The sequence below is a fragment of the Paralichthys olivaceus genome, chromosome 9 (assembly GCF_024713975.1).
Source record: "Paralichthys olivaceus isolate ysfri-2021 chromosome 9, ASM2471397v2, whole genome shotgun sequence".
NCBI lineage: Eukaryota > Metazoa > Chordata > Actinopteri > Pleuronectiformes > Paralichthyidae > Paralichthys > Paralichthys olivaceus.
Genome location: NC_091101.1, coordinates 18,658,813 through 19,189,035, shown reverse-complemented (window position 1 = coordinate 19,189,035; position 530,223 = coordinate 18,658,813). Strand labels below are relative to the sequence as shown.

The following is a 530,223-nucleotide window of genomic DNA, read 5'->3' as shown; positions in this document are numbered from 1 at the left end:
CCACATTTTTTTTAAGCTGTCAGGAAAAAATCTAAAAGAAGAATCCCAAAGGTTTAGCCTCCTGAGCAATTTCACAAAATAATCCTTAAGAACGCCTTGACTACAGAAGGTTTCATGTTTGAGTTCAGTGTATTTAAGGTCACAACCAATCAGTATCTCTGGATGAGTACGTCACTAGCAGACGCCAGCCAATAAGCGGAGGGTGTTGAGGAATAATTAATAAAACGAGCATTAATAAACAGCCTTCAGTGCAATGAGGTGCTGTGTGTTTGTCAGCTGCAGTCTATGTTTGTGAAGGTTCGTAATGAGGTGGGTGGACTGTGACCTCCAGTCCGTCGCTGATCATCATAAGGAAAACGCAACAAATCCATCAATTAGCAGATGTTATTCAGTGCGTCTCTTCTCCCTTGTCTCCGTGTAATTCAGAGCGACGCAGCTTGTGATGGGAACAATTCACCGCAGTGACATGTCAGCCAACACAAGTAAGAGAAGCCTCTGTGCCAATGGAAATAAAAGGAGATGTGAAAGGATGTGAAGTTCCTCTGGTAGCCCTGTGCGTATTAGAGCCTCTCATCATGCATCCTCCCTGTAATCTCACTCTTCTCACACACACACACACACACACACACACACACACCCTCTTACCAGCGCGCACACACACCACCGCATCCTGCCGACAGGGCCAGGCCGTTTTTAAAGTCACAAGGGTGACACCTAGCGTCCGCAGCCGCTCGATCCTGTTGTTCAGGCCTGTCCACTTTTTCCCACTTTACCCAAAGACTATTGCACACCACTGAAAAAAGAAAATCAACAGGCGTGAAACAATGAAACACGCCGGCAAATCAATTTCCTCTTTATATCGGAGTGGAAGTGGGCAGTTTGACCACATTAATATGCTGTCCAAGAAGTGAATTAGTTGTGAGCCATATCCAATCATTGTTAATCAATAAGGACAGATTGAACTGTATGTGGAAAGGAGTATAAGGTCATTGTTGTGTAATATGGCTGACTAATTTAACCCATTGTATTTATGTTTTCATGCAGTACAAACCTGTAGCTGTCTCATAAACACTCTAGGATCAATAGCTGCAGCTTCACTTGGCTTATTTTAGGTAGAAAAAAACACACTACAGAATATATGAAAAGGATTATTTTTGTAATTCTACATTACAAAATAAATAATTTTCCCTAATAGTGAAGAATTACTCAGCACCCAGAATGAAAATACAGTTTTAAAGCAGAATGATGGCGCCGCACTCTCTCTGCAGAGTCTTTGGTAAATGCCCTGAATGTGATGGTGCTGTGATGAAAATATTTTCCTATCTCGTGTAAAACACCATCACGTCTTTGACAAACAAGCGAGTTTCAACAAAGCAACTTGTTTGTTCTTCCTCAATACTTTTCAAGACATGTTGCAGATGCATGAGGAGCGCGCCGGAAGGATATTTAAGCTCATAAATTCTTAATGTCATCGAGTTAAACAACCTTAGGCGACGGCTGGGGACTTCATTTTCCTCAGGGCTTTCTAATGGCCATATGTACAACATAGTGCAAAGTATGTTTTTGTGTATTTTCTATCAGTCTGAGATGATGCTTGTGTCGTGTTAGGTTTAAGCTCTACCTGGTGACGGGGTATGTTACTGATATTAAAACGTGCTTTTATTGTTACCTGACATTTGTGAACCTATCTAATAATTCAAGTTACCTCAGTCTGTCTGTATATGGGACACATATCTACAGAATAGTTCATCTTACTGGCTTAACACTTTAACCGTTAGTTGTTAAGGGCCCAAGAACGTTTAGAATTGAATTTATACATTTTGGACATGTGATACGTTGACTTTAATAAACTTTGAATAAACATGCGATCAGTGTTCTGTTGCCATGACAAGTGGGACTCATCAACATAAATTACACTGTTGATCACAACAGCTTCAGCTTCACCGAACTTTAAATAAACAGGTGAAAAAAGCTCTTTGTACAGAAGTAGTGGCGCAGCTTCACTGTTCTGTGGACTAGTCTTTACATGCTCTGGTTCAATTGCACAGTTTCCCAGTCTCTGAAAAGTCACCCCAGTCCAAACAGGCAGGTTCGAAACAGGCATTAGTTACAATTTTTTTAATTCTATTATGATATATTTTTAAGGTTTCAAAATGGTGGTTTGGTTCAGGACTAGAGGGAAGAGTTATGTTTCTAACATTAACCCAACAGTGTTCGGGTTAAACTAAAAGTTTTGGTCCAATTTGCAATGCTACAGTGCATGATGAGGGCTAAGAGGGTTAAAATGCTGCAGATGCTCTTCCCGCTGCAGTTGAGTGCAGTGTGGAAGAAAAACAGCAACAGCATTGCCTAGAGCTGCAGGGTTGATCATAAACCATAGTGCAGTAATTTAGCCACAATGTATTTCTTTCTCTCAGAGAGTGGTGGCATATTTCATTTATGAGCTACAATCTACCTCAGTATACTCAATATACTTCCTGCTGTTGACGTTCCTTTGTGTCTTTTATTGATTTTACAACTATGTTAAAATCTGTCGTCAGCGGCGACGTGTTGACTGTTTAGCATCAGTGTTCGTTTTCGACGGCATCATTTGGTTGGCGAGAGAAAGAAGGAAACTCATTATGAGAATGTCACGTTTATACTTATTAAATTTTAAGTCTTTCCTCAACTGACTGACGACTATTTATGTTGTGGTCTCTTTCCTATTTTCACAGTACAGCTGCCCTAAATGAAGACGGTGGCACAAAAATTAAGTATTAATCTCATTACGCATCAAGTCCAATTTGAAAATGGATGTTTGCAGACATGTCTTCAAACAGGGTTGTCAGAATCACAGATGATAAGTGAAAAACTGTGATCTTACCTGAGGTCCCCTGAGTTTGTATCAGTTCTTCGTGCCTCTGTGCTGGTGACAGCTGTGGCCAGAGGCAACAAGTTTTTGGGTTGTTCATCCGACCGTATGCCCTCGCTTCATCCTTCTCATGAACACCCTATCTGACGAAGGCTTGAAGTGATTTTCTTCAAATTTGGCACAAACATTCTCAAGGATGAACTGGTTAATATAAGCTCAAAGGTCATTGTGAAAAAGAGAAAAAAGTTTTTAGCCATAACTCTAGAATGAATGTGCTAATTATGACAAATCTTTAGAAAAACAAATGTCTAGTTGAATAAATAATGATGTGTGCACGACTTTATATCCAAAAGGTCAGAGGTCAAATTCACTGTGACATAATATTGTTCTGCAAAAACCTTTTTGAGCCATTAATTAATTCCATAACTCAGGAAGAGACAGGGAGATTGCAACAGTATTTCCTGCAACCGGACTGGTTGGGGGAGACAGACAACCCAGGGGCTGTAATTCAAGTTTTATTATTATTTAAGTAACCTCTCTTCGTTGTTAATGAAAAATAGGTTGACTTTGAAATGTTGAATCGCTATGATTTAATGTCCAAGATTTGATTAGTTATAGTTCATGAACATAGGTGTATATTTAGAAGAAAAAATCACTTTCACTGTCAAGATATTAACATCTAATTGTATTTCTGGACGTAGATGTAGCTCTGTGCTGTGCTTTAAGGCTGTGAAGAGGTTCATTCTCAAACTTGGAAACCAGAAGGCAGATCTCGGTTATTTAAGTCCATGGGAATTTCAAAACCTCTCACTGGTTTTGAGAATATTTGAAGCATTTGTGGTGGAAATCTTGAACCGGTGCAGTTGAAAGTACACAGAGAATGGCTGATTTCATTTCATGTCAGTTTTTGCTCTGCTGCCAAGGAATGGCCCATGTCTGTAGTTGGTCCTTGCTTCTTGCCTGGAAAGGAATTTCTAAGCTCCTCTGACAGATGCTGGCTTTATCACCCCTACGTCTTGCCCAGCAGTGGAACTTGGCCCCTGCACAGACAGACTTACAGGGGTGAGCACGTTACAGTAGAGACAGACAGTGGCGCATTGATTCTGAATGGCCAAGATGGCCACGCTTATTTTGGCTGGAGTTGATGATGACGTTATTATTATGGTACCCGTCCATACAGCTTCTCAAAAAATTGATTACTCCAGAGTACCCCTTGCCAGAGGCATAAAAAGGAAGGGGAACTGACAGGCTTAATCAATGGGCCTCTCGTCAAAGACGATACGCCCTCCACTCCATTCCACACCATGTCTGTCCATGATACATCAATTAGTATCAATTCACCGTCCATCTCAGGATTCACACAGTCCCCTGGGCTCATACCAACATCACTACAAGTACAATTCAACAACACAACAGGCTCTTTTCCTGCTCTTAGACAATTATATCTGCTGTGCTAGTGGTTGCTGCTCTGAGACTTTCAATTCAATCCTGTTTTTAATACAAATTTCCCCAAAGCACTGGCCTGGGACCCTCATTGTGGTTGAATCAAGGAACTATGAGTTCAGTTGGTACAGTTTGGCTTTGTGTCACTCAGTCAGTGTTAAAGCCACTCAATACCTTTCCTCTACCTCTCACTTCTCTGTGAATAATGAAAGGAAATAAAGTGTCAGTATTTGTATTTGGGCTTGTAATGGGCACTGTGCTTTCCTCTATTATGCACAGTAGTGTTACCATGGAAAAAAAACTTTAAATGTTCTCATGAATGCTGATGACGCACAAGAGCTGCTTGTGATTCTCACTTATTTGATGTGATGTATTCTAGTGAATGTTAAAGGTTTTCCTGGACTGAAGCCTCAGGTTTTTGAAACCACTTCCTTGACCTTGCTTTGCCTGACACTAGCAGGAAATGGATGCAGATGGCTGTGTAATTGAATGGATGTGGTCCTTGTTGCATACAGATGCAAATGAATGAAAGAATTGTTGTGGCTGTTTGAAGTTGCATGGTTGGTGCAGCTTTTGATGCCCCCTGATCATCAAAAGCTGCAATGATTTAATATGCAGTTTGTTGACGTTTAAACAATTAATAATTACTAACCCAATGACCCATTTGCTTCTGAAATGAAACATGTTTAAGAGAAGCTTGTTCTATTTGTGCATAAGTGGTTTAGCTATTTATGCTGTTAGATGGCAATTAACAGACTTTGTGTACAGTCCTCTCATGTTTAAAGCCAAATGTGCTTTCACCATTTCTATTCGAATGTCTGTATAATAAATAGCAATTTCAACTCTAAAATTTGTTCAAGTACTCAATTCAAAGCAGAATTACTGTTTTAAAACATAAGCAGTTTACTTTATTGTTCATTATTTAAAATGCTACTTGTGTAATTTTCTCATTTTTAAATTACTGTAGTATAAAATCGTCCCCAATAGTCCAACGTAAGAGATACTTTGGCCAAACAGTTTTCCCAATCAACTTTTCTGCTTATTTTTACTGTAAATTAAATGAAATAGAGGCAAAAGAATAAACTACAGAAAACCATTATCACAGTTAATGCAATAAACAAATATTTTAAAAACCTACAGGGCACTGAGAAAGTTCCCTCACTGATTCCCTCTTCACTGTCTGCTGGGCCGTCATTTTAAAGAGAGGACATGCTTTATGGATGGTTTGGAGACTCATATCATTCTGGACAGTTGCCATTTCTCCCAAATCAACAAAGTGCTTCTTTAAACACATTTCATCCCCTGAAAAAGATCGACCTCTGAGCAGCCTTCTTTAAAACATCCCTGAATGGGGAAATCAGTTGTTTTTCTGAAGTTCTGAAGTCTTTAGGCAACTGGAGTCAGGGCGGCTTGGACCCAGTTCACTATATTGATGACAGATTTTGGAGCTGCATGTTTTTTAAATGCCTGATTGTTTAAATCAAGATATTTAACATTCCTTCCCATAGAATGAAGCACAATGGGTATAATCACTGACACAAAACCAAGCCAGAGATTTCATTTGATCTGATTACTCCGGTGTACAAAATCAGATGTCTTTGTTAGGAGGCCCGGCTGTTAAAAAGCCCCACAAACCCACGGCTGTGAAAAAACAATAGACAAGATCCGTGAACACACAAGTTTCTGGTCACCTGGCGCACGGTCAATTAGCTTTGTGTGTGCTGTGTTTATTCAATGTCAGCTCTGATTAATAGGCACAACAAGGTGGATTGAACACCTGAAAGTGTTGTATGGTGCCTGGGTGGGACATTGCTGCCCTCTGATACCATCTCCACAACATGGCGCTTATCTGGTCACCCACCCCGAGGGTATTTACGGCGGTTTCTCTAGTCAAGACAAATTAGTGCGACTGTGTACCCCCCCCCCCCCCCAGAATAGAGCAGTGAACAGAAACATTGCGGTCACTTCCTCTCACCTTGCACCTGGATTAATGCATGTTTGCTTGTGCGTTGCGGTATTTCAAAGCCAGTGACACGTGTCAGCTTTAACTAAATGTGTGTGTTGATCTTTGTATTAATAACCTGGGAAGTCAAGAGGAGGAAAACATATTGTGGGTGTTTTTATTCCCTCTGTAATCTAACCTAATATGCAAGATATTTATTTATTTTTTGATCTGCTGTGGCTGATTTAGCCGTGGTAATACTCCAAATCCTGACTAGCCTGACTAGGCTGTGTACCTAAAAATGAGGGAACGAGGTTATGTTCACAGAGGATACAAACAACACACACACACACACACACACAAAACCTTGTACTATGTTAGTCAGGACACTTATTGGTATAATGCTTTCCCTAGCCACTTACCCTAGCCTCAACCATCACAACTAGAGGCCTAACCCTAACCCTAACCTAAACAAATTGTTAATCCCTTAAACTAAAACCACTTCTTAACACCTAACTGTTGAAAATGGGTCCGAAATTAAAATGTCCTCACTCAGTGAGGTCTGGGCTCAAAATGGTCCTTACAAAGATATATGTACAAGTACAGACACACACATACATAGATGTTTGTGCAGCATTCCTTATTTGGACTTTGCATTGACTCCCATTCATTGTGGACAGCCTAACCAAAACCTTATCCCTAACCTTAACCATGACCAATTCATGCCTAACCCTAACCTTGACCTAAGCACAATTCCCATTTAACCCCTAACTTTACCCAGTGCTTCAGAAATGATGTTTTGCTTCTTCAGGACCAGGCTTTGGTCCCCATGAGACCAACTGGTCCTGACAAGCTCAGTACTTTTGCTGGAAACTGTCCTAAAGACACACACACACTGTCTCCCAAACACACCTAGCAAAACAACTGTGCTCATTTTTATTGAAGACTTAGCGTGGGACTCCAGTGATGACTTTTTGCTGGTGAAAAATTTGGCTTCGTTAAGAAAGTGACATTTCCTCTTCCATTGACCATGGCAGTGTTGTTAGCAAACCCCAGGCGGCAGAGCACAGCCACCCCCGCGGGCACCCATATGTTGTCTGTGTGATAGATGCAGTAGCAAGAGGGGGTGTCTCGTTCATGCTCATATTGTGCCACTACTGCCTTCATGGTAATGAGGACGTTGCCCTATGATTGTGCCTATTTAAAATGTTACACTCCATCACCTTAATACTGGGCTTCAGCAACATCTGATGGCATTGTCAATAAGTCCACAAATTAGTGGCTCTTGTTATTTCAACATTAGCTTGTCAACACCTCATCTTAATTTCACCGCTGAACCACATCTGAACCGTGTAAGCGGAGACGTTCAACGCTTTGGCTGCTTGTGTCGAGCAGAGATAGGAGGTGAGAGTGTGTGTGGGTGGAAGCACACAGGCGTATTTGTGTCTATGCCACTATGTATGGATGTGAGTGCGTATGCGTGTCAGCATGTGTCGAAAAGGCATTCTCCTCCTCAGAGAGAAGTGAATTCAGAATAACAGACACAGAGATAGAAATAGAGGAAGAGAGACGGCTAGAGAGCGCAGGAGAGAGACAGTGAGAGAAAAAAATAATCTCATGCTATGTTATCCCTGCAAAACCTGACAAACCACCCCCGAGACTGATCTGGCTTAGCATTCAGTGTGGTTAGGGGCTTGTTTGTGCTCCTATGATTGGAGCACAAACAAGCTAAGCCGGCCTCATAACAGTCCAGTCACAGTGGAGCCCCAGTGGAGTCACACTGCCTGGGGATGGCAGGCCTGTCTCTATCTGGCCACAGATATCAATAAAGGCAGCAGTGCCGTCTTCTGGGAGACTGGACAGTCCAAATTCTCTCCCCTGAAGGAGGGTTATTAATTGTCCCGATGTTGTATGTGGTCTGCCTGCACAACATGCTTATGTTGAACATTTTGAATTCCAGGCGTGCATCCCAGAATGCAATTAGTCCTCCGCCATTAGATCAAGCGACACATGTCTTCTCGCCTCGCGCCTGGTCTGGAATTATGGTGAGGGGAGGGAGAAAAGAAAGAAATTAGTATGGAAATTAGCTGTCTTCAAAGCCTTTGGTGTTAAAGGTACAGCAAGGTGCTATGAGAAGGTGGCAGTTCCCTTTGGAGATATCAGAGTAAGAGAAAATGCAGGGATACAGGAGGATTGACTGTCCCGGGAGACTCATATCCCTCTGTGCAATGTGGGATTAAGGAAATAACACATGAAAGGCATAGGCATATCATGTAGTTTAATATACACTAATTGTGAATCTGGTGCTGAGTGGTCTAAGGAGATTGTATTTTAACATCACACGCTGATCCACGGAGAGTTGTAGGTCCTTGATTTTTCAACAATAAACACAAGAGAGTTTGTAATCTTTACTCTAGCCCAGTGCAACCAAACCTGGACCTGAGAGATGAGTCTGGTCCTCCTTCTGATCCTTTTTTCACTCCCTCTGGGTGTTTTGACAAACGGACACATGCTGACGCTCCACTGCAGTAACGATGGGATCTTTAAAGGTGCAGATGGTTCATTTTAATCTTGTGCATTTAAACCAGTATTTCAACACAGCAGTATATTTATATATTTCTTTTCAAACAGCTGACAGGTCGCTTGTAGTTTTAATGTAGTGCGTCAAATGAGTCACAGCTTCAAGACTTCAGCCTCCATGACAGTGTTCAGGGCAGATGGTGTCAGTTGTGGCTCAGCTTAGGATAAATTACCAAAGCAACAACATTAAGCTATTTTTAAAAGTCAAGTCTGCCACTTCTCTCCTACAGCTAAGATCAGGAGTGAACAGGGAGAGACAAGAGAACAAACGTCACCATCTGACATGGATGAGTGGCGCATTATAATTACAAGAAAATCTCAAATTATTAACAATAATATTGACAATGTCTTGGCCCATCAGCTGCTATGTAGTAATACTCCTGTATAGTTCAACAGTATGCTAGGTGCTATATTTTGAGCTGTTTTTGGATACTGACTAGCTATTGTCAGAAACTGTTTTTATAAACATATTCAAATCTCTGAATGTTCATACACAGATCATCTGTGATAGGTATTAGTACAGACTGGTTGATTACTGCATCCTTGTGATTTTAACACCCATACAGATACAGACACAAACATAGTACATACATTTGCTGCAGCAAGTCCTCCAAACTACATGACAAACTAGGTCAAGCTTAATTTCATAACAAAAAGACTGAGTTTTTTTCTAATCCTATTGTCACGGTGACAATGTCAGTGCCTCACAAAATGCATTTGAAAGATTCCCTCTTGATTATTCCCTGAAAATTCATTGGTATGATAAAGGTATTACTACATTTAGACATTAAAACCACCTGGTTTATTCAGAGGAAAAAATATAATTTGGGTTAAGAATCTGGGTCACAGTTGAAGTAAAAGTGTTTTTACACCTGCACTTTTTGGTGCAGTTAAATTGGATTGCTTCTTTTTCCCCTTAGTGCAATTTGTTTTGGGCAGGTGTGGACAGACATCGCACTCAGGTGTGGACGAAACACTACTGCTGGAAATCATGGGGGGCAGTGTAGCCTATAGTTCCAATGAGACAATGATCGGACACAAGGAGGAAATTGCAACAAAGGAGGAGAAACTTTGCGATTAGCACAATTTCTTCTCCATGCTCGAAAGCCATGCCAATGTATAGGATGCATGGAAGTATGTGGGCAGTGACAGTTACATCGAAAAAAATCCCGGAAATGATTAAAAGAAGCAAACGCTGTCTGTATGTGTCAAAAAAATCTGTATTCACGCCAAAATTCTAGAAAAATACATTTTGCTGTGCCACTGCAATGTCATGCTATTTCAATCAGACAAAAGTCTAAATATACTTGGAAACAATAGGTCCTTTTGAGTATTTGGCATCTGAACAAACAATCAATGACGTCCTTTTTGGTGTGGGCAACCTCATTAGCATAGAACTTGTCATTTGAAGAAAACAACTCGCTTACAATGCAGCCTTCTTTAATCAACTCCAAGATTCATCTTTAGTGGCCATGGGCGAACTGTGGCGTAAGCATGAGTGAAGGCGTTCAGTGTCATCCAAAGGTTATATACATGTATATCCATTTACACACGTCTAAAGATTTCAATTGTAGCCAGATATTCCTTCAGTTCATTTATTTGATACAACCTTATGGCATGCCAAGGTCCTTCTCACCTGAATATTTAAGATAATTGTTCTGTCTGGCACCTACTGGCTGTATTATCTCTCTTACTATGTAGTGGGGTGGTACTGCTTCTTTTGGCAGGAGGCAATCTGGCCCTGAGGCTATAGGGATTCCTTTCCCCCATGTGTCAGCTAATGTTTACAGAGGCCTGAGGACTGAGGATGGATCACAGGATTTCATAATCCACTGCCCGTACAGTGGAGCAAGGGCAAAAAAATAATTCCCTTTGTGTCAACAGTTGTTCATGGGTAATTTCCCCATAGCTAGCCTCACGTTGCAGCCAGAGATAGAGACAAAGAGAGAGAAAAGGAAGAGATAGCAAGAGAGATATCCACACTCAAGTGTTCTGCTTCCCTGGAAACCGCTTCATGATTTGCTTGTAAAGCCGAGCTATTTGTATTCCACCTGAGTTGTCAGGTCCTCATTCATGTGTTTTACCCAACCATGTATTTGAATTTATGAGCGCCATATAAGTCGGGAGATGCAGATGATGTCAGCAGTTCTTTAAGGAAGAGGGGGGGGCATCTCTGGAATCACTACTCAACAGTTTTCCTTTTTGCTCCCTGGGCGCTGGCAGTTTTCCAAGGCGTAATTCAGGATCAATGCACTGTGGGAGTGAACTCTGAATGGCAGCACAGGAGGTAAAACTCCTGAGCACTGACTGTGTGAATCTGAATTTAAGAAATGTGATATTTCATATGGTATAGAGCAGCAGTGCCTCCTCTTCTGCTGTTATCTTCTGACCCGATTGATGGGTTTTATGGCATATAAGAAAAGCAAACCCTGCAAAGGGCCAGTTTTATATCCATTAAATTTGCCCTGTAAACATTCACTCTCTAAAACATAAAGTGTGTCTCTTGCACTGATCCAATTTCAGACCTGATACTGATACCTGGGTATCGGCCAATACTGAGAACTGATCTGATAACAGTGTTTAATTAATTAGCTGTATGGCTCAATCTTTTATGTCTAAGGGAGCATTAGGCTGGAGTAGAAATGTCATTCTAATTTTGAAGTTTAAATAATCTCTGTGTTCTTTCTTTACCCCAAACCTGAAAGTAGTTCAGCTCAGTTAAATTCAGTGGGCTGTGAGCTTTTGTACTGTTTAATTTAACCAACTACCAGACAGCCTGCACAAGATTTACATAGGTAGACACAGACATAGAATATCAGGCCCAAAGATTGGCTCTTTTAATCCCCTGTCCAGCTATTTGAGTCAGTATCGATCCCATCAGTGTTGGACTGGTGCATCCATAATCTTTGCTGCTGAATGAACAATTCATTCTTCCCTCATGATTTTTTTTTTCATTTATTTTGTAATATTTTAAATTGTGCATCTTTTACATCCGTGTAAACCAGACTCACACTTTCTTTACCTTTGATGCATTGCTTTGTTGCTTTGTTCATTACCACATGAAATCAGTAATCAGCAGAATAGTGCAAAAGTCTGTATTACTTTGGCCACTATGTGTATTTCAAAATTTACAAAAGAACAAATTAGGGACTCAGCCGTGGATTCAGTCCTCCCTTCTGCCACTCATGGTCAAAAACTCCACAGGATACATTTAAATTATGCACTCTGCAACACACGCATGGAACATCTTTCCACTGCACACCTTGTCAAACAACAAGAGAGACAAGATGCAGCATCTTCTGGCCTCTCTCTTGCAGCTACACTGTAACACTTCCCCATCAATACTGCTGTCTGTGCCGCAACCTGGGTCCTCCTCCTCTGCTGCGTTGCTCTATGATCACAGAAGTGGAACGACACCACACTGTTTGTGGGTGGGCCATCACAGGTCTTTGTAAACCTCAGAATATACATTCAGCACATACTTGTGCACTTTTTCTCTCCTGGCTCTTGACTGATTCCTCTGCTGCACAGAACTGCAAAACAGGATAATCTCAAGGAATGGAGTGGAGTGGATGGTCCCTGTGGACTGACTGGTGCCATCTCTGTGCTTATGTGAACGTGCATATGAAAGCGTATATGAGTACAGCAGGCAGAGAATGCTTGCCAAAGTTGCATTGTTTGGCGTTGTATCAGTGTGAATAAATGGCCCACAGGGTCCTATCTTACACCCGGTGCAAAACAGTGCCTCCTGCAATGCAAGTGTATTTTTCCCGTCTAGCGCCCACGTTGTTTAAATAGCAAATGCACTTGCACCCATCTCAGTGCCCATGGGCGTGTTGGTCTTCATATCAGGTTGGAGCCTTTAAGGCTGCGGCAAGTGATTGTGCAATTGACCAACAAGAACCTGTTCCAAAGTCAATGGCACAGTATATCAGTGATTTAAAGAAGGCATTATCGAGATTGTAATATGCATCTACATAAGCTGTTGCTCAACGCGCATACACGCTGCCTCCTCCTATGCCTGCTTCACCTCATGGAGCTTTGGTGCTGCTGCAGATGATTATCGCTCTTACTGCCATTAGAACTGCAGTTTGCCAACTTAAAAGTGCACCTGGATGGTAGATGCTACTCTTTTTTGTTTATTGTATGTTACACCCATAGACTGTATATAAAGAGGTTACACCTAAAACCCACCCATGATTGATTAAGAGATTAAAGATATAATGTAACAATTCTTTGTTAACATGTCTTTGTTAAGTATTTTGTTGACTTGGGACCTTGTTTTTTTCAAGTTATCAGGATGTTTCATTTTCTCCATCCACCTTCCACTGTCACTCATAATGGATCATTATTCATTGCCACTTGCTGCATAACATGCATACAACTTCAACATATACCTTATCCATGTACATAATTTGCGCCTCAGATAGATTTTCATCAGCGATGGTGGTGAACACAACTCCCATGATCCCACGCTGCTTCACTACGTCATCAAACTAGGTATTTTGTTATTGTTTTTGATTGAGTGGGTGAAATTACATTTTAAACCATGTTTCCCCCATTAAACAAGTAAAAGTTGATTTAGACAAACCCTCAATGAACTTGCTAAAGATTCTTAGATCATGTGTTTCATTAGGGGACTAATATGCTGTTTTCTATCACACACTGTTACCTGCATTCACATTTTCAGTTCACATATCTATCGTATCTAACCAACTGTAAAACTGGACATTTGAAAGAGAATATGAGTGATAGCAGCTGAACAGTCGTTATGATGAGAGTTTCTAACAGCTGTGAAACCTATCACTTGCTAGACAGAACTGTTTAGGTATCAACAAACCAGTGCCAACATTTTTGAAATGCGACATTGTTTGCAGTTAAGTGTTAAACAGAATCCATTAACAGCACATTTAGGATTGACTTAGATCTTTGCACACAGTTTGTTTGTTTCTAGTTACACTTGTTAATTAACAACTCCATTTATGTGATTCAATCGAGAACAGTCGCTTATTTATGCTACTTATTCATTTATTTGGATTGACTAAGACTATAGCAAAGTGAGCAAACCTCTCTGAGGAATATTGGAACACTCCTAAGGGATAAAAATAAGATTTTTTCTTTAGCTTTCCACTCTCCCAACATGGCATGAAAGTAGCAATAGACCCACTAAGCCTCTGAACCTGCTACTGTGAGATATTTTACCTTTCCTGCTGAGTGTCCTGATGAAGATAGTGGCCACTGGGAGGCAGAGAGTCCTGTTGACTACTGTCATATCCAAAGTACAGAAGAGAAAACAGGAGAAGAGACTCATCTTGGTGTTTCTTTTGTAGCATGAATGAACTTTTATGTAAATGTGACCTGATTAGACATTGTTCCATTACATTAGGTTAAGGTGTGTCCAACAACCTTTTGGTGTGAATGACAACTTATGCCTTATTGCACAAGCATTGCCAGCTCTCAGCCTATAGTGTGCTGCACGTACCCTGTCTGTTCCTGTCAAAATGAGATAGTTGTGAAATATGGCATCAGAGACACCTTCCTTGAGAACACAATCATTGATTTACAGTAAACCCAGCGTTCTCATATGTTTCATTAACTTTTGCAAGAAAGTGATTGATTTTAGCCGTATGAGATCTGGTTCAGCTCGGGGCAAATGTAAAGATTGAATCTCAGTCTCAGGTTGATAGACTACTTGTTTGTGATATTTACACTAGGTGTGGATCATTACATGTGCTCAGAGTGTGTATATGTGTGCACAAACAGGTTTAAACATGTCAGAGTCAATAGACATCAAGTCTGCACTCGATAGGTCCTGTAGGAGCACTTTTTTTAACCTCACAGTGGGATCTAGGTGCAAAAACAAAGCCTAGGATTCCCTTTTACCTGCTTAGACCAATTCCTGTTCCTCATCCAGACTAGTATACCTCCACCAAGGAGGTTGTTTTTGTTGTTTGTTTGTGAGTTAGCTGGATTACACAAACACTACTCAACCTATGTCAATGACATTTTGTGGAGAGGTGGGGCAGGATTCTTTTTCACTTTCTTTGACATTGCGTTATAGGACGTTTTTCATTTCTCAGAGAATAGTTCATGGATTTTGATCAGGTCTGTTTATATTTGAGTGAGTGAGTTTCTGCAATTTGGTGCCGATCCAAATAAAAATCAGGACCTGGTGAATATAAATTTGGTTTCATAAGTGGACTACTGTCACATAGCTTGATGAAGACATGATTTCTGCCATCACATTTTAAACAAAGTTGTCAAATGTTATACTTCAGCAAATCACAGGATGATGGACAAATGATCTGTTGTAATGATGTTTTAATGTTTCTAATCTCAACGACCAGAACAACACTAAAACCTTAATTCCGCATTTTTGAAATAAAAAACAAAAAGCCCAGTGCCCGGCACAGTGGCAGACCCCACCTCATTGGACGCTCGCTACCCCTCAGTGTTAGATAAGGTTGTAATAAGATATAGTCAAAGCCTGGCAACTAATCTGATATTTCACCTCAGTGAGAGATAGGAAAGATATAAAAACGTATTAGGAGAGGGCACTAAGAGGATTAGAGTATGGAAACGGATGTGTGCCGGCGTTTTAATCCACTCATGCTTAACCCTTTCAAGCTGCCCAATCTGCCACACGCAAACAATGATTATTTAGTCTTGCTGTCGACAGAGCTGTTGCTGTTGTCACACACACACACACACACACACACACACACACACACACACACACACACACAGACACACAAATTTTTAATTTTAATGATGAAGTTAGATTTTGGTCCCTGCGACATGGGTAATACCTCCCACCCTCACACATTTAATTTGGTTTCGTGTGGAGAAAAAGGTGAGCAGCGGACTGACAGAGCTCAGGTTTGATTAAGATTCTCTGTCCTCTGACAACACAGCACGGATCTGTGTCTCCAGTGAATGACTCTGGATTGAAGATTGACATTTGGTTGGTTTAGCAGCAGCGTGTGAGTGGGTGTGTGCGTGTGGGCAATGTGTGTAGGATCGTCTACATATGCATTTGTTCAGGTTCAATCTGTGTATATACGGGCAGCCACCCACATAGTTGTATGCGATTTATGTTTCACATATGTGTGTTTGCACTGAGATGTGTCCCTTCCAGTGTGTACACCAAGCGCTTACTGGCTTAGTCCAAACTAATCTCACATAGCCACACTTTGTGGATGTGAGATTAAGTGCAACCAGAGTGGAGGGCAATTAATCTTTCTTCCACATCCAGACGAGAGCTTTAATTGCGGGGTGGGCTGATCACAGACTGAGTGTGCTGTGTGAAAGGTGAAAACACAAGCTCTTGACCTTTTGACATATGTTAACACTGATATTAGTTCCAGTGGGGCCATAGTCTGGAGGAGCCTTCCAGGAGGGATCGCTGCAATCAAAATGAAGTCATCACTCTGGGACAGACAGCTGTTACATGGGGATATGAGCAGCCAAGCCCGAGAGAGCAGTCATGTTCTGTCATCCAGGGGTCTGCCCTGGAGGGTGTCGCCCGACAGCCCTCCAATCGTCGCTGTCTATCTGGACCCTTGTGACTGTGCGGCGAGCTCCGAGGAGGCTTGTGTGTGTAACCTTACAGAAGGGCACGGCCATTAATAAATCGTAGTCTGCAGTGGGTGGCGAGGACAGGGAGAAATAACAGGTGTCAATCTTCATTACACGGAATCTGCCGCCTCTCCAAATTCCAAATTATTTCCCAATTAAGAAGAAAAATGAAGGCAAGGATGCTCCTCGAATTTGACATCCTAATTAATTACTTCCTTCACATGAAGAATTGACTCATACTTCATGTCACCTTGGAGCCCTCTTGTGTGTTTTGCATTGATAAATTAGCAACAAGAGCTCAGTGTAAAATAAAAGTTTCCAAAGAAGAGAAAGCTTTAAAAGATTTTGACAACTTACCACTGATATAACTATAGTTTACTTTTTGATAATGTGAATATAAAATTGTATACGTCAAGCCATTTAAAAAAAAACATGAATACTTTTTAGATGACACTCATTTTGAATATGTCTCAGAGTAGATTGTGAGGTATAAAACTCCCACAGCCGTGATGGCAGAACTCACTGAAGACATAATTGGATATACTGTGAAATGGGCTCAAGTTTTATTATCAAATCAGTTGTGGTGAATTAAGGTAGCGTCTTTCATCCTGTCCTCTCATTTGTTATTTAGTTCCTCGTGCCATCCCTCCGGCAATTCTATCCCAGATGGTAACGGCCAATTTCATTCTTACAATCAATTACAGGTTGATTGTGAATGGTTTTCTGTGAGGGGGGAAAAGGTGAAAAAGATAGGAAATATGATTTATCTTCCATGGATAACTGTACCAATGTGAAAATAAAGATTTTATAGCTGTCTCTTGCTGTCCTTGTCTTCTCACATATATATACACACACATACACAAGTCACCACAAATATAAAGTTCTTTACAGGCAGCACAACAGATTTTTGCATAAATTTAACTTTTCAGTGTAACTGGTGTCCTTGTGAACGTGGTGATAGTTTTGCAGTGATGCAGATGGCTTGTTAAAAAAAAAAGTAGGAGGAGGGAGAAAAAAAATATCACGTCTGAAACATGACAAGTGAAGAGCGGCACTGAGCGTTGTTACAGGACTTGGCTCCTTCCACGTACAGTAGCACACATGAGTGTCTCATGAGCTGAATGTATGTCACTCTAGCTCAGAGCCAATGCCCTCCTTTGGTGTAATCTTTGCACTTGGCTGGGAGATTATCGCATGTGATGCATTCAATCTGGATTGCCCAGAAAGCACCAATGCTAGACAGAGTGGGAATCAAAAATTCTTTCTCTCTTACTTTTGCCTAATGGCTCCTCAGGCTCGTGCCCTGGGATTTTTTTTTCTTTTTTTGATGATCACCACCAAACAAAAATTTGTCCCCTGAAAGAGCAGCCATGTTGTGTTATTTGAAATCTGGAAACTTTCCTGTGTGTCCACAGTCTGTGCTCTCGCTGAGTGAATGAGAGTTTGATATTTCAGTTTTCACTGCTATGAAAGCTAAATGGTTCACATAACCTTGAAAAATTATCTGCAGAACCTCGTGTTCAGTTAACACTGTGTGAGCCGCGGCACTTCTCAGTCTTCCTGTGTCCCTGACTCAACTGCTTAGCAATTTGTCAGACACCCTACAAAGAGAATTATGGGCCCTGAGGGGTCTTGGGGAAATTGCATCACTGGCAGTTTTATCTGGGGGAGCTTCAGGGCCTAGACAATGCTTCGCTTAAGTATGATGACAGACTAGAGGGGATGTACCCAGGCCCTTTCTATAAACTTCACAAAACCCTCATAGCTGAAAACTTCAACTGCTGGCACCCCCTGCTGAAGTTGACACCATAGGGCAAAAGTCAACATCTATAAATTTAGCTTATCAGCCAACTTGAAGACAGGAAGCATATTATATTTCTGGATGTGTTCCATTAGTAAAGTAAACTTAAATTTTGCCAATCTATAGTTTCAAAGCATTAAACAAATAGTCTTTTCCATCCATTTGAATGGCGACAACTCAATAGCCTTGATGAATGCACCACATGGAACTCATCCATCACAAATATGGGCTCCTGCTTGAAAACAAATCAAACTAAAAACTCTGAGAGTTGACTTGCACTGTGACAGACTACCGCCAGCAGGTCGGCGTGCATTTGCCTTCGGTATGTTTACATGTGCTCTGCTGCGGGGGATCATAACAGAGTAAGATAGACCTCTAAATGCATGCACAACACATTCAGGAGAGCGCATTCACTTTGAAGTGGTTATTAATACACAGACAGAAAATTCCTGCAGGGATCAAGACGAGACACCAGAAAGACACAGACGCACAGTGCTGCTGCAGCCGAGGAAGCTCATTTTTCTTCCCTCGCTAGGTTAACATGTTGGTTTGATGTGTGCTCTGCTTCTGTGTAATTTGAGTTAAACACTGCACATGATAGCAGGAGAGGGTACAGATATGAATATGAGTTTTCCACCGAGGTGTTTGTGTATTGCCTTGTTTATGAGGCTGTTTCTAACATGTCATATTGCCTGTCACATTTGTGATGAAGCTCTGCCCCCAGTTCCTCCTAAATAAATGTCCCTCTTATTTGTGGAACGTGTATCCGCCACGTGCTCGGTGCAGTCTATGCAGAAGTTTCTCATTAAACACAGTAATGAACAGGAGTTTCAGCAGCAGGCAAGGTGTTTTATCAATACCAGGGGCGGAGAAGTGAAGCAAGCTACACAGCCTCCCTTCTGACACTCAGCAGTGAGCTAAGTGAACATTGGACTTTTCCCCTTATTTCAATACTCCAAGTACAGGGAGATAAACACTGGAATGAGGCTGACTGTGTATGTGGTACTAGTGGAGCCGCTCACTGCCTGACTGGACCATGGTGATGAATTATGAATGAGCAGGACAGAAGCAGTTACCATTTGGAGACAGTTTCCTGATGAATGATTACTGGCTCCATTGGGTCTGTATTTGCATAGGAGATGAAAATGTCGAGAGGAAGACACATGGCTGTTACAGTAGTGGAAGCTGTAATACTTTTGACTGCTGAGCAGGCAACTCTTATAATGTTATAATCAACTAGCATGGCTAGCCATAAGAGACCACACATAAAATAGAATAAGTGAAGATGGGTGAGGGGGTGCATACGGGTGACATTTCAAATGAGATGTATTTATCTGTTATGCTATTAAATCAGTTGTCTGCTCCAGCGGAAATGTCGATTTATGTTTGTACTATTCTGTACAGCTGTTCCTATAATAACCACATTCATTACCAGGCGACCGTTATTAACGGAGTAAGAAAATCATGCTTTGCAACTGGGGTGAGTGAGATTTCTCAGGAAACACACACATACTGTTGGCCCGGCAGAATAATGAGGTTAAAGATAACGATCGCTTTTTGCAGAAAATGAAACAGAACCAGTTGATTCATTCCTTTGCAGACAGATAAAACCTGACTGCCACTTATTTTACTGTAGCCATGCCACTGTGTAGCAATATCTGTGAGTGCAGGAGTGAGGCAGATAAGGATTTCATGGCCATCGCATCTCCTCGCAAGGTGGTTGTGGTGCTGCAAGCAGGGTGGGGTGGGGTGATGTGGGGTGGGGGGGGTTAGGGCCTCTCTCTGGCACTGCAGGGGGAGATGAAGTGTCCCTGTCAATGTCAGAACTCCTCAGAGCAGCCACCTATGCCACCACTTCTCGCTTCGCCACTCAGAATCTGGCTTGGTTTGATCAGCTTTTCGAGTTGGCTTAATCTTGTCAGGCCTGACAATGAAGGCTGATCTCCTCTGTTCTTCTTAGCAGCAGAATCAGCCTACAGCTTGCCCTATTCAAACAGCGTCCAAGATTCCCTCAGAATTCATAATCATTTCTACGAGGGATTTTTGGACATATAAAACATTCTCAAGTAAAAGCACTGATCTGCATTCATCCCTACCACAAGCTGGCTGAATACAAAACGGCCCTGCTAAATTCTGAAAGCCACCTTTTAAACGTGCCTAAGATATGTAAGGTGGTAGAATGAGAGAGCGAAGTCATCTTCTTTTCTCTGTCGTTGTAAAGAGATGAGGAGACGAGTGTGTTTTAGTGCTCTCAGGGTCAGATGGAGCTCTGAAAAAGAGAGAGAGGAGATGAAAAGCATGTGGAAGTGAGCTAGAGAGCAGAGAGAGAAGGTGGGATCTATCATTGCCACAAGGCTACTTGAGGGCACTCAATGGCACCATTTGTAACTGAGGCTTCCTTTCACTAAGCACCATGTTTGAAAAGAAAGGAGAGGCTCTCTGTGGGCATAGAGTGGACAGTGAATGTTCTGCCGCCACAGATATTTGTCTTCTTGGACAGAATAGAAAGTCAAATGCATTCAATATATAGCCTGTTTTTCTTTTTATTTAAGTATGTCGTGAGAACAACCTTCCTCAGCCACAATCTGAACCACTCTGCTTTCCATGTACTTAGCTGCACACGACACGTACATGGAAACGTCTCCATTATGTTCATGTAAGACTCAGAGAGAGGGAGCTAACATTAAACATTACTGCTGTGTCCCTAGTGTAAAGGTGATCCTACATTTTACTATATTATAGCTACTGAGACATTCATTGATGAAACACCTGCTCAATTCGTTGCTAACTGCATATAAACAATCGACTGTGTATCACGATGGAAGACATGACAGCTTCCAATAAGTGAAGCCACAGCATCTTGATCGCCACCTGGTGGCTAGCTGCAGTACAGGTCATAAACCCTGCCTCCCCCATGTTAGTGTTAGATCGGTTTCTATCATGTATTGTCGTTCTTATCACACTGATGTTTGTTCAAGTTATTTTTTTTCTTATTAATTTGGTTATAATTAGTTATATGATGTTATTAAAAGGGCAAAAACATAATTATCGACAACTGAGACTCAGGATTGGTTAAGTGTGTTTACCAGTGGGACCTTGCTACTGCAGCACTATACCCAAATCTCCACACACTCGCTTCATATGTATCTCAACCTTGCCTTTGCATACTTGTCATTACTATTATTACCATACATTAAAATAATAAAAAAAGATATGAATTAAATAATTAAGAAAATAAATACCAAACAAGATTATAACAAGAATAGTACTCATATATATATATATGCCCTCAAATGAACTCAACTCTGGCCCCAAAAATGTACAGCTCTGACTTAAGTTTTTTATTTTTTTTTATTTTAAAGGGTTTTTCAAACTTTCGGCATGTAACTCAATTTGTCAGTACATGGATTCACGCTTAAACAGATTCACAAGTGGAGATTTGCCAACAACCAGCTGTACCTCTGCCAAAGCAACTCAAGTATCTGCTGGGCTATTCTCTTAGAGAACATATTAAGTGAAAAATGGAGCATCTATAGCACAAACAGGGCTTGGGCCAAAAAAATATCTGAGGACAGAGTACAGTGGTGCTGAGACAGGTCCTGTTTCATCTCCTGTATTCATCTAAACACAGTGAAGGATTGGTATGATCATCGTGCACTCAGGAGCATTACACTTTTATTGACAACTCTTAGATACTGCAGTTGTAGGTTATTCACTAACTTTTCAAAAGAAACACACACAAAGTGCCATCAGTTCACTTTTAGAAAAGATAAGTAAGTTCACATTCCTACTGCACACTGAGTGTGTTAACAGCCATCATATTGTAATTATAAGCATGGTGTCCTTTCCTGAATAAAGCATAGAGATGGGTCGGGATCAAAAGAGTAATTCAACAACCTCAAGCCACATGTCCAGAACTACATTAACCCTTTAGGTGAAAACTGGTTTGATTTAGTTTTGCTCACATCTGTTTTTAAAGTGAGAGAACAGTTAAATAAATAAAACCATTGATGGATGGTTTGATCACTAATTTAGTTTAAACTAGTTTATCTAATCCAGGTAAATAATGTGTGTCCCAAATCCTATTCACGTCATCAGCTCGTATTTGAGCTGCTGCACTTCTGCCTCCCACTGAGCTAGTTTGTTAGCTTCTTCACCAAGGTGCAATGAATCCTGGGAAAGAAGGTGTCTTGGCTAGAGAAGGTGTTGGATCAATTATATCTCAGGAATGGAAGGATTCATTTGTCGGCCACATTTGAAGAAGCAAACAGCCTAGTCTCAGAAGATGCTGCCCTTGAATTGGGACACAGTATATAATGTATTACATATAGTAATGGATGTCATTTTAATTAACAATAACTTATGCACAATTAAAACCATTTAATCAGAGATGGTTGAAAAGAGGAGAGTGTGGCTACAGTTAAAAAAAAAAAAAAAAAGTAAAACCCTAAAAAACTTTAATGAGACTGAAAATTCAAATAAAAAACTCAGTGTAATTGTATTGTAATTTGTGTCCCGCTATGAGATTCTGATACATTTCAAGATTATATGTTGTCTTTTTTTCCATGACCAATTCAAGACTTCAACTATAAACACTGATCTCTAAAAACAGACCCATCAACTTTCATTTGCAAATAAATATCTCTTCCTCAGAGGGTGATTTAGCTCCTTGAACAGTTGGCACCAATAAGCAGCAGGAACTTGAACTTGCACCAACACTATCTTTAAAGTAACAGATAAATGGATTAATGCATCAATAAACTGTAGTAAACATAAGATTACTAAGAACTGTGGATGTAGCATAGACAGTACTTTCACTGAGCTAGCTTGTGTTTATAGATTATCAGACAGTGTTTACTGTATCTCAGTCTGGTGTAAACAGATAAACAGTTGTTTGGTCACCATAGTGATATATTAGATATATTAAGAACTGTGACCTCAGAAAGGTTAGAGGACAAGAATATAAATAATGAAAACTGGACTAAAATACATTTGATGTTTTGTTTAGACCACAAGTGGATTGAGATTAAATAACTGCATGACTGATATGACTGAGCACAACACCAGTTTCTTCAATGCATCTCTCATGTCGTATGTGAGTGGAAATCTGCATTATTAATCCAGGTGTTTAGTGATGTGTAGCTGATACAGCAGTATGACCTCTGATATCAGATATTGGCCAGAACAAGAATAGTGCAATCAGTCTCACAGCATCAACCGAGACAGGATGTGAGCAGTAAATCATAATGCAGCGAGCATCTAATTCATTGTGAGCGAGAACCTGGAAGCTGAAGAGGTGCCTCAACCATGATAAAGATGATTTCCTCTCAAAGAGATGGTGTTTTGTTGGACTTGCCGAGTGATGACTCAGGGCTCTGTGCTGTCACCTCTCTTCTTCAATCTCAGCTCCTCTAATTTGAGATCCAGATCTGGATCTAACAACCTGGATGGGGCTGATGACATACAAGTGTCAGGTTATATGTTGTCGTCTGACTTCGGCTGTACAGTATAGACATAATGAAACTGCTGTGGTCTTTGCACTGAGATATTGCTGGGCCAGCCCTGCATCCCTAATAATTACATCAGTATTGGTTGACCTGCACCTCATGATTTACGAGTTGAACCAATGTTCAGTGCCAATGCAGAAAGTAGTGTGCTGTTTTTTCACAGCGAGGTGGAAAGTAGGAGAGTGGAGGTCAGGGTGGTGCAGCGGAAATTAGTTTATATCCCATCACAGACCAGCAAAAAAATGTTTGCCAATTTATTTAAAATAAAAACTTTTCCTTAGCTCTACTCAAGACTTTTAGTTTCCCTTAAATACACATGATGTACTTTGCACAGATAGTGTAAATATTACATTTATAAATTATTGGTGATTGTCAAAGAAAGAAAACAATGTTCCTGTTGGGTTTTCTAGACACACAAAATAAAAGAGATATGAACCTCTTTTACATCAGGTTTTTTTTTAAACATGGTTAAACCTGCTAAAAAGCTGATTGACCTCTTTCCCATTGCCAGCAGAGGAGTTTGCTTTCTTTTCCCCCAAATGTGTCATGTTCGACGTCACACACACACACACACACACACATCGACAACTGAGGTGCTGTCTCACCTCGCTGTCTTGCCAGTTAAGCGCGTTCACCCAGGTGTCACGTTTCCATCACTTCTGATCTGAGCCAGAACCGATTAAAACCTGTGTCTACTTCAGAGTCATTTGACCCAGCAGTGAATGCCGATCATATCCATTCCCACTGCAGGCATAAGCCAGATGTTGGTGGGTGTTTGTGGATTTTTGATTAGTGGAAAAAGGGCTGAATGTTAAAATGACAGGGAAGGCACGATGCTGCGGTGGCGAGAGCTGTCGTCTCACAGCGAGAAGGATCCTGGTTTGAATGCGTGGGTTTTTCCTCCTACAGTCCAAAAGCATGCAGATTAGATTAATCTGAGACTCTTAATCACCGTAGGTGTGAATGTAAGAGCAAATGGTTGCTTGTCTCCGTATGTCATCATCTGATATGCTGGTACCTGTCCAGGTTGTACCCCACCTCTCCCCCCAATTTCAGCTGGGATTGGCTCCAGCTCCCCCCACAACCCTAAAGAGGAGAAGCGCTGTAGGTAATGGATGGATTTAAATGAATCACACAATACAGTATATTTGCAATATGAAAAAGAAAGAAGGTATGTGCAATTTCTAGGAAAAAGCCAAAATATAAAAAATAATAAAAATAAAAAGAATATATGAACTAAAATATGATTATATGGGAACTGGGAACACAGACTACAGATGCATCTACAGCATTAATCTAAATGTATTAAAGATATTGTGCAATGATTTAACTAATTAATGGTCATATGACACATAACAGATGTAGTTATGTACTGAAAAACGAAATGACTATCAACTGAAACAATGGAAACTAAAGCAGATGGTAGATAGTGGAGATTAATGATGGAAAGGAAATATTAATTAACATGAGTGCGTTTTCTGATAAATGTTATCTTTCCCTGTTTCCTCTGAACTCGTCCATGTTGTTGAAGGAGCAAACACAAAAGTCTGTCAGCCGAACAATGCCGTAAATGACTTTGCTTCATCATGTCCGTGTGTGAAACTAAATGTTAATATTAGTTGGCTGATTATGCGGTTGCTAGTCAACACGTTTTGTCTGCGCTCGCTGCTGCAAAACCTCTGATCTGCATGGGTTAACTGTTTCACACAGACGGCGAAGAGGAACAGGCCTGTGCCACAGGTGATTACTGAAGTTAAGGGGTGTGTCAACTCTTCTCCTTCAACACTGGCCCTTATTCTGAAGCAGGCTGTCGAAGCAGCGCAAGGGAGTCGGCTCCACAGGTTGAGCACTGGGGTTAGATGTCGGAAGCGCTGGGCTCTTCTGGCTTAGAGGCATAGGTCTGCGCAAGCATGCAAAATTGGCTGCGAGTTCAAAGAGAATCAGTGAGAGCAGGGAGTTGAATTGAAACCTGTTATTTTGCATTCTATCTCTCTCTCTCCCTCTGTTTGATTCTGAGTCTCAAGCTTTTCTCTCTCAAGCCTTTTGTAATGATGACTCTATCTGCCTCCCACTGGAAGGCACAGGAGCAGCGGTCTCAGGGTCTGCAGCATTAAGTATCAGAATCACAGCTCATGCTTTCTTCTATCTCTGCTTTTCATATCATCCCCCATTTACCTATTTAGCCTAGAATATGCACACGTGGAATAATTCAAGAACGCACAGAATCTGAAACTTGGCCGTCTCATACTCACCCTTGATTATCATCAAAAAAGCTTCAATTTTTTTTCTTCCTTCAACGCTGTCAAATGGATATGGATATGAATGTCAGACATTTGGGGAATGGCTGATGGACTAAATCTGAGCATAGAGATGAGGAGAATAATATTAAATCCAGGGGTCATACCTGAGATGGAAGCTTTTATAAAGGGAATAAACTGGCACATGACAAACATTTCGATCAAATGCACACAAACATGAAAGATGACATTTATCAAAGGGCGTATGCCAACACTAAGTTTTTCTTGGAAGAAGACAAGTTGGCTCAGACATGAAAATGCATTTGTTTCCTCGCTCCATTCTTTGCCAAGGACTGATTTTGTCCATTAGTAATTTTGTTTGCAAGCATGTGGGTCTGAATTCAACTGAAATCCAATTAAAATCACAGGATGAAAACCTGAATAATTGTGAGGGCTCTTCTTTAACAAGTGAAGGCTGTAGAAAATGTCTCTTTCCTTTCACACTTCCTCTACATTTGCTTTAACAATGGCAATGTGACACAAAAAAAATGGAAATTGAAGAAGTGCTTTCACTTACAGACAAGCAGAACACTCTACTCAAACGACACAGATGCTTGAGCCTTCCTTTAAGTCTTTGTGAAATGACCTTGTCAGACTGACAGGCAACATAAGCATCCGTTTCTGGGTTGAGTTATCTTAGTGGGTAAAGAAATACCTTTATCCTCTTTTCCCCTGTGACCACAGCTGCTTTTCTTAGGTTCAGGAACCAACAGTTCTTTCAAAGGTTGCACTCATTTAACTCCCTCTCTGTGTTTCCCAGGATCATGTGTTTTGTTGAGCTCAGGATAGAAACTAAATAGAACTTACGGTAACACTCTATTGATTACTTTAATTTGACAACTAAAGCCTGTAGCCTGAATTTGGGATTCTTTTTTTTTTTTTTACAAGACAAAGACTGCAGGTTGTGTCTCTTCCAATGTCTCATTGTGTACAAATTAAATGCAAAAGCAAATGCATTTTGAAGGAAAGTTGATTGTGGCCGTATTACATTTTCTGCTAATATAATTAGTAAATGGCGATTTGCATATTTGGCAAGTTGCAAATATGATGATACTGAACAAACTAGTATGATACTCACTGACATTTCATGATTCTATTCACAACTGGTTTTAGCCAAAATAATAATAATAATAATAAACAATTCCTCCCTTTGGTAGGACCATCCCTGACTTGCAAGGACAAAAGAAATCATGCTTCTGTTAAACTTTGCGGTTATGACAAAAATGACTAGTAGATCTTTGTTTGGTTTATCTGTTGTTTCATTGGAAGTATTTTGCTCCTCCACTCAAAAAACGTTACTTTGTCTGGTTCTTGAAGACAAAACTAACCAACAAGGCACTTGCTGAAAATTCTCTGTTAGCTATTAGCTCTTAACTTTATTTGGCCTGGATCAGACCAAAGAACTCAGACTCATATAAAAGAGAAATCTGATTCCTATGATTAACGTAGTTCAGTAGTGTTGAAAAACATTTCTACTGAACAACAAATTTGAAACACTCTTTTCTCTGTTATTGAGAAATATTAATCAGGTTTTCAGGGATGAGTGTTGTTATGACTTCCAAAAATATTTTTGATTTCTATTCATCCTAAATGGTTAGCCTCTACTGTTTTCCACTGCACACCAACATATTGAGTCAACTCCAAAGACACTGGTGACTTCTCCAGCTTCTCGGTTTAATAATTAGCAGCAAAGTACATGGTAGAAAATACAGTATTTTACCTCTTAATAATACATTGCTACCATTAGGGTCATTTGCAGCATATGCACCAGCAGTTAATCCTCGGGGGCGAAGATAATTATCCCAAAGTTTCAAACATGAGGAAGTGAATGGAAGTTATCGCTTTCTTATGTATAATAAATATATATTTAATCATACTGACCTTAATACAAGCCATCTTACAGTGCTGTGATTCAAACCTTGACGCCTTATGCATCAGCAACCGTGAAGAAAATAACACATTCAGCAATTTATGTATCTCACTATACATTGAATATTTCTTAAACAGCACAGTCCCTTTCGGCAACATATAATACAGCACATGGGTGTGCTGTGCAGTACTGTATATGCTGCAGTTTGATGGAGAAGTCCAGCCACTAACATATCTCACTTGTACCAACGCCTGGGGAATCTGACGGTATTTCAGGCTGCACTACAAGGGCTTCCAGCAGTGCAGCGAGCAGAGCCTGTGTGGTTTATGAACAACATGTCTGTGTATTTGATTTCATACCGCACCGCACTGACCTCTCGCTCCACATCACCTCATTGCCCTCTCTTACATTCTCAAAAGAAGCCACTCCACCCAGGCTTTTCCAAGTCAACAGAGGTTACATGCTGCATTCATTATTACTGCTTCTGAGGCAGAAGGAGCCATTATGTTGTGAGGGTAACTCATTGTGTTAGCAGACTACAGTGTTACTAGAGTGAATGTATTGTAGAGAGTGCGTGGGTGTCATGGTTGGTTTTGAGGCTGTGATGGCTGCCATCCATGTCTTTCCTCTGAGGCAGTTGGAGAAAATGAGGCCTGGTGCTGGGGAGAGTGGATGTGTTGCTTTGAAGCAAAGCAGGAAAGCTGTCAGAGTCAGTCATGGATGGGATGTTACTGTCCACAGCCCATTAGAGAGCTGTTTATCAATGCAGCTGACAATCAGGCAGTGGACTTCATATCTGCTACATATAGTGCAAGTTCTGTTCATTATATGTGGCGTCGGCTCCACTCTTCCACTCGTAATACAATTCTTGTGAAGCTGAAGGTAAAGTGTGAATGTCACAAGACTGCTATTGTCTTTTCTGTGCAGATAATCATCATAATGAATCAAACAGGAATCTTTGATGATTTATCGCTTTCAGTCTCAGAATTATATATATATTATTTTGCACATAATACAAAAAAATGTTCTGATCGTCCATTGTCAATGTTCAAAGACAATAACCTTCAATCAACATTTCTACTATTTATGTTGTTGATTAAAGCTAAAATACAAGAATGACAAGTTCTGGCAAAACCTCCATTTTTGTGTTCTTGTATATTAAAATACTGTGCATGTTGTTGCTGTTTAAATTAATTCCAGATCTGCTTGATTAACACATTGATAAATAAAATAAAAAACAACAGAAACACGTTTCTAACCAACAACAGATAAAAAATGTAATAAACTGACATGTTTAACAAGTGTAGTCTGCAATTTACAATCAACCAGTCAACGTGGTTTACTGATGTCAGTGTTCAAGTCATCAACAACAAAATGAATAGGTCATTCATTTAAAGAATATAACAGTTGAGCTAAATTTCCCCTGCTGATCTGCTGGCTCTAATAGCACATCAAGGCCGTTAGCTGTTTTAATGTTATTATTACGTAATAGAAGTTAACAGCTAAGTAACGTAAATCAACGACATTAGGTACTGTAACGTTAAATAGATTTTCTCCTTAAGTTCCCTGTGCACATCATGCACAACTACATCATTTTTTAGGCTTAAAGATTAGATTAGCTAGATAAAGCTTAATCTATGTAATATTTTGTGTGGTAGCTGATTCTGGAGTTGAAGCTAGTGTTAGCAAAGCTGCACTTTATCAAACGTTAGCGTCGATCTTTATCCAAACTGCCTTTTTTCTTGCAACATTAAAAACATCGCTGTATTGTCTGTAAATATGAGCAAATATATTAGAGTAGCTAATTCAAATCCACAGTCATTAGCCCTGCATCTCTATGAAGTAAATGATTCACTGTTTAAAGGATTATTAAGAAATTCAGGCTGCCAACATTATCATAAACTCAATTATCTTCTGTTGGCTATATTTACATATGTCAATTTTTGGTCTAATATATTCATTAAGAAATTGAATACTTTCTAAGAACGCTCAGCAAGGATCCCTGTGACCCTGGGGACATATTCTTCAGGGAGAGGCAAAAGAGGTTTGACAGCGAAAGAACAAAAGGTGAGCAAATCTGCCCTTCAACTGGCCATCGTTTGACTCCATCACTGCTCATTGCAACTCTACTTTCTTCTGCTGACAAGTCACTGTGCTCTGTTCCTGGCCCTTATCCTCCACTACTAAATGAATGGGTACAACAAAGTACAACTTAAAAGAACACTTTATATGTACATATGAAATGTTTTTTGACCATAAATATTCCCCTATGTGTAATTTTGTCATGTTAATTAACCAATCAGAATCATTGAGCTACTGTGGGGATCGCCACTATTGTACTGTGTTCCATATGTGTCTGGCAAATGAACCAGTCATCGCTATCACTTGTGGGTGGTGTAATTACATCAGGGATTTCTTTAATTTCAATTTCTGTTGTTTCTCAGCACTTTGCTGAGTGTAGACATATAAATGCAATCTCAGTAGGAATTTAGACCAGGCTTGCAGTGGTTAATAATTCAGCTCAGAGCTGCAGGCTTGCATTGAGGTGAACTATGCAGCAGTCTTGTTAAACATTCATGTTCTCAGCTGTGCCTCGCCCCTGGAAGGAATTTGACCGCTAGAGCGATAACTCAAAAGGTAAAGGCTTCACATAGACGTTAATATCAATTTGATGACTGCGGTGTCAGATCTGCCCCATACTCAACAATATGGCGACCAGTGTCTGGCTCTGGCACTGGGCCTGATGCAAGAACTACTCATATGGACAGTTTTTTTTTTGGTAATTGTGATTTAGGAGAGCTTGCCACATTCACAATTCTATCGTATTCATATATTTTTTTCATGTACGAACACAATTTACGAGTGGCCAAATTAAATTTGTCTGCCGTTATTACAGTTTTTCACTCAGATAGTTTTTGTCATTATAGATTATACCTCATATTTATGTGGACATTATTCTGTCTAACTCTGCAATTTGAACTGTAAATTAATTCAAATTTTTTCTACTTAAATGTTGTTGTGCAATGGCGAGGGGAGCTAACATAAATAATGCATTAGGCTCAGGTTTAGATGTCTGGCTTGACTTTTCAACATACAGTTTTCCGATCATTTACCTAAGGTAAGTTTTTATATTAATATAAATTACATATGAATAGAATTGAGCAGCAGGCGGGTGGGCTTGAGATAAAGCTAACCTGCTAACCTTTTAATTAACAAGCTGCAGCTTGTTGGATACCTGGTACCTCGTGGAGAACCAGGCTTGGGAAGTGCTGCCTGGATGATGGCATATTTGTAACCTTAGCGTGGTTTCTATATGTCCAACTACTCCTAACTAATTCCTTCACAAATGAGTTTGCTGCCGTGGATAGTGGTGGAAGATATCATGGCAGCATTGATAGACTTGAGCAGAGCAACTTTCTCCTCTTTCTGCCACTTTGCAATTTTAGCTGCTTTCTCAGCCACTCTCTGAGGAAGTCTTGCCTCCTCTCTCAGAAGTGCAGTGGCTGTGACTGCCAATTTGTCTGTCACAATTTGGATGGGAACCTGCCGTTTTCTGGACTTTTATGCCTGGTCATATTCTCTTTGCTGAGCATCCTTTTTTGTTCGGACTGAATGGTTTTCTTTCATCCTCTGACGTATTCAGTTTCTGTGCTTCCCTTTCTCTGTCGACTTTGTTACTGGCGCTATCGTCCAGTAGATGCTTCAAAGAGGGTCTTTGTGACTCAGCTTTTTGTACAGCCTGATTCCTTCACTCCTGTGCATACACTTCATTAAGCTGCCTGAGTTGATCTCTCTCCTTTTCTATCTGTCTCTGTTTTTTTCTACTTCTTCTCCTTAACTCGTCCCATCTGATAAGCAGCTAGTGAGTACTCAAAAAGCCTCCTCGGCCGAACTTTATCCTGCTCTTGTTTCAGAACTTCTCTCTATATTTTAACTATCAAGTTCTTTCTCAAGTCTCCGCTGTTCTTGCCAAAAATCAGCCAGTGCTTTACTCGCCAACTCAAGATATGTCCTTCAGAAGGCACTGTCGTTCTTGCGCGGTAATCCTGCAGAAACATTTGACATTTGGCCTTCCTGGACTCACCTCCCATGATCAAGTTCAGGCCATGTCCTCTGTGGCAAAGAGAATTCAAATGTTTTCTCATGTGCCTCCATGTTTGCTGCTTGCACCTTTTTGAATCTGGTCTTTCTGGAATATTCCATTTGCTGCGGATGAAACGTTTCTGCATGATGAACACTTTGGCCAAAACTTAATTCTTCTCCATGATAATTATCTGAGCAATTCGCATTTTATGTGGAACTAGGTTGTATATACATGTTATTATGATGTCATCGATGATGTTACATCATTCAATTGTTTATTATTTATCCATTTTGGAGGGGGGAGGGTTAAATAATATCAAGGTGTGACACCATAGGCAAGGCTAATACACTGTGCGCTCAGCATCATTAGTACTTGATCTCAGCTGGGGGCACTCTTCTGGCAGGTATTATATAAAAACAACAGCTGCCCTTCACTCATGTGAATGAGAAATAGTTAAGCTTGCATTGTAGTCAACAACAATGAAGAATCAGCAGGGTAGCAATAGAGACGCTGCTTGACTAGAATAAATTCAGACTGTAAAGACATAAGCGACAGCAGCTACACATGATTTCGAAAGAGAGCATTTATCAATTTTTTTTTTTCAATAGCATTGGACAAGAAAAAAACAAAGGAGATATTTCTTTTGGCTTTTATTCGGAAGACCTTCTGTACATATGTGAAGTACAGGTACATTAATATCAATAATGAATGCAGTTGAAGAGATTAAAGACCATTTTTTTCTCAGAACTTTAAAGATATACTGCAGCATTGTTGAACTGTGTCTCCTTTACTGCAACCCAGAGCATGCTCATCAATCATGCTCACGGTACAACAACACAAATTAGTTCTTTTTGGGTGGCAGTGATTTATTAGAACGGCAGCTGGATATGCAAGACTAAATTGTTTTTCTGCACTTTCATAATTCATTTAATTCTCCAAACAACAATTTTCTAGCAGGTCAGTGCTGTGCTCAGGGTTTGAATTTTTCAAAGTAGTAGCTGATGTAATGGTTTTTTTGCACTCTCTGACCAAGTAACTGAGCCTGTGGCCACTGGTAACAACCGATAGTTAGTGCAGACAATTTCACACAGTCCTCTTTGTATCAAAAGCAACTACGACTACTGAACCAACAGCATGCAGACAACTAATTGTATCCCAAAACCACAGCCACACATGTCTGCACCCAATGGGGTAATAACCAATTTTTGCCTTTTATCACATGTAGATCAGACACATCCATAATATGTACTGTGAGTTTTCATGTTGGCTATATATGTATAAATGTATGAAGATCAAAAGTATATTGTAACAATGCAGGTTATGTATTTGCCAAAATTGTTGTCTCTTTTAAAGAAAATCATAAGAAAAGAAAATGAACATTTTCTACCACATTGTGAAACTGCATGGTCTCACTGGAAAATATGTGTATAATGTTTTTTAGCAAATATCTCTTGAGGGAAGCATAATCGGAGTCCAAATTCTGTTCAGTTTATCGCAGATATATTCTAGATGAACATTTTGCAACATGCCAGAAAATAAATAAATATATATATATATGTGGGTGTTGCTTTGGATGTGCAAGTCTTCCAATGTGAAAAATTGAAGGCTTCTTGTCATTATCCGAACTACAACCTATAGAATTGTATCATCAGCACCAGACCAGTACCACCCTTCTTCAGAGTAACAATAATAAAGGCAATTAATGTATTGGAACTGTCATTGAATGGTGAGGTTGAGCTACACAAATAACTTAGTCAAGTTTTTCCATTTACTTGTGGTTTTGGACAAAATAAATGCATCTTTAAACTACAGAGGACTTTCGTAGCTTTGGCTTCAAATGTGGTAAATGCTGTGGAATGGTCGCATTTAAAAGAAACAGGGATGACTCTTGGTTCATGTGGGAAATAAACATCGGTCTCTCGTGTGAAAGTCCTGTGTTCTGTTGACCCATACATTCCCAACCTCGTCCTCACACAGACTTTGTTACTAAGTTTAATATGTCACCTGACTCACCTTTGCTCCTGTCATAATTACTATTACGCCTAGAGGTCCCCCAGCCATAAAACGTAGATATTGATTGCAGTAACCTGTGTGCGCAGATGACCCGAGGGCTCATTTTTTAAAGGACAGTCTTCCTCGGTGTGAAGATGCTGGCCGTGAACTGTAACGTCCAGAGTCCAGCTGAGGATTTGTTGCACCCTCTTCTCCCTAGTTTCCTATAATTATCCAATAAAAGGCAATAAAAACGGGTGATAAAGTCTAATTATAATTTAAATAAAGTTTCCACATAATATTGATTAAAAGCATTACATTTCAGTCACAATGTATTTACAATGAGCAAGTTAGGAGTGTGTACACAGAATGGTTTCTACATAAATGGGTTGTGTAAGGATGAGAAAGGTAGATTTCTTTTTTTATTGGTGATTTCAAATTACAAGGAGGTAGACGAGTGTTTCGTGTTCAGTGTAGCTGAGTGTCTTCTCCGGATGACCCTCCAAACTAAGACCCCATCTCCAAGTCCTTACACAAAGCCAGCTGACCCTCCAGCTCGGATTATTATCTCCATCTTGTTTGCAGCCACTACAGATGGCACTTTGGCTGTGTACATATGGTAAGCGTATATCGGAAATATATTCATATGCATGTTGTTTTGAGTGTGAACACAGGAATCAGATATGACTCACATTTAAAGGATAGCTCTGATGGTATTCTGTAGTTTTCTTACTTGTCTATGAAATCCATGGAAAGGCCAAACCCAACAATGAATGATTGCACATACTTGTGACCATGTAGCCAAAGTCTCATAGTCCACTGTGCCATAGACCTCCATTGTTGTCCATAAAGTATTAAAAAATACATCAGTGAGCCACACTGTTGCGTGGGGTGACATGTTCCTTATTACTATAATCATGTGTGGTGTACTTTATTTTGAGTTGATCCTAAATATACATTCCTGCTGCAGTATGTACTTATAAGTATAAGTATTTCCAACAAAAACCCTATGTATCCCTGTCTGTGTATGTCTGTGTCTATGTATGTTCAAAACTAATGTTGATTTCAGAAATAATGGAGCCTTAACCTTATTTTTGTTCAATAGAAACAAATGGGAGATATGAACCAAAATTACTTTTGCTTATAAAAATAATGCAAATGGTACAACAGCCTTACTCTTTAAATACAAAGCTGGTGTGGCAGCCAAAAAAAAAAAAAAAATCAGATATTGTCAAGACATAAAAACATAATACTGCAAATATTCTACACAAGCGGCTCCTTGGTCCGTCTTCGTCTAGCAGTATTGACTTTCAGGATCAGGTCGTGTTTGAGTGCCTTTGGCAGAAGTTTAGTATAATGGACATGTAATGATCATTATACTGTATAATGGCCCATAGTTGGACACTCATTTTATTCACCATCCTTTTGAACAAGGTTTATAGAGGGAACAGACAATGATTGAGTCCATAATGGAGGACATAAAACTACTTCAATTTATTGTCGTCATCATCATCAGCACCATAACTTTAATTCCTGATCATAGACCTTTGTTTACCTCTTATAAAGTTGTAAATTTATAATGTTGCTGCAACATGATATAAAATGTCTATGTGGATGAATGAAGCAGTTGCAGCATGAGTGACTTTCAAATATAATTTACATATTCCACATGCACACTCTCATCTCTAATGCATATTCATCGTTTCCCAGTTCTGTGTTTTAGAGGAAGCAAGACCTGAGTCTTACAGCAGGAACAGTGCATTTCATTCATTTATCACCTGTTCATAATAGTAAATGTCCCCATTTAATGTACGTGCCTCATCTAAACTATAAACATGGGAATATACAACATGTCTCATAATACTTGCATTTCTCACACGTTTGCGACAAAGGTTTATTAATTATAATATCACAGATGTTGGCCACCGACAGCAGGATTTTTCTCATAATTCGAAAACATGTATGTTCAGCGCTTTGCAGTGTGGGTGGGAACATTTGATGGAAACTGCCTAGAAGCCTGCATTTTAACACCAAAGCTGTCAAATCTCAATATGTAAACATATGAGACTTCACGCAGTGACAAGGGCGCGAGGGGGAGAGATGTATCACATAGATGACACCCCGGGATTGTCTTTAAGCTTTCCTGGTGTTGCACACATAAATTTACCTGAGCTAAACTTGGATCAGTCAATTATGCCGGGGGCGGTGATTAGTGTTTGAACACAAACGTTTTGGAGGGGGGGATTATCCCTGTCAGCCTAGAGAAGACCCCAACCTTCACCTCCACAAGGTTAAAATCCTGACTTAAGCAAAAGGTGGAAAATTCTGCTCATGTCTCCAGATTGATAGATTAAAAGCAGAGCTCTTATAAATTTACTTTCCAGTTGTTTAATGAAATCATGCAACATAATGGTCATGTTACAAGATGAGCCCTGAAAACTGAGCCCATCACTGAAAATGATGTATTCAAAGCCCCGTTAAGATACTTTGTTAAGTAGCGATTACATTTCAACCATTAGTCAGTAAAATTAATCAGCAACAATAATCAAGCAAAAGTCCCAACTGTTCTCTTATAGCACAGATTTGCTGGATGTTTCACATCATGTTATTGTGCTTTTATTGTTATTAATGTTATTTGTCACATCTGTTTTCAAACCCTGGTGTATTTATCTACAGTGAGTCTGACTGTGCCTCTTATATCTATTCTGCTTTTTGTCTGATTTTCTTACAGGAACAGGCCTCGTTTTCTTTCATGGAACATTTCAGATAAACTGGTAAGGTTTTTCGTTTTTTTTGTCTGACTTTCTTCTTGAGAAACTGAGGAACTATTGAGTTTACACGTCTTCTGCAGGGTGTCGTTTTTTGCCATTTGGTGAATGTGGGCAGTGTAGATTTAACACCCTCACACATTTCTTCGCATTACTTTAATAGCACAAGCTATACAGTGGATGCCATCCACATACAGAATGGTAATGACAGTCTCTGTTTCATTCAAGTCATGGATTTCCACCAATTACTAAAAGGGTTCCTGTGGCAGATGGTGCAATAATACAAATTTATTCACATATGCAGCACACCATCATATCATCCCTCTGTTTTCTTCTTTCATTTATTTGCTCTCACCCTGTCCCATCCTTTCCTTCTCCCCTGTCTTACAGTCTTCCGCTGCCGTTTATCTTTTTTAATCTACTGTATCTGATCCTCAATCTTCTTTCACATTCCCCCTCACCCACTAACTGATGCAAGGCGTTGTAACTCATGAGGGAATTAACAGGTGAAATGTATGCTCTTTATCTCAAGCACCGCTGTGCCGCATAATGCTGCTCCCTGCACAAACCTGTCCAGTATCGTTCTCACAGTGGGCAAACAAGAAGTTTATATAATTAACTTTCAAAGACATTGTTGAACCAACCCTACATTATAGAGGAAAAGGGGAGCTAAGGGCCTTTCCCCCTTACTGCAGGGGATTAAGGTAATGACATAGAAAGACAGGAGCAGACAGGTGGCCTGCAAGAAGCCTCCACCTATTTCATACAGTAATGAAATTGAATTATAAAACTCGACTAATCCCTATCACAAAGGTTTGGAAGATATTTCCCCACCTGCAGGTCTGCCTGTCGGAGCCCTCCAATCAGCACAGCTCATAAAGTATGACTAGCTACTGACAACAGTGCAGTGCCACCTGCTGAAAATACAGTGATTTTTAGTTCTGACAGTATTTTCTATTCCATGTGGGTCCTAATTCTCTTAGTTTTAACACATGATATAATGGTTTAAGGAGGAAAAGGTTAAATCAAGATTAAAAAGTAGAATCTGCGCTGGATATACAGTAGCACAGTATAAAACTGTTTTATTTGCCCTACCTTAACCTCCATCTTGTATTTTGATTGCTTGACATGGCAGTGCAGCATGATTATAACCCTTAGCAACAATTGATGGGGATATGCTCACTCCATACGATAATGTCCCTTCCACAAAATGAGAACCATTACATTCACAAAGCTGCATTTTGTTACAGTGCACAGTGTATACTTTCGGCTCTTTATGAATCTACAGGGGCTTCGGTGTCAAGCAGCATGATTCTCTAAATTTAGTTCAAGGCCGTGCCAGTCAAGGAGGTGAGCTCATAACTGTCAGCGCCTGTGAAAGAGAGATGGAAAGGGACAGGGGAGCACACACAAGCCTGCAAATACTGGCTGCAGAATCCTGTATGGAGGAGCCCCTCAGCATGTTTATACTCATTCAATGAGACAGCTGTGGGCATCTTGAGCCTGCCTATGCCTATGTTTCTCCTAGGCTCTCTAAGCCGGCCCCATTCATCATCCTCCAACAGCCCTGCTCTAATTGGGCTGCATCCCCACCTGCTGTCACTCACCACCTCCTCCACATGGAGCTGGAAGAGATACAGATGTACCCGGTCCGGCACAGCCCTGTCGCAGCGCACCAGCCTCTGCATTTGAATTGCATATGTGGGCAGCTGAGCCCTAGCACCTACTCTGAGCTGATCCCAGGCACCGCTCTTTCCTTTTCTCCCAGACAGTATCGTCTTCTCCCTCTATCCACAGCAGAGTGGAATCCTGGTAATGATGTGGCTTATCAGTTTAACTGGAGACTGGGCTACAACACTCCAGGGCTGAAGCCATCATCTCGGGTACCCCTGTCCCCCCAATATGGCAAAAACATTAAACATTACTCTTTCTTGGGTGCTGTGTCTGTTAAAGTTTTGCAAGGCCTAGTTTCATAATAGCACTCGTCTTATTTGAGTGGAGCCTGCCACTTTAGATAGGAATTGCAGATACCCTTTAGCTGCCATGCACAGCAAGAAGATGTCTAATGAGCCTTTGAGATTTCCTTGCTAAACCTACCATAAAATGCCTGGTGTGCATGGAGACATAGTTTCAATTTGTCTGAAAGGAATTTCAAGTGTTCAAGTTTCAGGATAATAGACAAGACACAACCAAAAGTCTCATTTGCTCAATTTAATTTTATTAATAAATAAAGGATTACCTTTTTTTTCCACGGAACATTTGGTTAAGATTTGTAAGGGATGGATTTGTCTAGTTGGGCTAACCAATGGGGAGATTTGCACTTCTTCACTCTGTTCCTTTTCTTCATCTCCATGTTGTGTGGTTTAATTTGTGAATACATTTGTCCATCCCCATTAGTGTCTGACAGAAGCAGGGATGGATGAATTTTATGTGAGTGCTGCACATATAGTTTGTTGTAAGTGACAGCAGCTGATTCCAAAAGCTTGGGCATGCTCAATATCATTTTATGATGTACTGTATGTCCTGGTCTACCTAATACAGACTGAGCTGTATTCATAGTCATGAAAAGGTAGATGGGTAAAATAAGACTTTGACATATTATTGAATGGATTCTTGTCAGGATCAGGGTTTACACAAAACTGGGACAACAAAGTCTTCAAAAAACGTATGGGGACAATCATCGTCATTGTTAAATGAAACCTACAATATTAGGGTGTGGTCACATAAAAATGTTACTTGAAGGGTTAGAACTACCTCAGTCTCGGAGCCCATCAGCTATCGCCTGAGGACGAATTAGCCTCTAGCGCAATGTCCAATATTTTCCGGGCTTTTGGTGTGTTTTAAATCCAGATTACTTTTTGAATTCTCTGTCCAGCACTCTGTGTTTTAATAATAATCCAACACCTTTGGTTAATATGTTCTGTCTCTTTTGCTCTCCACACGGTGTGTCTCCAGTGTTTTGTCAAACTAGAAATGGAGACAATGGTTAAAAGTCTTGTCCCTTGCCAACAGATGCTGTATATTCACATATTCACATGTAAAGTATAATTTATAGAGATTAAGGTTGCCCTCTCGCTAAATCACATGAAAATATTATGTATGTCTTGGTGAACTTTAAACTAGCTCATGTATAAAAATATTTTCCAAGTTACTGCATACTTCTTTTTCCTGATCAATAATATATTCTATGAGAACATCATAATAATATATTTAATTTGAACTCTTCTCTATGGCTTTGAAAGAACAGCAGTGAAGAGATCCATCCAACATTTCATTGTAATATCCTCTCACTCGACCATTTGCTGCTGCCAAATTCTGCTCCCCAACTTTTGAGACAGAAAAGTTTGAAATGTCAATTTTTATGTTTCAGGCTGCATTAACACAAACACTTGGCTGCTTCCTGGAAACAACATTATGGTTTAAGTGATCTAACCATAATGAGGCGTCAGCTGTACAGACAAAACACAGGATGTTGACTTTGATTGTAAAAACATGGAGCAGTCATTCCAAGTTGCTTTGTATTGATGGAGAGCAGCAGAAGAAGCTGCATCTCCAGGCAGCAAGTACACAATGATTTTTATACAGTGAATTCAGAGTCTGTTCTGATACCTGCAGTTTGTGGTATTTTTTACTTCGGACATGTTAATTGTAGATAGTGCATACGTTCATGTTAATGGAGCATTTTTAGAACACAATAGAGATGCACTTGCATTTATTTTAGATCTACCAGTGTAATTGTATTGGACTTTTCATAACTGTGGGAAAAGGAATCCATTAATCACAGGGTTGATTTTCTGATCCTTGTCTCATCCTGTCTGAACCCCAAACCTCCCTTAATTATATAGAACCATATACATGTGATTAATGTGTATATTTGGAAGAACGACTCTAATAACAGTGTATGCATTCATACTGAATACAACACATCATGAACTTAATTTATGTTTTTGTCTTTAAGTTGGTCTGTTATTGTTTGTTGGCAAAATTGGCTCATGGATTCACCAGCAGCTGGACTGGTGTTCATATTGTGAGATCATATATGTTTTAAAAGTAACAGTACATAAAGTGAGGAACTTTACATTATTCTGCCATTTTTCAGAGAATGAGATACTTAAGTGTTAATACGTAAATACACATTTGTAGATATGGTGAGTGCTCAGACCACAAGTGCAGGTATAGTTCACAGACTGGACCAGGACTCTTGCAGGTTCAGCTGGAATTAAGTTTGTACAATGATCAAACGCTGGAAGAATATTTCCTTTGCAGCAATTTCCATAATTTCCATGTAATTACAGTGTTCAATCAAAACCACTTGTGTGCGTCCGACAGGAGCAGAAAAATTTAAGTATTTCTTCTTGATGTCCTCCATTTACATTTGGAGCCCAAAGGTTCGGGCAACGTCATATAGTATAATCTATCACAAGTAAATTTGTGTGTGTGTGTGTGAGCTATTATTATTAGATCGTATATAGCCCAATCAAGTCTAAACTAAATTAAATTTATTATCCGTGTAGGAAATTCATTTGGTCAGTGGTGCAAACAGTAAATACACAAAGACAGTTAACAGTACACAAAACAGCAAAAACAATACATCACTCAGAGATGACAGAGCTCCAACACGTCTCTAAACACACAGAGGAAAGAAACACAGCTGTGCAAGTTTACCCCCCACTTACTACACTCACACACAGACATAAAGCAGTAGTGCAAACTAAAACCATAATTATATGAATAAATTAATGTGTGCCAATGGAACATATGAGACAGTAATACCAAATACCAACATCAGACAGTGCGGCTCAGGAGCCAGCTGTTTAACACATGAATGGGAACAAAGAATTGCTTAAACCTTGTTGTTTGGATTCGGCATTGCAGCGTTCTCTGCATCTCTGACTCAGCTCTAATTCCTAATGTCGAGCATCAGTGGGTCACCAGAGCAGATTAATGAGATCAAAAACACTTGCTGCTTCCTTCACCCTCACATTACTTGCGTTAAACGAATGCTTTAAAGCCAAAAATGGAACATAGTATTTTTGTTGCAGCAAATCATTACATGTTCATCTTGGTGTAATCTTTAAAAGCCATGATTCAGATATTTGTTTTTTACAGGCAATTCTGTTATGATGTCCCTCGGTGGCTTTATGTATAAAATATGTGACTGTGTCTGTTGTGACTTATGCAATACAGAAATGGGAAGGAGTCAGTCATCAGTGGGAAATTGGACCCTCGAAGAAACTCTTCTACATGAAGTGCTGTTGACTGTGGGTTAGTATTGCATGTTGCGGAGATATGCTAATGAGGACATGCTTTGATTGGTCCACCCACGTCAGTGACTCCGGCTGACAAAGGTGCACAAGGCTGCATCCGCCAGCCTCATTAAAGCCCTGTCCAATTATAGAATAGTAATTGATCATCTGCTTTGTGTGTTTCTGCCCTCGCTCCTTGTCTCCAAAGTATTCTCGAGGTCAATTTAAAATGCATCAAACCTGCAACATGGTTAAATCCCCACAGACAGTTTCTGGCCTTCCTTGGCTTTTTGTTAAGCTCATACATGCACCTGCGTACTAAGTGTTGTCCCTGTTTTCCAGCTTCACCTCCTCTTGCGTCTTTGTGAATGTATGATACTTTGGCAACCTGAGGATGAAATATGAAGGGCTTCTATTTGACTGTAATGTAAACCATTGTAATTCTGTCCCTGTAAATGAGACCACAGTACAAATAGGTGTGTATTTCAGTATTCGACTGAAAATGAAGAAAGTCATAACAAGTCACTTGAATTAGAAAGTGGTTTGATAAGAGTGTGTTTATCATTTTGTGTGCATGTTGAAACACAGGGGAAACTGAATGACTCTCAGTCATATTTGAGCCAATATCCCCCACCTCACCCACACTTCTGTTGGTTTGTTGTTTCAAACTGGGAGAAATGATTTGTTGTTTTCTTTTAGATGAGACAGGGTGGCATGGGATCCTGAACTCTCCAGTGCAAATAGAGAGGAATAAACACTGAAGCGTGCTTGTCACAGCCACCGTCAACCATCAGGATTTTAAAACAACATCGGCACAAACACGCCACTGCCTTCAGATGTCCATATTTAGATACATGCGTGGTGTGTGAACGCGGGAGGCGGGCGACTGTCAACAGACTCACAGAGTCTGGGTTTCCATATTGACAGCGACGACGTTCAACTGATTCTTGAATCAATCAGAGGTCTAATTCATCTCTCAATTAGATCCCTCCTGCTGTATCGCTTCAGACCGTCATGATTTGTATGCCAACCAAGATGGCTCCACTGCTGCCCCATTATGAATAGAGACACTGTCTTTGTGGTCTCATTATTAAATAAGTAATGGGATGGAGGAGGCAGACAAATGTTTTTAAGCCTTGTCAGATAAGACGCCACGGCCATTAGAGGCTGAGCATTAACAACAGTAAGAAACAACACCAACCAGACGAGGGCGAGTGGGTGGGGTGTGGGGGGGGTATTGGAAGAGAGAAGCAGCTGTAATTATGGGAATATTGCCACCTTGTTAGAACAGGGTGAATTGCATGAATTCTGAGTGTAGCTCAATCGAAGAAGTCAGTTCATTTAAGTCTCACCTCTTTCTACTTGTGTTCCTACAGCTTCTTCTGTAATATTTATCAATATCATAATTCATTGCTGCATCACAACAAAGGGATGATAAATGAGTGTTAAAAATCATCCCTGGACCTCGTAACAGCGCGGCCATCCTCAGTGGAAGGACTGAATGCATTAAATGCAATATGAATTGTCCCTTTGTTGATGCCATTCATTACAATGATGAAGGCGCTTGGTAATTATCAATTTTGTTTAAGCACATCTGAGAGCTTTGTGTGGCGCACTAATGGCCGCCACCGGTGAAGTCAGTCATTCACATTTGTGTCAACGAGTCATTAAGCCGCCTTTGAGGGAAGTCAGCAATCTGATCCATCATGACAATTAATGAGAGGAAGATGAAGTCATCAATTTCACTCTCCCAAGCCCTGTGCGTGGATTTAGAGAACAGTCACTGTCTAATCCTCCTGACTCACTCCGCTTGTCACCATCTTTCACCATCTTCACCTCCCCTCGAGACTTTTGTGTTGCCCTGTAACCCACTTTGAACCTCTAAGTCCAACTTTGTCACCCACACCACTTTGTTACACTATTAACGGGGGGGGGGGGGGGGGGGGCACATGTGAGAGTTCTCTCTCCTAGGACGGACAGAAGTGGAATAGAGGTCACATCAGCAAAATTACAATATTTAAACTGTGTTGAGCTTAATGGAAAGGTGTGTCAATGTATTTACACATAAGAAAATCTCTAAAAGAGATGGAGGGAGCAGCAATGACAATTGAGATGGAGAAGCTATTTCCAGTAATGGTAGAATATGTGAGTGGGCATATTGTATATCAAGCAGTCTTGTTGTAATCACAGTTCATGATCAGCTGCCACAATGATCACGATCCACCATCCACTTCTCTTTACCTTTTTCTCTTGTCTAGCAAACAACTCCAGTCATGTCGCACCAAATCTTATGCTTGTGCATGATGGCTGCTGGGTTTCTGGTATGAAACTGTTTTAAAGTTGCACAAAAGTATGCAATGAGAACCAGGACGCTTTGAAACAGGCACAGGAAGTGTTGCAAATTACATTGGGACAATGTGACAGATATAGACGATGAAACTGTGTTGAAAGATGATTTTCATTCTTTTTTTTGCTGTGATGTGCACGTGGTACACAGAGAAAGTACTCGAGACCCAGACTCTCTAGAAGAGCAGCACAGCTCACATGGGCAGTGTGGCTGCTCTGGCAGCACAGCAGTATGCAGGTCATTTAAAATCTTATTCATGTAGCAAATGTTGTTACACCTAAAAAATGCAGCAGGTAGAGTGTGTCAATTTTTGTAGAATAAATAAAGATTTAAAACGTAACCCAGAGTTTCTCTCTCCCATAAGCATTTGAAAGGAGCGAAAGCAAGACAATGGACCGATAGAGAACGGTTTGACAAAGTTAATTTGTTTTCCTGTGTTTATTTTTTCCACAACAGCTTTGCTACAACTACAATGAAATAAACTGTCTCCAATTGCTTTGTTTTGATATGAAATATTTCCGTGCACTTCTGCAGACTCCCCACACAGCCTCACCTCAAAGGCTACCTTAATATGCGAGTGATCATTTAGCCTTTGAGAATTTTCTATCTACCTGTAACCTGAGGCAGCTCCTGAAGTTTCCATTTCCTCAATCTGCCGTTCATCATGAAGCTGGCTGATCATAACCAGCATTTAATGATTCATGAACAGAGAAACTAATGGAGTACGTTACACGTTGTAATCAAATGAGGCCATTATGGTGAAACTAGGTGCTTACTGGGGACTTTGATCAAAGAGGGACTCGGGGTATGATCATGAGATGCATCAGATGTGGAGAGATGGCACCGACTGACTGACATCAAGCCTTTGGACGGAGGTCGGCATTAGCATGTCTTTGAAAGAAGGGGAGAGCACGCTGGAACACAAGGTCATAAAACTGGTGAAGTTCTTCCAAAAGCAGACACTTCAACTTGGAAGTTGTAAAAAGGTCCTGATCGCATTAGTGAATGTAATTAAAGATGAGCCAGAAACGAGAGGGCAAAAAGAGACACAGAACTCAGTTACTCAGTTTCATAATGCTCTGGTAATCCTCTTCCTCACTGTCAGGTTTTTTCTTTCTTTTGCAAAATGCATTCTTGCAAATGATAGTCTTGGAACGCACCACCCATATGTGAACTAGCTATGAGCTCTATTTGAACTTCTACTGCTGGGGTGAAGGTATGGTTACATCTACACGATTAAAACTGATGGTTAAGAGAGGGCTTCAATGCTTATGAGAACAAAAATCAACCCTGACTGTTCATTAAAGAGTCACAAGCCTCCATTTCCAGTGTCATGGTCAAATACATTCCCAGCATCCACCTCAGTATCCTCTCGTTTCTGAATATTTGTGACATCAGGCACATCAGGCAGCCTCTGTCTTTGCATCACAATCCAAATAGAATAATTTCAAAGGAAGGAGTAGAGTCTCTCGAATGAACAAAGCTGATGTTCATATTTTTCTTTCAAAAAAAATCATAAAAATTCATCAGAGCAGATTCTGCTTTGCCATCAACAAACTCTTCAGTGATGCCAGACATCGTTCTCTTGCATGAGCTGTCGGACGAATTTTAAATGAGAATTTCATTTTGATTAAACAATTTCAAATTTGCATCAAAATCGGAGATGAAAAAGGCTCAAACATTAGTGGCTCTACCTATTTGGTAGAGAAAGCTACATTACTGTAACAATTTGCACTAACATTTGATCTGAATCACGTCTTAACCTTGGGAGGAATCATGAACAAACATTACACAAAATGTAAATGCCAAATGATGGCAATGATGTCATATATAATGACCCCCCCCTCCATCTCCATCTCTTATCCTTGCACCCACTTCTTGGGTGCCAGCACTTGTTGGAAGGAAAGAAGCGTTGACAATTGTCTTCCCCTGCCTTGTCACCAAACAACTTTGTCACACTTCACTGCCAGCTTAATTCTCAGACATCCCTGTCAAGACATGACATTTAATTTTCCCACCTCCTCACTCTGTTTTTCTTCCATGAATTTTATATCCGCGGACACCCCCAGTGCATTGACTGACTGGCAGTATCGATATCTCTGACAGTATCGGAGTCTTTAACTCAAATGAACACTCCCACTTTGTCTTTCTTCCACTTGCAATGTATTACACAAATGTAAGTCATCTTTAAAATACAATGTCACCTCTGAGCTGCACACAGCTACAGTTCATCATCTTAGAGGACATCTTACATCACCCTCTTTCTCAGTATGCATTATATTAATAATAGAAAGAGACAATCTCTCATTAATCTTTGTTTTACAGGTTTGGAATATAAAAATATTAAGTTTATATTTATAATGTGACAACATCTCATTGAATTCACATCAAAAGGCTTAAATTTTAGAAACTACATTGACTAGACTTGCTTATTTTACTGTATGTGATAGATAGATTGATAGATAGTTGAAATAAGAAGGTATTACAAATATAAAACATAACTGCATAATGCACTCCATAAATTGGAGACCAATAAAAATATAGTTTAGTATAAAAAAGAGAGTAACTACAATGTTGACAGATCGATTAGATTAGATACACTTTATTCATCCCACAACAGGGAAATTTACAAAAAATTAGATAGATAGATAGATAGATAGATAGATAGATAGATAGATAGATAGATATATAGATGAAGTTTCTCAGCACAATACATTTGATTTGAAAGACTGCATGTCCTAGTCTGTCGTTTTATCCTTCCCTTTACATGTAGGAGGAAAGCTTGACTTCCTAAGGTTTTCCATTTTAGCCAGATCAATAGCAAAGGGCTGATCGCCCAAAGTGACTTTGGTCCTCTGTGTTGTGAGTGAGCCATAGTTTGCCAGTGCAGCCCACATGAGCAGAAAATAGAGTTTATAGTTAAACTGTGCCGATCTACCTTAACTCTGTTTCCTCTCCACAAGTTACAGTCGGATATGACAGGTCCTTTTCACGGTTTAAGTAGGTGACTGCAGGGAGCTGATCCAAATGGCCAAAACAGCCCCGAGTTCATTATCAAGAGGCCTAGAATTTGAGATTATAGGTGATTACACTCATCCATCCCCTTTTCCGAAAAAAAAGGGAAATCTGTTTAATCCCCCTCTCTGGTGCAGCTTCGGAGGGCGCCCAGGGACGACTGGCATCCATCACAGGCCTAAAAAAAGCTCAGAACATACGGAACCAGGAGGAGCCCTGGCTCCGGCTCGCAGGGAAGAAGGCCAGTTGGCCGGTGAACAAGAGGTGCTGGGTCTGATCAGGCAGAGGGAGACGCCACTTGGCCACAGATCACAGCGGTCAGTGGGGACATCATTGGCCCGCTGGCTTGCGTGGGGAGCGCTCATGGAAAATGGGAGGGGGGGAGCTGGGAGTTCAGTGTTGACCTTAGACTCTGAGCTGCACTCACAACACAGCAGCGCTCTCCCTCCATACGAGTCCTCAGCGTCCCTGATAGCCCTGACTGACAGCTCTCAGAGCTGCTGCACTCTCCTTCTGTTATTTATCTTCCCCAACACACTGAATGAGAGTCATCCACAGTTAATTTGAAATTGTTTGGTTTTTTTCATGTAAAAAAATACTTTTCATACACTTTGCAAGAAGAAAATCATCACAAGTCACAAGTGTCTGGCTGCATTATTTCCTCCTCGAGACCAGTCCTTTGAATCCATGGGTGCACTCATGGAATGGGAGCCTAATGAGCAGACTCCATTTATCATTGATAGAACATATTGATCACCTTGAGAGTTTTGTTGTCATTAAATGCTGCCGACCCGCTCACGTCAAACAGAGTGCCTACTTCACAGTAATTCCATTTCATCAGGGCTTTTAGCTTTTCACAAGACACAAATAACAAGGCATTTTTTTTCTCTGGCAAATTAGTATTTCTTCCTTATTTCAACGTTTGCAGTTTCATACATGTTTATAAGAAATATAAATCACAGACATATACTCGTCTAGGTCAGGACAAATAACTGCATGTGAATTTATTGAAATTATAGTGGTTTGTTTTCTGTAGTTCTGCCACAATACGGTTACGTTTGTCATTTGTCAACATTTCAGCTGAATAAAGAGGTGACTGTGGGGTGACTGAATGATTACGCATGAAGAGGATGTGAGTCTCATGCTGTGGCTTTCATAGACATGAAATTTCAACCATGATCTGACCATGATCATCAAGAAAAACACCAAGAGAGTGCATCTTTTGGAATAATGGTGTTCATCCAGTGGAGTCCAGTGGAGTTGTAGAATTAGAATTGAGCTTATACCTCCATCAAGGCCCAGCATTCACCTTAAATTCAGTCAAGCCTCACCTATTTGTACTCATTCATGAATATCAGCCCCCTAAATATGCCAGTTTTTTTAGAATCAAGATCCATACATTATTGCCTGGTGGAAATAAGTGAAAAAATGCAAATCTTGGAAGGAAGTGAAAAATATTCCTAGATCTGCTTCCTTGTCCGGCTCCAAACCAAATCCTTCTGTGTTCTGTCTTGGCCCACATCATGGAAATCCCCTCAGTAGTTTTTCCATCCTTCTGCAGACTAACAAACAAACCAATTGTCAGAGGCAAAAACATAATCTCCAAACCTCTTAAAGCAATACAATTACATGAAAAACAGATTCACACTGCACAGTCAAAAGTTCTGTTCGGTTTTAGAACTTTCACCGACTGTTGTTTTTCAGTTGTCGTCGTGACCACAGCCCTGTGCAGTGATCACCGACGTAAAGCACATCTATTCCACAAATAGAGCAGAATACCGAAGAAATGTTGCATTCTTGTTGCACTGGCATGTGGTGGACAGAAAACCTGACATTCATTGTTTTCAATAGGAGAGCAACAGTAAATCCATAAAGTACCACCTACTGCTCTGCAGACAGAACCTGACAACAAAAGGTGAATCCTCCACCGTCTACTCAAGGAGGATAAACAAGGGAGAAGCAAAACAAATCTGACAAAATGTATGCTGCTCAATATGTTTGTGCTGCAACTTTTCTTCTACTGAAGTCCGATGAGGATAAGGCAGTGAATACACTAACTTCATTTCAAAAAGATTTATCAATGAATATTAGAGCTTCAAACAAATCAAATACTACCAAATCAGTGTTTTTGTTTTTCAAAGGAATTGATGTACTTTGCTCTTTATCTTGTTTCAGACAGAAATTCCCTACGAGTTCAGTGGCGTTATTAATGAAATGGTTAAATTGATGACACTATTTTGATGCTATAGTAATAAATCAGTAACATGATCATGCTCCAAGATATGAGCAGTCTGACCGAGATATGCTCTGCAGAATTACTTCAAGATAATGAGGGACGCTGATCTCGCTGATCTGCAGCACTGAAGACACAGATTAACGTGTCGTTTGTCCTCCCTTAATTGTCTTGTTATTCCTGCATGACAGCACATGATCAAGACACAGGGGTGACCGACAAAAGTCCCTTTTTTTATCTCACTGTCTCAAAGAACAACTGCTTTCCCCCTGATGTCGTCCCCATCTGTCAGCGTGACGCAGAGTGAAAGTCAGGAAGGGGTTCTTTCCGCAGGGTGTCACAAACACAACACAGACGAGGGCCAGACCACACCGCTGGGAGGAGGAACGGCCCTCTGACCAAAATCGGTGCTCATGATTCATTCATTACATCGTTAACAGTTTCCAGAGTGTCAACAGCTTGTCTTTGAAGTGATAATCTTATCATTGAGGGTGTCCTTGAATTTCTTCTCTCCATTAAAATGGTTAATGGGAAATGATTTCTATAACTCAGCAAGGAGGAGCTCCCTGAGCATCCTGTTAGTTAAACCATGTCTAATAAATCTGTGGGGAGAAGACTGAAAATGTGGGAAGACCCTAAAAAGCTGAGGGCATTTCTCTCTCACTTTGCATTTGATATTATGTTGTATCTCATTATATCTCCCGACTTGTGTTTTAATAGATATTAAAGTGTCATGCTGTTTTATGAATATGATTGTGTCATGATAACTGCAGCATGTAGAGTAAATATTAAGGAATTCAGTTTTAAATCTATGGTTGAACAAAAGCTCAGTGGTGCATCTGCCAGCACTGTCGCCTCAAATCAAGAAAGTTCTTGCTACAAATCCTGGTTTGGCCGAGGCCTTTGCGTGTTGTCATGTTGTCTGCATGTTTTTTCTCTGCCACTGACCACATGTATGCAGATTGGGTTTAGGTTAATTGGAGATGACCGTTGGTGTGAATGTAAGTGTGAATGGTTGTTTGTCTCTGGGTGTCATACGCTGGCTTCTTGGGGACCCCCCCATGTATGCCCCTTGAAATAATCAGACATTTGTCAATATGACATTTCTACTTCCCTATGTGGAAGAATAACACAAGAGAAATGTCTTGGAAAGATATATATATTGGATATAATGTATTGAAACGGACCCCCTGGTGATTACCACTACCCTAAAGGATAAACCATATATATGGGGTGTGATGGATGGATGGTTACATGTTATTCTTCTGTTGTTTATATTATTGCTCAATGTTTTTACTGTCTTTAAGAATCTGTCACCACCACCAGGATCAGAGGAGGAAGTAATGTTTTGTTAAATAAGTCCACATGGGTCCAGCATGGATGGATGGGTCAACATGTTGAACATAGAAGACGTAGATGTTTGTCTCATGTTAAATGCTGAAACTGTTTCTATGCCTAAACTCAACCAAATCTAATCCAGTGTTACAAAAATAATTTTATTTTCTGACAATATTTAGAACAAATCCAGAAAGAAACTGAAAAATTACACCACACTACCAAACCATGGCAAACAACATATTTTGTCATTTAATTTGAGGAACTTGATAGTAGTTGAAAGAACTTGGTGAGAAAACTAAAACTAACCGTGCACGAAACACACATTTAAAGTAGAAATTAGCCAATGTAATTGTGCAGAGGAAAAAAAAGAGGAACAATGTCCAAAAATGTTTTTGAGTAAATCTGTCAGCAAATGTTATATTTGCAAGAAAAACACAGAGAAACATCAAGAAAAAGCAAAGAATCAAATCACTGTAATTCTTCCAACAAATTAACAGTTAAACAACAACCAACAGTTTCCAGTTTCCTGAGCAAAGAAACAAGAAAAGCACAAACATAAAGAACATGATCCATCTGCTGCCAGAGGCACTGACGAACACATTTAATATCCTACTCAGACTTAAACTTAATTCAGTTTTGTTTCAGTCCTTGGCGGTGGTACGCGCTCCATTCAGTAGCATTCAGTGTTGTGGATTATTTCAATGTGCTTTATTTAAAGGTTGTTGTGTTAATTTGTTTGTCCCTTGATGTGTATTTTATTTTATATATTAGTAGATATGGAAATCAAGTTAAAACAAAAAGCCCATGGAAAATTAGTCTTGAACAACATAAAATCCCAAAAGGCTATTGTTCAGTGGACACATAATCGTGTTTTAAACAAAAAAATAATAATTAACGTGTCTGGTGACCCGATGCTGTTGTTAAATTTAAAAACAAAACATGTTGGTAGAGTCAAAAGGAAATATGGATAATGTGGGAACATCCAGCTTAAAATCAATCAAATCAAGGAAATCTCTTAATACCAGCGTTTATTTCAACTCTCAACCCTAAAACACCATTATAATTCACTGTGTTGTTCATTGTATGATTAAAAGCAGCCAAGAGCAGTGGTAACGATTCCCCGCAGTAAGCGTAATCCAAGCTTATTTCAAGCTTATGCTCTGAGAGGGGACTTTAAACACAGGCATATGGTGATAGCTTTATATCATACTTAGTGATCCCAGTGGGGGTCCTAATCAATAAAGGACCGGCTCTTCAGATGTACAAGTCTGTGTCTTTGTATGAAATCCAAAACCAGAGCCTTTTCGCTAGCAGCGGGGTCGACGCTGCCATGCCACGCTTTGACATCATGGGAACTGAGCAAATTAAGCAACTGTCATACTGAAGCTTTTAATCATTTTGTTATTTATGAGTTGGTATGTGCTGGGATCAGTTGGACTAAAAACTTCCTTGTATGGGATATATGGTATAAAATGCAGTTTTTTTTTTTAGTAATATGATTAAAGGGGAGACAGATAGTGATCTTTTATTGTCCCCAGTTTTCTTAGAGATATTTTTCTCCCCACAGGACATAGTGTATGTTTAGTTTAGCTGGAGGTAGGGCTTGATTCAGAGAGGGAGATAAGCTCTGCTCTTCATAACTGGGCCATTTGGTCCCCGGTGACCCAGCCTTGCTGCCTTTGGCAAACACATCATTTTATTGTGACCCCAGCCGGCAGCCAAACAGTCAGCCTATAAGCCATCAGTAATGAAAAGCACTAATTCCAGCCTAGTGAACACAAACGGAGAGGCCTGATTCATATTCATGCGCTGAGCATCTTCCTTGCACTCTATGTCAACCCATTCATCCATTCACTGCAGTCAGACAACCTCCAGCATATAGAATCCTCAATTTACTTGACAAGCAGAGTGGCCCCTTAAGGTTTGTCTCCACTAAAACAATTAAAGAGCTATGACTGTCGGAACACACAGGACTGGTATCACAACGCTTTTATCTGTAGTGCAACCAACAAAACCCATCAAAAAACAAACAATAAATATGTTTCTTGAATCTCCTGATGTTCCCACTGTATGCTCCGGTAGCTCTTACATACCCAACATGCCATTCACATACAGTATGTGGCATTCTGTAGAGGTTTTGATAAATTACTCTGCGTCTCATCCAACTGAGACACACTCACTCATGTTTTTAGCCCAAAGCTGCAGATTAATAAATGAATCTACAATTCCCCTGTTTAGCGATCACATGTTTAAAGGTATTATGCACCCACAGGAGACTTTGCATGTAATAAAGTGTGTATTCTCGGCTGGGTGCATTTGCGGAGGCTAGACATGCCAGCAGGGCTTCAAAGCCCACGTCTGGGTGATTCCAACAGCTGTTTATATGAGCCCGGGGAGAGAGTGTGTCAAGTAGGATGCCTTCTGCTGTCACAAGCTCCTCAAGGTGTTTATTAAAAAAATGTTAATGCCATCAGCACAACACACACATTGAGACTTGGCCCCTGTGACAGGGATCTGGCAGTACCCGACATGTTTCCGCTGGTGGGATGGTCTGGAAGTGTGTGCCGGTTTGTGACGCCCACACGGCAGGATGTCTTAGTGGGCAGCATACTTCACTGAGGTCCCCAAGGCCACAGAGGATTTACCTTAGATGTTTTAATGTCCCCAGAGCTGGGAATTATTGATTATGCATCCCAAATTAAAGGGGAAGTAAATTGAATATTCACTTTGACACAAGTAGACACACACACACACACACACAGACACACACACACACTCACACTCTGTCCACAAACACACAGTCCCTCTCATTTTTTCCCTCTGTTTTTTTATCTGAACTGCAGTTTATAATGTTTTAGTGATTTCAAAATTCTATTGTTTAATTCATGCTGAGTGCCAATGATATCTCAGCCAAACGAACACACGGCCTGACACTGATTTAGCCATGTCAAGGGGAATACCAAGTCAAAGCACATCCATGGGTTTCTCTCAAAAACTTTCTGGAGAGAAACATAAAAGTCACAGTTTCATAAGAAAGGTGGTTCATCCAACAGAAATATATCACATTGCAATAACTATTTTAATCTCCTAAAGAATTTTTCAGTTTTGCGTCACAAAACAAATTTTCTAAAAGCTTATAATCTTAAAGTGGGATCTTAGAGGCAGAATTTATATATTTAAAGTTCTCCGTCTGGTTTGCACAAGTTAAAATACTTTTCAGTAACGTGATAGTTATTTTTATATTTAATTATAATCTTCTGTAAATAACATACATAATAACACTTTATACATAAGTGAAGTAATTGTGCTCTATATCAGACTGAGGGAAAATGATGAATTACATTATTTCTAAAAGTTACAACTGACCCTTAAAGACATAAAGGTGTTTTAAGCTTTACTCTCTGTTCCTACTTGCAAAGATTATTCCAAGACGTTCTAAAATCATACTGTAAGTTTGACCATTACGCTTGTATAACACAGTTATTTTCATTCAAGATAAATTAATCAACGATGGAACTCTTTTGGATGTTCGTTTCAACATAGTTTAAATTTTCCACAGCCAAACATAAAGATATAAAACATGCTGCTAAAATCTGCATGATTAAGTGTGTTGAATTGTGATTCAGACATTAAAAACGTGTCTGACATAGCTCTGAAGTGATCTTCCTTCTCCTTATCAACATTCCAACATTCAAAAAATACTTATTTACTCCCATTCTAATGACTTTACACCCGATTTGGAATCAGAATTAAATATTATGTTGATGAACATGAGGCATTGCCACGAGCAAAGTCATATCACCTGAATTTAAGGGCTGGGTGACAAGGTACTTGACATGATGTTGTCCCCGTAGGCTCAGAAGCAGATTACTGCAGGGCAAGAAAACTGGCTAAACCAGGTGCCAACCAAATAACATTCATTCATTATTTCTCTCTGACTTATGAATTATTGTGGTGGAGGAATACAAGCTTGAATTTTTATGAGCTAGTAAGATTTCAGCTGCTAGTAGACAGTTCCCATAGAGCCCAACAGTGCAAATGTTTAATGTGTATAGTGTATATACTCACATATATGTTATTAATATATCCACAAACATAAATAAATACATTCCTGGCTTTAACATGACAGTTTACCACTGTTCTTTTATTCGCTTCGTTTGCCACTACTTTTAAATTGTTATTTCATCAGCTGTCTTTGACGATTTTAAATGGCATTGTATTAGTTTGCTAAGAGAGAGAGATAGATAGATAGATATTTCATTCTGATATGTATTTCAGCCTCTACATTCAAACCAGTTTCCTGTTTAAATAAACTGCATGGTAAATGGACTGCACTTATATATTTCTAATCCAATCACTTAGAGCCCTTTACACAACTTAACTTTCACACACACATTCATACACTCACTCAATCAACCATTAGGGTTCAGTGTGGTGCACACCGGAGGAGCTGGGGATTGAACCGCTGGCCTTCTGATTAGTGGACAACCTGCTCTACCGCCTGAGCAACAGTGGTTGAAGCTGATTGGTGTATATGTACTTTAATGTGATGAATAAAAGGAATTATAATTAGTGGATCATGAGGAGAATGCATCTCCCTCCTAATGGCAGGCTGCTCTATGGGTTAATATGATAGAGAGTAGGAACAAAATGCACACCCACACAACACACACGGCTTTGAGACACGTCATTATTGTGGCATGTGTAAATACACAACATTACCACTAATGAGAACAGAGAATAGGCCGTGGCTTTGTCAGCCCCATCTTGGGTGCCTGATCAGCTCAATATTGCATGGCGTGTTCACAAATGAGCAGACACTATGTCACAGGTAACACGGAGGGTTCATTCAACGCTGTCTGACTATCAGCGCCTGGCTGAGAGCTATATTCATCAGCCTGGCGTTAATTAATGTCTGCATGATTGAATGCGAGAAGGGACGCGCGGGAGAGATAATGCACACCTACAGCTACAACACTGGCTCTACTCAAAGATATGATGATTAATTCATTCTTGTCTTCCGCCATAGAAATTAAAATCAGACACGCTGTATTTTTGTGTCAAATGCTCAGCGAACAAAAGAAGAGTCATTCGGATCGTAATTAGAAGCCTGTGTGAGAGAGGCATCACATTTATGTCATGTAGACGGCTTCAGGACCCCCCCCCCCCCTCCAGAGGACTGGAGATAGACAAACATGTACTATGTTGTCCCTGACTCTGAGCGCTTTGATTGTTACGGATTGGAAAGAAAGGGGGCGATTTGAAACTGGGTCTCTGGAACACCAGCTTTGAGGTGAGGGTTAAATGGGATTGCTCCCTTTGACTCGTTTTGATGACCCAACGCAGCTGAGTCTGCAGGTTGTCCTGCCTGGTTTAAAGCGTATTATGTGCCTAAGATTGAGCAGAACTCAGGGCTTATCACACAGGTACACACACACACACACACACACACTGCATCTCAGATACTGGCTGGATGGTTGGTGGCAGTATTAGGCAGCCCTCTAGCGGAACTAGGTTACTGGGAAAAAAGAATGACTTTGTTATTTAGAGAATATAAAAAATAAAAAAAATAGATGAGAGTCAATTACTAGGTTTGCTCTGATGTATTACATTCACAGACTTCCCACAGAGAACAAATAGTCCGCAGTATAATCTTTCCTCTCTATCTCTACATGTTTAGGGCAAAAAGTGAGTCATCAGAATCATTGATTTGATGCTACTAACCATAAAACATCTGTGAAATCATCGTTTTTCAAAGCTACAGACAAATTCCTGCATTTATGTGTTTGAATTTCATCAACATTAACATTGATCATGTTGTTAAACGCAAGAAAAAAACCTAATCAGTTCACTACACACACACACAAACACACACACACACACACACCAGCACCACCCCTGATTTTCGCTGTTAACTCCACATGAGCTCAATCTGTACTCAAAGCCTCGCTTGGTGACATGTGGCCTGTCCATTATTGCTCTATTAAAAGCTGCGTGTGTGTCAATGGGTGTCATGCTGCTCCAGAGCAAATATGCATCTTTTATTCCGGTGGAGAGATTAACAGCATCAAGCACAGTGACTTCTTTTAATGTCCGTCTCCCTTTGATACTTTGCACTTGCACTTGGGCATGATTGAGATTAGATCTCACACAAAGTAAGTGTAGCATGATACTGTTTTAAAGAGGGTGATTCCCCTGATGTTTGAAACAGCATCTTTTGACTGTGACAGCATAATAATTATTTATTAGTTTGTTAAGTTTGTGCTTAACAGCATGATTGTATTTATTATTTCTGCCGAAGCCCACATAGTGTGGACTTAGCCCATGTCTGAATTTTACCAAGAGATAATGATTGGTTTTAACAGAACTCTGCAGGAACTCTCATGAGCCAAATGGCCTTTTCACCTCTTATAATAAAAGTGTCAGATTTACCATCAGCCAAACATGTAACCACCCTTCTCCAACCCAGATATAAATGTATTTATATTATGATGAACACCGAATAATCATCATCAGCCCTAAAAACTGCTCCATCACCCCTGGCGCGAGGTTGCCAGTTCATCGAAGAAACTCCCCTATCTGACCCTTATTCCAAGGAAACCTCTGTGTCCCGGGGAGCGTCACCTTGCTGGGAGAGTTACGAGTGAGGCCAGCACTGAAATAACCAGCTCTGACACAAATCTGTAGAAGTAGGAAAACTTTACTTCTGCTGTCTGATAAGTGTTAATGTAGAAATATTAAAAATCTTATATAAGCAGATAAACCCTCCTGCATCCCACTTTTCTCTGGTAACCCGGGACACCAAGTGAACAATAATATTAATTTGATCAACTTTATTGAATAAATGATGAATACATTTTCATTTATTGGTGGATTGCTCTCTCCAGGTTGGAGACGAGTAGCTGTCCCAGTTGGGGCCTTGTTCTGGAGTTAAAAGAAGATGGAGTGTGTCAGTCAGTGCGCCCTCAGCAGTTATGCAGGTGTTGTACCAGACTGTTATAGCTGCAAGGCAAACCTTTACATTTAGCAGTTGATCTACAAACAAACCTTCAGCTATTATCACAAGCTCTGCGTAGTGACCGAAAGAACAAGATTCTGAATACTACCGCCCTAAATGAGTTTTCTCAGAACTTGGAGTAGAAATGCTGTTCCTTCGAAAGGGGACAGTTGAGGTGGTTGGGACATTTAGTCAGGATGCCTCCCCTTCTGTTGGAGGTTTACCAGGCAGGTCCAACCCAGAGGAGACCCCAGGGTAGATCCAGAACTCACTGGAAGGATGACATATCCCAGCTGGCCTGCAAACTCCTCAGAATCCCCCAGGAAGAGCAGGAACACGTGGCAAGGGTTACAGATGTTTGGAATCTTTGGCCAACTACCTGTGCGACCCGTGCCCGGATAGTGGAAGATAATGAATGGATAGATGGATAAAACTTCAGCCAAGGCTCTTGTTCATTCCTTCTCAACAGAGACAGACATCCTGTATGGAGGCTTTACTTCTAATTGACTGAGTGCATTTTTTTTCACTTGAAAGTGGTGTCACAATGTTCAAGTTGAAGAGTAGCAGTTATATATCTGGATGCTTATAACTTCCCTCACAGTCTTTTTAAACATTTACTTTGAGGTATCTCTTTCTCCTGAACCTGCCATTTGTGTTAGACTCAAACACTTCTCCTGCCTACCTGCATTCACTTTTGGATTTAAAAAGAAAACACTACACATAACATAGTCGGACACAAACTGACACACCTACACACACAGTCACATAGGAAAACACACATGCAGCACCTTTATTCTCTCTCTCTTTCATCTCCCCCGTCACCCTATTTTTGCCCCTGCCTGTTGCTACCTGAGGGGCAGCAGAGAGGTGGTAATGGACGGTGGACTGAGGCTTGTCGCTTCATGCTCCCTCACCCCCGGGACTCTGAGTGGGAAAGTAATGGCCATGCCTTCCAGATGTAGCAGTCACTTTTAATCAAGTGCATGGCTGTCACGCCACCCGTATTGATCCCTGCGACGTCCCCGGGCAGCCTGAGATCGGACCGGCTTCTACACCGCAACAACTTTCCTCTCACATTACAAACAGCTCCCCGTGTGGTGGCAGCTTGGCCAATTTAATCATAATCCAGGTCTTCCACAGAAAAACAGCAACAACAGAAAACAAGATCAGACGGGTCATCGCCACTTCATTTACTGTGAGTGTCACTCACACGCCAACTCTCCTTGTATGTGAGACAGATGTGGCATTTTCGTGCAATTCATGTGTGTGTAGCTTTACACTGGTGCATTCATAGGTGAGTTTGTGTATCTAAAGACAGCATGCCGATTAGTGGTACAAGCTTAACACGTTGGGGTGCTTGACCATAATCCTCCATATTGTTTAGATTAAAGATTTTCTAAAAACATTGCCGAGGTTAAGTGGCCTCTGTGAAGCTGTTTGTTTTGACTTCCTCTCATTCTACATGAATGCATGAGAGTGGATGAGAGTCAGGATTTGGGACCTTTTTCCAGAGATCTGTTGCAAGGCTCTGGTTTTATTGTTCATTTGCTGAGGCCACAGGGGCTGACTATTACTGGGTCATAACTCGGCAGGATGATGAGGGATGAATTCTAATGTGGATCCATCACCGATAGGGATGGGAGGGAGGGGGTGGGAATGAGAGATTGAGGACTCGTGGGGGAGATGGGAATAAAGTGTCATCAGCGCACACATGCAGACATAGAAACACACACACACATAACCACAAATGGATGAAGGTGCATGCACTCCTGTAAAGGAAAACTATGTTTATGCAGACAGCCTCTAAGAATCAAGTTTCTGTTTGTAGCTTCGACTCAGAGGAGGCGGTGTAGTGTGGAGGTCACTCTTCTTTCAACTGTTTGCTGTTTTTCACTCACAAAACTCCACTTGTGTGTGAGGATCATGGCAGGAAGGGATAGCAGGGAGAGCAGTTGCAGAATAAGCTGCTCCACCATCCAGACACATGGTTGACTCCATGTGGTAAACCTCACTGACAGATGCTTAGAGTAAGAGTAAAAGGAAAGGTGTTAGGCAATGACATGTGAAATAGAGGGCAGACTGTTGAGCCCCCTGCATTGCAGATGTACTCTACTGCACCACAGTGGACAGACAACACTGAAAAAGGCACTGTGAAGACACACTGTTTCAGAGGATTGGGTAAAGGAGGATTTCTTCTGACAATACTAACTTGGTTTAAATCTTCAAGCTTCACATGCAGAAATAGGTAATCTCATGCATGGAACATTTGATCAATGACACAAGTAGGAATTTAAAATGATGCTGCAGTGACAGCTGCTGCTATAAAGCATATCTCATCCAGGATGTAAGTTCTCATGACACCAAAATTATGATTATTTTATGTGTCGAAACACAGGTTGCTGCAACAGTGAGTCACGATCATCCCCATGTAGCCTCATATTGGGTCAGAAGTATTTTCAAGTTGTAGATTTATTTAGTTCAGTTTAGATTAATCTTTAATGATCCCTGTGGGGAAACTGGGTTGTTGCAGCTGAGGGGAATAAGATACAGCTAATAATAATACAACAGGGAGTATTGGGTATAATTCAACAAGTCGCCCACAGCAGAACCTGTAGAATAAAATGCGGTAAATGAATAAAATTAGTCTACATTGACAGGTTTACAGGTTAGTGTGGATGATCAAGTACACAATGCCATATATTCCCATTGCAGGAGAACAAATACAGAGAAGTACAGTATACTCAATGCAAAAATATTTGGAAAAGAGCAAAGCAAGACAGAGAAGGCATCTTATTTTCCATCTATAAATTTGCTTTCAGTCATAAGACATTGTTTTACCTAAAGAAAATCTTATGTGAAATACATCACAGGATGCTTCCAGCATATTTCCAGCTCCAGCACAATGCAAGCTATCACACGTGACTTCAGGGAGAATGCAGGAGGTAGGGTGTGTCTTTGGTATTTGCAACTGAAGTATCGAGCCTTGTTTTCCTACAATACCCTCTTGCAGAATCCGTCTCAATCTCCCCCTTCATGGTGGAACAAAGATGTTGCGCTGCAGCTCACATTTAGTCAGCAGGAAAAAAACAACAAAAAGACATGGCTCCTCTAGTGCCTTCAGTTTTTTCCGCAGGAAACAGACTGATGGCTCTATTAAAGCAGCAGCACCGTACACCCAGGGTAAAATAGCTGTCAGATTTGTCACTTTCAAATGACATACCTATTAGAAGCTAATAAAACCCCAGAGCTAAGTTGAGCCAGCCGGCACAAATCAAGGATACAATTCACAAGCAGAAGGATGAGGTGCTGAGGTGAAAGAGAGAAAAATATTTCTTTACTTTTGTGTTCAGCTTTTGTTTGCCTGTTCAGCCCCTGTCAAGTTAGACAATGCAGCTCCCTGAGAGTCTAATCGATGCTGCAAATGTCAAAGACTGGCTGTGGTTGCATGAGGCCAAAACATGGCTCTCAGTGTGGTGTTGTTATATGCTGGACAAAGACTTCAACAGCTGATATCCAGTCCTGGGGTCTGAGCCAGCGTCTGCAGATAGTCAGATACAGATACAGTTTTCTCATCCACGAGATGGACCAGCCTGTGCTGTTAATCAGGAAAATCTCCCCACCAGCTGCTTTTCTACGTGAGACACACACACATGATAGGAGACAAGGGGCTTTCAACAATTTGCAGGTATGCTATTGTTAGCACGTCATCTGACAAGTATCAGATTTACAGTTGTAGAGTTTGTAATTACTGCTCAGGCACAAGTGCCTTCATTACACTGGTAATTATGTTTGTTCTTTGAAACCTTCATCATATTGATTTGTTTACATGTGCTGGAATGCACGCACACACACACACACACACACACACACACACACACACACACACACACACGTATACACAAAGCCATTGTAATTCAGGGAACATCTACAATGGAGATTGCATTGTTGTGTCATTAAGACAGACCCCCAAGGGTACCATTATTGTACAGATGCACAGTAAAATACTCACCCACACACACACACACAGTACACGGCAATGCTACCTTAATTGGCCTTTCTCTCACAAGAGAGTTGTATTTTTAAAATGCATTGGGTATTGAAGACCAAAATTGAACTCCCAAGCCTTCACTGTTGTGACGTAGTTCCTATATCATGGCAGATTTTATCACTGCAATAAAAGTAGATTGGTCACAGTACACCTTCTTTCCCAAAGCAAATAAAATTTCGTCAGTCTTGAAATTATAATGGGACGTTGTAAATTTAATCAATCAATACATTGATTAGCAATTATACAACGGCGGCAGACCTGAGCATTAAATTTCCAAAGTGCTAAAGAACAAGGACATGAAAACAGTGGATAATCCTACACTTATCAACTTCTTTTACAGCTTATTATCCTGCATGATAGTGCAACAATTTTATTTTATACCTTTAACACGTATATATGATTCTGTCTTACAGTTTTTTTTAATTACATCTATTTGGAATACTTCCACGATTCGTAATAACTTGATGTGCCTACTTCCTTTTACGATGCAGTCTTTGTCACTGCTACCCAAACTGCTGGCCTGTGCTGGCTCCAGACATGGATATGAAAACTTGTATTCCACCAGGAGGGCATAGCACCCGTCCGGCAGGTACCAACTAGTATCAGTCAGTAGTGGAGGAACAAGGACAATAAGCCTACAACCTACAAACACAAGAAGACATCCACTTGTGTCTGTTGGAATCATAGACTGTAAAAATAACCAGGATAAGAACTATGCCATAGCAACCAGGTGCTGGAGCTACGGTAGCAAGGTCTCACCAATATCGATCAGGAGTTTCAGTTTATGGTTAGAATTCTTAATAAGTTCAGTGATTTTGTGAGTTTTCTTGACTCTGAACAGATATTGGGAATGGAAGGAAACAGACTATATGAAAAATTACACAAATAGGGTTAAAAAAACACAACCTCTAATCCTGACTATGTTTCTTTATCTTAATTTTACAAATAATTGCACATTTGACACATTCCTCTTCAGAGTGGTGCTTCTTCTTTTCTTGCTCTGCTCACTTGTTTTGTTCAAATTTTCTTTGACTATTACTTACTTACTCCATACTTATTACAAATACTATGCACCATATGCTCATGTGTGTGTCTGAATGTAAACAATATTTTTTCAGAAACCTTGCCTCAGGATTACCAACTACAAGGAAACAACATCCATTCTCTTCTATGTATCTCAGACTCTCAGTGCCGGGGAGAGAAACAACCAGCGTGTTGCTATCCATCTCTTCCTGTACTGGAGGGGCTCTAGGTGATAAATTCAACTCTTACCAAAGCCCATTGGCAAGTCACCAAGCACATGTTGTCCCAGAACAAATGCTTTTTAAGTGTATATTGTTCAGATTTCAGTGCTATGTTCAGTTTCTGATACCTGCTTCAATCACTAGAGTGTTGCAATATCATCTGTCATTGTTTCCCCCGGTCTTCCGGCTGGCTGATTACCCCGTCATGCTGCCACACATTTCTCACAAAACTGAAACTTATCCAAGAGCCTGACTTTTCCAAGGACCCTGAGATCCCAGTGATCCTGGTTGGCCCTTTAAAAAAAAAAGAGTATATTCTTTTGGCCAAAGATTTATCAAGCAGTCTTCACAAAGTGTGTATTTGTTATTTTTGTTTGATGTCTGAATAATCAGACAAGATCTAAAATGTTAATTAGCAAATATTAAAGGTGCTGGTGGGAAAATTGACTGCAGATAATGATGAATGACATGACAACTCCCAAAAAGTGAAGCCAAAGAGTTTCAAATATGACTGAGTGGCTGACTGCAGCTGCTGGCTGAAGAGAGCAGTATTGATCTTCACATCTCTTGGAAAGACAACCAGTAACTTTGTTTTCCCAAATAAACTATTCCTCTAAAATGAAGAGAAATCCAGTCCTGGGGGGGGGGGGGGGGGGGTACAAAAGCTAAATGTGGACTGAGTCATTGTAACTTCAAGTGATAAAGTACAAACAGAGTAAATCTTCACGCTTATATTTACAATATCACATACTTATACTTATACTGGCCGTGGCATATTTATACATGTGACTTGAAGGAGTAGCCATGGTTTCAGTGTGCTCAACCACCCACAAGCTTTTACACACAAGCGTGTCTACCTGTGCATGCACTAAAGCCACCAAACATCTGCCTGATGTCTTGGTGAGCAGACCATCTTCTCCCTTGTCCATCCTGCAGCAACCTCTCAGGAGACCCCTGGCCACCTGTGAAACCCACATACCCACACACACACACACACACACACTCTTCCTGCCCCACCCTTCCACAACATGAATAATGCATAATCAGACAGTCGGCAGTGAGCTAATGAGTCAATTGCTTAGAGAGCCTGGAGAGACAGACATCCGTGTGCTGTGATGGTTATACCAAGCCTTCCCCTTTCTCAGGTTGTACTCAGCACCAGATGTCCAGGGTTCAGGGTGATGAATTATGGGTTATGCCTCTTGCCCATATTCTGCAGTGTCACCACATTAGAAGGCAAGAACATGTGGTTTGGTGCATTTGGGTGTGTGTGTGTGTGTGTGTGTCTGTCTTTGCTCAAAGATGGTGAAGCATTTATATGCACATGCTATGGAAACGTTGGGATTGTTTAACTTTGATGCTTTCTCTTTGGAGAGGGCTTAAGAAATTTCCCTGTGTAGCCACAGCCTATGTTCTGTTCTGTGAGTGTTTGTACTGCAGGGCATCTGAGAAAAACACAGATGTGCTGGTGATATAATAAGGACTAAAATCCAATCTGCCAGTGAGCATGCAAAAAGAGGGGAGGGGGGCACATGGATGAAAAATGCTTATGAAAGCAGATTTAAATGATTGTTTACACATGCATGTGCGAACAAACTGAAATGTGAATATGTGATCATCTTAATGATGTGTTTTGGTGCAATGCAGTTTTCTTTGATCTTTGAATCTATCTCTTCAAAGGACATTTTTCACATCATGAGCATGTTTGAGTACATAGATTTGACAATTTAAATATGGGGCCTGCTAAGAAAAAAAAGGTGGCTCAATTTTCTCAAGTGATATCCAGCATCTATGACTCCATGATGAGCACGTCAAAAAAACAAAACAAGACACTACCAGACATAAATTATAGTTAAGGGATTTCAAGTGTGACCAAAGCTTTCCAAGGCGATGCTATCTTAATCACAAGCTCTTATGACAATTACAGCCAACTCCCTCTCCAAGTCCACTCAGCCACTTTAACAGTCTCTCAGAGTAGAGAGAACTTCTGTCCATGTCAGAGGGAAACACTGTGTAAAGAGCAAGATTTCATTAATAATCCTTTCCAAAGTGAAATGTCTGCCTTTGCAGTTTTAGCGTGATCGGACCGACGGTGAGGGCAGACTGCGAGGCCAAGTTGTAATTGGGGTGCTTGAGCCAGCATGTAATGCTGCAAGAAACTGTTTAACATGTTTAAAGGTGGTCAAGTACTGTAAGCGTTCTGTTGAGAGATTTAAAAAAAATACAGAACATGGTTCAACACACAGCTACAGTAGTTTTCTATCACTGTTCAGTTTTTCTCTCTCATTGTGAGTTTTGGAGATTTTTTACTCACAATTACTGTAGCTGCCATAGACAGCTGTGAAAATAAAAAGGGAAGGAGTCTGAAGCAGCTGTTTTTGAATATACAACTCGTATATACTGGTCTTTTAATTCACTCCAACATAAACAATGTTTTCCTGATTTGTTATACTTCTGTCAACTCTACATCCTTCAGAGAGGATGAACAATCAATCCAATTACATTGTAAAAGCATCAGTGAATAGCATTGACATGGCTTTGAGACCAACCACAAACAGTCTGTCTAATGGGTATACCATACTCCAACAATTAGTGGAGAATCTCCTCTGTAAATATTCTCTGCGCCAAACTGTCTGGCTCCCCCTGACAGATTTTTATTAGCTTCAGGTGCCAGGAAGATGTGCCTATTGATTATCAGCTGCCTCAAACATCTCCATCTACACTCTTCTGTTCTGAATCAGGTAGAGTGGATGTACCCGCTCATCCTAAAAAAAGGAAAGAATATTTATAATAACAGAAATATTCAACTGGACTTTGTTAACCATAAATTTAAAAGGATGTGCTCACTGTGACCTCTTTCTGTATTCCTCTCAAGCGGCAACATCCCGGGCTGAGCGCTGAGGCCAATACGGAAGTGCAAATAACTGCAGTTCACTGGGTGGCCACTTGAGGCTGGCTCCAAGAGGGAGTCAATTCCCATTGACTCCCATGTTAAAAAGCCCGACTTTAGAGCAGGATTAAACGTGTTTACAGCCTGGTTCAAAAAACGGTTTTAGTCTCAATCAGTAAGTTCTTCCTCCATGACAACTCTGGGGGGGGTGAATTTTTTTCTAACTCGCTCGTTTCGATAATATAGAGGTTTGAAATTATGAATAATTATCACTTGATTGACACGTGACGTCACCGTTAGCTCTTCACTCTGGCTGTTAGCCTGCGGTCTGCTCGGCTTCACCTGAGCTAACAGGCTAATCCCCGTCACCGAGCACGAGCGGAGTCTGTGGAGGAGTTTTCACTCACATGTCGGATGAATATCATCGTCTGTTGTTCGGCTGATTGTCCTGACGGAGAAGTGGAAGACGTCTGTGCTGCAGTGTCTGTGGTGAGTAAAGTACTGTCTTTGATTTACGTGTCAGTAGTGATGAGCAGGTATCATTGTTACCTGGCTGGTTAGCTTAGCTCCGCTAACCTCCAGGCAAGATACCAGCAGTAACGGCGATGCTAACGGGAGGGACGGGAGTTATTAACCCGACATGAAGCGTCCACACAGCGGAGAGAGGAGCGTTAGAGTTCATGGTGATAAATCTTTTAAACTAAAGGCGACTGTGTGTTTAGTGAATATCATCAAGTTAGATATCTAACGTTATGTAAAGTTGTTCAGCTCCCCAACCTATTTGACTACGTTACTGTGAGTAACTTCAGTAATAATGTTTTATTAGATTATTGGTTCAGAAATAACGTTAGTGCAGCTGCTGCAGTGTGAAACTTATTGAGCTGAACTTTATTTATGAATAAACAGTTTACCTACCAGGTATAGACCTGTTTTCATAACTTACTAACAATTAAAGCAAATTATTGCACATGATGCATTACATTATATATGCAAAATAACTCCATACTGCACATTCATTGTAGTACACTGTTTAATCCCAAACCATATTCAGATACATACTTAAATATTCACAGAATATAAGGACACAGACTTTGTTTGAAAGTAACACGTATCTCTGCAATAATGCCATACTTTTATGTTTCCTGTCATTTTATTAGGGACGGACGAACCTGAGGGACACAGCTGTGCTGACCGTGTTCTGTCTCTTATGGCAAAAAAGAAAAGACAACACTTTTTATCTAAGGTTTATTAAATCAGAAAGTAAAAGATGAACATTGTTGTGATAGTGTTAATTTTACCAACCATAATGGATATAGAAATTGACTCAATATTATTATCATGTTGACCAGCCTGAAGCTGCCGATATCCACCATGTTGCTGCTGCCACAGTTGATTCTGAGGACATCAGGTGTTGCAGTGCTTCATGAAATGAAAAAAGTCATGTTAAAGGATGTTTTATGCTAAAATCATTGTCACATCTATAGATATTAAGGAACAGAGGAGAAACACGATTATTTACAGATACTGTAGAAGACAATCATTACAATAATTTTGACACATGTAATATCAGCTGTGTTAAGCAGCCAAGACGGGTACTTACAGTTTATTCTGTGTTCAGCAGGTGGAAGCACCACAGATTTCAGCCAAATTGATGTACTAAAAGAAATAAACATTGTATAAATATATAAAATGTCTTTCTACCACATCTGTAATATTCAAGGGTGATGATCTCTCACAGTGCTGTTGATAACAGTCCACTTCAAGTCCCTCAACTTCTCACAGTGTTAAAACAGATATATAATATATATACATATATAATAAATATGAGCACTGTTTACAACAGTGGTGTGTGGAGATTATAATCACATCTAAACTGTCATATAATTACACATCTGCACTGAGTCTAATTCACTGTGAATTCATAACAGGCTAAAAAAAGAGGTTGTAATAGTAATGGCGGTTATACAAGTCTGTATCACATGCAGCTTATTAATATTAACTTATTAAAATTACAATCAAATGACAAAACACAACTCTTTACTAAAGCTAGTTAACTTGCTTCAAACTTCATTAGACGTGTTAAATAAACAGTAAATTACCACAATAACATCAAAAGCCACTTGAGGCCTGTGAGTATATGTGGTATGATTATAATAATAAATAAATCAATAGGTTTTATTGTTGTAAAGTTTCAGGGTAACTTACCTCTGTTCGGTTCGATGTTACGACCGCGACCATCCCGGAGCAACAACACCGCAGCGCTAGCCGGTTAGCAGTCGCGGGTAGCATTTAGCCTAGCTTCTTAGCCTGAGCTAACCAGGAAACGATAAGCTCTGTGGGCGTGGCTCGGTTGTCAGTCTTCACTCGGCCCGCCTAGCGTCCACTCGCGCGCCGCCTTTTTGCCCATTTATGGGTTAGCCCGGAACTAGGAGGAGTCAGGCCCCGGCAAGATGGCGCCGGGTGAAACGCCCACTACGAGCCTCATTTTCACTCTACAGAAACCAACGGGTGACGTCACGGACACTACGTCCATCTTTATATACAGTCTATGATTCCTCTACATTGCCAACATTTCACAAATTAATTTCAAAGGTTTTGTACAGCCCATATAATTGCTCACTAGTTGACGAGATATTTCTTATTCAGCAGAGATTTTCTGTCTCCGGTGATTTCATTATGCATGCGACAGTCATTCAAAACTCACACAATCAACACGGCCTTTACATGTCTATTTACTCTGATTTTCATAAATGGAGCTCTTGATGCTCCACCACTCTTCACTCTGAGCCTAATCAATGGTCGTTAACGTCATGTGATTCATAGCTCCACTGTAGAACTTCATCACAGCTGGAAATTTATTTCTCAGCTTCTCATATTTGTACTGTACTCAAAGAGGTAAACAGCAGAGATTTGTCAGTTGTCTCGAACATAGTCAGTGAAAAATAACACCCAATTTATTATCACTGATAACAGCAATCTCTTAATGCAGAATTCCAACTTATTCTTACATGTATCAGGTTTGTTATCAGATATACAGGGATGTTAATACTGGGAAATGCATGCTAGAAAATTATGTGGTATATAATGGCTGTATACAATTCATACACTATAGCAGTTTTCAGACCTGCAGAGTTACACCAGAGAATTGGGTCTGGACCTTCTCTGCAGTTTGCCTTTCATACAGGATCTCATGCTGTGTTCTCACATCGGCTCCTCTAGACTTTCTGCAAACTTTATACTTGGTCTGTCTGAAAGAAGCATGTCATGAATGGATATATTATTAAGAAAGGGGATTCAGTGGTTTCCACTTGAATACATGGCTTAATAGCAGGTGAATTTGCAGTGAACTGTTGATGCTCTTTAGTCTGTTAATTAATCTTGTATTTTGGCAGTTTTGAAAATACATGAAAATTAATTTTTAATGCTGGTATTGAATGAAGAGAAATTGTGTGTGACCCCAAACCAACAATATATCCAACAACATATTTTTTTAACTTTATATCATTAATGTGGCTCAGTCTCAATTACAAATATATTTCTATGAGTAAAAAATCCCCCAAAATACTATAAAGGCTAAATATTAACTTTAGAATGGCTTTACAAAGATCATATCATGTGATAAATGTCACGTGATAAATATCACCATACTCTGGCACGTTTTATCTTTGCTATAGCACTTAGTGTTGAATCTTTAGGAAGCTTTAGGAAGCAATCTATTGTATACAAGGCGACATATTTTACAGGATCCACGTTGATCTCCTGGTTGTGCTTCAGAAAATGTAAAGGGATCAACAAAGTCAGTATGATTGTGTTAGTCTTGACTTAAGTGGTTGACTAACAGAGCAACTGTTCCATCCACAGAACCACACAGTTACTGTGGTTTGAATTTTAAAAAAACACAGAGGATTAATACAAGTATTCATTCTGTAGCTTTGTGATTCCTCTCTTGTTGCTCTGGCCCATTTTTTCTCAAAATTGTTCCTGGTGGGTTTTATACCATCCTTGCAATACTGTGAAGAAACCACAACAATTGGTGCAGGGCATGAATCTCCAGAGATGATCGACAATTAAATTTGAATGTTTTGAATGAAATGTGCACATTAATACAGAAAGAGAGAGAGAGGGGTATTAATGGATGATTGCAGTAACCCCATAGTACCACTGGAACCACATGAAGTGAAAAGGAAATTTGAATGAGGAACTCTAAATGTTAAAATGTAAGACTGTCCTTCAGTCGGTAAATGTTTGATTCAAGTTCCTGAAGTACTTTTTTTCTTTTAGGATTCAGGCAACAGATGATTCTGGGTCAATACTTGCCTCTAGCGGTAGAATTTTTGTCATATTTAATGATATGAAAATAAAATCGCTTTTACCAAAAAGTGGCTGAATGCTCCAAACTGCCTGTAAATCTTTCTTTGATATGCCCACATGCTGTGGGATCCAGCTGAATCATTCATGATCAAATATATACTGAATACAAATGGACATTTCAATTCTATCTGTCAATTCATCAGTTTATTTCATCAATCATCTTCCATGATAAGCCGTCATTGATGCTGTGTTTTGTATTGCACTTCAAAGCAGTCGCCTCACAACAGTATTGCCAGTGCTTTGATCTGACTCACCACTCCCAAACAAATCAGCATCGGCTGTTTGCCTAAGATTATGAAGCAACCAACAATAATAAAACGGCAGAATTTAAGCAGAAAGCGACAGAGAGACCGTAGGGACAATAACATCGAAATTATTACATATCCAACATGTTTTATGAAATAATGTGATAACTGGAAAGTAATCTAATCCATAACTGCTTAGCCTTAAGCAAATACATGAGGCAATATAACTGAAACTCATTCATTCACAGGTGGCACAAGTCCGGTCAATACAAGTGTCTGAATGATCAAACACTGCTTCTGTCCACATTTAAACAAACACCTATAACAATATAATTTTCTCCAACTTCACAAATGTATCATATTTTTTTATTTTTCAGATGTTATCCGCTTTATAATCAAAGCTGCATTTGAATTCTTCTTCCCTCCCACAAAAGAAATCTGTAATTTACTTGTCAAACATTTATCTTGAAATCATTGCTTATTTTGTCGCTATGCTATCCGCAACAATTTAAACATATTTTGATCAAATAGAGTCATCTGTAAGAAGTGTTTTTAAATCAGCATGAAACACGCTACCTGATGTTCTCCCTCATTTAAGAGTTTATACACATGCTCAGAGCAACTCTTAAATGAACTATTTATTTTGTGGGTGAGAAGATGTTAACTTTTCCAGCAGATCAGAGGGATTTCCTCTCACTTCTCTGTCCCTGTACGTTTGATCAAGTTGTCGGATGCCACCGACACCATGCTGAGATTTGTAGAGATGATAGAGAGAGTGGCTCAGTGAGCAAACCTGGTGAGAACATAAGTAAATGTTTCATGTCACTGGTCTCATTGCATCTTAATACTGTTCGAGTGTGTTATCCCCATAATAACTATGTAATTTTGTAATAATCACAGGGAAATAGGGACAAGGCTTTGTTATAGAAAACATCTGAACCATCTCTCATAGTGGAGTCTGGAAACTTAATTGAAATTGCATGTTTACCATTAAACATAAAAAAAACATTTTGTATTTTTTTATGTAAATTGTTTTTTATCTTGAGTTATTTATGTGAGGTAAAGTGACAAAACAGTTTTCTCCAATTAACAAATTACAGTCCTATTGAGGTACATGCCTGATAACAATTACTGACCAGCTGATATCATTGAAATTATTGTGAAATGATCACGTTCATAAAAAAATTAAATTTAAATGTAAACATGTATGGATCAACGTTGGTGAAATTATTGCAAATCAAAGCCACAGAAGCAGCTAAATTAAAACCTTTTTCTTCGTGAAAAAAATATTTTTTTGTTTTATCAAAATTAAACTTCATACTGTGAGTCTCCTCCTTAACTGCTCCGAACATGACATCGTTATGTCACCTCATATTTTTGTTGCTTGTTTGTTCGCATCTTTTAATGCTGGAAGGTTTTCACACTAAAATACAAAAACCAGACTATGATGTCTGCTTTCTGGTTTCCTTTTTTTGTCTCCACAGAGACCAAACTTAGCAGCTGAATTTCTACTGAAAAACTTTTTTTATTTTCTGTGAAATTCTATGTTACTGATTAATATAACACAGTTTCAAACAAGCTCATGTCAAAGCTTTTTTTTTTTATTTGAGTATGAGTTTCTTGTTCTATGCCACAACACAAAGGTCCTGTGGTATGAAGGAGATAATGTATTTTTTCATGACCTGATAACAGCAGTGTCTTAAGAAGTGAATTAGCCTGAACCAAAATAATTGCTTAAGAGAAAACCACAAGTATTTATAGAAACTTAAACTTTAACAGCAATTACAGAAATGATCATTATTTTACTGACACTGTGCAAAAAGTCTGACAAATGACGATTAGAAAAATCTTCATAATCACATCATATTTGAAGGCAATCAAAACAACATGCTTTTTTTTTTTTAATCATGTAGTCTCTCTTTTATTCCGGAGCAATTATTTTAAGTTATGGAAATTGTTTGCTCAAAAAATATTTCTTCAGTTGTGCACCTTTTTTTGTAAAATTACAAAACAAACAAAACAACCTGCTAATAACTAATTTATTTCCAAATATCACTGGTTTTCACCATTTGCCTCCACAAAGGTTATGTGAACCAATCATCATTAAAATCTTTCTGTTTTGTTGTGAGAGATTCTTCTCTCACCTGCAACACATTACATTTTTGGTGAGAATCATCCAAAGTCACGGAGCAGTTTATAACTCCTTTACCTCATCGGTGAATGAAAATTCTATTTCATCCCTTCTGACCACTAGAAGCAGTGATTATTATCAGCAGGGTTAGAGGAAATCATGTTCAGGCTGACGTTGTTGGCCCATCACTCTGACATGCTATGCAGAGCACCAGCACTGATAGTGAAGAACCTGTCAACAGTGCAGAGTGAAGCCTGAGAAGCATTATCCGTACACACACATAACAGCCTGCCTGCTAAATCTGATCATAACTTTCTCTTTTGATTTGTGATCTATGCTTTAATGGCTATGGAGTCCACTAAGCTGTGGAACTGTAAGTTGCATTACAGATGGAGCGAACGCATCCGGTGCTAGTGGAGCTGATCATTGATATTTAAAGCCCATGTCAATTTAAATGTTTTCAAACGCCTCCTAAGTCTCTTTTGGTCATTGCCAGCAGCCCTGCCTCCAGGTAACCTCCAGCTCCTCTGATGTGAGCAGCTCATTCATATACAGAGCCCAGGACATTAATACATGGGTGACTCGCAGCAAAGCATTCATGCGATTTTCTGATCTGTACTCTTCTACCTCACGTTGTTGGTGAGCAAGGTCATATTCCGCCAACTCATTGGCCTGATTGGCATGGAGGGCAGACAGTCTTTTGGGGAGGAATGAGGAGCTCCTGCACATGCACACTTGGCTTGTGAACAAGGTGTTGAGCTTACCCACATTCTTTGCTGAGGCTTTCACGGAGAAGAAAGGACATTTTGGCAGACGGCCCCTTTGACTAAGGCTTCCCCCTGGGTTCAAAAGGGAGCAGACAAAGCATTTATAGCACTCAAAACCTGGCTTCAGTACAAATCCCATAGTGGGACTCATAAGGCTTCAACCATTGAGTCCCCTTTAGAAAACAGATAAGAGGTCTGGGAGACCCTACATATTGGTTTCACACCCCACCATGTGGCCCATGATGGTGGTCACATGTACCTTTGAGGTGGAGGCTGATCTATTACCATCCAGCAGAGAGTGCAGAAACTGCAATATGATTATCAAACTCTCAGGAGCAGGTCCAGCTCTTTACAGGCCGATGGCACATCCGCAGAGAGTCTGGGTCTGGATGAATGGTTGCTGCTTCTGTGCACGAGCAGTTCTGAGGGAAAAAGCACATGTAATATAGGAAATCATCTCGGGCCAGCAACAATCGGTTAAGTTGTCAGTTTCTGTTAGAAGGCACTGTGGCCTCTTGCAGCATATTACTAGCAGGATATCATTTGGCTGTTAGCAGAGGTTTAATAGCAAATCTGCAATCTTGATTAGATGTGTAAAATTTCTAATAAGAAACTGAATGATTTTTATTGTCAAATCATATATAGTATTGTCCCCATGGGAACATCTTTCTTGGGCCAAAGTGCCATAGCATCTGCAAAACAGTACATAGTTGAACAAACAACCAAAAACAATACACAAGGACATATCATGTATTATTCCGAGGCACAACTTGAACCCATGCATCTCACTCTCTGTTTTGATTGCTTTCAAAATCAGTCTGACTGGCTAGTGAGCCGGTCCAGGTAACTCACACATTCATGAGATGCACAAAGTTGTCCACAATCAAAGAATCAGTTGTGTCCTTGAGACCCTTTTACAGCAGCAGCAAACAAAGGCCTTCAAGCTCAGTCTGCATACAAAAAAATTCCACTCACTTTGAGACTTGATGTCATCAGATCATGTTTAAAGGGACTGCAGTAACACTTTCACTAACTTCAGCATGCAGGGAGTTCTAGAGCCTACATACCCTGGAGGATTCTGCTGCATGATGTCATCCGTGGTCACTCATGATCCATAATAAAGTCTTGACCTGCAGGTGGGCAGGAGATGAATAGTACGCAGTGTTTAGAACTGACCCCAGCACTGAAGAAGAAATAATCCTGGCACAATAATTAATGAGTTACAGCTTGAATGTCCTGCTTATAATTAATTTGAATTCTATTGTTTAGGCTGACTTTGTAATCACCAATTAAATGACTGAAAATAGACTTTATTTTAAGCTCTTTAAGCTTGTTAAAGATCGCAAGCAATGGGTCATGAGTCTGTAGTAAAATAATAAAACAAGGAGTTTAGTTTGATAGGGTTTTAAATAATTGTTATTCTATGCAGATTTCTTTTGTGTTGTTTATGGTTTTATTGTGTGTTGGAATTCAATGCATTTTGTCTGATAATGTGGTTGAGACCCTTCATTTGTTCATCTTACAAATCTAAACTCTGTCACATTGAATTTTGAAAATGTAAAACTAAAACGAATTGATTCAAGTTAAGTTAACTTCAGAGAACAAGTTGTTTTCGATAGCTGTTTCGTTACACGGCCAGTCATTGTAGGCAGATTTGCGTCAGTTCTTCATGGTGAAGCCATTTTCTTCCAAAGTCAGTTCAAAGATGAGGCCATTGTGGTTTCTTTGTTAAATCTTAAGTGGAAGGGTTGGGACTGAATTCAATACTAACCTTCATTGAGGTTATAGCTTTTGTTTTTATGTTATGAAAAGAAAACTCTGTGACTAGATTTAGCATGTTTGACACAAACAGCGATGAATGGGTTCTTCAAACTTACACAAGAGGAAGAGTCCCTGGAGTTTTAGCTCTCTAACAATGGAGGCTGCTTATATGCATGTTTTGTTTCTCTAAAAAACTTTTATTTTATGAGTTGAGTGAAGTCAGCAGTTCACACACTCCACTCATTTCAAACTGTAGCCTTCTATGTTTGCGATGCTTCCCTTCAGTTTCCTCTTGAGGAGATGAAACGCTGTTGCTGTTGGGTAAAGGTCCAGTGATTGACTCGACCAGACCTTGCACTTTTTCTCCCTGGTTATTGGTGTCTTTTGGGTCATTGTCTCGCTGCAGGATGAAGTTCCTCCTGATTAGGATGAATTTCTCTGCAAATTGGCAGACAAAATGTTTCTGTGGACTCCTGAATTCATTCTGCTTCGTCCAGGATGAGTTCATCAATAAAGATTAGCGAGCCTGTTCCAGTAGCAGTTCAAGCCATGACACCATCTCCACTATGTTTCCTCTCTTTCTCCACATTGGCCTTTTATATTACTTTGTGGTTTATTTCTCTAATCAGTCCATAGAACGCTGTTTCAGAGCTTTGTGAATTCCGATGTGGCCTTCAGATTCTTGCTGCTGATGAATGGTTTATTTTCTGTGGTCTTCTTCAAATGGTGGATAGTGATGCCTTCACCCCTGCCCTGTGGAGGATGGTGTTGAAGTTGTTTTGGGGTTTTTTTCTTTACAGCTCCCACAATGTTTCTGTCACCTGCTGATGCTGTTGTTGTCCTTGGCCAACCTGTTCAATGTCTATTGCTCAGTGCATGAGTAGTTTCTTTTTCAGGACATTTTAAATTGTTGTATTGTCTATGGCCAATGGTGGTGTAACGGCCCCCATTGATTTTTCCTTTTTTCTCTTCTTCAAAATGGCTTGCTTCTCCCCCACAGACAGCTCTCCTGTCTTCGTGTTGGTTTATCCTTTTTAACAACAAGTGCAGTCTTCATAGTCGAATATCAAGGCTAAAACCAAGAGTAGATGTTCAGAGCTGTTTAATGTTTAAACATTAAGTCTCTAAGGCAACACCTGGGCAATAACAAACACCAGTCAATCACATGCTCCATGATTTCTTCTTGCTTGAAAAATTGGTGGATTAAAAAAAGATGCTATGTCTTAAGTTGTTTAACATATCTAGATGTAATTACCAGGAAATAAGTGCTGAACTCTTATATTTACTTATATTTACATTCAAACACTACATCAAACTTAAAGGATTCATCTTTGTAGAGTAAAATTAGTATATTAGTAAGTTTTAATTATTAAAGGAGGCTACCCCAACCAAACTTAAACATATTTCTTTATTGTCTTACAGTTAATTATTACAAGTAAGATGTTGTGACACAGCAACGTAGAATGTGGGACTGATGACATCTTGTAAAAACATTGCATGTTGGCAGTTTCTTGATTCAGAAAATGAAAATAAGGTTATGTAGGCAAAATTAACTGGCATTTAACCACGTCACCAGAGCAATGGTTGACCACATTCAGCACAGGCATGTGGACGCTAGCATGAATGTGTGTGTGTGTATTATATTATGTATATATATATATATATATATATGTTTATGTTTTATGCCACAAGTTTAATTGTAATACTATATAAGGGAAGCAAACACTCATAATTAGCTACTTAAGAGCTTTGTTTGCAGTGTCAGGATTCCAGGGGTCAGAGAGGGGCCCGCTATATATCAAACTACACATATACTATCAATTGACATGTATAAAGAGCATTACAATATGCATTCAGGAATATGTGGCACATTGTTGTCAGGGATTGGAGCGCTGTAATGCAGTGGAATGATATCCCATTAAATAATAATGCTGAGCACTGTAATGGAAATGCTTGCAGGCTAAATTGCCACAGTATTAAAGTTGGGGGGCAAACACAGAAGTTGTGTAGGAATGTGTAAAAATCCTCACAAATAATAAATCAAGCAGAAAACAGAGGCAGCAGGGCTCTATGTTTCTTACTTTCTTCCTTGTTTTAAAGGATAAGTCTCGTTCTCTTCAACGTCTGGCTTATTTTCATAGTTTTCACTGTCATGATTGTTTTTATTTCACTGTATGGCAGCACTCAGCCGAAGAGCGTGCCACGCTCCAATACTCACCTTACAGGGTCAATGCAAACTCCCAACAGATAAACCCAAAAAGCTATTAAACAAACCCTTTCAACACCATAAGATTCAAGGCTGATTTAACTGCAGTGAAAGTGCAGCAGCGGCCTGGCAGTGAGTGAAACCGCCAGAGCATCTCCAACACATCGCTACAGAGATTGAAAAAATAATTTGTACTTCCCGCACCTGTATATTGGCTTGTTTTTCTTTAACAGAATACAGTCTGTTGTTCACTGCGGAGCCATATTGTTAAGTCACTTTTTTCTATTTACGATACCTGCCTTATCTTGGTGCAAAAAATGTGCTGTAATATGTTGTTGTTGATGTTAAAAACGCCATCTTTCTGTCAATGTGATGTATAATTAGGTGATTTTTCAGAGCATGTGTCCTCATTAACATGCTGTATTTATCTGTTTACCTTCTAAGACAACTGCACAACTATATGATTAAAAATCTATTGTCACATAGTCTAAGTTACAGCAGGGGAACGTGATACTCACTGTATTTGTGTTCGCATCATGCAGCCTGCAGAGGTCGGTGCTTATTTTGATTATTATCGTCACTAGAAAGTGTGACCACTTTAATTCCCCTCCAGCAGACAAACACTCGAGAGAGATATCTCTGTCTCTATCAGGCTGTTACAAAACAAAATTGAACAGTAATCACAACTTGGATAATGACAATGATAATGAAACTGTCATACACTTTAATCACCTGCCTGCAGTACTGTGTGGCTAAATATTGGTCGAATGGCGTAAATAGGCTCGGGCTACGATCTGGGCACTTTTTGGTTGTGAATTATTAATAGTGCTATGCTCTAAACCTCTTTTTAATGCCTTATTTCTTGAACAGCAAACATTTTACAAATACAATTTAATGCAGCACAAAAAATATATTCATAGCCTAAACACAGAAAATAGTTTTTGTGCATTTAACAAACACTTTTTTGTATCGAATTGAATGCATAATTAATTTTAAGTATCTATTGTCTGATCAATAATAATCAACATCAGATCTATTATGTAGCAATAAGTCCGGCACACTAATGTGTCTGCAACCTCACATACACAGTGTTTGTATTAACAAAGCTGCACAGCGAGGTGGCATCTTAAGAATTAGTCCTTGGGCTTGTCACAACACAGATTATCCATAATGTATCCCTCTGTACATACGGCTACATCGTTATAATACTGTCTGCATATATCTTCTCTTGAGAAGGTTCAGCAGAAAACTGTCCTGCCTTATTTTTGGGAAATATTAGATGACAGGAAGAAAAAGAATTCCATGTTTTACTATGTAAATTACACTTCATTTTGCAAATACGTACAGCTAACAAGAGAGAACATGCTGGAAGACTTTTCCTCTGCTGCTTCACTGAGTCACGTACCATGAAGCTGCATAAGTTTTAAAACTACTGAAACTACTTGGGGGAGAGGGGTCGTCACAAGATCTTAGTTCTTGTGCCTGACTCCTCCACTTCGCTTACCATTTCCCTACAAGGTCTAAATCCTTTTGGCTTGGTCTAATTTATTACCGCTCTAACTCCGTCCCAATACATCACTGAAATGAGAGTTTTATTTTTTTTATTTTTCCCCGCATTTGAAAGGGGATGCTGTGATGCGGCGTGGCAGAGCCCTTTATAAAACCAGCAGAGGTGACATGTTCTTCCTGGAGCAGAGAGGGAGATTTCTCAAGTTGGCTGCAAGCGTTCGCCACATTATAAGTCTATAATGTATGCTAAGCTGTGTCTTTATGAAGGCAGTATTAATGGGTGGGGTCGCTGTAACTGCCTTAAACAAGGGATTAGCCTGTCGCTGATGAGTCGGGGCTCTGTGATGGGATTATTTACATTGCTCTGGTGGCAGGGCGCAGGTGTCATTAGAAATACAAATCCCCTAATAAATTTCTGAAATGGGGGGAGTTTCTGAAGTGAGGCTTGGATTGCAGAGAGCGCTGCCTGGAACAATGATTGTGTCTCACAGAATTTGAAACGTTAATCTGGCTATATTATGAAGTTGAGAGTTTAAAAGTTTTCGCTTCACTTTATCACCAGAGTGCGTCTTGATTGGCTGAAAGGGTGAATTAACAATGTTCTAATCAGGGAACATAATAGCCTGTGCTTCGGCTGCTGAGGCACCTGAGTTACAAACACTTGCTGGGTAAATACTGTAATCCGATCAAAACGACCCCAAGTCCTTTTCCTGTTTTCATAATTCTCTGCTTTTCGCCAGGCGCTGGCTTAGCATCACCTCCTTTGGTAAATGCATATATTAACATTGCTTTAATCCTCAACAGAGGGGTGATGGTTACACATGGACACTTTACAGAAAGCACTCATCCTTTTCTCGAGCTTAACCGTCATCGGCTTGATTACTTCCTGTCTGTCCACTAATTAGACATAATGGAGCAACCTTTGTGAGATAAGCATATTTATTTGTTGCATTATCAGCTCATATTACAACAATTAGTTCATCTGTTTCACCAGAGCCTGTAGCTGAAAGAGGTGGTTGTTGCATTACTGGGTTTTAACACAGTAACGTCACTCTTGAAAAAGAAGTAAAAGATGTATTTTTGTATTTTTATATGTAAACACCAAACTTCAATTAACTCATGTTAACTTAAAAAATACTGTGATGGATGAATTTCGTGCTTTACCTCAGGTCAGCTACAAGCATTCTTTGTTAAGAGAGATGTGGCTGATTCTTTGTTAAATCAGTTTAATTAAAAAGTAGTAGTAATTAGTAAAATTGCAATTTTCCAGGTCCAAGGTAATGTCTTCATGATGTTTTAGTGTGAAAGAAACACAGATAATGAACTTGACTATTATGTAAGAAATAAAATAATAGAAGCAGCAAATATCACACTACAGGAGCTAAAGAATTAGCATATGTGTGACATCTTTGGCGACTTACAGCCACCACTGGACTGAACGGGCTTAAAGACAAGATTTTGTCTCATGTAGAAAATTGAGTTTTTACACTGACATTAAATGTTCTTAGTTAGCTTTTAAGGAGGTCACGGCTTATTAAACTGCGAGTAAATAAATGGTTGTGGCATCCAGAAAAACCTCAAGGAATAAAATGCAGAATTCAGTGACAACAAAATTCCACCAACAGCTCAGGGCTCTTGTTGTCTCGCTGCTGCATTTCTCCACTTTTCTCTGTCCAAATGGGCTCATAACTCAGAGACACAGTGGGAAAATAAACTCACTTTGTTGGGGAACCTCATGTACTGTAGAAAAGAGAAGGTGGGGTGTCGGGGTGTTTGGCAGGTAATTTAGTACTTTGTACACAGTGTCAAACTTCACTGTGAAAATGGCTCAGATGTCAGTGTTCTGAGGATTTTTCTCTTTTTGCAGTTCATGTTTTATTCACTTCAACCCTGCAGTTTGCGGGGGCATTTTCGTCGTTCGCACCAGTTGATTTAGATCAAGTCGTCACTGATCACGGCAGCTTAATTGACCCATTAGAGTTCTGACGATCAGACCGTGCTGGAAATCCTGCAGACTCAGCTCAAAGATAATTCAGAATCATGTACAGTATGTAATTTCCCGTTTTCATCAAATGCATCATCCAAATGAGCCACAAAAGCTTGTATTAATCAAATGTCCACTGATGGGGAGTGAATGGGAAGTTTAATTAAGCTCTACAGTGAAAAGTGGGACAACCTGATAATTAATCAGATCTGACAGATGCTCTCATATGAGCCATGAAAATAATGGCTGGTAAATGTACTCATGGATTCTCTACTAACATATTATGTTTCATGGTAAACTGTGATCAGATTGAACTAGTAAATATTTTTGCAAGGTGCGGACACAAAAGTTTTAATAAAAGATTCCTTGAAACTGTAATTTTGCAAAACAGAACATATAACTGCATAGTTAGATATTTTTGGGTAATTATCACAATCAGCAGGCTGATTAGCATTCAATCTCAATGATTTAAATAAAAATAATAATAACTTTATTTGTATAGCACTTATCTAAACCAGGTTACAAGTGCTTGACAAAAATCCATGGCAAAAATTGTCTGGTGATCAGGGGATAGAATGACGTCCCACTCATGCACACGCTCGACCAATTATGAGTCAAGAAACCAGAATTAACAGAACAGTGTCACCACATTACAAACAGTCAATTCATTAAACCTTTACTGTACACATCACCCAGAAATAACAAAATGCCAGATCCCAGGATGAGACAGAAACAGATTCTTTCACACACAGACACAGGTGAAGATCATTTTCACAGCTTTGTACTCATCAATTCGTCTATTACAGTAACAGCAGCAGCAGAAGAATTGTTATGTGCAGCCAGACAATGAAAGGGAAGGTTCTGTGTTAACTATGCAAATGAAGTCAGACCTTAGGGAGGAAAACACAGAAGTGGAAGATCGTCCGTTGGTCAAACGGACAAAGTGTACAATCACAAAAAACAAGTAGCATCTTTCCAGCCTCCTTTTTTTCCAGAGCAATTTAAGTGTTTGTTTTTTTTTTGTCATCATTGTTTTTCTAATCACCGATTTTAATTATCCAGTGTTTTTGCTCTGCTTTGTGTCCTGAATTCACTAATCATGTTTTGTAAAATATTCTTGCGTCAATGACTGTGGAACCATAGACTGTATATAAAGATGGACAACATATTTCCACTTCCTCCCACCATCAAGAAATTAAACCAAAATATAAGAAAGCTGCAAATTTTGCATCGATGACGTCAGCCAGACTCCGCGCAGTGGGGAGGGGGAAACCAGTCACGAATCAGTCTTAGCTGTCAATCATGATGTTTACTTACTGGGAAAATGCTTTGGCTTCACTATCGAGGAGCTCTCAAATGACATACAAAATACAGTCTAGAAGTAAAGGTCCAATACGTAATTTTGTCCTAATAATCAGTCTTGAATAGATAGAATAGATATGTGACTAAATGTCTCATAATTTGTCCATCCCCCTCCTCTGCTCTTTCCTCTTCCTTGATATTGTATCCGTGCTGGCAGTTGCCATAGAAACATAACTTTATTATCCAACTACCCTTTACTACCTTGTGGGAAATATCTTTGTCTACTTACACTCTAATTATGTTTGTATGAATACTAAGTTGGCTCTTGAATGACTGCAAGGTGTCAGACAGCACATATCAAAACTTCAAAATACATCACAGAAAAATGTGTGTGTGTGTGTGTGTGTATGGAAAGACGCTTGTGTTTTATCTCCTATTCTCTCTCTATCATTTTGACTTTACTCCATTGAACTTGTTTTATAATTGTAATTTGATTGAGTGTTTTTGTCACCACACAAAAGAGGCTGGGTTTTGGTGAAGTGCCACATCTGCTTGTTTTCCGAACACTTCAAACATTTCTCATCTGCAGCAACAAACGGGCGAGTGTGAAAAAAATAACACAATATGGCACAAAGAAATATGCTGCTAGCAATCGCATTTGTTTGCGCCTCAAAATACAACTTCCCAAATCATGCATACATACACGGACTGATATCCACAGTGTATGGTGGCCCCTAAGGACTAAACAAAAGTTAAAGCAAATCATTAGCATGAATTCACTCTGTTCCTAAAAATAAGAAATGTGCAGAAACATGGAGGAGGGAAGTGATGGACCTGATGTGACCTAGCAGCAAGCAAAAAAAAAAGTTTTTCTGTCGATGCTCATTGGCAGGCAGTACGAAGAAACTCCACCGAAGACGGAAGGAGGGGAGCCAGAGGTACACGGACGTCCCAAGAGGCCAGCAGAAGGCAACTTCATGCCATTTTCTCTCTGAGGCTGGACGGCTTTCTGCTCTGCTCAACAACTGTTTCATCGTCTTCTTACCACAGCGATGCGGATGCAATGATAACATGTTATTCCCACACACCACAGAAGAATGTTTTTTTAAGAGCGTACCAACTCCGAGCGTTTACCGAGGAAATACGAGGAAGGAATGTGCCACATTCATTGCAGGTGTGTGCGCGTGTGTGTGCCCAAGTCCAAATACTTTCATTGGAAATTGATGGCTCAGCAAGAGACAGGCTGGCTTTTTGATCAAAGCGCAGCAACTGACATCTCAACATATGCTGGATGAATTATTAAAAATACAAGTGACCCCTTGTGAAGAAATAAATTGCTGCTCCTCCTGCATCCGCATATGCAATATGTCAGCTCTGGAGGCAAAGTGGAGGTTATTTTTTATTAGCTTAAATCAGAATGGCAGCCTGTCACTCCGAACGGATGTGCCATGGAAGGCTGCAGCTTGGCTCCACATCTGTAAAAAACATGTTCACTCACTGTGGGGAGGCAGTTCAGCAGCGAGAGAGAGAGAGAGAGAGAGTGCTGGAGAGAGAATGGTCAAACACATTTATATTAAAGATGGAGCTCACAAAATCCATTCAATCAGAGTAAGAGTTTAACTGATACTAAATTAAATGATTAAAAACATGTTTGAAAATAAAGTGAAATACACATTTCAGTTCATTTTTTCTTGTTTTATAAAAGGCACAAATTATTTGAGCAGACATGAATTTTTAAACCTCTTCAACATTCGTCACATCATCATTTATAAATCATGTTTGCTCTGATGATTTTACGCCACATGCAAAGCAGCCCACACGTCAACAACAAGACAAACAGAGTGACACGCATTTGGCTTTAATGATTTAACACCTGAGGTAAACTGGTAAAATGTTACTGCTATTGACTGTTGACTTATTCATCCTCAATAATCACATTAAAGCAGTAATAATATTTCTTTGTTGCTCCTTCACGTATAGGGTCATTCCATGTCCTCTCATCACACATTTACTGAACTGAACAGTTTTATATCCCAAATATAAAAATTACAGCATTGTGAGTGATGATAACAGTTAATTTAACATCTTTATTGAAGTGGTGATTTTTTTTACTCTGAGTTCATTCTTAATCTAATTAAGACCTCCAGGATCTTTGGTCTTTAAGTGGTGAAGTGGCATCACATCATTCATTCAATAAATGTCCCTTCATGTGATCCGAGACACATGGAACTAATTTTCCAAGGCTTACTCAAATATGACCCATTCAGCATTTATTAAAATCTATGATGGCGTGTGATGGTTTGACACAGAGTGATCCGATGATACTGTCCCCAAGTTTAGTTTCACATCACAAACCAGCTTTAAAACATATGAGAACATCTTGACCAGCAGTAAAGATAAATGATCCAATAATGTGGGAAATACTTCTATATTTGACATATAAATACATCTAAATAGTTAATATGCGATGAATAATTCAATGATAAGATTTGACAAATCTGCCTTAAACAGCACATTTTTCAAGTATATCTCATGTTATGAGATGAAACAAAATGTGTTGTAATAATTACGTATGTTAAGTTTTTCTTTAAATGATCTCAGTTGCTTATTGCTCCATAGCCTTCACTCCACTATAACATGCATCAGCTTTTTTTTTGAAAACGGGTTTTCACACTGGGTCCACGTTCCTGCTTAACTGCTGCTTCTAATAAAAGTATAAATTAACCAAAAATGTTCATGTCCGAAATATTTAGGAGCCACAGCTCAAGAGCCAGAGAACCAACAGCAGGAAAATTCCTAATACCCAACATACAACATGTTTTGTGAGGTGGAAGCGCACAGTTTGAATGGAGCAGGCAAACTCAACACACAAGCCACGAAACTCCTGTGAAGTCATGTGAGGCGACAGTGAGCCACTGTGCTGTCTTGTTTATTTGTACGCTCGCTCTGTGAGTGTGGCTTCACGCAGAGTGAAGCGCAGTGTAGTTCGTGCGGGGGGTCTCATTTGGAAAATGGCCAAAGATGGGAACAGCTACAGAGAAGAGACAAGGAGTTGGAAATTTCACTGAACTCTTCAGACAATCACAGGTTTAATTCTGGAGGTATAGAAGTGTGTATGTGCTGCAGATTAACATTCATGTCTAAAGACGCTTTTTACTTTGGTCAGAAAACCCTCTAACATCTGGCTTTTGTCTGCAATGGGAATGGATCACATTCACTCCCGGGTCAAACGACTCCTCCGTCGACATTGGTTTTTATCGGCTCTGCCTCCAACCAGCAGTGATGGAAACATGACATATGGGTGAATGCTCCTCTTCTTCTCTATTTATTGAAGCTGACATTGACATTACGACTTGAGTTGAGTTTCTTACATCTTGGGGAACAATGTTCAGCAGCAATTTCTTCTTCATATCGTGCATGATGCAACACTGGAAAGAAGGTGAAGAGGTCCCCTTATTCAAGACGGAGAGAAGGTTCAGAGGTTGATTTCAGGCAAACTCCTCCACTGGAAATGGGAACAAAGTCCGTCACCTTTTTATAGCAGGTTAATCTCCTTTTAAAAAACCTGGTAAATTTTCTATTTACTGTGTGATGGTCCACTAGAGTAGTCAGAACACCCTGACAACAGCTGGCATGATAGGACTGAGTCTTACTTTTACAAAAATATCCTGGTCTTGTGAAAATAAAGATTCACAACCTTAAAAATCCACCTCAGCCAAATACTCAGGTGAGATATGATTCATGCTGCAGGTAGGAAACACATTAAAAAGATCAAATTAGGTCCAGTATAATTACTGATGTTAGTCTAAGACTAAAAATGGAGAAGACATCTTTGCCATATCCTTGAACTGCTCAGTAAATAAATGTCCGAAACTCGATTTTGTGTATTAATGTGTCGTGACAACACAAGTAAGAGATCTCCAGCACAGGCACAGAAGTGTTCGAGACTGTAATTTATGCAAAGTGAAAAAGATTACCATATGTCTGCCATAAGAGCAGTGGTGAATCCTGAGCGTGCTCACAGAGGGAATTGATTGGCCTTCTGTTGTTAATCAGCAGTTGTTTTAGAGATGTCAGATGGCATAGATTCTGGCTCCTGCTGGATTAATGTGAGTGTGCATAAAGTTGGCGTCATAATCAAAACCAAGTGAACCCAGTGAGAAGATCAAAAGAAGCATCTGGTTCAGGGGATGGAGGAGCCCTCTCTGCCGCTGCCTCTGGCTGCTTTTTAAAGGGGTGGAATTGCTAAAAGATGCCTGACAATACTTCAGAGAGAGCTGCCAAAAGTGCACCTGTCTCAGCCGAGTCAGTCCGACTCCTCGCAGACAGTGGGCTCGCCGAGATATGGGTGTAAGTGGGTGTAATTTGTAGCCTTGACTGCCATTAGTCCAGAATGCATCTGAAGCCTCCATCACAAATGATCCAGCTCAAGTCGTCAAATCAGCTTCAGAGGTTGTGAGACCAGTATGAGCTTCTCCCGGGGCCTCTGTGGGAGGGAAGGCACTCCAACAAATAGACGTGCCATAAATTGTGAGGAGAAAAGGTCTGACAGATGAACAGATGGGTTCGGTATATTACTCTCTCTGCCCGTCCACCTTCACCTGATGAAGTGAGGTGAACGGCGAGAAAAAGTGGTGGAGGGAAATGATCTGTGTCAATGCATTAGACCAAATTGCCCCTTCACCTGAACATATAAATGAGGCCCGGTGGCGTGAGCGGTGTCGGAGCAATTAGAAATGCTGTGTTTAGAGGTTAGATCTCTTCCTGCCTCTGTTCTCTTCTGAGCGCACGAGCCGCACAGACTCACACTGCGATCTGTACTGTAATTGATAAAAGCAGCCTTATCAAACCAAAGGTCTAAAAACAAATAAATAACTTTGCACAGTTCAGAATACAAATAATTTCATAGACTAAAGTGCATTTAAACTCCCTGTGACACATTGCAAATTATTTGCAGCGCCTCACTTTCCAGCTCGAGTGTTTATTTCTGTTTTCAGCTGTTTAAAGATTTATTTTGTATTAAAGCGTGTGAGCAATGTTACATTGCACACACTTATTTATACTTATATATATATTTTACATCGCCGGGTAATTCTTTTAATGCACTGGCTCTTGTTTAAGTGGCCATCCTCAGGTATTTCTCAAGACAAATGAAAACAAACCTGCATAAACACTCACAAAGAGTATGAACTGACCAAGCACTCAAACATCTATAAACATCTGCCAGATGGGAAAATATTTTTCAGACCTGCTGAGGTCAATAATGATAACCTGAATGCCCGACTGTAAGGGTGGAAGAAGTAATCAGATTATTCAGTGTTAAATTAGACGTCCCAAATAAAAGTCCTGCTTTTTAAATCTTATACGAGCTATAGTTAGAATACTAACAACAAAATGTAGTTACATTAATTATAATGAATATCATACTCATTTCAATTTCTATTTTGTTCCGGTGGTTTCGGGTTTGGAGAGGGCCTTCTATGAAACACAAGCTAATGACAATGTTCTCTTTTGAAATGTAATGAACTGAAAGTGTGAAGCAGAAATACACATGAAGAAAAGTACAAATAACTATACTACAATTATACAAGCTGAGTTACGTACGACAAATCCTAAACAAGAACACCTTGGGATGTTCCAATCAGTTTTCATTTAGACTCACACACACTCGTATATCTACTGACACCAGTCTGCCAACCCTGCACTTACATTTACCTCAATGTCACTAAATGTGTATAAATTAACCGCTGCAGACTCCAAATACTGTCTCTACAGATTCAAAACTCTCAAGGTAATCTGTTGGAGTTTGTATAATATGATAAAACTTTATTACTCTTGTGGGCTGTTTTGATTGAGAGCAATTAAAAGACGATACAAAAAATAAGATACAAACATCCATTAAAACATTAACACAATAAAAGAGCTTTTCAATGTGATATATTGGAACTACAAGTGTCCGTTTACAGATGTCGCGAACAAACCAGCCCGGACAGCAGTTTGCAGCGCGACAGCCAAGTGACTCAGGGTGTAAACACTAATTAGCAGCAGTGGATGTAACCCGCCTGCGGCAACATTTGTCATTTTAAAAGCAACAGTCAGCAACGGCTAAAGTGTCTAATGCTGCTCTGCTCTTTGCTAATACTGCAGAGTGAGGGGAGACGGAGGATTCGATTACAGATTCGTTAGCACCAGAGCTTAGTGAGTGTTTTGCCAACGCTGGTGTCAGAACTCACAGGGACTTGCACCATGTTTGCAGGGACATGTGTGCACAGTAGGTTGTCCCACAGGAGAGCGGCACTGCATCACGAGCAGGCTGAGGACAGTTAGTGCCTGGATCAGCACTGAAATCCTCAGGAACAAGTTGGGTCATCTCAGCCTGTTATATGCAGTTTGATGAACACAGTTTAGTCCTTTACTTTTTCAGGTTTATGTTTCATATCTTATTTGCTTCACATAAAGACTGGTATCATCTTCTCGTTTCGTCTTGAGCACAGCACACAGTACTTAATTGCCTTGCTCAAGGGCACCTCAATATTTGCTGGTGAGAAAGTGGGCACACAACTTGTTCATCCTCCCCTTCGAGGTGTTGTAGGGTTGGGGGTGCATCAGGGGTTTAAACCAATAACCTTCCAATCACGAAACCGTTTCTCTTCGCTTTGGGCTCCACCCTGCACCAGAAATCTCAATTATCAGGTCATGAAGATGTCTCTCACAGAATTTTGAACTGGAAAGAAATGTGCCTGATTTCTCTATTTTGTCACATCATTGAAATATGGAATCAGGCAATTTCATGTCATTTAATCTGCTTGTCACAGTTTTGCTGATAGTTTCTGACAAGGAGCAATGTCTTATCTGCAGTTGACGGAACCGGTCATCATCCCTCTTAATGGATTGTAACAAACAGGAGGGGGTGAGAGGGCGGTTTTTATTTGGCAACAGGTTGAGTATGTTCGACCTGTTAGAAACAAATAAATCAGCTCTGAGGGATGTTTAGGTGCCAGTAAACTGAACTCCATAATAAAAAAATCATTTAAACGCTGGAATCAAGGACAAACGGAAAAGAGTCCCAGTGCCCGCTGGAGTTCCACGTCCTCCAGATCCAAAATCTGATTCTGACACAATCTGTTACTGATTCTTTGATAATGTGGTGCTGATGAAGTTTTAAAGAATAAAGATGATTAGCATTCCTCATTTTAACACAGGCGACAGGTTGAACTTCTGATGTTCACCTTCTAAAATGACAAGTAGCCTAAAATTATGATTTTTACCCTCATAATATTTTTATATGAATTTTTTACCCTTTGAGTGGCACCTTTGTCATTTAGCAGAGATCGTAGTTCAAGGTACATTTTCCAATCATGTGAAAATCTTGTAAAGGAATGTAAAACGACAAAATAAAAAGTATGACTTCAAGCACTTTAAAATGACTTCAAGCACTTTCAAATGGAAAGCATGCAGTCTCAATAAAGCTCTGTGCCTCTGAGTGATTTTGGAAGTAATGTGAAAATGAAACAGTAAGTGTACGTGTCAAGTGTAAACAAAGGAAGGTAAATATATGAAGGTGTCCACAGTAACATTGTCTGTCATGGCTCAGCAGTTGGTTATGACTGATCTAAAGCTGAGCGATAAGGGGGTATCGAGAGCGGCAGTGCAGAATCCGGCGTACAGCGCTCTTTGAGTTTTTCCACTCCGACATGTCGGGTCTCCTCGGCACTTATCAGGCTGCCTTGACAGTGACATTGACAGAAACCTGATTATAGAATTTACCTTTGAATAGAGAGGATGAGGAGCGATCCCTGGCATTTTATAATTTCTACAGCAAACTGTCATTTCCACTAACAAGGTCAACAACTGTGATAACTCTCAATGTTTAGTATCAACACAATGATGGAGCTGTGCGCAGTGGCTCAGCGTTGCAGCTGAAGCCAGTGCACTCTGTAATGAATATTCAATTTTATTAATCTAAACAATAATACAATAAGACCTGTGCAAACATTGGAGACACACGTGATCTTCCTGTTGAGCCCTTGCAAGCCCTTAATTATTTCTCTCTCATTACCATAGCAGATTGATACAATCACATGCTCGTCTTAATATTCAGTGTACCGCTGTATATATCTGCATGTCATTGGGTAATGTAATAAGAGTCCTTGGAAATCACTTAGCTGAGGCAATAACTCAATTTTGTAACTTAATATTGTGTCTGTACTCATGCACAGCAGGGCCTCATAAAAATCCCTTCGTTTTCAACATTAAACGCACATACTCAGACACACACACACACACACATACACATGCATGCGTAATGTGCAAGTTATTACATTTGTTGGTTTAATGGCTGAACCAGGCAATGACAGGTACTATTTTCAAATTCACATGTGGCAGGCGTAATGGTAATTGTTCAATTATATCCTGTATTGTCATCATTTAACACAAGATTCCCGGCACCAAAGATCATTTACTGGCATTTATTTGTGGCCTTGTTGGGCTAAAACATATTAATTGTTCTAATTGCAGTGTATGTCAGTCAGCACTAATGAATAACAGTCCGTGGATGGGAAATGAAACTCAGACACTGTTGATTTCTTTGGGTGACATTTACCTAAATGCCACATATCTGCAATGGGTCGTCTATGAGATATGTCGTATGTTAATGTAATTTCTGGCAAATATCACTAAACAGGACACTTTGCTCAGGTTTTTCAATTGTCATTGTGAAATTGACCATTAGTAAGTATTGTGTTAATGGACGTCATTGTAACAACATTTATTACTGAATGTAAAACTGCATTAGTGGTCCCTGATGTTTCTTCTGCACAACACAAATCTACATCCTTTGACTAATCTTCACAGTTTGTCTGTGATTTCCAACCAGGTCAGTTCGTTAATTAATCAGTTTAAGCCTCCACATTTATGATTTACAAGCACTATACATAAACTCTTCTTCATTGTTTTTACACTATATATATATATATATATATATATTACTCAAGTCATTGTAAGCAGATATTAGGACCTTTACCAGTTGTTATTATTGTACAGTATCATTAATATATAGGTATAACTACCTTTTCAATAACTATTGTGTTTGACTGCATTATAACCCATTTATCAAATGTTAAAATTCCGTGTAAATGCGAATAATGTGGGTTTAAGAGTCAATTGTGAGATTTTCCTCTCAAACAATAGTACATTTGTTTTTCAATCTGCAGTCCCAGTAATCACTGAACAACACCTTTGATTAATTTCATATCTCATAAGGCCTCACAGTTGGACCACATCCCTTTTATACAAACAAAATATATAAACATTTGTAAAGAAAAGACACAAGAACAATTTAAAGTGAAAGACATTGCGGATATATGTGGCATTATTTAAAGGATTAATTACCTTACATCAACAATTTGTGCAAATTCTGATTTATTACTGATTTATTTTAAGAAAACAAGTCACAGTTGAGGCAACAGCACACACGTGCACTCCAAAGGCTCAGCTGACACACTTCACCACCTGATGGCCTAATACATTTTTATTTTGCTCCAACCCGAGTCAACCGAATAATACGTGGTTAAATGAAGTAATCATTTTTACTGGAGACATCACTCACGGGAAGATAGCAGGTAGGTATATCACTTCCCACCATATGGTCATGGCTGTCAAGCGTGAACCAATCAGAAAGCAACAATTTGCCACAGTGTTCCATGTTGTGATTAAATAGTTCCAAGGACGGCTCTGGCACACAGGACGGCTCTTTGACCGGACTGATATTCATCTCCGGCTACAGATTGGAAGTGGTGGTGGCACAGCTATATGCGATTCTCTCTGTCTGGATTTGTTATGTTATTCTTTCCCATTTTCCCCCACAGGCTCAATGTGCAATAGACGGTTATTTTTGGTCTCATGAATATAGAAAATTTCAACATGACTCTCAACTCTGTTCAAGTCATAAAAAAGTACAGAAATGAGCGAAGTATGAATATATTTCCAAGATGGTAAATTACAGAGAAGTGGGCTGTGAATAATGGAGTCCCAGAAACACGGGCTATTATACAAGCAATAGTTACACTTCTTTTATGTAATAAAAATGATTAAATCAATGATGATGTTTTACATTTTTACATTTCTCCCATGGTTCATGTATAATGCAGTGTGCATGTTTGTGTTGCATGTTATCAACATTGGATGCTGTGGTAATATGCAATACCATTAACCGAGTGAACCGTTTCTCATATTCTGATAAATATCCCACTCACACACCTCAGATTGTTCGAAAAACAAGACTCATACTTTGCTTTTTGTATCAGAGAAGGAAAATTTACCGATGATAAAACATTTCACAGAACAAATTTGAATACATTGCTATTGAGAATAGGCATCAGCTGTAAAGGCAGTGACAGTGAAAAAGCATTATTTTAGATTAGATGTCTAAAAAAGAGATGTCTTCTGGATATTTACCCTTGAATAAAGATTTTAGCTTGGTGGTCTTTCTGTCAGGTCTTCGTGTATCTCTATCTTTTCAGTCACTTCTTCCAAATGTTACTATTTCATTAATGGCTTACTCGCATATATTTCAAGTTTCATATTGAGTTCATTTAAATGTGTATATTTACACTATATACATTCTAATGGGTGCATCCCTGCAGGCCAGTTTCACTCACACCGCTGAAAGGCAAAGTTAGCAACAGACGAGTGAACTTATTGAAGCATTTTGCAGCTAAAGAGCCAGATATTTCCCTCAGGAGTCTGTAGAGACCAAAAAGATATTGAAAAAAGAATCAATATTGGTCTTACATCCGACAGGTGGCTCAAAAACACAACTCTATATGAATGATAACGTTGCTCTGTAACTGCAGAATGTGCTGATAAACAAGTGTTTTCGGACTAAGGTTTATATTAACTTAAATGCTGATAATTGAAAAACACCTGTATACAACTTGTATGTGTAGGGTGATGTGTAGACAACAGATTTTTGTCACACATCAGTTCCTAATGATCATTTCGTCATACAAATAAAAATAAACACAGTGCCACAAAGCCTCTCTTGTAACACAGGTAGCCACAGATCTGCAGCTACTGAAAACTAAAACCCAGATCACTGAAAAACTGATTTAAAAGTTTATGTTCACCTCATAGAAAATCAATTCTTGTATCAAACACATGACTTACACAGCTTTATCTCTATGCCCAGCACATGCACACAACAGCCTACAAGGCTTCGTTATATAACACAGCTTCAAAAACAAGCACGGCTGAAGAAACACTGACAAGCAACACAAGAGACAAAGCACAGACCAATGAGGCCAAATTGGGGAACGGACACATTTTCCATACATTTCAATCCCACTATTTTTCCACGATACATCCCCCTGCACTTGTTGTTTGTTGACAGGATTGTTCCTCATTGCAACAACTGAAAAATGAACGCATTTTTTCACTTAAATAATTGTCGTTTTCTTTCCTCAGAGTCCATAACGTGACTGGCTTCACAATTAAATATCACTTTAACCAACTTTATTTGGCTTTCCTTTTCTCAACTCAACATGAGACCCTAACATTAGAGCACAACGCCATGTTTGAACGCACACAGCACTGATGTTTAAGACAAAAGAAGCATTTGTGGTGTGACAAGGAAATGTGTAACTAAATTATTTTTACTTAACAGTAAATAATTTGTCTCTTCATCACCAGAATAGCTGACTTTAAGTAGTCTATTGAAAGTTAAATTTACAATTGTCCCAAAAATCTACATTTAATTTTTGGATGTTCATTATTGATGCATTTTGTGTAAGCATCACTTTAATGTTGCATCTGTTGCAAAGCAGAGACTACTTTTAATTGCTTTATATTGTGCTGAATAATACATCACAGTTTATTTGTGGATTATATTTTGTATTAATAATTGGAATCTGCAAGTAAAGCTGTCTTATACAGTGAGAGTTATTTGCCAATTAAATATAGTACCGTAGAAAGAGACAGTAACATAAAATGGAAGTTTTCTACTCTTTAGTAGTATTAACAAGTATAAACAGGCGACCTGAAAATTGTAGCCCACTTAACAACAGCACTTGAGTAAATGTACTTAGTTACATTCCACCACTGGATACCTTGGAACCCCACTATCCAGATCTGCCACAGTTTTATATATTTAGATTCATTCATTCATCAAATCCCACTCATATCTTTGTACTGGGAGCCAGATGATGATTGGTAGCTATATGCAAATCTTTGTCTTGTTTCCGAGGTGCAGTGCCTATTATTTTAAATGGATGAACTTGTGTTTCTATGTTATTTCAGTGGCGGCAGCGTGGTGCAGTAGAGACACTGATAAATGCTGCACAGCCACAAACATTTTTGTCTTCTGCAAATAAAGAGCCTCCAAGTAACCAAGTGCAGCCTCTCTGCTGTCATCAGTCTTTTTTACCACCCACAGTTAATAATCTTGTTCATGTATGTGTTCATGTTTTAACATCTCTCAAGTCCACATGGAAATGTCAGAGTCATGAAGTACTCCTACAGTGCACTTGTCACTGGAGGAGGGTGCTGCAGGCACAATATCATTACTCAGAATATCTCTCAGCTTGAAGACGACTTTAATAGTGAAGGTTTTCTTTATTTAAAAAAGTCTCTGTTACATCTTCGAGAGTTCTGTGTTTTGTACAGCACTACTGATGCCTTGAGAGACATTAAAAGTTTTCAAAACACAATTTTTGAATTGTTATCTTAAAGGTTCAGTGTGTAAGATTTAGGTGAAAGGGATCCATTGCCAGAAACTGAATATAAAATAATCCTGGTGATGTTTTCACTACTGTGTTTCATCTAACTTGTACAAAATGTTGTTGTCTTTACCCCAGAATGGTCCCTTTATATTTAATCAGGAGCTGGTCCTATCTACGGAGGCCCCCATGTTTGTTTTTTACAGTAGCCCTGAATGGACAAACTAAACACAGTTTGAGTTTTTATGACAACTGAAGGCTGCCACAGGTTCTCTGTCATGTTTTTAAGGGGAGGGTGGGGTGAGGTGTATTCAGCTGCAACATGCAACCTCACCAATAGATGTCACTAAATTCTACACACTGAATCTTTAATGACTTAGTCACCTTAAACGATTCAATGTTTGGATTGAGATTTAATGCTCAAGCATTAACAACATAGATATCCTAAGTAGCGTACTGTACATGGAGGCGTCATACTTCATCTTGAAATGCAGTTCAGGAACTTGATTAGAAATTATAAAAATGTAAATTGTGTCCACTTTTCTCAGCAGCAGGTACCTTTATGTCAACGTATAAATGATGGGAGGTCGTTCACAAGAACAATTTAGTGTTATGGCTAGCATAGTAAATGATCATCTTTGAGCCAGTGGCAGCTTTACAGTATAAGAGCACATAAAATATGACAGGATGAAAATCACTGGCTGGTATAATCATTCTGTGAAACCCAGAGATGAGATAAGTGATTTACTAAAAAACTGTTCCCACTGTGTGTTGCTGGTGTTCCCACCCAAATTCAATCTAGTGGATTTTGCAGATAAATGGGGGAAACCGCCCCCGATGCTAAGTGAAATGATTTAAGCTTTCATTGGATGGTGAGTGAGCATTTAACCTCTGCAAAGACCTCGCTTAATGTTTTAGACCAGATAAGTAGCATTAGCCTGGGACAGCTTAAGAGTTCAGACCCATGCATGTTATTGGAAATCAGTTTCAAGATGATAGGGCTGAGCGGAAATATAGGGATACTGTATATCTTATCTGTGAACCTCGGGTGTTTAATGGGCTGCCTATAGGATTATCGCTAGCCTCAGCAGATGTTCATTTCCAAAACATATGTCAAGGCTTAAGTCCGGTGTAAACACTACCAGTGGACAGAGTTTATCAGTTTTGGAACAGGCTCCATATTTACAGCCCCTAAGCAGTTAAGCTGATATGTCAGTGGCACACAGGCCTCTCCAGCAACCGCCCTGTCACCTTGGCAAGATGTGGGCACGTGTGGGTGAGGGCATGATACATTAACATGGATTTATGTATTCGAAGAAACAAGTCTGGTTCATACCGTTGATTCCAAGCTAATTTAGCATGGTTCAAGAATGCAAACAACATCTATATCATTAGGGTTTTTGAAGCCAAAGTCACGGTGTGTGTGTGTGTATGTGTGTGTGTGTGTGTGTGTGGGCACATGCCTGCTAGGGGTGAAATACTGTACACACACTCCAGTGAAAGGCTAAATATGACTCACATAATTGTCGACTGCATTTCAGAGATTGCTAAAAAACCCAGTTTTAGATGTTTTCAGCAACACAGCCACCTCAGTGCTCAGTGTCATTAACAGATTTGTTGTGTGTTTCTTGAAAACCCATTTGTGATTCCACAATCGCCCCAAAATTTTTAAAAGCACAGACACTCTGCTCTCTACACAGAGTGGCTAAATGTTATGGGGTAACCTTTAACGATCACTCAGATGGATGGTCTGTTTCTTACCCTTTCTTTCTCTCTTTCTCTTTCTCTCTCACTCTCACTCTCAAAACCCAGCTTATAAAGATGTCTCCTCAAAGGTCCAGCCAGTTATAGAAATAATAGCCTGTAATCACCAGATATAGTGTAAGAGATGTACAGAGGTCCACATCCAAACAGTGGAAGCCTTTACAAGCTAATTGTGGCTTGAAAAAATACATCAAACAATAATGAACAACAATAGATGCCAGCAAAATATGCAGTAACATTTTTTGGGCCAAAGCTGGTGAGAACTCATCCATGTCAGGTCTAATGGGTCTAACGAGTCGTGTCTATGGGAAATAAACAGGGTTTTCCAATGAATATCTCAGTTTTAAACAGAAACGACACATTTCTCTGCCTGCACAGGGTTTGTTGACTTTGGTAAAGATGTAAGTTCAAACGTGCAATTTCTTACTTCAGCCACTAGGGGTCTTTCGATCAAAACAAACACATCACAGGTTGATGGTTGGTTGATGATGTCATGAGCGACGTGGGATCATGAGAGTTGTTTCCTTTGTCGGGCTGACTAAAAGCGACCTGACATGACTCCGCGACCTGACATGACCGCGTGTATTTTTCCTTCGTCATACGTCGTTATAGTTATAGCAGAGATGGGTAAAGTGGATGTGACGCGACTAAAAGGCGAACCAGACTGAATCTTCCTGTTACAGTGAAGAAAACTGACGATTTCTATGGGTTTGAACATTGTTGGAAACTGTTTGGATAATATAAGTACATAAGTGAATATAGGTCTTGTTATTTTTCAACATTTGAGTAAATAATTGTTACATATTATATCTTTAAACTGTAAAGAAATACATTGTAGAAATGCAAGTATTTTTTTGTTCAGCCAACATTTCACCTTTGCTGTTTGCTTTTCAATGTGGCCGTTCTTGTAAATGTTGTTATTGTATTTTACCTCCTGACTATATCCCATTTCTGCAACTTCATGTATCACCCTGGAGACTGCAACAGGGTTTTATTATTTCATGTGCTCCCATTCTGTATGTCATTCCGCATATCAGGGCCATGAAAAATACCCAGTTAGGATTAATTCAAGGATATTTTCCTGATAAATGCATGGCTGTGTCATCACCACTTCATCAGTATTCAAAATTGATACGATGCCATTTATAAACATATACAATCATTTTGGCCATTTAAAGGTCACCACTTGTATTCATGGTATAAGTCACAAATACATAGATTGTCCTCCACAGCAGAAAAGACTGCACATGCTCTCAGTGAAAGTTACGAGCGCTATTTGACCAGCTGAGCACAAACTGTCTCCTGATGAGCACATCATGTTCTTTATGGAACTCACTTCCATAGACAGTTGTCTCCTAGCTTCATTTTGTATCACTTAATGATTTCTTTACCTTTTCTGTGATGAATCGTGTTTTTGAGAGGTGCGTCCTCACTGAGATACCTAAGCTCAAAGTCAAGGAAGGAGCTTTCTGCCTGCGGGCGTTTTCACACTGAACTTATCCAAACCAAGGTTCATTCTATACATTTGATCTGGTTAGGAGAGCACTCCTTAATTTTCAATTTGGAACCAAAACTGTATCCCCTGCATGGGTTGTGTTCAACTATTCTTGACATTCATTGGTTTGCAGAAAGATGTGCGTATGATGTTGGAGTGTTGTCAAATTGTCACCTTTCACACCTGTTATTTTGTTTCAGATCAAACTAAAAGTGCGAAGGTGCTGACCAAACAAAGTAAGTGTGAAAACGTCTTGAATTCACAAGCCTGTAAAAAGTGGAAATTTTAAGTTAAGGGAACTCACAGCGAGCAGAACTTCAAGGCAGCAAAATATGTAGTGTTTTATTTTACAAGACTCAAATACAAAGCTCCATCACCATCTATATTCTTTATTTGTGTCATGGTCAAGAAGTCCGTGAGTGTGTTGCCTTGATAATAATATTGCAGCCAATACCTGATACAGAGTCTGAAGTAGAGATCACATCAATGAGCCGCAATAATTACACATGATGCGAATATTGGCACTGTAGATTAATTTAAGCAAAGTCACCAACCTGCTGCTGTAAAACACTCACCAGTATATCATGTGCATTAATCCACTACTGAAAATAGTCCCCAAAAACCTGCTATTAAAATCTGTTGGGGAAATATTTCCTGAAATTTGTTTTTGAAAGAAGCAATATGTCAGTGGATCACTTTAAGATTTATTTCTTCAGAGGGACTGGGCTCATGGCTCAGAAACACAAACAAAAGATATCGACAGATTGACTAACACATTGGTCTTTTCATAGAATTTTGTTGACACCAAGAAAAATGAAAAATATCACGTAATCCTATATTATTGATTTCAAATCAGCTTTTGTTCAGACATATGAAATATAATTCAAAAAGTTCACTCCTTGCGGTATTTAGGGGGCATTTTTCATGTCTGAATTTTAATTCAAAAAACTATTTCCAAGAATGTCCCGAAATTGACAGCTTGACTCTCAGGCTGATGAATGATGCAGACATAAAGAATCTTAGGAGAGTGATTCAGATGCCCGTTGGGAGGCATGAGTCATGGTCAGTATCAACTCTGACTCTGAAGAGGAAGGAAGTGAAGTTGTCAAGACCAATGTAAAGTGATCCCTGTGGACGCTGAGAGGATTAAAACCCAATAATACCAGTATGATCATGTAGGAGGTGTTCTTTCCAATAGAGTTGATGCAATCAGATCACCGCTGCGACACAGAGCGGTCCCTTGACTTCTTGTAGGTGTTATCACACAGTTTCAGTCTCTCACCACAGTATATGTTTCTGTCAGTTATTCTACACGTGATCAAATTAATTTTTTAACACGTTTTAAGATCCTACAACTCAGTGGATTTTAGCCTGAGTACCTTTGAGGCCCTCGGGGCTGCAGGTTTTCATTCCAGCTCAATCCCACCTCACCTGACTTCACTAATTAGCAGTCGCTTCTCTGACAGAAGGGGTTTATTGTTGGCATTGAAAGAAAAGCTGCGTACAGCTGGCCAAGGCTGTAACTTGGGGCTTTACGCTGTCTGGTGTGAAAGAGTATATATTGTCATTTGTTTGCTATTTCATGTCTCATTTCTCTCTCTGTTCTGTTTTTGGTGATTGCCTTGAGACAAGACGGTACTGTCTTTAGCGAAAAAATGGCTGAGTATGAAGATTTTAATTTTCAAAAGGGTCACTTCAGTGAGATGAATGCAACGCATTAATTTAGATATTTCTATATGAGAAGGAGACGACTGAAGGATCAAAGTCATGTTAAGAGCTGGCTCGCTCATTCACTCAAGGTATATGGCAAAAAGAATGACAGAATTAAATAGCTCTGTCTGTCTCGCGCATTAAGTGCATCAGGATTTGGTTACTGCTCAGACGTAGGGTAGCAGCTCTGTGCAGCATCTCCTTCTCATCAGTGAAAACAAATATCTTTGTATCCGTGCCTCTCTCGCTGTGGGCTAAAGTACAATACCCAGTCCTTTTTATTGTGGTTCTTGAAATGGTATCCTTTGTAATTTGTTCCGAGAAAGATATAAAACAATGTAATTGTATATTGTTATTAATTTAAATTTTGTTAAGCAATAAGATCCCATCCTTATCCCCTCACATTACACATTCCATTGCTGTGTTCCCTCAGGAATTTAGCAGGTTCACTGCCAGTGATATTACAGCTAGTTAACTTGGTTTTGGATAAATTGGAGCGACATTGAAAACTTCTTTCTGAGTTTTTTTGAGAACACAAATGTAAAATGAATCACATAGCCTACCTTGTTTTTGAAATATCTAAACAACCACAATCTGAGAATTTAATATAACAAGCCGACCAAAAGGTAAAGAGCCAGCTGAGCCCCAGATATTTCAAATTGGCATTTAGTATATAACTCCAGGGGTTTGTCTTCCATTCTGCTGAAGATATTTTACAAAATAATTTACGAAAATGATCAGGAACCATAGAAGACGACGAGTGTGTCGACCTGAACGAGGTCCGAGAGCAGACGTGCTGTAAACAAAAACACATGATTTCTGGGATTTATTCGTTAAATCCTCCCTCCTGCATGCTCTTGTTAGGCACCACCCGTCACCTACCTGTTCCGGATATTTCCTGTTATTGTGAACACATCTGATCCAGACAATCTCCTGCTTCTTTCTTCATGTATAAAATCTGACATTAACCATATGGAACATTATCCACAGTTCATGTCTGAAAATGGCTTTTGCTTGTGTGTCCATTAATGACCTTCATCACCTACTTTACATGGAAAGATTTGAATATCACTCTCACCAGTGGATATGATATAAGTGCTGGATATGGGATGATACAATATGAGATTTGGTGTAACTCATATGTATTAGTGCTGTCAAACTGTCCCGACATGTCTGTGGCAGCAGTGACTTCTCACTTCTGTTAAGGGAGTGCCCGGGGAGCCTTTTGGTCTGGAGACATTCAAATAATTTGTCATGACTTTTCCTATTGTGCACTTTCTTGGTCAAATAGTCTGAAGTGTCTTTAACCTTGGGCAGCCTCTCAGCCAAGGCAGTGATACTGATTCACTGAAAGAAAACCTAACTGATTCCCAATGAATAGATGTGAAAGCTGTTGACGTTTTAGCAGCCAGTGGGATAATTGCATACATTTTGAACAATTGAATTAAAAATACTCATAAATAATACCCATAAATGAAATCGCTCTGTTTGTATCCTCCCTGAACTACATGTGTCTATGCTGTTTGTAATTATTCTATGTTGACGAGATGTCTTAAAGTGTTTAAAAAGATATAATATTTACTCAGTTTTATGATAGAAAATGAAAGGTTTTTAGCTCGTCTTTAAGTTTACTCTACTGTAATCATGAACTACTCTTGGGGAAAAGCAGTAACATTTATATTCTATTTAGAGTACTATGTTTTGGGAGGTTAGAATTGTCAATTACCCATATCACCTTGTTCAATGGAGAGATTTCTTGAAATGCAATATATTTGTATTTAGCGGTTAATATGGTTTTTTTTTTTCAATGGTTTTATTCATCAGTCTGGAGGAAAGGGAGAGGTAATTATACGATCTAACTAAATGACAGTTTACTTATACATCTAAGAAGTAAGAAAACATTTCAGTTTTGATTAATTTGAGCAGATCAGTGGGAGAAATCTCCTGGGTTCTCTCAGACTAATGCTCTGTAATGACGGCCAGTTCAGTCTCTGGCTAAACTTTTAATGCCAGTGATCTGCTGCCTCTGAGTGAGTCTGGATTCCTCTTCTCCAAACACTCGTCTTTGTTCTTCGATTTTAATGCAATTTCCTCGTCTGACTTAAATAAGGATAAAACGACATTTTAAAAAAACACATATCTTCTGCTTGGTGTTGCTGTTCAATACCAGTTGCTGTTCAGAGCTAATCAGCAAGTGTAGCTGGATGATTATTCCAATCCACACGAGTGTGGAATTGGACAAATTGGAGAGTCCTTTCACCCGGCTCAGAGCTTCTTATAGTGTCAAGCTAAAATTGAACTACTCCAAAGCTAATTATGTAACAACCCGGAGCGCAGGCGACCGGGAGTTATGCACAGAATTGAATGTTACAATGGACAAAGACACATAATGACAATCAATTCCACAGCGAAAAAGTAACACATTCAAATCAAAGTGAGCTGTGGATGAGGACGCGTCTGATGACATTCTCATGAGCCCCTCTAACTATCTTCTATTACAAAACTGCATTAGCAAATCAAAATCTCTCATCAGGATCAATTGTTTGTTCAATGTGGCTTCACACTTTCAAATGAATTCTTCATTGTCACTTTATTCTTTAGCAAGACAAAGGAACAGAGCAGAAACAGTTATTACCCTTAAAACCTTCTACGTCTCAACTGTGCCTAAGATCTCCTTGTATTTCGTTGCAAAGACGGATCTTGATTTTCAAGTGAATAAATAAAAGTCATTTGAGGAAGAAAGTTAAGAAAAGGAATTATGTGGCTCGAGAGCACAAAGTTAACAGGAATAAAGAGTTTTAATGGCACATTATCCTCCAATTCAAATGAACAGAAAGTATGAAACAAGAAATAGCAATGTACTATCGTAAACCCTATCTCCTTAGTGGATGGGACCAAACTAAAAGGTATATGTTGAATAATGATTTTATGTAGCTTTCATCACACCAATGTATTTGCAAGCATTTGTATCATGGATATGTTAGCTTCATTTTTAAATAGTGGAAGAAGTTATTTATATTATATTATATATTTATTTACAGTTTATGCCACAATATCACATGCTTCAGGTCTGATTTCATATTACTACTGTATAGTCCATATAACAAGATGTAGCATTTATATCCTCCATTGTTCTATGGAGCAACTCGTTGAGCAACACAACAGTTGCAAGAGTGTGTTAAAACTGTGTTGCTCGTCCATACATCAATTTGTGCTGTCATATTAAGTATTGAAAAAGTCAAAAGAACAGAATAATGGTTCAACTGCACATTTATATAGGCAGCTTCAAATCAAGCCAATAACAATGATGATAAAAGATCCACAATTATTTGCATTATAATATCTATAAATGTATAGAGGCTTGTTGATGTGATTGAAATCTGACCCTTACCTCTCCACCTATGTGTCAATTCCCCTGCAGTGTATCAGCCTGAGAATCTGAACCACACTTGTAATGGTTATAAATGCATTGAACACAATATATACTGCTGGTTGCCAGGCAATTTCATGTGCTGCAGTCATTGCTGCCCACAGAGAGCTAGTGTTCTCAGCCACATATATGAATACACCACTTTCATGCTATTTCCAGCTCTAATTTAAAAATTTCAATTCTAATTTCTGGAACAGATTGGCTGTAGAACTTATTTATATCATCCTAAAGTTGATGTTCTAGAGGTGATATTACTTTCACCTGTGGGTATTTTTCATCCAAACTCCAGTGGTTAATTCATTTTACCAGCATATGTGCCTTTATACGTCCACCGTCTCAAAAGGAATCCAGTCATATCCAATCATTGACTGGCATTTCTATAGAGTGATCTTATATTTGCCTTCTCTGCTTGGCCGATATATTATTAAAACACGTCTCCCAGAGGACCACGCCGGCCACAAGGTTTCTATGGCTACCACCATTGTACCACTACCTTTTATTAGTTCTGCGAACGTCACCCCCTAATTACTTTCAGAGAACAAATCCTCATTTCACATATATCCAGCTTTATTTCTAATCATTATGGGAGATGGAAAAAGGTGCAAAGCATCAAAGGTGGGCTGTAAGTATCACAAAACACAATACGTCCTGCGGCTGCGCTCAGAGGTGAGATCAGGAGTGATGCAACTAGAAAGAAACTTCTCAGGATTACAAGTGATGGGCTTTAAACTACCCTTCAGATGGTCAATGTTACATGAAGGATCACAGCAATGATGCAGCACAGATGATGTGTCCTGTGTGACAGGCTCATGAAGGGGAGGCTGAAGTCTGCTGCACTTCGGTTTATACAGCTTCTCCTTCTAATAAAACTCAGCTGCAGGTGGGGGGAAATATTTTCCTTATCCTCGTCACACCCACAATGACCCAGAAAACCAGATGGATGGCCATGATTGAGTTCGCCTGCACCTGTTCCATATTCACAGTGCTTTTTGCACCCACATGTAATTGCCCACATTCATAGACGCCACATTATTGTGACACTTAATAGAGATAAAATTGAGCAGTGGGATAACAAATTCATGTTTTGCATTTGTCCTGGTAATGATAAAACTAACTTTTACTTTCAGAGAACTTTCAGAGTGATCTTCTGTATTTTTCATCTCGTCTCAAACCCCATGAAAGGACAACTTATCCTGCTAACATGCCAGCTTATAGTTGTACAGCCTAATATAGTTTATTCTTGTATGCCGTAGAGATCCAACGTTATCCAAAAAACAGTTTATTTAAGATTTTGTTTTGCATGTATTTGCATTGACAGTTTATATTTGCAACCAGGTTTTAAATATTTACATCTTCAGTAGGAACCTCAGCTGAGTACCACATAAATAAAGCCAAGAAACCTAACCTACTTGTTTAATTGCCATACCCCTCTCTTCTCCTCTTATCAACATTATCTATATATCTACTGTCTCTCTGGCAAAAAACTAATTCATAATAGATACATAAATATAGTGTTGAAACACTTATTTAGTTTGAATAGTGGAAGAGCAAACAGGCAGTAGTAGTTGTAGCAGTGTGTATGTATTATTATCATTAATCACAGAAAGCTGAGACTCTAGATAAAACATATTCAGCCTCTAACTCAGCTGCGTCAGAACCAAACTATATTGCAGATAATTTCCCATACAAGATCATGTATTTTAAATCCATAACAGCAGAGGTCACAACTCTTTACATTTTCATGTTAGCGAGGGAAGTCAATGGTTAACCTCCTCTGCATATTAGTATCAGGTCGGCTGCCAGCACTGAGCTACAAAGTTCTGCTGAGATCTGCTGACTGTGCTGAACTTTGTAATGACTATTTCGTGGGGCTTCCAAGTGTGATAGTTCTGGCCGTTGGATGAAGTCTCTGACTGGTTCTCCACGGTGCACAATCTTGCCTCATAGCCCCACAGTCCTCTTCGCTATAATACTGGTGTCACCACTTATACACTGAGCTGCCAATCTCCCCGTCAGAGCATCGTTTCAATTAGGATTTTCATGAAAGCTCGGTTTTCCAGGTGGTGTTGAACCATGCGTTTGTTTAGTCATCAAATTCTCCAGAATGAGCGAAAACCAACAATCAGCATCTTTTAATTAACAGACACCAAATTGGCGTGAACTGTTGACATTTGCAGGTGTTTACATGTTGTTGATTTTTCCGTAGTACTTATCGAAATACAGGTTCAGAGCTGAGATGGAGCCTAACGACGTATGTATCCCGTCCCTCCTCTGCAGGTGTTGACGTGAGCTGCAGCTGTCTCTGCAGCTGGGCCCTGGTGGTTGTAATAAAGGGAGACACTCCCTATGCGTCTTCTAACATTCTCAGACAGAGAGTCAATCAACACAAACATCAGCTATTAAGACTTTGTAAATGCATTTGCAACATGTAAAACTGCTGCTCATCACCTGAGACTAAAGAGGTCGGTGTGGTGGAACAAGGTTCAGGAACCAACATGTCTTTAGCAGAAGCAGTTCACGCTCGATGCAGGAGAAGAGATTAGCAACAAAGGGAAGCAATGTGATGTCACTTTATTCTGTTTGCAATTGATCCTGTTAGTTTTGGTTTCACATTGTAAGTTAGAGAGTGGACTAAAGACTTTATCATCTACATGGGCTGTAGCTACCTCTCCTTAACATTGATTGGTTCGTAAATGGACGTACGTTTTTTCACTTGAATGGAGGAAATTAATGAATTTGTTCGCTTTGTTAATTTCGTTGCCACTGTTATATCACTTTGATATTACTACAAACAAAATGAGAATCCTTGTTGTTTAAATATTATATCATCAGAGGTGAAGACTACAAGCAATGCAGTGAGCAGTGGTGTTGTTCTTCAGAAATTCTCAGATTGATTTGGGGCTGTGTTTTCCTGCGTCAGGATTCAGGGTTGATGCTCTGAGGTGTGACAGCCACACTTTAATTATCATGTTTCAAACCACACTTGCCGCATGCTGCAATATACAAGACGCGCTGACATTTAGATTTAAACATACACATACTGTCTGTATATGTATATATGTTTTTGTAAACAGAAGCCATCACATAACCACAGCACCTCCATTTGAGTCTTCCACCAACATCACAGCAGTAACATCTGTCCATAAATGCCTGCCACTAAGAAGTTAATCACGTGTCATGTATTACAAATGACAATCACTGTCACTTCAGATGAAGTACTTAAGCAGTAATGAGGTACAATCAGGATTTCATGCAATCAGGCAGCATGAAAGGATCATTTACTTTGATTTTTATCTCCCAATGGACATTTTGTCCTTTGCACAAAAAGAAAAGATGGTGAAAACTGTACAAATGTTAATGTACTGATAATTATATTTAGAATCCAGCGTTACTGTATTTAATGTGTGTTTTTGTCATCTTAAAACATTTAGAAGAACTGAAAGTCTTAAGAAAATCAGGAAGCTAATCTGACTGTATGTGTGTAATTTAAAAAACATTTGTCAGTTGTCAGTATTTACATTTTTCCTCTCTCTGGAGTTGTTGGCAGGTCTTATGTGTGAGTGTGTGTGTGTGTTTTTTTTTTTTTTTTGGGGGGGGGGGGGGGGGGGGGGTGAGAACAAAACTAATGAGAAATATTTGAAATTATTATTAATATGTTGGGGCTGTGCCCTTAGGGAATGATAAATAGTCTTTGTAGATAGGTTCAACCTGATACCTGGATTCTTAAGGAGCCCGGCCCATCTGCATGCGCAAGTGGACACTTATAACTGGCATATAATTATCGACCAAGGATATGGCAACCTTGCCTGGGAGTGTGCATGCTTGGAAGATGCGAGACTTGTGAAAGTCAAACAGCTACTTATGGGCTGAAGGTGTGTGCCAGCTGACATGAAAAATCTGGTTTGTTGGCCTGAGGGCAGCAAAGAATGTTGATGGGGGAAGCTGGAGGCTTGTGATTACTCCCTGAAGCTTGCAGCGCTCTGCATGACGAGCTCCCTCCACATGACTCGGACATCCACAGTGACCTCTAGACAATGGTCATATGTTAAGGAGTAGCGTCCGTGAAGCTTCGAGACAGAGTCGCTCTGGAGAAGAGGGAGGAGGGAGAAATATTCTAACACAGACATCAGTCAGAATTGTGGGCAGCTCCACGTTCAATCCACCTCCACATGTCCAATCAATTACTGTAACTCATTCCAGCCGCACCTCAGAGGGTAAACATCGGGCTGCGACTCCAGCAGCTAATGATGGTATCTGTAGGAAAATGAAAATGTTCTGCTGCTCAATACTTGTCTAAATTTTCATCATTATTTTGTTGGTCAGGGCATTAACACATGACCCCAGCAAAATTTACAAGTTTCTTTAGAGGGGAAAAATAAGTAGGCTTGTGTTGAGCATGCAGCATGAATTTAGTATTTACAAACTAAATCTCCAGCCTCTTCAAAACTCAAATACTTCAAATACTGTGTGTTATTTTCTTTACTATATTATTTCTGGTTTTTTTTTTTAAGTAGCTCAGATTTCCTACCAAATCTTACAGTGAATAAATCATGTCATGGTGATATTGATCATAAAGGCAGAGGGATCATTTAAATTTGATATAATTTTCCTTGCCTACCCGTGTGTTGGAGTTTCATCATATAAAGAATGTCTTTCTTTGGTGTTGTCCAGTGTGATGGGTTGCTCACACAGGAAATAACTCAAACGAGAAGGTGCAGGGATGCGGTCGGAAAATTGGGTCTCAGGAGAGTATTTCAGGTGTACTGTAGAAGGATTGGGAGGCAAGAGGTAAGTCGATTTCAATACTAAGTTTTTGACAACGTGATGGATGGTACTGAAGTTGCTGACAGTTCCCATGAAGACGTCACTGGCGACTTAAACAGCCTCACTGTCATGTCGTCCTCTAAAGAAAACCTCTGGTCTGCTATAAGCAAACAAATAACCTATGAGCTGTTGAGTATTGACAAGATAACATGAAGAAAAGAGAAAAGTGGTTGAGCTTTAATTAGTAGAGTTGTGATAGTTGGACTCTTGGGACACGCAGCTATATTTGCCAGGGTGAAAAAATATCTGAGAAAATGGAGGAAAAAAATAAGAACGCCAATAAATAAAGCCAGTGTCTTCCTAATCATTGTCTAATTATATCATAGAGTAATTACACAGCAATTACTATTTCTGAATGAGCACATTTAAAAGAGCAAATACATATGAGTTGATTAAAATTATAGATTAGGCGATTCAGTGAGGAAATGTTGTAAAATAAATCCTTTGTCCCTTTGCATAAAATATAGTTTAATCAGTTTAGTTCCATTTGATTAAATTCCCTGATAAATTAGCAGCGTGTTACTTCTCCCATGTTCCCAATCCGTCTTTGTGCTTCTGCTGCACCGCTGTAAGAAATTAACCACTTACAGAGCAGCTGTTTCACCTGCTATTATGGCTCAAGCAGCACTTAAGGTGTTTTTCTATGTGCTGTACATTATCATTCTGTGCATAAAAGCGTAAGCACCTTGTGGCCATGTTTATGGGTCTATACAATCTTCTGCAGGCATGTTGAGCAGACAGCTGGCTACCAGGGAAGTCATAGCAACGACTACAATGACAGAGAGCAGGAAGAAACAAATTTACAGAGCTCCACATGCAGCACGAGCAACCTCCTTCTAAAGCAAAGCCAGCATCAGCATTATGGTGTTAGTTCTCAGCTTCATGGATGCAGGATGCTGTAGCCTCGGGTCCAATCCTTCATTAAAAATAGTGACGAGTGTCAGTTGGGAACTTGACCAATTGAGGAGGAGGATGAGGGCAATACCGACAATACACTTCCTGCCTCAAGGCAAGAAGCTATGAACTGCAGCTTAAATATATTCAACAGTATTCACAAGTGAATTTTTGATTTCCCTATTACCATGACCTATTTTCTGTTTATCAGTGTTAAATACTATTTGAAACCATTTCTTTAGCATTTGTACAAATACAGCTTTTCTGCAAATTCTCATGAATGAATCTGCTGAGAATTTTCTCAGTTTCTCATTTTCTCTATAAAAAGTCTGCCGGGAGCGGAGTGGTGTGTCCAAAATGTTAAATTGCGTCAGACCGACAGTCCAGAATCTAAATATATTCATGACACAATCGTACAGAAAAACAGAGACAAAGTGTAAATCCTTGTATTAAAGGTCCAGTGTGTAGAATTTAGTGACGTCTAGTGGTGAAGTTGTATGTTGCAGCTGAATACCCCTCACCTCACCCTCCCCTCCCAAACACGAAAGAGAATTCTTATTTAAATTATTTATTATTCTATATTCAATTTCTGCTATTAGATCTCTTTCACCTAAATATATGATACATAATCTGAACTTTTAAAGCTAGGGTTGGTAATCCTGGAAAAGTTAGCAAGAGCAGGCTACCATGCAACTGATGCATCCCACCCCCTGCAAACAAGAATGTCAGTGACAGACAGGCCCGGCAGCTGATCATTTAATTGAAATGAAATGATAGGTTCTATTAATTCCAGTCCTACGAGAGCAACAGACACTGGTATTTTCATTTTTCAGCAACTTTATTCATTTAAGGCCATCAGGATGTGAGGAGGATTTCAGAAACAACTTACCAACCCTAACTTTAAAGAACCTGCAAATAATTGTAAATTAAAATTGACTGAAACCACTTGCCGAAATTATTGCAAATATTTTTCTGTTGCTCAGTTAACCAATTCATTTACAAATTATTTACACTCTATGCTCTATCATGTAATAGTTGGCAGATTGACTGACAAATATTTAATAGTGAATTAATGGATTAGTAAACAACTATAACTCCTCCTGTGAAAAATCCATACGTGGTGTATTGCAAGCTGTGATATCTGCCAAAGGGAGTATTGGGGATGGGTTGGTTGGTGCTGTGGTCGTTCTTACTCAGCACTGATTTAGTAGGTGCCCAAACTTTTCACTCCTAATCTTCACTTGGAACTCAATGTTTCTAAGATAATGATGTTCTTCTTTTTATCAGTGTGAATAACCGTCTTTTCTTGCTTCTTCTTTCCTCAGAGTGTTGCATCAGTTCAGATATTGGAGAAACACTGAATTTTTGGTTGCTGTTTCATCACCAACGTCTACTATTACTGCACTTGTGCCATCACAGATACCTCTGAACTGTATTAGCCTCATGTAATAGCTCGAGGAAGGTCATTTTGATAAAATATTCATAGCCAGTGTGCATTAAAAGTTCAGGTAACAGTCGGATACTCTTAGAGGATGCTGGTATTTCAGGTGACAAAAATCCACAGTTAAGTATCAGACTTTTTGTTCAGATCTGTATTCATCTCCAAACTTGCAGGGGCCAAATTATTCAGTTTTGTTGGGATTTCAGGTGAGTGCAAGTAAAATCAATAAAAACACCTTGAATGTCTGTAGCTAGCATTAGATGAGGTGTTTTCACCTGCGTCAACCTTAAGTGCGATCACCTATCTTCAGTATAAGTGAACATAAATACAAGAAGAACCATTATTCCATTTTAAACTGCATTCCCAGTCAAATGTGATGAAGTGAATTATCTTCCATTTAAAATCTAGTTGCAAAATGTCCCCGGATTCTTGTGATGAAAGGAGGAGAAAAATTACTGCATTCAAATAATTCTTTGAATAAGGGTTTTCATAGAATAAAGGTCCTTTCTAATAGTGCATGACCTTCAAAATACCCTGTCCATAGAAGCAAACCATGATAATTAATACAGTAATTGATGAATAGGTCTCACTGCTCATACCTACAAAGATCATAAAGGTTTGTTATCTATTTGTCTGGTGTTTCTTCTAGTTTATTTCATGAGGTTTTAAAAGAAGCATCACCTGCATTGACCTAATTCACAATCTTAAAAACGTTTGTCTTTTAAATGTGACTCCTTGGTGCCTGCAGCACAGAGGCTGTTATAGTATATTTGATATTTCAGAGGAAATATAACCATTGGTTTGAATCTAAAAATATTGATTTACACTCCCAGACCACAGTGCATGCTCTGGCGGTGTTAGAGACGGTGTGCCGACAAAATACCACCTGTGGTACTGATCAAGCTGGAGATCTGGGTGGAAAAGTGTGTGTATAAGCAGCTTGAGGTGTAAGCTCTTTGCTGGACAAATCAGTGTTTCTGCTGATGCTTCCATTCACAGTCGCTGAGAATCTTTCAACAGATGCTCTCATAAACCGTCGCAGGGAGAAAAAAATCATAGTGTGCTGCCAAGTGCAGTGCCACAGTCGGAGCCTAAAGCGCAGCGTCCACAGTACAAAAGTGCAGTTCTCTCAATACTGAGGCCAAACCATTAAAAAAAGCAATGTAATGTTAACACAAGATGCAAGATTTTAGAGTTTATTCCACAGTGTGTAAGTTAGGATGCGATGAGTTGCTGAGCTGATCGTTCTGGCCCCCCCCCCCAAATTCTCTGAAATGCTTCAATGAGCAAAACGTTCATTTTTAACTGAAATATAAAGGAATCCATGAAGAAAATAACTTGTTTTGTTATAACACCTCACATGTGGCTCTCTCTGAGGTTTCCAAGTTTTTTTGTGGTAGTTTTTTACTGACTGTAGTTGAGAGTTAAGTACAGAGGATGTTGCACCTTGTTAAGCCTGATTATGGGCTATACAAATCGATTTATTGATTGATAAACACCATACATTGGAACCATGATCAACAGATTTCACATAAAAATGAAATGACAATTTACGAACTCGTAATTGCTTTTTGAAGGAAACTTTTTTCCATTTCCTCTACTGTGTTGTATAAGTTTTTGTGAATGTAAAAGTTCTGCAAGGTCTGAAATAAAGGGAGCTCATCCCTCCTCCCTTTCAACACTGATACTCCTGAAATGGCTCGTCAGTAGTCTGGCTGATTGTATAATTCATATCGGCTAGACTGGCACACCCCCTAACAAGGCCAGAACTAATGTAGAAAATCATTTATCAAACCTCAATCAAAGCGTAAAAAGGACATTATTGGCATCCGTATGGCGTCATTTATCTAAAGGGATTGTTCAGCACACTTTTTTATCGATGAAGCAACATACATAGACTACTCTGCCTACTTCATATTATTGAAATGCTTTCAAAACATGGGAGTTTGTGGAAATGTCCAACATTACCTGCATGTGCTGGAAGTGGTTGGCCAATCACAACAGATTGGGCGAGCTGGCCAATCAGAGCAGACTGGGCTTTATCTGGAAGATATCAGACTGGGCTTTATCTTAAAGAGACAGGAGCTAAAACCAAGCATGAGCTGCAGCAATGGACAGTCTAAGGAAAGGGAGGTTTTCTGGACATACAAACCTTTTCAAGCTATAACCCACATTAATATTATAAACCTGAACATGAGAACAATGCGTCATAAGATGTCTCCTACTTCCTTTGGTAGCTTTGAACTGGTGTACAACTCTATGACACAACACTGACACTGTCAAATAAGGTCGACTTTAAACCTGTTGTTTGTTCCCCCTCGTGTGTTTACCCTTGAATTCTGCAGTAGCAGACATCACAGCTTCATCAACAGAGCCAGCATCTTTAATCCATCTCTGCCACTGCTGTTTGCTGCTCCTCCATGTCTCGCTTTCATCACTTTACCTCCAGAGACCTGACTCAACATCCAACTTTAACTTCACCTATTAAAAACAGACCCATTTAAAGGGTTTGTCACAATGATAATGTCTTGTTGAAAGCTGTAATATTACTTCAGCATTCGCTGCTAAAGGCAACATTATCTTGAAGTGCACTGCCGCACAGGCTGCATCGAGTTTGAGAGGTGATTCAAGATACTGAAGAACTAAATAAATAAGACTGCTTGATGTTAATGTTTTGTAATTCAGCCAATGTGCTTGTTAATATGTATTTACTGTACAGGACAGAAAGCCGTTTTGGAGAGGGTGGGGGGGTTCATTTTTATAAAAGGCCAATTTTCAATAAAACCTCTGTAGATCCCGACAGCGACTGAGCAATAGTTGCTTAGGAACCACTCCCCTCTTCCCATGGAGCCCCTTTGCAGGAGCTCTCTGAACGACATCTGCTTTCCTAAACCCTGCAGGTTTTAATGTTTTGTTCACCTTGTACTATTTTCACTTTCTGGGAGATTACTAGCATCTTTTAGCTAGCAGTTGTTTACTTGCACTTGAGATCCAGATGGGTCCTCTGCAGGGTATTAAAGAATACAGGTTGCAATACATGTGTGTAATTCAATTAATGCACGTTGTAAGATCATATGTGCACACTCAGTGCATGTATTATCTCACAATGGAGCCTTTTGTTCTAAATGAATGACAACCGATTGCCAACATGCTGTGTAGTAACAAGTTAGATCTCAGATTTATCACCATAAATTATATTACAAATATTACCCATTACTGCATTGCTTTAATGCAAGTTGTGAGATCACACTTTGACAGGCGCTGGTTGTCACAGTCCATCAGCTTCTGTTTCGAAGCTACGCCATAGATGTGTACCTTACACAGAGCCCTATGCCGTACCCCAACATGCAACTTCCCCAAAAGGTAATTACGTTTTGAGGTGACGCTGACCGCAAACCTCTTTATATACAGTCTATGCTGCAAATGCTATTAGTCACTTTGGTTAGCATCTCATTTTCGGCAGACTTGCTGTAATTTTTTGATTGGGTTGAAGGAACTAACTAACACAGAAAAAGTAATTGCTCTTCAATATCAAGCAGCTCCAACACAACCATTGTTCTGAAGTAATCAGGTGTAATTGCAGCGGGACTCACACACACCTATGTACGACAATGAATGCTCACTGCACTCAAGTCTCAGAAAAAGATGAAAATGGACATTGAGGAGGAAGATGACGATGAGGATGATGAGACTTAAAGAAGAAGCATGAATATCCTTAATGGTGATACAGTAATGGTAAATGGTCTGTATTTATATAAAGCTTTTCTAATCTAGATGACCACTCGAAGCGCTTTACAGTACAGTTTTTATCACAGCAGAGGTTTTTTCTTTAGACCATTTAATCTTTGTTTTAACTTCAGTAGCTCAGTGCTCACTTTCACACTTTGTGCCAATTGTGTCTCTTTGGTTTATGGCTCTGACCAAATCTCACACTTGTGAGAGTTTGAGCAGATAAAAACTGCTGCACTTCCAATGACTGCATGAGGCTTTTAAAGTTAGTTACTCAGATGTCTGGATTGTTTATCATTACTCATTTTTCAATTTTCTATATCAAATAAATTTAAGACAAACCTTTAGGTGCAAATATGTGATTTTTATTATTTATCAATTTCAACTTTCTACAGCCTGGAAAGTGTGATGTTAACTTGCAATGTAAAAATGCTATTGACGTCGGCAGTCGCTGCTGAAGTAAAACATTTAAACATTTCAGTAACAACAGTGAGGGAGATTATCACTTGGTTGTTAAATGCTGCTGTTACAGATTTTTGGTTACTTTATAGATAAAGAAACTGAGCTGCTGTAAACAAAACACTGACTTGTTATCTCATTTTTTACACATCAGCCCTTACATTACAATATTATCATCTATTTGTCAGAAATAAGTCCAATATTTACTCCACCTTTAGCTCTGGGTTTTGTCTCCTCCTGCTCCTGAGAAAACAAGCCACTTCTTCAGCCCCTTACTAACTTTATTTTTAGTTGTGCAATTTGGTGCTGCAGAGTCAGGTTATAATTATCTGTGGAGATGTCACCATCAGAGACCATTTTTACATTACACATACAGAAGTCATTTCATACACTGTTATTATAAAATATTAATTATAAGTGCTTTGAGGATGTGCACTGTTGTTAATCTGAGGGAAATCCATTACAATGAATCTTGCAATAGATTGTAATTGCTATAGTGATCTTCCCAAGTTAAAGTGCAAAATGAATGCTATTAAATTTCTATGGAAAGTCAGCATCAGCTTTAGAAAAGCAGCAGAGGTTACTGTGCAGCATCTCATCAAAAAATATCCAACAACTTTTAAAATGGCTCAAGAATAGTTCAAATGATTTCATATTGATCGTTGCTGAAGGGATTCATTCTGTTTCCAAATTTTTTTCGAGACGGATGCAGTGGAGGCAGCGTAATTTATAATTAATGGTTCCATGCAATGAATGAATCATCGCACTCCTATTGATAGTAATTAATTGTATTAATATTTAATAAGTGACAAGAAAATGGTCTTGCAAAGCAACAAGCGGGGGAAGATTTGAAAATAAGTTTTAGTTTAAAGGGTTCAACTTATACTTCATGTAAAACAAAAGTCTGCTACACAAACAGGGTCATATTTATAACTAGTTAGATTGATTACTCTTTTCTGTCCAATAACGGTTCAGGTACAAACAATTGACTACTGATTTATTAATGAATGTAGTAGTATCAATATTTCCAAATGTAATGAGTCTAGGTCGTATATGATTGAGGTCATTTGTACATGGTTTAATCATTTTTTAGCTTTTTTTTATCACCTGTAATTAGTACGCTGTCTCACATTAATTTATCAAACTGTGGTAAATGAGTGTTTGTTTTTACAGCATTAAATCTGTAATGTCAGTTTCATCTAAACAAACGTGTTGAAGTGAAAGATTATCTTTGATATTGTCTCAGAGACTAATGCAGCTTTTGGGTGTAATTTCTGAATTTTTTACAAGAGACCGTTGTTTGTCTTTGCTGAACACAACACCGTGCAGAATAACAATCACTCAGACGTTGTTTGTCATGTCACTTCCTGCACACATAATATCCTCAATCTTCTGTTTTATACCAACAAATATGCATTTCGGTTTAATTATCATTCATCGTGAGTGACTGCCTAAATTTTTAATGACTAACTATGAGCTCAGAAGATGAAATATTGTGGGGACTAATTCAGTATAAATATATTACAGGTATTCTCAGTCAATAATAAATCATTAAGTAATGGATCACAGTGCTACAGCTGTCCACAAACAACAGAAACTAATGGGATAAGGATGCAGCACACTGTGAGCAAAGTTTCCAGCACTGACTTTGCCCATAATAACTACAAAGAATAATAAGAGCATAATGAGTGAAGCATATCTTCTGCCCTATATAGAGAATTTCTTTTCCCTCTTCACCAAACAAAGCTTCTGGGGCTGTTGGCTAATCACTGCCCTTTACCTGTTGTCATTCATCTACAGGAGTCAATTGGTCTGCTTCTGCAGGGTGCAGAGGTAATTACGATTTGACTATGACTAGTGTTTGGCTCTATTGTCTGACTCTCTGGCACACACGCTGGGATACCGGGGACTTGAAGCTCAAAACTCATTCAGGTTCCACTGTGACTACACCGCTCAATGTTTCTCCAGAGAGCTCCGCCGCTAACTAAACAAAGCTCAGCCGAGATGAGTCCTGATCATCTCAGAGAAAAATACCTGTGCCTATTTTTATATTTCATTCAGACTTGCTTTATTTGGTGAAATACCATTATCAATTCAGCAGCAAAATATTTTCTCTTTCGCTGCTCCTGTTCCATTTATGGCTGATTGAAAAAGTTGCAAAGCAAGAAGAACAATTTCACAATATTGCTGTCTAGATAATTTTCACAGATCTGCTTCTCTTCAAACTCAGAATTGTATTAATATTTAATCGCATTATAAATTGGATGAGGAATACAATTATGTAAGTAAATACACCTGTTCCATCAAGCAAGAAATTGAGAAAATCCCTGGCAAGTAGCTTTACTCTCAAGGTGAGATTTGGGAAATGAATGTATAAACTTGGGGAAGATTTGCAGCGCCATAATCCAAATTCCTATTCATCTGCTCCCCAGTACTCCTTAGAGATGGTGCATACTTATCCCTAAAACTATTGTTTACAGTCCCCTCCTCACCATCAGGGTACAGACAGATGGAATCAGTGTGAGAGTGCTGCTAAATTTAAATGTGCAGAGAAATAACCCCATCTTCTCATTTCTGAGAGATGAGCATCTGGATTATTGATATATACTGTACGTTGTGTGCTAAAAGATGCATTTTGGTCGATGTGTTATTTTTCTTACCGAGCAATCAATCTAGTGATGAAGACTAAATGACAAAAAATGGTGAAGGGTAAAGCCAGGTGCTGAAGAGGAGTGATGTGACTTTTTTTCATTGGAAAGTACTCATACATAATAATTGACAATAAATACTCTGTGACGCTGATCTGAAGCCACAGTATATTCTGACAAGCATTAAGAGTAGCATCTGTGAGTGCTGCTACTTATCTGGGCCTCACTCAATATTTTGCACTCAGGAATTTGCTGTAGTATATCAGCAGTATGTGTCAGGCCTTTGCCACAGTCTGCTGATGAGCCGGGCGACTCCTGGGAAACGGAGCTGTGTGCACTTCCTGTGCAGAGGTACACTTCCCACAGTCACCGGAGGATGAGGAGGATCCTGAAGAGATGACGGATGGAGACTCTCAGATCTCTCGTCTAGACCGAGTTGAGATCCGTGACTGCCTCATGATGAGCACGTTGCAGCCCCACCTCTGCTTCCCCCCGGTAATGAAAGACTGAGGTGGTGTAGCTGCAGGCGGATAATCAAATCACACAGGATGGTGTCGCGTTTGACCCGTATGGACCCAGCTCCAGCTCTCAAAAGTGGGATTCAATCTGCTGAGGTGTTTTTTTGTCTGCCTGTGTGACAGTGGGAGTGAAAGAGACAAATAAATTCGACGGTCCTGCTCAATTTTTCCATTTTTTCTGCATATCTATCTCTCTTCCACATATTCTTTGTGCATATTTTCTTTTGCTTTGGCTGTGACAGTCTCCCTTCATGTGGGAAGGGGCTGTTAATGAATGTGTATGTGGATGTGGGAAATGAGTGGGTTTCCACCACAGCTCTGTCTGTGAGTGACAGAAGCTCGAGAAAGCTTTAGAGGCTGGCTTAAGAGTAAAAAAAAAAAAAAAAAAGAGCAAACAAGGAACAGCTTTTTTCCAGATGGCCACTGCGAAATAGAGCAATATATACTCGGCAAGTTTGGGGAAGCAATCAAGTCATTTTGAGCAGAACTATCATTGTCTGATGGAAAACTGTTCTATTCATATAAAAAGAACAACACAGGATCCAACTTTAGTCTATTGGATTTGTAATGGGCCTTGCTGTCGGTCTCAGTCTGTGTTTGCAAAAATGACAAATACAAAAGAGGAAAAATTCCTATCACAGATATCGGCACCTGAAGCATGAAGATGATAGAGTAAATGTTTATTTTGCGACTCTTTCTGGTTTGCTACGGCTGCTCCCATCAACCTCTGCTCTAATCTGCCAGTATCTTGTATGCACTCCAGACTAAATTGCTGTTTATTCTATTCTGTGGGTGTCAAAGCACCAGCCTGGCACTGAATGCTATCAGGGGAATGAGGGTCCCAGGATGCTCAACACTGCTGCTGACACAACACTATTTCTGAAAGACCTGTCGCTTGATTTACCCAAGCAAAATGTCACGGTAATTGTAAAGATTTATATCAATGGGAAAAAGCTGACGAGGTCCCGCAGCTATCAGATCTGACAGACTTTAATATGTGCTCAAATGTTGTCGGCCACACTAAAGGCGTGCAGATTGACCAATTTTACCCAGAATGTTCCACCTCACATGGTACTGACCAAACCGTCTGAGGGGTTTTTTCACTCCTGCTAACCAAGTGTGAAGTGAAAATTTTCAGGTTGTGAAATTGTGGTTTTAATAAAAAGGAATCAGTTCAAAACATCTTATCAAGCTACTTAGGTTTAGCTTTTTGTGCCATATGAGATGATGTGAAAAAAGTGGCAGTCAGAATGAATAGGCTGAACATAGGTGGGCTTTGAAATGGTGTCCTTCACTCTGTGTCACGTAGATCAGCCTGTGTCAAGATCAAATATTAAATGTGTGTCATGGAAGATGAATAGGCTGCGCGCAGTAAAGGCACCGTCGTCAGCTCTGCAGTGTGTTAACAAAGTGATGTGATATTTTAATAATGGTGATAGAATGACACAATGAGTAACACTTTCTCATAAGGTACAATAAATACTGAGCACATGGAGTTCTTACTGCGGACTATTGACTTACCTTGATCCAGGATCAAAGTGTGCAAAAATATGTTTACTTCACATGAGAATACACCATGTGTGTTCAATTTATCTATTTATTAGAATGTGCAATGTCCTCCAATATGTGCAATAATTCTCATGTCTGTCTACATCTTATTCATCTATTTATTCAACAAGTACCAGAGCTACTTATTCCTTATCATTAGTTAGTCCTCCTCAAACAGTTCTACAATGTACAGCCACTTTTTATTGTGTGTGTGTGTGTGACAGACGTTGTGCAGAGCTTTTTAGAAAAATTCTGTGGTGCAGAGGAAAATAAGAAAAACTTGAGTTTATCATACCTGGTTTATCTTCAATGTTTTTCATAAAATGAAACTGAATTTACTTTATTACGTTTGTGGCTCATTAGTATTCTTTTTTTTTTTTTACTTATACCTACGTAGGAAACACAAAGCATTCTGAAAAACATCTGTGAGCTGCATGCTACATAATTTTATTCTGCTGAGCACATGTCTTGTGTCGGTCTGAATGACAATAATGGAGTAATAGTAGATGTATTCTACATAGTAGATAACAATAAGTTAGTTGAGAACAGACTGAGATACAGTGTTAATGAAACATTATATAATGATTGGTCCCTTGATATGTGTCGTTTGACGGACTGACCACTTTCTTAATGAGTTCAATCTCAATCAGCTGATAAGCAGCACAGAATTAATGACTTCTCATTAATTTTTTATTACTTAGATATCAGGTACTATTTTTGTGGTGGGTAAATTGGTCCTTCATTCACCCGTTCATTGATTTTTTTATTTAAACACTACATAGAGGTCCAGCGAGAACTGTTGTCCCCTTCTTCTTTTTTTTACTTGGGCCCCAGCTCACAGGACAATTAAAGCAAAAGCAAAAATACAACTGGAAAACAGAAGTTAATACTTTCAAGGCTGCGAATGAAAGATAAGGGGAAAACGGTGGAGGGGTGTAAAAGGGCATCAAACCAATATTAAATTATATTTCAACACAGTAATATGGGATATCGTCTCCTATAGTTAACTTTAATGATCTGCAATTCACTCAGATGTAAAAAAAAAATACATTTCAAGAAAGAAAAATGCCTGCTGCTGTTTATTCCATTTGAACAGAGCAAAGGTTCACTTATGTCTTAAACTTATTCACTTTGACAGGACCTTACCAACCTTATCTTTTATGATATGATGATGAAAACTTCTTTAAATTTGACTCCAGCTTTTTTGGTTCGCCAGTGAAGAACTCGTCATTAATTCCCATAAAACACTGTGATATAGTTCAGTGAAAATAACTCATCAATATGTCCATTAAAAATAATGTCTGTTCTCAACTGTTATGTTTTATTAACATAATATATCAAAGCCTGTCACGTTGGCTGGGCTCATGTTTTCATTCTGCACTTGTCTGGAACCAGGGAAAACAAGCAAAAGCCATGCATGTCAGGGACAGGTAACACAAACTCAATGCAGCTCATATTAACTGCATCTGTAGGTCAGGTCACAAAAACAGGCTCCATTACTTTTCTATTGAGCTCTCTAATTCAGAGTGTCTGGGAAATCTTATTTACTTGATATTTATTAAGTCACTTTTTGAAATGTTTTATTGATCTTCCCTCACAACGGACATGTTTTCTTTCAATTTGTTGATGTTTGCATGTTGGACACAGGGATGAGACTGTAATGAGATAATAAGTCCAAGCTTTTACAAGGCTTTGTGTTGTTGACATTAGATAACCGGCAGTAACTCTATGAAAAACCCATCATTTTATGAAAAAAATTACACCAGTATGCTGTGAATTACTTCCATATTGGATAAGTCCACATCTCACGATTTATGTGCAGTGCTCATGGAGGAAGGAGTGTGCCCTGTGTGTGGTCAGGCAGAACATAAAGGTCAGCTTGTGGTCTAATTTATGTGTTTGTGAACAGAACCACTTCTGAAGACATGTCGCCCAACCACAAAATCAAAAAAGTTTATAGAAGACCTAATTTGATTGGCCAAACTGGAAGGTGGAGAAAATGTTTCATGGAGAGAGGGGAGATATGAAACTGTTGAAATATGAAGACAACACATTAGTGGATAGGTTCCACTTTCATGGGAGAGACCAAAGTTTTCATCCCATCACCTGAAATGAATGTTTGATTTTTTATTAACTGTAACTACACTATTTCTGTAACCTTAACCTTAAGTGTTGTTTGAAGTCACTTCACGAACCTAGACTGCAAATAATCATTTAACTGTTGATATTTTAATTTAATCCTGGGATTTGCGATATCGGAGTTCTTCTCTCAGAGTCGAGCTGGACAAATAATCGATGGTAATGTTCAGGGTGACATTTCATTTACCACAGATCAACCATGAGTACTTGATTCTAATGCTATAACGATACAAATTACAATGCTACAATACAACTCTTTTTAAAAAGATTTTCTGAAACTTTGAAGGAGAAAATAAAAGGGAAACTTAATTCTAAAAGTTGTTATGCGTAATCTCTCACTTTTAGTCTTTTAACCGTCTGACTTCACTTACTTTCAGTTTAAACTAAACATAGTTCAAAGTGGTGCAGAGGGTGGAAACCTTGATCTACAGACTGACAAGCTTCCCTTGATTCCATGCCGCTGTTGTTGACAAGTCATAGTTCTAGTTAATATAGAAGACTTTCAACCTGAATAAACAAAAACTTTCCCACCCCAGCTCTGAACAAAGGCAGATAAGGAACTGCAGGGGTCTGTCTGTATCTCACCACACCAAAAACCTGGATGCCACTGTGTACCATTGAAGAGAGAAATAACTGAGTACCATTGGACGACATTATTACGGTTGCCAAGAGCTGTATAAAGTTCTTTGGGTGCCAATATTTGAGGAGCTTTAGTTACTGTCTGTGTTATTTAACTCCTCCCTCATGGGCCCCTAAAACTGGTTCAATCCTAATTGCATTCACAAAAACAACTGAGAGGCTTTCCACAATGAAGTCTCAGCTGGAGCCACACAGAACATAAACAAAGAAAAACATGTATCGCAGGGTTTGGACATTGAAGTTATTAATGATCATCTTGATGTTGCGTTGGCCCCGTTCCCCATGGAAGCAGCTTTCGATGCAGACACAGCAGTTTGTGATTTGGCTTCTCAGACGACCCCTCTATGCATCTCAATGTCCCCCTCACTCCAAAGTCTGTTTTACATATAACTTATTTTATTACTTCACGTGGATGTTTGAGCGTCACCGTGCAGAATGATCATTTTATAAACGGAAATGTCTGTTTTCCTTTAAGTCCTCCAAACTAAACATACATATCAGTTGCTTGTCCCGACCAGAGACTGTATATAAAGACAGGACAGCTGCCCAAAAGTAAAGGGAAATTATTTTGATCCCCTGATGGCTGGCTAAAGTACACTTTAAATAATTTTTTCTCAAAGATGGTATGTTCAAGTTTTGATTTTTGCGGTAAGCCACAAAATGGTTTAGGAAGAGATCGTAGTTTACGTCCATGGGATTAGAGACCGCCATCATCATGAATACAATAATTAACACACAGTTAAAGTTGTGGAAGCTAAATGTAGAAACTAACAGATGTTTCCTGTGTCAAAGTTCTCCTCCTATCAGGGATTTTGTCACTCAACATACTTCCTCACCTTACTTCCCATTTCTCCTGTCATAGTTACTGCTGCCTCTAGAGGGCGTGCAGAAATAAAACGTAACCATGTGTCATAAAAAGCTGCCGACCTCTGTTTTTAAGGCATTAGGTAATCAGCTTATTAGTTAATTTAGAATCCCAAAGTGTTTTAGACACAGTTTTGTTTTCTTTAGATGACAAAACTACTTTAGTTTTTGTATTCAGTTAAAATAGATCTTTTATAAAGTTAACCATGTGTTAGAACTCCCTCCTGCCAGATCCTCCCCCATGCGACTCACTGAAGTGGTCTCGGAGACTCTTATAAACCCAGATGTATATTTCTCGTGCAATTCTCATTAAGATCTCCTGATTTTAGGAGTCTGATTCTTTTATTATGCTGCTATTCAACTATCTCAGCTCTTGATTACTATTCTGGTTTGTTGTCAAGTGTGAGGACTGAATGAATGAGGAACAAAAGTTGAAGGAGCCACTTCAAACTATTTTTGATAGTTAAGAAAACAGGACTGAGAAGATAAGTACCTGCTGAATATTTTTTATTTCACATGCAAACTTCATCCTCCAAACAGGAATTTCTTGAAAGTTGTGAACCACTACTGTATTTTGGATCCAAGCATAGTATGTAATTTATTCAACAGTCTTTGTCTTTCAGTCTGAATCCGTTTGTGGTTTTCCACCTTTGAAAAGGCGAGCAGACAGGCAGGAGAGACATCTGCCTTGCTTCTAATGGGTATAACAAATGTTTCAGTAATTCCACTCCATCTGAAACTTCCCTCCCCTTCAGCACACTCCCAAATTACAGCAAAGGAATGAATCTTTGCAGAGCACTAGTACTTTCCCCCAGCTTAGAGTATCGGAAAGATTCCTCCTGTGGGCTTGCATCATGGAGACCTGCAGTCAATCCAGCAGTCAACAGATTCTGTGGAAAGATGTGAGTCCATTATCTTTGTGTTTGATTTATTGCACTTGCCTTTATTACAAATCAATTTAAAATAAATTCCTTTATTTACTGTCTTAATAAATGCTACATAGAATTGGAAGAAAAGTGAGAGCATCCTTTATATTCTACAGTTTAATACATTTTAGTGTTGATGACAGCAATAGTGGTTTAAAGGTGAAATAAAATCCTATGATATCATGGGACTTCTATAAAATGTGCCAGAAATGTGACTTTTGTGAAATCAGAAAAGAAGTGCTTTTTGATACCTTGCTGAGTGATCTCAGTTTTCTCAGAATAGTAATTTTCCCATCTAATTCCTGTTGGCTTTTCACCTCATCTTTTCTTCCTTTATTTCCACTCTTATATCCAGTCTCACCTGAACCATTATATTTACTTTTTATCTTTATATCCCTGCTTCCTGCACACAGGCAGCATTCAAATACACACGACGTCTTTATTAGAGACTTTATTATTGAAGAGAGGGGGAGAATGGATTTTTGGCTCTGAAACAGTTCTTTTTTTCCTTTCTCTCATATTTTAGAACTTGTGAACGATAGAAAAAAAGGGTCCATTAGAAAACTCTTTATTATTTTATATTAAAATAGTTAAAGTAAAGCAAGTTTTCTAGCAGATATAAATGATAAATGGAACCGAGGGTCATGCATGGAGAATGAATATAATCAGGGAAATCACCTATTGCTGCTTATTTCAGAAATTCATTTTTGCAGTTAAACACAAAGTGTGCAACCCAGTGTAATAAACTGCAGCCTCTGCTTGTTGGTTATTTAGGCTTGCTTCAGTTTTTTCTTGCTGTTTTCTTGAGAAAGTACTCGTTCTATGCATGATAACAGCAGGGGGCTCCAGGCGCTCTTCCACTCAAAGCTCAAAAGGAAATGCCAGGCTGACTCTGAACTCCTAAACCTTTAAACACTAGTTGGCGGAAGCTGCACTCTCAGACTGCTCACTCTGCCTCCATCCTCTGCCTTATTTCTGTCTGTGGGTCTGTCTCTCAATCCCACCTCCTCCCTTGGAGTATTCGATATTCAAAGCGCAGGCAGAGGGAGGTTTGTCCTCTAGTTAAGTTTCCACTGCTTATGCAACTTGCCATAGGAGAGCAGAGGATTGCAGCCACCTTTTTTTTTTCCTTCTCTCTCCCTTCACTCTGAAAAATTTACTGTGTGTGGAATTTCTGGCTCTTTGATTGTGGCCAACTGTTTTTCATCATGTCTCTGGAATGTATAACACTTTCATGTGCCTCAGGTTTCTCTGGCTACTGTCTCTCATATATCAACTGAGGGATGGTGAGAATTTAGATTTCATTAAATGCTGAAGGTGTTAAAACAAGAATAATGAGTCCTCTCTTTGTCCCTAACACCATGCTGCTAATGCAGAAATTGTATCCATATTCAAAAAAGACACTGTCTATTTATATGCCATTATTCCTAAATCATATTTCTGCCTAGTAGTTATGCCACCTACATACTACATTTTTAAAAGAAAAAGGAGGATATCAAATATATTTTCAGAACTATAGTTTGGGTAATTATTTTAACAGCAGACTAAGTCTAAAGGTCACAAAAAAAATCATGAAACTATTATTCAGAAATAATTCCTACACATTCTACAAAGGAGTCTGCATATTACAGTGCTGTTCAATCTGCTGCAGCTTAACCACTGTAACAACCTCAGGCACAATAGAGAGGAGCAGTCGCCTAATCGTTTTTAAAGACACAAAGATAAGCAACACCATTTTATGCAAAGTGAAGTTGGTTCATATCTGCTCTACTGTTGTCCTCTGAGACCTTGAGAAGTGCTCCAGTGTGAATGAGAAGCTTTCCTTTTTCCTTTTTTTTCCGCTGCCAAAGCCCCGGTGGAACAAAAGCCTGTATTTATTAATTTGTGACCGACTACAGCAGGCAGAGTTTTAATTTGAGGAAAAGTTTAATAAACGTAACCTTTCTGTAGCACTTGCAGCAGCCTGCTCCTCCCTGCGCTCGGAATGAGGAGGGCTATAATTCAGCCTCTCCGGTCGATACATTTTGCAGCGACAGAATCAAATGGCATCTAATACAGATAAAGAGGAAAACAGAAAAGAGGGAAATATAAATTTAATATTGAAATGATAAATCAAAGGAATACTTTTCCATTTTGCAAAATGTGCTTGAAGTGGGTATTATACATATTTATCTAATTTATCAACTGACAATGTGCTCTCATAGATACAAGCCTATAGAGAGTCATCCTCTAAATATGCAGCTCCCCTCAGGTTTACTGAGCTTTATAGTTTCAACTCACTGTTTTGCTGCCCAGTCCTAAACTTTATAATTTAGTTTTACTCTCATCACTTCATCACACAGGATTTAGCTGCAGCAGGCACATATATAAAAAACACAAGTACCTACCCACACTGCCTGTTCAGCACAGACACAGTTGGAGAGCTGGTGAACATAAGTTAAAAAGTCTGATATTTCCCTCAGGAGTCTGTAGATACCAGATACTCCAAACACTATACAGCTAGAAGACAGTGAATATTTGATATTTAGTGAATATAAACTCCAAATGAATAATAATGGTGCTCCATCACAGCTGGATGTGTGACCCATATGATGTCAATGTTGTGCTCATAACTTCTATATAATGCCTCCAAGTGGCCAAAAAACTAAAATATGGTTATCACAGTTCTGAGCTTATCTTTACATGACAAGATCAATTCCACAGTCACATCTGGAGGATAAATACAAAGCTGCTGCCAAGAAACAGCTGGTGAAGCTTAGAAAATCGGCCTACCACCACACACATATCACGCATTACCACTTCCGAATCGCCTGATTCTGTAAGAAAATTACAACTAATCTCATATAACCCCATGTTAAACCACAAACTATTAAATTATTACCTTCTGGTTGTAACTTCATACATAAAGGAACATTTTTATATGTGGGGAAATATACTTTTTCACTTTCTTGGCCAAAGTTATATTAGAGGACTATTCACATCTGTAGGCTAAAAGTGAAGCTACAGTGAAATTTAGCTTAGCCTGGAAATAAATGTGAAGGTTTCAAAATCCTCCCACCAGCACCTCAACAGTTCATTAACATGTGCTGTTCAATGGGCTTTGTGACCTTGGTTCCTGGTGGTTGTGCTAAGCTAATGACAACAATCACATAATGACGACAATCACATTTTCATGCTTTGAATAACTAATAGGTTTGTCTGCTTGACTTTGATTATCTTTGACACTTGTATTATGCTTTAAAAGAGGAATTCCCCACTCTATTGGGGCGAGTCAGGGAACAAACAGTCTTTGCAGGTGAGAGACTCATCATCATCGATCTCCCAATGTCTTCTCCACATGTTTGGTGAAACCAATGGCTGCAGATCACAGGACAGATTCTTCTGTGCTTTTTGAATCATCTCTGTCAGATGAGAGCGCAAACTGAATTGTGCTGGTTATCAGTTTAAACAGACAGGGGCAGACTGTATTTACCATTAACTCCTGTCTGACAACTGCAGAACATATGCTACATCTCTTTAGTTTATCTTTTTTTTTTACTTCAGGAATTCCCTTAATGTATATTTCCCCATGTAGAGAATTTAGATGATGGTCCCAGATTATCAATCGTGTTTGATAAAGTGAATGTAGAAAAATAAAAATAGACACATTTTCAACAACATGTTGTTGCTTGAATACATCACAAACATAATTTGAAAACATTCTCTTATTTTTGACAGATTTATAACCTTGACATTAATCTTGTCAGAATCCTGTCACTGACCTTGTCATGCAATTCCAAGGGGTGCTTCTGATTGAAACTTGCCCTGCCTCCTTCTGTGACATCACCCCTTGAAGTCATGTGATGTCCATGCTAACCCACAGTAAAAGCACTGTTCACCAGATTTTGTTCAGACAGGAATTAAACTGACTGAAGCTTAAGGTGTCCCACATTACCCAATGTCCCAGAGGGAGGAAACCGGATTTGATTGACTGGTGCCTCCACTGCCAGATGACAAGTTGAACTGTGTGCATTCATTTGTTCCTCGAAAGGTCCGAGTCGTGAAGTTATTCTGCGTTCTCCAACACTTGGCACCACATTTCAAAGTGAAAAAGCAGTGTCTTGGTTTAAGCCTCCAGCATGCTAGTCATGGTAATAAATTATTGTTTTGTGTGAGAATCAGTTTTTATGTTCTTTGTTCTTTACAGATTGAAGCGGTAAAAGAGAAGAAGGCCAAGTACTACATCTACCAGCGAGTGGCTCTAGCTCTGGTTCTGGTCTTCCTTGTTCTGGCTCTCTCTGTGTTCAGCCTGAGGTACCTGTGGAGCCCCAGTCTGGGGAAGGTAAGACCAAACATCACCTCGTTCATTGTTTGTAAGTCAACAGACGTAGTGTTGACGAGAGACAGATGAAGGACACTCTGAGTATCCACATAAGCATAAAATACAGGTTACATCACAGAAAGAAAATACACAGGTAAGGAAAATGAATGGCCACACAAAGAGCCAGAGGCCGTCTGTGCAGTCTGTATTGTATTCTGCAAGATTAAAAGATGTGGGCCAAGGAAAAGACAGCTGTGTTACGCTCTGCTCATGTTTTGGCTGTGGGATCTGTAATTTCCCGAATTCTTGGACAAAACCACAAACCACTTTCTACGGTTGCAAATGTCGGCTTGTTGCACTTATCTACTTTCTCCTCACATTGTAAACATTTTCTCTCAATGACGGCTCCTGATAACTCAAACGCTGACCCTAATTGCTGTTGACCAGAGTGGCTGCAGCAGGACTGAAACCTCTTGGCAGTGTAATTGGGATAAACTCTTGTCCTGGCAATTCATCTTGTAAAATCCAATTCAATCACATTTGATGGAGAGCATTTTCACTCAGCTCCTTTCCCATGATTTTCCCAAGAGGCCAAAAAAGCTAATTTACCCAGACTGGAAGGAAAAATCCATCAATAATTTCACGTTCAGAAACTGGATGGTGTATATGTTCTGTGCACAGCTGCGGAGGGGAGGGAAAGATGAAAATGAAATGATGGTTAAAATCTTGCAAATACATTCTGAACCCTGAATGCATAATTCTGCTTTGTCTGAACTGTACATGCCACGAGGAGGAAATGTACCATGTGGACGTTTGTTTGTTATTGGTTATAAACATGAATTTGGAAAGAATATTCTTCTATTTTTGCCAACAGTCACCTCTTAACTCAGGTTAACCAGGGTTCATCTGCACTTCCTGTGAAGTCGGTATTGTCAACGTTCTCTCCTTTCAACATAGATATGAATCACCTTTGAGCCATCTCCTTTGTCCTTGTTAAATATTTCATGCCGGAGGTAGAGCAGTCATTATTTCCACTTTAATAAGCTGTGATCATTCTCACGTGGCACAAAATGTGTTGATGGCAGAGGTTGCCCGGCGATGAATATCAAACCTGCAGACCCTGGCTTCTGCTTTAATGGGGTCTTGAGGGGGAGGCTCATTCGCTGGCCTCCACATCAGTGAGGGAGACGGAGCCACTTCAAAGAAGCATCACCTGTCAGTCAGATGGGAAGGAAGCCCCCACAGACACAGCAGGACAGTGAAACTCAGGTATGTATCGTCAGCAGAGCTATGGAGGGATCTCACTGGATGTGAACAGAAGGACTTACACAGTAGACAGATAGATATGGATTTCATGTCTTGCATGAACGTGGCAGCCGTCATCTCGTTTGGCTTTTTCGGGGAATGTGTGTAAAGCACAATGCAGAGGGACACTTCTTGACTCACCAGCTAATCCTGAGCCGCGTCTGGCATCTACATGTATTGACTCTGGGCAGCTGAGCACAGAGACCGAAGCCAAGGGGAGTGTACATAATTTATTTTAGGAAACAGTTGTGTGGGGTTTTTTTTATTCGTGCTCAAAGATATGCACTTGATTCTTGTAACTTCTCAAATGTAACTGAAGGATGGTGCTTCTATCAGAGTCCTCAAACATAGGGAATGATTCTTTACACAACAGAGACACAGATACACTTTGTAACCAGGTTTAAATCATTTCCCTGCTCATACTCCATGTATGTCAAGTCCTTATGTAAGCACAGGAGTAAATATTTCATTGACGGTAAAAGTATCGATACCTTCAAAATGTTATGAAATTAAATGTATCACAATATTAACACTTAAGATTGTACATAATTATCCAAAATACACCATTTCAGAATAATGTTCATTATATTAATCACTTAGAATTATGAATGCATTTAAATGTACATGACTTAAACGTTGCAGCTTAGTAAAAGTGGAATTAATTTCAAGTTATTTCCAGGACACACTGCTGGGTAGCTTCTGCTTTTCCTTCTGGGGACCAATAAAGTCTGATCTCAGCCTATAATATGACACCTTGATTTATTTTTTCATTGTATTATTAATCTGACTCTGAATAAAGTGGAGTTACTTAAATTATAAGTAGCTTTTAATTGTAGAGTCTAGAGGAGAAGAATGAAATAGCAGCAGCCAAAAAAGAGTAGGTTGAAGATTTAAAGAATAATTACTGTTAAACCTTGAACACTTATAAAATCCTTTGAGTTTTGTAAAGCAGGTTGAAATAATCTCACAACACAGGCGGTGTAGAGTTGTTCCAGATGGTTTAAGAAATTAGATCTCAGTATAGTTGACAAAAATGGTGATAAGATGAAGATTTGTTAATCAAATCAAAGCGCAGTATTTCTCTCTGAAATGAAGCAGATTAGACTAAAATAGCAGAAAATGGAAAAATTTAAGTACAAGCTGCTCAAAATGTAACTGTCTTTCCATCGCTAGAGGATTCAAGTCAACTGCTGTATGATGACACATTTGCCATGTCAAATTTATAAGATGATCATATGTCACTGCACATTGTGGCACTCCCACTCCATAACGGGGTACAAATGTGTTTGTAGTCACCAGAGACGTAAAAAAAGATGGATGATGTATCTCCACTTCCTCCCATTGTACAAATATATATAAATATCCAGGATACAGGTGCTGACGACCTTTCAAGCCAGAGTTGGTGCAGTAGTGATCGTGGTGTGGATCCAGTTCCATTGTGCTCCAACAATCATGACTCACTCTCAGCAAAAAAATATATAAATGACAAAAAAAATCTTTGGGAAACTTTTATTTAACATGTACTTTGACTTTTTACTTTGTTCAATGTCCCATCAGCAACATGGAGGATGTGGGGTTGCGACCTATACTACAGCCAGCCACCAGGGGGCAATCCAGATTAATTGGCTCAGGTTTTGGGGAGCTGTGATGTCGTCTATATTCAATATTGCACCAATGATTTAGTTGCAGGCAGTGTGTAATACAGTGGCACGGTTCAGGATGAACTTTTCTCTCAGCGGAAGAAACAGGAAACATCATAACTTGTGTAACCATGGTAACAATTGTAATGGTAGTAAAGTAAAATCGTTATTACAAATAATAAGCTACATGACTAACAGTGTGGGCAGTGAGGTGACAGACAAGCTAATGAAGGAAAACTTACTCTCAAGCTTTGGTGGCATTTATCTCTCTTCTTTTGGAAACATTTCATTTCATTTCAAACCCTGACCCGTGACAGCATTAATATAGACTCACAATTGGAGGTTGAGCCACTTCCACTCCCAGCTTAATGGTTTAGGATGTCACTTAATGTAGTGACCCTTGATGTGAATGCCCAAACAGAGTGGATGTGGGAAGGGAGAGGAAGTAGGGGTTCTTTTGAAAATGTGCCCTTATGTCCTTGCTTTTCTACACTCAAAGCGTGGGGGGGGGGGATGCACCAAACAACATTTGATTGCAAAGGGTCCATGGTACATATTTAAGTGGTAATCACCGTGCATGTGGGAACAGATTTAGAAGTGAAAAACAAGATTATAGATGAAGTTCCTGACGTTGTCTCCTCTCAGTTTGAAATCAGTTTTTACTGTTTCCTCCCGCTGCTTTGACAGATTCTGAGCACCGGAGAATGTGAGAGGTGCAAACTGGCTGTTAGACCCAAAATCTCTCTCACAGTTTCACAGTTATTAAGTCTGAGTCAAATAAAAAAACTAGTGGGGCACATTAGGAAGTAGTCGAATGCTCCTGAGAAGGTGGTGATGAACAGTGCGGTGCTTTACTTCCAGGTTTAATGCAAATTAATACTCTGCTCTCGGGGGATTTAAAAAAAAAGGTTACAAAGAAAAACTGACAAATCTGAAAACCCACAACTTTGACAATGACAAAGCAAAGGAAGCCCTGATGCAGCCTTCAACATAATAACCAAAACACATGGATTACAATATTGGTTAAGAAATAGCTCCAAAGATCTAGTTTTATGCTCAGTGAATTAACCTTTGCACTGGAACTCCCAAAAATTTCTAAAAAATGTCAATCATGTTACGAGCTATATCTCCAATATCACACAGTGCTTTGTCAGTAGCTCTGTAATTAGATGTCACGACTTCAGCCGCAAATACTTCTCGTCTGATCTCACACAGCTCACCAAAGCAACATGACCCCGTGCACCCGGCTTTGTATAAATAACCACAGAAAGGTAATTTGCTCTGTGCATTGTATTTCAGCATGACATGATAGTCGCCCGGGATCGTCTTTTAATTACCTGCAAACATACTTTGCCATCATTTTCTCTCGCGTGTGTGTTAGGTTATGGTTGTGTTTTTATGCATGTGATTGTGTATGCATCAGTGTTCACTGCGTGTTTCTGTGTGTAGATTAGGTGCCTCCGCATTCTCTTTTGGCTTACGGCAAATTTCTGTTTACTATGGGATCATTATTGTTCTGGGCCACAAGTCTCACTGGGGGTTTTTGCCTCCTTGTAAATTAATCCTCTGTTATTACCAGTTCACATCAGCAACTCCATGAAAGTGGAATCGGCTTGGCGAATCCAACAGAAAAGTGAAAATAATTTGCCTTGACGAAATTATTTTCAAAAATAATTTCAGAGGGGGGAAATGATGAAGTCTGTAGTGCAAAGCATCCAAAATAAAAAATGTTCACATGGTGAGATTTGACATATTTGGTGCTATTTTGAATTCATGAACCACTTTGAGCAAGATTATCTGCAGACTAGCAGCCAGGCGCAGGATAATTGTGAACATGTAAACACTGTAAACCACTTCCTGGGGAACCTTGAAAAGCTCACAGCTGCTGTTGCGGCTGTATGGCAAAACTGCCTGAGAAATACATGAATGTCAGACTTCAGGAAAGTGCTCCATTATTCAAGCTGAAATTGCATTGCTCACCTTGATGCCTTTCCCTCTCTAGTCCCAAGGTAGCTGCTGAGTTGTCGCTCCTGACGGCCTCTTAAAGGGCCTCACTGTCAGGACTGGCTTCTTTAATGAACACTGCTGCGCCTGCTGCTTTCCCACTGGTCACAGGTGTATGGCTTTTCAAGGCCGGGGGCCCTTTGTTTATTTATTGCTCGTAGATGGTGTGTACCCAACAGTTCCCTCAGTGTCCAGATGTCAACATGCAATTAGGGAGAGAGAAACAAGATTTCGTCGAATGATCTGATCGTCCTGTCGCGCAGATACCTTTTTATTTTAAAACAAGACAAGTGCTAACTTCTCATCTTGCGCGGTGGAATTATTATTCTGGGGGAAACAATGGGGCTTATCTAAACAAGATAGGGAGTCTGCCCCTCAGTCTGTACTCTTATCTGATTTCACACATCAGGCTCATTCATTCACTCATTAGCAGCCCAGTGTCCGCCATTGTTCCTCCCTGGCTGTTAAAGTAGGCCGCCATGGGCTGCCTCCTAAAACGATGCATTATTCCTTCTGCTCTGCCATGGGAGCAAACATTATGAGGGAGGGGACGCAGACCGGGAATAACAAAAGAGAGCTGTTTGGAGAGGAGTGCCTGAGGTGGGAAGGCTTCGTGGCGGCTGTGGCACATTGCCCTCTTCTGAGAGGGTGGCAGCTACAGAGAGCGTGACAGCACTGCAAAGCCTACCGGAAGTTATTTATTGTGCCATAAAGCATTTTAGTGTGTCTGTGATTTTCTTTTTAGAAGCTAGATTACATGGGTGCAGCAAAGATCTGCATCTTAATTGCCAGCACTTTATTTAGCCAAATATACCAGCAGCTCACGTGTGGCTTGTTATGTGTACAGTTCGGTGGGTAAACAGACACAAATGCTCGGCTTTTTCCTTTTTTTTGTTTTTTGCTTTGCAGGCACCGTTTCTCTCCCCTCTCTGTCTCACCAGTGTGACTGCCAAGTAGACTCCTCTGCTCTGTTGTACAATTTAGAATGTGATTGAGCTTTCACATCCACTTTCACTCTCCCAGTAAGTCTGCGCCGCTTATAGCCTCGCCGCGCATTTGCAGCCACAACGCTGGAGCGGGGAAGTGAACAGCAAACTGGAAATGCTCAGTTCATCTGTCTCAACACATTTGAGCCTGCACATCAGACATTTTTGCCATGATGTTGCTATATTCTCTGATGAATGATGATGAATAAATCCCTATTCTGCAAATGCCTGTGTCAGTGTGTTCTGCTATGTATCTGTCAGCAGCTGAAAGGTTGCATTGACTTTTTGTTAGTTTGCCCCATTAGTCACCTTGCTCAATATGTGAGGAGAGAGGCGGCATCTAAATCATTCCTGCAGGTCTCTGTCTGATGCTCAGTCTAACACTTCACATTAAATAACCTCTGTTGATTTGCTTTTTTGAAATGTGAGAAAATGAGAACTTGCAGCAGCACTAAAAGTCAGAATGTTTTTAATTTATTGATATGAATCCACATCTACCAGACTTGTTTTCGGCTTTTTCTCAGTTTGGTGAAAAAACAGCAAAAATAACACTTTTTTATTCTTAAAAACACATCTTTCATCTTGTGAAACGTCAAGTGCCTCCACAGGAAATGAGCAAAGAAAGCCTTTGTGTTTAGAGCTGTGATGAACCTCATTAAATATAAGATATTTGCCGCAGATTTTATGAATCCATAAGTGACTGAATCAAAAATGACACGCTGACATGATGGATAATGCAGCTAGCGGATCGTCCCACTGTGATTTAATGCTGCTGTCATTTCACGTTCATATGTGAACGGCACGAAAGGAAAAGGCAAGGACATGTCACTAAAGGAGGAGACACAAAAGAGGATAAACACGGCATTAACAAAGGGCTTTTACATTTTGGCTACAGTTTATAAAACACTGACATGGATATGTAGCATGCCACCAAAACATTTTCCATGCATCACTCTTCCTGTACTAGTAGAAGACGAGATACAACCAAACCAGTGAACCTCTCATCAAATTGTTGCTCCATAGCACCACTAGTGGTCAAAAACCTACAAACATTATACCGATAATTAAATTGTGCATGTCCATGTGTATGTAAAATAAAACCAAAATTCAAATGACCTTTTCCATGGAAAACATATTCACCCTATTATGTGCTGCATACATTGGCTGCATTGTTATGAACGCTGGAAGGGAGTCATCGTTGATATGAGTAACTCTCGCTGTGACTATTCAAAATGTCCTTGATAGAAAAAGGCCTGTGATTATGATGCATTTGACAACGACAAAGAGGCAAGTAGTCTGATGTTAGCAAGGCTAAAGAGGCTTGAGTTAGCGGGAATTAAAAAATAATAATTACAAGGAAAGATAGAGAGATTTTTGTCAGGCAAATGCACACCAGTCAAACCCACCTAATAAATAATCATATCTCTAACTAATCTATTAAGGTCATGGTCTGTATGGCTTCAGTGTCTACAAAACTTTATGAAATCTATTGCACTAAAGGTTTAATAATAGTAGTGCTAATACATGCCAATAAGAAATAGCCTAATGATCAACCATTTATACCATAGACTGTATATAAAGGTGCCACCGTCCTGCTCTGGAGCAAGAATTAACACCGCAGTGATTGTGGTGTGGAGCCACGGTATCGAGCTCCTGCCAATACAGGCTTTTGATCAAGTCAGTCTCAGCTGTCAATCAGTGACCGTGAAGTGAAAACTTGAACAAACATCAGTGTGATGAGATCTACCTAAAATGATAGAAACCATCTTTGAGTAAAATGTATTTAACTTGAGTTCTGAGTTTTATCCAGGTACCATCCACTATCACAGAGGTATACTGCAGCCAGCCACCAGGGGGTGATCAAAATGATTCGGCTACGCTTTTGCAGAACCATCATGTCGTCCATCTTTATATTCAGTCTATGGTGATGGTCCAGTCGCCCAAAGAGCCAGTTGAAATGGAAAACGTGTTATATTTGGAACGCCTGATGCTCTGAAGTGTCTGTGGTTTTCTTTCTTTCATACTGGATGTGTCGTTATCCTGCACTCATCACCACAAGTATGATGGATGACAGCTGCTGCTTGTCTACTGTGTCTCATTTGCCCTGAAAATGTGCTTCACTTTGTCAAACGATGGTGATAAAGCTTGTCGAGATCTTCTCCCTGGTTTCCACGGTGGCAGCAGGAATGACCCACTGACCTGCATGAGGCGCTACATTATGGAGAGTTGAAATGGATTTAGACTCTTTAAAATGCTGCACGTCCTCTGGGCCTTTGTCTCTCACTGAGATAATGTGGGGCTCATTAGATGGCTGGCAGCAACCAATAATAGCTTAGGTGAAATGTGGCAGCGTTTAATTACCAACAATGCTGACATACACCACATATTAATTTCAAAAGTCGCTCCTGCTGAGAGACAGATTTGTAATGTGTTTAGTTTGGGGACACCTCAACACTTAAGTGTATACTCTATGGTCTTTGTAATTGTAGTAAGGTTACAAATTAGGAATGTCTATATATAACACAAGGTGCAGAGCTACAGGGGGTTGTGCTGACTGGGATTTCAGGTATTTTTAAACCTGCAACAAATATTTATTAATTATGGGGAGAATATCCTGTCAGGTGCATTTTAATAAAATATAATATATATATGAGGAGAGACCAAAACTATTGAGCGGATAACAAAAGAAACTTGGTGAAAAGATGTGGTGTGGGTCAGGGAAGAGCTCATTATATTTAGGTGCGGATATGGTTGCGGACATTTTCATTGATTTCTCAGAGAATAATTCATTGATCTGATATTCATGAGTGTGTGCAATTTGGTGCAAATCCAAATAAAAATCTGGATCTAGTGAATTGAAATATTGTTTCATAAGGGAACTGTTAGTTATGGATTTCTAACCTGCCTGAATATGTCTGATGGACTGTTTTCAGGCTTTGTTGCTTGTCTATTTGAGGCCTTAGATCTCTGTAGGTTATTCAGTAATGTAGTCAGTGATTCTCAGTGATAGAAGGAAAAAAGTTACCTTTTCTACCCATCATACAGTCCAGGGTTTACATCTTAGGTATTCTCAGGATCTTTGAAACATCTGCTTTCAAACCAGATTGTTCAAATGTTTGCCCGGCTTGAAGCCAACACTTAAAACCAACATTTCCAGAGGCAGAGTTTTTCTTTTCTGCTCCTCTTCTTCGCTGAAGGTATCCCCTCCAGACGTCTGTGCGATCATGGACCTACATTTTGAAGGAGTAGCTTATAACCTGCTGATAAACTGGGTTGTACGGAGAGGTCTGGGTTTACTATGTTCACAGATAAAGAATATATGAATGAATAAGAAAATGTAGATCATCTAAGGGTCGCCCCTACATTATGTCCTCTCCATCAGAAAAATACAATCTCTCTGTAAATAATAATCATTGCTGATAAATACTCAATAAGGCTCAGATAAAATGGTCTTTACTTTTAAACATTTGACTTGAAGTGGACACAAAGTGATGGTAAAGTTTACAGAGGTCAAGAAGGGGCAGTAAATGTTTACGATAAGATAAACTTTTTTGATGCCACTTGGAGGTAATTCACTTTTTACAGCAGCAGATGATCATAATGAGGTGGACAAGGGAACATGTGGGAGTATAAATTAGAATAAAATTGGCAATAAACTTAAAAAAATTGAAAATATATACAGTACATATTATACACATTTCACAACTGACAGAATAATTAAATAAGAAAAGCAGTGGAACATAATGATGATGAACAAAGATGGCTTTTGTGCACTTCATGCAATATTATGATTATTATTATTATTATTATGATATTGAAATAAATGTACCCATGTATATTCATATATATACTGTCATAAGTACATGGTACGTACATGTATAGCAGGTATACAATATGAATATGAGTATAACAATTGAATGTGTTATATATGTATGAATAGGAAACCCTTTCACAGCAGTATACTAAATAGTAATATACTATATATAGTACAAAAAAGATGAGTAAATATATAAGTAGTTATCGATTCACAATGGTAAAAAATATTTTTTTTAAATACATATATATATATATATATATATATACATTGTAATTAAATCCATATCGTATTGTAAACTATTGTGAAATGAATAAACAGGACCAAATTGAGAGAAATTCTGTTTGGTTTCTTTCTGTAATTTTCCTCATTTCCAGGATGAAAACATCAGCTGTCCCCTCTCTCTTAATTGTCTGTTCCCAAACAGTTGTAATGACAGTGACGACCCTTCATTTGTTCTTTCACTGGCTGCTCAATTTGCATGTCTTTCATCGGGGGCCGTCCACGATGGGACACGTAGGTTTGATAATAAACTGCGCCGAGCCAAATTATGACATTCCTGTTTTGAGGTTTTTTTTAATAGCATTAGACAATGTTAAGCTGTAAAAATAATCGCAAACTCACACCACTGGGAGCATAATGCGCTGTGTTCCTCCAATGGGTCTTCAAAGTATTTTTCAGTTTTTTTAAAAAGAAGGGCAGACTGGCGCTGACATGCAACCCACACAGGGGCCATGGCAACAGACCGAGAGCTTCTCATCAGTACCCATAGTCCCAGTGTGATAGCCCAGTGTCTCTGCATAGGACTGTCAACCCCTCTTTTATTGTGTCTTCAAGGCAGAAGCATGGTGTAAACAATGTTTGAACAATTATGAGGCTGTATGTCTCCCAGCAGCTTTGTTAGGAATTGTTCTAACAGTCCACCTTATTACAGGCATGGCTGGTTTGTTCTATATGTTCGAAAGGCACAGATGAAGTCGTGATGGGGGGAGGATTTGCTGCTCCGTAAATATCAGCCGTGCTCTGATCATAAAAGCAGAGAGGTGGTCGCACTCTCGTTACAGCAATTCCAACTTTGATCACAGTGACTGAGCCACAGATGTCTGCCGAAGCTGCCGTTGTTGGCCTTTGTAGCAGAAACTGTGTCTTGGCATTTTCGCAGTAAGCTGAAGGTACACTGGCTGATAATGCTTTTCACGCACAATTTTAAATGCATACGTTAGCACGGAGGTAAATGCGCCACACGTACAACTGATAAATAGAAATGCAAGTATCTATTGTCAGCTTTTGGAATATTGTATATTAATGTGTCACATCCCCAATACTGAGTGAATGTAAGCAAATGGAAAACCTTTCTACCTTTCTGAACAACAAGAAATCCAGCCCTCACCCATGTTACTTAGACTTTTACTTTTAGTGGCTTAAAAACTTTCCAGTTGTTGTTAATGTCGTTCATCTGGCCAAATTATTGCCTTGCATCTAAATGATCCAAATTGCAGCCTCACAGCTCTCACAAGCTGTTTCTTAAATGCCACTTAGCTGCTGGATCCCTGAGTGTGCTCTTGTTGATTTATTAGGAGGTGGAATGGCTGAAAACCAGCAGAGCGACAAGGAGACGTATCCACTATAGAGGTCACTTCCTTTGTGACGGTCTGCCTCGTAGTTCAGATGCTGGCAGACGCTGCTTGCAGTCTTTTGTCTGCTGGAGTCTGTTTCAGATTCTGAGATATGCATCTGAATGCATCTGAATCTCCAGGGGATACCTTTGATGAATATTTCATAAACCACAACGGCCCCTTTATTACAGGAGACTGGTCGTATTCAAATAATGTGTTCACCTCAACAATAAGCAACAGGATTCATTCAGCGCTCCTGACAAGGAGCAGATTGTTCCTCAGCTCGGCACAGTGGTTACTTGGCAGCAGAAGGCATAAAGGGAAGATGCAGCACGGAACAATGACAGGCAGGGAAAAAAAACAACACGACACAGTCACAGCCAAGGCCTTTGTGTTGTTTAACTTCATTTAATTTTTTTACTACTTTTTACTGGTTGTTGCTGCTGCTGAACATTTCTGATCTCACATTGGCTTGTGGAATTTGGTGTACCCTCGTTTCTCGTGTCCTGAAAAAGGTGGTTTACCAGCATCTTTAAAGGCCGTGTGAAGTCCCTCTGTTCTCTCTTCCAGTTGGCAGGTGAAGATGAAAAAATACCTCTTGGACATTTTGGAAGCTCGTTTTTTCCCCATGTTATTGAGGTGAAGAAAAATACGCCAGTATTTCGTCTTTCAGGTTTATCTGGGGTTTCACTAAAATGTAAAAAGAAATATGTTGAAAGCAGATCAAACATGGTTAAATGTAAGTTAGCGACATTTCATTTTCTGCCAGGATAAGGTCTGTGTCACATTCGCTTGAAGAACTTTGTATCTTGACAAACCTCTGTGGCATATTTATAGAGCACGCAGTGTGTATGTGTGTGTGTGTGTGTGTGTGTGTGTGTGTGTGTTGAGGATTTTGTAGCAAAAAGAAAGGAAATATGTACTTTTTAAGCAAAACATCCAGGGAAATGTTGTATTCCCTGAGCTATGCTACAAAGAAAATCAACTCTTTGTTGTTTTCACTTTGATTTTAACTGAGATCATAGAAACAAACAACAAATCGAACAACATGTGCTGGGCCATGAGTTTGTTTCACAATAGTGTGTTGACCAAAAGGACTGTACAGTTCCCCTAGTTCCCCTTGCCCTCCTCCCTCCTGAACGCAGCACTATTATGGGCACAGTAGCACGTTCCAAGGTGATTTATTGCCAGAAAGAGCTCAAGTTGTTTAAAATGACTGGTGTGATTAGTCATATGTGCTTCAGAGCTGGAAACGGGGGTGCACGGTGCTCCTGTAAATTAACAGCAGCTGCAGACTGTAGTCGACCACGGCAAGGTGGTCAAACGTGGTAAGCGGCAGAGTCGCCAGGGGACGAGGAGAGAAAGTTGGTCATTACACCCCTTTCAGGTATGAGTAGGTTGACAGTAGGGAGAGGTAGGCGACATCCAAGATTCAGAGGCTCCACAATGAACTGATTCAGGCAATAAAAATAAAACAGGAGAAGTATGATAGTCTGCGAGTTCTGCCAAAATTCCACTTGAGTTACTGCCCAGATCTGCTCCATATATCCCACAAGCCCCCAAATATCGCCACGCTCCATTATTCCAGAGAAAAAGCTGCACCTGGAAAACCTTTCTATTTGGTAACTGCTTTGTTTTTTTTTTGAGCATTACTTCCTTCATTCCTGCACCTTTTCTGCATGTGCCTCCTCAGAGCTCACCAGAAAAAACAACACAGAAATCTCTGGGGTATTCAGGTGCGGGGTGGAGCAGCAGGTAGACGCAGGCTTTTACGCATTAATTCCTCTGCATCTCTCTTATCACCAAAAGCTCTCTGGACATCACTTTTTCATCCTAAGATATTTGTTTTTTTGTTCACATGCTCATTATCCCCCCTTGGATAATTCTTACTTCAGGAGTGTTTTTGTGATGAAATGTCTTTTTGGTAAATGCACTTTCCTTTAAATTGTGGCAGCATCACATTCTGGTCTTTTAGATTTTCTATCAGTGGGGGATTTTTATTCCTCTTCTTTGTCTACGGGGGATTTTTGTGATTTTTGAACACCGGTGCTAAATGGTGAGAATAGAAAAAAGCTTTTTGCTCTTTGCTCCCATGAGACTTGCTCCACAATCTGACCTTAAACGTTTTAAGGTCTTTATGTGTGTTTCTGTAGAAATGTCTGAGGGACATGACACTTCATATCTACTAGAATAAGAGAAATACAGTATCAAACAACAGCATCGGCTCAGGAGGGGGGTGCATTGCCAGGGGCTGTTTGTTTTAATAGCGTTAATGTGGTATGGGAAGAAGGCTCCATTAAGCGTTTGCTGCTTGACACGTTCAAGCTCAGTCTTTGAAAGGCTAATGACCTTAGCATTTTCTTTAACTGGCCTTTGGCATTGGCAGCTGCAAAACATTTTAACATCAAATTGATGCTGAAAGTAATTGCTTGGGTGAATTCCCAAAAGCACTCTAACCTCATGCCAACCTAGTTTTATCTTTTCATCTAATCCTACATACACCACATAGTCGGATTGTGATTTTTGTATGGCTTCCAAAAAACATTAAACTACAGCAAAGATGCATTAGTTGAAGCTCAAATGTGCAGCAACATCATAAATTTTAGCGAGATCTAAAGAACTTTACATAATTTTTTATATCAGTAGATGAGAGTTAAAACATGAATCGGTGTGTGTTGCTGTTATTCATAGAATTTCCTAGAGATAAAAAAAGAGGGAAAACTTGGGCGCTGTTACTTAATTGCTCGCATCCAGCTATTTACCTCCTCATATAACAAAACCACCAAAAGGCCTGGTGCTAATTACAATGCGGAAATGTTTCAGTGCCTCACAAATGTTTATATTTAGAGTCTGAATTTGCGTCCTTTCATTACACACTGACTGGGTACAGCTTCCAGACTAAAGTTGAGACTACTTTGGCTTTATATTTGGAAGAAAAAAATCCTTCTGAATTTGCTTCCAAGAAAGCTCTGTGGACGTTGATCTGTGTTCTGCATATTTTATTGACTCAATATATGAATTGGCAGAGTTTAACATTAAATAAACCCTTGGTCTTGTCTTGAATATGTAGTAGACGACTCAGAGCACACGTTTTCTTTTCTGTGATGCATGTTTACAAAAAATATAAGTAGGAAATAGTAACTGTTTTATTAGCAGCAGTTTAAAGTTGAACATTCTCCTTTACTGTCATAGACTGTAAATAAGGATGGATGACATGACAGCCAAAGCATCTTGATCAGCGCCTGGTTGCTGACTGCAGAATAGCTCATTAACACTGCATCCTCCATGTTAACAGATGGGACATGGGCCTATTCAAAATAGAAAACACAAAAAGATGGTTTCTGTCATTTAAGGTAGTTCGTGTTCATTGTCGCAGGAGGTTTTAGTTGAATTAGTTATGTGCTGTTGTAAAAAACAGAGCTAAACATCATGAGCGACAGCTGAGACTGACTCACAATTGGTGGAGTATGTCTGTCGACTAAATACCACAGCTTCACCATGATCACTACTGCACGAACTCTGGCTCCAAATGACGTCAAATCAATGGTATCAACTGACCCTTGATACCCTGAAACCATCCCCCGACTGCCACTTTGTCTAACAAAATTCAAACTGTATGTAAAAAAAACTTGAAATTTAAAGAAACATCCTGGTCCACATCCTGGAGGAAACCCTTACTTAAGAGTAAAAGTGCCAAATCCCCTGGCTCCTAACTAACATTGATGTAATTGACAAGACTCCGAGGTCTATTTCAACTGTTGACGTCTGCCGCCTGATAGCAGCTGCTACGCTACATATAAAAAGCAGAGGACTGGATAATCGCAGCCTCGGCTTGTGTCTCTCACACTGGTGGTGTTAGCATCATTAAACCAGATAAGAGCCAAAAAACACAGTCAGACATGTACAAGATTTATTCTTCTTTCGCGGAAGTAAACACAAAACTCTGGGCCACCGACAAACGAGCTGTATTTAGAGCATATCAGGATGTTCAGGGCTGATGAGCATTAACGTTAATAAACAGAAGGGACACAGCTACACACACACACACACACACACACACACACACACACACACGCACACACACACACACACACACACACCAGAGACTGTCTTATAGCAGAGCTGCAAAGTGACTCTCTCAAAGGACCATAAATGTGCTTCTAGTTACTGTCAAACCCACCACAGACTCTGCCTGGCAGAGAAAAGGGAAAGTCCAACCGTATCTTCTCATGGCTGGTTAGCTCTCTGTCCAACGCTACACCGAGCAACGGTCAGTCAGCCCCCCCCCCCATGTCCCCCTGACCCTTCAGGTCACACACTACGTAGTCATGAGGCCAAAGCTCCAACAGTCACTGCTCCATCACTCCTCTGTTGTCTTTTTTAAAACATGCTGGGAGAAGCTAGAGTGTATATTTATGTATTACTATTTTGCAACAGCGTTTTCTATTAACATAAGAATGTATCTGGCAAACAGCGAAATGTTCAGATAATGTAAGCTGTTAAAACAAAAAGTTTAAATAATGCTGTGGTCACTACAAATGCAGGTTGAGGAAGAGGAAATTAATGTTGACAGTATCAACATTTTTGCAGCTTGTCAAATATGTAAATGAAGAACAGTTCAGCAGAAAAACTTATTTTATATATATATTTAATTTCCTCCAAAACATTACTGTTGTTTATAAATGTAATTGTATGTGTGTGAATATTACAGCTGTGAACAGTTGTAGAGAGGAAAATGAAAACCTGTAGCATACTTTACAAGAAAATTAGAATATAGAATTTTTGTATATTTTATAAAAAGTCAGGTGTAAAAAGCTTAAGATTCACTATATGAAGTCGTTCTGTAGAAAATGTTGTTTTCTAGTATATTGTGTCATTTTCTGTTGAAGACACTGAAACAAAGGATAATTCAGTGTCGTTCTAAATGACTCATTTACAGCCACATGCTGTATTTCCACCGTTAGCAACATGCTGCACCTTGCTGTGTTCTGCTTCCTGTCAGGTCGTCTTCATGGAGATTAATGTCATGCGCTGCCAGTGAGCTCATTTTACCCTGTACCGACTAAGTTGATGATGCATTAGTGACTGACCGGTATTTCCTAAATTGAATTTTCTGAGCTGAGGCCTGTCCAGAAACCACTGTCTGCATTCAGCTGGCATCACCAAACAGCAACCTGCATGTGTCTGGCAACTCACAGACCATTCTTACTTCATTTATCCAAATTCTCCAGGCCTTGGGAGTTGACAGGCTCAGTAATCAGTGTCCACAAGCATAATCCGCACGGTCTCAAGACACCACACAATCAGATCCCCCTCCCCCTCTCTCCTCTCCCTCTCCATCTCTCACGTCTTATAAATAAAATCACCTTGCTAGTGAAAATGCCTGCACAAGTATGCAAACTGTACAGTGTCTGAGTGAATGACAACATGTGTCTGCATGTATGAAAACCATCTGCACTCCTGGGTAGAGAATCTATACCGGCTATAATTATTTCCCTCGTGGATCCTAGTTTTCAAGAAGTATCTCCATAGGAACCTGCACCTGTTTGTCTCTCAGCTTAACGTGGCTGCCAGGTTTGTTTTCATTACCTGCAATGTTTCTCGTGCAGGGTGTGTGTGTTTCTTTAATTGTCATTATTCAGGGGAAAGATTAATTATTCTGGCAGAAACCGTGTTTGCTGCCATTTGTAAAAGGTTACACCTCTGCAGTGGCAATTTCCAAACTGTCTGACAGAGATGTTCCATTTTTACTCCTGAGAAAATGAGAAACTGTAATGACAAAAAATCCTGACATTGCCAACCAAGAGTGCAACCAGAGTACTTGGGAGACATTAGTCGTTCTCATGTGACTGCCCATGTGAAGAGACTTGAGCTCTGAAAATAAGTCTGCTGCAGGACAAGGAGCCAACACGAGAGACGGGGGACACGGAGAGAAATAGAGCTTCCTCTGCATCACTGGCAACAAAGCAGAGTTGATCATGGCCAGCTGTTCTGAACTGAAACTCTGAAAGTGTTTGTCTTTTATACCTGGGAGACAAACTTTATAACAAAGGCATTTTTCTCTTTTTTGGTTCTGTAACCTATTTAGGCCACCTGACACTTTCACCAGGAAAGAAAGCTTGATCTAATAATAATAATAGTGATAATAATAATACCTAACAGATGTAATTCCTGGACTATAAACCACATATAAAAGCTCTTCAGACAACAACATATCCAATCTTAAATGTCTGCTGCCTTCTATGTAAAGTACCCTGAGATAATGTTTGTTATGATTTGGCACTATACAAATAAAATTGAATTGAATTGATATCTTTACTAGTTTTCCATTAAACAAACAGTATTCTGAATTCTGCCTCCAAGCTGTTCCCAGACATGGACTCTGGAATATGTTTACAAATTTGTATTTGGATGTATTCCAAATTTATTTTCAGTTTTGCATCCATTGCATGTTAGAAACGTCACAGTAGTTGTTGAATCTTAAACATTTAGTTTCAGCCAACTCACCTGTTAATGATAAATTACTGCTTTGATGCATTTTAACCAGGCCTTCGTGTCAATCACAGCACAAAGACAGTTTTGAATGATATTAGTTATAACACTGACTCAGTTAAAACATCAATTTTAGTAGCTGTTGGAAAAATTAAGGTGGGGTGGTGACGCAGCCCCTCTTACGACTGCGGACTATGTACGAGATGTTCACCAGACATTTTATTCTGGGCTGGCAGAAGAAGGTTGAGTAAATGTGAGGAGCAAGTGACTCAGATATTCTCACGTTCAGCCCCTCCAGAAAAAACTTTAGGAAAATGTCCGGAATTCGGCACATGTCTGAAAATAGCTTGAGACACATCAAACTCTGAGTGACTCACAGACAGCACGACTCTCTGTAGCTTCCTTGTCAGTCAAACCCGGATTCTCCTGAAATGAAGACATTTTAGCTTCTGGCCATCAATTATAGCTAAATGTGTAATTCAGCGTCTATTTAAAGGAGCTCTTAAAGAGGGAAAACTCCACCGGTTAACACCACAAAATATGATTGAAATGTGAACCCACTACCAAGGTTTTAAACACAGTAAAAACCAAAGCTCTATAATTTAAATTATAGCCAGTTGAAACACACACAAAATACATAATCATATTTAAAAGTCATCTTCAGTATTTTATATTGTCAATAAAATACATGACAGGAACATTTGCAGTTGCCATAAAAGAAAAGGTTCAGGTGTTATGAAAAAAAAAAGTGATTTTCCCTTTCTAACATGCCTTCATAGAAAAAGGCCTCAAACCTACTGAGTGTGGATTCTTGAGGGTGTACACTTTTTGTTTAAGTTTTCTGCAAAGGTACAATATAAAACCGAAAGGATATGAAACTCCTGCAGCTCTCACTATTTAACCTGTGACTGTCAGTTGCTCAAAAGTGAAATTTATTTTTACACAAATACATATATACTATGTGTTTTAACACCAGCAAGGACCTTAAAGTACTAAACTAAAAGGACTCCGTGTTCAACGGTGTGACTGTCGAAGCTGCTGGGCTCCCCAATTTATCACAGGGCTGAATATTGCTCCCTGGAGGCCTGATGCACTGCAGCGCTCACGCCACCTTTCCCCTTCACGCAGCCCATCCTTCCTACCCCCGTCACCGGAGCTGGGTAGTAACACAATGTCCGTACTGCAGTTTAAGAAACATACGAGTGACTGTATTAAGTTACAGTTATAGTCTATAGAGTCTAGTGGGTAATTAGTATGCTTACATCATTTGAATCAATAGATAATATACTATAGATTATTTTGAAATTTTGATCTGCCTTATTCAAATTTTTAAAAGTAGACGAATTGTAGATTAGTTGATTTTTTAGTTTCCTTGCTGATCAAATGTCCAACCTTGTTAATTACTGAGACTGAGCCAAGTTGCCAGACAAACAAACCAGTTAAAGCAATTTATTTATTTGTATATATACATGGCAAGTTATTTCTATTCAATCATGGATTTATTCACCTGAATGTCTTGGAATGATCGTTAGCTTCGTCTGTGAACCACGGGAGATTTACATTCATGTCATATCTTTTTCACAAAGTTGATGCTGTGGGAAAACAGAAAGTGAAAAAATGCTGATATTGAAAGTAATTTAACTCTGCTCAGCTTTTTACTGGTTTTAGCTCTAACTAAAAATTTGGAAGTCATCTTAAGTATTTAAAATAACTTACAAATTAAATGTAGGGGCATGTGTTTTGTAATCGGTATTGACATACATTTGAAAAGTAAATTACAACTAACACTGCCTCCATCCCAACCTCCCCACTCACCGCCTCCACTGTCATCCCCACCCACCCGTGAGTGACAGGCATCTAGTTCTGCCTGACTGGATCCTCCATCTTTTAACCCTCAAGGACAACTAAGAGGACATATTGTCATCAACTCATCTCCCTCATTCCCACGACCGCCTCCTCTATAGATGCACAAATGCACACATGCTCTCGGTCTCTCCGCACACACAGTCAGAGTATGAACAGCAACCCACTCACCTGTAACACCGTCTTCATGACCTTTGTTTAATGTCCTCGGGTGCCACACCAGAACCTATTCACAGAAACAACCCTGCGGATCTGGTGGAGCCTGCCACCTCTCATTCACATTGTGAGTCCGTGTGTGAAACCATCTAGGTGGAGGTTGTTAAGAACCACTTCAGACAGAAACCTTGAACAAAAGAAATAAACAAGGCATTGTCTGTGAAGGCCCCGGCACAGATCACCTCACACTCCTGAGCTCCAATGTTTTCCGAGCTGTGGAGATGTGAATTCTTTATTTCATGCTGTACGACCGTGTGAGGCATCTCACGCTGTTAGGAAAAAAGACCAGCTGTACCAGAGGGATATGGGACTTTTTGTGAGGCAGTTTTTTTCCAAATAAATAACAAGTTTGGTTTCGTAGCAATGTTGCTTTGACAATCAATGTCCATTTCACGCTGCTATTGTTTGCAATGTAACCTTTAAGTGATCGAATGCACTGTTAAAAATAACAAAGACATACACAGACGTCACCGTACTGTTGTCATAGTTTGCTTTCTTATAAACTGCTCTTACTCCTGCAAGTTGTTTTTTGCACTTCGACATGTTCTTACAAGTTGTAAAGCTGGTGAGACAACAGGGAGCCTGTATTCAACTTCAGATTGGAGACTGTTGCCTTCAGCCACAGTCAGGAAGCTCTTTTGAATTTTGAAAATGTCAAATCCCAGAAATCAGGAAATGTGATTTCAGAGAGCTGTGCAGTCGTTCAAAGAGTGCCCACTTTTATTAACAGAGACAGACTCCTCTGAAATACTGGTATTTATAAGACAGGCAGAGAGTAAACAGATGTTACGAAGGATAGTTCTTTTTAATAAAGTAAAAACAAAATAACTCCTTATTATATGTATAGTTTACAGTGCTGTGTCTATACTCTGATAAGCTTATCGGTATTTTCATATAAGCTATCTGGAAACAGAAAATAATTGTAATAATCATGCAGAGAATTATCACCTGACTGCAGTTGCCCTCTGCCTGTCAGCATGTTTTATTTTAGCTGAGGTGTGACAAGCCACAACTTTACAGTTTTAGTTCATTCTCACTCATCACATGGTGCGATGTAAAACCTCTGTACACTTCCTGTTCAGTGGCCAATGGCAGCCAGTGTAGTGAACGTCAACCAGACTAGTTTGAAACTTACTGATGTTCAAGGAGGAAATTTTATTGATGTTCTGACGTCTGTATGAACGTGAAAAAAGTAATTCCTCTTCTGCCAAAAGGGCTTCAATATAAAGGACCAATTAGAGGCATTGTCAAAATAAAGGCTAACAGGAAGTAATCAGCTTTGTTACAGACCAGTGCTGCCAGATGTACGATCAACAATGCATGATGTACGATAATTTGATCATTTTGTGACACTTTGTATTATCAGTTGTAAAATATGGATCGCTTCCTACACATCTCTTCTTACATGACGTGAGCCAATCATGCTCCTGATGACGAATGTGACCGACACATTGCGAGCTCAACAAAAGTTCTTCCTGTCTCATGTTTCAAAATAAGAGCCCTGTGCCCTGAAAAAAAGGATTGTTTCTGCACACTAAATCTCAGCAAACGTCTGTTTTGAGCATCACATCCCTACTCTGGTCTTGTACGATAATTTTTATAGTTTGAAAGCAGTTTCAAATGTATTAAAGTCTTAATATAGTTTTTCTGAGTTCTTGTAAGTTAGTGTAACATAAATTGGAGCTGTTCTTATGTGCTGGCCTTCGTATATCATATTGGAAACCAATTAACTTTCACTGCTCTAACTTTTTTGCAGCCAAGGGACAGGTTCAGTGAATTAATACATCAGAAATAGTACGAACTGAGTAAATCATAAAAAAACAAGTTCTCTTAAACTTCACAGTGAATACTTTTAGGATGAGAATTAGTACAAATCAAGAAAATGTGACAATCACTGACATTAAAATGGGACAAAATATTGTGAATCCTCACACAACTGCAGTGAATCAAGTTCCCTCTAAGTACTCAAGCATCTAGAATGAAAAGAGGCCATACAGAGGCTATTCATTTCTATTTTCAGAATGCCAATTACAGTGCTCAGCAGCAGCTTTGGATATTGAACGAGTTGAAGTCAAACTGTTGTAATACATTATTATCTATTTCAACCTGGTGCAGTGGGGAGATTCTCACGGCTGGATTTTCATCAAAAGTGATCGCCTGCTGAAAATGTAATTCACTGTTTTAGTATAAATCAATAAGCCTCCAGAATCTATCCCCTCATTGCACCTTTATGTTAATATTAAAGATATGTTCAAATAGAACTTTAATTCACCACACAGACTCTCAGACTGTTTAATAGCCCCAATTTTATCCATAACTGCTCAATTGACACTTAAATTTCAAGCCCATCTTAATTTGGCTTCTCCTGACGATCCCAAGTTCTGCTTCTCTTTGGAGCAAAGGCTACTGTCATGTTAATGGAGATTTATAGGCTGGTGCCATTCGAACTGTGATCTTCTATTAAGAATTATATCCAATTCCATCATTATTACGTTGTTCTCACACCAAAAAAAGGAAAAGTCATGGCTACATGTGATGCAGTGTATTGAGTGTTCTGCATCTGCATGGAAGAAAGCAGACACAAAACATGCTAAATGCTGAACGTGTAAAGGAGTTTGAAGTGAAAGCTAATTTTGTGTTTGAGCATTAGAGGACATGCAGATGCTTCTGATGAGGGGTATAAATCCTGATGGACTCCCATCCGTGTGTATTCATTAATCATGCGTCTCATTGGCGAGGCTCTGATTTGGCACAGAGACAGATGAAGATGAACTCAGCAATATATTTCTCATCATAACACAACCCTCACATAAATATTAATAGCATATTTTCAGCTGCGGGCAAGAATCGTTTTTCAGACAGGGAATTTTAAGAGCTATCCATGCATGTCCAAGAACAGCGCACGAGCAAGCGGCTGTGATAAACAACACTGCTTTAAGGCGATGGTGAAGAGAAGGCTTCAGCAGTGCTGCAGACTCAAAAGGTCTTTATTTTATATCCTTCATTAGATAAACTTCCATCAATACATTTTCTTACTAAACCTTGTCAACACACATTAATTGCACAAGTGATTGTTATTACTGAATGCAGCACTTTAAGCAGATGACATATATTAACAGGCAATGGGAAAACAGAAAGCAAATATCCAACCGTAGATAGTTTGAAGCTTCTGTAAGTTTGCAAGTAGCAAACCTACATGAGACCTACTGGTTTGCAAAGTTCTGTTTTAAGCCTTTTGTCCGGTGCCATCTTAGTAAATTGAATCCAGTGGAGGGGTGGAGCCTGACAGAGAGCGTGACGATGCTGCATGTCTATCTTCACTTGCGAAATATTCTCTGTATGCTGTTAACAGTCCTACGAGTCTACACAAGACAAATATTCTCCTGCAGCTCCTCTCAGCTTACCTAAGGGATTTTAACGTCTTTCCATTAATTGTTTTGGTTTAACTTGCCTTCAAACTTTTCTAACTGTTTTGATTCACTCTCATCTGCCACATTCAAAGATGCAGCATGAAGCTATTTTCAGCTTTATAATAAAAATCCACTGAACGCCACCTGCCTAGCAATAAACTGCAGACAGACAGAGGTAGCCACTAGTTGGTGAACATAGTGGAGCAATAAAAGAGCCAGATATTTCCTTCAGGCAGAGCTAGAAGGACAGTGAATATTGGACTTACATTCGTTCTGTTGCCCACAAGCATGACTCTAAATACTAATGTAGCTGTGTGTCTGCTGGAAGTATTAATAAGCAACTGTTCTCCATAAAAACCTCTATAAAAAGTTGTGATAGTATGTCAATGTGTTTTCTACTTAGCTGCCTGCAAGTGGTCAAGATGAACTAATTAACACCGGTTTAACATATTACAAGTTTCTGCACAGCAACAATTTGAAATTTGAAAAGTACAACTTTCTCATCCTGTCTTTTGTTAGTCTGTTAATCACACTGAGCTTCCACTTTGTTTTTCTTCATTATTCACTCTGACACGTCGTCAGCTGTTTTCTGTTTATTTCCATCATTATTTTGAGTCAATCTGTGGTTCTGGTCGCCAAGAGCAATTAACCACGTCTGGAAAATAACACACACTTCTGATTTAAGGGTTGTTATTTCTGTAAGTTGACTTAAAACAACCTGTGGATCTGTCTCATTCTCACCGTCATTTGTTACACGTTGTCATTTCTGTGGCATTTTCTGTCACTGTGTTTCATGGATGTAGCTATTTTTTTTCTGGCTCTGTAACAAGAAGATGATTCTGGAGCCTTAATCCTGCGTAAACAAAGAATTGGGTCCTTTTTTTCAACCAGGGAAACAGCTGTCAATGAGAACAACACCAGACCTGTTTGACTAGTCAGAACAAATTGAAATATGTGTCGTGAATCAGGAGGCTAATCTAATGATCAGTGCAGAGCTCTGAGATGTTGAACTTTGGGTGATCTTAAAATTCAATTTGCCCATAATGCTTTTACACATTTATTGAGCAGATGCACCAGTCACAGTGTGGTGTTGTGGTTTGTGCTGTTGCAGGTGTATGACCATCAGTACAAAGCCGTGTTGGATGGCATCGAGACAGAAAGCGTGTTGGAGATCGACCCAGGTCAGCGAGTTGAGATCTTCAGAATGGGAAACGGGAGCGAAGAAGTCATTGAGGTGCACGACTTCAAAAATGTAAGTGAAATTAAAACAAGAGCATTTACTTAATTCTTCTTTTTACCTTTCTCAGCAAGGATCATGTTCACATTTCTGCGTGTCTTTGACCTTTTGACCTGATTGAAATAGCACGCCACTGTCACTTTTGTCTCATGTCTGTCATGTAACGTTGGCTTTATTAGGGTTCGGGGTTCGTCAGTAGAGAAATGATGTGGCATGAAATGACAAAAACCATAACATTTGAGAACACACAAAATGAAAATTGGTGTGTTACTCATACGTGATTTGGTGAAACCAGACAGAGGTGACATGAACATTAATCCTTGGTTGAAATCACATTTTCGTATTCAACAGTATTTTCTCCTCCTTTGAAAAAACAGGGTGTGAAAAACCTTTGAAATAGCAGAGAAAGAAAATAATCAGAATTCATCTCAGTGAGGCGAACACAAGGATTAAAAATACATTTAGCAATACATCACAGTGAAGCTGTTTTCAGACATGAACTCCGCAAAACTTGGTCTTGGTCTTTTTCACAGTTAGGAACACAGCAGGAGATTGTCCGGGTCAGACTCATCTTTTTGTCAAAAAGCTCTCAAATCGTGAGGACACCATCTTTTACATATTCTTCATATTTCACAACCATAGAGTGTCATCAGCACACCCAGTCATTCGCTGTGACATTTTCCTGCTGTAGTCTCACATGGGCTCACTCTGACATTTTACAGACATTTTACAAGGGAGCTGACAGGAAAAGTTGTGGAAAATGTCCGGAGCAATTTACCCTGATATTTGCATTCTTACATGCAGCCCCTCTGAAGAATATCAGGAGAATATCTGGACTTTAGTGTATATCTGAAAGCAGCTTAATTGATGCTAAAGCAGCAACTGTACTCCTGATGATTTTGTGTGTTTCAGTGCACACACAGACCCCCAGAGGGAGAGAGGGATCTGTAAAACACTAATTCTATACAGTAACGTCTTTGCAGTGCAGAGACAAAGCCCATTAAGAAGCACATCTCTGTTTGTTTCTTTTTTTTCAGCAGTAATTTTGTCGGCAGCAGAACTCATTAACTTATCTTTCATTCCTAAATCCTGTTTGAGTGAGCAGGAGGCTGCACACGCTGCACCTCAGAGACGGGTGTGTTCTGCTTGACTGGGTAATGAATGCGCCTACTCTCACACCATTATTTACTGTATAATGTGTGGTTGCAAGGCTGAATGTTACAGGATACACCTCATCCCAAAAACAAAAAAGTTAATTGTTTCTCTGACAATAGATCTTGTGAATCTAAAATGGCTTCATGATTGAAACCCAGCACAGCACTGGAAAAACCTTAATCTCTGCAATCACCCTCTATTTCTTTCTCTCCTCTTCAAGTGTCCCACACAGACACACAGACACACACACCCACACACGTGCCTGTTGCTTGCTCCACTTCCGGTTAGTAAAGTGCGTCCCCTGAGGAGACTTGTTTGATTAGGTGCTCCACCACGGACGAGAGCAGCATAATTTAAACCATATTGTGATTTAGAAAACAGGAAGGAAACCCACGGAAAACTTACAATGAGGTTATTCAAGTGGTGGATTGTGTACTGATGTTAGAATTCAATGCAGTGTTACGTTTTATTACAGAGACCAAAATACAGGTATAAAACAATCTTCATCGAGCCCGAGGGCTGTGTGAGGAATGGAAAATGAGGGGATTATGCTACCAGGACTCTGGACCACTGGCAAAATCAGCTCAGTATTGTTTCAGGACAGGACTGGACTAATTTAAACAGGAGGGAAAAGAAAATGAAGAAAGAGAAACGTACTTGGAGAGAACCACAAAAAGTCATTTTTACGTTGAAACAAAGGAAAGAAAAAGTGGTCCTAAATTTGTTTTATATTTTTAGCTCAATGAAATTACAAACTGTGCCGTGCTGTTCAAATGATAAAATCTAATCTTGGATATTTTGTTATTATATTCATACAACAAAAACTAAGTTAACAAAGACCTATTTGATTCGGTTTTACTCCAGATTAAATCTTTTGCTAAATGTTTCTTTCATACTCTCACTAAAAACCTTGAACTATGAGTGTGAGTCCTCCGACACCTCTACTGTCTAATGTGCTGTCCAGCTGCCACATCTCAAAACACGTGTCATTGTCACATACTTACATCGTTCAAGTGCTAATTGTTCTTTGGTTTGATTAGTTATTTGATGCTATGAAAACGAGGTGAAACATGATGATTGTTGGCTCAGACTGACTTGTGATTGGTCAAGCGCATGTCCCTGTGGCTCTATCGCCCGATCGCTACTGCACAGACTGTGGCTCCAAATGTGAAGATGGCGGTGTTCTTATCCTGTATATTTTGGGCTCATTTCTTGATAGTGGGAGGAAGTGGAAACGTGTTGTCCATTTTAATCTTGGTTTGTAATGTAGAGAGTAAGTCTACTTAATATGTCCATCACATGTAACTTCTGATTCAGATCTTTCTCATTACATTACACATTCATTTTTATGAGTAAATGTCCCTAAAATATAGATAATGGTGTTAAAAGGGACCAAACTAATACATGCCCACATGAGTTTAGCTCTTTATTCACAGGAGCTGAATGACACATGCACGTTCCCATTCTTTATTGTCTTTAATAGATGAAGATGACCATCTTGCACATGGATACACAAGTGGATATTTCAACACAGCCCTGTTAAAATGACATTGCTTTTCCATTTCTCATCCCTGTGTTAATGCGTCTTTCTTAATTTTCTGGTTGACCAACCCCAGTAATCATTGTATCTCATCACAACACTGCCCTCTCCTCCTCTGCTACAAGTCACCAATACAGTAGAGCCAAATTAAACAGAGACTCATCACAATCAAGCTCAGCATAAACATTATGCTTTTGTGCTGGAGACTATTATTGCCCCATCCTTTCTCTGCACAGATGAAATTACATGCAGTAAATTACGGCGGGCATCACTTTCTATCATGTCTCGTGTGGCTGGTATCTGGTTTTCAGAGTGACAGCACCACGGAAAATGCAGAAATAGCGCCCACATGATCAAGTTAACCGATTCAAAGGAGATGTCATAGCACACCGTGTTACCGTAATTAAATTTAGATTGAATCAAGTCCATTTTCAAGGACCCACTCACACAATTTTCAGTTGATACAATTTGAAAGCAGCCGTGGCAGATGTAGATCCCGCCGTCTCTTCTAATACAGTATGCTGAATGAGCAGCTCGACGCTGCAGAAAAATTTGAAACAATCTGATCTGATGAAAGTCTTTCAGACTTAATCTAAGATATTTAACCAGAGTATTTTAGATTAACATCGAGTGGCAGCGAGGGAAAATGAATAGATCTTTCTTGCCTTTTGAGGCTTTGTGTGTCAGAGTGAAAAGGGCTACAGTCCACTTGGTGGAGGATCATCAGTGGAGCTGAAGAGAGTGACTCCACACTTGACTGCGTAGATTAAGAGAGTGACAGGGACCTATGACTGGCTAATTCAATGGGGGCACTCTCTGTAGAAAACACTTCATTCTCAACAATGTCACTTTGCCCTGCTGTGAAATATATCCTACTATGCAGTATTATTCAGCCACCATGAAACACCTGGGCCTTTTTAAGTCCATTCAGCCTAAAAGCAAGAGCTGCATTGCGAAGGCCAAGTAGTCATCAATTTTATATTCCATGCAAAAGGAAGATCAAACCACACCTCACTCATTAGGTTTTAATTTCTGACTTTTTAAGAGCTTTGATTATGAGCAAAAAGCGGAGCGTTTTAAAACGATCGCCTCAGAGCTTATGGGATATTCACATCAGAGAAAGCTGATGAATGATACATACATCTGAATTTTTGAGCATCCCTTCATTTCTTTTTCTTTTTTCAAAGGGAATCACTGGGATCCGCTTTGCCGAACATCAGAGGTGCTACATCAGGACCCAAACTAGGAAACTACCCACGGTGGCAGAGGTGGAAGCTGAGGACACAGAGTTGCTGGTACGCCTCCTCCCACCGCCGTCTCTACCTCAGCCTCTCTAGTCCGACAGGGGCTGTCATGCATAGGGAGATAACCGCAGTAGAGCACTGTGAGCACCACACAAATCCACAGCCTGTCCATCTTATCCTATCACCCCCCGCCCGTCTCGCAGAAGAATAAACTGGGGTTTGTGGTGCCTGTGAAACCGTCAGAAAGCTGCCCACAAACCCGCAGCCGCTTTGTGGCTCACATCAAATAGTGTTTGCTGTCAATCTTAAGCCAATATTAATTTTTAATCATCTCCTCCAAAGGCTCAACCCAAATAGCCTAAAGGGGGAAGGGTGCAAGAGAGGTCTGAGTGAGAGGTAGGCCATTAAAATGGTATTTTATATATTTTTTTAAATATGTTTTCTTTGTAAAAATTCACAAGGCTCCAACTATAGAGCAATTCATTTTTATTCTCTGGGTTCTTCTGGTTACATGTGAACTTCTGCAAAAGGAATGGGAGAAATTCAATCAATCAAAATTGCCAATTTTTCAGTGTCACAGTGCAATTCACTGAGTGAGCTGTATGTTCAAAGAGAAAATCCTTCTCTCGAATGTCTCTACTGCGAGCACACTCATTTACATTTCACATTGCAGCTGGGAAGAAGTGGCTGGCTCGCTGCTTCATTTTAAAAACAGAATAAGCCAATTGTCAGTCCAAGCGAAACCCACTCTCACACCCAAAAAAACCAAACGCTGTTTTATTTTTTCTTTCCTCTCATCTTCATAATGTCTGATCCATGTTTACAGATACTAATTGCCCAGACAGCACCATATGTCCGTGCTGTGTCTCATTTCTTTTACGCATTGAAGCCTTATTGCCTTTATTCACAGCTCCAAAGTCAAACATCGGAGGCAAGCAGAGTGACTTCGACTTTACTAACCAAATACTATACCAAATGTTCCGGGACCCTTTATTATGAAAGATCATTCTGCACCTTGTTCAAAGAGATATTAATTCACAAGGTATTTTTAAAGATATATTATGTAACAATTCTATATTAAAATGACTTGACCTATGTCACATATATTGTTGACTTGTGAACTTACATTATCCAAAAAGTTCCCAATAATTTTCAAACCCAGAGAAATCCCAGACTTTATTCAAGGTAATGGGATGTTTCATTTTGATCAACTTTTAATGTCATCCTATTCTTTACCCTTGGCTTTGTCCGTCGCTGCTATAACGTTACATATCTAAGGAAAAGCACACAGCTAGCTAGTTAGCCAGTCATGTCAGGTAGATCTTCATTTGTGGTGAAGACAGCAACTCCCATGATTCCTCGCTGCTTAACAACATCAACAAGCCTTGTATGTTGTTAGTGTTTTAATACGGAGACCCCTGGCGACCAAAGCTACATATTATGCGTTTACATTGGGACTTACATTAGTTTGCTGTAACCTTTTGATACAACACTACTGAGGAATCTTAAACTTGGACCAAATACAATAAATAAATAGGGTTCGATGAAGTTATTGATCAGAGCTTTTGTTAAGTTTTACCTGTGTCTCTCATTGCATCTGCCCCTTGTTCTCTGATTCTGTCCCATCTAAAATGCATCCTAACTTGACTCTAATTGACCAAAACAACCAATACGTAAACTACATTATCAGGGTACTACACAAAAAAAGAAAAAGATTTAGATATTCCTCGGTTAATGTTTACTTATATTGTTCCTGCTTGAGCTCAGCAACCTGGAAGATGAACATGCTCATATCTGTGCACAGGGACATCATCTGTTCACAAACATGACACAGTGGGTATGATGTTCTCATCTAGTTCTCTGCAAGAAACCAAATAAATGTATTCCCCAAGAATGTTGAACCAATTATTCAGTTCAGGTATTCAAAATACAAAACAAATTCTCCTCTCAATCTCCTCTTGAAAGAAGTTTATTTTTAGCACTACTCCTTTTAAGGCAGTACACCCCTGTGTGCTGCGACAAGGATATTTTCATCATAAAAACAATGGTAAGTACAAGAGAAATACAGTAAGTATCAGGGGAGCGGGGGCACATCGAGGTAATAATCTGTGACCTTGGCCTGACCTCACCAAGGTCTGTCCTCGAGGCCCCTGATCCGTCCTCCGTGAAAATCCACCCACGTGTGACCCTGGAGAAGATCAGCACAGGTTCCTCCTCAGGTGGTGAAACACAAGAAGCTCACAGGGGTTAAAGCCAAGTGTTAATGGTTCCTAGCTTAACCTAGCCACAGGCTTTTAGGAGAGAGTGCTCAGAGCAGCGGCTGCAGGCTTTAGAGCCGAGGTGAAAAAACAATGGAGAAAAAAAATCGTGGAAAAACTGCAAGCAGCTGATAAGGAAATGCCGCCCCAGCGAGGGAGAACCAGGTGACGAACATGAATTGTTTGCCAGGATTTTTTCCTCCCTTTTCAATTTTCCTCCTCTATGAAACATCTGAGGGAGTAATCCCTGAGCGTCATTCCAGTTCCCCCAGTCTGACATGGAAATCGCCATCCTCCTCCCTCACAACCTTTAGCATTGTCAATGGAAGCTGCTTGCACCATTAAACAGCCACTTAATATGGATGACCAAAGCTCACCCAGCAACCCGAAAATCTCCCTCTCAGACTGCCAACAGAAAAACAGGACTGAGCCACAACATTGCAGCAGATGATGTGAAAACACCAAAGTCCTGTAAGAACACAGCTTGGTTTAGCAAAAGTTAAAGTTTTATTCGCCCCCTGTTCTCGTTTGTGGATCTTGATCTGGAACAAGCTACAAAAATGCACTCAGAGAGTCTCACTCTCCATCTTCAAGAATCACTTCAAGACTCATATCCTCTGAGACCACCTTTTACCAAACAAACGATGCAAAATGGTATTCAAACCATTGAGTATGAAAATAACTAATTGAGAAATTTAGCTATTGTTGCCCCTCTTTCTAGACAAATCAAAGTGTAAACATTAGTTTACAAGTTTTTGTCTTACTGAGAAAATATGGCATCAACATTAACATACAACCCAGCAGCCAATGCAGAGTTTACACATATGTTTTGACAGAGGTAGCAAAGGCTGGTTTATACTTGCTGTTGAATCACCTGGAGGCAAAAGACTGCGAACAGATCCGTATCTAAACTATCGAAACACCTCTGCAGCCAGTTAGTCAAGGCAAAGAAGTGCGTAAACCCCTCGAAGTGATGCCCCTAGAGGAAACAAGCTGGCTCCAAGATTGTTGTTTGTGTTTTTTTTCTTTTGCCTTTGTTTGGCAGTGTTGGTGTATTTTCATCCGCGGAGATACTGCACCAAGCCTTAAGCACAACTATAAAAGGGTGTTGTGTTGACGTCACAGTTGGAATGTGCGATGACCAGACCATCCCCGGCTTTATCAGTGCGGAAGTAGACATGGTTCAATTAAAACTGGATGAAAAAATACAATCACCTTGGGCCCTTGATGGTCACCAGGTTTGTGTACCACTGCACAACGTCCCTGCAAACGTTCCTAACTCCCACATGCACTTCTTTACCTGATATCTGTGGATTCAGTCTTATTGAACAGACTTAGTGATCACAAGGTCAGTAAATGTAAAGGTCGGTGCCGGGCTGTGTATGAAAGCTCCAGGGTATCATGAGAAAATCTTAGTCGATCTCTGAAAAACATAGCAGCCTTTTAAACAATGTGTCATATTTCCCCCCTCAGGACACGGTGGCAGGAGAGGCTAAATTCATTAACCACAGCACAACTGCTGTGTAATTAACTTGTGCACTGTAGGCGTATAGCATACATACTCCAGGAGCAGGCCACACAAAACAAATTACCATCCTTCCCAAGGTCCAATACTTGATAAAAAGTTGCTTGTGTCCTAATAATACATCATTTGTCAGATGTGGATTGGAAACGCCTTTCAAAAGTGTGTATAAACTGGGAAGACCATAATCATGTTGTCTTTGTGCTTGTCAACTGGCATTTAGAAATCCCTGCCCCATGGTAAAATTCTGACCTTTACTATTTCCCCGCAGGCGCTCGCTCTCCTACAAGTTATTGGAGTCGTTTCTCAACTGCGAAGTCAAAGTCATGTTGTGAACCCCGTGTCTTGACCTCCATTTACTTTCCAGAGAAGACTCACTTGGCTTCAGTGGTTAAGAGGTCCAATTAGAGAGTTGCTGTTTGTGTTCCTCAAGTTTGATTTTAATTTTTGCAACCACGGGATCGGTGAGTGCGCCGGCTCAACGCCGCACCGCCGCCGGCCGAAATGAGTCCTCGGAGTCATCATTAGTCCACTGGCCGTCTCTTAAAATTGAAGTGTGTCAAAAGCTTGGTTAAACACCTCCACAACACAACAATCTTGGATGTGACAGGATGTGTCTGCCTTTTCATTTTCTTTTTTTTTTCTTCAGGTCACAACTGTGCCGCTCGATGACAAACAAGAAGCGAAATTCTAATACGAGTAAGAGTGACAGTGGTGAAATAGTAGGGAGGGGGCATGACCCAATATTAATGATTCTCGCTCCGACTATAGCCCCAGGATTCTACGTCAAACTTAACTAATGTGCAATTAAGCTTCAGACTGGGAGAAAATCACCTTGTAAAAACATTTGTCAAGTGAACTGTTTTTCTGTTCTGGGTTGCTAATTAACAAGGGAATGGGAAGAGGAGTTGGTTTGCGTGTGTATTTACATATACATGAAGATAATAAATATCTGCACTGCAAGGGGAGGGCATTACAAAATCCCCTTCATACGTCTCTATTAGACAACACTGACATGTAGTCCCTATCATTAAGCAATAATAGTTTACTTTACAGCTCATGAACTACAGTATCAACAAATTAAGCCCACTGATAGTGCTGGCTGCCAAGTGAAGCATTGTGGTAGAGGGGGAGGCAGGGCGGGAGGGCGGGGAGATGGACGGGGGGAGGAAGGGAGGAGAATGCAAGGCTTTATTGTGTCTGTCACATTAAACGATATTGCAGCCACACTCAGAGTAATGAAGACCACTTCTAAAGTCATTTAAAAGTCAAATCATCACTGTCTGTGAATTTCAATGATGCATAATAGAGAGAGCATGCCGGAGGCTTGAGGAGAGGGTGTAAGAGAGCGAGAGAGAGAGGAGGGAGTCAGGGCAGTGGGAGTCAGGAGTCAGGAAGTTGCCACCCTCTCAAAGGACAGTGAGGTGATAGATAAAACGATGAGGCTGGAGCTGTTGCATGGCTCGAGGGAGTGGAGTGCAAATGCAGGACTATGCTTTGTGTGGGGCCTGAGCATTTTAGCAAGCTCTGACATGCTATATTAAACAGTGTGTGTGTGTGTGTGTGTGTGTGTGTGTGTGTGTGTGTGTGTGTGTGTGTGTGTGTGTGTGTGTGTGTGTGTGTGTGCGTGCGTGCGTGCGTGTGCATGCATGTGCGTGCGTGTGTGCTTGTGTTCCAGCAGGTGAATGAGGCAGAGGCCGTGGACATGAAGGTGGAGGACTCCCATGTGTGGGTTCTTGAAGAGGAGCCCATCGTTAACCCGGATTTCCTCCTTGACTCCAAGATCTGGGAGATTTGCCAGAATCTGCCCATCCACTGGATCCATCCCTCCCCTCTGAGCGGTGAGAGCAGGGGGCACCTGTGCCTCTAAATGCAGACTATTAACACCCTCACTGGAGGGCACCCCCACCGCCCATATGCAGGTCCGCCGAGGCCACACGATTTCCCAGCCATATGAGCATCCAGCCTGTGTTTCTGGCTCTGTGTGCTGAGAAAGTTCAGAGACTGATGGTCAGTGATGAAAAAAGCATTTAGCTCCTTCACTCAGCTGAAAGCATCACTAACACAGTGTGGAGTCCTGCACATTTTACACAAGTAAAAGTTCAGATCAGCAAAATGTACTGAAAAGTATTAATCATCTCATTATGCAGTTTGAGATTACAACATAATAGATTATTAGCATCAGTGCGTTAAAACTATAGATGGAGCTAACTTTAATTATGATTATCTTATTTTTCACACAAATCAATATCCATCTTTCTATAGTTTAAATTAATTAGCTACTTATTCCTTGATCTTTGTTTTATACTTTGTTTTACTTCAGTCGTATTGTCATTTTCAGTTGCCACAGGCTGCCATGTTCAGCTAATCTCAGATTAGCACCAAACTGCAGGTATCGGTAGCAGTGTGACAAAATTGGAGAGAACATCTTAAAAGTCAGATATTTCCCTCAGGAGATTGTGAAGGAGACCAAACCAGAACTAAACATACATGGACTTAAGTAACTGTATTCTGATGATGATGGTGATGACATGTAAGTGTAATAAATTATTTCAGTTTTTAAAAGAAGAGAGAATAAGGAATTGCTGCTTTTAAACCAAATAAAATGTAAAATTATTCCAGAGATACCAGTTGACTTTTTCTAAGTTTTAAGAAAAGTTTTTTTAGAACTGAAAAATCGACAAAAATATCCTTGATGAGATGATTTTTAGATTTTTGCATCGCGTGCAAAATGTTAATCTCCACCGACCGAGTGAAATAAAACTAAGAGAAAGGAAAAATATTTCTCTCTGAAATGTGGAGTTGTAGAGGAGGTATGTGTCTCAAGTATATAACAACTACCAACTTAAATTCTATTTAACTACAGTAGTTGAGTAAATGTATTTAGTTACATTTACTAATTAGATTTGTGGTATATGATTTGTGTTAGTATCACAACAGCAGCAGGTTCATTGTTGACAGAAGCTTGGAAGGAATTCAGCTAATTTCTCTTGAATGATAGTCTACAAGCTTTCTAATTCTTACATCACACAACAGGAGAAAAAAACTGTTGCAAGCCCATAAACATCTCTCTTTTGTTTTGTGTTCAGATGATGAGGTGGAAAATGTGGACACGCCCGACGCGGAGGTCACAGGCCAGCGTTTCACCCGCGACGTCCTGGACCACCCTGCCGTCAATGACTATGTGAGTGCCCGACCCTCTGCAACGCGTCATCCCTGGCGCCGCAGCGCCAGATACAGTAGAGCGACTCCAATCAGCCCCAGCTCTGCCACAACTCTTGCTGCATATAAATTGCTCACTAATTGATGTTAAAACTGACTTTGTGCACCAGAGGGCACAGCAATTGCTCTATATATCTATTTAAGTAAGGCCAGTTCATTGAAGACTCCCTTTATGTCTCTCCATTAATTGAGAGGAATATCCAGCCTTTCAAAGGCAGCAACTTGTGCCTTACAGCAGCCGTTAGTGCCTTTTTTCTCTCCCCCCCACCTTTTTTTTTGAGGCGGTGGAAAGCACTGCACAAAGACGCTCTCTCAAGGTCACTCACTGCGGCACAGACAAGTTATTTAGAATGTTTTAATTATCATAACCTATAAAAAGAGCGGAAAGTCCTGGTGGCGTAATTTGGTGTCGTGCATGTAAACCCCTCAGTGTTGTGTGATTAATTATCCCTGACGGAGGGACAATCACATAAAGCAGCATTTTTTACCGGAGTTGTGCTCCTCAGTGACATGATCAGTGGCACGGTAAAGATACCATGAACAAACGCACCTGCAAAGACGTCCAACCCATAAGCACGTACACACACACTCAGCACTTACAGGTGACTGGCACTAAAGCTAAACTCAAGGATAATGATTCGGCTCCGTTCTGCGAGAGACATGCAGAGAAATGAGACATCCTATAATGTTGACATTTATCAGGCCTGTCTCAGAAACACCTCCCGCTCAACTCCTCGATTTCCCCTCAGCTGCTCCGTCTTCTCCCTCATCGTCTGCGGCAGGAGATGCAGCGCTATGCAATTAAAACATACCAGGGGATGAAAAACCTGGCTCCCCTTTTGAAACGCTCTGCCTCCACATCAGCTGAGTAATGCATACCGCTGCAATCCATCCCAGCCACACATCCAGGCTGTGTTTGTGGGTCCGGCAATAACAAAGGCCTTTGTGGCCAAGCGGAGGGCAGGCGGCAGTCTGTAATTGGGAGTCTGAACTCTCGGCCATGCCAGTAGGATGCCACACTTGTTGGCCAAACCTCAGCTCATGTAAATGTGACAGCAAACACAGTCTGCTGCTTATACTCTTCTTGTTATCCTACATCCTCCCTGCCAGCACACACACACACACACACACACACATAGACCCATTAAAAACACGCCCTCCCTTCATCTGCATTTCATAATTCTGTATTTCAATGTCACACCTCCATATGGTGCTCGTTCATGAAGCAGCACAATCATTCGGGTCCTTGTGACAGGGGCTGACAGATATATGAAGCTGACCTTTGCCACAGCTGCCTTGTCAGAGTGCAGGGTCTATCAAAGGTGGCCCTGGAAATTTCAAACTGAATAACTATCATGTGATACGGCTGACACAATGGCACCACTGTCCTTGACCCATATAGCCAAGATGGGTTTCCAATATGAATTAACCCCAGAAACATACAAATGTTAACGTGCCGAGTCCTGCCTTCATGCAAGTGTTCGTATCGTGTGAACCATCCTCACAAACCTGTGGGAGAAATGTTCAGGGTCACACTTCTTTCATAACAGAGGTGCTAAAAGCTCCGTGAATGCCGGAGCTGTTTGTGCCTCCGGAGGGATCTTTACTCTCAAGCTAAAGCTCCTTATCAATGTGCTAAAGCAGCAGAGTTTACTGAAGTACACGACTATCTCCTTATTCAATTATATCCCATTTCATTGTCATTCCTGCTCACTGTAGAGCAGCAGAGCCAGATGGAAATCTGAGATCAGGACATGAAGCAGAGCATTTCATGTGAGGCACTGTCCTGTGTGTCTACACACAGAGAGAGAGAGAATAAACCTGCCCTGTTTGAATACAAAGCAGCGAAGGAAACAGAAATGTTATCGCTACAGTTTGGATCCCAGAATGAATGTGATGAGCTCTGCTACGAGATTTAATAACACATGCAGGCATGTGCTTCAAGCTCATGAAAAGCGGTGATCAGAGTGTGTGAAATAACACCAACAAGTGTGGAGATTACAGGAGTCGTGCTTTGATTCGTTACATCTTATTGAACGACTGACGTGGTTTTTCTACTTTGCAGACTCATTCATATCCAGTGCCTCATATTATGCGCGGAGGCGGCTGTGCGTGTGTGAGGGTGTGTTTGCATGTGTATTCGTGAGCCCGGCTGTGTGATGAAATCAGATGCAGCGAGGAGGTAATGGCTTTTTGCTCTTCATTAATGCTGCTTGTTTGTGAGTGACTGCCTCAGATTTCCCAAGGTGAACCATTCTTATCACTGCGGCATCCCGCTGGAGACGGCAACTCAAAGCCGGAGTGATGAATATGTAGCCTCCGTTTTAAAAGGATAGCTCTGATTAATTGTCTTTAAGGTACAATGCTGCCCATTGGCTGTTTGTTTTTGATAAACGCTTCGTCATTTGAATAAAGAATTTTCCTCATTTTCCGGAGCTCCAGATTCGGCGACGTCCCGGTCTGGGCTGTGAGGAGCAGATAAGATTATCGTCGGTCCATTGACAGCTTTCGTGTTGTTTCCATAACAGATTGTTGCCTGGGAGCTGATGACCTGAAACTTGACTGAAACAATAAATCATTAAAAGCCTACCTGTGCTTGTCATAGTAATAAATCAAACCTGGCTCCCCCAGATAGCATCTGTCCCTCCCTCTCCATGTGCTTTAAGTATGTTTCACTAGTGTGTAATTTTACTCAATATATCATAACATCAAATGCATGGGTTACTTGTTGTCATGCACGTGGTAGATTGGTTGTTATGTGGATACAGTCCACTAGCTGCTGCAGAAAACAAATACAACACAGTGTAAAAGACGACACTGACTTATATGAGTAAAAGCAAGAAAACCCCCAATTCCCATACTCAGTGTAGCAGGACACGATGGGGGGGACTCAGCCATGTGCTCCTGTGGGTCCTGTCCTCTTAAACAATTCCCACACATTTTCTATTCCCCACAGTGGATGTGTTTTGTTCTGCACCGCTGCATGTAGCTGAGTCATTGTGAGCGCCGGCAGAGAATTATGCCAGTTTGTTCTCGGATGTGCAGTCAGCACAGGGCCGTCGTCTCCTGGATCCGAGCAGTTTAACGAGACAGTGCGGGATTGTCTCAGAGGATTCATTTACTAAAAAGAGATTGAAATGTGGTCAAATGCGCGCTGAGGGCAGTGGCTGCCTCCACTCGCGAGCTGAGTTAAGTGGCACTTCTCCGAACCCCTATTTCGGGGGGTTGCTCTTGATCAAAGACGTGGCACTCAGCCCCCGTGAGTCTACGAGGGCATGAACCAACCGGCACAATGGAAAAATCCGAGGGCCATTAATTCTACCCAATTTACCTTTCGTTTAGGTTTCATCTGGCCTCTCTATAAATTCAGAGGCAGCCAGCGAGAGCAAATGAAAGAATCCTTGTTAGGCGATCATTACTCTGCTAATTGCTTTAGGAATGTGCCATGCACTTAAAGTCAAGGTCAGGGGGAGGATGCCAAGACGTGGGGAGCTCGAGTTTTGAATGCTCTATCGGAGGAGGGGCAGCCATTTTGGTGCAGAATGACGGCTTTGGTTAAGCAAGGAGGTCAGAGATGAAAGAAATAGAGTAATTATGCTCCTAACTACTACATTAGACTTGCTTTGACTGAAATTATCCCAGGTGGAGAGGCAGTGAATGCTGGATTCAGGGATGAGGCATTGTGCAGCTGCCAGTCGTGCTACCTCCGCTATAATAGAAAGGTCAAGGGTGTTACATCATCTTTTATGCTCCTCCAGTTTAAATCAAGCTTGCCCATTCTCGCCGCTATCTCAATCTGTTTGTCACAGTCGTCAAGCAGGATTCTGATCTTTTCACTCTTGTTCGGGTTTTATGTATATTGTGCTGACCTACAGCCAGAGCAGCCTCATCAATTCCATCCTCCTCCACCTCCTCTTCATCCTCATCCTCTTCTCTTGCCCTTGCCCTTGCCTGAGGAGGACTGACATTTGTCATGTGTGTAATCATAACCCTGCTCGCTCCTGTGTCCTCTGCAGAGAGACGTCGGAATCGAGCTGGAGAACCGCCTGGATGACAACGGCTACTGCTGCCAGCACTGTCGCCGTGGTTATCGCTACTGCCGTCGCTACTTCGAGCCCCTGGGTGGCTTCAACCAGTGGCCATACTATTACCAAGGAGGGCGGGTCATCTGTCAGATTGTCATGCCGTGCAACTGGTGGATTGCCCGTATGCTGGGCAGGATCTGAGGAGGGGGGTGGGCGCCGTCTGGGATTTAAACTGTTTGTGTCGTCAAAGGTACAAATTCTCCCCTTTGACAAATATTCTAGACCACTTGTGAGACCAAAGCAGCCCATCGCGCACAATTATCATCCAATCCAAAAGTCAGGCCCATTGAGCATTAGTCAGTCTAAATGGCATTTGAAGTGTTTAGAAAATGTCTGTGGTTGTTTACAGCTGTCTCATTTTCTTTGCTTATCTACCTGTTTGGACTCCTCGCTGTTAGATCCTGGTCAAGTGGTGTAATTTGGTTTGGAAGACGTCGCCATGAACCAATCTGCTCTAAAGCGATCTGTCCTCACTCTGTTGAGCTTCATGTTTTATTCTATACGATGTTTTCTACATATACTGCAGTGTATCGCCATGTACAAAGAGTACAACTATATATATTAAACATAGTGAGTGTTACTATCATATTAGACATTAACTCTTATGTCTTTTTCTGATATGTTTTATTCTATATTCTTGCTATTCCTCTGTTTACCCACCACAAGATATTCAATATACACAAATAATTAAGTTGTCACAGAAACTTGCTGAGTTCATGCAGCACTTCCTCGCCACACGCTCAAATTGTGTTATAAATTATGTAAAACTTAGATTAAATGTGACACCGGATACAAAAACACAATATTATACTTATATAATATGAGAAAAATATATTAAACAAATAAGAGACACGACAAAGTCAAGAAAAAAGTACAACGTACATAAAAAAGAAATAATAATTGACCTAGCCTGCATCATTAGAATTCTGTTCCTGTTCTCTGTTCTTGGTCTCATGTTACACTACAGACGGAGGTACAGTATGATTAAAGGTGTACAGACCTCAGCTGTCTTCTTTGATGTACTCACTCTGTTGTGTTGTCCTCCATTTTCACTGTTGCCGCAATGCTTTACCTTGTGCCACTGTTTCCTCTCTGCCGAGACCATTTGAGTCTGTACCACCACATCTCAATCTGCCGCGCTGGAAAACCTCTCACATCTGTAACTAACAGATAAGCAGGTGAGGGCGACGTGTGTAACTGATGCCGTGTCATCATAGGAAGGTGCATAAATGCCCGAGAGTATTCAAGCCAGATATTCAGAAGACAACAAAAGAAATGCTGCTGTCAAGTGCTGCATTTGTTTCTATCTCCTGATTTTCATTCCACGTATGAATCATCTCAGTTGTCGTGTGAAACAATGACACAAACTTGTTGCCCTCCAGTGTTTGTGTGTATTTGAATCTGACTCATGCGATCGATAGAAAAAGACAGATGTTTTCCCACCGCTCATTAGCAAACATCTAGTGGCATATTAAAAAGTCTTGAGGAGAAAAAACATTTAATAACCTGAGACTCTCTTGGATCTAATGCATAACAATGCTTTGTTTACACTGATGAGGATAAGGAAGCATCTCGCCTGCTGAGTAAACCTGGAAGTCGACTGGTGTTGGTTCGGTGTGATAATAATGTCTGTAATATCAATAATATTTGGCAGAGAGATGGATTTTGGGAGAAACATATTAGTGTATGTAAATGTTTAATGGATGTGCTCATAAATGGAGTTCAGCCTGCGCCCATATTGTTATTTTTTAAATCAATAATGCCAATGGCCCAAAGCAACATGTCAAGTAAAAAATAGTGGCATAAGTTAACAAATGCAATAATTGCAAACATACCTCAAATAAACTGACAAGTGCACAGAGAAGCCCTGGAGGCAGTTCTAAAATGTTCATGAAAATCAGTGTTTATAGAATTCATTTCTTACTGTTTCTCTGTTTATCACATCAAAAAGTCCTGTGTTTATTAAAAAGGATGCAGTCAGCGTGTCGTTCTGTTGTTGCTTTTGCACTCCAAAACATTTGGAAATATTGTAAGTGTTAGTTGTCTATCTGCCGAGGTCTCTGCGGACTCCGAGGACTCTTTTGTGTAGTTGTGAGAGTAAATTGCCGTGGAAGCCCTGAGAGTGGCTCTGAAAGGGGATGGCTCACCCTGACTGGAGAGGCTGATACAGATATTACCGCCGGCTCCCTGAGAGCTCCTCATGCCTGTTGGGATAAAAAGTCCAATATTAAGCATGAAAGTCAAACTTTGAAAGCACAGACGTGTCACAATTAAAAATCATCATGGAGGCGACCCAGAAAGACGCTGGATGGTGTTGATGCTGCCACTGGTACCAGCATAGATGGGCCTCAAAAAAGGAGCATCCTCCGGTGTGCCTCCTGGAGAGAAGGTGCCCTTTTTCTGGGTTTAATAAATAAATAAATAAATTTGTTTTTGCACAGAGCAAGCCCTGCCTGTCAATAAACATATTATATAAGACAAAAATCAAAAGGTCAGGACATTAGTGCTCCTGGCGATGCCCTGCCTCCATCCTGCTTCCTTTTCAAGGACAGACATCAAATACAACAAATGTCTGGAATATTGAGTCCAATAGTTTGGCTTCACATATGAAGAATGCAGCGGGAGATTGTGCCGGTCAGTATACGTCCAGGAAAATGTCAGGCGAGGGTTTACCTCTAGGTAGAACATGCAAGAGGCAGGACATGGTGCACGACTCCCGCTGAGGAAATCAGTTGTTTTTGTTCAGAGCACAGAGACACTGGAAGAGATTCTTGTCACCAAAAATTCTTGAATCTTATCTCATTTTTTCTATTTGACATCTTCGTTGGTCTCTTCTACATGAATTCTTTTGGGTTTCTTCCTTTCAGTCGGGTGTTATCAACATTTTCCAGCTGCATTCTCACATGGTCTCATAGGATGTTTTTGGATATGCTGCCAGGAAAAGTTCAGGAAAACTCTGACTCGGACTGATTTCCGTTCCTACATTTCAGTGCTTGTCTGAAAGCAGCCACAGCGTGATGAGTTGACATTGTGTGGCCAAAAATCATTTAACTTTTATATTGATATTGACACTGATTGGCAATGAGGTCCAGTCTATTTGCTGGAACTAATCATTGGATTGAAATGTAACTAGTTCTGTTAGCAGTGTGTTACATGATGACCTTTACCAGTAATTTGAAAATCAATGTAATGTGCTGCGGATGTATTTGTCCCATTAAGACCAGGCATGTGGACTGAGCTCCTCTGGTGTCTATGGGTGCATACAAGCTAATGGACTTTAGCATTACCTACAAAATGTTGATTGTAGGATTCTGATAACTGATCTGCTGGATCGTGGTCGTTGGGGGGGGGGGGTTGTAGATCACCATCAGTGACAGCCCACCGACAAGCCCCCTCCCTCTGCTGTGACAGGAAGGCTGAGCAGATTCATGGTTGTGAAAAATGAACAGTGTATCTAAGTCCTTGGGAGAGCGGAGGGGAGAGGGGGGTGTTGTAGTCGTAGTTGTCATAGTCGCCTCAGCAACGGAGCAAATGCATCCCCATTATTCAGTTTGGGAGGGGGCGGACTTTCTCTTCTAATGTCTCTGTCGCCACTTTTAGTCTTTACAGAGATGAACTTAGCGATATCACGTTATGATTATTCACTCCAGACTAATACTACAACCACTGCACCAGATACCTGCTGGGATCTGGTCCCAAACTGTTTGTCGCTGTCGTTATAGAATGGAAACCGGCCTTGTGGACACTGAGGGACTCATCCATCAGGTTTAATTATCCAAATCATATTGTATTGTGTAGTAAGGTCATTTCATTTATATGAAATGTTTGTCCTTGTTTCACCTTGAAGACCGGCCGCAGCCTGCGACCTGCTATTTTTTCCTTTTTCAGACTTCATAATATTTTTAGACATAGGATTTCAAATATCCACCCTTATAACTATTTCCTGCCCTTATCCACCCAATTATTTACTTATGTTGATGTGTTCTTGGTTTTCATACCACTCTCAGTCTAATAACCCCCAGACCCAACACCAATTATATATCTCTTCAAGTCTGCTTTATCCCTTTTAAACTCTGTCTGCAGTAATAGTAGTAGTAGAAGAAGTAATGGTTGTTTTATTACATCTGCAAAGGAAGTTATATTTTCACCCCAGTCTATGTCTGCAAGATTGCGCAAAAAAAACTACAGGACAGATTACCACGAAACCTTTTGGAAGGATGCGTTATGGGTTTGGGAAGAATTCCTTTCATTTTGGTCAAGATCCAGATCAGGAGACAAATCCAATAGTAACATTGTGAGTTAGGACATTTTTCCAACGTTTCATTGATTTCTCAGAGAATAACTGATTAATCCTGATGAAAGAAATCAGGCATGTTCACTGATATTACTGAGTGTGTACAATTTGGTGCAAATCCCAATAAAAATCCAGATCAGGTGAATTTAAATGTGTTTTCATAAGGGGACTGTTGGACCTTGGTGGAAGTATGGACTCTATACAGCTACATAGAGCAATGGAAAGCATTGCTTACAAGTAGCATATGGTGGTGAACCACAACAGTGTATGCTAATAAAAACAATGATTAATATAAATACATTATGCAGTTAATAATGTAGCTTGTATTGCAAATGCACTCATTCCAAGGATATATTCATTTATCTTAATGCCTTTTCAGAATTGAGCCTCTCGATCACCCTCCACAGGTCACTGCAGCTGCACATGTGTGACAGCAAAAATTGTATCACACTTCAATTGTTGCATGTTAAAAAGAGCGTCCAAGTCTTGGTCCCCAATACACACATCTCCAGAGGTCATTGAAAGCACCTTGAGGACAAAAGTGGAATTGAATCTACAGCTGTTTAAAACTGCAGTTATTAATGTGGTTTATTTTCCATATTTACAGTCAAGTACGATGCAAAAAATGTGATGTTTAGCAAATTAGCTTATTTAAAGTGATCTGCGGTGGATTCATTTAAAGAGAATGAGGACACGATGAGAAAAATCAAGACCGAGTCAGTGATGTTTTTTCCTTCTGAGAATGCAAAACCCTGAACTGCTTAAAATCAAATCATCTTTGATTATTAATCAAATGTCTGGCTTTTTAAAAACCCATCCATCCACATGAAAAGGAAGTTAATTTGCATTCCTCCCATGGATGAAGTGGTTCAGTACCGTCTACATTAGATATGAAGCAAATCTGCCACAGTGATCTACTCTCTCCTAGAATGAGTGAAAGAATATATTGTTTCTGATGAAGCCCTGCACGATCGTCCACATGCATTTTACACACTGTCGAGGAAAATCCCCCTCCAGCTCTGTTTATTGCGGTTTTGATGAGGAGAGGAACGACTGCTCTGCAGGATAAACACAGAATCAGAACAGATACTGGGTTCAGCACAGTCCAGAGGGTTTCGCCTACCAAGCCTGAGGAATGGTGACCATATCATCTGTGAATTGAAGTGAATTCATTTCATTTGTTACTAAACCAAAATACACGGGAGGGGGGACTTCACACCCAGCTGCTTATTTTCATTTGATATAATCACTCTTTCTTTTTAGATCCATGAGTTGCTATTCTGGGTGGGAGGAGAGTGAAAACCAATGTATGAGGAGTGTCTGTATTTAGATGAGTGACCTGAAGAGATAGTTCTCTCCACTGCAGACTGAAGCTCAGGGCGTGCTGAAGGATGCATGTACTACCACTGCCATCTAGTGTGCAGAGAGGAGCACTGCTGCAATATCAGACCCAGACGTTGTTATTTCACATTTTCTGTCTTTCTTTGACAACATTTTAAAACCAAGCTCAGTCTCCCGTCCTTAAAAACATTTACTCATCGAGATAGCATTCATGTATTAGAGGGGTCTATTTGAATGTAAGCTTGGCTGTAGGTGGTCAGGTGAACATGCTGCATAAAAGCTGCAGTGGCCGAGAGACTGCAGTCATCGACTCCCCTTTCCTCTGTAATGCTGCAGTCAGTCTAGTGACCTGATGGTTAAATAAGCTCTCCCTGTACTGTTCCTGCCACAGGCTGGAGGCACAATAATGTCAGCCGTCATACTTCAACTGCTCCCACTGTGAGAGGCAGCATGGCACAGCAGTAAACACTCGCGCTGTGTCAGTGGCTGCAGGCGACACAGAAATAGTCTTCCTCTCCCAGGACCTGGCTCCTGCTCCATCTTCAGGGTCTCTGACTCACTAACCAAAGGAGACGTAGCAGCTGTTAGTAGCCTTTCATTATTTTAGTAATCCATAACAACCTGCACTTACCATATGGCAGGCGATCGATGAACGACTGAAGTGAAAAAGCTGAGGGTCTGTTTAGATGTAATGGAGGGTTGTTTGCTGCTGAATGTGGAGCTGGAGCAATGATTTCACACTCATTTCAAACTATTTTCCCATTTGCATAAAACTCGGGAGGATGTTGGAGGAGTGAAGAAGGTGTTAGTGGTGGCTGGCCTGTTCTTTTCTGTGTGTGTGTGTGTGTGTGTGTGTGTAACCCTATGGCAAGGCTGGATTGTGTGGTACACAGCTGTGCAAGTGGGTGTAGACAGAGCTAGGCAAAGTAGGCAAGCCCCGCTGCCAGACAGCTTCCTCAACCACCACTAACCCACCCCCCTACCCTGAACACACACACACACACACACACACACACACACACAGAACATGTTCTCTATAAAGGAATCAATCCAAGTCTGCCGAACCTCTCAACTTGCCAACCACAGCTTAAACACACGCACAAACTCTTGTCTACGCTGGGCTCAGCTGTCTTCGGCTCTGGCTATGTCAGTCACATCATGCTGATGTATTCACAGCAACTGGAGGAGCGGTGCTCTTAAGTACAGTCCAATCAGTCTCTGACCTGATAATGGCTCCATTCCAGCCTCCCACGGTTTCTTTCTCTTCAAACAGATTGTGGCTGAACGTCCCCCAAAGCTGCAACAGCCCAACAATACAACTCTGGAGGTTTTTCAAGGCAGCAATACTTAAAGTTTCATTATCGAAACAGTATAAAATGAATTACATTTCTTTAAAATATATCTTCTGTGACATTTTATCTGTGCCACGCACGATTTCCAAAACCACTTTATCTGCAACAAAACAACAAATAGAGAGGATATTCAGTGACAGGGATTTGTTTTTAATTAATACATTGACTTTTTTCTTAAAAATCTATTCTATTTTCAGCATAAGGGAGGCCATTGACAACCAAAGACAAAAGAAGCAACAAAACATTAGCAGTGGACATACCTCACCATCTCACAGAAAACAGTGCTTTAAGGAAAAGGCAGGGAGATATAAGGGTATATGAACAATGCAAAAAAAGCAGCAGATTCCCATTCAAAGATTTCACTGCAGAAGAAACCCAGTGTAATTATTGATTGTCCAAAAAGAATTATACATTCAGAGTGTCTTTGCAGAGCACTTTGGCTGATGTGGGGCTGTGAAGCAGCAGTTTAACTCCTGTCCTTAGGTGCCAGTGCAGATGGAGGTCAGTGTGTCTGAATGTCCTCACTCTGCAGCGTCAGTCCAGGTGGAAAATACAACCAATTTAGCTGTGATACCACTCAGGATCAATATGGCTTCATCCCCGGGCCGAGCCGACGGGCCAATCAGACGGGAGGTCCTTAACAAAGTGGGACAGAAAATAAAGTAGGCACAGACTCGACAAACCGAAGAGGGGAGAGAAGAGGAAACAAAGGTAGAGAAGGAGACGAGAGAGGAGACGTGGTGAAGCAGGACAGGACATGAGATGAAATGAGGAAAACTGAAAGCACTGGTTTGCCTCTGCATCAAATAACTGAAGAAACTTCTGATATGATTTCAAAGAGATATGGACTGATACATCTGACATAATGAATCACACAGAACTTAACATTTGCGAATGAGTAGCCTTGACTGATTGACTGTTGAAAAAGGGTAAAGAGGTATGTCCGCTGAAGAGAGGAAACCCAAAGCACATTCAGTACATGTTTCATTCAGACACACAACAGAGGCTATCTACAATAACAGAAGATAACAGTGCAATAATGATGCTGCACTGAAAAACTCAAGAAAAATAGCTAAGCTGATAATATGGGAGGCTGTACAAGTGAAAAATATTGGTCTTACAAAATAAACAACCAAATAAGCTTCCTAGCATTAATGTTCATATTCTTTGTATTTTCCCTCATGTTTACACATGTTAATAGAAGACAAATGTGTCTTTTTTATACAGAATTTAGACATTCAGAAAATAAATAAATTTGCTGTGGCCATAAACTGAATCTGAATTGTGTGTATATATCATATATATATATATATATTCAATTTCATATAAACAGGGGTTAAACCTCTGAGCCTCGGCTGATAAAAATCAGTGTTTTCTTTCTCTCCATTTGTGCCTCTCAATGTTCGCTGTGCCTTCACTCTGCAGCTCAATACGAAACGGTTTTGATGTTGAACTGTCTGTGTTGCTCAAAAAATGCCCATTTCCATAGTAACAGTGTTTTAAGGGCCAGGAGTAATAGAGAGCAAATGCATAACATTGTCTATATGAAAATAAATGAGTAATAAGCTCTTAAATGTCTGGAAAGCCTTTTAGTCCATTTTCCATCTTTTTTTCCCCAGATGTCCAAGAAAGAGTCTTGAACATGAACTTCCTGTAAGGTACTTTTCACTTTAAATCTGAGATGTGTGTTTATTTCATCGTACTGAAAAAAGCATCCACCCCTTAACTGTGGGAAAAGAAAGTTGAGTGTGGGTTTAAAAACACATATTCACTGTGTGTGATCTCAGAAGCATGATTTCATTGCACCATTTGGCATTCAGTCCCCGGATTTGGTTTGTTGCATTCTCCTCTTTAAACATACAAGTCCAGTGAGATGTAAATGAAGACAATTACTAACTGGCACATTTGGTAGACAGAATCCCTGGTTAATCCAATGGCTGTTCTCCTAGATGTGGAGGTGTTTTGTGTGCATGTGTCTGTATCTTTGTGTGATGGGGTTCATGTCTACAGATAATAATCCCAAATCTCAAAACTGACTTCTTAGAAAAAACTAAACACTAAAATTTGATTTTCAAAATTAGGCACATGGTCACAAAATATGTGAGTAAACAATAAATCCTGAGGCTGAACTGACCAACCTTTAAGAGCAAAGCGTTGCAAGATCCCTCACTTCTGATCTCTGATCATCGTGGTAGGAAAAGAAAACAAAGTCTGTGGTCAAAATGGATTGAATTGTTGTTTTTGGTTCAGCTTGTGTGCTCGAGTCCTGCAGCCCTAAACCTCTGCAGGTTCTGCCTTTATCTGGATAAAGTTTGCAGGCAGTTGAAGAGACAGTGGCAGCTCCTGCAGGCCTTTGATTCCCTGCTCAGGCTGCAGGGACATCTCCCCACGCACCTCCAGCTCCTCCACAGGGGTCAGGCCTTCACTAGGGCTGCTGCTCTGGGAGTAATGTCCATTAATTATAGTTTCACTTGCAGCCTCCTGGCCCTGGTTTTCACTGGTATCGATGATCACAGTCCTGTACTGCAGCTCTGCCTCCCCTACCTCCATCTCTTCCTTGTCAAACGTGTGTGCTGCCAGTGATGGATCGCCGTTCACCATAGACTGAAAGTAGCTGGGGTCCAGCATCTCCTCTTTGACATGCAGCCCTGAGAGATCACTGGATTTGAGCACAGTGGCAATTACTGTGCCAGGCTGCTGTGCCACCATGGTCTGCCCGCAGGTGGTGTTGATGGCGACCAGGCGCGGGAGGCTGTTGAGGTTGGAAGCGGTGGAACTAATGACTCCTGGAGGGGAAGTGCAGGAGGAGGAGGCATGGATGGCGGGGGAGCCCAGATTGGTGACCAGGAGCTGCTGTGGGAGGCCGTCCTCCAGGCTGTTGGCTCCACCTGCTAGGGAGGCTGTTTGAATGGTGAGCACATCTTTACCACCTGCTGTGGTGGAGGGCATGGTGTGGAGAATAACCCGAGGAGGGGGGGAGTGACTGGTGTCCCCGTTGGCCAGAACAGTGGTGAGGGGAACAGACTGGAGCGAGCCAGGAGACGTCAGGACCATAGGAACTGATGCAGGAGTAGTGATGGTCCTGAAAAGACAAAACAAACTGAATGTGAACCGGTGTTTCTTCATCTTCTCAGGCAGAGCCGCTATAATTGAATATTCACTTTGTATCTTCGCAAATATAGACAAGGATTATTTTTTAATGGAACCCTGTAGAGAAAGTTACCCAGTGCACAGCTATGATCTTAAACAGCAGAACTAATGCCCTTATTAATATAACAAACGGCATTGTCAGCTGTGCCGCAGAAATCATTATTCTCCTTGATTCCTAACTGCACACTATGTTTAACTGCTCAGGAGCAACACCAGGCGACTGATAACACATTAATAATACAAGCAATGCAAAAGCAAACAACAATACTGAAAACAAATCTTAACAACAACACAAACTCCAGATGAAAAACATTAGCTAACGCTGGTGAAACAACAAAAACTTGAAAATTACAAGATTCTAATTTACTGCATTAGATAAGATTGGATTGTAAGATAGTTTTCTGTTACTGTGTCTGCCCCAGTGCATCAAACGTTCAGCCAACCAGTTACAAGTCGCAGCTATTAATAAAGGGTTGAGTCATATAACATGAATCTGAAGGACAAGCGCTTCTCTGTGCATTTTAGTGTGTAGCATATGGAACTCATGTTTTCTGTGTTTAAGCTTAGTTTAGCATAGCATGGCTTAAGAACAGTAACTTCCTAGAGTAGGTTATGAGGTAATATTTCTATTTTAGATAAGGGCCTGGTCACAACGTATCAGAGGCAAACCGTCTGATCACTTCCAATCTGTGGGAGCAAGGAGGCGAATAAAACATTTGCTTCCTGTGGCAAAATCGCAGAGTGACTTTAAGTGCAGGTCAACTCTGGTGAACTTTGACCCAGGATATCCACTTCGTATTTATAGATGTGTGACCAGGCCGTAACAATTGTCCGACCACACTCCACCCCAGAAGGTGGCGGTAATGCAACAACAGCAGAATCAGGCTAGCACTTCAACTACATTTTATTTGCACAGCACCAAATCAAAACATACTTTATCTCAAGGTACTTTACATAGTAAGGTTGAGACCATACACAATTAAAGAGAAACCCAACAGTTCCAACAACGTGCAAATGCAAGCAATGTCCTTCTACTCCCAGTCTTTATGCTACGCTAAGCTAACTGAAATGAAAGCATTCTTCATTACCTACAGTTTGTCCATCACTGAGTGGAAAACTCTGGTAACAGTGTGTATAACTCTGTGTTCTTCTCACCTCATAGCTTGTGTGGGATCTTGGTCGCACAAGCCATGATTCGCTTGAAACATGTGGACAGACTGAAGAAGCTGCCCGGTGAGTCCACCATTAGCTTCCTGGTAAAGACACTCATCATTAGGCTCCTTCTTCATTTGCTTCACTGAGACTTGGTGTTGACCGTGAGCCCTCCCTGGACCTTTGGACCCTCCGCGGGCGACAGACCTCCCGTTGTTAGATCTCTGGTTACCATAGCCAGCGTTGGCGTCTGGGCCCATGTCTTCGTCCTCGATCACCACCAGATCAGCTGGCATCTCCTTGAACTGGTACACCAGCCGCTGCCCCTCCACTTTAGCCAGGATGCCTCTTTGATAATAATACCTAGAGGAGAACGTAGATGAGGAGCGGTTACGGCCACAATCATCATTCAAATCTGAGAGCATTGTTAAAATGTTAACCATCATTCCAGTGCGTTGCTTTGAATATGTCTGTGGAATCACGTCTACAGGGTTGAGAGACAATGTGCAGGACAACGATGCTACATCTGTATGTTCCTCTTACCTGAGAGCTCTTCCCATGGTCTCATAGTTCATGTCAGGCTTGTTCTTGTGTTTGCCCCACAGCTTTGAAACAGCTTTGGAGTCCACAAGCTTAAAGATGCCTTTCTCCCGCTGGGTCCACTTGATGTATTTGGGACAGGTGTTCTTATCCTGCAGTAAAGCCAATAGAAATTCCCACAGGTAGATGGTGTTGCCTGCAAACCGGAGGGCGGTAAATTAAGTCATGTTTTTAAAATTCAGGCACATCATACATTCATGGTGGGGCCTTAGAGCCTTGCTCTTTATTTTGTAATATTTTACTGTTGTATGGCAGCTGTGGGGTTACAAGGGAAACTGTTCTTTTCTTATAACCATTGTTGTCAAGTCAGTTGTGTGTGTGCATGTGTGGCTGGAGGGAAATTAATTATACTGAGCCCGGGAGTAGATTACTCCAATTTGTGAGATAGTGCGGCCAGAAGTGGTTAAAAACAGCAACACTCCCAGCAGTCACTTGAATCCCAGACACCATGACAGGGTGATGTATATCTGTGCACCTGGACCTGCCGTCTCCAGCCCCCTCCTGTTTGTGTCACACACTGTATCGTGCAACGAGGGCTCACATCGAGCAGCACAAGTCTGCTTCTATCAGCAGAGCATCAGTGTGCCCTCCGGCCTGCAATCACTTCTGTTTCCCGGTGAAACACGGCATTGTGAGAGCCCCTCATCCATTAACTCGGCCAGATTCAACCCAGCTGGACTGCAGGGGTTGAGGACTGCTGTTTGCACACTCCACCAGAGGAAACAGAGCGTACACAGGAGGAGGAGAGACCTTGATTTTTATTGGCTCGTTACAGAAAAGCAGACCAGTTAGTGAGACTTACCTTTGCCCTCTTTGCTCTTCTTCCTGAGTGGCAGGTTAGGGGTGGTGATTGGGGAGCAGGGACGCACCGCCCGAGGCTTCCGCACTATGATTCAAATGGAGGGGTAGTGCATCATGAGGTGAAAGGTCACAGTGAAATCATCCAATTACTACAGCACTGAAACTTTAGTAAAACAGCTCATTCCTCAAACAAAGAAATAACACTGTTACCTTTATTTTTTTTCTGAGGTTTCAAGGGACACTTCTGAGGAATCTCATCCATGGATGAAGTGTCCTCGTCCAGGGACATGTCAAGGGCACTGCTGTCCATCTGGTCAGGCCTCAGTGGGGCGTACGTCAGGTCTGACTCCAACAGAGCTCCATAGGTGTGAACTAAACATAAATAACAGATGCAGGAACACAGGCAGTGTGAGTCTTATGCTCCAGGTAAGAATGATGGTGGATTAAAGCATGAATATTTTGCATCATTTCTTCAACAGTAGCGTATGAACAATGCAAATGAACTTACTCATACGCTTCTCGTCCAAAATGTTGTTTGGAGACTCCATGTTAAGAAGAGCTGCTGCAGCTTCGCTCGTCTCCATGCTGTCCTCACCACCCGACACTGTTGTTTCTGAGCAAAGACAAACACATATTCATACATATGAGATTCCTGACACAATTTTATTCTTAAATGCTTTTGAGACACAGTCTTTTCTAACTGCTCTGATTAAGGCTTAAAATGCTGCTTTATGATTGAGAGTTAAGTAACTATGTCTACCTGAGAGGTCCACACCCCCCACCAAGATGGACTGTTCCTCCACCACATGGAGGGTGGTGTCCACCATGATTCCATTGGGCACCTCGTCTGAATCCAGGCCTGAGTAGACCTGCAGCAGATCAGCCGCAGGCACCTGCTCAACAATCACCGCTGGGAACACTGACGGGTCGTCCAGCTGAACGGAAACAGAACACACACACACACACAAAAAGAAAGGTATGAGGTTTTGCAACACAGGAGCTTCCACTGGGAGAAAAGGGACAGACGGTCCTTGCGAATACATATGTGTATGTGCAATAAAAACACCATTAATTCCTCCACTACACATCATAAAGGCAATATAAAACCCCAGATGACATCAGATTAGAGTTATAACCCGATCTGGTGCCTTATTTTTATTACCTTGTAAAATATTGTGGATTCATACTCAATTTCAGCTAATATGGAGGCACACAGCATGAAGGAGTGCTCATTTCTGTGGAGTTGCCACGGTCCACAGGGACTCGCTGAAGAAGACAGGAACCAGATGTTTGATTTGGCCTACTTCTCCTGAGATGTTAATCTAATGCTCAGAGATTATATAAACCCGAATGAATGTTAATGGATCAATCATGAACTGCAGGCGAGCACCCCCTTCATCATGTACTAAATGTGCTTGGGGAATTCTAACCTTGGCCTCTCATTTCAGGCATGGCACAGCTTGATGCAGGAAGGAGCAGGGGCAGTTTGAAGAACAGCTGAGAGACACAACATGCGTGAGAGCTCATCACACACAGGCCGTGTCAAGAGTGCTCACTGAGAGCTTGGTTCTTGTCAATGAGAGGGACACGAGGATTTACCCAGTCCTTTGAATAACAGTGTCATCTGGTCCTCTAAATCTCTTATTCTGATGTTTTTTCGTGTCTGGTAGATTTAAGTTATTTGTATAAAAACAAACAGTATGAGGACCACAGGCAGATCTGATTTTGAAATATAAAATTAGCATTTATATGTTTGTTTTTAATTGAAAAAGTGCAACTCAGGTTGCATTTGGATGCAGAAACACTCGTCAACTCACTACCAGGAGATGGCAGCAGACTACACTTCAAAAAAGCACTGAACTCATTTCTCCTACATGACAGTGCCAAGCATCTGGTATGGAGGCTCGGCTTCTACATGTAAAATGTGTCCAAACCACACTCAAATAGAACAATAAAAACATCTTGATGAATTTGTTAATTAAATCAGCACTGATTGGGTTCACCCGCAGTAGAAGAATTTTTATTTTCCGTTGAATTGCAGTTAGTAGGAGATACTTTTCTCCCTTTTCTCTTTAATTGTTTGCATTATTCAGTTATTGATTTTAATTTCTAACAGTGTCGATCAATGTAACCACATTCTTTACAGTGACAACCTGGTTAAAGGGGGAAACAGATGGATAAATGAGTGCAGTAAGAGGAAGATGAATAAAGGCATTTCTGTCTCTTAGCACAAGTGTCCATTGTTGGCTTGGACCTCCAGGCATACCAGGTGTCTGGGCCTGTAGTCGTGGGGGTGGGAAGAGGGGTCAGTGTTAGTTAGCTACACCCTCATTCTGGCTACACTTTAACCAGAAAACTAACAGACCGGCTCATCATTTGGATACGGTGGTGAATGGTTAGGCCTTCTTAGCAGCACCAGCAGTAATTAGCCCAAGTTACCATTACAATTGATCATATGCACTGTACATACTGTGTGTGAGTGTAGAGGAAGATGTCCACACAAGACATCGTTCGTAACTTTGAGGATGAGCAGCAAACATCTTGTGTCATCTCAGCAGCGAGAACCACAAGGCCTCCTGGGACTAATAAAAGCCGTGGGTATTGCTTTGACTACAGGCACTATCAGTGTCTCACAGACATACGCTGGATGTTTCCCATTAATCGGAGTCTTTGGTAGACTTGTTATCAGATAGCTAGACAAGGAGGCTACCACCTCTCCTCATCTGGACTTAAATGATGTTTACTGTCCTTGAGTAAGAGTCAAGTGTGTGAGTAGACAAAGGCATTTTAACTATTGTTCTGCTGAGCACCTCCCACCTCCCCCCACTCACGTCAAACACACATAGTCCCACGCAGTTTGCTGACAGAGCAAGAGCAAGTCTCCGTGCATGTTTTGTTGTTGACTGGATCCTGTTTTTGCTGGCAACACCTCGAGACTCTTCTTGTGTTATCATGTAAACTGAGTGAAGAGCATGTTGCAATGTGCAGGTTGATAACAATGAGAAAGGTGTTTAGAAATGTGAAACTATGGGACTCTTATATGAGAAGTAGCGCCAGACGTGCATGCTGTCCGATGAATAATAATGAACATCAGATAGGTTTTAAGAGCGTGTTCCTCTTTGTTGACTTAAACAGTGTTTCTAGTGGGGAAACAGAGCGATAAGAATCAGGTCCATTTGCATTTTTGAGTTCCCCATTCTGCCTTTGACAGCAACAGCATCTGTGCAGGCTGTTCCCTCCCAACACTCTCTTCTGCTTTACCTGCCCAAACACAATGGACTGTCAGCACACTTAAAGTACCCCCAGAGTCACAATAGTTCATAAAGTATAACTGACTCCAGCGTGAGAGACGATCATGTTTAAAAGATAATTTTATTCTTAAGACTCAAGTACGTTTAAATGTGAAAACATTACCTTTTATTTTTATTTTAAATCAGGAGAACAACATTCAATGCTATCTATAGTTGGATCAGAGATATATTGTGCAGCTAAACACCTGCAGTCATTACAGGATGGGGAACTACTTGACCAATATAGTGGGGCTAATCATTAAAGGACCTACTCTATGATTCCACTCAGCGCCAACAGCTTTTTTGTGGCCAAAATAAATCTCTAAACCAGCCAGCAGAAACAAAATGGCCACTGTGGCAGAACTTTAATGCGTTGTTCCTTATAGGGGTATTTCTATGACTCTAAATAGGGGCTTGCATAACAGGTTAAGTGGGTGCAGCAACAAAACAAAACTAGCGCTGGAACAATGCAAGACCTTTGAGTGGAATCATCCCATCCCTGACAAGCAGCCTTCTAACTGGTCTGTCAGGTTAGGCCTGAACCAGTGCTATTCAGGGATCCAGTGACAATTTGTCACTCTAGATACACACACAGATACTGGAACACATAAACACACACAGACTTCCACACTTACAATCAAGCCTGCTCCACAGGATTCAGTGACGGACATGGGGATGAGATAACTGCACACCTGACCAAGCAATGAAAAGACACATAGGCAAAGGTTCACATCGTATGCACACACAGTAACCTGTGTGTCGTAAACACATTCAGCGCCAGGCCCCACCCTTTCCCTCCCACGCTCCCTAACCTCACTGCAGGTTTTTCAGTCTTTCCATTTCTGTTCTTCAAAACAGCGCACACCCCTGTCTCCAGGCCTCCTGTCTGCTCCATCCTCCACCTCCGTCTGCCTCCTCCCCCAACATGTTCTCAGAGTTAAAGATCACAGTCTCTGGGCCACAGATAATCCTGCCCTACTAACCATGCTGTTGAAGTTTTCCTTGTCTGCTTTAAAAAGTCTAACATTTATCAGGGAGACCACAAAGAATACAACAAATAAAAAAGTAAACTACAAGCCCAGTTACGCTTAAAAGTAAATTATTTAAACTGTTTAAATCGTGGCTTCTTCAATGTGACATGTACCTGATTGATTTCATCCATCCCATTGCTGGCGAATTCAAACACCAGCTCACTGGGCTGCACTGCAGTCGTCATGGCAGTGGAGTTCAGAGGGCAGGGAGCAGCCTAAAATATCCCGGCTATGACTACTCCGCCTCCTTCTCGGCAAAGACAGAAGTCTCACAAAATGGCTGTAGTCGTCCTCCTCCTGTTCTCCGACCTGGGCGCTCCGAGAGAGAGAGAGAGGCCACGAGCTGAGTTTCAGAGGAGTGCTGTGGCCCAGGTGGGAGCCGCCTCGTACCTCTGTGATACAGAGGCTGGGTCCCTGGTGCATCAACACCTGGCAGAGACAGAGAGAGAGATAGTGGTTAGGAGACATACTGTATTAGATCAGTTTACTGTCGCTGAGAGAAACGAGAGGCCGGGAGGAGCAGAGATAGTATGGAGAAAAGTCCTTGTGCTTTCTGAGGCCTAAACTCACCATCGGAATAATAACAGACCTACAAAGTTTTAAAGCAGGCAACACACAGGCTGTATCTGGGCCATGTCTACTTCTGATGTCTGAAGCCATAGAAACCACAAGTTTCAGGAGGGGAATCGGATCACTGGATAATTCCTGCTTCCCTGCCTGACAACCCCTACTAAACTCAAACAGCGTCAAGATCACACAAAGAAAAAAAGAGGTGCAATGGGTTGTTGTAGCTTTTACTCTAAATCCCATCATCAAATGTCAGAGATGTGGCATTAAAAAAAAAAACGCTGTCCATTTTTAGTTTCTAAGGCTTAAAACCCTAAAATATGGATATGGAGACAGATATTAAGCTCGGGATGGAACAAACTATTATTTCCATTACCACATCTGTCAGTAATTTTCTCAAATAACTGATTAATCGTTTGGTCTATAAAACGTGAGAAAATATGAAAGATCGTGATCCTAAATCACAAGATCACATCTTCGAATATCAAACAATACCAATATATTCAGTTTCATATTAACTATCATTTAAGAGCTGTACATTCTCATGTCTAAGAGGCTGGGGCCATCAGATGTTTTGTTTTTTTTGCTCTAAAAGTAACTTAAATCAATCATCACAATAATTTCACATAATTTTCTATAAACCGCTGGGAGTTTCTATAAACTCATCAATAAATCATTGTAGGACAGAAGTAAGCACAACACATCAGCGTATAGTCGGAACGATCAGGAGGAGAGCACAGTTTATGCTGATTTAATCTCAAACGGCTCTAATTTCATGGCTGTCTCGGTCCCTGAATGTGAGAGACTCGTCAGCACATCATCAGGGGGCTGGCATTAGGGTCATATGAGGGGGATCTGTTGAAGAGAAAGGGTCGGCACAAACTTGTCCTTTATACTGAATTACAAACACACACACACACAGGTGAGAGATCAGTCATCTGATGGTGCTCTGGAATCCCCTCTGTGCTGACCCTCAGGGAGTTACTGTGATCACAGGTGGCGGGGGAGAGAAACCTGAGGTCGTATGCATGTTAGTTTGTGTGTGTGTGTTGAGGTGTGTCCCAACAGCCAGTTACCCAAAGGCAGGTTTGGGGGCTAAAGGACGGGGAAGGGCTGAAGTATAATGGATTAAGAGACCCAAGAGCCATAAACCCCCGCCCTCTTCTTTCCCACACACCAAAGAGCTGGCAGCACTTGAGAAGTTAGAGATGGCAATGTTTATTCGCTTTGAAATGCCCGTGTGACTAATGAAGTTGCATACCAGGGCCAGTTGTATTATGAAGAGGGAAGGAGGATGTAACAGGGGAGGAGGTGAAAGAAAAGGGGGGACAGGGGAGAAACAAATGTCGATTTAATGCTGTGATTTAGTTCATCTTTCTGCTAAGCGTCCAGACAGAATATTAACATGTGGCCACGGTCTGGAACACATCACTTGGGAGACAGACAACAGACGGGTGTTTCACTACAGCCACTTGTGGCCAGTGCTGGGCTGGATGCTGCTGCCATCTGTCTGGAGATCTTTGTGATCTCGGTGGCATGTTTGCTCCAGGAGAGGGTGACATTAGCGGACTGAAGAAGAAGGAAGGGCTGTACGATAAATCATGTAACAAACAAAAGACACTGAAAAAAAAGGTGGGTGGACGTGTATCTGCCTTCTAAATCACTATCCACTCACACATGGACCACACACACGTACACACATTTACAGCAGATGCCCTCATGTGCCCTCTGTGAAGCTGGACCGGGACACCCCACGTGGGATCAGACAAATGTGCAGCGGTCTGCATCACATGGGATCACTCTGCAATCGGCCTTCCCAGCCTTTGTGCCTCACCCCAGATCTGAGGAGATATTAGCACTAAACCATCAGGCGTTCTCTGCAGAGGAGCCTCTCAGTTCCCCTTTTGAATCGTCACAGTGTGTGAGATTTAGAGACAGTTGAAGCTATTGGTGTGAACATTTCCGCCCATGAGCTTGCAGACTGGACTGTGGATAAACGATGAAAAAATCATCAGCATCCAGTCATTAACGGGTTATCAGATGACAGGAAACCGACTGTTACCACATCATATAATCATATTGGATCAATAAGTAGCAGTGTTTCTTTTATCCTCCTTTCTTTTGTTGTTTTTCCTGCTGCGTTCATGCTACAGTGTAACAAACAGTGTCAGCGTTTGTGTGCTGAGTTTTCTTTCTACATCCATCCTGTCAGTGCTTCATTGATCTGGTTGGCCCAGTTGGCATGGTGCTAACAGTAGACAGGGATACAAGAGAGCCAGCCATTAGTCAGACGCAGCCTGCACATTATCCCCCAGCACATGACAACAGCTGCCTTGTCCCACCACAGGGGCTGAGCTGTAGCTGCACTTACTATACGTCATGAAAAGGAGAAGAGGAGGAGAACAGCGAAGGGAGGGATTTTTTTTTCACTGGGATGTTAGTCAATGCATAATCATCTGCAGAGCCTGTGACTCGGGCTGGGTGGGGCCTTTCTTCTGACAGACAGTGTTTTAGTGTGGTCACAGGCCAGGCATCTCGATGCGGTCTGTAGCATGAAATGTGCAACTGTGGTGTCCAGCATTTAAAAGCAACCACACACTTGTGCAGCATGTCACGCCACCCCCCTTTCTCGCTCTTATCCCTCCTAGTGCCTGGTATTAAAACTTTATGAAGGCAAAATCCCTTCATGCACTAGAACAATCAGATAATGAAATGACAGACGTACTTTATAACTATTCTAAAATACTCCATTAATCATTGCTTTTTGGGCAGTTGAGGGCAGAGGAACAAGCTGTAAACACAACACCAACATATGGTGAACCTATATTTAATTTCTTTTCACTCTCTTTTTGGTCTCAACCACCTCCTCAGGGAAATATCTGGCTGCTAAATGTAGCTGCTAACCTGTCATCTATTTGGTGATGAACAAATGCAGAGTCAGTTTTTAAAGCGATTGCTGAACACAGCTGCTATCACTGAACAAAAACAGCAAAGGTGCAGGTTATGAAGTCAAAACAATGAGCTGAAAGATGCTAAAATGTTCATGAGACATGAGGAGAACTGCAGAATTGATCAATCTCTGTGCTTTCTATTCATTTCATAATAAACAATATAATTTGATCTAACATTAGTTTTTAGTCTGTAAAAATATCAATAAGTGTAATGCAAGGATTTAGTGTTTCTCACAGTAAACTAAATCAGTTTTTGACTTATTGAAAATAAAGTTTGTAATTGACTTTTGATCTTCAAACTTGTGAGAGGCCTTAGCTGTTATTATGTTCAGCTGCAATTATCAGTCATTGACATTAATTGATAAATAAATCCAATTATTATTTTACTGGTTAATCAATAGGTTATAATAAATGTCAGAAAATTGTGACAAGCCTCCATCATGATTTCCAACAGCCTAAATAAGCTTATTCAAAACAGCTTATTTTGTCCTTAAATGTTTAATTGTTTCTTAAATGTGATTTGTGACAACAATTTGATTATCAAAATTCCAGCTCTAAAGATAACCATTATGTGGTCAGCTGATAGTGTGGCTCCATGTGGCCCTTATCATGTGACCGTGGTGAATCTCTGGCAATTAGGGCTGTCTGTTACGAATGGGAAGCCTGATGAGCTGCAGACTGAGGGGGGCGAGTATAAAGCAAACACTGGCCTACCTCGCCCCTACAGTATGGTGACTGCCAGTCGCAATAACAACCAATTAGAGTCAGGATTCATGAACAAATGGAGTATTCCCAGAAGGCCTTACTTCCCCCGCTTTAGTCTCCTCAGCTGAGCTCATTGTTGACCATGAAAGGAGGTAATTTAAGCCAATTGAATGACTATGCAGTGACTCACCCTGAATGTGGTGAGTGCAAACATTGTGAGATACAAGAAAAGGGCCAGGGCAAACTTTACTTATCAGCCCTTTTCAGCTCAGGTTACAAATATGCAGATTTCCACAGGTGACATGATTGTTCAGCAGGGTTGTGATACGATGATGCCGGACCTACGAGTTGGTCTCAAAATGAGAGACTGGCACTTTGACTGGCATGGCTGGTAAAAACATAAATGGACATAAATAGAAGGTCGTCCTACACATGTAAAGGTTAAAAAACTGACAGAAGCAGTGATTTTGCTTTTGATTGTGCAATCAGAGAGAAAGCTCAATACCAGCAGAAGGAAATCTTCACATTAAACAAGTAGGGTTTAGTTTTTCTGAGCTCAGCCGTGCAGAGAAACACAGATGTGCAAGATGGCAGAAAATGCGTGGGCTCACCACTGCCATGTTTTTGAATGGTTGTCAGCACAGACATGCTGTTTTTGCAGGATCCTCTGGGTTCCTGTGAAGGAAATGACTCAGTGATATGAGGCTGAAGCTCATTCCTGGAGCCCTGTGATAGCCCATATGAGGCAGGGCAGCATCCTGGTCATCATTTCTGGACAGCAGCAGTTTCAGCATGCTTTACCCAGATGTCATTGAACTAGCATCAGACAAACAACAGAGAAAGACAGAGAGGGTTTTCACTGAAGCACAGTCAGCACCATGAAGACTGTTATGTGTACAGTATTTTCAAAGCCTTAACTTTACTATCCATGCAGCGTTGCGCAATACAACATGTCTCACCCTGTTTCAAACTCCAACTCAAGTTTATTGAGCTGAATAAAAGGAGTGCTTTCACCGCAATCCTGAGGCCACACCATGCATGTGGCGATAAAACGGCAGAAGCTGCCACAGAGGCAGGCAGAGACACTGCGTAACAGCATGCAGCTGCAGAACACAAGGCATCAGAAACACAGAGAAGAAGAGAGCACTGGCCAAAACTGACAGTGTCTGTCTTACACTAGGAGACATTTGGCTTTGCTGTGACAGGGCCGAATGAAGACTGAAAAAAAAGAAACGTCACCTCAAGCACAGGCTTTCAGAGGGAGAATGGAATTTAATCTCATCTCCTGAAAACCTTGTACTTTTCCACTCAGGCTTCAGGCTCCGGGAGAAGAACCCATGCCTTCCTGTGACAACAGCTGTTTGTGCCAACTAACACTATTAGATGTAACATTTGGCTTTTGAAGATTAGAGAGCAGTATTAGTAGCATAATATGGTCTTGAGAAAAGGATGAAAGTGCGAAAATGTTCCCAGAGATCAGATTCTAATAGTGACTCAAATGTAAGCGCCACATTCTTAGATGCTACAGGCTGCCTTCTGTCCTTCATATACTCCTCTGAAATGTCCTTAATCCCAGTGTACTAGACTTTCTTGTTCAGGGCATGCAAGAGAAATAATGACAGAAATAGCAGTTTTTAAAATGGGTAGAAAAAAAAGAAACACACCCACAAACTGACCTGTGAATCTTGCGAACAGCATCACCGAACAGTGGGTTCTGCTGCTTCCTGTCTGTTAAACCACACTCAGATGAAAACGTATTCCTCTGTGTAAGAGCGGAAAGTTCTCAACTCCCCCACCTTCCTTCTCCAACAACACCCTGCGACTCTCGTAGATGTGACTCATGTGATACAGGTAACATTTCCTACATGAAGAATGGAGTAAAAATCTTCACAAGTGATGTAATGGACATAAATGACTAGTGTTCAATTGGACTGTTCTGGAATGATTGATAAATCTTGTGCCTTTGCATGCATAAGTTGAAATCTGCAGTATTTTGAGCACATAAATAAAAATCATTAGAAATGCATTTTAACACACCATTATATAGATATTATGTTATTATACCAGGAGAAAATCTCTTGCCTTCTGATGTCTAAGAGTCTGCTACACTCAAATTGTTCAATGACACCGGTGGTGAATTTATAAGGATCATAACAGGACTCTCAAATCAACACCTGCCATTTGCAGACACCTTTATAACACAATGCTGACACAAGGCGTGCAAACAGAAAAAGCATTACTAACCCCACCACACACACACACACCACAGAGACACAGACACACATCTGACTTGGCCCCATGAGTCGGTTTCACACAGATTCTCAGAACAGCTTCTAACTTCCTGTCACACAGTTTTAACTTATAGGTCAGAGAAAATTATTATATGAGTGCACAGATGAGCTGTCTGTGCAACTAGAGCCCATCGAAAACGCTTTAATGAGCTACCAAGAATATCTACGTGAACGCACATGCAAGACATTCATTAACAAGAAAAAACAATCTGTTATTAACTTCTGCTTCTAGTTAATATGAAAAAATTATGAGCCTGGAGGTTTCCTAGCACACATCCAAACCACAATCAATCCCTTCAAAACTAAACATATGTCATGAACAGTGTATTGTCAGTGTGTTACCAGATGTGGATGAATCCAATACTAGGTTTTGTCACCGGGAAACATGTTTTTAAATTTAACAGATGCATCAAAACAACAGCCTATTTCTACCGTGTAGCAACATGACACATGTCACAGAGGGAGAACCAATGAAGTTTTGAAAACCGGACAGGATACTGCAGCAAAGTTCAAGAAAGGACATTTGAAAGCTCAAACATCAGTTTGATCTGCTGATCTGATGTTCTGATGGCAGCGTGATTTTATTAAGGCATCTGGACATTGTCAGTAAAATGTAGGACAAGCCTGGTCTGGTGAGGGTTGAGTGTCATGTTTGATCAGCATTACCACTGAAGGCAACATAATCTTCCACTAGTAATGCTTGACATTTGAATTGGTAAATCCAACTAAATGCTTTTTACATTATTGTTTGCTATGAGAGAAGGATAAGGAACCATCAGATTGGTGTTTTAAAATCTTTAATAAAAAATATTTATCATGGGTTCTTTTGAATTTGGTCTGAGCAGATTATAGTCAGAGCCGATACGTTTAATTTTATTTGTTTTAGATTCAATTTGATCATATTCAAACCTGCTTTTAAATGACAACTCTTCATTTTACGGTCCATCAGCAACAATATCCCTGCACCAGAATGTAGGTGCTGCAGGGAGAAATGAATGTCTGTAAATTAAGAGACAAATTTTTTCTTATGATACAGTTCCACCAGCAGGACCACGTCCACTTTACTCCTTAACTGAAAAATGCGGTGTCTGATCCATCAGACTAAAAACTAATGAAAAACAGGCCTAAAACAACCCTGTCCTATGTGTTATTGACATTTACATTTATCTTTAAAGTCAATTCTGGCAACAGTACATTTGACGGGATCTATGCTATGTCCATGTGAGGTAAAAGCAGGTAGTATCACTCCTTATATCTTCTTGTGTCTCAGCTCCATTGTCATTCCATCTATTTCAAAATTACTCCAAGTAAAAACACAAAAGGTGAAAGACATAAAACATGCAAGCCTGTGCATGTGTGTCTGCTCCCACAAACTGCACATGCTGATTCCTTTCTTTCTGACATATTTCAAATGCTTCATCCTGCTGTTTTTTTGGCTGCAGTGTGGAAGCAATTTGATGCATGACTAGACTGGAGATGCTAAGTTCTCTCCTTTTTATACAGTAACCAAGCCTCACCTATAGACATAAGATATATACAGGAGGCTGTCTATAGAATAAAAGATGAAATAAGATACATAATATATTAATATATAAAAAGAAACAGGGATATTGTGATATGCATGCTGTACACGCTTATTCACACACCTATCTCTGATGTGTTTACATTCATACCAATATTAACATGTCACAGCACAGACATACTGCCAGCAGCAAGAGAGGAGATTATACCCAGAAAAACTACCAGCAGCATACCCAAGCTTAATTAAAAAAAGGTGAAGGATGGCATTCCTAATTCTTTCTTAAACTATAAACCAACGTGCCAATTTCCGTGCTGATGGAATTCATCTGCTTATGTAACTTCCCACAATAGCTAATTTTCTCAAAGGGGGAGAAATTCCACTTGGCCCATTTATGCTGAGTGAACTTTGCCAAGATACTTTCCACACCAGCCTTGCAGCAATGGACTAGGTAATCTCAGGGCTCTGAGTCTGAGTCAAGGCTTGGAACAGGGGACCCAGCTGTTGCAAAGGAGGCTGCATACCAAACAGGTCTGGACACAAGCAGGGCTGATGTGTCCACCCATAGTCAGGCATGCAGCAATATGTAGGAGACAGCACGCCTAGAGAGATAGGAGCATCAAAGAGAACTGGAATCATCTAATTTTGGGGATAAAGCTCCTCTTCAAAGAATAGTTCAACATTTAAGACACATGCTCATTGTTTTCTATGTTAAATAGGAAGATTGACACCACTCTCAGATCTGTATGGTACATATGCAGCAAGAGCCAGCAGCTGTTCAGAAAGAGAAACATCAGTGAGCTTTTTGTCTGCAGAGATATAGGCAGAGTCAGAGTAGCAACTTCCCCTCTGTTTCCAGTCTTTATGCTGAGCTAAGCTAACTCTCTCCCGGCCGCAGCTTCATATTCACCATACAGACCCTAGAGTGGTATTAAATTTTATCATCTAAAGTTTCATCACAAGAGAGAAAATAAGCCTATTTCCCACAAAACTACTCCTTCAAATCCACTACTAAACATTGCTTTACACACAGAAATGCAAATGTCTACAGTAATACAGTATCTATTGTGCATGCTGACATTGTTTCTGTTGGAAAAGATACAGCACTATGAAACAAGCTAATTTGCAGCTTTGGCAAAGCTGCTTTCAAGATTTTGACAGATCAAGCTCGGTTTAACAGCTAATAGCGACTAAATCAGCTCTTCTCATCTGATCCCCTGTAAAGCCTCACAGACAGGACCACTCACAGCTTAGCCCCTTCAAGACAGCTTATCTGATTTCACACAATTGGATACTGGGTCAGTGTGGTATTAGGTATCACTGGCCAGTGTTTCTATATCTACTCTCAAAGCCGGTAAACGTGTGCCTCATTCCTTGATCTCAGGACTGAAGTGTCGAGTCATTACTTTTTATCATGCATACTTCAAGTAGGGTCAGGGAAAAAACTGCTTCGTGACTAAACTGACACTCTCACAAAGTCATGGCAAATGTTTGGATTGCATTCTTCGGGTATTATAACATTACTTGTACTTTGGTCACTTTATTTTGTCATCGTCAGCTGCCAACTACTGTATGACTGTATCAAGGATGTAAAAATGATGATGACTGTACTAATACCAACATATTTAATTTACTCCAACTGCTGCAAACATCATTCAAGTGTTCATTGCACTTATTTGAAGCTGTGTTTGAGCTCTGTGCAGGAAGCAAACGGACAATCTGTCCAGCCTGGTCAATATTTGAGAAGGCTTTATGAAATACACTAATTTACGACAGTCAGGCGGAGACGAAGGAGTAGCATGGTTGCAGGAGATGAGGACAATAAAGTACCTGGTTATGGACAGATGTGCTCACTCGGGTTGTATAACAAATTATTTGCATGGTGTTACTGTTTAACTATATTAGAGATTTGTATTAATTATATGAGGGAAGTAGGAGAAGATATTTTATTACTCTCTGAGGAAGATACATACATCAACACGCAGCCTTAAGAACATGGTAACCATTGCTTAAACACTACTTTGACTGAAGAGGCCCTACTATCCGTCTCCCGAGTGGCTGGCTTTATGTTGTTCTGACGAGAATCACAATGCAAAAACGCAAAGGTAAACAAGGAGTGGCTGTTGCTTAGGAACAAGCAGAGGGACAGAGCTTGTAAAGTCGGCTCCATGGCTGAAGACAGAGAGAGCAGCTGGGCCTCTGTCAGCTCAGCAGGGCTAGCATGGCACGCTAGCTTGAAAGCCATATTGTGCCCCTAGCTTGAGTTGCTGTCAGTACGACGACTGTGTCCCATAATCGTGTGTTAACAGATGTGAGTACAGCACAAGGTTAACTGCAGCATTCTCAACAGCCATTAAGCTAAAACGTAAGCATTTGCAATGTATAGCTACAATAATTGAGATTTGCTTGTCGAGTTACCATCCCCAAAACTCAGTCATGGTTTGACAGGCGATGTGCTTGTCTGTCCAGCACATCAGCCACATCTCATGACACTTTCACACGCACACAAAACAACGCCACCATCATGTGTATCATAAAAGCAAAGCATACAAGTCAAAGTTAAAATAAATAATTCATGATATAAATAATCCTGGCCTCCACAGCTAAGATCTTTCCACTCAGACAGCAGTTCGGCAGATTATTTGAATGCTGGAGTCATTATGGGCATGGCCAGTTTTCAATATGACAGCCTGCTGCTGGAGCTTCCAGACACAGACACCACTGCAGCTGGGTGTCTGGGACGAAAGCCTCTGAAAACCATGTGGGAAATCAATTTCCCTCTGTGCCTGGGTCAGAATGCCTCTTTGTTAAAGGTGATACTGCATTAAAACCAACGCAATGTTTAAATTAGCCGAAAGGGAGTGTGGGGGGGTTGGCAGGAGACACCAGCTCAAACTTATTTCACAGAGCATGTTGGTTTCACGTTCGCATCCATCTCACAGTTGGGAGCCTATTTTGTGCATGATGTTACCTCATGCAGGGTGGAACCCATATAATTGGAAAGAAAAACAGTGGTCAGACCAGCAGTGTATGGTGCTCACAATTTACAGCAGGCAGATGGCTGTTAGGAAAGTCATACGTGTATCACATTCCTGTATTTACAAATTATACAGACACAGATGACCAAGCTTCAAACACAGGCCAGGCTCATGGAAATGTTTATGAGCTTTTATCTGGAACAAAATAATACTGCACCTCAAACTGCCTCCACCCACACAAGCTCAGTGAGCAACTATGACTATGACCATGATACCAGCTGAATGATCAGCATTTCCATCATAAAGTAATTCTCTAGTCTATTAATAAAATTTGAATTTAGTTACATGAACTGCAATTATAATGTCAACAGTATTGGTAGTGATTGTGTAACAATTGGAATAATTTATTTTACTCAGTAAAATGAAAAAAGAAAATTGTCGGACCAACTTTAGTATATTTATCTTTGACTGAGCTTTATATTATCCACTAACAGGCAGAGTCAACCTGTGGAGTGCTTTGGATTTCCTTTTGTAAATCCAGTCTGATCAGTGGTGAACAAATAGAAAATACAAAAGTAAAAATAGTTCACGACTGCATAAAACATTTCAGTACTCAGTATAATATTTTATATAATAAGATGATTATTACCAGTATGTATATATGAAAGTAGCATTTTATTCTGAAGCTGGTCAACATGAATTTAATTATAATACTTGCACACATGGTTTGCAGAGTCATCAATGGTTTTGTACGCAAACATTTAATCTGAGCTGAAAATAACTGCACAGAGGTCAGATAGATCTCACATAGTGGAACAAGACATTTTGTTAAGGAGAGAATAGCTGAGTTAATGAACTTGATTGCTTTCCACCATGGCATGATGCACTGTGTTGAACCTACGATAAGTGAACCAATTTGCAGCCATATTAACAGCAGCCAGAATCTGCACCCTGACCAGCATTGTGAGTTGCATAACCAGGAGTGTTATCAAAAGGTGTGACCTGATATTTCACATATCATCTCACACACACACACACACACACACACACACACACACATACACACACACACACACACACACACACACTCTTTCTCTCTCTGTATCTGAAAAGATACGCTCTTGGCTTTGACCTATTTCAGCCTCATGGGAGTCTCTGATCTTCAAACTTCTGGATCTCGTCTTTGCACAAACAAAATAGGGTAACAAGGTTTGGCTGGGAGTTTCTGTCTTTGACTGTTTCCGGCAGGTTCAAGGTGTAAATGCTAGAGTTAAATGCGTGAATATGTCTTCAGCAAAAGAATTGATATGTCAAACATTGTATTTACATGGTATAGAATCCATTCAATGTCTTTTCCCGAATTAACATCCTCCGCTAAGGAAAAAGTAAAGAATCATTAAGATAATCGAGCCACCCTCAGTTAGTACAAGGAGGGGTTTTACAATCACTGAAAAGTCCAGTATTACATCACATCCTTCACATCAGTTCTCAGGAAATAAGTCTGAAGAAAAAAAAGAAAAAAAACATGATTCCTTTTTTGGGGGTGGACTTTTTTGGACAGTGTTCAGATATGATGATCACAGTTTTGGTTCGAGACGTACTCCAGAACAACACACTGCCAGTCCCAGCACGCTCCAAATATGAGACAGTTGCAACATTAGTAGATAATTGCTTCATCTATTTGACTTTATTTATCAAGGGAGTGTAGCAGCAGTGCATTAGTTGGTGTGGCTAAGTTTGAAGCACTTGGAAATACGTTATGTGCCTTGCTCAGCGGCACCATTACGGTAGCTATTGGGACAGAGGAGAGTGTTACACATTAACTTTCCCCACCCAGATTTTCCCAGCATGGTCACAGGAGCTCAGACTTCCCGTCACAAACCTACTTATCCAACCTTCAGATCTCCAGAAACAGAGAGTGCTGTGGAAATTTTAGAGGAAGAAGAAATGGAGAAACTGACAAAGAAACATGATGCAAATCTTATCTTGAATTAATATTAAACAACCAAGTGAAGCCATCAGAATAGAACACGAGCTCTGACTGCTTTCTCACTTTGCAGCGGGGGTTATGAAAAGATAACAACGGTGGGTAAACAAGATGAGGATCTAGTAGTTTCAGTATGAGTCAACTTGTTCTCTGCATCACCTTTAATAAATTGGACAATTATTCAGAGAGGTAGAAGAGAGGGAAGAGACTTAAATAAAAAAAGCTGATATTTCGAGTAATCTTCTTTAAAAAGGTAGAAATAATAACATCCATTAATATGAAGAATACTGAAATAAGGATGAAATCATGGCTCTTTTTGGTTTAAAACGTGATAGCAAGTACAACTTATACTAACTAACATTATATAACTAACAATACTAAGTGTACACAAATGCATCATCACATTTGCACTACTGCTGCAAACAGATATGATACGAATATAGTGAAATACTTTTGATCCTTTTTGTGATAAAGAACAGTTTGTACATGACGACATGAAACTGCTCTAGATCCAGTCAAGGCATTGGAAAACAGATTGTACCTGAACTATCACAATTCTCTCCAACGCATGTTCCTGAAAAGGAATCTTACATTTTTACATATCTCAGCATGCTGGGGCTGCAAGTAATAAACTCCACCTCAACTCGTCATACCGCTCCTTTCCAACGCCTCCGTCATCTTGCCTAAGACTAATGATCTAATTACAGTCTAGTACTTGTTGACTATGTATTGAAAGAAGAGCCAACCTGACACTACTGTCAAACCCCCTGCCTTCCCTCGCCTCATCACACACAAAGCTTCACTTAACAGCAGCTACAATGTGAGTTCCACCTCTGAGACACGAGAGCCTCATTTACAATCCAAATCGAGGTGGGCATAGAGTATAATGAAATATTTAGGTCAAATGCAAACTCATACCAACTCCACACAACACAGCCATTCACTCATGGAGTCATGTGTTAAATACTAATACAGAAAAACAACTTGTATGCTTTTTCAGTGCAAAGCAAACTGATCCACACCCAGTCATTGTTCAGTTAATGATCAAGCAGAGACATTCTTCTTGTATTTCTGGAGTAATCTCTTCCCAGTCTCCTGTCTAAGGCCCCAACTGAAGGTTAGGTCAGACATTACATCAACAAAATCAATTCTGAATGCCAAACACATGAAACAATCTCAAGCTTAGGTATTTTCCAAATAACTACATAAAAAACTCTGACCAAACTTAGATGAAAATGTTCGACCTGCACTGGTTTAGGGTTTTCTCTGTGGAGATACTGCAGCAACATTTGAAGACAGATTCAATAGCAAGTGGGAGTGAAATCCAAATGTTGCTTTAACCAGCTGTTTATTCAGTAAAAATGTACGTGCACATGACTCTTGTGGTTCACATGGTGCAGAGTCGGTTTCTGATGAAACAGGAAGCTTGTTTTTTTTTTATCTCTGCTGCACTGAGCAAGTTTTAGAAACAGATACTCAACAACATTAAGCAGAATCATTTAACAGGTAGATGACAGACCAGGGAACAGCAGCAGAATAGTAATGCAAAAAAAAGAGGAAGCAAAGTGCTGTGTTCAAACTTCCCTTTGAGCTGAAATGAAGCCACTCTGGGCCCTAACATTACAAGATGAGCAACATTCTGTTCTGATGAACTTAAGATGTTGATGCGTGAAGCACTGCACGACTGACTTCATGCACAAGACTGTGAAGAGCAGCAACAGCTTAACTGCAGAGCTTGTTCCTCAACTAATGCATCATTTAACCTTTTAAATAATCATATCAAGTCGGAAAAGTAATCAGGGATCAAAACTGACATGATGTCTAAGTACAGATTACCACACTAAGAAAAATACATGTGGGCTTGGTCAAGGGGGCTTGCAAAATACTGTTCCCGCCCTTACTTCAACACGCCATATAAGGCAACAATTTATAAAAGAAAGCAACAGACATATCAGCAAAAATAAGAACATTGTGATTAGTTTTTAAAATGAGAAACATGAGACCTCAAAGCTGATCTCACTCCGTGTCAAGCCATGAAGTGTCAGTGGAGTTTGAGGGGAATTGTTTGATATGTGAAACATCTTAAAAGCTTTTTAAACGGCCATATTTATATATTTTATGACTTTAGCTGCTGTATGGTTGAACTACATTTGATACAAGTAGCTTTTGACGACATTACATTTTTTAAAACAAAGGAGGTATGTCAACCGAACCTGTATGACAAGTTACAGCTCGAATTGTGAGAATTTCAAAATGCTGATGAAAATGCAAAAATTAAAGCAAAGGTGCATCTTATGGCAATTGATCTACCTGTCTACCAGCTACCTGTCCACCAACAAATACCACATCGAAAACATGTATGTTAACCCTTTAATATAATAATATTGATTTTAAACATTGGAGAAAACCATTTCATTTGTTCTCACAAAATAAAAACCTTGATACAGAAAAATGTACAGAGGAGAAGTATTCATCACTAACCTCAAAGAAACAGGATTCGGGTGACACGGTCCATAATAGCAACCAAACAGGTCTCGATCTTAGCAACCAATGAAAATCAAGAAGAAAAATGGACAACAAAAGGCAAAGAAGGGAATAATCCAAGGTGCATTAAAACAGGAGCGAGTGTTTCTCAAGGTGTGAACCACTGGTCGGCCGCACACGGCAAAACAAAAACGGAGAGGCGAAAAAAAAGACAATGGCTGCTGTTTGAAACAGAAAAAGGAGAAGTGTAGTGAAGTAACTTGTCCTCTCCCTATGAGTCACGCAGCACTGTCGCCATTGGTAAGAGAGCCCTGAGGCAGAGTGCTTTCACCTGGCCAATCAGCATCCAGTATGGGCCCTGAATGCAAATCCTTTCAGGTAAGTTCTTCTGTGGCGGCGATTGGTCGGAACTTTGGCGGGGGAGGGGAGAGCAGAGAGGTCCAACCAGAGTGCCACACCTTAAACAACATGAAAGACGACAGACGGGTTTCTCCTGCAGGGGCGGAGGAGTGCTGGAGGTGTAAGTAAACAGTTGGACAGGTATGCACTCACTTTTAGACTTTGGCCATACAATATGGGCCAGGCATGGTGATTCAAATCTGTGTGGCAGTTTAGGAGTAAACGTCCCATCGCTTTGTCCCATTACAACACTTAGAAGGAACTGTGAGTCTGTCAGCCGTGTCGTGGAGCCAGTTAAGCTGCTGACTTGTGGGGGAGCTGTTCTACCCAAATTAGAAAGCCCCATAAAACAAATTCTACCAGTGTGAGGTAGAAAGAAACAAAACAATGAAGTCAAATGTGTTTAGACATGAGCAAGTGCTTCACTGCAGGTAGACAAAAAAAGAGAAAATCTTTCTACCCCTCCTCCTTCTCCTTCTCCTCCTCCTCTTTAAGATTTAGTGACCATGATGAGGACGGGAAAGCTCCTGTTTATAACAATCGTCACAGGCCAAGTTTAAGTCAAACAACTGAGTATTCATGTGTCTGATTTTACTGGCGTGTTACTACAATGTGCAGAAAGAATCATCTGCAGAAGGTGATGCACATGATTTTTACTGACACATATATTGTCTAAGTTTGGTGTACTTACATAAAACTGAGACCTGATAAGTATCTTTATCAGAAATGAAATCAAACAAACAGGAAGTGGTGGTCTGTGGTGTAGGTTGAACACACTGTGTCTTCACACTTGTCTGTGCACCAATTTACATGTGTTCCACTGAGCCCTGTGTAGTATATTCAGCAGAAGTCAAATGTTTAAATAAAACCTGTTTTCAAAAAGGAATTGTGAGAAATAGAACATAAAGATAAACCAATAGAGGTCTTGAAAAGATGTTTTCGTAAAAATGAAGCCATAAAACTCAGCAACTGTAGCTGGGTCCGTTCGTCTCAAACCCCTACATCACCCTCTCAATCTCCACTGAGCGCTCTCATCATCACATTAATTCTTCCCGGCCTTGGCTCAGTACAGTTCAGCTCAGTTGAAAGCAGCTGTTTGCTTCAGAGCGAATTGATAGCCTTACTGTGAGGGAAAGTTACACCAAACAAGCTCCATTTATCACTGCCTGTGGAAATATCATCCACAGCCCTGAAGCCTTTGTGGAAACAGTGCACTTCTTGATGTAAACTCTTCAGAGTAATGCACTGCAGAAATCCAGGACAACTATGTATACACACAAAAACCACCCACATTGCACACACGAGCAAGTTTAGTTCCGGAAGAAAGCTGTATAAATACGCAAACGTTTGGGGGCTATTTGTACACCATTGTCCAGAAATTCAATGCATTGTAATACACGTCATAACGTTGCGCCGGAAGAAGTGCGCCGTCTGTGTCCGGATGTCCAAATTAAATAGAAAGAAATTAGCACCTTCATCCGGGTGTCATGTTTCCATCACTGCTGAGTCATTCGACCTGGGAGTGAATCCAGACTGGATCCATTCCCACTGCAGACAAAAGCCAGGTGTCATGACTTTTTGTGACCACTGGAAAAAAAGGCTTTACAGATTATTTAAATCTCTGTTCAAGCACCAGAGAGTTTTTAGACAGTTTCTGAAGCCTGAAGGACAGCTGCATACATTTTTTTACTTACTTGCCATCATTGTTAATAATGTGTTGAAGTCATTTAATTTCATAGTGTGAAAGCAACAGGCTCGTGTTGTTGCCACATCATAAGGGTAGTTTTGTATCTTTGGGTCACCCTTATTACAAATCTTATAAATCATGAAATTTAAATTTGATTCATATATTCACACAGATTATCTTCTCTCAAAGCATAAAAACAAAGGAAACAGTTCTAACTGAAGCACATATTCAGCTTATTGTGGATATGCAGCTGTGTCCAAAGACTATTTCACGAACTGATATGCTAATTAATATCAGAGCAGGGCTGGCATTAAACCTCCTGCAGTAAACACTGAGCAGTATCAGTGAGGGAGAGCGTTGTCAGTTTTTGTTTAGAGGAACAACAAGGAGGCATGAATGTCCTAGCTGTCAGCATCTCACTAAGAGAATCTCTATCTGCCCGGTTACTATAATTTGAAGTGGCTACTGAATATGTACAGTCAAAATGTGAAATGCATTCAAGTCAACACTGACTTTGAAGAAAGAGTAATATAACTAAGATTCTGAGCAAAAAGGATGGACATGCAATAGACGTTACACATACAGACGTATCTTACATGTTTAAGTTCATGATTGGACCAAAACAGACATTAGATTGTTAGAAAATCACTGTTCAAAAGTTTAGACTCAACTGAATAGCAATAGAAGACTAAGACTAAACTGTTTAAATTCACTAATTGCATGTAGATACTGTGTTTTTGTGTATTTTCACTTAAACAGAGCTTAAATTGTTTAAATTGTGCTGGCACTTATTCTCTCTTTTACAATCCCTCAAAGTATCTTTCATAATACTGAACACACACCCACCCAGATTTGCACAATAATTTACATCCCCTCTCTGGGGAAACACCTTTTAAAGTGAAGATGTTGAAGTTGCTGTTGCTTTAGAACCTGACAGTGGCTCAACTCAAACTTGAAAACAGAAAAAGTCTCACACACAGTGTATCATGTTCTATCTATATTGCTTCACTGGTGGTAAGTTAACTAAAGCAAAAAAAAAAAGCCTTGATGTGTGATCAGTGCAGAGCCATGTGACCCTGCAGACAAAATTCTTCAAAAGAACAGGGACACTGGCTACTCTCAAAGCTGGTTCTGCATATCAGAAGCCAACAACAACAGATGCAGACCTCCAAGCCCCCATTTTCTGTGGCATGTCCCCATGCTGTGGTTACGGTCTGTGTTGGTGAATTTGCTTCAACTCAAAGGAAGCACATCACTGACAGGGTGACAAAATGACAGGGTGTACTATTGCAGGATGTTAATATTCTTGCTTTCAAAAGTCAGCATCTTCTTGAGCTGCTTGATTCTGATATTAACACAGTTAGAACCCAATATATGCAATAAACCTCTTTAAATATTTAGTTTTCACTTTTTTTCCCACCTCACATGACGGACTTTATTGAGGCATGCCCTGCAAATTTTTACCTAGCAAATACTCAGCTGAAAACTGCAATCAGAAAAAGCAGATCGCTCTGTAAAGAATTATGTTGGAGGACTGCAGACTCATTAAGCCAGACAAACATTTTGAAACAATCCTTGACAGCGTGATATATGGGAGTCTTTGGATGACGCACAGAATTATTTCAGCAGCTTGGAGGTCATCTGATGGCTGCTCCAAGTACAGAACAGGGGAAGCTTTCAGCCGAGGCTGTCAGACGCTAGTTAACAGGACAGAGGTAAAGGCCACTGGGGAAACTGAATGAGGTCAACAAGACGGCAGAAAGGCATTTTAATTAACCCCACTGAGATGGACAATGAATTATAACATCTGTCAGGTGAGGACTGATTAGGAATGGTTGGAGACCACCAAGGTGATGCAGATATCCCAGTTATTTTGACCGGCTGGTTTAAATCTGACTTTCTGTTGGCGACTGCTGAATAAGCATACAGCTCATAGCTCTATGGAAACATTATCATTCTCTGATGGTGACTGTCCTGAGCCAGGACATGATTCACTGTGCTGACCAAGTATGAGTACAGATACTACAACAATGACACAAAGGATGCTTTCAGGGATCTGAAACAGCTCAGCACCTGTGAGCAGAGAACGAAGCCCAGACCACAGGCCTGAGCAGCTCTTGGTGTTCAGTTTACATGACTTTACCGGAGACTAATATGTGACGTGAAACATGTGCAGACAAGCAAATGAGTCCTTGGAGAGAAACTGTAAACAAGAGGTCTCAAACACTCCTACATCTCCCTTGGAAGGGGCTGTTACACAGCTCTGCAATAACAATATTCACTACATAAACTCCAAGGTAGAGCAGTGTCTATTTAGCAGCGTAATGCCAGTGAGATTGTGTTCTTTCAGAAAATCAGCTCCCTGCTTGTGTCAGGTGCATCACATGTGATCACGGTGGTGATTGTCAAGTTGCTCCCAGCTTAATAACATTAAATATGAAATAAAAAAACTGCCCCAAAGCTGAGCCAGCAATGCCACTTATTTGCTTTCGAGTTGAGACAATTATATAATTTTAAGGAAGTCATTTTCTCTGCAGGATTATGCAAAAACTATGAAAATGATTTCCACTAAATCTTGTATAGGAATGGGCCACGACCCAAGGAAAAACTTATTACATTTTGGAGCGGATCTGGATAAACGTGCATAAACAGGAATTTCATTTCTCGCTTTCTTTAACATTATGGCGTTAGCTGTGACAGAGGTGCGCGCACTCAGAGTGTTCTTCTAGTAGTTTATTAAATATAAAGCTACAGGCACTAGCTTATTAACTTAGTTTAGCAAGTTAATAAGCTAGCAAGACTGGAAACAGGGGAAACAATTAGCTGTACTATATTGGTTGCCTCAATAAACAAAGACCCCTTGCACATAAAGTGGAATTATCATTTATCCCTCTGGAGGGTTAGACAAAAAAACATGGAGCATAAACAAAAAAATGTTTTTTAATGCAAAATCAACAGGAGCTTGCTGGTGTATCAATAGGTCTACTGCTGCCTGAGCTCCATACAGACTGCAACTCATCAAATATTAAACACACAGAGCAGGCCAACCATCCCGATCATCCACATCACACCTCTGTCAGCTATTTGAGCTATCTGCATTCAGACACCAGCAGAAAAGATCCCTTGCAACATAGCTGACCACTTGTTTGTTTCTCATACAAACATCATCAACGATCACTGAGATGTTGAAAGCTTCACACCAGCTAGTCAGGAGGATGAAGACAAAGCACGCCTGCTCCTGTGTGCAACAACAACTAGCAGTTTTAAACCCGAGAGTCCAAGTTTATCGGAAGCTCATTACTAATAAAATGCAACGAGGCCCTAAGAGCATATTGCTCTGTCACTCAGGGCCTGGATTATAATACCCATCTGCTCAATGGGGTTAAATAATTCAACGAGCCTGAAGCTGCCTGTCACGTTGAAATTAACCCAGAGGAGAAAAATTACAAAATGTACTTGTGGTAAAATCAGACAGCTGCCTGTCGGCTGACGTGATGAGTGGCCAGAGCTCCGTGCAAATTCAGTTAACTGTGTCTGTGCTTATATCAGTCAAGTTAATTTGGTGAAAGTAAAATGATCCTTCGGCTTTTTTGGGCAAAGCTCACTGTAACACTGGCTGAGCTGACTCAGGCCTCCATGAGCCACTCACTACTACCTCATTAGCTCTAAAAAAAATTTAAAAAATGACAGGGTGTAATGTCGTTATGAGGCAAAGTTGCAGACAAAGCCAGTTTCTATTTTTGGGAGGAAATTTTCTGTGTAGTGAAACTACAGTGAGGGGAACATTACAGACCAAGCCTCTCTTAAATGTAATTACACATACATCAGTGCTTACTGCAGCTTACCACACTGTGTGCCTGCACGGACCTCGGCAGGCACCATAAAAATATCTAAGTAATGTAGTTAAGTAATCTCATGATGTCAACACGCTGCCAGAGTGAACACTAAATACTCTGATTCATCCCAGAGTACTCACTCTTGCAGAGAAAGTCATATACTGACACTGAGATTAGGTGAAGGAGGCAAAATATTATATCATGAGAAAGTATCTGAGGGATTTCATTTTTTTTGGCTGTAATTAAACTTATATGGTGTCTAGAACATTTTTAAAACTATTCCTTTGAGAATCTGTGATACTTTTGTTTGAATATTCTATTTTTGTTTGATTAACACCACAAATACTGTTATTGCCTGCATTACAATGATGCCTCAGACTTCAAATATCTATTGTTTGCAAAGCTCACATCAAGGTTTCTTATGAGACTGACGTCAGAAAATACCTAAGTTTTCCTCTTTTACGTGCTAAAAATAGTTTGCCTGTAACATTGGATTACATCATGACAATGCAGAGATTCGTGAACAAACTGAGCCATAATGACTTGTTTCAGTCACATGCTTGTGAGCAATGCAGCGTGTGTGAGGAATGAGGTTACAGGTGGAATTTCCCTCGTCTCCCGTTTCCCTCTGACGTCATGTCCAGTCGCAGCAGTTCACTGCCCTTGCTGCCGCTGCAGCCCAGCAATCAAACGTTCAACAAGGTGATAGTCAGGTATCACAGGCCTGTACGGGTTAACCAGCAGTGTACAATTAAGGAACTTTGCAAACAGCAGTTCCCCTGTGAGCCTTCAACAGAAAACTGACCCGAACACATGTCAAAAAACAGGAAGTTTAACAGTTTTATTTCTCTTTTCACTAGGTTCCTGCATTTGTGCAAGTCATTTCAGGTTGCAGCCATCTCATGTGATTGTTTGTTTAGTCAGAGTATATGAACATTGCCATCTTGTGGTTATTTCTATGGCACCAAATTACACTAATTCACACCCAGAAAGGGTTTTTTTCCATAAAGATGGAGGCCTAATGGTCATCGCTCTGTTTTTAAGCTTGCAGGAGTTGGTAAGCAGCTAATTATTTTTTTGTAGGTGCATATGTGGACGACTTACATTAAAGCTCTGGGTAAAACTATATCACATTAGCTCCAGGAGACTCAAATATCTCTGAACAGGAATGTGAACCACTGGATTTCCCTGTCTCTCACAAGGCCACTCTGAAAGCTTTTGTGAAACTGGAGTGCTGCTTTCTAAATAAGATAAAAGCTACGTTCTTCTTTTTGTGTCGCTAAATCAATATCCAGAGGCCCATTATGGCAGACGGGTACATCTTGGACAAGGAGAAGAAGAGTCTGATGTCTGAGGAGTTACTAAAGAGATCAGAGCAGCACAGAGCAGCTCTCCATTGTTGTCCCCGGTCATCATCACGCTCCTTCGTTGCTCAGACTACTGATGGAGACGTCACTGTCACAGGATAAGAAGGCTACAGGGAACTGCATTATCCTCAAGCACACTGTCTGCACTGCACACACACACAATTGGACATAATCACTCAAAGAGTGTGCAGCATTAAAGCTATCAAAGCAGTCAGTAAAAGGGCAGAAGAGAGGCTGGATGTGGGAGGGAGCATGGCAGGACGTCTCTAAAACAACGACACATGCTCGAAGCAAACAAGACGACTCCACAGTGGAATATATTTGGAAAGTCTTGTTCCGGATAATTGCTTTCAGTGGATTGAAGCTTTCCAATTATCCACAAGCTTTTGACAGTGTTCCCACCATTGGAAGAATGGAGGAGAGGGTGGATGAAGGGTTGGTGGGTCCAGCTGGTCTCGTCTCTAGTGGCCCTGACAGGCTTTGAGTCTGTTCCTCTTCCCTCTGCGTCACGGCCACCCCCTCTGAGGGGAACTACACCGCTCCACCAATCAGATTGTGTCTATCCGTCCCATGACACAAGCATCTTAGGCCAGAAATGTAAACATCTGGAAAACATTGAGACTCACCACAAAATGGGGTTGATCAACAATTTAAAAAAACACCCCATCGAGCATTACAGACATATTTGTAGAGGCAGTAAACATTCATTCATATTTGTCCTGTGTGAAACATCCCAGTGAGTATTTGAGATTCTCTCTAAGCAGCTCTCCTTCGTTTTGGTGAATATTTTCAGTCATTGGATTAGTGAACACGCTGATGTCAGATTAGCAAAGGTTGCTGTAGTATTTCATATCCGTAGATACTAAATTGGCCGAAGAGGCTTTCAGATGCATCCTGAAGTCCCGAGATTTTCCTGACATTTTTCAGGAGGGGCTGTATTAGAACTCAAAAGACCACACAACTTTTCTCTGAGTAAAATCTCATGAAATTGTCAGAGTATGCTCATGTGAGATCCAGCAGGAAAATGTCCCGACAACTCAAGCGAGTGGGCGCTATACGCGGGCAGATGCGAAGTGAAAAAACAAAAAGAAATACAAATGTCTCAGGATGAAAAGAGGAGCCATACACAAGGAGACGCTGATGAAGATATCAAAGATCTAATTAAAGTTAACATATAGTTATGCTTGTTAACTTTAAGTTGAACAAATTTGATCCATTTGTCTCTTTTCAGTCAAAGTTTAAGTTGGTCCAACATTTTTAATTTTTCAGCGTAGAAGACAATAAAAGCAGCAAACATCCCCATTTTAGCAACTGAAACTTGAAGAGTGTTGCTATTTTTACTTTAAAATTGCTTCACTCAATTAGAAGATGATCACACAAGTTGTCAGTTATAATAAGGGTTGATCTTGATATGTGTGTTGGCATGGTGAAAATATTATAAAACATTTCTGAGACATTTCTCTTGTGTTGTTGAAGAGGGCTTTGTGGAAGTTAAGGGGACATACACGAGGAGGAGGTCCCCATAATATTTTTCTATCTTGTCAGGGGTCCTCAGCTGAGAATAGAAGAGAATATCTGGGTGATCAGACTCATGTCAGTGTAATAAGACTCAAGGTTTCCACATGTTCTCAACACAGGACTCAGCTAACATCACTGACTTTTGGGGTCAAGTCATGTTTCTGATGGAGGACAAAGGACAAAGGGAAAGCTCTCTTTCATTTTGGTATTATGGTTACACACACATACACACACAGTAACAGTGCAGTCACATGCCTGCTGACTGACACAAAGGCCAGCCACAGTAATCTATGGAGTGGTAGGCAGAGCAAAGCCTGCAGCTCATGTATCCCAGTGGCAACTACACACCATGAGTCCAGTCATGCCTCATGTACTCACTTCACTTGATAGTGTGAAGTCTTAGATACAGGCAAAGTGCAAAGAAACAGACCTTTGGTGTAGAAACTAATCTTAAAATATATCATTAAAAGTCCTGATTATTAAAAAGAGGATAAATATGAGTTTAATAAAGATCAACGTGATCAGTAATGATACTTATGCTGTCAAGATCTTCAGAAAAAAGCTCTACAAACGCTTTACGACATGTTCTAGGGACTCACCCTGTTAGCTGGAAGTTGTCATCCGCACACGGGCAGCGAGGGACGGTCCTCGGTGTTAGAAAAACATGCTGATCTCCGGTGCCAGCTGGAGAAGAAGCGGCACCACAGCTACATCACCGCGGGACGGACACACAGAGCCTCCCCCTGCCCCGGCGCTCCCTCCCTGACACGGAGCTGCAGTTCTCTCCGACAGGGGCTGACGCGTGGGGAATTCCTCGCAGTCACATTTTCCTGGGAAGCGATTGGCCCCAACCGGAGTTTGGCTGTAGCCTGGTGGTGCTAGCAGACATGGAGGGACGGCGGTGGAGCAGGAAACGAGTTGTTTAGAGTACTCTGTAGAAAGTACACAAAGAGGAATGCGTCCATCAACTACTACTACTACAACTACTACTACCAGTGTGGTGTGTTGAAGTCAAACTGAGAAAACATGGCTCACGTTCAAAGGTTGTTTCGTCAGTTGCTCAAAACACAAGTGAGTTTAAAGTGAAGTCGCTTGGTGTGAAGCTCTGGTTTAGTTGGAGGTGTTTGGCTCCGGCGGGTTTCGGAGGAGATGCGGGGGAATCTTCCGGGAACAAGCCCCTGACAGATGGGAGCAGATGAGGTGAGAGGGCGGGGACTGCGGCGGCAGAGTCCCGGGAAATGATGAGCACATGTGGGGGAAATGTCCTAACACTCACCGGGATTCGTCATAGGTTAAAAAAAAAAAGTAAAAATAAAATTAAAATGGAGGTTAACGAAGTGAATCAGGGTTTAATGACGGCGAGGGACAGAAAAGAGTAGTTCCCATACCGGGAGTCGAACCCGGGCCGCCTGGGTGAAAACCAGGAATCCTAACCGCTAGACCATATGGGACTGGTGAATCTGGTCATGATTCAGACTGTAATATTTGGGATTTATTCCAGAAACACTCATCTCGTATATAATATAATACACTCTCCCTGAGGATATGATCATTTATTGTGGATCTGTCGCTTTTGTCAAGATGTCTGTCATGTAAAACAATTAACCCTAAATCATAGATTTGATTGTTGGAAAACAAACACACACACATCCATGAATGTAAATTAAAACAGTACACGCAAACAACGCAGTAAACTAGACCATTTTAAATGTGAAACTTGTTAACTTATTTGAGTACTTTATGGATTTTGTATTTACATTTGCCAACATCACTTCTGTCAACTCGAGGTTTTTCTGTCTTTGCTGTTGCTTTTATTTGACCGATAGAGATAAAGATGAAAACTATATTTACAGGACGCATTTCAGGTGCTCATGTTAAGTCTGTGTATAATTTACTATAGCTGGGGGTTAGCTACCATCTAGTGGCCATGTTGTTTACTAGTACAGGATGTCTTCCTTATATAAATACATTGGTACAGACCGTGGCGGGTGAAACCTAAAGTAAAAAACTCAATAGAATCGAGTTAAACGATAACTTGATTAATATAGAATGTCGATTCAGGAGGAAGTGACGGATAAATCCTTTAATAATCCTTTGATCCTTTAAATCGTGTATATCAAACTAAACATGGGCTAAACATGTGACTGTAAGTGGTAGCGTCCATGGACTAGCAAAAGCAGCCAATTATTTGTCAAAGTAGCAATCGTCGGCTAGCCAGCTACAAGTTAAGCAGTTTCCCGCAAAAGAAACGTTTCCTGACACCTACACCGATCACGTTTGTGCCGAGGAGTCAAGTTTCCGTGTACACAAGATGTCAACTCCAGCAAGACGACGTTTAATGAGAGATTTTAAACGGTAAGCGACAAGAAAAACCACAGACGAGTAGCTGTAGCCAAGGTTAGCTGCCTGTGGTTAGCTTGAGGAGTTAGCCTACGTTACACTGTAAACTACAGCCCCACAAGGTAGTAATAGTACACATGTAAACAACGATCGGTTATAATCGTGTGTTTGTGTTCGCAGTGCTGCTAATTCCGAGTGGTGCTAGCAGTGTGAATGCTAACATGGTGGTTTGTTAATGTTGGTGTCAGGGCGATGACACCAGCGTTAGCAAGGCAGGCTGGAGTAGCTACGATCTTTCTGTGTTACGTGTGTTTACTGCTGCAAATCTGTTTATTGTTGAATCTAACATCGGCGCGATTCCTTCACAGTGTTAATGGCTGTGGTCGTATAGGATTTCTGCGGGTTGTGTAAGTGAGGATGCAGCAGAAGTCAGGGTCCAGATGGCCCTTCACTGCCAGACGAAACGTTTTGGGTTAATGTTCACTGTCTTAGTACAGACTGATCCAAAGGAGCGACTCATAGATCACTGTCCAAGCCCGAGGATAAGCAACCATCTGCCGGGCAGTCAGTAAAAACCTCTCAGACAGGCTGCTGTGGCACATGGTTTCTTATCCCTGTTACACAGTTTGTTCAAACTCCACAGAACTGGAGGTCTCAGAGTCCAGGACACAATCCTGGCCTGTTCTCTGCCAAAGCCAATCAATTACAGTGTATCTTGACAATGTGACTAATGGATTCTAGTGATAAACATTCATCCGATCAAGTGGGTTTATTTTAACTGCAGGAAACAATGATAATTATTTGACTTCTTTATAATACTGCTTCACGATGATTGATCTGTGGTTATAGAGCCCAACAGTCCAGATGAATGATTAGGATCATATAACCTTTGTGCACAATGTCCCCACATGTCAATGTTTGCTAAAAAGAAAGGGGGCTTCAGAAGCTATAAAGGAAGGTCTCACATTTCATTCTTCATCAATACTTTATCCACCCAAGCTTTAAATCTAGAAACACATTTTTTATGTGGTTTTAGCTAAAACTAGACATTCCTCAGACACCGATCTTAATGTAAAAACTATATGGAGACCTTAAATGAACTTACTAATTAGGAATATCTCCATTTTGTCCACTTATAAAGATTAAATTATCATGAATAATGACTACATACAACTGGAAATCTCTGGCAAATGTTTTATCTCTCCACAGTATTGCCTCAGTGCGATTTAGTACAAAACAAAATATGATTACAGAACAAAAAGTCCAGATTAATAATTAGTATTAAATATTATTATATATTCATATGTAGTCTCTCCATGTCTTAAAGGTCCAGTGTGTAAGATTTAGGTGAGAGGGAACTATTGGCAGAAATTTAATGTAGAATAATCCTCATGGTGTTTTCACTAGTTCGTTTCATCTTAATTGTATGAATTATAGTTTTCTTTACCCCAGAAAAGACCCTTTATATTTAAATACTTTATATTTACATCGAGGGGACCCTCTCTACGGAGGCCACCATGTGTTTTACATTAGTCCAGACTGGACAAACTAAACACCTTTTGAGTTTTTATGACAACTTCGCTGGCACAGTTTCTTTTTCATGTTTGGAAGGGGAGGGTGAGGTGAGGGGTGTTCAGCTGTAACATACAACATACAGGTTTTTGTCTGTGATTTATAGTCTATATTCCTTAGAATTCTCCCCTAATGTAACAAACTATACATAGACCTTACATTAATTTACTTATTACTTATCCATCCATTTTTGTCTCCTCATAAAGATTGAATTCTCATGAATTATTGGTACATGCAGCTGCGAATCTGACGAAAATGTGAGGAAGGTCAACAAAATCATGCATGTAGTAAATAAATGTCTGTATGGTTATAAAGGTCTTACAGAAACATTAATAAAATATTCTATTGAATAGTTTTTGCTCTTTGCTGATTTATACATAAGAAGCCTTTTTAATATTATTGTTTACCTGCCCCATTGTCCACAGAACAGTGGCATAGTACAATATATCTTGTAATAATGGGTTTGATTTCTCTCTGTATTTTTCTGTCTAAATTTACTTATATTTTAATATATATCATATTTTCTTTTTCTGGATGTTAGACTTCAAGAGGATCCTCCAGCAGGAGTTAGTGGGGCTCCATCAGAAAACAATATCATGGTGTGGAATGCTGTCATATTTGGGTAAGTTCAGTTAATTTGATAAACGCCATGACTCAAATATTTCAATAAATAATTTGTATTTACAGTATGTGATTTGTAGAAGTGTTCACTGCTTGTTTTTGGACAGAAAGTGGTTAAGTGGAGTGTGTTTTAGAATTTTAATGGGTGTGAAAAGTTCATAAGCGCTTTTTGCCAGTTGATTTACAACCTGTCTGTTGTCTCTGTCTTTTAGACCTGAGGGAACACCTTTTGAAGATGGTAAGTTCTCTAAAGCTCAAAACATCCAAATAATTTATTATTCCAGCCATGCTATGACATTAATCCATCAAATATTCATTAGGACTCAAACTATTGGAAGTTAGATTGTATCGATAGATATGGTTAAATGGGAAGGTCATAGATGGTGCCTTGAACGTTTGTTTGGACTGAAAAGTACAAAGATTGATCAGGTCTCAAACAATGAACAGATGAAGTCTGTGTTTTTTAAATAATTTTTTAACCTGTAATTTTACTGATTTTTTGAAATGTTAGTTGTCCAGGAAGGCAAATGTTTTTTCTGCAGTTTCTGCATCAGCTGTGGCTCATGAAAAAAACCTTTCTTCATACATTTCTCTGAAGCTTTCATTGACTTTTTCTTTCACCAGCACAATTTAACTACAAGAGTCTGGTCAAGTTGGCAAACTTTATAAAAATGATTTAGCTTTTCTTGTGTGTCATGGTGTTTCATTTAAATTGCACAATTGTTGTTTTCTCTACCATAGAATGGGCTCTTTATATTTAAAAACTTTATATTAACAATTCCAATACTCCCCGCCTTCAGGAACCTTCAAACTTACCATTGAATTCACAGAGGAATATCCAAATAAACCTCCAACGGTGCGATTTGTCTCCAAAATGTTTCATCCAAATGGTATGTACTCCTCTGCCCGGTGGGGGTAGTTACAATGTCAGTCAAAACTTGTTCAATTTATTCTGTACCAGGAAATTTGACTTGTTTTTTGTATCAGCTGTTTAAAAAACCTTTATATTCTGTTTTTTGTTTCAGTGTATGCAGATGGAAGCATATGCTTAGATATACTTCAGAATCGTTGGAGTCCAACCTATGATGTCTCTTCAATCTTAACTTCAATACAGGTAATTTAACAATCGACCACACTTAATGTGCAAATTCAAATTAGGAACCTGTTGTATAGTGAAATAATAAAAATATCCATGAACACGTGAGATCTCATAGGACTCTTATAGCATAAAACTTTATCAAAAAGCAATTGACTTTCTCTTTTGTGTATTTGAAGTCTTTACTGGACGAGCCAAACCCAAACAGTCCAGCCAATAGCCAAGCAGCCCAGCTGTACCAGGAAAACAAGCGGGAGTATGAGAAGAGGGTTTCTGCTATTGTTGAACAGAGTTGGCGTGACTGTTGACCCCTGTTAACGTTCGAGTATGAACAGTGTCCAGCCCAGAATCAAGAAACCACCGAACAAGAAAACAACTGATCTCACAGAAATAAAATGACACATCTTTAAAATCCCTCTCAATATATTTGTCTCATAACTGTTGCTAAGTTTGTAAGCTGTTGTGTTGTGGCATTCACTCCTGCCGAATGCTATTGTTGGGCAATAGCATATGTTTGTTAAAAGTTAATGTACCTTGTTATATCTGGGTTACTTGCTACATGCCCCAAACCTTTTCTTTTTTTAAAACAGGCAACGGCCAGTCTCTCAGTTGTCACTTTTCTACCTGTTGTTTTTAAACTGGCTGGATGACACGTGACAGTGAATTAGATGTGCTTGCTGTGTTGTTTGCTGTGTAGATACAGTTCATATTTACAAAAAGAAAAAACTGTTCATGGGTGTTTCTCATTCTGTATCACTGGTTTCACACTTTGGTTTTATTTCCTTCTGCCTTTTGAAAGCCTTTCAGTGGGACAGAGAATTTAACCTGGCATGATGCCGTTCTCTCTCTCAGCTCTACCTGTAAAGCTATGCCTTGGATTTTAAATACATTCTAGATATTGGTGAACAGCTGACGTCCCTCTTAAAGACTGAAACAAAACATTTAGTTCCCACTCTGGGCACTTGAGTTTGTTTCATGCAGTTTCATAATGCTGACATTTTTATGCTATTTTACAAGCTGATTACACTGTTAAAAACATGGTGTCTGTATTCAGATTATAAACCTTTGCACTGGTAACCCATGTAACAAACTGTACATTTTCTTGTAAATAAAATAAATATACAACACTTGTCTTTGTTTTTGAATCTCTGTAGAAAACAAATATATAATCAAGCTCAGCCTGTTGATCAGTTTTTAATTTATTCAGATTTTACAGCTGTGAAAACAAGCAGACAAGTAAACTGTACTCACACAAACCAACACATCTGAACAGAGATCACAGCTTACAGTTTCCATGTGGAGGTTTTCTCCTGTTATGGATGCGGCTTCTATGTGTATGATGGCCTCCAGCTGTTGACAGAGCAAACATTGCAGGTATTGCTGAATAAGAAATTTAACTACAGTGAAACTGGTATGATCAGCTAGCTACTGTTTGACTAATGCCTCTCTAATCCTTGTCTTTCATGAGTCAACTGTCCACTGTTCACAAACAAGCAGTAAAAAGCTGCATATTCTGCCAGGTTCCTTAAGTAGCCACAAAACAAAAAATTATTTTGATGACCAAAACCTTGTAGCCACTTTAATTCCTGATATAAATGATGCATCATTGGGACATGACACCACAAAGCACTGAACACAAGCTTGTGCAAAAGTGAAACAAATACAGGACGTGGAATGGCAGGAGATAAAAAAAGACAGTTCATCCTACAGCTCCTGCTAAAGCTAAAATTCTTCTCATGTCAAAGGAATGCAGAAACCACAGGTGATACCTGAAAGATTCTCACTGGATGAGTGTTGTAAATGTCTCACACACAAGTATAAACAAATCAGTTTACACTTAAATGTGATTTGCTCTGAAGTCCAAGCCAATGATGAGTTTTGCCTTTTTCCTCATTTTGCTTTGCATGCAAATTAGTGCGAGGCCTGAGGTTTCACGAGTTCGTATCGTCCCACCTGTCCTTCCTGCAGAAGCTGACCAATCAGCTGATCTTTGTGTACTTTGCGACTGACAATAAGGAAGCGCTGCCGCCCCTGTCCGTATGATTTGCTCCGTAGGCCGTATTTCTGAGAAATCTGGTGGATCTGTTTGCGTTCGTCGTTGGTGAGGTCGGTGGAGAAGCGGAGATCATCCTGACGGTCTGAACTGGCGTAGTTACGAATGATGTCCTCAATGTCGCGCTTGCTCAGTTGATTTCCTGCTTTGTCCATGTCCATACCCAGCCCCTCTCTGGAAAACTGCTCCTTCACTCTGATTGGTTCTGCAATGCCCTCACCATCTCGACCCAGGCCGCCGCCCTTCCAGCCCATCTTGCGGAGCAGCTGGTTTCCGATGTTGTCTTCTTTTATCTCCTGTCTTGTGGCCTCCTCACCAGAGCGAGCCAGGATCTGGGATCTGGATATGGCGTCGTTGTGACCCTCCTTTCTTAGGTTGGATTTCACCACGGCCTGAGTTTGTTTCAAAGTTTCCAGAGCCTCCGTCGCTGCAATGTGCTTCACTATTTTCTTGGACCCAATTCCTGCTGCCACATACTGTCCTTCTAAGTAAACTTCACACCTCCAGCGATGATCGGGCAGGACGGTGAATTTGTAATCAGCAGTCACTTTATTAAATTGTGCTGTGTCATTGATGATACAAATAGCATTGTCAGAGTTTTCCAGGATAACCAACTCGCTCAGATGCTTCTTTTTGCCGCCCTGTTGCCCAAAGCGTCCTGCAAATTCTGACGGGTTATTTCCTCTGGAGTACTGTGGGGGCTGTTGTGGTTGTTGTTGTTGCTGCTGCTGCTGCTGTTGCTGCTGCTGTTGCTGTCGTTGTGCCTGGTTCATGCGAAGTTTCCTCACTGCCTCTGCTGCTGCTGAGTGCTTGGAGCTCTTTTTTGTGCCTGTTGACTGTGCAACCAGCTCATCCTGCAGAAAGACGCTGCACAGCCAAGCGCTGTTGGGGAGGAGGTCGAACTTGTAGTCTATCTTCATGCGATTAAAAGCCGCTGAGTTGTTGAGAATGCAGATGGCGTCGTGGGCATTGTCCATGACCACAAACTCTGTCCAGTGCTTGCGTTTGTCAGGCTCGTATTGGCCTTTTGAGCTGGGCGTTGGTTTATCCTCTGGATTGCGGAGTGCAGGTAAAAAGGCTGGGGTAGGGCTGTGCATCTGGCAAACAACTATGTCATTGACAGTCGAGTGTCTGAATTTGCGCTGCGCAACACGAACTTCAACTTGTTTCAGGAAGAGTTTTACAGCCTGCTCAGACGCTCGGTCTCTCGCCCCATTTTTACTGCCGGAGTATCCAGTAGCAAGGTACACACCCTGACATCTCAGTTCACAGGCATAACCGTCTGTTGGTACTTTCCTGTTCTTGGGTAGGTCAGCCTGAGGAATGTCCTTCAGATTGACATAAATATACTCTGGGTTGGTCTTGCAGGCCTGAATGCTGCGGCTCAACATGAAATTATAGTTTGGTGATTCACTTCCGGTCATATACATGGGGTCCCTAGAAGCAAAAGCCAACGCAGATGCTACACTTTGAATCAGCCTTTGCTTGTCATCCAATGTTGACTGAGCTATAGCAAGAGGCTGCGATGAAGAGCCCAGCTGTGACGTGCTCGGACTGCTCCTGCCTGGACTGTTGTACACTCTGCTGAATGGTCTGCTTGATGACGGCCGGTCTTGATAACCGTATCCCAAACCCTGGCGTCCTGAATCCCAACCTCCTGACCTGCCCGCTCCAGCATATCCATTATACCTGTGGGGCTGAGAATAGTCTGAATTTCGAGAGGAGTAGGAATCATACTTGGCTGTATAGTCCTGTTGTGTTTTTGCCATGAAGTTTGTAGAGGACCCACGTCCTCCATAACCTAAGCCACTCGTACTACCTAAAGAAATCCCTCTGTCTCTGTCTCTATCTCTATGGGAACCCCAAGAGTCCGACGTGTGCGATGGCACTCTGTCAAAAGCAGACCTCAGGGAAGAGGAGCCCTGTGCTCTGCTGGTGCTGCTGTAGGAGGAGTGCTCAGAGTCCCACTGTCTCATTCCGTATAACTCACTCCTCCTGCGCTCCTTATCGTTCTCCTTCTCGTCGGTGCCGGTTCCTCCGCTGCTTCCACCACTGACAAAGTGAACAGGCTCGAATCGAGGTCTGGAACCAAATTTTGACACAGGCATTTTCCTCATGGGCTCGTCTCCTGCAATGACACGTAAACAGTTCATCTTAGATGGGCACAACAAGGTCATAATGATAGAAGTCCTAGGAAAGTGATCTGAGAGTGTAATTTCACTAATTAACAGAATATTGCAGCAGAATATTGCAGCAGAATATTGCGAGAATCTGCAGTAAGCCTGCACGTTAAAGACTGTAAAATTGGCAGCAATATTAATGACTTAACAGTTTCCTCCAGCAAGGCAGAGGTATATGTTATATCTTATCCTACCTGTCAGGACATGAAGGTCCAAGCTTATGAAGGATGAGTCCCCTCAGACTCGATTACCTTATTATCAGATATTGTTGTCAAAGCTTCATATATCTCATTCCTCTGTTATATAGGACTCCATTGTTGTCTCAAAAACCACTAAAAAGACAAGAGCCACAAGGTTGCACCTGGTGACATGTTCCTTCATTTTGATGAACACAAACAAAACTTTCTGCTGCGGAAAAATACTCCCTAACAAATTCCTTCTTTACTCCTGTTTGACTAATGTTTGCTAAAAATCTACAGCACCCAACAGTTAAAGAAATGTTGTGGTTTTTTAAATGAAAGTTTATATTTGTGACACGTCTTTAGAAATTTACATCTAGAGTAAGAAGGAGAGCTACAAGCAGACTGAAGAGGTTGGGAGGTATGAGGAGACATGATGATACTGTTTATTTTTTCATTTAATCTATCGAATTGACTTTGATATTTGTCATTTTCTATCTGGTTTTATTTTAATTTATATATTACTCATTTATTGTTTGGATTTTTTCAAAATATCCTTTTTCCTTGATTTTCAGTTTACATTGTTTCACCATTTACATTTGAGCTGTCTTGTCCATCATCTTTAAAGTGCTTTGAAATGCACGTGTACGACAGGTGAGATACAAGTAACACTAGATAAAACTCTGACTCCTGTTGCTGCTCGCGGGACTCAACCTGACAAACCTTCAACTTTAATTTATTTGTTTTTCCTCCAAGATAAGGTGTTGCTCAATTACTGACCTTTGCACACATCTAACAACAAATTCTAGAAATGTGAAATAAATATTTCCGGGGGGTTATTAAGATGTAAAAGATGTAAACTGTCAGTGACAACATGGACCCAGATTGACACTCACTGCCATCAGAAGAAGAAGGTCTCTTTTTTGCTTCAGAACTAGGACTTGGGTCAAAGGAGGGCATTTCGACACTGTCTGTCCCTTCTGCCATCACCAGCACCGTCCGAATCAAACCCAGGCCATACCTGGTGTCAAGGTACAAGTCAAACATTAACAACATCAGTGGATGAGGTAAACAAGCACAGACGTCAGCATCAGAATGTGTCGATGCTCTCTGCTGCCTGTGGAGGCTAAAAACATTCCCTGGAAAGCAGACAGCACCTCGCAGCAGCATGCAGTCACTGACATACAAACTACACATCTGGATCACACGTGTTACACGGCTACACATCTGGTGGGTATGATGGTAGAAGTGGAGAAAACAGCTGGATTTGGTTTCAAACACAAAGCCTGAACACAGTGACGCAGTAGGCCGACAGGATGCACCTCTCCCAGGCTAACACGTTTAGCATTTAGCTCAACATTACTTATCAACGTTTGAATATCTCAGTGTTGTGTTCGTACCTGAAGGTGCAGCCTTTCCCCCGATTTATATCACTTTCATTTAGCTGAGCAGGAGGCAGCAAGTTTATTTTTATTCAGTTTTCCCGGTTGTTATTGTCGTGCTAGCCTAGCGACTGCTAGCATTAGCCAAATAACATGTGGCTAACTCCAGCGGCCACAAACTGCTCATGCTGTTTTCCACTCGGCTCCTCGCAGCGAGCCGATGCCCAGACTCGCCTTCCTTTTTCTGGGATGTGCAGGTGAGACCTCTCGGGAGAAGAAACAGCCGCCCGCTCAGCTACAGCTGGAATCATCCATTTTCTTCTCCGGCTACGGTAAAAGTCATGGCGTCTGTCACCGCACTCTCCCAGAATGCTTTGCAGCAGCAGCAGGGTTCAGAGCGGCCTGCTCCGCTCGGACCTGATTTCCTCCAGTGAAGCTCACGTGTTCACTCAGACCTGGAGATGCAGCTCACATCTTCCTGCAGCAGGAAACATCCTCCACTGACAGCAGAGAGCTCGAGTCTGAACATGTGTAGAAATATGAATATATGTGCACTGTTAAAAAATGTCTTAGTGGCATGGGTGAGTTGATCTAGTCATGTGATGATATAGTAAAACAACAATATTGAACAAACACAGTTATTCTTCAGTAGAATAATTTCCACTATCCGCTTTCTTACACTGTGGAATAAGGTTTTGTCCCCATTATATTAAACTTACTTATAAGGAGAAGCGTAATGCGTGAAACTTTTGTTTTGACATAATTCTATTTTATAGTATACAGGAGTTTCACAGTCCATTAAAGCAACAGTGCTGATGTCCAAAAGCAGTAATGAACATTATGAACAGGGTCATTCGTGACTACTTACTACACTGAACAAAAGACAAGAGCTTCACGTGTTTGGATCCGATTTTTTTTATTGAAAATGTACATCAATGGAATCAAACTAAAGTAAGATATTGAATAAATTGTAGTATGGGAGATTTTCTGACTACAAGAGGTGATGACTGATACTAGAAAAATGTATGGCAATGTCTGACACCAAAATGTTACTTTACACTCAGAGACACGTCCAAAGATCATAGGTAATAAACAACAAGTCTCCACTTCAATACACAAAATATATCCTTATAAATTATATAAATGCAGAAGTATTTTTTAATACTCAATCTATCTGGGATTCAGTTTGACTTCATCTTATTCTAATATTTGGCAAAATGGGAGCTGAAATCAGAGGACAGATAAAATATACAATAATCATTTGCACCTTTTTTGAAAAAAAACAACAACAATAAAGTTGCAATAAACTGCAAAACTTGAGTTATTAGGGGATAAAAACAAGCAGGTCAAAGATCACAGCAGTAACCGAATCAAAAGATGCATGCAAAATATAGGATAGGCCTGTGAATATTAAAGCACAGTGTGTAATTAAAGGCCATGACATGTGATCTCCATGGTATTCAACAGTGACATGTAAACATGGGCACCTTAAAATGCAGTGCTAAGTATAAATATTGCTTTGGCTTTTGCATGAAAATGACTGTAATTTAATTCTGGTGTTTAACTTTTGATGTTCAGAAAACCTGGAAGCAGGAGATTTTAATTTTTAACGGGACTGGATGAGAGAGAACAACACGTCTTCTCATTATACTGTACGTCATAATGCATCAGTGCATTAAGTGCCTCTGTCCATGAGTTTCTGTTTAACCAGCGTGTTCTACAGTGCACTCAAAAATGTGTTTACTAACATTAAATCACTTCAGTTAATGTCACACAAATGAATTACATTTTTCAAATCAAAGTTATCGATTGTGTTGATATAACTTGCAAACTTACAGTTAAAAAACACAAGATTGTAATAACTTCATTAATTTGTGTTACCACTTGAGGTAATTTCAAGTTCTAAAAAAAAGGAAGTTGTTGACCAACTCAAAAAACCCATTTATAAAACAATCGATAACTTGAATTTGAAATAATGTGTTTCACCATTTGAAGCACATTTTAGGTACTTTAAGCTGGCAGAACATTTTTCTTGTTTCATTGTAGCGTTTAATTCTAATGTTTGCTTTTTAATCTAAGAATCCTACGAAGGTGAGTGCACGGTGTCGGTCATTGCATAAGTTCTCCAGTCCTGTAAATGTGTAAATCCCCTACTGGTGACTTAATTGAACTACAAGAATTGCTTTATTTACATTAAGACATAAACTATATTTAAACTAAACTGTGCCCGGTTCCCAACGTGCCTCGGTCTAGATCTTCATTGGGTCGTCAGAAATACCATGAGAGTCCACATAAGGCCATATTTAACAAAAGAAGATGGGATGGGGGAGAAAATATAAAAGGTTGATACAGCGAGAGAAAACTGGAAGAGGTAAAGGGTGCTTAGTTCTGGCCGAAGCTGCAATCCCCTCTTCAGGTGGCCAAGACAGATTAAAAGAAGCTGAAGAGACAAAGAGAAAGAAAGCCGGCCGTTAGGAGAGGTGGGCAAAGCAGAATATTAACGTCAGGGTCAAAGATTAAAAGTGCATCAGATATCAGGAAGGAAAAAAAGTGATCATAAACACAAAATCAGACAGTAAAGTCCATGATTGTACAGTCATTTAAACAACACATTAAGTGTGAATAAGAAGAGGATATTGTGCCCACAGACTTTTTTAAGACAGTGAACATATTTTGTAGGATGTGCGCAAATTCCACATGAGTATCTGATTGAATGTGATCCATGTGAGTGAGACAAAATCTATGTGCTTTCCAAATATTACAATAAAACAAGTGTGCACATCACTCCATCACAACCCAAGTGGAAAAAGGTGTTAGTTTCAGCAAAAAACAGGACACACACAGAAGCAGTAAAGCAAGGTTGAGGTCACCTGAGGTGAAGTTAAAGAAGCAGTGATACACAAATACACATGAACCCATATTATAGCAAGAGCAGGTAATGATTAAGAAAACCCTGAAGGACGGGGGGGGGGGGGTCCAAAAAGCATCTGGTCACATTTGAGGTGCTCAGAACTGAAAGGCTGGTTCCCCCAGCAAAGCTTGAGGGTTGAGCACCTACTCAGTGCAGAGCCAGGGATTACTGCAAAGGAAAGTGACACCAGACACAGTGAGCTGAGGGTAAAGCAGGGGGGAAGGGTCTGATCTGAGACCACATGGAAATCAAAGTGGTGAATGCAGCGAGGGCTTCAATTCAAGATAATCCTCTTTTTCACAAGACAGTAAAAGCAGCCATGAACCTTGAGCTGGAGAAAAATCAAGATGACCTGAATGAAAAGAAATAAACATACCTGAAGATTTTAAATTCGTTGGGATGAGGAGGAACAAAAAGAAATTGATTTTGAGTTGTTAATCAAAGCTGTGAGGAAACATTAATGTACAGCTTAGTGGCATCAACATTCACTCACTGCGAACACACGTTACCCACCGAGGTTCAGGTAATCTCCTAATTTACAGCAACATGTGTCAAACACAATGACTCTGGCCACAGCTGTAACATTTGGTGAAAAATTGGCCTTTATTTTCTTTTGAGATATTTTTTTTTATGTGCAACACTGATACAAATAACATTGGTCCCTGCAGGACTGTGGACAAAAAGATGAATGACTTTTTAAATGTGCCTTAATAATAACTAAAATAAAAAAGAAAGTTACAATTGCACTGACAACATTAATATATATTTATATATACTTAATATAACATCACATTTGTGTGTAAAAGAAAAGTGCAAATGTGAAAGCTAATACAAATATGCACATACCACATGACAATGAATGAGGTTTGGGAGAAGTGGCAAAGAGATGAGGCTCACGTTTACTCATGCGTCAGGCTGAAGTAAAACAACTTCAGCAAAGGGACATGAAAACCAAAATAGAAAAATAGATCTGCTAATGCAAACTGCTGCTCTCTCCTTCTCTATCAGACATTTTCTTATGTATTAATACTTTAAACATTTACACACTTTGCCATTATGCCACAAACGGTTTCTACGAATCATTGTGTAAATACTGGTATTTTGTGGATGTGTTCAGTTACACGCGGCATCTGTTGCACTTCTGTCCTGGGAGAGGGATCCTCACATGTGGCTCTGTCTGAGGTTTCTAAGTTTTTTGGTATTTTTTCCTGACTTATGTTGAGGGTTAAGAACAGAGGATGTCGCACATTGTTATGCCCTATGAGACAAATTGTGATTTGTGAATATGGGCTATACAAATACATTTGTAAATGAGTCTATACAACCGTGTGCAGCATGAAAATCAGATTTGATTGATCAGGCGAACTTTAAACTAGTGACAAACTACTCAACCACAGACAGTGAATCATTATTAATTAGTTATTAAGTAGCAACTGTTTTTACTGTTTCAGATTCATATGATCAAGCATCACTACGCTGAAGATGCATCAGGTTTAAATAACATTCATTTATCAAATCAGTCGTTAATTGTCTTTTTCACGGTCCCAGTGTCTGATGCCTGTTTCTCTTCAGCCTCAGTACACTTCTGCCCATCACAACAGTAGTCATGTATGTTAATATTAAAAAAAGCTCACTCCTTCATGCAAAGAATCACTGAATACAAAACAAATATGGAATGTGTCGACGTGTGTAAAAAGACAGGCTGAATAACTGCTTGTACAAACCAAATAACAGACAAGCATCATTCAGCAAAAACAAGTGATGTCAATCTGTTAGCAATGGCCAGCGTCTTCCACAGAGCAGGGGAGGGAGGCACGTGGAGGGATGAATTACTGGGGGGGTGGGTGAGGTTGGGGAGGGGGAACGGTAAAGGATGATGGGGTGGAAACTCATTCACAGCAGGATGGCCACAAGGGAGCACTTTTTCTACAGGGGTCCTACGCTGGAAATGAGAGAGAAGGGCCGTTATTGCTTTCTCTAAGTTAAAACATCAACACGACACACACTGTTTCACATCGGTGACATCACATCGACATTAGTGAGCAGATACACAAGGTTTGAGTGGACAGAGGTGAGGCTACAGGAAGCTTGAGTTATTTCTCTCAGTCAGACTAAAAAGGTTTTTGATTCTTTTTAAGAGGTTTCTTCCTGCCTCCGAGTTTTAAACAGTGAGTCTGATTGTCGTCCCCACCGCTCAGTGTCGTCAAACAGCAGCTTGTTTTCATCTGTTCTTACAGTCTTGAGCTGCTTGAGGAGTTTACAGATTGTGAGACAGATGTTCTCCTTCACTTCTACCCTCCCCAGTGGTTGAGTCTCAACAACATCTCCCTCAGCGGATTTTGCTTTTGTATCTACTCAAGAGGGAGCGGCGGCAGAGGGGGGTTGTCATATGGCTGTGAGATCAACAAAACATGTCATCTCTATAAACAGAAATGGAGCCCCGAGGCTGTTTGCTGCTCTGGTGTGACCTGTTAGTCTCAGTTCGGCCCTGAATGGCTCTTTGTGCGCGAGGAGGAACGGGCGGGGAAGGACTTGGGAGAGCCACAAAAGGAAGACTGTTGTGGACTCAGGGAGGCAGATGGGGCAGTGCATCAAATGGCTGTTTGGGGATCTAATAAAGTGGTTGATTTAAAGGCTGGCACGGGGACGGTAAACAGTGCTAGCTCAAGGATAGGATCGACACAGATATTATACAACTGAAACACTGTAGCTCTGCTGCAACACGTCTCAGATTGTACCACATTAAAAACAAATATAATGCATGTGAATTGAGATTAGATTTTTAACAGCTAACAAAGAATTACAATCGAATTCAGGGTTTCAGAAAGGTACTTGTTTACACAACCAGGCTGTAACTAACGATTTGTTTCAATAGATTTATGTCCCAATTGTTTTAAGAATGAATTAATCTTGTTATCTATTCTGTCTTACCAATCAATGATACTTTATTCGTATTTTAAACACTATTTTTTGGAGGTGTAACTCAAGAAGGGAGTCTTACCAGAAAAGGTGCCTCATGCAGCATGCAGCAAGTGTGGGAGGAGTTAACTGGAAAACATTATGGAGGCAACATAGGTGACACATGCACTCACAGGAGTCACAACAACAAGCAGTTATCAATGACGTGTCTCCCAGGGACTGAAGAAAACACTGACTTTAACCTGAAGGCTAAAAACACATTATTAATATTCATTTCATATTTCTGCAAAACCTTTTTCGTCGGTTTTCACCAGTGACCCACAGACAAAGCAAAAGTGCAGCTGGCTCTTTTGGAAGAGAAAGTGTCCAGGCAGAGCTCATACAGAGGAGAAGTGGCTGTGAGGAAAATAAACTGACAGGAAAGAAAATAAAAGCAACAAGAACCTTCTCAGTGCAAGTGTCGTCTTCCTTTTCTAACAGGCACGGAGTCACATCAGCTTAAACACACAACCAGGAGTTTGTTACCAACATGAAGGGGCCGACAATATCAGCAGCACATTGTCAGCATACCTGAATATATTTCACTTCACAAACGCACGCACACACACGCAAGCGCACACACGCAACCTCCTGCACAGTCATGATTTCTGTAAAACCTATTTACATTAACTTTTGGAGGAAACAGGATCAGAAACACCAACAAATGGAGAGATTATATAAATACATTAACACCAGGGTATTGGTCATTTAGAAAACAATAGAAGTGATGGGCAGGAGGAAATAAACAATTTCAAACTGCGATCTGAGAATATGAACATCATTTATCAGCTCATTTTGTAATTATTAAGAGTTGTAATAAGTTGTTTACACAAATCTGTTGGGGGTATTAATTTTAATGATTTGCTTTGCTGAAGCCATCAGCAGCATGTGATTGCAGAGTGATGATTTCACGCTGGAACTCACTCATCAAGCTCTTCTGACAGTTGGCTACAGTTCAGCTATTTGAAAGAGGACTATTTGTCATAATATCCACACTCCCCCTCTCTGCTCTAACTTTTCCTCATTGCTGATGGATTGTGTTCTGGTCAGCTCTCTTTGTGTGGAACTATGTTCTCAGCTAATATACAGAGGGAATCAATCCCAAGCGGGGCTTAATGCATGAAATGATATTAATCTCAGCTGGTGTATTGAGGAGTGGTGACAGAAACAAAACATTGGCACAGAGAAGAATTACCTTATATCTGTTTTAAATGCGCTTAAATTAAAAGCTTCAAGAGTTTGCATGTTTTGCTGACAAGAGACAAAGTATCATAAACAACACATTGAACCCAATGGCCTAGAAACAATCTTTACCCATTTACTGATGTAAAGCCAAAAATCAGACCTTGAAAGGCCACTCTCTGAACAGTGCTCAAAACAATTTGGCATAAAATCAACATCCTGAAATGTCTGTGAATTATCAATAGCCTCGTTTTAACCAGCTTCAAAGTATGTTTTTCCAACTCTAATTCAACCAGAGTGTGGTCTCCTGCGCCTGTGGTGATAGGATAAAGACACAGCGGAGAAGAGAACAATACTTACTTTTTCCTCTCTTTGTCCCTCTTGAGTGTGGTGGAGCCCCCTGCCTGCTGAGCTTGATTCAGCAAGAGCTCTGCTGCAGTCTTTTTCTGTTTGAACGTATTGAGTTCGTCGTCCAGAGACTTCTTCTTTTCCTCCAGTTTCTTCTTCTCATCCTGGTGGAGCTTCTTCAGACGGTCAAACTTCTCATGCAGCTATGTGGCAGAGACAGAGGAAACATAACTGTTGTAATAATCAAGACACAAAACAAAGATTTCTAATCATTATTAAGTAAACGGTGTTTCAGGATAGGATGAGACCATGTGAACTAACGATACCTCTTTTTCTGCTTCTTTAAGCTCGGCCTCCTTCTCTTTGACTCTTTGCACAAACATTTGCCTCATTTCCTCTTCTTTCTTCTGCAGCTCACCCATGAACTCGTTCCTCTTAGCTTCATACGTTTCCTGCAGACTGGCAGAGGAAAGGGAATTAAAAAGAAAACAATTAAGCTTTAGTTTGTCTCTAAATTCCTAAAAGATTCATTGCACCAAAAACACATTCTTCAACAATGCATGAGATAATTTTCTGATTTCTTTGACTTCTTCATTATGTCATTTATCACTTTTATAACGATGTGAAATAATTTGCAGATCAATATAAGCTTTGGGTTGTCTCTCTGTTGTTTAATTTGAGGAGATAGTTAGGAAATGTGTTTACCACAAGAAATGTTAGTTAACCTCGACTTTTGATCATCAGTTTCAAAGATCATCACCTGGAGATAACCTCCCAAGTAATATTCCCCATGTTTGGTTCATTTTTACTCTGAACACGCACACACAAAATATATATATATATATATATATATATATATATATATATATATATATATATATATATATATATATATATATATATATATATATATATCCTGCTGTCATACAGGGTAACAAGCAGGTGTAGGTAGAAAGAGAGAAGAAAAAAGAAAAATGTGATCTACCTGAAGGGCTTGCTGTCAGGGTCTGTGTCCTTAAATCCCATCTCCTCCAGTTTGCAGCGGCGGTACAGTTCATAGTGGCGTGTGTGAGTCTGCTCTCGCAGGTCCTCCATGTTCACTCTGATCAGCATTTCTCGCAGTTTGACGAAGTCACAGTGATTCTCATTTTCCACTGTAATGGAGACATCATAGTGACACATGTACAGTTTTATCCAGCACATCAGATGGTATCCTAATCATCATGGGTTGAATATACAGCAGCAGAATCTGAACTAGCAACACTAGCATCTATGACCGTTTACATTATGCTACAACTGATAATTTGATGTTTATAATTCACAGGTCCATTCGTACCAGCAGCACCAGGAAAGCAGTAGTGTTCATGTCCTGTGGCTTCTCTATTTGTTTTGATATAAGACTGAGCTCAGCACCATGTTCCCACACACACTGTGTGACATAATGCAAGTACACATGCATGCAGAGTCAGTGTGTGTTAAACGGACCCAATGTCAGATAAAGCCCCCAAGCAGAAACATTACACAGTCCAGTATAATGCATTAGGTAGCATTGACAGTGATGTGTTTTTCAGTGTTTTGACTGTAATCCAGCACAATGAATTTCAAATGAAACAATGACTTTGAGGTTTAAGTGCTAACGTGGACCTTTAGGGGTGTCAGAGGGTGTTCGTGTTAACACTGGGTAAACACAGTAGAAACTACATAAGAAGTCAACACAGCAATTAGACACTGAAATCTGAACCAATGAAAATAAAATAGACAATTTATTATATAAAGTACATGGTATAATGTCAACCATTCTGTGGTTACCACTTTTTTGTGTTTTAAATCTTTTTAATATCTTTGAGTGCTAGACTGTTAGACTTTGTGGGCATTTATAGACCAATCAACTGAGTTATAATTCAAGAAAAGAATCTGAAGATCAATTGAATAGACTTCTAAATCTGCAGGAGCTCAGGGCTAAGACCTGCCGGATCTCTCAGTTGCAGTGAAATGGTGAGAGTGCTCCAGTTAAATGAGCTTATGTAACTGGTTATCAACTAGGCAGCTGTTGGAGCCAAGGAGAAATATGAAGGGAGGGAGCAGCTCTGATGAGAAAGAACACACTCTCATTTCCTGTGTTGTGACCCAGACTTACCCTGCACCGTCCCCCACGGGTACTGCCGGGCCTTCACCATCTTGTTCCCGATCTTCACTTCCTCTGTGCTCCCCACCACTGCAAACGGCAAATGGCTCTGTAGAAAAGAAAGAAAATGGCTTTAGCACCTAACCTATAACACCTGAGAGGTCTGTGGAATCACCTCAAATTCACTCCATAAATCACTGTGTATACACAAAAAAGTGCCTGTACTTGCAGTGATAATTACTGCAACGATCTCATTCACACATGAGAAAACAAATTACACACACAGCTTAAGATGCTCATTCCTGAGCAGTGTTGACGTCACTGAGACACAACGGTTATTCTATTTACATAATCAGACCAATATATTTCATATTTAGCTCTGACTAGAAAAAGTAGAACGAGGTCAGACTGCACAACAAGAGCTGAGGGTCAACAGTCGAACACAAACATTTTCACAAAGGACAGGTCATGAACAGCCAAGTGAGTCCTGGCTCATTTGTCAGTGGACACAGGCCCTTTCCCACACCACGGACTTCCTGGGAACTGAGCTGACTGATTGTGCTGCTCTGAGCACACCCTGCGAGGAGCGGCTTCCTGACAATGTGAGCAGACAAAGACGATGCCTGTCCAGACGCTACATACCATATTATTTATGCTTGTGATGCATAACAGCATTTACATTGAACAGAATTTTGCAGGACTTGTGTATTTACTAAAGACGGAAAAATGTGAATTAAGTCTTAAGGATGTTTCAAATGTACAAATGTTTTTGAACCAGGTTCAGTGGAATGTTCAAAGCACAGTGACATTCACCTAATATATTAAGCTAGCCAATTTATACTTTTGAGCTTATTTGTGCTAGCCCCCCCCCCCCCCAGAATCTCTGTGCAAAAACGCATGTGATGTAGATAGAAACCTTACGTTCATGGTGGAGTTGATCTCTGCCACAGACTCATCGTCAGTAGGGAACTGGTAGATCTGCACTCCATTGCTGACCAGCTCACTGGTGATTTTGAGTTTGAACTTGGCCAGCTCGCTCTTGGAGATGGCGTCTGACTTGGCGATGATTGGGATTATATTGACCTGCAGTTGAAAAATGATGAGTGATTTAATGTGGGATGAAACAATGACAAGGTGTAGACAACACTTTCAAATACAGCTAAACATAGATCAGCTCCTGTCTGTGGCAACTTTTCCTCACTCCCATTTCAGTCGTCTAAAATTAGAAAAGAGTTGATGTATTTTTAAAACAATTAAATTCTGTTCTCTTAGAAGTAGTAGCACCAATATGAAGAACACTATGGTTTAGTCACAGAAACAAATAAACCATTAATTCCTCTGTAAGCTCTTCTTTTGTGTGTAAGAGACAATTACACAATCTTAAGCACAGTTTTGCACTGTGCAAGCGACAAAGGGAACAGCAGGCTTCCATCTTCTGCTCTACATTACTTAACACTCTCGAAATATGGCATTAAGAGTCAGATTCAAACTATTTCAACAGCATCTACGTTATCCATCTAGTCCAATCAGAAGAAGAAATACACAGAGATAGAGAGGAGGGAAAAGGTCAGACAGAGTCATTATCATATATACACTACTTCTGGCTGAAAAAACGAGACTCACTCCCACACAATTATTTTGGCAGCATAATGGCACTGACACAACCCCCAATTATTTCCCCTCCAAGTTTGGACCCCTTTATTTGACAGGAAGCAATGCTGAGGGTCATGTGAACCAAAACATGGGACTGTATCCCTCAGTCTACAGAGGATCTTGCTCAGGGACACTTCAGCAGAGTATTGTTTGAACGCCCCCCTGAGGTGAGTGAGTAAACGCAGAGGATCACACTGTTTGCGAGCTCTTGCTGGAGGGCACAGCTGCTCTGGCAAACACTGAGCTGGGTCTTTGTACAAAAGCCAGGAAGTCCATGCAAATCCGCTACTGTGGAAAGGCCCTCACAAAAAAAAACGAGGTTGCAGTCACTGGGCAGACTACATTTCATAGCTGACCTACACCGACGCAGTAACACATCTGCCAATTTACATGCAGGCAGATGCCCTGGAAAGTTTTATGACCCATGAACAGAGTAGAGAGATAAAATGCTTCAAACAGGAATGCAGTGCCAAAGGATTTACCTACAGTACATGCATGACATGCTACAACAAATCAGTCCATGTTTGTGGGAATTGTAATAATTTTAAAACATAATTTTTTAAAGTAGTAACTGTCATTCAAAACATATCTATTTATAAATTCTGCACAACTGAAAGTGCATCATCCTTAAATAAATTATCCTTTGGCAGCTTCCACGTCAATTACATACAGCTTTTGCTGCCAACTTTGAGATATAAAAATCACTGATGAGATTAATTTGATGAAGAAAAGTGAATCTCACCTTGCTATCGAGTTTCTTCATGGTCACCAAGTCGAGAGATTTGAGCGAGTGTCCCGTGGGAGCGATGAAGTACAGGCATGCGTGGATGCGGGTGTCGTGGTAGCTGTGTAACGTGCGCTTGATTTTCAGTTCCTCCTGTAGATATGCTTCAAACTGTGCATCAATAAACTCCACAATGGACTTGTAGCTGTCAGAAAAGGGAAGACAAAACATGGAAGAACTCTAAGCAATATTTAAGCATATTATCAGAACAAGTCTGGTTCTGCTTCTAGTTTTATTAAGTAATTTGCATTAGAGCAAAGCATCACAGTTACACTTAAGCACAAACAACATAAAGGGACACACTGTGCACTGTAAAAGGTTCATCTTTGTCAATTTTGTTTGATCAAATCTAAATGTGGAGCAAACAGTCAGTACTCAGTCAGCTCATTCTTTGAGGACATGCAGCTCTATCTGTTAATCCATTGTGCATCTTTTAAAATTTTAAAGTCCTACATTTGCGAAATATCCTGAAACCACTTTGGTTTTAGTGGTAGTTATTTGTGATCATCCATGATTAGAAAAATTATGGGTTAAATTAAATAAGTCAAGGTAGATATCTGTCAGGCATGAATTATTTGCTTGTGATAGCAGAGCGGATGGAGACATTTTTAAAGTACACTCCCATTAAAGCCATTGAGGTCATTTTCCAATGCCTGCATGTTACGGATGATAGACCATTTTTAATTTGTACTTGTTGTTATTCTTAAATTTGCATAACCAAATTAGTAATCTTACAAAAAAGACATACGACCCCATGAAGGACAAGAAGCTCATAAATGTATCCACCCATCCATCCCACACAGGGACACAGAGAAACACTGCAGGATGTTCTGTATACACAGCTCACATGACTATGAGTATATGCTTGTGTACAAGTTGAAGTTATTTCCTATGTATAGGGAATTTCATACCGAATGGAGTGAGAAACCTGGAAACAACTGCAGCTTTACCATTATAGAGAAGTTACTGAGGTGGTTCACATGATATCATTCTCTCCCTAAGCTTACCCGAGGAGCAGAGCTAGAAATTACATTGAGGAGAACAAACTTGGCTTTATGTCAGGACCACTGTGTCCACATTCACCTGTGGATTTCTGACAACAACCTGTGACACTGCTCACAAAGACTAAATATGAAACCAGTTTGCTGAGATTAGACACTTCAATCCATTGAAGCTTGGAAAATGTGTCTCGATTTTACCTTTCTTCTTTATTGATCTGGTCTCCAAAGCCAACAGTGTTGACAACAGTGAGTTTGAGGCGCACGTTGCTCTCCTGCAGTTCGTAGGTGTTGGACTTGAGCGTGACTCCCGGCTGGTTGTGCTGAGTGGGCTCCCCCTCAAACTTGGTGTTGAACAACGTGTCCATCAGGGTGGACTTGCCCAGACCTGTCTCACCTATAAAGACAGAAAACCCATCATGTTACAGGAATCCAACACATCCTGATCTCATCCTCTGGTCATCAGTTGCTTTTTATATTACAAGACGTGAAATCTATGGTTTCCTTCAGACTTAGCTGCTGTTTTTACTTCCACATACATGGAAATGTTTATGATTTTAGCTTGTATACTTCTGAACCAGCCATAATGTGATGATTTAATTAGCCACCAGTGACACTCAAAACAGAAACATGCAGCGTGTGGGAATAGATTCAGTGCAACATTTTGAAGATGCTTCAAAAATACTGTATCATTGTGTAAATCCACAAAAATGATCTGCTGATATAATCTGACATCAATTTCCCTGTCAGATGACTCAGATACAGAGCTCCCTCTGTAAGAACAGCTATTTTTATTCATCACAGCCTGACCTACACTCACAGCATGTTAGCCTGTTTTTGTAGGATATCTTGCTGTGTTCCCAATTTCCTATCCTTCCCTCAGAATTAAAAGTAAATGATGCAGCAAGGGTCTTATTTGCTGTTTCTACGCTCAGTTTAAGTCACTGTGGAGAAGTCACTCATGCTTAAAAGGGAACTCAGTATCTTATTTGGAGTAGCTTAAGGCTCACATTGTAAATGACACCACAAGTTATACTCTTAGGTAACATTTCCATCCAAATCTTCTGAAATGACAACAAGCAAAAAGTCTGAAAATGTCAGGCTTTGGCCCAGTGGAACAACAAATGGTGACATTTAATTCACTCTCTAATTTAAGACCACAACCAAATTATAAAAACCAAGTAATGTGCGTATGGCAGTGAGAAATATGCTTACGAGTCATACAAGCACAACAACAAACAATTGTTTGTTTAAAACATAAGCTGCTGTTAGTCTCCTACGTCATCTATGCTTCCATTTTTTCCAATATAGAGTACCAATCACAGTCTATGGTACCAATGGTTGTCTTGAATTTAGAGAAACTCAGATTGTAAGGCACCATAATGTGGTGACTGTGTAATAAAAAACATGTTTTTTTCTTTCCACTTTTCACTCCTATACAAAAATAAATGGACTCAGTCTTTCCACAAAACAGCAGAGAGGTTTTTTACTTGGAGAAGATTCAAAACCATGCCACTAAAAATGGCCACCAGGCATTTCCGACCAAAATCTCAGAATGGAGACACTGATTGTGTTAATGTTACTAGACCTCTACCGCATCACAAAAATCAATTGGATATTTGATTAGGATTTTAGTATTGTACTTGGAAGAGTCCACAACTACAACAAAACAAGAAGGTACAGTCTTAGAAACAACCATCTAACTTTCTAACCACAGGTTAGTACAGTACACAATGCAAACTGTCCTCTGCAAAACACAGAATTTTATCTTAATCACAGACATTGAATATTAAAATTTGCATATGTATATTTCTGAGGAAACCATCGGCAGATAAAAAAACCTATACAACCATTTCCTGCAAAAAAAACTGAGACTGAGCTTCCTGTTGTGTTCCGTCTACTGTCAAATTTGACAAGTGTTTGTACTGGAACCATTGTCATTTTATAGAATTACATTATTTCTGAGCTTTTCATTCAGAACTTTGTTTTTTTTACTTTGTCATTCATGTATAACAAGTACACAATACTTTACTGCTATAACTGCCTCTGTGTTAATACAATGATAAAGACAACAACACGTAAACAGAAGTGTGTGGGCAGAGCTGCAGGACTGAAGAGGAGCGAGAGAGAGACAGGCGTGATGGAGGTGACCAGAGTGGGCTACACAGTGCTGCTACAATGAGTGGATCATTACAACACAGCCTGATGTTTTATTTCTTTTCACATCGAGCCACCGGCCCAAATTGTATAGCAGCCCATCGAGAAAATCCCCGGTTCACCAAGTGACTACACTGTCATCAAAATGGACAAAAGATAAAAAATGGGTCTGATTTAACACAATGTAATCGAAAAGAACTAGAAAATATGGCCTCCAAAAGTTTCATGAATACTACATCAACAGCTTTAAACTGAACATTACATCCTCCAGAAAGCTCTACTTTATTGGACCTATAGGATTGTTTCATTGGACTGCATTTCCAGTTTATTGGGTGAACCATGTCAACTGGCAAGTGATTTGTTTTATCAATATATCAAACCAAATAGACAAGCAAACATTTATCAGTGTCCATAAATGTTTTTATTCTGCATGAATGATACTTAAATGAATAGATAATGTTGCTACCAGTACTGCTGTTGACTAATATCCTACTAAAATTAGATAAAAGCCTGCAGACATTCCTGTTAGTCATTTCCCATCTGAACCCAGAGCATCTTACTCATCATGGTAACTTGCCCTGAGGAGACTCAGCAGCTCTAATACAGAGGAAACTGCCATGTATTTTGAGGGAGAGCCCGACTTTTATCGAAGCAAATAAGTCATCATTTAGCCTCGGGGGAGAGAGTGAGAGCATTTCACGCATGATACACTCACCAACACAGAGGATGTTGAAGCAGAATCCGTGGTTGACAGACTTGTTGACCAGCTGGTCAGGCATGCTGTCAAAGCCGACATGGCCTGCCAGAGGGACAGCACGAGCACCTTCACCCTGAAAACCAAAGAGAAACAACATGTAACATCTGGTACCAGTTTCTGAACACCTTCTGGATTAAAATGTCCTGTTAAGAAAACATGCACAGCTTTAAACATGCACAGGATTCCCTCGAATTCTTGATGATTCTTGTTCTTCATGTTACCAAACAACCAGACACAATCTCCACCACATCATTGTTAGACTGACTTCAGGTGCACTCTTACTCACTTCCTGTTTCCTGAGCTGCAGCTCAGTCGAGACAGTTAGAAACCATGTACATATATGGAAAGGTGTTGCTGTTCATGCTTGGATAATTGTAAAAACAAAGAGCTTGGAGAATAAATATAAGAGTTTTATCATTAAGTATGACAAAGAAAAAAGACTAAATTAGATTAACTTGCACAATACCCTGCGCCCCCGTTTCTGTGTTGCCACTTTGATTTGAAGCCGTCACTACCTACTTTTGGCACATTGCACAATAATTCACTCTACTATTGCAATGTTTGTACACAGCCCATCTCTGGACTGGAGTGACACTTAACACCAGAGTGTAAAAGCACTGTTGTTGCATGTGTGTGTGGGCGTGAGGCTGGCAGCGAGCGTCTCTATATCTGTGGATCTGATTTCTGCAGCCTACGTCTACATTGTGAGGTGCAGGAAAGCAAAGAATTTAGATTATATGGCGAAAGCAAGAGCCCTCAAACAGCCAACCGACCATTATGTGGCTTAACATAACACTGCGTTGCTTTGCTCTGCGGTGAAGAACTGAGAGGGAGGAAGAAGAAAAACTGTTTGGGAGTCAGACAAGCGGATAGTGGTAAACAGTTGTGGATTATTTGGATAGTTGAAATTGGGGTTTAAACAGCTGAGGGTTGTGTTTGGTAAACTGGGGGTGTGATGCGACTGGACAAACAAGTGTTTTAGTTTTCAGTTGCAAGCGAAACATTCCTGAAACCAGTCCTGCTTTTCGAGACACTAACAGCCAAGTTACACACTGTGGGTTTTGGATTCATTGAACCGCAATGGGGACATCACATTGCAAAAACCTGGCTATTCTGAGCTCTCTCTCTCTCTGTCTGTCTCTCTCTCTGGGTGTGATGACCTCCTTTCTTAAATTCAAACCCAACACAAAGCAGGCACATCAACACGATCGATGCAAGGATCTATTGATATTATTTACATTTACATTGTGGACACATCAGACAACGCCCGACTTTAAGTTAACGGGACTTACGTGCAGCAACATAACGGAAATGATAGCTGTGCAGAAACGGGGGCGTTCAGAATGAATGGGCCTAGCGACGGCTCTAGCTTATCGTTTTTAAACAAGAGCATCTATCTCGTCTGCTAAACCGTGTGTTCGGATTCATCACACAGAACACACCGTTTAGTTTGGAAAGGTTCATTCGAGCTAACGGTGCCAACACAGGAAATGTGCGTGCGTTAGCATACGATGCCATGAAAACGAGTGTAACATGTTAACATTAAAAGCTACGAGTGGCTAGCATCGGGGTTTATTTTCACAGCTGTTTAAGGAGATTATAAGATGTATTATAAGATGTATTCTTGGTAATATCCAGAGAGTGAAGCGGGTTTAGCTTAGCTGCGTTACACTGGGTTTCAGGAGGAAGAACGACAGGATAGAGCCGGTGGCGACTGACAAAAATCGGCCGAAACGCGACATTTTAATCTTATATTGGAACAAACGCTGAACTGAGGTTGAATATTTCAGAACACACGTTGTGGCGGTGACAAAGACATCCTGGTAGAATAAGCTACTCACCGCTTGTCTTGCTATCTCGGTGGACGCCATGGCGGTTAGCCGTTAGCTGAAGCCTCTGCTGCTCTGTAGTGAAGGAGCCCACTGGGAATGTACCACTCACCGACGCAGCTAGTTTACGCGCTATTTAGTAAGATATTCCTTTGACATCGCTCGCACGGGAATGTTGTTAAGTGAAACAACATTTTGATTTGAACACCATATCACATTCTCTCCGGTTCGTGTTGATGTAAATGATCGTGATTACACGAGCGCTCGCCCCTGAACCCCCCCCTCACACGGGAGGCCATCATGGTCTCGTCCTGTGAGAGAGGCAGTGAACCACAGTCAATGAGCTGATGATTGTTCAGCAGCGAGAAGCAGAACTGACACAGTTGTTGTTGTTTAGGGTCAGATTGGGGGTTTTTCTACATTCAATCATAGATTTAACATCAATCAAATAATATCTGCATTAATTTTCAGCCAAGTCTGTTGTATTCAGTTTTTACACTATTCTGGACCATGTGCTTTATTCATCTGTCTGTGCAATAACAATGGTTCATGTTCAATGTTCATGTTCTCAAATGCTCATGTTTTTCCTGTTTTCAAACTGTGTGCATATGTTTAATTCAATTTATGTGTTTCTATATTTTTCGTGTTTATCTAGGATAAGAAAGATTATATTCACATCAACGTGATAAAATGAGTGACACAGCACTGAAGCAAAACAGATACAGGGACACATTGACAGGTATTACACTCAGTGTTAATAATAAATTTAGTTATGTCCCAAGCATAAATAACAATATAAAACTTGAACCAATATATCCTTATAAAATCAAGATGGCAATGAAATAATCAAAAGCAGGAGCTACTGAGACACCAAGGCCTCTGTGACAGCTTCTTCCTCCAAGCATCTAGACAAACACCCCTGACCCTCTGAGGGCCTGTATGATTTTATAAGACCCTTCAAGCTGAACCCCATGTCTTCCTCCACTCTAATTGTCAAATACACTAATTTGAATATTCTTTTTAGTGTTCCTCTTACTCAAATTGAAATGCAATATGTCAGTTGTTCTCAAAGGATTAAATACATTCAAAAAATGAACTATTTTTTACAAAAACTAATCATTTGTTTCATGTACTTTCAAGGAACGGTGTTATTTTTGTGTTATTTATCATCTTGGAAGACAAAGGATATAAAGTGGTCCTAAATATTTAATTATACTCTTTAAAATACGATTTAGGAATACTCATCCACTTTTTTAAAAACTTTTATAAAGAAATTTAATTCATCCCCAAACTCAAAAATGACTGTGGACTGTCTGTTAGCCTTTAAACAACAATACATTGCATTATCAAATTATAGATTTCAATTTGATTCAAATGTATATTTGACTTGTTCTATAGTTTAAGAAAACCACATTGTACAATTCCATTGTGGTTGTAAATTGTTTGTGTAGTTAGTGAAGTGGATATATCTTTAATGGTCCATAAACAGCAGATAACATGTACAAACTGTTTTATTTACCTCATACAGGCGGTTGGTAGTGGTTTAGTTTAGGAAACGCCCACTAGAGTCACGTGTGTTACAGCGACCAATAGGACGGAGGCGGTGAATTTAAAACCGAGCCGCGGTTTCCTGGTTCACGGCTTCACATGAAAACAAACCTCTGGTGCGTCAACAAGGAACAAACAGCGACTCACAGCACAGAGAAGGTAAAGTTTACTGATGGTCCTCCAATGCACTGCTGCCTTCAACTGCTCTTTAGCTCATTTCACTTAGTTTGACTGCGAAGACGTGACGTGGCTACAGTAAATTAGCTACTAGCTACAGTAAACTAGCTAACTGATACTGTGCTTGAATTAAACTGACTGTAAGCTAATCGACTGTAGCTTTAATCTGGTTACTTACAACTGACTATATCATCATACCTGTCTTTACTTTAACCTTAACACTGGAGTCAACAGAGCAGCAAAGTGAAAGAAAACTGTAACAGGGTGAATACGCGGAGACAGACTTGTAGTTCACCAGGTTAGAAGCTAATCACTGTTAGCCACCTACAGTGTGAGTCTACTGCCTGGTGAGGGATTTGCTGTTTTTCTAACCCAATCATCAACTGAACAGTTTGTGTCTGGGACCGTTTCTTGAATAATCCAACTCATTTGAATACATCGTCTTGAGCTTCTGGGAAGTTCAGGCACAGTTAAAATACAATAAGTGTTTTTTGGTTAAATAAGTCCAAACTTACTGCGGTTGAATTTGGCGCTTAAGCTCTGTCTCACTGTATTGATCAGTGGCTGGAGTTTAGTTGTGATAATGTATTGCTTTATTTTCAGAATAAACTAGCTCAGCAACTGAGGATTGTTTTAATCATTCATTTATCTTGATGTCATTCTCCCCAACATACAAACACCTGAACATGCCCATTCATTTCCCAGTTTGTTAATTGATGTAGTTGACTTGGCTTTCAATGTTACAAATGATCCAGCTGCACTGAAATGTCCCATGAGCCTGCATGCACAACACTGGCACCCTCCAGCTGACCAAGCTACACTCACCTCAGTGTCACACCTGAGCCTTTTCCTGCTACATGTTTCTTCAATAGTGATGGTGTTTGACAATGTTTTGTAGTAATTAATGTCAGCTTGTGTTTTCAGATACAATGGACAACATAATCTTTGCAGAGCGGGAGAACGCAGGTGTCCATGCGCCCTCACTGAAGATGCGACAGCGACTTCAGTCTGCTCCAGGTATGAAAATGCCATGTTTGTTTGTTTGTTTTAGTGACAACTGCCCCACAACACTTGTGGCATCAGAGGCAGCTGCCTCCAAACCGTGTGTGGTCAGTCCAGTGAGTATGGTGAGTTTGAAGGCTCTGTGGCTGGATGATGATTTCAATATGAAATGGACATTGATGCATGCACTTGCATACAGCAGCCTTTAAGTTCCTACAGAGCCTTAATTTTTTAATGAAAGATGCACTTTATATTTAGTTTCAACTACTTGTGTTTAATTATTTACATTTCTGTTCAGAGATATTGTCTAAAGAAATTTGAAATTATCGGTATTGGCCAGAAAAATCCATGTCGTGCATCCCTATTTTTATCTGTGTAGAAAATACTATAACCTGTTCCTGCAGAAAAACTCCTGAAATCTTCCATGATTACCAAAACCTTCAACACTCCTCTGCCATCTGGTCGAAAAGCTCTCGGTGCCGTCAACAAGAAAATATCAACCCCTGCTGTCAACCCCCAAGAGAAGAAACAGCTGAAGCCTCAGGTTGGAATAGCTCATAGTGGAGTCATAGTCTAACTAATGTAAGACTGTAATTGCATTTATACCTCAAGTAATACATGTAAAATTTGTTCCCCTTTAGGAAACAAAAGTCAAACAAGCTCCCGATACCAAATTGGAGGAATATCCAGAAATTGAGAAGTTCTTCTCTTATGACCCACTAGGTAAGTATTCAGTAGGAAGTTCTCACAGTGATGTTTTCCTTTAATACTACCACAGGTCACATTTTACAGCAATACAAGTTTTTAGACTGGCACAAATGATAAATGACTTTGTATTCCAAGTTATTCTCTCTGGGCATGGGCACATTGATACTCATCTATGTTTGCTACACAAGAGTGTGCACATACCAAAAAGGTAATGATTAAATGTTTAAGCCTCACTTTTTTTCCTCCCCTCTCAGAGTTTGAGAAGTTCGGCATACCTGAAGATTTTGTTCCCTTCAGCAGCCTCGCTCTGCCTGGACTAGCATGTTTCCCACAATCTCAGCATGTGTGGAAGGAGGACCAGGAAAAGTTTGACCCTCTCCCAAACCTGTCACCTGTGAAGATGTCAAAACGTTCAGGTATCAAGGTCCTACTAAGGCTTAATTTGCATTGATAAAAATCTTCTATCAGTGACTTTTAGATCGGAATACTTATTTTAATAGGTTTCTGGAACTGTTAAATGGGAAATAGTTTATCGATAAAATACTGGTCTATTTATTGTTAATCCACCAAATTAAATACTTGTATAAAATGAACTTTGGACTCTAAGCAGTACTTACTTTCTATACTTGTCAAGTTTAATTATAAACCACATTGAAAACCAGAGTTGAACTAAATGATGTGGAAATAAAATAACATGATAAGAGACAAAGAACAACTTAAGAGGTGGCTTAATGCCATAGGGTTGTACAAACAAGGAACTGTCTGAAAATAAACATGAGGCTAAAAGGTAAACAAGATCTTATGGATAATCAATGATCAAATACCAGCTTTTAAAGGCATAGTACAATCTGGTGATTTCAAAATATGCCAGGGTGCAAACCTTTGTAAAATTGATTTTTAAGTTGGTTCACCCATATTACAAAAATGTTTTCATTTACCTCTAGCAGTATTTTTTTTTTTTTTGATAATCTAGAAGTCTGATATAAAGTTTTCACTACTTGATATCATTTTGAAAAGGGGCTATAATGCTCATTTCCAGCGCTTTGTTTTTGTTCTGGGACTCAATTAGAGTCTCTTTTGAATGCTTATTTATCTCAAACTACCTGTTAAGCAGCTTATCATTCAAGCCTCTGGCTAAAAATGGCAATATTGGCTTTAGCCGACTGTTTATTAGCCATTGGGGGAGAAAAAAAAACTCACACAATGTTTTGATGTTTAGTAACTGTAATTGCAGCTGTTGAGACACAGGTTGTAAACTACAATTATCATTAACTACATGTATCATTAACTCGTCTCTATCTCTTCTTCTCCAGATGACTGCTCCGCTCTTGACGCCTTTCTTCAAACACTCGATGAGCTGACCGTTGAACTTCCTCCAGAGTCTGTTACTGACTAAACGTTCATGAATATACTTTGTTGTGACTGTTCTTTTATCTGAAATAAAGTGGTTTTATCTGTCGCCTGCTTAGTGATGTATTTGAATTGGTGACGGGCAGTGAAAGTAGCAGGGAAATGTTCAGTGCTTTACTTCCTGCTTTTTGGAGTACAACACTGGTCACATGTGAAGGATTCTTGCTATTGGTTTTTGCTGGAGATTAGAATGAACTTTGGCTCAGTTCCTCTTGTGAAGGAAAAGAAACGGGTTGTGTCTGTGCCTCGTTGTTTGCTGGATGAATCCTTTCACATTTCCTGTCTGTATTAATGTGCTCGTGTCGGGGTGACGATTGGAGTGTTAGTGCTTCTTTTCCAACTTGGACTCAGAACAGGTGAGTAACAGTGGCGTGGCTGCATTTGTGAAACATGAGACTGGGTAAAACAAAGACCTCAGTGTTATTTTAAAACTCTATGGGATTAGTTGATATACTGAACTTATACCAACATACCTACAAAATGAGGAACTGGCTCACATTTCTTTTTACCCCATTAGTGAAATATTTCAGACGTTAATGTTGTAAATAAACTCCCCCTCTCATTGCGCAGGGTAATGGCTCCAGAGGGGAGCAGTGTCTGTTTCCAGTTTATAATTTGACACTCATATCTCTGGGTGTTGTCTGGATAAAGAGAAGTAGCCTTGAACCCATCGCGCAGAGACACGAGCAGCATGAACGGGAGCAGATCGGATGATGCTGGATGTGACTCAACTGGATCAGAAGCAGCTGTCGGCAGCAATACCGACGCCCACGGCGGCAGCTCGGCCACACAGGGCACCGTTGTGGAGCGACTGTCGCGGTATGGCCGGCAAGTCCTGCCCGGTTCTTTCCAGCGTAGGTCGCGGCAGCAGAGGCAGCAAGAAGCCGCCGCCACCGATGGCTGCGCACCGGGGGGTCCTCTGCAGAGAGAGGCTCCGGAGAGGGGCTCGCTCACACCCGCCATGCGTAAGAAGTACCTGAAACAGTTGTTGTTCAGTAACGCGTCAAACAGCGGGTTCAGCAGCGCACTGTCCTCCCAGACCGACAGCGTGTCCTCCGAGCAGGAGGACGCAGACTGGGCTCTGTGTCCCATGGAGCACGCGTGGATGCTGTCTGCGGTGGAAGGGAACTACGACACCATCCTGGAGTTCATGTCCGAGGAGCCGAACCTGCTGACCAGGAGGGACTTCATCAGCGGGTACTCGGTGCTGCACTGGCTGGCCAAGAGAGGACAGGACGAGACCCTGCTCAAACTTCTGCGCTACGCCGAAACTGCGGGGGTCCGCGTGAACGTGAACTTGCGGGGCAGCGGCGGGCTCACCCCGCTGCACGTCGCCAGTATGCACTCTCAGTACATGGTCGTCAAACTGCTGGTGGGGGCTTTCGGTGCCAACGTGGATGCCATGGATTATAACGGGAGGAGAGCCTGGCAGTATCTGAGGGGAGACGCCCCGCTGGAGATGAAGGAGCTGCTGGGGACCTGGGACGAGGAGCACAGCTGCGGAGGTGTCAAATGGAACGTCAACAACAACAGTGCGGGCGCAGTGACCCCGGATACAGAGGAGGAGGTGGAGGAGGAGGGACAGACTGACGCGCACTTCTTTGACCGGACTAAGAGAAGCGGCAGCTGGAGATTTGGCTCCTTCAAGAAAATGCTGCCCTCGTTTTCATTTTCAGGAAACAAAAGGTGAAGTTCGGTCACAAACCTCCAAATATCTGCATTTCACATTTCAGCCACTTGTGTGGTTTTCAACCTGGATCAAAAACACTGCAACATCTAGTAGTCAAGTAAATTTTTCCTTCATTTAAAATGGAACCTTTGTTTTTTATAACCATTTGCATCTCAAACCAGTATCCCCACTCCACACGCAGGTATTTCTTTTATTACTTTAGGGTGGAGTTGATTTATAGAAGGGATATGTTTGTTGTTATATACCTTCTGAATTGAAACAGAAAATCTGAAATCCACAAGCCTGTAATTGGGGTCACCCAGGTATTTAAAATATGGAAATAGCTGGTTAACTTCCACTATGAGTACTGCTTTCCATTCAAACATCTTAATTGTGCATTAACTTCACTGAACCTTTTTTCAATAAAACAATGTATGTGCTGTTCTTTAAACTTCTCACTGAGGCTGCTCTTGTTCCATCTCAACAGCTCTCGTTGCCTACGTGGCCACATTTTTCTCCAGTTTGAGTAAACACTTCATAGTTTGTCTTGCCTCTTGAATAGCAGTACTTTCTGCAGAGCTGTGTCAGCAGTACCTCGGGCAATGTGTGGTTTGCCTCAGAAAAACATTCAGCCATAAACAGTTGAGCTGCACATTGTTGGTAAAAAAGGCAAAAAAAACAGCAACATTTCCAGTTTGATCACAGATCTTTTATTATCAAACATGACGAGATAACATGGCTCCCTCCCTGCGGTCAGGCACAGCAGCTGGAGGTCCTGGCAGACGTTGGGGTGGAGGGGGGGAACACTGGGATCCAGGGACCCTCGTGTTTACAGGCCAAGCTTGGTCCTCCTCCAGTGTCTCCTCTTGGAGTTGTACCTGAAATTAAACAATGTAAACAAAGTGTCAGGAGAGCAACTGTCAAAGGAGAAAAAACCAGAGTAACAAAGGGCTTCAAATTCATACACCAATATTGTCGCTGTATATGACACTTGAGTTTTTCCCCCAAATCTGCATCTAACTACAGATGTCTTAACAGAACACAAACAGCACCAACAAACATTTGAATCAGTAAAATCAAAATGCAGGTTCACAGCTTCAGTTGAAACTATGCAAATGCTGTTGATGCTGCTCTAGTTTCAGAGGCTATTAAGAGAAAGATTAAGTAATTCATTAGTTCCACAATGGGGACATTTGCATTGTTACAGCAGGAAGAGTCAAAAGACAACAGCAAGTAACAAGCAATAATTAAGTGTGAGTATAAATATATAGAAATAGAGAAACATGAATGTAATTAAACTAGTATATACAGTGTAAAGACAGGGAGAATGCCCTAACCAGAACAGACACACAATCATTCAATCACTGAAGTCAGACTTGTGTTGATCTTTAGTGAATGAAAATGAGTCAACAGCACAATGTTCAGCTCCAGAGCTTCCTCAGCACACACAGTGGTGAGGAGTGAGCGCTCTGCAGCAGGATACTCTCAGCAGGATTAATGACAGCACTCTACAGAAATCAAGTGCTGCAATTGCAGACCTGCTTTACATGACACAAGTTCTTCTTTCCTACATTAGACACTCGTTCATATCAGCACTTAGTGATAATGTAAGCAGCTCAGCCATGAAATGCAGCACTGTGGGGGATATTGAATACATTCAAACTGACAAGCTTGTACAAAATGTAACCTCCACATCCCCTACAACTTTCAGGAAAGTTTACTGCTGAAACTATTTGTGAAATCAATGTTGTACCAATATATACATGTTTTCAATATATCAGTGCCAGTTTCTAAGATCTGCATTGTTGGCCAATATTATAGTCAGCTGTGCAATAAATCCCACAGTGATGAAGGTTCAAATGTAAATGTTTAACTTATTATTTTGGAAGTCTGTGATGCTGCTGGATAACACATTACACCACTAATATTTTGGTACGTTTATACAATAGTGAAGGCTACACATTATAAATACCTCAATACTGGACAGCTCAAAAAACTATCATAAACATAACCTATAAAAGGTCCAGTGTGTAAGATTTAGGTAAGAGGGAACTACTGGCAGAAATGTATTGTATAATAATTCTCAGTGGTTGGTTCATCTAAATCTAATGAATTATAGTTTTCTTTACCCCAGAAAAGACCCTTTATATTCAAATAATTCATATTTACATAGAGGGGACCCTCTCTATGGAGGCCACCATGTTTTTTTACATTAGTCGAGACTGGACAAACCAAACACCTTTTAAGTTTTTATGACAATTAAAGGCTACCACAGGTTCTTTATTCATGTTTGGAAGGAGAGGGTGAGGTGAGGTGTGTTCAGCTGCAACATGCAATTTCAACACTAGATATCACAAAATTCTGCACACTGTCACTCTTTGTGTTGCAGAGTTGTTTTATCAGACTGCTTTGGTTTAAATGAAAAGTGTTAATTTGTGATAATGCACAAATGAACTTGTTGAAGTTCCCCAAATCAAAAGTTAGATCTTCCTACTGTACTTTGCAGTCTTGTCTCCTTACATAATGCACAATCCCTCCCCTGGTGCTTATTGTATTTATATAGTTAATTGTATTTCCTGTTTATATACTCACACAAATACTCCAAAGCTATTTCCTGTGATGTGTAAACCTGCTTGGCAATAAAACCTGATTCTGATGGTACACTGACAATTGTTTCCTGCCTGAAGTCAGTGTCAATGAGTTATAATCTCTGGCCAAGGAAATTCTCAGTATGGGATCTATAAAACCTGTCAAAAGTAACTATTATTATTAATATTTCAAAATGTTCAGTCATACAAATAAAGCACCAGTCGAAAATGATTCTGCACACGGGCTCATGTTGAGTGAGAGAGCTGGAGAGAAGTGTGATGACGGTAGAAGTGAGCTGCTGTGGTCATGTGTCCTAGTTCAGGGTTTAGAGTCGAGCAGAACATCTGTTTTCGGTTGCACAGCAGCTTCGTGTTTATCTGGAGCTCAGAACAATCCCTGAAACTCACCTGATCTTGTTGCCGGTCTTCATTCTGATCCACTGAGGAATCGGCCTGTTCTGCTTCTGCTTCTTGGCGAGGAAGCGCTTGATCCTGAACGTCTTGTGGGACGACTGAGAACAAACAAACAGCTTCATTAACAAAACACACACAAACTAAACTTCTATTAAAAGCTCCGTCTGTTTAAAAACTGACACGTTTAGATCACACGCAGCAAAACTGTGCCGAGCATGCGTAGCCCTGCAGGGCGCTACCGGCTAGCATCGCTAAGAGCCTAAATGTGCTCGTACAGGATGTTAACAGACAAACATACAGATTTAAAATCAACCACTGAGACATTTCTTCAACATTAAAAGCATCGATGCGGGTTTATAACAGCTACAGATGAAGATGTTTAAAGATTCCGTGTTTACCATTTTGTCCACAGTCCTTTCCCCACTATGGCGGAGGTTGAAGAGAAAGAAGGAAGTGACGTTCGCGTTTTTATCCAATAGGCGTCCGGCGAACAAGCTGAGCAGATCGCTGACAGCGACACCTGTTGGACGTTTCATTGCATCACATACATGCTTAGCTGGGATCCTTCGTTTGTTCTCATCAAATACACATTTTCCTTATTTTACATGATGATGATTTTCTTTATTCTTTCAGTAGTAGTGGTATATATTTTTTGTTTTTAGAAATGAGTTTGTTAGTTGACTAATTGCTCCATAGTCGATATGATATTTTTAGGAATTAATTTTTTATGTTGAATCTTGATTTGAGAAGTAACCAGTGCCTCAAACTGAAGAATAAATGTTGTGCAGCAAAAATTACATTTCCTTCCAAAGTGTAGTGAAATAGAGATTACAAAAAAAGAAGCATGAAAAGAAAATACTCAAGTCAAGGTAACTTTCCACAGCACCCTCTAACTTCACCATAGTTAGGTGATGGAGATGTGTCAGTTCAATTATGTAAGGCTTTAGAAACCTGAAAGGGAAATTTATATTTAATACTGTAGTTAATCAAACCTTAATCATTTACTCAGTGAGAGGTGTGAACACTGAACTGCTGCAATGCTTTTAAATAACTTGAAACTATAAACTTGTGATCACTGGACTTCTATTTTAAAACTGAGCATCTTTCCACCAAAGAGACAAAAAGAGACAGATTTAACAAAGGCCTTTTATTTCCAGTCAGAAGTAGCTCCTGTATGTTAGCATGATACTAGCATCACCAGCACTGATATGTTTCCATGCTGTCTTCAGTTGAGTGCATCACAGATTAATGTATGGAGGCAGATTCAGATTTGAAAAAGGGGGAAGGCCATAGGTTGGTCACTCAGACTGAAGTCTGCATGCAGTCATATAGGTGTTACACAGCAGTCAGGTCAGAAATGGCTATTTCTCCTCAGTAACTGTATGAATGTGTGAACGTAGGTTTCTTTATTGTGCCTGTTAGACAAGAGTTAAAGACCAAGGAACGTTTTAGTAAAAGAGCCGCACGTACATGTGCATTGTCAAACTCTGCAGGCAGAGGAAGATAATGTCCATGTGTGCACTTCAAACAGAAAATACAAACGCTACAACAGAAATCTCTTTCAAGACACTGCAGAAACAATATTAACGAGTTTGGCAAAGTTGCCAGAGCGATTGGTTGGGATATGTATAAACAAATGAAAAGCCAATGTTTGCAAAGTCCATCAGAGAAACAATACTGAGATAAGGTCACTTTGAGTTCACAGTAAACTTTGGCTTCACCTAACTTGCCCTGCAGCCAAACTCTTCAAGGCTTACTGTTCCTAACAAATTAAACTAACAGAGGGCCACATTCAGGCACTAAGAGACTCCAGCATCTGCCTCTGAGACTGAGAGAGCCAGATGTAGCCCTGCATCATCTGCAGCGCAGGCGACGCCCTGAGGCATCACATCACTGCTCCGAGCCTCACAGATCCGTCTCTCCGCTCGTAACCAAACTTAAAATGCCACAGGAAGAAATCTGCTCAGTCGTCTCCCTTGTCTGCCACTTTCTTGGTCTCGGTATCTGGCTTCCTGTCAGCGGAATTGGATTCTCCTCCTCCTGCAGGTCGATTGCGGCTTCTGGCCCCCGGCTGGTACAGCTGAATAGCAGGGCGGTCCTGACGCACAAAAACAAACAACTCAATTAGAAACTGCAAATAAATAAAAATTATAAGAAATTACAACTAAGACTAGAGTAGTTACTTTATTTCGCGTTCGCTCTCTTTTGCCAGCATCGTCCCGCTTGTCTTTGGCAAGCTTCTCCGGCCTCTCGTTGTGAGAGGAGTCTCCAATGTTTTCGCCCTTTTTCTTCTCAAAGGCACGCTCCCTCTCTTTTTTCCCCTCGTCATCCCGCTTCCTGCACGAGTTCTCTCCATCCTGTCGTTCCCTCCTCCTCCGCCGATCTTCGTCCTGCCTCCTGATGCGCTCCTTCTCTCTCTGCCGCCGCTCCTTCTCCCGTTCTCGCTCTCTGTCGCGATCTGTGTCACGCTCCCTGAACTCTTTCCGCCCGTCATCATCCCCTCTGTGAAAGAAGCACAAAGCCTGTTTCAGTATTCTGGTCAAAGTGAGTGATTTGTTTAAAAAAATAAATGACAGAAGCAACTAACTTCCTTCCTCGATCTTCCTTATTGTCAATGTTCTGACGCCTCTTATATTCATGGCTGCCCATGGGTCGGTCGTCTTTACTTGGCTTCTCTGGTTTCTTTCCCTTTTCCTTGTGCTTTTCCGCATCAGCTTCCTCGCCTCTGTCTGGTTTCTTCAGGAGCTACACAGATGAAAATAAGAGTTCCTGAGGACATATTGGAAAGTAAACACAGCTTAAAACTGCCTCAATCCACTGCAGCACACACACCTTAATTTTTGGCTCTTCTTTAACTTGGTCCTTGTCTTTCTCCAGCGGTTTCTCGAGTCTCTTCATCTTCTCAGCGTCCTTGCGCTTTCGTCTCTCCTCCTCCCGCCACTTGCGTCGCTCCTCATCCCGCACACGCTTTCGTTCAAGCTCCCGCCTCCTTCTCTCTTCCTTCTTTTCCTCCCTGATTCTCTGAACAGCCAAAATTTCATCTTGTGAGTTATTTCGTGTTTATTTCCTATTTTACAAATACATCCCACTACTTTTGAGAACCTAAGACTGGCTAACCCATTTCAAGCATCAAAACAATTTGTCCAAGTGAGAAACAGTAGTTAAGAAGAAGTAAACATTTTTGGACATTTTGGACACTATCATTTTATAGGCAACTGCCTGTAAAAGGACTATTTAAACAATTCAGTAACAGGACCTGAGTCCACCTGCCATCATGCAGTTTAAAACAACATAACATCACAATGTTGTGGTTCTGTACATTTACCTGCTTGTTTTTCAGGAAGTCCAGCAGAGGAGTTGTCTTCTTAGCTTGAAGGAGGAAACATAGTATGTTTAAATGAATCTTCCAGCAGCATGTCTATTCTAACATTTATACAGTAATGTTTCAGGTGAAACTTTTAAATTCAGTAACTTTTAACATACCAACAAGCTCCTTCGACTTTGCCTCGATCTCTTCCAGCAGGGTCTCAGGTGTTGAGGTCAACTTTTCTTCGTCTCCGTTGTAATATTCCAGGAACTTCTTGTAATCTGGATCTGAAGGAAAAGATAAACAGTGAAGCCTCCCTGATGTTTTATTTAAACTATATATGAGTTGATATCAGATACATGAGGCAAACACCACCAACAAATCAAGGCTGTTCTTTCTTTCTTTTCTCATTGAAAAAAATAAAACCTCTGAACTTGCAGTAAATCGAGCCCTCATTGATGGTTATACAACTAAAATTCATCCTCACCCGTCTCATTTCTTTCCTACAAGGGGACAAAATATTTATATTTCATTAAAGTATCTGTATTTATCTTTACCTTCAGCAATCGTTCCACACTTTGCATCCCTCTTCTTGTTTTTTTTCTTGGCAGTTTTTTGGAAAGGGGCAAACTCTACGATGGCAGGATACTCCTGTCCTGTCGCACACAAACAGAATGAAGCTTCAATCACTTACAGGGAGATTCCTTGAGTTTGTTTATTTCGCATTAACTCAATTCTCTTCATACCTCTGTGGTCAATGAATACATATCCATCAAATCGGTCCCTGAACAGGACGATATCTTCTTGATTTCTGAAGTTGAGGTAAGCCCTGGCGAAGAGGTGCGGGTAGAGGCTGAAAGAGCAGAATAATGACGTCAAGTTAAACAGTTCCTGACACTGGTTGTTATTTTATTTAACGACACGTGTTTAGATGTTTTTTTTTTTACCTGGTGTCACTGGAGAAAAACTCCATGTAGTCCAGCTCTGGCAGCGGCTGCAGCTGCTCCTCCAGATCCTCCTTCGTCAGACTGGGTGGTAATCGCCTGATCACAATCTGGGAATTATTGACAGGTATTAGATGTTAGAGAATTACAGAATAGAGATCAGTGACACAGGGAGGAGGAGGAGGAGGAAGAGGAGGGGGAGAGCAACAACTGGATAATGATGATGTTAGAGCTGGTGACAGTTTGTGTGGTTCCAAGATAAGAGGAAATAATACTTCATTAGTTCCAGAGTGGGGACATTTACAATATTACAGCAGCAAGAGTCAAAATAAGCAGCAGTAAGGAATATTTATGTGTATGTGTAAGGATAACAACACTTCAGTGTAAGGAAAATTAAAAATAGAGAAAAATACGAATGGATTAGAAACTAAAATAAACAGTGTAAAAAGTAGTATCGCTTAAAACTGAACTCCAGCTCAGCTCTGATTACACACAACTACTTCAAACCTGTTGTTATTTCTATGGTCAGAATTAGCAGAACTCGCTAAAGCTAAGCTAAGCTAAGCTAGCAAGCTTCACCTTTGTCATGGTCTCTTTCTTTTCCTTGGGCTTCTCCGTCTTTTCTCCATCTTCACACTTTAGCTCCACTCTTCTCTCCTTCGGTCGAGTGTTTTCTTTGTCTTCCTTCATGGTGGAAAACAAGCTGCTTTGTCTCGTGGTCGAGATTCAGCTTCACATCGCAGGTTGTTTACTTTGAGTTTTTAGCAACTTAGCCGCACAGCTAACAGCTAACAGCGAACCAACCAACTCACCGCAACTTCCTCTGACAGGGCAGCTCAGTGTTAGCACAGCAGGGGGCGCTGTTACTTTACACAAATGGCAGTATACCGTGAGTGTTAACGTGTTTTCTTATTATTCATCAGTTTTTAATTTATCAATTTATACTTTTTTATTATTTGACAGAAAATTCAAATTTAATTTTAAGGAAAATCCGCGAAATAAAACTTCCTTATTCCTTGAGATTGTTTTCCATCGACTGCCCTTCACAATAAAAGCAGGTTTAATCTTGCATGCTTGTATTGATTATTTTCTTCGTGGTAAAAAGTAGTCGTGTGCTCTATGTGCACTTAAATTAAGTGTTTCCATTTAATTTCACTTTATACTTTATACTACATTTTAAAGGACAATGGTAAACTCTTAGGGCTTAGCAATAAAACAATGTTAATAATTATTACAACACATTTTTCATCGTTAGTAATAAAACAAAAGTCGAAGGTTTTCGATATTGTTGACACATAATTTATCCAGCTCAGATAAATGAAATGTTTTGCAGTTTGTCAATGGTTTGTACCTTACAGACGAGTTTAAAACCATAACCGTCTCTCAGGAGCAACAATCTGACTTTAAACTTCACACAAATAGGCATGTGATATTCACAATTATGATCATTGATGTGGACTAATATGAAAAATCGTCGGATCGCACATCGTTAACCTAAAATTGACAAAAAATAAACAGCGAACAACAGATGCTTTTATTTCGAAATCATCAGAAAGGAAATTACTTCTTTACTCACCGGAAGAGGAACACAGGTCATCTGAAGTGAGCGGTGGACATTTTGTTAGCCTCTTAGCAAAATAAACGGTGGAGGAGCGTGTTTCTCTCGGTGTCAGTGAACCAGTGAGTCTCTGGCATCATGTGGTATGAAATCCTGCCGGGCTTCGCCATCATGACCGTGTGTCTCATCATCCCCGGAGTGGCCACGGCTCAGATCCACAAGTTCACCAACGGAGGGAAGGTGAGGACAGAGGAGGAGGAGGCTGCTAATGCGGCTAATGTGTCGGGCTGTTAGTCTTTTTCTACTTGAAACCACTTTGAGATTGAATCCTCCTCGTGTGTGTTTTTGCTGTAGGAGAAGAGAATCGCTCGGATTCCGTGGCAGTGGAGTCTGATGGAGAGGGACAAGCGCGTGTCTGGAACAGGAAAGTACTACGACTCCAAGGTGAGAGTCCATGTGTCACAACAACACTGCTAATACATGTCGTTTCTGCAAGAATGCACATAAATAAATGTATGAGAACATATTGACTATAGTGCAGAAAGTTAATTTAGTGTTTATGTCTATTTAATGAAATGTGTTTATAATGTTTACAGTGAAGTTATTTACATATTTGCACGTTTAAATACACACACGTCATAAGAACAGGAGTCATGATGTGTGGAATCAAGAAGTGAGTGTTGTTGATGTAGTTGAGAAAAGTGGAGAACACGTGTGTGCTGCTCAGAAAGTGATCCGTCTCCATCCTATTGTTCCTTTACAATAAGAGTGATCCCACTACCCCTCACCGAACCCTCACCTTACATATAGAAAATGAATACGCACACATGTCAATGGTCTTTAAAGCCGTTGACATGCTTTTCACACAAAGGTATTTTGAACAATCACCAAAATCTGTCTTGAAGGCAAAAAAAGCTTTCGCCTGATTCAATTGGTCTCCAAATGATTTGTAGTATTTGAGAGGCTGCTGGTTTGATAATCTTTTTTTCTTTTTCTCCACAGGGGCTTGAGAACATCCACTGATGACCAGGACTATGAAGACTATGATGACATTAAAAGATTATATTTAACATTGATCTATTTGTTATTTTGGTCTTCTGTTATTGATTAAATTGTTCCATACTGGAAATCTATTCAGGCTTCTCGGGTCATTTGTTCAAGTCAAAAAAACAGACAAGAGAGTGGGGTTGAAGCTAAACTTTACACCTGTTTTTTATTGTAGATGTCAGTGTTGTACTGGAGGAATATATATGTCTGGGTTCCTGGTTATCATACATGATAAATGTCACAAGCTGCATCAGTATATTGAGAACTTCTACAGAAATGAATAGCTGTTCTAATATGTTGATACTTAAATTCAATTATAATTGTGAGAAATTGCCACTTTCTTGCTTTATAGAATTATGAGTTTAACATCTAAGCTTTTGACTGTTGGTCAGACAAATCAAGTCATTTGAAGACGACACCTTGGGTTTTGAGAAGTTGAGATATTTTTCATAATTATCTCACATTAATCTTCACCTGAAAAGCCAAACCTGCTAAAAAAACTGCCATGCCCAACATATAATATTAACAGGTGTTTAATGTGAAACCTACTTTGTTTACCTGTGAAAGTGATGAAGATCTCAAGTTCCTTCACTATGAGTGAACTGAAGTTGCAGGTTAGAGGAACAAACAGTCTAATAACTTTTCAGATTAAATAACTTTTCCTCTAAATCTGTCACTCACAACCTGAAACAGGAGCATTCAGGAAGTTGAAAGATTAATCTGAGAATGCTGAACAAAACAGGAAATCAAAAGAAGCTAAATAATCCATGACATTTCCCAAGTGTTTTGCTTTTTAAATTATTATGAATATGTAAAACCTCAGGACATAATAAAATAAAACCTAAATGGGACTAAGGTCACAAGCCACAGTTAAGAACCACTGCTCTCAGTGAAGACGACATTAAACACTGGTTGCAGAGTAGAATTGCACCGAGTACATTTAAAAGAAATCTAAGAACAACAAGATAACTTTGATGCGAAACTTTATTAATATTTGCAAACAATTTATACAAGAATTGTATGGCTGACGTCTGACATGGAAGACGAGATCCAGCAGGTCAATAAGATGGAGACAAATAATACAACTGAAAACTTTTCAAACTTTGCACGTTTCTTTACAGTTACATTCCTCCCTCACACTGTACATCCCCCAAAACCAAAATGTATTTTCTCTCAAAATAGACACCTGAGGTCCCAGAATAAGATAAAGGTGTCTGATAAAAAAATAAAATAAAAAAAGAGAGGATTTGAGAGACAATGGTGGACGTTCACTTCTCCTCCTTGCCTTTGGTCTTCCTGTAAACCATTTCCCTGAAGCTTGACAGGATCTTGCTCTCCCTCTTCCTCCTCTCCTCCTGGTTGAAAGACGCCAGAGCTCTCTTCTCATCCGCACTGTAGATCTGGTTTTCCTTTCTCAGACGCACGGCCTCCATACGACGATGTCTGAGGGGTCACAGGTCAGTGTTACACACAGAACAGATGGATGCTTCTTTGATATGATTTAAATTGACAACATATATCTTGTTTATATATATATATATATATATATATATATATATGTTTCTTTTTTATTTTATAATTCATTTAAGGACCTTTTCCACTGAACATGTCCCTATAAAATAATAACAATCGCCCTCATTATATATTTGATGAGAGGAATCACGGCATCGTAATGACCCCTGTAACACTGAATTGCAGCCGTATAAATTGTATAGTGAGAGTTTTTGTTCAGACTTCTGAGCTTTGTGTACCTGCTGCCACTCATCACGTAACCAGACTTCTCAAAGTTTGCAATCTCATCGCTGGTGAGACCGATCTCTCCTCTTCTCGGGATACGTTTGCCCGCTTTCACATACTCTGCCATCGCAGCACCTTCACCTGGCAACAGCGCATGACCAAAACTGGAGGAAAGAGAAACATTAAAGAGATAAAAAAACGTTAATTAAAGAGTCATAAATGTAGAAAAAACATTTTGAAACCAGACAGTTTACTATCATAGGAAAGAAAACTGTTCCAGAACCAGTTATGATGTGAAAAACAGACAGACTCACTCCAATGGTCTGTCATCCTGGGACATGCTGGTGAGCGGAGCTTCGGGGCCGACCACATGCTCGTCAATGCAGGTTTTCTCCACCCACATCACTCCATTCGGATCCTCCTCCTCTTCCTCCCCCTCCCCTCTCTCCTCCCCCCCCCCCCTCCTCCTCCTCCTCCTCAGACTCCTCGTTACTGGAGTTGCTCGGCTCCTTATGACTCTTCTTTGTCTTCTTTTTCTTGGACTTCTTGGATCTGTTACGAAGTGTATGATGTTTAAAAATATAAAATTTTATTGTCGTGTCTGTTTCTGTGAGAGTGAAGACATGTTGCTGCATACTGGCACTTACTTTTTGCTCTTCTTTTTCTTTTTCTTCTTCTTTATTTCTTCTTCTGGAAGAAAAACACATCAGCTCTGCTTTTATATCTGATTAAACTGACTGTATTGAGCTTTTTTAAAATGCACATAATTATGCCAATGTCTTACCATCTGATTCTGATTCCAGCTCACTGTCCTCTGAGTGCTTTTTGTTCTTTTTTTTCTTGGATTTCTTCTTCTTCTTCTTTTTCTTCTTCTTCTCCTCTGTTAATGACAAAGGGAATTCTTGATCAATTCAAATGATACAGCACATCACAGCAATTCATCCACGTTCAAACAGCGCTCGGTTTCTACCTTCTGAGCTTGACTCTGAGCTGCTGTTTTTCCCGTCCTCTTCAACTGGTGTGAATTCATCAGAGCTGTGAGAAACAAAATAAGAAAAATAAATTCAACCTCCTGCTCCTGCACACACTCAGAGGATCACTGCAGAGAAAAGTGAACACATTAGGAAGAGAGGGTTGACTTACTCTGGTTCTTTTACTCTTGGTGAATATCCCCAAACTTCGGGACAACCTAACTCCCCGAACCTCTCCCTCTCTTGCAGACGTCTGGAACACACAGACAAACAGAGTCATCGCGGCACTTAACTGGCTATCTTATAATATACATTTTAAAATATGCTATGGGGAAAAACAACTAATTTATAGTTTTCATATGGGGAAATCAAATTTAAAACATGATGAGTTCATATATTGTAGGATCAATATTTGCAATGTTAGAAAAAATGATAATGATTTCAGCCATATTGCCGAGTCCTAGATGGCAGTTTAAGATAGATAATCGACATTAATTCTGAAAAATATTTCAAGTAGTCTAGTTCTGAGGCTATGGAAAGAATAAATGGGTTTTCTCACATATTTCCCTGATGCTGTTTTCATTAGACTGGGACCATGGAACAGACACGAAGATTAACCTGACAGGGTTTGTTAGGTTTCTGTTTAAATGTGCAACAAACAAAGTGTGGTAGATTTCATTAGATTTCACCTCTGGATTTTTTCTATAGAGAATCCCATAACTTACCTGGCTATAAAAGCCTCTTGTCTCTGTCTCTGAGCGTCGTCCCGCTGTTGTTCGTAGTAATAATCATCTTTGAAGCTGCCATGTTTGCCTGGAGCGTCTCTCTGCTCGGACCAGTGGTTGTGACTGTTGTTGTTGTTGGTGCTGCTGTTGTTGTTGGTGTGTCGCTCTCTGGATCTGGACCGGGACCGGCTGTGGCTTCCTATGCGGATCCGTCGGATGTTCCTCGCCTCTCGGAACCGACGCTCCCCCTCCTCGCGTTCCCTTTCCCGGTTCCGCGGCTTCGGGAGTTTAGGCCCGAAGCTGTACGGGGACAGGCTCCGCTCGCGGCTGCCGCTGCGGTTACGGCTGCGGGAGCGAGTCCGAGGTCTCCGGGCCCGGGGACTGCGAGGCCCCCCGCCGCCGTCAGAGCTCGACCGGTCCGAATGAGGCATAGCGACCGACCGACCGAGACTTTAACAAAGTAAAGATTATATATTTGTTTTCTTTTACCGAACAAGTGAGATCAGAACACACAACAAACTGCGCTCATGTTTCCGTTCTCCGCCAATGTACGCAATTAGAGCTAACGTCCGTCCCCGAATACATTCCGGGTCTTCGCAAGCATGTGATACACATTGGTTCCGCTTGTACATAATTATGAGAAATGCTAGTTTGTCTATAATAATAACAACAACAACAATAATAATAATGATAATCTAAAAGAAAAACATAAGAAGCATTTTAATGTAATGTATAATATATACAAAATGACCAATGAATAAGAAAAACTTAGGCAAAAGAAGTTTCAATCAGTTTACTGTTTACAGTTTATTGCTCTATATCCCTTAAAATGTAAACATGCTATAAAACAATTGTATGTGTATTAATTTCCATTTACTATTCTCTTTTATTTAAATGCATTGTATGTGCTTTAACATGCATTTACCTACAGGAAATTATTTTTAAATATCTGAGCACTCTTAGATTAATATTCTTCATGGACCTCATCAGAGGTTGCAGCTTTTGAAAACCTCTCTTCTTGCTCTGCTGTTTGTTTGAGAGAGGAGGGCTCTCTGTGCTTTTATTGTGAAGGTATTTACAACTCGAGCGGTAGATCATTATTTTGAAGTTGAACCGGTAGTGCTCTCGACGCTGACGGATACACAGATAAACACTTTTCTACTGAAACTTTATGTAAACAACAATGAAGCCATTGTTTGTTTTCTCTTACCGGATGTTGACATGATATTAATCACAACATCGCGTTACTGTAACGCTGTTCAGTTTGAATTGTGCGCGTCAACGCTGCGCCACAGCGACCCCTGGTGGCTGAGAGGGTAGCGGGGGAGCTGCAGGAGGCTGTCTGTTGTTAGCTTTTGTTTGTAGCCACATAAGTTTCCATCTGCAGCCGGTGGCGGCTGCTCCTCGTGGTCTTGGCTCAAACATCCAGGTTGCAGGTAAATTAGATTTTCATTCAGTGAACGAGCTTCGGGGAAACGTGACGGATTCTCTGCGGCGCTGTGTGTGTAGCTAACAGGATGCTAGGCCGCGCTGTGCTGCCTCACCAAACAGGAAGAGTGGAGCAGCTAGCGTCTCCTTTTGTTAGCCAGCGAACAGCGGTGTTGTTATTATTGTAATGTCTTCTCAAAGTAGAGAAACTCCTCATGAGGTTCCTGCGCGTTGTTCTCTGCCGCTGCGACGTCACGCGAGTCTAATGTCCCGGCTAGTTACTGCAACTTTGTGGCTAACTAGCATGAAGCTAACGTCAGTAACGTTATTGTTTTTGTTTCCTGTTTCTCAAAACGGTCATTGACGACATTTGTTCACATTCGTCGTCGCGTCTTGTACTTCAGACTTGTCATACACTGTTAGATCATTGTAAATGTGTTTTCTGTCAACACTGAGTTTCTATCTGCAGACGAACAGAAGCCGGTTCATGTGGTGAAGTGAGAAGATGCTGTTCAAATCTAACAGCTCTCATTGGTTAATATCTTCATTAAAGTGTGACGGATTCATTTTTGTAGGCTGTAGTTTGTGATGCTTGTGAACTGACAGGTTTTTTTTTTCTATCATCTTGTCTTCTCCATCTTCATCAGGACAGTTTCACACCTTCGAAAATCATCATGCAGTTGAATCCACACCTCTGTCAAGCAGTGGCAACACAAGCTGAACATTATTAAATTCTCAGTGGCAGAGTTTTCTGTAGGACAATTGTGTCAGGATGCACTGGTTTCACTTTGGTCTCCATGATAACTTAACAACTGCAAATGTGTTTGTATGTTGACTTGTAACTTTTAAGGAATTTCAGCAAAAAAGACAATTGACAAGTATGTTAAAGTAGAACTTAAGGCAGGCGTGTTTTCAGTTTAAGACAAACACTAGATTGTTGAAGTGGAAAAGCCAGATATGGGACTCTTTTAAACACATTTAGTTTCAGCTCTTAGTTTAGTTCTGTATGTCTGAGTAGTGTGTGTAACATTTTCTGCACATTTAGAGGAGTGAATCTGTCCTCTTTTGTTTTTCTTCTCTCCACAGACATGCCGAGTCTGAAGCTGATCTCTGCGACGGACACACAGTATTCAGCGACTGTGCTCAAGTCAATGAACGAGCAGAGAAATCATGGATTATTTTGTGACGTCACCATCATCATTCAGGACAAGAAGTTCAGGGCTCACAAAACAATCCTGTCTGCCTCGAGCACGTACTTCCACCAGCTCTTCACTGTAGCTGGACAAGTGATCGAGTTAAATTTCATCAAAGCGGAAATCTTTGAGGAGATTCTCAATTACATGTACAGCTCCAAGATTGTCCGTGTGCGCTCTGACATGCTGGAGGAGCTCATAAATGCTGGACAGATACTGGGAGTGAAGTTCATCGCAAACTTAGGGTCACCGTTATCACACGTGAAGGGGCTGCCCGGTTTGTCCAAAGAGACAGAGAACAAAAGTGAGACGCCCGCAGAGGTGATGCCGATCATCACGGAGTCCTTCTCGATATCTGCAGAGGAATTCAATCAGACAAGCAAACCTGCCGAAAATGACGAGGACTCGGACAGCGACGTCATGTTTGTCTCGCAAACAAACGCTCAGGCGGACGGTCAGAAAGCCGACACTGGTGAGATAATTGATGTGGAAAAAGCTGTATCTGAAAATGTAGCAGCAGAGAAAAATACAGAGTCAAATCATGCAGTTGCAAAACATAAAGATAAACCCACAGCTTCCCCGAAAACACCCGTGGCTAAGAGTTTCAGTTCCACTAAGCCCAGTCTACCAGACAGCAGCCCTCTGCACAGCCCAGACTCCAGCACCAATCACTTGGCTTCCCCTGCTAGAGTTTCCTCAGGAAGTGCTCCGACAACACCAGCCAGGTCAAGCAGTGTCACCCCCGAGCCTTCGAGTGCCTCCCAGTCCTCCGAAAACAGCGACATCATGGGAGTCCACAAAAAACAAGTCTCTACTTCAACTCAGAAGGGGAATTCCAAAATAAGGCTGTTAGATGTTTCTGAAAGTCCAGCTAATCAGGCCAACAATCCCAAATCAGCAATAGCAGCAAAAAAGACAGTGACACTCAATACAGCCACAGAAATTGATTCAATTTCTTCAGGCTGTAAAGTTTATGCCAATATTGGAGAAAATACTTATGACATTGTCCCAGTGAAGGAGGATCCAGGTGAAGGAGGCTCTAAAGCCTGTAGAGGGAAGAGGTCATTGATGGCAACGCCTTTGAAAACCTTTGATAAAGTACCGTTGTCCCCGAAGGCCAGCCCAAACAAGAAGAGCAAAACCGAGCTGGAGGATCACTACGAGCTGATCATGGATGGGAAGACTTTCTACGTGTGTATCGTCTGCAAGCGGCCCTATGTGTGTCTGACGAGTCTCCGCCGTCACTTCAACACCCACTCGTGGGAAAAGAAGTACCCGTGTCGCTACTGCAACAAAGTCTTTGCCTTGGCCGAGTACAGAACTAAACACGAAATCCACCACACAGGAGAGAGGAGGTACCAGTGCTTGGTGTGCGATGACACATTCCTGAACTACCAGTTACTGTCCACCCACTGCAAGCATGTCCACAACCAGGACCCCAGTGGGAGGAAGGAGAAAGACGACACAGACAACAACTTGTACCGCCTGCTGCCGTGCAAATCCGTGCAGATGAAGCCGTACTCGTGGGCGACTGAGGGGCCGGGGGTCCCCTGCATCTCCGAGGACGGCAGCGTGCACTCCATAACCACCAACAGTGAAGATGTCCACTCTTCAACCCAGAGCAGGATGTTGAACTGGGACGACATCTTCATTGAGCCCGATGCACACATGCCACCTGACGCCCATGCTCATCCAGCGTCGACCGTGAACAACACACCACCACGGGCAGCTACAGAGTTTGACTTTGTTATACCAGAGACCTACTGAGCAGCACATGCCGCTCCGTTATCTGTGCCTTTTAGGTGCCCCCCCCACCCACACACACACTTTTTCCATGTCAACAATTTCCTTCGGTTATTCTCAATAGATTAAACACAAGGCCTTTCCGTTTAACAAAAAATGTGTAGTTTTATTGAACTAAACACAGTGATGATGCAGATCCACACGGTTTGAGTCAATCAAAGCTGAACACTGAACCTTGAGTCCCTCGACGGTTTTACTGAAAACGGATGCTGGAGTTTTTGGTGCCGGCTTCAGTTGAAGTGAAATCAGACGCAGCAAATAGTTGCAGTTGATGGATGTTCAATGTGACCTTACATTTGTTCATACTCTGCTTTTGTAACAGCCTTGATTGTTGGTATCATTCAGTAAATGATAATTACATTAGCAAACAAACAGGAGTGGAAAAGCTCATGTGGTTAAGACATAACTCAAAAAGTGTATCACAGCCTCAAAGAATCTGAAACACAAAGCACAGAAATGAAACATTTAAATGGTGTTTGCCAAATCAGTTACCAGACGGCCCATCGAGCCTCATTTATAAGCCTCATATAAAATTTAATAAATATGATTTATGAAACCAGGCGACCCTTTTGACTGGTCAACAATTAAATTGCTTAGGAATTAAAAAACGACTACTCTCAATTAAAAGAATGGTGTTAAATTCTATCATCAGCTGATACATCAATCAAGGATCTTGGCTCATTTTCGAGGATCAGATGTAGATTTTAACAGACGTGAGGATCTTCTGGACAGATTTTTCCTGGTCAATGTTCGAGACCAAATTATGCTGAAGAAAAATGATCTGAAGTGTATTTTTTCATTATGTGATTGTCGGCGATCCCACTTCTGGGTCCTGTGGCAGGGAATATGCTTATTTAATTTTTTTTTCAGTGGTCGATGAATGAGTTTTGGATTTGTCTGTTAAACTGTCTTATTTTGATGCACCTGTACATTTTTATTCCCTATGATTTCAATGTTTTTTATGTTAGATATTATATTTTGATGCCAAAGTCTGCCGGCCACATAACGTTGGCTGGAGATTTCTGTATTCAAATGTGATGATTGGATTATTTCAGTCCATGGAGGTAGCACTTAGTGTTGTAACACGCTGAATTTGTTTGTGTAATGTTTTTATTATTTTATTTTTGACATTGTTCCAGAAGATGGTGATCGGTCAGTATGAGTAAGAAAGTAGGGCTAACACGACTCTTCAAATCACGTCATTCAATAAAACCATGCAGATTGTTTTTTACAAATTAACATCGATGTGATGTACAGTATATATTTGTGCTAACATTTGTTTTACAGCTTCAGATTTATTTATTAGGTTTATAGAGTAGTTAAAATTGAATTGTCCTTTAACACTCGGGTCTGTTGGCATTTTCCAAAATGTCCTTTTTCTGTCAATTGGCAATGAAACTTACGTGACAGTAAATAAATTATTTTTAATTACTATTTTCACATGACTGTCTTGCATGTAACTATCGGCTGTTTTATTCAGCAGGTTGGGCTTATTACCACCGTACGTGAGGTTATGTTTCCACCCGTCTGTCGGTTGATTTGTATGTTTGTTTGATAAGATAACACAAAAAACACTCAACTAGTTTTCTCAGAACGTGTTGCCATGATACGATATGTGTCAGGGAAGAGACCTTTCCATTTTTGCATAGATATACGGATCAGGGTGTGGATCGACATTTTCGGTTTCCCCAGTTATTATGCATCTTATTTTGAAAAATCCAGCACATTTAAACGACTGATATCTATGAGTGTGTGAAATTATTGGCAGCTTGATTGAATTGAAGGGGACCAGTTTATTAGGTACACCTTCAGTTGTACCTAATAAAATGTTCTGTCCCTGAAGCGTACAGTAGTGTTGATACAGTAATGGCTTTCATTTAGTTCAACATGATTTAACACTTAACCTATGCAAGGAGCTTTGAGCCAAATGCTCAATAATGTGTAAATGTTAACATACTGACAGGAACATGTGCTCTAAAGCTGCTGTTACTCAACCACTGAGTTCATCAGTTCCCAAAAACAAACATTTTAAACACTTGGTGGCGCTGGAAGAGAAGTGGAGAGGACCACTAGAGTCAGTGGGATCCATATCTGCAAAGCAACTCCGACAAAAAAAGAGATTTCAGTGTGGACCAAAGTGGTGGGAGTGGAAAAATAAACGCCCAACGTGAGTTACACAAAACGTTTTTTAATGGCAAGACAAGAAACAAAGGAACTGAGTGAACCTTTATCAGCCCCAGAGAGAATGTGTTCTTAAAATTGAATCCTGTCAGTGATTCCAGCACCGACTGTTCACCCTCGGCCTCACCAGTGATCATTCCTGACAGAGAAACACACTTCAGCCTGACGATGTGACGTTAGTGCTACTTACAAAGAGGGAGACGTACGTACGTCCACCTGCTCTGTGGAAAATACAATAAATAGGGTTCAGAGTGTAATTGTTAACTTTTCCATCGACAACTAGGCTACTGTAGGTAGAATAGCTTGTTTCTTCATTGCACTGCTTTTGCAAAATTCACCGCACATTGATCAGATTATTCTTTCAAATAATTGTAGAGTTGATAAAAAAGATATCGTGATCTGTTGGCGCACCTAACTGCTAGAGGAGCATCTTCATATTATACTGCCTGACATACATTATGAGCATGTAAAACCTCCGTTGCTAACGTTTCCTTTGATAATGCACACTGACGCTAATAAAAAAAAACGACTGCTGGGGCCTACAGCACTACAGGTTTAATTTAAATTCTAGCTGATTCAGGTCACATGAGGGTCGTAGCCGTACTAATCAGTCCAGATCCTCACTGTGCAGCCAGCGATGACCTTCAGCACCACTTGAGGCAGGAAGCATTTACACAATGTAAAAAACAGGTGAACGTAAAGCATAAGTTTTGTTTTTCTGACCTTGAACAGAAAATATCCAGGTGCTGCAGCTCTGGAAGTCTGTTGCGTTAAGGCAGATACAGTAGATGTGTAAACGGTCCCGGGTTTAAACTGGTTGTCTCGCTCTCTCTCTCTCGATGTGTATGTGCACACACACACAAACGCACACATGCACACAGACAGGTACACACAAACAGTGCAGGCCAGAGTGTGAGTGGTGCCCTGGGAGACACATGTGCCCCCTTGTGTTAGGCTGAACTCAAAGTTTGTGTGCTCTGTGGCCATGGTCCTCCTCCCCACCTTTCCTCCACCGCAGTTCTGAGCGATTGAGAGGGAAAGCCCAGACATGTTGTGCATTCAAACCATTCACTCAGCATCCAACAACACGCTGATAACCCTTCAGGGGTTTTCCTTTTGCCCAGAGCCATCCTAAGGGCTGTACGGTGGGGGCTTCTCATCAGGATGGTTATGAGGAGGGGAGTAGCGTGGAGGGACCATAGTGGGCCACAGGTGGCTGGCTCCGGACTGGGAGTCGTCCGACAGGCCGGAGGAGTCGGGGAACGTGTAGGCGCCCTGGAGGAAACGAGGAACACAGATTAGAATGACCACATTCAAAAGATTGGTCACAGAATAAGAACTGAATGCTGATAAATCAGTCAGTAAACTTGAGTGCGTGTCTCCTGATATTACCTGAGACAATGCGAGTGTGTAATCTGGTGCAGATCCAAAATAAAAACACGGATCTATCAAATTACAATTTGATGACAATGACTTTTGGCCACTGTACCTGCAGGTCGTAGGCGGTGTACGGCGGCAGGCAGGGGCCAGTGTTGTAGGAGTTGAGAGTGGTGGTAGGGGGTGGAAGAGGTTGTGAGGGGGCCGGAGCTGCGATGGCCTCTGGTTCAGACGAGCTCTCTGAGGCCAGAGACGGAGTCTGACAAAGAGGTAAAGATCAATATTTAGCATCTATAAATAAACCTCAAACATGAGACAGGTAAACAAGTTGTACATGTAGAACTGTGTTAATCCGTATCAGGGAATACTGACAAATGGATCAATAAATATCTTTAACATAAAACAACACCAGACACATTTGGTAACATTAAACCCAGCACGCTCTGCCCTTGACTGTCTGTGAATATATCAGTCATTCACATACCATGTCCTTGAAGCCTCCCAGTACTGCAGCAGTGATGATGCCAAGGAACAGGGCCACGATGTTGAGGATGGTGGCCGACCACAGCAGGTGATAGAGGTGCACAACGTCCTGGCAGCTCTTCACATCTGTGTACTCGTGGTAGCCTCCGATCACCTCAACGCGGCTAGCCCAGTGAGTGGGACAGAGAGGGAGACAGCCTATAGTCAAGCCACAAAAGTCACTGGCAGTGGTTATTTAAAAATGCAACTATGTGAACCAGCGTCTGAGCGTTTTTATTCAGCACACAGTGGAAGACACAAGACAGGTTTTGATTTATGGTTGTGAAAGTTCAAGTGGTTTTCGTATCAATGTCAGAGGAGAAGCCGTTAAATAATAATGATAGAGTAGGAAGACACATACGAGGACATGGATTAATGTCTGATCAGTCACAATGAGCATATGCAGAGGAAATGGCATCATGGCGTACATTAAAACACTGTGAAGTCACTTATCAAAAATAAATAGCTGGTATGGGTCTAGAAAAAAGGGACCTACTTCCAAATCATGGACGATTTCCTAAACTTTTTCAAAACATCTTTATTCTGAAGTCCCATAAGAGGATGTTCTCTGAAACAAAGGTTAAAAGAAAAATAAACATTCTTGTGCTCTTGTACAATCAACACTGCAATGCAAAACAAATAGGGACAGCAGAACAAATCCAAACAACCACAGCAACACAGCCAAAGCAAGTAGACACTGAGTCAGGAGATTTTTTTCTCAGCATACTCACTTTCCGCAGTTGTAGAGGTCGCAGCAGTAGCAGGTGTTGCTCTTCACGCGCAGGTTACAGGACGAGCGCGACGACGTCTGACAGAGCACCTGAAGGTCAAAAATGAATTTACAGTCCCTTCACCCAGAGTGCACCGCTGGCAAAACTCACTGAGGAGGAACTGATGAAAGTGAGAAAAATGTGTCTTACGTCCCGATCAGACGCCGTCTCACTGGAGTGATAATCACAGCGACCAGCGTACAGAGGCCTGAGGTCCTGCAGTACAATAAACATCAGTTTTATATCCCTCTCAAGAGTTCATTAATAGTCCACTTATGTTTACTTGATACATGCTGAATGATTAATGCACATAAGTAATGGAATGAGCTTCCACCTTGACAATGAGGAGCATTTGACTGGATCCAGACACTTTGGACTCATGTTAAACTATCGATCCAAACTCAGAAGGTGGGAACTAACGTAAAATCCTAATATTTCTATAATTATTTTAATTCTTTGTGTCTCTGTGCCATTGACAGCCAGTGGACAGAGGCATATTGTGTTGCGGTTGCCCAACCATTCTTCTCCGACTTTCGGATTAAGTGATTCGGTTTGTGTGTTCAAAGGTCAGGTTGGACACACAAAACATGTTTTTGGCTTCTTCTTGGCCTTTAGGGAATTTCTGCAAGTTTTGACCAGCTGTCACTTGGACTCAAAGATTTATAGATTCGATTTCAGTGGTCAGAGGTCGAAGGTCAGGTTGACCTCATACCAGAGTCTGGAAACTGCATTGCTTGGTGGACGCACACAGCCGCAGTGCAGTATGTTTTGCAGAGTTCAAATTGCTCCTGTAGTGGTGGAACGTCAAAGTACCTGTACATCCTCCAGAGGCATTTAAATCCCTGACAATCACTGCATATTTTTTTCCTTGTGGTCAAAACTTTAATAAACTCAGCCCTGTGATTCGCTGGCATCCAAATCCAGGGTTTACTCCACTTCTCACCCAGTGTCAGCTAGGATGGGCTCTAGCGCCTCTCAATCATAGATCATAGAGATGAGTTTAATAAAGTTACATTTATCTTAAGTAACAGCCAAATTCACAATGGTGATTAATATACAGTAAATTTGCATTCCTGTGATTAATATACACGCAGTTAATCAAACCAAGAAAGGGTCATTTAATTTTGGTTCATTAAAACATAAAACGTAATTTAATTTGGAAGATCATTTCTAAAAATATTGAGGAAATATTAATTATAAAACAGAAAGAGCCAAATGCTGTGTCTCTGCATCATATTATATTTCATATTTCTCTTTCAATGCTGTGTCTCTTTAGTGTTTGAAAAAAGGTTTGAAAGGAAAATCTCTATTTTCCTGGCAAACAAACCTGCTAATGGTGCCGCTCTCCCTTTTCACCCAGCCTTAATTCATTCTGGCATAATTCTTTTAAGAGTGCATTAGCGGTTATTTAGTCTTTGATGTACTTTGCATCATCTCCCTGTACCACAAAGTATATTCGTCTCCCTGAGAAGGGTGTGGCAGCTGCGACGGTCAGTCAGGAGGGCATATGTTAAACTACACGTGTAATGCAGACTGAGTGTATTAAGAGTTAATCTGGATGGCATTGTCGGAGCATGAGTGTTATGCAAACCTCTAATTTATGAGTTCAGTTAAATAAGCTTCAGGGATACTCACAATGTGCCTCGCAGCAAACACTCCATCAACAATAGCGCAGCAGAAGGCGGCCACCACTCCGAAACTGATGAAGACGATTGATGCCACCAGCTGTGAAAGAAACAGAGCATCAGCTTCACTCTTCATCATCATATTAATGATTTCACTGCTTTCGAACACTTTGAATAAGATTTACTGCTGCTCACTGCTCACCACTGTTTTAATGAGTTACATTTGCAACACTAATGTGCATCATCTTGAGAATGACTCCCGTGAATGGGAGGAGGGTGCAGCAGGGGGTCGTGGGTTGAGCGAAGGACGAACAGTGTCCGAGCGCTGTGGTTGTCACCCAGCTCCAGTGATGTTCAGGGCTGGCACGGTGCCCAGCCCCTTTATGGGCACTTTCACTACTCAATGAAAGACAGCATGTATTCAATTACACAGCACCCCACCCTGTCTGCAGCCACCCCCCAGCTCGCAGGGGAGGGGGAGGCAGTGTTGTTGACGCAAACAGATTCAACTGCGAGTTACGGCACAACGGCAACTTAAGCCAACATCTCTATGGTTGCCAACGTGAAAACATCCAGGACCAGAGAGTTTTGAAAAAGGCATGTTGGCTGTTAGAGCCATCGTCATCGTCTTTAAAGGCAGTGATGATTTATTGTCTTAGTCTAATTCCTCCCCTGAATGATTCCTCCCCTGGGACAAAGTGAACAACGTTTGGTGGAGCCCATATGTCACCACGATCACTTCTGAGCCGACTCTGGTTCCAAATAATGTCAAAAAATTACCAGATATTTTGCTATTTTTGCTTAAATTTTGTACAATTAGAGAAAATGTATGAGTGTAAAAATCCAAAATCCAAATACAGATTTATGCAAGAGTTTGGGAACTTGTAGGTAAATTAAAAACCTCAAACTCAACTACAGCCAATTATAGTAAAATAGTTGCTCTGTTCATCAACAAATCATTGAAGCTCTCCAGATAAATTATACACTTTTCCCTAAACCATCAATATCAAGAAGTCATTAACATTAACGGGGACCAGCATTATGAGAGGTTGTGAGGTTGTGTGGTTTAACGCGCCACAGCTCAGTCCCTGTCACATAGTGACTCCCTGCTGCTCCAGGCATCCGAACTCTGCTGCGTTATAGGAAAAGGTGTCATGATACAAGCTCATTTGTCATTCCAGCTCTGACAGTCCCTACCCAGCGCCTCGCTGCAGCTCACTGCCTGCTCCAATCCAGTTTCCTTCTCCACATTCCACTGTGGACATCAGTCCTCCTCCACTTACACCCCATTTCTATTTCTGACTGCATCTCCCCCTGCAGCCCGGGACACTTGTCCCGATACACAACATGAAACCGCATCAGGACAACTGGGACACACAGTCTGGGTCACATATGCTGTTCATAGTGTCATATTTACAACATAATCAAGATATAGGCTGTGTGAAAGTAACTCGGACTTGCGCAGTTTAATAGTAATAGTTGTGTGAGTGTGGAGACAAGGAGACACAGAGCACTGAGTGATCTCAATGCACAGAGGTGATATAAACCCTCTTACCATCTGCCTCTTGTTCTCTATCAAATGAGCACCGATAATTCCCAGAAAAGAGCCAAAGCCCAGCTGAGGAGAGAGAAAATAGATGTTAGAGTATTTATCAGTTTGACTTTGATGCTTTAATTTCATCGAGCAGTTGGATCAATTCAAGATTCCAGTGTTTAAAGTTTGTAAAACATGTTTGCATTATGAACTATTCACTTTTACAGGCAAGTCAAATAAATAAAAGATTAATTCACTGTGATTTGAGGAAAGTTTATCTTATCTAACAGTGCACTTTGTACTTTAATATGATTTCTTATTGAATGTGGCTATTATTAAATTATTTGAACTATTAATGTGATGAGTTTGAGGTTTAAGTTATAAGATGCCTCTTCATCATTGGACGCTTCCTGGCAGCTCTTTATGTGAAGCACTGCGTTAAAAGCCGAGTACTGTGAAAAAAACACATTTATGGACTGAGATGCTTTACCTCACTCAGCCTCTAATGACAGTGATGCTGAATAATGAATGTGGGGGAAATTCACCCCTGAGAGACCTTCAGTGATAATCTTCTTCAGAGTCCAGGAGCTGAAAGAGCTCACTACAAACACACACTTCACTCATTATGAACCCTGATGGGAACTGGCCTGTCGCTGCTGCTCCTGCAGTAAAGGTGTGAACTCACAATGACTCCTGGGTAGTAGCCGCCCACCGTGATGTTCTGCGTCCTGGTCGTCGCTGCTATGCCAAAGATGAGGATGAGCACAGATACGATTAGCAGCATCGCCGTCACTATTATGGATTTCCTCTTTCTCCTCTTAAAGGAGCCTGGAAGAGAGCAGATCAGTGAACGTCACACTGATAGAGTGCAATTAGAAAGATGAGGCTACTGATGTAATGGGATGAAGTTAAAGAGCCTCATGACGGATCTGGAGTCCCTTTGACCGTCAGTGGCTTTTTCTCTCAGAGTGTCTAAAAGCATGGTTTCATAAAGCAGTGTGCTTTTAAGATGCACCGCATGTCTGTCTACATTAAAAGTTGAAAAGTTACTACCCCTCCTCTACAGCTCAGTAAGACTTGAGCAACAGGTGATTTCGCACTCAAAAGATAAATCTGCTTCCTTGACTCATTTTATCTTCAAACTAGTGAACACATTTCTGCACAGAACAAGGACTCGAGATTTTGTCCCTGATAGAAACAGATCTTTTGACAGTCAGTATATATTTGTGAGTTGGTAAAGATTTCTCTTCCAACATGTTTTTCTTTGCATGCTACATCTCCATTTGAACGTGACAGCCTGAAACATTAAGGAGCTGCAGTGATTTCTCATGTGTGTATAAGCTTAAACCAATGAGGTTTTATAGTTCAAAAATAAAACCATAGATAAAATCAAAGATATGAACAAAACGTAGGGACTGGGCTTCTCTTTGAAAACAGATTTGTCTGAATCTCCTCCCAGAGACTGTTTCCTGGAGAGAGACAAGCGTCTGCATCAGACTCATCTCTGATATTCTGAGGCTTCTGGTGACGTCAAACTTTAAAAATTGAAGAGAGAGACCGGAGGGAGTGGCTAGCTGCAGTCTGAACTATCTTCTCTGATGTTTGTTTCAGCAGCAGTCTGATAACGGAGCAAACCGTGATGGAGAAGGTTTCACCTGCCTCGGGTCTTGTGACAGAAACATAACTTCAAATTTAATCTGTGAGAGAAAATCAATAATATTTATTGTGGAGAAAAATCAGCCGAGTCACCTTTTTGGTTTGTTTTTTCAATCTGAGGATACGTGGAGTTGAAGGCCACAGACAGACTTAACTCTGACTGAATACTGATGCTCCGACATGAGGATCAATAAGAGAACGTGCTCCTGTTCCTTTCTCCTTTTATAATTCAGCAGGGAACAATAGTCTAGTATTTATTACAATAATCTGAGGAAACAACAACTCTGAAGAGCTGGAAGTTGTATCATTATATCCACAACAATTATATTGTGATGAAATTTCCTCTGGGATTGTGTTGATTGCATGTTTAATGTTGTTTTATTACCTGATCTCAAATCTTGATGAGACGAAACACGTCTGCTCTGCAACAGTGAAATGAACCATGAAAGCTTTAGAGACCAAATCACAACCAGAGGAGGTGAAATTTTCATATTAAATGACGATTGTTTTCACACTGTGATGTATTTTACGATCGTCAGGAGAGTCAGTGGAAAAAAGGGATAGATCTGAATGTATCATAACCTCCTGGCTTTGATGAGAAGGATTTCTGCAGGAAAATAAAACTGTGACTCAGAGTCTTTTACATTTCAGATCAGTTTTCCTTTGAAAACATTATGATTGTAGGAGTCAGAGGTTTACAGTCAAATGTACAAGCTGTTGTTTTTTAACTTAAAGTACATACTACTCATGTATTAGTAAAACTACAGAGTAGTTTAACATGACTTCATGTAACAGGATCAAATGGTCACAATCTGCTTCAGTAACCACTTGAGCAGGAACCACTCCCTCTCTGGTTCAGTTACGCTCTGAAAAACAGTGTCTTCAGGTTTCACTATAAATTTAAGACTTTATCAGACATTTTGAATAAACAGTGCAGACGATACTTTTTACAAAGTGCATGAATTTAGTGACTTAATAATATTTCTGTCCTGCAGCTCAGTGATTAACTGGACAAGCAGCAGAAAATTAACAAGAAAATAATTACATACACCAAATATTTTTACAATAGTAGTGGGGATTTCCAGCTAATTTCCATGTACAATGATTCCACAACTAATGTTACTGCCTATTGCAAAATAGAAAAGGTGTCTAACCACTGTAACTTTTTAAACACCTTTACAGTACAGCTGGGCGATATAACCAAAATTTAATAAGCAAATAAAGACAAATAACAGATTTTTATGATTATCTATTCTTGTCAAACAGCTAAATATTCTACAAATCTGAGCTAAAACATGTTAAATCAATTATGTGTTTCCTCATCCCTGTGCTTTTTGTATTATATTAACATTATAAATTGAACTTTTGTTATATTGTTATCAATTTAAATTACATTGTGCTGATTATTATCGCCCAGCTCTACTTGTATGCATTTTTCTTCAGGGGAAATCGAAATTATTGATTTTTTAAGCCTTTTGCAAGAGCTGGAATGTGAACACTTATCATTATGAAACTAAAGCACTATCAAACTCACACTGATGATCCCACAACAAAGCATGTAGACCGGTCTGTGATTTTTCCACCGACACCTGAGTGAAACCATTAAAGTGTGAGAATCGGTTTCAGGCTGCACTGAACTCCACCACAGACACTCACTGGCCCTCTCGTACATGCACGGATCCGTTCACTGGTTTAATTTGACGATCGGATCACAACCGAGCTCTCAGGCTGCGGACTCTCTCAGCGTGGCCGCACCTGCAGTGACGCGCTGCGGCCTGAGCCAGGAGAGAACACACGGTGATGGTGGTGGTGGTGGTGATGATGCAACGACTGTTGTCTTGTTTTGTCAGAGGAGGAGTGAAGAGGATGCAGATTTAAAAACAGCACAGATAGGAAATGGATGTGACTCTCGGTGTGACTCTCGGTGGAAGCTCCGCAGTGTAAACACGAGTGTTGGTCAAACCTGCTGCAGACTCGTTGACCTTGCACACACCTACCCATGCTTGTTTCTGACAGGGACAGTCCGCTGGATTGGAGGCTCTGTGGTGGAGGCATGCCGGCCCCGGGATGTTTAATCCACCGTCCAGCAAATTAATAAAAAAAAATTAAAAAAATAAATAAATAAATCAATAATCACGATTTAACGCGGAATATTCCTGATCCTGCTTCTCTCTGATCCCGGTGGTGCGTTCAATTGCATTCTCAGACTGCACAAGCTGAGCCCGCGGGTCCGCCTCACTCACATCCCCGCGGCTGTTGGTCCGTCCCTCGGTGTCAGTGCTCACGGTGTGTCGGTGTCTGACTGAGGGTCCGTGCTGCTGCTGCTGCCGCCGCCGTCGTCGGTCGCATGTGCGCATGTCACAAACGTCGTTACTCTTTTCAATGTAATGTAACGATACTTCACGTCACGTCCCTTTACCTGAATGCACGTGAACGAGTCAGCAGCAGGATTTAGTCAAACCGTTTCGGTTCATTTGTTTCATTAATATAGATTTGATCTCATACTTTCCTCTCTATGATACAATTAACATTCCTCACGAACTTCACACTATGAGCAAATACCAGCTTCCCAATGAGTTTGATATTTCAAATAAATCCTGTTTCTGAATATTTCACAGCAAATGTGAGGAATGGAGAGAAATTCAATGTAAAAACTTCCCTGAGAGGAGAACGAGGTGGAACCAGCGTCCATGTTGGATCATCAGCTCGTCACAGAGCAGCTGGAGAAGTTATATGACTCAGAGTCAGACCCAATACGTTTCAAATGGGCTTAAACTGCTGTTTAAAATATGTTTTAAATGTGTTTAAAATTTATTTTTAAAAACTGGTGTTTAAAATGTGTTTTCAATGTCATTGTGTTTAAACTGCTGTTTTAAATTTGTTTAAATGTGTTTTTAATATGTTTAAACTGCTGCTTAAAATGCGTTTCGATGTCTTTCCAATGTGTTTAAAGTGTTTGTAATGTGTTTAAATGTGTCTAAAGAGCTGTTTGTGTGTTGCACAGATTTGTAGATGCTTTTCATGGTTTGGGAGAATAATAAAGTTGTGAGCACAGAGCGCCACCAAGTGTTGCAATAACACGGTGCGTTCGAAAGCCATGATATTTTCATGAAGCAGCAGATGAGAGATTCAACACATGAGGCCTTCAGTCGCTGTAAAGTTTGAAATCTTGAAAAACACAATATTCTTTGGTTGGAAATTAACATGTAATCCCAGACATTTAGTTTGTGTGCTAATACCTCATTTCTTTATTCACAGAGCACAACAACCATAGAATTTAAAAAGTTATCATCATACAATAAATGATTTAAATAATGTTTCTCTTAAAATATTATTTGAACGATCAGTTTACAACCTGGCACACTCGTAAAGTATTTTTATTTATTCGCTCTTGCATACTTTCTATTTTTATGTGTTATTTAATTTCACTTTAAAGCAAAGGCTATATATCTATTTACTTTATTTATCTTTAGTTATTATTCTGTGCTGCTGCAATGCCCAGTTTTCTTCTGGGGTCAATAAAGGTGTACTTTGGTTATTTTAAAATTATATAAAAATATATATTTTAGATGGAATTTAATCTTCCACATCAACGTGGCTGGAACTTCCTCTGTGTTCTTCAGAGCATTTGAAATATTAGTTGGACCTTTGTGTTGGGGAGTTGACTTGCATATTGGACTTTATTTTTATGGTATAACTACAATATAGAATCATATCATGTATAAAACCACCCATCTGAAAACAACAATTTCACCAAACTGACAATTTTTATGATTTTATTGTTTTTGAGGTTGACCTTTTTTTCTTTTATGATTGTTCTTTTATCTGTTTTATTTTATTGCATTGCTGAGTATGATCTGGCTTTTTTCTATGATTTGCTAACTTTGCGCTTATATTTGAAGCCCCTTGTAACTCTGGTTTTGAAAGGTGCTATAGAAACAAAAGTTATTGTCATTATTATTATTATTGTTATTATGCATGCCTGTGAGATCTTTGATGTAGGCATCTCAGTTTGTTGTGTGCAGTCAGAATATAATTTGAAGACTTATTATTCTTCTGTTGGATATTGTGAATTGGAATGACTAGAATAGGATAAACATGGTTAAGAGAGGCCCTGAGGCTGATTTGTGATTCCACACAGGTCATCCTGGTCATGGACCCAAAGAAACTGCTCTGGAACAATCAAGCCAAAATCCACATATATGTCACATGACGCAGGGGCAGATGCAGATTGTAGAGAAAAGTTGCAAAAGCATGTTTAGATCATGACTCTGCATTAACAGGTTCATGAAACCATCACCTTTCCCTGCAGAATGCTTAAATATTTTTACCTCTGCAAAAGACGAAGAAACACACTTTTTATTTTTACTGTAAAACACACAGAAACACAAGCTCACACACACACACACATGCACGTTTTTTGCCGCCCAATGCTCCAAGAACAGATTTTTTCCATGACGCAATTTCTCTTTTCATGCAAAGAAGAAGAGGAAGAAGAAGAAAAGACCCCCCCCCTCCCACTTTTACATGGGGTAACAGAGCGTTACGTGACCGGAGTGCAGAGAGGATGAGGAGGACTTGAAGTTCACCAGAGGGAAGTTTATGGTGATTATAGTTGATGCAGGAGTGCATGTACTGGGGGAAGGAGGGGGGCTGTGGTACCTGGTTTGGTATGCATGCATGTACAGGGACAGTACCTCACGACTGATATTTAATTCATGATGCATTAGTTTCAACACTGGATCAAACAATAGCACAAGAAATACACGTTGAAGAAGAAAGCAGGTTGCAGCACAGTGTTGCAGCCTGCATGTGATGATTGACAGCACGGTGTTGTGTTGAGATGAAGCTATAAATATTGCATTCAGGATTTCACTTTAAGTGCAGCTTTGCAGACAATGGCTGAAGTTGTGCGTGTGCAGAATGAATCCGGCGCTGTGGTCCAGGCCGCTGCCAAACGTCACTGCAGGGACAAAAAAACCCTCCACTTCGTATCCCACCCTCAGTTTTTCTCTGTCCGCCGTTCATTCACCATGATGAGCGCCTAGTTGAAGGAGCTTCTCCTCTCCCGCTCCCCTTTGCGTGCCTAAAACTTTCTAATGAAATCCCCAAACACTTTTTGACAAACACATTTTTTTCTCCTCCTCCTCCTCCAGGGGTCAAGAATTTTTTTTCTCCGACATATTAATCTACGTTTTTATTGAAAAGAAAACTTCAGGTATGTCAGATTTCATTCTCATTCAATTCTGGTTATTATAACTACAAGTTATAACTTAATTGTGTCTGATTCTAATGATTCTGTGGGATTTCTTTTACGAAAAGTGTTGAAATTGTTGTGCAGAGGTAAAGATGTGTCGCTTTAGTTCATCTGTAGATGTGATTAGTTTCACAAGTACCTTTTCTTTCTGTGAAGAACATGGAGCCCAGTTCCACAGAGGGAGGAGCTGAGGAGACGCTCCTTAAAAACCTTCCACCAAGTCCTGTAAGTTCTGATATTAAAAAGAAAACATGTAACTTTTTGACAACTTTGTTCACTGAAGCAGATGCAGCAATAAAGACGTCTTCATTTGCACAGATCTTTTTTTAAAACAGCGATATTATTATTATTACCTCAGATATTAAGTGTTTTTTTTTGAATTGCATAAAACTCAAACTTCACATTAACATTTTAAACATTTAACAGCAGATTATTTTAAAGGTCGAGCTTTCACAAACTTTTTCCCAGTGACACTCACAAGTGTCCTGCGGCTCCTCTGGGGTCTGCGTGTCCCTGGCCTGCGGATGCTGAGAGTCAGTGAGCAACATCTGGCTGTCACCCTCCAGCTCTGCTGTCTGCAGCTGCTGCTCCAAGCAGGAGGGTCCACTCAGAGGAGGTCAGCTCTCCCAACGAGTGCCACAAAGGTCACCAGCGGGTTTATAATGTGCAGAAACAGGGGGACAGGACCGTCAGTGCGATGTTCATTAATATGCAGAGCACACTCTGGCAGTTTATGTTAGCGGTCATACTCGGATCAGAAGGCATGCCATTTTTTTTCCTGCAGTGATTTGAAAAGACAATAGGTTGACAGCAGAGCTTGGCGATTGAGAACATGTGTGGTGAGGGCTTTTTCTCTTCTTCTTTCCACCAGCCTCACAAAGTGATCCTCAAACATGGACAAGAGCTGGAGGAAGAGCAAGAGGAGTTGGCTGAGCACCGGCCTCTGGAGCAGGAAGACCTGAACTTTGAGAGATGGAAGCGCAGGCCGTTACCCAAGAGGACGCTCCACCAGAAAATAGACGACATAAAGACATACCTGTGGAATGCGGAGACCAACGAATTCATGGGTCGCTCTGGAAAGAGCTGGAGTGAGTTGATCAAAAACAGAGAGGTTCTGTGCTGTTGGGTTATGGGGAGGGACATTTGGAATGATGCAAAAATATTTTATTTATCTGTCCAATAACTACAGATGTAATGTTAACAGATGAATGCTCTTTCAGAAGCTTAATGGGGTTTGAATGTCTGTAAAATGCATTTGGGGATAGTTTGGGGGTGAAAAATGTCTCTCCAGTCCATTGACTCTGCTCACTGTGCTGCGAGTGTGTGTGTATGTGTGTGTGTGTATGTGTGTGTGTGTGTGAGTGTGTGTCCTCATGCTCAATGTTTACATAGGTGCATGGACAATTCAGAATGTCCTGACAAAAACAGACTGCCTGGGGACGTGTCCCCAGCGGGAGTGCACTGTCCTGGGCCTCGCATTGGCCAGGAATCACATTCCTCCACATCTTACCATGCTCTCCACGGCCTCTTTCCCAAAGCCTTGGCGACCTCATCGCTGAACTTAACATGCTCACGGCCCCTCAGTTGCAGTGAAACACGTAGAGATGCTCATGTCTTTTTTTCCATAGAGCTCACTGCCAAACCCAGCTTTTTTGGCAGAGGCGACAGACAGAGTTTGTTGAGTCAATGATGATAGAGCAGTCTCTTGGTATTCCAGGGTGTCGCTGTGGACCCCCCCCCCTCCCTCAGATCCACTGTACACAATGGCAAACATGATCCAACGTCGTGTAGAGAAAATATCCAGGGAAAGTGTGTGTTCCTTGCATGAGCTGCAACACTGGATCCCAGGCAGAGCTAAGAGCTCATTTCAGCTACATAACCAGTGTGTGTACACTTATTGAGGAGTGGGGGGCCCCCGTGTCCGCTGAAGAAAGGCCCTGGGTTGAAGTCTGTGCAGTGTGTCTTATGAGACGAGTCTGTAAGAGGGGACACAATACCAGAGTGGGGTGATTGGGGCTCCTTGGAGCTGGCCGGGCCTCTATGGCTGCAAAAGACCTTCACTACGATGGCAACCGGAGGTTCACTGTGTTCCTGAGTGAAAGGACAGCTGGGAGAATTCTCACTGAGCTGAAACAGAAAGTCCTTTGTGGCTCCGAGGACGCAAGGCTGGCTGCAGCAAGTCCCCTGTGAAATTGTCTACACAGCAAAAGCCACTTAATTTAGGACACGTTTAGCTTGATTAGTGGCTAATGGACTGGTAATTGACAATTGCAGCACAAACCCAGTTCTCAGGGTTTCTTTATTACAGGGCTCTGAAATAAATGGAGAAAATTATTGGAGTTATTTTTTTTGGGGGGGGGGGGGCTCTGCTTTTGGTTGAGTGAACTGCAGTGACTGTCATGGAGAGTAGCAGACAGATCATGTCAGCTAAATCTTTTAAAAAAATGTTTTCCTCAAATCAGAGTCATATCCTGAAGTTTTCCCCCTAATAATTCACTTTTTCACTCTCCCTCTAGGCCTCATCCTTCTCTTCTACGCTGCACTTTATATCTTTCTTGCAGCCATGTTTGGTGGCTGTATTTTTTGCCTCATGTGGTCCATTAGTCCCTACCATCCGACCTTCAACGATAGAGTGATGCCACCAGGTAAATATAACCTCAACCCTCACACCTCTCCTCCGTCACTTTCCTCTCGTCCCTCTGCTCGACACTCCGTCTGTCCGTCGCTTCTACTTGAGTCTCAGCACAGTTGACTGTCTCTGCGTCTCCACTGGCAGGTATGACGATGGCCCCACACCTAGAGGGCCACGACATCGCATTCAACGCCACCGATCGCAAATCCTGGAAGAAGTACGCCAGGTCGATGGACGAGTATTTACGACGTGAGTGGGATGATGTTCAAGATGATAGGGTTGTTGAGTTTGTTGCAAGTGGAGCAGGCAGGCAATGAGTTAATCCTCATCTTCACTACCTTTGTCCCCCTTTTTCCATTCGGACTTTGCAGGGCATGCTGGGAAGGGAAGCCTCTTTGTCGACAGAGTGCAGCCATTCAGTGCCCCCCTTTTTTTTTACACCCTGCTTTTGTTAAGCTTCCTTAATCAGAGGCCTGAGTCTGGCATGGCATTGCTGTTGCAAAGGTTTATTTATGCCCTCCTCTCTCATTCTCCCTCCCTCCCTCTCTGCCTCTTTCTCCCTGATCTTCATTTACAGCGTACAACGATGGCGTTCAGGAGAGGAAGAACATCCGGTGCACACAGGACAGATACTTCATGCAGGACGACTTGGAGGAGAGTGCAGAACGGAAAGCGTGTCAGTTTAAGAGGTCCTGGTTGGGGGACTGTTCGGGGCTGCAGGACCCCAACTATGGCTACTCTCAGGGAAGGCCATGCATCCTCCTTCGAATGAATCGGGTAAGATGGGTGTTAGTAAAAAAAACAAAGTATTATGAACCAGCACAAAAAATACACACTGTTACTGTACTGCTGAGTTTTCTCATGAGTGACATCTTGTGGCCATCTCAAGAATAGGACCAAGATATATTCCTGTTTGGGTCAATATAATGGTAACTTGCAGAGTTAAAGTTAAATAAGTTAGAAATACACTTTATGTGTGATTTTAATAATTTATATATAAAGAAATTCTAATGATGAAAAAGGTGGAGTGTGCATATAATACCACTGTAAACTGGATCTGGATTCTTATTTAGATCTGCACAAAATTGCACATACTCTTAAATATCAGCCCCCTATCATCTTCATCAAGATCCATTAAGTATTCTTTCTATCAAGCAAAGTGTTGTTCCCTGAGCTAAAGCAAAATGTATTGGGTTCATTCTTGGGGAAAATATATAAGAGATTGTCCTGAGGTTTTAATTAATCTTCTTTTTTCACTTGTCTTTAACTGTTCTTACTTTTCAATAGATTCTTGGTTACTTACCTGGCCAGGGCAAACCAATAAATGTGACTTGTGACGTAAAGGTACAGAAACCATCATCATGTTCACTTGCAGTAAAATGTAACGTGTCTAAAATTGTTCTTAATTGTGTCATCTACTTTTTTCCTATTTCAGAAAGGACCACCAGAAGCCTTGGGAGAACTCCAGTTTTTTCCTAAAAGCATTTTTGACATGAATTACTACCCGTACTATGGGAAGCTCAGACATGTGGGTTTCATCACTGCTTTGGCAAAAATACAATAATTTTCTTCATAACTCTAAATGACTCTCAATCATGTGTATGTCTTCTGTCTCAGGTAAACTACTCTGCACCGGTGGTGGCTGTGCGTTTTGCAAGGGTGCAGTACGACTCACACATCCAAGTACAATGCAAACTGAATGGAAAGGGCATCATCAACGATTCACCCACCGACCGCTACCTGGGGAGCGTGACCTTCTCCTTGGAGGTCGGCGCTTAAGGCAATGATGTCTCTGCCAGCAGGATGCTCCCGTAACAATCAGGCTGGAAAATTTACAATGAAAAAAAAAAAAATGTCATTCCATTATTTTTCATGAAATATGTAATTTCCTTCTTCTCATCTTTCACTTAAATCTTCATTTCTTGTGCTGTGAAAACAAATTCCTCAAGAAGTAGATATTTACTCTTGTGTTTCTGTGATATCTCTGTGCCACTGGCCCCTGCACCCACAACAAAAACAGTGCTGAGCACAGGAGGAGTGCATAGAGCAAGTTACAATTCAGTTCCTCATATTTCGTAATGATTAGAAAGATTAATCAAACTAAATTACTCTCTGCCCAATAGTTAGCGTTTCTGGCTATGCAAATCCAATTATAACTTAAAACTTTACTAGGTGATTAGATATATTGTTTTGTCTGGTTAGATGATGGTTTTGTGTCACACATTTTTGTATGACATGTACTAATTTGTTTTGCATTATATTTTTCAAACTTGTATATTGTAAGAATTCAAAGAAGTATCATGCAAACACTGAACGCAGGACTTGTACTGTACTTACACAGTAAAAATATACATAATGACTGCAAATATACTATGATGTCGAATAGAGCAGAATTATACATTTATGATAAAGTATCACAATCCACTTCTTGCCTTCTTTTGTAAAAACATCTGCTTTTGAAAATGGAGTACTACACAAGACTGATCAATAAAGAGACATATTGTACTGTGGAATAGTTTGTGAAACATCTGTACCATTTTAAAGAGCATAACTTTTGTTGTCGTATTAATCCTCCCTGAAACTTGCTACTAAACCTGGTGTCAATGTTGTATTTATTTCTAATATAGTTCTTATAATAAATACAATACTCTGGTAAATACTGTAGGTTTTCTTCCACAGAAAAGTCTTCATCAGTTGTTTTACATAAAAACTATCAATGCATCTAAATTCTATAATTCTGTTAAAAAGTTTTTTTAATTGTTTAAATTCAGTTTTTACTAATTGTTCGACTTCAGTTTTCTGTTAAAGGTATAAATACAGTGGATGGTCATAAATGTCTGTCGTCTTTTACTGAAAGGAAAATAGGTTAACAAGATGAAATTTCATATTTTAAAGATTTTTTGGAGTTTCACAGCAGGTGAGGGAAAATATTAAATATTCTAAACTTAGAATTGTGGTCTTTTAAAACCCTGCGGAAACTGAATTCAAAGTTCATTGAGACTTTACCGCGTTTTACAATTATTATAGGAACACAACCGGGTTCAGCGAACGTCTCATTTACAACCACTGACCTTTGAATTCAGTTCTGTTAAAAGACTCATGCTCCTGCTCTTCACCTTCACAATAAAAGCAGAATACAAACTACTTAAACTATGCGCTATGAGCTAGTGGGGCCTTGTTTGGGGGTTTTCTGGTCATTGCAGTTTCTTTTCTTTCTTCGGGCGTCAAATGCAGATCTACTTGTGAGGATGTAGGTACTGTTAATCTGTACATCGTATCTCATCACCTAACTTTATGTTACGTATGAGAAAAATACAATAAATACAGAGCAAACCAGAATCTTAGATTTAACATAACATTTAACATTACATGAAATATTTATTTTTACTAAAATTAAATGACGTTCTCAATTTTTTGATGCAACAATTCAACCGGTAAACAAGAATGACAGCGATACAAAACAAGAACGAAACTTTATTTAAGTTGTTCCCCGCTTGTGTTAAACAAGCTCATCACATTCTTCATCAGATGGAGACAAGATTCAAGCAAGTGAGTCAGTGGTGCACAACAGAAAGGCACAAACTGTTGGAGGGAGTGAGTGATGAGCTGATGAACAGAGGGTGAACTGTATAGAGCAACTGAGGATATACTGTATATATCATGGTCTTCATCCGTGACCTGCTCATGCTGTGAATGTTCCTGGTGTCTCACGTGGACGAAAGTGTAGTGATCTTCCTCTAAATAAAGTTTAGGCACAAACAACCAAGTTTGATTTGTGGCAACTTGTGTAAATTAAAATTCAAACTGGGTTGGAGACGCTCGACCCCATGGTCAGAATACGCACGTGTCCAACGCTTGAAATGGATTATAAAGGACCAACACAATTATCAATTCATTAAATAAAAACATATAAAACGTTTTTTAAAGAGAAGTGTTCATTTTCTTAAAAAATAAATGTCTTAAATATTCCGAACATGAGTGAAAGAAATGTTTTTAAACCTGGTTGGGTTTAAGTGATAAGTTAGTGTCCCTTTAATCAAGCTTCAATTAAATGACTCTGTGCAACTGATTCTGTTAATTCATGTTGTATGAATGTTAAAGAAATCTAGGATACGGATTTATTGGCTTGCTCGTACATTCACGTCATCAGATATCAATGTCATTAATTCTATACAAGTCATTTACACATATACTATTATACAGCACAGAAACTGAGAGGGAAAAGCCTCTCTCTCTCTGGAAGAGGGTGGGGGAGGAGGTGGATGGCTACTCACAGCCATAAATTGAATCTTTAACACATGCAATCTATAATCAATGATGCAAATATATCGATCTTAAATGTCTCGGTAGTGGATTCAGTCATTGGCATCAAAGCAAAAACAAAGGAAACCAGTGGGGAGGTCGCTGGGACAGATTTTCAACCGGGAACGAGAAAGAAGCTGAGGGATATTTTCAGGGAGCCTCATCACAGGAAACAGAAAAAGAAGCAGAAACGTGGGGATGCTTGTGTTGCACTGAGGAGCAAGGAGGAGGTTCAGGAGGGAGATTATTTTTCAGGAGCTGTGAGGGTCAGAAGGGTGTGAGAGGCAGAAGCAGCCGGGTTGGATTATACAGACTGGTAGCCAGTGCGACTCTTCCTCCGGCCAATCAGGTAAGAGATAAGCACAAGGATGATTAGGAAGCTGAGCGCCACGCCCACTGCAATGGGCACCAAAAAGCTCAAATCAGAGTCCACGAAGCATTCGTCAGCTGACAGACGGAGAGAGGAGACAGAGACAGCGGGTTAGTGGTCAGCAGAAAACACTCTGAGAACGAGACGGAGGGTTAGAGAGACAGAGGAGACGCTGCAACTCAGAACCTATGAAAAGTGGAATAACAGAATGAACCACGAGACCACTAGAGTCTGAAATATACAAGTGGACATAGATTATTGCTCTCAATGAGCATTAATGGAACAGGTTGATATTTTTGGGAAATACACAAAATGTTTTCATGTACCAGCTTGCAGCTTCACATTAATCGGACCTGCAGTGTTCAGCAAGAAAACAAGTAAGAGCATTTCCCAAACTGTTCCTTTACAAAGGCACTCAAAGCACCGAACACTACATGGAAACATTAATACACATGCCGGTAATTTTTCACAATTAGTCGGAATTAGCGAGACAAACAAGCAGCTATTCACAGACTCCCCTCTGTGTATATTTGCAAATTTAACTAGAAAGACTCGTAGCTGGTGGCAATGTTTCTCTTTCTTCCGATGAAATAGGCCAGAAGAACGATAAGAATGAGAGCAAGCAGGGCAACTCCGACAGCTATGGGAACAAGGAAGCTGTCCTCGTCGGCCTGGCATTCCTCAGCTAGACGAGAATGAAGAAAGCAGAGATGAACAGTCTCATAGGATGAACAGAGAACTAAAATATAGAATGATGATTAATGGATGGCAGGAAAAGATCTTTAAAGCATGTAAGTTAACATTGAACAATTTTAAAAGAAGGAATAAACATTTACTCGAGTGTCCAGGACAGCAACACATTTTTATTTCAAGAAATCTTAAAATGCTAAAAAGCTCCACTTCAGTCCGACACACAACTTGAAATTTATTAGCGCTAACAGCAAGAGAGAGATTGGAGATGAAATCCGAAGTCATTTTGTTTTCACAGAACACATGAATTGATCTTTAATAAGATGGTCTTGCAGCACAAATTCCCTTTGCTGAACATGTGTGTGCAATGTTCTCAGCTGGAGAGGAGGAATAAACTAAAAAACAACGCCATTATTGAGAAAGGCACAGTGATTATGATGAAAGAACCCGTTGGATGATTCACTGAGAACAAGGGACACACATAACCTTAAACATTCACATTGGTGCTGCAAAAGCATCTTTATGATTAAGGCAAGTTTGTTTACACAAAGCTGAAATACACACAACAGCAACAATCACAAGCAAAAAGTCAAAGCTCGAGTTTGAGTAACAGCAAATATTTATACACACGCACACCGTCCTGGGAAAGCATAATTCAAATGCAACTTAAAATCCAACTCATTTCTCTTTAGTTTTCATCCTCTGTGTTGTTTACTGTCTGCTCTGCTTCAGCTCTGAATGAAGAGCTGCAACGAGTCAAAGAGCACACGACACTGCAACAATCAAGCAACAATAAGCAGCTACTACCATGTGTCACATCAGCTCTCTATCTTTACAGAAACACATGCACGGGCTTGCCTGCATCCCTGACGCTGCTTCACTGAAACCTACGCTGGCCTACGCCTTACACCCAAGGCCCTGAGAAGCTATTTTCACCTTCTCACTGCGCATGACCAACTCCAACATAAAAACATTCTCTGTTACGTCTATGACACATGAGATTATATCATTGATTTCAGTGCACCAATCTGGATTTGTAACATTTGAGTGTTGGGGGGAGGGGGTCTTTGTTCCTGTTGCTCCCAGACAGTTTTGAATAGGCAGACAAGCTGAGATTATAAAGGAATAGATCCACATTTTAAATTCCTTTGTAAGATGATTCATACCAGTTTCACCACACAGAGCCACGCTAGCTGTTTCCCTCAGTTTCCAGTCTTTGTGCTAAGCTATGCTAATGGCTCGTGGCTTCATCTTCAATCTTCTCATCGAACTCTTGACAAGAAGTTCCCAAAATGTAATCCTGTGGTAAATGTCTTTATAAAAACATACCTCAACATATTTTTAAAAGTTGCGGAGTAATGCTTTAGATTTGATTTCCAGTTTTCAGGGGCTTTAACGTCCCCTGATGCAGCGGCAGCCCACAGAGCTCAGGCCTATACACAGGTGAAACAATGCTACAACATTCTCAACACAAAGCAAAGGTAAAGAGCGTCTTAGTGCATTTACAGGTAAATAGCCTTGTTTCAGAATTGTCGGTGCTCAAAGTGACACAATAGTACCATCCCTTTTTCTGAACCTAATGCCAAAATACATCTAAGGAAAGAAAAAAAAAAAAGAAGCCTGCTCCGTCTTTCAGACTCACTCCCTGGCTGCAACATGTGCAAATGTATCAGACCTTTTTAATAGAAGACATTTTGTCATCGTTCAGCAGGAAGAGTAGAGGTGTGATTAATAACAGTAACAACAGCTTCATTCCATCAGTTTTACATTTGTGTGTAAATGAGCCATTGTTGTGTCATTAGTTCTACCAGGACTTTTACTGCTTGATCTGTTTAATTGTCGTCCATGAAAAAGGTTTATAGAGGTTAAAACAACTCACACTTTGATTTCACATGTTCACAAATCAGGACAATTATTTCCAATGTTTCTCCTGCTCTGCAGGGGCAAACATGGGCTAAAGCATATTTCCTTTAGCTACAAAGAAAGAAGACTTTCATCCTTTCAAATTCATTTCTTAGAACAGAGAAAAAAAGCTACTTGACCATCCTCCTTTGTTATTTTTTGATGTAAATGTTATTTAAGTGATGTGACATTATGATTCCTAAGTATTTCAAATTAAATAATTACGGGGATGAAAAGCAAAACCATAAAAAGGAAGTACAAATGCGCACACAGATTAAATGATGGCTGATGCAAACAGAAAGGGGGAATTTCTGCGAGGCAAGTGCAGGATCCCACTGCATCAGACTGTCACACTTTTACTTAAAACAATAAAAAATAATCTTCAGACTTTTTAAAATGTAGAAGTCAGACAGTAACAATATCACTCCATGTTCTCTGATGTACTGCATACTGTAAATCACTTTTCATGTCACTGTGATTATTCCAAATTTGGAGAAAAAATATTTTGTGGGGATCTTGCACTTGCTCATCAACAAAAAAAGAAAACACAACAAAAAAGAAAAGACAAATATCCAGAAGTCAACAAAAAGGAACATTAAAAATTGAGGGTAAACAAGTTTGGTCCTTGAGAATTACACCAAACCCTCCACCGTTAAATGGATTTCTACTCCTACTATCATCTGAGACCCTTGAGGTGACTGTAATTCAAAATTGCTCTTAAAGCACCCTGTGTCTAATATTTTCAATATCAACAGACAGTAAAACCAATTTTTCTGAGGGTTTTTTTTCCTGAAGAGACTTTTTTAGATTTTAATTTAAAACCCCAAGGACCAGGCTTGGGAGCCCCGTGATATCACAGGAGTGATTTAAAGGGTCTGATATCCGACATAAGTCTTTCTTCGACCAATCACGTAAGCGATCACTACAATGAGAATCAAGCCAGCCAGAGCAGCGCCAACAATGATTGGGATTAAGATGCTGGTGTCATCCAATGAACATTCATGGGCTGCAGATAGAGAGAGAGTCAGTCAGTAATTTTCTGATCAACAACAGACATGAGTGAAGCTCCAATTTATAATAGTTTTGTTCTGTTCAGAGGATTTAAATCAGTGATTCCAAAACTAGGGGTTAGGGCCCAACAAGGAGTCTGGGGGGGTCGTCGAAAGATGATGTCTTGTTCATTTTCTCTAATTTCCCCTAAAAATCCATCACCTGACTTGGTGTCAAGAGAAAATATCTCAAACTTGTAAAGTTGTTCACATAATCAGACATGAATACTTTCCCATGGTTGATATGCAGTAGAACAGCCTGAATAATGGTATGTAGTGGTATGAACACTAAGAATGAAATTGATTTAGTCATTTGAAACAGAACAAAAAACATCTTGCTCATTTCATCTTTGAGACTCATGAGCTGGAACAAAAACATTTCCCACAGACTCTTAACAACACTTAAGTTTTCTGTCCCTCAAAATTACATGTTCAATTCTGTGAATGCAACTCTGCATCTTTGCTTCATTTGGTATTTGTGAATATATGAATATGTAAATTAGCCCTGTCTCTATCGCCACCCACCCCTCAGCAGCAGCTCTGACTCTGCTCATTAAAACACATAAGCCACTGCTCATGTTCTGTTTTGCCTGCTACTGTAGGCTACACCATGGCAAACAGTAATTTAAAAGTAATTCAGGCAAACATGTTTGAACCATAAAAAGTAAGGCAACAGAAATGGATAACGTGAGTGTTCATTATCACACAGTTAATAATGTGTTGTTAATGTTAGATAAACCCAGGTCTTGATGGTCAGCTCTGAATTAGGTACCTCAGCTTACATCACTTGTAAAAAACAGACAGTTAACTAGACCTGGCTTCTCCTCTGATGTCCCTGCTAATTCTACAGAGAGACAACCGCTCTCAGAGGTATGATGTGGTGAAATGATAAAGAAAACCCCAGCCTGCAAGTATTGACTCAGTAAGTATGTGACATATGAAACATTAGCATCATAAGATTTGTATTTGTATTGTATAAAAAAACACACCATAAGTTTTCATTGGAGGAGGATTTTAAAGATTTGCTTACCTGTACTGAAACCCCCCTTTGTGATTCCAAAGGGCTGCACTTGCAGGTTGAAGGTGTAGAAGCTGAGCTGGTTGGTGATGGTGTAGTTTTGCTCCTTGTTGCACATGTAGGAGCTTCCGATGGCCGCCTCCCATAGAGTCAGGTTGGTGTTCACCACATTAATGTCCACACCTTAAAATAAAGCACATATAAAGAATACCATTAGCTTGCGGCTCAGAATGGTGCCTGGTGTTCTTCGGTAGATGTGATTCTTCTTATTACCAGAGCCCGTCTTTGTGGTGAAGTTGACGGCATGTAGGCGGAACTTTGCTGTGTCCTGTTGGAAGAAAAATACAAGTTTAGAAGCAATGAATTGAAAATCGAAACCTGGGAGCTGTGTCATCTGGATAAAATAATCTGAGTCCAACAACCATGATACAAACATTTCCCTTCTTGAAATATTTTATTCAACAGGCACAGTGAAGACAGTGAATGTGGGAAAAGAGCAGCATGGTTACTAACAGAATCAAACTGAGGGGATTGGTGCCTTTGTGGTTTGCACATGAACCATTCAGCTTCAGGTTTGTCACTGTAGATGTAGCATTTTGATGTTTCCTGTCATATTTTGTGAGGTTGTTTTGTGTTGGTACAAATGCAGCATTTTTGGAGAGATAAAGTATTCACATGTGTCATGGATCCGCCAAAGCCACTGCTAGTTTCTGACTGTAGCTTCACATTTACCGCACAGAAATTAGCAAACGCATGAGTCAGAAGAAAAGCAAATACGCTTTTTAAAGCAACATTATAAATCCAGGAATGTAACAATTAGCTAAAAGACCACATGATGTTTTTATCAAATGGATATTAACAACATACTGTCAAGGACTTACATTAATGAAGGTGAACACGATGGTCATAGTGTCTGACACCAACTGCAGCTCGCTGCTGTTGACTCCACATGATCCAGAGGCCACGGTCTTGTTGGGGTCGAGGTTCATCTCCTGATACATCTGTGTCTGAGGGAAGAGAAGGAAATCAGATCAGCAGAGTCTGTGGAAGAACATCTGTGTATCACCTGGGAAACATGAGGCTGCGATCACAGATTATTCTGTGTTTATGAACGTACCTCTCCTTGCTTGATACCAATCCGCAGGCCAAAGTTGGCCAACATGCAGACTGTGGTGTTGTCTGAGTTGACGCTGTACTTCCCAGTGTTGGGAGGAGGGAGGGTGGGCGTCGGGGTGGGGGTAGGAGGAGGGGCAGTGGAAGTGGCGTTTGTGACAGGAGCTGCGGTCGTTGCGTTTGTGACAGGAGCTGTGGTCGTTGCGTTTGTGACAGGAGCTGTGGTCGTTGCGTTTGTGACAGGAGCTGTGGTCGTTGCGTTTGTGACAGGAGCTGCGGTGGTTGGGTCTGTGACAGGAGCTGCGGTTGTTGCGTTTGTGACAGGAGCTGCGGTTGTTGCGGGGGCTGCGGTGGTTGCATTGGTGCCTTGAGTGGTCGGGGGAGGAGAGGTTACGGGTTGATCAGCACTGCAAGATGTCACTGTGTGAAGGAAATATAAGATAGAAAAGATCAATAACAGCTTCAGGAAAAAAAACATTACAGCCGGGATGAAATGTGTTGTTGGATCCGCACTTACTATTTTTACTCTTGCCTTCACTCACAAACGCCTGTATGAGCACGTTGGACAGTGTCATATTGACCACATCAGCAAGTATCATGTCTTTACTCTTGCAGGAGTAGCTGGTATCCACACCCACGTTTGTAATCTGAGACTTCCCGGTCACGGATGCAATTTCTAGAAGAAATTCAAAGATGCATCAGTTCAATACCATTCATTCACTTTTTGTTTTGCTGGCACTGAGAGGTGTACAAGTTACCATTTGATACAGATCTAGGGAAGACAGTGGAGTCACTGAGGTTGTAGGAAAAGGTGATGGAGTCTGCCTGGTACATGTTTCCATTCATGGTGAAGTTCACACTCCAGGAGTGCCCGTCTCCAAAATTAAGCTTCAACTTTGAGCTTGTGGGGCCACATTCACTTCCTTCTGTTGTGACTGCACTTGGAAGTTCAATCTCAACTGTGTCATTCTGAAAGGAGAAAAAAGTGAATGCTTAATTAACAGGATTATATGAGATTAATGTTTAACTGGTAAAAAGATGACTTGACAGATCTCAAAAGAAAATGACATCCTAGAGTTTTAGAGCCTGCGACAGACATACCGATGCTAAGTATCATCTTACTTAGTGTAAAAATATTTGCCTCCAAGCAACAAACTTTTATTTCAGTTTTGTTTTCGTCACCTCATGTACTTGACAAGTATAGTAATTTTTAAACTTACAAGCATTTCTCTGACCTTCTTTCAACAGAACTAACGACATAACAATAGCAGGATGTGCATCAGGACAACATGCCAACTGAAATGCTGAAAAGCAAGAAACATTTTTGCTTGGCCTTGACTCCTTCTATTTTGCTTTCACAAGAGTTGTCTGACAGTCATGTTGCTGAGGTGGCCTGAGAAGAGTGAAATTTCATTGCTTGGCTTCGATTACATAAGGATACCGTGCAGCCGGACGTAAATACACCCAACACAATTTGACATTTTAGAACATCTCATGATCAGTGTGATTAAGACTATTCACTCACCTTCTCTGCAGCTACATACGAGACTGAGAAGTTGACCATCAGGTTTGCATAGAGGCATAATTTACCCTCTTTGTCTGTGACGTTCACTTCAACGCCATTTGACAGCTGGAAAACTGGAAAAAAAATAAAGAAAAATTACACTATTTTCTGCTTTGTATAATCATTATTTATAACAGCAAGAAGTCCAGATGGCATTTAATAAATGGAAACTTAAGGACATTCATATTAAGGACATATGAAGCCTGTCTGAAAAAAGTAATTCTGTGAAATGATATAACGCCACACAAAATACTTAATGCTAAAGCTATACGAGGTTTCCTGTCACATAGGTGTATGTATGAGTTAGGGTTAGAATGTGTAAGAACCACATGAGCAGAAGTTGCACAACATAACACTTTTGTAATATATTCAGATGACAATACACATTTTAAGTTAGATTTTTTTCACTTGCTCTGAGAAACCGTGCAATAATAAAGGAGAGGGGGTCAAGGTCCAGTCACAGTATCTATATGGTGTTTACAATATGCACTGTCATCAACTGCAAAACAGCACAGACCCCAGGTGTCATCACCTTATAAAGCAGCTGACAGAATGTGACCTGGCAATAAAAGACTTTATTTTTTACTGAAGTACCAGACCGGGAGACATAACGTTTGCCAAGTCACACCTCACCAGACAGTATTTGGTCTAATCTGAAGTCTTTTTCATGTAGCTGAGTGTCACTGAAACTAACTGAGGTTAATTGTTATAACGAGGGGTTGACATACTTCCGGAGGAAGAGCGTGAGTTTGCAGTAGTATCCTGGTTTAAAGTCTTAACCTGCATTCATCACATTCAGGATACATAGAACATTAGAAACCTGGATATCTCTGTGTCTACAATTCTAACCATAACAATATTCATTTCATTCAGGATTGTAAAATCTAAATATGTTGTTTACATGTGCAAAACCCTGATCAGTACCAGGACACTCACATGCATGTCATCACACTGAGTATATTTTCCTGCCTTGAACATGAACTTTCCCAAAAAAAAACCCCAGCATCGACGACAACACATATGACAAAACGAATTCACGCCATTAGAAACTAGTTGATTCCTATTTAAAATGCTGATTTGGGAATCGATCTGGTTTGTAGTGAGACAAATATTCTATATTCGTCTTTTTATGAACTTTTGTGCAGGTTACCTAAGATAATAAACCACATCACATGGCGTTAGATCAACTGTGCTGCCCCGTGCTAACTTACTTAAAACCTCCAATTGGATGCTAACGCTATGTTGCTAATGCTACCTACTGTGGCCAGATGCTGTTTCATGACGTGCAAACGTGGTTTTGGGTTTAATTTGACGTCGATGACGTTGTTAGCATTATTTAGCTGCAGACACGATTCCGAATAACCTGATATTTAACCTTCATGTCGAACTTTAGCTTTCAAAACAAGTGTTATCCAATGGGCAAGCTAATGGCCAAGCTAGCTGATCGGCCAACACATTTTGACACGGCAGTCCTTTAAACGTTAAAACTAGCTTGTCGGTTTATTTGTATTGAGTCTATAACCCGGAGGTGTGATTAATATAAAAAGCGAGTATATAGTCAAATGTGGCTGCTCGGGTTTCACACGACACGTCTGGTTGCTGCAGCTCTGCGTTGTTGGCGTAGGTAACAATTAGCAGCTAAGCTACGTTAGCACAACACCTCTACTGGACTGCTCCTCTGCAGCTGGTGGTGAGTTTTCAGGCCTGTGAAGCAAATTCAAACAGACCAGGGATCTGTCTTTAACATTAAATCCCAGAGATAATAAAGATATGCTTATTTAATGTCTCAATTTAACCCGCACTTAGCCGGAGCCCGGCTGCACCAGGCCCGGGTCAAGGAGTCCCGTAAATTTAATCACGTCACTTCGCAGAATAAGATGGGGTTTTTTTTTTTTTAACGTGACTTGTTTGAAGCCGATCTAAAGATGAATTCATGTCGTGGTACGTACCGATCCCAGCGGCGAGGAGCAAAACAAAAGCAGCGTATCGGGTCATGGTCGCCGGAGGGTTTTTGGAGTGTCTGCCGCCGGAGAGAAGAGAGAGAGATGCCCGGGCAGGTCGCTCAGTCAGCGGTGTTGTGAGCTGTGGGAGAGCCGCTGCCGACTGTACCAGGAAACGTGAGTCACATGACAGCGACCAGCGTCAACACACGGAGCGAACTCCAGCCTCCTCTCCCTCCTCTCAGTTAATCATTGCACCGATCGTGTTCATTTTGTAAAGGCTGCGAACAACGTGAACGTTTCATAGAAGAAAAATAAAAACTGAGACCGATGTGCAGTTTTCATCCAAGACAATGAGACGCATTTAAAACAATGATTGATAAAAGAAACCCCCCGATTGAAACAGTTGTTTTAATCTGAAGCAATAAATCTAACAGACTCATACAAACATGGGCAAGTCCCATCAATCAGATTTATCCTCGTGTTTCGAGGCGATCCAGTCCCACTTTGAAGCAAATAAGCCCCACAGGGAGACTTACAAAAACAAAATTGTATAAGTATGTGATATGGAACCAGGGAAGATGGGGGGGGGGAAATGATGGTTTTGTGCTTTTAGTAGACGTTTCTAAGGGTTAACGAAAGCCTAAAAAAAGCTGCTGACTGTTGGGATCATGTCATTATTGTGAACTATGTACAACCATGTACAATGAAAGAACAAACAAGGAACTTAAATGTGTTATAACAAAAGAAGTGCTCCTTTTTTTGGCACAGACTCTGCTTTGGACGCTGGGGCCTTGTCCAACTTTGCAGCAGGGTCATACATTTGACACGGATATTTCCAAAGGTCAAAGCTCTAATCTTAATGTTTGTCCAATAGTCCCACATTTGACACTGGCTGAAGAAACAAGCAGCAAGTTACATTTTTTGATCCTTTTTTTTCCCCCTCCAACATGTGGTACATTTAGAGGTGTGTCAGCATTCACTTGGGATACTGAGTGAACGAAAAGACAAAAAAGTGACTGGGTAACAAAGAGCATAATGATTCAAACTATGGACAAAGGAGGATCTAAGTTTGAAAATAAATAGTTTTCCTCTCCGTTAAAAAAAAAAAAAAGAGCAAACGGAACAACATCTGTGTGTCTTCTTTGTCAGTCCACGGTCGCCCACCTCTCAGAGGCACTGAGAAATATGGACAATATTCTCTTTTCAATGGGCATGCAGTCCACAGGATCACAAGACCCCTGACAAAAACAATCCTGTGGAGCGAGCAATATCCATTCACTTGTCGGTCGCTAGGTTGAAGATGATAATGGTTAACGTCCACTGGAGCAAAAGATTTAGAGACTGATCACTCAGCCTGACTGGACCATCCATCTGCATCTCTTTTTTTCTCATGTCACTTTATCTGTTGTTAAGCCACATAGTTATATTGGTTGGCGTTCTCCTTGTCACGCTCCATATAGTCCCTGTCGATAAGAGACTCTATCCTCTTCTTCAAGTCAGCAGGCTGGAAGAGAAGACGACAGGAGAGAGGTGGAAGTTAACACATGAGGCACATGTCAAGATTTTCGGTTATTTTTGTAAATATGAGAAAATAATAAATAAACAGGATATATGTTAGTCATTGCATTGCTCATGGAAATCTGCTACATTTAAGTCAATTTCGTACAAGCTAGGTTTGATCTTAAATTATAAGGGAACTTTATTTCCCTCCTCACTCCCCTCCTTCCTTTCCCATCATCTCTCTACCATTGCTTCTCAATAAAAATGCAAAAATGCCAGAGAAAGATTCAGGTTTGTGTTTCTCACCTTGACGGGGAACTTGAGCTGGTTGTACACCTCCGACATCAAGAGATTATGGCTCAGAGTCTTCCTCATCTTCATGATCCGCACAATCGCAGCATCGATTTGATACTGACGATCCTGAAAGACCCTCTCTGTGGTGCTGGCTTGCTCCTCCACCTGAGATAAAACACTCAAGTTAAATATATTCCCAAACACTGTGATGATATTGAAATTGGAAAATCTACTGAAAGGCAACAGCTGTACCGTTTCTTTCATCTGGATCTGGTTTATTTTGATCCTGAAGAGCTTGTGTTTGAAGTCGTCGTTGCAGGAAAACTTGTCCCCGTCCTCTATGTCTTTACTTTTGGGGATTTTGGTGAGAACCCGTGCTTTCCCACAAGCAAGTGACTGCAGAGTCCGGCGCAGTTCACTGTCCTCTGTGAACCAGCAGACACACATCAGTGGTATTGAATAAAAAGAACTCAACAGCACTTTTCACTTCATCAAGAATCACAGTGCCGCTGACCAAACTTTGATGTAATGATACAAACCTATTCCTGTTGCTAATTTGATCTCCTCCAGGGTGAACTCCTCTCCCTCATTAAACATCAGTAGCACAAGTGTTTGGAAAAGTGACACCTGCAACTCCTTCTTGCCCTTTTGTAAGAAAAGTCAAAGAGAACAATTAACATTTGTATCTACACACCGAGCGAGGAAAAACACAACTCTACACAACTTGATTGCAGAAATGAGTTCTCCACCTCCTTAAATTCAGCTTTTAAGACACAATGGCCTAGTGTTGATTGCCACTGCAGCTTCCTGCCACTGTGTTTGCCCAGGTAGAAGGTCTTGAAGATCTCTTGCAGTCGCACCATCTGGACAAAGATAACAGAGGCGTAACAAAGCAACACTCTGTAAGTTTATTGCATGTCAGGTTATTTAAACAGCATGTTACAAAAATCTCAATATTTGTTCAGCACTAACCTCAGGAGGCAGGTGCACTTCCATTGGGACATAGGTAGGCCAGTAGCCCATGGTTAGGATGTTGACAGTCAACTCAATGTTGCCAGGAATGTTTTGGCACTGCATATACTGCACAGACACAAATGAGATGCATGTGATACCAAACTAACACTTCTTTCTACATTATTCTATGAAATTGCTAATTCCAAAAAACAGCAGGGTGTTAAACGCAACAGGCTGAGTTGGGGTTGAGGGGAAGAGTTTAAGGTTCCAGTCATGGTGTAAGGCTGCGTTAAGTCATACTGTAGGTTCATGTGTGTGTGTGTGTGTGTGTGTGTGTGTGTGAAGGCTTATTAGACACCAACACAGTGGTTAATAATGCCATAGGGAATAATAACACATGTCTGAAAATTTAATGAGGGATCATTCATTTTGTCTTTCATACTGGTGAATGTCAGATAAAGGGTAGAATCATGCTGCTCCTGTTACAAAGTGATCCGTCAGGAATGAGCTCTTGGGAGTACAACTGTTAAATTTATTTGCATCGCTCTTTTCACAGACAGGAGTCAAATTGCTTAACAGGGCTATAAAAACAGGTTGCATAAGCTCATACAAAATGCAAAACAGAAAACACACACACACAAACAAAAACGATACAGAGTTAAATGCGGAGTTAAGACTCGAAAGCCAAAAGTTTAAAAAGCTATGTCTTTAACTGCGAACCAGGAAACCTTACAAGTGTAGGAAGATAATTCCACAACGTAGTGCTACAACCTCAAAAGCTCAATCATGTCTTTACACGGGTGTTTGGGAAACATAATAGATTTATGCAATGCAGTGAATTTAAGTCAAGCAGTTACTGCTACGTTTATCGACTATGTCAATTACAACCAATTGTGATGATCATCTCAAGTAAATATTGCAGCAAGAATACCTAAAACACTTGCCTTCGTCATTCTAAGAATCTGCAGTTCATTTGATGAAACAAGATAGAAATTACGTGATTAATCAAAAAAATAATGGGCAGATTATAAGATAATTCAAGATATATTTTGTTGCAGACTTAATAGCAAAAGCATTTCCACTGCCTGATGACGTGGCACTGTTCTATGTGTTTGGCTCTTAACTGCATAATTACAATGGCCTAACTGAATGAGTAGGATAGACTCAAACATAATCTTACTGTCAATCATCAAGTGTATAGTATTCTGTTAGTTATAGCTCACTATTGTTGTGCTTACCTGTTTGAACTGAACCATTATGTCTTTAGAAAGCTCCATATCCTTGAACATCCCCTCCAGTTTGCTGGTGAACGCTGCTCCACACTCTGAGGAAATACCACAAATTCACCAATTAATGGAGATTCAGAGATTCGTTCCTTTCGTTATTCATTTCTCATTTCATGTGTTTGCTTATATTAAAAATTAAACTAACCGTGTTTCAGCTTTGACAACATCGATTTTTCAGCATCAACAGAAGCACTTTTTCCAACCAGTAACCTCTTGGCCAGATCCTTTTTGTAAAACGCCTCAAAAACATCTTTTCCTACAAAGACAATAAACCAACATGTCAAAAACACCCACAGAGAAAGTATAATAACAAGAGTGAAACATATGTGAGTGTGAATATTACCATAGATGAATCTAAAGATAATCATGATCTTATCCAGCATCTTCTCCAGCTCTTCATCTGTTGCCTCTTTGTTTCCCGCTCGTAGCTTTGAATCCACGTGTTTGGCTGTAAACAGAAGTGCATTCATCGCACATGTAACTTCTCAAAGATGATGATTATTCTATGATTATGATTAATTGCTCACTTTAGTTATAAGTTCATTACTGACCTATGAGCTCTGCAGGTTTATTTGGCCGCTTGTTGATGAATGTTTCGAACGCCTCCTTCATGGCGTTGACAAACTTCTCGTTCTTCATGAAGCAGATGTCTATGATGTGATCCACCTTGTCCTTGAAGTCGAGCAACTCCTGCACCATGGTTTTGTCTTTTTCGGGATTGATTACGATTGTGCTTCCGAAGGCCTACACGTTGAATTTGAAGACATTAGAGAACAGAATGTGTGAAATTACTCAACAGCTCAGCACCTTCATCCTTGATTATCCACAGTCTTCTATCACTGCTGATGCTAACTTACCTTTATGTACTCTATCCAGTGTTGCAGCAGGACCTGAACACCACCTCGCACTCGACTGAAGAGCTGATAGAGAAGTGACAGATCCTGAACTCTGTTCTCATCCAGCAGATGAGTCAGCCCTGGAAAGTTGCAACAACAGAAAGGAATCAGAACTCGAGCAGATTTACCACTTTCAAATCCCAGTTTGTGCTCAGACAGGCAGAAAATATCCACATTCAATGACTGCTGTAATGACACTCATGCATTAACTGTTGTGCACCTTTCTGCAGAGTTGCACTGAGATGTTCACCCAGCAACTGCTTCTCCACAGTAGCAATAAGTGGTTTTCTGGGGAGGGAGAAAAACACACTCGGGTTACAAATGAATCTTTGTTGGACGGTGTTAAATGTCAAACTAAAAACCACGTTCTAGCACTCACTGCGTGCTCTGGTCCAGATATGTGATGACCCTGTCAGCCTCTTCCTCCAAGCGTTTGTTGACGTGATGGAGATATTCTGGTACCTACAAAACAAATGGGGGAAAACAACATAACTAATCAGATTCAGTATATTATTACTGGTCTTGAGTCATTTCTATTGATTTGTTGTCTTGTTTATTGTCAAGTCATTTGTAACTTTGTTTTGAAAAGTGCTATATAAATAGTTAATTATTATTATTATGCTTTTTCTACAACAGTTCTATATAGAATCAATCGAAAGGTAGACAATCCATATAGGCCTAAATAATAATAATATCAATAATAATAGCATAAAAAAGAAGAGTTGTTGAAATATAATCACTTAAACAGTTTAAAAATAAACTGAATATTACAAACTAATAAACTGCCAACGGTATTACTCAACCCACCCATCTATGATATACTAAATTCTGATATTACTGATTGATGAAAAAAGTTTAAGAGATGGTACTAGCTCAGCCTGTCTCCTTTCCTTGGATAAACTAAAGTCATGCTGTGTATTTTACATATTGGAACTAATATTTAATGAGCTGTTCATTTGCATGTGTAAACATAAATGAAATCTTAATACACTGTATCTCAAACATTTATTCCCCATCATGCTTCGCAAACATCACAAACACTTTTTTACAGCCTGCAGGGAAAACATCAAACTCTGAGGTGTCAAGTCTTGGATCAAAACCAAAGAGTCAAATATGTCTCAGTTTGGTGCATCAGTGAGTAAACAAAGCTAGCTGAATGTTTTTCTATGCTTGTTTTAATCAAGTAAAACATTTTTGGAAAAATAAAACCTTATGAGCAGTGGATACGTTTGTTTTTTCCCTCTTCTATGAAACATTTATGTGGTTGGAATCTATATTTTTCAACATAATGACAACATGCTGAGTTGTTGCTCTTTCATTCTGAGGTTCTCAGACTAAAGCCAAATAAATTCAGTTTAAAAAAATTTACAACAAAAGAAGGCTTCAAATCATCATGTTTGAGAGCCTGAAATTAGCTTGAAAAGATTAATCAATTATCAGAACAGTTGGCGATTCATTTTCTGTCGATTCGCTGTTCCTGCTCGAGTCATGAAAGACAATCAAGTTGTCTAAAGTTTGCAAAGTTGTGACTGAAATCTTTTTTTCGACCAGCTAAAAACAAAGTGTCGCAGAGTATCAGGGACACATATATCACCTCTCTCTCCTGCATCAGCCTCTGTCCCTCTGCAGAGTACAGGCGATTAGTTTCTTCCAAAAAGCGCTGCTCAAAAGAGTCTTGATAAATCTGTCAACGACAAAAAGAACGAGCTTCATTAGATCCATTTTTCAACAGAAAGCTGACAGAACATCACATGCTGCACACAGGTGATCATCACCAACTACACAGCTGCCATAACCTCACCTTTATACAGGACAAAGATGAAACCAAAGTGATCGAAGCTTTTAAAGTAACTCATTCATTAACTAACGTCTGAATCCTAGTTGGGATAAGAATGTGATGGTCCACTGTCAGATACCTGCAGGTCAGAGAGCATGCTCAGCAGGCTCCTCAGCAGACTCCGGTCTATCGCCTCTCCATTTCGTTCCCTCTCAATGAGCAGCAGAATCCCGTCAATGGTTTTACTCTGGACCTTCAGATCACTGATGATGTAGAACCTGAACAGCTCCAGACCCATGTCCCTGCGGAGCACATGAGCCTGTTCAACACCTGCTTCAGCAGAAGTCTGACTCTTACTATTAGACAAGAATTAACACCAGGGATCACTCACTCACCAGATTGATGGCAGCATTGAGTTTTGTAAAACATAGGTGCGGTCCAAAAACAAAAATATACTCCTAATCATGATCTGTGAAACAACAACAAACATTCAAAATGAGCAGGAAACACCACTGACATTCTTCTTCTACATCTTCTTGTTTCATTTAAAGGGGTACTCCACAGATTTTACATATCAAGCTCAGTTTACATGTCACAGGGAGAAATAGTGACAACTCTCATCTGGGAGCTTTTAGAGAAAGAAACCCTGACTTATTTAACAGAGAGCCTGAGTTACACACAGGAGCAGTCACGTCAGGTATCGAGCTGCTGACAGATCAAATTCCAAATATTCACGCTGACATTGATTTATTTTGGAATAAAATGTCTTTCTTTCTGCCAGTGACGGGGGAATCGCTGTCTAACAAGATGCTGATGCAATTCTCCAACTGTCCATCTTCTCTTCAATCATGTACACTCTACAGTGAGTCTCACTGTATTATATGATGGGCAGCAGATGTGGCTGAGATGTTTCTAAATGCATCACAAACAGAACGTCACTGGCTCGTCAACATCCAACATGGTGAAGTTTGTTGTATGTATCAGGTCTAATGACCGAATCTACTGAGCATGTTTAAAAAACCAGGGACTTGAAGTGAGAATAACTCGGCTCCTGCTACTTTTATTTTGACTGTTCCATCATCATGTCATCGTTGGAATACCCCTTTAAACATGAAAAGTAAGTCACAAACAAACTGCATGGAAAGCGACGTTATGTTAACAGACACGGCTACGAACTACCACTCGCCTTACTGAGGTTAAACAACTCACCATTTGTCTGCAGTGATCTTGCCAGCACTTGTCGATTTTCTTGAGGAACAGCACGCTGTCCAGGGCATCCGTGAGAGTGACGTTAAGACAAAAGATCTCGTGAATGATCAGCCGTTGACAAAAATAAATAAACATCTGTTACGACCCAGTGACTGAATCTAGGGATGAACTGAAAGAGTAAAGGATATTCTCTGAACTGTTCGATCTGTGCCTTGATGTGGTCTTCACACACGGCCCTCAGCTGTTTGTAAAGCTTGGCAGAAATCTTATGGGAGCACAGGTTCTCCACAGCCTGAGAGGACGAGAAAATACATCAGTGAAAGATACGAACGTGACCCACGGACGAGCGTGCTGCAGAAATACCTGGTAGAGCTCCTCTAGGTTGTACTTGATTGAAGTGCTGTTCTGTATGGCCTCTACTGCCTCCTTCAGCTTCTGCCAGGTCTCCTGTGTGTAGTTCTCTGGCAACTTGGGTTTTTCTGCGAGAACACAAACACAAAATGTTCAGACAACGCTGTCGACTCCTGCAGGCCTCAAACATCTCACACTGAACGTCTACGAACCGTCACTCTGTGTCACCGGTGTCAGTGGGGCTATTTTAAGATGTGTTTCTATTTACAGCAGAGCTGAGTGATGTTGAGTAAAAGTCAGACATTTGCATTTAGGCTGATTGTACAGGGAATTATTATTTTCCTCTTATATGATAGTTTATACCAGGAGATAATATCAGTTTGTCAATAACATTAATTTATCATTTCTTGGTGCATTAGATGCTGAGGTGATTTTGAAAATCAGTGAGTATGTACATGTGTTTTTCAATATCTAATTTACTGGATTAGCCAAAACAGATGCAATCCTTTCTTTGTATACTAGTGAATAATTTAACTCTGTATGTTGCATAGTATTATTAACATGTACTATTGCCTGGGTTACTTTAAAATGATATACACTGACTGAACCTATTTCAATTTAATTTAATGTTATTATATGAAGTACACAGTGTCATGGCCTCTACCTGACTACTTGTTAATTTATAATTTCCCCAAATTTTGGACAGCTCATAATAGTTAGCTGCAGTGTAAGTCTAAAAATGTTGTGACAGTCCATCATAGAAACCAAACTGACCGATCAAAAATACATGCATCTTTGTCAGATCCATATTTTTGACATATTCATGACCTCCTACGAGCTGCAATGATCCGAAACTTGTCAGAAAATCCATCGCAAGCTATTTTTTGATAATCAAATGATGGTTTATCTGTTTCACACCACTGTAAACTGAATTTGATCGGTTTATTTAGACTGCTGGTTGGAAAATCACCTTGGACTGTGAGAAATTATAACATGCATCCGCCACTACGTCTAAATGATTGATTGAGAAAAGAACAGGCAATGAGAATAACTTAGCTGCATATATCTCAGTAGGGGTGGACGATACGGCCAAAAATAGATAAATTAACTTGATAAATGCCACATTATTATTATTTTTTAGTTTTAAGACTGATCTTTGTTGCTGAGTGAAGGTTGTGATTATAAACTGGGAATGACAAACACTTGAAAAACTGCTCAACATTTTGCAAAATATACATTACACCTCACTGTATATATGAGGCATAAGATATATATCAATATATAATGCACCTTTGTTATATTGAGGAAAATCTTATTGCAGTAAATATTGATATTGTTCTAATCCCCAGCCTTAATTCTAAGTAATACTGGTGATTGCTCCACTCATCTAAACCCTCTAAATTATTCATTCAACAACAACAAACCAACTCTCAAGTCAAAGATCCAGATGTGACTTGTGATGAGAGATATTTTAAACTTGTGAACAGTTGTGTATGGTTGTCGTTGTTTTGGGGACTGAAGCCCACTGCCACAGTGGATCTGCTACCTTTGAAGTTCTTGATGACTAGTTTCTTGGCAGCGCCGGGTTTACTGTTGGAGAAGGTGCCGGAGCCGGTGCTTTTGGTCAGTCCGTTCGCGTGGTGCCCCGCTCCACCGGGCAGGAACCCGGCTTTGCTTTTGTTATTGGAGCATGAAGCGGCGGCGGCAGCAGCAGCCTCCTCAGCCATTTTCACATCCAGACCAATGAAATCCACTGAATCCTCAAACCTCAACTTCTTCTGGATGTGCAGCGCAGTGGGAGAGCAGCAGGAGGAAGAGGAGGAGGAGGAATTCAGGGTCTTTGGAGGAGAAGGGGAGATGGTGTCAGCAGCCTCTTCCCTCTCGGAGCCGTTTATTTTCCTCTTCTTCGGAGATGTGATGTTGCCGCTGTCCGCCTTGACATCAGTGGCCGCGGGTCTTGCCTCCTGGGTTGGCGGTGGTGGGGGGTTAGGGGAAGATAAACCTGTTGGAAACATGAAAAAACGGGAATTCTGATTCTTAGCAGCCAGTCTTCTTGATCCGAAACTTCCAGGCTCGCCGGAGGGTGGAAGAGGAGCTCGGTGTCCGGGGGCGTGAAAGCACCGCAGCCCTGGGGGGGGGAACGGTAGACTCGTGAGTCCGGATGAGACGAGACAGTAAAGTCCTCGGCTCCACTTGGAGCTAGCTCCGCTCTCTTTCTTGTTATTGCTGGCAGCAGAAGAAAGATGGTCGGCTACTGCTTCCTCTTCTCGCCTCTGTGCTCTCCGCGCGTTGTGGACTCGTTCAGCGGGAGCGCTTCAGCTCGAGCGGCCGTTTCACGCTATTCTTCTTCTTCACACGTTAAACGAAGCTGCCGCAGAGAAAGACCCGCACACCGCCGCTGAAACACCCGCAAGTAAACACGAGGAGAGGAGGCTCATGAGAAGCTGATCCGTGACCTCACCGGAAGTACTTTGTACAAAAGTACTTTTTTGCACAAGCGTGTTTTTTTTTTTCCTTCTTCAACCGACTCCTGTGCTGCACCTGCTCTGGACACAAGGTGGCGCTAGAACAAAGTCGTGTTTAAGGTTTTCGACCAGTGAATTTACCACAAATCCAAACACGAGATAATAATAATAATAATGATACAACATTTAATCTGTTTAACGCTTTGATCAATGCTCAAAGACACTCAACATAAGTTTTAAAAACAGAGAAGCAAGTAAAAGTTTATTAAAAAAACTCAAATACACGTTAAAGTTATAACTATATACTGGTATAATATATATTTTTTCAATTTGTAGCTATATAGTCAGATATTTAGTATGTATTTATAATTATATAGTATATGTTGTACAACTATATAGTTATGTGATGTATAGTGTACAACTATTTAGTGAAATTATACCAATATAAATATAAATATATATACTGCACTTTACCTGAGCATGTGTCTCTGCAAATATCACTACCACCTGTAGTGGAAGGTGTGTATTATGTACATTCTCTCTGTATTTCCATTTAATTTTCTTTATTTTTCTTGCCTATTTTATTCTATTTTATACTCACATGTTCTCTTGTCGTCTGACGTCATTTGAAACTCTGCTGCTAAAACAAGTGGATTTCTCCGGTTATCTAATTAAAATGTAAAATTCACATCATAATCACACATTAAAATAAAATAAACTCATCATAATCAGACTCTAATCTATAAAGTAGGTGTCGTAATCTAAAATTAGATCATAAAATACACCTCATAATCACATATCACGAAGGCAACTAAAATCTCTTGGAACTTTGTGACGTGTCTTTCTTTACATTTTATTTTTCTATTTATATGTACACATTTGATATCGATTTAATGTTTATTATTGTACTTTATCTTTACCCTTGGCTGTAGGTTCCTGAATAGTTACGTTTAAATAAAACTAATATAATGACTATGGGGAACGTTGACATGACCTGAGAGGCTGTGCCACGTGAACTATGATCGACTTTTTATATTTATTTATTTCCTTTATCATCTGGAACTGAATGTTTGGATCTGCCGTGTCACGCTGCAAACTGTCGTAAAATGACGCAGTGGTCACACGGATGCTGGCCCTCGTCCGTTGAACAGGCGTGGATCAGCTTTAGCTCGTCTGAGTGGAGGACATTCACTTTCTCTGGTTGCTCGTGTTCATCGCGTCCAGTCTGACACAGCACCCGCGGACAAGCTCTGTCACATTTGAAGAAAACGGTCACGGTGAAGAACGAGGATGTTTAAAAAGTACGTTGCTGGTTATGTCCACCTTACAGCGCTAGCTAGACGCGGCTAGGTGGCTAATGCTAACTGATCAGAAGTCGTGTTTTTGAGCCTGATTTAGATTCTGACAGAAGTTGATTAGAGAAGTGGACACGAGTAGTTCTCTCTATTCCAATCCTCTGTTATTGAATTAGATCTGGACGAGATATGAAACTGGTCGTGTCTGTGTCATTCAACACCGACTTGCGTGGTAAAATCTGAATTGTGTCGTATAATCCAGAGACATCAGGAAACATAGAGAAACCTGTTCACACCAGCGGAGGTTCATATAGCTCCTTAAATTCACGATCACTGACTGACACTCCTCACACTCCCTGTCAGAAGTCATTCATTACATCACAGTATTCACAGATTTTACTTCAAGGAAAGTGTCACAACCACAGTTGGAGAAAATTCCTCAAATTCAAGTTTCATGTTCAACACTGTATTTGCTCAGGGATGGGATAAATCATGGAGCCTCCATTGTTACCAAAGATGATGTGTTAGTGTTTGTATTATTATCTTATAGTATGTTTTAACTAATACATTTATTGTTTTTAAGTATTTATTACAATATTAGCAGAGCTGAGCAGGTCTGATCACCTGTGTTAGTGGAGATGCTTTAATCTTTATCAGTGCACAAAATCTAATAAGCTTATTGAGTTTTATTTTAATGTAAAATCAGAAATGACCAATTGGTGTATTCCTCAATTGAATGCAGTGTAATGCAAAATGAATCCTAATAGACAAAAAAGAGTAAACACACAGGTGTTGATATTGTCATGGGCTTTACCTCACGTGTCCTGGCCTTTGTTTCAGATTTGATGAGAAGGAGAATGTGTCGAACTGCATCCAGCTGAAAACGTCAGTGATCAAAGATATCAAAAAGCAGCTGTTGATACAGTTTCCTGATATCGAGTCATGGCTCAATCACATAATGCCAAAAAAGGACCCAGTGAAAATAGTGAGATGGTAAGACTGACCGTTTTTCTCATCGTGTTTCATACGTGATTTCTTTTTTTCAGTGAATGATGTAGATTTCTTTATTTTTTGTCTCTTCCAGCCATGAGCACATTGAAATCCTGACAGTGAATGGAGAGCTGCTTTTCTTCAGACAGAGAGAAGGACCATTCTACCCGACCCTCAGACTGTTGCATAAATGTAAATTCTTCAAATGCCAACTTGTTAACTGTTACATTTTAAGATTGTCCCACTCACAAACCCCTTTTTCTCATTTCATAGATCCTTTCATTCTTCCACACCAGCAAGTAGACAAAGGAGCCATTAAATTTGTCTTAAGTGGTGCCAACATCATGTGCCCCGGGCTGACGTCACCAGGCGCTAAGCTCTACCCTTCTGAAGCCAAGACAGTAGTTGTATCCTTTGGTACATGATGCTGCACATGGAACCCCAGAAGCCCCTAGTTTATTCCATTTTACCCCTTTTTCTGTCAACGTAATTTAATCTATTACAGATTTGTTGCAACACTGAATTACAGTATCAATTGAGTGGGTCTTCCATTCCTCATCATTTTAGTATTTTGTCAAAAAGAGACTCCTTGTCGCTTGTTGTAAACTTGAGTCTTGTGTAATGCTACAATAGTGTAAGGTCAAAACCAGTATTTTAGTCATTATTGATGTCTGACAACAATTGTTTTTAGTAATCAACTGATAAAATGGCAAATCATTGTTTCCCTTAGTCCAATTAGATATATTCATTCATTGATTTTGTTATGGGACCCAAAGTTAGAAAAAAACTGTGACCAACTTCATTGAAAGTTTTTCTTTAACCAGTGGACGCAGGCCATTATGGCTGAGGGTAAACAACATGCACTCTGTGTTGGCGTTATGAAGATGTCTGCAGAAAACATGTGAGACTTTGGAGCATTTTATAGACTCAGTATTTTCTTTGCTGCTCGTGTGATGCACAATATTAATCTTTGTTTTTATCCACATATCCAGAGAAAAAGTCAACAAGGGAATTGGAATTGAGAACGTTCACTATCTGAATGATGGACTGTGGCACATGAAGACATATAAATGATGACATCAACACACACAAGCCCTCCCTCCCCCGGAAACCATGACGCTCTTGACAGTGAGGCATGAGCAGCCAGTCACCTGTTTACACCTATGGACTCAGCCGTGTAACCTGCTGGAGGCTTTGAATCAATCGCCATTCTGCACAAATAAGAGAAAGATCTTGATTTATTATTTTTTTTGCATTGGATCCAATTAAAGATGCTCATGTTATTGTGTTGCCTGTGATTTTAGAATCTGAATCCAACCATACACATGACAAAGAAGTCAAATATATTATAAAGTTGTGCCATAGTCAACAGTCAGGCAATGCAGGATGTGAGAGCGTTTACTTACTAACTGAAGAAGTGGTCTTGGCATGTTAAACCTGTTCTGTTCTGCTTTACAGTTCCACAATGACACTCCTTTCAGGTTAAACTGGTTTTCAGTGCTCTTCAATTAACACTCATTTGCCAGTTTATTGGAACATTCGCTATTGGAGTGAAATACAACTTTCCTACAACAAAACCTATAATAATGTGAAAGATATGTTAATTAAACTATTAGTTTTTGAGCTGTTGTGGCTTGTACTTGCGATGTGCTTTACTCAAGACAAGTTTCTAATATTTTGTCCATCCCCTTTATATCAATGAGCCCTTACAGTCGGTAGTGTTATTAACCTTTGATTAAATTAAACATGCATATTTGAATAGGGTTTCCAAAAGAACCTTCCATTAAACCATTTACATAAACTACATGTGAGGCTATAAGCAGTGGTGGAAGAACTCAGGATACTTGAATCTAAAAATACTTAAATCACATTTAATACTTTATTAGTCCTGCATACAAATTCAAGTCACAAATAAAAAATTATTCATGATGTGGAAAAACTTGTTTCAGAGTGTATTATACTAATTGATACTATCACTTTGTTGTCGGGAAACTAAGTAGAAATACTTAATATATAATTGTTAATGTACTTAATTATATCCACCACTGCAATCTGGCAATCCACTACTACCACTGGTAATTAGGCAGAATATAAAAAGGTAGCCATGTTTGTTCAGAGTCCATGAAAAACATCATTCCCACCCTATAACGGTCAACACCACAAAGCTACGTTAAGTTCAATAAGTGATTGATTTTGTTTACTTCTACTAAAAAAACGAGTCATATGTCTGAAGTCATGTGTTGAAATGTCAGTGAAACAGTCACACTGTCTATTGACTGGTAATTTAGCTGTAAAGTTCTTCATATGTGGATACAACTAAGCATACCATGTTAAGAAAAATAAACTTCACTATCAATTGGTGCAGGGCTCCGGCATGTTTGATATAATATTGACTGTTGGTGTTTCAGTTAAAGTTTGAGTTTGTATTCTCACAGAGAGCCAAGCACTTAAAACAATTAAATAATGTCAAAACAGTGTTATTTAACAACTAATGCAGCTTTAAGATGACAAAAAGACAAACATTTTAGATACATAACAAATGACAATACCCCATACTTCCAGATAATTTATCTCATTATCACATATTTGCTATATCTCCCAGTTCTATCTTCATTCAAAAGGACGACACACCCATCGACTGTTTACCTACACCATAAAGGAATGGGGTGCTGATTGTGCCAAGTGCAAAAGGTACAAATATACATAAAAGAGTTGTTCCAACTCAGAATCAAGTTTTACCAACAGCATAAGGAAAACCTCCCCAAACACAGCTTTGCATCATTGTTGACAAAAAATAGAATTAAAAAGCCATATCCAGTTTCAAGGAATGAGTCTCTAGTCATTGTCTGAACCTTCAGGAGGGTAAAAGGCTAACGCGTCATGGAAATCGTGGCCGTAAGGACGGAGTCTGTAAACCCCGAACATCATAACCTGCATCTGACCTGGTGACATCCCAGTGAATGTGACTGCCATGTCGGAGCAACAGCCACCCACCACGTTATTAGGGTTCTCCTTCATGCTGTCTGAGATAAGGGTGTGGACGCTCTTGCTGTTGAACAAGCCCTTCCCATATGTGTCTTCTCCATTCTCTGCAAACACACCTGTGTATTTGAGACACACTGCCAGCTGCTTGTCCTCATTCAGCTTCCACAGGGCTCGTCCTCTCTCAGGACATTTGTCTTCATCCTGAAACACATGCACCAGCCTTTTCAGAGCTTCATAGCTGAGAACAATGCCACTCTCATAGTCCACATACTCCAGCTCCCCTGACTTCATAACGTTGCCCAGGTAGAAGGGTTCGCTGGGATCCTTCGTGAGCACCAGGTATTTGAGATTCTCGATGATGGCAAACGTGGTGGGTTGTGCCAAAAAGAACCAGCGCAGGTCTCCAGCGTTCTCATAAGCATGCTTCAGAGCTTTACGTAACCTCGTCCAGTCGTCTTTTTCATTCAGGTCTACTGCATCAAGTGCCTTTGAGGCCTCTGAGGTGTAAAACACAGGCTTGTCACAGTGTTTGCTCCAGGTATCCAGAGCTGCCGCCCAATAAACAAGCAGCTTCGGCTGGACCATGACGATGCAATAAACCTGGACTTGTTTGCTCAACTCCTGCATCTGAGCGTCAGAGAGCTCTTTCAACTCGTCTTTACTCGCTGCCTTGACGTGATGATGATGGTGGTGTTCCTCTGTGCTGGACTTCGGTCTGGGGCTGAAACTGCCCAGGAGCGATAGAACCAAGCAGAAGATGCCTCCCATGGCCATCCCCTTCATGAAGGAGCTTCCTTCCGACACCATTTTGGCAGCAGACACTAGAGAAATACAAAAACACATTATTGTGGCTGTTATTTGTATTGACTACACTGATGACACAACTGTACCTCCAATTAAAACCCAACAACATAACCACCCGACAAACCCTGCATTGCGGAGCAGACATTAAAAGCTGGCTGTCTTTCAACTCTGCAGCTCAATGACACCAAGTTCACAACGTGTTTTGCTTGTTTAACTGTAATGTTTAGCTGGAACGGTTAATAGATGTCAATTTATTTTGGATTTTTAAATTCTGAGAGACTTCCTAAGACTAGCTAATGCTGCAGCGTGATTCTTTAATAATACATTTTGATTTATGGGCTGTGATTGATTCGCTTTTTAGTCACTCATATGTTTGGCAGCAATCTAATCAAAGCTGAGATGCCATGTCTCAAAAGTTTGTTTTTACATGTTTATCTAATTCTGTATTCATACGTATATACATTAATACAATGTTCATATTAGTTATAATTGATACAAAAGGCCACAGAAACCAGAAACCATTCACATTTGAGGAGGTGAATGTTTGACGCTTTTCGTTCATAAAAAGAAGGAGATCGCAGTAGTTGTGAATCGACTGGTTGAAGCAGCTCCACTTGATACACAACATTCCTCCACTGAGCTCCAGGCGCTAGTTTGTACAAATGCTAACATCACATCACATCTAACGCGGAGAGTTTCGGTGACACGTCGCCAACATCCGCGTTCCCTCCGGCTGTTGTCGTCGACGTCCCGTGTCTGAGCTCCGGAGGCTGAGAAACTTCTCCAGCACTGAGGGTTTCAGGTTGAGCCGCTGAGCGTGCGGCTAACAGATAGCTTCCTGCTCTGTCTGTGAGCCGTGGCTCAGGAAGACAGAAAGAAGAAGAGAGAAGTGTTACTGTACCTAGCTCAGTAGACTCTGTCGTGCTGCTGCTCCACCTGTCAGCCCCGCTGTTAATGATCACCTCCACAGGATCATGATTCACAACAACTGCAAGTTTTACTACTTCCTCATATTTCCTAACTTCCTCTTTGTCTTCTTCTGTTTTCTAATATGGTACCTAACGTTTAAGGTGCACTACCGCCACCTAGTGTGCTGGAGTGGGACAAAAAAAACAAAAACTGAAACCTTAAATTCAGTGAGGAATATTAACGTGTATAATAATAATAATAATAATCCTGGTAAAGTTTTAACTAGTGTGTTTCATCTAAATTGTAAAAATAGTTGTTTTCTTCACCCTTGAATTGGCTCTTTATATTGAAATACATCGGGAGTGCGTCTTCTCTACGGAGGCCGCCACAGCTTCTCTGTCATGTTTGGAAGAGGAGGGTGGAGTGAGGGGTATTCAGCTGCAACATGCAGCTTCACCACTAAACTAACAACTACTAACCTTTTTAATCTCGTTCTGCCATTGCTATTGCCAACGTCTCAACTGTATATACTGTTAGATGACCTGGTGTTCAATCCTTTATATTTATATGTCAATCAGTGACAACAAACCCAGTCGTTCCACTCTTACACATCTGTATTTTGGGTGGACAGTGTATTATGTCCTTATAACCTGATCTTGAATGTAAATATCTGGTAATACAGGGGGAGAGGAACTGTTGCACGCATGTGTTTTTCATCATGTTACCTCATCTCTTTTGCCATTTAACTCTAACACTCTTCAACACTTCCTCTAATCCTCACAGTTGATCTTCTTCCTTGTGTCCTTGTAGGGTTGTCCAGTTTAGCATGAGTTGTTTCAGCAGCATTCCTCCCATCTCCACTTGGACTACTACACTTGGAGAAGTCTCAACAGCCCCACAAAATAATCCCAGTGGCTGATTTTGTTTTATTTCCAGTTTCTTTAGCAAAGTTTTTGCTGTTGACCTGTAAACCACGCTTCCATGTCAGCACTGCTGCCACCTGCTGGACATAGCTCACTCCTACAGTGTTCATTTGCATTTATCAATGTAATAAAAGCCCAAAAAAATGCTCTTAAGAAGAAAAAGAATCTTATCTATCAAGCCAGTCAAACATAAATATTGACCCTACGTGTTCTCTGTACCTTATTGAAATAAAAACTTTATTGACTGGTTTGTTATTCAGCAATAACATTGGTTTCTGTGGTTTAAAAAGCACATTTTATTTGCATAAGATCTTTATACCATACAGCAATCTAATATATGTATGATATTCAAATATTTATATATAAAACTAGAGTTGAGTGCATACTATTGCCAAGGCCCAACAGTCACCTTCAATCAAGCTGCACTAAATTTCACACACTCATAGATATTAGTTCCCTAAATTATTTCCTGGGAATTCAATGAAAGGTTGAAAAACATCTTATTTCTCAATGTTAAGAATAGTGAAAAAGAATTCCCGGATCCACTCCCTGATCAGAATCTGCAAATTGAATGGTTTGTTCACTGATCACAATATTCCACCAAGTTTTATAAAACTTTTCCATTTGATATTTGCATAATTCTGCTATTTAAAAACACATAAACAAATAAATAAAGACAAAAACATGGCCAATAACATTTTTTAGTTTAGTTTCAGTTTTTAAGTCACTGTTTGACCTTAAATCCAATCACTGGTGTGTTGCTCCCTCCTCTCACCGACTGCTCAGCAGCCACATGCATCAAACGCTGTTGTTTTCAGCAGCAACATCAGAGATGTGGAGACAGACGAATAAATCACCTGACGCCGGCTGCTCCTCTGAGGAGCATCAGTCACCTCTCAGTTTGATTGAAAGCCTCATGGAACAAGCTTCAGCTCGGACTACTTTTTGTCTTTTAGAGTTTTGTACCATTTAGTTTATGACCAATTATGTGTAACCCTCAGTTGTAGGTCCCTTTGGATGAAAGCGTTGAGTTAATGTAAAAATGGAGAGAGACATATATTGAAACAGCTTTATTGTCGATATTGAACTATTTTGATCCTAAAACAAGAAATATATGTTGATGGTTGTTACCTTTCACTTCAGATTAATGTCATCCACAGACTGTCGCAATGATTACGTGAGAAGAGTGAATCACTCCAAATGACGCAGAAACCCACGGTAACAAACTTCCAGCGGCTCTGTGACCTCAGACATGAGCAATGAGACGTTTGAACAGAAATGGTGTCAGACAAAAAGCATCAGAGCTTTTGTGGACAGCCGCTGATTACTGCTGCAGAGCAAACATTTGTTAGGCCGCTCTGTACAAGCACAGATAGGCTCCTGCTGAATTGACAGGGTCTCCTAAATTGCATCTATGACGCCTGATCCATCGTGTCCGAACCATTAAGACGGAGACTGGGTGTGATGATAATGTATTGATCAGATTGTGATGGATGGCCTCTGAGGGTATATAAGTGAAGTTCTCAGTCGGGCTGAGGTATCGTCCAAAACTGACTCTTCGCAGACAGAGGCACCATGATTTCTCTGACTTTGTTTTACCTCCTGGCTGTGATTTGTTCTGCCAGACGGACACAAGCTCTACCACTGTACCCTGATACCAACCTGGAGCCACAGGCAGGTGAGACTGAACTGTTTTCTTCCTCTTGTGCCGAATAACTTGATTTAATTTACTGTGAACTCAGCGAAATGTTGTTCATTTGATTCCCTCGAGACTGATTGATTGTAGTTTTATCTTGATGTTGATTAACTCCCAAAATCTATTTTCTAAAAATATCTGCTGAACTCACCGGAGGGATGTTGACGTCCTAGTGACAGAATTAGTTTTTTTATTTCAAACAGATTTCATTCAGAAATTAGTGTCAGAGGTCGAGGACGGGCCAAACACTGCTGATGGGGAGCAGAGAGAAGTTAATAACATGTACCCTCTGCTAATGCAGCACAATGAAGGTAGAGACTCCTGGAATAAAGGTATAAATTATCATCATTTTTAAATGAGTTTAATATGATTTTCAAAATAACAATATTTTATTTCATTTTCCCTTCAGGGAATAAAGATTCAGCTCCACAAGACAGGTTTGCTAATATGGTAAGGCCGATAATGTTCTTAAAACAAGACAGTATATTCAAAGTACAGCTACAAAGTGCCACAAGGAAAAGGGGAAAAAACACATCACAAAAATCAAAAGAAAAAATGTATTATAATATCAGACATTATTGGGAGCGAACAAAGTAAAAGTTAAAAGTGACACTAAAATAAACTGTTGCTAGCACAGAGCTAATGCGGTGATCATGTGATCAAACCTTACACCTGTACAAACTTCTCTCACTTTCAGGTGGAGGACCTCAAAGAAGCTGTGTTGAAGCTGGCGGCGGCCGACAAGCTTCGCTCTCAGGGTTTTCTCAGATCTGAGCAGAATTTGCCAAAAACGAACAAAAGAGGTGAGTTTCCGATCCTGGTTAACCATCAGTGATGAAGGTAGAAGTAGAGAGGTGAAACTGCAGTACAAAACTAAAAGAAAAAAGTAACCACTGCAAAGTCCTCACTGAAAGAGAAATTGTTAAATGGGCTCTTCAGAGAAAAATACAAGTAGACTTGCAGTAAAGTTTTTTAAAATATAGAACAGTAGAGGTGCCAGCACACTGAAATATGACTTCTGATAAGTTAACAGGAGTGAATAATGAATAACCTAAATCACAGACCTTCCTTTAAAGGCCTTCAGGATTTTCACTCACTCTTCAAACCTTGACTGGAATAAAGACAAACTATAAACAAAAACAAATGAAGGAAAAAAGCAAAGGAGGAGAGGCAGACATAGAATAGATTTGTATAATGATAAAGATGAATATATAAAATAAGTGCATGAAGGGATTTCATCCGCCTCCAGCTGTTCCTAACTTTTCACCCTCTGATTTTCTGACAGCGTGTTTCTGGAAATACTGCGTCACCAACTAGAGCTCAGCAGCCGCAGGACGTTTGGTGTGATTTTGCAAAGACCAGGACGGAAACAACGTCACCCTCCATCACCTGTTCTTTTTTCCTCCAAACGTCAAATCCATCACATGAACTTGATCATGAGAAAATATATTTTTGAAGAAGTGTGTTTTTTTGTGGCTGAAATTAAACTTGAATATCAGATGTGTTGCTTCTGTGGCTTGTTTTTGACATTTAAAGTTTAAGATGTCTGTAATATATGTTGCTTAAGAACTAAAGAAGAAAAATTACATGCATTATTTCTTCATTTCACAAAGCAGCGTTATAGCACGTGTCAGCACACACACAAAAAATCAACACAAATGATGATTGGGGTTTTTTAATCATTGTGACAGTGACACAATTGCAAACTTTCATTATACAGAATAAGATAAAAAGGTTTATATGATGTTTAATATAAAAATGTTCCATTTGTGAAGGTGCTGCTCAATCTAACATAATCATATACATTTCATGGAGGGTGTCTTGATCATTAAAAGTATTGAAAATATATATATTTACACTATAAACAAAAATTCTAAGTTACATCAACAGTCAATTGCACAATTGGCCTTTTCAACGTGGCATAAAAATACCATTTATCTGTGGGCGACTACAGATAAATATTTAATACATAAAACCCATAAAACATTTTGCTCAACAACAGGTCAGTACTGTCTGTTGATTGCCACAGTTTACTTTTGGAGGTTGTAGCGTCCTCTACAGATCAGAATGCACGGTTACACTTGGGAAAAACAGGACATGAATTACAGAGAGTCAAAGAAAACGTTTATTTCCTCTTGTTGGCCACGGTTAAGTAAGCCTTCTCGATTTCGATGTTGGCCGGACAAGTCTGTTTGAACTCCTCTCTCTCGTAGGCGTTTTGAAGGTATCGCCACACACCTGTGAACTGGGCGGGAATGTCAAAGTCGCAATACTTCTTGGCAGCAACCTGGATTCAATGGAAATAAAGGAAGATCAAATTCCACCACTTGAAATCAATGAGAATAAAGGAAGATCAAATTTAAGCATATTTAAGAAACACATATTAAACCAGGTGCATAAAGTTCAGAGAGGTTCAAAGTGCTAATGTTGTGTTCATTTACAGGCAGATAATCTGTATTTGGAGCGCTAGGAGAATAGTTTTACAAGCAAGTAATGTTCATAATACACATTAGTCTAATTCCAAACAGTCTTTTCTTATTAATGCAGGATAATTGTATTTTTTTGGGCCTTGATCAGTTGTTAAAATGAAAACATGTCAGAAAGTTAAAGGTCTTCTGAATGTCCTTATCGTTATATTTGTTTTACTAATGCCTCTGTGCTTTGCCTCTGTGTTTAAAATGTTGCTATACGTGTGGAGCATATAGTCCCCCTTTCTGTGTCGCAAGATTTTTTATAAAGAACAGCAAGGAACAGGGATTAACGGAAACAAGGAGAACAGCGGAACAGTGTCTCACCCTGATAACATGCAGTTTGGGCAGCAGGTTGCAGTCGGCTAAGGTGAGGCGGTCGCCATCCAGGAACCTTCTCTTGGAGATGGTGACTGTTTCTCTGGAGTTGTGGTCGATTTCCTCTGGGAGGGGCGAGTTCAGGTAATTATCCAGACGTGTAAACTCCCGCAGCAGATTTTTCTCCTGCACTGGACGATCAGAAACAGAAAATGGTGGAAATTAACTAAGTACATTTACTCAGCTATACTCACTGTAAGAGCATGTTCTGTAGGCAGCTGCACTTTACTTGTGTATTTTCATTTTATGACACTTACTTCTACACCTCAGGAGGAATAGTGTGCATGAAGTTACTGGTTGATGGTGGAATATTTAGCATTTATTTTAATAAAAGTATCATTAGCATTGAGTACATTTACTGTTCCAAGTAAGATAGTCCCAGAGAGAATTATAACTATTATTTATTTACTTTATTTATTTAATTACTATTATTTATTTACTTATTGGATTGTATTTACATATGAGCAGCTTTTTAATATTATAAGGTGAAGCCAATTACTTAATGTGTGAAGTTGTTTGTCAGTATCAAAACACCATGAGTCTATTCATGAATTCTATCAAATCTGAAAATGCAAATAGTCACTTCATAAATGTACAGGAGTTATTCACTTGCTTTGATAAATGTTTTTATGCCACATCAGAAATAAAAAGTGAAAACACCATGAGAGGTGAGGGGTTGAATGAATGAACAGAAACCCGTCTTACAGGCGTTATTTGGGCTGTTCTTGATGAAAGCAGAGAACTTTGCAAAAATGTCAGCGCCCACGTCAAAGGACTCTTTGTTCAGCGGGCTGAGATGAGGATACCTGCAGGGGGGGGGGGGGAGAAAAGAGAAAGTAAACATGTGCAGTGAGAAGAAGCCATCACTAAATTCACTCCTTATGAAAATGTACAAAATGATTGAGCACATGCAGCGATACCTGGGTGGGGCCAGTGTTTGTTCCAGGAACTCCTCGATCTTGATGAAGTCTGTTTTCAGGGTGCCGTTGTAGAGGAGGAACGGAGGGTTGGTCCCCGGGGCCAGGTCCTTCAGCTCTGCTGGTTTCCTGGAAAGACATCGAAAGAGGGACAGAAAGAGGTGGACAAGGAGGGAGAGAGATTTGATTTTGATACACGTTTTCCTCCAGTGCTACAATCAGACTGTTATCAAGCGTGTCAGAACTGAGCCTGTTGGTTATGGCGGTTGTCAGAATCAAATGTGGTGTGTGGGATTAATTTCAATATCAGCTGTTGGTTTAGTTATAAAAACACTGCGCTGGGAGTGGCCGCCTATTTCAGAGGCGTGTGTGTGTTCTGAATCATTCAATTATCAGCATCCTTTCAAAGTTTCCTGGTCTTATTTGCTCACCGGTAATGACCCTGAGAAATTCACACAATAAAAAAAGGTTCGATTACAGACGGTGTTTGTCTGAAGGCGACACTGAGCTCTTTGTACATGTTGAGTTTACAGGCCCCTCCCTTTGACCTCAGTTAGTGGGAGAGCGTACCTGACAAGTGAGCTATGGTTTGGATTATTAAAACTTCTCAATTTCTTGTATAGAGTTCTGTGTGAAAGTCCCTACGACCAGATGCTCAGGAAGTGTTTGTGCCAGAGGAGGGGTGCTTACTTCCTCATGTCAACAGTGGTCACTGTGAACTTCACTCCTTTCAGCCACAGAACCATGAACAGCCTCTGGCAGAAGGGACAGTTCCCAACGTTCTCGCCGTCATGTCCAGCCTGAAAAACACAGACATTGAATGACGGGGATAATGTCAGTAACTCAGAGTTTCTTGAGGCTGCGGCCTCAGGTTCAGACCAGGCCCTTTGCTGCATGTCTCCCCAGCTGTCTCACTTCATTTCATGCTTTCGTCACACCTATAAATAAAAGGTGAAAAGTCTCTAAAACTATCTTATAAATAACGAACCACAAAAAACCAGCATCTCTCCTCCTTCTCTCCATGCTGATAAACAAGTGAGAGTCGTGTCTGTGATATTTAAAGGCAGTTTCCTCCACGTAGGGGAAAAGCAGTCATTGTGTTGTGGTGGAAAACAATGGATGTGTGTGCGCTCAGCAACATGTGCGCTCCTCCTTCAGCCAACCTTCAAACACAACAACAAAGTCAGATAAAAATCCCCTCATGGGTTTTCTCAAGGTTTTGAACCACAATTATGTCGATGTCAACGAAATTGTGACATTTTGGGAACGATCCACCTTCCTGCTGTTATAGTGAACTCATCATGATTCAGATCTGTCCAGCGGACTTTGGTTTCTCTTTAGTGTTGAATACATAGAAACAGAAAACAGAAAAGTCTGTACTGGACTTATATTTAGTTGATTTTCTCATTTAACTCTCAGCAAGAAAGTGATTAAATCCCCCAAAGTAATTAAAAGTTAAACATTGAAAATTACATAAAATACTATCTATATTGTGCACAGAGAAAGAAAAATAATGAGATTAAATTAATTTTACTGATGGCATATTAGAATAACAATAATAAACTTTATTTAAATGGAACCTTAAAAATAACTACAAGGTGCTTTATGAGTTAAAAATTCAAATTGAATAGACTGCACTATTAGTCTTCTCAGTTTATGTGCATAAGTAAAAGTGGGTGTGCCCGGCCCAGGCTTGGGGCCAGTCACCCTGCTTGATCCTCGCTCCTTCTGGGTGTACGACGGTGATAAGGTGGACTGTCTGTCGGAGGCCAGACGTCACAGATAAAAAAGAAACAAGCTGTGACCTTCAGCAGGAATACAGACACTTCAAACATCTGGTATCTCATCGAAATGAGCAGCATTTCAAGAATTCAAGAGTTGTTTGGTTTTGCCTCAAATGCCATAGTTCTTCTACAAATCAATAGAGAAATTGAAAAGAAACGACTGACCTTAATGAACAACTCGATGGTTGGCTCCTTGTCAGAGTTCTGCCGAAGTGCCATCTTCTTAGAAAAGTCTATTCAATCTTTTTTTCTCCACTCAAAGCGTCTCCTCGAGTTATTGTGGAGGCCTGAAATATCCACAGAGCTGATGAGCAAACTGATGATCTGTGCCCCTGAACAAACGCTGCTCTGGTTTCGAGTGCCTCTCTGTTGGTGGATGTCAGGAGAAAGTGTGACACCTCAAAGCTGCTTGTGTTTTGTCTGAGGGCTCCTTGGAGGCTATCTCTGTGAACACACTTCACCAGCCAGAGGAGAGGGAGGCTCCAGAGGAATGGGCGGGGCACGCTCTTATATACCACATGCCAAAATCTATGAGGAAAGAGCTTAAAATAGCAGCTCCGCTCAACATTTTACAATATACAGCCACTGATAACGACGTGTCACTCAAAACACAAATTTCATTAACAGCCACTCACATTCCAACACTGGGAGATGGTTTAGAAAGGAAAAATGGAGGGACACTTTTCACAGGAGGGCCCTGGTTTAATACAAAGCAGCCACTGTATCCTGAGGGACTCTGGGAAAACAGTTGCAACAACTAATCTCATTTAGTTCCTGAAAAGTAACCTTCAGTCTCACATCTGTGTGACTTAATAATGAACCATAAATTTACTTTAGTTACAGGAATGTTAGAAAACACCTGGACACACACTTTAAAAGTTTTATAGTAATGATTTATGAGTCTATTTTGCTGCCATATGAAAAAAAAAGTTTTTTTTCAAAAAAAGCTAAAAGAATGATTTCAGGCTGATAAATGTTGGTGCTTTTTGTAAATATATCATTTACAGTAAATAGGAAATGGAAATTTTTATGATGAAATCCCTCCACTGTGGTGTAGACTTCCCCAAAGAAATATGACGACACCGGGGAGATAATGCAACGCATAAGAAAGTATTTAGAAAAAGAAATAGTCCAGAAGATACAAGACCCTGTGCCGTGTACCCACCTCATTTATCTTCAGAGTATTTAGGGAATGTATATCTCCCAGAGGGAGGATGGAAAAATCTCTTATCATCATTTAAAACATTCCTATAAAACCTGTGAAATTTCATGAAGAACATTAACCTGTGATAAGAAATGTCTACTGATGTCAAGTAGGAGACCTGAGAAGTAAAACTCTCCCTTTCCACACGTTGGCACAGCCCCTCCTGCAGTCTGACAGCGAGCAGACAGTTTTAATGAATAATTACTTTCTTTATTGACACTTGCAATGGGACGTAAATGGAATTTTACTGGAGTATACAGTGGGAGTGTCACTCCTACTTACGCACATGATTAAAACCAAGGCTTCTCCTGTTAAATAATCAGCCTACATTAGTGCGTCCACTGCTGTGGAGGGAGTGTTTGAGTGTGTGTGATAAATGACTGGGCTGTTGTTCAGAAATTCATTTTGATTCACCTTCCCAAGTGGCTAGTCACTGATAATCCCGAGCTCAGCAGAAGTGAATGATTCCACAGGTATTATGAGTCAGTGTTTGGTTGGTATGACAGCAGCCGTCACAATGCCTTGAGTAAAGAGAGGATGTGTATCAAAGGTAATTAAGGTTAAAAATCACAACCTTTACAATAAACAGAAACTAGCAGATTCTGGCAGCAGGGAGAGCTCTGATTTAATTCCTGGAAATAACTAGCAGCTCTGGAAACGCATGACACCATTGGTCTTTAACTTCCTCCTCCGCAGACAAAAAGATAGGAGAGGCCAGTCTCATGGAGAGAGATACACATATCTCCTCTGACCACACACAGCTGCTGGAAGTGACCTCCTGGAAAAAAAAGCCTTATCTCCATAAACAGGACCCTCACTGTTGACGACTCCATGACAATGAGTATTGATTTTGCCAAAACACACACAGACACACACACTCACAAACACACACACACACATGAAGGTCAGAGATCCTAGTCAGGCATTAAATACACAGTTCAACATGTTGGGAAATTTGGGATGGCTTATTTGCTTTCTTATGATGATGATGTCCTGTCTGTAAGTAACAGAGCAGGAGCTTGGTGATCAGGGGGATTTGAGGGGAAAAAGCTAACCTGTCTACTGGTCTGAGATCAAGTGACTCTACTTAATCAACAAAAGGATCCAACAACTACAATCTCCTGAAAAAGGCCCTTTTCATCAGCAGACATTTTGAATTCTGTGTCAGATTCTCCTGGAACTGGCACATGTGGATGTCAGTAAACAGTCTCTATATGTTGGCCCTGCAAGACGCTGGTGACCTGTCCAGAGTGTGCCCCTCTTCTCGCCTGATGTCGGCTGCGATTGGCTTCAACACTTTAAGGATAAGCGGTGATGGATGGATGGAGAGGAAAAGTGTTAATAATAATGTCTTATAACACTGTCTTCACTCTATCATCAGTTATAATGAGGCAGCACAGACAATACAAGGACCCAGACAACATAAACAAATTCAGCCATCTATATTTTTCATTATTTATACCTGTGATTGACCTTCTTTGACATGGAAATTATCATATACTCTCATTTGTGTCAGGGTTTTAAAAAAGTAGATACAATGAGTTAATCTGCCTCAGAGTTGTTCCTTTTAAACATAGTGATCGTCGCTGTTTCCTGTGCTTCCATGGTTCATGCTATGCTAAGCTAACTCGAGTCGCTGGCAGGAGCAACAGAGTAAAGTCACAGGTTGTTGTCATCTCCATCAGAAAGATGTTCCTGTTTCATTTTGACAGTTTGATGCCAAATGAAAGTTCTATCACAATGCTGCTGTTGAAATAAAGAAAGAGCATCGGAGCAACATCATCTCAAGCGCAGCCAGAGCAGCACTGGATTTGATCTTTTTATCGCTAAAGGAGGGCGGTTGTAAACACAATGGCACCATTGACCCACTGGTCACCATCTCCCAGGCAGTCAATTGCACAACAACACATTACAACAAACGTCAGGGGGTCTGTCATGCAGGATACGCACGATGACAGTACCATGGAGTTTCTGCTGGTCTTTCAGTTTCCTACATCTCCTCCTGACCCTGAGTGCACAGACCGCACACGCAGCTCCTGACTTCTCTCGTAAGTGCTTTGTTCTCTTTTTCATCAATTTCTGTTTCTGTTATAGAGAAAATCAAAATGCTGAGCTGTTCATTTTTAGTTGCATAAGTTTTGCAGAAGAAGACACTCAACATTATGTGCACATCCTGCTGTGCAAACAGCTGGTGAGAGTGTAAAGAGTGAAAAGGTCCTGAACTGAGATCTTCACTCCCCCGGTGATAAATAATCCACTGTTGAGTTGAGTTTATGAGTTGAGCTATTTTGATGTTTGGTCTTCTCTGATAACATTATAGTAACAAATGATTCAGACAAGAAAGCCAAAGGTAGCTTTTGTCTTGGACACTATTGTGAGCATTGCATTGCAGTCTCTCTGTCCCTCTGGCTGCAGCCTCTCAGGGGCCTAATAATAGTTCATTGTGAGTGAGTGCCTGGTACTGTCTCGCATCTGCTCTGTGAAGCTTTAAACAGCACACACACACAAACACACACACACACCCACACACACATTGGGGGGCGCGTACAGGAAGCACCCATGGGAGGGGAGGCTGACCTCAGTGTCATGCATGGTTGCGTGTGTGGTCATAGTCAAAATCATTTTCTTGGACAGCTACACCCACTGACTGAGACAACACCCAGTGACAAGCAGGACTGGGATGCAGTAACTAAAAAAAGCAATTTGAACAATGAAGCACTCATAACTTATGTATCTTTATGTAATAATAATTTAGTATACTTGTCATTGGAAATAATGGCCTTGTTGATTATAAATCAGATATGAAACTCTTGTCGCATCACTGACGTCAATCAGGAGTCAGACTTATCTATATAACTGAATTAGGTGAGTGACATATTTAACTGCCGTGTTAGAGATTAGATATGAGCCTTTGTATCAATAATAGCAACACATTGGTGACTATTCACTGGGTTTGTATGCCTGCTTTGTTATAAGTTGCACTATAGATTTTTTCCACCTGTAGAACTCCCCAATTTGTCCCGTTTTCATTGACATTTAAGTTGTCCAAGTCCAGGGAATAACGTTAAAAAGTGCAAAGACAAGCAGCTAACGGCCCATGGTAATGTTAAAGCTAAGATAAAGTTAATTATGGATCACCAAACACTGAACAATTCTGTGCATTTCATAGAAAAGGCTGGTTAACTCAGAGCCTTAACAGCAAAGGAAGTAAATGAAGCCCTGAAAGTTAAAAAAGTTAAAAATTCACTTCCCAACTTTGGTTTATTATAGAAAAAAAACTTTGTCTGTACAAAGGCAATGTTGGAAAAACTACATCCTCAGAGGTTTTATTAAGACAATACAGTACTGCAGGAAGTAGAACTGTACATTTCATTTAGCTGACACTTTTATCCAAAGCGACTTACAACAAGCTCATTCAACCATGAGGATACAAACCCTGAACAACATGAATCATGTAAGTACAATAAGCTTCAAAAAAGCCAGACTACAAAGTGCTACATGTGAGTGCAATATATAAGTATATAACTAACTTGTAATATATAATTTGTAATATAAACACCAGAGTTGACGATGGTTATTAGACATCATCTTCTTATAGATGTGTCCGTGTATACTGACAAACAGAATGGTGACAAAAACTCACTCAACAAAGGAGGGCAGACGGGTTTGTCAGGGCTTCATCCCACAGCAAGAAAATGGTTCAAAGCTGAAACAACATGACAGTGGCTTCAAATGATGGAAGAGCAGAAGCGTCTGTCTTCAGACTCAAAGCTCATGGAGCAGGTTTGAGATGAGGTGGGAGCAAAGAAAGCTGCAAGTGCGTCACAGTTGGTACGGTAGAAAGTGTCATAGAAACATTCACACACAGTCTTTTTTTTTTCTAGAAATGATGTCAATTTAAATCCCAGCTTGATAACTGGTGTGTTCATAAACTATTGAACAGCTCCTAAATGATGTCCCCTGATGTTCTCTTTCAGAATATCTTCACACCATCCTGAAGAACCACACGGCTCATGCATGTGAAGGGAGCACACTCGTCATCGACTGTCCCTCCAGGACGTCTGTGGCCGTCCTGTCAGCTTTCTATGGACGACGAGTGCCTTATCGGCATTTATGTCCCTCTACGAACACAAACACGAGTGTGGACGAGGACACAGCGTGCACTTCACCGGTTGCTATAGATGTGTGTCACTGGGAGATGAATGTGAACTGGGTGACTCATGCTGCAGGTGGGTGCGCTCAACATTCTCTCCTTTTTGCAGAAAGTGCTGTCAGAGTGTCAGGATCGACGCTCCTGTCACATCCCTGTCTTCAGTGCAGTGTTTGGACAAGACCCCTGTCCACTCACCAGCAAGTATCTCCTCGTCTCCTACAAGTGCAGACCAGGTAGGACACTTTGCTCCTGAAATCAAACATGTGGAGAGTAATACACACATGGATCAGACTGATTGTGCTCAGTTGTCAAAGAGATATCAGCTGTTCCAGTCTACTTTAAGGACGTCTTGTCCGTCTTGGACATCTTCATGACAACAGAGCAAAAGGAAGCTGATGTCACATGGTTGAAAGATATAAAATAAAATGAGCCAGTGCCATCATTGTCATATTTTTGGCAAAAATTCAAAATCATCCCTCCTGTCTATAGTGGCCATCACAAGATCTTGCTACAAAACTAATTGACCTTTTCTGACTAAAAACCTATTTGAAAGATTATCTTGAGTCATTATCTTTCAATGTTACGATCATGTTCTGTTTTGTTCTTGGGACACACACACAGTGGATACTGTTTGAAACCCACTTCTACATATACTCACTTCACTTGTCTAACCACTGACACATACTGATGTGCTCACATCCAGCCCAACAACAACAACTTTGACAAGGTTCACTGTGCTGGAAAATTTGATGCAGCCATTTGATTTATCGACACAAATACAAATTAGAGCCGAACCGATATGGATTTCTGGGGACTAGATTAGATATATATATTGTTTTAATCTGGTAATTATTCTTAAAATGTCACAATAAATTGAGGCTTGATATTGGGCTTATAAATAAAGGACTCATACATAACTTTAAATAAAAAGCAAACACAAATATAGTCAAATATTTAGGGCTTAAATTAAGAAAATTCATTTTTAAACATTGCATTGATTGTTCTGTTGAATAAAAGTTTTCATATCAGCAAATAAAGGCCGATACTGAATATGTACTGAGTATATCTGTGAAGGGCTCATATTGCTGCCTGGAAGGATCACAGCAATATATGAATACTAGTAAATTATATGAATACAAGTAAATTACTTATTATTATTATTTTTCAGAGCACCATCGCACAAGGCTTGTGTGTGAAAATGAGCGTCTGAGGCTGATGTGTAAAAATGAGACCGTCCTCGCCATCTACTCGGCCTCTTTTGGACACCTGCTGCACGGAAGTCCCTACTGTCCTCAGGAACCTGGGTCACACAAAGACATGGGTCTGAAACAGGGAACTTATAAACCATCTAATGGCCAAATAATGAGCAAACTTCAGTTGCATGGTGGAAAATAATGAATAATTCCTCTGCCCCATTCATCTCTATGTTTACAGCAATGAGAGATTTGATAAGAAGAAGTATACATTTTCTGATAAAATGGTTTAATCTCAATTACAGTGTTTGTTGATCAGATAATTTAACGATAAAACATTTATTTTTCAGTTATAATGATTCATTGATCCATCTTCATTCATTATTTATTGTTATATTTTATTTCTCTTTTTTACTAAATGCACCTTTCAGTGGTAGCTGCTGTAATTTCGCCATGCTTCATTGTGTGATGACATTAAAGGCATTCTATTCTCTTCTATTCTATTCATTACAGAGTGTCTGTCAGCGCTGGCTCTGAGGAAGGTGTCCCGCAAGTGTCACGGTAGAGCAAACTGTTCACTCCTGGCCGATACTCAAACCTTTGGGGATCCGTGTTTTCCCGGCACCAGGAAGCACCTGCGGGTGTCCTTCACTTGTGGTGAGTGACAGGGGAAGTCACTGCTTGAGGCCGAGGTGACATGGTTTGAAGTAATTATTTAAAAATCTATTTTTCTCTTTAGTTCCTCAATATCTTCTGGAAGACGTGGGTCGAGGGTCCACAGATCCTTTCTTGATTTCAGACTACACACACGGTGAGAGTGAGACTGAGTGGTGACAGGTTGTCCAGCAGCAGAGTTTGACTGGTGTCTGAGGTTTTTATACACAGTCTATGGTCTGAGTCCAGGCCCCTCTCACCTGCAGGTGGATGGTACACTGGCCCCATCTACAGGCCTCAAAACGTGATCTTTACCAACTCTCTGGAGATCATTGAAAAAATCTTGGGTATGTGCACTGGGGTTGCATGTACAGTTCTTATCATTGTAGCTCAGATGTCAAAGATTTTCTTGCAATAATTTTTGCATAAATACGTTTTTTGAAAATGTATGCATGCCAGAGATTTTTAGATTAATAAGAGCATTCTTTAATACAATGCAATATTAAAATCAAATTGCACATATTGAAAGTGTTGATAGGGAACATTTAATCACTTTTAAATTTTTATAAAAGTTATAATAACAAGGCCTAGTAATGCAACTGAAACCCTGATATGATATCTATCGTATTATCTTCACTTTTAAGGTAAGTTTACATCCTGCATTAGTTAAGAACTGTTGATATCTTTGACAGATGAGTAATTATACTTAATGAAAATAGTAATTTTCCTTTTGTGGGAAGTATAAAGGATTATCCTATCATAAAATACCAGTTGAAGATTTTGTTGCAGATATCTGAGCTAATTTGCTGCATGTGATACAAACAGATTTTTAAACTAATATAACCCAGGATCCTCTCTCCTCATCTGTCATCCTCCTCTCTTCCAGATCTACCAGAGAAAGTGGCTCTGTACTTTGTCTCCGGTATCTGTGCTGGTCTGGTTTTCCTGCTCTGCCTGTTTGGTGTCCGCTCCACACTAGTCAGAGATGTGAAGGACCTGGTCTCTGACCTGAAGGACGAGCTGAAAGTGTCTCGCAGACAGCGCAGCGAGCTCATGGAGGACCTCTACGACGACGAGATCTCAGACACATCGTCCTTCTGTCGACTCACAAAGTCCTATCGCACGGCGGACATCTTCAGCCCCCCCACGCTGACGGTAGAGATGGTTGATCGTGGGGTGGAACGGATGAGGGATCTGCCCAACGGAGACATTTGGCCACGTGGAGACTCCAGCCCTTACGCCATTCACAAGATTCAAACTGACGACAACTGACAGAAGTCATGAAGCTTTATTTTTAAATTAACCTGACTATGCATCCTTAACTAATGCAGACATTTAATCAATGTGCTCTGTTACTACATAGTTAATCATTATGACAATTAACATCAATCGATTTGTTTTTATTTCAAATGCAATTTTATTTTATAAAATAGATCGAATGTTGGAGGCACTGTATCCTCTTATTAGGTGCATCTGTGCTGCAAACCAATATAACTGTTCTCTTGTTTCATAAAGGTGTTAATGAAACTGCTTGTTTTAGCATTGAGCTCATCCTGTACTGGAAATGGAAATGACAACAATTCAGAAAACCTCTCACCATAACATGGTCCAGTAAAAGGCCATCTGTAACTATATGACCTATATTTAATATATATAATTGAAGTTTCACATTTGTGACAGTATCACCAAAAACTGAAGATATTGTGCTTTTAAAGAGAAATAGTATGGCAGTGATGTTGTATTGCATTTAATTGTAAATGTATACCTAATAAAGTGGTCACAGTTTATTGCTATGTAACTTATAAAGTCGTATAAGTACAATGAAGAAACTTTTAATGTTTGTTACTTGTAAGCTTTATTAATTAAAAGTGTGGGATACTATCTGAATGGGAAATACTCAATCTTGTCTGACAGCCATGTGAGGTGCCATTAGTTTTAAATTAAGAAATTATGTTTTAAGTGAAATCAAAGGTTATGAATGGTATAACCTTCTTTTAAGCTGCCTAATGTACAGTATCTCTGTAGAGGAAATTATAACCTCATGTGGAGTTGTGAGTAATGTGGCCAAAGGTTGCAGAGGAGGATTTGTAACTGGGACTTAACTTTGGAGGAAACTTTGAAGTTACAGTAGAATTTTGTGATATCTAGTGTTGAAATTGCATATTGCAGCTGAACACCCCTCATCTCAGCCTCCCCTTCTAAACATGAAAAAGAACCTGTGGTAGCTTTTAATTGTCATAAAAACTCAAAAGGTGTTTAGTTTGTCCAGTCTGGACCAATGTAAAAAAACATGGTGGCCTCCGTAGAGAGGGTCCCCTCGATTTAAATATGAAGTATTTGAATATAAAGGGACTTTTCTGGGTTAAAGAAAACTATAATTCATACAATTTAGATGAAAGGAACTAGTGAAAACATCATGAGGATTATTCTACATTAAATTTCTGCCACTAGTTCCCTGTCACCTAAACCTCACACACTGGACCTTTAACTTTATATTCTTATTTGTATTTATGGCACACTTTATATATTTGAATTGTATTTTCACTTATTTATTAATTACCAATGCTGTATTGTTTTATTCAATACAGACTGAACTGGTCTCAGTCTGTCGTTCACACTCTGAGGGACACGGTGGCGCTGTGACGCTCATTCCACGGTTAAACCTGCCGGCGACGAAGCTGGAGAACTCGGCAGGGAGAGAATCCTGTCAGCATCGAACTGTGTCCAGCCGAAACCCGCCGCTCACTGCCGACTATGCATCCCGGCCAGCGTGCTCCCTGACACCGCGCGGTACACACGAGAAGCCGGCGGAGCTGCCTGAAGCTTTCCGACTGAACGACGCGCACTCGCCGGGGCTTTAGGGCTTCTCGGCTCCGCTGGAGATTGTGAGCCCGTCCAGCAGCAGCAGCAGCAACAAAAGCAGCTGGCTAACGAGCTAACGAGCGTTAGCAACCACCCACTCAGACAGGCACACCGGAAAGGCCGCTGCTGGCGCTGCCGCACCCGGTGTGGATTTAACTTTCTCCGGCCGCCTCGTCCCGGACTGAACCGACAGAAAGTCGCTTTAGACACCGATAAACGTATCATAACACATCGGTAAGAATGGACACGCCTCTGGGGATGAGCGAGGAGGAATGCTTGGCAATATCCTTTTTTTGAATTAAGTTAAATCCTTATTCTTTATTTGTGTGTTTCAGCTTGAGTTAGCCCACGCTAGCAATCAGATAGTGTTCATGTTAGCTACTCGGCTAACCTGAGAATATTTGTCTTGTACTAACACTGAAACTAATAAGAGTTAATCCACATGATTGTTTTATAGCCACACGTTCCCCCTTTATTTATTCTCCATACTAAATCATGCCACCACGGTCAGCCAGCCATTTAACACACTTGCTCTGGAACACAACGACTTCTGTCATCATTCAGTTTAACTTTATTTACTTATCTCTCTCACATTGGTTTGCATCATGATTTCTAATGAGCATGGCTTCTTCTCACAGAGATCTCCATTTCTGAATATCTCCACACTAACCACACACAGTACTAACTTGAGAATGACAGCGAGGCACCTGCCTGTGGTTCATTTAAAAAACCCATCTCAGTTCAGATGTGTCTGAACCATTTTTTATCATCTTCATCCACAATAATTCCTTGATTGTGCTGCTCACACTGTGAGAGGTCAGGAGCTGAGGTCTGGCCAGAAGGAGTCCAGACTACTGTCACTTATTGAGCGCAGTGGAGAGTTTATGTAAGTATCAGTGAACCTGGTGACTGAACGTGTGTGTTATTTTGTCAAGCCGTAGGTTAAGCTAGTGAGACGTCACAGATGTTCATCTGCTTTATTGTGAAGAAATCCAGGTGTTTGACCGCTGTGTTAGTTTGACGTTAGTTGGTGGCTGTCTGAAGTGTCGGGCCTCCTCTCCTGGAATTGTCTTAAAAGTCTACGTTATCATGCATCGGATGGCTCTGCTGCTCTCAGGTCAAATGGAAATGTTGTGTTTAAAATGCAAATTAACTTGTTTTGAGGTAGCTCAAACTGTATTACCATATTAGTCAGAGTTTACTTTGATAAGGTGTTGGTGATGTTGGTTGGCTTCCTGTTTATGGTGTTTTTTAGTACTGTGCCGTACTGTAACTGGACTTGCTTGAAATTCTCAAAGACGTTTCATCTGGAAAGCATCAGCTTCAGCTACGTCAAACTGGCAGTCATCACTAAACAACTCCATTCATCAGCCAGTCACAACAAATTATTGAGATCGCCCCCAAGACAGCTCAACACCCAATCATTCAATGACTCATTTGACCCCAGTGACTCACATGTGCCCCTCACCGACTCTCAAAAGTGTTAAGGACCCCACTCGTGGTTAAATGCCCACGTCCTCACATTAGACTGCTCGAACTGATGCTGCGTCAGCCTGTTGGATAAAAGGTTGAGCCTGGATGAGAACTTAACGCAACTCCAGTGTCCTGCATATAGCACTTATAGAAACATGACGATGCCACACTGAATAATAGAAGAGATGATTCAGATTGTACAGTGTTGATTATTGGATTTTAGCGTTGGTTTTCTTCTCTAATGTATATAATTAGATATGCATTATGCTGTTGGAGGCACTTCTTGTAACAGTGTATTAGAAAATTAACCAAAACTGCAATATTTTGGGTGTTTCAGCCCCCGAGCAACTAAAATAAATGTTGCATGTTATGGCCACAAAGTCGTACACTTAATACTTTGCTGTAGGTTTCAGTGACTCCTCACTGACCCTCTTTCCAGGAGTCAGAAAGTCACCTTCAAGGCAGAGCTGACCATGGAGCTGTAGTGATTTGGTTCAGTGTTGCATTAAAAGAATTTTAACCCTGAGTCTCCAGCTGATGGGGGGAGCTACCTACACACTCACGACAGCGTTTGTGGAAGTTTGTGGCATGCGCTAGCATGAGGGAGAAAGCAATTAGGCCCAGCAGTAGCCAGCTCAGCTAGTCCTGGGCTGTAATGAGATTCACATGGGCACACAAGCTTCTTGCTCAGCTAACTGTGTTAAAGCCACATTTACTAAACTCAGCTGTAGTCCAGTCATGGAAACCAGGTGCTATCAGATATTCAGTTGGTGCTGTACAAATAAAAATACAACAGCCCTGCAGAAGAAATGTAAATCTGACAGTATCAGTTGAAACTGTCAGCTCTTTTATTTGTGTAGGTAATATTTGATCTCATTAAGTGTCTTCATGCCGGTGTTGTATAGAATTTCCTTGTTGTCTTTGCCAGGGCAGCTTTTCTTATGTTTGGCTTTTATTGTTAAGATTTTTAGACTATTCTGTTTGAAACTATTAATATATGTGTTGACAACAAGGTTCAAAGAGGACAGATAATAGAAGTTATAAATGATCACCTCAAGGTAAAACTGGACATTACAAGCCACCATATTCTTATTTAATCCAGGGCGGCTGTATTGTAAGTCATTTCCATTATTTTGTCCACCGCCCTGAAAAGGAAGGGGGGTGTTCTCTGGTGTTCCTTGTCATGTAGCTTACATCATCAGAAGGCCCTTGTTCTTTCCGGGTAACTGCAAATCTCTCTGACACGTTTATTGCAGCAAGGCTGAATCAATTTCCTCTCAGAAGTAATGAATAGTGAAATGGACAGGAGAGGTGGGTAGTACCCAGTTTGCTACATGGACCTTGGTTGTTAGTCAGTCATTGTTATTGAAATATGATCCTGCCTACGTTAACCCTTATCACAGAGTGGAAGCTAGTTTAATTACCTGAGGCTGAGCTCCTCTCATTGTGCTCCAGTTTTTTTCAGTGGAAGTGTCATGCATGTTACTTCATTTTGTGCCACTGTTTCATTTACAACTAAATTAACTGAACTGCTACTTCAACTAAATCAGACTTTTGCATGTGAGCATGTGTAAAGATTTCTGAAAATCTGTTTTAATCACTCGATAGTTTAATCTTATCCCTGTACTACATATCTCCCTATTCACTTTATGCATGAAACATAACTTCAATTGAAAAAGAGCGGCTGTCATGAGAAAAAAGCTGCAGCTTGTTTTGAAATGATTTTCTTCTTTCTTAAATGATTTGAAATCATCCAGAGCTGATGTTAAGTGAGAGTCTATGCTGTTTTCATCCAGATTGGGTGTGTTGGCCACCCCTGACGCTGTCGTGTCTCGTCCAGTGGCTCAGCTGTCTATACCCATCAATGGTAACTTTGAAATAGTTCGAGGTAAGTGACTTTTTTTCTTGTCCTCAATATCAAAATCCGTGTTACTGCCTAGGTTGTATGCTTTTTGGGGGGGATTTTTTGTTTTGTTCTGTATAGATGCAAATTGAACAGTTTGTTTACAGTTTACAAGGTCTGGAGTTTTATTTTGTATAAATTTGTATCTAGTTCTGCACCCAACCTTTCCCATATCGGACTTGTTGAGTCAGGAGGAATACTTACTCTCAGACCCTGTTCAGACCTGTTATTAACATCCAACCTGAGTCAGTACAGGTCTCAATACTCTTAAATGAGTCCTCAATGTGTTTGAGATCAGATCACTCAGATAATGTTCAGAAGGGGTTTAGGACGCATGTGGCCATATTCTTTTAGCAATAGGAACTCAAATGCATCCTGGGGCCACACATCAAGCTGACGCCCTCTGACCTGCTACAGATTTCGACACAGTCACAAACACATTGTCATCTGTAAAATCAGACCAACATAATTTGGATCATCGTCAACAGAAATCACGTATGTTTGCATTTGCATATGCGTGTGTATTTGCATATAGATTGGGGAAGTGAAATCTGATCTAAAGGGGTCACAGGAGACACATTCAGGACACATTGTAAGATCTGTCCTCCTGATCTTGTTGTGGGGTGTAGCTGTAACACCAGGAGAGCTGCTACTGATGTGGGCCGGACTCACTCTCCTGCTATCAACAGCACAGACCAGCAGCCTCACAGCTGTCACCAGATTGCACGTGGTTTAAAAAAAGCTGATGTTTTGGCCTGAATTTTAGATTTGGTTGATGTCATATGAGTGGTTGGAAAGCTTGTTTGTACTTTTATAGTCCCAAATGTTGCCCCAAGGCTGTAGTAGGGGAAACACTGACAATGTTAACTATTTCATGTATGTTCAGTATGATGAAATGTTCAGATATTTTAAGTTACCAGCTGCTACAAACTGTTCAGTGTGTAGTCTTCTGTCAGATGTAAGTGATTCCTGTCCAGCCTGTGGCATTGGACCTCACATTCTTTACCCCGATGCATAGCAGTGTTACCGTTCACTTGGGGTCATGGCTCAGAGGTGTAAAAGCAAAGCTGCAGGAAGTATTTCCTTGGCACCTGGAAGATAACGTTCAAAAATCAACACGTGACCTTTTGAAATCTTTTACACCTCTACATTACTACCACAGACCTTTGAACCACATCGGCTCAGTTTGAGCTCTTGTTCTTTTTTCATTTTAGAAGCAGATGAAGCTCTCCTTATTGACTTCTCGGTGAATTGTAAGTACTTTTAACTTCCTTTTAGGTTAAATACTTCCTATTTCCTTTTTGTCATGTGGTCAGATTCTGTTTTGGTCCTTTTACATCAACAAAGCCTCCATTCAACCACCCTCCATTTTTAGAGCATCCTTTCAGATAAATGTCTTCATTTATTAGCAGAGGCAGGTCCTGAGTTGCCAGGGCACTCTGAAAGAATGCTGAAATGGTTCACTTCTAAATCACTTTGCTTTGTTTTCTAGATGGTCAGTATTTGCAAAGTCTGAAGATGCCTGTGTGTGTGTGTTTTCTGTACCCATCTCAAGCTTTTGTCAGGGTACGAATTAAAGGTGAAAAAGCCCCAGAGCTGCTGTTGGAACTGCAGGATGATGATCGGACTCAAACCTTCTTAACCCAGCTGAAAAGTGCGCAGCAGCAAGGTAAGACTCTACTGTCTGTCAACAGACCAAAGCAGTTGGATGATTAATTATTGAATCGCTCATGTAACATTCAGTTACAGAGGGTGGATTACACCACTCGTTTATTTCCTGTGTGTTCCCGCCACATTCGCTGGTGATTTTGAGATGAGATCCGCTGTTAAATGTGACTCGCCTTTATTTGTTTTGTCTGTGTAACTGACAGTCTTCAAGAGAATGAGTTATGTTTATCAACTTTTCCTTCCCACTCAAATCATTAGAGAAGGCAGTGAGTCCAGTGCACAATGACAAAATTCATAGTAGTCGGAATTTCCTTTTGGGAGCATTTTGAATTGGTCAATGAAAAGAGATGTAATTTATGGCGAGGTTGGTGTTTTCTTTTGTCCGTACTACGCAGCGATGTGGCATCAGGACAAACAAGATGTGCACAACCAGTTCAAGCTTAAAATAGACGTCAATTATAACAACAATGAAGTGAACGGAGTACTTATTAAATCTTAGCAGTGTAACAGACCTTTTATGCAGGTTGCTGCTTATCTCTGGGATGGCGGTTCAAATTTAAATATCTGATCTGAGTTGAGGATTGTTGTGGAGCAGGTTTTAATTACTCAGTCTTCACAGTAAAAGATTTAGATCATCCAGCCGTGCTAGGCTTGATAAGAATCTGTAAACCTTGTTCAACAAGTGTTTTCCTTTCTGTTAATAGATGTGTAGGTTCACTGGAGTATCTCAATGTGAAAAAATAGTAAATATTTTGCAGAATACGACATATTTATTCTGTTAATGTATCAAGTGTTTTCAAGATATCCTCTTGATCTTAAAAGTAATTGGACTGGAAATTTTGATATTGTAGCAGGCTAGAATAAATAATGATTAATTATGTTACATGCAAATATGAACACATTGATATAAATAATATTTTATAATTAACGGCTTAATTGATTTAATTTGGAGGAAACTGACTTGTGAACAAACTTGCTTCATACATTTGCATAGTAATGACGAAAACGAACTCACAGTGTGAGCATCCTGTACTCTTGTCATGGAGGTCATAGCAGGACATTATGTAATCCAAGTGCTTAATGTGTGTGAGCTGAACTAATAAGAACCTGTTGACCCAGTTTCACGTGCACCACTTATCATTTGCATGATTTCATGTTGGTAAAATCCTGCAGCAGCTCGGTCACACAGCAGTGGAACTGTGCCCTCTTCAGTCTTGTTATCAACTGGTCACTTGTTAACTGGAGCTCTACTTCCCGTAATAACAGCATAGCGCTTCTGGGTGTTGGCTCATTTTCATCTGACATCATATTTATATTGACAGGACGGCTGAAACAGGATGTGGTTTTATATGAGTAAACTTTAAGGTTTCATATTTCAATGTAGCTTCATGATATCTCAGTATCTTTTATTGAGCCAGCTGTTGCACCCATATTGTTTGTTTTGTATACATCTTCAGTTAGTTCCTGGGAAGATGTTCCTACTGTAATTTGCATGTACAAACAGAAACCACCCTTAAACTGTAAAGATGGATTATTTGGATTATTTCCTCTAACAATCCTGTTCAATCTTCACAGTTGAACCGAAAGTCCCAAAACTAAAAGCGATGGAGCCCCTCGCCCCAACGACTCCGAGGGGTCCGGTCCCCATCCCACCACAAAGAATAAACAAGCCTGCTAACTCTGTTGGCCCTGGAGGTAACCCATCCAAACCTGTCCCTGCACTGCCTCCCAACCACCACAACAGCACTACAACAAAGACAGGTAGCATACAAAGTCAAACTGGTGTATAAATTAGAGCTTCTGTGAAAACAAAGCCTTAAAATAAACCTTTTTAGTTATAATTTCTTCAGAATAGTTTATGTTGTATTCAATAGTGTATTTTTGAACTTGCTATTTCTAAAGATCCAGCTCAGTCGCTTGCCTCAGACTTTGGCTTTGAAGACAGCTTCAACCACGCTCTCAAAGTGGAGGAAAAGAAGAACCACCAGAATCGCATAGTTGCCTCCAGGGACCCTCCTCCCGTTCCCCCTCTGCCTCCTCGCAAAGCCTCTTACACTCCATCCAATCCTCTGCCTCCTGCACCAGTCCCTAAAGAGAGATCTGTCTCCATACAGGCCAAAGACAACTCCTTAAACACCAAGCCAGAGTAAGTTCACTTATCAGAACAGCTGAAATAAAAAGTGGTCTTTGTAAATGTATTTTAAATTAGTTAAAATTGTTTACATTTCATATAATGGCTTCAGAAAGTATTCAGATTCTACACTTTGTCTAAAAAAGTGTCTAAAATATATTTTCACTTCATCATTATGGTCTACTGAGTTTATATTGATGGGTAAATGAACGCTAAATGTGCTGGTGTTAAATAATGCCCACTGTTTCAATTTCAGTAGTTTCAGGTCAGGTGGGTTTGATCGTTTGGACAGACCACCATCTTGGTGTGAGAGCCCCACCACCAACAGCATGAGGCAGACCATGTTCTCCAGCCAGGCAGGACAAAGAGAATACCTCATCAAACACCGTCTGGGCAAGAAGGAGAATGAATATGTGGACATCCAAACATTTAGGTGAGAGGAGCATATTTATTCTGTGAATGATTTTATATTTCTGTACTTCCTCCTGCCACCACTAACTCTTCGCTGTGTGTCCTGTCTCTAGGTTTTTCACAGGTACGTGGAACGTGAACGGTCAGTCTCCAGACAACACCCTTGAGCCATGGCTCTCCTGTGACACAGAACCTCCTGATATATATGCTCTGGGGTCAGTTACCATTAATCATACTCCAGTTTTCTGACCATATAGCTGTACACAGCTGTCTTATTTTCTTGATTAATAACAACCTATATGGTGACTTGGTTTAGTTTTCAAGAGTTGGACCTGAGCACTGAAGCTTTCTTCTACATGGACTCGTCCAAGGAGCAGATATGGGTGGAAGCTGTGGAGAAAAGTTTGCACCCAAAAGCCAAGTACAAGAGGGTGGGTAGAAGAAATGCCTCCTTATAGAGTACATTCTACTATTCTTTACGTTGAATAAGCGCTAACATGGCTCTTTTTTTTTTATCTCTTCAGGTTCGGATCATACGACTCGTTGGGATGATGCTTGTGGTCTTTGTCAAAAAGATTCACAAAAATCACATTAAAGAAGTGGCTGCAGAGCATGTTGGGACTGGGATCATGGGGAAAATGGTTAGTTCACCTTAAATTTAGACTGACTGCTTTAAAATACAAAATGTTAATAATAATAAAAACCATTGGGATAAATAGGCCATGTCCTTTTTTTTTTTTTGCATTTGTGTGCAGGGACTGATGAGGAATTTAGTTTAGCTGGATCTGCAGTTGAATGTAGAGCAGATCATTTATTTCTCAACAAATATCACTGGAAGTTTGTGTAGATCCTGCTAATTAACAAAGTCATGAGCAAGACATCCATCTGCATTCATTTTGTTTTCAGAGCAAAATTCAAAAACAAATTGGAAAACTTCACAATTGTATTTATCAGAAAGTGAAATGGTGACTTTTGAAGTGTCATGAGAGAAACATTACAACTTGGCACCAAATGATCTGCTTCTATGAGTCATTATCGCTTGTTTTTTTCGGATGACTTTTTTTACACGTACACTTAGATTAAAATAAGGCCTTGATAAAATCAATTTTCTCTCTCAGGGGAACAAAGGAGGCGTTGCTGTGAGGTTCGTTTTCCACAACACGAGTTTCTGCATTGTAAACTCTCATCTAGCAGCACACGTGGAAGACTTTGAGCGCCGCAACCAGGACTACAAAGACATATGTGCCCGCATGACCTTCCACTTACTGGAACACCCCCCTCTCAGTATCGTCAAGCACGAGTGAGTTTCTCTGTCATTGATGTTCAGAGCGAGAACATGGCTCTGGATTAATGTTTGATTTTACTCTCATCGGTTATAATTGTATCATCAGTTTTTTTAATTTTTCCCCATGAGCTGTAACTGAATTGTGGTTGTTTATTCTGTTTTGTTCAGCATTCTGCAATAACACTGAATTCTATGATAAATGGTTCTTAATACTAAAAACATTAAGTTTATCAGAGTTACTGTTTTCAGTAGCTTTACAAATATGAGTTATGGAGTAAACCTCTCTTTGACAAGATTTTATTGTATTTGAGTTAAATTACATTCACTACAATGCTGTCGTTGTAATTCTGTTCTTTTGAACTCTCTCTGTCTCTTCTTGTGTTTCAGTGTAGTGATCTGGCTCGGGGATTTGAATTATCGCCTGTTCATGTATGATGCTGCTGAAGTCAAGCAGCTCATTTCACAGAATGAGTTAAAGAAGCTTCAGGAGGTGGATCAGGTGAATCTCTTCATCCAGATCAATGTGTTTTCTCTGTTTCGGTTTGATGTGCAACGATAAGCACAAACTTATATCAGGAAATCAGTAACAGTCGGAGTAAACAGTAGTTTGTAAACTGTTTGATTCATTCAGCAACTAACGCTTTGCAATGTTGCTGCTTTTCATGTGTAGCTGAACATTCAGAGGCAGACGAAGAGAGCCTTCACAGATTTCATGGAGGGAGATATTAACTTCATTCCCACGTACAAGTACGACCCCAAAACAGATCGATGGGACTCAAGGTAAAAACACATCTCCGTGTTGTATCTGTTTGCAAATCATTGACTGCACAGCTCACTCCAGGATTTGTGTTGGATCAGTTTCACTTTTTCTGAAGTTAAGTTTGTGAGGGAAGAAGCATTTTCCGGGCCTTATCGTTACAGTAACACGGAGTCAGCAGTACTGCTGCTCAGTCCCATGTCTCACCTCTGACTTTGCTTTTAAAAATCACAACTGTTTCCTGCAGTGGGAAATGCCGTGTCCCGGCTTGGTGTGACAGAATCCTTTGGAGGGGCAACAATGTCAAGCAGCTCAAATACCGAAGCTGCATGGAGCTTCAAACAAGTGACCACAAACCCGTCAGCTCCCTCTTCACTGTAGGGGTAAGAGACTATGTTGTCAAATACGAATCTTAACCAAAACTGGTTAAAACATGCAACGTCAACAATTTTCACTGGACTTTGATGTAATAAAATATTTTTGTATTGATAAAAATCCATAAATAGGACCTGTGTGTTTGTGTACCAGGTAAAGGTTATAAATGAGCAGCGGCACAAAAAGGTGTTTGAGGAGATTGTTCGAGTGATGGACCGAATGGAGAATGATTTCCTTCCATCTGTATCTCTGAGCCGGCGAGAGGTAAGAATAAAGTCCTCAAATATGTGTGTGCTCATCATACCTGTGTTATCTTTCCTCCTCAGGTCATATGCACTGCTCAAAATTAAGGGAACACTTAAATCACACATCAGATCTTAATGAACAAATTATATAAGTTAAAAATTTTGACTGATGTACATTGTATAATTTTTTTGAGCAGTGTATATCAGGCTAATAACCAGAATAGTCTGTGTGTTATTAATGTTTCTTCTTATTCCATGTCCTTCAGTTTGCATTTGAGAATGTGAAGTTCCGACAGCTTCAAAAGGAGCGTTTCCTAATAACCAACGACGGGCAGGTCCCCTGCCACTTCGCCTTCATCCCCAAACTCAATGACTCACAATATTGCAAACCCTGGCTGCGTGCCGAGCCAAGTGATGGATTCTTAGAGCCCTGTAAGTCCTTTCATTAAGTCCCTTTGTTTTCATTGTTCTTTGGCTCGTTACCTCCAATTTTAAACCATGGTGATGTAATATTTTGGAAACCTAAAATATTACATTGCAAAAAGGAGATTATAAATTTATAGATTTAGTCTTAAGGACAGATTTGTCCTGTGACATATCCTAAGCTTACCACTGAAGGGATTATTTTGAATATTGTGAAGGTTCATGCAGTATTCCTGAGTGTTACAATTTAATGTTCTCTTTGTTTTTGTACTTGGATAGTGGATGATAAATTAGGCATGTTTCAAAATATGCATGTTTTCTTGTGAGATAATGTTCCGTTAGTTTGAGATGAATTAAGAATTAAGAGGCAGCTCCTATGAAAATGTTCTCATAATGTTCCTCAGGAAGTTTCTCTGTGAACCTTTGCTATATCTTCCTGACCAGCTGAGACCCTGGAGATTTTTCTGGAGGTGTACGTCAGTAAAGACTCGGTCACGCTGCTGAACTCTGCAGAGGACTCCATAGAGGACATTCTGGTGCTCCATCTGGACCGTGGCAAGGACTACTTCATTACCATCTCAGGCAACTACCTGCCCAGCTGCTTTGGCACCTCGCTGGAGACTCTGTGCCGCATGAAGAAGCCCATCAGAGAGATCCCCATCACCAAACTCATTGACCTGGTAAGGGAAAGCTAATCCAGCAGCTATAACATGGGGAATACATTCAAAGTGATAGGATTAGTGAACAACAAAGGCATATTTTTCTCATATTAGTTAAAAGCCTGATTGTAAAACACAAATCTGTGTTAGACTTGTACTCAGAGCAGCTTAGCTCAGATTGTATGCTGCCGGCGGTTCCTCGCTCCAGAGCAATTCACTACCTGAAACCTGAGCAGGTGCACGTGAGGACTTGTTCACTCCCTCTGGGTAAACTCGGTCGCAGAGAGAGAGAGAGCCTATATGTGGAGAGCACAAAATGTCTCAGCCTGTATATTTCTGGCCATGAGGGGCCAGGGGAATGAGGAAGTGGTTCAAACATAGGCAGGGAGCTCCTAAAGAACAGGGAAACTGACTCAGGTTAGATCCACTTCAGCCTGGTTCTTGTAAATAGATTCTTCTGGCCTTAATATAAACACTTCTGTCTGCTTCCTCCATGCTTTTTTGACTTAGTCTGATTTAGCATTGGGATAGAGTTTCACTATCAATCGTTACTCTTGTTTCTTCTAAATTGTTCCATTTTCCTTCTGGCCTGGTGTGTTAGATCAGTGGATTTATACAAAAGCAAATCATAATCTTTCTACTTTTCTGTTTCTGTGTTTATTCGTAGCATTGCTATCTACTTTGTTCTTTCTTCTTTTGTTTCCCTTCATCGCCTCTCCTTGCCCTTGATTATTCCTTTCCAACTTCACTGTGGTTGTGGGCTGACTTCTTGCTCAGGGAGAGGACAGCTTCATGGAAAAGGTAAAACATGAATGTTGATTTTGATCTATATGATCAGTCCAAACCGAGTCAATATCACCTCAGTTCAAAGACGTGTGGTTCATGTTCAAACCTCAATGTGCAACTTTCCCTTTATAGATTTACTTACTGCAGTAGAAATATTTAAAAAATGGTTGGGCTGCTAATTCTGGTGCCCAACAAGCAAAAAATGTGATAAAGATGGTTTCAGTCTGGAAATTTAGCTTTCTGCTACTTAGATAAGAAGTTGGATCCCAATATTATGTTCAAAAGAGTTGGGAGTCTTTTATGTTAACTTCAGACCGAAATAAGAGGGAAACCTAAATCTGAAAGTCATAAATATTCCCACAGCTCCTTCAAATGGTCCTGTTGAAAACAAAGGCTGTGTTGCTTCCGGCACTAGTGCAACAAGAAATCCAATCTTGAACTTCACATTTTTGGCGTTATCCCAGGAGCGAGGGAATTAGATTTTACTCTTCAACTCTCGGATGAACTGATTAAAATAAAAGTCTTTAGCCTAAGCTAAGCTAATCACCTCAACCCTACAACACGGACACAAGTGATATCAAACCTCTCATGCGATTCTTGCAGAGTGAATAAGAATGAAAGCATCCTTCATAAAATGTTGAACTCCACTGCTGTTTCTAAAAATGTACACGTCTGAAAACTGCATCACTGCACACCCACTCCACATTCCAGAAAGCTGACAAGGGCAGGAATTGTTAACCCACAGGCAATCACAGACTAGACCATGACAGTTTAGTTATAATCTGTGCGTGTGTCTGTGTTTCTGTGTGTGTGTGTGTGTGTGTGTGCGGATCAGTCACCCATTAAATCTCCCCTCGCCCATTGAGGACAGGGTACTCCAGTTAAAGTTAGAAACACACACACACAAAATCTCATTTCACAGCAGGTCACCCTCATGGCACATTGCTCCTTTATACACATGATTAAAGCTAATGAGAAGAAGTATTAGTCTGTTCAGCTAAGCCCAGACACTCGTATGAATCCTAACATGTCTCTTCTTCCATTTCAACAGTTATTACTGAAATTAAATCGCTGCATGAGTAAACACGGAGCCATTTAGAATAGAAATTTGTCCCCATTTCTTTTCAACAGTTTAATAAATTGGAGGATTCACCAGACTGTAACTATCCTTAAAGATCACAAGAAGAACTTTGGGTGTTAAAACATGTTGAAGAATATCACATTAGTTCTTCATATTAGCGTCATTCAGCATTAAAGGCCTCTCTCCGGGCTGTGCAGCCTCAGCTGGGGTTATTTTTGGACGTCTCTAATGAGTCTCAGGGATCCATTTACAGAGACAAAAAGAATGTGATATTCAGCTCTTAGTAAAATGGCTCTACTCCAAGTCTTCAGACCCCAGAGATAATCTTGATCTGACTGCTGCTCCATCTATCACTAATTGATCAGATGAGTGATTTACAGTCTAGTAGTCTGTGTTTCACTCGATCAAAGCGTTATGAATCACCTAGTGTGAGGATCATTTCGTGAATTCAGATCATTTTTCCTGTAATGAATAAATGGGGGAAATATTGGCGTCTTACTCCAGGAGATAATCGAGTGTCCGCGCTACAGTTTGTCAATGTGAATCATATTCGAATTTTCTCCTGTCAGGAAAAGTCAAAGGTGAGCTTCCTGATGGCGGATGGTGCAAGTACTGAGGACAAACCTCTGAAGATCCCCAAGGAGGTTTGGATCCTGGTCAACCACCTCTTCACCAAGTCCTGTGATCAGGTGAGACGCCACCGACGAATAGCACAGGTTTAAGTTTCACTGCGAGGACATAAAACTCCGTCACAAAACTGACTCCTATTCAATTTGTTTTCCTCAAAAGTAAGAATTTACAATCGTGTTATATATTATTGTATTTTCGAAGTAATTTTCAAACAAGTTGTGAACATGAGATGATAATTTTTTTTAAATGGATGTTGGTGCGTCTACAGCCTCTGAGGTTTAGTGAATGGTTGCATTTATTCTTAATTTCACTAAATGACAATGGTCTAATAACTGACCTAAAATCCCAGATTGTCTAATTTCATATTATACTGCCTCTTTATCCTCCAGATTCTCACATTATGCTTATTATTATGTACCATTTGTACATCTGATCTCAGGGCAACACAAACAAACTCTTCTCACGTTGCCTTGGCCAACACTGACTTTGCATGTAACCCTGCCCCCTCTAAACTCACGTTGTGTCTGAACACGCATTATGTAGGTCATAGTGAGAGCTGTGTTAAACGTCCCATGTGTTGTCTTTGTGCGTCTCTCAGGAGGACCTGTTCCAGACACCGGGCCTACAAGAGGAGCTGCAGAGCATCATCGACTGTCTGGACACCAGCATCCCCGACTCCATCCGTATCCTCATTTATCAAGCAGGTTCACACTGACCCAGATTTCACCAAGACCCAGTTCTACGATCACTGAGAGAACAGATGTCAAATAAAACTGAAGACACATGAGCTCTCACATACTCATAACACATGCAGCCTGTTGTGTGTTGGTCAGTGTGAGTGAGTGAGTGAGCGTTACTGTGGTAATAATATGACCTTGTCTTGTCCAGCTTGTGCGATAAAGGTTTGTTGCCTATTTCTCAATGTCTCAGGCTGTGTAAGTGTTAGAAGCTCCATGAGATAATATGACAAGGTCTTTGGAGATGACCAGGTTTATAATGTGTTGTCCAGGGGCCTCAGCGGGCCCCAGGTTTTCTTATTCTTCCCTAACTCCTCACACAGCCGGTTGTAACCACTCTGTGGCCGAGGCTCTGTTGATCTTCTTGGAGGCGGTGCCAGAACCAGTGGTTTGTTATGAGCTCTACCAACGGTGCCTCGAGTGCGCTCACGACAGCCGCCTCTGCAAACAGGTGCAGTGACCTCCACTCTGTTCTACTTCGGAAAATATGATTCCTAGTGAATGAGGCCTTTTTTCTAAGAAGACCTTTGAATTGTGTTGCATGTGGCTGCACAGACAGATCTGTAGTTTGGTGAATTTATCTGTATGACTAATCTGTCTTCACTTTGATGAATCACAGTTGATCTCCCAGTTGCCTCGGGCTCACCGCAACGTGTTCCGCTACTTAATGGCCTTTCTGAAGGAACTTCTCAAGCACTCACACAACAACAACCTGACGGCCAGCCTCATAGGTATGACGTGACTGCTTCTTCTTTATGTTCACTATCTTCTGTTGGATCAGCTACTTATCAAATATGTGAAGTATTTAGAATAATCAAAGAATGTGTTAGTGCTTATAGTGACACTACTGATTACAGAGAACATATGATCTTGTATTAATGTAATTAAAGTAATAGATGACAAGGTTAAAAATTCTGTAGCTAATATTCTTTCCTTTTTTGGTATTCTAGCCTCCCTCTTTGCCAGCCTCCTTATCCGACCCCCTCCCAACCTGGTGGGCAGGCAGACGTCACACGAGCGGCAGAAAGCCATCGACTTTGTTCTGGGTTTCCTCATGGCGGGAGACGAGGAGTAAACAAGGTCAAGACTCCCTCACAGCATCTGTAGGGTTTGGACTTAAACTCTCTACCTGACTTTACATTTGGCACAGGACCTTGACCCATAGGACTGTGTCCACACGATCCACTTGGTATTCTGTCGTCTGTGCGGAGACCAGTGCAGCTGTCCTGCACCACACCTGACACAAACTCTCATGTAAGAGCTACCACAGACTGACTTTAGAAATGGGACGACGTTACCAAGTGTCATATCTTCACTGACAGTCTGACCGTTCACTGGATTTGGGAGAACTGGGCAGAGGTTTGGACTGATGCCTATGCACTTTCAGATGACCCACAGGACCTGTGCCTCCTCATCCTCAGCTGACCTTTCTTACTGTCGGTGCTCATGCCAAAATAACCCCTGAATAGTTAGTGGTATGAATGTAAAAACACTATGTATTCATAAATGCTAAGGAAAAGACTCAATCACACTAAAAGAAGTAGAAGTAGACTGAATTAAAAGAACAAACATCGGCTTTAAAATTAAAACCAATGTTTTAATGTTGTGGCTGATGGTTTCTGACTGATCAAAGCATTAAATAGATGTAAGTAAATAAAGAGGATAATTGTGGAAATCTATAACAAAGAATGTTTAAGCTTAAGATAAATCATGACAATCATCATTTTATTTGAGGGGACAGCATTGAGATATCCAAGATCATTTTTGTTGTCATGTTTTAACTGTTATTTATATATTTTTTTCTTCCAAGTTTGCACCATGTGAATAGATGTAGATTCATACGACAGTACAGTTTGTTTTCAGCTCTGCCTCTGTTCAATGGAAATATTCCTCATTTTTTTATCATCCTTTTTATCAAACTTTCTCGTGAGCCTCTCATCTCGTTTTGCCAGTTCCTGCTGAGTTACAAAACAAGTCTGTTAGCACACCAACTAACTTCCTGGTCGACCGGAATCAAGAGTGGCGCTCTGTGGTGTTCGGTGTCTTAAATGGTGTAAATACTGCTGTGATTGTTTCATGTGACCGTTGGTATGGTGGTGCAAGTCTGTGACAGTGTCTCCAGTCTGTCATGTTTGTCTTGGAGGTAGTAATATTATGTCTCGTGTTTTTGTCTTTTTCCTCAATTTCCTCCACAACTCTAAAGCTCATTATTCACAGTCTCATGCCTGTGTGCTGGTGAATCCACATGAGTAATACTTGCTTTAAGTGATGCAACAGTTTCTATGTGCGAGATTTAATGGCTCATTACTCTGCAGGTCTTTGTGCAGCTTTCTCATTTGTGCCACAAGATTTTCTTATCTGCAATCGCTGTTGCAAAAAACGTCATGGTTATTGAAATAAGGAACTTCTGCACTGTGTACAATGACCAGTATTTCCTCTTAAACCATTTTTTTCCAAAGAGATTTTCCAAAGCATTATTTCCCAGTTGACAAAAACAAAATCAAACTTGTGACATTCATTTGCTTTTCTCAGTATCTTCTGCAGCGTAGTGAAGGCACAGGTTTTCTTCTCAGACGCTCAACGACCTCTGCGTCGTGATATCTTCTCCTCGGAGATATGACGATTCTGACAGTCGTGACACTTAAAAGGAAAAGCCTGCTGCACTGAAATTCTTGCGCAGTTTCTTCTGCCTTGTCCTCATCAGAACACGTGACTCTCTATTGGTCTTAACTGAAACAAGCTTTGCCAAAAGGTGGCTCGTGTGTGAAGTGAACGATTCAGTTACTAACTTTGTCAGAAATTCTGCCCTCAACATGTCAAATGGATAAATCAGTATAATCAATAACTCTTGATTTTAAGTGTTGTCGTATGCCACTGTATCAACTGATGTATTTTTGTGGAGTCATTGTGCTTCTCGTCTTTTAGTTTCTGTTCAGAAAATTAGAGGCACATTTTAAAGGTACGCAAAGAAACACTCGCACTTGTTTTCAACTTTTCAGAGTTTTTGGTACTTTTAATTTATTTAACAGAAATAAAACTATGTATAAAGCTGTTTGGTTTTCCTGCTCAACCCTTTTGTCCGTGTCACTGCTTCCTTAAGAAAAACATCAGCTGTTTGATGGATGTTGGGGCTCACTCCTCAGGAGCATGTGAGATCGTTGCAGGTTGATGTTCACGCTATAGTTAGTCTCCTCAGCGGCCGATGAGAGATCCATCGCTTCGGTGCTACATTCTCATTCCCTGTGAATATAAAAACCCCAGCGTGGACCTGCTGACTCTTGTTTGCCTGTTGTGTTGTAGCTCAGTTTGAATCTGTGTGAAGCCATGGCCACGCTCAGGGTGTCTTCTTACCGGAGGCTGTTTGAGGAGGATACCTGGAGTCGAGCTGAAGGGTTGAGTTTGCAGTGTGCGGGGCAGTATCGGGCCTCTGTCAGGTCAGTGCGAGTACTCTGCCCGAGAGATCTGTACACAACAATCTGAAAATGTTAGTGACGGGTCACAGTGTTGTTTCACTCAGAAATATGTTTCTGAGCAGAAGTAAATATTTCTGTTGTGATTCTTAGTGTTTATATGTAAATGTCTCAGATATCTTAACACTTAAAAGCAGCAGATAATACATTTGCAAATGCCACACCCCATTGGACATTGAAAATATGACTCAATACTCCTTTGTAAAACAAATGAGCTAAATATGTAATGTGTCCTTGGGTCCCTGGAAAGTTCCTTTAGAGATTTAAGTTATTATAAAAGAACATGGTTTAGAATTCACTATAATGTGGTTGCAAGCAGGTGGATGTAAATTATATTTGGTATAATAAGATCATTAATCATCGTATATTAACAGTTCTCATAATAACACTGTAATTTAATCAGCTCTTGACATTTTAAGGTACATTATAGTGTCTTATAAAACATGTTTCAAGTATATAAATACTTATAAATGTTAAATAGGGGCGTTTTAAGTAAAGTGTCGCCCCTAAGGGAAATTTTGAATGTTGATGTCAGATGCCCTCTGTGCTCATGGAATATCACAGCCTTTTATCATAATGGGTCAGGCAGACATGTAGAGATGCATTCAAACAATGATGTTTGTCCTCTAATGAATGTGTGTAAACTATACTGGGTCACATAATCACCTCTGTGGCCCTTCATAATGTTCGGTGCAGTCTTTATCAGTGATCTGCATCCTCCTCTCAGGAATGCGGCCGTCGACAAGTGCGGCTGTGACAAGCTGGACTTTGTCGCTGCCAAGTCTCTCAACAAGGAGGGTCTGAACCGGTTCTCCCAGGACCGCACCATCATCGCTGCCCTGAACGACCGCCTGGTGGGGCTTATAGAACTGGTGAGGAGGAACAGTGACACATCAGCACATTGTTTCCCCTCTGCTGCGTCCTCTCTTTGGTAAATGATGCAGTGAATCAGTATATATTTATATTTGTCCCTGTTTCTGTTTGCCCTGTAGGCTCGTTGTTTTGAGGAGGAGAATGAGTCTCTTGAATGTCAGATTGTGGAGCTGGAGGAGAAGCTGAGCAGCCGCCCAGCCTCCTCCAGCATCACCTCAGCCGTGGCTCGACCTGACTACAGCCTGGATGCGGTGGTGGAGAGACTGCGCAGGGAGAGGGTAGGTTGCTGCTGCAGCTTCTGGGTGTGTCTGCTGCATGTCTCAGTTACCTCAGCTTGCACAGTGACACACCAGGCTGATCTATGACCCTGTCAAGACCCATCACTGTCCTCACCCTCCCTGCAGGACGAGATTCTGTGTGACACAGAGGAGCTGCAGAAAGAGCTGGAGTGTCTGAAGAGCGGCTACGAGAAGGTGGCACAGCAGAGGGTCTTCTACCAGCAGGAACGACAGGATGTGGCTGAGGTAGTAAATACACTACAGACACAGGCATGTGACCGTGTGATGGAAGGAGACGACTCAAGTTATAGGAAGCAAATTTAATGGATTACTGTAAAGTGAAAGGCAAAGTGCCATCACTTTACAACAACCTTCAAGCCTGCACATATTGATTCTTGGAAGTCATGAACACTGAACAGCATTAAGATCTATATTAGTTTCCTTTAATAGAAGATATGATATAAATGCTGATCAATATTCCAATTTAATTCAATCTTATTTGCTCTGTGCCAAATCACAACATACATTTGGTCAAGGTACTTTACGTGGTATCGAGGAGAAACCTCCAGCAGAACCAAACTCAATGTGTGTCGACCCGTTGGGCTGAAGGAGAGAGAGTGAGACAGGAAAGACATTATGACTGGTGTTTAATTGTAAATATAATCTAGTTTAAGCATTTACCTTTTCTCAGCCCCTCCAGTCCTGCAACCTGCAAAGGCTGCTCCTCCTCAGGCGAGGCTGATATATCTGTATTACACAGAGGTCATTCAAAGTTCTTGATAGAAATAAAAGAAGCATAAAAACACAGATCATCAGCATAAAAGAAACTAAAGTGTATTAAAAGGAAAATCAGACGAGACTGAAAAAAAAATCCTTGATCTGCTCCAAACTAGTGGTTTCTCCCCTGACCCAAACCAGATCGCTCCTCCAAGTTTCGTGGTAAATCCATCCATTCGTTTCTACGTTATTCTTTTAACCACCTGACCAAAACGTCCTTAGGGTAAACAGGAATTTACTGGTGCAGATGGTTTTTAAATGGTAAAGTTTAGGTTAAATAATGAAAGTTATTTGTGATCAGCTCAAAAAGAACATTTCCAACTGTCCATTATCAGACCTTTATTGTGACAGTGCCTCTGAAGCACTAGATGGCAGTAGCTCCTCACTGCTCCTCCTCCCCTCTTCCTCCTGCAGCTGAATCTCAGGCCCAGCAGCTCCTCTGCATCTCCACCCAACAGGTCTTGATCAGCAGCAGCCTCACAGTCTGGGCTGGTGGCCCACTGTAACCTGAGCCACCAACTTCCCCAAACCCCTCTCTCCCCCTCATCCCTCACGAATGCCAGAGGCCATCCCCCTCCAGGCCGGTCCAGAAGAGAGAGGGGGGGGTTTAATTTCTCCCGTACAGATGCAACACAGGGCTGTAATTCGGTGCCGTAATGTTCCTCCTGGCTCCGTCCTCTGGTTCTGAATTGGAAGCAGCTGTAGAGTGACAGGACTCGGTGTGAAATCAGCAGGGAGGTAGAGGAAGAAGAGCAGAGATGCGGAGGAGAGGAGCGATTACTACACATCTCAACCCACAACGATTCTCTCAACATAATGGAAAACTGACAGTGATGAAGCAGTGCACATTTGGTTTAATTTGAATTACACTGCTGACTATTGTGTTGCATTCCTCCTGCCAATTCTGATCCCTTCTCCAGGCCCACAGATTTCCACCCTGACTTGTCTCACTGCGATTTTCTTGTCCTGCGAGACGTTGGAGGCAGAAAACCAGCAGAGCAAGTCATCAGAGTGAAACATTATTCGACATGATTTGAATACAAAGGAATTAATGAATGAAGTGGTCACAGAAAAATGTAGTGGTTGAACTAGAATGTGGCTGAATAGAGTACATACCTCTGCCAATAGTTCTCTTATGAAACCACATTTACAAGTTCCCGACTTCTATTTGGATCTATACCAAATAGCACACACTCATAAATATCAGTCCCACATACATGCCTGACATGCCTGATGTTCTTTTTCATCAAGATCCACAAATTAATTAGAAAATTGCCGTCCTATCTTGCAATGTTAAATAAATTAATGGATCTTCCCCCTGATCCGGATCCGCCCCAAAACTAAACATGTTCTTCCTTGAGTCATTTTCCGCCCCTCCACAAGATTTCGTGAAACCAGTTGAGTATTTATTGTGTAACTAACAAACGAATGCAAATGGGAACATAACCTCCTTGGAGGAGATAATTGATTACGTGGTTTATCTGGGTAGAAAAGCAGTTGGTGAAGATATTGATGAACCTTAAAGTTGCACCAATGTCTTTAACAATGAATCTAATGACGAGGTTCAGTTTGAATGTGAGCTCCTCTAGAGACTCTAGAAAAACACAAGAACATCTTTTACTTTTACATTTGGAGGTCAAAGAGTCAGATTTGTCCCTCAGAGTTAAAAGGAGAGTAAACATTGGACATTGATCAAGTGGACAGAAACCCAAATCTGAAGTCATATTCAAAAACTAGGCCACTACACCAGTGTTCTTGCCAAAATAACTTTGCTGTGTTAATACGTATTGAATACAGCTCGTTGCGTTCTCCCTAAGAGATAGAAAAATTAATGAATTCAGCTTTTAAGTTTTGCAGACTTTGATTTACAACAAGTTTCTCTCCCTCTGCTGAGTGATCTTTGAACACAGCAGCAGGACGCACTACTTCACCCTCTGCTGTCCATCAGAGACCCTGGGACCCTGCCACCCTCTGAACAAGGCTCTGCACCTTCAACACCAAACCCTCCCTGCATGTGCTCAGCTGTAAACGCAGCAATTGCATCCAATGCCAGTTAATCTGGTTCTTTTAAAAAGAGTGGATGAGCTGAGATCCCCTGCTGGTGAATGCATTGGTGGACGGGGCTTTTGTGTCTAGTTAGCCTCCGTCTCATCTTCTTCCTCCTCCTCCTCCTCCTCCCCCTTCCTCTGCATTGCGGCGTCTTCTGGCTGTTCACTGAAACAGGGTGGATGTGCTGGTGCTGATGATTTTTTTTTTAAATGGGTGTTCAGGGTTGGAAACAAAGACTTTTTTCACTTCATTCCAACCTGTGGTGTGATTTACATCCTGAGCTGCAGAGCGCTCCTCTCAGACACCTTCACAAATTAAGTTCAACTTCTCTGCTTTCCGCCCTGTTCCTCTGCTAACTTGATTGTCTTCGCAGGTTGTGGATGCTGTGACAGCAGAGTGTTTGGCTCTGAGGGAGCAAGTGGCTATCTACGAGGAGCAGCTGGCCAACATGGAGGCCCGGCACAAGACGGTGAGAGGGAGAGAAGATGTTTCTCTGCAGTGTGACGAAAGGAGTTGTTTATGGCTTTTAAAATGACTCGACATGCAGCACATAGAAACACACAGAAATCTTGAGACAGACACAGATGTGATGACCTCAGTCACCTTGATGAAGAGTTGTAGCCAAACTCAGCCATGTCAACAGAAACCTGGACACAGGGGGATAAAACACATAAAACATAAAATATATGAAACATTTAACATTACATCAGAATAAATCTATTATTATTGTTTTGTCAGAGACTGTAAAGATGGACGACGCATCTCCTCTTCCTCCTGCTATACAGAACTGAAGCCAAAATATCGTGCATACAAACACTGAAGTCTTGTGCACTTGAGCCAGAGTCTGCAGCGGTATTGAGTCATCAGTCAATATCTGCTGTCAGTCATGATGTTTCACCTCGTTTTTATAGCATCAAATAAATAACTGAAACCAAACTTACAGGAAAAACAACCCCTTGGACAAACATCAGTGTGATAAGAACAACCTAAAATGACAGAAACCATCTTTGAGAAAAAATTGACCATGCACTAACATGGAGGAGGTGGGATTTACGATCTTTTCTTTTTGGTCTCACTTTTGGGGAGCTGTCATGTCGTCCATCTTTATGTACGGTCTATGGGTTGAATCAACACAAACAGACCAGTGGACAAATTCATACAAATGATTCAAGGAAAAAATTAGCTTAGTTAGTCAGATAGATGTTCGACAGACAGAAGTGGCCGTGGCATCAGTATTCTCATCAAACTCGAGGCAAGAAAGCACATAAGCATTCTCCCATAAAATGATGAACTCCCCTTTAATACATATGTCCGCAACCATACAAAACTCACCGGCTATATCGTACCCACACACCGTCCACAGTGTTCTCCTCATCACCAGGAGATGACAGACGTGGCCCAGCATCAGGAGGCTGCAGGCAGGGAGAGGAGGAGAGAGGCAGCTGAACCACCATCAGCTCCATCACTCTGTGTTTTTCACTGCAAAGCCGGGCTGCCCACCGTTTAACACACTCCCTCTGGGACACGCTCGATAACTCACGGTCCGGGGAAATGCGGCTGAATACCGAATGAAAACAGAAGTTCCCTTTGTTTTATTAACTGTTGTTATTATCAGCACTTGCAGATTCCCCATGTCCCCCCCCACCCCCCGACAAATCGACAGTCATGTCGTTATGGTGGAGGGGAAGGAGGGAAACGTCAGACTGCAGCTCTGTAACAGTTCATTTCCCTTCTGATGGATGTCTGGGTTTTTTTATGTACATATTGTACATATTGGGAACTGCAGACATACATGATGAGGTCTTTAGTGAACGTGCAAATACATCAAAATGTACTGGAGGGGTTTTGTTTTTGCAGTGGTGAAAGGTAATTAACCTCGTCACATGCAGGTTTTTATGACATATTTTAGGTACTTATACATGTTTCCATTTATATACTTCTAGTACAGTTCAGAGGGAAATATACTAATCTTCTCTCCATTACGTTTATGTGACAACTTTAGTTACTAGTTACATTACAAATTAGAATGTACACAGAGAACGTTTAACAGTATAATAACACATCAATGCATTAGTGTAATAGTATGATTTTCAAAAGGGCGTAAGTACTTCTTTACTTCGTTAGTTTAACACTTTCAATACACGAGTTTTACTTTGAGCAAATGAAGGGGAGTTAACAAATAGAACGGAATGGAAAAGCCAAAGTAACAAAAATTGCACTTAACTCAGTTTGACTGAAAATACTTAAATACTTCAATCCGACCACTGTTTCTAAATATTTCTCCACCACTGATGTGTGGCCTGTGTGAGCAGGAGGTGGAGAGTCTGCTGGATCCAGCCGACTGGACCGCAGGAGGAGTGGCAGCTCTTGGATTCTGCAGCCCGGACATGACTCCGGTCTTGGATGTGAAGGAGTTCTACTGCCAGCTGGCTGAGAGTCTCCAGGTACCACACACTGTCCCATAAAACCCAACAACATGACCTGAACTGGAAGCCAAATGCTTTGCAGTAGCATATTTAGACTCATGGTCCTATTTCTGATTTAAGATACACTCACTTAGACACCAGGGGCTGAACTCATATTTTTACTTTACGTACTTGACCTCTAAGTATTTATGTTTTGTAATTCTGTTATCAGCTATAGATAATTGTTATTTTCATTGTTATTTTCAGATTCATATTTTACATTAAAAACACGATAAGCTGATAAAATACATAGTTAAAGATAAAACCAGTGGTGACCTTTAAAATTTTCATGTCTATATTCAGATTCACATTCTAATCTAAATACTGTAATTTTAAGTGAATTTACAGAAAATTGACAGAAGAAAATGGGAGTTAATGTGGATTTCTGTCCACTACTGTTGTGAATGTGAATATTAAGAGTTGAGTGCTTCAAGATCAACAGCTGGTGGAGCTCATTTTCCAGCTGGGGGCCATTAAACCATCATGGAAGAAAAGGGCACAAAGAAATGATGGAAGTAAAAACACCGGTCGACACACAGAAGGTGGAAAACGATGTAGAAAACAAGATGGAGATATGACATTTACATTTGTTGTTATAGTCTCATTGTTGGACGTTTTAATCTGCTGCTACTTTTAGTCTCTGGTGCACATTTAAGTCTGATGCTTCCTGTACATCAGGATTTATTGACTTAACTATATTCTGGATTTTGTTGCACTTTATTTAGTCAAAGAACATTAGAACAGTTCTTCCCCCTCTCGTACATGGACACCACTGACACCTACTGACCACCTGACCTCTCCCATTTTCATCACATTGCTCTCCCTCTGCAGTGGGCCGTTCAGGTTCAGATGTAAATCTCAGCTTTCACAAATCACACAACGATTCTCCCACTTGTTTTCTTTCCCCCTTAACACAACACGAGGGAAGAACTTGAGAATCAGAGCTGCAGTTCTGCCTTTGTCTCTGTGTGTGTGTGTGTGTTTGTGTGTGTGTGTGTGTGTGTGTGTGTGTGTGTGTGTGTGTGTGTGTGTGTGTGTGTGTGTGTGTGTGTGTGTGTGTGTGTGTGTGTGTGTGTGTGTGTGTGTGTGTGTGTGTTACAAAGCGCAGAGGTGCTGCATTGGGGTCAGACAATAGCTCCGGTGGGTCTGACCCCCTCTGGGGCGAGGATGTCTGTCTGGTTCAGAGGTCAGAGCTGTAATCAGACTGCTGGCCGCCTTCCCAGGCTCCTCGGCAGCAGTGGAGTGGATGCTGGTTTATGTGTTTGTGTGTGTGTCCTTCATTTAGAGGCATGGTTGACAATATATTTTTGTGACTGTCTAGATGCATACAGGTTTTTTGTCCCCCCTTAAACTCCATTTCTATTTACTCTCTCTCCCTCAGTCTCCCTCCCTCTCTTCTCTCGCCAGCTGGACACTGTCCCATCTGAGCCTGGCCTCGATTATGAGATGCAATTGTCTCAATACTGCAATGATTGCTATTGGGTTTGAACAGTAATGGTGATTGCTGGCTGACTCCCACACACCTGTGCACCCTCATGTTGCTCATTTCGGCTGCACTTGTTCCATCTAATCAGGAATGTGCCGTACACAAGGAGAGCTTCAACCATCCGCCCGTGTGAGAGGCTCTGATTGCTCTTTGCTCCCCCGTCAAAGTGAACTGTCCTCTGTAAAAGGTTTTCATCCTAAAAACTTTCACTAAATCACTGATCTCTCTCCGTCTGTCTCTGCAGTACGAGTGCGGAGCTGCCTCCCCTGCTGCAGTTCTCAGCGGTGATCGAAAACAACTGGAAGTGGGAGCTGCCGTCGGGTCAAAGGTCACAGACTCGCCAAAGATAAAGGACGTCAGTGAGCTGAAGATGCTGGTGAGTTGACTCTTTAAAGTCTAAGTTCACTCAAATTACATAGATTTAGGGTTAGGTTGTCTTGTCTCTGAGATTTGAGACGTTATCTATATCTCAAAAAATGTGTAAAAGAAGATAAGGAAGAAAAAAAAAGTAGATTTTCAAGTATGTAAATGTCTCCAGCTGGTTAGCTTAGCAAAAAGACTGGAAACCACAGACTGTATGCCAGACATGACGGCTTCCAAAAGTGATGCCAAAATATCTAGATTTCCACCTAGTGACTGGCTGCAGTATAGGTCTTAAACCTTGCCTCCTCCATGTTAGTGGAGGGGACAAGGACCAAACTAAAAACATTGGTGCACGTTAAATACGTTTTTCTCAAAGATGGTTTCTGTCATTATAGGTAGTTGTTATCTTAGTGATGTTTGTCCAATTTCTGAAATTTGCTATCACAATTTGAGTAACCAGGATAGCTGCTTCCCCCTGATTTCCAGGCTCTATGCTAAGCTAAATTAGCTTTTAGTAGCTTTACTCTACAGACATGAGAGTGGCTGATGGGAATTTTTCCAAAAATGTCAAGCTATTGCTTTAAGACATAATGTAGTTGTTAAACAGTCGACTGTGGTGAGATTGTTCTGAGGATTAATCCGAGAAATTTGCTCTTTATGGAATGTTTTTTTTAGGTGAACAGACCCTTAATGGTCTCGTTTATAAATCATTTAAACCTTTCAGCTGCTACCTACAGATCCTATATGCCCATGATGCTTTTCCCACCTCTTTACCGACACAGAAGAGGAGCCTTAAAGCTCACAACTGACTCTGCATCGGCCATCAGCTCCTAAATCAGATGTAATGCTGCAAATGAATGGTTTCCCACAGCATAGACCCAGGGAGTGGAGAGCAGCTGAGTGACAGCTGAGCAACAGTGTGGGAGATGGTGCTGACCAGAGTGTTTACTCTGCGGACACTTTCAGCCGGAGATGTGAAGGGCTCGACTTCAGCTCAGACGGGATTTATTGTGTTGGTGTCCTCAGTTATTAAGTTCAGACTGTCAGAGCAGCTGCAGCGTCATAAACACCTTAAAACCTCACACACACACTGACTGGAGACTTCCTCTGCAAATGGAAGAGAGGGAATAAACCTTCTTCGGATATTTTTCAGAAAAATGCCACAGAAGCAACCGTGCTCTGCAGGAAACACGCACCGGGAAGCTGTGACTCACAAATAAAATCATAGAAACAACCTCCTCTTGGTTTTAAATCCGCCTACATCCACCATTGGTCGGACCACAGCAGACACCTAACCACATCTGTAACAAACATGGTGGTTTGGTTCTCATTACTGCGGCTGTGGCTCTGCCTCCACCTTCTTTAAATAAACAGTGCGCCTCTGTAACCACAGCACAGTTCTCCCAACATCATCCACCTCTCCCTAGTACGTAGCGCACACACAAGCCCTAGTTCTGCCCGATCCCGCCTGACGGATGGACAGCTCGGCCTGATCTGCTCTGTTTCCTCTCTCGGCTGTGATGGATGCCTCGGGTCTGGTTTCTCACTGAGACACAACATGGCCAAGCAAACAGATTGCAGGGAAATCAACCCGTACGCAGAAATACATAGTATAATGGGGCAGACACTTATGGGGTTGTACACTACAACTACTCCCACTAAACACAAACACGGCCAGGCCTCACTCATCACAGCAGGGAGAGCGGAGGAGTGTGTGAGTTAAGTGACTTGACCATGTCGGGGAGTCGTCAGCAGACGAAGGGTAGTAACTGGCCGGATTGCTGAATGACGAGCAGGACCGCCTGGATCCCCCATCTGCCTGCAACATCTCATTGTTGAACTTGTGTGATTGCTGTAATTACTCAAGGCAGCACGACTCCGCCTCGCACCAGAGGAGGGATACTCCATGTGTACTTTATTAACGAAGTAAAGTAACCCGGTTTATTTGTATTAATTAAGTTTAGTTAGAGCTCAATTTCTGTTCTTTTTTGTATATAATATGGATAAATACATTTTCCTGTCCCACTCTCTCTCTTTATTTTACACTTGCACCCTCCCATCAATAAAAGTGAAATGCCCCAAAAATAAAAACTAAGTGGTTACTTTTAGTTACCAACCCGCAGTGATCATCACCAGACTTTGTTTCTTTTGTTGTTGTGTTTCTGATCTCATCATCCTCATCTGCAGTAAACAAGAGTGACAAAAGTCAAATATCTAGCAGCTAAAAACCCAGATACTGTTCTCACTTAATGGAAAAACTGATCTAAATGTGCAGTAAATGTGGGTTTTGTGGTTTTCTGATGACTGAAATGATGCTAATATTGCTCTGTGTCTGCTAGACGAACAGAAGAGTGGAACAGAAGAAATGGGATGTAGAGTTTCCATTACAAATGACTGGAGACATCTCCAATTTATTCATCCGGCTGTGTTTGCTCATCTGAACGAATACTTGCTGCTGTTTGTGTTCCTGTAGATTTCTGAGCTACAAAAGGAGCTTGCAGAGCTTGAGAAGTGTAACGAGGAGCTGGAGGATGAGGTGGAGATGAAGAGAGCTGCATACATGGATGAGATTGCTGAGTTGAAGGTATGAAAGCCGGCTCATTACTGTAGTCACAGGCTATAATCGACCAGGGTTTCTGGACTAACACTGCCATTTAAACTCTTCTCGCGTGTGTGTGTGCGTGTGTGTGTCTCTGTCTGTCTGTCTCTGTCTGTCTGTCTCTGTCTCTGTCTGTCTGTGTCTCTGTGTCTCTTGTCCAGTTCACCATGGGTGAGATGCGGCAGCAGGAGGCCGACCTCCAGGCACAGATGAAGGAGCAGTGTGAAGACTACAAGGAGCTGCTCAGTGAGAAGATGGCCAGAGACATGGAGATTGTCGCCTACAGGTCAGAAAGCTAAAACTGATAAAATATCTCCAGTGGAACGTCCATGGACTTATTTTATAGCTTTAATTATATTTTAATTTAAAGACATAATCTGTGAAAATAGACCATAATTTAATAATGATGAGCTGCTGCAGATACAGTGATTACATTGATCTTAAATGGCTTCATAATTTTTAATGTAATTTAGCTGCAGGCTGTTATTCTTAAACACACCTAAAGTTTTACCTTATGTCTTCTACAGCATGATACAATAGCACCAGAGACATGCAATGACCATGGGACAGTGGGGTTAATGTTGTATTGAGGCTGGGGGTCTGTAGGATCATATAAAACAACACTGTGGAGCAGGGATGGTCAACGGTGTCTGATGGACAAGATGCCGTTTTCTCATTCCAACAAAAACACTGATCCCTATGACTTCACTGATTAGTTTGTCTTCTCCCTTTAAAGCTGCTGCAGTTTCTGATTGCAATTAAAACCTATAGACCCTGGGCGTTCACTGACGCACTGTAAAACTGTAGATTTCCATCTACTGCAGTAGGAGGTGAAATGAAAACAGACGTCGCCTTTGGTGCTCGATAAAGTGCTACACGTTATGTAAACCTGTCAAAGAGAATGAGCTGTCAGAGGCAAAGCACATATAATGATCCTGGGATGATTTTCGTTAGATTTACATCAACTCGATCCTGTTTACTTTTGAAATTCTTTACATATGAGCTCATTATATCAAACACAACAAAACACACATGGAAGTGTGCGATAGACATTGTCCCAGTCCTTCAACAACAATCCCTACAAACGCGTCACTGTGAATAATACAGGGAGTATTTCCGCAAGATTCTTTGTATAAGTCCAAGCATCTCATATTATCAGACAAAGGCCTGACATCAGGGGCCGGCTGGGGCCACAGGAAACGGCTTCTGCGCCTGATGCAGTTTCCTGTATATGTGACCTTGAAGACGTTTCATACCATTCCCTCCGTTCACTGAGGTTGTTCAACCATCTGGTATGCGGGACTGACGCACTTCAGCCCTCTCATCCCGCTGCCATGGACTTCCTCTGGCGGTCCTCCACTGCCCACCCAACTGCATGCGGCCCCCAGGGGGCCCCGCTGCAGGCCTGAGTTCAGACCCTCACAATACCTCATTAGAATGGGCAGAGAGGACCTCACACTGTCAGCGCTGTGTGCTGGGCTCCTGCCAGCTCGTCTCCACGCCAGCCTGTTAATGTCAGCACCCCCCCACACCCCTCACTTACACACATTTCCTAATTCACCACAGTTTCAATTCCCTCTCGCTGCACAACAACAGACTGTACCAAAGACATTTAAGGCAAACGAAAGACAAGCAGTCGATGCCAACTTCTTTTTCCCTCTCCTCCCTTTCTTTATTCACTGGTTGTTTTGTCATCCGTGATTAAAACCATGAATAAGAAATGAAAATGGTGGTGGTTGTTTATTCTCTCTGTGCCGTTGAACACTGTCTGCAAAACAGACCTTAATGACCCCAGGCTGCAATTAGCGGGTGTCTTATGGCCTGTGAAAGCATCTCGGAGCAGTTCTCTGCAGATGCTCAGTGCTTTGCTCACTGCTAATGTGAACCATGTTGCACTGCAACTCATCCAGGGTTTTTTTTTTTTTTTCTTCTTTCAAACTGCTGCATGACACAGCAAACAGGTAGCTCAACTCACAACACCCTCTTCAGTGAAGTGTACTTTTAGCAGTAGATGATTGTTGGGTCTTTTTCTTAAAGCAGCTTTAATCCAAATTAATAATGAAGCACAGTGAAGTTTAGTTCATTTTTCAGCTCATTGTTTTGGTTAGTTGTGACCTCTCGCTCCTGGTTCACTCCCTTTGCTCTCATCACTAGTGTTTCCAGATGCCGCAGGCAGATGTTTCTCATGTTTGCCTGGAAATTGCTTTAAAAATCCACTGTGCTGTTTAAAAACTCACTTCCCTGTACTTGCCCAGCACAGTCACAGTTAGCAGCAGATCTTTCCTTCAGGAGTCAGGGAGGATGAAAAACTGTTGAAAGAAGAGAGAGAACGTCAGACTTGAATTCCTCACGTGGACACAAAGAGGATTCTAAGAAATGATCACGTGTCAGTGCTTGTTCACCACATCAACTTTAAATGTGATGAAATGTCAGAGTTGTTTTTACAGATTGTTTCTGCAGTTCTGTGTCTAAATATCAGTTTTTGTGGATTTAAATATACTTAAAAAACCGCTGTTTACTAATATAAAAACATTTATGTGTTCATTTATTATTTATTTTATTTGGGATTATGTACAGTTAAGACCAAACTTAACTTTACACTATTGATTAATTCATCAAATGTAAGAATAATCTGCAGATACATTGATAATGAAAAAAAAGAAAAAAAAAATGTGTGTGTTACCAATTCGAGTTATTTTCTCCATTTTGTCAGTAGCTCTTTCCAAGATCAATAATAAACCTTAAACCTCCAGAAATTTCAGTTTTCTGAAAACTACAACTGCTCACCTACACTGTGTGTTTGTGTGTTTCAGGAGTCTGTTGGAGGACGAGGACGAGAGGCTGTGCAACCTGTGAGACGAGGACGAAGAGTGAGACCAGGCCGCTGGAGTTTGGCTGGATGCTCCCACACACACACACACATGTGCACACACACACACACGGATTAGAAAACAGACAATAGTGACACACAGACCCAAATCGACACTTGGAAGAAGCGCAAGGTACCGACGGAGCAATTTGAGCAGATGTAAACTTATCATGACAGATTAATGCTGTCTGGAGGCCTAAGCCGGGCCATTGATAACAGGTCGCTGGCAGACGACCCCGAGACTCCAAGAAAGATGGAAGTGTCTAAAAGTGGGAGGGAGGACGGGGGCTCAGCCAGGAGTGTGTATCCATTCAGTGTCTGGCAGTGATATTTCCTTAAGTGGGTTTTATCTTAACCAGTTCACTGATGTGATTCATAAATGTTTTGTCCCCTCTTTGTCGAACAAGTCTCTCTCACACACACACACACACACACACACACACACACACACACACACACACATACACACACACACACACATACACACACACACACACACACACAGGCTGAACACTGCGGCTCCTTGGAGTTCTTCCCCCTCTGATTCCACCTCGTCCATCACTCACACTCTGTCTGATTACCAGCTCTTAACCCTTGACCCCTTCACTGTTAACAAACACATTGACCTCTCCCTCTCCTCCGCGACCAAAAGCGTCTCACCGTCCTTTTGCTTTTACAGTCGCGCATTCATGTTGGTTTTACATGTAACTGTTTGCTTTTCAAATGGTTCATGAAGTTGTTTTCCTGCAGCTCATATATACGAATCCAGCACCTGGATCTTTCTACGAGAAAAGGGTCATTATTCCTTGTTAATACACGACTGTAGTAATCCTTTCGTATGTTCTCCAAGTTGTCTGTGATGAATCATCTTTGGTTCCTGCTTCTGCCCAAGAGTCAGAATGTGCTTCAGATTTAAATTAAATAAAAGTGTTTGCTTGAGAGATCACATCATACAGTGCAATTTCTTTCCTCTGTCTCATGAGACCTGCTCGTGGATCCTGCAGCTTAAGACTCTCCCCGCACGTTAAAACTATGCAGGGAGCGGAGTGATTTATGTTCCGTGATCCCTTCCATTCACTCATTTTCGTGCTTAACTTGAGATTTGAACATTCCCAGCTATTTAATGATCTCAAAGGCTTGTTAGCTCTGTCGTAAAGATGAAAAATGCTGCTAATAATGGATCAGATAAGATTAGCCACAGTCTGGGAACTTGTGGCGATGAGGAGTCGGCGTCTGTAATAATTGAGTTCAGTGTGAGGAGATGGGGCTCGTGGCCGCATGTGACTTGTTTAATTGTCCGGACGTGAAACATGGCCGTGCTCATGGAGGAAGCTGCCGTGTTTTCTCAGGACTGAGAAGCTTTATCAGGACCTCAGAGGAGAGGAGCTGCAGGACGTTGTTTTCCCTCAGTGCCCCTCTCTCCATATCTCTCAAATCAAAAGCCAGTGGACCACACAGTGTTCCTGAGCTCATGCAGCTGCACTGTCTTTACCTTGTGCTGGAGAGGAAAACATCCTAAGAAAAAAGACGTTTTCTTACTTTTATCATCTTGTCTGCTGGATTGTATGGAAATTAAGAGAAAATGATCGTCAATGTACATTCAGGTGAATGTGCCTGATTTCTTTCATCAAGATCCATGAATTATTTCCTGCATGGGAAAATGGTGAAAATGGGAAAAACATCAGATCTTGGAATGTATTGCATCTGCCCCTTTTTAGGATCTGCATCAAAATGTAATCAGTACCTGACCCAAACCACATCCTTCCACCAAGTATTTTTTAATCAGTCGTGTTTTGCGTAACATTGCTTAAAACAAACTAACCAAATGATTACCTTGGTGGTGATAAAAATAATCAATATTGAATAATGATCATGGGTAACAGGCAAGTACATTAGTTTAGCACCTTTCACATCTTCAAACTCTCAGCATCTGAATAAATTGAAAACAGATGAAATATATAAAATTGTTCTCTAAAAATACAAAGCAGTGAAATAATGCATTTGAAATCCCACTATACTCATATTGACACTAAATAGATCAGTGAACACCCGAGTCCAATATAAGATATGTCAATGAGCTCATGATAACATAACTACTATCACATACTGACTCAGGATACACAGTTCAGGTCCAGATGTGCTCCCATAAAAGCAAAACTTAAAATGTTAAATGAAGTTCCAGCTTCATTTATAATACAATTATGTCCTTCAAATACTGATATCTGTGTGGTGACCCCTGCTCTCCTCTGTACTCCTTTGCCCCCGTCACACATCCTTGACAACTGAGAAAAATGCGCGTTAACCTCTCAAAGCTGGCCGGTGACACAGAGTGGCCCGGGGCAGGGACTGTGGCACCTCCGCTCCTTGAAGCCGGACAATTTGATTTGAACGCGGCGAATTTCAAAGCTGAGTCATGGATCAGTGATCAGCCTGTGCTGTGGCCTTTTCATCCCACTTTTTTTTCTCTTTTTCTTTGCCTTGATGAGTTCTGTGGACGAGGGGGTTGGGGGAAAAAAAAACTTGACCAACACCAACAAACAAAGAAGTCACTGCAGGGGATGAATTTTCTTTGGTGTGAGATTGAGTGTTGGAGTGTTCACTTCACTGAAGGGTTCCTCGTGCTGAAAGAAACCGTTTCACACAACATGTGCTTGTGGACATAACATCCCATTAACTTCACATGGGGCAAGAAGGTCTTTACATTAAGAGTGGCAGGGCCGGGCTGATAAATTATGACACGTGAGCTCATTGAATCAGTCGACATATCTTCAATCTGAGGCAGTGGAATCTGATTAAAGCCTGAGGTAATGCTCACCCAGGTCAGCCCGCACGGCTTGGCTCACGTAGGTACCCCTAAAATACTCTTATCCCCGCAGGTTCGCTCAGACAAATAAACACTGTCTTCATCGAGGACAAACGTCATCGTTCAAAGTCTCTTCATGACGGCCTGGATGTGACGAACCAAGCTGGTGTTTAGAAAGCAAATAAATAAGAGAGGACGGGGTTGAATCAAGGAAGAAAATAAGAAAGAGTGAAAATATACAAAAGGGAAAGAGTTATTGAGAAAGTATTTCCTTAACAAGAGGGGAACAAATAATAAATAATGAGGCCCCTCTCCCTGGAGGCAGGACTGGCACGCCTGAGGGTAGCAGGAAGTGGGCATCCCTCTCTTTTTAAAGGGGTCGTGGACAGATTTCCACTGTGGGAGCATCACAGAAGACAGAGCCTGAGAGAAAACTGCTTAAAGGAATGTTTAAGAGCACACACACACGCGCTTTCCAATGCTGAATGAAGATGGTGGTAGAGTGACTGAGTAACCCCTGGGTCCCCCATCATGTCATCGCTTTAGTTTCTGCCCCCCCCCTCATATCTGCAGTCCCACTCGGCCTGTGTAACTGAGCGACTGCTGACAGCTGTGACCCAACAGTTACCCTGCTCCCCCACCTTGAGTCTGTCCCAAAGCAGGTGGCAAACACCAGCAGCACGAGACTCCTCACCTCCATCTGCCACCTCGGTGCATTCTTGATACCTTCACTTCTTGGCAAACACTCCGCTGCCTTGTCTTGTGATCGGAAGATAAAGCAAGGCAGCTTCTTTTTTTTCTTTTTTTTTTTATTTCCCCAAACTCCACACTGTGGGTTAGTCGCAGACAAAGTTGATAAAAGTTTTCCTTTTGTCCCCAAAGTATTCAGTTAATCAACTTCACAGGGCATGCTGGATGGAAGCGGATAAAAGTCTGGGCTACAGGGAACACAAGAAAAAAAAGAAGCCAGGATTTGTATTCTGCTGCAGTGGCTTTCATACCCATTAACGGGTGTTAGCATCTTTTTAAGTGTAGTGACTTTATTGTCAGCTTAGGGCTTACACAGATCCAACCATTTGCTGTATTGGATTCTTGGCAGATGGCCTGCATGGATCCTGGCCACCCTTGAATTTACTTCGCATGTTAATCTTCACCTTGTCAGTAAATGGTCTGCTCCCTGCTCTTACACGCTATGTATTGGAACGTATGTCTCGGGTTGTAATGGTTTCTTATCAGTGAGACAAAAATCACCCCCTCCCCCCACTGCAGCACTTAAACTGATGATTTCTCTGGAATGTCTCAGATGATGGATGACATACTCTGATATACAGTGAGTTCATATGAACACACTAGTAGAATGAATAGGATTGAATTATTTTACATACAGTGATCTCACTTCGTAGGTTAAGGAGGAACACACAACATTCAAAGTGCATTTGCAGAATGTCCTTCAATTTGACATATAAGTATTTTACTCATCTGCATTAACTCTTTTGGTTTTGTTTCCACCCCCGTCCGTTTGTTGGTTGCTTTGTTTGTTTGCTAGGAAAATGATGCAAAAACTACATCACGGATTACCATGGAACTTGTGGTATAGATTAGGGAAGAACCAATCCGATTTTAAAGCAGATCCAGGTTCTTTTTTCACTTACTATAGCAATGATAAGGTGTTTTTTATTATTTATTTTTTTTCACTGTTTTCCCAGGGAATAATTCATGGATCTGAATGAAAATGTGTGACTGATATCTATGAGTGTATTTGGTGCAGCTTGATTGAATTTAAGGAGACTGTTTTGCGTTGAGGGAGTTATGCTCTCTACTGAGTGTGATTCCAGTTTATTAGTTTAAATCCTACATCTGTCAAATATAGAGTTTGTTCAATCTTAACTCTTTTTATAGCTCTGTTTTGCTCTACTCAATATCTGGGTTGAGTTTTGCTGTTAGCTTTGCCTGTCAGCAGTTTGATGCCGGGCAGGTTGTGTAATCTGCCTCTTGGAGCGGTGGGACTGAACAAAAGCATCAAAGTTGTGTGCTGCAGAAATCAAAACAACAGGCTGAAAGATGCTGAACATCTCCATAGAATGTAACAGCAGAATCATTTCTTTTTTATTCAAAGAACCTGAAAATACAAACTAATACAGATACACAGTATACAAAGAAAAAAAATTACAATCCCATCCACCTCATCCCCTGGATCCAGGCCATCAACACAACATCACTGCAAAAGGGAGGCTTCCACTGCATGGCAAGAAATTTTTAGCTTATAGGTTTTGCTTTTTAGCCAAAGTCTAAGTCATTGAGAACAATAGGTGAGCAGGGTCAGAGTCATGTGATAATTATCTGTTCTGCACCACAATTCAACGTGGACATTTTTCTCATTGTTAATAAGAAAATATTGATAAATGTAGCTATAATTCATGAGAATGCTTTGTTTTGCTTGTGAAATTTTAGCGTCAATGAAAACACATATTCCTGTTACCAACCCTTGAATCATTTGAGCCCACATCCAATTCCAGTGCCTCCGAGGACTTGGAGCCAGAGTAGTCCAAACTATTATAATTTGTGCAGGGAGTAAGAAATCACATGTGCCACAGTTTATGTCGGCAGCCGTAGCCTGGAGCAGTGACTGGTTTAGAATTTGGAGCAAACTACGAAATCATTTTCTTTTTTGCACCAGTCATTCATCTTTCTCCCAGACACCCAGACATCTCAGGCCTGCTTCCTCTCAAACTGACGTGACCGGCAGGTATATGCAACATTTTCCACTCTCAGATCACATGCAGCATTTTTTTAAATGTATATTTTGTCATACATTAAACTTTAATCTGTTTGTGTGTTAACATCATTTCCACATTTAAGTTGATATCTGTTTAGAACTTGACAAAAACCTTTCAGTGTCATGTAAAGGACAAAAATGTGGAGGCGACTGAAGGTTTTCCAACAATTTTAATCCTGGCGTTTTCTACTGGGTTATTTACGATGGGTGTTACACCTCATAGAATCCTAATGTTTGTTGTATTCCAACTTGAAGAACACTCTTTGTTCATCTTTTCTCCTGAAGCTTTCTGTGACCATTAAATGGATGAGTGAGTGTTCAGCCAGCAGTGAGCCTCAGTAGAGCAACGACAGGGCTGCGTTGCCCTTGTGCCATTTCACCTTAGAGGCTCACCAGAGAACCTGTCAGGCCTGCGATGTTTTACAGCTCGGTTTGCAGACAAAACACTTCACAACCAAATCCCCGCAACAACATCTGCTGCCAATTTAACTGAGGCATTCCTGCAGTCTGTGCTGTTTAATATTCACTGGGGTTAGGATCTGCCGGGACAGGGGAAGATCAGAATGGTGGGGAGAGGGGGAGGACCAGTTTCTACAATCCTTTGGTCCGCGGTCCAGACACGGTGAAAAATGAGAGGTTAACAAAGAGTGAACTGGAGCAGGGGCGGGTTAACTGGGCTAATTTGCAGGGATAATAATGGTGTTCACGCCAGGCCTTTGGGGAGTGGCGGTGTGGAACACAGACCTCATGGTGCAACCACACAGGAAGTTTACAACATAGCCCGGCAAATCAGAACGTATTTAATCATCAAACAAGTGGCAAGGAGCTGGCAGCGAGGCCAGGGGCAGCAGCCATCCTGAAGATGAAGACAAATGTTTGGAGAAAGGGGCCAGACCGAGCGCCGGACCTGCACCTCAATCATTTCATTGCGCTGAAATCCCTGATTTATATTGGCCAACACTAAGCACAAAGCATGTCAATATTTTCTTTTACTATTGCCAGTAGCCTTGAGCGTTATATTAACACAATATATGTTTTTAATTATTCTCACGAGAGTACCTGAAAACATGTTGTTGCACTATGAAATGAGCAATAAACCTGGATGTATTGCAGCTTTTATAGGAAATTACATGTCAGAGGTTGGACTAAGAAAAGGGCCTTTCATTAGCAGCAATCAAAGTATCCTGCACATGTGCTTCCTCACTCAGATAAGGGAGAGTGAAAACTAGTAACTAGAGCTATATTCGAGCCATATTCTCCTTAAAAATGACCACACAGTGTTTTATTTTTATGGATACATCCCAGGCACTGCTGACATTGGATACAAGGGAAATTCAAAGCAGCTTCTTCTTTTTAGTCCAAGTTTATTTGTTTATATTTATTTGTATGAGAAAATATATTTTTAGTGTATATTATGTTTTATTGTGCACACAATACCTTGCCGAGATTGAAAACCTGATATGCAAGCAATAACACACTGGATCTAAAACGCTGAAGTTCATCTGTATTTGTTTCAGTGGGACGCGGTTCTCATTTGTGGGAATATTTACTTTTCATCATGTGCACAAGCTATCAATGACTCCCTTGATGTTTTGGGGTTGAAATGGCAATTTATGAAAAAATAAATGACCGTCTATATTTTGCAGCACGTGACCTGGTTCCCAAACGATTGCATCCACCCTGTTGAGAGGAGGGATTCAGCTGTTGACACAAGCAGCGCTGTCATGATGACTCTCTGAAAGGGTTGAGTGCATCGTGCGACACCTCTGATGCTCCCTCACTAAAGGGCGGCCTCGCCATGGCAACTGCATAAACATCTGTCACTCTATTCAAGGCAAGGTTTTGTGGGGAATATACAAGTGTAGTTTTTGTATACAAGTCAAGACGCAGCCTGTGTGTATGAACGTATTACTGCCCAGTGGCCTGAGATGGCTAAGTTATAATGACGCCATCAGTTACTTTAAAGATGAACTAATAGCAAATTTCTTTTAAATTTGTAGATTTAAAGATGGAAGACATGATAGCCCCCCCAAATGTGAAGCAGAAGCGTGTCAATCCCCATCTGATGGCTGGCAGGGCAATAGGTCATAATCCTGCCTCCTCCATATTTATGGAAGGGACATAGACCAAACAAAAAGTACATTTAAAAAAAGATGGTGTCTGTCATTAAAGGTAGTTTTTATGACACTGATGTTTGTGCAATTGTCAATTTCTCAGCTGAGTTTGACTTTGGTTAGTTGCATGATGCTATAAAAAAACAATGCTTTCTGTGACTCTAAATTTTCAAGATTGCAGCGTTTGTATTCAGGATATTTAAACTTTATTTCTGAATAGTGGGTGTAGAGATGTGTAGATTGTCTTTATATACAGTCAATATGAACAGTACAGATACTTTTTATTTCTATCTTTACATAACTTTCAGGATTCTGTCTTTCCCTCATCTTCTAATTGAATCAAAACACTTTTCGAACCTGATGATACAAAGCATCCAAGAGCCGTCCACACTCTCTAACATGTTTTACAATCCCACCTCATGCCTTGCAATACACCACGGAGCAATTGGCTTGATGCTGACAGAGTTGCTAAACATTCGGAGTATAAGGAACATTTTACTCAGGCTGAAAATGAAATGACCTCAGCGTGGCTGGTATGCATGTAGTGGCCCGATTTAAAATGTTTAAAATGATTCATGACAATATGATTTATAGCCAAACACCATTTCCCGTGTAAGTAGAGCAGTTGAGCTAAAGGACTTTATTATGTAGAATATTTCTTGTCCTAAATTCTTCTGGTTTACAAGAGTATAGTTCACGGTAGTAATGATGAACATAACTTATTTTTGCTCGGTAGAATTAAGGTTGTTTCGAACCATTTGCAAATATCTTATGCGAACGAGTCCCAAAACGAAAGACACAACAGTCTGATAAATACCTTAATTATTTTACTAACCTTTAACAGAAAACAAACACTGCTCAGTTAAACCCGCAGCCAGGAGCAGCTGATTTCTATCTCTAAACCTCAGCTGTGGTTGGCTTTATGCTTTCAAATATTGTCTGGACTGTAAATGAAGCATATCTAATTGGATAATAACCTGTCAAATATCCAGGTTGAGCACAGAGCCGCACTGTTATTTTAGGATTTGGTGAGTATGTGAAAGAGCCAGTGGATTGTTCGGGTGTCCCTTTTGAGTTGTGCTGCTGGCACATGCTGAAAGGTCTGTGGAGAGCTGCCAGCAGCTGAGGTCATTATAGTGTGAGTTTCTAATAATCTGTGACCGTGAAGTTACTTTCACTGAAGCAGACCAACATACATTGGTTTGGATTGGAGTCGTTACAACAGTTTAAATAGTATTTCTAAATATATTTTTCAAAAAGTTGTTAGCAGCAGCTCAGAGAGATTTTCTTTTGAACGCAGGTCCATGGATGTGGATCAAAACCCTGCCTCCTGCTGAGGACGTTTTAGCTGAACCCTGCCCTCTAGCAATGAACTTTATGCACCACTAATTTGCAACATTCACACATTTTGAGGTGAGAAGGGCACTCAGAGAGGCTTTGTCACCATGTTAAAGAAAGTAAAAAAAAGGTCCTAGATCAGCTCCTTAATCAAATCCACCCTAAAATGATAATAATGGCTTCTTCCTTGAAAGCTGTCATACTATTGACATGTCTGTCTGTACGTTCCACTGTCTGGTTCTGACAAAAGACAACAACTTAAATCAACTAAATATTAGTTTCAAGAAGGGTGGATGTATGCTGCATTGTGTGTACAAATTTAAGTTCTGATCTCCACTTGTTTGACAATAAAACAATAACTTCCTGAATAAAAACTAAGGACATGCATATGAGAGAACTTGTCTTTGAGGGATGTTTACAAGACTTACATTTTTTAAGGGATTTGGAGCTGCAGTATAATTCACACACTGATATGAAAATAATCTTTTCTCTGTGATGGATTGCTGTGCTTGAGATATTTTGTCAGTGCTGCTTTTATGCTGCACAAAAATGAGTAACAGTACATATCTTCTTTTTAAGGTGCGCCGGCATCAGTAGGAATAAAATAAAGAGAGCACAATCATCTGTTATGGTAACCATTGCTTCACTAAATATTACTCAGTGGAACATGACAGGAAATTCTGGAAGGAAACAGATGATGTCTCACGGAGGTCATGAGCTGGTTTTGAACCTTTGATGACAGGAACACATGGTGTTCACCTCCAGCCCGTAACACAGAGTCACACAGACACATGATTTATCTTTAAACCAAAGTCGAGAACCCGCCACTGAATTTCTCTCCCTATCTCCACTAAGCCATGTGTTTGGCACACGCATACTTGGGGATTTTCAAAGTGCCTGGTCTGGTTTTATAAAGAGTCCCACTGGACTGAGATTAAAACACAATTTCAGACAGTTGTTAACTAACAGAGGTCATGTTTACATTAGTGGAGGAGCTGTTGAGGCGATGGTCCCGTGTGGGCCAACTTCACTGGGCTGCAATGCTGGTCTGGCCCTTCAATGGTCAAGTGGATGAACATTTGTATTTCATCACACTGCTCCTTCATTACAGTATAATTACCTCCTTCATATATTAGGCAATAGCATTAGTAATGGGAGTGGTGAAATATACTTGTGTGCACTTGTTTGTGGTCTGTTTGTGCGTTTGTGAACTCTCACCCATCTGAACCGTCAAATCATCTGTAATCCCGTGTCATTCTTATCAGCCCCTGTGTACACAGGAAACCTCGGTGCCTTCCCCCGCTGTGTTTTTCTGACAGGTGATAGGCTGGCTTGGGTTTGACAGATAGGGTTTGCTTCTAATGTTTAACTGTTGCAGGCAGATGTTCTCCAGGAAAAGCAGGAACACATCCTGGTGTCAGAGCTCTGTGTGTACCCAGCTTGTACAGACAATCGTGGACCTAAATTTAAACAAAACTACCTAAACCTGTGTCATTAAGTGTACACAGTGCGATAGCTCAGTTTTTAATTTTTGAGTTGAGTAGGCTAGAGGAATTTTATGCAGGAGACCTGCACACTACTTAAAGTGTTTTTTAAGGAAAGAAAGAAGGATGAAACGCTTTCCCAGTCTTATTAATCACTCAAAGCACTTTACAGTACAAGTCACTTTCACCCACTCATGCATATAGCACTTACTGTATATACGCAGCACTTCTTCTATCACACACCATTAACACACTATCAGCACAGATGTCAGGACCAATCTGCAATATCTTGCTTCAGAATGCAGACTGGAGGCACCAGGAATTGAACTGTTTTGTGGACGACCCACTTTACCTCCTGAAACACATTATCACACAGATTGGATATATGTTGATTTAATGTTTATATGATATGTCAATTTGTATATGGCAATAATGCATTTTCAAATATTGACCCTCCGAGTCAGAACCTGTTAAACATGTTGTGATTGATTTCATGATAAATGATGATTGTTATATTCAATATTTGATAAACAGAACCAGAATGATATCTGCTCTATGACCTTCAGTCAAACAAGAGTAATAAAGCTGAAACCTGAGTGTGCTGTTTGAAAGAAGTCCTCACTCCTACAGGATGGATCCAGTTTAAAGCCTTCAACTTCCTGAGGTCCAGGAACTGGAGCCTCCCTCTGAGGGTGGAGGAGACAGGACAATCAGCCTGTTAGCATGCTAACTGTTGAAGCTAGCCTCAGCATAGCTAAAGAGCAGAGAGCAAATGGACGAAGAGGAATATCTGAGTAATATATATGAGTAAGTGTTTCTGTTCACTCTCATCTTTGTAATGTTACTCAGTTGTGAATACAAACAGTTAGTGAATGTTAGCTGTCAGAAGTTAGCTAAGCAGCTAGGTTCTAATAGCTATATTTGAAGCTATGTGCTAATAGCTATTTAGCTAATAGCTTACACCTCAAGCAGATAAAAAAATGAATGTGGTTGATTTTTTTTTTATTGTTTGGTTGTTAGTAACTTGAATTATTTTTATTTGTCTCTTAACAAGTGTTAATTTAAGTCACTGAAATATTAGCCCTGAAGTTCAGGGTTGTTGTTTAATGTGGGGGATTTTAGCTGGAGGCCATTGTGCTTGTTGTTACCAGGCTTCACTACCAGAACCATTCTTCAGGTTATTATTTGTGCGTTTTCAGACTTTTCTTCTCTTTCGTTTATCCCAAGTATTAAACAAGATCTTTTCAGAAGCCACAGGGATGTTTATCGACTCTTCCTGCTGTTTTGAAGGTATTTCAAGATTATGGTGTATATGGTTTTCAATCGTGCACTGGATCTGTTTTCTTTATTCTCCACATGGTTGGAAGAGTGAGTTTTTTAAAATGTGTGCATAAATGTTGTCTAATTTCCTTGATCTCTTTTTAGCTCAAAGCTATATATTATGTTTTGGAAATGTTCAGACATTCATCTTGGATGTCTGACTTTGATGATATTGATAATGCAAAAATGGTCAAGTGTCTGCCCGGGCATCAAGACTCAAACCTTAAACTACAGAAAACTTCCCACTTTGATTTGTGGGAAACTAAACTATTCAAATTATATGACAGAATTATTGTGCCTTTATTTAGAGGACATCATTTAAAAGAAGCACATTCAACCACCGTTAAAAATTGTGAGTGCAGCACTTATTAAAGCAACGTTTGCTCTTTTCAGCATCAACCTGCCGGCCCTTGATCCTCTTCTCCACCCTCCGGCCCATCTGACTCATCTCTTCCACAGTCAGTGTGCTTTGTATACTGCGGATGTAAGTATTTAGCCTATTTAGTCTTTTGTTTTTGTGTTTGATGAACAATTGAGAGGTGATAATTAGTTAGAAATCGCTTTGATTATATCTATTGCCTGTGAGCCAAGCCTCCCTTTGTATTACCATATGTTGAATTTTTCATCAATTAACATCCTGAAGAAGAAATGGGAAAGTGTAGATCTTCTCCAGTGGGAGTGTACGGGCAAGGACAATTTTCTGATATTTGCATATGGCTCATGGTTGAATGCTTGCGTGTACAGTTCTAATGTGTACTTCTATAAGGCTCAAGCGACCGCAGAAAAACTGCTGTCTGTCGCTTCTGAAGTAATCTGTAGCCCTGACCACTCAGACAGCTGGCCAATTAAATGTGCTCCTGGCTGCTGCTGCTGCTGCTTGATGTGCACTGTGCTTCACACAGAGGTGTAGATGGGAGGACAAACTCATCTCTCCATAGTCAGGGGAGAGATGCCAGGAAAGCTTGGCTGTGTCTGAGAGTGCTGTGTGTGTGTGTGTGTGCTTCTCAGATGGCTGTGCGAGCAGATAAGAGAGGAGGCAGAGGGAGAGCTGCTGAATCTGGATTTATTCCACACTCCCCTCCTTCTGCTGGTCTGTCTTTCTCTATCCAGCTGTGGGTCTAGGAGTTGACCTGCATTAAGACATCAGAAACTGCCTGACGGGCTAATAGGAACAGTTTTCTAGAACATCTTCAAAAGCTTGTTAAACTGTGGAGTTTTGGCAGTGATTTAAGGAAAACTGCTATTATGGCTTAAATACCGTTCACCTAATCTGTGTTGGCAGATAAAAATGCCTGGACATCGCCCAAATACTTCCTGTCCGACTGACCGTTTTTTGGACATGTACAAAACCGACTTCTTTCTCATTGAGTGAAACTCACATGCCAATTTCTTTATCCCTGTTACTTTTATTGCATTGTTACTTTTCAATGCACTTGCATTTTTGGAGAATGCAGCTTTGTGTAAAGATGAAAGTAAATCATCTAACTTCAAATACTTTGTTCCTCTAAGACTTTTGCTCTTTTTATTGAGACTCACCCAAAAGACTCTTTCTGTTTTACTGTAACCGTCTTGCTTTTATTGTTTTCTGTGAACCCTCTGATGCTGATGGGAAAATGGCTTTGGTTTGGAGTGGTCTAGCCAGTGGGCATCTGACAGTGATTTGCTGATCCTTTGCAATTGCATGATGGCTCTCATCCTCTAAGGCCACAGGGCCCTTTAAGCCAGCCAATCACTGCCCCTCGGCTCTCTGCTGTCGGCAATTATAGGTCAGTGTGTGTCACGACATCATTGTCTTCTTGGAGTGGCTCTGTTCCAACTCCCCCTGCAATCAGATATGTTTTTCTCTTTGCTATTTAAAGTGGAGCAGAAATCCAGAAACAACATGAACACTATTTTCTGAGTCATTGTTGTTTGAGTGGTTGTCGAATAAAACCCCTTGCCAAGGTCCAGGCAGAGTAAATATATATTGAAACTTGATTAATGTGAGAGTTTTTACGGGAAAGAACAGAGAAATGCAAAACAACAGCCTGTTGTAAAAGCCACAAGTTTAATCATTAAGAGTGAAATCTATTATTAATTAATGAGGGACATGAGAGTATAATACAGTCCATGTTTTTTACTAATGCCCACATGGTTCTATCAGGAAGTTGGTCATAAAATTTAGAATTAGAAATAAAAGTTTCAGATTGTTAATACTGAGTTATAGTATACCACAACGTAGGTTAACTTGGCCCTAACTTGCAACAGCATGACATGATTCATTTAAGTTTTCCTAAATGCATTGTCTAATTTCTTTGGATAGTTTTATAAAGTTGGTCACTAAATAACAACATTCTAAACATTTTCTGCAAGCTCAGGCAAAAACATTCAACATCTCTCAGCAAACATGACTCCTTAGAGATCTGAGAAATACCTTGAGGGTAGTGAAGGGATTGGTGTCACCGTCTGTCTTTGTGTGTGTGTTTGTCCATGTGGCAAAGAAATTGAGACCGTTAACGCCTCTGTGGTTGCATGGCAGCCCACAGTGCAAAGTGACGCCTTCCTGACAGGGTCGCCTCAGCCCTCAGAGACATGGCCTCTTAACTGGCCTTAACAAGATAATAACACGGCGCAGTTACCGTGATCAGCGGCAAATTGTTTCTTCAAATGCTTTTGGTAAGGGGAGAGCAGGAGTGGGCTTTACTGACATGACCCTGAATGGAAGTCATCAACGATCTCTGTGAAGTCCAGGATGTGTTATCAGATGATCAGTGACCTGCTAGCTGCTGATAAACATGTCGTTGTGGGTGACACCCGTATGATCTGTTCACTCACTTCCTGGCTCTGAGCACGCTACATGTACACGTGCATGTAGTGCGGTTAAAGATAGGGCTATCAAAGAAAACTTCAAGGACAGCTGGACAGTTAAGATTTTAGCTTGAACCTGTTTACATCCTATGTTGTTAAAATATATCTTGAGGTTTAATGTTACAAGCATCCAAACAGAAAATATTCCTGTAAAAATCACTGGTCATTGAAAAGGTTTAAGTCCTTTAAACACAACACAATAGCTTTGCACAGATTTACAATGTCACGTCAATTCTCAAAGAATTTCTTGTTTACCACCTCATTTCACCATTAAGTTTTCACAAGTGTCCGCAGACCTCGAATTGGACAACAAATCTTCATGCTCCTGTAGCCACGATTAACAAAGAATGGCAGGGAGACGAATTCCAACGTCTCTCTGTCTAATAGGGAAGGAAGTGTCCTCTTGGCCCCCAAAAGAGGACACTTCAGGAAAGGCTTAAGAAAGCTAACAGTTTATATATTAAGTCCATCCATCATCAATGGGTAACGTTCCAATGATGGGAAAGTTATGACCCTGATTGTATTAGCCTATGGGCCAGTGCACTCACTTTGTTCCTGGCCTGTGAGCTAAAGCCAATGTGGCTAAGCTGCACAGTGTATAGAATAATCCTGAGGGAAGTCTTGGCTCATTGACAGGAAACTCAAGTTCAGGGAAAGGTGCAAATTAACTAGATGCCATTATCATGTATTCATATTGTTTTATTTTTTAAGCACAGAGGAAGTTAAAAATTACATTAAATCTAAGGACCAATCTGTACAGTTGAGGGTAAACTCTTGGTTACTTGTGCAGCCACTACAATCCTTTTTTAAATTTTTTTTATACATATGTCACCTTCATTGCAGTTCTGCATTTCTCTACCAGCTGCCCCCTCGTCCTGTGTTTGTGCTGGCTCTGTTTTTACGACCACTTCAGTGATCCGTCGCCACTGCAGAGCCGCTGGTGTTAACACAGCTGAGGTGCATTACACAAACTGTTGTTCCTGCCTCTTACCTGGCTCCGGGCTCTGTTTGCAGTCAGGACGTTTTTTTTCTTATTTTTATGTTCACTTCAGAGAAAGATGCAGACTTGGACATGGAGTTTCTCTCACAAACACTGCATTATAGCCACAGCGCACTGTTACGACAATGCTACCCTTAAAACTTGAATTTCCTGTTATTATTATAATAGTCTGAATCCCTTGGTTCAACTTTAGACCATGTTGCATCACATCAGTATTTTCTTCACTTTAGAAGGAATCACAAGTAGACTTTTTTTTTAGTTTTCCACTACGATGTGAATAATAAAACGTGGGGTGTCCAGGTCATCTAGGGGACCATGAATGCATTGTTTGTGTCCAGTCAGGAACTTGTTTTATGTTATTTCCATTTCTCTCTTTGCTTATTTCCTCTCATTTTTCTTCTAATTGCTATTTAATAAGGACATAAAATACCCCAAAATAAGTATAGGACACTAAAAATGATGAGTGAAATTTGGAACTTTGAAATTTCACAATTATGCAATTGCTGAATGTTAACCACAGTAAATTGGTCTGGTTAACTAATTAGTTGACTGACTGAAAAACTGTATACCTTATATAAATAGTTGATTAACTATAGCAGAATGATCTTTGATATTTTAGTACTTTTTTCCTGTTGTTTGCACAAACAATTATATTTTACATTGTCTTGGACACTAGGAAGTTGATAAATTGATGATGAAAGTCATTATTAATTTCAGCTCTATAATGCCCAGAAAACACTGATCAATGTATTTTCCACACCATAGCTTTGGTGAAAAAAAGTGTTGTTTTGTCATGCTGTTTTTCAAAAACACTATTTTAAATTCCCCAAAAAACTCCTTCCTAAATTACTCTGAATTTTATTGTGGTGCAGTCAGCTGGTGTTGTTTATTCCTCTCATTTGAAAAGAGCTTGAAAAGTACTACTCCCAGTCAGTCTTGGCTCTAACCCTGTGCAAACACCCTTTGATTCATTCATTTACTGCTGCATAATTATAACATTGATAAGAGCAATAAAATGTTATAGAAAGATTTGCAACACCTGCTTGTTATATGTGTGGTTCATTTTCAATCATGGCCTGCACATTCCGTATAATTTGAGTCCATAGATTCCAGGTGGTGGAGAGACGGCAGTGCACTGGGTAATATCCATCACTGTGGATTTGTCAGAAGTTCTGTTGGCTTTGTTGGTGGTATAGCTGGAGAGCCAACGGCAGTGAAGGTTTTTATGATGTGGCATAAGTTGATTATGAGACTCTGTGCCAAGAGCAAACCAGATGTTAGTCACACAGCCTGTTTCTGTGATATACATACACACACACTGAGGCACAGAGGGCAAAGAGCACCACAGACTTCTGATTTTCTTCTATCTGTAGCTGAAGAGATGTTGCCAGCAGTTTAAAGAACGGTGACTGACACTTATCGACAGTACCTCACTCATCATCCTTAACGTTTCATTTTGTTCCTAACAACAAACCCAGCTTACCCAACATCTCTCCTCACCCATTCCCACTCTCCCAGCAATGGCTGGCTGGCAGGCCGTGACACACATTCCAGCAGTGACAGTGAACAGGATTGGAGCCACTCTCACAGATGGACCTTGAACTCTTTAAAGGGACGTCTGCCCCCTCGGTAATGCCCCACCGGTGGCCCTCTCTGGCCATCTACAAACTGTAACTCTATAGCCTCATTGTCACGCTCCATATCCTCCCCGTGACCCTAAGCTCAATTATACAGCTGACCCAGGCTTGATGATATAACCTTGGGCGTCTTTTGGGGGCTGCTGGGGCTCAGGGTTGCACCTCATGTCTATCATGACCTGTCAGCTCTGCGCGTTAACCAGGCACTTCCCTGAGTGGTTCCAGTGGGGGTTTTGGAGGAAGAGTGGCTCCCATGCACGCCCCAGGACATTTCAGCACATTGCCTCACTGAGGCTCTCTTTTTAAAAAATGTTATCATGAAGTAGCATATGCAATGTGGTCAATTATATAAGTTCTATAACATCTATCAAATGTTTTTAAGCGTACACCTATGTTAAATTGATGAACAGGAAGCCACACATATGTAATTGAAAAGGATAAATCAAAATATAAGAGTTTTAGACATGTTTATTCCAACGTCTAGACTAGAGGACTAGAGGAGCTACTTTTGTATGTAGATATGACATGCATGTTGCATCTCAGTGCATCAAGACATGTCCAAGGTCTCCATGCATGCTCAGCAGCGGTGATGCATTAATGTGCAGCATGCTTCGTATGCACTATAAGCTCAGGAAAGACTAGCTGTCACTGGTGAAGTGTGCCTTAATGGATCAGGAGTTGATTTACATTTCCAAAAGCATGTGCATACTGCAACGAATGAATTTCTAAGACTGAACTGAAGGTAAAGGTTAATGGCCATGGCAGTCAGGTAAACATGTGGCTGTTTTTCTTTTGTTTAGTTTAAGATAAGATTCAGCTACACAAATGTTGTTCATGTTACTAGGATGTGTTAGTCCCTCCGCCGATTTCAATTGTAGGTTTTACTCTATCATAACAGTTATAATTTGCAATTTAATTTTGTCTGTACTTTTTATAATGATTTTATGAGTTACAATACAAAGCGATGTGAAGTAGCTGAGCTCTATAGGGATTGCAATGTCTGTAAAATGACTGAAGTGTTTTATACAGACATCCATGTTCTCCAGCGAATTAAGCAGTCTGACTTTTCTTCCTGTGCCACCAGTACTTTGACAGTTTTTATTTTTTTGTGAAAAACTTCAGCTCCTTTTTAAGTATTTCCGTTAGGTACAGGTATTCAATGTGCCCAGATGATAAATCCTTATAAATTTGGTGATTATCTGACGTTTCAACTTGCACCATTAGAATTTCAAAGATTTTACTTATCCATTTGAATATCTCCACCTATATATGATTACTTGGCACAGGCCATTATGCAGGTAATGATGGGTTCCAGAGGATAAATCCTAACTATGTTGATGAGCCTCTGACATTTCCTGTAGCACCACCATGAGCTTCACATTTGTGGTTTTGAGAGATAAGTCTCGACAAGTATTTGGTGGACTTACTTGAAACTCAGCTCAGAATCCTAATGATCTATTTAGCACCCTCATCATTTATATGCACTTTGCATTGACTGCTGGTTAGCAGATGACAGTAAACTGAAACGCTAAACCTTTGACAATTATAAACATTAAATGCTCCTTCTTTTTCTAAAGAAATGACATGACACATTGTTTTCTTAAAATAAGATTTTTAATATTACTTATTATCATAAAGATATATTTACACACTTTACAGAAATAGAAAATAAAAACACAAAGCTACGCATGAAAGGAAAAAATAAAATAAGTACTCCAAGAGCTAAAGCTTATCTTTTATAAATTAGAAACCAAAAGTTCAAATATGTACACAGTATTTCAACCATTTCTGATACACTTGTTTTATTTATTTATTTATGTCATTTATTTTTGCCCAGTTCAACATCAAAACAGAGACAGGGACTGTACATTTGGCCTGGTGAGTAATATGAGCACACACCATAAACAGAATATAAGTTTCAGGAGTAATACATTGTCTTAAAAATTGTTTCTGCTTGAGACCTAGTAACACTGTTGCAATGGCGTGCAAGCCTACGGACTGCATCTCTCCTCAGATTGTTCTGAATGTAGCTGATCTTTAACACAGTGATTACATAGATGGAGAATATGTTGCAATCAAGGCAGGAGGGGCCTGTGCTATTCTGGGTGAAGGAAGTCTCATTTTGAGGCTCCAGGATAATGACAGATAGTCATTTCCCACGGGAGATATAATCTAGTTATCCTTTGGATTGCCCAGCCGGTGGAAATGTGTGAATGCATCGGATTGAATATCAGCCACTAGATCCTGCAGACACCCACTCTGAAGGCCAACATGATACAGTTTGATGGGTTTAGAGATTCACAAGGTAAAATCATGGAATGTGTTATGTGCTGACTCTCATACCATTCCCACAATGAATGAAAAGTCTGGTTGGGTTTCATTTTAAAGGAATTGTGTCTGGTAGAGAACTAAGTATACAATGACGAAAGAATAGAAAACATAAAAACCTTGTGTTTTTTTCTGTGACGGTTTTTGTGTTGGTTGTGTCTATAGCTATTGGGAAACAGCTCATTGACTAAGCTAATATTTTAAAACTTTCTGCTAGCTTACTCTGATCTCCACCATTAACACATATCTATCTCTCTGCTCATCCCCACTCCTTACACACTCCCAGCCAAATGCATTTGGACAAAAATAACAAAACACAATGGGGCAAGTTCTCAGCACAAACATTTTTCTACCAGGAAAACATGCTAACAAGTGCATAGGAACATTACTCAGGCCTTGAGATGGTCACAGAGAAGAGGAACTTTAGGGGAAACATTGAGAGGATAGGAATCATTTCTCTTGTGTAAGCCTTGCTGGAAAAGACCATTAAGGGAAAATGGTTTTGCTCCCCGAGCATAATGTATTGGTTTACCATTTCAGTTTGAGCCTGGACATGCTTGTCCTTCCACACCACAAGGCCCATTAACCTGATGTGCAGAGGAGGGTTGTGGGCTATGATATAAAAGAAAAGAATGCCTGAAAGCTTTCACGTGTCAACGACATATTGTGCTGCAGACTACTTTTCTATTTTGTTACATCCACAAAAAATACAGGTTTTCTCACTGTATTCAAAAAGTAAGCTTTGGACAACCAGCTAGACAAAAATCAGACAAAAAATTGTCACAATACACTGGAAAACTATTCCATACCAAGAGACTCTTGTTTTCAGGGTGTATTTGTCCAGCAGCATAATGGAATTGCAAAAGTGCAGCCTTGCGAAACCCATACAGAAAATCTCGGAGCAAAGCCACGTCTATTTGTTGGGACTTATTGACACTGGAGGCTTTGGATCAGTGGGATATTTGGCTTTTGATTTTTGGATTCAACTGACCAAGATTCAAAAGGGTACTTTACATAAACATTGGTTTGCTCTTGTCTCTGAAAGGGCAGCATGGCTGGTGCAGATGGTGAGGATACATTCATGAAGAACAGTGCGGATACAGACGTTGCTCGGCTCTGTAACAAAAACTTCAGAGATGGGGGAATATTGTTTAAAACCCCTTGTCATAACCTCATCTACTTCCAGCATCCCAACTCCTGCGGCTTTGAACTTTCATCCTCAGCTCATATCTTCCCACTATCTTCCCCAATAATACATGAGACATCATGAGCAAAGCTGTCTCACTCCCAAGGAGCATTAATGAAATCTACATCTCTGTCTAAGCGGGTTTGAAAAAAAATGATAGAACTGAAATAATTTCGCTTCACAGTGCCCTAGGACTTAATACATTTTTAATCAAGGTGTGCTTGGTTGGGTGGATGTGATTTTAGATGCTCTCTTAATAAAAGCTTCTCATGCTGGGCCTGAGAAGACTCTGCATTTTATTATAATATTTGCATGAGACATGGTGAGAGGGAAAGGTACTGGAAATCTAGATTTACCTGCCAGTTGCTTATTTGGTCATAGTGGGGTGTTTGCTGATTGAATTGCAGCAGATTGAAATGAGAGTTTACCTCAAAAAAAATGAGGAAGTTGCTTCTCACACCTAATACACAACGCTTGCAAGGTGGCTGCTCTACTCGTTACTCTCCTAATATGTTACATGGTTACACACTGAATCATTCGGGGTTTGGGGATTGGAAAGGGGGAAGGGCGTGGTTTCAGTCTAAGCCAATTTAACAATGAGCTCAGACTAAGTGGCCCCGGCCAGCCTTGGGGAGATCCATCTGAGAAAGATTAACTCTAGGATTTAATGAGCGTAATGATCAAAGCCACGACCACCTGTGCTGTGGTAGGGCGCACTAGAAAAGGCAACTGTACCCAACAAAATGTAGGGAACAGATCAGGATGAGAAAAGACTGAATCTGGCTACATGGCTATATCGGTGAATACATACAGGGAGAGTAAAGATAACGTATATGAAAATATGCTCGTATAAGCTTTAATGTACTGTATGTTTGTGTTCTTTATTAAATAAATGCACAAAATAGACTGTGCTATTACAAGCCTCTGTCAGAGCACCCTGAGAAAAAAAGAAATTACTACTTCAACACAGAAATAAACACAAACAGTAATATATTCCAGTATGATGGAAAGGCATAGCATTTAGTCAGTGAAAGATTTCGGTCAAGGGGTCAAACCAGCCTTATGCTGAATATTACAGCAGCTAGAGCACTAGTGTGAGGCTGGTCACTGTGGTATATTAACTGAGCTGAGCTTTGCTTTGAAACTGTTTCCTGTTATTTTGGTCGAATTTAACTTGTCCTCCTATTATCATTATCTCACATTGGATTTCTGTATAGAAGAAATTTAAAATGCATAATGTGTCAGTGTATCAAGACTTCAAAGAAGAGGTAATGTGTTTCTGCCTAACCTTCCATTCCTTTGTTCCTGGCAGCATTGTGGACAAGGTTATTATTTGGCACTTCATTAAAAGGCAAGGCGACCTGTCGGTGGAGCAGACCACTCCTGCCAGTTAACAGTCGTGTAGAGCAGCTGCACAGGGCAGCAGTGTGGTGCGAAGGCTGGGGATTGGGGACAGGATTGGGATTGGGATTTGGGGTCAAAGGACTCATCCAAGGTGCAACATGTTACATTAACCTTGAGCGTGTCAGTAAACCCCCCACCCCCCTCCCCAAGGTGTTAATGAGTTCACAAACACCAAAATAGCTTTGGATTAAAGAATTTCCTAAATTAAGGAATTGTTGTGTCACTTAAATAGATTGTTTTGACAATAGGACTCTCTTTTCAGTCCAACTTTACTTTGCATGTGGATGCACTGTCATTAGGAGGTACAAAGCACCGTTAATAATGATAGTTAAGCGATGATTTCAATGTCGTTCAGATGTGACTCGCTTGCTCTTCCATTTTAAACACAAAAACGTCGGAATTTCCTTTACGCAGCATACATCCAGAGTATCATAAGTGAACTTAATATTTGCTTTTGTCAACTATTATAACTGCCCTTCTGCATGATCAGCACCGTCTCTCACAAGTAAAGCTGTTAAGTAGCTACACAGCAAATAAATCAGTGGCTGCTGTAACCTTGAATCTGAGAGATGGGAATACCACACCATGGAGAAGTGACAGATGCTTTAAGACTCAGATTGTTATGACTGGGCTCCCCCTCTACCACATATCATGCAAAGTGTGTGAGACACTCAGGGAGATCGCTATTGATTGGGCTCTATTAAGCAAATGATAGGAAAAAAAACACTTGGGAGAAGACAGAGATAGATAAGTAGCGAGGGAGTAAAAGAAAGAGAGACAGAGAAATAGAGTCTGATAGCTCGGGCTCAATACCCCCCACCCCCCTTCCCTGCTCCCAATTCCTCCTCGAGCTGAGGGTGAGCGGCTTGTCCTGATTTTTTGTGGACAGAGTTGCTTGAAGAACCAGCAGGTGCTATGGACATCACTCTTCAGGCTGGGCAAGCATCGGCCCTTTGTTGCAAGGCCCCCCAAGGCAAAGGAAGAGCATAGAAATCAGAACCTGGGGGAGGGCGCTCAAAGCAGTGCCTGCAAGACAGAAAATAACAGAAAAAGTCAGATCAATGTGCATTTTTTGTTTCCTAAAAATCATTCAATGTGCCATGCAGACATTTCAATTTCCTCCCCAATAATGACACCCCACAGGGAGTTATTTATTGTTACTGTGTAAAAACTAGAAGAAAAGGTTATCTGTAACATGTTCCGACCAGATTTCACAGTCTGTGATAGAAAAGTTCAGCAGGGAGTAAGAAAAACAACTGTATGTCTCGCTTTAGAACACAAGCCCAACATTATACTACACTAGGGGCACTGGATCACTCCCTAACAATGAGGAAATCTTTTATCTTCCCTTGCCCTATATCTTCTCTAGTCCCAAGATTTCAGATGCTGTAAGCTTTGTTGCAAGACAACAAGGTTCAGTCGAGAATAAGAACCTGCTTTTGTTTCATGACGGCATATTTCTATGGTCATGTAATGCCTCAAGCAGTGATCTACAGTATATCTAATCTCTACTGAGTTGTATTGTTGTTTGTTTTCGCCCTTACATACTGTGTGGGCCCACAGTATGATCTCAGTGCCTTGAAGTCATACTACATGGCAGATTGAATATACGGGAGGAGTTGCAGATCTGCCCTACATTGTTTTGATGGAAAACTCTTTAGAAGACTCATTCACTGAGATTTTCTCACACTCAGGATCTCAGTGTGTTTTTATGAATGCCTGTGGCTTTAAATCTGTAATATCCTGTCTTCTTTTACTGTCACTGGCATGGCTTAGTTCCAAGAGCTGTAATAGTATATTTAGATCTAAGTCTACTCATATGCTCAAGGAGGATGACCCGGGTGGCCATCTTTCTTATTAGCATCACTCACATCTGGAATGTGTAATGTTGAAAAGTCAACTTTTGCCTCAGGTGTCTTTGACAATAAAAGATTATTTGTTTTTGACACTAAAATAGGGAAATATTGCTAAATAGGGTATGGCTATAGGATGGGCCATGTCCAGTCAATTATTGCTAAACTGTATTTAATAACAGTTAAGTTTGGGCCAATAGTAACATATTATGTCATCTGACTGCATGGACTGCTGGACTTCTCTATTGAACTCTAGCTTTGATCAAACAAAAAGCATGTCCAGGTTTTTTTCTCATCAACCCAAATAGAAGAAGAAACAGGACACATGAGGATGAACAGAGCCTTTCAAACTTAAGTGTTAGAGGAGTGGCTTGTTGGGTGGAGATATTTGTTCTCGTGAAGTCTTGAATCATCCAGTAAGACGGTGAACAAACATTATCTGAACTTAATTATTTACTATGTGAAGGTTGGTAACGTTACTAAATTTCACTTTAATGCGTCTGATGGACAGCCTGATTCTGACTCCAGTCTGGTTGGGTCTAGCAGGGCATGCAGAAATCCTTGAACGAGGTCAACTATCCAAGGAGCTGCATTCAGAAGCGAACAACAAAAGGAAATCTTCAGTGTGTTGTGGTTTAAGTGGTGTTTGCAGAGAGCATTGTGACTCAGTGAGCTGTTCACTTTTACAGAGCTTCACAACTTCCTGAAGGTCCCTGTATTGTGTGGCCTGCACTCTGGCACCAAACACAAGATTCTGACTACTCAACTCGAAAGCGTTCTCACATTTTATAGGCAGATGAGGATAAAGGACGAGGACCACTGTTGTCCTTCAAGCACACACTGACCTTACTTTTAGTTTTCAGCCTGGTTGTGAGTCTCTAGGGCCTGTAATAGAAACTGGAGTGCGTTCATAAGAAGTCTGACCTTGTCAAAAAAAAACCACAATAATGATCCATAATTTGCCATGGATTGTAAAACTTCCCTGGCTGTTTTAGAAAATAGAACTTCCAAACGTTTATGGCTTTGATCCTATTTCCTGAAAACTGATTAACCATGTCGAGACACTCTCTGGCTGCAGCCTCCTCTCACTATGGCGTTCATTTATGGCAGACCTTTGCAGGTCAGCTTTGTATAGTTGACACCTCCTGCAGGGATATTGTGTTTTTTCAAGTTTCCATGTCTCTCATGGTGTCTGGGAGAGACATGTGAATGAATCCTCTGCTTCCTAATGCATTTACATATTTTAACTACTGTTGCCCTCTATACACAGAGACCTAAGCTAGTACAAAGAAAGATTTAGTCTGTATCATATTGGTTAATTAGTTGTAAAGCTTGATTTGTTTTTTAAAGAAATACAGAGAGTTTGTTTTGGTTGAGATAAGAAAATCAAGCCATGAAATGGTGATAAGTATAATATTATCTCTGAATTTGGATTAAAGAGTTTAAACATAAAACCTTGTTTCCCTTGACAGCATGTAAAACATTCCTGAGAGGGAAAGCATTACACCAACTCTAAAGTACTATCTTTGAAAAAAGGGGTTTAATCGACTTGATCAGAGGTATAGAAAAGATTAAAGCTTGTATATTTGATTCAAAGGTTATTTAAGTATAATTTTTCCCCTATGAGGAAATAAATGATGTAGGCTCAAATACAGTCTCTATCGTACTACGAAGGCATGAAAGCTGGTAGACCAAAGTCCAATAATCTGTTAATACATGTATTTTTTTCAGTGCCAACAATAAGATGCTTGTGTTGGAATTGAATCTGGATGGGATGATCATTAACAGAGTTTGCAGTGTTCCTGTAAGAGTTTAGGTTTCCCATTCGTCATCAGAAACATCCAAATGGATTCTGCCAACAAAGTATTTTAGGACTCAACATCACAGTCCTTTTAGAAATTCCTCTAGGAAGCCATTTCCTCACTAGTCAGCAGTTATGATTTAATATATCGAGAAGTGCTTTTGCTCATTATTCTCTTGAGGAAGTGTAACTCTGACTTGACAGAATGTTGGACAGAAAGTTGGCTATGGGCAAATACAGCACAGCGAGGCATGTTAAAATCGCAGGTGGGTATAGAGCCTTTTAGTGTGTGACACTGACCATTTTGTGGGTTTTGACAAACAAAACCTAATGAGTGTCTTTGCACTCCTGACTGCTTTAAACTCACCTTGCTCTAGAATGGCATGGGCCCCTTGTGGGAAAGACGGGGCCGTGGGCGTCTCCTCTTCCAGCCGGCTGGTCTGTGGGTCTGACCACCCCTTGCAGGGCTTTGTTGGACCATTTTTCTCACTGTAGAGGCCTCTTCCAGCTCTCTGCCATGCTCCACGGAGGCCATGGGACCTAGAAGACAAACAAAGACCAATTAGATCCCCTAAAATGTCCTAATATTTCAGTTTCCTCTCACCCAAAGTATCTCATTTGACCTGATTATGAGCCAAGCCTATTCATACTTAAGAAAAACATCTAGCAAGATCCAAAGAGTTATCAAAGTGGTAATAGATGAGGAAACAAGAGACATGTATACATAAGCGTTTATGTCATTGTGTGTGTGTGTGTGTGGGCCTCTTCAAGCCCACCCAGAGTTGTAGTTCATCAAGTTGGCGTGGTGGAACAAGGGCAAAGCAGATAGACACAGCTCTGGCCAAAGTGGGAAACCAAAACCCTTGTGTCTCATGTCTCTCTCACTCTCCCTCAAGATTACAAACACCACGAAGCAATAGACCTTGTGGAGGTGCATCCTGTTGCAGCATTTGATCCAAGATTAGAGATGCGTTTGTGTCTCTCAGAGAATGTGTGACTTCTTAGGTGTGTGTGTGTTTCAGAGTGATCCCAGATGTTCTCAGTCTTCTCCCAATAAGTGTGGCCTGATCCCCTTAAGCCCCTCTTTTCTAAATTCTCAGGTCCACCTCAAGTGTCTCTGTGACCTTTCAACATCACAAACTGAAAGACCTCCTCTTGACTTGGAATATAACATTTTGCAGCAGATCTTTACTAGTAATGGGATATTTCATGCAGTTGATCTTTCACACTACACCCTGATCTCTAGTCCAATAAAATTTGAGTGTAAGCAGAACACAACTTTTTATTAGGGCTCATCGAAGTGGTTGAATCCCAGTGACTACATACTACATAAGTGATACATTTTTCAAATGAATAACCCATAACTCATAAAAATTACTGATTTGGATCTTTAGATGTAAGTGACTTCTGTAATGCTTAGATGGAACACAAGAAATGGATTAGAAATAGAGGCAGAGAGTGTCTAAACCAAGAAACCCCTAAAGACATCTTCAACAGGGATATTTTCCAAACTTAAGAAAACTATGCCCAGAACAGAAGATGTTATACAGCTGATTCAACAGGTTGAGTACCTTAACATTATTGGTGAAATTCATTGAGACCCACTCTGCACTTTTATAACTCTTCACATCTTTCTGCATTTCTAACAGATTCTTCATCTCAAAGTGCCACTTTTTCTCAAAAGAAACTACAAATCCCCAGTGGGTATTTCCCATCAAAAACCTGATTGACATCACATGGGGTCATGACATTCCTGTCTCCTCTCCTCAGAGACACTGGCACCATTTTTAGAATTCCCAGGAGCAAGACCTTCCTGGGTTTACGAGAGCTTGGGTGAGGACACAGCTTAAGATAATTCAGCCAGTCGACTGCAGAGGTTTGCAAAGGAAGCAAGTATATTGAGGACAGCAGTTGAGCAGCTTATAAAGGCCAGGGTAATGTTAAGTTTCCTGGTTCCCGAAGATTCTCTTCATCAGTTAGTGTATTTAGGTGTGCAGAGTGGTGATTACAGGCTGTTATACAGAAAAGGCACAGCCATGACCCTGAATCTTTCTTTGGCATTCAAAACACTCAAGCTTGTCTATTAGCCTGAATCAGTTTGTCTGAATAGAGGGGCTGCTTTCCTCAATGGCAGAAATCAAAACACCATTAGAGGGTAGGCAGCCTTTCTTAATTACCGACCAGCTATAGTATATTGAACATTTTTAAAAGAACAACAAAGAAGAAAAGCGAGGTATTTTTCTAGCCGTCAGGTTTAAACAATGGTTAACTGCATGACTGAGCAAAACAGCTTGTTTAATGTTTTCAGTGGATATACCTGGACGCCAGACATCTCAAATTCCGTTTTCACACTAATCTTCTTCCGTGATCACATAACACATTACATTTCTGGTTGAACAGTTGGCTAATTCATTTACAGCAGGGAAAGTCTCTGTTGCATATTTCCGCATCTAAAGCCCATCTTTGGCCCTAGCCGTGCTAATCTGCACATTATCCATTTGTTATTGTTCCAGATACACGGCAAATGAGGGACATTCGCACATACTGAAGGCATTCAACTAATTTCTTTCGAAGTCTGATGGTTGAATGTTAATGCCCTCTGTGTTTGAGTAGATTTTGAGGCCAACTCAAGTATTAAGATGGGGGTTCAGTCTTTGCTATTAAAGGTATCAGTAGCATAAACCGTATATAAAGATGGAAGACATGACAGCTCCCCAAATGTGAGGCAAAATCATTCAGTCTCATTCACCTCCTGGTGGCTGGCTGCAGTGTAGTGGATGGGGCATGGGCCAAAATAATAAGTAAATGATAAATTTATTTTTCCCAAATAGGCTTTCTGGTATTCAGTAAGTGTGATTTTAATAATCAGTTTGATCCTATAAAATGGGCTGAAACTTCATGATTGACAGCTTTGTTGTCACCTGATTGGTCAGGCGTGTGTATCGGGCTGAGATGGATACTATGGCTCCTCTTTTCTGAATAGTGGGCAGAAGATGTTTTTACCATGTTTATATACAGTCTATGGTCAAAACAAACTATTTTGAACAACATTTCGTCCAAACACATTTGCTTGTCGCTGTTACCATTAAAAATGGAGGAGTGAAACACTTAGTTGTACAAATGAATAAGTGCCAGCAGTGACTGGGTGAAAAATGTCAAAAGACTTTTCGATCTTTTCACAAGTATTTTGGTTAAAGTGTACTGACACCTTATTTGTCTCAGTGACACCTGAAGTAACTACAATGCTACACTGAGTCCAACTGCAGCTCAAGTTCGTAACAGGTGCTGCAAACACATGCATTAACTGGAGTCTCACTCAGTTGCGACACACACACTCATACACACCTTCCAATGCAAAATGGTAAAGTAATTGTACCTTGGCTCACACAGCTAGTCTGCCGTTCCTCTAAGGGAGGCTCAGACTGTCATAGCCCAGGTCCATAATGAGACAATTTAGATGTCTCCTGCTATGGCAAGCTGTCAGCCACTGCTCTGCACCGGGGTTTGAAGGGAGTACATCTCCTGATTTTCCTCACAAATCTCAACCCATCCAATCTGGCTACTGGATAGAAAAGTGTAATGAAAGCTGCTAAAAATAAACCCAGCCCCAGTGATAACACCGACTCTATAGATTAACTCTTGCAGTCTGTAGGGACAGCATCTTACTGTGACAGATATGACACACAGCAACAGATATGTTTGAATCTTTACCTGTCTATAGTGGAATACATATAGATTGAATGTTGCAGCATCTGTTGCATCTGGATAAGACCTTTTGATTGTTTCCATGGCAGGTTTATTATTGGATAATGCATGTTTCTTTTCCAAAAACAAAGATATCGCAGCCATCTTAATGCTCTGAAATTGAATCCAGTCTTTGTAGTATCCCATTTGATCTTTTCCCATGAGGGATTACCGTGTTGACGTTCAGCTGGTAAAACAGTAAAATAGGAGGATAACATATGTCTCACAGCAACAAGCATCTTATCTATACTCTTGATGACCTTGGTTTTGCCCTCTCTCCACCAAATCTCAACACTTCTGCCCCCACTTGGTAATTCCCTAATTAAATTTTAATAAAGGTGGAATTTCAGGAATGCCTGGTTATTGCTGTTACTGCTGCTTGCGTCACTGCCGCCTCCTTAAGGAGAAGGGTATAGAGGAGATGTAGAGATGGTAAGGCAGAGAAGAGAGAATAGTTGGGAGTGTCACAAACTGGACAGTCTCCAAACTAATGATGAATAGCTGGTCGGCTCCTCACTAATTCCTTGCCCCAGTTTCATCACTGCCTCTTAAGGTGATATTTGTTATGTTGTCTTTTTCAAATGGCTGGCTCTCAGTCTTATAATGGCCCAGCAGAAAGTGGAAACCGACAGCTTATCCCTGTCGATTCTGCAGCAGTCCATCAGTGGCGCCTGGAGAGATTTACGTCTTCCAGCACTTGTCCATCCAGTCAGTGAAGAGAAATGGCTGTCCTCTGGTTTAATGCCAAGTTCATCAGCTGCCCTCACGGCTGGCAAGAGCTGTACATCACAGTACTGTGGATGCAGGAAAACAGGCAGCATGGCCAATGGGCCAGAGCCGATTATTAATAGTTGTAAAGCTGATTTGTGTGTATCGACTGCCAAAAAGACCACATAACAAATGTCTGCACTTGTAAATGCAGCAACAGCATAATGGTTTTTGTGTCACTACGACATAAGAGATTAAACTGTATTGGCCTCTGAGACTAACTACAGCAACAAGTACACAAAGAGCTGTGATTATAATTTGGAAACTGTTGCATGAAATGTAAACATGCACAATCAAGCGTGGCCACCAAAATTTAATCCTCGCTGTGTTTAATTTTCTCTGTGTCACTCCAAATTGATTTACTGTCCTTGAATCATATCTGTTTGTTTACTCGTTGTGCTCATCACTCACAGTCACACTGATTATGAATCAATTGTGTGCAATCTCATTGATCTATTTTCACAGTTGGCTGAGCTTCTCAAGAACATTTCATCTCTCCTTTGTGTTTTTTTACTGTCCCTACATCACTTGTCTGACACCTCTGTGCCATAAATCGTGCTTGGTCCAGTTTGTACAGATGTATCTTGATGTTAAACAAACAGCTGGGAGAATGGGAATGGGTGGATACTGGACTAGGAGGAGAAAGGTTAACCCCATGAGGACAAAGAAATGACCACAGTGTGATTCTATAGTGATGTTCCCATGATACGTTAACGTTGATAATTTCTCAACTTTCCATTTAGCACCATGGCAAAATATTAGTTAACAAAATACCTGCTTGACCAATGGTCTTCTCATCAGCTTCACCTTAACTTTTCTTTTGTGTCAATAAGCAAATGTTGGCACTAGACTTAGATAGTGGTCATGGTAAACCTAACATCAGCATGTTAGTATATGATCAAAGCAGCACTGTGCCAAACTACAGCTTCATAGAGCCACTATGGCTCTTACTATTGTTTCTATCTAAATTTAGGTTCCCTCCCTGTTAGCACTATGATTGGACTAAATTGTAGACCCATTTAAAGCTCTTGCCCTCCTTTCATAATCACACATCATATTAACATGTCATAACCATAATTAATAAGATAGCATCACTTAACATATTCTAATGTAAGGATGAATTTACTTTCTATTGCATAAATAAACCAGTGACCACTGTTATTGTATTTTACCGTCACAGTAATATAAAGCTTTATTTTCTGTCTGCATTTTATGGGAGGTATAGTTGCAGCTTATTGAGTGTGTGTGTAATACTTAAGGGCAACAGAACAATATTTGTGTAAGTGGGAGAGAGGAAGAATAAATACCCTGGTGTGTGTAGCCATGGTTATTACCATGACATTGGAGGAGAAGAGCAGGCTTGCTGTCTCCATTGGGTGCCTCCCTCCCTTCATTCACTAAAAGGAGAGGAGTAGCTTTAGCTAATGAATCCCTCTATAGCATGCTATTACCACAGACATGCTAACCCACGCAGCCAGACAGACATGTCATAAGCAGAGATGCTTCCCACTGCATAAGCACATTAGGGGATCAGGATTATTTAGCCAAGGATGAGATGTGTTAATTGTGCCATTTACAAGCCAAACATTCTTTTAACTTAGATTAAGTCCCAGCACTGCAACAGCATCGCACTGGGGATTTGCTTGCTTCCTGATAGCCTCCCCACACATTCATCCTGCACATATGGAATGATGCCTAACCGAGAAGGCCGTCCTCTGTTTTGTTTAGCTTTCACAATTCATCACTTAGTGTCAGAAATGCTGCTTATCGCATGCCTACCAGTAAGTCTGGGCCTTGGCAGAAACTGGTACCGATTTGCTTGCCGACTTTCAGACCTCGTTACCATGGCAGCCACCATGAAAGGCGCTCAGTTTGGAGCAAAAAGAATGACATTGTCAGCTGAAAGCAGCAAGGTTCTCAATTAAAAATAATCTGCTGAGTCCATGATCAGCCCTCTGTGTCCCTGATGTTTTTGACATCCTCCGTGTGCCACCGCACTCTGACTCTGAGTGTTCCTCTCAGGGAGGGTTTGTTGTGGTCATGAGCACTTTCTTTTATTTTTGCCAGGGACTGTTTGATATGCAGCATTGTTGTGCTGTGATAATGCTAGGCTTGTGGCTGGGCTAAAGGCTGGCTTTGTCTAAAGTCCACTGAGGAAACCAAAGTGCATGAAAAGTTGCTCCTAATACTGTAGCTTTTATACTTAACCCCTTGTCCCCCTGCTCCGACGTTAACCCCCCACTCTCACTGAAGGTTGGGGACAAATTAAAAACAAACTGTGCAGCCCCTGTAGTTTCTGGCTTTCTGCAGATGTCCCTTTGAGTTAGTCAGCCGCCTGTGAAGTATGGTGCTATATATGCCCCTGAATTACTGAGTGTATGAAATGATGAGGTGTGAGACTGCGTACTCTGCTATGATCAGAGCGCTGTGAGTTCAAAGGGCCGCCAGCAGCATTGAGCCAGCTAATGAAGCCACTGACTCTCCTAGCCACTTGACTGCCTGTTGGTTTATTCACAATCCCACTCCAGCTGAAGGGGTGAATTTGTGGCTATAAGGTTACTGCAGGTTGGAGCCAACTGAATACGAGTAGTCAAGGGGATATTTCTTTTCTCAACTTTCCTTTGAGGGCAGGAGAAGGAGAGATGATGCTGCTGCTGCTGCTGCTGCTGTTTCCGTCAGCAGCAGGCTAAATCTATGCGCATGGCAGGTACAGTAGGTAGGTAAGGCTACCAACCGTTGCCCTAATCTCCAGAGATTGCATGTCAAGGGCAAAGGGATCCTCCAACCATCCGTTTCCATGGGCACGCTAATCAGATGTGAAACACAGCCCCTCCCTCTCCTGTGTCATCACTCTCCCCCATGCTGTGAACCTGCGTTCTTTCTCCCATTTGTGGGAGACAGAGAGAAACAGAAAGAGGCAGAGAAACATCACAGCGTCACTGCAGCTTTTAATGCCCAAGGGGACAATCGCCTCTCCCCACAGTACATACAGCATTATTAAAGGAAAATAGCAGCAACATTGCATCAGACTGTGTGACCTCTCAACCAGACCAAAGAATACAAAACAATGGATGAGATTTAGATGAGATGTAGACATTAAAACACATTATATGAACTATATAAAAATATATTGCTGATACAGGATATACTGATACTATAAGCATATGGTGTACACAAAGAAGCCCTTCTGGTTAAAGGCTATGCAGTGAAACTTAATAAGCAATGTCGTCACACCTATTTAGTGAAGAAATACAAATCGTAAATATTTTTACTGACGGGTTCAGCTGCACAGAGCTGCAGGTGAGCTGAAGTTCACTGTTTATTGGCCCACTACACCCTCCCCTATTTTCATTGGTTGCTTGGATAAACTGTTTACCTGATGTGGATGCATGTTTATGAATTCCATATATTGTGTTCCTCTTCTACTTTTTCCAACGTGTTCGTACATGCTCTGGGGCCCCTGAGTGCAGGGCAGCCTCGGTGAATGAGACAGAGGGGGGGACACAGCGAGGGGCCCTGTGCTGATGTAAGGGATATCGATGCTATTAGTCAGTGGCAGATCATTAGATTGATCGATGCTCAAGTGTAGATTTGTATGTGTGAAATAGTCTCCCAGGGAAACAACATTTGTGATCAAAGACACAACAACTGTGATGAATAATGCATGATTTCAAAAATGAGTGATTTCTTGTGTTGCCACAGAAGGGATCTAGTTGTGTGGAGGACAGAAGAGATCATACGATTTCCATTTTCAAGCATGTAATTTAAGGCACAAACATAAGGTACATGGCAGTTTGAAACCTCATGAGATGCTCCACCACATCCTATAATGCACTGAGAATAGAAGAGACACGTGCATCCTGTTGCCTGAGGCTTGGAGTTTAGGCTGATCCCAATGGGGGTGTCACTAAATGAATCCAAAATCTACTAAGTCCCTTTACACCATCCACAGCCCCAATCCATACTGTCATCTTTACAGCACTGAAATCCCTTGTCTGGGTAGATCTGCCTAACAACAGCCAGCTGTGTAGCACTTTTTTCAGCTATGTCTGGAATCTCACGGATCCATTATTTCACCTATAGAGGTTTGACGTTAATGGCGACAATCCCCTAAACCATATTTATTTGATTCTCCAAAGTAATTCACTTCTACTCCTACATGCGCTGTTAGCTGCTGAAGTATGAATTTTTACCACAAATGACATCTCTAAAGCAATATACAGAAGCCATATTTTTCCAATCTGCTTTCCTACAAATTGAGCACGAAAGTAATTAAAGCACCTGCATTCCTAAAGAGCGAAATATTTATTCTGCGGTCTGGCAGCCCGTTAGTAAAAATGTCCACTTAGATCTTAATCAGGAATCTGATCTGCTGGGACAACTGCTGTAAATGTAACACTTAATGTTCAAAAAGAGTGTCATAAATCACTTAAATATTGGATACTGTTGGAAAATGGAGCAGTTTTAAAAAAAAACTATCTGGCTTCAATTAAGTTGTTAGGGACGCCCTGGGCTTGAGGATAGGGTCTGGTGCTCACAAGCTCTGGCTTATAAAGGACCCCCCTACAAACCCCCACTACCTCCAGGTTGTGCCCTCAAAACTTAAAGGGGGATCAGGACTGCAAAAGACGTGTAAATAAGGAATCAGAGTGCAGCTAGAATTTAATTTACAAGTAATTTAGCATACTTAGCAGAATGGACTTCCCTCCTTGAGGCAAAGAAGTGTCATTATTCCACATATGAAATCTGTAAAGCCCAACCAGATCACCAGCTGTGAGTTTTTAGATGTAGCTGTGACTTCCTCCACTATATGGAAAGCTTACACAACCCCATAGCTTCAAGAATGCATCTCTTCCTTTGCACCCTTTTATTTTTCTCTCCCATGGCCCACCGTTAACTCCCCCTCTACTTTTTCTTCCCTTCACTGACTTCACTCTCAAGGGAAGATCTAAGTGAGTATATTTATTCATTCAAAGGGTTTTGAATTATATTACAGCAACCCGGCAGTCACATATGCCAAAGTCTTCAACATCTGAACTCTCCAGGGAGCATCAGCCCAAAGGTTAGCCTTATATCCCTACCAAATGAGTTATGATTTTTCACTAAATCTCTTCCTCAACTCCTGCCCTCTCCAGAGCAATTGTTAGTGCCATTCACAAAGCTCACTTTAGGTGATATTATACAGATGTGAAGTGGTTTATCACAGGAAAACCTTCTCATTGAAACCGTAAAACTACACTGAGCTGCTTATTGATCTATAACACTGACCACAATGCTAATTTAATGCTGCAGTTGCACGTCATGATCAGAAAGAACTGGAGAACCTCTAATATGGTTATATTCACTGCCAACATTGAACTCACAACATTTAAATATCCTAAGTTTATTTTTGTGTTTTGGATTTGTAGTTGTTCATTAACAAGTAAGAAACAGTGATTAATGCTAACTTAAGCCAATTTGCTTTGGATTGTTGATGCTACAGTTTGCAGTTCCTTTCACCAAGTATGGTATAGCAATGCTATCAGACATTCCCAGTTTAAATCCTCCTCATCTGCTCGTTCTTACATTAAATGACATGAATATGGCTCAATACATTCACAAATATGAGAAGGTTTGCTACCACAGTATAAATAGCAAGGGGAATCTCTGACAGCTGACAAATGTATATCATTCATGTTATTTACTTTCAAACACCCGCCCCTTAACCAAACTGACATGGATCTGTGATGTGTGGATTATAATAACAGTGCTACTATTTAAGTCCACAGAGGATAAACAAGAGACAAATCAACAAGAGGATAAATCACTTTTCACACACTCCCCAAACTCATGGATTGTGAAGAGTGTGTTTGTGTGTGTGTGTGTGTGTGTGTGTGTGTGTGTACATGTCCTTCTATGTTTGTGTGGACAGAGAACAGTTCAATACATTGCCATGAGGACATTTTGATCAGTTCCCACAGTTTAGATTTGGGTTTACATTTGGGTTATTTATCCTCCTTATGTTAGTCCTTGCAACTATAGTAAGACGTGTGTGTGTTGCAGCAGACAAACTGCACTGATGCTGCAGGCTGCTGGCTCTATTTTCTTGTAATGCTGCATCAAGAGGAAATCCAGGTTCTTCATGAAATGGATTTCATCTGACCCTGTGTGTGTGTTTGTGTGTGTGTGACATAAAACCAGCCGGTGTGCACAAGCTCCTGTGCCTCAAAAAAGGCTCTGTGATTCTCCATAATCCTCTAATAACCTTTCCACTGCTTCCCCTTTGACACAACTGTTTGCCCACTGTTATTATGTTATGCCTGGACATCTGGAAGAGTTTAGCTGCTTTTTGTTCTCTCCATGGCCACCATAATCATGTCCACAGGCACAAACACCTTCTTTACATTAGAAATACCTTAGCTTATGATTTAAAGTTTCCTGATTATGGTTGGTTTGTAGCCTTAATAATTGCTGACTAAATAATTAGACCTACCAAAGCATGCATTGTATGACTGTAAGTGCCTTAATGAGTGGCTGCATGTACTGTAGCCCACCTCTTTCTGGCTGTACTTTGACCCGTAACACTAGGTTGAGCAGCTGAGTTAGGTGGGCTGCAGAACAGCATGTATGCATGCTGGTGCCACAGAGCAGCCAGCCCCAACAATACATCAAAGTTTAATATGGAATAATAGCACTGCTGACAGCTCTCATAAAATCACCCCCTTCCCAAGCAGACGATTTCTCTGCCAGATAATGGCTCTGATCCGGGCCTCGTGCCCTGCAGTCAGAACTGCCTCACCTGTTCGACCCAGGCTCTAACAATTACACCCTCTGTGTATGTGTGCGAGTGGGCAAGTGCATGTCTGAGCCAGCTGCTATTGTTTTTATCCAGAGCATCCCTGGGTGAGGACTGACAGGGTGTTTCCATGGCGGAGGAAAAGGAAGCTTTGATATCGTCTAAGAGGCCATTAAAGACATGAGGATGTTTTGAGAATAAGGACTGTTATACCAGTCTTAAGAGTCACACAGGGAGGAAGAGTGATCGGCCCTGGGATGAATTATGAATACCACATGTCTAAAGCTGGAGCCCACTCCTGAGCCAGAGTGCTTCTCAAGGATAGGTAATTGAAGTGCACTGCTTAAGGATGCTAATATTACATTGAAAAGGCCACAGCAGCTCTTTTAGTTCACTGAATAAATATTGTAAGTAACATTAGGTTTTTGAGATGCTTTGCCTGTTGCACTAAAGGAGTACTTGTGCATATACGTCCGTGAATACAAGACACACCCTTATGTAAAATTCTCCACCCTATATCACTCAGATTCAGGTTTATATTCATTGCTTCCCACAAGTGCACAAACAGACACACATGGTCTCTCTGTCTCACTCTCTGTGTACGTCTCTCTTCTTTCTCAGACTCACATGTACACACACAGATGCCTGAGTGAGGGAGAAAGCCCAATGAACTGGAAAAGCATTTGTCTCAAGATGAAAGGCTTCACACCCACTGCCTACATGCAGAGCCTCTTCCGACACCTTCCCGCGACAGCGCATACTGTAGCAGAGGCTTGTGCTACGCAGACTCTCCAGCTAGCATCCCTCCCCACACCCATCAACGCCGCAACACACTTGCATCCCTTCCTCTCTTTCACTCCCTTTCTCTCTCTTCCTCTCTGTCAATGGAGCTCTGATACTACAGTAGCAGCCAGGGAACAGAGAGGCACATAAGCGGCGTGACTTGAACATCGTTGAGAAGGATAAGCTCCCATGAAAGCCTTAGGCACAGCAGCCTTGTTTTCCCCATTGCTGGTGTAGCACAGTGGGCTCTCAGGCGTGGAACATGCTTAGCCACACGCAGGGCGTGAAAAACGACACTGACCATGATGCTAGATAATTGCTTCCCATTTACTCATGTGCTGAGAGCCTCAGACAAAAATAGCATGTCGCTCTAACAAATGTGCTGGGAAGCATGGGAACTGTGAGTGCTGTGGCCATGGATCGATACAAGCATAAAGTCTACACAGCATCTTAAAACCACACTCCATACAGCACCTAGCAACATAAAGCCTAGACAGAATTTATGCTATACATCTTCCGAGGCCTACATCTTCTAAGATGTAAGCATTTATATGCTACATGCATTCTCTACATTGTCTGAATGTAAAGTCTGCACAGCATCTTCCACATGCACAGTATTTGATATAAACACAGCTTCTGTCTGTCTTCCAAGCCACTGTAGTTGGTGGGTAGGTGATAATCCAAAGAATGGTCCAGACATTTACACAGGCCTAACTGTTGTTTTTTCACACCACAATGTTACCTGCAGAACATCTGCAGACAGCCGAACAGTGTCCAACCTAACCCCCCAGCCCATTTCTCAGAAGTCATTTATTCACCCGATCCACCAGAGAGAATATTCCCTTCCCGCTTGTTCAACTGTCCCAAGTCAATGTTATTGTTTCCAAATATTAAACATTTTTAGATCCACGCTGGAATTAATATCTAGTTCAACAATGGCTCCAGAGATGCAGCAGCACTTTATGGAAATTTACTGTGACAAGGCATTAAGACTGAGCCCTTCCAGAGACGGTCCAAGCATCTGGGATCTGTGCTCCTCTCATCAATGCATTCAACAATTACAGTCCTCATTATCATCACCACAGGAGGTATGCATGCATATATAAGTGCTGTATTGCCCTGCTGCACAATCACAGTCATCTAATAATCATAAAGCACTTGGGTCAGATGGAATACATCAAGCCATAAATTAAACAGATTCACTCCACCTTACAGAACATGTGCCATGCATATTTTACATTTCATAACAGCCACAACACCCATACATCCAGCCAATGTATCACTCAGGCATAGCTCCACACATGAATATCCATCAATAAAAAGCTATCTTTATATTTAATCCCTAAATGTCACAAGCTTACATCAAGGTGAGGTATGGGTTAGTTATCAATCTAAGCATTTAAGTCAACCATAAAAGCCATGGCAGTACAAAAGCAGACAGTATAACCACTGCAGTGCAGTACTGTATACAGCCAGGTGCTGATATTCCTGCCTTTTAGAGCCCACACAAGGCTAACCATGCTGGGTAACTGATCAACTACAGCTGCCTGCACGAGCCCAAGGCAAACACAGAGAGAAATAGAAAGCAAAGGGAGACGACCGGCGACGAGGCTGGCCGCTCCTGTACTCACCAGCAGTAGCAGAACACAGCAGAGACACCAAGAGCACAATCACCAGCGTCAGGATCTTCACATTCATTTCTGCACTCCCCTCTGGCTCTCCGCTAGTCACTCGCTGATATACTGTAGTGGTGTGTGTGTATGTGTGTGTGTGTGTGTGTGTGTATGTGTGTGTGTGTGAGTGAGTGTGTGTGTGTTTGTGTCTGTGTGTGTGTGTGAGAGAGAGTGTGTGTGGATGGGAGGGAGAGAGGGAGAGGGGGAGAGAGAGGAAGAGCAGCTGAGCGAGCAAGAAAGGGAGAGAGAGACTGTTTGCTCCCCTGTGTGTGTGTATGTGAGAAGTGAGTGTGTCAATTTGTGGGTATGTGTGTGCGTGTGTGTGGCATGTGGTGGCTCCCTGACTGTGACTGTGTATTTGTCTAAATGTGTATTTGTATATCAGTGTGTGACAGCGCCACTCTAAGACTGAAGGCACGTCTTTATCTGAGCTCTCCCACGGAGGTGTATGTATGTATGTATGTGTGTGAGAGTGTGCGCGCGCGTGCGTCTCTTCTTTTCTTCTGTCAGAGAAACGACAGCATGAGCCAAGTTCAGTGGAGCTGTGAATGTGCTGGAAGTCAGCTCGCAGGTCTGTCTGTCGGCGTGTGTGTCTGTGTGTGTGTGAGAGTCCTGTTTGCCCTGGATAAGGAGACTAGTTGGTCATGTGGCTTATGTATCATTGACTCTGTTGGGTCACGGAAAAGCCCCACCATCACCCACCCTCTCCACCCCTTTTCCCTCAAACATGCAAATGCACAAGGCAAAGGAAGGAGAGGGAGGAGAGAGGGAGTAGGGAGGTAAAGGGTAGGGGGAGCATGCAGGTTTATGATAATACCCAAACAGATGCTCTTGTTGAAAACTCTTTGAATTGCAAACAGTGCCGCTTGCCAGGAATCCAGGAATCAAAATACCAGCTTATAAGGGGAAGTAGATGAAAGAAGGGAAGGTGTGAGATGAGGTTCATGTTTTCCTGCTTTTGTATCTGCGCCAGCTGTACAGACCTTTCTTCCTCACACTATTCTTTAGCCACAGTGGCGCTGGAAGCCCTGTATCGCTGAAGGTATGGCTTAAATCATTCGCACTGTTTGAAGTAAATGTCTGTGACACTGGGAGTAACTGCAAGAAAAAACTTATCAGACTCTGCCCGATCCCTTCGCTAGCACGATTTGTTCCTTGGCCCCTGAAATCATTTGTTTTATTTTGTTACACAGATTATATCCTCTCCCTGAACAAAAGCTGACAGAAACCCCCCCTAAATAGCCACAAAATAAATCCACTTGTATGTTTCTCATCACTAAACAGGAAATGTTGCATTTCTTGCTGTGAATTGTGAGAACTGTAAGCAGGCATTAGACATACAACAAGTTTTCTTATCGTATTTGGCCATAAAGAAAAATCAAGTTTCTACATCCTCTCATGGAAGAATTGGGAAAGAGCAAACATTTTGTTAGTTTTACACTATTCATGCAAAATACAAACAATTTGCTCCCCACCCTCTTACGACATTCTATACTCTGCCCCAGTGCAAGGAGTCTGCAGATCTGACCCGTCAATTCTAAACACAACAACCAATAAATGAGTGGAAAACTGAAAAGCAGAAATGTAGGCAGTTTTGTGAAATCCTGTTTACAAGGCGTCAGTTCACTTTTGGGTCCATATATCCAAGTCCCCAAAGGGCTTTAGTGACACATGATGGATAGGCCGACTTTGGTCACAACCTCCAAAAACACACCCCCACTAAAGTCTTCCACACAACCCCTTTTTTATGTGTTGTCACTAAACAGTCACTTTAGTGGTGTGGACCTGAGCAGAGGGGCCCCGTGACCCTCGACTCTGCAGCTCCCGCTTCACACAGCCCGGCTATTGTCTCCTTAAGGCTCCAGGTCCCAGAGGGCAACATGTCTGTGCCACCCACTTGAGATCCAACAACAAGAGCACCTTCCATTTTTACATGCAACACTTGAAGCCTCCACTTCATGAGAATCAATCCTCTCACCTCAGGGGTGGCCGAGCCCTGAGGACTAAAGATGCTTATCCAAGCCTGTCCTTTTTTTAGCTGAAAGATAATTCGCCCAAGTGCCTTGAAAAGAATCTGTTCACGGCATTTTCTCAGAGGTGCTCACTGATCACTGACACAAAGCACAAGCAATTGTACATAATGAGAAATAGTGGGGATTATAGTGCCATTACCAGCCCACTTAGTAGTTAGGAGTAATTTAAAATTCAATCTCACCCTACTTTCAGGAATAATTTTAAACCAATGTGGGATGACTGCCTGCAGAGTTACTCTAAATTAACAGTTAATGTGTATGAGCTGGCTATAACCCGAATGTACTGAAACCAGGTGCTAGCCATGATAATTTATGATTGTGCATTTTCTGGTCATTAAAATGTCCCATGGATAAGAATGTGTGAGACATTGTAAAGTTGGCAGTGCAGGCTCAAACATTTGCACTCTCTTAGCTTTAATTGTCTTAGCTTGAAGCAAAGCCTGTAATGAAAATGTAACAGATGGTGTTTCCTCTGAGTGTATCAGTGGACTGGGTGCCATTACGTGACTGTAAGCCAGTGGAGGATTACCTTTTTACATCCAGGGATGTGGTACACAGACCAGGCAGTGATACACAGGCAACAGCAGTCAGAGGCCAGCAATACAGCCACATGTGCCTGAACACAGGAAACACTTGGCTGTTTACAGGAAGAGGTCGATGATGGAATGCTGTGGATGTCTGATTTTGGTCACCAGTGACGACTTTTCAGAGTCGTCACTGGTGGCAGACATTCCTAAGATAAGTGTAACACAGATGATGGAGAAAGAAACTGTGTCTTTGCATTTCCTTTGAGCCACGTTTTCCTCGTCAGGAGTCGTCAACAGGTGGCCTCTCAGCTGTGGTTAAATTACTCAGAAACAATTTGCTATATTATTTACTGTATTCACAATTAATGTGTTTCCTGTTTGTCTTCCGCTCCTATATAAAGCTCCTGATTCTGAGATGCTAATGAAGTGTGCGGATGTTTGTCTGTATTGTTGTTTTGATGATTGAATGAGCGGCAGCAACTCGCTCATGTTGTTGTGATTGTTGTGGAAGGGAGAACTTCACATTGTTGCATCCGCTTCCATTTCCAGAGCATCCATCAGATGCAGCGCACCTTTATTAAAATGGAAAACAAATCAAACCTACATCACGATGAGAGTCAACACAATCAACAGCTTGAGGTCGTGGTTGTTAATCAAGATCAGCAATGGGTGAAGAAAGTGTGACATCTTCATTAGGACCTTTCAAAGGCTGCAGTTTGTTGACGAGAAGAGAAAATGAGCAGTGTTTTTGGTCATCTGAAGCTTGAAACAAACGTGATCCTCCCCTCAGGCGGCCTGTGCTTCATATCATGAAATGTCAAGAATCACAGACTTGGTGGATTAACTTATCTTCCTTTAATCGTGGCATTATCAGCAGCACTGCAAAATTCAACTGAGAAATTTTCTGGGTTTGCCAAACCCCCCTGGATTTCTCTGTCAGTCTGTGGTTTTTATTCTGTTGTATTGCCTCAGAGCAACAACACACACACCCATTTTCTGTAATTTCATACTTGCATGGATAGAGTTCCTAGTAGTCATTAAAGACTGCAGAGAACTGTTGTTGCCCTGAAGTGCATCAGTTAACAATTTCTTACACTGGTTCTGCAAAACACATATTTTTCGTCAACACAATGAATTATTACGTTTCTGTCTTTTTGGGAAGAAATGGCAATTTAAATTCTGTTTATCTCAGAATTTGAGCACCAGCTGGAGTTTATCTCCTTTAATGTTGGACTGACTCTGAACTCAGACATGAACTGAGAATAATCACAAACCCTTGACATCTGAGTGCTGCTGGTCCTGAGAGAAAAGCCATTTACACATCACAAATCACATAAATATAAATTGACTTCTGTCTACCCTTCTGTGACAGATTCATCCTCAGTTGGCTAGTTTTAAATCCAATATAACCTAATAGAAATTATAATATTACTTTTTATGAGGTTCAAAATAGTTTTTACTACTTCTCCCTTTCTGAATTGAACAGACAAATGTTCCCCTTGGATCATGTGCTGTGGTGTTGCGTGACTCTCAGACAGTTGTCTCTATAATCAGTCCAATATGGCTCATCAGTCTTTGGAAAGAAAGTTTCCTTCAGAATTGGAGAAAGATGCATTGTGAGATGACTATTGAGTGTAACCGCCCAGTCATGAAAAGACAACTTTATATCAGGGTAGATCTTTTCACCAACAGTTTTATTAATCATTGTCAGGTAACTTCCATCTTGCACAGAGGGTAGATTTTTATCTTGTGATGTTGCACCTGCAGGATGTGCCTTTAGGTCTCCAAGTCACAAAATATTCTCGTATTTTAATGTTCATTTGTCACTCTGGTTTGCACCAAGTGCACATCAAACTCAAGGAGCATGTACAAAACACGCTTCACACCCTCATAAGCCTGTCAAACTCAGATTCTCCATAGATATTGTACAGCAACAAATACGGGCTGTCTTTTGAATCCATCTCCACTCTACGCTGTTTAATCTGTCATGAAAATCTAGAGGGTTTTTCTCCAGGTGGCAGGTGATACCAGCCCAGCTACTGACATCACCCTCAGAGCTCTTATGTTTGCATTGCGAGTGATGAAGGCTTCTTCACTTCAATACTCTGAAACTTTCCTGAGTGTGACTCGCACCTTTGGCTTTGCCGCACTCGTCAATGTGTACTGGCATGCGCTGCAATGAGGGGAATCGGTGGCAGAGAGCCAGCATTTCACACGCTCCTGTGCACATAAAATACCATCTTGTGCTCCCTGAGTGCACTATTCTTCAGGAGTGTGATTTTTTCAATGTGCAGAAGATATGATGATCATCCACCCTTCCTTTATTGTATCAGAAGATCACACAGAGTCAAAACAAGATACAAGGAGGAGGTGTTGAATGTAAAGTGGGTAACTGCTCTCTTCTCCTCTAATATTGTTGCAGTTATCAGAAGTTTAATCTGTCTGAGCAGTGGCACGCAGTTTAGAAATGGCTGATTTGTTTCCTATGGACACTGTTTTTTCTTTCTTTTTTATGCTGTGAAGCGAGCATGCTGCAGCTTGGTCTTGCTGACTTATATCGAGACAGAGAAATGTGACTTGACAGATGAAAGATAAGGATATGTTTTCTGGGGGAGAAGACAGAATCTGAAAACAGACATGAGGTGTCTTTGAACGCTCACAAAGCCTGAGTCTGTAGTGCGAAGTGAAGGAGCTGAAGATCAACGTTTGCTGGAACCAAGATCACTGAACCTTTCACTGAATTCACTAATTTCTTCCGCCTTGATACAAGTTGTGGGATGTTTTAAAGAGCAAGAGAAGTGCAGCCTAAAAAAAAATTAAGTGTTGAAAGACGCTATTTTTCGGTGACAGCAACACCTGAACTCTCAAATACCTTTTTTCTGTGAGTGTTGTCACAAGTGCAACTTTCCTTCTCAGTGAGTCTATGTGTGAACGTCAACGCATTCTTAGGGACACAATAACTGCTTCCACCTATAGAAAAATCTGATAACATAATGAAGCAATTCATAAGAATTACATATTAATGAAAAGAAACTGATCTGAAATACCTATTAGCAAAATAATATTTATAACAAAATGTATGAAAAGACCAAAACCTGCAGGTAAGTCCTCATCTCAATGTTTTCTTAACTGGTCTGTGGCCCTTAATATTTAACAATAGTCAACACATCTTTTATATAAAACTACAAGATTTTCTATAATTTGCAAGTGGTGTTTTTAGTAAACATTTTGTGAGTAATGGGGACTGCGTTCAGGCGTGGATTTGGTGTGCAAGTGTTTTTCATCTTTTTCAGGGCATTCATTCACAATAAGAAAATATAGAATGTCAATCAGACTTCATATAAACAACCTAATTCATTTGAGTGAAATTAATTCACACAATTGGCTGCAGCACCCCCCTTGACCCTTAAATGATGAGTTCAACTTGGGTGACCCTTAAAATTATAGCCACTGATCAATAGTTAATCTTGGAAGTAATAGAGAGAGAGTCCAGAATGGAGAAAGCTGTTGTCACTTTTCAGCTGCCGCACCATGAGCTTTATTAAACCCTCCTCTGTCAGAGTGTAAATGGTTCCATACAACAATAAGAAATATGCAGACGTTTATGAGACAGGAGTACAGGATATGTCTTTTGAATAAACTGTGTGAATTTATATGTGTGTTAGCCACTGAGCCTGAAAAGCCTTTTTTTAGCAGAAGAGATGAATTGGAATGTTTGACAATATTTAGTGAGGTCCTGGTTCTGGTGATGTAAAGCCAGCATGTGGTTGATGGAAACTTCCTGCTGAGTTTCCCTGAAGGTAGAGGGGGTGATGGTGGGAAGGAGGTGGGTTCCACAACAATAGGTCTGCAAGACAGAACGGCAATCACAATGATATTTAAATAATAGCAACCAGGGACTAATGAGCAGAAAAATCATGGTGACATCAAAATAGTGATTCTGACTGTGAGTGAAAGTGGAAGTGACAAGAAAAAGAAAAACTATCAGCAAGAAGCAGACATTCACCTGTAGATCAATAATGGAAATATAATGAGAACAAAATGTCAAGGGGAATAAACAGACTATAGAGAAAAGAGAAAGAAGCTCAGGAGTGATTCAGTGTTTTGTTATTGTGTGTTGGAAATTCACTCTCCAGCTGCAGAAACCAACCATCGAGACCTATGACTAGTTACTGCATCACTCAGCTTTGAAAATCACATCCTGTACTTTGCAAAGTTAAAATGTATTTAACTCTGGTCTGTCCAGGTGTTTGTTTTCAAATGATTTTAATACAAAAGCATGTTAATTGATGATGAAATTATTATTGATATCATCAGTATAATAGTTTGATATATTATGGTGCTTGTGGATGAAATCTTCTTGTTCTGATGCTTTATTTTTCACATTTGCACATAGTGTAATGCATGCTGCCTCTCAAGAGTTGAATATAAATACAGTAAATGGAGGAAAAAGAACTTTCAGCCAGCCACGACTCGTGACTTGAATGTGGGCGAGTAAAGAAAAGTAAGGTTAGTTAAAGAACAAAGTGGGGAAATGCTGGCAGTGTTTTGAACTCGCTGTTCTTTTGTCTCTTATCAGTCTATGAAATTTTGCTTTGATGTATTGTCACCTATCTCCATTATGAATTCTCTTTGCTCTTTCCGGGAAGAAAATCTCCATAACCCGTCATTTGAAAAATCTCCTTTTTATTTTTCCGATATGTGCAATCAAAGTAAATTATTCATGGTCGCAGAGACTATAAAGTTGAAGCAGATCTGGTGACTATTTCCCCAGCTGCTATTGTTATGAACAAAAAGAGGGAAAAGGGCAAGAAAAGGCGACTTCATTAATGACACGTTATGTTTTATGGTGGACTTGGAACTTCAAGTGTCCTGAGCATAATTTGTTTCTGTTTTATGTGAGCCACCCCGGTCTCCACCTGCCCTGGTTGGGGTAGATGAAGGGCATTTCTCGACATGTGCTTAGAGACCCATTAAACAGCCTTTTATATGTACCTCAATGAATTGCAGATGGAGAGCATCTGACAGTTGAATGAAAGCTCATATTCCTTAAATTCTTTTGGTTTGCTCACTTGACAAATAGAAGGACTTGATATTTATGGGTAGCATCAAAAATTAGATAAAAGCAAACTTACAAGTTATAGTGATGCTTCTCTGCCAACAAAGTCTACTCGTCTTTCAAAAAAGAAGAAGAAATACTGTCGTTTCTTTGTGCTGCGACTATTTTAATGAAGTTAAATACGACTGTGAAAAGAGTTTAAAAGAAGAAAAGAGACAAGAAAGACAAACAAAAGGAGAAATGGAGCCAGTGAAGGATATGCTGTCCTTTGTACTTATGGCATGTTGGCAGCACTTGATGAATGGATGTCTCTGAAGGAACCGCGTCTCTTCACAGGGAACGCCTGACCTCTTTTAGTTACGTAGCAACTAGACGTTTGGTGATAGGAATTGTATTTCACATCATTTTTATCTGCAAATGCACACAGTCATAAATCTAAAGCAGACGTGTGTTCCATTATGGAAGACGGATAACATTTTCTTAACTCTCTCTCTTAACTGTTCCTCTTATGTTTGGGGTCAATTGAACAGTTCCTGCTATTTGGTTTCACTCTCTGCCAGACATTGTTTTTCTGGCACTAGATCTGACACAGCCCAACAAATGGCTAATGCCTCAGTATAAACTCTCCCTACCAGCCCACAAAACACATGTACACACACACACACACACACACACACACACACACACACACACACGCACACACACACAATCACTCTAGCATATCAACAATCTTTCACACCAGAACCAAGCCTTTTAGCACTGCGATGTCAACATGTAGCCTCATATAATTAACACATTTTCACTGTTACAAATCCCTAAAAGATTTGTTGATGCTCCATGCTCCTGAAAATGCCTCCATAAACACATAAACACTGACTTTGATTCAGCTTTAAATTCCCTGTGTCCAGTTATTTTGCTGTAATTTTATAATTTTATAATATAAAGTTTGATGAGAAGAAGTTGAGATAAAAAGGCATTACAATGTATTTGTAAAAAGTACATTAAAGCGTTTTATTATATTTGGGGAATAGAGAGTTACTTTGCAATGAAATCAGCACTCACATTAAAACCACACTTCACATGTCTCCATAGTCATCCAGTTCTTTCATGTTATAAAGTTCTGAGAGTGACACTGGTGACCAGTCTCGTGGTTCTCCGCAGACTGTTACGAGTCAGACTTTGGCGCCTGTTTCTTTTGCATAAGGTTCAGATGTTGGAGACATTTAACTTTTCCATCAAAACCTTACATCTCCAAATGAACTTGGCAGATGAACCCATGGACACCTCCTGTACCACCCCAGCCCCTCACATTCTGCATTCTGATTGGGCAGCCCAGCATATGCAGACATTACACTCACATTGAGCCTTAGCACTTTACAACCCAACATTCTGTGTCAGTGCAGGATGTATTATAATCCATACTTATCAAGGTGAACAGTAAAGCTGGATTTATACATATTATGCATTAAGGATTACTCTTAAGCTGATTTGTGCTCCCTCATATATGTAACAACATGCTTGGGCTACAGTGTTGACAGAGATATGTGAGGACATCAATAATCACAATGATTAGTTGATTGTATTTTACCCGACAGGTTTCTGAGTTTTTTTTTTTCAGAGTAAAGACAACAATGAGGAAGATTCTCTGTTGTCTTCTCCTTTTAAGCAACATCAGACACCTAACGAAGCTTCTGCACCGCATGTCTGTCTCATCTTGATTGCCACTGAGCCTGACACAGGTTTTGCATTATGTAATTATTCCTTCTGTTCATTATGAAAATGAAAAAAAAAAATGTTCCTAATATAATTATAATGTAAGAGATATGAACAAAATCCATCGTCCTGTATGTGAAGCTATATATGAGGCCTCAGCAGTCTGAGTTCATCAAGTGGATACTTTTAAAGAAAGAATGTTTGTTCATTCTGTTATAATCTGTTGTTTACTGCAGCTCAACAAAGAAAGTCTGTATGAGGAAACACAAAGAGGGAATCTTGCTCAAAAGACTGTAATTTTGAAGGTTACCCACATGATCCAAAAGATCACTGAAATATTGTAACCCTGTTCTTTTTTTTAACAATAGCCATGTTGTAGTAGCCTGTGTGGATGCTGCAGAGAACATTTCTAACAACATTAGTGTAGGACAAGAAAAATAAATATTGCCAAGGCACAAAATCCACGGTGTTGAAGAATTCAGAAATGTTGATGTAAATAAACAGGATATAGTCAAATTTGGAGAAATTAGCAATCTTATATACATCGTTATGTTTACAAGTTGTGTAATTGCTCAGGTTTTGGGCTAGATTAACAGAAGATGTTTGGGGTTCTCTCACAGTAGAACTTCTCACGGATCTAATGTAGCCGGCAATCAAACCCAGATCATAGAGTTGAAAACAAATCGTCAACTCACTACACAGCCACTTATAGAACGCCACATTATTTCTACCACCTGTGCACAAATCTGTTTGTGCTCATATAAGTATTTACTGGTGCAAAACATAAACACTCAGATTTGATTATTTCAGGACATTTTCCCATCACCACTTTTCTCATCTAAGACAAGTAAACCCGAATAAAATCCTAACATATGTTTGCCGTCATTCTGTAATTTATTTCTTTTGGAGCACTGATTGTGGCTGAGTGGTTCAGTATCTTCATGTCTGGATTTTAGCACAACCACTAAAGCTCTCTGACAGCTGAACAGCCAGAGGAGGTGGCAGGGAGGGAGCCTGCTCTACTGAGAAAACGGCGGACGATGCTCGGCAAGGTGACCAACATGGTGGCATGTACATTCCCCTGCTCTGATCACCCCTCCGACTGGTTTGAAAGGGCTGAAGCGTATTGCCCTGTCCATTCCAATGTGTTTGTGATCAAATGAGTGGTGAGACACCTCAGTGCTCGCTCATTATCTGGACACCGAGCCTGCCCTGCACCGTGGGAGGCTCTTCAGCTCAGATAAGGCTGGTGTGCTTTATGTTTGGTGTCACTTTAAAGCATGCAGTGCAGTGGAAGTGATGTCGCTGCTGTTTGAAAACCTAAAGCAAACATTTTTTTAGTCAATTAGTCAAATCGGTAAAGATTAATATCAAAGAGAAAAAGCTTGTGAGCAAATACAAAAGGAATCATCTAAAGATTAGTGGAAACACCCTGTGTCCAATTAGATTCAAGAGTGTGAAATAAACTCTATTTTATGGTTTAGTGTTTTCAGCTCTGAAGTCATCATCCAAGTGTGGTTCGATTGCTTGAGTGATTTTATTGTTGACAGAGAAGGAGATGAGCCATTTTCTGCAGATGTTTACTTACCGTTGCTTCAGAAAGAGTCAGAGACCGTTCTCTCTGTGGTTGGCAGTTTGTGAATGAATTGATGTTTGGTTTGGGAAGATTGCATGCATCACATATTTGGAACAACCAACTCTGCAGTTGTGCTCAGCTGTCCTCAGAGAAATCTTGCTGTTGATGTCTGTTGTACAAGGCTGATTGCCTGGCATCCCCACTGAAGATAATACACAACAATGATTTTGTTGACACCGCATGAAACACACAGTTATTATTAGTATTTTGTATTTTCTCTCTTTTATTTCATTATTAAGTTGTGTTGTTATGAATGAAAAGAGGCAAGAAAAGGTGACTTCATTAATGACACGCTATGTTTTATGGTGGATTTGGAACTTCAAGTATCCTGAGCATAATTTCTTTCCGTTTTATGTGTACAATTTTATATATACCCTCTTATATTTCATGATTAAGTTTACATCTTTCCCCAGCTAAGCCATGATAATGTCATTATTGAACATCGTTGACAATTAAGTGTTAAATTTCTCTAAGCTCTCCAACTGGAGGAAAGATTATACTCTTAGGGGAAAACACTGAATCACCAGTGAGGAGCAAACCAAGAAAATATCAGGAGTATGTAATATATTTTGTATTAGATTACATGTAAGATTGTTACTGTGTATTTTCTTTACTGTACAACATGGACAATGTTTCTTTAAATACATTCAGAGAAGTGAAAGCTTGCTGAGAAAAGAAATTATGAAACATAATACATCTTTTCTGGTGTCTATTTCTACTAGTTCGGAAGACTATAACTGTTAGGGTCTGGGATATATTAGACAATAACAGAATAGTCCATTCTCGCATAGCCAAATATGATGGATGCGATGGAAATGGGCAGGTGTCAAGATTCTGCCTTCTATGCATCATCGTAAATAAAAAAATCCCTGTGGCCCAAACTGAATTTCCCTACTAGAAGAAGGGGCCATTGTTCCTAGAGTGTTTTTTTCTATCCTCTATTACTTTAATAACTTTAATAACCAAGATTATAAAAACAGATGCCCATAAAGCTGTTGACAGTGCACATCAACCTACAAACAAAGTCAAATCTTAATCTGTGCTTTATGAATCTTAAACCTTGAAGATTTATGCTTGTATAAATTCCCTAGTGCTTAGCACAGCTGTTTTTATGTATCTGACATCATCTCAGTGTAAGTGGGACTTCTCGGGAATTCAGCGTTTGCTGAGTTAGCTGACCTGTTTCCAACTCTCATGATACATCTGTGATTACGACGCACAGATGCGGAGGAGGGTTCGCTGATCTTTTTAAAACTTAGAAACATGTCGTCATGCAGCATGTACAATCGTCCATAGTAATTTACCTCAAAAACAGGGGGGAATACATGACATCCCTCACTTTCAAGCTTTTTTAATGCACTGACAGCTGGTTTCAATCATGTTTGCAGCAAATGGCAAAGAAGAAGTCTTTATTTATAGAAAGACACTTTGCAAATGCAATGAAAATAAATATATATAATTTCTTTATTCTTCATAAGTTTGAATTTTGCCTTAATTATTTTTGCAAAGCATTTCTGCTCTTGAAATTATTACTTTTAATTATTACTTACTTATTTGCTTTGACAGGTATGGAAACAGATAGGTTAAACTGTGACCCATTTATTATTGTCGGTATATATATTTGTTTGTATTTATTATTTCTTATGTATGTGTCACCTAAGGGTATCCTTTTATTTGAAATTTTCAATGAAAAAAACACATGCACGTCAAGGGAGGAAAAGACTGCTTAAGGGTGAAATGGATTTAAATAATGAAGATGTTTTTAAGGTCTAACGGATATATTATTAGTGAGAAACATTAATGTGGAGGTGAAGGTTCTCTCGCCGCCCCTTCACCTCCACAATTAACATAACTGTTTACAAGAAAACTACACAGGATTTTTGTGTATGTTCTTGTTTGTACCTAATAGATACTAAAAGATACCAGCTCTGGTAGAAAATGCAACCTAAAATTATCCATGAAGAACACGAGTACTGTTAATCAAAGCTAATCTGAGGTTTCCCTCTGTTGTCTAATTCAAAAATCCTCCACTGCTTTAATGCTCAAGCAGGTACAGGTTCACTTCGAACAGCCCAAGGGCAAACAACGATGGGGGTGGGTGGACAAAACTTTGGTGCTGGCCATCTGTGTGCTATTTAGTCCAGTCCCAGCAGTCATGGCTGCTTAATTCAAAAACTGTCAGGGAGTGCCATTAGGTGCAGCCATTTAAAAGCTTCAGATTTCATTAGCCACAGGAAGGGCCACATTACCCTCAGGATTAATGTCAGGGTTTTGCGGTTCAACGCTGCAGCAGTGGGCTGCATTAATGTGACTCAGTTGACCCTCTTGTTTTAATACACCCCAACTCATTAAGCATTATGTTGACCAAGAGCAGCCTGTAAATAGCCTGTGAATTATGGACATTTTTGTACAGGCAGGATTCTTTTTCACACCTCAGAAATCGGAAATATCACCCACCACTTCCTGTGCAGGCTGAGATTCGATCACAGAGCAGTGAATCTACAGCTGAGGGGAGTTACAGTATCTGCCAATCCAACGGCCAAATGTTTTGTTGATACTCTGCAAGGCAGCAATGCTCCCAGTGTTGCATCACCATGGCTGTTTCATAACAAGTTGTGCTCCACTGTCTTCTAATGATGTGGGGTGGGCACTCTGTGGTGCCACTACAACTGAGTAGTAGTAATAATAATATTAATAGTAATAGTCTGACAAGGCTGTCTCACCCCAAGGTTTCATGTAGTTAGGAGTTTTTTTTCTCTCCACAGTCACTTGACTATTGTGGGAACTGTTGGTTTTTCTCTCTATAAGGTCTCGACCTTGCTCTGTAAAGTGCCTGGAAATGATGTATGATTCATTGCTAGAAATAAAGTTGAATAGAAAAAAGGAACTGAGTTGTTGTAGAGGTGACATACTACGGGACATGCCAGGAACTGTCCTGTCAGTAAGTCAGAGCTCGCTATCTACAGGAGAAGATCAAGAGCTGAGTCACATTCAAGTGAAACGTCCAGAAAACGATAAGATGATGAGTCATCTCTCTTCCCGTTTTAGTTTGGCAACATGGGTGTTTGTTAGACATTGAACGTATTTTAAATATTGGTTCAAATATGTTGTCTTGCAGGAGAAACCCCCGACCATATTCAACCCTGCTGGTTAATTAATAAACATGAACTGTCATCACTGGTGAATCAATCAAGGCTTAATAGAACAACGTGCAGTGGTTTCCACAGCGTTGCTACATCATCATCATCATCTCTCCAAGGCTGGAGGTTGTGAATGTATTACATTCGGTCTGGCTGCGGCAGTATTTGTTGAGGGGTCACCGAGCCTCTGGATTTCATCACTTCCCTATTCATCACAATGTCACCCAAGTGCCTGCGTGTCAGGCCTCTCAGCGTGCTTCACCAGGTGTGAGAGAGGTCTGCATTTTTGGGGCCCTTAATCAGGAAATGATCGCAACCAGCCATGATTCATGGTGTGGTCTGGTTGTCATACTAAATATGTTTAGCTTCTGAAGCCCCATCTTATGGTTGAAATTTATACTCCCACTCCTGAGAGCTATATCGGCTCAGATGGGATCTGTTTCCTCTGCAGAGTGAAGGCCTGAGCTCACTTTTCAGAATCTTGACAGATCTCTAGAGGCAGAACAATATAAATGTTTGAAAGGCAGTTTGGACTCAGTTCTCTTTCATCTTTTTCTTACCTTCACACTAAACCTGCAGACTGTTTCCTGTGTAAGCCAGAGGAAGTCAGACCCGTGTGGAGTAGCAACGGTGCTGCCACCCCGCTGAATTGGCAGTGAATACATTTTTTGCACTTTGTTCAAGCTCTCACTTTGGTGCCCAATGGGCTCTGAAATAAGTACATAATCTTTAAAGTGGGTGGGGGCATCACTGTTTAATGCCCTTTATTACTCAAGTGCCTCAAGTATCTCTGTCACAGCAGAGGACGTGGGACAAGTATGTAGTCGATATTAGACTTTGCAGACTTAACTCACTTAACTGTTACCACTAAAACAGTTTATTTAGGTAATTTCGTCTATTGTATTTAAAGCTTTGGTTCATATTATGGGGTTTTATATGTTGATATTAACATCAGCATAATAAATCCAAAGATTCTATGCTTTGTGGATGATAGGGAAGCTGCGAGTTTTAGTAGCTTTGTTTTGACTGCTTCTCCTGGTAACTTTTGATTCTCAGTGCACCTTGCCATTGGCATATTTCAAAAACTCTGAAAAAAAAGAGCTGACAGCAAATATATGCTATATTTTCCGAGCGGTGTGGTGCCAATGCTAGTTTTCCCTGAAGCTTGACAAGACTAATATATTTCATTATAATTTGATAGTTGATATCAGTGGAGGTGTTTTATATTTTAGGCAAAGTGGCTTACCTCCTCCCCCTCAGGGACACTCATTAATTGTGTATTCATTAGATATCCAGGCAACCTCAGCTCATAGGGTCCTACAATCTATAGTTTGAAACTCCATCCTACGGACATTATCTATACAGTGGATTCACGTATGCATAGTGTTAGTGCCTCATGTGACGTTACCCCATTCAATGTGAATAAGCAGCATTTCCGTTTGAAATTTTCCTTCAATGCATACATGCAAGTCCTGCGTTACAAAGTTCTTCCTTTGAGGCAAGTTCATCTGAATCATTACTCCTTTGTTATTGCCAGAAATGTCAACATGGAAATAAATATAAAAAGTATGTTGCAAATGATTGTTCTCTATTATTATTTAATGTACTTTACACATCTGTAAACCACTGAGAGACTGGGAAAAGACAATGTAGTGAATAGAAAGGACCTTGACCCACTTTAAAAAACAAAGCTGTGCTGTGGGAAATGAATGGAGGATAATTTAAAATAGGGGTGAGATGAAAGAAAAACAACCAAAAGCGAACAATGCTAGTTTTTTTTTTCTTATTTAAGGCCATCTGAAGGCGTTGCCAACAATTTGTGTTCAGTTCACAACAGTGGAAAATTCCTAATGATGACTACACTTAAGTGTGAAGAGCTTATTGAGTTTTCCCTTGGAAGCCTCTCCAGTGCATCGTTTGGAGCGGTGCTGTAGGCAGTCACTGCAGAGACTCCAATTACTGACCAAGTCCCACTTGGCTGGCTTCTAACTGTGAGCAGAAAATTAGAAAGAAAGAGAGGGAGAGAGAGAAGTTTTGGTTGCAGTGCAATACTGGCCTTCAAGAAGCCCAAAAAGACGAACGTCAAGCAGAGTTTAACAAGTGCATTGCCTGAGCAAAGGGAGAGATAGGCAGCTCTTTGTTCATGACTTGGACACGCTCCAAACGCCTGCTTCATAGGATGTTCTTCGATAATCCAGCAGTGAGCAGCTGATTTATGACCTGCATTAATGTTCTGACTGAACTTCCTGAACAGAATCTTTTACTACGACCAAACCACACGCAGGGAGAGAAAAATAACATCCAACAAAAGTGGGGCTTTGTCAGTATGTTGAGTTATTCTAGTGGCATAAAGTTCAAACTGAAGTTATAATCTGTGTTTGATAAGAAATCACTATATATTACCTTTGTGTTTTTACTTATACTTAATTGAATTGCCAAAAAAGGAATTTCAGAAGATTCAACCTTCTGCAGTGGCAGCGCCCCATACACTATTGTTTTTGACTGTGGATTAAAGGGTTTTCACGTTTGACTATGGTTCAAAGGTTCATGTCTGTACTACATTTTTTACATTTATAGTTTATATTTGTGTTAGTTTTGGTCTCACATTGTAATTTAGGGAGTGGAATAAAGACTTTTGGATGACATTCTGTATGTACGTCCTGTCATTATCATCTATGTGGGTTTCATCCAATTATACTTGACATTGATTGGTTTGTAGACATGCATGCATCTGACATTGGCTTGGTGACATTTGTGTTATTGTATTTGCTAACTCTTACGAAGCGTATGGGAAAAAAAGTTGTCTTTCCATTAGAATGAAAATGTGTAAACAGATTTAATTAATTCACTTTGTCAGAAGGGTACCAGCTAAATGAAGGTCCTCATCGTTCAAAGACATGTTGGTTCCATGTTGGTTCCATGTTCTCAAATGGGAGGATTTGCTGCTTTTCTTTTCTTGGTATAACATTGTAGTGCATTGAATATCTTTGGGCTTTTGACTTTTTGTTGGACAAAACAAGACTTTTATTTTATGACATCTTCTTGCACTTAGGATAATGTGATTTTTTAGTTTTGACTATTTTATTGGCCAAGCAATCGATTAATGGAGAAAATAAGTGGCAGATTATTAGATTCATGAAAATAATCATTCGTTCCAGCCCTGACATCATCAGTTAACCAGTTGACCTTGCAAGATTAGTTACTCTGCGTCATGACTCTTCTAACATTAAGGTTGCTGAGGATACACAACTACCTGTTACTGTGAGGTTTGACCCTCTGGTCATTTGCCACATCTGGACCATGGAAAGGAGGCAATGAATGCAAGCTGGACCTCCTCCTTTTTGTAGTAATCATGACTCATTCCGTGTTAAAGCTAATTAAATTTTTGTAAAAATCTAGTAAAAATCAGTGTCTGCAAGGTATAAAATAAACTATTCCTCAAAATTGTTGCACCTGCCAAATGGTTTATTGTTAAAATATAAACAAGCTTCTCGCCTGGGGCCTCCTCAGTTTGAGTGACATATGAAGTGAACAGCATTATAGGTCCTATCAAAAGTTGAAAAGGTCAGATGGTACACAGCTAACGCTACTGTGTATGTATTTCTTTTAAAAGGAGGAAAAAAAACCTTCTTGCATTAGTGTTTGTCTGCACCAGGATTAAACCCTACAGTAAAAAGCACAATAACAAGTGGTCACAGATGGTATTGCAGTATCATGACACACTGACCCACACTGCATTTGCACTAAATCAATAGAAAGGGAGCAGCTATAAAACTCTGAATACAGAGTTACAGATACCTCCATGTACGATCCAAATTTAATCAATTCAGTCCATTCAGTTTCTGTATGCCATTCAAGCTTTGGAGCTGTTGTCAGTAATGTAAAATATGTGCATATTTGCTACAGCACTTTTATAGCTTTTGTGTCCTTACACAGAAAGTGAGAAGAAACATAAAGAATGTAGCGCAGCCTGCTGTAGCACTGTAATAACAGCAGGTGGTCAGAGTAAGATTTCACTCATAAGTGCATGGAGATAAGTACATCGTGTGATACTTGGAGAGAAGTGAGGAGTATGTGAGATAATACTTCCTGTGTTTGAAATACTTCATATGTTTGTGACATGAAGAAGTGTTGTAGTGAGGCATTAAACCACAGTTGGGATGAAAAATAGGATGAAAAAAATGAATCAGCCCCAACAAACAAAACCAATTATCTCGAGGTTCACAGGCCAAGAGCAGCTGCCAGTCGTAAAAGAAAGCAGAGGACTATCATCTTTTTTTATGTCACTGAGAACTTTCAAGGGATCCCAGGCACTTTCAGCCCATAACTTATTTCTGTTCTTCTACTGTTTTGACGTGATATCGTGTTTCCCAAGACGGGAGCTTGTACACTCGGGAGGGGAGACGGATAAGAGTGGATGTGCTGCGTTTGACATTGAAATAAGATTACTCTGTTCTCTCCAAGCAGACACACATTAAACAAGTGGGAGATCAGGGAGGCAGAGAGGCAGGCACACTTCCACATGGGGCTTAAGAGGCTGAAAGGACAGCTGGTTCACTCATCATTACTTTGCCGTGTCCTGGGTTTTCAAACTCTCAAGGGACATATTGTTTCTTCTGGAAAACTCATGTGCACTACAATGACAATAACTGGTTAAAAAAATGGACAACGGGACTTTATAAGGTAGCTCAATGTGTTTTCTATTTTTGTACCATAATGGTGTAATTAAAAACTAGCCTGAAGATATTACTCATTACTCTGAGGACCTCAGCTGGGGGTGGGTATCTTGTTGTAGTCTTTGGGATATTTTTACTTTTCTAATAAAAAGGGTCAAAAACTCAATTTTAATGCTCCTGCTGCTGTGAAGCTTTCTTTTCTCACCTGGCACAACAATAGGTTCTTGATTTCACACAGTTCTGCTGTATTTTATTCATTGCCAATTAAGCTAATGAATTGTTTGAAAATGTTGCCAATGTTGTTTTGAAATGAGAATCTTGGGAACAAAAGGTCTTAAATATGTATTCAATGCTAAATACACAAAATCAAGTAAAAGACACATCTTCAGCAGATGTTCCAGGCATTGAAATGAAGAAATTCTATTCTTTGTCTTTATGTCTCATTTTTAGCATTTGATATATTTGTTGTATTTAATGTCATCAAAAGTCCATAAAGACCATAACACACACATTGACGTTCGCCTTAATTTCAGTATCATCCAAGGATGCCATCCACACAGCAGAGACGTGTTATTTTAACCTGTTAACTACCTAATCATGGCTCTTAGTAAAATTGTTGCCTGCAGTGGAAGTAATGCTCTTTGACTAGACTTGGTAACGTGTTAGCTAGATTTGCTAACACTCACTGCTTACCCTAGAGCAGAACATTTTTGTTATTTGCCGCTTACCAAATAGGCATAAATATATACCAAGCTAAACCTTTTACTCATTTTATAGAACAATGGGAAAACCCTTATCGGTATTTTAAAGTGTATGATGTTGTCTCAGCTGACCAGAACCCTGACACATCTGATTAATTATCGGGTGAAGTTTCATGTAAGCAATACAATCTCCAGAGAAGCAGCGAGTTGGAGAGTTTTGTGGGAACGATTAAACCCTTTTTTTGTTCGCTTATCTTCATTCTACATCCACACTTTGCACATTACAGGAGCAGAAGTTTCTCACTCCCACAAGATTTGTCGAGACTTTGATAAATCTTTTGTCATCCTGCAGTATATGTTTAGTTCTCCTTGAAAGGGTCCGAGTTGTGTTGATGTTTCTTGTTGCAGAGAGGTCTAATATTCCCAAGTTTTTTCAAGCAAAGGATTATTTAGTTCACAGTGAATTGACATATTTTTCTGGATGTCTTCATCTTGAAAATGTCAGGAATGTGTGCTAGCATACTTTAGACTTTTTTTAAAAACTCCAGGGTTTGTAACATATTCAGTGCCTGATCTGAGGAGACTCTGCAGGTCTAGCAGATGAGTTTGAATGACCTGTTGAGGTTACCACTCTGTCTGTTGTCACTGCACCTCTCCCAGTGATGAAAATATCCTATTGGCTCCTCACGCATGGCTAACTCAGACCCATCACAACAAGTCTGTCTCTCTGGGCCTGCCAGAGATTGTGTGTCTGTGAGTGTGTGTGTGTGTGCGCGTGCGCGTGTGATCGTGTATGTGAGATGGCGTGGCAGACAAGGGAGTGATGGACTAGAAGTGACATGTGGCCCCTGAAGCAGCCAAGGATTAATGGCCTCAATAGGCAAGCTCCTCTAGAAGGATGTGGACGGGTAATGAGGACTTCCACCAGCCACAGTGCACCCATCCATCTGGCCTTCCGGATCTACGCTCTCCTGCAGCTGGAGATTCCAGATGTGAAGCCACCTGTGGACAAAAAGAGACATGGAAATCCTGCCACATGAGAAGAAGATTCGACCAAAACACCACTCCCATTATGTTTTTTTTTACAGTGAACAGTTTTGAGTCAGGGGCACCTTTGGTGGTCTGAGCGGCGATGGTTTTCAGGTGAGTATGGCCTCATCGGTGGCGTGACAGTTTACACGTAAAACTGGGGGGCGAGCGTTACAAGACACTGCAGGGACTCAAGTCAAGGTCCAAAGGAAAATCAAACATCGAGACTACCGCTTGGGTATTCTGACATTTTAACCTATGAGCGGCTCTGAAAAGGTTCAAACAACAACTGAGAAGTGAAAGCGGCAGCTCTAAGCATGAGTCACCTGCATGAGAAGACACGCTACGCTACTTCTAACCCCTTAGATGTGTTATACATACATTTCCCTATTTACATATCGGAGGATTATAAAGAAGAGACTCTGCAATTGTGTGTAGTCAAAAATATGTTTGTTTATTTTGGAATACGATTAACTTGACAGGTAATGTGAGATTTTGAGGGATTGTTATTGTCTGATTTTAACCCAAAGGCAAGTGAGAGAGTTGAGCAACATTCTTGACCTTATGAACATTAGTTAGCCTGCATAATCCAAACTGAAAATCCTCTTACCAACTTTTTGCTAGCTTTCTCCTCCCATTTATGGCTTAAACAACTCTGCTCCATAACAAGTACTGAGCTTGCATGTCAGCATATCACCATGGCAACAGAGCAAATTCTTCTATGAAGTCCATGTGATTCCATCAAAAGTTTTTCAAAATCTAGACCTGGAGTTGGATCCAGAAATCACTATGAACTGTGTCTTTTTCCTATTTATTAAATTTATGTGAAGTGAGCAGGTAAAATACTGACAAGTTTACTTAAATAATAATTCAGGGTCATTACAACTTGGTTCTCTTATTTATAGTATTTTTTCAATCATTCTGTACAAAGAAAAAATAACATTGTTACATAATTACTCTTGTAATTTCAGCACGTTTTGGGTGAAAGAAGTTTAGATGGAGCAGGAAATGTGAGTAGTATGAGTCATAGTATCATGCACGTGTCAAACAAACCCTGAGGTTAGACAAACTTATTTAGCGGAGAAAATGAGAAAACATCCATCACAGTGTCCCCCCCCCCCCGTGATTTTCCTGTGAAGGTGTGTTTACTGTTTTACAAGTGCTTCCAGTCACACTTTCTTGTAGAAATGTGTCCTCTAATACTTAGGAATGTTATGAATAAAAATGTTATGATAACTAAAAAAGGCCATATATCTTAGAAAAGGTGTATTAAACTGAAATTACAATTTATTAAACTTATTCAATACAGCTGGAATCTTTACTGCCAATGCATCTAAGCACTTCTGAGCTAGCCCGTGTTTGTCTGTTGTCTCAAACAGAAATCATAGATAGGAGGCAGATGAGAGTGCTGCCATAAGAAATCAAGAGATGCCAGGAGGCAAAACACCTGCTGTCACCATCTCCCACTCTCAAAAACAGCATGAACACACAAGGTCAAATAGCCGGGCTGGTCCATCCATCTATTAGATTTTAAGATGCTCCGCTTTTCACCAAGATCAAATCAGTATCCTGCTATTCAGATTAAAAGTGCTGGTTGGGTGAGGTTGGGGGTGGCGAGAGAAACGCTAGCGGGCTGATATTAAGAAGGACTCATGCTGCTGACAAGACTTTGAACAAGAGTCAGCTACAAATCAGGAGAGATTGTTTCCCTCACAGAAGAAAATCAAAGAAATTGTCCTCGGGACTTCAGTCAGTCTGTGTTTCTTTTGCCTGTGCGTTTGTTAGGTGTGAGTTAAATTGAACACATTATGATCTGACACTTACTAATTAGTGTTGGATTAATGTTAGGGATGCAACGCTGCAATAGTACAGCTCAAATCTTACTAAATTTAACCCTGAATATGTGCACACTAGAAATTGAGCTTGCAATTTGATTATAGATAGATATTTCTGTGAATATTTAATTAAGAATAATTGACCATGAAACCAAAAGAATGAGCTAAAAGATGCTATAATCCTCAGTAGAGCTGAAACCCAGGAGAACATTTCCAATGTGTTCATTATTAACAACCGCTTCCTTCACATAGTCATGTAATCCATTAACACAGAAGTTGTCTATTTGTGTCTCTGATGTTAAAATGTGATAAAATAAACACGACACATATATTAATAAACTATGTATTATATATAATGTGTGGTGTAGTGTGTAGTAAAATATATTCTATTATAATATATGTAAGCGACCCAATCCTTGATGCTGGTTTGGACAACTTGCCCCTAACGTGCAGCTTCATTCCCAAATGTCAGCTCTGCTTTAGTTTTAAGGAGGATTATTTCCTTTTAAATCAGTATTAAAATGTTATGTTCTCTCTTTGTAATCTTTTCCCTAATCTAAAGTATTTCAGCATGTCCAGTTGGTCTTAATCCCACAACCAATTGATCCCTCTTAACTATTTAATTGTCTAATTGTTTAAATACAGACAATAAATGGGGAGACTGTCTTTGTCCTCGTCTCCCAGCTGAAGAGCTCACACGGAGAGTAGAGACTCACTGACTGGTCGTGTGTCATGTTGTCCTCAACCAAAACAAGATCCATCCATCAGAACCACAGGGCTGATTAAACAATCAAGAGCAAACAGATTCATTGTAAAATGGAATCATATGTTTGGCTAATGAGGCTCAGCTGACCAGTCAGATTCACTCATGTATATCTTCTAATCTGCTGATGGCTCTGTGAGGATGAAGGGGGGGGGGGTACAAACAGACCGACAGCAAAGTGCGTGGCAGAGGCCTGGTCCAGGATGTTAGTGTTCAGGGTGGGTGACAGTGTTATTCCCTGCCATCTGTTTCTCAGGCGGCGGTCCAGCAGTGTTAGATTGAATGCACAGGCATGAGGGAAGAGCAGCCCACCATGCCACTCTATTGGCATTGCAGCATCTCATAATAACATGGCACTATTAGCCTTCCATGCCTGTTTGTAGGAGGGAAATGGGTCCGGTTCAGTCTTCATGCAGATATATAAAAAGACACTCGTACACTCACTCAGACTTCCCATCTGTCTATCGTCTGTCTGTTTTTCATGTCTGTGGCTCTCGCTCTTGACTCAAAGCAAAAGCACTGGCACATTCACAATTTGCTACACATTGCTGCGCTATAAAGTTACAGAATGCTGACAGAGGATGCAAGAAAATGGAGATGATTGAATTAGTGTAACTACAACAATTTGTTTGCATTTCAGCTTACGACTAATGGTCCGTGTGAATTTCCCATGAAAAGTCACTTTAGCTCAATTCTTTACAAAGTGTGATGGTGAGCGGCGTCAGTGTTTGGTAACACTACAAATGCTGTGAACGGCATATCGTTTTCTGTTTAGGTATGTTACCCAAACAACAAAGGAATGTTATGAGAGCAGTGGGGTCTCATCGCTCAAGCTTTTATGAGCAGACCTCACAAAGGCCCGAATCACTCTTCCTCCCTGTCTCTGCTGTCACCCTCAGGAAAAGTGAGCATGCCGTAAATCACCCTGGCAGCTCTGTGTTTTGAAGCAGAAGACTGCCCATAGCCAGCGTCATTTTATAGGTTGTTATTTCACACCATTATGTAGAAAGAGGGGCTCTGAAATCATGTTGCTTTAAGCGCTGATGTGTTTGCTTGAAGTGGTGAATCAGAGGTAGAGCTGAATGGAGAGACATCGACAGAAAGACAACCCAAAGTTCACAGGGGAACCTCAACCCAACCTTTGTCCAGAATCTGAACCTCGAGGAATTCAGCTAATTCTTTTAGTATGGAAAGTGGAGGCTTTATTGCATTCTTTGAGGATGTGAACCTGAACGTATAAGTGTTAATTTGCATTAACATGCGCTTTATATACAATGAATCACTTTGTGTGAGGGCTCATGGGAGAGGTTCAGAGGGAAAACTATTGCAGGTTTTGGTTTGGACCATTTCTGCAGAGATCTGTGTCATGTCCTTGGTGTCAAAGTGCAGTTATAAAGAAACTGAAATTAATTACCTCACTTGGAGTCAAACAAGACTTTCAACGCCAGAATCCTATATCTGCTTTCTCTTTATCTTCCACATGTGCAGGTTTAGCTTTTGTGTTTGATTGTGTCCCAAAACATTCAGACACGGAAGCAACGTGTCATAAGTGCGTGCATGCTTGCATGCATAAATCTGCACAAATCCCAAAACAGGCTGTTCATAAGCTCCAGAGAGAGAGAGCGGGATTATTTCTCCCTGATGCCCTTTGTTTGAAGAAAAAGGTGTTGACTGACAGCTGAGCTCCTGGACCCTACTCAGCCAGGGTTCAATGCGGATGCCTGGCTAATGAGGTCGACTACAGGGATTATAATCAGGCAGGGAATATTAGTGTTCTCATGTGTCACTCAAGATGGGGAAACCTCCCAGTGTTGCAATGTCAAAATGAGCTTTTCAGCTTCCGACCGGTTCATATTTACCATGCAACAACACAGAGCCGTGTCACAGCGTCCCCAGGGTGGCTTTAAGACGTCTCAGGCCCAAGACAGTTAATGGAGGAAGGAGTTATGGTGGGAAATCTCACCATAGGTCCAATTCCAAGGCCCCAGTGGACGCTGAGGGCACTCCAAAACGCACAAATTATCTCCTGTTGGCTTTTTGGCAGTAAAATGTGGTCGTTTTAACCTTGCAGTCTTTAACCTCACAATAATCTTTCATTGAACGGTAGACTTCAAGCTGAGACTGAATCCCTGCTTTGCGCTGAAATGTATTAATGGACATCACGTTTGACCCTCTTCAACCTCGACACCACTCACCTCTCCCACCCTGCTCAGGCCATTTTAAAAACCAAAACAGAGAAAGAGATGAGAGATGGAAAGAAAAACAATTTAAAGAACCACCAACTCGAAAGAGCAATGTGACATATGGAAGCCATCACAGGCCTGGACTCCCATCTGTGTCGGCAGTCGTGACCTGCTGGTGCCCACTAGTCACTGCGCAGGATGGGAATAATCCAGGGGAGAGGATCCATGGAATCATGATAAGAGGAGTTAGAATCCCTTGAGGAAAAGATTTCAGTGTCGAGGGGGAGGGGTAGGATGTGCTGCGAGCGGAGGGTGTTATTGTGAGGTGCAGAAGCTTGCTGGCGTTTGCAGAAAACAGGTGCCCGACAGCTCAGTGGGGTTCAGCTGGGTTTAGTAGGGCTCAGTTTCTCACGTTTCTTCCTGCAACAAATACCCTATACACGACTGAAACTGCAACACTGCCATTTCCTTGATTCACATCAGACTCTAACAAACTGTGAGTGTAAGTGGCACATTCCTTCAACATACAATTCAAACAATTTGCATTTGATCTATTTCTGTTGGATTTCTGTTTAGATTGCAGCGGCAGTTTTCTGGCAGTATAACAAACTGGAATAAAAACTAAATGAAAGGCATAATTTGAAAAGGAAATTGGCTCCTCATCTTAATTTACATGCTTGCATTGTTGAATTCGCCTAAAGGAATGAATTACAAGTGTGTTATTATAAGCCTGAGACTTGAGCTGGGGGCTAAGGGTAATTTAGGAGTCTCCTGGCCACGTTCATTCAAGCTTCATATCCTGGTTCACTGCAGATCTAATCAGCAAGTTGAATGATATTTGCTCCCTCCAGTCATGTGCTGTTATGCTCTCACTCTAAAATGGCAATGTATACAAACAATCAGTCAAGGTAAGATACAATTTAATGCACGAATGGAAAGAATTTGGTAGCAGGAAATATTTGTTTACAAGTGTGAAGAGTTGTAGTCCTCCTGACCCAAACATCTTCTCCTTTGTTAGACCTCACTAACTGGCATAGGGAAAGTTTTTCTTGTTTTTGTGAGTGAAAAATTTATTGTAAAGCAGTAAATTTTTTATCACCCCATTTCAGAGGACCCCTGATGGTATCTGTGGGGCTGTATCAGTCTGAGAGTGAATGCCCTTTAGCATTTCATGGGCAACACACTCAATGAATGAATCAAGGAACTACAAAGACGGGCATCTTGTGTACCAGGGAGACATGTCTGTTCAGTAAAACAAATGAGCCCTACACTTTCAATGCAACATCTGATCTTGTGTGACAGTACGGTCAGGTCTCATGGGTCCTCCAGCCTGCACAGCTCAGCACTGCCCCGAGGCCACACAGGGCAAGACCCTTCAGATTCAACACCTCACAGACATGAACACGTGGGATTTATTAGGGATTGAGCTCATGTGGCTGAATGCTGACAAAACAACATCTTGGTCTTTGTCTCGAACAGAGCTGAAGAGAAAAGTTGTAACTTTCAGTCTGGTTCCTTTTTTTTCTATACCTGTGCGTCATCTGGTTCCCTGCTGCTCGTCCATCCTCAGTGCTCTTTTGGGGAGTCTTTTCAAGCTTGACTAATGTGGTTCAGATAGCGTGCTGGATGGCGATGGGGGAGCATCTTGATCTGGGCCATACCTTGTTTGTTGTGGTGGCTTTACCACAGCCATTTCCACTCCCCTGTTTTCTCTAGCTGTTCTGCTTCAGTGGTTCAGTCAAATGGAAGAAAAGCTTTCTGACCTCCTTTCAGCCTGGTTGCTGAAGTCTGGATCCTCTGGACAGAGCATCATGTCGATGGCACAGGAAGTAGGCATGGTCGTCACTGCGGTCAACAACGCTTGCCTCATCTCCTGGCTGCTCGCTGTAATCAAGCGCCTCTCTTATCATCAGGAAGTATTTCTGCAAGAGATTTTCTTTTTGTTTGTTTGTTTGTTGTTTTTAAAAATATTTATTTCCTCAAGTACAAACAGTGAGACAACATCCCTAGATCTGGGGGTGTGTGCCAGCGTTGTGTGCAGCTGGAGGTGACACAGCATGCTGTGGTACAATAATGGAGTCATCCATCAACAGGCACCATTAAAACACCTTGACAAGCCAGCTGAGGCCACTGCAGTGGCCATGGTGACCGGTCTAAAGGTTGATATTTGTTTTCATACTGTGGCTGCAGAAATACACAGTGTACAGACAACGCTGCTGAAATGAAACTGCTAATTTGTTTGCTGTGTTTATTATGAATAATCCAGTTGTGTAATTACAAGCAAGTGAAGTCAATTATCACTCTAGTGGACATCTCATAGATTTTTTCAGTTACATATACAGCATACAGTTGGTAACGCTTTAAATTACAGAACACAAATTAATGTTTAATTACAACATATTTAGTATCTACAAAAAGTCAACTAAACACTGAATACTTGTATGTACGTAGAGGGCAGAGGACAAGAAGCTAGGATACAGGGATAACAACTTTGTGTTTAGGAGGGAATAAAAAACTAAGTATCCAATTCAACTTTTAGCTTTGTTCTTGTTTGGCCAACAAAGGACCCAAAAATATCTTGATGTTATAGTTTTCTAAATGTTCAGCTTTCTACACCCTGTACTTACTTAATCTTTCCATTTTGCACTAAGCAGGTAAATAGAGTAAAATAATCAGCTTGTTAGCAGAACATCCATGCTCCATAAAGCATGAGAGTGACAAAGCGTAGTCTCACAAAAGTCATTTCAGGTCCCTACAATGACAGAGGAAAAATAGGGAGCAGAAAGAGGGTGCAGCCCAGCAGGTCAACAATCCTTTGATATGCATTTTCTGTCCAAAATGTATTTTTCTGTCCTTGTTGCTTTTTAAGAGCTTTGTTCCCTGCTCTTAAGCCCTCTGAGAATTCACTCAAGCTGAGATAGAGTAATTATGTGCAATTTCAGCTCTCAAGCCCATCACCAGCAATCACCATGGCGATATTTAAAATGTGGTTAGAGTTCGAAGGCACACAGATGAAAGTGGTGATATATTCTCTTTTCTGTTGACCACTCTTTGTTCTCTTGAAGTTTAACCAATTTCGAAACAAAGACATCTTCTCTCAAATCCTTTTCACTCAGTTAAATTAATTTTTGCTTCAACACAGACTAATGGAACAACAGTTACGACTGGGTGACTTTAAATGATATGTATTGTCTGTTTGGGAAAAAAAACATTGAATCCCTAAAGCCCTGTAGAGGGATGTTATTCTTGTAGTTTTCGCTTTATATTTTCATTAGGGCCCAGCTGAAAAAGTCCCAGTAAGCCCCTAGTGTGTAAACTATCTTTGACCAGTGATCAGGATCCTATTCAGAGGACCATATCTCTGCCATCTGCGGCTTGTCGACAGGCATCCTTCTGCATTCCAGTCCTTTTGTTTGCAGAGGTAGGGGAAGGATATTAATGTGTCTATCCATTGACTTAACATCCTTGGAAAGTCCGCCTTGGCCTCACACCTGCTGCCTATAAGCTGCTGGAATCTGTGCTCCATCACCGATGAGGATGTACTGCCTTAAAAATATGCGGGCTTCTCAAGGCCCTCAAGGTAACACAGCATGCGTTGAGGAAATGGTAAAGAATGTCAACCTGGACATCACCTCCGCATTTAGGACAGCCAAGAATGCAGCCATTGTTAAATGAAAACAGGCTCTTTATCACTGATATTGAGCACCTGTAGACTTCATATACTTTTATGCTCCATTGTGTTGTTGTTGTCTTGTTCTGACAGGAATGTAAGGGCAGAGATCAAGAGGTTCTTTTGCAATAACAGACAGACTATGGTTGTTTAGAAACAGACTTTTTTTTCATTTTCATTTTTGTGCCACTGGTGGAAGTGAAAACACATTGTCCATCTTTATATGAAGTCTATGCTTTTAGTCCTTAGGATGTTAAGCTCAAAAAAGGCTGGATCCTACGGTTCCCATAATGCAACTCAATAGTACCTCCAAAATTGCAATGCCCAATTATGACAGGATGATGTCTCAAGGTCATTTTCACAACTACAGAACTTAACATCATTCCATCAAGGTCTAGTTTCACTGGGGTGGCTGTTGTATTCGAAGGAGTCCTGATATAAAATCAAACAATTTTATGGGCGGTCCAGAGGAAAGATGAAAACTCTGATTAAAAACCTGTTAAACTGGCATCTGGTCCTCTCACTCTCATTTGTTGCTTTCACAGAGCTGTGCAGGTTCTTGCTTTGGCCCTGTCAACATGTGTTTGAGCATCTGTGACGATAAAAGGCAGATGACACCAACTATTTGACTTTGATATTTGATGGCACCTTTCCTGAGCCCCACTTCACAGTTAGCACTTTATCTGAGCTACAAAAGCTGCAACTGCACATCTGATCATCACTGTTACTTATATCCTTTGTCTCGGCGGTACTAGCTTAGAAATAATAAAAAGTCAAACATTAAAGAGACTACTGAAGTAATAATCAAATCTAAAGCCATCCGCACTAATATGACAAACACAAGAAAACTCACAACCTATTTAAAAGGTTGTTAAAAAAGGGGATGCCTATTTGAATGATCCAATATCAGCTTGTAACATCAGGAAATTTGCATTGCAGCTTTTCATGTACAACATCTGTGATATCTGTTATGTGTATGCAGTGGTCACTTAGGGAGGGCTGTCTTTTTTGTGAAAATCAAATTCTCACAATGTGCATATTAAGGTAATCAAAAGACACATCAATGACAAGTGCTATACAAGATGCCTTATGAACTTTCCCTATGAACTCGCCAGAATTTGCGGGAATGTTGTGACGGTCAGCCCTCCCTGACTCTCATTACAAATCTAGAAGTTACTGTAAACTGATCTGAGGTCTGTTTGTGTTTATTGAAGAGTTATTATCACTGGCAACCAAATGTGAGGCAGTGGAAGTCGACTGAACATTGAGTGAGTGGATTCTACTTTATCCAGTAATGTCCCTGCTAGCGAGGTAGCCAACAGCTGTCTGCAGATTTCAGGCTAATGTCGTGTCAACACAAACAGACTTTCAGCTTCTGCCCTGCCTGCTCTGAAAGTGATTATTAAAGCAGATCTCTGTACTTATCTGAAGCATCTGCTACTGACAGTCCAAGCATAGCTGTTTGAGGATAATGATTGTTTTTTAAATCATGTGTAGTAATGATGTCATTATAAGGGATGTAGGTTTTTTATATTTAAGCCCATATAAGATTAAAAAATATACATGTATCATATTTTAGTTTTATAAAAAGGCATATATATTTACAATTTAGCCTGTATAGTATTTATTTTTTATTAAGAATAAATGTAAGTACTACTTTACACTAAATTGGTATTTATCTGATTAAATTGAATCATGAAGAATGATATCAATTTGCATGATAATCAAACAGAGTTGATATCCAGCTTTACTGTTTAACTGCAGGCCACACCAACGTATAAAAATGTTAACAGTGTTTAAATGGCGGCAACAGCTCCACAAGACACCTGGTTCTGTGGATCTGGAGCTGGTTTGTGTTGAGTCTAAATGCACTCATGAGCTTCTCTCATGATTGCTTTGACAGCCCCACAAAGCCCAGGACAAGGCTCATATCTCAAAACAGTTCCCTTTGATAGACAGACCGAAATATTTCTCTCTACCACATACTAAACATAAGACAGACGCTTGACTTTTTAAGGTCATGGATTATTCAAAATAAAATGTTATCCATTTCTATGAGAACATGTCTTTCCATCCCTTTGAACTCCACTGTCTGAAACATGGCAAACATGCTCTCCTCGGGCAAAAACCATGTTATGCACTCATGGGCACTGCAGGTTGTCACAAAATTGCTGAAAGGTTAGACATACAATCAGGAAATTCTCCATGATGGTTTGCAGCAGCACAGCAGGAGTTCAGATCCCCCGCTGTTGCAGTGTGTCATGTCCTTTCCTTTCCTCCGTGACCCCCAAACCCAGAAGGTACCACACTGCTGAGTTAGCCAGGGCCCGGAGGATCTTGGAGGGGCCGTTGGTTGATTTATGAGCACCATGCTTTTGTTTTTCCAAGGCGCCTTGCTTATTTTTGCTTCCATGTTAGAGACTACAGGTTGAGGAAATGAATCTACAGACTGAGGTTATGGATCCACAGAGAGCTGCTTCATACTGGTCACCTGGTTTGACCATTTTGTTCTGTTCCTGTTGTTGCTGTCATGTTGTTTTAGTTTAGAAAGAATGGCCGTGTAGCTGTTTTAGGCTAAAATACTTTATCACACTATAAATATACTGAAAAACACCTGAGACCGGCCACAAACTGGTAAACAAAGAGTATCTGTCACATTATCTGTTCATATATTCTCTTCCAAAATAACTTGAAGTCAGATTAAAATAAATACTTCTTCAACATTATAGGATGTTCGTTACATCCACCAGAGGGCAACTCAGAGTTACTGCCATTGTTGAAATTTCTTCCTCGTGTTCTATTGTCATCTTGCTTGAACTATTGGCTACACTGCCTCTCAAAAAACAAGTACAAACAGAAAGCACCATCCATTCCTATATACGTAACAAACATTGAGCATAAGTGAACCTGAACAAAGACTCTTAAACTCTTTATACTTCATCACTTGACTTCCACCCTTACATTTATCATAATTATTATAGCCAGCAAAGGTCGCCAAACAATAACATGTAGCTAGGTTATAATAAAAAGCTGCACAGATGATATATATATATATTTTTTTTACTGAGAATAGTTGTTTTTACAGAGGACAGTCTCCACTTGCAGGGATTTGCTGCTTTTCTTTGTTGTTGTGTATGTGGAGCTAAACTGAATTATAGACTATCGGACACTTTCTGTTATTTTAAAAATAAAACAAAGTTAAATTTTAGAAAATAATACGCAGAATAATTGAAAAAGAAAATTGCAGCCCCATTTATGTAGCATAGTCTTTTTTGTTTTTTTTTCTTGGAAACAAAATGACATTTGGCTTTTTTCAAGCCGACCATAAATCTGTCATCATAAATGAATCATGAATACACTGAATCTGTGAAGTTGCAACACTATTACAGCAGAGGCACAGTGCATCATTAGTTTTGCCTCTTTTTCACATCAGTATCTGAAATCCTGTAGCTGCAGCATCAATGAAATGTTTCATGAGACAATGCAGTCCTTGTTCCTTTCCTTTTTCAGTTATATATTCAGTGTTATGCTTGGATTGCCACTCTGTTGACAGTTTTAAAAGGCTAAAATAACATTTGTTCACAGTGAAAGAGTCTGCAAATGTGGGCTGCTTTAATCAATTTAAAATGTTAGATAAGGCTGCAGTGAAAGGTATAGCTCTGTATTAACATAGCTCGAATGTGCTATAAATAGCTTTTGTCATCAGAGCTGGGAGAAGAAGGTGTTTGAGCGAACAGGCAGACTGGATGATATGTCGACTGAGGTCACTGTGTGCGTGCCGACTGCAGCGGTTCCATTTTTCCACTGGTCACTGCTGACACCCATAAAAGTCCTGCACATGACGGGGTTGCAGCAGCAGAGTGTCATTGCCCAGAGGTTTGTTTTTACATGGGTTGAATTTAACATCAATGGTTTTCGTACTCTGGATCTAAACAATAACTTTAGAAGTAAAAGTGTCCATTTTAATAGTCTACTGTTAATGTCATTCAGTAACATATTGGTGGAATGATTTGTGGCATTCACATCCATAGTTGAATAACAGAATAGTTTTTTCCACTATGAAAAAGTGATTCATCACCGATCATGCTTACTTATTGTGGCTGCTTCTTAAGTTTTTCTCCAAGTCTGCTCATTATAGTTATTGCTTGTTTCACGGCAGTTTCCATAGACGATATAATGAGACAATACTGACAAACGGATGTATATTTACTTCTCATGTATCCTTCGCTTTTCAAATACATTGCATCTGCTTCTAAAAAAGCTGCTTATAGGCTTAAAGCTCCCCTGTTTCACTCTTTGTCAGAGCACAGCTTAACCCCCAACCAATGTACATAATGAGCCAACTTGAGTGGCAAAGTTTGACATGCAGTCCTCCCTTTGTAATGGGGTCAAACCTGCTATGGTGGAGTAGTTTACAAGTGTCAGAGGGGAAAAGAAATTTGTGGGCACGAGGTAAAAGCCCCCACGACAAAGAGGTGGCTGCCTTTATTTTCAGCGGCTGTGTGTTGGCAGTGAAGCAGAGGCCTATACTGACAGGTCAGGGGGTTAAGTTAGGCGCTGCACTAATCCCTTCACAAGCCTATTATGAGCTCCCGAATGTTCAGACATGAGCTGCGCAATACTGTAAGCCATAAGAAAAACCAAAGCTCTTCATTTACTCTCGTTGTTTCAGCAGCCATACATGTGGAACCTGAAGAACCCTGGGTTTCCTTCTAATTAAACCCCAGTCAGTGTGTTTAATGCTCTACATTAACCTTTACATATATTTAAACCTGCAATTCTTTACTTTTATTACCCATGCTAACAGCATGGCTCTGACTTTGATGTTCTCCACCGACTTCCTCCCGCTCCACAATGAGCTTGACAGCTTTTTTAAAACATAAACACTGGATTGTCTTGATACTTGATGCAGATGTGTCTATCCCCCTCAGATGCCGTCATGCCATATCCTATACTTTGGAACACAAATGTGATTCCCATCAGCCTCCGCTGTACTTTATATGCAGTGCCAATATTGCATGTTAAAATAGAAACAAGAAAGACTTATTATCATATTCTGATATGTTCAACTTGTTTGTGAAAACTTCACACATTCAGTAGAAATCAATCATTCATTCATATATCATATACATACATTTTGTGGCCATCTTATTAGTATTGAACACTGTTAGGTTTAAGTCTTTCTATGAATATGTTCAGCTGCTAAATGAACTGTGTTGTCCAGCTATAGTTGTTTTGCCTGCCTGGTACTTGGCATTGAACACAAATTGCAATTGAATTTTAGAATAATGGTTTATATTTCCCACCTGCAGCAGCTTAAAATGATGAGAGACAGAGCACCAAAACAATGAGCTAAAAGAGACTGTAAAGATTCAGTGATAAATCTCTGTGGGTTCATCACGACAGGTGATACCTTCACACTGAACAGAAATTTGATCCATAGTTAATTAAAAAAGCATTGGTTATTACTGCTTCAAGCTTAATTTTTCTTTCTTCATTTTTTATTTGATTCCAAACTGCTGTCCTCTTATTTCCTTAAAATGTTACTTCAGTCCAAACTTCAAAAAACAATCCATTATTGGGGATTTGTGGAAAAGAAGAATATTGACTTGTAATCAGTCTGCAGGAATAGAAACACGTAATGTCTGTGCAGGCAGCAGGAGCACGTGTTTATGTATTATCACTCCGTCATCTATGGAAATTAGCGAGTACAATGGCATTCCTCCGCACACTGTAACATCCTTTGTAATTAACATGGAGCAAATTCCAAAGTGCAGTTAATGATACCAGTTATAGATACTGATAAACAAACAAACTGACACGATGATAGATTTACTGGGTCACACACACACACACATATACAGGATATCCGAAAGTAGGGAAACAGTGTGTGTCAATAGGAAGCAACACAGCATGAGCCGGAGTGTGTCCCATGTCCCTGGAGACACTGTGCACTTGAACCAGGTGCCTTCCTCTGTGTATTTTCCTGTTTACTGACTTGCCTGCCTGCTTGTTTGGGTGTTTTCTTTTTGTCCCTTAAGTCGATAGCTTCCTGTGGACCGTGCAGCTCCTGTCGGCCTTTACCGCTGTTTTCTGGCCACCGGATGTCATTAAATAAGTTCAGAATATCAACAAAGGGATGTGTGATGGAGACCAGAGTGTGCATTGTTTGGAAACCATGCTGGGTATAGGCTTCAGCTATTTCTGGAGGTACAGAGCTGCCTCCTGCACATCATCTGTATTCAACTGTAAGAAGTCGTTATTTTCCACCTACGCCTTCAATGCCAAATGAAACAATACCATTTCCAAGGACTTCCTTCGAGTATAAATTTATTTCCTCTCTATGGATTGACAAGCCTAGCATCAACTCATAGTCTGGATTGTTTTTCTGAAAAATTCACATTCAAATTTAAGAGATAAATATAGTTTTCAAAGGATTTGTATCAGAATCTTTGTTTACTGTTGTTTTATGCAGCGAGATTAATCATTTTGAAAGTGTAAGTGGACATTTTAGTACGCTATAGGGATGACTAAATCAGTGTGTAGATCACTTTATAGTAATTGAGAAAATATTGTCTTCAATTTTGGTGCAGATGTTCAATAATATGACTTAAACTAATGATATTACCTTAAAGCTTGACTGCACTCTATAGTGCTAATTTTATAACTAAGATGAAGATGACTAAAATAAGCATCTTAGAATGCTGACAATAACTTTGAGCTCACCCATTTTACAAGTACAGTCTGGTGTGTTTCCCATGCACATCTCACAATATTGTATAAGAAAAATACAGCTTTTTGAAAAGTTTATGTATCGATAAGAGCAAAGTCTGTGTGATGGAAACACTTGCTGAATAAATCATGCCTTCAAAATCGTATCGAATTTCATGCCTCACTGCCCCCAACCACGCAGCTCCCTGCTTTGATTTAACGCCGGGCAGTTTTCCCGTCTGATCGTTTACTTATTCTCCTTCTGGTATGTCCCCGCTTTGTCTTCAGCACAACACTCTGCTTTCAGATTGTGGATTACACTGAATCCTCCTCAGACATTTCCGAACCCAGTTCCTGATGACTTTTTTGACCTCTGTTTGTGATATCGCTCTTACACTCTGGTTCACTGATCAGACCTTAATAGCATGACCTTTACTTTAACATGTTATCACACACACTATAGACCCCAGACGTACCTTTCGTGTGCACACACACACACAAATGCTGTGTTGCTTACACACCCCAAAGCTCTACTGCTTTCATCCTGACCCAAGACAAACACTCTGATAGTGAAGGATTAGTCTGACTTGTGCAGAATTGCTCTGCTGACTTTTAACATACAACACACTCACTCCAGCCTTTATCAGGCCTTTATCAATAGAAACCTGCTTCGCTAACACTCATCTACTGTACGCTCCACTGATATGTGTTCCCACTCGTCTACAACAAGTTTGGTTATTCCCTCAGCGGTTTGGAATTTGACACTCTGAGAGACAAATGGAGGCATAGCTAGTCTCTGTGGAAGAGTGTGCAGAGTATTGGAACAAGTCTCCGTCACCTCACACCAAGCACATACTGTTATCATCCTGCACTCTGCCAAACATGTAACCACCTCACCAGCTGCACTTGGATCAGCCATAGTTTTTTAGCCTCCCAGGATGACAGCAGGCTGTGCCCTTGACAGAACCACTGAATAAGCCACTGGGTTGTTAAAAAAAAGAGAAGTGAGTCTTCAAGATAGAAACAGTTCAAGTTTCTGTGGCTTGGATAATTGTAAGTCAAACATAACCCAAGCTCTCATATCCAAATGAAATGTGGTCACAATTAATGTAAAACAAACCTAAAAATATTGTCTTTAAAATAACATGACGATGAAATTCACCACAAAACAAGCTGAGCTGAAATGTGGTCAATAATTGTTTTATATTTTGTCACTGGGGCTGAGTTGTTTGTGAGCAACAGTTTTGGAGTTAATGTGACTAAAGGAAAAACATTTTTAGGGAATAATTCTTTTCACAAAAAAACTTTTAAATGATCAAGGATCCTTTCACCAAATACCTTCTGACATGTTACACCAACATGGTTCTCCTCAGCAGTGGAGTATTTACACAGTAGGTATTCATGAGGGTCTGGGGTCTATGGAAAGTAGTAGATTGCATGTGATGGTCTTGTTAAGGAACATAACTCAACCATGCCACAAAGTTCTACAAATTGCCTTAACCATGCTATCTCATAACCTAAAAGTCGATTACATTATTGAAGACAGACTTGAGGAGTTGCAGCCTCCAGCCATTTGTTCCCCAGAGCCCCACACGCTGCTTTACTGTAAAATGCGATACCTCTTCATTAATCGTGCTGATTGGAGCACAGCCCAGTAGGATGTAAGCACTTTGAGAGCTGACTGCATGGCTGAAGTTCGTGTGCGTGAGCATGCACACTTGTAAACACACATCTGTCGTGTTGTGTGTGCACATGCATTTACATCTAAACTTGTGTGAGTCAGTGTGTGGTAAGTGAAGCATTGGCGCCTCAGGACTCAAACCCCTGCCTCTCTGAGTGTGTATGTGTGTGTGTGTGTGTGATTTAAGCGCCAAAGGAGTCTTGTATCCATCTCATCTGACAGCTCCCGACCTTCCAGTAATCCCAGTATTTCTCACTATCTCAGTCCTCATTACCTCACACGTACAAGCACATACTCGGGGACAGCAGGCATGTGACCTGCAGCAGCATCAAAGCCAGCCAGCTAATTCATCTGCTGCTGAATTGTCAGGCAATCGCACTCAGGGCTCCATCATCAGCTACTGCCCAAAACCTGCCGTCACTCTATCTGCATTCCTGCCTTAAAGTTCACAGTCCTCCAGTCCATGTTATGTCATCTCTGCCACTCTGATTTTTATGACTGGTGTAGAATTTCATTTTTCTTCAATCACCGGAGAAACCAGATACTCTGCAATCATCTCACATCTCAGCACATTTTGTTTGGTACATTTCTACAGTATTATTCCTCTTAAACATAGTGGCTAGTGGTGAAGCTATAGGAATACAATCACTGCTCTGTTAGTTTGTCCTGAATTATACTCTGTGCAGCCATTCATGTTACCCAGGCTATTGATCCTATAGATTTAATGATGCCTTGACAAATGAGAGTCAAACATAAGTAGCATACAAACATTAAATAAAGTATTCCTAACAAATTTTAATGGAGTTGTAAGAAGATTTATCTTATTTATTTGTCAAAAACTGCAATTTCTCCTGTCAGCACCAATAAATGCAGGCTGGTGTATAAACATTAGAGAATGATGATTAATCACAACATACAAATGCAAGACTCACTCGTTGTGTTAATGCTCGATGGTGGTCTACCTGACGCTTGGTGCTGGTGTAATCTTCACAAGACAACAGTCACATTTTCATGCTCGCACACTATATAGCAGGCTTTCGTGCTAACATGCTATGCTAGCTGTCCATGCAATGCAAAAGAGAAGTACACAGGATTTAAAATCCATAACCGCAGGAACACACACCAGATTCCCCGGTTGCTTCTTCCTCCTCTTTCACGTTAAATTCCCGGATGGCGGCAAGGCATGACGTCACCCTATTCAAAGTGAATGAGCCCCATTTTGGTCAAAATCCTCCACAACATACATGTGAGTCCCGTGTAAGTGACAGTTGCAATCAGAGGAGGACAAATTTATGAATGCACATAGCTGAAAATGTCCTTACATCTACTTACAACAAGGTTATATTTTATTGGAATGTTGTGTCTATAGTCCTAGATAGCGAAGAGCTAATTTTGGAATGCCAACATGGTGAGCAAAAATGAACATAACAAACATGATCATCAGAACTTTATCATTTAGTGTGAGAATACTAGCAGACATTCATTTCTTTTTAATGGCTTCATATTCTTGGTCGTGTTTTTCTCCAGCCGATGACCAACATGATTAGTGGTGCTTTACAGAAATTTATAGTGAGAGTAGTTCATATGTCAAAGAAGTGAAGAAGATGTCACCTAAACATTGTACAGAGCAGCTTTTTACAGAGGCCATAATTCTTCTGGTTGTTGCCACTGCAGAAAGGTGTAACTACTGTTCTGTATGTGAATCTGCAAACCTTTCTCTCCCTACATCATCTGATTTACTGCCTGTTATCTTCTGCTTCCTCTATCTCTCTCAACAATCTGGTTTCACTTTGGCTCCCAGCTCTGTTGAAGAGCACTTTGTCAACAAAATGAGAGAAGGAGGTTTTCCTCTCCACCAAGCATCCAAAATTATGCATTGTGTCATAAAGATGAAAAAAAGGAGGGGAGACCTATTTTATTTGCCTCTTGTTGAAATTTCCTAATTTCTTCAAGATGTTTGGCGCTTCTTTATGGAGCAGATAAAAATAATTCACATTTTTCCAAATGGAGCATGTGTTTGTGATCACTGTTTTATCTCCAGAAGAAAAGATATCGCGCAGTGTTTAACTCAATACAGAAACTACACTGACAATAATATATCCATCACAACTCATTGTTTTTAAGGTTAAAATATTCTTGACAAATTTGGTTATGATATTCATGGTGCGATTGTTCAGATAACAATCTAGAATGGTTAAACTCAAAGATTTGAAGAATCATGATTTGATGAGTAATAAAATGAGTAAGTAACAATGGCTTTTTTTCTTCTGCCAGAATGCGCTTGAGTTTCCTTTTATCTCCTTTATTAATATGAATTTGATTGTTGCTGGGCAACAACTGTAGCTGTAGTATAATTTGTTACAGGTGTAACTTGAAAACATTGTGACATAAATTGAAAGTATAAACATATAAAATAGTATCACTCAGCACTTGTCTGGCTCAGTGTTTTTAAGTAAATCTAAAGTTACAAAGCTACGTATCTGTTATCCAGGGGAAGTGTTCAGATTTGTAATCAGCTTTGCTGGGCCTCTGCAGTGGCACGGTAAACAATGGCAGCTCGCACACTGGAAGTGAGTGACCCTAACATAGCCGGTTGTTGTTTACTTTATACAGAGACTGACAGCAGCGTACAGGACTGCAGAGTGCTTACGTGACTCAGGTCACAAAAGCCTTGCTTCGACTGTGTAATAGAACAGGGCTGCAACTAATTAACTTACTTTCCTCTTCTTAGTTTTCAGGCCTGCTTCTCAGTCCTCATTATCTTTCACTGAATATGACCCATTGTCCCTCCATAGACCACATTAGAAAGACTGTGGGCTCCTGAGGCTGGTGTCCACTGCCTGCAGCAGTTTAACTGATTTATATCCAGTTGATAACTCTGAAAATCCACAGCAACTATTATGGTCACTTTAAAAATATTTTCCTCTCCCGAAAGATGCAGGAGTATGTACATTTCAACCACAAGTACACCCCGTCAACCCCAGAGCAGCTATTTCCACAAATGTTTACAGTACTCTAATCCCTCACATTGTTCAGAGCATTCAAACACTGCAGCACAAGTCATTAACTGTAATCTGTTTGGTTTACAGCGCTGTGTGTTTGATATGTGTTGACTTTCAACAAACAAAGCTCATCCCTGAATGACAAAAAACAAAAATAATGCCTCTGCTGTAAGAGCTCACTGAAGTGATGATTTCATGTTGAATTAATTATAATTCAGCTTGTCCTCTAACTCTTGTTGGGCATAGATGTGACATTGGTGAACAGCCAGGTTCTGAGGTGGTGTCTTTCAGAGAAGCATCCATGTTCGGCCATGGTGCCCTGCCTTCCCCTCTGCCTGAGCTCCTCTGACTCACACACTGAACACTGTTGCCAGGGCTACCATTTATTAATATTGGTCCACAACTTTGAGCCTCATCACAGGGCTACGACCGAAGGTTGTCACCGGCACTACATCACCTGACACACACAGATGCACGCACATACACATGAATGGTTCGTTTCCAATTGATGTAGATAATAAATGAGTGCACCTTTGATAAAACAAGATTTTCTGAGGAACAGGGTGTTCACAGAGATTGGAGACAGAAGAGGAGGTGGAATATATTGAACACTAGCCACCCCTGGTGGTCACGTTTGGTGAGGTTGGCACTTTTTCTGTCATTTACATCATGCCACTGCTCAGCACGTTGTTCTGTATATCTTAAATCCACACCACATACTTCTAATCAAGCTTAAAACTGACAGAAATAAATAAAATTATTTATTCAATTACATTTATTGGTGAACAGAGTTAGTGATGCTCATCTTTGGAAATGTTTTAGTACTGGTAGGGGCTCTGCTTATGGAACTGCTTCAGAATTGTGCAGTTGTGTAGATTTGTAAATAAATACACAAAAAGTTTATCTACACAAAAGGTACCAATGGAGCACTTACACCCCCAAATGGTCACTTGGTGTTACTGAACGCTGATGCAGACACCGTGTCAACACATATTTTCAATACTCTCATTCTTTCATCTACTCTGTGGTTTGACACTGTGGTTTGACATAACACTGAAGGTAAATTTAGATTCAAGGCCTACAGGAGGGTGTTGGGTTGGAGATGGTGTTTTTAAAATGTTTATCAAGTGGTTGTGATAATAGAACCAGGTGCTTTCAGCAGTTGGACATGAGCAATTCAGTAGAGGCAGTCATACAACATAGTGAGTATGAGTCATCAACATTAAGCATATTGACAGGAAATGAATAGGGGAATAACATACAGTAAATAAGTACCAGGACCTGTTGTTCATGTATATCCATGTTGTATGCTCACAAAATATTTAGCTGTCCGGTCCTCCTGTAAGTAGTATTTTATGTGAGATTAACAAATAGGGTTAAACACTTGATAGTTTCATGCAACATGACAGACTTAAAAAAAGAAATGAATCCATAATTAATATTAATGAAAATTAAAAACTGTCAAGGCCTCAACTTATAACATGGATGTTAACACAACCAACAATCTTATTGAAATGAAACAGTATTTGCGAGTCGTCTGAGAGCTCAAACACTGCAACATAAAGGCGTTTGTAGGTTTTCGGATGCTCTATCAGCAGCAATGAAATATAATATTTATAATTATATTAGTTGGTGTATAGTAAACTCAACTAAAATAAGAATTGTTTGGTTTTATTAAGCTTACAATAAGACCTTCATATCATCATACATTAGGACAATGGGTTCTCTTCCATGGAGCCCACCATGTCACACCACCACCTTTCTAGAGCAGCTCAGGATGGACAAACCAAACACTGGCTCTACAGAGGTCCCATTTTTACATTAACTAAAGCCTACTGTCGATTCTCCATCACATTTGAAAAGGGATGGGTGAGAGGGGTGGTTTTCAGTTGATGGCAGTCTGCAACCTCACCACTAGATGCTGCCAAATCTTAAACACTGATCATTAACTGCCTTTAGAAAAAAAAAAACCCACTGCAACTATAGAAAACACTTGTAAATACAGAGACACAGAACACAATAGAAATTCGTTTTGACAATTGAATTTACTTCGTAGAAATAAAATGTGTACACTTTCTATTTCAATTAAAACATTCTGATTTCATGATTCAGATATATGTTCCATCATTTGAATGATGAACTAGACATCAGCAAAACATTAAGATTTATGGCAACACATTTTGTCAAACTGCCAGATGTGTTTTATGTCTTTGCAGATGTTCTGAGCTTTCAGGGCCAGTGGCATCATTTTCCCAGCATAGCAGAGAAAAATAAAATCCATATATTTATCTAAAATTTGGCCAATATGTCAGAACATGCTTACCACGGTGGAACAAAGATTCAGGGAATATGCTGAAGGAATGGTCTGACATTTTTCAGTGGAAGCTTTAAACACTTTTTATTTCTGCTGTCAAACCGAGTCATCTTTGAAATTCATGTGACCACAGCTTCTTTAGTCTGTGAATGTCACCTGTCAAGATTCACGAAACGTTGCTTCTTGATGGAGCACTCACCTTGTGAACAGGGTACGCTGGATAAATGTTGCACAACAAACCCCTGAAGGTGCTTGCAATCTTTACTTTACTTTATGAAATGAAACTCTGAGGAGGAAGGGACATGCAGGAAACAGACACCAACCATTTCTTATCAACAGTTTATAACCTGTGTTAAAGTTGCATAATCACTTTTACTGTCAATCTATGTCTCTTTATTCCTTGTTATCAAAAATTATGCAAACTAAGTAAACTTTATGACAATACTGACCCATGTGCAATTTCAGTGTACAATAGCAGATGGTGGCCAAACATTAACAGCTGTATATCATAGTTCTCTCTCTCCTCTGTAACGGAGGTTATTTTGGTTCAAGGTTGAAGCAGCAGAGCAGATTAACTGAGCTGATTGTTTAGTGTGGTTGCAAAACAAAAGAGACAAGTGGGACAGTTAAATAAGGTGAATCTTGTATTTTCCTATTTTTATGTACCGGAATATATTTATCTATTGTATTGCTTTGAAGCCACAGTCACTATCTCTGTTCACTGACTATTGATTGCTTGTAACTCAGGTGTTGTAATCCAGCAATGGAGGTGTATTTTATCACAGTACTGGGCGTAAGCTGTCACAAGCTGGCTCAAAGTGTGTTATGAAGGAGGCAGAGAAGCCAAGTTCAAGTGCCAACGAATTCTATTGATTTTCACACACTGGCCAAGACCTGAATTTACCTCATACTGCAGAGAAAACTGGCTTTTACTTGAAACAGGCCGTCAGTCTAGTTTGCTCCTGTTTTACTTTTCATGTACTTTTCCATTGCATTCATTTCATCCACACATTAGTTATTTCAAACCCATCACATTGCTGCCCCCTCTGTTTTTGAAGCTCCTTCCAGCAAGAAAGTCTGCAGCAATTCATTCTCTGGGGACCATGAGCAACTGAACAAAATTCAAAATAAAAAATATATGTGTTTAGATATTTTAGTCAGAACAGTGATTGAGACTCCTTGTTTTCTCTTAGTGGGAAAGAGTCACTTGCATTTCAAGAGAAGCTGTAAGGATTATAATTCACTGTAGACGCTGCAACAACGTGAATCTACATAAATCTGTCTTCCATCCGCTCTTGTTTGCAGCACAGTCTGTCTATCCAATACAAATGATGCACATAAGAAGCTGGTAAAAAAATATTGAACCCAGACAAACTTCAGACTACAGTTGCAAGTTATTGTCAATTAAATCACGATTTTACCCATTTGCCTTGAGTTAGTTAGTTAAACCACTGTAAATTATATTTCAATTATACAGTGTTAAATGACACTTTCAAAAAGGATGCATGCAGTGATGAGCCTGCAGAGAATTCGAACCTGAGAGAGTTTCATTGTTTAGCTTTAAGGTCAACAGTTTGACTGTTTTCACCTAAACTTCACAATTCAGTCAAAGAGAAGCTGGTGAACATAGTGGAGCAGCTATAGACGCATTGATCTGGTGAATTTACAAATGACTCTATATGACATTGCTATGTAACTGCTGGATCTGTAAATATTTAAATGTTTCCCTACGACTTGTTTCTGCTGCTGCTCCCATGTGGCGGGAAAAAAATCAGCTTTGCTTTTTCTTTCACTTTTTCAGGTGGTTTCGTTGAACTCAAAATGTCATCGGCAAGTGAGACCTGAGAACAGCTACATATACACAAAACAATATCGAGACAAGTCACACAAAACAATCATCAGACTTGCAGAGACACTGGTGAGAATAATCACACATATTATTTGCACCCCTTGACCTTTACTCCCTTATGCCTTAAAGAAGAGTTTGTGCACAGCAGGTCCAGGATGAATTTGTCAGTCTGTCTGAGCAGAGACACAAATCACAGGTTTATGTTCAGGTATGCTCTCTACATAAAATGCTGTTGGATCAAAGGCCTTGTTCATGGAGCGTGTGGATAAGCTTAAAGTGTCAAGTTCATCACCTGCTGCTTTTATCACACCTGTGCCTGTCACTGAGACAAAAACTTGACACTGGACTGTACACTCACTACTATTTGTATGAATGAATAAATGAATGAATGAATGGGTGAAAAACTGTATTCATGTACTGCGCAGATATATTTCTTCTGTGTTTATCATCATGTTTTAAAGGTTAGATACAGTAGCTCAGTGTAGTCTCAGTCTGTCAACTGCACATGCAGCTTTTTTAGAAATCATCTACAAATGCAAATGTTTGTACCAGTGCTTTTAAGTGTGACATGAAATCCTTTTTAAAGCATCTGGTGAAACCCATTGGACAAATCTCCCCCAGTTCACAGTAAAAGTGACTCGGGCTTGTGTAATTTCTCTCTTTGCATATCTTAAACATGAGCTACACTGAGCCATATTTAAATCAGTTTTAAAAGCTTTACAGATTTTATAGAAGCTTTTGGGGTTTTTCACAGCGATCCAACCCATCAGATGGTTTACAGGCTGTTTTCATTTTATTGAATGAACCAAAAAATACTGTGAGCAGCAACAAAGCAGGTTTTACCTTGAAAACAACAGATTTGTTATTTTTGTGGAACAATAACCATGTTTATCTCGAGATGAAACAAAAACACATCTTTCATCAGCAACAACTTCATTGACATACTGTAACTAAAAAGCTATGGTTTATGTTGTTGAAAAAATTCCACTACTGCAATCAATTTACATTTTAAGTTTGTATTAAAACAGCAGAAATTTGATAGTAAACTGAACATTTTTGAGTTTGGCTTATAACATAAATTTGAAGTTAAAGACAGTTGATTTACACTTTCCTGTCATTCACTGATTCATGTGCACTTTAATCAGCTGCACTGCAATGATGAGAAGAGGGGTTAATTAAGACTGTGATCACTGCACATTATCCATTATCCAGTGTGTGTCCCGACTATCTCCTAATGTCAGCTGGGATTAGCTCCAGATACACGTTAGAGATAATAGATGGATGGATCTTTGAAAAAGTATTTGATATATACTGTCGTGTAGTTTATATATCTGTATCTGTCTGAAACTCTGACATCTCCACCCTGTTCCCACAGTGATGAGATGAAAGAAGAGCTGGGCATTATACTTCTCTCTCTACCTTTTTTTTCATTCCCTTACATCTGTCACTATTAATGAGAACAGTCGAGTACAACACCATGAACATCTTCTAGGAGGGACTGAACATGTGCCCCAGAATCCCTGTCTTCAAATGACACTGCCTCCTCCCCCTTCCTCTACTTCTTTTTGCTAAGTGCCATTATACATTTGGCTTGAACACAAGGTTTTAAAAATACCCAATACCCAAACGTCCTCCATGGAAGTCTCTGCAGAATTACAGGCATTTGCCTATTATCTGTGGATCTGCAGATGCAGATATACTCATACATCAAACATCTCAAAATTCCACATCTGTTCACAGACAAAGACTCTCTGCTCATACATAGTTATTTATGCATTGTTTTTAAACAGCCTTGGCCGTGTTCAGTATATTACTGCATACAAACAATTATAAATAAAACTATTGTATGAAAAAGGTTTTTGTTTAATAAAAAACTGTGCTGGATGTTTGTGCATCATACTGGGAATTTCTAACTTCCTCGCTGTCTCTGAGTACAAAAAGAATTTTGAGCAATGTACTCAGATGATGGGAATAGTGGGCGGCCATAGTGACGTGACACGTTGTATTTTAGGTCATTTTTAAGGAAAGAAATGTTTCCCAAATCCAAAGATCCCTCAAAGCTGCTGCACATGATTTCTATCAGAGGGCCGCAGGGAGAGGAGATAGTGAGTGGTGGCAGAGGAGGAGGAGAGGGAGAGAGAGGGAGAAGGGGAGAGGGAAAGAGATAAAGAGAGAGAGGACAGTCATGTACTTACGAGCAGACACCCACACACAGTTTCTCACATACGCGGCATACACATCGGAGCACCAGCTTTCTAGCTGCTCTGAGTTTGTGCATCTGTTCCTGACGCCAAGATGCCATCCTGCAGCTGGCTGTTGGCTCTGTGTGTGGCAGCGTTGGCAGGTAAGAAGTTCCTCTTTATCCTCACTGATGTGTGTGAAGACTTTGATTCAGCTGCTCTGATCTTTAATATGTCTATTTAAGATGTGAAGAGGTGTAAAATCATTCTTTATTTGTTTTTTGTATCCTGTATCCTCTTCTATAATTCTGCTGTGCAATTACAACCACTTTTATTGTGCGTACTTAAAATCCTGTCATGCTGTCTCATGAAAACACTTGCAAAGCGGGCAGAAGATATTGCCAACTGTTCTTTGCGTGCCTGTAGATTTACTCATCAGGATTTCTTTGCATAAAATTTGTCTTGGAGGATGACATGTGATCTGTTTGTCCTCTTCCCATTTTTCTATGTTCAACAGATCATCGGGTGACTCTTATTAGGCTACACAAGTTATTTGGTCCTGAAATTTAAATCACATGGTTTCCACAGATTGTGGCCAAACGTGGAGCTTAAGTTTACAGTTTGTGTCACTTCCCAAGGTCTTTTACCACTGTGTGTTTGTCATGTCAGGAGACTCTGCTGGTGCTGCTGCGTACGAGCGAACTGAGAGGAACTGCTCTCTGTCCCCGCCGGTGAGACCAGCTTGTCAATGAAAACATTATGACTTTGACAATAATTGACAGAGTCATTATTGCCTTTATCCATAAAATAATAAAAAACAAGTTGACATCAGAGAAGTCACTCTGTATTGTGCTCTTATTTAACATTTAGTGTGTTTTTTATACAGTTACAGTTAATGATTAGTGGACATGCTCTACAGTTAATGATTACAGTGAGAGATACAGAAAGAGGTGATTCAGCAGTTGCTTGGGTTTTAATTAAATCTAATGACTCTTTCACACTCTGTCTCTCTCCTCCCTTTGTGTGTGTGTGTGTGTGTGTGTGTGTGTATGTGTGTGTGTGTGTGTGTGTTACAGTACCTCCGAGGCGCTAATACCACACTCCAACTGCAGAAGTTACGAGCGAAAATGCGTCTCCTGAATATCAATGCATATATTATCCCTGGCACTGATGCTCACCTGGTACATCTGCTGTCCATCATAATGAATTCATCTGTGTCTAAATCATGTGTGTGTGTGTGTGTAATCTACTCTGTTTCTCTTCCAGAGTGAATACATTGCTCGACGGGATGCTAGGATGGCCTTCATGACCGGTTTCACAGGCTCCGCAGGTACATGGTACAATCCTTTTCTGCCTCCTCCTCTCCTTCATCCTCCTAATCCCTGTGACTCAACTCCCCACGCCTGAGTGCTGTGGCCTCGCAGCTTCTCTACTTTCATCCCACATACTCACCATAAAGCCTACCTTCCCCTTTTTTCATTTGGTTTCATTGCCTTGACCCAGTGTATCATTGCGTCCTCTCATTCATCTGCGCTCGCCTTTGCACAGTAACTTGACCATTAAATCATGAGATCTGTTCTCACGCAAAAATGGTTAACAAAATGAACGATCATGCATATTTCTTCGCTCAGCTTTTGCACGGATGAAGGGATGAGGCGATAGATGAAAACCCAGTAATGTGCTCTTTGCAACCAACCATTTTTTGGGCCTCTATGAAGGTTGTCTTATTTAGATTTGAAGATGTACTCATGCTGCTACTGAAGTGTATGTATCTCATGTGAGGGTACAACAGTGGAATGATAATGTAAGCCCTCATTTTATATCCACCGCACATCGGCACTTTGCTATCTCCTCGCTGTTTCTTCTTAACCTTTTCATCTTTGTCCTCACGCACACATATTTCAATATTAGCTGGCCCATCACGCATTGTTGTAAGTCAACACTGACATTTATAGTCGTTTGTTATTCACTGTCACTCCTGCCCTCTCCATAACACGCCCGCCGTCCTGCCTCTCTCCACAGGCACTGCTGTAGTTACTCAGACCAAGGCCGCTCTGTGGACGGACAGCCGCTACTGGATTCAAGCGGAGAGAGAGATGGACTGCAACTGGGAGCTGGAAAAAGATGGTGGGGAGCAATGATACTGTGACTTCTTGTTATGACAACGCAGGGCACACAGATTCCAGTCTAAGATTTGTGGTTTTGATGATCCGGTCTAAAAATATCCTGACAAATGCTGCAGCTATTATTGATAAAAATAGCCCTGGAACAAACTGAAATAAGTGCATGCTTTGTCCTGCAGAAACAGAACATGTAATGCTGATGGTCCCACATTTGTAAAACAGAAACTTAATAGAGAGCAGATTTTCTAATATTCGAATAGGCAACTCAGCTTTTATGACTTTTTATTTATAGTGGCCAGAAAGTGATGGTTCACTGTGTAATTTATTGTATAAGAAGTTCCTTAGACTGCATTTTGAACTCGTCATATTTGAAACAAAAAGTATTTCTGTTTCCTGAAACACAACTACCACATCAATAGAAACTATATTATGTGAAATTGTGAAATCGTCATACTGTCTGACCTTTTGGTTATTTTTGGTGTCTACATTTTGTGTTTAATACATTTTTTAACTGACAAAAACATTTTGAATATCACTATGGTTTATCACAGTATTCACCACAGGTAGGCCACTAGATTTATTCTGTCACTTTCTCCAAAGTCAGTAATGATTCCAGTCTGTCATGTGTGATTTCCTCCAGTGTCCATCATGAATGTGGCCGGGTGGCTCATCGCTGAGGTTCCACCAGGCGGCCACATTGGCTTTGATCCCTTCCTCTTTTCCCTCGGTGAGTCTCTCTCCTCCAATGCCTCCTGTCAGTCCAGGTTAACATCAATAAACCGCATAAGTAGATGGAAAATTATTGGCAGAGCCGCCAGACGCCACACAGACTGTTTACTTGTGATTGATTTGCTTCGTTGAGTGTAATCATCTGCAATTTCCTCCATTAGAAACACAGGAGAGCTACAGCGCCAATCTGCAGTCGAGCAATCGCAGCCTCAAGTCCATCCTCGGTAACCTGGTCGACAAAGTGTGGGAAGCCAGACCGCCCGTCCCACCTCACAACCTCACCCGCCTGCCAGACAGAGTCATACGTGAGTTTCCTTCTTTATGTGTGCTTGTGTCTGTGAGTGCATCTGCACTGTTCACACAAAGGCCTACACACTGCCGTTTATCTATGTGCTGATAAATACCTGCAAACTGAACAAAGGGCAATAAGTGGCTCCACAAACACAGCCATAAACATGGCTCGTGTTTGAATGTCTGTTTGACAGATCAAATACGAACTTCGAGAGAATGAAGGTGCCTCGAGAGAATGAAGGTGCCTCCAGATAAGGAAGTTGTCTAGACATCCATGAGCCTTATTCTTCTTTATGGTCAGAGAATAGACAAATGAAACGAACGGAGAGGATCATAAACCTAATGGTTTATTTGTGTATGTCTTTGTTCATTTGACTGCAATCTGGTAAAAAGCATTCCATACGGAGGTTTCAGAAAGTCTTTTATAAATACCGTCTCATGGTGTGGAAAGCTTTCTCTGTCAGTCTGAGGAGAGGGATGAGCAGTTTTCTAGATGATAAAGGTGTCAAAGAAAAGCCGAAGTCACTGAAAAAGCACTTATTCGCCTGCACTTAGTCAGAAGCATCACATTTACAAAAAACACTGCTGTTCACATCCTAAAAGCTGTTCTAATCCATATGTTTAAATGGAAAATTGGTAAAGATCTTGTTCAAATTGACAAATCCACAGAGAGTTATCACTTGAAACATTTTAGCATTTTTTATCTAACTTGATTTTGTTCTGTCTTTAACTGAGGTCCATGATTTTCAAACAAGAAATACGAACTGTTGCTTCATACAGAAGCTCTCGATTACCAAACAGGCCGACCGGGCACAGGTTCGGGTGTCACAAGAGGTCGGGAGGCCTGTGCCTGTTTCAAATGCAAATGAGCGTCAAATGTTTGGGATGTGGATGCAAAGAAAATCAAACATGTGTTTTCCAGAAAGGACGTGGCAGATGAAAGTGGATCACATACGGAATCAGATGAGGGAGAATCCATACCAGCCCACAGCTCTTCTGCTCTCAGCGCTGGATGAAACAGCCTGTAAGTAACGCTTACACTCAAGTTTCAATTAATCACGATGCTGATAAAGGAGAGAAAATTATTTTAATCTATATGAGAGCTATAAAAATAAATTGAATCTACTTAATCTACTCTAATACTCAAATAATTTGTTTTGTCAGATTTACTGTTGCTCTTCACCACCACAGAAATACAATTTGATATTACCCTCAAGACAATTGATTAAAGGTTTTCATGAACTAAAATCAAATTTGCTGACCTCCATTTTACCATTAAGATGACTACATGAACATGAATTTTAAACAAATTCAATTTTCAACAATAATGCAAAAAGCAAACCATTAATTACCAAAATATTTTGAACTTACCACCAGTATTGCAAAGAATCAGGATGGATCATCGATGTGAGATGAATTAAACTAATAATGTTTTCAAAGTTAAATAACAATAGTAAATAATATCAGAATAGGATACTGTTTTCAGAAAACATTGAATTGACAAAATGTTCAACAATGTTTTCTTATTTCTAGGCCACTGGTGGCTGCAGGGGGCTGAATAGCCGCTTTAAGCCTCTGGCTGAATATAAAACAAACAACAATCCAAAGCGCATGAAAGACTATGGCAGACTATCAGACACAAATAGGACAGTATGGAGGTATAAAGAAAATATACAAACTTGAAACTTTTAAATAATCAGTTATAAACTGACAATGATGCAGGATAGAAGCAGTGTGACTCATCAGCCCAGCATCTGGTACATGAACAGTGTATAATTCAGAAGCATCCTCCTCATAATGCACACAGGATGACTGCTCGGCTTCAGACCTCTGCAGACTCCTGAGTTCAGAATTAACAAATCTCTTTCCAATGACGGGGGCTCAGAAAAAGTCACGTACATCAGACACTCACAGAGGATACAGACTGTGTCTCTGTGCTCAGGTGGATCTGTCAGATGGTGTAAATGGATGTGGGAGCTGCTGCTGCTGCTGCCACTGAGTGTTGTTGTGTATTTGTGTTTTTTTAGGGCTGTTTAATCTGCGCGGCAACGACATCCCATACAATCCCTTTTTCTACTCCTACACACTGCTCACAATGGATACGATCTGGCAAGTTCTTTCCCAGGGATTACATGCAAACCCATTAGATTCTTTTTTCAATTTTTGTGTCTGTTGCTGTTATTTCCAACACAAACACTAGAAACAAACCAATATCATATTATTATAAATTCAGTATCAGGATTTTTTTTTAAATTCTTGTACTTTCCCTCCCCAGGCTCTTCCTCCACACAGAGAGAGTAACAGAGGAGTTGAAGGTGTACCTGAACGCCTCATGCAACGGCTCCCTCTGTGTGCAGCTAAAAAGCTACGACACTGTTCAAGATGATTTAAAGACGTATGTGGCTCAGCCAGGAGTTAAAGTGTGGATCGGCACAGAGTACACAAACTATGCACTTTATGAGGTTATTACACCAGAGGTATGCAGACATCTTAAAAATGAAATCATTTAATTGTATATTTGAATATAATGATTATTATTATGATAATTGTTTACATTTTTGTTGTTTCCCTGCATTAATCAGGACAAACTGATGACAACCTCCTACTCTCCTGTGTTAACAACAAAAGCCATTAAAGATGACACTGAGCAGCAAATCCTGAGGGAAGCTCACGTACGTCAGCTGTGCACAGACATACTCAGGCTAAACATGAGCAAACCACAATGTACATGCACACCGTAGACTTTAAATAAAGATGGATGCCAGGACACCTAAGCCAAAGCAACTCATAAACCCTGCCTCCTCCATGTTAGCAGATGGGACATGGACAAAATTCAAAGTCAAAGTACACATCAAATACATTTTTCTCGAAGATGGTTTCTGTCAAGTTATTGCTGCTGTAAACATGGGATGAAACATAATGATTGACAGCCAATTGTGTATCGGTGGGACCTCGATACCATGATTTAATCTCTCAAACACTACTGCTCAGATTCTCCAAATTATGTATTATAGCTGAACACACACCTTGATATATTTTTATTACCTCATCCAAAGACGTCTGAAGAACTTTGTAACATGTGAGGTTTGAGTCCGTGTGTCACTGTGGCTCTCTGCAGGTGAGGGATGCAGTCGCAGTCATCCAGCTGCTGATATGGCTGGAGAAGGCTGTGCCCGAGGGGAAGGAGACTGAGCTGACTGCTGCAGCTTACGTCAACAAGTGCCGCAGGTGAGCGCCAACGCAAACACTGACAAACAGTAGGGATGATCAAGAGCCCAGAGAGCACACACAACTTTAAAGACACTGAAGTTCAAACTCAGACATGTCCATTGAAATGAAAAACATGAAGTCCAGACAAAGTATTGAGCAGTTAAAGGTACAATCACTTCAAAGTGCTTTTTCACAGCTAAAGTAAACACCATTACAGCAAACAGAAGGACAGCAGAGGCCCAAGCTTTGACACCATCTCTGCAAGTGGACCCAATGCTGCCCTGGCCCATTACAGGTAAGATTAACTTATTGTCTTTTACCTCTCCTTGTTGGAGGGTTCAAACATGCTCGGACATTATTTGAAAGTCGACTGCTGATACGGCTCCATTACTATCATTATCCTCAATGTAAAACTATTAATTCAAGTTCAACACTCATTTACTGTGAGCTCACATTGAGATATTATCTATTAAAGGCAGGAGATGCATCTAAAATAATACAATGAAATGAAATGACATGAAAAACAAGAGCATCTGAGGGGCAAGGAATCAATCTACAAATTTAAAACATGATTTAGAAAATGTCCAAAGGTCTTGTAAAAGCTTGAGGCCTAAACGCAAACACTGACATGGTCCTCATAGTCCTGATATTATTTCCTGTTTGTTGCAGCCCGTCAGCAGAAACCAGCAGGAAGTTGACGGTTGATGAGATGTACCTGGTCGACTCCGGAGGACAGTATCTGTGAGTAAAACACACTCTGATTCACACTCTCCTCCAGTTTCACTTCACATCGCTTACTTGTGAAATGACTCATCCTGTCTGTCACTACTGATACTAATACAAATACAACCGCCACTAGAGACGGGACCACTGACATCACTCGGACAGTTCACTGGGGAACCCCTACACCGATGCAGAAGGTAACAGGTTTAATTAAAATACCAAAGTGTGAATGTTTAAAAAGATATTTAAATTATCGCTGTGAAATATCATCCACATATTTCCTGCTGTCATTTTTAAGATAGATTGGCACTTTAATGATCCCTGACGTCATTATGTGTTCAAGCAGTAAATCAACACTAAAATAAAACTGTACAAAAAAGCAGACAACAAATTGTGCAATAAATAAAAAAATAATATGACTGATATTACCGTTAGAAAGTGTGTTGAGTTACAGCTCAGCATTGTGTAAACTCAGGTTTTTCACACAGTCTCAATCCTGTATCACTTTGCAGGAAGCCTACACACGAGTGCTCATGGGAAACATTGAGATATCTCGAACCATATTTCCCTCAGGGACAAGAGGTGGGGATGAAAAAACACTTTTCAAATGAGATTTACGATTCTACACTTTTCTGTGGTTCACCACGAGAGAGCGCTGTTTCTCCACATCATTGTGTCTGTGTCTGCAGCAGTATCTTTGATTTGAGCGTCCCTGTGTTTTGTTCATCAACAGGCGTGAACATAGAGATGCTGGGCCGCAGGGCATTGTGGGAGGTGGGCCTGAACTACGGCCACGGCACAGGTCACGGTGTTGGAAACTACTTTGGAGTTCATGAGTGTACGGCTGCTTTAACTTTTGTTATGACCTTCAGAATACACGACTTCCTGTTTTACTCAGATTACTATATTCAGCAGTGACGTCGCTATTGACCAATCAACTGTTTAGCTTATAAGATGTAAGAAAAACAGTCTCATTCAAATGTTTAAACAAATTTAAACTAAGCAGCTTTTTCATGAAATCAGAAAATAATCTTGATGACTCGAATGTAACATATTGTCATGATGTTGTGATGTTTCTGCTGCAGGGCCGGTGGGTTTTCAGAGCAACAACATTCCCTTCAGAGCAGGAATGTTCACATCTATAGGTGAGACTTTAAAACCAATATCATGATCATGAAGAGAATGAACTTCACATGCACATTTCATGGCTCGAATGTTTGAAGGTAGATAAACAAACTGTTGTTTTCTTTAAGAACCTGGATATTACAAGGACAACGACTTCGGGATCCGAATTGAAGATGTTGCTGTGATCGTACCCGCCCAAACGAAGGTCGATGAATTTAATGACAATATGTGACATCAGCAGAGTGAGATCAGATCTTTGGAAATAACATCTGCCTCCGTGTTTTCTGTTTACCCTCAGTATGGTCACAACTTTCTGACCTTTGACACCGTGTCACTGGTTCCATACGACAGAAAGCTGATTGACACGTCTCTCCTCAGCTCAGAGCAGGTAAGACCAGTGTTTGACGCCATCGTCCACTTCATGTTTGTTAAGAAGTTACTAAACCTGCACTGTAATTATTTTTAAAAGGAGGTACTTAAAAAAGCTGACTCTGCATTATACAAACACAAGTTTTCCTCTAAAGTGATCAAATCTGATTCCTGTTTTAAATTGTTAATATAATGTTTGGTATAACATAGCTTTTCCTGCCTTAAGAGCAGGTTTCCTCTAATGAAACTTCCCCTTTAACACGTCGCTTCTCTGCAGCTCAGAGATAAAAACAAAACCACGTGTGAAGTTTTACATCTGCTCTCTTCTTCCTGTTAATCTGAAGAGAAAGATATTTTGGTAACATCAAGGAACAGTTAATAAAAAAGGTCATTTTCTGAAACAAGGAGAAACTTGTTTTTTCACTTGAGTAGACGTTTAATGTAGAATCTTTACTTGTAATAAAGTATTGTTGCATTGTGTCACTATGTTGCATTATGTTTTCTGGCTGTCCGTCCTTCACATTCTTCAGAACACGATCTGAAGAACACATTGACAGAATTTCTTCAAATTTAGTACAAACGTTTACTTGGATTAAAGGATGAACTGATACGATTTTATTGGTCGGAGGTCAAAGATCAAGTTCATGGTGACCTCATAAAAATGCATGTAGAAGTTTAAGTAAACAATCAGAACATCAGAATGTAGACTGAGAACATAAGTGATCCAAGTATTGATCCCTGTGGAACACCATATTTAATGTATTCAACCGCATTTAGCTTCAAGTAAAACTGAATTATTTTGTGCTTTTTTAAAAAAGTTTTCCAATGTTTTCACTTAAGTTCATCCGTGATATTAAACAAAGCTACACGTCAGCAGCGTAGATCTTTCATCCAGAGTTCTTCTGTGTGTCTCCAGCTTCAGTGGCTGAATAACTACTACGAGACGATCAGGAGGCTGTTGGGGCCTGAGCTGGACAAACAGAAGCTTCATGAAGAGAAGGACTGGATGCTGAGACACACCGAGCTCTTCACCGCATCTGGATCGTCTGCGTCTGTCTCTTCCTCCTCGCTGACGCTCATCACTCTGGCCGTCGCTCTCCTCCACAACTTCAACTAAGCATCTTCTAACGCTCACTCCATCCTATGCAGACTTGCACACTGACATTACCCCTATGCAGTCTCTATTTAGCAGCTATGCCAGGTTAAGAAATGCACTGCAGTTTAGATTTTTTTAATTAAAGGATGTTTTATAATTTAACTCTGTGAATAAATGTCTGTTATTGTGACAGTCAAGATTTAAAAATGAGCTTTTGTGTGATTTTTGATGTTTTAGTTTTTTTTTTTTTTAACTGGACATTTGTATGACCAGCTGCTTTAATTTCTTTTTTATTAAAGTAAGACTCTGCTAAACAGAGAAGTATTCTTGGTTAATAATTCTTTAACACCGGTGACTTGACTTGAACTTTAACCTTACTACTTAGAGCACTGATAGATACAGTGAGGGAAGTCCACATATCAGCTGTGACTTAAAAACAAAATCTAAAATGTCACAATGAGTATTTTACATTATCAGTATAATATGTTGTTGTGTAAAGTATTTCTACAGTGAAATATTGATACTTTTACATGAGAGGAGGATCTAAATACGTCTCCACCACAGTCTCTTGGTTTTATGCTTTCATGGTCTGCAGACACATCAGACTGGTTGCCACTCAAATAACAGGAAATTGAAGTAGGGCATCTTCATCTCATGTGGTTCACTACCCCACCAAAATAACAAGCTGACTGACATTAGACTTCCCTCTAACAGTGTTTACCTGAAGTGTGCAAACAAAAGCACGGACATTTCTATGAGGTACTCAACTATTCATGTTTGTAGAGTCGGCATGTGTCGGACCTCACAACTCATTTGACTCTGAAAAAGGTTCCATGTGTGACGGTGGCTGCGACATGCCTCCGCTGCAGCTGCAGACCTGTCACAGTTCAGTTTCTAAATGTGTCTTCTGGAGGTCTTTCACTTCCACTCTTCAGCTGTCTAACACCCCCCCCCCCTTATGGCTCCATTTCAGCAGACTGAGGAGACCACTCATTAACTTCTCTCAGGTTAAAGCAGCTGAAAACATCACCTGCACCTTTGCTTGTTTATTCGTTTCTTTCTGTCTTTCTCAGCAGGGTTATGAACTGATTTCCATGAAACTAGAACGGGTCAAGAAACAAACCAATTAATTTTGTTACGCATCTGGAAAAAGAAGCAGATCCAGGATTTTTTTTTCCAATTTTCACCTTTTCAACATTTCTGAATCTTGATGCAAAAAATCTGGGATATTTATGTGGCTGATGTGTGAGTGTGGACTTGGCAGAGGTTTACACTCTAGTTGCCGTTCTAGTTCCAGCTGGGACACTTCAGCGTGAGGTTTGTCTTCCATGATCCTTCAGAGCTTTTATCTGACTGGACATGTTAAATATAACCAAGCCTGATTATTTCATCACAATATAAAGAACTAGTGTTTTTTCTTTTTCACCACCAGAAGTGTCATGTTTACCGTCAGTTCAGGTTTGAGTCACAGTGAACCTGAGAAACACATGTAATGCACTCTATGCCCTGTGTGTGTAAACCTCAGCGACAGAAGGGTTTGCCTCTTCAGTTTTTTGTGTAATGTGACTTCCTCTCAGCTTCTGCACTCGGCTGCAGCTTCCTCTGAGTGTTTTCAATCTTTGGCACAGTGACACAAACTCTGAGCGATTAACACCGGTGTAGATTTCTCTCTCAACAGTTTGTCCTGACAGACCTGACGAGCACGGAGGAAGATGTTGAGGCGAAAGCCTTCAAACGCCTCTGAGAAGGAGCAGGTGCAGAAGAAGAAGGTGAGTTTTTTCACTTTTTTTCTTTTAAACTTGAGTTTTTCTAAATGTAAATATCTGTGATTATGAAGGGAGGGGTACAATGTGTGTTTGTCACGTCAAGTCAAACGCTCACAAAGCTCTGGATGATCTTTTGTCTAAAACTTAAAACTAGGATTTTCATGTGCAGTGTAACTGTATGCTCTTTTGGTTCCTGTATTCTGGAGGATGAATCATTGCTGCAGATGTAGTTTGAGTCAGAAAAGGCTTTGTGGCTTCTGCTGCCAGTATGAGACCGAGCCTCCTACGCCCGCGACACCAGCACCTTTGGTTTCCATCCACCTCTGCCCTCCTGTAGTCTGATGCACACCTCCTCATTATGCAGCTCACCAGCTTTGTTCTCCAAATGTAACTGTCAGTAATAATAACGTAGGCTGGAGGATGTCAGCGTTCCATGATTTATCTTAAAGCTTTATCAAGAGAGGCAGGGGGGAAAAAACCCCGCCATTCTGCTTCATATGTTATTTGCACCGGTTGTTTGATTCTTCAGGTGAGTCACAGACACACCATCAACCACCAGCTCTGACTGGATGTGTGCAATGATTGGCTGTGAGCAGCTGCTGAAGCTTTGCCTGTTTCCTGTGGTTTCGATAACGATGATAAACAAGAACGGAGACGTGTAGAACGGTTCTATTAACATTTTACACCAGAGCTGCAAGAAACTGTTTAAACATTGAACCTTTATGTATATACATGAGACAGAAGAGCTGAAAGGATCAGTTGGATTTGTTTGGGTTTATTTGTGAGATTTTCACCAAACTTGAGGCCTGCGCCTGAGAGGAACTCATTACATCTTAGTGCAGATGGAGGATTTAACTTGAACTAGATCTAGTTAACTAATCAGCAGCCATTTTCTTTTCTTTATCAGTTAAAAGTACAGTGTGTAGAATTTAGTGACATCTAGTGGTGAGGTTGCTTCCAAACATGAAAAAGAACCTGTGGTAGCTTCAGTTGTCATAAAAACTCTAAAGGTGTTTAGTTTGTCCAGTCTGGACTAATGTAAAAAAAACATGGCGGCCTCCATAGAGAGGGTTCCCTCAATGTAAATATAAAGTATTTAAATATAAAGGGACTTTTCTGGGGTAAAGAAAACTACAATTCATACAATTTAGATGAAACAAACTAGTGAAAACATCATGAGGATTATTCTACATTAAATTTCTTCTAATAGTTCCCTCTCACCTAAACCTTACACACTGGAATGTTCCTGTGATAACTGGTTTAGAAGAAACAAGCAGTTCCTTGTTCTGAAAAATAAACACATTCAGTCTGTTCACACATCTGAGGAGATACAGATGAGGCACCCAAAACCACCGAACAACCAACTGATGTAACACTTTTTTGGTGACACCTTTTTGATTATTGCTCCGAGGCTGTTTTTACCGTTGACTGCTTGAGATCCAAAATTTTCTATGTTCCAGTAAAGTTCTCTGTGTGTTTCCAGCTCACCCTGCAGAGGTCCAGCAGCTTCAAGGACTTCATGAAGCACAAACCCACCTCTCCTGTTGTCTCAGAGAAGGAGTTCACACTGGAGGAGAATGTAAGCTGGACGTATTCATCCTCTTAAACAGACTCATACACAAAAGACAAAACTCAGTCACAGCACAGAACCTGTTTTTCAAAGTGGATTTCTTATAAACGTTGTGTTTTAAGTTCCTGCACGACAAATATTTCATCTCATTGTTCCTCATTTGTTGATGTGACTGGTTCACGCAGTCCTGCAATGATTCTGCATCCAGAGGAATTCAAGTTGCACACAGTCCGAGCACAAACATCCTGATTTTACGCCCCGCTGCATGTGTGTGTGTGCAAATGTTTTTTAATCCACAGAAATTTGACTTCCCAGCATCGTTCTGTGCATTGTGAGTGGAAGTTGACTGACAAATGAGTGAAGTGTAGAAGAGCAGAGGAAGTAAGAAGGAGAAGTGTTGCACAGAGGCAGCGAGCAGACAGGATGTCCTGCAGCTTGAGTTAGTCGAGCACAGAGCCTCTGAGTCAGACAGACAGAAGGTTTGCGTGTGTGTGAGTGTGTGTGTGTGTGTCATTTTAGTTTCTGCATGTTAAAAATAAACCTCTCTATAAATCTCTCTTCACTCCAAAAATGTTTTGGGGGAAAATTTCAATTACATATTAACTGTTCATACAATAACTTTGATTAAATAAAGTTAAACTTTAAATATATACATTTAACACACATTTATTTTGTAACTCATGTATAAACATGGACATTTAATATGTAATTGAAAATACACAAATACACTGTTTTAGGAATCATTTTTACTTCATCAAGAAAACTTGAGATTCTACAAGTTCACAAAAAGCTTGAAAACGTCGGGTTGAGATGATTTCAGATCAGATCTCTGAAGAAGAATCACAGGAAAAAAACAGCTTTTGTAAATTCACCTTGTGTATCTCCAATGTTTTAGTAGAAGCTGAAGTGTAATTCAGCCGGCACGAACTAACTCTAACTAACTCTCAGCATTTCCCTTTGTCCTCAAACAATGGAAAGAGTTGGACGGAACATTTGCTGGAGTTAAACTACCTCTTCAAAATGTTAGAAAGGTCATTAGCTTCCATTAAGGAGCTCCGGGCCGTACACCGAGCAGACGGAGTTATGTCAGGTAACGTTTTCTCCGAAACTTTGCGGCTACAATGTTGTGCAGATGTGTGTATTTGTGTGTGTGTATTTGTGTGTGTGTGTTGTGCATTTGTAAATGTGACCTTGTGGGATTCAGCAGTTGGTTCATGCAAACCTCACGACCACAAAAGTTTTTCTAGGGTGTGAAGTGACAGCGATGCAGTTGTGAGACACAGAGAGTAAATGTCAGTGACAGACTTTTTGTATTTTTTTTGTACCTGTCTGTATCTGTCAACATTTTAATGAAATCGTTTTTTTCCTGTATTCTCCTCTCAGGTGAACGAGGCTGTTCCAGGAGAGGAAGCCGGGAAAAGTGGCAGCAAACTGGGGAAGAAATGGCGCAACGTCATCTCACGCACGATGACCCGCAAGACGTCCAAGATGGTGCAGAAGGTTCTGGCTGAGGAGGGGGTGAAGATATTTACTAGTTACCTAACATATGAATATAACTGTAAACAGATGATAAACTGCTTATACGTTTACACCCTTCAGACGGTTTTCATGGTAGATATTTGGAATATTATTAATGATAAAAGACACTTCTACTCTTTTATAGTGATGCTGTTCTTACAGGAAGATCAAACTTGTCTCCATCTAGTGGACAAGAGTTAAAAACAAAGGCAGGAAACTCCCTTTGTTGAATTTTCTGCAGCAGGAAATGTACATTTACTCTAATACTGTAGTACTCTTAGGTACAAAATGTAGCCACTTGAGTATTTCTATTTTCGTGCCACTTTATACTTTTACTCCACTACAATTATTTGACGGCTTCATTTACCAGTTACTCTACCAAGATACCAACTTGTTCCACTGACCTGATTTTGCAAATTTAAATACAAACATTATTTTCCTACATGGATAAATAAAATTTAAAAAGCCGAAACATTGTATATAAAAAGAAGGAAGCTTTGTTAGGATTAGGATTTATTTCTTTTCTTTTACCAACAATAAATAAAGAATTAACTTAAAAGCTTATTTTCATTTCAGTTATTTTTAGTTACATTAAATCTGAGTTGTGCTGTTGTTATTTTTTCCGCTGTGTCAAACTTCCACTGAGGGTGAATCAATAAATCTTCGGACCTTCTCTGTTTCTCCAGGGGGAGGTCGGAGAGGAGATGTCTCCCATCTCTGCTGATTGGCTTCCAGATCTGAGCGCAGGACAGAGGTCGTCTGTTTGCTCCACGGGGTCAGAGGACACCATGCCCAGTCCCATCTCCCGCCAGCTCTCAGGCAGTGAGTGAACATCTGGATCCCTGTAAAGCAGAGGTCCCTTCAACACTGATACTCCTCTCTATACATTCATACACAGATATTTGTGTGTTTGTGAAAATCTGTGGGTTTGAGAAGCCCTGTTGTAAACTGTAGTGACCCAGGTTCTTGTCTGTGCTGGTCAGGTAGTGACAGACAGAGCCTGGACAGTGGATACTGTCAGAGGGACAGCATGAGGCTGGAGGAGAGCGGCGTCTCGTACACTGGACCATTCTGTGGTCGAGCTGTGGTTCACACTGACTTCACTCCCAGCCCCTACGACATGGAGTCACTGAAACTCCAGGTGAGTCTCAGGGGGAAGCTCCTTGTCTTCCTCAGCTCTGATTGGTCCGATAGGATTGTTGCTCTCAGTGTTTTCTTTCTGTCCGTCCTTTCATCTGTGTCCTTATATCTCCTGATCTGAGCTGAGATACTCACGCATCATGTCTCTTATAGAAAGGAGACATCATCTACATCATCGAGAAGCCCCCTGTTGGGATTTGGACCGGGAAGCTCAACAACAAGATGGGCTCCTTTAAGTTCATCTACGTCAACCTCCTGCCTGATGTGAGTCCCCCGGCCAGGAGGAGACGTTGCAACAGCAAAGGCCACCGACCCAAGTCCAAACCCAAAACCCTGGAGGAGGTGCTGGACAGCATCAGCCTGACGGTACAAGACACCGTCTGATAACAGAGCGAATAACTGACAGAACCTGTTTGTGTGTCTCAGTCTAACGCTTGTGTTTCTCTATCAGGAGCTGAGTTCGCTCCTGTCCATGCACGGGTTCCAGAGTCTGGAGGACTTTGCAGGACTGAAGGCGTCTCACCTGAATGAGCTGAACATCACCGATCCAGAGCAGCGCTCCAAGATCCTGAACGCCAGCGAACTGCTCAGAGACTGTAGGTTCACACACTGTGATGCTGCTCTGCTGGGAACCAATAAAAAAATACCAGATATCATTTTAATCAAATCTTGAGAAAACACCCCTTTGAAAGTCAGTGAGACGCTCATGGTCTCAGTACAGAGTTCAGTCACATTGTGTCGGTGGAGAAATGTGTTTCTGGGGAATTTATGAAGCTACTATAATATTTTCTGCCTCCGTCACATAATTAGATAAGCTTCATCATTTCATGGCTCAGTTGCGCAGCATTACTTTCAAAGTTCACAGCTCGGTCGCTTGAGAGAAATTTGACTCGGTCCTTATATCTCGGCTCGTTTCTCGTCCAAATCATTCGACGTGATTTCAACACCTTCTCCTGCAGCAACAGACACAATGTTTTAAAAACAGCTCGTGGTTTTCAGTGCTCGTGTCAAGACAATCTGTGCACCCTACATATTCCATATGTACAGGGACTGACCCCCACAGAGCAGCTGACCTGGATTTATTACTCTTCAAGACACATTACCAGTTCTAAATGTGATTATAGACCGCTGCCCCCAAGTGGCCAAACAGATCTGTTACCGCAGCTTTAAAGTTTCTCTGAACAGGATTAAAAGGCTTGAGAGAGTCCAGCGTTAATACAAAGGGATTCTATTGAGACGCTCTTCATTAAAACATGTTTGTCTTTGTCCCGTATAGCTGAGGACGAGTCAGAGGCAGGGGAGGAGGAGAACAGATCTGCAGAGGAGGCCAAGAAGCCGAGGGACTCAGGCTGTTTCGAGGGCTCGGAGAACCTGGAGAGTGGACGTGAGGGGATGAAGAGGGAGGAGGTGCTGCAGAGTGAAGCATCAGAGGAGCACACTGACGAAGGAGCAGAGAAACAAAAGCAGGAGTCAGAGGAACAGGAGAAAGAGACAGAGGGGGAAGAGGTTCAGGAGCAGCTGGAGGAGGTTCAGGAGCAGCTGGAGGAGGTACAGGTTCAGGAGCAGATGGAGGAGGTTCAGGTTCAGGAGCAGCTGGAGGAGGTTCAGGAGCAGCTGGAGGAGCTGACGCTGGATGAAGGACGTTGAGACGAGATGGAAAAATACTGGACTGTTTTTTATTCCTGCTTCTCTGAGACTCTGGACGGAGACTTAATAACTTGACTGTAACAGAGTTGGACTGATGAGAGGAGCAGGATGACGTCAGATTGAAATACTGTTCTCTGTTCTCCTCAGTTTGATGCTGAGCAAACTGTAATTTGTCTTATTGTTATATTGTGTGAATTATCTGTTCACAATGGTACAAATCAAACATTCCTCTTCTCCTCATTGTGTCCTTGTCTCTCATGTTTTCATACAGTGGCATGATTGTAAAATATTTTCTGTTTAACACGAGAGTTTCTTTCAGGATCAGTTTGAGTTTTGTGATGTTTCTAAAGATGCTGTAAATAGAATTTGAATAAAACAAAAATGTGATATCTGTGTCGTTCTTGTTGCTACTTTTTGATGTTTTTTCATCTCAGGCACAAAAAACAATTAAACTTATTGAATTACGTATTATCTACATGATTACCTCTTAAATAATTGCGGGTATTTTATCTAAAACTTAACTCAAGGTTCTCACTCATCATCAGAAACTATGAACTTCAAGATGTGCTTGAAAGCTCTGGAAAAATCAAGGAAGGAAACCCTGAGTCAAGATTACTGGGTCAAACTACTATTTACAAAGTTTAAAGATAAAGTTTATTTTGTATTATTCTTATTAATAATAATATAATTAACAGTATGTGAGGTCACAATCAGAGTGCAGGCAGGATTTAGAAAACTATTAACAGAAATGACCCGAGACTGAGAATCTTCGTGTTTTCTTTAGAATGAGTCTTTTTATCGACATCAGGAGCAGCAGGAGCAGCAGGAGCAGCAGGAGCAGCAGGAGCAGCAGGAGCAGCAGGAGCAGCAGGAGCAGCAGGAGCAGCAGGAGCAGCAGGAGCAGCAGGAGCAGCAGGAGCAGCAGGAGCAGCAGGAGCAGCAGGAGCAGCAGGAGCAGCAGGAGCAGCAGGAGCAGCAGGAGCAGCAGGAGCAGCAGGAGCAGCAGGAGCAGCAGGAGCAGCAGGAGCAGCAGGAGCAGCAGGAGCAGCAGGAGCAGCAGGAGCAGCAGGAGCAGCAGGAGCAGGTCCTCCTCCACAGACTCCGGTTTAGTTTCTCTTTAATTGTGGGGAGGGGAGGGCAGAGTGAGGAGAAATCAGTTGGCTGTGATATCCCACTTTACCACTACATGTCACTCAATCCTACACACCAAACTCCCTCAGGGCTCCACTTCACAATGATGGGACCGGACATATTAACATCCTAACACATGAATCTATTTATGACGTGTGACATTAGGAGATGCTGGCTGCAGGCAGTGGGTCTCTGAACCTCGTGGAGTCACTGACCAACTCACACAGACACTGAAGGTTCCAAACAAATAACACTCAATTGTTCTGCAATATTAAAAAAGAAAGAGAGGTTAGAGTTCCAGTTCTAAATACTAACTTCTACATATCCAAAAGGCCCCAGAAGGTGGTGCAGCAATCCAACAAAGTATGAATGAGGAAGTGGAGGTCACGTCGATGTCATGGCTAAAAAAAACATTCAACATTTGTGAGCAAAGCAAAAAGTGTCCTTGAATCAAAGCAGTGATCCAGGAATGTGGGGTCAGGAATATTGTTTCCTCCAGCTGTAGATGAATTTGTGCCTCAAGATTCCTGCATCTTTTTTTTTTTTAAAGAAATTCACAAAAAAGAAAATACCTGGATCTGCTGCCTTAATCAAATCCACACTCACAAATGTTTATGGGTCCATCCGTGGCCCGTACCCCATCCTTCCACCGAGTTTCAATAAAATCACTTCAGTAGTTTTTTGTAAAATCCTGCAAACATACAGACAGAAAAATTGAATTCATACAACTGTTTGTTACTAATCCAGTCGCACACATGCACCTACTCACGTACACTATATATAAAAGTGGTGGATAATCAGAGAGCCGAGCCACACAGGGAATAAAACAATAAGACATCATTTGACAGACAAATAATAATAATACAATATTGTTTATTTACCAGACACATTGATCATGTAAAAAGAAGTGAAGTAAATTAAATGAAACACGTAGAATCACAGTGTTGATACTAAAAGTGAACATAAATAAGAGCTTCATCAATGGTATAGTTCTTTATCTGTTTACATGATGTGATGCAACACATCGACCAGAGCGCTCAGGTCTGATCCCGTCACTTCAACACAGGAGTCACGTGTACGCCAGCTCCGCTCGTCAGTCTGCAAACCTTCAGAGCTAAAAATAAAACAAGTTCAACTTTCCCTTTAAAATCTGCTTCTACACAAACCTCCCTTCTATTATCAGTCACATACATTCTTGTTCTCGGTGACAGCAGCACAAAGCCATCGGATACAAACTGTCTTCAAACACCTTCAACAGAAAATCTACCAAAGTGCTCTTTTCGATTTTTGGAGGAAACAATATTCAGTAATTACATTTCTTTACTTCACAGAAACAATACTGCCACACACGTTACAGCATCTTCCAGCGGTCACGTCCCTTTACCTCTGAAGAGAAAAAATAAATAAAGGAATAATCGAGAGCTGAAAGAGTGAGTTGATTATTAATAGAAAATGAATCAACAAATATTCTAATGAGCAATTATTTATCATTTTTTCAACAAAACATTTGACAAAATTTAGTTCCAGCTTCTCAAATGTGGGTATTTGCATATTTTCTCATAACAAAATGTCTTTCGGGGTTTGGACATTCACTATTATTTCACCATTACACGGATTAAACAATCATTTCATCAATTACTAATGAAAGAAATGTTACTTTCAGGCCTATAATCATTTCACAAGTATCTAATATCAGTCATGAGCTTTAAACGGCTCCATGAAAAATCATCGTACAGCTGCCTTCAACCCCTCTTCTTTAAATCTATCTGCCACGCTCGTACTTCTGGAGTTCATTCTTCAGGGGATTAAAGACTTGTGACTGTCGCTCTTATAATAAATCATCCTGGGCAGGTTTCAGAGTCCAACACGACGCTGTTGACACACTAGAATTTCTACACAGGTATATTTCACAAACACCAACTCTGTCTTGCATATAAACACAATCACTATAAGACAAACTCTCGCTATCTGCTAAAATCATTTAAATACTAAGATTTCCCTTTCTCTCAGTTTGCCGTGAGTGGATTTTCCTCCTCGAGCGAAACAAAAACGATTTCTCGATTCTCGCACCAAAGGCTGCGCTCCGTCTGAAAAACACAGATGTGTGAAAGGAAAGGGTGTGTGCACGTCTGCCACAGACAGCTGCCGTGGAAGGAGTTTACTGTCACAGCGCAGATGTGAGAAGACGAGTATGAAAAGGCAGAAGACGGCAGGAAGAGAGAGAGAGAGAGAGAGAGAGAGAGAGAGAAGATCGGCTCTGATGTGATTTGCAGGAGGAGGCGCTCGAGCTCGCAGGCACAATAATTAACACTTGGCCACAGTTCAGCTTCAAATAGGTACAAAAAAAACCAACCTGATGATGTCGGTCGTCTTCTCTCGACAGCTGAGACGTTTCCAGAACATTTTTCCTGCTAAATCTATAATTCAAGCGTTTTTATTTTTTCTGTAAAATCAGTGATTCTCAACCGTGAAGACTCACAAACAACATTATCTACTGGTCACATGTGGGATTTATCTTCCTCATTAGATTTTATCTTTCTAATACTTTCAGGAAGAAAACAAATTTGTTTTTTATCCTCGGAGAAATAATCTTATTGACTGTTTTGCTGAGAGTTGGACGATTGATACGACTCTGCATTTAAGTGCCCGCTCCTCTCACTGATTCACACGTTACATCTCGTTTAATTTGCGCAAATACTGAAACGTAAAAATGTCAGGAAGTCGAGATAGAGTCCCAATGAAACAACAAACAGTTTGTTGCTGATGTTTTACCATCATCAAATAAAGATGTTTCCCCCAATATATGAAACTATTCTGTTAATCTTCTCATGATCTTAGATTTATCTTTGGACCCCCTGGTTGAGAAGCACTCGACTGATCTGCGTACGTTTCTCATTCTGAATCAGGATGACTTTGTCTCTGTTGGTTGACCTACGTTGCATTTCATGGTGCAACTGTTGCGATAAGGCACTGTTACTACAAGTGTCTACGATCATCAGAGGTCGGACCTTTCACTCAGCGTCTCCTGGATACGAGACTGTCACTGCGCACACAGCAGCCGCATCGTTCAGAGCACCGGCGTCACGCTGCATCCTCAGTTATAGAAAAAGTGGAAGGAGAGGAGGTGGCCTGGATCAGATCCCGTTAAAAAAAGATAAGTAATAACAGTACTGATGCAGCAATATCGGACTAAAAGGTAGATTTAGATTTGCCTGGAAGGAGCCTTTAGGACTATCTCAGCTGAGGACTGGCTCGTCCTCCCCCTGCGTGGACGTCTCGTCCACTCACACACTTTCAGGTGTAGCCTGTCCTGCCTCCTCATGGTTTGCATAGGACATGTAATGTGCACACAACAAAAGCCGACAATATGTTTGGTGTTTACATGTCCAGAAGTATTTTCGTCTTCGCCAGACACTTGCAAGGAGTATAATTGAACTGGCCTTTCACAATAAATGTCATTATGCAACTTTAAATAAAGAAGAAAGGAGTCTGACAGAGGAACCCACAGGTGAACTAGGGGGGGAAGTCATTCGCTTTAAGAGTCTTCTGGTTTTTTTGCAGGTTTCCCAGAGGCGTCTCCCCCTGCGAGTCTTTTGCATGCAGTGTTCAGGAGTCAGAGGAAGCTGCTGACTCAACATTAAATCACCCCCCCCCCACCTCCTGCAGGAGTCAGTCAATCAGCTCTGTGGCTCCTGCTGAGGAGGAGGGGCGAGGAGGGGCCGCAGCAGAGACCCTTCTGGTTGGATGTGGGGCCGGAGCCGGAGAATAACTGAGTCACTCGACAGTCATCAGACATTGATCATTAATGTTCCTCTTCCTGTCCAGGCAGGTTGCTGTGGGAGGGGGAGTGGCCACAATCAGGGCCCGCCCCCCTCATACAGCTAATGGGTCTTGTCCTTGGACGTCTCTACGTCGGTCTCGGGAGAAGCCAGGGGCGGGGCCTTGGACGCCGGAGGGTGCTCCTCTTTGGGCGAGGGGCTCTTCTGTGCTGAGGCAGCGATGCTCGGCTTGGCGTCGTCAGGTGTGTGCTCGTTGGGGATGAGCGGAGCCGTGGTTTTCTGTAGGCAGAGGACAGCATGCTGAAAAGATGCAGACGCAGAATGAGCCAACGACCACGAACTGAACAGGTTCACAAAGAAAAACATGAATATAACAAGTTTATTATTCGTGACTGAACTGTTTACTTCTCAACAGATTCAAATGTATCTACCAATTAATCTACTAATAATCCCATGAGACCAAAATCAAACCCAATGATCAGACAGAGATTTGAGAAGCAGTGAAATAAAGTAGATATAAATCTGTGAGGCCCCAGAAATTACAGAGGGTTGAAAATACCTGTTAAAGGCCAAAGGAATAGAAACTACGTTATTATGACCCCTGAATAAAACCTGGATTCTTTCAAACCAATCAGTTACTAGAAAATAATTACTTCCACCAAGTACACACACACACACACACACACACACACACACACACACACACACACACACACACACACACACACATACACACACAGCCTCTGTAATTGATTTAGGCTTAAAGTTACATTTTATTTCTTCTCTGCATTCACTGATCTGCTTTGTAGCCACTTTAGAACAAATTGGGTGAACGGGGAGGAACTGTGTCTGTGTGTGTGTGTGTGTGTGTCTGTGTGTGTGTGTGTGTGTGTGTGTGTGTGTGTGTGTGTGTGTGTGTGTGTGTGTGTGTGAGAGTCTTCACCATGGTTTGTGGCTCCGGGCTGCTGCTGCTGCTGCTGCTGCTGTTCGGTGCAGCAGACGTCGCAGAAACAGGCGAATCCTCCTGCATCAGTCCTCTTCTGTCCAAGACGCTGGGAAGCGAGACAAAGCAATCAGTCACTAAGTGCATCCTGCTCGTTATTCACCCGAACGAGTCGGAGGACAGAAGCGACTAATCTATCACGGCATCTCAGGCACTGATACAGAACTCACCGATAGCAACGGACGAAAATGAATAAAAAGAGGAAGATTCTGATTTAAAACAGGCATTTCAGACTAAATCAATCAGGCTGGAGTGAGACTGTGTTCACTGTTTAGATGAAGGTTTACCTCGGGTAGGCCGGCCCACACAGCACCTCACAGCAGTTTTTAAAGATGTTCTTGTGGCTGTACGGGTTCTGGACTCTGTTCTTTCCAGACCACGACCCTTTAATCTGGAAAAAACAGATAAAATGCATAAAACACATCAACCCTTCTCAAGCCATCCACCGACTTCCCAAACACACTGACTACTTTCTGCTCTCGCTCAGTTCTCCTTCAAAAAGATTTTCCATGGGCTTATACCTTATTCAAAAGCAGAGCTCCATTTTTAGATGTTATTCCCACAGGCTTGGCTTTGACCCACTAAAAGGATCCAGTCAGGGATTTAATGATTCCTGGTTTAATGGGGAGTCTATGTGCTGATGAGAGTCTGTGATGTTTCCTCTCAGTCATATTCCAGCAGCAAACCAAACATTAGATGGTTCTTTTCTCCTTTGCTTCATTTTAATGGTGGAAAAATTCTTCTGCATTATTCCCTGAAAAATCATCTTTTTATGACGTCCTATCTTTTTGCCCCTTGGTTTGTTTATTTGTTTGTTTTGTGAGTTTTATTCAAAAACTACTGAATGGATTTCTACTAAACTCTGCAGCAGGATGAGACATGAACCAAGAAAGAACCCATTTCATTTTGGGGGTTGTTAACATTGTGTTTAATCGACATTTCTCAGAGAATAATTCCCGGATCTTGATGGAAAAAAACTGGCACGTTTAGGGGACTGATAAAATCTGGATCAAGCAGATTTAGTGGTTTCATAGGGATGTGGATTTATTTCAGCCACTGTAACAAAGCAGTTGTGGGACCAATAAAGAATGATCTTATCTCATCTTATATTTTTAATCATCACAAAAACAATGTAGAAGAGAAATTAAATTGATACTGGTGCAAATGTAACAGATATAATGACGCAGACACATTTTTATTTTCACAGCATGTGTTTGTACTCACTGACCTTCCTGCAAGTCAGAGAAAAAAAAAGCTGTATTTCTGGTGCTGCAGATGTAGGTCAGTGCTGCATTCCTACGTGTGTGTGTGTGTGTGTGTGTGTGTGTGTGTGTGTGTGTGTGTGTGTGTGTGTGTGTTTGGAGACACAGCTGACAGACCATGTGTCGTCCTGTGGGAGACCAGAGAAGCTACTACACTCAAGGTGCCTTCTCTTGTTCGCCCTTATTCCACCGTTTCTATTCACTTCACTCTCTCCCCCTCCTCCTCACCCACTACCCCCCCCCCCCCTCGGCTCTGCCACAGCAGCCTCTCTGGCAGTGGGCCCGGCCCCTGCAGGTATCGATGCATCTATTATTAGGGCCAATCACAGATATTGAAACGGCTGGGCTGACAGCCATTGTTTCAACTCCCGGAGTAACGTTACAGTGTAGACGCACACTGCAGATCTGCATTTCTGTTCGGGTGAAATTAAAAAAAAAAAAAAAAAAAAATGAGGCCAACCATCCCACAGGAAAGAAGAAGAGGAATAATAAATTAATCATTACAACAAAGCATGAGTGCACTCTCTCGCTTTCAGCCATCTAGAATCTCCCAGCATCTCCACCACAGCTTCTCAGCAGAGCCTCTGCAGTCAGATCTGGGCCAAACAAAGCCTCCGATAAAGTACACACACTGTTAATGCTGCTTCACACACACTCACCTGCATCACCACAACTCATCTGCCTTACATCAGCCCTGTGTGTGTGTGTGATGACTAAATAATGACTCAACGGCAACACACCCAAGCAATCAGAACTTCATTTGGCATCAGAAAGCAGAGATTCAGAAATTCAGCTGCTCTTCTTTGTTCTTATTTCAGCTCAGTTCCATCACTGATTTTTATTAATAGCAGCAGTTTGTGCATATTTTTAGAGGATTAGTCTGCAGTGTCCTGCTGGTGAGACAAGCCTAGATCGTTCAAATCATTTACCAGCTCATTGGTTATAAGGCGCACACTCTATTCGCCACATTTCCCTTGTAGAGAGATTTTTGGGCTGAACTGGATAAAAAGGGTGAATTATTGGACAAACCCTGCATGTGCTTCATTCTTCTTGATGTAAATCTGATTAAAAATTTAAATGTGTTAAGATCTCTTTTGTTTTTGTAATTTCAGTTAAGATCTTGTTTTTTCACACTTTTTTTATTTGCTTTACTTGGTTGTTTTTATTGCTTTCCAACATAATAACCTGGTTTAACAAGCTGTAGCTCTAACAGCCCTCCAGTCCTTCAGTGCAGAGCGAGTCGGTGCCGTTGTCAAGGAAACAGCTCTGCACTCTAAGGAACTGTAGTGTTTACACCGCAGCCATGTATGTTTAACTTTCCAGCCACGTGAACCCAGGCTGACGGATCACAATATTTACAGACATTTAAAACGACACTTTATCTTCACTATGTGCTGAACTTTGTCAAACACGTGGATCGAAAACAGATTTTAAAACCGCTTAAACTCATGTCTAGCACTTTATTGTAATTCTTACATACATGAGGGCTGGAAACGTATCTGCACTCAGGAGGATCTGTTTGATTTTTACGTCTCTGTGACTGATAAATTAACTCTGGGTCTGGTTTGACTATGTACATCAATATATGTACATCTAGTGTTAACCGCTAAGACTAAAATATTTCCCACTCGAGTTGAGAAAATGTGGGCAGGTGATAAATTAAAAAGTTGGATTTCAGTTCTCTCCTATTTATACTTTGCCACTTTATTTGTCTTGAGCAAACAGCAGAGCTATCAGGAGAACATTCAACAAAGTGAAAATTCAACCGAGTAGTGTTTCAGTGTCCAGATGTTGAAAAAGATGTAAATGCTTTGTCTCTATAAATAGCTGTTAACTACCTGGTAACATAAATAAACTGGTGAACTGCACAAGATGATGTTTTTAGCTTCAGGTGCACAATCACCACCATGTTACTGTGGCTCCAAACCTCTGATCACTACGGCTCTAAATGTTAGTATTTCTGCTTCATGTCTGCAGGGTGGGAGGAAGAGGAGACGTGTCGTCCATCTTTACACACAGTCTATTGTGGGCTACATAAAAATTAGTTTGATGCATGTGTCTAAAGGTGACTCAATTTTAAATTCAGAGCAGGTTTAATCACATCTGGATGTTGTGGTGTAAACGTAGCCGAGGTACAGTTCACTTGTGGCGAGAGCTGAACATGGACCAACTTCAGCAAAGAGTATAAAGTATAATAACTAATGCTCACACTGGTTATTTGATACTATGACAAATGCAGACAATAAAAGTCCAGTTAAACAGCATTAAATCTAAATCTATCTATCTATTAAATCTAAAAGTGCAGCTCTGTGCTTCACATGCTGATGTAAACAAAGTCATTCACGTGTAGTCCAGTTTAAACCAACATGCAGTAAGATGCACTTACGTCCTCGTTGGTGGTCTGGTTGAGGGAGATCAGGTAGGTGTGGAAGCCGGTCAGTCCCACCACTGACCACAGGGTGAAGAAACACACCAGCACCTCCAGCACAGTGGACACCAGTTAAGAAGAGTAACAGATGTTTAGTGCCAGACACTGGGTCACTGGTTAAACAGTGGACAGTAGGCGACGGCAAAATGGAAGAGGAGTTATGCAACAAAACTAATGAGGGGAAGTCTGAGACAAGAGGTTTCTCCTCTTTTAACTGCAAAAAAGAAACGATGAGCTGGAATTTACTTGAATTAAATCAATTTATCATTAAGTAAAACTTCCCCTATTTACTGTTATCTGTAAAATGTTCTATTCTTGCTAATTAAGCTAAAAAACCTTCATTAGTCGATTAAAAAATGCTCCTCCTGTTTTTTAATGTCTCAAGCTAATATCTTAAATTGACAATCTTGTAAAACAGCGTTTATAGCACTCTGGCTTCAGGCTTGATATAATACTAGAAAACTGAGGCTGGAGATACACACCCAGGGCAAAAAGAAAAACAATCCACTTCCTGAGTGGTTGATATTCTAAGTGGAGAACAACAAAGAAACTGCATAATGCTTCCATCGCAGTGCAGAGGATATTAGTCTGAGTATAAGAAGTAGCTTATGTTAAATAAACATTTTAGCAGTCGTTTATTTTGCTCGGCTGTTTGTCATAATTCTTTATATTGTATATATTCTCTGGAAGCTCTGAATACATGAGTTGAAACATGTTTGCTGACAAAGGCCATGGAAGTTTATTTTTTGTAATAGATTGTAATTTTACTCGTAAATAGATTTTCTTTGTAAATGTTATTCATTGATATTCTCAACAGTCTCCTCTTTCCCTCTGTCATTGAGTCTTTACATTTCCTGCATTGCATTACATGCCTGCAGTAACGTTAACTTCAGCTTCCATGTTGCCACTGCCGAGCAGCGGCGTTCTCGCGACTTAACTACTTGAACATCAAGCATACTCGACTTTTTTCATCGTAACTACGAGCTTATGAGCTGCGTCTGAAGCAGTCTTCAAAGAGTTTGAAAGGATATGTTCCAGGTGTTTGTTTCAAAGTGTTCAGAAAGCCATTATCCACCGAGCCTGTGAACAGACAGAGAGGAAAGTTTCTGTTTCATTGTATTCTCCTGAAAATGAACAGATCTCACACATTACACAGTCTGAAGGTAACGGAGCTAATTATCCCGATGAGAAACACGTGTCAGTGTCATGTTGCCGCCTGCGTTGGGTAGAACAAGGAAGCAGGAGGATGAGAATGGAAGAAGAATCGTGTCGAGCTGTCAGTTGCTGTTGTGCGTCGTGTCATGTTTTTGGAAAAGCCTGGTCTGAATCAGATCATGGTTTCAGAACATGTGCCTGCATTTGCATAAACACTGGAAGCTGCTGATGAGCGTGTTTCACAGCTCGCTCTCCCTGTTTTGCCACATTCTTGCAGCTTCACATGCTTCATTCTCTACACGTTTCTTCTGATTGGACGATCGATACTTACGCATGACCACGTGGACAATGTCGAAGGTGAAGATGTAAATGGTGAGCAGAGAGAGCGACAGGGTGAACATGTAGAAGTATCGGTAGTTCCTCTTGCCCACACAGTTGCCCACCCATGGACAGTGGTGATCGAAACGGTCTGTGAGAAAGAGAAAAAAGATCTCAGTAGAAATATGTGAAATGTGGACCTTAATAGAAAACAGACTATTTTTGAAATCAAACAAAATGTTAAAAATACACCAGGATCAGTTGCAGTCATTTAATCGCTTTGTGCATCAGCTTCTGAAAACCTGACGTCTAAATATAGTGATCACTTCCTCTTTGCCTCCCCTGTTCCATCAAACAGAGCAGAGCCAGAAGAAAGTAAGGGGCGAGGACAGAGGTAAACAGAGGTGAACGTCTTGTATTTTACTTTTCTCTGCAGCATACACCCTGCTGCACTTCTTGGATGGAGTTTCACAACAACAGTTAATCAGAGGCACAAAGCGGTTTGTAGAAAGGTCAGATAAATAGATCATTTTTGGATTTGCATTCGAATGTGCATGTCGTGTTCCTCTTGTTAGCGGCAGTGAGATGGTGATGGTGATCTGCTGGTGCACCAGTTTGGCCCTGACTGAAATATCTTAACCACTATTGGATGGACTGAAATTTGGTGCAGATGTTCATGGTTCCAAGAGGATGAAGACTTGTGATTTCCAGCATCAGCAGCAGGTGGACATTTGAAGGACAACCGTGTAATTTCCGTAAACACATTCAAATCAAACTGATTTGCCGCTTTCGCAGATTGAATCCCTTATCTGAGACACGTGCAGGGCTTCAAACATGTTACTGTTTTGTATGAATAATCTTCATAGTTATTGTTGGACTACAAAGTCGACAAAACAAGATCAATTCACTGTTCAAACACTCACAGGCTACTCTGAAATCCTGGTAAGTCATTATACATCTACCACAAAAGGCTGTGGGTATAAGCAAATGTAATTGTTATATAAAATAAGCTTTTTTGTGCTCTGCATTTGGACTTTCACCACTGTTAAGGTGAGGGGGAAAAGATATGACTGCAGTAAAACGGAATGAGGCGTGCTGTGTGTGTGTGTGTGTGTGTGTGTGTGTGTGTAGCAGGTGCACACAGATGAACCAGTGTTCACAATGACGGAGCACTTATTCCATCTCTTAGCCTCCACTGTCTACTCTCATATCGCCTGTGAGTCTATGCTGCGTTCAAACACATTCCTAAGTCATCAGCAGCCAAATGACTGCGCTACTCTGCAGGACTGACAGAGACAACAGCCAAACACACACACAGACACACATCACACAGCAACACACAAACAAACACACTGCCTTCAAAATTCAAAGCCCGTTCTAAAAAAGTACATCCTGTGAAGTTTTGTGTGTTTGTCTCAGTTTTCTAAAACTTCTGTGCAGTGTTTGCTTCGTCGGACATTTATTTTTAAATCTTCTCTTTTTTTCAAATAATTTCATCACCGTGACAAATGAATCCAGGCAGAAAATGAAGGTCAATACTTCAGTAATAATCATGTCAGGGAGCTAATTTAACATTTCTCATCTTTTACTTCGGAAAAACTCACATAAACCAATTCCAATGAAAACAAGAGGTAAGAAGTGATTTCTCACCGACACAGTTGTCACAGATGCTGCAGTGAGACGCTCGAGGTGGCCGGAAGATCTTGCAGGTGTAACAATACTTGAGTTTGACGATCTGGTTGTTGATCTGAACGTTGCGGATCCGCGGTGGAGGCCGCTGACCCGCAGGGACGTTCCCATTGGCAGCCTCTGTGGAAACAAAACAGCACAACAATCATGAAAAGGCATTCATTATTAACACACACACACACACACACACACACACACACACACACACACACACACACACACACACACACACACACACACACACACACACACACACACACACACACACACACACACACACACACACAGTATTTCTCAAACAGACAAGGACGAGAAAAAAACTGAGATATAAATCTTGACAGATGAACCTTGAGAAAGTCGGTGGATGACAACATTGGCTTGGTTCAGTATTGATGCTGGTGGATTTATGTGTAATGACCGCTGAGCTGTTCATCTTATATATTAGCAACACTACGGTGCGCAGTGTCCAGTTCTATATGAGCATCAGCTCACCTTCCAAACACTGGACTGATTGTATTTCACAGTCGTATCTTTGACGTGAGGCAGCCTCTCTTCTGCACAGCATTCAGCAGCCAAATGAAATTCTCTTTTTCTTAGCGAGTCCGATTTTTCTTATTATATTGCACTGCAGGAGCCATTAGAGAGGCAGGTTAATGACCAGAGGGTTCTGGCAGGAATCTATCATGGGAAAAGCTGTAAGGGAGAAATCTACATGCTGCACATCACCCAATGTGAACGTGGAGGAGAGAGAGAGACAGCAGCAAACCCACTCTGTTAGACACACTATGATAAAGAAAATGTGGAAATTAACTTATCTGAGCTGGAGAGTGTTTAGAAATGAGTGGAGGAAAAATCTGTATTAGCTAAATTGCATACTTATCCTTATCATATTACTCTCAATGACCATTCTCTGTTATGAAAAGCATATTAATAAATCATGGAAACACATCCACAAACTTCAATCCTAACGATCCGTAATAAATCTACAGACATGAAGATTTAGAAATGTATTTTATCTGACAGCACAAAATGGTCACGTGATAAACATCTAAAGAATCTGGGATTCGAGGCTTTCAGGATAAAGCAAAGGAAAATAAATGAATGAGTCATCACTCACGGGGAATGATGCCACTCCCTCGGGTAGCAGAGCATCGTCTGTGAGGGGCATTCAATATTCCAAGAGGAAGCCTCTGCTCGTATTAGCGCTCCCCCTCGGGACCAGTCGCTAACAGGCAGAGGGGACAGAGCGCCGAGGCTGTGGCGGCTTCATCAACATGCCGGCCTCGGCTTCAGAATGAAAGCCAACGCCCATACCTGCCTCCTCTGTCGTCGCACCCACACTCAAAACAATAGCTATCCAAACACTGGTTCATTGCTTTAAGTGCAGGATGGGAGTCGTTAAATCAAGTGCTTTGTTTAAGCTGCTGCACTGAATACTCTTCCCTTTCAGTATTACATAACGGACATCTTACTATTTGGGGGGTTGTGTAAAGTAGAACGAAAGCTAAAAGTGAAGGTGATTAATCAGTGAAAGGTTTGGGAAACCGCATGCTACTAAAGATTTATTCTTTGTTTCTGTTTGCAGGCAAATCCTAAAAACTCCTGAGGTTAAGAAACTTGGAGAAGTTGGATTTAAAGGAAGAATTAGATGAAAAGTTTGATAGCAACACGATGAATGCCTCAGTGTTACTAGTTTTTAGTTTGTGTACTATATGTTGTGTTCTGCAGTTAGACTATACTGTAGCTCCTGCCTGTAAATGAGGAAGCATTTAAGTCTATAAACGCTGTACTTTCTGTAGATATATTGATTGGGCTTTTAAATTTCAACTTATTTCCTCCACGTAAATAATTAAAAGAATTAACTCTGTGTCCTCAATGAACACAAAGGAAATGGTATGTATGTTTGTGTATATGTGAATAAGAGCAGATTTTAATAGTTTAACTTTATCATCTGAAAATCGATCGATAAGCTGATCAATGGAAATTGAGCAGTTGTTTAAATCATTTGTTGGGTTAAAACTGAAAATATTCTCTCATAGTCTGTTGTTTCAAAGGTTTGAATTTTAGGATTTTATTGTTTTATTCACATGAATGTGAAAGGTCAAATCCATTTTTGTGTTATGTGCATTTGTGCATCCTGAACACTGCCGAGCCTGAAACTTATCAATAAAAACTTTGTGTTTTTTGTGTACCTGTGTTTTCCAACATATTCTACTGTATACTTGTGTTTTATACTGTTGGTTGTCACTGTGAACTCTGAGAACTTTTAAACACTCAAAATAAAATAATCACTGAAACCAAAACCGGTCTTAATAACAAAAAGAATCATTAGTTCCAGCTGTATTCACATGAATCATTCCCTCTCATAAACTACAGGCAGGTGCTGCACATTCTCCACCAGAGTCATCACAGCCAAAGACGGTTAAAGCAGCGAGCAGAATGAGTCACAGTCATGATGAGAGCAGCGCTGGCTGCCGGCACACACGCTCTCAGAGGACCGAGCGCCTCAGCATCGCTCTTACAGTGCACCTCTGTCATGTGCAGAGACCAGTCTCCACCCAGGGCTCCTGTGTGTGGTGAGAGAGCGATGGCTGAAGGACGCCATGAATCTTTGACAGAGACAAAGAGTGAACACTGAACAGCCACGAGAGGGAGGGAGGGAGGGAGGATGAGGATGCAGAGTGGGCTTGCAGGAATATTACTAAATGACTTAGCATCCAGACATAAAGAGTCTGGAAAGAAAAGGGAGCAGACAAAAATAAATGCAATTCTGATGAAGACAATGAGGCTTTGTTGTCATTAGTACACAGTGTATTGTTTGTTTTGTATAATGAGACACGGACTCCTCGTAATGAACGAGTGTTAGACCGAGCGCTCCATCCACCGACGAGCAAGTCCAACCTTGAGCAGCATAAAGCATAACGAACATGAATAAACCAACAGGACTGAGGCCGTGTGCTCACTGCTTCACCTGCCGACACTAAACTATTTATACTTCCAAATACTGTCCCTTCCACAACTTCCACAGAATTCACTTAACACATCCCTCGTGTGGTTTTATACAAGACAAAGAGATGTGCACAACCGAGCTGATGACGACGTATCAGGTCACGAGCTGTAACAACCGTTTGTTCTGCTGTTGACTTAAGATTTGAATGGATGTAGATAAGAGACGTGTCTGTTGGCATTATGAGCACTGACTGTGAATTATAACTATACACACTTCAAGGACAGAAGCTAGACTGACACATTAGACAACTCGCTTCTTCAAACCTGCAGAAATCTGCACAAAGTCCGAGCATCATCAGTAAACTCGGACTCTACTGATGTATTTTTTTTCTCTTTTCTGCCATTATCAACAATAAATTGACTTTTTGGTGGATCAGAACTCGTTGCTGACAACAATTCTTCAGTTTTTCAAATTCGAGTCAAAATCTCCAAGAACCTTAATCACATGGGTGTGTTTATTAATTTTGTTCATATCCATCAACCAAAGTATTCTGTTTTGATTGTTAATAAACTATGAGTTGGAAATTTTAATCAATCGTTGTATTTCTGTTCTAATTGAGCACTGAACCAGAATCATGACTCTAAATGATGAGTTGGTATGAAATTAAAAATGTTGGTATCATGTCAACACTAATATCTCATACCTGCTCATGGCAGCGTGGAGAAATGAAGGAAAAGTAGTTCAGGGGAACTGTAGAGGTCATAAAAACCTGATTTATTAATTAGCTACTACTTTGACAAACGACATTTAGACCAAACTTATAACAGTTTTAGTTTCATATGAATTTTCTGTATTTGTGTGATTTTATGAGTTTGAATTACGAATTTATTATTATTGAGAATAAATATAAATGTTTCTTAAGTTTTGTAACTCACCAATTTCCATCTCGATGAATGTGGCTTCCTCTGGGAGGGCCCGTGGCAGAACCCCGGGGTCACTGAAGCTGGTCCTCAACAACATGGCCATGACGAAGAGGAAGAGCACGACAGCGAAGACTGGGATGGTGGGAGACAGATGCAGAGCCAGGTATGGACATCTGTGGGAGGAAAGAGAAAAGTATTGTAGATGAAGAGAGATCCAGTCACAACTGTTTGGCTTACAGTCTAAAACATGAATGCAAATGAATATTGTGCCCTAGCATCTTGCTTATCTTATGTTTTATTAGAATCAAGATGGTTAGTCGATTACTCCATTGGCTGATTTATGTGTCGGTGAACATTAAGCAGTGACTTAACTCATCGACACATCTTTTATACAATTCTTATGACAGAAAATGATGAGGCAATTTCTTCTTTTATATTGGGGACGTTTTTGGGAAATTTCTAAACAAAGTTATCAATAAGTGATCTTGATCAGTCAGAGTGCAGGTCTATAAAAGAAGGTCAATAAAAGCAATTGCGGAGATGCAGGTGAGGCAGTCATTAGCTATGGCTGAAAAGTGGCGGCGTCACCTGATCAATTAACTTGTCGTCACAAGAAAAAAGCTGGAGTGGAGCTCCTGTGGGAACAATAACCGTCAAAAGGCCAGTAATTATGGGACACACACCCGGGTCTGATCAACCTGTGGTGGGCCTGCCTCAGGAGAGGGGGTGCTGTGAGTAAAAGGCAGAAAAACCCAAGGACACTGAGGAAATCAACTGAAGTTGTGTCCCAAAGAACATCCTCTTGTTGCCCTTCATTAGAATATCCACAGTCAGAGTGCTGAACCAGAGGGATTGTAACACCCAGTTGTAATAACCATCAAAATGAATGATCCTTGGCTGCAGCCCTTCACTCTTTGATTTAAAGACTTGAAGAAATATTTATATAAATGTGACGACAACCTCAAATGGGAGAGCTCTCTGACAGAGAGCACAGAGGACATGACACAACAACACTACACATATTCTGAACTGGTGTTCTGAGCACAAGGTCATGAACTGCCCTTTCTCTGGACCAGGCAAGAGTCATGGCCATGAATAAACAACACCACGCCACACTCCCCCCACCTTCTGGAAGAGTGGGGCAACATTAGCATAACCACGTTTGCCAGGTCTTTGAGATTAGAGCCAGCAGGGCTCCTCCAAACAGGCCTGCTGCTCAACGCGATAACAGATGTGAGCTGCGTCACAACAGAGCGCAGCAGCAGAAAATGCTCCCTCATGCAGATATTAATAGTTTAACTGCGCTGCCTCATGTCCCTCCCATGTGGCCAGGATCATATATTCATAATGCAAAACTACTGTTGCACTACAGTGTTGCAGGTTGTTAGGCCATATCCTGTAAATGCCCAACTTCTGTACCACGACATAAATATAGCTGCACACAGATCTGACACACTCTGAAGTATGAGGAAGAAGAAACTTAGAGCTCTGATAATCCACAGATGCACATCATCTTTTTGTTCAAGTGAGTTATATGTATTCAGGAAATCAACTTGTTTTTTTATTTGTACATCAAACATCTTTGGGTTTTAGACAAAAAGTCATCTTGACATTACAAAATGTCAAAAATACTTGCAGGCCGAAGTTGAAATAAAAAATATGTTTTTTAATTTAAAAAATTTGTTTATTTTCAAGGGATATAATATCACATGTTGCCAGCCATTCATATTTGTCACATACCAACCAATGGAACACATGTGTGTATCTAACAGTATGCTATAAAAGTAGGCTTGATGAAAACTGCTTAATCATAAATACATAATATTTTTTACAACCACGTGGTTGTAGCTGGTTTAGTTGGGATTTGTTCATTAGAATCAATACAAGTTGGTGTTTAATCAATTGATCAGTCAACAGAATAGAGTTTGGCAAGTTTGGTGAAGTGTCAGTCAGCAAAAGATGGCAGCGAACAGATTCACACTACAATATACAGATGAGCCAGGTACATCCACATACCTGAGCACTGACACCACACACACACACACACACAGACACACACACAGACACACACACACAGACACACACACAGACACACACACACACACACACACACACACACACACACACACACACACACACACACACACAGACACACCTGCAGGACTGGTCTGAGCAGTTTCCCTGCAGAGCCTTTTTTCATACTAATGGAAACACAGGGCAGAGATTAAATCAATAAAACTTTCCACTGGAGCAGGCCTGTGAAGTAGGTTTGCAGGAGGCAAAGGATTCGGACCGAGGGGAGGCAGTCTGTCGATGAAGTGTAATTCCTGTAATGATGACTGGTAGGTTCTCGAGGCACACTATCATCGCTTCCGCACAAGCCTGCACGTCCTTCCTGGATGTGACCATTTCCTGTGCTGTTGAGGAGCCGGGTGGTGCTGGCACGGTGACGATGTGTTTTCATCAGTCAGCACAGAGGCAGCAGAAAGAAACGGGACTTAATCTGGCCGCGGGTCCATGAGGAGCAAATGTTTTCATCATCAACAAGGTGATCGATCAGACCGCCACACGACAAACACAGGCCCCCAACACTTCCTTTAATCTCCCTGTCTGTTGGTAGCACAATATAAACTACTTCCTGTGGTGGGAAGTAACAAGTACATTCAAATACAATCCTGAGGTTCTTGTACTTATACTTAACAACATTTAAATCTCTATGAGAGGATCAATACCGCTTTCATGTTTATACAGAAAATAAGAGCCTGAAGTGAGTTAGCCTAGCTCAGCATAAAGACTGGAAACAGCTAATGAAGAACACAAAATATAAACAACAATCTGCTTTAGCTTCATATTTACAGTAAAAATACGAGAGTCCTTTCAATCCTCACATCGAGATCAATGGAAGCGACAAACAGTTTCTTAAAAATATAAGATTTTAAACGTAGATATACTAGACAACTCATTTTCCAACATTGTACTGCTGAGTACTACATCTTATCTTATGAAGTCTACGGGCTACACGCAGCAAGGCCAGCTGAAAGTGTGCTGTGCTGCACGAGTGAGCACGACCCTGAATCAGTGAACAGTGATAACACATTTACAGACCGAAGCGTCTCACGTCACACACACAGATGAGATGCAACCTGGGACCAACAACCACACGCTCAAATCAAATATCTCTTATTTGATATTCAGTACTTAAAAATAATAAATGCAGGGAGTCTAAATCACATTAACTGTAACCTTGTTTAGACCCTGTATAAACACTTCACAACAAACCCATTCATCCGTTTATCATCTACACCTCTTATCCTTCAAAGCTCTGGCACCGCAGCCGATCTCAGCTGACATTGGGCAAGAGGCGGGGCACACCCTGAACAGGTCGCCTGCCCATCACAGGGCTGACATACAGACAAACAACCAGTCACACCTGCAGGAAGTTTTACATTCTCCAATGAACCTGAGGCTGCATGACTGACTGCGGGAGGAAGTAGGACACACACTGAGAACATGCGAGCAACCCTGCCCTGAGTTCATGGGAGATTGTTTATTGTTGTATAATTGGGATGTGATAGCTTAAAAAAACTGCAAGGATCTCAAACACACAAAACAAGTACACAATAGTACACAATCTATCACTTACTCCCTGTTAAAAGAGATGAGTTCACAATGCAGTGTGTGTGTGTGTGTGTGTGTGTGTGTGTGTGTGTGTGTGTGTGTGTGTGTGTGTGTGTGTGTGTGTGTGTGTGTGTGTGTGTGTGTGTGTGTGTGCAGTAGATGCATTAGGGTGTGTCTACCCCACTTTGATCCAAAGGATTTCCCATCTTAACTCAGAATGAGACGAGAAGCTTCTAGAGTAGAAGCAATAGAGTAAAAATCATTTTAATTCTTTGTAATAAAACCAGGATTAATATGTCAGCGTGTCGTTCCTTAGGTGACTCATGACATTTTACTTTTGTAAACGTTTCAAGCCCTTCCTTTATTAATACTTAAGGTTTGTAAGCTGTTGCAGACCTGCATGAATCATACTACACATGAATTATGTACGTTTGCATGTGCAGGCAGATCCACAGTGGGCCTCAGTAACAGCCCTGTCATACAAACATCTGGAGACTGCGATCACGCCTGTTTCTGGGGCACTGCTGAAGAAAAGAAAAGCCCTCCGACTCTGTCTGCCCTCTCTCCTTTTCCACACACTGATAGAACATATAGATACTCCATGACTGAAATTTGTGAATATTCAGATAAGAGGGGGATTTCAAAAGGTGTCACCACAAACCCTCAAATTTCACCACATTACTTTCCAGGCTTTTTAAAGATCGTAAGGATTTTTTTCTCTTTCCAGGAAACAAATGTTTAAGTGTATGACTTGAAGGCAATGGTAAAACAGGAAGCCGAGACCTTAACAATGGACAGCAGATAACTTTGAGGAAACACGTCATTCAAACCTTTTAATAAACTAATGTGTGGGTGAGTTTAAAAAAGGTTAAACTGAAATTCAGTGGGTACAATCTGTTGTCTGAGTTAAATCAGTCGTCCTTGTTATGCAACATTTAAATACCATATGAGTGAGATGAAACATTAGAGCCGGGGTCGTGACCATTTCCCTCAGATTAAAGCTCGGATTACAGATGTTGCATCATAGAATATTCACTAAGTGAAATGAAGGCTAACAGTGAATGTGATGATTTAATTTCAGCAGCATGAAAAACAATACTTGCACTTCAACATCATGATTGAAGGGGAATCTATCTACGTACACATCTTCAAGCACAGCATCTTCCTCAAACCACACAGATAACGACAATGTGAGGAAACAGATAAAATCCCCTCCCCGTGTGAGAGGGAGGGGAACAATCTGCACTCTCCTCCTGCCACGGAAGCAACCGGAGAACAAAGCCTGCAGATCACTGTTACTGTAAATGGAGCATGTACTCTGAATAGGGCATAAATCATGTTATTGCTCATTTAGCCTGGGCAGGGAGCTGCTTTCTGATTGGCTAGCATGGAGACAGGGTGGGGTTAGAGATGCTGCGGGAGGCTCAGGGGTCGATTACAAGTTTCCTCTGAATACAAATGCTCTGAGACCACTTCTCATTCACTTGTACTGGGAAATGGTCGACAGTGGACCTGTATGTACAAACACATGAGAAAGGATCAGTCTCTTAACATGGACATATGCCTCTCTAGCTTCAGGCCAGCGTCCTGGGTGGACACGCAGATGACACACTGTCCCTTTGTTCCAGTTTCTTGTTCCCTCATCCAGGCTCTATAGGTGGCTAACCACATGCACATATGCATGCATGCACACACACACACACTGAACCAAATGTGCAAAAGGAAAGCAACCCAGCGAACATCCAACTGTGAGGACGCTTCATGACAAAGATACAAACATGTCAGGCAGTTAACTTCCAAAACCTTTTACAAATCACCTCTCATAACAGAGAATATCAATTCCAACAGGGAGAGGACATGTCGTCCTGAAATTAATTCTTCCCGTAAAGGAATAAATAAGCCGGGCCTACGTCTTCTGTGAATAATTTGTTTAGTTGTTTCTAATGAGTCTCTTCATTTGTGTATTCAACCGCTCGTTTCCGCAGTTTCGTACAAATTAAAGCACAGAGTGGTTTCCCTGCACGCGGTGCTGATGGCTGGTGATAAAAGTGAGACGTCTGCTCAGAGGATATGAGACAGTCTGAACAAGGACATGGCCCTGTCTGTCCTCCCATCAACGCCACAGTGCAGCACTCAACACAATGAAAAACAAATAGAATCAGCAAACCCTCTGAAAAACACAGAAACTAAACCCTTCACAGACTGAATGATGAACTACAGCAAAACTCAGAAGAATTTGCCGCCACAAAAAGCTTTGTTTCATTTAATTCGATTTTAATGATGCCGAAATTTAATCTGTGACTATTTGGATAACAATAATTATTTCATCCAACTTGAGAAGAAGATCAGTGAAACTACGTTATCTTAGTTTGGTGCGAACATTTCGCAAATTAGCAGCAAACAAAGTTTTACATGGATTTATTATTAAAGTGATCATTTTGAGTGAAAGACAAAAGGTCAAGAGATCACCAAGGTTATTATAATCAATACTGACTGGGGCTTGTGTGTGTGTATCACATTTCATGTTAATCCATCCAATAGGAAAAAAATGTATAAAAACAGAAATGTAAACCTGCTGGTGTTGTCAGAAGAGAAGTCAGGAAATAGAGGAGGAATGTTTGTACTGAATTTCAGAGCAATCTAATATTTTTTCAGGGTTAGGCTTATTTCTGGATCCAAATAGTTGTCAGAAAAACATCAATACAGATTTCATGATTTCTGTCAAACACAAAGACCTCGAACATTTCTTTGTCACATAGGATGGTAAACTTAATTTATTTGGATTCAAGCTGGGACATAACAAGCAACTTAAATAAATCACCTTGGTCTTTCACCATTTTGCACCTCTGACACCAGCTGAGGATATTCTACGATGCTATAATACCAAAGTCTGGACTTAATGTTTTAATGCTTCAATTAAATGTATTGCAATTGTGCAATTTGTGAATGCATTAAACCTCAGAGCCTTTGTTTCAGAAGGATATTACTCCTGCCATAGATTTAAATCATATCTATCAACAGGCCGTGTAATGCTGCATTTGAAAATTACCTCCATGTTGTCGGGGCCTCTCCATGTTAATATCCAACCTCTCCCCATGAGAGATAATTATGTTTCACTGTAATATGAACATAGCATGCTAACAACCCTCCAGCCATTAGTCGCTGCAATGCCTCCTCTGGGCTCTGGATGTTCAGCGTGAGCAGTATCATCTCTCTCTTTCTCACTGCACTCTGAGCCAGACAACAGCTCCTTCTGTCCGGACTCAGAGGGAAGCAGGAGGCCATTAAAGTGCAGAGCAGATCGAGATGGGAAGGGCCTGGCATGAGTGAAAGCAGCTACTTCTCCTCTACGCTCCAAATCCATTTGGCCTGGTCGCTACATACACGCCCACAGAGAGAGAGCGGTTACTGTGCTGCACGATTTGTGCTACATCATCATGTCTATAATCTGTCTCTTAAAAAACTGGAGAGAAAGCAGAGAAGGGAATTTTAAAAAGGACAAAGACAGAAAGTGGGCGTAGTCTGAATGAAAAGCAGCGCTGCTCCATGATGATTATTCACGGTCATGTTCTTCATTTTTAAAAACAATCCTCTGCACAGCCTTAGCTGACAGGATTTGGGTTCACGAGCAGCATCCGAGCCAGGCGGCTACGTTTGCAGGGCTAATGAGTGCCAAGGTCGTGTGAGTAGTGGATCGAGACAGAACTGCTGAGACAACAAAAATGGCAGCTTTCCTTTCTTAAACCCTGAAGCTGGACAGTCAGGGTTATCAAATATTAAACACCTCAGTATGTGGTCAATCATAAATCTTTTCTCTGTCAGACACTGGATTTTGAACATTGGCGCATGAATGCAAAGTGTTTTCTGGAAGTTAAACAGAAATAGCTTCATTTCAAAGAAGATGATATACAACAGAACCAGGTGAGATGAGTCTAAAGAAATAATAATAAATGATGACAGGCTATTTTGATTATCAATAACTAATTTCTGTAATTTTTTGGCTTTCAAATGTTATTATGTATAATTTTTTCTGTCATATATAATAATATACACAATAGATTTGGATTGTTGGTGACATAAAACAAGATGTTTCCATTTGTTTCATTGACGAGACGATCAATCAACAAATCTGTGTTTTCCTGATGAGTCAATTGATCATTGGGTTTATAAATTGTTATAAATTGGTGAAAAATGCACAAATAACATGATGCCAGAACCTCAGGTGATATCTTCAAATGTTTTGGTTGGTAAATTAGCAAATGTCAAAAAAGATTTAGTCGAGGAAAATTATAATTAGTCTAAGCAAATTAAACAATAATCACATTTGAGAAGCTGGAACCACAGGAATTTTACATACTCTCTCAAATGGCGGCATTTACACCATGTTGTAGCCTCAATCTGTTATCCTTCTCTGGAGCCGTGTTCCAGTGTGGATCACAGCGGACATTTAGGCTAAAAGCACGGTGTGAATGTCGGGGCTAACGGACACTTGGATGACACCACAGGAGCAGTATGGAGGCATTTTAAGTTATTTTTCCGTTGTTTTTTTTCTGTTCTAAGAAGTGGTCACCATTCACCTCAATTGGATTTGGATGCAACACAGTTGAATCTCCAAAAGTGTTTGTGGACTCAAACACTTCACCCACCCCTCCATCAGGATAGTGGTGAGTAGATGTTGTCCATTAATATTTAAACTATCAACATAGCATCAAATGAATCCTGTATATCAAACTAATCTATTGATGGACGAATTGAGGCTCTGAACTTGTTTTTGCAGGACAGGGACACTCACTGAGACACAGGAATAGACATATTATGGTGCTGGGAGGAGGCACATGGTCCTGAGGTGACATGGATTCAGATACAGTAGACATGAGGCTCATCAGGACTCAGAGAGGGAACAGGACTTACTCGAAGGCGAAGAAGAGGGAGCAGGTCCCGATGATGAGGAACAGGGTCAGGTAGAAGACTCCTTTCTGCCGGGCCATCATCACCCGCCCGTCGCAGCAGAAAGTGTTTTTCCCCGGGAGCTTCTCCCATTTTCGCACCTTTCGCGTGATCATCACCGCCGACATGGTGTCCTCTCCTCGGATCGGATCTCTGGGTGAACGTCAGCTGTTAAACTGTGGAAACAACAACACGATCAGACAACGAGGGGACAACAGGGATGAGGAGGATGGTGTGTGTGTGTGTGTGTGTGTGTGTGTGTGTGTGTGTGTGTGTGTGTGTGTGTGTGTTCTTAGAGAACCCAGAGGACTTACTGAGTGCTGTGACAGATTTCTGCACAGGACCAACAAGCATTGTTCAAGTGTCGCAGTCACATCATCAGTGTTTTCTAATCCATATTATTTCCAGTTTCCGGCATTTACCGCAGCATGTCATCCCCAGTGTGGAGCTCCCACGCTGCTCACACAATCTGTGTCCTCCCTCACCGTCCGCACGGGTTCAACAGGATTATTAGCAACGTATTATTATTGATTATTCATTAGGAGAAATTCACCCAAACGTTTGAGGCAGAAGAAGAAGAAGGAGAAGAAGGAGCCTGTGAATCCAGAGGATCGGACCTTGACCGGTTGACATTCATATCATATCTGAATGAATCATAAACGACGCTTCGCTCCAGCTCGTTCTCGTTCCTCAGGGATCAGACTATGACCTGGACGCTGTAAAATAAACAGGAATAATCAGGAATAACCGCGATCCGAGTGAAAGAGAGACGTGAATGTGTCTGATGAGCAGGTTTTTCCTCCTCTCTCTCTCTCTCTCTCTCTCTCTCTCTCTCTCTCCCGCAGGATCCAGCTCCTCAGTCAGTGGCAGCAGGAAACACGCCTAGATTGAAATGTCCAATCTTAAAGGGGCAGCACAGGTGAAAGACAGAGGAACAAAGGAGCCACAGAAATGTTCCGTTCACATCACATTCTTATCTGAAAGATGCTGGAGATACTGGAGCTGCTGTGTCACCCGAGGAAGAGGAGGATTGTTGAGGACTTGAATCCCTCTGCTGTTCCTCCATGTGTCACCTCCAGAGGTGAACACCGCAGAAACCTCTGGAAACGATGATTTTCATTTATACTTTTCTATCATTTGTATTTGAGCTCAATTTGTCTTTCAGCTTTGTTGATTTTTGCACAACTGTACAATTTTAGTTTATGTATTTTGTATTTGTAAAAATATATGTTTCCATTTTCCAGTTTACATATTTGTCTGTTATTGTGTTTTAGATCTTTACATTCTTCTATTTATATCTTCAAGTTTACATATTGTTCTGTTTATACTGTATATATTTATATGAGTTGCTTTTCTTTACAACTGTCCTGTAACCTGCTGGGATCAATAAACTATCTATCTATCTTTCTTGTGGGTATCCGTGTTTGTTTTGTGTATTATGCATGTTTTTGAAAGTAAATACATACAAGCGAACAGTTGCACCTGAATATTCAGCTATTGTTTTTTAAATAATGAAGCTATCGTAGTGGCCAGGCAAGTTAATACATACTCTATTTCTAAATTGAAATAATTGTTTAACAGAAGATTATATTTATTGATCTCTCTTGACAATAACTGGTCAAACTCCATCGTTTAGAAACACTGCAGTCACCAAAGAATCAGTATCTATCTCTGCCTCAACCTTTTGGATTTGTGTAACTGTTGTGATGGTAAAGTCTGCAGGAGCTTTTGATTTAAAGTCTGTGTGGTTATGTAAACATGGACAGGAATAATAACTGCACTTACATTGGCCTTACAAGGTGTATAAAGGCCCCTCTGTCTTTTTGAGTACTGGCATGAAGTGTTACTGTGATAGTTGAGTATTGGCTCAGCTCAGATGTGTAGCCATTAAAGCCTCCTTGTTGCTACACAGATGAGTGGAGATGGCACTTTATGAGATGCATTCGGTCGGGCTGGACACTTAACGACCCAGAGAATGAACCAAACATCCTTCAGTCTCAGTCTGTCCTTGAGTTATTAATCTGAGGTAGAAAAGCTGCTGTGGTACCTCATCAGTCAGGAGCCTGCTGTTTCATACCCGGTCCAGAGGAGGACATTATTAATACATGACCTCTCAGATGCTGCTTTGATGAACCTGCCGACGCAGCTTCAAATGAACTCATGGCTGCAGACAACTTAAAGTCAGGATTCAAATTCTGGTGCCACTTTTCATCACAAAGGAGAAAACAGGGAGAAGGAGCTTTGATCTCAGGGTGAGAGGAATAACTTCAGGATGTGACCGATCTAATGTGTATGACAGCAGACAGATGGATACATTTATCCACAGTGGTTTTACACATGAAATACATACAAATACCATCATACCATACTAACACAAAAGCACATTACTGTATCACTCAGCAGTCCACCATCGAATAAATGCTGCAACAAGAAAGAGACGAAAATCTTTTGTTCTTAATCTGAAACTGCTCTTGGGCAAAAAAATAAAATAAAATCCTATCCTTAAACTGAAGGAGCTACTGATGATTTACCCTCATGATGTCAATCAGGGGTATTTGTGATTTAAGTCTTTTAACACAAAGTCTGTTTTAAAAACAGAGGGTATAAAGTTTTAAAGCACTTAGACGATTGGGGATTAAACGTCAGGATACTTTTTCTGTCTTTTCTTTTTAATCAATCTCTCTGTTAAATCAAATCTCTAGAATAAAACCTGTCAACAGAGTTGATGCAACTTTTTCTCCATTTGATGTTAATTTAAAAACACTTCTTCAGCCTCGTTTGAGTTTGTGTGAAATCTGTTACCACAGCAGCTCCCATTGAAAATATATTTTTTCATTTTTAAAGCTCTGACATGACGCTTCTGACTTAATTTAACATTTTCTTGATCCAGTAGATTTTATTCACTGAGACTCACCTCGATGACTTTTGTCTCCATCTGTTGACATCAGCTGGAACCTGGTCCAAACCAAACCGATCCTCATTCATGTTTCCCGAGAGATTTACCCAGAAACTGTCGATCAGCAATTGACATAAATCACAGATTCAGTGTTAGTTGTTAAGTTTTAGTCAGAATTTATCATTAACCAGCAGCACAGAATGTTTAATCGATCAAAACAAACGCTCCGACGTTTGTCTTTACAATAAAGATTGGTGGATTCAAATGTCCGTCGCGTAAAATGGTCCGACTGGAAACGTGTTCTTGTTTATGGTTGTGGAGCAGCTACGTGATCTGCAGCTGATTCGTCGCTCTTGAGCTTTTTAAACCGAAACACAGAGGATTCCGATGTTTGTCTGGAAATGGACGGTGCACCTTGTCTTCGTGTGTCTCAGTGTCACACACAACAGCTCAGGTAGATATTTAGTGAGTGATCAACCTCTTTAAGCTAAGTTAGCTGCTAGCCAACCTGGGAACCTTTCAACAGAGAGATTCATGTTTTGGTGTAGAAGAAAGCAAAGGTTCAATGTGTAAGATTTAGGTGAAATGGATCTATTGGCAGAAATTGAAAATTAAATAATCTTAGTTGTAATTATCAACATTTTACCAATTGATTCCTTTTATATTTAAATACTTTATATTTACATCAGGAGCAGACAAACTAGACACCTTGAGGTTCTCTGTCATGTTTGGAAGGGGAGGCTGAGGTGATGGATGTTCAGCTGCAACATCCAACCTCACAACTTCCCTGAACCTTTAAAATATGTTATTTGACAGGATGTGTCTGCAGTCCAGAGGGGCTCTAGATCCGAGTTTGAATCTATTGAAGGACCCAGATGGAACAGTTCTCTTACCCATATCACCGTCCTGTGTGTCACAACTGGATCTGCACTCTCTCAGAAGCATGGTGGCCTCAGACAGCACATGTGAACTGGTCTGGAGTCAGGTAATTAAAAAGCAGAGTGAAATACTGTTTGCAACAGACAGAATTACACTGTCGTCCGAATCTTTGTATGTGTCTCCTGTTGTCTGTGTCCTCTGCAGGCAAAGAAGGAGAAGGGAAAGACGAGTGGCAGTAAACTTGAAAAACTCCTCCAGGATCTGTTGGTGTCTCATGGTGAAAGATGGACAGAGGAGATGAGGGCGGACCTCCCTCGCAGCTTCCAGAGGCACGGAGACCTCGTCCTGCTGGGGGACGGCTGTTTCTCCCTCCCTCTGTGGAAGGAAATGGGTACAGTCCTCAAACTACGTCAAACTGTACCTCGGCAAACTTTGGGCCCCGTAATTCCAACCTGTCATGGTTTAAATACCAAAAAAAAAAAAGCTATTTTGGAATCCATGAAACAGAGAATTAAGGCCCTACCCAGTAAATAAAGCTCTTGGTGGGTGTAGGTTTACAAAATAATTAATCGGGACATGTATTTATTTCCTTTTACTTATTTAGATGGACAGTTATGGAGCGCAGTGGCTGAAGGGCTGGGGGCAAAGCGTTTGGCAAAGATGAGTCGAATTTCCAGGGATGGATTTAGGTCTCCAACGGTGACGATGCTGATGGGGGAGCACAGCTGGGTCAAACATGTGGACAATGGTATCAGGTAGGTGTCAGTAATAATCTGTTTGGCACACAGGTTAATAACATTTCCAAAAATCTGTGTGAAACTCACATCTTCATCTCTGTTTCAGGTATGAGTTTGATGTCACCAAATGTATGTTTTCAGCTGGAAACATAACAGAGAAGCTGCGTGTGGCTGGATTGGACTGCACAGGAGAGACTGTGGTGGATTTATATGCAGGTAGTAAAATACTGTCATGGATTTTAAGTTTTTTTAAACAAGAGATTCTATAAAAATTATTTGTGGACATTTTGAAAATGTTCCTTTGTCCAGGTTTAATCCTTTTATTGCAAATGAAATGATTGTCAGGTATCGGATACTTCACTCTCCCATACCTGGTCCATGCCAGGGCCAGCCATGTTCATTCCTGCGAGTGGAACCCTGATGCTGTTGAAGCTTTACAGAAAAACCTGGAGGCCAATGAGGTGTCTGACCGCTGCACAATTCACCAAGGAGACAACCGAGAGGTAACATGTCGTGCTAGATATTCTCCATATGCTACATGTGTTGTTTTACACACATTAGCTGTTTCCCTGTTCACTTCACTGTCTGAATGGAAGTGTTGACTAACGCTCTCTAGTGGTGGGGAAGGGAACCAGAGATGAATTTTGACTCGCACCTCTATTGATTAATAAAAACATAATAATATATAAATATGTTAGCTGTGATCACATTGGATGTTTACATGGGGATGAACTCTGGATCCCACTGTTGCAAAAAAAAGTGTTGTAAAGGTTTAGTTTCAACAGACACTGCAACCACATTTAGTGAGTGGAGAAATATTGTTACAACACACTGATGATGAGATGTTACTTAAGTTTAAACAAGTTCATTTTATTTCAAAATGAAGTTCAACTTATTTCAAAAGTAAAGTTTAACAACTAGAAAGAGTCTCCACCAGTGTCTCACTTACTGCTGGTAACATATAACATATTTAAATTCATCATATACGTGATGAAAATGGTCACGATATTTAATATAAAATGAAATATTCAGTGAGAAAGACTGTGTTTAGGAGATTTGTTATTACTTAGAGCCTATCCTTATGATAACCATAACACCCAATCCTGGCAGATCACAAAATGTCAATAAATGTCCTGAAACTTAACCTAAATCAAACACATAACAGCTGACTAACATTCTGTCTTTAAAATTTAAATTCATCTTTTTTTAAATCAAATTGTCATATTGGGTAATATCATAAGGATTTGTGGCTTTCATAAGGAGTCACATAGTCTATTTTGTGTAAAAAGTACATACTCTCAATATTTTGTCCACAGAAGCAAAAAAAGATTAATTTGCCTCAGTACAAGAATAAAAAATACTGGCATGCTTTTTGTAAAAAAGTCTCAAACAGAACTGAGTGCCTTTTTATTTTTACTTAATTTCTCCAGCTCCAGCTGTGTGACATTGCTGACCGCGTCAACCTGGGTCTCATACCGAGCTCGGAGGGCAGCTGGCCTGTCGCCTGTCGCTTGCTGAAGAGAACAACTGGGGGCATTTTGCACATTCACCAGAACGTCACCTCACCATTACCGAACACTGCATCCATTCCAGCAATCAATGATGCCGCCCACAGGGTTTCTGGGAAGAAAGCCGACAGAGAGGCGTGGCGGGCCTGGGCTGATGACACAGCAAACCACATTGCTTCTCTTTTGAGGGACATCAGTGGTGCATCCTGGTTGACAAACATCCAGCACATAGAGCATGTGAAGTCATATGCACCTCATGTGCACCATGTTGTGCTGGACCTGGAGTGCAGACCTTTGTGAGCTGAAGACACAGATACAGAGAGGACACAGTGGCTCTGAACTTTTAAATATACTGAAGTTGCTTTTTTTTAAAAGAAGAAATAGCTTGAGGATTCAAAGTGAACGACTCCAGCTGGTTTCTATGATTATTTTATTGGCAGTTGGTGAAATCTGCTGCTCCAGTGTTTTTCTAAAACCGGGGGCACATTGAGCATATATGTTGTTTTTTTTGTTTTTTTTCCCTCAAAAACACTCATGCAGTTTTAATTACATGGAAGCTGCCCAGCTTTACCCCGACCACAGCCTTATCTGCCTTATCTGCTGACTGGAGAACTTAACTGGAGCATTAGTAGGCACAGGTTCAAAGAAACCTCACTGTTCTGTTAAACTCACTGTTTTTCTCTCTGGTGTTGAAAAGAAAAGGTGTACGCCCAGACATAACTCACATTCCATGCACAATTGTGCTGAAATATTTAATAATTAATGAATACAGGAACATCCAAAGCATTAAACTCCAATGTTCTGACTTTTTAAACTACAGGATTCATATATCTGGCTTGGAAAGGAAAGCCACCTTGAGAAATGACTGTCTTGTTAATGTATCTTTGGAACTACAGGAGGACAGAGTTCATTTTTACATGGTAGTTTCACTTCTGAGCTGTAGGAGGGTTACAAATTAAAGGAAAAACCCTCACACCTTAATGAGAAGTGAAACGATGTGAATCATATGATCTGGCCCTTTCACTCATCAGATCTAAACCCAGTTGAACAGCTGAAGCAGATTTTTGATCCAAATAAGGGAATATCTTCTGGTTGAACGGCGTTCATCCTTCCAGTAGTAATCTATGCCAAAGAGCACTGAAGCTCTTAAAATGACTTGTGGTGGATTAACATGTTTCTAAGAAAGTTGATGCTGTATTTCTTTGGTCATCCTTCTGCATGAGCATTATCAGTCATGGAAATATAAAGTCTATATATGTCCCAAAAAATGTTTCATATCAGTCAATATATCATTTTTTGGGTAGATGATGTTGGGTAGATGAAAACTTTAAGACTGTTGTAACTTTACAGGTAAGGTGGCCCTGAAGAGCTAATCACAAAGGCAAATCACAAAACACAACAGCAAACAAGTCCAGAGAGAAAACAGTGGTTAATAAGAAAAGACAAAGTCAAATCTTGCCTAGTTTGCCTTTGTGTGTTTTGATGTGTGTGCTGGTTTGCACCTCGGGGCCACCATACATGATGGAGCAGTGGTCATTGCTGCACTTTGACTCTAAGAGGAAATCAAATCCCTGCACTTCTCTCTCTTCACGTGTTTCCTGGACCTCCAGCGTCTCAGAGGTTCCACACGCGGCTCTGCTGAGGTGAACGGAGCAGACAGAGGAGCAGACAGGAGGAGCACCTGTCATGGAAACTGTGGAGAGGCGCTCCTGACTCTCCCTCTGTGTGCGTGTGCGTGTGTGTGTGTGTGTGTCTGTGTATGTGTGTGTGTGTCTGCTGCAAACTTTCCTGATCTTCCGGTAGCAGACAGTCTCTCAGTCAACACAGCAGCAGGAGACGAGAGGAGGGACACAGCGGACCGAGCAGCGGAGGACGACCCAACCCGTTTATTACACAGGTAAAGGAATTAGCTTGTGATAGCAGTTAGCTCGTGTGCTACTTTTCACCTGTTTTGGTTGTTTAACGTCGCAGTGACGCAAAGTGAGGAGCGGTGTGACCTCGGCTTTAACAGCAGGTGTGTGTGTGTGTTTTCTTTAATGAACTAAAGTCGTGAGTTCGTTTATTCACGTGTCAAACTTGTAACTTTAACACAAACTGGTTTCTGTAGAAAGCAAAAGTAACGTTAATTGTCCGCTGGCGACGTAACGTCAACCAGAACCGTGGTATTCACAGCCGTTAGCGGCGCATCGCCAAGTCATTAATACGTGTCTTTGTGAAAGTGCAGACACGTTTGTTAGCATCTGCTTCGTGCTGTTGAACAACTCTACACAATCTTTAAAGTTGCATTGAAACAACAGCACTTTGCGTTAAATGTGTAGCTCCTGGAATCTGAATTTCAGCATTTCTATTAATCCAATAACAACAACTCATCTGTCATTATTTGATTCAGTTCTCATGAGAGTGTAAGTTCATATTCTTGTAAAGTGCTTTATACCTCTGTTTGAATAGTGCTATATAAATACTGATGATGAAGATGATGATGATGATTAGTGGTAGCAGTAGTTCTTGTCGCACTATTAGTAGTATTCACTGTTAATCCTCTGAAGGATGTGTTGTTTGTTAATCAAGGACATTTTTTTATTATGTAACTTAAAGACAAACTCGGCTCAATGTGCTTTAAAAAAAACATTTCCTCTTAAAAGCCTTTTTTATTTTTTGCAATTCCAGCGCCTCTTGGTCATCTTGAACAGACGCATGCTCCATTTCCTTAAGGTTACTTAGACAAGTAACCCAGCAGGTATTTTTAAACTCTTGCTGGAGTCAGTTTGCCTCAGGCATTCAAACAATGAGGAAAAGAAGCTCCTTTTTTTTTTTTTGCGTGCACTTTTGCAGCTTTCCCTCTAATTAGCTTCTTCACATGCACATTTTCCCCCTAACTTAATTCTCTCTGAGGCTGTTAGAAAAATCAATGGAGCATGAAGTCTCAGATGGGATAGTGACAGATGATAAGCTTAATGTTGGGCTTAAACAAACGCTTAGGCTACTGAACTCCACCCGTCTCTCTGTATCCTTAGAGGGTGGGAACCCACTTCGTGTTGTTTTTGTCTATCCCACTCAAAACAACCTTTCACCCGGGCAGAGGCTTTCTGTGGGATTTTTTAAAATCCTCTGGCAGCCTGGTTCCTTTTTAGTCATTTATCAATTTTGGAGAACTGTGCTCAGCCAAAACTTTGTTCCAGGATGATTCCTGCCCCCTTGTGAAATGGAAAACATGTCTCAATGTTCCATCTACCATGAGTGACTATTTTAGACTGCTTTGTGTGTGTGTCTTCACAAAATTTTGAATACAAGAAGGAATAAAGTTGCTCTGCAGTGAGATTTATATAGTCAAATGAGGCAGTGTGTTTGGCCTGTTTTCTTAATGAGCCAACACATGCATGGTGGAGCAGGACTCACACATTGGTGGCTGAGGCTTCACGCCAGGGAGGCCAACAGGAAGAGGGACAGGTCACTCACTCATCTGCCAGTTGGTTGATAAAGACCCTGCAGCTTTCTCTGCATTTTCCTCCCTGCAGGGCATCAAGTCACCACAAGACCTTCTTCTATTTACTTTTATTGTCGTTGTAGCAACACGTCTGACAGTTCTCAAACACACCAATATACACAACTGGCCCTGAAACTGCATGCCTTACATGGGATCATAAGAAAACAGGCTCTACATTTTTTCTTGCTGTGACACAGTTGCGTGTATTTTACCCTCTGAGTCAACTCTTGATGTTGTGTTTGTCTTTAGGGGAACTTCTCAATGCGACCGTCAGTTAGCTGGTGCTGAGGGCTTGTTGTTGAAGGCACTATGCCCCAGGCTGCTGACATGATCAGCCTGAGCTACCTGTCCGACTCCGAGCGGGAGCTGATCCTGGAGGTGCTGCAGCGGGACGAGGAGCTGAGGCAGACGGAGGAGCAGCGTGTGCGGTGAGAAGAGAACATTTTCCTGTTAATTGTGCTACTTGTTTTGGTTTTTTGTACATGAGAGTTAAGGTATTGCGAGGAAGTAATTGAGTAAGAAGTTAAGACTGCTGTAAAATTGTACTACTTATTATAGTAAACACACAGTAAGTGAATATAAATATATGTGAACGTGTAAATGTGCAGCCAGCTCCTTTGTTTTTCTTGGTTGAGCTGCAGGTGGTTCAGCTCACACAGTCCACAAAACTTTTGTCCACCCTCACATTATTCATGAGGAACGTGGCTGAATGGTTTAAAAATCAGAAAACATGATTCTGATAGTGACTCTGTTGAGGCGGGTATCTTTTCTTATTTAAGCAACATTCTTTTTTTACGTCTTGTGCTTTGAAAAGATGTTGGAAAATCGATTTTAGTAAATGAGATTATTCATTCATCACATATGTTGTTGGCACCAATATTTCAAACAGTAGAGCCCGTACAGCCAAAGGCAAATTTACACAGGTGGTCATATAGTGGACAACAAATCTTATCTGTATATTCACATTTTTGTGTTGCAGTGCACAATATCTTGATTTAAGGCTGGACAATAATTCAATGTAATAATTTATTGCATGGTCATCATGATGTGAATTTAATTAGTAATGCCAAGCTAATCTAGCCTATAGAAGATGGTAAATTGTGGTCACATTCAAATCTGTCCTGAATGTGTTACTGTGACCCCTTGTTATCAGATCTCACTTCTGTACTCTACATGCAAATACACACATACAACTTCATTTCCGTTTGTGAAGACCACATTTTGTTTTTACCCAGTCTGTTTGTGTGTTCACATAGTTTCTGCATCATTTTATGCAGTGCACTGCTGCCACATGATTGTGAATTGCAGGAATAAACAGGTGTACAGGTTCCTCCCAACAAAGATAAAAATACTGTAAAATTTAGACATTTCATTTAACACCAAATCTAACATACAACATTTGCACAGTGTTTAAAGATGAAGTGTACAGTGTGTTTCTGTGTTTGTTGCAAAGTTTCCTTACTCCTGTAGATGGCTAGGCAGTTCTTGAGTTACCTATTGTATATATAAAAACCAAAACCCACTGGATGATGTCACTTGTGTCATTATTGTGACAGGAAGCTGAAGACAGAGTTACTGGATGTGAAGAGGAAAGGAGCCAAACGTGGCAGTGGAAAATACAGTCAGCGTATTTGTGGCCGATGCCTGGAGCCTCTGAGTCGACTGACCATTTTCTCCAGCCAGTGCAAGATGTGCAATCACCACGTGTGCGGCAAATGCCGGACAGTCCTCCCCAATGGATCCTGGCTGTGCTGTGTGTGCGCCAAAGAATCGTAAGACGCCATTTTCTTCATGCTGTTCCTCAGACACTTCCCGGTTTTCTATGAGTCGATTCCTGTTTTGTTTATCTTGTGCAAGCACATGGTTGTTGGTTTCCCTGTGGTTTTGCACTATTCCAAACATGGGTGTAAATGATACCGGATTTAAAATGGTCACACAAAAAAAGATGTAAGGAGGGAATTGTATTCAAACAAAAAGCAAAAAAATTGTACATTTGAAAATGGTAAAAGATCATATTTAAATCAGTAATTATCAGTATTTTATACAATATTTTATACTGACAGTTGTTTCTATTATTTTGTCCACCATAATTATACAAATGAGTTAAGGCTACATTCACAGGAATATCTCTTTGTGAGATGAACAGATGAGGAGAAATTACAATATTTGGCACCTGTTAACAATCCAACATTTATCTGTCTTTTTATTTATCCCTCTTTCCCAATCTGGTGCTGACACCCATGTCTATGAAGATTGAAAATATAACCGTATAAACATTACAGTAACGATAATAACATAATGAGCTCACAGTGTGTGGGGTAAACATTAATTACAGTGGCATTTAATTGTTGAATGGATGTAAATTCAGTTCACTTGAAACCTTTAAAATGTGTTTGCTTTTTCCAGGGATCTAAAGAAAAGGACGGGTGACTGGTTTTACGATCAAAGGGTCAACCGGTTCTCCACTATGCCAGGACACAACCTAGTGAGGGTTTCGCTAAAAAAGAAACCCCTATGTGAGTGCAGGAAGAGGAAGTGGGTATAAACGGTTCAACTAGGAATGTAAACAGCTCTCAGCCGAACCCACAGTCACAATATTGTTCAGTTCAATAGTGAAAGGAGAGAAATGTTAAAACATTTGTTTGACTGGTGTGTGGTGTGGTTTTGTTTTGTGTTAAAGTGAAGAGGCGTGAGACGACCGGGGAAGTACTGTTGAGAAATACAGAAATAAACCCAGAACTCCCCACTCCTGTGCCTCTGCCCAGGCTGAAAAATCAAACAGACAACAAAGGGTTTGTTCTCATTCTTTAGTTTTATCAGTATTAGAAATGTTAACACATTTTGAAACACTGATTAAGAATGTCATAGTATTTTCTCACATTTTCTCTGTCAGTCATTCAGGCGAGAATTCAGTTGCTTCCAAAGAATCGTTTGAATCCAAGGAGGACGTCGGGTCAAAGTTGACTCGCAGTGATACAGAGTCTGCAGAAAATGCCAGTTTAAGCAGCATTAAAACTGGGACTGAGTCCGGTGGTATGACCCCTGAGCAAGAGAGGTATAGTTATTCTGAAATGTACAAACACTGCTACCTAACTACAAGCAACATTTAAAATGTAGATAATGCAGAGATTAGCCTTCCTTCCCCACGGCTGGTCTCAGTCTGGCCTGGTCAAGTGTACGACTTGAAATCTTTGTCTTGGTCAGATCATTTTTGTAAAAAATACAAGTAATTTGTTTTAAATGAAGTCCTGTGTCTGACTTTTACTGTTAAAATAACAAGCATAATTATTAAAATAGAGTCCACATATGATTTAAAAATATGCTGAGATTTCCAGATGCCATTTGATTGTAATGTAATCGACACTGTATTTGAAAAGTTAAAAGCTGCCTGTTTTAACTGTATTTGATTTATCTGTATGTTGTCAACAAGGAGAGGGAAGCAGTCTCTCCAGTCCAGTCCAACAGGGTCTACTTTTTCCAGTCTGACCATCCCAGTCAAACCATCTATCAACACCAACACAGAAGCAAACTCTGTAAGATGCTTTTAAATCAACCTGCTCTCACATTAGTGTATCTTCTTTTCTTTTCTGACTGTGTCTACCTATTTCTGTCACCATAGGCTCCAGAAGTAAAACCTGTCAGTCCGAGCCCAGAGTTGGACGTTGACAGACTTTTCAAGAAGAGCATCAAACGAGCCCCAAAGCCTCCTGGTTAGTATCTTTATCTTACCATGAGCAGCACTGTTGATTTTATTCCTGAATCAAGTGACAAACAATTCCTTTATACTGTCTTTTCGTTTAGAGTGTGTATCGACACTCGACCTACGTGACGCACGCGATGAACCTGACGCCTCGATGGGCTACAAGAGCCGTTCTGTACCAGGTTTAGATGTTCAGGTGAGTTCTTTACTGAACAAATATCTAGATTTTGATATTCTTATGCACTGCTTTTATATTCTCTGTTTAAAGTGAATGTCTGGCATTTATTAAAACATTGGCCTCTGTTATCAAAACTGATCCTTGCGTGACTGAACTTTGTGATATTTTACATTCTCAACATCTCCTACACTGCAACTTCTAAAGTATATTTGTGTTCGGATATTTGCATAAATGTAATATTTGTTCTGGCAGTTAACCGTTGTGTAGTTAAGTGTTTAAGAGACGATACAATACTAATGTGAAAAGAGGATTTTATATGTATGGTGTATGAGTACATTCAAATATTAGTCATTGTAGCTGGTTTGTATTTGGTTTAGAGATCAACAATGCTTTCTACCCAACTTGTGTGTGCATGTGTGGTTTTGTTCCAAATCTCTCAGTGGGTGCTGAAGGCTCCATTAAGTAAAGTGATTAACAGATGCAGCTCAGTGGCAGTGAATCATCCAAAAATACACAACTCTAAGGTAGCATTGGATTGTATAATGCATAGGAAAAGGGATTCAGGTTATAGATCAGTGATGATTAGACATTTTATTTACATAACACTTCCCTAGCATAGAGTACTAGGGGTTTAAAAAAACTAATATTGTATAATCAACTATTATATGAATGTTAAAACAGAGCATTAAAATAAGGTAAAAACAAAACAAGTGTAAGAGGAAACTGCTGTAAAAGTAACATTTGAAAGTTATGCCCATATACTTAAACACTAGTCATCTAATGACAGGATTGAGTGACTGAATGTCATGCTGACAATCAATCACAGAAAGGAAAATATGAATGTATGAAGTAATCATCACCAGGAAAATGATCTTCTCCAAATCCTGTATTTGACTCAGCTCTAATGTTGTCAGATTTGGGATCTGATCGGTACTGAAGTCAAAAATGCTTCTTCAGTTCCTTATTTCAACAAATGGTGTTAAATTTCTGATACATTTCTGGTTATCCATTATTTTAGATGTTGCTGTTGTATTTTTATAAATAACACAAATCTTTTATTAAAACAGGGGAACTCTTACGTGGGTTAAAATAATCTCTCTCTGTGTGTGATCTAAATGTCTGTTATCTCACCACAGGAAGATGACGAGGAGGAGGAAGATATTGACAGCTTGGTTAGCTTTCACAAAAGGACAATGGGAACCAGCTCCTCCAGCCTGCACAGCTCAAAGGTGAAGTATTGACGTTTCTCACAGTTCACATTTACTCAACTAAAGGCTCTTTGAGGAAAAACTCTTTCAGATCAAAACTGATGTTAGAGCATCTTCAGCCTCAGGAAACCTCCAGCAAATTAAGAAGTGTCGACCAACATGTCCCCATAGTAACTAAAGCTGAGGCCAAGATGACTTTCCTGCTGTCACTCTGAATGAAGATATTGACAGAAACATTATCTTTGTTTTTCCCTGACTCGCTCTCTCCACCTTCCAGTATGTTGCATGTAAAATATGATTTATTTGTTTTATGTGTTATTTCTTGTGTTTTCTATTTGATCTGCAGCATTACGCCTTTAGAGCACATCTGTCCAATTATAATCTAAATGTCAATATTTGGTGCTGATGAAACAGGAATCGTTAATGATTCTTCAGGTGTATGTGTGTTTCCACAGAGCGCACTGGGCAGCACGATGAGTATTTACAGTGAAGCAGGAGACTTTGACAGCGTGGAGGTGAGCGGAAACATCGTCTTCTCTATGAGCTACGACGAAGAAAGCCAGAGCCTCCAGGTCTTCATCAAGGAGTGCCAAGGGCTGGCTTACGCCGATGCCCCGCGGCAGCTTTCAAACCCGTAACTATTAAACATAGCTGTATTGTAATGTGTAATGTGAATCTCCGCTTGGCAGAACGCGTCGTTTGAAGCACAGTTTGCTCCAAACTTCAAACTTTGCAGCAGCTGTTGCAACACTGTGGTTCTGAGAGACATTTTTCTACTGCACACACACCCCTCAGTGATGCTAACATAGCTTTGATCAGCGTGGATAAGAGGTTGCCGTGTTTACAAAGTCGCGATAATCACGTCCCAGAGCTGATTACTGCGAGTTTCACAGGAAATTGAATGTCAACAAATTAACTTTTTCTCTGCATTTAATCAGGAATAACAGCAAAACACAGAAGCCCTGCTCAGGAGAAAAACAGGATGACATACTTTTTTTCTTTCTTTCAGTTATGTCAAGTGTTATCTGCTCCCTGACAAATCTCGCCAGAGCAAAAGGAAGACCACCATCAAGAGAAACACCATCAACCCCGTCTATAAAGAAACACTTAAGGTGATGGTTTATATCTGGCTCCTCTCAAGCGGCACCGCAGCTGCTGACCTTGTCCTGTTGACTTAACGACACTCCCTGATTAGTGACCTTGCGCCGTGCCTGCTGCAAATAATGACCACACCTACACAGCCCTTACGATTGATATTGACATTGCAGATTAGAATACCTGTTGTTAAATATTGATTTTTGTCTTGGCCTCTAATGTAGAGTCAGCTTAAATCAAGGGGCAAAGAAAGGGGAAAGAAAATTAGCTGGAGGAATGATTTGTAATTTGGGATTTTTAACGTGATTTCACCCACAACACCCAATCAACTCTGAATTCATTTTCTGCGTTAATCAATATTACTTGATTTGTTTAAAACTTCTCCATCACTGTCTCATCTCTGAATCATCCACTCCTCTCCTCCTCTTCCAGTACTCCATCAGCCGCTCTCAGCTGTTCACCCGCTCCATGTTAATATCAGTCTGGCATCATGGTCGCCTCAGCCGCAACGTCTTCCTGGGAGAAGTGGAGATCCCTCTGGACTGCAGAGACCTCGACTCCCCGTACGAAGAAAATGTGGCTCTGATGTCAAAGGTAGAACAGAACTTTTGTTTTTCTGTCTCATACTATGTGTAAAAGGTGTCCAGTGGAGGGGCCCCAATGTGTTCACAAATGAATTGTGTATGTATGTGGTCCAACAGGCTGAAATAATTAATTCATAAATCGCCTTTTTCACAAATCTTAGTAAATATGGTTGTTCAGTATTTATCATTATGGTTAATGGGACTTTTTTACAACTCTGTATCAGCCTCAGCCGACCGTTATTATTATTATTAGTCAGGTTTTAGTGTGGATGCCTGTTTGTTAGGAGTGTTAACATGTTTACTGTGTTGTTGTGTGAGATTCTTGCGTGTCCTCATTGTCATGTACTTGTATTGAACAGGCAGCCTTCACTGCACAGACTTCAGCTTTTGCTCAGTATAAAGGAGAGTTGGTGATCTCCCTGAAGTATGTCACACAAAAACCAGCGACTGAGAAAATCAAAGGTAAAAGTCCAAACTGCATTTAGTTCTGACTGTCTCATAAGCTTAGCCTCAAATTTATCAGCGTTTTCTCTTCTTCAGTTAAGAAGAGAGAGGCCGTGACTAAACACGGGGGAGAACTGCATGTCTTAATTAAAGAGGCGAAGAATTTGATGGCAATGCAACCAGGAGGGACATCAGACAGCTTTGTGAAAGGGTTGGTGACCAACTGTCTGCTCTCACAACCCATTCACTGTGTTTTCATACAAACTCACTCTGTGTTCTTGGTTCTGCAGATACTTGTTCCCAACTAAAGGGAAGAGCACAAAGAGGAAGACTCCAGTCGTGAAGAAGAACCTGAACCCCCACTACGACCACACGTTTGTGTACAAGGATCTGGCTCTGGAGCAGCTGAGGGAGATGTGTCTGGAGCTGACTGTGTGGGACAAGGAGGCCATAAGCAATGAATTCCTGGGAGGAGTTCGTCTCAGCTCAGTAAAAGGTAGAAAACTGACAGAATCCAATAAATCCAGATATTTTTGCTTTTTTTTTCACCTACTTTTGAAAAAAAAAGTTGGTAGTTTCTGTGTGTGTCACTAAGACAACACTGTTCAGTGAGATCTTGTTGACCTAGTGCGGTGGCAGATAAACTCCATCGTATTTATATTGTAAACACAATAATACACCTTTTGTCCATATAAACATTGAAACTGGTTTTCCTTGCTGCTGACACTGGCTTCTGTAAAGCAATTTGAGTGTCATGTGATGAGGACAGAATTTCTCCTCCTTTCCAAGTTATTCAGAACCGTATGTAAAGCTGATGATGTATAAGTAGTCAGACTTAATTCACTGAAGTGCACATATTCCAAAGTTGCAGTCGTTTTAGTCGAGAACTCCCACAAAAACAGTGAAACACAAAAAAGGGAATTTTGGAGGAACTTTGGAAGAATTCTTACATCATTTACATTAGAAGTACATAAGAAAGTGATCTTTTAATAACAACCTGGAGAAAAAAAACTGGTTTTAACTGAACTTCAGCCTCTAATCCCCGTGACACACAACAGAGGAATGAAGGTGAAAAAAAATCTCCATTAAAAGAAAACCACTTTTAATGGTTTTATTACCAAAGCTTAAATTGCCTTTATGAGAAGGACATGCTTAATTTTGTTTTACTGCTAAAGCCCCTGCAAGGCTTCCATGCCTCCCCTCCCCAGTGTGACAATTAAAAGTATTAAAGGAGTCTGGCATCATTATAAATAACGGCTAACACTAATGCTGCACTTATCTTCACCCCTGCAGGCACTGTTAAAATAAGCAAAGAGGAAGTGGAAATGGACTCGGTTGGCGAGGAGGTCAGTCTGTGGGAGAAGATGATGCAGTACCCTGACTCGTGGGCAGAGGGAACTCTTCCACTGCGATCCACTATGCGAAAGGAGAAGGGCAAATAAGGACAGCAGCGCAACCCTGGAACTTCAAGGAAAAGAGACTGAGAAAAGGAGAAGCTGTGACTTCTGAGACGAATGTGAGATTAATGAGGAATGTGGATACGTTTTATTGTGAAACTCATCAGACTCACGGTTTACTGGCCTCCTGAACAACAGACATCTGTTCGCACCCCCCTCACACACACTGCAGACTGGTGTTACTGCTGGAAATGTGTCAAAGCATTCAACTCTAACTCTTTAATTCAAGAGCATTGACACAGTCGTTTTATGTTTTTTAAATTCAGGCTTCATACATTAAAATCATGCACAGCACTTAGCAGAGAAACAGTGTTACACGTGTTTCTTTATAGTTATATACAGAATTTGTTTTGCTGCATTCAACAAATTGTGCTTAGTTTAATCTAGAACATTTTATTTTGCACAAATATCACATAATATTATATTTATATAAAACGAATAAAGTCTTTATTGAAATTGTTAAATTTGTTTATCTCAATTATCTATGTCTACCTCGAAGTTGCCTTAAATATTCTGTTCCCTAGACATGCTTGATTAATCTCAACTCTGGATTTCACCTCATTACCTGCTGGATGTTCCAGAGTAGTCTTCTGTAGCATTTAGATGTTAAAGTTCTCGTTGAATATTAGGTCAAATGTTTTCTGTATCTATATACTCCATGCCTTCAGCTGATGACTTGATATAGAGAAAACAGTGCTATCGCTTCAGTGTTGTATAACCATCACATTTAAACAGGAGGAACAGCCTTCTCCTCCTCTTTTCCTTTTACATGTTCCACTGGATCTGGCTTGTGGGTGTTTGTCCATCCTCATGTTGTTATAGCTCTACTGATGAGTTTATCGCTGTGGCAACCGGAGGGACTGATTAAATTAATCGCAGAAGTCTCTGTGGAGCTCGAGCCTGTCTCGTTCCTCCTCGTCCAGCAGGAAGCTGTCGATGAACGAGAACAGCTCGTCCGACGCCATCGGGGTGATGAAGCGCTCTCGGTCCATCCCGATCTTGTCTAGCAGCACCATGCTGAAGTAGTACCTGGAGATTCTGAATGCTTGTCTGCAGAGAAATGTGATGCAGCAGTTAAAGGGACAGTCCACCGTCTCATACTGTGATGTTAAAGTGGTTATAGTTAATAATAAGTAATGGTACCGTTAAAATTTCTTTTGACAACAAGATCCCGACCATATCTACATCTTCCTTGATGATTTTTTCCTACATTTCCCAAAGTGCATTGCACTACACTGAAAGAATGTGCCTTGTGTGCAGCTCTCACTCAGCTGTGGGGTTTGTGTGTCAGAGACTGAAGGAAGAGACTCTGGGAGAGGTTTTCCAGAGTCTGGAAAAAGTGAGCAGTGCCCCTTACTCAAATTTCACAGTTGGTGGAAAGAAGCTTTATCTTTGCCTCTTGTTCGATGGATCAGTGCAGACATGGTTGTGTTTGCTGTCTGCTGCAAAATGGACTTTAAAAGACTCTTTTAATCCCTGATTGTCACAGGAACCTAATCCAGATGTTTGCTGCTGATGTTCTTATGTCGGTTCTCTCAAAATCTCATTACTGCGACCCTGGAATGACTGCTAATCTTTCCAGTGGATTTTTTCCTTTTAACATCAAACTAACAAAGACGCCCTTTATTTTAGAACACTCTCGACATTTAAATAGAGCAGGGGTTCTCAAGCTGAGGGGTGGGGCCCCCTGGGGGGCTGAGTGAGAGAGTGGGGGAGAAATATAATTCATGTGGGGAAATAAACCAAGAAGAGTTTACTGATGATATTTTACAATTTCTCTAAAAACTCTTTTTTGCTTCCTCATCATTATTAATGATTGATAAAAACTGTGGGAGGGAGGGGTTAAACCTGAACTCTGCCAGAAACTGAGTGGGAAACTTTTTTGCTACTGAATAAACAATTTCCACCAAAGTGAAGCAAGAAAGAAAACCGACTGAATAACTAAGTGGTGAAGTATCTGACTATTACCTCAATCCCTCAATGACTTCAGAGCTGAGCAGACTTTCTTTAATGCGACCCGTCTCTCGAGGCGGGGAGCCCAGGAGCTCGATCACGGTCACATGTCGCAGGTCTAGTCCGCAGTCTGATTTCTGGAAAACAGAGAAAACTGATTTTTGAGTTTCTTGCTGTTTGTTAAACTTCCTCAGAAAGTGTCAGTATTGTGTGGAGATGAATGTTGAGTCAGGTTTCCTCACTTGAATCATGATGTTCTGCAGCTGGTAGTCGGAGTCAGATATGTTGGGTGCAGACATGATCAGCAGCCTCCTCTTCTCATAGAACTGATCCAGGAGAGCAGAAGCTGTTTTGACATCGGATTTAATCTCCATCGCTACAAACACACAATGAAATCCTGTATTTACACCTTCGTACATACATCATGAATACTGTTATGTATCGTGTATGTCAGTGGTAGAAAGTACGTGTACTTCAAGTACAACTTTAAGGTTTTATACTTCTACTCAACAACGATTCAAAGGGAAATATTTAACTTCTTACACCACTACATTTGTTTCACAGCTTAACTTGACCAAATTTGAGAACTAAACATTATTCACTAAAATCCAGACATTAAAACTACTTTATATTCAATATATAGTACTTCTGCCTTTTAAGTATTAGTTTATGATTTTACGTAAAATAAGTAAATAAGTAAACAGTGCTTCTTCCACTAGCAGTACACACAGTACTTGCAGTTGTACACACCAACACACTCAGCTGGATTTCCGTCCCAGTTGCGGCTGAACTTGCAGATGCGACTCGACACCCCCCTCAGCTCATATCCTCCATCACAGTGGTATTCACATGCTGCACCGTAGTTACTCCCGTCAGAGGAACAGGTGAGGTAACCATGCAGGGGGGGAGGTAGTACTGGACATCGTCTCACTGTGAGGAGAACACCAAGGTAATAAAAAAGATCAAACTGACATTCTGAAAGTTTTAAAGCTGCCTCCAGTTAATCTGTTGGGTTGAAACTCATTCAAATTCCATTTTATGTGTATGGCACCAAATCACAGCATTCATTATCTCAAGGCACTTTGCATTTTCCATAAACAGTTTCATGAATATCAAGTTTTGTCATCTCACCCTCAACTCGGACAATAAACTTGCAGGCGGCTCTGTTCCTGGCTTGATCGTACACTTTGTATCGGATAAGATTTACTCCTTCTTTAAAGTCAGAGCCCGACGGCGGGCCCACTAATATAACCCTGCAGACACACAAGTGAGTCCAAATGTTAAACTCCATTTAAAAGTGACAGAGGTAAAGGTACTTAGTGACATACTCAAGTGATTTATCAGCGGTATCTTTGGCAGTGGGGGGATCCCAGGTGACCCTGGCGGTGAGTTTTCCTGGATCAGCGATCTTGAGTCTGGACAGAGGACACTTGATCTTTGGGGGATCAGTATCTGAAAGGAACAGTTTGAAAGTTAAAAGAATACTGGAGATATTAGAGGAAGGAAATGGGTTTGAACAGGAACACATGGAAGCACGGAGCAGAATATGAAAACTGGGAGACATCAGAGCACAGTTTGAATTCAGTCCAAAGAACAGAGGAGCAGGAAATATGCTTGTTCTGATCAGAGTGGACACTGGGAAGAGCAGCTTGTGAAAGAATGATGGGAAACTGCACAGGAACACAGATGGACTCAATCGAGGTCTGTGTTATAACAGTGAGTTAAATATTCACAAAACCTTTTTGAGTTTGAACATGCGGTTAGTTTTACGTGCACAGCAGCGTTGATGTACCTGAACAGTCCGGCTGCCCACCGCTCCACGCCCCCCCATGCTGACAGGTGCGGGAGTGCTCCCCATTGATGCGATAGCCGGGGTCGCAGGAGAAGTCACACCTGGAGTCCACCACAAAGCCCTGGGTGCAGGTGTATCTGCCGTGTGGGATGAGGGGCAGCACGTAGCAACGCATTTCTGAAGAAGAGCAGAGGCCAGAGAATCAGGAGGAGTGATGAAGAGTGAGGCTGCGTCAACAAATCCCACGAATGACCAAAATCAACAATGTGTGGCTCCAACTCAGTACTTCCCAACTTCCCCTGTCTCAAGCCCAGGCCCATTCATTTCCACTGAGGATGTAAATCTTTATGAACAAGTCAGAATTTAATATTTGAATTATATAAAAGGTGAAAAAAGAATAATATCTCAATTTACTAACTAAAAACTCAAAATAATAATTCATGGCAATGATACATGCAGTGAACATGGGGCTGACTGATGCCTTTATAATAGAGTCTAATCATTAAACGAAACACAAAACATCCCTTCACGCGTCCTCGTGTGTGAAGGTGAGGTCTCCACATACTGCGGCAGTAGGCGGTCCCAGACCAGCGGCGGCTGGCGAGGCACTGGATGGAGCTCCTCCCCACCAGCCTGTATCCTCGGTCGCAGCTCATCTCACAGCGGGTTCCCAGCGTGCTCTTGAAGGCCGGGCCCCGAGGAGAGTGGCAGGTCACCTCCCCATTGGTCAGCCCCGGAGAGTGGCACCAGTAAGGGTCTGATTATTTAACAAACAAAGCATCTGATTGTGTCACAATGACCCAAACACTTAATAAAAAAACTGCCATGAAACAGTCAGGACATCTGTTTTCACCCCTGTCTGACTGTTTTATGCAAAACCTACTCGACATGTTTCGATATTAAACACTGTAGAAGGATGGGACACAGGCCAGAAAAGACACAGATCTAGGATTTCACCCATTTCCCAGGGAAGAATTCATGGATCTTGATGAAAACATCAGGCACATTGAGAGGAATGATATCTTCAAACTGTGTGCAGCCTAATAATTGAAGGGGACAGTTGGGCCTTCTATAAACGCTCAGTGCAATATGTTGAAATTGCAAGAACTGTTTCCAAATTGAAGTCACATACGTGCTAGAGGAGTAAAGATAATACCAGGATTGTACTGTTATATTTTATTACTCTGATCAATGACCTGTATCCAAGAAGTATATCACACACATATCATTTTCTTACAACTGCAGAATGACAATAGATTATGTTAAAAACAAATTATACAGATACATTCACATATAAAACAATATATTATCTTGTCTCTATCTTTTTAATTTAAATACTTATAGGGTCATTGTGGCAAAGCTTCTTATACATGGACACCAATGGTTTTATAGTCTATATTAATGTTATAAATAAATAACTGTATTTATAGCACTTTACTGGTCTTGATAATAATAATAGTACGGTACAGTTTTGCACTTCATCCATTCACACACATTCATACAGTGCATGTATGCGCAGCAATTTATCCATCAGTCGTATCTTGGAGTGTGTTTTTAAATACGCACTTTGGTGGTCTAGTTGAGGAGCGTAGTCGTCCTCTGTGAAGTCATTGTATCCTTCATACACCGTTGTGCCGGAGCCAGCTGAAATAGAACAAAAAACACACGTCAGACATGTGGAAAGTGGAATGCTTCTGTATCCAGAGTGTTGGTTGTGTGGTTCTCCTCTGTAACACAATCTCATTTCCATAACTTCCCTCTCAGGTTTCCTCTCGCACATGCTCAATAACATTCCAGTACACACACACACACACACCTGGATTTGTAATCTGGGACTCTGACAGAAACTCCTGCAGGTTTACGACCTGAGAGGTCGACTGAGAAAACATGTAAATCTTGCAAATGGTAGAAAGATTTTTGTTGCTTTCTTGAAGGGAAAATAATGTGGATTTAAGTCGAGAAAGTGTGTGTGATGATTATCGTAGTTGTTTTCTAGCCCTCACTTTATTGTGAAATGTTTAACTGGACCGAGTCTTCACCACAAATGCTTGTTTTCATTACTCTCTTGGCAACGCTCCCTCTTACTCTCTCTTGAGTTTTGTCTGAATCATTCTTTCGGCACAATGAATCCTTGTCTCTGTCATCCTCTGCTCTCAGCAGTGGTTCAGGCACATTATTTGTTGTGATATCCTGAAAATGACTCTGTGTGAGCCAAGAGCCAAACTTTCCAGCATGTCGACCTCCACCCTCGTCTCAAGTCAGTTCCTGTGCTGCTTCCTTTGCTTTGGCTCTGTTTTTGCATGTTTTCTGGCACAGTTGCCCTCAAACAAATCGAGTCCTCACAGGTTAACACAGTGTTTTATTAATCATGATGCTTCATTTGACTTCCCTGCTCTGGAAGCTGCCCTGGGTTGTTCCAGTGATGTGTGGGTTAAAACTTCCATCAGCGTTTTTCTCATAATGAGCTCAATGTTCCACTCAGAGAGCTCGTACGTAGAATTATTCACAGAGGAAATAAAGAGACGCAGCTCATCACTGGGATGGTCTGCACTGCAGGGCTGAAGTAGAGACGGACTACAAGTGATGACCTGCACCAGCATTCATACAACTGTTAAAATGCAGGTAAAACTACTGCAGAGGTGAAGATTAATACTCGTACTTTACTAGACCATTTCATTCAACATCATGTATATATATGCAATGCACAGTTAAAGCCAGTTGTCCTATAGGGTTATTGAACAGGCCAACCAGATATCTATATATATGTCCAAGACACAAGAGCCGATGCACAAAGTGACCAGTAATATTTCTTATTTGACAATAATAGAACTCATAAGACGAACAAGACAACATGTCTTTGTTGGTCTCTGGCCTGTGTGTCCTGGGTATTGTGGCCCTGAAGTGAAAATCATGCCGACAAATGTGAAAACAAATAACAAAACCAGAACCACAGAGCAGCAAATAAGAAAACCCACTAGCAAATTACAAAGTTAGTTTTTCTTAATTGTTATGTTTTGTGATTTACTATTGTGTTTTTCTGTTTGTCGTGATTTGTCAATTAGTATTTTGATTAATCTGCTAATTTATTATCAATTTATCTTAATATCTTCAAAATTTCTGAAAATAGTCCCACAAGCTGCCATCGTCTTCATCTGTTTCGTCCAAACAACAGTTCAAACACCAAAGATGTGAAGCGTCCCCGAAGCAACCAACTCCAAAGAGTAAAAACAAAATGGTGCAGAATACCACAACACTGACACACACTGTGCATCAGACACCACTCAGGGAACTGACTCTACCTCAGACACATTCATATTGTTGGCAGAGTGGGTCCATGCAGCGGGGATGACTCACACCAGAGCTGTGGAGTAGGTTTCATCTGTCTATGATGACAGAGCAGAGATAATAACCTGTGTCTTTTTCCCCTCCACTCATCATCTGATGCTTGTGGGTGGATCTCAGGTCCTGTCGTTGCCTGGCACGATTAAACGGAGGCTGGAGCACGCTCTGCCCGGGGGGGGGTCTCCTCAGTAATTAACTGCCACTGATTGGAGCCGAGCTGTAATTAAGCTGCCTGGTCACCACAGCAGAGTGAAGCATCTGAAAAAGGGGCTCAGCTACGGCTTATTTCAAATTCTTCATGACTGGAGTGTGGCCAGTTGCATGTTGGGAGATGTTGTGAACGAGCTGCATCCCAGCTCCTCATTCCTGAAGGGAGGAGTGGGTCCGTCCACATTCACCCAGTCACCAGGCACATCTGCATCTCAGACAATTGTTACTGTGCAGCTGAGAGGAAAGTAGGTCCCCAGATGCCGGGACAATACATGTCTTCAACCGTCCTGAGTAAAACATTATATAATAGAGTAATGTACAGTATGTAAATAAATTGAATACTTTACTTGAGTATTTATATGTCGTGCTAATTTACACTTTTAATTGAGTATAATTTGTAATTTTAATTAATGTTTGTTTCAAATATGAGTGTTGTTGTTTCACTAGCTTTGAAGAGTTTATAAACTATGATTTCTCCAGATTAGGCCAATATTAAATTAAAACTAGCTGTTGGTCCAAAGCAAATTCATCTACACATATTGTGATATATGTTGAAGTCATTGAAGTCATTAAGAGATAAACAAGTCCAACTTTTTTAAATGAGATAATTTTCTGCTTTTGTCATTAAATGTAAACTGAATAATTTGTGGAAGATTTCAATAATAATCCACTGAATAATAATAATCAATAATCAGCACTCAGATGCCTACTTCATCAAAAGAACAAACCAATCACAGGATACTGTCAGGTCCAAGTAACCTATATCCACAGTACTTTTACTTTTACTAAATATGCTAACATACTTTTACTTCAAATACATTTCAATGAAGGACTTGTAATTGTAATGGAGTACTTTTACTTTAGTTAAGTATCTGAGTACTTCTTCCACAATGACTACACTACACATATACACAATAATACAAACATATTATTCATTATTCAACAACGTGATAACTTGACTAAAGGGATTTTTTTTCTTGAACTCACCTGTGAAGAATAAACTGCACAGAGCAACGAAGCAGCTGAGGATCATGTCAGAAACACAAAGATGAAACTTCTCCTGCTGAACCGAAGTTTTCCTGAGGTTTGAGCTTCAGATTCCAGAGTCCCGCGAGAAAACAAACGACCAAAGACAAAGAGAAGATCCAAACCAAGTTCTCAAGTGAAGTCAGACGCGTCTTTTTCTACAAACTTCGCTTCATCGCTGAAGACAATGAGCGTCTCGTCACTGCGGAGTCTCCGCTGCGTTTCAAGAAATGAACCTTCTAGGTCACGATGACGGAGATCAACCACTGGGTGGCGCTACCGGACTTCTCATATGTGTGTCTGAGAGACTGAAGTGACGACTGAGCCATTTCATTAAATATAATAAGAAAGAAAAGAAAAACAGAGATCAACTGAAACCTTTGAATAACTTAAGACAGATTTAAAGTTAAAGATCAGATAAAGTTATGAGTCATCAAGTTTCCTCTGATATTTTATAAGTATTTATTTACACATTTTAATTGACCATGATTATCACAGTCTACTCACTACATCCTGTATTGAATTTATTTTGACTTCAGTATTTGTTATAGGAACTTTACTGTTGTATGATGTACAACCTCATGATGTAATCACAAGGTTTTATAATGTCTTTTATTCACTGTATATAAACAGGAAGTCTGTAAAGACAAACAGACAAGGAACACGATTTGAGAAGAAATCTGATCATGTCTTTGTATAGTGATGTCAAACCTGAGTACACTGTTTGTTGTATGAAAGTCAAAGTCAAGTTCTTCTGCCATATTTACAGACAGGATTGAAAGGTTGTGTCTCTCTGATGTCTCTCCCCCGTGTAAAGTACAGACAAAACATATAAGTACAAAATGATATGAATTGAATGAATTGAATGGAACAAGTTGAATTTGTCTGTTAGAATAAAGAGTTTTTAGGTTTTATTTATTTAAAGGGGAAATTATTCAAATGTCTCTGCAGACTTAACTCTGGACTGGATCTGGTTAATGTTTATATTATCTTATCAAGATAAAGATAAGACTTTATTAATCCCGAATGGAATTCTCTGGATCTGGATCAGGTGAGGATCTGATTCTAATTAAAAAAAAACACATGTTAATACCAGATGTGTACAGGCCTAAATCCAGTGTGAATCTGGATCTAGTGTGGATCTGGATCTGATTCTGAATCTGGTATGAACATGTGGATCTGGATCTGATTCTGAATCTGGTGAAAGTATGGATCTGGATCTAGTGTAGATCAGGATCTGTTGTGGATCTTTTTCTGATTCTGAATCCGGTATGAACATGTGGATCTGGATCTGATTCTGAATCCGGTGTGGATCAGGATCTGGTGTGGATCAGGATCTGGTGTGGATCAGGATCTGAGGAGGCACGTTGCCCCCTTCAGGAGAGTGAATGTGGGTCAGTGACGACACTTCCCCCTCTCCAGTCTCCTCTCTCTGTTTCACCCACCAAGTTTTTTTCCTCCTCTCCTCCGGGGCGCAGACAAGAAGCCAAACATTTCCTCCTCTCTCTAACGATCCAGGCTGAAATCTTAAACTCCGCCATGTCGCCGCCGTCTCGACGGCTTCAGACGAAGCCGGTGATCACCTGCCTGAAAACCTTCCTCATCTCCTACAGCCTCATTTTCTGGGTGAGTCCGGACTCGTGGAAGTTTGAGGGGACGACGAGCTAAAGCAACAATGAGCTAACAGAAGAAGCTGCGGAGCAAACACACGGTTTCTGGAAAATCACGACTCTCACTGTGACCGTGTTGACAACACGTCCTCCGCTCACAGCCGCCGCGTTCACAAAGAAGCACTTGTTGAAAATGTCGGAGCTCTGGAGCAGATGTTTGTTGTTCAGACGAAACCATCAACGTGTCATTTACAAGCAGCGGGTCGTGAACTTCTCGTCGGTGTTTCACTAACTCGCTGTTTAACTCGCTGGTGTTACATTTAAAAGTTACACTCGACCCTCCGGTTCTTTCTCTGTTGTTCTTCTTAGTAAACACAAAGCTGTGGTCGATGATTAATCGCTACGCGTCGACTGACCGGAAGATGTTGCTTTGATCGATGTGTTTGATCATCGATTCGGTTTCTGAATCAGTTGTTGATGTAGTTTGTTTGGTCTGGAAGTAAAAACCAGTTTAAACCACTCACAGATCATCACATCCACAGAAACTTCATCAACATTTACCAAATATTTGCGGTTTCCTGATAGTTTAATGCATTTCTTTGGCTAAACATGATCGACAATTAGAAATCCTCTGTTTTGGACTGTTGATGAAATGACTTTAGCTGTTGTATTCGTTTAAAACTTGCAATTTTTTTGCGATATAGACAAAAGAAATTGCCCTAATTACTGTTAGTATCTAAGTATAAAAACTGTTGTTGGTTTATTCTCATGCTCTCTAAAACTATGAAAAGTTTTAGAGAGCATTAAATCATTATTCATTGATTTACCAATAGGTTTTTATTATTAGAAAATGTATTCTCCATATATACTGCATTGTGTCCTTACTGTAACCCACAGTGGTGCAATGCAAATTTAAAACAGTTCTCTTAAATAACATGTAAACATAAAGCCAAACCTTTGCTTGTTTCAGCCTCAGGATTTGATCGAGGGCTTGAACTAATGATAATTTTTTACACCATCAATGAACTGATTATTTTCATGATTGGTCAATTAATTATTTGGTTTTTAAATGTGGTAATTTGGTTAAATTGCCAGGACAGTTTCCAATAGCTAAAGGTCATAAATGGCTTGTTTTTCCTTCAAGCGGTTATAAACAAAGGGTTCATTCAAGTTTATTACATTGGACATAAAGCTGGGACAAGCAGTAAGATTATTAAGATCAATTCCTTATCAAATCAGTTGCTGCTCTGCCTTCTTTTGATAAATGTTTCACTTAGATTACGATGATTTGCTTTTCTTTGCCATGTTTATTAAACTGGATGAAGACATGACCTTGGACTGTGGGTACTCTAAAAAAGCATTTCCCCTCTTTTCTGAGACTTTAATTACAACAACACGTTTAATCAAGACAACAATCAGCAGGGTAACAGTTGAAACAACTGCTGGTTGCAGCCCCCATTACATGTAGGTAAAATATAAACATGAGGTTACATTGAGAAGAAAATGAGCACTTATCGTCACTCCCTCTGTTAATCTTTGTACCTGAGCAAACAGCTGTCTCAGGCTGCTGCTGCAAATACAAAGTTCAGGTCAGTGATTTTATCTGACGATGTATTGGTCTTGGCTGGTTGAGCTGATGTCTCGCCTCAGGCTAATGACTTGTGACGGCGGCGATAAAGGAAAAGATGCTGAGATGACTGTACCACATAGTTTTTTAATGTGAAACACTGACGGGTAAATAGGTCAACTGCTTTTTACTTTTCGCAAAAAAATTGTTAAATAGTTCATCAAATCCATCAGATTGCATATTTAGTTTGATCCATTGGTTCAAGGTCCAAAAAAACTTCAGTGTTCATTTCAAATGTGACCAAAAAAAGCAGAAAATCTTCACATCTAAGAAGCTGGTATCATCATACGTGTCATTTTTGCTTGAGACAGGATTTTAACGAATCTGTAATTTTCAGAATTGATGCAGACAAGTATTCATCAGAAGTTTAGGGTTTAGTTTCAACTTCAGCTTTTTCCGTCAAGTTGTTAAAGTCATCACTGTCAATCTTCACATCAGCTCATAAACATCTTCATTTTTGCTGCTGAAGAAAATTCACTGCAAATGTGATAATTAACAATCTCTCATGTTTGACAAATTGTAACTGATTCAGTGGGAAGTGCTTTGGAGGCTTTAATCTCAGGTTTTGTGTCAGGCCCTCATCTTACTGTGTGGCTCTTTGATGCCCTGCTGTCTCCTGCAGTTCACAGGCGTGATCCTGCTGGCAGTCGGGGTGTGGGGGAAGGTGAGCCTGGAGGCCTATCTCTCCCTGGCTTCTGACGAGAGCACTAATGCACCATATGTCCTCATTGGGACCGGAGCCACCATCGTTATTTTTGGGCTGTTCGGTTGCTTCGCTACATGCCGCGGCAGCCCATGGATGCTCAAACTGGTCAGTGAAGGAGCAGTTCTCCTGTAAACCCCCCCCCCCTCAGGTGTGACCTTGTATAACAGTTTTTCTCCCTTGTGTTGGTTCTGCAGTATGCCATGTTTCTCGTCTTGGTGTTCCTGGCCGAGCTTGTGGCTGGTATCTCAGGCTTTATCTTCAGACACGAGGTGAGTCACTGGTGCAGAACATTGAAATGTTTCACATACGGGTAGCATCGCCTCACTGAAATCTATTCTACCTTTGTTTTGATTTCACCAGATTAAAGCCAAATTAGGCACGGCCTATGAAAATGCTATGAAGACCTACAACGGCACCGCCAGCAGCAGCAGCAGCTCCGCAGTGGACGCCATCCAGAGGACTGTAAGTTTGTTTGGGTCGCGATGAAAAACCAAAGAGCTTGAGATTATGTTGGAATATTTTAGATGTAATTTAATATCATATTATGCTTTTTCAGTTTTTCTTTCCTTTTTTGTGTTTTTTTTTTTGTCTATAAAAGTTCTGCAGAGGTAAAAAAAAATCGAAAGACCTTGTCAATAGTCCCGCTGATACTTCCAGGGTATTGTGATGAACATCTGCATAATGCATGCCTGGAGGCTTGTCAGTCATTCCCCCTGAACTAAGCCAGGGGCAGTGTTTCTTCTACAGCAGTGACATGCATGTAAACCCTGCGATATATTAAAAAGACAGTGAACACAATGGATTCTATTTTCGTCTACAAATATGGCAGCTATCTTGGTGAAGACGGCTCAGGCAGGAACTGTAACATCGAGCCAATCTTAAAATGTTGAATAAATCTATCACTGAGATTTCCTCATCAAGAACACCAAGAATGAACTTCACAGCTACACAACATATCTGCAGGGACATCACTCGTTATGTTGTTGTAAGGAAACCTGAAACGTTTTCTGTGGCTTTGTTCCTTATAGCTGCATTGCTGCGGGGTGAAAAATTACACAGACTGGAGCGACACGGCTTACTTTAGAGAGAAGGGTGTCCCTGCCAGCTGCTGCAAAGACAGCACCCATTGCTCACCTGAGTCCCTGAAAGACCTGGACAAGGCTGAGAGTGAGGTGTACACGACGGTGAGTTCACTGCCCACAACTCATTATGTAGCTTCAAATCAGTATTCAAATGATTTAAACATGTGTTGACGACACGCAGGGTCACCGGTTTAAATCAAGAACCGCCCCGCTGTGGCTCCAGAAAACTTTAAAAGCCGCTCTATAAATCTTTCTTCTTCTGCTGTGTAGGGCTGCTTCGCTATGGTGACACGTGCAATGGAGGCCAACCTGGGAATCATTGCAGGGATCTCCTTTGGGATTGCATTCTTCCAGGTACCTTACACGTTCTCTCAGATGTAATCTTAGAACAAATGAAGCTGCGTGGTGCCTCTGGTTCATTTACAAATATATTTTTGCCACTTCTAGTTCAATGTTTGTAGCTTTGGCCATGATTCCTGTGGGTTATAGGAACAAGATCTGGGGATACACGGACAGACTGCATTCTACTGGGAAAACATCTGGACAGATCACTTCTGTCCAGGGAGTACAGATGGAAAATAACCTTGGTTAACTGTGGCACATTTGTTTATTAATGTGTGCCTTCCTTTTAGAATAACCCAATAAATAAATTGACAGTTTCCTGTCGGCCGTTAAAGACATTGTTACTGACCATGACCAACATGTACGTAGAACTACCTGTGTTAACTCGGCTCTGTTCAAAACTGTGTTTCCTCTCAGCTCATTGGGATTTTCCTGGCTTGCTGCTTGTCCCGGTACATCACCAACAACCAGTATGAGATGGTCTGACCGTGACCTGTCGCAGGTAAGACGTACGTGTAAAAGTGATGAAATATTAGAGAAGTGAGCGCTGCAGTTCCTTGTTGGGAGAGTGAATCGTGTTTTATTAAAATCAGCACAGATTATACCAGGAAATCAGCGATTTAATGATACAAAGTTCAAATGCAAATGAGCTGCTTTTATTACAAACTTTCTATTTTGCGTCTGCAGGTCACTGATGTGCAGCTCCTGGTGAAAACGGACTTAAACGAATCTCCTGTGATTTTAATATCGTGCGTGTGTTTGTATGTGTGCTAGTTATTATCGTTTTAGCAAGGGAAAAACACTTCCTGTATTTAGTGTCACCGATGACAAACAAGCAGAAGGGAACAACATTACAGGAGAATCAGAAAGGGACAAAACCAGCAGCGTAGTTTGACGAAAGAGAAAAGGGACCAGGACATTTTGGAGGTCAGTGATACTCCTCGGATTGATTTAGGGAATTTCCATTAAGACATAAATTTTACTTTTTTAATTTGAGTTGATGAACTCATCCATTTTCTCTCTGTTTAATGCCGCTGCCTTATTTTGTAATGTTGCTATATTTAGTCTGTAGCAAATGAAATGAAGATGGTGAGCTGATAAATGCTCAGTTTCTCTCAACACTAAGTGAATTTGTCTGTGAAACCGATTAAGCCTGAAAGATGGACGAGAGGTCGCCACTCTGAAATCAAATACGTGTGACTTGCAGTAAGGTCTTGGGGGGGGGGCTGTGTGGAAAACAAGCCTTACTAATGGTTGTGTAGGCCAGTACTGTTGAGAGCCTGTATTCATGTGTACCCAGGCACCTTCATTTCACAATTCTCAGTGTTTCAGTTGTTCTTCGTCTCTTGATGCATGTGAAATACTTGAAAAAATAAAAAATAAAGATGAAAGTATCTTTACCAAAAATGTGCAGCTCAGGATGTGTCTGTTACACGGCTGAAGTCCATGTTTAGGCAGATTAATCGGTTATTTGGGGCCTTGTTAGGGATCTATTCATATTACAGGATGTGAAAGGCGTCCAGTCTTTTTAATATGCAGGACGACTTTTAATTACACATCAGCTCAATGCTTAAAATATCTTAGTGCAGTATGTGGTTGTAGTTGATTTCTGGCATATTTTGTGATATGTTTGTTCAAGTAGTTTTATGAAAAATACCTTAAATGATATGATTTGACATAAATATTGGTAAATTCACATATCAATAAACTACACTCTTTATACTCTTTATGAGCAAACAGCAATTCTCTGTCCATTTTCTCTCAGTTACAGCCGAGCTAAGAAACAGCAAATGAAGATTGTAATAATGTGGAACAGACCATAAATCCCACAAGATCTGGTCTATCACAATATTTACACATCAACACAGCTTTACTCCTGCTCTGCCACAACTGGAGAGAATGAGGCTGCAACAGTCCTGAATTTGGTAGATAGAAAACTTTGTAAATATGAACAATATCAAATAAAGGTTTTCTAACTAGTCTTCATATCTTAGTAAAGTGCGTTAACCGTGTTAATTGATTTCAACAGTCATGGCTGAATCACCATCAGCTCAGGCCTCTAACACATGTTGCTTATTTACAGTGTGTTACATAAAAATGCCTGACGATCCACAGTGACGGCTTCTAATTAACAGTCAGTCCTAAAACAATTGTCATGTTCCCATAACACTTAAACAGGTTTTACTGGCTCTTATAGTTCATACTGTTCACTCAGGTCTTATTATTTTTAAATGCGTAAAGGTTTTATTCAGAAGTTTATCTGGTTAATTTCAGTAATTTAAGTGGACGTCGGTGGAAGGATCGATAGTGTCCCTCCTTGTTGAAGTACTTGGTAGACACTGCTGATCTTATTCACACTGTATGTGTGTGTATATGTTTTTCAGATTTCCTGATGTCTTTATTAGTACAAAAATTCCCTCTTCCTGTTACTGACCCTCAAATTCAGCTTAACTAGGAAACAAACAGGATTTCACATCAAAATTCTGTTATTTATGAATAAATCCTCTTCAGTAACTCCTGAGTACTGAGACCTCACAATAGTTTTACATAATCTTCAGTGCATTTTGGAGTGACTTCTCCTATGTTTATTCAAGAGAGTGCTCTTTCAGTTTGTGCTTAGATTTCCTGCACTTAAGCTTCAGCTCTTCCCCTCGCACTCACGCTGCTTCTGTGCACACATGAAACGTCTGCTGTTGCATTTCTCTTCCTAGGTATAGTCAACAGTATTTGCACAATACCAGACCTTTGTGTCCTTTGATTATATTTTTCATATACTTGCAGCCTAATATGAATTACCACTGTTCAGAGTTAAGAGAAATCACATGTACGTAAAAGAATAACAACACGAGCACTCTCAGTGAAGGAGCATGAGATTACTGAATGTACTATACTTTACAGAAAGACATAAGTGTTGTGATTTTGTTCTGATGTTGCAGATTTCCATGAAGTTTCCACACCAACAGCAAAAGCACTATTTCCCAGATCAGTTCTGGTTTGGTGTTTGTGAAGCATCAACCAACCATAGTGTAACGTGTTGAGCCGCAGTGTCACATGGAAAAGACAGAAGGAGTCAGGTTTCCATTAACAGCTTATTAGAAAAGTAAATACCAATGTCCCTCATGTCTCCTGAGAATAACAACCTACTTTATCAAAGAGAACACAAACGTGAGTGTTAAAATGAATCCCTGAAATAAACCTGGAGTTTATCACTTTTAATAATAATAAACTTCCTTTATTGATCCCACAAGGGGAAATTCTTTTTACTGAGTTTAGACAATCTGTAAACACTATGTCTGTACTTAGAGCTTGTCAGTGCAGCCGGGACCCTGCACCCTGTACTGTGCAGCCACACAGGTAACTACTGTACTGTTGAGGTGTTCATCACTGAGACACTTTCTGTTACAGCATGTAAAATAAGCTGGAAGAGTCTGGTGAGTGAAGAACTGTGGGGGCTTTTACATTCTTCACCCTATTGATCACACTGTAGATTGCCAATTTTCTACTAATGGAGACACTAGGAATCAAATTATAAGAGTGGGAGACTGTTTCTGCATTGACTCCTTCCAGAAATGACATAGATGGATACTTAGGCATCCAACAGCTGAAATGACAGTGGCAGCACACAGGAAAACAAGAAAAGAAAACAAAAAAACAGGTGACAAAAGATAATAGTGAGATAAATATATAAACATTCAAACATATTTAAACTTAGAAGTACTGTATAAACAGATGGGGAGGAATGTAAATATCTCAATATTCAAAGCTGTATGTTGTGTTATACTTCTATGTGATGGATGGATGGATAGATAGATAGATAGATAGAACAAAAATAAAACAAAAGGCAAATATGAAAAACATACAAACAAATAAGAGAAGACGGATTAAAATAAAAACGGAGAATTAATAATTTGTATTTTTAAGTAAAAGTGACGAAAATAATTCAAAAATATTGATTCAGTAATTACATAGAGAAAGCTTTCAATTACCACCGTCTGTCCACCAGGGGGCAGTACTGGTGCAACAATAAACTGAGGCTACAGATGGACTCAGACATGATGAAATACAGGCGGGACAAACAAATACTGCAAAATCTACTTTCAGACGCTAAATTTAAAAAAAGAATGAAAGATAAAATTGACGCAAAGAGGCAGAAAAAAAAATTACAAAATAAAATAAGTGCGTATTTCCATCGTTTGCCTTCAGGCGACAAACGGAACCGGAAGAAGATGAGCAGCCAATCACCACACACCGTGGAGGAAGGCACGTTTGATTGACAGCTGCCATGTGCTTTGCCATTGGTCGGAATCGGATGAGGTGCTCGCTCGGACGCGCCCACCCTTCTCCCCGTCGGCCAATCGGCTCTGCAGGAAAACACCACCGTGGGCGGAGTTTGTGGCTTCCTCTGCTTCCGCCCCAGCCCCGGCGTGTGTTGGTATAAAAGCCGCGTTCAGCCGCGAGGAGGCCGGGGAAATCCATGTGTTTCTTCCCGGTGTGTGATGATCTGAGTCTGAGAACGTTAATCTGCTCTTCCCTCAGGTTCACCTCGTGATCCAGGTCAGTTTCATTTCTTCACATTCGAATCCTCAAGCTGCGAGTTTTCACTGTTGGTTTGTGCGGAGAAATCCAAGGTCACGTTGTTTGACAGGCGCGAGACAATGCGACGAAATGTTGTGGTGGTGGTGATGATCCAGATGTTGTGCTGCTGTTGTGTTGGAGTCAGATAATTCTCAGGTGATGAGAAACAAGCTGCATCTGTCTCATCGTGTGTGTGTGTGTGTGTGGGTGGGTGTGTGTGTACTCGATGCCATTTTCGAAATGGGGGGGGTGAAGATGCATGAAAAATGTTTTAATACAAATTATTATGTCCAGCTGCTGGTTGACGTCAGCTTCAACCTGGAACTTAAAGAGAAACATGAAATACTTCTCCTGTTAAATGAACTCTGTCTCTTCACATCACACTCGAGCAGGACTGATGCTTCCTGTCCAGCTCCCACACGTCAGTGTCGTTTTATTATCGGCCGCTAGCTTCATGAGGATTTAACAGACTGCTAATGTTGAGGTTAATGATAATTGTTTAATACTTCCATGTAGTTGGAACCTGTTGAGCTTTGCTGGTCTCTCAAAATCAGTTATCATCCATTGTTTCCCCCCTGGTCCTTCGGCTCGTGTGCAAAATGCTTCTAAACGCCACTTTAGCTGTTTTCATTTTCGATAGAAACTGCTCATGGAAGTCCTTCAGCTGCAGCACTGTGCATGTGGAGCTCACTAAAATCTGGAGACACCAGCTCAGTGTTGAATGTCAACCAGTGACCATGTGTCCAGCTGCTAGTGAGGGGCTGTGTGCAAATTAGTTTTTAAAAACAGGGCACTGTTTACATAAATCCACTTGGGGAAACAGCAGATTTGTGTTAGTAGTAAAGATTATTAAAAACAGTGGTTGTAGTCGGGGGTATATATCGATGAATTGAAAGCAAGTCTAAATGTTCACAAAAGTCACCTGTGATGACATGTGTGGCTTGTTTTTGCAGCCTCCTCACATTTCCTCTCCTCCTCTTGCAGATCAGCCACCTCTAAAGCACCCCCATCTGCCACTTCTCCGCTGTAACCACGCCAACTCAAAGCCTTCAAAATGATGCAGATCACCAACGACTCCGCCAGCAACAAGCACTCCCTCATTAACGTCATGCACCGCTTCATAGCGGCAGCCAACAACATGGATGAGACCATCATGGTGCCCAGCCTGCTGCGAGACATGCCGCTGGAGGAGCAGGCAGCCAGCGAGGTGGAGGCCAACAACAACGTGCTGCAGTGTCCCAACAAGCAGAGGGACATGTACGAGCACTACCTGCTCCTCAAGTCCATAAAGAACGACATGGAGTGGGGCCTGCTGAAGAGGGAGATGAGCAGCGGCGCCAGCTTCCTGGAGATGGCGGTGAAGCAGGAGGAGCAGCAGCCGGTCACCGGGGATCTGCAGACAGACGACCACAGAGACCTGGAGCATCAGTTTCACTTTCACCTCCGAGGACTGTTTGGCGTTCTGTCCAAGCTCACGATGCAAGCAGACAATCTCACCAACAGATACAAGAGAGAAATCGGAGGAGGAAACTTCATCAGATAGAAGTCCCCGCTGTTTTTTCTTTTTGTTTTTATTCCCCCACTCCAGCCGGACTGCTTGACTTGAAATAATTGGATGTGTTGAAGGGCCCCCTCTCTTCAGAATAGATCTCAATGGACAGTGAACTGACCAGGGCAATCACTTAGTGACTTCTCACTCCTGTGTAGTGACACTCCCAGAATTCCTCTTCTTTTTTTCCCCCCCATGTTAAATGTACCTGAAACCAATGACGCCTGCACATGTCAACCTGGGCCTGTTTGTCAGTGCAGCGGTTGACACTGTGCTCAGGTGGAGGTTAATTGAATCCGTACTCGAGTCCAAATGAAGCACAGCTGGTTTATTCAGAAACTTGCACTTCCCCTTTTAAATTTCAAATTTGAACATGATTTTGTCACCAGATCGATGTCCGTTTGTGAATTAAAGGTTTCAGCTGTAGGAGATATTGAATGCTGGTTATTCGCCCCTCCTTTTTTAAAGATATGACATGGTTCTTATGCTGAGCTGAAGGGCTCTTACCAGCAGAGGTTTTAAATCTTCCCCTCGGTGTAACTGTAACATGGTGTGCCTTGACTTTTGTATTTCCTCATGCCCTGTTCAGTTAACTCCCCATTGTCTTTGTGCTTAAATGGTTCAAGGTGTTTATGATGCAACGGCTCATTTAAGTGTCCTAGGATATTTCAAAACCAATTTTATATTGATGCAGAAATGCAGTAAAAACTATAAATAAATAATTGAAACCTTATTCTGTGGTTTGTTTTGTCTCTGTCAACAGGAAGGGGTTTAAGAGGTGTTAATACCTTTTTCCTGTAGCAGCTCATTTAGCAACAATTGTTTCTGTTTCTTCTGTTGCTATGCGAGGCCTGTGCAGGCATGTGTGGGGACACATTTTTGACAACACAGTACTGAAACAAGACAGGACTTGGTTCCTTTTTCTTTTTTTTTTTTAAACAGGGCAAGCTTATGTCATGATGTTGTTTAAGTGGATTTGCAGAGGCCTTACCCAAAGGAGATGTAAAGAGCTCTCACGGCTCTCAACGTATTCTGACTGGTCAAATAACTGTTGGGCTGATAAGGCAAATATCCTGCAGCGATGTTACGGCTGCTCATGAAAACAAAGGTGCAGTTCAGACTGTTGCAGTTGAATGTTTTTACTTTAGAAAATGCTAATTACAAACTGAATTCTGTGCATGCATTTTCTTCTAGATCAGACTGACAAATATGTTTTGCCAGTATTTTTAACCAAAACCTGTTATCGCTTTTAATTTTCTTGACATTTACAGTCCACTAATCATCTCGATCAACGGTGGGAATAAGAGCTTGAAACGGGGCCATAAAAAGCACTTGGTGCACTAACTGATCAGAAGTGATAAGGGTTTATTTTGGTGAGATAATAAACTTGATAAAAATAAATGACACCCTGGTGATGCAGAAAACATGATCCATAAAACCTCTGGAGGAAATTTAGAGAATATCTTTGAGAGGTTTCTAGAGTTTTGTCACATATAA

At 40.6% G+C, this 530,223-nt stretch overlaps 32 protein-coding genes, 5 long non-coding RNA genes and 2 other non-coding genes across 78 annotated transcripts; 19 read left to right on the top strand and 20 right to left on the bottom strand.

The window, feature by feature from the left end:
* The first annotated feature begins 66,048 nt into the window (after positions 1-66,048).
* On the top strand, positions 66,049-67,343 carry LOC138411535 (uncharacterized). The gene is made up of 2 exons (XR_011244154.1): positions 66,049-66,560; positions 67,229-67,343. It is a non-coding gene; the product is annotated as an uncharacterized lncRNA (long non-coding RNA).
* Positions 67,344-67,348: 5 nt separating this feature from the next.
* LOC138411536 (uncharacterized) lies at positions 67,349-68,611 on the bottom strand. The gene is made up of 3 exons (XR_011244155.1): positions 68,277-68,611; positions 67,672-67,727; positions 67,349-67,490 (listed from the first exon to the last, which is right to left on the bottom strand). It is a non-coding gene; the product is annotated as an uncharacterized lncRNA (long non-coding RNA).
* Positions 68,612-123,905: 55,294 nt separating this feature from the next.
* tnmd (tenomodulin) lies at positions 123,906-169,001 on the top strand. 2 transcript variants are annotated; one of them, XM_020092525.2, is made up of 7 exons: positions 123,906-124,064; positions 128,275-128,409; positions 152,846-152,986; positions 156,854-156,961; positions 162,372-162,531; positions 163,780-163,874; positions 167,929-169,001. In XM_020092525.2, the coding sequence occupies exons 1-7, from the start codon at positions 124,017-124,019 to the stop codon at positions 168,136-168,138; spliced, it is 897 nt and encodes a 298-aa protein (XP_019948084.1). In that variant the 5' UTR covers positions 123,906-124,016; the 3' UTR covers positions 168,139-169,001. The 2 variants fall into 2 exon arrangements, with proteins under 2 accessions (XP_019948084.1, XP_019948014.1); XM_020092455.2 differs by having other exon boundaries at positions 162,369-162,531.
* Positions 140,142-149,422, bottom strand: LOC138411534 (uncharacterized). The gene is made up of 2 exons (XR_011244153.1): positions 148,280-149,422; positions 140,142-140,443 (listed from the first exon to the last, which is right to left on the bottom strand). It is a non-coding gene; the product is annotated as an uncharacterized lncRNA (long non-coding RNA).
* A 6,112-nt stretch (positions 169,002-175,113) lies between the features above and the next one.
* elf1 (E74-like ETS transcription factor 1) lies at positions 175,114-210,609 on the bottom strand. 7 transcript variants are annotated; one of them, XM_020084872.2, is made up of 11 exons: positions 210,333-210,531; positions 209,897-210,229; positions 185,122-185,437; positions 184,613-184,669; positions 181,448-181,622; positions 181,196-181,300; positions 180,898-181,059; positions 180,689-180,772; positions 179,830-180,022; positions 179,290-179,649; positions 175,114-178,066 (listed from the first exon to the last, which is right to left on the bottom strand). In XM_020084872.2, exons 3-11 carry the CDS (start codon positions 185,191-185,193, stop codon positions 177,259-177,261), a joined length of 2,016 nt encoding a protein of 671 aa, XP_019940431.2. In that variant the 5' UTR covers positions 185,194-185,437; positions 209,897-210,229; positions 210,333-210,531; the 3' UTR covers positions 175,114-177,258. The 7 variants fall into 7 exon arrangements, with proteins under 7 accessions (XP_019940431.2, XP_019940438.2, XP_069388248.1 ...); XM_020084879.2 differs by having other exon boundaries at positions 209,897-210,609; XM_069532147.1 differs by lacking the exon at positions 184,613-184,669.
* A 67-nt stretch (positions 210,610-210,676) lies between these two features.
* Positions 210,677-210,748, bottom strand: trnae-uuc (transfer RNA glutamic acid (anticodon UUC)). The gene has a single exon. It is a non-coding gene; the product is annotated as a tRNA-Glu (tRNA).
* Positions 210,749-211,233: 485 nt separating this feature from the next.
* Positions 211,234-216,053, top strand: ube2a (ubiquitin-conjugating enzyme E2A (RAD6 homolog)). Its single transcript, XM_020081976.2, has 6 exons — positions 211,234-211,652; positions 213,751-213,831; positions 214,043-214,068; positions 214,631-214,720; positions 214,856-214,944; positions 215,106-216,053. Exons 1-6 carry the CDS (start codon positions 211,609-211,611, stop codon positions 215,232-215,234), a joined length of 459 nt encoding a protein of 152 aa, XP_019937535.1. The 5' UTR covers positions 211,234-211,608; the 3' UTR covers positions 215,235-216,053.
* Positions 216,054-216,104: 51 nt separating this feature from the next.
* On the bottom strand, positions 216,105-221,614 carry nkrf (NFKB repressing factor). Of its 4 annotated transcripts, none has more exons than XM_069532134.1 (4): positions 220,739-221,096; positions 220,235-220,359; positions 219,354-219,491; positions 216,105-219,107 (listed from the first exon to the last, which is right to left on the bottom strand). In XM_069532134.1, the coding sequence occupies exon 4, from the start codon at positions 219,094-219,096 to the stop codon at positions 216,838-216,840; it is 2,259 nt and encodes a 752-aa protein (XP_069388235.1). In that variant the 5' UTR covers positions 219,097-219,107; positions 219,354-219,491; positions 220,235-220,359; positions 220,739-221,096; the 3' UTR covers positions 216,105-216,837. The 4 variants fall into 4 exon arrangements, with proteins under 4 accessions (XP_069388235.1, XP_019937513.2, XP_019937504.2 ...); XM_020081954.2 differs by having other exon boundaries at positions 219,411-219,491; XM_020081945.2 differs by lacking the exon at positions 219,354-219,491 and having other exon boundaries at positions 220,739-221,614.
* A 5-nt stretch (positions 221,615-221,619) lies between these two features.
* Positions 221,620-238,588, bottom strand: septin6 (septin 6). Of its 10 annotated transcripts, none has more exons than XR_002202538.2 (12): positions 238,435-238,588; positions 236,552-236,666; positions 233,881-234,076; positions 232,640-232,826; positions 231,166-231,327; positions 230,257-230,353; positions 229,105-229,273; positions 228,446-228,578; positions 228,132-228,322; positions 226,995-227,047; positions 226,633-226,679; positions 224,216-225,573 (listed from the first exon to the last, which is right to left on the bottom strand). XR_002202538.2 is itself a non-coding variant. In XM_069532136.1 (11 exons), the coding sequence occupies exons 1-10, from the start codon at positions 238,462-238,464 to the stop codon at positions 226,676-226,678; spliced, it is 1,284 nt and encodes a 427-aa protein (XP_069388237.1). In that variant the 5' UTR covers positions 238,465-238,588; the 3' UTR covers positions 221,620-223,160; positions 226,633-226,675. The 10 variants fall into 10 exon arrangements, 8 of the variants coding, with proteins under 8 accessions (XP_069388237.1, XP_069388236.1, XP_019938011.1 ...); XR_002202539.2 differs by having other exon boundaries at positions 224,216-225,568; XM_069532136.1 differs by lacking the exons at positions 224,216-225,573; positions 226,995-227,047 and adding an exon at positions 221,620-223,160.
* Positions 238,589-239,981: 1,393 nt separating this feature from the next.
* pttg1 (PTTG1 regulator of sister chromatid separation, securin) lies at positions 239,982-243,316 on the top strand. Its single transcript, XM_020082352.2, has 6 exons — positions 239,982-240,129; positions 241,072-241,164; positions 241,554-241,693; positions 241,791-241,872; positions 242,112-242,273; positions 243,171-243,316. The coding sequence occupies exons 2-6, from the start codon at positions 241,077-241,079 to the stop codon at positions 243,251-243,253; spliced, it is 555 nt and encodes a 184-aa protein (XP_019937911.2). The 5' UTR covers positions 239,982-240,129; positions 241,072-241,076; the 3' UTR covers positions 243,254-243,316.
* A 115-nt stretch (positions 243,317-243,431) lies between these two features.
* On the top strand, positions 243,432-245,387 carry sowahd (sosondowah ankyrin repeat domain family d). The gene is made up of 2 exons (XM_020082338.2): positions 243,432-243,623; positions 243,838-245,387. Exon 2 carries the CDS (start codon positions 243,959-243,961, stop codon positions 244,955-244,957), a length of 999 nt encoding a protein of 332 aa, XP_019937897.2. The 5' UTR covers positions 243,432-243,623; positions 243,838-243,958; the 3' UTR covers positions 244,958-245,387.
* Positions 245,388-245,623: 236 nt separating this feature from the next.
* On the bottom strand, positions 245,624-248,493 carry rpl39 (ribosomal protein L39). The gene is made up of 3 exons (XM_020082364.2): positions 248,337-248,493; positions 247,933-248,036; positions 245,624-245,814 (listed from the first exon to the last, which is right to left on the bottom strand). The coding sequence occupies exons 1-3, from the start codon at positions 248,472-248,474 to the stop codon at positions 245,766-245,768; spliced, it is 291 nt and encodes a 96-aa protein (XP_019937923.2). The 5' UTR covers positions 248,475-248,493; the 3' UTR covers positions 245,624-245,765.
* LOC138411552 (small nucleolar RNA SNORA69) lies at positions 246,354-246,481 on the bottom strand. The gene has a single exon (XR_011244172.1). It is a non-coding gene; the product is annotated as a small nucleolar RNA SNORA69 (small nucleolar RNA).
* A 577-nt stretch (positions 248,494-249,070) lies between the features above and the next one.
* upf3b (UPF3B regulator of nonsense mediated mRNA decay) lies at positions 249,071-252,903 on the bottom strand. Its single transcript, XM_020082325.2, has 10 exons — positions 252,769-252,903; positions 252,193-252,299; positions 251,992-252,098; positions 251,803-251,901; positions 251,422-251,532; positions 251,264-251,307; positions 250,771-250,959; positions 250,526-250,683; positions 250,122-250,440; positions 249,071-250,036 (listed from the first exon to the last, which is right to left on the bottom strand). Exons 1-10 carry the CDS (start codon positions 252,877-252,879, stop codon positions 249,902-249,904), a joined length of 1,380 nt encoding a protein of 459 aa, XP_019937884.2. The 5' UTR covers positions 252,880-252,903; the 3' UTR covers positions 249,071-249,901.
* A 167-nt stretch (positions 252,904-253,070) lies between these two features.
* On the top strand, positions 253,071-254,880 carry ndufa1 (NADH:ubiquinone oxidoreductase subunit A1). Its single transcript, XM_020078980.2, has 3 exons — positions 253,071-253,987; positions 254,102-254,191; positions 254,750-254,880. The coding sequence occupies exons 1-3, from the start codon at positions 253,886-253,888 to the stop codon at positions 254,768-254,770; spliced, it is 213 nt and encodes a 70-aa protein (XP_019934539.1). The 5' UTR covers positions 253,071-253,885; the 3' UTR covers positions 254,771-254,880.
* Positions 254,881-255,760: 880 nt separating this feature from the next.
* On the bottom strand, positions 255,761-258,823 carry nkap (NFKB activating protein). The gene is made up of 9 exons (XM_069532146.1): positions 258,228-258,823; positions 257,675-257,755; positions 257,502-257,566; positions 257,316-257,411; positions 257,179-257,221; positions 256,988-257,083; positions 256,846-256,941; positions 256,546-256,695; positions 255,761-256,237 (listed from the first exon to the last, which is right to left on the bottom strand). Exons 1-9 carry the CDS (start codon positions 258,656-258,658, stop codon positions 256,063-256,065), a joined length of 1,233 nt encoding a protein of 410 aa, XP_069388247.1. The 5' UTR covers positions 258,659-258,823; the 3' UTR covers positions 255,761-256,062.
* A 504-nt stretch (positions 258,824-259,327) lies between these two features.
* zbtb33 (zinc finger and BTB domain containing 33) lies at positions 259,328-264,085 on the top strand. The gene is made up of 2 exons (XM_020111462.2): positions 259,328-259,663; positions 260,742-264,085. Exon 2 carries the CDS (start codon positions 260,744-260,746, stop codon positions 262,613-262,615), a length of 1,872 nt encoding a protein of 623 aa, XP_019967021.2. The 5' UTR covers positions 259,328-259,663; positions 260,742-260,743; the 3' UTR covers positions 262,616-264,085.
* A 1,470-nt stretch (positions 264,086-265,555) lies between these two features.
* Positions 265,556-274,510, bottom strand: tmem255a (transmembrane protein 255A). Of its 7 annotated transcripts, none has more exons than XM_069532140.1 (10): positions 274,314-274,510; positions 271,346-271,488; positions 270,682-270,744; positions 269,137-269,226; positions 267,652-267,717; positions 267,463-267,551; positions 267,228-267,299; positions 266,694-266,862; positions 266,322-266,468; positions 265,556-266,107 (listed from the first exon to the last, which is right to left on the bottom strand). In XM_069532140.1, exons 1-10 carry the CDS (start codon positions 274,369-274,371, stop codon positions 265,964-265,966), a joined length of 1,041 nt encoding a protein of 346 aa, XP_069388241.1. In that variant the 5' UTR covers positions 274,372-274,510; the 3' UTR covers positions 265,556-265,963. The 7 variants fall into 7 exon arrangements, with proteins under 7 accessions (XP_069388241.1, XP_069388242.1, XP_069388245.1 ...); XM_069532141.1 differs by having other exon boundaries at positions 266,694-266,856; XM_069532144.1 differs by having other exon boundaries at positions 274,310-274,448.
* A 2,881-nt stretch (positions 274,511-277,391) lies between these two features.
* atp1b4 (ATPase Na+/K+ transporting subunit beta 4) lies at positions 277,392-282,718 on the top strand. Its single transcript, XM_020091028.2, has 9 exons — positions 277,392-277,534; positions 277,730-277,798; positions 278,445-278,661; positions 280,090-280,218; positions 280,350-280,454; positions 280,783-280,982; positions 281,493-281,549; positions 281,641-281,733; positions 281,823-282,718. Exons 2-9 carry the CDS (start codon positions 277,733-277,735, stop codon positions 281,982-281,984), a joined length of 1,029 nt encoding a protein of 342 aa, XP_019946587.1. The 5' UTR covers positions 277,392-277,534; positions 277,730-277,732; the 3' UTR covers positions 281,985-282,718.
* A 941-nt stretch (positions 282,719-283,659) lies between these two features.
* On the bottom strand, positions 283,660-294,351 carry lamp2 (lysosomal-associated membrane protein 2). Of its 3 annotated transcripts, none has more exons than XM_020080248.2 (9): positions 294,163-294,351; positions 292,175-292,287; positions 291,408-291,618; positions 291,167-291,325; positions 290,654-291,069; positions 290,418-290,543; positions 289,810-289,864; positions 289,549-289,719; positions 283,660-285,562 (listed from the first exon to the last, which is right to left on the bottom strand). In XM_020080248.2, exons 1-9 carry the CDS (start codon positions 294,206-294,208, stop codon positions 285,420-285,422), a joined length of 1,440 nt encoding a protein of 479 aa, XP_019935807.2. In that variant the 5' UTR covers positions 294,209-294,351; the 3' UTR covers positions 283,660-285,419. The 3 variants fall into 3 exon arrangements, with proteins under 3 accessions (XP_019935807.2, XP_019935799.2, XP_019935816.2); XM_020080240.2 differs by having other exon boundaries at positions 283,660-284,954; positions 294,163-294,348; XM_020080257.2 differs by lacking the exon at positions 283,660-285,562 and adding an exon at positions 285,721-288,475 and having other exon boundaries at positions 294,163-294,348.
* A 199-nt stretch (positions 294,352-294,550) lies between these two features.
* Positions 294,551-304,900, bottom strand: cul4b (cullin 4B). Its single transcript, XM_020080227.2, has 20 exons — positions 303,970-304,900; positions 302,436-302,551; positions 302,261-302,364; positions 302,073-302,142; positions 301,259-301,332; positions 301,003-301,165; positions 300,681-300,770; positions 299,466-299,548; positions 299,307-299,374; positions 299,048-299,166; positions 298,742-298,934; positions 298,534-298,638; positions 298,336-298,446; positions 298,143-298,228; positions 296,923-297,030; positions 296,700-296,813; positions 296,490-296,595; positions 296,203-296,375; positions 295,963-296,115; positions 294,551-295,660 (listed from the first exon to the last, which is right to left on the bottom strand). Exons 1-20 carry the CDS (start codon positions 304,436-304,438, stop codon positions 295,565-295,567), a joined length of 2,601 nt encoding a protein of 866 aa, XP_019935786.2. The 5' UTR covers positions 304,439-304,900; the 3' UTR covers positions 294,551-295,564.
* Positions 304,901-305,969: 1,069 nt separating this feature from the next.
* mcts1 (MCTS1 re-initiation and release factor) lies at positions 305,970-308,456 on the top strand. Its single transcript, XM_020083530.2, has 6 exons — positions 305,970-306,189; positions 307,024-307,176; positions 307,268-307,365; positions 307,447-307,580; positions 308,007-308,074; positions 308,166-308,456. The coding sequence occupies exons 1-6, from the start codon at positions 306,179-306,181 to the stop codon at positions 308,245-308,247; spliced, it is 546 nt and encodes a 181-aa protein (XP_019939089.1). The 5' UTR covers positions 305,970-306,178; the 3' UTR covers positions 308,248-308,456.
* Positions 308,457-309,030: 574 nt separating this feature from the next.
* On the bottom strand, positions 309,031-312,015 carry c1galt1c1 (C1GALT1-specific chaperone 1). The gene is made up of 2 exons (XM_020083517.2): positions 311,864-312,015; positions 309,031-310,979 (listed from the first exon to the last, which is right to left on the bottom strand). The coding sequence occupies exon 2, from the start codon at positions 310,963-310,965 to the stop codon at positions 310,009-310,011; it is 957 nt and encodes a 318-aa protein (XP_019939076.2). The 5' UTR covers positions 310,966-310,979; positions 311,864-312,015; the 3' UTR covers positions 309,031-310,008.
* Positions 312,016-314,034: 2,019 nt separating this feature from the next.
* Positions 314,035-315,990, top strand: urp1 (urotensin-related peptide 1). 2 transcript variants are annotated; one of them, XM_069531738.1, is made up of 5 exons: positions 314,035-314,472; positions 314,694-314,822; positions 314,900-314,940; positions 315,188-315,293; positions 315,776-315,990. In XM_069531738.1, the coding sequence occupies exons 1-5, from the start codon at positions 314,370-314,372 to the stop codon at positions 315,805-315,807; spliced, it is 411 nt and encodes a 136-aa protein (XP_069387839.1). In that variant the 5' UTR covers positions 314,035-314,369; the 3' UTR covers positions 315,808-315,990. The 2 variants fall into 2 exon arrangements, with proteins under 2 accessions (XP_069387839.1, XP_069387840.1); XM_069531739.1 differs by having other exon boundaries at positions 314,081-314,472; positions 314,694-314,801.
* Positions 315,991-316,149: 159 nt separating this feature from the next.
* clic2 (chloride intracellular channel 2) lies at positions 316,150-320,796 on the bottom strand. The gene is made up of 6 exons (XM_069531737.1): positions 320,203-320,796; positions 318,944-319,053; positions 318,257-318,382; positions 318,042-318,142; positions 317,286-317,467; positions 316,150-316,777 (listed from the first exon to the last, which is right to left on the bottom strand). Exons 1-6 carry the CDS (start codon positions 320,254-320,256, stop codon positions 316,616-316,618), a joined length of 735 nt encoding a protein of 244 aa, XP_069387838.1. The 5' UTR covers positions 320,257-320,796; the 3' UTR covers positions 316,150-316,615.
* Positions 320,797-322,962: 2,166 nt separating this feature from the next.
* LOC109624389 (protein eva-1 homolog C) lies at positions 322,963-329,128 on the top strand. Of its 2 annotated transcripts, XM_020079006.2 has the most exons (8): positions 322,963-323,289; positions 325,219-325,424; positions 325,504-325,627; positions 326,563-326,715; positions 327,101-327,244; positions 327,327-327,398; positions 327,508-327,588; positions 328,128-329,128. In XM_020079006.2, exons 1-8 carry the CDS (start codon positions 323,193-323,195, stop codon positions 328,511-328,513), a joined length of 1,263 nt encoding a protein of 420 aa, XP_019934565.2. In that variant the 5' UTR covers positions 322,963-323,192; the 3' UTR covers positions 328,514-329,128. The 2 variants fall into 2 exon arrangements, with proteins under 2 accessions (XP_019934565.2, XP_019934583.2); XM_020079024.2 differs by lacking the exon at positions 327,508-327,588.
* A 790-nt stretch (positions 329,129-329,918) lies between these two features.
* On the top strand, positions 329,919-347,719 carry ocrl (OCRL inositol polyphosphate-5-phosphatase). Of its 6 annotated transcripts, XM_069531438.1 has the most exons (24): positions 330,203-330,386; positions 330,911-330,989; positions 333,373-333,464; positions 334,694-334,732; positions 335,035-335,148; positions 336,723-336,908; positions 337,050-337,293; positions 337,535-337,711; positions 337,803-337,904; positions 338,006-338,120; positions 338,214-338,330; positions 338,808-338,989; positions 339,362-339,473; positions 339,645-339,754; positions 339,979-340,114; positions 340,260-340,370; positions 340,618-340,783; positions 341,219-341,454; positions 342,211-342,234; positions 343,870-343,989; positions 344,529-344,613; positions 344,991-345,118; positions 345,287-345,398; positions 345,618-347,719. In XM_069531438.1, exons 1-24 carry the CDS (start codon positions 330,344-330,346, stop codon positions 345,740-345,742), a joined length of 2,955 nt encoding a protein of 984 aa, XP_069387539.1. In that variant the 5' UTR covers positions 330,203-330,343; the 3' UTR covers positions 345,743-347,719. The 6 variants fall into 6 exon arrangements, with proteins under 6 accessions (XP_069387543.1, XP_069387542.1, XP_019939367.1 ...); XM_069531441.1 differs by lacking the exon at positions 330,911-330,989 and having other exon boundaries at positions 329,964-330,337; XM_069531439.1 differs by lacking the exon at positions 342,211-342,234.
* Positions 347,720-347,960: 241 nt separating this feature from the next.
* vimr2 (vimentin-related 2) lies at positions 347,961-362,844 on the top strand. Its single transcript, XM_069531443.1, has 10 exons — positions 347,961-348,101; positions 348,865-349,009; positions 349,130-349,288; positions 349,415-349,534; positions 352,488-352,583; positions 354,427-354,558; positions 356,310-356,441; positions 358,902-359,012; positions 359,189-359,313; positions 361,841-362,844. The coding sequence occupies exons 1-10, from the start codon at positions 347,992-347,994 to the stop codon at positions 361,881-361,883; spliced, it is 1,173 nt and encodes a 390-aa protein (XP_069387544.1). The 5' UTR covers positions 347,961-347,991; the 3' UTR covers positions 361,884-362,844.
* Positions 349,785-350,529, bottom strand: LOC138411382 (uncharacterized). Its single transcript, XR_011244021.1, has 3 exons — positions 350,403-350,529; positions 349,970-350,063; positions 349,785-349,891 (listed from the first exon to the last, which is right to left on the bottom strand). It is a non-coding gene; the product is annotated as an uncharacterized lncRNA (long non-coding RNA).
* Positions 362,845-366,783: 3,939 nt separating the features above from the next.
* LOC138411423 (uncharacterized) lies at positions 366,784-378,672 on the bottom strand. Its single transcript, XR_011244063.1, has 3 exons — positions 376,145-378,672; positions 373,004-373,097; positions 366,784-372,766 (listed from the first exon to the last, which is right to left on the bottom strand). It is a non-coding gene; the product is annotated as an uncharacterized lncRNA (long non-coding RNA).
* On the top strand, positions 373,080-458,216 carry xpnpep2 (X-prolyl aminopeptidase (aminopeptidase P) 2, membrane-bound). 2 transcript variants are annotated; one of them, XM_069531722.1, is made up of 25 exons: positions 373,080-373,218; positions 373,639-373,701; positions 374,125-374,215; positions 446,005-446,121; positions 447,428-448,396; positions 448,902-448,963; positions 449,309-449,413; positions 449,499-449,562; positions 450,255-450,359; positions 450,996-451,082; positions 451,246-451,389; positions 452,298-452,399; positions 453,403-453,484; positions 453,651-453,852; positions 453,958-454,047; positions 454,494-454,603; positions 454,803-454,880; positions 455,255-455,326; positions 455,445-455,505; positions 455,821-455,890; positions 456,042-456,146; positions 456,394-456,453; positions 456,562-456,638; positions 456,732-456,821; positions 457,719-458,216. In XM_069531722.1, the coding sequence occupies exons 5-25, from the start codon at positions 448,348-448,350 to the stop codon at positions 457,917-457,919; spliced, it is 2,016 nt and encodes a 671-aa protein (XP_069387823.1). In that variant the 5' UTR covers positions 373,080-373,218; positions 373,639-373,701; positions 374,125-374,215; positions 446,005-446,121; positions 447,428-448,347; the 3' UTR covers positions 457,920-458,216. The 2 variants fall into 2 exon arrangements, with proteins under 2 accessions (XP_069387823.1, XP_019934201.2); XM_020078642.2 differs by lacking the exons at positions 373,080-373,218; positions 373,639-373,701; positions 374,125-374,215; positions 446,005-446,121 and having other exon boundaries at positions 446,547-448,396.
* On the bottom strand, positions 380,808-402,127 carry apln (apelin). Its single transcript, XM_020086108.2, has 3 exons — positions 401,489-402,127; positions 388,155-388,327; positions 380,808-385,159 (listed from the first exon to the last, which is right to left on the bottom strand). The coding sequence occupies exons 1-2, from the start codon at positions 401,553-401,555 to the stop codon at positions 388,161-388,163; spliced, it is 234 nt and encodes a 77-aa protein (XP_019941667.1). The 5' UTR covers positions 401,556-402,127; the 3' UTR covers positions 380,808-385,159; positions 388,155-388,160.
* Positions 458,217-458,875: 659 nt separating the features above from the next.
* On the top strand, positions 458,876-465,926 carry sash3 (SAM and SH3 domain containing 3). The gene is made up of 8 exons (XM_069531721.1): positions 458,876-459,667; positions 461,148-461,243; positions 462,618-462,752; positions 463,439-463,574; positions 463,736-463,893; positions 464,046-464,258; positions 464,344-464,488; positions 465,169-465,926. The coding sequence occupies exons 1-8, from the start codon at positions 459,611-459,613 to the stop codon at positions 465,537-465,539; spliced, it is 1,311 nt and encodes a 436-aa protein (XP_069387822.1). The 5' UTR covers positions 458,876-459,610; the 3' UTR covers positions 465,540-465,926.
* A 1,597-nt stretch (positions 465,927-467,523) lies between these two features.
* zdhhc9 (zinc finger DHHC-type palmitoyltransferase 9) lies at positions 467,524-493,796 on the bottom strand. Of its 3 annotated transcripts, none has more exons than XM_069531720.1 (10): positions 491,057-491,818; positions 490,707-490,918; positions 482,190-482,350; positions 478,266-478,424; positions 476,629-476,766; positions 476,174-476,222; positions 475,101-475,203; positions 471,740-471,843; positions 471,393-471,501; positions 467,524-470,728 (listed from the first exon to the last, which is right to left on the bottom strand). In XM_069531720.1, the coding sequence occupies exons 2-10, from the start codon at positions 490,868-490,870 to the stop codon at positions 470,552-470,554; spliced, it is 1,164 nt and encodes a 387-aa protein (XP_069387821.1). In that variant the 5' UTR covers positions 490,871-490,918; positions 491,057-491,818; the 3' UTR covers positions 467,524-470,551. The 3 variants fall into 3 exon arrangements, with proteins under 3 accessions (XP_069387821.1, XP_019936829.2, XP_069387819.1); XM_020081270.2 differs by having other exon boundaries at positions 467,524-470,749; positions 491,057-491,622; XM_069531718.1 differs by lacking the exon at positions 491,057-491,818 and adding an exon at positions 493,657-493,796 and having other exon boundaries at positions 470,041-470,749; positions 475,101-475,205; positions 476,176-476,222.
* Positions 493,797-493,911: 115 nt separating this feature from the next.
* On the top strand, positions 493,912-497,553 carry trmt12 (tRNA methyltransferase 12 homolog). The gene is made up of 7 exons (XM_020081247.2): positions 493,912-494,092; positions 494,455-494,623; positions 494,722-494,908; positions 495,122-495,272; positions 495,361-495,470; positions 495,600-495,757; positions 496,685-497,553. Exons 1-7 carry the CDS (start codon positions 494,040-494,042, stop codon positions 497,060-497,062), a joined length of 1,206 nt encoding a protein of 401 aa, XP_019936806.2. The 5' UTR covers positions 493,912-494,039; the 3' UTR covers positions 497,063-497,553.
* sytl4 (synaptotagmin-like 4) lies at positions 497,265-509,376 on the top strand. Of its 2 annotated transcripts, none has more exons than XM_020081211.2 (17): positions 497,265-498,659; positions 500,496-500,674; positions 501,803-502,018; positions 502,653-502,762; positions 502,927-503,038; positions 503,140-503,301; positions 503,677-503,779; positions 503,866-503,956; positions 504,048-504,142; positions 505,261-505,353; positions 505,788-505,966; positions 506,342-506,444; positions 506,860-507,021; positions 507,371-507,473; positions 507,552-507,666; positions 507,746-507,951; positions 508,749-509,376. In XM_020081211.2, the coding sequence occupies exons 2-17, from the start codon at positions 500,556-500,558 to the stop codon at positions 508,895-508,897; spliced, it is 2,118 nt and encodes a 705-aa protein (XP_019936770.2). In that variant the 5' UTR covers positions 497,265-498,659; positions 500,496-500,555; the 3' UTR covers positions 508,898-509,376. The 2 variants fall into 2 exon arrangements, with proteins under 2 accessions (XP_019936770.2, XP_019936780.2); XM_020081221.2 differs by having other exon boundaries at positions 498,630-498,776.
* Positions 508,747-517,460, bottom strand: srpx2 (sushi-repeat containing protein X-linked 2). The gene is made up of 10 exons (XM_020081232.2): positions 517,197-517,460; positions 514,224-514,301; positions 513,223-513,414; positions 512,658-512,834; positions 512,194-512,317; positions 511,997-512,118; positions 511,616-511,795; positions 511,108-511,241; positions 510,881-511,002; positions 508,747-509,962 (listed from the first exon to the last, which is right to left on the bottom strand). Exons 1-10 carry the CDS (start codon positions 517,240-517,242, stop codon positions 509,782-509,784), a joined length of 1,356 nt encoding a protein of 451 aa, XP_019936791.2. The 5' UTR covers positions 517,243-517,460; the 3' UTR covers positions 508,747-509,781.
* A 1,159-nt stretch (positions 517,461-518,619) lies between these two features.
* tspan6 (tetraspanin 6) lies at positions 518,620-524,009 on the top strand. Of its 2 annotated transcripts, none has more exons than XM_020085675.2 (8): positions 518,620-518,861; positions 521,095-521,283; positions 521,373-521,447; positions 521,539-521,640; positions 522,207-522,362; positions 522,531-522,614; positions 523,020-523,104; positions 523,290-524,009. In XM_020085675.2, the coding sequence occupies exons 1-7, from the start codon at positions 518,775-518,777 to the stop codon at positions 523,086-523,088; spliced, it is 762 nt and encodes a 253-aa protein (XP_019941234.1). In that variant the 5' UTR covers positions 518,620-518,774; the 3' UTR covers positions 523,089-523,104; positions 523,290-524,009. The 2 variants fall into 2 exon arrangements, with proteins under 2 accessions (XP_019941234.1, XP_019941243.1); XM_020085684.2 differs by having other exon boundaries at positions 518,636-518,861; positions 523,020-523,111.
* A 2,969-nt stretch (positions 524,010-526,978) lies between these two features.
* Positions 526,979-529,459, top strand: mid1ip1l (MID1 interacting protein 1, like). Its single transcript, XM_020085530.2, has 2 exons — positions 526,979-527,156; positions 528,162-529,459. Exon 2 carries the CDS (start codon positions 528,232-528,234, stop codon positions 528,718-528,720), a length of 489 nt encoding a protein of 162 aa, XP_019941089.1. The 5' UTR covers positions 526,979-527,156; positions 528,162-528,231; the 3' UTR covers positions 528,721-529,459.
* The last annotated feature ends 764 nt before the right edge of the window (positions 529,460-530,223 follow it).

What these genes read in the sequence shown, in the direction of transcription:
- tnmd (XM_020092455.2), top strand. Translation starts at nt 124,017, where the DNA reads ATGGAGACCTGCAGTCAATCCAGCAGTCAACAGATTCTGTGGAAAGAT. An exon ending in AGGTGCACGACTTCAAAAAT is followed by an intron (nt 152,987 to 156,853) that starts GTAAGTGAAATT and finishes CTTTTTTCAAAG; the next exon opens with GGAATCACTGGGATCCGCTT. An exon ending in ACCCTGCCGTCAATGACTAT is followed by an intron (nt 163,875 to 167,928) that starts GTGAGTGCCCGA and finishes TGTCCTCTGCAG; the next exon opens with AGAGACGTCGGAATCGAGCT.
- elf1 (XM_020084879.2), bottom strand. Translation starts at nt 185,193, where the DNA reads ATGACGACTGCAGTGCAGCCCAGTGAGCTGGTGTTTGAATTCGCCAGC. An exon ending in ACCTCAGAAAAAAAATAAAG is followed by an intron (nt 180,773 to 180,897) that starts GTAACAGTGTTA and finishes TTTGAATCATAG; the next exon opens with TGCGGAAGCCTCGGGCGGTG. An exon ending in ACCATGGGAAGAGCTCTCAG is followed by an intron (nt 179,650 to 179,829) that starts GTAAGAGGAACA and finishes GTTCTCCTCTAG; the next exon opens with GTATTATTATCAAAGAGGCA.
- ube2a (XM_020081976.2), top strand. Translation starts at nt 211,609, where the DNA reads ATGTCAACTCCAGCAAGACGACGTTTAATGAGAGATTTTAAACG. An exon ending in GGGAACACCTTTTGAAGATG is followed by an intron (nt 214,069 to 214,630) that starts GTAAGTTCTCTA and finishes CCCCGCCTTCAG; the next exon opens with GAACCTTCAAACTTACCATT. An exon ending in CAATCTTAACTTCAATACAG is followed by an intron (nt 214,945 to 215,105) that starts GTAATTTAACAA and finishes GTGTATTTGAAG; the next exon opens with TCTTTACTGGACGAGCCAAA.
- nkrf (XM_020081945.2), bottom strand. Translation starts at nt 220,325, where the DNA reads ATGGCAGAAGGGACAGACAGTGTCGAAATGCCCTCCTTTGACCCAAGT. An exon ending in ACCTTCTTCTTCTGATGGCA is followed by an intron (nt 219,108 to 220,234) that starts GTGAGTGTCAAT and finishes GTGTCATTGCAG; the next exon opens with GAGACGAGCCCATGAGGAAA.
- septin6 (XM_069532135.1), bottom strand. Translation starts at nt 238,464, where the DNA reads ATGGCGTCCACCGAGATAGCAAGACAAGCG. An exon ending in CTTCAACATCCTCTGTGTTG is followed by an intron (nt 234,077 to 236,551) that starts GTGAGTGTATCA and finishes CTGTCTTTATAG; the next exon opens with GTGAGACAGGTCTGGGCAAG. An exon ending in TGAAGAAACTCGATAGCAAG is followed by an intron (nt 231,328 to 232,639) that starts GTGAGATTCACT and finishes TTTCAACTGCAG; the next exon opens with GTCAATATAATCCCAATCAT.
- pttg1 (XM_020082352.2), top strand. Translation starts at nt 241,077, where the DNA reads ATGGACAACATAATCTTTGCAGAGCGGGAGAACGCAGGTGTCCATGCG. An exon ending in CTTCTCTTATGACCCACTAG is followed by an intron (nt 241,873 to 242,111) that starts GTAAGTATTCAG and finishes CTCCCCTCTCAG; the next exon opens with AGTTTGAGAAGTTCGGCATA. An exon ending in GAAGATGTCAAAACGTTCAG is followed by an intron (nt 242,274 to 243,170) that starts GTATCAAGGTCC and finishes CTTCTTCTCCAG; the next exon opens with ATGACTGCTCCGCTCTTGAC.
- sowahd (XM_020082338.2), top strand. Translation starts at nt 243,959, where the DNA reads ATGAACGGGAGCAGATCGGATGATGCTGGATGTGACTCAACTGGATCA.
- rpl39 (XM_020082364.2), bottom strand. Translation starts at nt 248,474, where the DNA reads ATGAAACGTCCAACAGGTGTCGCTGTCAGCGATCTGCTCAGCTTGTTC. An exon ending in AAAGGACTGTGGACAAAATG is followed by an intron (nt 248,037 to 248,336) that starts GTAAACACGGAA and finishes GTTTGTTCTCAG; the next exon opens with TCGTCCCACAAGACGTTCAG. An exon ending in AAGACCGGCAACAAGATCAG is followed by an intron (nt 245,815 to 247,932) that starts GTGAGTTTCAGG and finishes GTTTAATTTCAG; the next exon opens with GTACAACTCCAAGAGGAGAC.
- upf3b (XM_020082325.2), bottom strand. Translation starts at nt 252,879, where the DNA reads ATGAAGGAAGACAAAGAAAACACTCGACCGAAGGAGAGAAGAGTGGAG. An exon ending in TGTATTCATTGACCACAGAG is followed by an intron (nt 251,902 to 251,991) that starts GTATGAAGAGAA and finishes TGTGTGCGACAG; the next exon opens with GACAGGAGTATCCTGCCATC. An exon ending in ACTTCCTGAAAAACAAGCAG is followed by an intron (nt 250,960 to 251,263) that starts GTAAATGTACAG and finishes TTGGCTGTTCAG; the next exon opens with AGAATCAGGGAGGAAAAGAA.
- ndufa1 (XM_020078980.2), top strand. Translation starts at nt 253,886, where the DNA reads ATGTGGTATGAAATCCTGCCGGGCTTCGCCATCATGACCGTGTGTCTC. An exon ending in AGTTCACCAACGGAGGGAAG is followed by an intron (nt 253,988 to 254,101) that starts GTGAGGACAGAG and finishes TTTTTGCTGTAG; the next exon opens with GAGAAGAGAATCGCTCGGAT. An exon ending in GAAAGTACTACGACTCCAAG is followed by an intron (nt 254,192 to 254,749) that starts GTGAGAGTCCAT and finishes TTTTCTCCACAG; the next exon opens with GGGCTTGAGAACATCCACTG.
- nkap (XM_069532146.1), bottom strand. Translation starts at nt 258,658, where the DNA reads ATGCCTCATTCGGACCGGTCGAGCTCTGACGGCGGCGGGGGGCCTCGC. An exon ending in CTCAGAGTCAAGCTCAGAAG is followed by an intron (nt 257,412 to 257,501) that starts GTAGAAACCGAG and finishes TGTCATTAACAG; the next exon opens with AGGAGAAGAAGAAGAAAAAG. An exon ending in AAGAAAAAGAAGAGCAAAAA is followed by an intron (nt 257,084 to 257,178) that starts GTAAGTGCCAGT and finishes ACTTCGTAACAG; the next exon opens with ATCCAAGAAGTCCAAGAAAA.
- zbtb33 (XM_020111462.2), top strand. Translation starts at nt 260,744, where the DNA reads ATGCCGAGTCTGAAGCTGATCTCTGCGACGGACACACAGTATTCAGCG.
- tmem255a (XM_069532138.1), bottom strand. Translation starts at nt 272,807, where the DNA reads ATGAAAATTTCACCTCCTCTGGTTGTGATTTGGTCTCTAAAGCTTTCA. An exon ending in GCTACTACCCAGGAGTCATT is followed by an intron (nt 270,745 to 271,345) that starts GTGAGTTCACAC and finishes CTCTCTCCTCAG; the next exon opens with CTGGGCTTTGGCTCTTTTCT. An exon ending in GACCTCTACAACTGCGGAAA is followed by an intron (nt 267,300 to 267,462) that starts GTGAGTATGCTG and finishes CCTTTGTTTCAG; the next exon opens with AGAACATCCTCTTATGGGAC.
- atp1b4 (XM_020091028.2), top strand. Translation starts at nt 277,733, where the DNA reads ATGGAGCCCAGTTCCACAGAGGGAGGAGCTGAGGAGACGCTCCTTAAA. An exon ending in GATGGACGAGTATTTACGAC is followed by an intron (nt 280,455 to 280,782) that starts GTGAGTGGGATG and finishes CTTCATTTACAG; the next exon opens with CGTACAACGATGGCGTTCAG. An exon ending in ATGTGACTTGTGACGTAAAG is followed by an intron (nt 281,550 to 281,640) that starts GTACAGAAACCA and finishes TTCCTATTTCAG; the next exon opens with AAAGGACCACCAGAAGCCTT.
- lamp2 (XM_020080248.2), bottom strand. Translation starts at nt 294,208, where the DNA reads ATGACCCGATACGCTGCTTTTGTTTTGCTCCTCGCCGCTGGGATCG. An exon ending in GCTCCTCGCCGCTGGGATCG is followed by an intron (nt 292,288 to 294,162) that starts GTACGTACCACG and finishes TTTTTTTTCCAG; the next exon opens with TTTTCCAGCTGTCAAATGGC. An exon ending in TTGGTATCAAGCAAGGAGAG is followed by an intron (nt 290,544 to 290,653) that starts GTACGTTCATAA and finishes CTCTTCCCTCAG; the next exon opens with ACACAGATGTATCAGGAGAT.
- cul4b (XM_020080227.2), bottom strand. Translation starts at nt 304,438, where the DNA reads ATGTTTCCAACAGGTTTATCTTCCCCTAACCCCCCACCACCGCCAACC. An exon ending in AGTCATCAAGAACTTCAAAG is followed by an intron (nt 302,552 to 303,969) that starts GTAGCAGATCCA and finishes GTGTTCTCGCAG; the next exon opens with AAAAACCCAAGTTGCCAGAG. An exon ending in TATCTTTAGATTCATCTATG is followed by an intron (nt 298,447 to 298,533) that starts GTAATATTCACA and finishes TTGTCTTTGTAG; the next exon opens with GAAAAGATGTTTTTGAGGCG.
- mcts1 (XM_020083530.2), top strand. An exon ending in CCTCAGACTGTTGCATAAAT is followed by an intron (nt 307,366 to 307,446) that starts GTAAATTCTTCA and finishes CTCATTTCATAG; the next exon opens with ATCCTTTCATTCTTCCACAC. An exon ending in AAGATGTCTGCAGAAAACAT is followed by an intron (nt 308,075 to 308,165) that starts GTGAGACTTTGG and finishes CCACATATCCAG; the next exon opens with AGAAAAAGTCAACAAGGGAA.
- c1galt1c1 (XM_020083517.2), bottom strand. Translation starts at nt 310,965, where the DNA reads ATGGTGTCGGAAGGAAGCTCCTTCATGAAGGGGATGGCCATGGGAGGC.
- urp1 (XM_069531738.1), top strand. Translation starts at nt 314,370, where the DNA reads ATGATTTCTCTGACTTTGTTTTACCTCCTGGCTGTGATTTGTTCTGCC. An exon ending in CAACCTGGAGCCACAGGCAG is followed by an intron (nt 314,473 to 314,693) that starts GTGAGACTGAAC and finishes TATTTCAAACAG; the next exon opens with ATTTCATTCAGAAATTAGTG. An exon ending in TAGAGACTCCTGGAATAAAG is followed by an intron (nt 314,823 to 314,899) that starts GTATAAATTATC and finishes TTTTCCCTTCAG; the next exon opens with GGAATAAAGATTCAGCTCCA.
- clic2 (XM_069531737.1), bottom strand. Translation starts at nt 320,256, where the DNA reads ATGGCACTTCGGCAGAACTCTGACAAGGAGCCAACCATCGAGTTGTTC. An exon ending in CCATCGAGTTGTTCATTAAG is followed by an intron (nt 319,054 to 320,202) that starts GTCAGTCGTTTC and finishes TGTGTTTTTCAG; the next exon opens with GCTGGACATGACGGCGAGAA. An exon ending in ACCACTGTTGACATGAGGAA is followed by an intron (nt 318,383 to 318,943) that starts GTAAGCACCCCT and finishes ATGTCTTTCCAG; the next exon opens with GAAACCAGCAGAGCTGAAGG.
- LOC109624389 (XM_020079006.2), top strand. Translation starts at nt 323,193, where the DNA reads ATGACAGTACCATGGAGTTTCTGCTGGTCTTTCAGTTTCCTACATCTC. An exon ending in GATTTCAGACTACACACACG is followed by an intron (nt 327,399 to 327,507) that starts GTGAGAGTGAGA and finishes TCTCACCTGCAG; the next exon opens with GTGGATGGTACACTGGCCCC. An exon ending in GATCATTGAAAAAATCTTGG is followed by an intron (nt 327,589 to 328,127) that starts GTATGTGCACTG and finishes CCTCTCTTCCAG; the next exon opens with ATCTACCAGAGAAAGTGGCT.
- ocrl (XM_069531438.1), top strand. Translation starts at nt 330,344, where the DNA reads ATGGACACGCCTCTGGGGATGAGCGAGGAGGAATGCTTGGCAA. An exon ending in TATTGACTTCTCGGTGAATT is followed by an intron (nt 334,733 to 335,034) that starts GTAAGTACTTTT and finishes ACCCATCTCAAG; the next exon opens with CTTTTGTCAGGGTACGAATT. An exon ending in TATCTCTGAGCCGGCGAGAG is followed by an intron (nt 340,371 to 340,617) that starts GTAAGAATAAAG and finishes CATGTCCTTCAG; the next exon opens with TTTGCATTTGAGAATGTGAA.
- vimr2 (XM_069531443.1), top strand. Translation starts at nt 347,992, where the DNA reads ATGGCCACGCTCAGGGTGTCTTCTTACCGGAGGCTGTTTGAGGAGGAT. An exon ending in TGGTGGGGCTTATAGAACTG is followed by an intron (nt 349,010 to 349,129) that starts GTGAGGAGGAAC and finishes TTTGCCCTGTAG; the next exon opens with GCTCGTTGTTTTGAGGAGGA. An exon ending in TGGAGGCCCGGCACAAGACG is followed by an intron (nt 352,584 to 354,426) that starts GTGAGAGGGAGA and finishes CTGTGTGAGCAG; the next exon opens with GAGGTGGAGAGTCTGCTGGA.
- apln (XM_020086108.2), bottom strand. Translation starts at nt 401,555, where the DNA reads ATGAATGTGAAGATCCTGACGCTGGTGATTGTGCTCTTGGTGTCTCTG. An exon ending in GCTGTGTTCTGCTACTGCTG is followed by an intron (nt 388,328 to 401,488) that starts GTGAGTACAGGA and finishes TTTGTCTTCTAG; the next exon opens with GTCCCATGGCCTCCGTGGAG.
- xpnpep2 (XM_069531722.1), top strand. Translation starts at nt 448,348, where the DNA reads ATGCCATCCTGCAGCTGGCTGTTGGCTCTGTGTGTGGCAGCGTTGGCA. An exon ending in CTGGGAGCTGGAAAAAGATG is followed by an intron (nt 450,360 to 450,995) that starts GTGGGGAGCAAT and finishes GATTTCCTCCAG; the next exon opens with TGTCCATCATGAATGTGGCC. An exon ending in CTCACAATGGATACGATCTG is followed by an intron (nt 453,485 to 453,650) that starts GCAAGTTCTTTC and finishes TTCCCTCCCCAG; the next exon opens with GCTCTTCCTCCACACAGAGA.
- sash3 (XM_069531721.1), top strand. Translation starts at nt 459,611, where the DNA reads ATGTTGAGGCGAAAGCCTTCAAACGCCTCTGAGAAGGAGCAGGTGCAG. An exon ending in AGTTCACACTGGAGGAGAAT is followed by an intron (nt 461,244 to 462,617) that starts GTAAGCTGGACG and finishes TTCTCCTCTCAG; the next exon opens with GTGAACGAGGCTGTTCCAGG. An exon ending in TGGACAGCATCAGCCTGACG is followed by an intron (nt 464,259 to 464,343) that starts GTACAAGACACC and finishes TTTCTCTATCAG; the next exon opens with GAGCTGAGTTCGCTCCTGTC.
- zdhhc9 (XM_069531718.1), bottom strand. Translation starts at nt 490,870, where the DNA reads ATGTCGGCGGTGATGATCACGCGAAAGGTGCGAAAATGGGAGAAGCTC. An exon ending in CATCTGTGACAACTGTGTCG is followed by an intron (nt 476,767 to 478,265) that starts GTGAGAAATCAC and finishes TCTTTCTCACAG; the next exon opens with ACCGTTTCGATCACCACTGT. An exon ending in CTTTGAAACAAACACCTGGA is followed by an intron (nt 475,206 to 476,175) that starts ACATATCCTTTC and finishes TAACTGGTGTCC; the next exon opens with ACTGTGCTGGAGGTGCTGGT.
- trmt12 (XM_020081247.2), top strand. Translation starts at nt 494,040, where the DNA reads ATGGACGGTGCACCTTGTCTTCGTGTGTCTCAGTGTCACACACAACAG. An exon ending in TGTCACACACAACAGCTCAG is followed by an intron (nt 494,093 to 494,454) that starts GTAGATATTTAG and finishes GTTATTTGACAG; the next exon opens with GATGTGTCTGCAGTCCAGAG. An exon ending in ACCAAGGAGACAACCGAGAG is followed by an intron (nt 495,758 to 496,684) that starts GTAACATGTCGT and finishes TAATTTCTCCAG; the next exon opens with CTCCAGCTGTGTGACATTGC.
- sytl4 (XM_020081211.2), top strand. Translation starts at nt 500,556, where the DNA reads ATGCCCCAGGCTGCTGACATGATCAGCCTGAGCTACCTGTCCGACTCC. An exon ending in CCAACACAGAAGCAAACTCT is followed by an intron (nt 503,780 to 503,865) that starts GTAAGATGCTTT and finishes CTGTCACCATAG; the next exon opens with GCTCCAGAAGTAAAACCTGT. An exon ending in ACGAGCCCCAAAGCCTCCTG is followed by an intron (nt 503,957 to 504,047) that starts GTTAGTATCTTT and finishes CTTTTCGTTTAG; the next exon opens with AGTGTGTATCGACACTCGAC.
- srpx2 (XM_020081232.2), bottom strand. Translation starts at nt 517,242, where the DNA reads ATGATCCTCAGCTGCTTCGTTGCTCTGTGCAGTTTATTCTTCACAG. An exon ending in GTGCAGTTTATTCTTCACAG is followed by an intron (nt 514,302 to 517,196) that starts GTGAGTTCAAGA and finishes GTTCTATTTCAG; the next exon opens with CTGGCTCCGGCACAACGGTG. An exon ending in GAAGTCATTGAGGGATTGAG is followed by an intron (nt 509,963 to 510,880) that starts GTAATAGTCAGA and finishes ATTTCTCTGCAG; the next exon opens with ACAAGCATTCAGAATCTCCA.
- tspan6 (XM_020085675.2), top strand. Translation starts at nt 518,775, where the DNA reads ATGTCGCCGCCGTCTCGACGGCTTCAGACGAAGCCGGTGATCACCTGC. An exon ending in GCTTTATCTTCAGACACGAG is followed by an intron (nt 521,448 to 521,538) that starts GTGAGTCACTGG and finishes TGATTTCACCAG; the next exon opens with ATTAAAGCCAAATTAGGCAC. An exon ending in TTGGGATTGCATTCTTCCAG is followed by an intron (nt 522,615 to 523,019) that starts GTACCTTACACG and finishes GTTTCCTCTCAG; the next exon opens with CTCATTGGGATTTTCCTGGC.
- mid1ip1l (XM_020085530.2), top strand. Translation starts at nt 528,232, where the DNA reads ATGATGCAGATCACCAACGACTCCGCCAGCAACAAGCACTCCCTCATT.